At 44.1% G+C, this 576,716-nt stretch overlaps 3 protein-coding genes across 4 annotated transcripts in view; 2 read left to right on the top strand and 1 right to left on the bottom strand.

The window, feature by feature from the left end:
- Positions 1-39,275, top strand: part of immp1l (inner mitochondrial membrane peptidase subunit 1) — a 152,309-nt gene extending 113,034 nt beyond the window's left edge. The window contains exons 7-8 of the mRNA XM_078549414.1: positions 36,783-36,893; positions 37,083-39,275. Coding sequence (XP_078405540.1) covers positions 36,783-36,893; positions 37,083-37,145 — 174 coding nt within the window. The 3' untranslated portion in view covers positions 37,146-39,275. The remainder of the gene's footprint in view (positions 1-36,782; positions 36,894-37,082) is intronic.
- Positions 39,276-39,671: 396 nt separating this feature from the next.
- On the bottom strand, positions 39,672-141,743 carry dnajc24 (DnaJ (Hsp40) homolog, subfamily C, member 24). Of its 2 annotated transcripts, none has more exons than XM_078549416.1 (6): positions 141,585-141,743; positions 138,860-138,940; positions 128,525-128,672; positions 90,365-90,503; positions 43,698-43,766; positions 39,672-40,339 (listed from the first exon to the last, which is right to left on the bottom strand). In XM_078549416.1, exons 3-6 carry the CDS (start codon positions 128,630-128,632, stop codon positions 40,206-40,208), a joined length of 450 nt encoding a protein of 149 aa, XP_078405542.1. In that variant the 5' UTR covers positions 128,633-128,672; positions 138,860-138,940; positions 141,585-141,743; the 3' UTR covers positions 39,672-40,205. The 2 variants fall into 2 exon arrangements, with proteins under 2 accessions (XP_078405542.1, XP_078405543.1); XM_078549417.1 differs by lacking the exon at positions 141,585-141,743 and adding an exon at positions 141,437-141,558.
- An 80,657-nt stretch (positions 141,744-222,400) lies between these two features.
- Positions 222,401-559,805, top strand: LOC144684249 (doublecortin domain-containing protein 1-like). The gene is made up of 20 exons (XM_078547886.1): positions 222,401-222,582; positions 233,076-233,318; positions 240,856-241,015; positions 250,698-250,860; positions 265,529-265,734; positions 269,840-269,933; positions 275,342-275,508; positions 363,594-363,686; positions 382,716-382,886; positions 391,567-391,665; positions 395,012-395,178; positions 398,479-398,608; positions 407,566-407,676; positions 409,778-409,924; positions 413,146-413,267; positions 415,146-415,206; positions 423,223-423,357; positions 429,563-429,720; positions 553,589-553,712; positions 559,377-559,805. Exons 2-20 carry the CDS (start codon positions 233,098-233,100, stop codon positions 559,560-559,562), a joined length of 2,715 nt encoding a protein of 904 aa, XP_078404012.1. The 5' UTR covers positions 222,401-222,582; positions 233,076-233,097; the 3' UTR covers positions 559,563-559,805.
- The last annotated feature ends 16,911 nt before the right edge of the window (positions 559,806-576,716 follow it).

The following is a 576,716-nucleotide window of genomic DNA, read 5'->3' as shown; positions in this document are numbered from 1 at the left end:
TCATCCTCCACCATTTCACCCTCTGGCAAGGGATCACCTCTTTGAATTGCCAGATTGTGAAGGGCGCAACACATAGCGATATGCATGTAATCCTATCCGTGAGTGTACTGTAGTGCCCCATCTGAGCAGTCCAAACATGTGAAGCACATTTTCAGAATCCCTTTGGTCTGCTCTATTAGGGAGTGTGTGGAGCTGTGAGCAGCGTTGTACTTCTACTCTGAATAACTCTGAGGACGACGTGCCAGTGTCATCAGGAAGCATTTCAGTGGGTACCCCTTATCCCCAAGCAGCCATTGCTGCAGATGTTCAAGCCCTTCAAAAATCTCAGGCACCTAGGAATGACTCAGGGTGTAAGAGTCATGGCAGCTCCCAGGATACCTGGCACAAACGTGCATTATGCGCTTCCAATGATCACACACCAGTCGAACATTGATGGAATGGTAGCCTTTGTGATTTGTAAACATGAGGGGCTGCTGCCATGGAGTCCTTAAAGCCACATGGGTACAGTCGATTGCACCCCGCATTTTTGGGAAGTTGGTGAATCTTGCAGCCTGCAATTTTGGTTCATAGCAAACTTAACATACTAATGTGCTTTCCTGTCTGGGCATCTGTGACCTCCTTTATGCATCTATGTATTGTGGACTGTGAGATGCTGCAGAGGTCCCCTGTGAATCCCTGGAAAGACCCACAAGCAAAGAAATTCAGTGTGGCGTCACCTTTAAAGCCACTGGTGGGGGATGGCCTCCAACTCCACAGACCATCTGGTCTTCACGAAGAATGTGGCAGATGTGATCTACCATAGCTCAAGACAAACGCAGTCGTGCCCGGCATTGTCTGTGTCTCAGTTGTAAATAGGAGAGTCTTCTTCGGAATACCCTTGGTCTGGTGATTCGCCTACATTGTCTGGGTGTCTCATTCTGCTCCTCTTGTTCTTGCTCTGGTTCCCCTTGACCTGGACATCAGGTGTGGCCTCCTGGTGGAGCTGTGCTCTGCATCGTCTCTTCCTCCTTCGTCTGGTCCATTACATTAGAAAGGCAGCATTGAGCCCTTGACCCATTTCTGCTCTGACCTTCTCTCTGAAATGCAACATTGAAAGCATTAATAAGGAATGGTACTAGATAGTGAAGCTCACAATCTGCTACCTATAGGAACTGTAATGGTCTACATTGGTTTCAGCACTACTTGCATAGTCACTAATGCTGCCTTATCTTTGAGGCACTACCACGCAAATTGAGGTGACCAAGATGCCATCCCAGAAACATGACATCTGAATCCCTGATCGGTATGAGAAGGTTTGAATTACAAGCGCTACCTAACCTGGCTCAGTGCTCCAATCTATGATCTGGCATTCCAATTAACAATAAATTGCTATTGATTAACTACTGGATGCCCTTTGGCCTGTTTAGGGTGCCCCTAGAAAGGGCCCCTTAGTGCAGCAGTGTGGTCCTCCCACACAGCCTCACACCCATCGCTTCTACTTTTGAATCAAAACTACGCAATAACTCCAGTAGGGCAAGATGGTAGTTCTGCACTACTCTTTTGAAACAAGCTTCGACGCTCCCTCTCTGGCTATCCGTGTACCCAATATTTACCTGAACCTCTCAATGTGAAGGTGGAGCTCCCTCCTGTTATTCTCTAGCCGACCACAATAATACTGGATCCCACAGTTGTGGTGGACATTCCTACCCTCCCACCTGAGCCCATTATTACTGAAGAGCCCATGACTCATGTGGACCTCTATCCTCCTCATCTGGAGGCTGTGTGCTTGGTCATCTACTGAGGTGAACCCCTCATACCCCCCAGGGCCAGGAAAGCTTCACATACCACCCCCCCCCCCCTTTATTATGTATTTCCCAAATATAGGCTGCAGATGCCTGCCATTACAATCACCGCACCATCTGCAGCCTAGTACAGAGCCAGACAAACCCATTGACAGCGACAGTGAGACTGCCCTGCACATCAAGCTGTGTATTATTCCTACTGAGCACACAGCCCATGCCCCTCCCTGGAGCTCTCAATGATTACTCCTGCAGCATGCCTGCTGCACCCCATGACTGTCTCCACTGTTTGACTGCTGACTGTGAGGTTCACAAGGCCCCAGGCTCTATATTCTTTGACTGCTTTCCACAGAGCCCCAGGAGTGTCTCTACTCTCTGACATGTGACTGCAAGCCCCAGACCAAGGACTTTGACTTTCACATCATTGCCCATTGCCTTGATTACTGAAGACTATGCTGCCTGTCTTCCCAAACCCCACCCCCCTACTGAGTCTGCGTGCGACCCATCCCTCATGTGGCACACTAACAGCCACCGTCCCCCTTTCCTATTCCAGAGTATGCATGCATCCCGTCCCATTCATACATTTGGTATCCCTTTCACCCCCTTGTTTGTTAGCATTTCAGTTATCCTTCTCGGGTTGCAGATTCCCACCCCTGCCACCCATCGTTCCCCCTCCTCCTCCATTACCTTGTAAAGCCTTCCTGCCCCTCTGCCTTCCATTGTGACCCCTTCTCCCCCAACCCCTTGCATAGCCTTCCTTCCCCCAAACCACACCGGCCACCACCGCCACCCCACCTCCCTCCACTGCAACCCCTTCCCCAGTCAATATGCTGGTTTCTGGGAATGCTTAGCCCTGTCTGTCTATCACTGTACAGTGGTATCCTTGTGACTATGGAGTCAAGCACCAGGAGGAGACCAACCTTACAATCCCAGCAGTGTGGTATTCGATTGGCATTGCAACAAGATGGGTACAGCACCATGGAAGGTAGGCTATTTGTGTTGCACTCACTTCAAAATCTTGAACGAAATGAGGTCTGGTATGTGCACGCCACCCTTGTCCAAATGCGATTCAGACTGACGCGATTTCCCGCTGGCACAACGTGAGATTGGAAGGCGGCACGTGATCTCGGCGAGAAGTTAATGAGCACTCATAAGGTGGTAATGAATGCAAATGGCGTTCATACCACTATTCAGTGGGATCCCGACCCACCATCAGAGGAATCGCAAACTATTTTTACGCCAGCGGGTTTCTGACTTTTTGCCTACTGCTGGATTTTCCGTTCCTGCCTTCCATAAAACCTGCTGCAGGCGGCATGAGAGAGGTCCACCCGTACTCTTTTGTCCTATCACAGGATACAGTGCATAATAATATTTCAATCATTCAGAATTAGAAATTAGTAGTCATAGGAGAGGGAGAAAATGTGGTCATCATAATTATTTCCCCTAAACTGTAAAATAGAAAGCAATTAAGCCATATTTAGTATATATTGGTAGTTTATGATTCATAAATTAAAATTCCAGTTGTCAAATTAGCATACTAAAAATGTTCTGGGTCCTTTCACAACAATGAGCCAAAAATAGCGAAAGGCTATGCACCTGTATGATCAAACTCACTCATTTCTTTAAACTAAAATGAAACATTTTACAAGGTCATTCAGCTTCCTGAATGTAAAACAATAAAAGAGCTAGCAGAGTCCAAAAGCAGAAAATGTCTTGGATGAACACAAATAAAACGAGTGTTCCAATTTGCTGTTTAATTTTGTAACCAGTAACCTCGTGCAAAAACCCTTGTACAAAAACCCTTGTACAAAATACACGCATTTCTACAGTGTGTTGGTGGATACTATGCAGCAGACTATAATCTTACTAACACCAGGGTGGTTGACAGCAAATCCATCACCTCATCCTCACCAACCCTCGGCTTGGCTCCCTGTCCTCCTTCTGCCCATGTATCAGCTTCAAAATTGAGGGCATCTTCAAATCCCTTCATGGCCCCACTGCACCACACCTCAGTATATTCCTCAGCCCTGTTTCCCAGCAGGAAACCTTGGTTTATCCTGCCTGACACTTACTCACTTTGTATCTCATTACTTAAATGTATTATTTTTTTGGCTTCTGCCAAAGATGCAAGCAAGCTTTTACTGAACAAACAGACAAACAAAGAGTAGTCATGGATACAGGAGAAGGAAGCAAAAGAAAGGATGAGCAATTTATTTGGATTTTGCATGTAGATCTAAGAATAAATTCACTTGCTCTTGCACTCAAAAGTACATAGGGCTACAAGATTAGAGCGTTAGTTATCCAACTTGTGCTCCCTCCATGCACAGCTCCCCAGTTGGAGCACGCAGTTGGTGATTTTAGCTGGCAGATATTCAAGAAATAACATAAACTCCAACAACAGATGACATTAAATAACAAAACCTGCAGTGATGTTTTGCTTGCCTAAGGTGAGGGAAACTGGTTTTAGATCCCCTCCTTCACTGAGTTTCTAGTCTCAGCCATGCACTTTTTTGAGGAGATCAGAAAATTGGTTAGAGGCAACTGTCAAGACATTATTGCAACGGAAGGGCGACTTCAACACAGACGAGCTCTTAGCTTGTGTCTTCAGCAACAGAAGATGTGCAACCTGATGAGACCTCCAAGAGAAAAGTAGAGAGATTTTACACTCATGAATAAAAAAAGCCTAAAAATATTCCTGAAAATAAAGGGATGATGAAAGATTAACAATATTTATGCTCATGATCCAGGATGTCAGTGTGCCTTACTTAACATAAAACCGTGGAAAACTGCCTTGTATGTGAACAAAGGGAGCTAACAGTACCTCCAAGTGCAGCAGGCTTCAGGTCAGCAATTACCCCATTCTGAGTTTCAATTCACAGGAAAATGGAATGCCACTCAGCAGCCATTGAACAAACATTTCTCAAGCACTTGTCAGGATTATGTTTGGACACTACTTCCCTGTTTACCTATGGTTTCAATTTGTGCATTGAGCTTTCAGTTGCTTTGCTTGTCCCAGCGGATGAGAACTTGCAACATTTCCTTTTCAGGATTTTCAAAAATATATGACAGTAGCTGCTGAGTGTTTATTTTAAGTTCCATTTATTTGTGTAGCCAAATGTTAATTCTTTTATGTAGGGACTACTTGATAACTGTATTGCCAATACTGAAAGCTGTTTAGGAACATAATTTAGATTTCTTTTTTGTAGGTTCCTTTCCAATCAATCAAAGTGTATTGGACAATGGTTGTAACTGCTCGACCTTTCCTCTTTATTTGGGTGGCGTGAGTTGGGTCGGGGGAGAACAGGAGACATACTTGTTTTTCATCCCGATTTTACAATAGGTCTAAAGTCATTCACAAGAATATCTTGCTTTGAAATTTGGGTTTCGTAAGGATCCAGCGAGTTAATGATAAAGTTGCACCCAGTCACAATGCATCTTCATTAATGATCCTTTAGAGTTTCTTAAAGCAGCAACAAGCAACTTAAAATAATGTAGATAAAGAAGAAAAAGGAAGACTTGCATTTATATAGCACTGTTCACAACCACTGGGTGTTTCAAGCACTTTACAGCCAATGAAGTACTTTTTGAAGTGTAGTTGCTGTTGTAACGTAGAGAACATGGCAGCCAATTTGCACCCAGCAAGCTCCCAGAAACAGCAATGTGATAATCTGTTTTGGTGGTGTTGTTTGAGACAGGACACTAGTGATAACTCCCCTGCTGTTCTTCAAAGTGGGATCTTTAATGTCTACCCAAGCAAACAGATGGGGTCTAGGTATAATGTCTCATCTGAAAGACAGCACCTTCGACAGTGCAGTACTCCCACCGTAATGCACTGGATTTTTGTGCATGGGCACTGCAGTGGGACTTAAAAAGCTGTCATTTCAAGGCACAAGCGCTAGAAATGTGTAGTGTACCTTTTGTATGAAAGAACATGAATAGGTATTATTTTTCTGTTGTACTCTGAACATGATTGAGATGTACTTGAACCTGGTTTGTATATGGTGACACAATAAAATCTGATTGTTCTCATTTTACAAGTCCTCATAACGTTGATTCTAGAAAAATGTATGCGGCTTTTATTCGGGAATGATGTTCCCACTACCCACCCCTCCTTCCCCCCCTTCCATCTATTGTGGAAATGAATATTTTTTTATTCGTTCATAGAATGTGGGCGACACTGGCTAGGCCAGCATTTATTGCCCATCCCTACTTGCCCTTGAGAAGATGGTAGTGAGCTGCCATTTGAACCGCTGCAGTCCATGTGGTGTTGGTACACCCACAATGCTGTTAGGGAGGGAGTTCCAGGATTTTGATCCAGCGACAGTAAAGGAACAGCAATATATTTCCAATTCAGGATGGTGAGTGGCTTGGAGGGGAGGAGGTGGTGAAGTTTCCATGCGTCTGCTGCCCTTGTTCTTCTAGATGGTAGTGGTCGTGGGTTTGGAAGGCGCTGTCTAAGGAGGCTTTGTGGGTTCCTGCATATATACTGTAGATGGTGTACACTACCACTGTGCATCAGTGGTAGGGGGAGTGAATTTTTGTGGATGGGATGCCAATCAAGCAGATTGCTTTGTCCTGGATGGTGTTAAGCTTCTTGAGTGTTGTTGGAGCTGCACTCATCTTGGTAAGTGGAGAGTATTCCATCAAACCCCTGACTTAAGCCATTGCTTGATGGTGGGAGATTCAGCGATGGTAATGCTATTGAAAGTCAAGGGGCAATGGTTAGATTCTCTCTTGCTGGAGACAGTCATTGCTTTGGCATTTCTGTGGCGCGAATGTTACTTGCTACTTGTCAGCCCAAGCCTTGATATTGTCCAGGTCTTGCTGCATTTGGACATGGACTGCTTTACTTTCGGAGGAGTCGCGAATGGTTCTGAGCGTTGTCAATCATCAGCAAATATCTCCAGTTATGACCTTATGATGAAAGGAAAGTCATCGATGAAGCAGCTGAAGATGGTTGGGCCGAGGACACTACCGTGAGGAACTCCTGCTGTGATGTCCTGGAACTGAGATGATTGACCTCTAGTGACCACAACCATCTTCCTTTGTTCTAGGTATGATTCCAACCAGCAAAGAGTTTTTCCCCTGATTCCCATTGACTACAGTTTTGCTAGGGCTCCTTGATGCCACACACGGTCAAATGTTGCTTCGATATCAAGGGCAGTCACTCTCACCTCACCTCTAGGAGTTCAGCTCTTTTGTCCATGTTTGAACCCAGGCTGTAATGAGGTCAGGAACTGAGTGACACTGGCAAAACCCAAATTGAGCACCAGTGAGCAGGTTATTGCTAAGCAAGTGCCGCTTGTTAACACTGCTGATGACCCCTTTCATCAGTTTACTGATGATGGAGAGTAGACTGATGGACTAGTAATTGACTGGTTTGGATTTGTCCTGCTTTTTGTGTACAGGACATACCTGGGCAATTTTCCACATTGCTGGGTAGATGCGAGTATTGTAGCTGTATTGGAACAGCTTGACTAGGGGTGCTGCAAGTTCTGGAGCACAAATATTTTGTTAAATCTGTATTTTGTTCAGTGCTTAGCAAATGCAAATGACTTCCAATGTAAATAGCAAAGTAAATCTGCTGGATCTACTAAGGCCGCTGGTTGGGAGGATCTGCTTTTCCGGTGTCTTCTTGGCCACAGTGAATCCCGTAAATTTACTCTCACATTTCCATTTACACATCACCAGCACCAGAAAGCACTAATCTCAAAATGCAAACCCATTGTCACCTACTTGGAGGAGCTGGCTGGAGGCTCAATAAAAATGACCTTGAAAGTCAAGTACATGTAGAGCAAAAGTATTACTACAGGACAGTAGCACAGGACCTATATATACATAAGAAGTGAAACATTACCTAAAGGTATTTGCAAACAAAGCTGTACTGACATTGAGGTGTTAATATGGATGCAGCAACAGTAACAACAATTTGCAGCTATATTGCACCTGCATCTTGTGAATAAAGCTGATGTTAGCAAACCTTGTTAACAGTTCTCGCCTCAGGTACTGTCGCCCTTTTTTTCAAATCTGTCATCGTCACCCCTCTTCTGAAAAAAGCAGCCCTATCTTTGCAAACTAACCCCCCATCTTTAACCTCTCATTCTTCTCCAAAGTCCTTGAATGAGTTGTTGCCCCCACCCCCAGATCTGTGCCTGTTCTCCAAAATCCATGTTTGAATCCCTCCAATCACATTTCCAGCTCTGCCACAGTACTGAAATGGTTCCTATTCAAGTTACATCCTTTGTGTCTGTGACAGAGGCAAAATATTCCTCCTTATTCTCAACCCTTTTTAAGTCTTTGAGACAGTTAACCACATCATCCTGCTCCAACTCCTCTCCAACGGCAGTTTGGTAGGACTGTAATCACTTGGTTCCATTCTTACCTATCCAGTCATAGCCAAAGAATCATCTGCAAAGGCTACTTACTCTTTCTGCTCTGCACCGTTACCACTGGTGTCCCCTCCTATTTTTCATCCACGTGCTATCCCTCGGCAACATCCTCCGATGCCACCCTGATCCACCTCATAACCACCTCTCTCGACCTCTCCTCTGTCTCTAAATTATCAGACTACTTGTCTGGCATTCAGTACAGGGAGCACAAAAACTTCCACCAATAAATATTGGGAAGATCAAAGCCATTTTCTTCGGTCCCTACACACTCTGAACTCTAGCCACTGACACCATCCCTCTCCCTGGCAACTGCCTGAGGCCGATTCATATTGTTTGCAATTTTAGTATCATATTCGACCTCAAGATGTTTCCAACCATGTATCTGAGCCATCATTAGGAGCACCTATTTCCACCTCTCTAATATCTCCTGACTGTGCTCTACCTCACTTCATCTGCTGCTGAAACACTCATTCATGCTTTTTTTACCACTAGACTTAACTATTCCAAAGCACAAAGCCAGCCTTGCACTTTCTATCCTCCATAAACTTCTGGTCATCCAAAACTCAGCTTCCGTTGACCTATCTTGCACTCAGCCTTGTTCACCCATCACTCCTGAATGACTTTGGCTCCCACTTAAGCAACACCTCTTTTAAAATTCTCATCATTGTTTTTTGAGATCCCTTGACAGGGACAGGGTATTGCAACGTCATAGTCTCCCTCAGCCCCTCAACTCTTTGAGCTATCTGCACTCCTACAATTTTGGCCTCTTGTGCAGCCCCAATTTTAATCGCTCCACCATTGGCCGCTATGCCTTCAGTTACCATGGTCCTAAACTCTGGAACTCCATCCCTAAACTTCTCTGCCTCCCTATCTCTTTTTCACCCTTTAAGATGCGCCTTAAAACCTACCCCTTAGACCAAGCTTTTGGCCATCTGTCCGAATATCTCCTTATGTGGCTCGGTGTCTTAATTTTTGTTTCATAACGCTCCTGTGAAGTGCTTTCAGAGATTTTACCAAGTTAAAGGTGCAATGTAAGTTACAGGTTGTCTTGTCATTTGAAATGTTCAAAGAGGATGCGAGGGGTTGGTGAGGAAACAGAGGAAGGACCGCGAACATAATTTGAGGGAAGATTGAGGGAAGGTGACTGAAAGGGCGATTAAAGAGGTTGGAAAGATGCAGCAAAGGAGAGAGGTATAGCAAAGCAGATGGTTTTTGGAATATAATTCCAGACTCTGAGGGCATGTCTGATGAAGAATCTGGCTGTCAAAGTGATGGATCAGAGCGTGGATGTACAGTAGACGAGAGTCAAGTGGTGAGAATTCTAGTAATACAAGTAGCTGGTTATGCAAATTACAATATATATAACATGATGACACAGAGAAGGAATCTCTCAATCTCAGTCCCCACACCAGAGCCAGAAGTTGTGAATCTTGAAGGATCTTTATGCTGCCAGCTCAGCCTATTCCCCTGCTCCACTGCAAATTGCTTTCCAATGCCAATTACCCACAGCAAGACAGAAAACTTAAGATAGCTCTTTCAAAGAGTCAATAAAGGTGCAATGGTGTCCTTCTATGCTATAGGATTCTATGATTTCTTTCACACATGCTTTTATAGTTGAAAAATCTTCCCCAAACTCCAAGTCTGACTAGAAATAAAACACTAATTTTTTTTATTTGAATGCACAGCTGTCAATTGCTGGACAAGTTCCTTAAGAAGACTTTAGCAGCTAAAAATTGGATTTTACTTGTCATATTTGCACTAATGTTCGTCAAATTGTTTCTGCAAGGGTATTAATCCTCCCCTGTGCTAACCATGGACCAATAATTAACACTATCTTCTGACATTGCACCTTTTCTTAAAACTGATAGCAATTGGATAATCCATCTCTGCTGGCTGAAATAAAATTGAGAAGTGTCTATCCAGTTCCTAGTGGGTGTGAGACAATGTCACAAAACTGCCAATAATTTTTTTCTTCATTTGCTCTAAATCAGCAGTATCATTCACTAACGTTGTAAAGGTGCCTGGCATGAGAAATGGAAATGTCAAACTGGTACATAAGGAGTGTTTTTGTGAGATTAAGAAAACATGTCAAGTCACACTCATTAGAAGTGACAATCAATTGTATTGGTTTAAAATGTAACTATATCTGATATATTCCACTCTTAAAAAATAAACACAGCTCTATTTGTTTAAATGGGTTTGCAGTGTGTCTCAAACATTTCCTCTGTTTCGACAGACTTGGTTGCAGCCAAGGTACATTGTTAGGGGAGAGTAGACAGAGATTGACTGCACATTGAACTGTGCAAGAAAAAACTGTTTGCCCAGTGCTTAATGCCTTCTTGTTATGTCCCCTCCATTCCCCCAATAATCACGCATTTGTACTTAGAATCACAAAAGCTTTACAGCACAAAAACAGGCCATTCTCTCCAACTGGTCTGTGGCAGTGTTTACGCTCCACACGAGAGTCCTTCTACCCTTCTTCATACGACATCTTTTATTAAAGAGATGAGGATAGAAAATAATGTATTCTGGAATAGTTCTGATCAAATATTGCAGTGCAGGTTGACTGTCGGAACTACAGTGTAGTTGGAGCTCACAATGTACATATCCCAATGAGTTCACAACAAGAAGGTGAAATTGTTCACCACTTTTAAAATGTAATATGAATTGTGATTAAGATGGCAGGTTTTGTCACATAAAGAGGAATGATATAGGTACTGGAGAGCAAGACGTAGAGTCAGTCTGAGTAGGAATAAGAAATAGCAAGGGAAAGAAGTCCCTAGTGGGAGTAATCTATAGGTCCCCAAACAGTAGTTTAGCAGCAGGGCACAGTATAAGCCAGGAAATACTGGGAGCATGTAAGAAAGGCACTGCAATAATCATGGATGATTTTAATATGCATATAGACTGGACTAATCAAATTGGCAAGGGTAGCCTTGAGGGAGAGTTCATAGAGTGTATTAGAGATTGTTTCTTGGAGCAGTATGTTGTGGAACCAACCAGTGAACAGGCTATTCTGGATTTGGTTTTGTGTAATGAGATAGGATTAATTAATGATCTCATAGTAAAGGATCCTCTAGGGAAGAGTGATCATAGCATGATAGAATTTCAAGTTCGGTTTGGGAGCGAGAAACTTGAGTCCCATACTAGTGTTCTGGAATTAAACAAAGGTAACTACATAGGTATGAGGGCAGACTTGGCTCTAGTGGACTGTACAGGAAGACTACAAGGTCGGACGTTGATGAACAGTGGCAGATATTTAAGGAGATATTCAATTCCTCCCAAGTAAAATATATCCCAATGAGGAAGAAAGATGGTAAGAAGGGGAAAAAGCATCCATGGCTAAGCAAGGAAGTTAACGATAACTTAAAGGCAAAAACTAAGGCATACCAAATTGCAAAGGTCAGTGGCAGGCTGGAATATTGGGAAACTTTTAAAGATCAACAAAGGATTACTAAAAAAATAAAAAGAGCAAAGATAAATTATGAAAGAAAACTAGCGCAAAATGTAAAAATTGATAGCAAAAGCTTCTACAAGTATATAAAAGGAAAGAGAGTAGCTAAAGTGAATGTTGGTCCCTTGGAGGACGAGACTGGGGAGTTAATAGTGGGGAAGGCAGAAACGGCAGTGACACTTAATCAATATTTTGCCTCAGTTTTCACGGTGGAGGACTCTAGTACCACCCCAATAGTAACAGGTAGTGCAGAGGGTATAGAGAAGGAGGAACTTAGAACAATCACCATCACTAGAGAAAAAGTACTGAGCATGCTATTGGGATTAAAGGGTGACAAGTCCCCAGGACCTGATGGCCTACATCCCAGGGTCTTAAAGGAAGTGGCAGCAGAGATAGTGGATGCATTGGCTTTAATATTCCAAAATTCCCTGGATTGAAAGGTTCCAGTGGATTGGAAAAATGCTAATATAACACCCTTATTCAAAAAGGCAGAAAGTGGGAAACTGTAGACCAGTTAGTTTAACATCTGTCGTTGGGAAATTGTTGGAATCCGTTATTAAGGAAGTAGTAGTGGGGCATTTGGAAAGTCAAAATGCAATCTATCAGAGTCAGCATGGTTTTGTGAAGAGTAACTCATGTTTGACTAATTTGCTAGAGTTCTTTGAAGATGTGGCAAGCAAAGTGGATAATGGGGATCCTGTAGATGTAGTATATCTGGACTTCCAGAAGGCCTTTGATAAGGTGCCGCACAAAAGATTAATACACAAGATAAGATTACATGGAGTTAGGGGTAATATATTAGCTTGGATAGAGGATTGGCTAACCAACAGAAAGCAGATAGTTGGGATAAATGGGTCTTTTTCTGGATGGCAAGCTGTAGCTAGTGGGGTGTCACAGGGTTCGGTCCCTGGGCCCCAACTATTTACAATCTATATTAATGACTTGGATTCAGGGATAGAAGGTACTATAGCTAAACTTGCAGATGACACCAAAATAGGTGGGAAAGTAAGTTGCAATGAAGAAATAAGAAATTTACAAATGGATATGGACAGGTTAGGTGAATGGGCCAAAATTTGGCAGATGGAGTTTAACGTGGATAAGTGTGAGGTTATCCATTTTGGTTGGGAGAACAAAAAGGCGACTTATTATTTAAATGGAGAGAAACTTCAGAATGCTTCAGTGCAGAGGAATTTGGGTGTACTTGTGCATGAATTGCTGAAAGCTCGTATGCAGGTACAGCAGGTAATAAGGAAGGCAAATGGAATTTTGGCATTTATTGTTAAAGGAACAGAGTATAAAAATAGGGAAGTGTTGTTAAACTGTACAAGGCATTGGTGAGACTGCACCTGGAGTACAGTGCAGTTTTGGTCCCCTTACTTGAGGAAGGGTGTAGTTGCACTGGAGGTGTTTCAGAAGAGGTTCACTAGATTGATTCCAGAGATGCGGGGCTTGTCTTATGAGGAGAGATTGAGCAGTTTAGGCCTATTCTCGCTAGAGTTTAGAAGGATGAGTGGAGATCTAATTGAGGTATATAAGATGCTAAAGGGGATAGACAAAGTAGACGTGGAGCGGATGTTTCCCCTTCTGCGGCATTCTAGAATGAGAGGCCATAGTTTTAGGCTAAGGGGTGGTAGATTTAAATCAGAGATGAGGAGGAATTACTTTTCTGAAAGGGTTGTGAATATGTGGAATTCACTACCTCAGAATGCAGTGGATGCCGGGGCGCTGAATAAATTTAAGGAGGAGATGGACAGATTTTTAATTAGTAGTGGGTTGAAAGGTTATGGGGAGAGGGCGTGAAATTGGAGTTGAGGCCGAAATGAGATCAGCCATGATCGTAATGAATGGCGGGACAGGCTCGAGGGGCTGAATTGCCTACTCCTGCTCCTAGTTCTTATGTTCTTATGTTCTATTGTTACTACTAGTTATTTCTAATGCTTATATCACAAGCAAAAATAAAATAAAGGTCTTTTCTTTAAGTATATGGTAAATCATCAGGGTTTTTGCGTTCTACGCAGAATAATCCTGTGGAGTGTCAGAAACAAACCCTACCAATATCAGTTTGGTCATTTTACACCTTCAGGCAGAAGTGCCAAGTGGATGATACATCCCGGCCTCCTCCTTAGGTCCCCAGTATCAAAGATGCCAGTCTTCAGCTTTTATGCCAATTACGCTCGAATCCCTGAATAAACAAAAAAAAAGGGAATGGCCTGAAGTTTCTTGGAATTAAAGCGTAATCTCTAAGATACTGCAGTGAGCAAAGAGAAATTAATCGGGGCATGGAGCAGTTTTTAATTAACCTTGTTTTCATTTCCTTTGAGCACTTTTAAAGTAGTTGTAAATGTATCAGAAATGGGAACATTGGTTGTTTGTAAAGATTTGTTAAAAAAAGATTTGTTAATTTTGGACTTCTGAAAAGGTAGGGTGTCACCAGGATAGATGTGTTAGGCAACTAATGTGATACTGGGATGGGTGGAGGCAAGAGATCATGCGATTAAAAACTACAGGGATATATCCAACCAGACTTGGCACCGAGTTGATTGGAAAGCAGAAAGTTAGCATGCAGGTACAGCAAACAATCAGGAAAGTAGATGGCATGTTGGCCTTTTATTGCAAGGAGTTTGCAGTACTGAAATAAAGAAGTCCCCTCACAATTGTACAGACTTTTGGTGAGACCACACCTGGAATACTGTGCAGTTTTGGTCTCCATATTTAAAGAAATATATACTTGCATTGTTGGTGGTACAGCGAAGGTTCACTCCATTGGTCCCTAGGATGAAGGGGTTTTCCATGATGAATGGCTGAGTAAATTGGGCCTGCGTTATCTGGAGTTTCAAAGAATGAGAAACAATCTCATTGAAACATACAACATTCTGAAGGGGCTCCATAGCGTCAGCTGAAAGATCGTTTCACTGGTCAGGGAATCTAAAATACGGGGGCACAGTCTCAGGAGAAGGATCATTTAGGACTGAGATGAGGAGAAATCACTTCACTCAAAGGGCTGTGAATGTTTGGAATTCTCTATCCCACAGAGTTGTGGGTGCTCCACCATTGCAATGCATTTAAGGCTGGGATATAGTGATTTTTGGTTTCTCAGGGAATTAAGGGATACTGAGAGTAGGCAGGAAAGTGGACTTTAAGCCCAGGATCAGCCATGATCATAATGAATGGTGGAGCAGTCTTGACATGCCATGTGGTCTACTCCTGTTCCTATTTCTTGAGTTCTTGATTCTTGAGGGGTACATAATCAAAATATCACAGCCTGTCATTCCTCTTTTCAGATGCTGTACATTTTCATCACTACTTATTTTAATTTTGGAATTCCAACATTTGCAGTTTTTCTTATCTTAAACTGATAATGTTACGCTAGACTTACTCAGTTATGGATTTATTTATGCCCTTCTGTTGAAATAGAAATCATTATCCTTAATAGGCATTCGTCATCCCGATAAAATAATTACCGCTTTATCACATTTACAAACAGAAGTTACAGGTGGTGATCCGAACTTCACAATGTGAAAAGCTATTAATACTTTTATACGTCAATTATTGAAGCCCATGAGTAGAAATGGGGAGGATGTTAAGAAACGTAGCTGGGAGTGAACAGGAAAATCTGTTACTGTTGTGAATAAACATTACATTTGGGGATGAAAGCAATAACTATTTTTTGAATGAAAATACAATACTTGGGTTATTGGTCGTCAAAAATAGCACTGTTAGCTCTGCATATAAAAAGAGAACTGATTACTTTTAATTACTATTAAATTCACAAACCATATCAAGCTTTTTCAGTTAACAAAGTGGCTTTTTAGTGGGCATGGCTGTTACTTTAATCAGACAGTTCCTAGCTGGCCTTCCATCAATCCTGCTACAGTGTTGATGTTATCTGCAGAGCATCGCGAACTGCTTTTAACAAAGAGAGCCATCAAACACCTGTGTGTTGCTCTCTGTGTTGTCCCATTGGGAATAGCTGCAAAGTGAAGTGCACTTTCAATGTCCCTCAGAGCAGAAATCCTCTGGCAGGTTGGAAAACATTCCATTATGAGTAGCTGTGAAATTGCTATTTAAGTTTGGATTTTTTGATGCTGTGTTATATCTTTGTTATCTTCTAAATGTTATTGCCAATTGAATTCACTGACGTGAGTAAAGAAGGAAAATGGTGGCTGAAATTATTTGAACAATTTCGTTGATTCATTTTTTCATTGTATGATCATTCTTAAGTGATCCTTCTTTAGTGGTTTTTATTCCCACTTGCTCCTTGCTATTTGTAGTATTTCTATCTGTCTTGAAATATGTAATCAGCATTGTTCAATTAGCAGTATTTTTTAATGCATGTGACATTCGAACCAATCACCCAAATGTGATGTGCATATTGGTTGTGCCACAAGACATGTGTAAAATGTACAATTTCCAATTATTTAGCTGTACCCAGTAACATAGCAAGGGGGACGATTTCCACCATGGATCAAGGCTAGAAAAATCATGAACAATTTTCTTTACATAAACACATTTTTGATTTTTACCACAGAAGAAATTATCTAACAACCGTTATTGTATAATAAATTTCCTGTGGAGTTGCTCATAATTAACTACCAAAATAAATGAAACTGAGCCACTTATCCACCTCAGTTATATGTAAATAAATCTATATCAGTCAACCATGCCAATCACATATCTTATAATAATTGGGATTATAACAGATGATCTCCGAAAGCATTGGTCTTGAGTAATCTGAGGCCTGGAGTGCAGTTTTGCTGTTTACCACAGTCTCATACAGAGCCATTTAACAAGGGTCATCTGGATTGAAGCATAGTTGGGGGAGAGGAGGAAGGGACAAAGGAGCCAGAGGGTGGAGTGCAGCCGGAAAGGGCTTCAGAGTAAGGCACAAAGTGGGGTGAGGGAGTAAGGAGAAGTGCACATTGAGGATGGGTGCTGGTAGTGATGATAGGAGCTGGAAATTACAGTATACCAGGTGTGAAAGGCCACGGTACAGAACACAGCTGGAAGTACTGGCAAAGGAATCCAGGAAATGGTGCAGAACAAGAGGAAAGACTGCGAATTAGAAAACTATGAGGGGCATAATGGCAACAGAGGACAGCAGGGCTGCTGAGAGTCAAGGGTCAAAGTGACCATGAATCTGTTGGATTGTTATAAAACCCCAATTGGTCACTCATCTTTTAGAGGGGGAAACTGGCCATCCTTAGCCAGTCTGGCCTATGTATGATTCCGATACTACATCAATGCGGTTGACCCGTGACCTATCCTAATAAGCCACAAAGTTGTACAAGGCAACTAGGGATAGGCAATAAATGCCAGCCTTGCCAGCAAAGTCCACATACTGTGAATTAATTTAAAAAATAGTTGCAGAATTCGGGTTTCATCTTTGAGCCAGTCAAAAAGTGTGTTGCCAACATGTGACATGATAATACCATAGGTTTTGTTATTAGGAGTTATTATTCAGGTATGCATTTCTTGTCCATTCAAATGAAGAAACTACTGCAACATGTATGAGTAGGTCTGAAGCCTTTCTGCTCCCACTTATGTATAATACAGAATTGATCTATCAATCTATACGAAATGTGTGTTCTCCAGTAACGATTTCATATACACACACTTATAGTTAACCTAAGTGCAACCTTCATGATCAGTTCTGATTAGATTTGCCATGAGGAAAGGAATCATAGTTAGTATGATTGAACAGAATGTTCTTACTCTTTCATTACCAGTAGATCCCTGTCCTAAGGAGCTCAATAGGCCAATGTGCATCCATTTATCACCTAATGAAAACTTAATGCCAAAGGTGGGCCAATGACTTGATTTCTCAAGTATTTAGTGTACATTACTGCCAATCAATACAGGCACTATTAATGTTGTTTGCTTAATAGGAATGATTGGATAAAGGAAACATTTTACCCACTACATGCCCATTAAGAAACCGTGTACTGTGCTTATTCCTGAGCCTGAGGCCACTGACGGTGTGCTACCCTTTGGACCTAATTCATCGCTCAATTTTTTTCCAGTATTTAACTTCTGATTTGTAGCAATGATAATGCACATCACATATAGATAATTAGAGGTCCTTGTCATTTGTAGGTCTAGATCATTAAGTTGCAGAACATGAAAAGAGACTTTAGCTGGTTCTTGATGTCCATTATTAGAATATAATGTGTAGTTCCAGCATTCATATATAGAGAACTGTGGACTTAATTAGAGCTGTGACAAGCCCACTCTGATAAAGTGATGAGATTATTCATAATTGATGTCACAATCAATTACCATTTGGTTCTTCACAGGCCTACTGGCAAGTCTAGCCTTGGTGCAGGCCCCAGGACACTGATCATTGTGTGGCCGCCCTGTTCATGCTGAGCCTGTGACAGCAGGCCAGATCTTTCATGAAAATTCTAATGACCCCTTTTGAAGTCTAATAAATTAATGACCTTGTCATCTTACTCTAACCCTTGCAGCTTCATCTTAGAAACATTTTTTTATCATTAACTAGCTTTTTGCAAAATAGAGGACAGAACAAGCAGACGTGACATATTCTCATTGTCGTAGCCTATGCTGTACTGCTGTTGACTGCTAATTGTTAATAAACAGGGACAGGAATTTGATATGGGAGGTTTAAGTAACTGAGAAAGCACTCAAAGGCCCTTTTAATATTGGCCTTGTTCTAATTGGACCCTGGGAGACCAGCATCCATGAGCTGACTCCTAACATTGACTAAATCCAGCTCCCTTATCATGGTAGCAGGCTGGTACACCCATACGTACTGCCTGGAGAATTTAGCTGTGCAAATACTGGGGTCAACTCGTGAATACTTATGAACTTAAATTGCATCAAGCATTTTGGGTACATGTAAAGGAAACATTCCCACTTGTGGGACAGTCTTCAACTAGGGATCACAAATATAACAGCCACTAAGGAATTCAGGAGAAACTTCTTTACCCAGAGTGTGGCTAGAATGTGGAATTCACTACCACATGAAACAGTTGAGTCAAACGGCATGGCGCATTTTTAAGGGGAAGCTGGATAAACATCTGAAGGAGAAAGGAATAGAAGAATATGCTGACAGGATTGTTTGAAGTAGGGTGGGTGGAGGCTCAGAAGGATCATAAACACCAGCACAATTTTATGTAATTAATTTAACAGCACTGTAATGTTGATTCAAACATGCAGTGTTCCAGTATTCTAAAAGAATGTAAACTGCTTAAAGTTTCAAATGGGACAATTGCCCATGTCTTTTACCATCGAGAGTCCAACAGTGCTACTGTAGAACGCTATGCGGCACGCAATTCAGAATTGCATCCCCGCGGTTCTTGTTTAGTCACAGTTTGCAACATTAAATAACATCACAATGGTGTGCTGCAACATTGAACAATAATGCAAACATTGATTCTCAATCCCTCGTACGCTCCTGAAATTTTTGTAAATGACTACTACCAACTGAAAGCGTCCAAACTCGCTTTCTTCCTTTAAGACACTTCTTAGAACCTACCTCTTTGACTTAGCTTTTGGTCATCTGCCTTAATATTTCCTTTGTGGCTGAGTGTCATACTTTGTTTTATAATGATCCTGTGAAATTCCTTGGGATGTTTCTTTACATTAACGGCGCTATACAAATATAAGTTGTTGTTGTTGTTGGAAACTGCAACAAATGCCATTGCATTCCAAAATGAACTGCAATGTTTCTCTATTGTGGTCACTATTGATAGTGGTTACATAGAAACTTGCCAAGATATCTGCAGGCCAGATTTTATTGATAATTTATGCCTGTGATCAAACTCGTTGATCCTTCCTCAAGTAAATGAATTTGTCTCTGATTTATTAATGGACTGATTATTTTGTTTCTGTTCAGACTGTAAAAGCTGTAACATGTGTAATTCGCTTTGCACCTAACGCATCAGAAGACTGCCAGTGTACATTAACTGTAAAATGAGACTCAGCCTTCCCACTTTCACAGGCATAAATTATCAATAAAATCTGGCCTGACAACAATAGAGAAACATTGCAGTTCATTTTGGAATGCAATGGCATTTGTTACAGTTTTCAACAATAACAACAACTTATACTTGTATAGCACCTTTAATGTAAAGAAACATCCCAAGGCATTTTGCAGGATCATAAATTGTGACAGTGAGCCACGAAGGAGATATTAGGGCAGATGACCAAAAGCTTGGTCAAGGAGGTATTTTCTAAGAAGTGTTTTAAAGGAAGAAAGCGAGGTGGAGATGTGTAAGGAGAGAATTCCAGAGCTTCAGTCCTAGGTAACTGAAGGCACAACCATCAATGGTGGAGCAATTATGATTAGGAATGCATAAGAGGCTAGAACTAGAGGAGTGCAGATATTGTGAAGAATTCTGTAGCTGGAGGAGAGTATAGAGATAGGAGGGGGCAAGGTGATGGAGATGCTTCAAAACAGGGATGAGAATTTTAAAATCAAGATGTTGTTTGACTGGGAGCCAATGTATCTCAGAGAACACAGGGTGATAGGGCAACAGGGCTTATTTCGAGTTAAGACAAGGGCATCAAAGTTTTGGATAAACTTAAGTTTACAGAGGGTAGAATGTGGAAGACCAGTCAGGAGTACATTGGAATAGTCAAGTCTAGGTAATGAAGGCATAGATGAGGGTTTCAGCAGCAGATGAGCTGAGACAGGAGCTAAGTTGATTGATGTTATGGAGGTGGAATAAGATCGTCTTCGAGATGGCATGAATATGAGGTTGGAAGCTCATCTCGAGAAAGAAGAAGAAGTGTGCTTATGACAGGTGTCAGGTAGAAAATACAATTGAGAACCAAGCGGAATACAGAAGTTTAGAGGGGAGGTGAAAAAGCAAATAAAAGAAGTAAAGAGAGATTATGAGAAAAGACAGGAAGCCAACATAAAGGGGAATCCCAAAGTCTTCTATTGGCACACAAATAGTAAGAGGGTGGTAAAAGGAGGAGTAGGGCCAATTAGTGACCAAACAGGGGATTTACACATGGAGGCAGGAGGCATGGCTGAGGTGTTAAATGAACGCTTTGCATCTGTCTTTACCAAGGAAGAAGCTGCCACTGAGGCCACAGTGAGAGAAGAGGCAACTCTGTCACTAGAAGGGTTCAAAATTGATAAGGACAAGTGTTGGATAAACTGTTGGTACTTAAAGTTGACAGGGCACTGGGACTGATGAGATACATCCAAGGATATTGAAGGACGTAAGAGTGGAAGTTGCAGAGGGCACTGGCCATAATCTTTCAGTCTTTCCTAGACCCAGGGGAGGTGCCAGAGGACTGGAGAATTGCAAATATTATGCCCTTGTTCAAAAAAGGTTGTAAGGATAAGCTCGGAACTTCAGTGGTGGGGAAGCTTCTTGAAACAATTATTCAGGATAGAATTAACAGCCACATGGAAAAATGTGGGTTGATTAGGAAGAGCCAGCATGGATTTCTAAAGGGGATATCGTGTTTAACTAACTTGCAGGGGAAGAATTTTTCCATCGGCCCGCGGGGGCGGGGCCTGTTCGCCGATCGTAAAATGACACGTGTTGACGTCGGGCGGGTGTCCCGACGTTACCGCGCGTCACTTAGATTGTCAGTTTGGCAGACACAGCCCTGTCGGCTGCGCGCCTGCCGAACTGTCAAAGGCCTATTAAGGCCATTAAGAAAGTAATTAAAGTTGTTAAGAATTCTGCCCGTCCAACCTTAAGGTAGGATGAGGTTTCATGAAGGGTTTATTAATTAAATATTTTTGAAAAAATGATTGGACATGTCCAGCTCATGTGACAGTTTCATGTGCTTAAAAATTTTTTTCACCTTTACTAAATTTCCCAGAACTTAAACTAATCTCCCTGAGGCACCTTTGTGCCTTGGAGATTTCTGTGCTCTTTCGCAAGCATACGTGAAACAGCACAGGCCCCGACTCAGGGAATACCCCCCCGCCCCCGTCTGCTCAGGGAGCGCACAGCACTTCCGGGTGTGCATCACGCTGGACGGACCTTAATTGGCGCGCCCACGTAAATTGGCAGCACACACCCAATCGGAGGTGCCGAGAGGGTTGTTGAGGTAATGCTGTTGATGTGGTGTACATGGACTTTCAAAAGGCATTTGATATAGTGCCACACAACAGACTTATGGGCAGAATTTTCAGTTTGACGTGCGGGGGGTGGACCCCGCACGGCCACGCGTAAAATGATGCGCGGTGACATTGGGCGAGCGTCCCAACATCACCGCGCGCCATCGCGATATTTCGCTGGGCGGGCACGCAATGAAATCTGACGCGTGCCCGCCATTAATTAACAAGCCAGTTAAGACCTTTTAGTCATCAATCGATGACGATTTTTAGGCGCCCATGTGATCTTCAGGTCGGCGCACAAGCGCAACAGGCAGGCAGGTAAGAGACTTTTTTATGAACCTCATCCGCAGGATGGATAAGAGGGCTCAGTGGGGTCGTCAATCTGCTTTGTGGAGTATTTATTGGAGAAGGTATTTTAAACTTGCCTGTGTGAGCTGCAGTAGTTCAGAACGAATTCCAGCAGCTTTCTGTGTACTTTGAACCTTCAGCTCAGCTCTCTGCAGTCAGGAATCTTTAGCGGGCCTGCAGCTTTCCGGAGGCCTCCCCTTAGCCTGGGTATGGGATCTGACATGTCCACTGGAGGCAGCTCCTCTGAGGAGGAAGGGAGGGCCAGAAGGAGGAGGAGGCCAGGAGTGCACAATCAGCCTCCAGGGGAGCCACCTTTGGGAGTACAGGCGCAGGCACAAAAGGCGCAGGGCCAAGAGGCAGTCCAAGGTGGAAGGGGCCACAGAACACGCCACTATCCTGCTGCCAGGGTATACAGGCGGCAAAGCAGCTACCTCAACGTGTCTGAGGTGCAGTGCCGAAGGAGGCTCTGACTGTCAAGGGAGACAGTCAACTACATCTGTCAGATTGGCCCTGAGATCTCCCCTAACTGTATGGGTGGACACCCCATGCCAGCGGCTCTGAAGGTCACAGCTGCCCTCAACTTCTATGCCTCTGGCTCCTTCCAGGGCTCGGTGGGTGATCTTTGCGGTGTCTCCCAATCAGCTGTCCACACAGCTGTCAAGCAGGTTACAGATGCTCTGTTCAGGCGTGCATTGACCTTCATCCACTTCTGCTGTGACCAGGCTAGCCAGGCACAGCGAGCCAGAGGTTTCGCAGCCATTGCTGGCTTCCCCCATGTCCAGGGTGCTATAGACTGTACACATGTGGCCATCAAGGCGCCAGCAGGTGAGCCCGGTGCCTTCGTCAACAGGAAGGGCTTCCACTCCATGAACGTGCAGATAGTGTGTGATCACAGGATGCTGATTCTACAAGTCTGTGCAAGGTACCCAGGCAGCTCCCACGATGCCTACATCCTCAGACACTCCCAGGTCCCGGCGATCTTCAGTGCTCCAGCCCGGCTGGATGGTTGGCTGGTGAGTGACAAAGCCTATCCCCTCAGAATGTGGCTCATGACGCCTCTCCACCATCCAATATCAGAAACTGAGCAGCGGTACAATAGGAGTCACGGCTCCACAAGGGCTGTGGTGGAGAAAGCCATCTGTCTTCTCAAGATTTGCTTCCGATGCCTGGACCGCACAGGGGGTGCGCTCCAGTATCCCCCAGATCGTGTGTTGCTAATAGTGGTTGCTTGCTGCGCTCTACACAATCTTGCGCTGGAAAGGGGGAAGCAGTGGATGATTAAGACGTCGACGCAGTGTCTGCAGCTGCACACAGTGAGTCCAGCACTGATTCTGAGGATGAGCATGCACAGGGGAATGTTGAGGGGGTAGACGCTGACCTGGGACTACACCAAGGAGGCAAGGAAACCCGGGAGGCTTTAATCCAACAAACCTTCAGCTAGCACAACACAAATGGATCAGCTGGACCGGCCTTGCCTGGCGTATCCATACTCGGCACCTAAGTGCAAAATCTGCCAGGTCATCAGCAGAAACTAAGGGCCTTTGACATAAATTTGAATGTCCAAACAAACACTCATGACATTTTTCTTAAACATACACATGCAGAACAAACGAGCCACCCTCAGACATGGTCACGCATCTGAATTTTAATTTTAACATTAGATGTTCTCCCAATTGCAAAATAAAACTGTACGCAAGCAAAAATACATTATAAGGACCTAATCTCGGGCCAACACAAAAGCACCAGTGAGAAACCCATGGTGTGCCTAATGTGCCTTACTTTTCCATTTGCGGGTGCTACGTCTTGGTGCCGCCCCATCGCTCGGAGTGGCATCTGAGACAGCCTGCTGACTCTGCTGTCCTATTGGCCTCGATGACCTTGGCGGTCGTCCTCTGGCCCATGAAGCCTGTGCTGGGCCCGCCTGGGAGGGATCTGCCAGTCGCACAGCTGGCATCTCCCCAGTCATCACAGCCTCACCCGATGAAGCGGTCACTGAGAGAGGGGCAGAGGAGCTGGTACCCTCATCTGGAGCGCCGTGAAAGGAGCCCGCAGGTACGACAGGCAGCTGCTGCGCCGACGTGAGGTCGCCTCGGACCTCCCTGCTCACCGTGGATGGATGGGCAATGAGCTGGGAAGCTTGAAGCCCACACTAACCCCCACATTGGCACTGACCAGCTGTGGCCAATGCCGCCGTGAGGGCTTGCAGGTCCGAGCGTAACCCCAGGAGGACCTGATTGTTCTCCTGAAGGCGCCTTTCCAAGAGAGTCGCCACTCTCTCCATGGAGGAAGCATGACGCTCTGCCATGAGGCTCATTGCATCAGTGATGCTCTGCATGGACTCCTCCACCACGGACATCAAGAAAAGCACAGCCTCATGTAACACTCCCAGCTGCTCCCGCACACCCGGCCGCATTTCCTGCAGCTGCTGCATCGCGAACGACTCCAGAGGCACATCATCACTCACTGACTCAGCATGTGCCCGGTCCCCTGCAGTTCTCCGACTGCTGGCGCCATCGGCACTCTCTGTCTCTGCCAGCTCCTCTGGTGATTGTAAAGTGCCCTCTCCACTGTGCCCCGGGACACTAGTCGATGTTCCAATTCCCACCAAGGTGCTAGTATCTGCGCTGGTGCCTGCCTCGCAAAAATGGTGTGATGCAGATGACACTTAAGGCCCTCAGGTGTGAGAGGGGGCATCTGCAGCTCCTCCTGGCGGCCATGCTCTGACGATGCTGAAATGACCAACAAGGACAGTGGATCAGTTAGTGTGCATACAGTGACACACTTCATCCCTTTCCCCCTGGCTCATTATGCGTTCAACCTCCCAGAACCAATGGACACAAACATTGGTGGGGTGGTAAATGGTGAGGGGGATAGCCTTACATTACAGGCAGATATAGACGGGCTAGTCAGATGGGCTGATGAATGCCAAATGGAATGTAATGTGGATAGGTGTGAGGTGATGCACCTGGGCAGGACAAACAAGGCACAGGATTACCTGATGAATGGTAGGACTGTGGGAAATAATAAGGATCAGAGGAACCTTGGTGTGCATGTCGACTACCCTTAAGGTAGCGGGACAGGTACATAAGGTGTTTGAGAAGGCATATGCCATACTTGCCTTTATTAGCTGAGGCATAGAATATAGGAGCAGAGAGGTAATGTTCCAACTGCAGAAAACACTGCTTAGGCCACAGCTATAATTCTGTGTGCAATTCTGAAATGCATTTTATGGGAGAGATGTGATTGCAGTGGAGAGAGAGTGCAGAGGAAGTTTACCAGGATGTTGGCTGGTTTGGAGAGTTAGGTATGTGTTTGACCCGCGCAGCCTCAAAGGCTAAGGCTACCTGCTGGGTTAAATGCCCAATGTCAACATGGTACTCGCCCTTCCAGAGCGCAACAAATCATTGAAGCGCTTATGGCACTGGATCCAGGTGCGCCGCACCACGTCGCGGGAGCTCACCACCTCCGCCACCTCCTCCCAGGCCGTTTGGTCATGTGGGGGGGCCTCCTGCTCCCATCCTGGGGGACCACCTCCCGCCGTGCTGCCACCTCCTCGAAGAGGGCAGCAAGGCATTCATCTGAAAAGCGAGGGGCGCATTGGCCCCACACTGACTTACTCTGCAGCCTGCCCTGCTCCTGTGGCAGACCCTGCAGCCTGGCCTACTCCTCTGCCCTTCCCTCCAGCCTGGGCTGCTCAGCCGACTCCCTGTGGTGTGCCCTCAAATTGGCCATTTTCACCAGCCTCCAGGAGGCTGCCAGGACTTCTTTTAAATAGACTACTGGGTCGCCATTGGACCCGGCAGTCTGTGCACGCCCGCCGCAGCCCGCACACTCCCGCCATCCACGGGAGTCGGCAAATACACTGGGTGAGCCTTAATTGGCCCGCCCACGTAAAATGGCAGCACAGATCCGATCGCGGGCGCTGATTGGGTCCGCGCCCGCCGGCGCCTGCGCCTGCACCCACTCTTCCCCCCACCAACAGCGGAAAATTCTGCCCTATGAGAAAAGTTATAGTTCATGGAATAAAAGGGACAGTAGCAACATGGATACAAAATTGACTGAAAAATAGGAAGCAGAGAGTAATGGTCAATGGATATTTTTTGGGCTGAAGGAAGGTTTGTAGTGGAGATGCCTTGGGACCCTTGCTTTTCCTGATATATATTAATGATCTAGGTCTTGGGGTGCAGGGGACAATTTCAAAATTAGTGAATGATACGAAACTTGGAAGCATTGTAAGCTGTGAGGAACTTCGAAAGGACATAGACAAGCTGGTGTAGTGGGCAGATAGGTGGCAGATGAAGTTCAACACGGAGAAGTTTGAGGTGATGCATCTTGGTAGGAAGAACATGGAGTGACAATATAAAACAAGGGGTACAATTCTTAAGGGGGTGCAGGAGCAGAGGGACTTGGGTGTATATGTGCATAGATCATTGAAGGTGGCAGGACAGGTGGAGAGAGCGGTTAATAAAGCACACAGCATCCTGGGCTTTTTTAAGAGGCATAGAGTTCAAGAGGAGGGAGATTATGCTGAGCTTATATAAAACACTAGTTAGCTGGAGTATTGTGTACAGTTCTGGGCACCACACCATAGGAAGGATGTGAACGCATTGGAGAGAGTGCAGAAGAGGTTTACAAGAATGGTTTCAGGGATGAGAAACTTCAATTATGAAGATAGATTGGAGAGGTTGGGACTGTTGTCCTTGGAGAGGAGAAGGCTAAGAGGAGATCATGAGGGGGCTGGATAGAATAGATAGGGAGAAACTTCCCGCTTGTCAAGGGATTGAGAACGAGGGGGCACAGATTTTAAGTAATTTGCAAAAGAAGCAAATATTATGTGAGAAAAAACTTTTTCACGCAGCGAGTGGTTCGAGTCTGGAATGCACATCTGGAAGTGTGGTGGAGGTGGGTTCAATTGAGGCATTCAAGAGGCCATTAGATGATTATTTGAATAGAAACAATGTGCAAGGGTATGGGGAAAAGGCAGGAGAAAGGCACTAAGTCATAATGCTCATTCAGAGATTAGGTGCAGACTCGATGGGCTGAATGGCCTCCTTCTGCGCCGTAACATTCTGTAATCAAATGTCACACAAGATTGCAAACAGACTGGCTTAGCCTGTTGGCAGGGCGAGGGATGTATTGTGGATAGGTAATGGAGTTTGAAGTGGGGACCAAAAACAATAGTTTCAGTCTTCCCAATATTTATTTGCAGGAAACTTCTGCTTATCCAGTACTGGATGTCGTGTAAGCGGTCTGATAATTTAGCAATGGTGGAGGAGTTGAGAGAGGTTGTGGTGAAAGAGAGCTGGGTGGTGTCATCGTACATGTGAAAATTAGCACCCTTGCCTTCGGATGATGTTACCAAGGGGCAGCATGCAGATAAGAAATAGGAGGGAACCAAAGATTGATCCTTGAGGGAGCAGGAAGGCAAGGCATTGCAAGTGATTCTCTGACAAGGATTAGATAGATAAGAATGGAGCCACGCGAGAGCATTCCCATCCAGCTGAATGATAGGAGGTGTTTCCCGAGAGATGTAATTTAAAAAAAATAAAGAGCGCTTATGTTCTTAGTTTGGGAGTACGTTTATTCTTTGTTAATTTCTAATATTTTTAAAGTGCAAGCAGTTTGCAGTTGTGCTTGCGTCAAATAATCTTTACCCTTCTAACTGTTTTGTTGCTATACAATTAGCATGACAGGGAGAAAACATGTTGCACAAGACTGTACCTTCCCTGCACAAATTGGAGGGATGTGCAAATAGCTGACGAGGTAATAAAGATCGACAAAAAGGGAATCGGTAGAGGCATTTCTAAACCAAAAGAAGTACATCAATTAGGTATCCACATTCATCAGAACATGAGTTTTTTTGGCTGCCTCTACATTGTTTGAAAAAAGTATGGAACACATTTGCTTTTCCAGAGCAAACCTTGGTGGGTGGAAGCTTTCATTGCAAAATCAGGCCCAAACTGTTCTTGATTTCTTGACCTGTCAAGATGAATAAAGAGAAATTTGTGATCAGCTTGTGCCTTATTTTCCATTTATAGACTTCCTGCCAAAAACTTTAGTGCTGATATGAGAAGGAAAATCTACCCTAAAACCTTCTGCAGACAATAGTTCGGATTGTCAAGTTTGGTTGGACCTATTTCTGGAATTCAGTCACATGCCATTCAGTCAAATGACTTTCAGTCACGTGACAGTTGCTGCAGTCTGCAAATATTCTTGTAGTTATATCTCTGTAGCTTGATATCTCTGCTTTTCTGGGTGTGTCAATAACACCTATTGAAAGCTGTAATTTTATACAACTGACTTGAATACGAGAGCACTGAAATTGAAGCTCAAGATGGCAGCACATATTCTGATATATTGATCACCCAAGAATCCATCGCTTTTTAAAATTCTTCCTCACGGAACTCATCTTCAGAGCTGAAAACAGCATCCTTCTCGTAACTCAGCTCCTCCACTAGGTACAGGGTGCCCTGCATCTGCCAATAAAAAAGACAGATACAGTGAGTTTCCTTGTGGCTGATCCCACTCCATGGCCATAGCTTCACAGGAAATACGTGATCAACAGCCAGTAATGAGGGATATTCCAAGGGAGTAATGGCTCAGTATGATGATGGGACAGCCCTTCCAACCCCATGGATGTAGATAGGATGGTGAGGGGAGGGAAGTGACAGATCGAGGTGCAGATCATTTCCTGTACCCTTCGTTTTTGGACACATCCAAATCCCTAATTCTGGTATTCTCAAGCCAAGCACCAAGAGAAGCACCACGACCTATAATGACTGCAGCCCTCCTACTTCTTATATCTAGTTCCACTAAGGTAGGTGTGGAAGCCAGAGGATTAAGTCACTGTACTGGTGTCTCATTACTCTGAGACAAGTATATCAAATGCTCAATCCATTGTTTTTCCTTTTCATGATTGGAGAGGTGAGTTTGCATGTGTGTTTAATAATGCCACTGCCAGTTTTATTGTGCAGTGCATTCTGCAGTCAGTTTGATCTGAGTTTGGCAGTGTAGGGAATAAAGTTGCTTTGCATCCTGCTGCATACATGGCAACCTAAGAAATCCAATAAAAACTGATCACAGCTTCAAAGAGAGCAATGTAGCCCCCACAAACTGATAGGTTACAGATGGCCTTAAAGTCCTGTTCACCCATGATTCCCTGTGCTCACTACATTGGCACCTAGCCCAGCAGTGCCTCAATTTTCAAATTCTCATTTTTTTCAAATCACTCCATGGCCTCGCTCCTCCCCATCTCTGTAACCTCTTTCAGTCCAACAACCCTTTGAGATCTCTGCGCTTCTCTAATCCTGGCCTATTGCGCATCCCCAATTTTAATTGTTCCATAATTGATGGCTGTGCCTTCAGCTGCCTAGGTCCTAAGCTCTGCATTTCTCTCCCTACACCTCTCTTCATTTAAGGCACTCCTTAAAACTCTTTACCAAGCTTTTGGTCACCTGTCCTGAGGGGGAGGAACCATTTCCAAAAACAAAGTACCAAAAAGTTGATAAAATGGGAAAAAAATAGAAGATGAGAGTAAATTAGCCAGGAATATTAAAATAGACAGTAAGAGTTTCTACAAATATAAAGAAAGGAAGAGAGTAGTTAATGTTTCAGAGATGAAAGACGGCAACTACTGCAATTCCTTTTCCCTTTCCTTATTGCCTGTAACGTGTGTGTTATTTAACCCCTGAGTGTGTGGTCAATTTGAATAACCAGTAGCAAATTTTTTGTGGGTTTAAATAAAAAAGGATTATGTATTCACGTTTACCCTGAAAATCTAACACTATGTTAATCACTCACCACTCAGACATACACTCACACGAGGAAAATACAGTTAAAAAGAATAGTGCAATTTCGCAAGTTATAGGCAAAAAGAATAGTTCGTAATTTACACGATTTGCTCGACTTCAAAAAAAGCATGAGTTGCAGACCCAGTGAAGAAGGAATTTTCGCTCCCGAAGGGTAGTCTAGGGGGATTCAATAGCTGAAATCGTGTGTCAGGATTATTGCAGGATTCCTTTGAAGAGATGAATTTTGAGAAGGTCACAAAGTTAGTCACTTATAGTTTCGTTACCAGGAGGTTGGTTTTCTGTACTGATGAAATTGAAAAGGAACAGGCTTGCAGACCCTATGATGTTGCAGTCCCAAAGTTTAAACAGAGAAACATAGAAACTAGGAGCAGGAGTAGGCCATTCAGCCCTTTGAGATCATAAGACCATAAGACATAGGAGCAGAAGTTAGGCCATTCGGCCCATTGAGTCTGCTCCGCCATTCAATTATGGCTGATAAGTTTCTCAACCCATTCTCCCGCCTTCTCCCCGTAACCTTTGATCCCCTTACCAGTAAAGAATCTATCTATCTCGGTCTTAAATACACTCAGTGACCTGGCCTCCACAGCCTTCTGTGGCAATGAATTCCATAAATTCACCACTCTCTGGCTAAAGAAGTTTCTCCTCATCTCTGTTCTAAAAGGTCTTCCCTTTACTCTGAGGCTGTGCCCTCGGGTCCTAGTCTCTCCTACTAATGGAAACATCTTCTCCATGTCCACTCAATCCAGGCCTTTCAGTATTCTGTAAGTTTCAATCAGATCCCCCCTCATCCTTCTAAACTCCATCGAGTATAGACCCAGAGTCCTCAAACGTTCCTCATATGTTAAGCCTTTCATTCCTGGGATCGTTCTCGTGAATCTCCTCTGGACCCTCTCCAGGGCCAGCACATCTTTTGAGCCTGCTCCGCCATTCATTATGATTATCCAACTCAATAGCCTGCTCCCGCTTTCTCCCCATACCCTTTGATCCCTTTCGCCCCAAGAGCAAAACTAACTCCTTCTTGAAAACATACAATGTTTTGGTCTCAACTACTTTCTGTGGTAACAAATTCCACAGGCTCACCACTCTCTGGGTGAAGAAATTTCTCCTCATCTCAGTCCTAAATGGTCTACCCCATATCCTCAGACTGTGACCCCTGGTTCTGGACTCCCCCATCATTGGGAACATCCTTCCTGCATCTACCCTGACTAGTCCTGTTAGAATTTTATAGGTTTCTATGAGATCCCTCCTCATTCTTCTGAACTCCAGTGAATATAGTCCTAATCGACTCAATCTCTCCTCATATGTCAGTCCCGCCATCCCAGGAATCAGTCGGGTAAACCTTCGCTGCACTCCCTCTATAGCAAGTACATCCTTCCTCAGATAAGGAGACCAAAACTGCACACAATATTCCAGGTGTGGCCTCACCAAGGCCCTGTACAATTGCAGCAAGACATCCCTGTTCCTGCACTCAAATCCTCTGGCTATGAAGGCCAACATACCATTTGCCTTCTTTACCGCCTGCTGCACCTGCATGCTTAAGATGCAGATGTTGCTGCCGTTTCTGCTGCTGCTTTCTCTCGCTGTCCTGTGTCTTGCAAACACAACTTAAAACCCTTTTTTTAAAAGGAGGCCAAGATGGCTGCCTTATCATGTGGTCCTTAAAAAGCCCCCGTCCAAATGGAAATTAGCCACAACCTTGGTCTTTGTGTGTAGACATTTACCATGTGGGTCTGAGATAATCACTGTCTTTCTTCTGAAAAGACCCATTCAAGTCAGGAAACACCTTTTGGATGAGTTCAGGAGATGAGTATTGAGACTTCTTAGTTTGGAATGTGTCCTTTTGTCCTTTCAAGACAGTGTGGCAGTTTGAATCCAAAGATTAAGTCAGGCAACTCTCGATGGCTATCTTTTGCAGCATTTAATGACCATTTTTAGAAGAAAAGTTAGTCCCTGAAGATTCAAAACTGATTATAGTTCATGTTTTGAAAGTTATGGATAGGATATAACTGGACATGACACTAAAATAAATGTCAGTCCCTTAGAAACAAAGACGGGAAATTATCATGGGGAATGAGGAAATGGTAGATAGATTGAACAAATATTTTGTGTCCGTCTTCACAGTAGAAGATCCAAGTTACATACCAGGAATAGAGGGTAACCTAGGGGTTAATAAGAGTGAGGAAGTTAAGGTAATTAATAACAGCAGAGACAAAATACTCTGGAAAAATTTAAGGGACTAAAATCCGTTTAATCCCCAGGACATGATGGCCTACATCCAAGGATTCTAATAGAGATAGCTGCAGGGATAGTGATTGCGCTGGCTATTATTTTCCAAAATTCCCTATATTCTGGAATGATCCCAGCAAATTGGAAATTAGCAGTTATGGTCTCCATATTTAAGGAAGGGTGTACTTGCATTGGGGGCAGATTCATTAGATTGGTCCCTGGGATGCAAAGGTTGTCCCATGACAAGAGGCTGAGTAAACTGGGTTTATATTTTCTGGAGATAAGAATCAGAAGTCACCTTATTGAAATATACAAGATTCTGAAGGACCTTGACAGGGTAGATGCTGAGGGGTTGTTTCCCCTGGCTGGGAAATCTAGAACATGGTGGCATAGTCTCAGGATGAGGGAATAATCATTTAGGACTGAGATGAGGAGAAATTTCCCCATTCAAAGGATTGTGAATCTTTGGAATTCTTTACCCCAGAGGGTTGTGGATGCTCCATTACGGAATATATTTAAGGCTGAGATAGGCAGATTTTTGGTGCCTCGGGAATTGAGGAATACGAGGAAGAGGGTAGGAAAGTGGAATTGAAGCCAAAGAACAGCCGTGATCATATTGCATGGTGCAGCAGGTTCGATAGGTCATACGGTCTACCTATTTCTCATGTTCTTATGGCTGCTGTAATCTGAAACAAATAACAAAGTGCGGGAAATACTCAGCAGGTCAGAAGGCAACTGTGGAGAGAGAAACAGTTAAAGTTTCAGCTGAGTTTTCATCAAAACCGTTTACAATGTCAGCTATCTTGGTGGCCTAGAGTCATCAGCAGTTTAGTGGGAATAGAATTGAGAGATACAGGGTGGATCTCAAGAACAAGATGTGATGGGGGAAGCACAAGGGGAGATAGGAGAGAAACTAGAATAAGATGTGGGTTCAGGGGGATGTGGGTTCCCTTGTGGGAAGCCTGGCTTGGTGGGCGAGAGGAAGTGAGTGATATGGAAGAGGCAGCAGAAGGGATGGTACCAGTTTTAATGATAAAGGAGTCCTTGAGCTCCTTGGAGCTGAAAATGGAGGAGGCAGAGGTGAGGGTTTAAGGAGATGGTTGGTAATGGGGGTTGTCTTTGCATTCCATGCTGATCCTGGATCGGTGAGTTTCAAATTCAAAATATTTCTACTTAATTTGCAGATATCATAAATATCAAAAAGTTGAAAAATTTCAGTACAACTTAAAAGTATTATTTGAGTAGGAATCCATCTCCCAATCCATCTTGTTAGTTAGTGAACTATCACTGTTGTCAGGCCAGTAGCAACTCAGAGACAAGGCAGGAAATTATTTGAGTTGAATTTTACTAGCCTTTTGGGAAGCAGGAAGGTTGGCAAATGGTGCGGGAAGATGGTGGGTGCCCTACCCAACGCCTTCCTGCTGCCCTGCCACTTTGCCAGCAGCAGAAAACGTATCAGAAAGTTTACCTGCCCATAGCCAATTGAGTGACTTAAGTAGCCAACTAAGGGCCTCTTCCCGCATACATTACCATTTCACCAGTAGGTGGGATGTCCACTGCCAAGTGTGGAGACCGCCAGGTAAACCCTGATAGCTTCCCAGCAGGCTCCAGGCAGGTACTTTTTAGGCACTCTTTGACCCAAGGAGGGGCCCCCTGAAGGCAGTGGCCAACCCCGCAGCACCTGCTCTCAACGGCCTACCCCCCACACCTTGTTGGGCCTGGCCTGATTGACCCCCAGACCCCACGAAGGGCATAAAGCTATTGATATCCCCTCATCCGCTAGCTGCAGCCCTAGCATTGGCCACTGTTAGTGGTGGTGCTGCTGAGCCGCCAGCTCTCTGATTCAGCTGGCAGCTCTTGGAGCTGGGCCGCTGTCCTCAAATAAGGACTGCAGCCCTGGTGGCAGTTACTTAATTGACTGCTGCAGGCAAAATATGGCCCTGAATGCTCACTAAAGCGGGGTCACCCCCCCAGCTCTCTCATCTCTGGCAGTGGGAAACCTGTCGCCTCCACAAAATCCAGCCACTGGATGAGGACATGCTGATTTGAGGGACAGGAAGGGATATGGCTACAATCCCGGTTCTTATAACAAAAGATCTGCAGAACTGAGCTCTTGAAGGAAGTTCATGCTGAAACATAACCTTTAACTAGCATTTCAAATATTTTGTTCTTGAAACCATAAAAAAATGAAGATAGAGATTATTGTTGCTGGCAATAGCAGCTGGACTCTTAATGTATTTGTATATATTGCTTTGTTTGCTATTTTACTGGAGCCATTAACCCATTAAAAATAATGCCTATGTAAAATGAACAGCCATGGACACTATCTTAGAAAACTTGTTTAAATATTACTCAATCAAGCTCATTCTGTCTTTATACCACACGTTCTTGTTACCAACTGATGGGTTAGCAACTCTACTTGTATGATGATCTTTTTTCTAATTGTTTTCTCCCTCCTTCCCGAGTTCTTCCTTTTAAACGAACAACTCCTTGACTGACGAGACAATCAGGTGACCCATTACCATACTTTGGACCACCTGTTAAGCAAAAATATTGTGGGTTGACTTATTGACTTCTGCGTGGTATCTTTCCCAGGCATCCCAGGTGAAAATGGGACTGTCTGTTACTGAGAGCTCGGATCAAACAGCCCAAGCAGCAGCTTGTTAATGCACCAACACACTGCAACACCCAAGGCACATTTATTTTAGGTTTACTACTGTTAACAATCCCCTCATGGTCCTTCACTGTTCAATTTGGCTGCATTGAACATTTTATACCCACTAGTAAATTTTAACCTTTGTACGAAAACATGTTTGATTTACTTTTTTAAAAACCCTTCTGAGCCAGATAATGATTTTATTCATCAGCATTCCAGTGTAAGTTTAAGATGTAAACTTTTAACTGCCCTCCAAAAAAATTGATGTCTATCATCTTTAATATTAAGTAATCTTGATTTTTAAATCAGTTTGCAATTTGACCTATCATAGCTTCCACAAGGGGTATTTATAATCAGACTATTGCACTATATGGTATTTCCAGACTGGGCACAAAACATAAGATTGTATTCCACTTTAAAAAGCTCTGGACAGAGCAGTAATATAGTTTTTAATGCAGGAGTATCAAACCTTTTGTCTTTGTGAGCTGAATAGGGCCTGTATCATGGAGCCTCAGGAGCCAGGTACAAAGGTTTAAGTCAATATTCCCATTAATTTGGAGACATCTCAAATTGCCAGTACTAACAGATGTTTATGTCCTGATTTATCCTTCCCTGAGGCAACATCCCAATCCAAGCCTTGATGCACATGAAATTCAAACAGGGAATCCTGTGACCAAAAAAAAATTAAAGTGCAAATAGAACTGAGATATCTGGGCTCACAGAACAAACTTGTTTAATGCATATTTTTCCCTAATATATTTGTACAAAGTGACACCCTTCATGTGAAAATTTAGCAGATCAGCGCTGTCTGTCACAGCTGCAATTGAGTTAACTAATTCATCAGTAACTTACTCCACTGCAAAGAAGGTGCAAAGCTACTAACATAAGTCAGTATGCAAACGACAGGAATTCCTTTTCCAACTTTTCCAACTGTCGGACTGAAATACAAGGCTGTATTCTGAACATGGGGGTTCAGATGATCTGAACTTAAGATGGTGAATGAGCTGTAGCCAAAATATTAAAAGCGACAATTTTCTGGTGTCAACTGTCTATACTATACTTGGCCACTGAAACCAGAATTTACTGTATTATTTAAAAACAAGGGGAATGCATGATTACAGCAAACACATGTAAATCAAATCAAATTTAACATGCAGGCATGCTCTTGTCCTTGTGCAACTATCCCTTGGTCATTTTAAGAAACTTGAGCAATTTTTAAACAAGACACTTCAATGCTAAATCCTTCCTGGGTGTGGAAGAATAACACCTGATAACAACAGTTAGTTTGTCAATACCTCATAGCCAAGTGGCCTGTAAATGAAACACCTTCCCCAGTAGTAACCCAAAAGATTTTATTCTCATTTAAAAAAGGGCAGAAGCTTCATGAAAATTAAATGGCCTTCAAGGTCACATCCCTGACATGTTCAGCAGCAGATTCATCAGGTACAGTCCTTCTGTTTTATCAGCCTCCGAGATTGTTATTTTGCAATCTAACAATTGCGAGTTGAGGACCGAGCCTGGTGCTGATGCTGCAGGCACCACCAATCTGTGCAACTAATTTGAAAATGCCACAGCCAACTAACTCTATGAATATACAAGTTGCTTGTGAAGCAATAGTTTAATGCTAATACAGTGATATAACAGACTTAGAAGACTTCTTGCGTCTAGAAATGCATGAGGCGGACAAAGCATATGCTTACATCTGTTTTCCATAGCTTGTTTTTCCTGGAATGTTCTTCCAGCATGAAGCCAGTGGCTATAGCTTGAGAGGCACCACTCTGCATCAAGCATGGCTGACCAGGAGTCTACCTCTCTTACTGCCTGCCATAGGCATGTTGGAAGGATTTGCAGGTTGGCAATCCACCTGTTTGGCCACCTTATGAACACACCTTCCGTGGCCATCAAGTCCCAGAGCTTCCAGCTCAGAGGCAGGGACTCACTGCATCACAAGACCTCCAGTGTTATAACATACTGATTAAAAATTAAGCAAAGTTTTATTTACGTGTTTTTTTTTCAGTTGTATTTGTCCATCTTAAAACACTCAAATCATTTTTTCAAATTTTTTTCTTTAGGTACCAAAAGGTCATGTTTGGTTAGAAGGTGACAATCTACATAACTCCACGGATTCCAGGAATTACGGGCCCGTTCCTTATGCATTGATTCGGAGTCGAGCATGCTTTAAGGTAAACAATAGCAGCAGTTCAAGACCATTACTTATGAAAGGATAACTTGAATTATCCTTTACATTACGTCACTGAAAAAAATTGCATAAGACTTGTCAAAGATATACTGATTATAGTGAAGGAGTGACATTAAGCAGGTGAATAACAAGGATGTAGGTGATTATACTAATGTTGATTTGTATTTTATAGATCTGGCCGCCACATGAATTTGGTTTCCTGAAAGAAAGCCCCAATAGCACTTTCCCACGATGAATTAAAGATATGGCAACGGTTTCATTCTCAGTCAGAGTATTTTTTATTTAAATACAACTCAAAGACCAAAGACTTCACAAGCAATCAATAAATCACTGGTGGTGATTTTTGAAAGCAATGTCCTGTAATCAGAACTGTGTACAATAATAAGGATAAATACATGCTACAGAAGGGAATGTGAGGCACACAGGAGGTGTCGGAAAGTCGTGGACAGTGAAGTTCTCAGGAAGGATTGGGATGAAAGAATAAAGGTTGGTCGTTTTCTGAAAACGATTGAGGGTATCTCAGACAGGCTGTGGCTGATTGCAGACGATCACAAAGAAAGGAGTCATGTTCCAGCAGCTGGGACCGCAATGATGCCTAGAGCATCTGATGACTAGTGGTGGGAGAAGGTGCAGGTTTGCTGTTCGCACAATTGAAGGCCCATGCCTAGTTTCATATGTCCACACTGCCTGAAATAACATGCAGATATGATCTACTATTAAATTAAAATTTCAAATGCAGTTGATGTTTGAAAACCAATTATGGACTATAAAAGATCTTCTAGATGACCCAATACCTGGAGTATGTACTTTTGTGCTCCCTCTGTCTGACTATCTGACTGAGTAGAAAGCCAAAATTATTTTTGTCAACTATTTTCTAGTCAGGAGACAACTTAGGGACAGAAGCTGAGGATCCACAGTTGACAATGAAACAGCTTTTGTATACCTCTTCTCCCCACATTTACAGGGCGAAAGTGAAGTCAAGAACAGGCAGTAGGTCATCTGCCCTGTAAAAAGTACTGTTAAGAGTCAACCACATTGCTCTGGGACTAGAGTCCCATACAGGATAAGGGTATTAGCAAACCAGTTGGGTTTTTATGACAATTTGACAGCTTTATGTTCATTTTTACATATAAACTTTTTGTTTATAGAATTATCTTTTTAAACTGAATTCAAATTCTCTAACTGTTGTGGTGGGATTTGAATTCCTATTCTCTGAATTATTAGCTCAGGCCTATGGACTGCTCATCCTGTAACATAACCGCTAGGCTACTGTCACCGCCCCCCCCAACCCCCACATTCCGCATGTGCTGCTGTTGTCCGAGATCACAGGAAATCATCAGGGATGAAAGTTATTCAGGTTTAGGTTTAAATTAATCATTGCTCAGGATTAGTGCTGGGCAGATCCTGAAGATTAGTCCCTAACCAGAAAATATATGACAATGTTTTTGGCTCAGTATTTGGCTCTGGTACTCAAATTCTGCATGTTATGGGAGGACTGAGACCTCGGGATGCCTTATCTCATGTTTCTGTGCTTCTACACTGAGTAATCCCCATAATTTCAAATTCCTTCAGGGTTTTGAGTTTTGATTTCTTCCGTTGTGGGCCTCTTGTTTTTTGTTACAGAACCCTATCCATTGGAATATAATCTGCCATGTTTATAATGCCAAAATGGAGTTGAAATCAGCAATAATAGATAACGTATTGCTCCAAGCTGGACTTCATCTGTCTGGCTGGAACCTGTCCAGGTACCGACAAAATCCTATATAGACAGCATATTACTGGACTGAATGGGCTGGCTCATTCCCACCCCCAAACCAGTGAACCCACCAAAATGCCAGTGACAGCAACTGTTTATATCTGCTAGCACTGGGCCTGCCATCACTACCTTTGCTCTGTCACTAACCTCTGATTGTTCTTGCTAGAATAGGTAACCTCGTAGAACAAATGTTGTCTCTAATGATATTTTCTTCCATATGAAGTGGTTTGCAGCATTCAAGTGATTAAAGGATTGCAGGCACTCTTGCAAACCACATCTCATACTGCCTACATACCTCAAAGTGCCAAATCTGCTTAGTTGAATGTTAACTTCAGATACCAAAAAGGTGCTATAACATAGTCAATGTCAACCAGTTTTTCTCATTTACGAATGACTATACTTGTGATTGTGGGATTAAGCTGGTAAAGAACCAACATAGACACAATGTACTAAATGACCTCCTTCTGTCCTGTAAACTCCTGTTAGCTTGTGGTTTTTCTTTGGTGTCAGAAAACATTTTAAATTTCTGCATTGACTTTTGTAGATTTAGAAACCGAATTGTAGAAAATTGTGTTGCTCTTCTACAATAAAATATTTGTTATATTCAAATGAATGTGTTATCTCACTAGCTACAATTGATCGAGTAAGAAAGATGATCATATTCTGTCTAACAGTGACAGACTTTATATTAAATTTAGTCAGCAAAACTTCCACGTTGTATTTAAATAGTGTTATGATCCTGTTACAGATCATAAACATTTAAAAAGAAATCTGACAAGTGGACAAGAGACAGCCTTGAACCTACAATAAATCAGCTAGAAAGCTCCAGTGAGAGATTTTAAACAGGAAAAGCACAAAAAAATTTACAGATTATGTTGGATTTAGCATGTCGGGTCAAAAATCAATAACATGACCGTTTTTAAATTAATGGATAAATGCCATTAATGTCCAGTGAATATCCATAAAATCAACATTTATAAGACCATAAAGCATAAATTACAACAATTTAGATAAACAAGATTATCCAACCTTTATTAATTGCAACAACTTCCATATTCACAGTAGGACACAAGGTATCAGAGCTCAAACGTTAACTCTGGGGCAGAGAGACACCATCTTCTCTGCCTTCAAGAGCTCATGCGCTTGTTCTGAACTGCTGCTCCAAAGCCACGTCATGGGTGCATGCTTGCTGTCTGTACTGTATACTACAATTGAAAGCATTGCATGTAAACTTTTCCCATCATTAATTCTCTGTGCTGCTTGATAGGATAGATCTTGTTGCTGAGCATCTGTACAAAATGAGTGCTGGGAGGCATGTTCACTGTAGAACCCCTCTACTGAAAAGTTAGGCCCCCAACTTACTGAAACTTACACTCTGATTGTTGGTTTTAATCCGAGTGATGCAGCCATTTAAAATACATCTCAGCTAGGCAGCTGCAAGTGTCAGTAATTCATCGCAGTCGGCATTTCTAGTTTTCATTCTGTACTGTGGCCGATACCTTCTAAATGAAAAATTAAAGGAAACACAACTGAAATACTTCAACTTCTCTTCAAGATCTCTATGCTGAGAGAGCAAGTGTTGCAGCAGAGGAGAAACACATTTTCTTCTGCCTCCTCTCTGGAAAGAACATATTCACCACCGCATCGACAACCATATGTGTAGCACTGGTCAGCTTGTAAAAAAAAATTAACCAATTAGCATTTCTGTTTTCACAAATCAATCAATAAACCTCTTGTAATGTTTTGACATTATTATATCATAATATATGTATCAATGTATCTGAGTTATGCTGTTAAAAAGATGTACATTTTTAATGATTTTAATTGAAATGGTGGAGTGTTATTAACGATGCACAAGCTTCATTATGACATTAACTGCTAAGATTAAACCAGCCTGTTTATAGCCTTAGTGTGTTGTTTATTATGGAGCTGAGCTTCAGACCCCATAACCTCTCCATCACCAAGATCACTTAGTTCCATCTCTGCAAAGTGCCAACCTCTGCTCTGACCCCGGTCCCTCTGCCAGTGTAACCTTCAGACTTGACTACTCCAAAGCTCTTGTTGCTGGTGTCCAACATCCATAAACTCCAAATTCACAGGGCAAGTATATGTCCACATCCGAGAATGAAATAAAAACCTTGTCTAAAACGCTGCTGCCCTAAGTCCCACAGATCTATCACAATCTTTAGTCTTGCATCTCCACAGCCTCCTCCAGTCTTGTACCCACTGTTTCCCCAACATTTTGTTCATCTGACTCCACTCTTTTGTGCACCTCCTCCTCCCTCATCATTAGTGATCAGCATTCAGCCACCCAGACGCTACTCTCCAGAGTTCTCTCCCAAACCTTTCTAGCTTTCTCATTTAAAAAACCTCCTCAAATTCTCTTTGACCAAACTTTCATTTATCCCTCCCCTAATCTCTGCTTTCCTGGCTTGACTTGGCGTCCTGCCTTCCATAAACCACTTTCTGAAGTGCCACAGGACATTTATTACGTAGGTACTGAATAAATGGTCTGCAAAACGTTGTTGTGGTATCACTAGTGTTGAAGTTATCTTTACAGTTTGGGGCCATGCCATAATTAAAGTTGCAGATGGGATCGTTGCTAATGTTATATCCTCTCTTCTAACGAACCATTAAACAATTCTAATTTAAAAGTACCTAATGGTGTTTACAGGGAAGTCTTGTGGCGCAGTGGATAGTATCCCTACCTCTGAGCTAGAAGCTCTGGGTTTGAGTCCCACCCCAGGACTTGATTGCCATGGAAGGTGTGTGCATGGCATGACCAAGCATGTTGATAGTCAACCTGCACATTCTTCTGATACGCCTATGGTAGGCAGTAAGAATAGGAGAGTTTCCTGGTCAGCCAGAACTATGGCAGTTGCTGTGCAACAGCATGCCCACATTAAATGACTCCCCACACAAGACCTTGAAACGGGCTCCGTGGCAAGCATCCTCCTCACTTCAAGGGACTGCTAAAGAGGGAGTAGTGTTTTCACTAACTCAAGTAAAAAGATCAAAAATTACTTCTCAGATCTCTGCATTTCCAACATCAATAACCCAAGAAACCAATGCAAGCAAACTTTGCATTGTTGGAAGAGAATATTGATAATGCAAAACCTTTGTGCCTTTCAAACTAACATTACTATTAGGAATAATGAATGCAGTTCAGTTCTTTTGTTTACTTTCCAAAGCACAGTCAAATAAGCGATAACCTACACACCAAATGAAATAAATGGCCTCGCTGTACCCTATATCCGTAATCTCCTTCCCCCATCCTTCAATTCTCTGATCGATCTTCTGTGCAATCCACCTCTCCATCTCATCATCAGCATCTTGGATTTACTTTCTAAAACTTCCTCCTCAAGCCTCTCCACCCTACAAAACATGCCCCAAGCCTCTCCACCTTACAAAACATGCCCAAAACATATCCTTTTGCCCACGCTTTTGGTCATGTGTACACTGGGTTATTGTTTCTCTGGCTCTTATTAAAGGGTCTTGGGATATTTTGAATATTAAAAGGTGCTTTATTAATGTAAGCTTTTGGAGTAACACACTCCAATACAAATAAACCTCTCTGCTAAAAGTTGGCACCTTCTCCACCCCTGAATTATTACATAACGAGTTCCAGGTTGAATTATGGTGAGCACAGTTAATGTGACAGAGAGTGACAAGTGGAAGACTAGTGAACTTGTAATGCTCTTATGAACTTATTCAGTGCAGCATCGGCAAATTTTAGGACCACACCATACACAGGGGTTGAATTAGTGGCACAAGAAACCAAAAAAGGCAGTCTCATTCCACAATACATATTCGCTGTCCATTAAATTTATCCCTGCATTTTTTCTGCTCATCGCAATGAGAGATGTCCGTGCTAGGCATTGGAATAGCCAACATCAGCCCAAACACTCGGTCAGGTAGAGCACAGACTAGACGGAAGGTTGGTCCAACCCTAATTTCAGTACAGCTCTCTCCATGGCACTGTGGCATTTCTGCATTTCCTATACCAATCACATGTAGCCTAATCTGAGGAGCATTAGTGCTGAACTACAAGCAGTTTTGTGCTGTCTATCTCTTCCACACACCTCTTTGACCAAACCTTTGGTCACCCATCCTACTATTTCATGTGGCTTGGTGTCACATTTTGTTTAATAATGTTCCTGTAAAACACCTTGGGATGTTTTCCTGCATTACAATAATGACTACACTTCAAAAGTACTTCATTAGCTGTAAAGCATTTTGAGATGTCTTGAGATTGTGAAAAGTGCTGTATAAGTGCAACTCTTTTCCTATTTTTCATTTTTTAGAGCACTAACTATATAAATACAAGTTGTTGCTGCAGACAAGTAAACAGATACTGGCCAAACCCATTTCACATTGAACCCTTACAGTCAGCAGAGGGAACTTTCACAGAGGTAGATACAAAGCCAGTATCCAACCCACTTTGCCATCAAAACCACCTCCCCTTCCCATGCCCTCCTCTTGGATTGTGTTTAAGCAATCAAGTCCAGTTGCTTTTAAAATATTGCATCACACAAACATCCACAGAGTAACTTGTTTTTAGAGTGTCCTTTTTAAACATCCCTAAAACTTCCGAAAGCCCGCACCCCATTGAACTGCTGATTTTGTATAGTTATTGCTGTTTGTGTAGCAGCCATTTTTCAGCTATCAAGAAGCCACAACAGTCATGAAATAAGCAATCAGTTAATCTGCTCTTTTTGTTGTTGTTTGAGTCCAAGAACATTAACCAGGACACAGACAACTTACTCCTCTAGCAATGAATCTTAAAAAGCCCACCTGAACCATCAGCATGTCCCATCTTAAGGAAAGGCACCTCAGACAACGCAGCACTTCCTCAGTACTGCACTGAACTGTCAGCCTAGATTGTGCACTCAATCTGCAACTCACAAACCTGACCCAGGAGCAACAGTGCTACTGACTGATAAAACTGAAATCCATTGCCACCTATGCAAATAGTTTCAGAACCTTTCTACCTTCAGTTATTATTCTAGATACACTGGCATTAATCCTTACCTTCAATCCAATTCATGTCTTCCAAAGGGACTTGAGCATCAACTGGCCAATTCTGTGTCATGGCCACTTCTGAAACATAACAACAAAGAGCAGTTCATTTTATCAAGGGCCAGTAATGGTTAATTTTGCAGAAATGGTGCCAATCCACATTTTCAAATAATTAATTTTCCCTAAGTTCCTAAGATATTTTTCCTCATTGCATAGAATGCACAGCCCAAAAACAGGCCACTCAGCTCACTGGTCCATGTCAAAATTTATGCTCCACATGAGCCCCTTCAATCCTCTCAACATGTCCTACTTCTTCTTTGTCCCTCATGTATTCATGTAGCTTCCACTTAAATGTATCTATGCCATTCATCTCAACTACCTCTAGTGGTACGGTGTTCCACACGCTAACCACTCTCTGGGCAAAGAAGTTTCTTCTGAATTCCCTATTGGATTTATTTGTGGATATTTTATATGTATGACTTCTAGTTTTGGTTCCCCTACAAGTGGAAACATCTTTTCTACATCTACCCTAGCAAACCCTTTCCTCTATCAGGTCACCCCCTCAGCCTTCCATTTTCTAGAGAAAAAACCTAAGCCTGTTCAATCTAATTAAAAGTAGACTAGCACTATGTGCCATTACACAGATTGGCATGTTCAATATGGATCAGCTGAATGAAGGATAGACTAGAGCTCACTATTGCCTGTTATTGTACTTGATCTTCAAGAAGAAGGAGCTTTTCCGTGTGCTAATTAACTTATATTTATCACAAATGGAATTAAACAATAGGCTATCTATCCTGCCTGCACTACCTAGAAATGAAACATCCACATGGATTTTAAATAAGGTTTCTCTAAAATCAGACATCTTATAACATATTTCCTACTTAAAGTCCTTCAAATCAATTAGCTGATCTTCACAAATTACACATTAGGTATGCTAACATTTGCTAAGATTTTATTGTATATTTTATCAGTCTTTAAATGTGCATATTAATCATACAGTGAGCACTTAGGCAAGCACTCAAATTCTTCTTAGTAAATGTGGAACAGGGTCTAGATTGGAAACTGTTAATTAATGCAAAGGTGTGAATTTGTACATTCCTAATGTTGTAACCTCCCTAGAGTTTAATTCGATAAGATCACTTCCTGCTGCAAGTGTTAATATTAGGCTAGCTTAAAGGTTAATGATTTCAGAACAGGAGAGAGAGAGAGAGAAATGAATATTTTAGAATACATCGTACAGCGGAGGAACAGTCTGGCCAAGGGTGTTGTTTTAACTGCATTACGCTTTGTAATTTTATTGGTTTTAAAAACACCAATGATATCAAAATAGTTCTATCTTAAGAGATCAACAGGAGAATTTCGGCATCACCAGGACAGACATTAATTGTACTGCAAACTGCCATTGGTACAATGTCGGGCCTCAAAACTGACTCAAATCCCCCTGAAAGTGAAAGAGTCACAAATTGGTTATGCCGCAGTAGGCCAAATTCCTTGAGGTGAGCTGAGAGTGATGGCCCTTGACATCAAGGCAGCATTCGACTGAGTCTGGTGTGAAGGAACTCGAGCAAAACTGGTTAATAGGAATCAGGGGGAAACTCTCACTGTTTGGAGTCATACGTAACACAAAGGTTTGGTTGCTGGAGGCCAATCATCTCAACATCAGGACATCTCTGCAGGAGTTCCTCAAGGTAGTATCCTAGGCTCAACCATCTTCAGCTACTTCATCAATGACCTTTCCTCCATGATAAAGTCAGAGGTGGCGACGTTCACTGATGATTGCACAATGTTCAGTACCATTCACAACTCCTCAGATACTGAAGCACTCCATTCCACATGCAGCAAGACAGCATTCAGACTTGACTGCTAAGTGGCAAGTGACATTCATGCCAAGCAAGTGTAAGGCCATGACCATCTCCAACAAGAGAGAATCTAATCATTTTCTCTTGATATTCAACGGCATTATTTTATTTATTTTTTATTCATTAATGGGGTGTGGGCTTCGCTGGCTGGGCCAGCATTTATTGCCTATCCCTAGTTGCCCTTGAGAAGGTGGTGGTGAGCTGCTTAAACCCCTACCATCAATATCCTGGGGGTCACCACTGACCAGAAACTGAACTGAACTAGCCACATAAACACTGTGACTACAAAGTTAGGTCAGAGGCTGGGAATTCTGCAGCAAGTAACTCCTCCTGACTTCCTAAAGCCTTTTCATCACCCAAAAAGTACAAGTCAGGAGTGTGATAAAATACTCTCCACTTGCCTGGATAAGTGCAACTCAAGAAGCTCAACACCATTCAAGGGCCTTAAAGGAAGTGACTGCAGATGCATTGGCTCCAATCTTCCAAATTCCCTAGATTCTGGAAATGTCCCAGTAGATTGGAAAACCAAAATGTAACACCATTATTCAAGAAAGGGGGGAGACAGAGAGCAGGAAACTATAGGCCGGTTAACCCAATATTTGCCATTGGGAAAATGCTGGAATCCATTATTAAGGAGGGAGTAGCAGGATTTAAGAGAATCATAATACGATCAGGCATGGTAGACATGGTTTTGTGATGTGAGCCGTCTTGTATTCCACCTTTCTGATCTGTCTGACACCTGTTATTCTCAGCATCGTGAAAACGGCATTACTTGTCCAATGGTGTATTTCACATCAAACCATTGCGCTATCAATACTTTGTTACATTACTAGTGTAAAATTACAATCCTTTTCTGGTCATTTCTTTCAACAACTGGGAAAAAACGTTCTTCAAGCTTTATTCTGGTGAATCAAAAGGAAGTTTCTACATTTGTTGCAGAGGCTAGAAACAATGATTTAATGTTTAAAAACACGAGGCGGCGGCTGGGCTGCTGAGCGGTTCAGATTGTGAAGAGCAATAAATAGCAGCAACAACTTTATCTAAAGGATGATGTACTCTTTGATACATATCAAGCAAGCATCACCTGTTCATTCTACACGGGCCTTATTTGCATCAAGCCCTCCACCACATTCCTTTGGCTACAAAGGCTTCAGTGATTGTGGCTCCATACTGAAGCATAAGGGACAAATTGGAGCTCAAATAAAAACAGAAAATGCTGGAAATACTCAGCAGGTCTTGGCAGCATCTGTGGAGAGAGAAAAATGGAGTTAATTTTTCAGAGCGATGACCTTTCCTAAGATCTGGAGGAGTAATGAAGTGAAATTTTTAAGTCCGTCAAATGGGGAGGGTAGAAAAAGAACAATAGGTAAGGTTTGCGATAGGGCAGAAGGCAGGAGACATTAAATGACAAAAGAATTGGTGGGGCAGAGTCAAAGGGAATGACATGGAAAGAAACAAAAGATGGAACAGAGGAGATGTGAATGGCAGACTAGTGAACAGCTGTCGTCTAAAAGCAAAAACAAGTGAAAAGAAAGAGGACTGAAAAATGCAAAGAAAAGGAAACAAAATGGAGGCAGATTACAGTCTAAAATTGTTGACTCTATGTGGAGTCCAGAAGGCTGTAAAGTGCCTAACTGAAAGATGAGGTGCTGTTCCTGGAATGTGTATTGACAAGTTTGAACTACTGCTTTCCTCGGGGTGGAGGGGAGCAGGGGAAAGCATTTTTTTTTTTAGAAGTGTCCAAACCAAGTTACTGACACAGGTTGAGTTTCAAATTCTCCAATTATGAATTGTGCACTCTGCTTGTAGGGATGTCAACATGTACTGTTGAAAGGTCAGAAACAGGCACAGCTTGGAACGGTAGACCTAACCTAAACCACTCCACACACATTGCTATTTCTCTCCCATTGTCAAAAATCTCCTCAAAGTCTGCTTCTTCTTGGACATGCATTGAGCTACCCTTCCCTGACTCTTCCCTTTGCTGCTCAATCGCTGTGCTTGGCATTGTGGAATTATTTTTAAAAGGCACATCATAATTGTAACTGGTAGCCACACAAATGAAAAGAAGGAAGATTTGCATTTATATTATGCTTTTCACAACCACAGGGCGTCTCAAAGTGTTTTACAGCCAATGAAGTACTGTATGAAGTGTATTCATTGTTGTAATGTAAGAAATAGCGCATGATCATTTGATGGCTGACAACACCTGGAATGTGTCTGAGGGAACGTGTATTCACAGTGAATTTTTTTTAAGAACTGACACAAAACAAAGTTGCTGTCACTTCTCAGCACTTTCATATTATACCTGCACTTTGTTGTCATTGCTTAGCTCATTAGGGTCACTGGTTGTGAAAAAAAAGAAATCCCAACATTCTATTTCCAATCTAAGGCAATGCTTCACATTTATCCTAACTGTTACAACACTTCCAATTTTGCTTTCACCAGTGAAGATAGTCAGTTAGCACCAGCTGACCTACTGAACTGGTCTCAAATGGAGATTCAAAAGTTGGGTTAGTTGTTGCCTGTAAGCTGTAGAAATTTAGAAACAGTGAATCAGCTGTTACAAACATGGAAGGTACAAAGAAAATTGTGAATCAAATAAAACAAAACAGAAAACATTGACAAAGGTTGTACCCAAATCACGCTTAACAACCTCTACCCATTTCCAGTTATTTTCTATTTCATTATTCAGTGTTGGTTAAAATATTTTATAGTTTCAATAAGGGATATTTCTAAGTTGCTGCTGTGTATAATATAATTCGCAAATCATTTAACGTCTGCATCCTACCCACACTCCTGAAAGGAATCCACAGTTTGAGTATAACAGGCCAAGTCTTCCGTTCATTTGCAACACACAGATGCCATTTCAATAGCAAAGCTTCAATTTTTTCCCATATATATAAAAAGTTGAGGTTAGCAGTAGAAGACAAATTCTGAAAATGTTACTGTTCATAAATAATTTAAGGAACTCTCTGCTCCTTTGAGTTTGGAGTCTCAGGAGTATCTCACCAACGGCAGAACAGTAAGGCATTAGGGCACGTAAGAGACTAGACTCTCAAAGAGCAGGCAGCTCCATCAAGATATGCAGAAAATTTATAATCTCTAAAGCTCTAAAATCCAAGGCACAACTCCAGCATAAAGTAATGTCCATGAATTAGGTAACAGAATGGTCCTGGCATCACTGCTTCCTTTGACAGCATCTTCCAAACCGACAAACCTTACCACCAAGAACAAGGGAAGCAGCCACATGGGAACATCACCACTTGCAAGTTCCACTCCAATTAACTCACCATCCTGACTTGGAAATACATCACTGTTCCTTCACTGTCACTGGATCATAATCCTGGAACTCCCTCCCAAACAGCACTGTGGATGTAACTGCACCACATGGATTACAGCAGCTCAGGGTGGCTCACCACTAGTTTCTCAAGAACAATTTGGGATGGGCAATAAATGCTGGCTTTGCCAGTGAAGCCCACATCTCATGAACAAATTTTTAAAAACTCCAGACAACAGCAATGCCAAATAAGCTGGAATTGGAACAAATAATTTGCAATTTTGGCATTTAAATGTATGGCTGGGGTTTTCCATACCCGATCGTGATGGGCATGATTGGTGCGAGATTGTAGAATTTCGCGAGAAGGCCCTCGGCGACGTGAGTCTAGGAAGCGATTGTCCCCTTCCCCATCAATGGCCAGCCACGTTTCCTGCCTTCAAACGTCAGGAACTTAATTTGAATGTATTTGCATCTCATTATTGTGCCACACACTGGAATCATCCTCCCACGTCAAATTTAAAACCCACGTCGGCGTGATTTTACGACTGTATGAGTTATAACCGCCTTTAAATCCCGGCAACCTGAATTTCGAGGGAAACTTGGAGGTGAGCGCACACAACTTTGCACAGCGCTTGCAATGATCCCAATGCAAGGAAGTGGCTCTGCAAATTCGGGGGCCGGGGGCGGGATGAGGGAGGCACCCAGGAAGTCTCCACAGCGGCTTCTTGTGGCTCAATTGTGGTGCCGGGGCAAAGGCGACAGCACAAGATGGGGAAGGGGGAGAAGGGAACCTCAGGGCAAGGGTAACAGTGCAAGGGGGAGGCAGCAGAGACTGAAGTTTGAACATAAACACATGCCGGGGGGCAGAAAATGGCCGGGTAAATGCCAAAACATGTCAAAACACAGCTGAGAGTGTTTAGCTTGAGCTCAATTGACATGCTTGGAGTCAGGCTAGTCAAGCAATTGTACCCACTCAAAGTAGCACTAACCTGACAGTGCCAATGATTGCTCCTCTAATATTAACCCCTCGCACGCACACTTCAAACTTGAATGAGTGCTATGCGCTGCAGAACCATTCGGCAACTGGGCAAGCTTGAGGATCCTCTTGGGAAAGGTGGCTATTGAACACTGACAGAGTGTTGCGCTCCTAGTCCCTTGCATTATGTTTAAGTAGACATTGAAAAGTCAGCCTCATGCTCCAAGCAAACTGCAAAGCCTTGGAGTGCAGGTGAGGACAATGCCTGAGCCTGGGATGAGAGTTCAGGATGCAGTAGAGTGGCCAAAGCTATCGACACTTGGTCATGTGGTGTGGGGCGATGCTGGTTGGGGGCATGGTGATCCATCATGCGCACTAAACACTGGGCATCCACGTGGTGGCCCGGACTCTCTAGCATGCAATAAGGGGCCTTAAGAGACAGCAGCAGGTAATGACTTGACCAAGAGTGGTCCTTAGGAGACAATTGGTGACCCTCAAGTCTCTCTCTTTGACACTGCAGTGAGGAGATCATCAGGAACATGGGGTTTGGTGATCTTGCTGTCTGCCTCATTGCTCATAGAGAGGAGAGAAGGAGAAGAATGTGACGGAGGCATCTGGCTCACCAAAGGGAGGAGCAGAACCCTGAAGACCAAGGGATGGCTTGGCCCCCGCCATGCGCAGAGGATGAACCCCACAGAGCCATCGCTCGTAGGTGCATCTCCAGACCCAGGGTCTATGGATGGTGCATGTGCTACCTGCAAATGACCAAGAAACAACGTTGCTGATGCATGCACATGTCAAGGGAACTGGTCAAACACATTTGCCACCTTCTGCAGGATTTGGCACCACAGGGACTCAGAGGGCATCCACTGCCAGTGGCCATTAAAGTTACCACCACGATCGATTTCTACAGCAGTGGGTCCTTCCAGGAGTCCACTGAGGACATTTGCAGGATCTCACAAGCCTCCACCCACAAATGTATCCAGGAGGTCACGGACGCCCTCTTTGCCAAGGAACATAACTTTGTCAACTTCGACAGTGATCAGGCAAGCCAGGAAGCAAAAGCGCTGGGATTTGCTGAGATTTCCGGATTCCCACCGGTGCAGGGTGTCACTGACTGCACTCACATGACTCTTAAATATCCCTGGCAATGAGCAATCTAGTATGTGAACCGCAAAAGCTTCCACTTTCTTAATGTTCAGCTGGTCTGCAACCATAACAAACAGATCATGCAGATGTGTGCAAGATACCCCAAAAGCATCCACGACTTGTACATTCTCAGCAGGTGTCAGATATCTGACATTGTCCAGGGACCACACCCCAGGATTCAGGGTTGGCTCCTCGGGGACAAGGGTCACCCACAAAGGACGTGGCTGATGACGCCTGTGCGGTGGCCTCAGACTCCTGGTGAGAGGAGGTATAACGAGGTTCATGTCACAACCTGGAGTTTGGTTGAGCACATCAAAGGCATCCTGAAAATGAGGTTCCTGTGCTTGGACAGATTTGGTGGAGCACTGCAGTACACTCCCCAGAGAATGTCATGCTTCATAGTGGTTTGATGCGTGCTACACAACCTGGTGATGCAGAGAGGGCAGGACCTGGATGATGAGGAGATGCAAGAGCTGCACGTCTTCCACCGATGAGGAGGAAGCCAAAGGAAATGAGGTCCTGGAAAGCAATGGTGCAGGCGCTGAGGCCATTGCACTGTCCAGACGAGGCAGGTGTATTCGTGAGGACCTCATTGCCACAAGGTTCCAGGAGGATGTTGACGAGATGCTGTGAGGACATCCTGAGATCTTCACATTGCATCTGGGAACGTCTGGCACCTGTCTGGCTGAGGGCAGCGCATATACGCTCTGTGAAGAAGCTCTTATCCTGGAGATGCTGCTGAGATACAGCAGGCACATGGACTTTCAGACAACTTGATTGTTGGGCAGACTTCATCACCTGTTCCGTTCAGCACCACACCTTCACCTGTCAGGAATGGTGATGAGATGGTGGGGGGGGGGGGGGGGGGGGGGGGGCGCGTCCCGCCTCTAAGGTGCTGAGAGCACACAGAGAACATCATGAAACCCAGTGATTCTTGGGTATGAGATTCTTGCAGCAAACAAAAAGCCACATGGAGGTGCATGCATCACTAATCTGGAGAGTGACTTTGAAGCTGGACAATCTCTGTGCTCTAAAGGTTACACACTGCACAGAGGAGAGGTCCTGGATTGCAACATTGGCCTTAATTTCGTGCAGAAAGCAAGATTTCCCATCTGATTGACATGAACACTGCTCATCATAACAAGGAGCCATAGACAAGAAGACATTCTTGGGAGCGTATTTACAATGGTCAATATTAAGTATGTGTGATTATCACCTGTGTCCATGGTATGCAACTACATCTTTTTTGAGAGGTGTCAGCTGTGGCTCAGTTCATAGCACCCTCACCTTTGAGTCAGAAGATTGTGGGTTCATGTCCCACTCCCGGAAACCAAGAACTGTGAATGTACTCAAAAGAGTTACATGCGATCTGTTGATAACTCGAAAGAGTTACATCTTTTTTGAGTACCCATTCGGATGGAATTTCACATTGGCCCCCAAGCCCCGAACCTTCCCTTGGGAGCCGGTGCCCTGCAACCTGAGTCGCCTCGCGGCAATGCCCTCCATGGCCTTTAGTATGGCGCAGAGGGGTTTCCTGTATGGGCTGCTGCTGCACACCCTTCACTTCCTTGCCCACCGCCCAGGCACGTGCCATGTTGCCGTCCAGTGGTGGAGGTCCCCAGTGGGGGGCCCTCTACGGGGATGTCCTCCCACTTTCCATCGGGGACCTGGGGTGGAGTGTTACATGCAGCAGTCCCATACAACCATAGGTTGTGTCAGTTCATGGACTCCCAAGATTCCTGCATCTTTTGCGTCCTTGTGGAGTCCGTGGACCACATGTATGTTGATTGTTGCAGGCTGCACCCCGTTTTTAGTTTCTTGAAAAATCTTGTACTGTTGTTTTGTTTGCACTTCAGCCCCACACTCCTGACCTACAGGCACCCGGTGCGGAGGGGGGCTGGGAGGGAGGAGGACCTCCTCGTGAACCTGCTCCTGGGCCTGGCCAAGTTGGCCATTAGCAGGTCTAGACAGCGGGCGATCGAGGGGGTTGTCTGACCCGACTGTCTGCCCCTCTTCCGTGGCTATGTTTGCAGCCGGGTGTCCCTGGAGAGGGTGCACGAGAGGTCTGCTGGCACCGTCGAGGCCTTCCATGCTCAATGGGCACTGCGGGGACTGGGGTGTTTTACTGACCCCTTTAATCACAGTTTGATTTAATGTCGGTAAGTTTCCTTTGCAACTTATCTTTTGTTTTTGCAGTTTCCTTTTAAGGGGCTGCCTTTTACTTTGTCCCTGATTTTGTTAATTTAGTTTATTTTGTTGAATCAAAAGGTCTTTTTGACCTTATTAACCCTATGTCTTGGTGCTTCCCCTACATCCACAGTGGAGGTGGAGGTGGCCTGCTGACTGCTACGCCGTGTTGTCTGTGATGACCTTGCTGGGCATCCTCTGGAGGCCAAGCCCTGAAGGGCCCCGGTCTGCTTTCGGCGACCTGCTCTGTGGCTGTGGCGCCATTCTCAGCCCGTGGAGCTGGAGGTGCTGGGGTCACAGAAAAAGGGGATACGGATGGGGCGGCTGGAGTGAGCTCCAGATGCCCCGCTCCCCCCTCTGCAATTGATACTGATGGATGCCTGCAAGTGCCTCAGTGTTGCAGTGCAGCTCATGCAGCAGTGCAGGACCAATATCCTGGACCAATGTCTCCATGGCAGCCACCATCCTACCAGCGTTGACCTCGGTGCATTGGCATGCTGGCACTATCATCTCCGACTGAAGGAGAATGGACTCCTCCATCATGACTTGCAATCCAAGGGGTGCAGCAGACATCCCTTCCCAATGTTCCCGAGCTTGCCTTTGCAGCTCCAACAATTGAGGTATGACCAAATCCAGAGGGTCCTCATCTGACTCAGACTGAGCAGATTTCAGGCCTCCAGTAGTCCTCCGAGTGCCAGCAACCTGGGAAGTACCTGTCTCCACCTGCTGTGGATCAGACAGTGCAATTTGCTCACCAGATTGTGACCCTAAGGCTACTCTAGAACTAGGTCCCACCATGGTGTGTGACTCTGCACTGGTGAAGGGTGTGGATGAGCACTGTGATGGGTCTTCAGTTTCGGTGTCTGTCGATTCCTCTCTCTTGGGCTGTAGTCAAGGGCCTGGCTTGTGGACCCCCTCGGCTGCTTCCCAGATGTGCCTGCAAAAGCAAGGAGAGATAATTAGTGCATGGCGGGGACTGTGGAACAGGGGAACACTCACAACATGCTTTCCAGATGGATGTTGCACTGCTGGATCCTCACATGGTTGAGTGCCACCGACTTCACAGTCACCACAGAACAGTCCACATCGTCGTCAGCCTGCTGGATGGCTTTATTTTCAAAGTCTGTGAGGACCTTGATGTCAGGCATTCCTCCACCAGTCTGCGACCTCTCCCTTTTGTTGTGTGCCAGTTTGCCCTGCATGAATACAGATGGAAAGAGTGTAAGCAGGATGCCTGTCAGCCAGCTGAGAAGGATGCCTGGCATGTGTGGGTGCTGAGTGGTGCCAAGGACGGGATGAGAACATGATCTGCAGGGCAAATGCAGGGCGTGAGAGAGTGACTGGTGATGTCCCTTGAACTGGCAGTGAGTGAGATCCCTGTGAATGTGATGGGTTTGTGAGTGAGAGAGTTGAGAGTGATGAGAAGAATGACTTAACCTGGCGGAATGGAGATCATTCATCCTCTTTCAGCACTCGGTGGCTGCCCTCTTTTGGAGGACATTGGTGCTGACCACCACTGCCACTGCTTCCTACGCTGGATTTGTCACCTTGGATGAGGTTCTTCTCCCAGAGCAAGGATAGAGGACTTCGCTGCGGGTCTCCACTGCATCCAGTGGGAGCTCGAGGGAACCGTTGATAAATCTGGGGGCACATGTTTCCTCCCTTTGGCAGGCATCAGTTCCCAGCAGCTTCTTATCCCTTGAAGAGTGCTAGCTCTGTGCAGGGGCAGCCTTTAAATACGGCGCCCAGCTAACTGAAGACCGGAGGTCACAGCGGGGCAAGGGAAGCAGAGGCAGCCCCACCAGCGATCTGAGGTAAAACCCATGCCCCTCAATTTTTTAAACAAGGTGGTGCACGATACGGTGGAAAAAGCCGCCACTGCCGTCGGCGGATCACATGTCGATTTCCCCACCCGGTATCCGACTTTGCTGATTTCTGGAACAATTCCGCCCTAACATTCTTTGACAGCTGAGACTTTGCTCAGAAATATTTACAAAACTAAAATTCTATATAATCTAGTTCCCTTTGCAACTATTCCTGTTGAATGCAGACTGTATTTTGGAGATCATTATGCAACAGAATTGACAGTTCAACTAACTGTACACAATTGGTGCTGGCACTAAGTGCTACAGTTTTTGTTCATATATTATGCATTTATAGGCCTAAATAAATGGTGATAAACAGCACCTTTTCCCCAGATTTAGATTTTGAACCTCGTACTTGCAAATTGTCAGCAAAGTTAACCCTCTACTGCACACTGGACGCCAAGATAACTGGTTCTATGCCATGAAAGGTCACACTAACAAATATGAAGGGAAAATTGGAAATGTGAAATAAGACCAGAAAATGATGGTTAGTCAGCATCTGTAAAGAGAATAGGGAAGGCTCTGGTGTTTTGGGTGCATACCTTTCAGACTTGAAATAGCATAACTTGCTTTTTCTTTTTATGCTGACTGACGTGCAGCATTTTTCCAGAATGTTCTCTTTTTGTGCAGAGTTGGTTGCCCTCCATTCAACATTTTAAACAGATGCTATACCTCAGAGACATGGGGGAAGTAAGCAATTGCTCAGAATAATTTCCCCTTTATTAGTAATTTTTATCAGACAGTATTAAATTATAGCAAAACACAATTTCAACAGACAGAGAGCTGAAAGTTAACAAAAACAGAAAATGCTGGATAAACTCAGCAGGTCTAACAGCATCTGTGGAGAGAAAAACAGAGTTAACGTTTCGAGTCCGTATGACTCTTCTTAAGAGCAGAAAGTCAATGTTGCTTTAATACATGGCTTCTGTATTAATCTTTCACAGGTCATACATTGAACATAACTAGCCTAGAAATTTTTATATGAAGTTGGAGGCAGTTATGCAGTGGGAATTTTCCAAACTACATTTGAAGTTTCAAATGCCAAAAAACGGAAGCATAAAATTGCAGGGTAAGGTGTTTAGCCTTACTCAGTTATGCCTAGGATCCAAAAAGAACAGGTTCAGATCTAGCACATATATCCGTCATTAATGCTTGGACACAGACGTTACATCATTCGTGCGATGTCACTCTTAAGGTTTGCAAATGTCCCCCGAGCAGGACTTCGAATAGTAGCAACCATTTTGAAATACAGTCAACTTGCAGTAACTGTGGCCCAGGCTTTTGCCACAACAGAGAGCCTCTCATGGTAAAAATGGCAGAAGTGGCCAAAAATCTTAAGTCCCAACCCTAAACACGACAATTCCCATTTTTGCAGGGGCGGGCTGCTTGTCACGCATGCAGGTTTTACGGAGGCAGCTGGCCATTTAAATCCTCAGGGGCTTCCACTCAAGTGGGATTTTGGTAGCCTTGGAGTGTGAAACCCAAAGTGTGCAGATTAGACCTGGTAAGAGCAGATCTGAAATTTATGGATTTGTTTTGATAGCCAGGGTACCCCTTTGGAGAGGTAAGGTACCCCTTTGGATCTGGTCCCAGGGCATCTTTGGGGGAAATAAGGTGCCCTTTGGAATTGTTAAAGGTAGGCATAAATGTGCATAAAAAGAGCATTACTGCCAAGCTCATTGAAACGGTCAACAGACCAGTCAATATCAACTGTCAAAGCTGTCAGAAGCACCTGTCAAAAGTGTCAAGGCATTTAAAAGTCCTGCCCTTTAAATCTTTGGGGGGAAAAAATACCTGGAATGTTAAAAAATATATACTTGCTATTTCACTGTCTGTGGACAAAAGCCGAGGACATCCATTACTGGATCATTGCTCCATGACTAATTTCATAACCATGCATTATCATGGTAGGGTGCCTGGCATTTCAGTTTGATTGACAGCTACAGGTGGTTATATACTCTGTGATGTTGGACTATGAATTCCAATGCATATTGTTATAAAGGACTATGCATTTGAATAAAATGTTTGTTGTCATAATGCTTTATTTAGCTGAAGGAATCTAAATGTAGTAAATGGGTTTTTATGAATGAAAGTATTTTCAATATAGTGAAGTCTACAATAGACACTTGGAACTTTATTTTATCTCATCTCTGCATGGGTCCTGAGCTCTGCCCATGGTGGATACTGGGTGAGTTGGCACAGTAAGAGCAAAAGGTGGTTGGTGGGAGGCACGGGTTGGTGGTTGGCATGAGTTGACATAGGGGCTATAAATGGCCATGGGGCTTGGGCGGGGGTGCACAGGTTAGCATGGAGGGCATGAGGGGGCATGGGGGGTGGTGCAGGGGCATAAGTTGGCATGAGGAATATGAAGGGTTATAGGGGGGTAGAAGACATGAGGTGGCATGGATTGGCATGGATATGGCAATAGGGAGCATGAAGGAGGGTGATGGATGAAGGCTGAAGGGGTGTTTCATGTTTTATTTTTAAATTTCGGATACAGTGTTGGATCTCCGAGGTAGGCCTTCCGCCTATCCCACCTCCGCACCTGCCAGCCTCCTCAGTTCTTCCGTGGTCGCCCAGAATCCAGCCCGCCTTCCCTGGACTAAAAATCCGATGTCTGGGCAGCCATTTCTAAAGGTGGGGTTCACGGAGCTGGGAGTTCTCCCAACTCTGCACACCCAACCAGCGGACGGAAATCTGGGCCTATGCTTCTTTATCAAGGGGGAAATATGGGAGACGGTAGGGTGCAGCCCCGTTTGTGGCTTTGAACAAATTTTCCACGTTGAATAGTTGAAAAACTACACCTGACAAGGGGACTGTGGGATAATAGAATGAGACTATGGTAGCAACATGCTGAGGAAGCACCTGGAAATAAGTTTGAAAAAAAACAGGGCACCTGACAGTCACCTTAGACCAAAAATTTTAAAAAGTACTGGAAAACACAGGCCCACAGCATCATTGTCCCAAGGAGCTATACCCCATGGAGTAACAAAGTTGCACATCAGTTGTTTGCCTGAGTTCAGCCATGCTGTGACCCGGCACCAGGAACAGGACGGCCAGTGGCTTCCTCTCCCCCACCCCCTAACCCCTGCTTCCTGCGTGGAGAAATAGGATGGAGGGGAAGGGCTCAAATTGCTTTCCTGGATCTCAAAGCAGCCAATTGCCGAAGGACCCAACCGAGACATATAGGCATTTCCTCACAGGGGGCAGTGGTAATCTGGAACTCTTTTCCCCCAAAAAGCTGGGGATTCAATTGAAAATTTCACGCTGAAGCATCTGCAGGAAGTTTCCCTCAAAAAAAGAAATCACAAGTGCATGGCCCAAGAATTCCTGTCCGCTGAAATTAATGGAACAGAAATTCACTAGCTGCACACCTGCAATTTCCCTCCCACTCACTAAAATGTGCAAAAATGTGCTTCCCAAGAAAAATGCTTCCTGGCTGGGAGTGCCTGATCATGGATTCATCCCACATAAGAGACTGGGTATATAGCTTTACGAACATATTTTAAAACCACTAGAGAACACTTTTATCCGCTTGTACACATCTAATTTGAGTAACTGGAGTCTTTGAAGAAAAATAGCAAGGTATTGATGTACCTCTGGTCAAAAGTCCTGAAGGAAAATCCAGGGCCACAAGTACGACAATGACTTGTTATCATTAATCTCTAGTGACACACAAATGATATAGCCCGAGGTTCAGTATGCAGTGCAGCCAAAAACCTAGCATTAGAATGTGAAAGTCAAGCTTCCTTCCCCAGTTTAAAAGGCGACCAGCAAATTAAACGAACAAAGCAATGATCTGTTTTGCATTTTTTTAAAAAAAAGTCACATTTAAGGTCATGTTCAAAACCTATTAAACATTACAATTAATATAGATGCTCAGAGAATCATACAACACAGAAGCAGGTCATTCAGCCCATCATGCCTGCTTTTTGTAAAAGCTACCCAATTAGTTCCACTTCCCTGCAACTCCCCACAGCCATGAATATTTTTCTCCTTCAAGTATTTATCCAACTCCCCTTTGAAAGTCACTCTTGAATCTGCTTTTACCACCCATCCAGGTAGCATCATTTCTGATCATCATAACTCCATGTGTAAAAAAAACCTGTCTCCTCATTTCCCCTTTGGTTCTTTTTGCTAATTGTATTCTACAATATCCACAATATGCAAACAACAAAGCTTTTTGTTAACAAAACTATACAAGTGTTTTGACTAAATTCATAGGAGCCTCATGAAGGATAAACAGGGATTAAATGGAACTTGCAAGATTTTAAAATTACTCAGGCAATTCAGTGAAGAAACTTGCAAACATAAGGAATGGCAGCAGAAGTGGGCCATTCAGCCCCTTGAGCCTGCTCTGCCATTCAACAAAATCATGGCTGATCGGTTTGTGTTTCAAATTTCACATTCCCATCAACCTCCAATAACCTTTGATCCCCTTGCCTAACAAGAATCTATCTCCCTCTGCTGTAAAAATGTTAAAATATTCAATGACCCCGCCTCCACCACCTTCAGAGGCACAAAGTCCAAAGTCGCACAACCCTCAGAAAAAAATTCTCCGCATCTCTGTCCCAAAAGGACAACCCCTAATTTTAAAACAGTGCCCCCACAGATCTGGACTCACCCACAAGGGGAAGCATCCTTTCCACGTCCACCTTGTCAATACCATTCAGGGTCTTATATACTTCAATCAAGTCACCCCCGCACTTCTAAACTCCAGTGGAAACATCCCAGTCTGTCTAACCTTTCCTCATAAGACAACCCACTCATTTCAGGTATCAATCTAGTAAGCATCCTTTGAACCACCTCCAATGCATTGACATCCTTCCTTAAATAAGGAGACCAAAACTGCACACAGTATTCGAGAAGTGGTCTCACCAATGCCCTGTATAACTGAAGCATAACATCCTTACTTTTCTGTTCAATTCCTCTCGTAATAAAGGATAACACTCCATTAGCCTTAATTACTTGCTGCACCTGCCTACTAACTTTTTGTGACTCATGCACTAGAACACCTGGATCGCTCTGCACCTCGGAATTCTGCAGCTATTCTCTGTTTATTAATACTCTGCTTTTTTATTCTCCCTGCTTGTGAAATTCTTCAACAAATGATTAATCTTAGAGAGACTTAAATTGGAAGGGATGGTGGTTAAATAGGAATGTTCCTGGGTGTAATCTTCCAAATAAACAATGGAGTAGGCAGTTTGTCAGCCGCATCATTTTATTTCCAATTTGCTGTCTTTTCTCAATATCACTTCCCTGGGTACCATTTCCCTCATCAATACTTCAGTTGATTCTGCATCCATGGTCTTTTGCACATGGCAATCTAGATCCTCAATTTGTTTGATAGTGTTTTGTAAAAGGATTAACCAGTTCAGACTCAAATCCAAGATTAGCTTTCCAGGTTCTGCATTCCCTGCAAAAGGTGCAAATTCCAAGCCACAGATCTGACATGCTGGCAAAGTGTGGGCTGCCTTTACACTATTTATTTGACCAGAGTAGCTAAATAACTCTCCCTACAGTGCTCCGTGATGAGGAGGGTATTTTTGTGGGCAAACCTGTAAGCACCAGAAGCATGTAAAGTCGTGCTACCATGACGCCACTCAGCCCCACCAGCTGCTGTGACACCCAACTTCCAAATTTGGAGCAAATACACTTGTCACTCACAAATGAAGAAGCACTCAACTGCAAGAGGGGACCAGCACTTGCATTATTTAAAGGATCAGGCACCCAACTTGCAGATAAGGTAATTTTGAACAACTGCCACTATTGTAACATCTCTGAGTGTTTTTGGACATGTTGTGTGGAGTTCTTGGATCTGGCAGGGAGCATGGTTGCATCCTCACAGGGAGGGCAGAGAATTTGGTGATCTGATCGCACAAAGGATGCAACAGGTATGGGGGCTGCAGTTGCGTTGTCCTCGATGCCTCTGCCTAATTGGAACCAAACTCCTCCTTGCTCCTTGAGGGTGACAGCAAGCTGTCTGACAGGTTTTCTGATGCATTCACCCAGTGTCTCGCACATGCCCATCAGCACTCTTCTGTATGCCACCCCATCCAAGTTGCCTGCTGCAGGACTCATCTGTGACCTTGCTGTCTGCTGAATTGGCGCAAGAACCATCCTTTCTCACTGACATGGCTCAGTCACTTGTACTCAGTGACTCACCACTTGCAGATCCTGACTCTTTTACCAGCTTTTAAGGTACATGCAGTGCCACTAACCGAGCTGGTGGTTCAGTATCAGAGTGTCAAATTAAGTGGTGTGGCCGCTTCATCGCTGATGTTATGTTGCTCCCTCTCTCTTTCCTTCTTGGGCTGTTGTGGTCGAGGAAGGAACAGTTCTTGGGTGTCTGAAAGTAGGAACTAAGAAGGGGAGTAGGGTGGAAAGCAAGAGGTCCATGTTGACACCATCTGCAGCTTTCTCATCATGCCTGACAGCAAGATGAGGTTGAGAAGGGTCATAAGTCAGTAACACACCATCATCCTTGGTGTTCTCAGCAATTCTGGATGCCATTGGCTCTTCGTCCTCCCCACAGTTCCAATTTTGTGTCATCCGCAAATTTTGAAGTTGTGCCTTGTACATCCAAGTCTAGGTCATTAATATAGATCAAGAAAAGTAGTGGTCCTAATGCTGACCCCTGTGAAACCCCACTATATACCTTCCTCCATTCCAGAAAACAAACGTTCACCATTATGCCCTTGAGAAGGTGGTGGTGAGCCGCCTCCTTGAACTGCTGCAGTCCATGTGGTGTAGGTACACCCACAGTGCCGCTAGGAAGGGAGTTCCAGGATTTTGGCCCAGCAACAGTGAAGGAACAGAATATATTATCATAAAAGCAAAAAACTGCGGATACTGGAAATCTAAAACAAAAACAAAAATAAAAATACCTGGAAAAACTCAGCAGGTCTGACAGCATCTGCGGAGAGGAACACAGTTAACGTTTCGAGTCCGTATGACTCTTCAACAGAACTAGAATATATTATCAACCTGGCATCTATCTCACACACTCTTATTCATCATCCATGGAGCTCAGGCTTTGGTTGACCGACCTTTCCCCCAGGAGTGCAAATTAACTCTCTCCTCTTTAAGTCAGCCCATTGTTTATTTACAGGTTATTTACAGGTTGCCTGCCAATCTTTGATTCCAATTTACCTGAGTCAGATACATTCTCACCCCACTGAAATTAGCCCTCCCCCAATTAATTATTTTTACTCTGGATTGCTTCTTGTCTTTTTTATAGTACCGTAAGGTTCAGGTTAGCCATGATCACTGTCCCCTAAATGTTCCCCTACTAACACTTGATGCACTTATCCCATGTCATTCACCAGAATGAGATCCAATAATGCCTCTCTGCTTGTTGGACTGGAAACACAGTGATGTAGAAAATTTTCTTGAACACACTCTAGACACTCCTCTGCAAGAGCAAAGCTCGAGAGTCTTTTCATCAGGTTATTATATTAAAGAAAGAAATAGTTGCATTTATATGGTGTCTTTCACAACCTCAGGGCATCCAGAAGTGCTTTACAGCAAATTAAGTGCTTTTGAATGCTGTCACTGCTGTGATGTAGGAATTTGACAACCAATTTGTACACAGCAAACTCCCATAAACTGCAATGTGAGAATAACAAGATAATCTGTTTTAGTGGTGTTGGTTGAAGGATGATAAATAAATATTGGCAGGGAAAACTCCCCTGGTCTTCTTCAAAGTAGTGCCTTGGGATCTTTCACGCCCAACTCAGGGAACGGATGGAACCTTGGTTTAAAATATCACACAAAAGATGGCACCTCCAACAGTGCACCACTCCCTCAGTACTGCAAGTCTTTGGAGTGGGGCCTGAGCTCACAATCTTCTGATTAACACATCACATTGTTTCTGGTCAGTCAAGAATTAATCCAGAAGGTAGGTTCAATAATTGAAGGCTTCCTGGAATGTGCACGATCAGTTAAGATCATTCCAATGTGTCTCAATATTTTAAGAGGCGCAATTATTAATTTGACAAATGTTAGAGTGACTCTCCAGAGCACTTTAATAACTGAACTGATTTTTGACATGTCTCAAACTCTTCTAGTGCACCTGAATTGACTTACTAATGCACCACAATTCAACAGTGAGATACTGCACTCCTTATCACCACTCTGAAAGCAGTCATAAAATAATTAGTTGTATTGTTAATCTGAAGTACACTCCTACCTATTCTCTCTACATGACAGTCTATTACATGAAAAAAATTCTTGCATAATGAAACCTGAACATGGTGCATTAATAAAAGGCAACACACACTGCAAATGGTGGAAATTGGAGACAAAAATCAGAAAATGTTAAAATTACACAGAAGTCAAACAAGAAAAACAAGTTTTGATACTTCAAACTGATTAGGAATTTGTTGGAGTGCGAAGGAACAACATAACAAAAACAGTCTCCACATATCCATCATCTTACGCAGCACAACTCGAGCTAAAGTGATATGTAGTTATGTTACCAAGTACCATGGTGGCAAATAGTTATTATGAACAAGTTATTGGAGATTTTCTAGAACGAGTTAATTGGAGACTTCCTGGAATAAAATATCTTTGAATAAAACGTTGAATAAAGCTATATTTACATTGTTCACTGCTTGACCATCACACTATAGAACAGCCCACAAAACCCAATCAATAAAATCTCTTTAGTGCTCAAATTTACTGGTCTCTCCCATCTAAATTTCATTGCTGGAATTTTACACAGGGACTACCTGGCCCCCAGTTGAAAAGTTGGAGGTGAGCCTGCCTCTGCTTGGCTGGGTTGCTCCAAAGGGAGCTAATTGATTCAGGTCCTCCATCGGGGAAGAAGTCCCAATTCTGAGAGCTGTCCGCCAATCAGATGGCTGGCAGCTCTCCAGTTCAGCTGTGCCACCGGGAGAGGTGGCCACTGTTGGACCTACCACAGGTAATCCCCAGTGACATTTGGATTTTCTCAGACTTCAAATATTTCAAATTAGAACATGAATATAAATTATAGTTAATAACATAAATAGGGTAGAGTTTTTGCTTCAGGAGCAATTGGGAATTCTAGCTATTCACAATGTATATTAATGATTTAGATGAGGGAACTAACTGTAATATCTCCAAATTTGCATATGACAAAAAGCTGGGTGAGCTGTGAGGAGGATGCAGAGATTCTTCAGTGTGATATGGATAAGCTGAGTGAGTGGGCAAGTGCATGGCAGATGCAGTATAATGTGGATAAATGTGAGGTTATCCACTTTGGTAGCAAAAACAGGAAGGCAGATTATTATCTGTATGGCTATAAATTGAGAGAGGGGAATGTGCAACGAGACCTGGGTGTCCTTGTACACCAGTCGCTGAAGGTAAGCATGCAGGTGCAGCAGGTGGTAAAGAAGGCTAATAGTATGTTGGCCTTCATAGCAAGAGGATTCGAGTGCAGGAGCAGGGGTGTCTTGCTGCAGTTATACAGGGCCTTGGTGAGACCACACCTGGAAGAAACACCATGGACACAGGCTTAAAGGTATGTCTGGGGTTTCACTGGGACCAGAAGGGTATGTTGTGGGGTCGCGCAAGCTGGGGGGGGGGGGGGGGGGGGCAGGTTTGTCAGAGCGTGGGAGGGAATAGTGCCCTTGGGCATAGGGTGCCCAATCAGAAGGAACCTCCGGGATATTCCTGCCTACCACAATGAGGCCTGGCACCTGCCACCATGGGTAAAATGCTAGCAGGGTGGCAGGAGGCCCTCAAGTAGCTATTAATTGATTGGGCCACCTGATGCTTGCCCCTCTGCAGGTAAAATTCCAGCTGCAGCAGGTAGCTGACATGCATAGCACTGTTTTCATGGTGCTCAATTTTATTTCCCTACCTCCACCACCTGCCAACACAATCAATGGTAGCGGGGGGTGGCGGGGATGGGTGGGGGTAGAGGACATGTAAAATTCCAGCCCATAAGCTTGGAGATTTGGAAAGAGCTATCGTTTCACTGATGGATAAATTTCTTCATTTGAATACCTTAACCAGGAATTCCCTCAGAGCCACTCCTGCTCTGTCACCATAACTTCACTGGCACTGCAGTGAAAACCCTGTTCAATGTACACAAAAGGACCCTCCTCCCATTCTATTTCTTTCATCTCACTATCAGTATATTCCTTTATCTGTACTTATCTAACTTCCCCTTAAATGCAACTATGCTATTCGCCTCAAATCATTCTATTTGGAGAGTAATTCATTGAGCAAATGTTGGTGTCAGAACCCATCGATTCTTTAGATCAGCTATGCTCCCAGCTTTCTGATCCGCAATTAAATGCAGACTGGAGCTAACACCCCAGTCCTGAATGTGAATTGTTTACATTCAGCTCCTCTGCAACATTACACTCTGGTATATGCATTTTATGTACAATAAGGGCCATGCAGAATGAAGTGTTTTCATGCCACCTCTACTGAAATATGCTCTGCACATTCTATTGGGCAGTGGAGATCAAATTTGTTTCCATCACCACTGCCTAAAAAGATAATAGTAACACAATCCCAAATTACGGGCAAACTTCCTTTCACTTGTGGTCTGTGAGGCAATACGAGAAATGGGGTTGCTTTGAGTCTATTAGTGGAAGTGCGGCAAAGCAGAACTCTTGTCTACCCATGGCGCTTACCAAAATTCAGCACATCAGCCCATTGGAGTGGCCAGTTCAAGCCTACAAACACATATCAGAGGCACTTATTTTTGTTTGCATGCCCTCTATGTGCTCATAGGCACTCCACAGAGATTGCCTGGGCTAAAGATGTAAAAAGGCATTTGTTTCTCAAATTCAACTCCAAAAATGAGCAGAGGGTTTGATTTAAAATTTGATTCCCTTCTGAATTATTTTTTCCTTCGTCAAACTTTGGAGTGTTTCTTAGATCCTGAACGCAAGTCTTGCTAAGCTGTCAGCTCCAGCTAGTGGGGCTACAAGTGGAGGGACTCCCAACAATTTCCCAGACATGCCTCCACCCCTCTGGCTAGAATTTAGGGTGTCCTTAGGAGGTTGTAATCTGGTAAAACCACATTCCAACACAAACTCCTGTCCCTCTTCCTCCCCACTACCCCTGCAAAAACTCCTTTTCCACCTTACTCCTCATCCAGAACCAGATACACATCTTTAAAATTATGAAAGGGTTTGATCGGGAAGATCTGCAAAAGATGCTTCCATTTCTAGGGGAGCAAGATAGTCACTAATAAATCAAATAGGGATTCAGGAGAAAAATCCATGAATTGAGTGGGGAATGTGGAACTTGCTACCACATGGAGAAGTGAATATCAAAGATTTAATAGCAGTTTGAATATTGCTGAAAAAAAGAGACACGTCGAAGCTTTTCGTTTTGCACTTCTCAAGACAATTTGCAAGAATACCAATATAAGGGGAAAACTATACTGTATGTGAAGACAGTGCTGATTGGTTGGCAAGTGGACTCTGATTGGTAGTGGTGTTGCCATGGAGAATGCATCAGTGGTGATGGCTGACAGTTAACTGCCAAGCATTGACTGAAACTTAAACCAGGCAGCTTGACCCTGATTGGTCAAGGCATTGCCCTGAGGAATGAGTCAGCAAATGGCTGTCATTTATTTTATTTAGATGAAACAGGCGCAATGTGTGTACAAATTCCTTCTGTCTGCAAAAATCAGGGCCCTGCGTATTAATATATGTAACTTTCAGTACAAGCAAATGTGCCACTTTGCAAGCCCAACTGACAATCTTAAATTGGTTGTCAGCGTAATTCTTAGCGCACTGAGGATTATTTAGCAAATGTTGAGCAATCGCGGAATCACATCTAATGTTGGACACTGTGTTTTGAGTTTTGCAAGCATAGGTTGGTTGGGTGCAGTGTGTACCCTGCCCTTTGTGAACAGCGGTTACAACACACTGTTTGATACGATCCACCAGTTGTTGGGAGGTACGGCCTAGCATCACACTGGCACTGACATTCATATACCACATTACTCATTTGTGCGATAGGCAGAACAATGACTTTTTGGCTTGACGGCAGCGTGTTGCTTCTGCATACTAGCCTGAAGCAGCTAGCTTCACCTGTTGCTTAAATCTTTGAGATACCTTGCCCTTCCAGGGTAATCTGAGGTAGACTGGACACTTTTCAGGGCCGAAAGTGATAGCCTTAGGCCCGTTCATGAGTTTGTGTGATATACAGCGTAAAATGATCTGATCAGGGTAGCTATTATCCTGCTTGGCAGTTAACTGTCAGTCACCATCACTGGTGCATTCTCCATGGCAATGCCTCTACCAATCAGAGTCCACTTTCCCACCAATCAGCATTCTCTTCACCTACAGTATAAATTGTTGTTTTCCCATTATATTGGTATTCTTGCAAAGTGTCCTGATGAGTGCAAGATGGGAAGCTTTGACATGTCTCTTTTTCAGCAATAATCATATATTTACTTAAGGGGAGACTAGGTAAGTATATGAGGTAGAAAGGAATAGAAGGTTTCTAAAAGTAGGAGGGGAGGAAGCTTGTGTGGAGCATAAACAATGGCAGAGATCTGCTGGTCTGATAATCTACTGCAACTTATATGTAACATCGATCACTAGGATATCATTAAGTATCACAACCCATTCATGCATGTTAAATAGTAACAAAAACAATAATTTTCACAATGGTGCTGTAGTACAAGGATTTGGCATATATAGGGTTAATGTGGGGCTGAGTACAGTAGCGCCCACAGAGTGATATATGAGAGCACATGATCCACACCCAGGGTCAGTCTTGTGTTGGACAGAGCAGTGTGTACCAGCAAGTATGGAGACAGCTCCTAGCTTGTACCCTTTACTGCAGATTTGTAAATAGTTCTAAGAGTCAATAAAGACTTACAGTTAAACTGCATATGACTATGAAGACTTCTTTAGACCTACCGAACTGTAACCAACGCCCTAAAACTAGGTGGCAGCTTGTGGAATAATGCAAGATCTTGCAGAAAATGCTAAGACAAACTAAAACGCTGAACGGTTGAAAAAAATATTCAGCACAATGGCCTGACCTGAAAAGAAGTTCCAGAGGCAGAGGCGCAGAGGGAAAAAAATTACCAGCAAAAAGCTTTTTAAAAAAAGGCTGGGAAGCTGGAGGCAGAAATTTACAATTCCTTACTGCAGCAGAAAACCCCACTGAATCTCCTTTGGAAGTCCAGCTTCTAATCCCAGGGCACTGACCCAGCAGACCTAGCAAGGGTGAGCTAAATCCTTTAAAATTCCAGGCAAATACAGCATAAATACAGCAAGTCCTGACAAATCTTTAAAAATTTTAGAGTCAGAAGTGAAGTTTGAAAAAAATCCATAGCTAAAAACCCAATCCCGAGCCAGCGCCTTGTCATTTGGCATCCCGGCTCACTCCAAAAAGGTTTATAAATAATTAATTGTATACTCCAGGGGAATCGCAACTCTGTAAACCCAGCTAAAGGCAAGCAAAAACCAGGATTTGATGAATTTGTGACTTTAAACTTAAACGCTGACTGAGCAAGAGGACTTTGCAGACAGCAGTTCCAGGCAGTCATTGCTGAAAAATTCTTTTCAAGCTGAGCGCGATCGCCATTGTAGCGCAGCCCGCCAAAACCGGCAAGCGTGGGAAATCCCTTTGTCTTCAAGTGAATGGCGATGTTATCTTTAAATTCAGAAAGCTCTTAAAGCAGAACCTACACTTTTAAAAATTGAACTTTGGATCAGAATTCCACACTTCAAGTCAATTCGGACCAATCCAAGACCCAGATCAATCACATAATGGGGTACTTTGAAGGAACATATTCTTCAAGTACAGCATTTCTTCAGGTTTAGGCAAAAAAATCAAAAGCAGAGGTTAACACACTGCTTTATTCAGTAAGCCCGACTGTTGACGACATTATTGCCAGACAGGGAATGAATCAAATAAATTATCTGCCAAATTTGAAGAAATACTAAAATCATTCAATGTTTATTTCAATCTAAGAAGCAATAAAAAAACTCGAAAGCCCTAAGTTTATCAAGTGAGCCAGCAGCCAGGAGAACCTGTCGATTCATTCATCGATAATCTGTACAGGATAGCAGAAAGTTGTGAACAAGGAGACTTAAAATCTGAACTCAGAGACAGAACAGTGTTAGGGATAGCAGGTGACACGCTCTTTGACCTCAAACAAGCAAAGGAAGATCTAAGCCTGGAAAAGACAATCCAGATAGTGAGCAGTCAGAACTTTGTGAGTAGCACAGAACCATTTTAAGGGGAGAAAATAAACCATGGCACAGAGGCCAAGCCACAGTTCAGCTAGTTTCACAACAAAGACACAGGGACACTCCAGGGCAGAGAAAACAATACCCCAACCAGCCAGCAGAGCAGCCCATGCCAACGCTGTGGAGCAAAATGCTCCAAAACAATAGGCAAGATCAATGAGATAAAAACAAAAAGCTAAAAGCTACTGCGGATGCTGGAAATCCAAAACAAAAACAGAATTACCTGGAAAAACTCAGCAGGTCTGGCAGCATCGGTGGAGAAGAAATCAGTTAACGTTTCGAGTCTTCACGACCCTTCGGCAGAACAGTTCGTGAAGACTCGAAACGTTAACTGATTTCTTCTCCACCGATGCTGCCAGACCTGCTGAGTTTTTCCAGGTAATTCTGTTTTGGCAAGATCAATGTACTGCTTTCAGTGCAACAGGATTGGACACTACGACAAACTGCAGGACAAAAACTCTGAAATGCACAGAAGGCCCAAAGATCATCTACAATATCAAGACTGCAAGCCTGGAAAACACTCAGCCATACTTCCTGGGTTAGGTCAAAGATCTTGGTTTCTCATTTTAAATTGTGGACCTTTCAGTCAATAGCCATTTAACAAATTTTAAATTAGACACAGAGGCCAGCAGTCCTGTTAGACAAAGAACAGTGGCTCTAAGACCTCTAGCTTCAAACAACAAACATACCACCCAGAGGAATCCGATTTCCAGTCATAGGCATGATCCTGCAACCAGTAAGGTATGGCGGCAAACTAATCTTCGAGCTAATGTACGTCATCCGTAACCAGCCTCTCTCTCTTGAGCAAAGGTGCCTGTGTAGCCCTGGATCTCCTCAACACGGCAGAAAATGTCAAGACAACCACTGCCATTAATCATACAGAACTGCAAGTTCCTGAGTACTCAAACAAAAATAAACTAGTATCCTGACTTGGACTTCAGCTCCAAGTTGTCTTCTCTCTTTGTGGAGCAAGTTTGTCCATTTTCATTACAGGTGGCAGAAAATATTAAATGGTCAGACCAGCCAACCACCCAGGAGGTAACCACAATGCCTCCAGTGAAAGATATAGAAGAAAGCGACCAGCCTCAACCTCTGGCTAAGGCAACGGTACAGCAGGTCAACTCTGCAACCACCGAACATACACTGCAAGTCCCAGTCAGCACGCTAATGCCACAGAAGATGCTGGAGCCTGGTAGTAGCCACTCATTGCCAACAGCGAAATGTAGAGGTGAGTGTACCACTAAACCTCATTCTAATCACAGGAGTGCTCACCTCCGCCACAGAGGACATCGCAATGACCCACATGATGACGGAAGAAGCGAGAGAAATGATAAGGAAATAAATACAATGTTCATCTACCCCGCAAGAAACTAGTTAAGTGTAGTAAACACCGACCGGTGCAACAGCCAAATCGACGAAGTGCGGTTTAACATAAAAGAATGGAAGAAAAGGATGAAAACATATGGAGATGCCAGAGCAACCTCCAAACCTACAGGAAGAACCAGCAGTGACAGAGCCTACCACTCCTCCAACAGTATAGGAGGTCTCCCGGTTACCTGAACCTTTGAATTCAAGGACTTGAAGGGGGGAAGATGAGGGTAGTGATAATGTAGTAATGACAATGCAAATGTATGATAGTAATAACAATGTATGGCATAGGGTAAACTATAATCACTTAAAATACATTGGATAAAGATTTGGGGGGAGATGTAGTATAAGGATCTGACAGGCATAGGGTTAATGCAGGATTGAGTACAGTACCGCCCACACAGTGATGTAAGAGAACACATGACCCACACCCAGGGTCAGTCATGTTGGACAGAGCAGTGTGTACCAGCAAGCATGGAGACCAATCCTAGCTTGTACCCTTTGCCATAGGTTTGCAATCAGTTCTAAGAGTTAAAGACTTACAGTTAACCTATGTATGGCTACAAAGACTTCTTCAGGCCTACTGAACTGTAACCAAGACCCTACAACAGGTGCCACTGAATTAGTTTTAGTCTCTGATGATTTTGACTTACGGCAGCAATCACACGACATGAATGGATAGTTGGGGCCGAGTTACAGGACTAATTTAAGCAGGGAGTTCAGATGACATTATAAACAATAGAAGCAAAAGGCAAGCAGTTTATAAATGTCAAATTATTCCCTTGATTGGATCACTGGCTCATAACTCACTACTTGACAATCTGTTACGCCATAACGTTATCTTGGACTGTGGGAATATTTCCCCTCTCTCAGCAGTATAAGTGATGGCTGATCCTGCACATCATGTCCTTAATGTGCAATGACATTCAGACAAGAGTATTAATCCCTCGTCATATCATCAGTGCATTATTCATTTGGCAGCTGGTTACCAGAATCCAATGTCTTTAATATAAATTTATGGTACATAATTTGATAAAATAGACAAGAGAAAGTTTAATGTTACATTTATTTCCACTGCTCTTAGTTCACAGGAGTGATTAACAAAAGATCCTAAATTTCAGTCTTTTGAATTGTTTGTATCTTATTTAATATAATGAAACATTAAGGAGACAGCAGCAGTCTTAAACTCTGCAAATGATTTTCTTCCTCTAATTGAAATGTGTTCTTATTGTGGGTACATCTGAAGGTGTGGGTGGTTGTATTTCCAAGCCGCACCTCCTCTTTCACATAAAGCTTACAAACAGCACACACTCCATTAATTAACTCCTTTGACTAGCATTCATCTATTGCTACCTGACAAATTGCACCCAGATGTTAGTGGAGTAGGAACAAGCACAGATCAAAGTTGCTGAGGGAGATGTGTTTGATCTGTCACAAGTACCATGGCTGTTGATGGAAACAAATTATTTCCCTTTAGATTAATCCAAAGCAAAGGGCCACAAGGGGAGAGACTGACAGTGAAAGCTTCCAGCCAATCAACAGGCTTTACAAGCAAAGTCCCATAGGACCTTGGGAAACAGCAATATAGCCATGACAATCTGCTGCTGTTCATCATTTATTAACCCAGTCCTTGCTGTCTGTCACTTTAAAGTTGAATTGGGTGGCAAGGATCAATTGGGCTGGACTATTGGTTTGTTGAATAGAAGAGATTGACTTATGTATTTAACTCAACAGAGACAATATTTTACATGATGATACACATGCTCTTGATTTTTTTGAACATCCAACTGAATGAGGTAGGCATTAACCTGCATTAATACATGAGAAAGATTGTTTGGATAATTAAGGTATAGATGATGTAAACTAAGCACAAAGTTCCTTCAATTTAAACAAAATTTATAGGGTGGAATCATCCCAGATTTGCACTAAGTGTAGTAGCGGGCCCATTATTCATGCATTCCTGGGAAACATGCTGTTGCGATGATGGGCGGGCTTTCATTCTCCCACCCGCCATCACCTTGCCGCTTCATCACGTCAGGTGCCATATTTAAAGTCCAGCCACACACATCACATCTCATTGCTTCTAGCCCACGACTGCTGCAGGGAAGATGTCCACGAAAGGCAAGGCAACTGCAGACCTCAGGTTTAGCGACACGCCATTGGAACGCCTTTTGGATGCCGTGGTGCCCTGCCAGGATGTCCTCTACCCTCACCTGGCCACAGGATGGGCAGAGGCATGATCAACCAGGCTTGGGAGGAGGCGGCAGTGGTGGTTCAGCACCAGCGCCCTTCAAAGGGGAACAGCCACCCAGTGCCGCAAAAGCATGAATGATCTCCGTTCTGCCAGGTAGGTCATTCATCTCATCACTCTCAACTCTCACACTCACAAACCCATCGCACATTCACAGGGATCTCACTCACCATCAGTTCAAGGGACATCGCCATTCATTCTCTCTCATACACACCTTCATTGTCCTCATCCCATCCATGGGACCACTCACCACCCACACATACTTATCATCTGGCCTGGCAGGCGTGTTGCTTATACTCTCTCCATCTCTATTCATGCAGGACAAGCTGGCACACAAAAGGGAGAGGTCGCAGACAAGTGGAGGGATGCCTGAAATCACAGACTTTGAAAACAGAGCCATCCAGCTGGCCGGCGAGGACCTGGACCGTTCCTGTGCTGACGGTGATGTCAGTGGTGCTCTACCAAGTGAGGGTCCAGTACTGCAACATCAATCAGACAACCATGCTGTGAGTGATGTGTCCTGTTTCACAGGACATTGCCATGCACTAATTTTCTCCCTTGCTTCTGCAGGCACATCTGGGAAACAGCCGACAGAGTCCATGACCCAATTAAGGCCCCGAAGAAACCTCTGAAGAGGAATCTGGAGACAACCTCCTTGAAACTCCATCACAGCACCCACCCACATCCTCCACCAGCACAGAGACACACACCTCAGTAGCACAAAGCTTTAGAATTGCCTCAGGATCACAATCTGGTGAGCACATTGCACTGTCTGATCCACAGCAGGCGACGGCAGGAACTTCCCAGGTTTATGGCACTCAGAGGACTGCAGGAGGCCAGAAATCTGTTGAGTCCGAGTCAGATGATAAGCCTCTGGAACGGTCATGTCACAGTTGCTGGAGCTGCAAAGGCAAGCTCGAGAACATCAGGAAGGGATGTCCGCTGCACTCCTCAGATTGTAAGGCACGATAGAGGACTCCATCCGCCTTCATTGGGGTGATAATGCCAGCATGCCAACGCACCAAGGTCAACATTGGTAGGATGGCAGCTGCCATGGAGGCCTTGGTCCAGGACGTCGCTCCTGCACTGCTGTGCGGGCTCAACTCCATCGCTGATGCCACAGTTGGTCTCCAGGAGAGGGGTACCTGGCAGCTCAATCTCACTCCAGAGACCACTTCTCAAGGAGTCAGCCTGGCGCCCTTGAGCACCCATAGGGCGGAGGAGGAGCAGGCACAGGCCCGGGGCCCATCCATCCAGGTGACTCCGGGAGTGTCCAGCCCATCTGAATCCCCTCTTCTTATGACCTCAGCAGCTCCAGCTCCACAGGCCGAGGAGGGTGCCACTACCACACAGCAGGACCCTGAAAGGGGGCCGGGACCCTCCAGGCCTCAGCCCTCCAGAAGATGCCCGCCAGGGTCATCACCTTGCATCCACCTCTGCTGTGGATGTCCAGGGAGCACCAAGATGTAGTGACAGGGTTAGAAAAGTCAAGACAAATTATTTGCACAGCCTGGGCACGGGTGTTAATCACTTGTACATTCTGTTCACTATTGTCAATAAACTCCCATGAATGTCTTCCTGCCTGTGACTCCTTGTTCTGATGAACAGTGTTCCTGTCACTCAAATGTGAAACCTTTCTGCACAAGATAAAGGCAGGTGTCTCAGTCCAGGACCTCTTCCCTGTGCTTTGTGCAGCCTTCAGACCAAAGTGATGGTCTGGCTTCACACTCCCTGGAAACATTACTGATGCCTGCACCCGGACGGTGCTTGGCATTGCTGCTAGAATGTGGTGGGCAGGTGTCACAGAGTTCCATCATTCTCTTTTGCTCTTAGCACCTTTAAAGAGGGGTTGGCCCCCATCTCTGCAGCATCTGTGACCATTGCTCCTGAAAGGCTCAGGTGCTGAAGGCGGACAAAGGGTCAGATGCATCTAAAGTTTCATGGCTGCTTCTATATGATATGACCCTGATCTCAGAGCGCAAGCAAGCTGCCCTCGGCAAGACAGGAGTCAGACGTTCTCAGAGGCTATGTGAAGATCTATGGAGTGTCCTCACTGCATGTCGTCACCATCCTCCTGCAATCGAGCGGCTATTAGGATCTCCACTGCATCTCCATGACAGAAGCATTAACACAGAAGGTACGCACGCTGCCATAAGCCAAACTGGAGTCAAACGTTCACAGTTGCAATGTGAGGATCTATAGGGTCTTCTCACAGCATGTTGTCATCATCCTCCACAAATCTAGCAGTCATGAGGGCCTCCCGAGCGCGCCTGCCTCATCTGGCCAGTGCAACGGCCTCATCCTAGTCATCGTCGCCTTAAGAGGACCTCCTCACCTTCATCCTCATCGGCGGACTCGTCATTGGAGGAGACCTCCAACTCCTCCATCTCCTCCTCTCTCCGTTGCAGCGCCAGGTTGTAAAGGGCACAGCAGACGATGACTATGCGTGACACCCTCTGCAGGGTGCCACCAGACCGGTCCAGGCAGCGGAACCTCATTTTCAGCATCCCGATGGTCTGCTCCACCAAGTTGCGAATTGCAACATGAACCTCATTATACCTCCGCTCTGCTGCAGTCTGAGGCCACCACACGGGTGTCATCAGCCACGGCCTCTGCGGGTAGCCCTTGTCCTCATGGAGCCATCCCCGCATCTTCTGTGGACTTCAGGGATCTGTGATCGACTGAGGATGTAGCAGTCGTGCACAGTCCCTGGAAACAGTGCGCATACCTATAGGATGCATTTCTGGTGGTCACACGCCAACTGCACATCCAGCGAATGTAATCCCTTGCGGTTGATGCAGTCCACCATGTGTTGCGACGGAGACCTGAGTGCCACGTGAGTGCAGTTGATCGCACCCTGCACCTGAGGGAAACCCGAGATCTGGGTGAATCCAATCACTCTTGCATCCTGGCTGTCCTAGTCCTGTGTGAAATGCGCAAAGATGTGTGCCCTCGCAAACGTGGCATCTGTGACTTCATGGATGCATTTGTGGATGGAGGCTTATGGGATCCCACAGAGATCACCTGTGGAGCCCTGAAAGAAGCCACTGATGCAGATATTGAGTGCCGCTGTCACTTTCACAGCCACTGGCAGTGGATGCCCTCCATGGCACCAAATCCTACAGCAGGTGGCAGATGTGATCGACCAGCTCCCTGGGCATGCGCAATCTTCGGCTACACCGGTTCTCAGTCATCTTCAGGAATGAAAGGCATCATTTATAGACCCTGGGTGTTGCTAGGCGCCAACCAACGACGGCTCACTGTGGCTCTTCAGCGACGTGTGCTGGAGCCCCAGCCGCCCCTTCTTGCAGACAGTACTGCTCCTCCCTCTGCGCAGCGAGGCGTCTCAGTCGCTTTCTCCTCCGTCGCCTTCTCTCTCTGTAGGCCATCAGGCATACAACTAATTCACCAGGCTCCATGTTCCTGATGTACTGCTCCTGCAGGATGAAAGAGAGAGACATGTTGGTGTACTAAGAACCTGTCCTCGTTAAGTCTGAAGGCCCCTTAACGCTTCCCGGAGTGTGCTGGCCACCACTTGGATGGCCAGAGATTAGTGCGCTGCATGGCTGCCTGAGACCCCACCCACCTTCTCCCCACTCCACCTGACTGATTAGCTGCAGCTTTGCCCACTGGACTGCATGCTGTGCTCTCAACACAGGCTCAGGCATTCTCCTAACCCGCACTGCAGTGCAGCACTGTTAGCTTGAACCATCAGGGAGACTGGTCCAAACCGGGATGCTGACATTGCAAGGGACTGTGATCGCCTCCACCAGTGACTGCTCCACGGCCAGCTTTAGCAAGGAGACTGTACAATGTGTGCAGTTGTACAACTGTTCTGTAGTCCACTAAAACACTCATACTTTGCAGTCTGTGCCGGGGGTGGGGGAAGCCAGAAGCGCAACTCCAATCATATCACTGGCTGCGCTTGATCTGTCTCAGTTGCAGAGGAATAGAGGAATGGTCACTTTATATAAGGTGTCTCTAATAAGTGACCACTTCCTTCGCCCACAGTAGCCCCCACCCCGAATGCTTGTGCGCTATATTCAGCCGCAAGGCAGCCCTTCCGCCCGCCCCAATGCGCTCAAGCTTGAAGTCCAACAGGCAACCCCGGTGAGTGCTGCACATCATTGCCCTGTACTCACCTCCAAGTTCCCCTCAGAGTGCAGCCCGCCAACTGCACACGTTTTATATGCCGTTGTGAAACATGTCAGCGTGCTTTCTCGCCGACATTGCCAGACGATCCAGCAGTTGGGCCAGCGGGTGGAGAAACAATTCCAGCAGGCTGGCCTAATATTGATATGTGGATGTATTACAATGAGGTTCATGATGTCCGATGGCGGGAAACACAGCCCACCATTGACGGGCTGAGCGAATGATCGCAAACTGGTTTCACGCCATCGTGAAACCAATCGTGCCATATTGCCTGCTCAGGCCACCAAACATGCCCGACGCCAGCGGGCAGGGAAAATCCCGGCCATTATCTTCAAAACAGAATGCTTTCAAATTCGAACTTCAGTTTGTAGTGGTGACTAATCCCACTAACAAACTTCAGCCACCAGGGGACTTGGCATATAACTTGGAAATTAGCCGGACGTCTTGATATAGTGTCTTCAACACTGAAGAAGTGCATGACCCTTACTTTGCTTGAAAAGGAGTTAATTGTTGCTTTGGATAGAAAATTTGCTTCAATTATGCAATTTCTCCACATCAAAACTCTTGATTAACTCCTTCACTTCCTTGCTTTTCTACTCAGCTGGGCTAGGCAGTTGCTCTACCCTAAGGATCTGTGATGAACAACTTTGGCTGTACTCCCTTGAACTGACTTGCAGGGGGTGGAGGAGAGGTCAGGGCCATGGTTGAGCCCTGCTGGACAGTCCACACCCTGCAATAATGGGCGGAGTTTTCCAGCCCCATTGTGGTGGGGGCGGGGCCAGAAAATGTGGAGAGCCATTCAAAGTCCATTGACTTTGGCGGAACATGAAAATCCCATCGGCGGGAGGAGCCGTAAAATTCTGCCCTGCAGGATGGAGTGGAGAATACGCTGTTCAGGATCAAATGGTGGTCGAGGCTGGGACTTGAACTCTGGTCTCCCAAGCTTCAGTGACCTAGTCACCTTCACAACTCACTTCTTTTCTTCCTAATTGCCAGAATCAATAATTCAAGGTGTGATGGATTCTGCAGTTTGTGGAGTCCGAGTGGAGCAATGGTAACCAAACAGGAAGTAGATTGAGTGCAGAGCTGACAAGAAAGCAGAGCTGCCCCACACACACAGCTATCTAATAGATTACAGCTGCGAATGTGTCCTCATTTTCACACAGACCTCAAGAGAATGAATGCAAAGGCAAGGAGGAGAGCAGAAAGAGTTACCTGATGAAATGAAAGGGCACGAAAACAGGCCCACACGACATTGTTTGGAGGGGGCGGGGGGAGTGCAGTGGGAAAACAGGCCCACATGCAAGGGGAAGGTGGCAGTGGTGCAGTTGAAAGAAGGAGAACATGAAGGCTAGATGCAGGAGCAGGGAAAAGGAAAATAAGGTTGCTACCCATTTTTTTCAGCTACTTTAAAGGAGCTGATTGACCAGAACCAGCCACACAGTGCTCAGGGTTGTCACTGACAGTTTGGATAAAGGTAATAATGGTGGATCTACACCAAAACATATTGACATGAGTAGAGTTGAGAAGGGTCTGGAGAAGTGCACCATTTTGTTGAAGATTGTGGCCATGGAACTCAGTTGAGCCACTGTTGGATGAGAATTGGTGGCAAAATCTGTGAAGGAAAGGAACTAGAATTTCACCCGAGGAAGATCAGGGTTTTGTGGCAGAAATTGGAGCCATGTACGTTGAGTAGGCTGCCTAATAAATCTATGAGATTTATCTATTTAATGCTTAATTTATAATTTATATTGACTGTCATTTGCCCGTTAATTCATGTTTAATTTTGTTGATTTTGGATGTCATGGGTAACATATTAGCATGGATAAAAGATTGGCAGGCTGGCAGAGAGTATGCATAAATGGGTCTTTTTCTGATTGACAGGGTGTGACGAGTGTGGCCTCAACTTTTTACAATTTACATCAATGACTTAGATGAGGGGAATGAAGACATGGTAGCTAAATTTGCAGGGGACACAAAGATAGGTAGGAAAGTATGTTGTGAAGAGGACATGAGGAGGTTGCAGATGGATATAGATAGGCTGAGTGAGTGGGCAAAGATCTGGCAAATGGAGTTTAATGTGGGAAATGTGAAGTTGTTCACTTTGGCAAGGAGAACAAAAAAGCAGAGTGTTACTTAAGTGGAGAACGGCTACATAATTCGGAGGTGCAGAGAGATCTAGGTGTTCTAGTACATGAGTCACAAAAAGTTAGTATGCAAGGACAGCAAGTAATTAAGAAGTCTAATGAAATGCTAACCTTTATTATGAGAGGGATTGAACATAAAGTAAGGATGTTATGCTTCAGCTATACAGGGCATTGGTGAGACTGTACCTCGAATACTGTGTGCAGTTTTGGTCTCTTTATTTAAGGAAGGATGTAAATGCATTGGAGGCGGTTCAAGCGAGGTTTACTGGATTGATACCTCGAATGAGTGGGTTGTCTTATGAGGAAAGATTGGACACACTGGGCTTGTTTCCACTGGAGTTTAGAAGGCTGAGGGGTGATTTGATTGAAGTATACAAGATCCTGAATGGCCTTGACAAGGTGGACATCGAAAGGATGTTTTCTCTTGTGGGCGAGTCCAGAACTAGGGGGCACTGTTTTAAAATGAGGGGTCGCCCTTTTAGGACAGAGATGAGGAGAATTTTTTTCTCTGAGGGTTGTGCGACTTTGGAATTCTCTGCTCAGAAGCTGGTGGAGGCAGGGTCATTGAATATTTTTAAGGGAGAGGTAGATAAATTCTTGTTAGGCAAGGGAATCAAAGGTTATCGGGGTTAGATGGGATCTGAAAATCGAAACACAAGATGATCAGCCATGATCTTATTGAATGGAGGAGCAGGCTCAAGGGGCCGAATGGTCCACTCTTGTCCCTATTTCTTATTTTGATTTGATTGTTAAAGTGAAAGTTCTAAAAAGGTGAAAGGTTCATTGGTTGTTTTCATCAGGGTTGTTCAGTAAATTTGTTTCTTTTTGGTTTGTTGATCTCCACAGGGATCACAAAATCTCAAAAAAAAGAGCATTTACTTACAAAATACACAAATGAATAGATTTCAAAAAGCTGGTACAAACACAATGGGCCAAATGACCACCTCTTGTGCTGTAAAATTCTATGATTCTCTATATTTTTTAATAAGCTGTAAACACGATTTGTCTAGATAATTAAAATTAGCTTTTTGACCCCAACACGTCAGCACCTCTTTAATGCAAAGCTTTTTTGCTGGAGGTGCTAGCACAGAGTAATGCATTTTTACCCATCTCACCCCAGGTCAGGCAGCAGGAGGCACAAACAACCTGCCAGACGTACAAAATACCATGGTATCCTAGCTTGCTACATAGGGAGAGTTGTCAGGTTGATAGTAACAGATTCTACCTTCACAAGCAATCAATCCAAGATTACCACTCTTTGCGCATTAACAGACAGGTGTCTACTGGGACTTCAACCTGTTCCTAAATGATGCTGTACATATGCTTTACTCCATTTATCCTATCATAACCTTTCATAATGTTAAAACTCTCTAACAAGTCACCGCTCAGACTACATGTTCAGATTTTAGAAATCCTTAGATATTTAAAAATTTTACTGGATCATTCCTGAAATGGTTATTTTTAAAATATTTAACTACTGAACTCGTCCTGATGTGAAATGAGGCTGCCAGCATAACTGGAACACCCTAATACAGTAGAGAGAGAAAAATAGGTGCAATTGTCAAGTAAATGTGAAGGCTGATGCTATTTTTATAAAGAAACCATTAATTAGCTGTAATCTTTGCAAGATTGACCTCCTTGTGACTGCCCCCTGTTATGATGTGATGGTTCAAAAAGTAATTTTCCAAGAAGATCCTTGTCACATATACCCAGGAGACAGGGAAGTACTGAAACTGCTTCTTAACCGCAGGGAGCGCCATTTTCACAAGATAATAGCATATTTCTGAAAAAATATTCTGGGCAACAAACAGATGCCCAACTGACTGTATTACTCACAACACCAAAGATAGGAGCCACATTGAAACAATTATAAAACTAGAAAATATTTTCATTCTTCAACTTTTGATTTGAATGCACATGTTACATGTCTGGGCCAGATGTACAAAAATTGCAAAGTGATTTCAGTTCACACTTATGCAAAAGGAGTCCCACCTAGGTTCACTCTGTAATCAGATCTGATCGTGCCCTGGATATATGCTACACCTCAGCATCAGTGTGATGCCCAACGTTGTGAGCACGCCATTAGTCGCCATTGTTGATGTAGGCTTAAGGATTTTGGTAGTTCAATAGCATTCTTTGTTTAAAAAAATAACAAAATCTCTCCAAAATATAGATTTTTAAATGATGCACAAGGATAAGAAACAGATAGTTAGACATTACAATTCTGACTTTAAGGATCTGAACATTCCAATCTTTGATTTTAATTTTACTGAGTCACAGGTTACACTAATCTGACTACATATGATCAATTATAAGGTTGTGGGGTCAAATGCCTCACCAGACATTTGAACGTGTAATCTAGATTGACAGTTCTGCAGTGCTGGGCTGTCGGAGGTGCCAGCCCTTACACAAAATATTAAACGGAGGAGGCCCTGTCTGTCTTCTCAGGTGGACTTAAAAAGATTCCTAGGTATTATTTGCAAAGAAGAGTTCCCCTGAATTCCTGAAGCGACAGTGAAGGAGTGCTGGTAAAATTTCCAAGTCAGGCTGGTGAGTGGCTTGGAGAGGAACTTGTAGGTGGTAGTGTTCCCATGCACCTATTGCCCTTGTCCTTCTAGGTGGTAGAGGTCATTGATTTGGAAGGTGCTGTTGAAGAAGCCTTCGTGAGTTCCTTGTGGTTAGTACACACTGCTATCACTGTGTATCAGTGGCGGAGGGAGTGAATGTTTAAAGGTGGTGGACGGGGTGCCAATCAAACGGGCTGCATTTTCCTGGGTGGTGTTGAGCTTCTTGAGTGTTGTTGGAGCTGCAAGTGGAGAGTATTCCATCACTTCCTGACTTGTGCCTTGTGGATGACAGACAGGCTTTGGGGAGTCAGGGGGTGAGTTCCTCGCTGTAGAATTCCCAGCCTCTAACTTGCTCTTGTGGCCACAGTATTTATATGGCAGGTCCACCACTTTACAATGGTGATTATTCTTCAAAAAGTATTTAATTAGCTGTGAAGAACTTTGAGATATTCTAAGTGGGCTTGTGAGGTACTATATAAATGCATATTCTTTATATTCCAAAATGAAGTCTTATAAAATTACAGCAGGATATTCTTGGCCTTTGCTACAACTACGATGAATGTTATGGAGGGATTTTGAACTCATCACCGTCAACTGTGATGTTGCATGGTTTTAGCAGATACTATTCCAAACTTAGTGAATCGAGAGGCAAGTTGCATTTATGAATCTGGTGGAGAAACATTTCTTGATGAAGGACTGTCCGTGTACAATGTGTTTACATTGGACATAAGTGCACATTCTAGAAAACTAATTCTCCTGATCACTGAGCCAGTAATTAGCAGGCTGAATTAATGTCAGCACTATCTGTGTGAACCAGCACTCAATCTCTTCTGGAAATCTTTCAAGATCAGATCATTACAGATTTTTAAATTTTGTTTCAATTTTCTTTTTGCAAATGGTGGGATGGAGGAGTGGACGACAGAACATCCTATTGCTTCTTGGTATTTTACTCAACCATAGCAAAAGACACATTTTAGCCTTGTTGTAAAATATTGATGACAACAATTTAATGCATTTGCATGAAATTCTTTTGATCATCAGTTGAACAAAATTAACCAATTTATTTTAAAAATGGTCAACAACTCATTTAAAACAATCAGAATACGGCATGAACATATTCAGCTCTAAAGAAGGGTCATACAGACTTGAAATGTTAACTCTGTTTCCCTCTCCACAGATGCCGTCAGACCTGCTGAGTTTTTCCAGCATTTTGTGTTTTTACATTCAGCATATAACTTGATTTTATCTCATTAGTTTCAGTCGGGCAGTTTATATTTAAAAAGGTGCAGTGCATATTTACCTCATCAACAAAAGAGAAGGATTGACATGTTTTAAATTGTATGTGCAATGATAGCAATGCCATTAATTGAAAATTATCCTTGCCATGCCTTAATGGAATAATTTCATATCAAATAACCCTCAGTATATTTTGTAATGCGCTTCGACAAAATTATAGTTAATAATTTAAAAATTCTAATTTTTAAAGAGCACTGCATTTAAGAGCTAGAGTAAAGTGAACTACAACATGTCTGGTGATAGCAAGTAATTCAATTAAAAAGTCTACTGTGGCTGAAATAAAAGAAAGTGTGTAAGGGAGAACTAATACTGAAAGTGAACTACAGCCAGTACAGCTGAGCTGAAACACTGAATTCCTCTATCAATTCCCAAGGTTCATGCAAGTTTTAAAAGTAATGTTAACAACTTTATGAAGACATCTTCAATATAGAAACAAAATGTTGCAAGGTAAATTGATACTAAACCAAAGAATTCGGTATCAGTAGGGGTGACCAAGGATAGATCTTTGGAAAATTCCAGAGATAATGGTGCATTGTTTTGTTTAATTTATTCATTCTTGGGATGTGAGCATCACTGGAAAGGCCTGCATTTATTGCCCATCTCTAACTGCCCTGGTGGCTGCCTTCTTGAACTGTTCCAGTCCATGTAGCGTAGCTGTTAGGAAGAGAGTTCCAGGATTTGATCCAACAACAGTGAAGGAATTGCGATATAGTTCCAAGTCAGGATGGTGTGTGACTCAGGCAGGAACTTGCAGGTGGTAGCGTTCAAATGTGCCTGCTGCGCTTGTTTTCTAGGTGGTAGAGGTCAGGGGTTTGGAAGGTGCTGTCAAAGGAGCCTTGGCAAGTGGATGATGTTAAGCTTCTTGAATGTTGTTGGAGCTGTATTTATCTAGGAAAGAGAAGAGTGGTGCCTTGTAGATGGTTAACAGGCTTTGGAGAATCAGGATCTGAGTTACTTGCTGCAGAATTCCCAGCCTCTAACCTGCTCCTGTAGCCACAGTATTTATATGGCTGGCCCAGTTCAGTTTCTGTTCAATGGTGACCATCAGGATGTTGATGTTGGGGGATTCAGCAATGGTAATGCCATTGAATGTCATGGGGAGATGGTTAGATTCTCTCTTGTTGGAGATGGTCATTACCTCGCATTTGTGTGGTACAAATATCACTTGTCACTCATCAGCCCAAGTCTGAATGTTGTTTGGGTCTTGATGCAGTGAGCACGGACTGCTTCAGTATCTGAATAGATTCATGTGATACTTAATTGTGCAATTATCAGCGAGCATCCCCGCTTCCTACTTTAGGATGGATGCACGGTTGTTGATGAAGCAGCTGAATAAGATTGGGCACAGGACACTGCCCTGAGGAACTCTTGCAGTGATTACTGGAGGTGCTTTGGCTAAGGCTAGCTAGGTGAAACTGTAACTAAAAGTACAGATTCTGAGCTGGATAATGGAGTAGTAATGTTGGAGGAGAGTGGTCAGGTCAATTGCTGAAAAGTTGATGAGTAAGACGCAACGGAATAGTGCACCATGGTCACGGTCAGTCATATAGGATGTCATTTGAGAATTTGATTAGCATTCTTTCAAATGGCAGCACGTGGTGTTGCATGAAAGATATGCATAAATTTAGGGTGCAACAACACATTCCAGGGCTTGCAAGGGAAAAGGTTGCCTGGAGAATGAACAATAATGTGCAACGGCAGAATTGGGAAAAGGGGTAATGATGATGATTTTGAAAAGGGAAGAAACAAAGCCTGGAGATGAGGGAATCATTTACAAAATCAGTTGGTATGGCAATCAGTTAGGGAAGTCAGGTAGTCAGTAGTTTAGTTTGGAATGGGGTCAAGGAAGCCGAAGCTGGGTCTTATGCAGATGGAGAGGGCACAAAGGGAGAGGAGCTGAATGTCATACTTACGGTAAACATTAAAGAGGTTAGATGTGACATTAGAAGAGTTTATTCAGAGATCCTCTTTATCCATTATTGAACTTTCAGTAGGAGTTATATGTCAAAACAATAATACCTGACCAGCAGTGTCTCATGACAACAGAAATTATTTTTCATTTTGAAAACTTAAAATATAAAAAGTAACAAAAACTGACACTACTTGACAAAGACTAAAGCAGAGACAGACATCTACCGAGTGAACATTCTAAAATAAAGTAGGAGCCTCCAAACTTTTCACGTTGTGAACCACTTAGCTGCATACAATGGAGCCTCATAGACCAGGTATAAATTTAAATGAATGTCCCCATTAATTGCACACAGCTCGAGATGGTGATCTAACAGACGGAAATGCTCCAATATAGGATTTATCCATCAGTGAGGCAGCACCGCTATCCATACTTCTAGATCCACAAAATTCAAGCTAGAGAAGCCGCCAAATAAGAAATAAAGGCAAAACAAAAACAGAATTACCTGGAAAGACTCAGCAGGTCTGGCAGCATCGGCGGAGAAGAAAAGAGTTGATGTTTCGAGTCCTCATGACCCTTCAACAGAACTTCAACAGTTCTGTTGAAGGGTCATGAGGACTCGAAACATCAACTCTTTTCTTCTCCGCCGATGCTGCCAGACCTGCTGAGTTTTTCCAGGTAATTCTGTTTTTGTTTTGGATTTCCAGCATCCGCAGTAGTTTTTTGTTTTTAAGAAATAAAGGCAAATTGGACTAAGCTGATAGCACTTCAGGGCCAACTGCCAGGGCTCGAGAGTTGTAGGTTAGTCACCTCTCCTCTAAAGAAAGCACAAACACTGAGCCCTAAATAAGCTGGAGCCCTCCCACTACAACCAAATATCCTTAAGCTTAACCCATTCCAGAATTCCCACTGGTTGGATGGGCAATGGGATCTAAGAATGATTTTCCTAAACTGAATTCAAATAAAATCAAAAAAGTGCCCCGTTACCGACAGTGAATTACTCCTTTTCATAAATCACAATTAAACCAATGACAGTGACCATATCGATTTCATTCAACGTGATCCTTTTTCTGAGCCTAGGTGATTAGTTTTGCAGCAAGTGGCTAAGAGGAATGGCTGGACTCCACTTTTCTTTTGAAATTCTCCAAAAGCTACAAGTTCCTGATCTCAAGTGTACCGTCAGGGAAATGTGGGGGTGATGGAGAGATTGGCAAAAGAAAAGTTTGCTCAAGCAACTCTCAAATGACTCCGAGCAGCAAGCCCAAGAAAAACAGTGAAAAATTGCCAGAGTTGGCCTCTGCCCACCCTTGCATCTACAGAGATGTTACTTGACATTGGGGTCCAAATGAAAGTTCAGAATAGGGTTTGTCATATTAAAATGAGGGAGGAAAAATGTGTATGCCGTCTCAATAAAGAAAATGCCAAACTGAACAAGTGGTTATGCAGCTTTAGTAACACAGAATTTAAAAATCTAATTCCAATCTACATTTAAATAATCAGTTATACTGCAATTAATTGTTTCAACTCTCTGCATTTATATAACTCATCACCTGTTGAAATGCCCTTGAATCTGTACAAGGATAAGTTGGCTCTTTGAATCACATTATCGAATGCTGGTGTAAATCTTAAAATAAAAAATTGCTTTCCTTACTGATGCATTCTTAAAACTGTCCAAATAAAAAGGTCCAAATAAAGATAGCTTTAAACCACTGCGTTCTCATGCGACAGCCGATGAAAGCTGTTGAGAGAGTCCAGAAATAGTCAAAAAGGACAAGCCTCTGTGACCTCCTGTCCTGCTGGGTTTGATCTGACAAAGAGAGGTGGAGCGATTGTGCAGCTCCATTGTCTCAACTGTCAGATCAGAGAAAACACTGTTAAGGCTCATCATTAAGGTTTATGGGGCTGCAATTGAAGGGGATTAAAAGCAAAATCTATTGAGATCCTTTTAGACTGGAGAATAACATTAAATAACTATTAGAGGCTTGGCTCAATAATGCTTTACTGTGGCTCTTGCTGGGGCATTCACAATTCCAGGAGTGCACATGTTCTCTTCCAGCTGCGCTACTTCATTTATTGAGGGTTACCCATAAACTACATCTTAAAATAATTCTCAAGCTTTAATGTTCTGTCCAACTTTTAAAGAACACATACAATAATGAAATACCAATACTTTGAGAACAGCTTTGTAAGCATGTCTGAGTTTTAAAACATACTTTCCCTACAGCATAAGTATCTGTTTGAAACGCCCTCCCTGGAAAGTGCATATCCATATGTTGTGTCCGATTGTAAAAATACACTGAAGAAATTCTTCTTCATCAACAAGCCAGAGGTTAAATAATGTGGCTGATGATTGGTATGAGGAATGAAAATTCCTGAAAATAAATGATTTATCTTGAAAGGCATGCTTGACAGAGAAACTTGGTCACACATCAGCTTCTGACACTTATAAATAGATGTTTCTTATATGATCGGAGGAGAATCTTGCGATAAAGACCTGCACTTATCTATTGCCGTCAATATGTTGGTTCCAATAGACATCAGATGTGCCATAACCACTAGTTTGGGGAGGGGAGTTGGGTGGGGGGGGTGGTCAAGATGATTTGAAAAGTAATAGGATCAGAATACATTCTCTCAAATTGGAACAGTTTTTTTTTTAGCTAAAATGGTCATAAAATGAGATATGGATATCTCTCCTTCATTGTTAGCAATCCCATCAGACACACAGTCCACAGCCTAGTTTTGTTTTAAGCGATTTTATGTTGCAGCATTCACAGGCAAGTACATAGCATGTCCCATCAGAGATAATCTTGTAAAGGTATTTACCATCTGTTTGTACTTAGTCTGTAAAGCTGCCTGCAAATCACAGATATTTTGCAATAGCATTGCCATTTTACCCATGCGCACATCTTCCAATTTCATAGTAACTCAAGTCAGGCACGTCTATGGAAAAGATCTTTCCACATTATTGTTACTACAGTTCTCCCACCCCAGCTTATCTGAAAACCGGAATGAACCAACAATAGTGAATTGTTTCATGGGAGCTCATAAGCAAGACATCACTGGCACATGCAGAGAGTTTGGATGGCATTCTTAATTCTCAACCAATGACAGATGGTGAGCGAGGATCAAATGACAGTCACTGGTTTAAATGCCAAAATGAACAGGAGAGTGGACAGCATTCCTGACTAGCCCTTCCCAGTCTGAAAGCAGAGTAGACAATAGAACTTCATCAGGACATTGTTGTTCAAGCTTCACATTCTCCCCCCATTACTCCAAGGAAAAGCAAGGTAGTTCCAAATTCTTTCTCTGCTACTGATAAGTAGCCATTGCGGAAACAACAGAAATACTGGCCACTTTTTTTTTTAAAGACTGCAAACTGCTTGATTTGCATCAATGAAGTCAGCAATATTTCCATCCATTTTTTGTGTCATTTTAGTTACAATCTTAATGGTAAATGGACCTGTTCCAGTTTTAGGACCAGATAATAGTGTGCAACACTGTTCCTGTGAAGGTATAACCAGTCCACAGTATTATCACATGCACCCCTAACTTTACAACAACATTCCAGTTACTCTGGCAATCGTTAGTTAATAATCAAATAGATAAACAGTTCCAACAGTCCAAGCATTCAGTATTCTGGTCAGTATACATGCACATGTTCCCGCACATCTTTACTCTAAAGCACTTATATTTTATGATTTAAAGTAGCAGGTCTGATAACTGTATGGTCTTACAGAAGACTAGTGCGTAGAAAAGAGACAAGGGTATGACTTGCTCTCAAAATCCATGGAAACACTTGAGTTATAGCTTGTTTACATTCAGGCAATTAATGTACATTCCCCTGAAACTATGGAAACTGGATTAAGGTATACACTCAAACTGAATGTTTAATTTTTTTTTAAAGTTAGAAAAATCACAAGGTGCCAACAAGCAGTCAGTGGGGGATTAACATTATGCTGGTTATTTTTGATAAAAGACAACTGTTTATACCATCAATCACTATACAGAACTACAAGTACTACAAGTATCAGGTTTTTTAAATTCTAAACAGGCATATCAAAAGGAAGGTCATTAATGGTACAGGTCGATTTGGTAGCATTGATTGAATCGTAATTTGGAGAAGGGAGGTATCTGCACATAAACTTATTGAGTTTTATATTAAGGTGTTTCATTTGAAGTAGAAATAAGATACTTAATTAGGGTGATCCAGCAATAGGATTCAATGAAGGTCTCAGAATCTGATCATCCTTTAATTTGGGAAGTTCTTAGCTGAGCTAATGTCAAAAAGATGCTGCTTTAATCAATTTAATCCAATCAAATGATATTTCCAAACTTTGGGATTGGAAAAGGAGCTAAAATAATCTTACAAGATTGATCCAAATACATTAATAACTTCTACCCCAAAGTTTCCTAAGGAAAAAAACAATTCCAGTGCTTGCTGATTTGTTTTAAAACAGGTTTATTAATAAATTACTCTTTAAAATAGATCGAAGCTGATGCATAACTCTTAGAAAACATGTACTGCATCTAATAGCACCAAAGAGAACAAAACCAGAAAACGGTAACTATAACAGCAGGGACCTAAAAATCATTGCAATAGGGAAAGATTTGCTACAATGCCATCCCAGAATAACAGGAGTCACTAACTGGATGCAGATGCAGCGTGTCTTCATCAGGCACATTAAAAAATGATGGTGTCTACACATCAATTTTGGACGAGAGTGTGTTGCAGAGAATGGCTGAGTGTTTTCCCCACAGGCAGTACACAACTATTGACTTTTTTTCTCCCCCCTCCCCCATTAGCTGTGTAGGGTAGATATACATTTATTGAAGGCTATAATGGAAATCTGAGGGTCTCCTGTCCTGGGGCCAGAAGAGAAGACAAGCTATCACATCATGTAATGGCAGCCCATCTGTGACAGACCTGACCTACATTTTCCTTCCTCTTGCTCGCAACTGTCTGCCTATGCTTTAAAAAGACATTTTATTATAAGCAGAAAGGAAGTGCATGCTGGGCATGCCTAGTTAATGTCTTTAGTGAATCCAGATTTAACCTCCCTCATAGCCACTGATCACCAAGGTTCCAGCAAATAACCTGAATAATAAAGAAAATATTTTGTTCTTTCATTTAGGATTCTCAGTACAACAATATTATTCAAAACCATTATCCAAAGATAATGTTGAATTCCATTTCATTTGAAGAATACACAAAAACGTAGCATGGATTTAGGCGTTTGCAAATTAGGTTATATACTGAATTCGGGGTTAGCGGAGAGAGAACACATGCATAAAAATAAACACATATAGCGGTTCAGTAAAAGAATGCAGAAAGAAGGTTTTCATATCATAGTTACACATAAATAATTTATTGATTTTATCTATTCGAGAAGCTTCTTTTAATTCAAGTGATAGAAAGCCGCTGCCTTCACAAAGCTCCTCGGCAGAACCTACCACGACGCTGCAGGTCATACTCTCTCTTTGTCTCTTCATTCCCTAGTATTTTCCACGCCTGATCAACTTCGATGAACCTCTGTACGCACTCCTCAAGTTCTCCCACTGGCACATCTGCACTCTGTTTGTCCGGGTGATACTGCCAATCAGAAAGGAGTTGGGGGGTGGTGGTGAGGGAAGAGAATGGAGAGAAAAAAAAAGTTGAGTGTGAAAAAAAATCAATACTATAGCTCAGATTTTGTTTTGGGGGGGGGGGGGGCAGCAGAGAGAGAGGTGATCAGGAATACGAGTCAAGACTGTTGGGCCCGAGAGACTGCAGCCAGGTTAATTAAACCACAGGAGTCACAGACATCGATGTCACAACCTGCTCCGACAGCATTTTCTGGATAATTTGCTGTTGGCGCTGTTGGCATTATGGACAATTTACCATGAGATGTTGTGAACAGGAAGAATGTGAAACAGAAAAGGGGGCAGGGGATGTGTGAATGAGAGAAAAAAAATCATAATACACAAGTCAAACGTGCAGCTATTCAAAAATTTACAAGGAAAACACAATATATTTTAAAAATTGAGTTAATATGGTTGAATACAACTTCAACTAGTAACTGTCAGCAACTAAGTTCATTCGGACAGCAATTATACCCAATGCAAGAATGGATCTTGTTTAATTAATGCAGAAAATTAATTGTAAATACAAAGGTGGTCATAAAGAAATCCTAGCCTGTTATATTGGGCTGAAAATCCTACACAGGGAGATGTTTTAACTGTCAGTTTACAATTAATTTCATAGCAATAAATAAGTCGTCCAGCCTATTTTGTCTTTGGCCCTATTAATGTCACATCTTATAGCTCCTGATGGGGTCTGACATTAGCGGGGTGAAACCATATGAAGAATCTGTCTTGCCACTGCAATGATAAAACCCTCCACGTACTGTATTACATTTGAGAGAACACCACTAATTAAAACAGAGTGTGGTCCCCTTATCTACATCCCACTAAATTAATTACCAGCTGTACTTTAGGCACTTTAAAATGTAGTATTAGACAACGTAAATGGTGCTTGACTTTCTCTTCTCCAAAGAGCATTTCAGTCCTTTCAAATGTAATAATAAAAAAGGTTTAATACAAACAGGTTGCTGTCTGGAAGCACCTCTCATTTGACATTTAACTCATGGTTCTTTGTCCTCTTTTATTGTGGAAGTACCTATGTAGCATTTAATTAAAACAAGAGCACATCTGCTAGTAAACGTTTAAGCTTCTGTAATCCACTAAACACTTCTTTTGTGATCAAGGTAAGGATTCAATTTACTGAAAGGTATTGAGCACTGTATGTGAGACTAAATACACAGATTTCATGTAAGCAGGATTATATTGATTCATAAAAAGTGCAGACTGAGTTTCATAACACAAAGCACAAGTGTCAGGATTTTTAAAAACAGTATTACCTTTGAACTCAACAAACCCATTTGAGTTCTTACTATATGATTACATTCCTTTTTCTATGCAATTTTACTATCTCAGCTGTCAGGGACAGTAACTGTCTTCTCACAGCACCCACACATTACAATAATGAAATGCTTTAATCACATTTTGCCCAATTTTAAGAAACCTCAGATGAGCAATGGGAGTTTCATCTGCCAGTCCTAATTAGCACTTGATTTGGTTTTCACATGTTACATTAAAAAGAAAACCCAAAACTCTATAATGGTATCAGTTAACCCCATAGTGACAGGATTTGTCTTGTAAGCCACGGAGCTCTCATTAACAGTGCAGTGCATACATGTAAGGGGCTTTATGGTCAATGACACGATACCTTTTTGTGCAGAAAAACCATGTTACATTTCCGAGCACTATTCTACTTTATGCTTATGTAGATCCTGACTCTCTCAATTGCAAACAATAACGACTTGTTTCAATACAGGGAAAAAGCCAGTTAACCCAAATTAACAATAGAATTTTAGAATGCATGCTTCCCTTAATATTCATAGAGTGGTCATATTCTTAATGCACTTAGTCATTTTGTTGGCCCATACTAGTGGAACGACACAATTTCCAAGTATTGAAAGCTGACCAACCACAAGAGCACAAGGAAAGTCGAGAAAACACCATTCCCAAATTGTGTTCCCCAAATCTGTCTTTTTGTGCATCATTGGGAGGAAGCAGTTCCAGATTATGGCAGCCAGTAGGATGGGGAAAGGGGGTAGAGAGGTTTAGAAAAGAATGCTAGGCAAAGTGCCATTCAAACTTCAAAATAAATTCATTATTTTCTCAGCTTACCAAAAGATTGGTTTTTCAACTCAAGTGAAACAAACCTAAAAGGGCCAATTTTAACCTCTTAAAGACTGGAATTGATAAATTATTAAATAAAGGCATCATATGCAGCAAAAAGGTGGACAAATGAAGTTAAAAGGGACATACCTTTCATGCCCTGATGGTCAAACAGAGATTTACACTATCTTGTGTGTGGAAAAGTTCTTCCATTTGCTCCTAAATGGTCTAGCTCTAATTTTAAAATTATGCCCCCCTGTTCTGCATTCTCCCACCAGGTGGAATAGTTTCTATCTATCTGCCTTGTTAAATTCTTTAATCATCTTAAGCACCTCATTTTCTAGACCCAATGGAATGCAAACTAAGTTTATGCAATCAGTCCTCATAACTTTACTCTTAAACTTACATCACAATAACCTTAAATGCAAATAGCAGCCATCCATTTCCTTGAACTTGATTCAAATCATGAAACCACACCATAACCCTGAACCAAGGCCACATTCACCCAGTCTCTGGACCAATAGGACTTGCATCTGCTGCCCTTGAACACATCCATCACAACTACCTGGTCCTTCAATCTGCTTATATCGTGGGATGCCACAATGTAAATGGTGATCTTAATCCGAATTTCATCACAACATCTCTCCACGAGTCCCACAGATATGTCAAGTCTTCACAATAATCACCACTGCATTCACTAGTTCAGCATCAGTGTACTAATACTCCCTGCTGACTGTGAATCGTATGATGCACTTTACTATCTTCGCAATTCATGGGCTCAGCAGTGCCCCAAATTACTGCAATTAATTTTTCATAAAACTATCAGTCCAGTCGGATATCCTATGTATAGGAGAGTCCCTTTAAGGCTACAACATTCAAGCCATTGAACTAAATGCCTATGATTATGGTGCATGATTTATATTACACCAGTAATGTTATGACGTAATTAGTGCATCACACCTGGCTGAAACTAATGAATGAACTGGAAAATTTCTGAGGAAAACTTGTTTGATCAAGATAGAATCATAAGCCTAGAATGTTACAGGACAGAAAATGGGCATTTTGGCCCAACAAATCTTGGCTTTTGTCACATGAGCTACCTATATCTTCTCTTCCTTGCATCAATACCTTTTTAATATTCCCCTTTTTCAAACACTATTTAATTCACATTTAAAGCACCTTTGAATTCTATTTCAGCCATGGTTCATGGCAGAGAATTCCACATTCTTAGCATGCAGGACTTTTTGCCCCCAAAGTTTGTTTTAATTCTCTGTGATCATTTTAAATTTATAGTCCGTTATCATCTTGGCAAATCGAGAAAACAATTCAACAGAGTTTTCCTTATTGCACCTTTCATAATCTTGAGACTTCTGTCAAGCCATGTCTTAACCCAAGATCAAGTGAAAAAGTCCTCTTAACTGTAACCTTGCATTCTTGGCTTTATCCTAGGTGAATATATACCACAACTTTTCTATTGCTTTTTATTTCTTTTGGCTAATGGGAAGTCTAAAACAATACACAAGACCCAAGGATTAGTACAAGTTCAACATAATTTGCTTGTTTTTGTACTTTATGCCTTTAGATGCAAAACTAAAGAAACCGTTCACTTTTTAATAAAATGTAGCTACCACTTTTGCTGCTACCTTTAATGAGCTGTTACCCTTAATGAGCTCAGTATCTACACAGTGAGGACCCTCTGCCACTCTACCCAATTTAAAATGCTAAAATTCATTCCTTTTCCTTATTTCCAAAGTGCATTATTGCACTTTTTTCTACATTGAATAGCATCTGCCAGCTATCTGTTCATGATACTGACCCAAGTGCTCTTGCAGTCTTGAGCTCTCTGTTGCAATTTGCTGTACCCTCCACTCCCACCAATTTTTATTTATTCGTTCATGGGATATGGGAGTCACTGGCTAGGTCAGCATTTATTGCCCATCCTTAACTTCCCTTGAGAAGCTGGTGCTGAGCTGCCTTATTGAATCGCTCCAGCCCATGTGATGTAGGCACACCTACAATGCCATTAGGGAGGGAGTTCCAGGGTTTTAACCCAGCAACAGTGAAGGAACCCTGATAAAGTTCCAAGTCAAGATGGTGTGTAGCTTGGAGGGGAACTTGCAGGTGGTGGTGTTCCCATGCATCTGTTGCCTTTGTTCTTCTAGTTGATAGAGGTCACAGGCTTGGAAGCTGCTGTCAAAGGAGCTTTGGTGCATCTTGTAGATGGTACACACTGCTGCCTCTATGTGTCGGTGGTGGAGGAAGTGAATGGTTAAGGTGGTGGATTGGGTGCCAATCAACCAGGCTGCCTTGTCCTGGATGGTGTCAAGCTTCTTGAGTGTTGTTGGAGCTGCACTCATCCAGGCAAGTAGAGAGCATTCCATCATACTCCTGACTTGTGCCTTGTAATAAGGCTTTAAGGAGTCAGGAGGGAAATTACTCACTGCAGACACCCCAGCCTCTGACCTGCTGTTGTAGCCACAATATTTATATGGCTGGTCCAGTTCAGTTTCTGGTCAATAGGAACCTCCAGAATGTTGTTAGTGGGGGATTCAATGATAGTAATGCCACTGAATGTCAAGAGGAGATGGTTAGATTCTCTCTTATGGTCATTGCCTGGCACTTGTGTGGCACGAATGTTACCACTTATCACCCCAAGCCTGAATAGTGTCCAGGTATTACTGCATATGGACAGGGACTGCTAGTATCCGAGTCACAAATGGTGCTGAACATTGTGCAATCATCAGCTAACATCCCAATTTCTGACCTTATGATGGAGGGAAGGTCTATGATGAACCAGCCGAAGATGTTTGGGCCTAAGACTCTACCCTGAGGAACTTATGCAGTGATGATTGACCTCCAACAACCACAACCATCTTCCTGGGTATGACTTCAGTTAGTAGAGACCTTTCCCCCTGATTCCCCATGGACTTCAATTTTGCTAGGGCCCCTTGATGTCACACTGTCGAATGCTGCCTTGATGGCAAGGGCAGTCATTCTCACCTTGCCTCTTGAGTCCTTATGTCCTTATGAGTCCTTATGTCCATGTCTGGACCAAGGGTGTAATGAGGTTAGGAACTGAGTGGCCCTAGTGGAACCCAAACCAAGCATTAGTGTGCAGGTTATTGCTGAGTAAGTGCCGCCTGATAGCACTGTTGACGACTTCTTCCATCACTTTGCTGATGATCATGGGTGTGCTGATGGGGTGGTAATTGACTGGGTGGATTTATCCTGCCTTTTGTGGACTACACATTCCTGGGCAATTTTCCAATTGCCAGGTAGATGCCAGTGTTGTATCTGTGCTGGAGCAGTTTGGCGCAGCAAGTTCTGGAGCACAAGTCTTCAGTGCCATAGCCGGAATATTGTCAGGGGCCACAGCCTTTGCAGTATCCAGTGCCTTCAGTCATTTCTTCATATCACGTGGAGTGAATCGAATTGGCTGAAGGCTGGCATCTGTGACGCTGGGGACCTCAGGAGGAGGCAGAGATGGATCGCCCACTTGGCACTTCTGACTAAAGATGGTTGCAAATGTTTCAGCCTTGTCTTTTGCACAGATATGCCAGGCTCCCCCATTATTGATGGAAATATTTGTGGAGCCTCTTCTTCCAGTTATTTGTTTAATTGTCCACCACCATTCTTGACTGGATGTGGCAGGACTGCAGAGCTTAGATCTGACCTGCTGGTTGTGGGATTGCCTAGCTCTGACTATCGCATGCTGCTTCCGCTGTGTGGCATGCAAATAGTTCTCTGTTGTTGCCTCACCAGGTTGACTACTCATTTTTAGGTATGCCTGCTTCTGGTCCTGGCATTCCCTCCTGCACTCTTCATTGAACCTGGGTTGATCCTCTGGCTTGGTGGTAATGGTAGAGTGGGGGCTATGCTGGGCAAGGAGGTTACAGATTGTGGTTGAATACAATTCTGCTGCTGCTGATGGCTCACAGTGTTTCATAGATGCCCAGGTTTAAGTTGCTAGATCTGTCTGAAATCTATCTCAGTTAGCACTTTGGTTGTGCCCCACAACACAATGGAGGGCACCACAATGTGAAGGCGGGACTTTGTCTCCACAAGGACTGTGTGGTGGTCACTCCTACCAATACCGTCACCTGCAGCAGATCCAGTCTCACAGCCAACCCCTTTAGGACTCGGCCAGCTCAGTCAGGAGTGGTGCTACCAATCCACCTTTGTTGATGGACAATGAAGTTCCCACCCAGAGTACATTCTGTGCCCTTACCACCCTCTGTGCTACTTCCAATTGATGTTCAACATGGACAAGTACTGATTCATCAGTTGAGGGGGGATAGAGGATAATCAGCAGGAGGTTTCCTTGCCCCTGGTTGACTTAATACCATGAGATATAATGGGATCCGGAGTCAATGTTGAGGACTCCCAGCGCAACTCCCTTCCGACCGTATACCACTGTGCCAGCACCTCTGGTAAGTTGGAAAATTTTGATATTGGTTCCTCAATTTCAAGATCATTTAGCCATATTTTGGCAAGTTTAAACTCTTCAGGAGGTATCCCATTACACTACCTATTCTACACTGTCATCTATTTATTTATGCCATTTCTGCCTCGATTTGCTAATAGCCTCATCCTTTGTTCAATTGATATCCACGATGATGACTTAGTAACCAGTGGGAGAAATTGAAAAACATCAATGCAATAAAAAAGCTTCCAAAAGATAAGTTTGAAGATTAAAAAAAAACATATCCCAACAAATAATCCCTTTCCAAACCAAAACATCTGCAAGCACTAGAAGTTGTTTGTATTATCTGTAGACACCATGGGTTTGACTTTTAAGCCCCACTGGGGAGGCAGGCAGGGCTAAAAATAGTTGGCCTACCTGCCAGTTCCCTGGCTCCATAAAGCCCCTGGAGGCAAGGGGGCAGAATAACTGCCCGCCTACACGCACCTGGCAGCCGACAACTTAATGGCCACTTAAGGCCATTAAACGGAGGTCAACTGAGATTTTCCAATTGGCCTTCAGGTTCTGATAGGCGGTGGGGGCCAGTTTAATTGTCTGGAGGCAGCCTCCTGGCAGCAGACCTGGGAGCCAATGCTCCAGGCACGCCTAAAAACTCTCCCTGCCTGGATGCTAAAACAACCACAGGCCGTCCTGTAGAGGGGCTCCACACCAGCCCCCAACAGTGGCCTGGTTGCAAAATGCCATTTTTAAAGTTTAAACTTAAAGAAGTTGTAGAGGGCGCCTCCATTTTGAAGCACTCTCCCCCTTACTTAGCTTCCATTGTGGCCTGCTACTCCTTTCAAGCTGGAAGGCTTCTGGCTGGCCCCTCCAGCTTCAAGAGCCCACCTGCCATCCTAATTGGACCATGAACCTGCCCTCTAGCCATTAATTAGCCACCCCGGGGAAAATTATACCGAGTGGCTGTTTCCAACACAGTGAGAGCTCCTGACCCATATTTCAGCCCAACGGTGGGGTACGGAAACCCACAAGGAATATCCTGCCCAATATCTGTACATTTTTCCAAATTAAACATTAGTCATCATCACCTGGGGTGCATTACATCTCTATCTCCAGAACCGGGATGTTTACATTTAGTTACATTATTCATTGCTAAAAATTTGTATCTTAATTGTGAATTTTTACACGTTTAGACAGCTGAAGAATCACATGCACTAATGCACCCTTGCAACAAACTGGCTACATGGATACATATGATGCATAAAAACATAGGATCAGGAGTAGGCCCTTCAGTCCCTAGAGCCTCTTCCACCATTCAATAAAACTATGCTTGATCTGTGACCTAAATCCATATACTTGCCTTTGCCCCATATCCCTCAACACCTTTGGTTAACAAAAATCTATCAATTTCAGATTTAAAATTAACAATTGACCAAACATTCATTTTCGGAATAGAGTTCTAAATTTCCAAAGTTCAAAAATGCCTCCTAACTTGACTCCTTAAAGCTTGGCTCTAATTTTAAGGCCACATTCCGTAGTCCTGGACTCCCCAGCCAGTCATAATAGGGTAAATATAGAAAAGTTATTGGTTCCTAAGTTTTAAGAAAAAAATCTCAGGTCATCACTGTTGGTGAGTTTTTAAACCAATTTTGCTTGCAGCCTGCAACCCTTTGTCGAAACTTCGAGCTGCACTGGCACAGGTCTCATATAATCTGAAGACACCTTTATCTTGTTACAATATGTGATGAGTCATTAGCGAGTGCACCAAGCAAAACTCATCATACTGTACAACCACAGAAATGGTGAGACTCAAAAGAACATTAAAGAAATTATATTTATTAGCTATGCAATTCTGAAATAGTGAGTTAAATACATAGTGTAAAAATAGGAATGTGGAGGTAAGTCAGTTGCACCAAGCATCTCTCTGCATCTTGCTCTGTGGGCACTGGTTCACCTAGCCCCAATTAGAAACAATGTCCTGTCAACACTTTCATGCTTTTCTTTCATTAATTTATTATTCCATCAAATTAATAACACCGCAGCGCTGCTCCAGTATTCCCAAAGCAATGTTGTATGTTATCTGCTGAAAGAATAAACTATCATAAGGTCCCAAGGTGACAATACCTGTCCAAGATTAGAAGAAGCATTACAAAAAACCTTAATTACTTGTACTACTTCCTTCTACAGCCAAACGGATGTGTGCAACTCCTTGATCTATTTATAAATGAGATATTGTATTTATATCTTGGAGCACTGTACCACCAAATTACTTTTGAGATGCAACCATTGACATATATGTAGCCATTCTGGCAAGGCCCCACAGAGCAAAAGAGATGACTGACCAGTTGACCAAATTTTAGCAGTGTGGTTGAGGGAGGAATGTTAGCCAAGACATCAAAAGTACTGTTCTCTTCTTCCAATAGTTCTATGGTTCCACAGCACCTCCCAAACTCGTGACCTCTACCACCTGGAAGGGCAAGGACATGGAAACACTACCACTTGCAAGTTCCCCTCCAAGTTACACACCATCCTGACTTGGAAATATATTGCCATTTTATCATCGTCGCTAGGCTTGAACTATTGCCTGGAACTCCCTACCCAGTAGCACTGGTGGAATTAACTTAACCACAATGACGGCTAAAGTTCAAGACAGCAGCTCACCACCACCTTCTCAAAGGCAATAAATGCTGGTCTTGCCAACAACATCCATGTCCCATGAATAAAAAAGACAGTTACACTTTTGCATTCATTGTTAGATATTGTATTCCATGCTCTGAACTATAAAATTAATTACTTAATTGTCTACCCATTAAATGGGGTTCACGTTTAGGAGAGTCAGCTGCACCAGCCAGAAGCTTTACATCGAGAACCATGAAGTACATACATGGAAGTGCATACGTAATTAAAACACTGAACAACATTAACAGGGAGTTTTAGAATGCTGTTATATTAATCAGAGCAAGCTGGATTCTGGTGACCCATTCACTACTTTCTTACCATGCTCCTAGAAATTATCTCTTACACAAGGGATGTCAATATACTCTTTGTGGAGGCGCCATGACCACGTGGTTGACTCAACTGTCCCCTGAAAAGACCTAGAAAACCAATCAGTTATATGAAACTGCAACAGTAGAAACCTTAAATGTATGCATTGCAGCAAGCAGCCTTCTACAGGCAACTAAAAATGGGAAATAGATGCCGACTTTGTGAGCACCTTCCACATTCTAAGAATGAATATTTTAAAAATACAGTTTATGGGAATATCTTGTTTCAGAAATTATTCTGCCCAACAAATCCCCACTCTGATAATAAAGGCTAAAAAATCAGAACCTTTATAATAGTTGAAATGTGCTGTCATTGCAAAACTATACAAATTATCTACTAGCATGCCAAAGCTGAAAGTCTATATTTATTAGTCTATGGGTTAACTGCAGAAAAAGATAAGCATGGTGTCAAATGCAGAGACTCCTCAGATTTAAATTGATTATTTGTATTATTGTGCTGGGAATGTCAATCATAAATTTTCCAGTTATACAATCTTGGGTTTGCTAATTTTACAGGTTTGAACAAAAGTGGAAACATAGACTGTTCAAACTACCAGTGAAATGGACATGAAAATACTGTAAAAACTGGTCTAATAATTCTCTCAATAGAAAAAGCCACATGTCACAGAACTTGAAGACAGTGACTGGAATCTATCAGTAGTACCTGCCCCAAATGTTGATTCCTAAATGGTACCAAGGAGTTATCGTGAATGCCAATTTTATGATGAACACATGCTAAGAAGAGCCGAGAGGAAGATCTGGTTCTCCTTAATTCTTTCTCTTAAAAGCTAGTGTCAATGTATGGTTTACAAAATATGTTCAAATAATTATTTTTCATATGTCATACAAACAATATGAAAAAGGATAGGTATTGCCAATGTGGTCCATGGAAAATGTCATATACTGCCAAGGTGTAATTCTGTACACTCAGTGCCAGCCACCCCCTAGACATGGAGAGGTAAACAAACAGGAAAAAAAACTGCACTCCAACTTAACAAAACAAAACAAAAAAAAATATATACTGTGGATGCTGGAAATCTGAAAAAGAAAACAGAAAATGATAGAAATATGCAACAGGTCTGTCAGCATCTGTGGAGACAGAAACAAAGTTAACATTTCTACCACAACTTACTTTCACAGCCACATCTCTCTCCTCAGCAACTGTGTCCAGCTCCAAATTATTCCATGTGGGTTCCAACTGAAATTCCACCCTTCATATTTCACATCCACCCACAATCACATACTTAGACATTCAGCGCTCCTTGAGCCAATGTTCTTGCTGCATCCTGAGATCCACGCTCATGCATCCATGTCATGCGTCGCCACATTAATTGTCTTGCGATCTCCCTTCAGCAGCACCAACTCACTATCTCAAAGCTGTCCTGGTCTGCAGTTGCATTTCATGCTTCGCCTCGTCTGCTGTCTTAAAAACGTTTTTTCTTCCTTTCAGGTATCAAAAGTTGCAAGTTTCCAACAGCACTCTAGAATACCAATGTCCCTCCTGATGCTTCTTCTCCTTCACTTCCCTATGACCCCATCTGTTCTTTCAATTTCACCTCTTGCTGTGTTTTTACCATCCATTGGACATTCCATCTCTGACCCTGACCAATCAGCCCTCAGCAAAGATCTTGGCTTCATTCCTATACACCCCACTTCAATGAATTTCAAGCTCAGCACGATGTTGAGCTTTTTTCCCCATGGCATTCGGCTCTGTGCCCACTTCTTTTGTCAGGAGCCTTGCCATCACACAGCAGGCCCTTTCGTCCATCTTCAGAATTCTCGTTTGACCTGGACCTCTGCCTCTTATCTTCTCTATATCTTTTCATTGACATTAGCCATCCCAATTTCTCTGCTTTCCTCACTCACTCTAGCTATCCCTCTCTGAACCTGCAGCACTCTGTTCTCTCTGGTTCAACCCCAACATCATCAACAGGTTTGATGACAAGGTGGTGATGCTGTTTTCCTGAACTAATGCACTCTGCAACAAACTAGACAGAAGATTGGCTAGCTGACAGGAAACAGCGTAGACATAAATGGGTCATTTTCTGATTGGCAGGATGTGACAAGTGATGTGCCACAGGGATCAGCGCTGGGGCTTCAACTCTACAATTTATATAAATAATTTGGATGAAGGGACTGATGGTATGGTTGCTAAATTTGCTGATGACACAAAGATAGGTAGGAAAGTAAGTTGTGAAGAGGACATAAGGAGGCTACAAAAGGATATAGATAGGTTAGATGAGTGGACAAAGATCTGGCAAATGGAGTATAACGTGAGAAAATGTGAGGTTGTCCATTTTGGCAGGACGAATAAAAAAGCATATTATCTGAGATGCAGAAGGATCTGGGTGTCCTAGTGCATGAATCACAAAAGGTTAGTGTGCAGGTGCAGCAAGTAATTAGCAAAGCTAATAGAATGTTATTGTTTATTGCAAGGGGAATTGAATATAAGAGTAGGGAGATTAAGTTATACAGGGCATTGGTGAGACCACATCTGGAGTACTATGTACAGTATTGGTCTCCTTATTTAAGGAAAGATGTAAATGCACTGGAAGCAGTTCAGAGAAGGTTTACTAGATTAAACTTGGACTGGGCACGCGGTCTTATGAAGGAAGGCTAGGCAGGCTAGGCTTGTATCTGCTGGAGTTTAGAAGAGTAAGAGGAGACTTGATTGAAACATATAAGATCCTGAGGGAGTTGACAGGTGGATGTGGAAAGGATGTTTCCTCTTGTGGGAGAATCTAGAACTCAGGGTCACTGTTTAAAAATAAGGGGTCACCCGTTTAAGATAGAGATGAGGAAAAAACATTTCTCTCAGAGGGTTGTGAAACTTTGGAATTCTCTTCCTCAAAAGGTGGTTGAGGCAGAGTCTTTGACTATCTTTAAAACGGAAGTAGATAGATTCTTGATAAGCAAGGGGTGAAAGGTTATCAGGGATAGGCAGGAATGTGAAGTTGAGGTTAAAATTAAATCAGCCATGATCTTATTGAATGGCGGAGCAGGCTAGAGGGATCAAGTGGCCTACTCCCGTTCCTAATTCGTATGTTTGTATAACCGATTTGTACCTAGAAGAGGCTGAATGCTAACTCTCTGGCACCTCCCTGTAGCTCCCCCAGACCATGGCCCCACCAAACATCAATCCATCGTTTCCAAGAAAATGATTGACCTTATTTCCTCTGAAGATCTTCTCTTCAATCTCCAACTTGTAGTGCCCCAACTTCGAAGAGCCTATTTCTACCTTCCTCAGATCAATAAAGGGCAGGGAAAAGAGAAAGAAAAAGAGACAATGACAGCTTATATTTATATAGCACCTTTAACATAATGAAACATCCCAAGGTGCTTCACAGGAGCATTATAAAACAAAGTATGACACTGAGTCATATAAGATGATAACCAAATAGCCAGATAACCAAAAGCTTGGTCAGAGGCAGGTTTTAAGGGGCATCTTAAAGGAGGAAAGCGAGGTAGAAAGGCAAAGAAATGTAGGGGTGGGGGGGGGGGGGTAATTCCAGAGCTTGAGGACTAGGCAACTGAAGACACGGGCAATAATGGTGGCACAATTAAAGCTGAGGATGTATAAGAGGCCAGAATTGCAGGAGTGCAAATATCATGGAGAGTTGTGGGCCTGGAAGAGATTACAGAGATAGAGAGGGGCAAGACCATGGAGGGATTTGAAAACAAGCACAAGAATTTTGAAGTCAAGACACTGACTTTATGGGAGCCAATGTAGGTCAGCAAGGACAGTGGTGATAGGGTAATAGGACTTACTGTGAGTTAAGACATGGCAATAGAGTTTTGCTATGGGCTCTCCTGGTGGCTTCATCATTTCAGCCTGTACTTACCCCACAAGATTTCTTCTTATCTTGGCTCTATTTTTCCCTCTCCTTGTTCAGTCTCTTTCCACTTACAGCCACGTCCTCCACTTTAACAGTTCCCAGTCTTCACCATGGATGTCCAATCTCTCTACACCTCCTTCCTTTACTAAATGATCTGAGGACTCTCCATTTCTTCCTTGAACAGAGGCCCATCCAGTCCTCACTCATCACCACCCTTCTATGTATGGTTGAACTTGTTTTCGCACTGATCAACTGCTCCTTTAACTCTATACATTTCTTCCAAATAAAACATTGGGACAGAAGTAGAATAAGCCTATTCCACCATTCATTTAGATCATGGCTGATCAGCAATCTATGCCCACCTTGCCCCTTATTCCTTAATACTTCTAGCTAACAAAAATCTAACAATCTCAGTTTTAAAATTAGCAATTGATCTAGCATCAATTTCTGTTTGTGGAAAAGAGTTTCAAAACTTCTACCACCCTTTTGCATGAAGAATGCTTCCTAATTTCACTCATGAAAGACTGAGCCCCCTAGTTCTAGACTTCCTAATTTGCAACAATGCTAGCGGTTGGATTTTTGCTACGAAGGTGGGTAGCTAAAGTCAGGAAATTTCTAATGCAGCAAATTTTCCCTATGGGGAGGCAGGGGCAGGATAGAGGCGGGGGCGGGATAGAGTCGAGCCCCCCGACCCCAGAAGCAGATCAGAGGCAGCCTCAGGGCCTGGCGAGTGACATGGTCGTCATTTAGAAGGCCCACCTCGGTTTTCTGGGACATTGGCCCAGTTGTTTTAGAAGCTGTTCAGCCTGCTGTCCTGCACTTCTACCCACATTCCATGCCCCCTCATATCCCCATGTCCCCTCATGCAACCTCCATAGCCACTCATCCAATATTTATCATGGGCAGACCTGAGGAACCATATGGAGATGAAAAAAGAACTAACTATCTAATAGAGCTCTCATTCACACACTTGACACTGAAAAAAACTCTCATTCATGAAACCTATTCAAAGATTTTAAATCTCAAGTGTTCAATCCATTATAAAAACAAACAAACTTCTATTCAGTAACCACATAAAAGACAGCTAACCTTGCCCCCTGCTAAGATAAGTGTTTTTGTAGCTTTTGAAACTCAGCCATGAATTCAATGTCCTCAGCTGTAATAACAGTCCCTGGGAAATGTCTAAGAAATCTTTTGAAACTGCAGGAACAGATGGTAATAGGTCTTGTGCCTACACCAGATGGCCTGTCAATCAAAGCAGTCCAGTAGAGTATTTTGTTAAAACATTGATGGCTTCAGCCTGTTTTGTCATGCTTTAAGAACTATATATTTAAATAACTTCAGATCATGACACTTAAATAGATCTTTCTCGGCCTTTAAGAGCATTTTGGGCTACTCCATAAATTTGTGACTCGCACACTCGGGATAAGGGTCTTGAACAGCAAAATGGGGTTTGTATGAACTCAGCACTAATTTCAAATGGCCCTGCTAAGTTCGAGTTTTCCACCTGTGTGATTCATGTCCCGCCCCCTTCCCCCTGCCAGTAAAAATGGAATCTGTCAGAAACGAAGGCTGAACTACTGCAATTGGATCCCACTCACCATTTTTAAAGGCCTTCGGAGTCGGCCTAACTCCACGGAAGTCCAGGCCTTGCTCTCTATCTACCCTGTCTGTTCCCCTTATAATATTTTGAAAACTTCAATCAAATCACCCCTTAACCATCTAAATTACAGGGAACACAACCCTAAATTACATAATGTCTCCTTGTAATTTAACCCTTGGAGTCCAGGTATCATTCTAGTAAATCTACACCACACTCCTAATGTGTGGACCAGAATTGCTTGCAACACTCCAGATGTCGTCTAACCAGGCTGTGTATGACTGAAGCATGACTTCTACCCCCTTGTATTTTATTCCTTTAGATATATAGGCCAACATTCCATTAGTCTTTTTCATTATTTTCTGTGTTTATGCGTGACATTTTAATGGTCCACGTACCTGGCTCCCAAATCTCTTTGGACTTCCACTATTTTTAGCTTCACCACTTAAAAAGCATCATGTTTAGGTCCAAAGTGGATGATCTCACATTTGCCTACAATAGAATCCATTTGTCAGTTTTAACCATTTACTAAAACTACTGACATATCTTCATAATTTTATGCTTACTGCTTACAATATTGCCTAACCTGTCAATGGCAAATTTGGATATGAATTTCTATCTCATCATCTAAGTCATTAATGAATACAGTGAATAGTTGAGACACCAACACAGATCCTTGTGGGACACCACTAGTCATATCCTGCCAATTAGAATACCTGCTCAGCCAAGGTCAATAATTTGCCTTCAATTCCATGAGCTTCAAAAGGTGTTGCCATGGGAATCATATAGATCCTAGTTATTTTTGCCTTTATTTGGGATGTGTGGACCATTCGTTTTTCCAGTCCTATTCCCCAATCAGATCTCTCACTCACCTCTTTTTCCAATGCACTGATGACTGTATCGGTGCTGTTTCTTGCTTTCGTCCCAAACTCAAAAATTTCACCAACTTTGCTTCCAATTCCCTCACCTTCACATGGTCCACCTCTGACTCTTCCTTTCTTCAATTTTCATGTCTCCATTTGTGGGGATAGACTCTGAGTCAATGTCCACAATAAGCCCACCTTCTTCCACAGTTACTTTGATTGCACATCCTTAAACCCCACTTCCTATAACGGCTCAATTTCATTCTCTAGTTTGTCTGTAATTATGCATTTGTTCTCACAATGCAACCTCCCACACCAGTGTTTTCAATAGGTTTTCCTTCTTCCTCAACAGAGGGTTTCCCTCCAGCGTGGTTAAAAGGGCCCTCAGCCATGTCAATTACATTTCCCATCACTCCCCTCATCTCAGCCCAGAATAATGTGCCCCTTCACATCCCCTTCCACACACCTGCCTCCACATTCAATGCATAATCATCTGCTATCTCCCGCGTGATGCCAAACACATCTTCTCCTCCCCTTTCAGTATTTCAGAGAGACTGCTTCTTCTACAACATCCTGGTCTGCTGCTTAATCACTCCCAACAGTCCCTCATTTCCCCAAAGTGTTTTTCCTTCCAAGTACAGGAGAGGTAACATGTGCTCTTTTATTTCCTCCCTTCACACAATCCAAGGCCCCAAAACACTCCTTCCAGGTGAAATAGTGATTTACTTGTACCTCTTACAATTTAATATTGGGGCGTAACCTCTGACTGGTGTCAGAAAATGCTGGCTCGCAGAAATTAGAAGAAATACCTACTTAACTGGTCTTGAAAATTACATTGCCACTTCTATTTGCCGGAATTGCTTGGGGCCTGCATTGAAAGGCTCCTCGATGGCCCAAGCGAAGTCTTGCTCCAGCATATTCAAGGATTCAATGAGGCCACTCCTTTTTTTTACAGCACTAGCTTCCACAAAGCAGGTAAGTTTAAAGGGCCAGGGAAATTGACAGGCCAAAGGAAGGCAAGTGTCTAAGGCGAGTGCATAGGATTTGGGGGTTGGAGGCGTCCGGGGGAGTGGGTCAGAGGTGGATCAGAGATCAGGGGTGGAGATTGGTCGGAGGTCCGGGAGGGGTGGGTGGGAGTCGGAGTCCTAGGGGTGTTGGAGGTCAGGGGGGTGTCAGGGGTCTGGGAGTCCTGTGGGATCAGTCTGGGTCTTGACAATAGTTAGCTAGAAGTTAGAAGAGGCTTTAATTCTTCTAATCTGCTCTGGGTAACTTGGTATAACCCTGGCGGAGCCATCCAAAGTTTGCAATTTAAATCACATTTATGGACAGTTCCCAGCGCAGATGAAGTATGCACTTTTGGGCAATTGCCATGCAGACCCTTACCTGGGAACTTCCCAGAGGGACTCCCCAGTGCATCTTTGAGGTACCCCCAAATCCAACACTGGGGAGCGCAAGTTACAGGCCATAGTGTATTGCTGCTCACAATGTGGTCTGTTCTACGCTGGGGAGAACAAATACAGATTGGGTGACCGCTTTGCGGAACACCTCCATTCAGTTTCCAAGCATAGCCCTGAGCTTCCCGGTCACTTCTCATTTTAATTTTGTGTTGCACTCCTACCCTGACCTCTGTCCTTGGGCCCCTACAATGTTCCAATGAAGCTCAATGTGAACTAATGCAACAGCAACTCATCATTTGATACATATCTTTACTTCTTTTTGGACTCACTGAGTTCAACTATACCAGATCATAAGCTCTGCACCCTTTTTTTCTTTGTGTTTCTTTTTTGTTTTTGAACAGAAAATGCTGGTAATGATCCTATTTTTCACATTTCCACCTCCTACAGGCCCATCTTTTGTTTCTTTACTTGTCCCATACTACCCACTTTTGTAGCTCTAATGAAAGGTCATCCGCCTGAAACGTTAACTGTGTTTCTCTCTCCACAGGTGTTGCCTGATCTGCTGAGTATTTCCAGCATTTTCTGTTTATAAGACAACAAAACATTGGAAAATTCCTCTCTGACCCCAAAGGCAGTCAAATTCAGCTCTGTGCTTGTAAGCTATCTGGTTCTAGCCAGCTAAACTCCAACAGTATCCCACACAAGCTTTGGAGATCCTATGCTTCACCTCTGACCAATCTCAACACAAGTTCTCTGTAGTGCAAGGCATGTTTTTCATATTGGGAAGGGGGAAAAGGGAAGTGTGCACTCCATAATCAGGCAAACGGTATGCTGCTTTTAAGTTTATTTTGGAGACACTTAAATGAATGGAAACACATCACCATGATTAAGGCAACCAGCTAACTAAAAGGCAAATTAAACAATAGCTGTTTAAGCGAATTTTAAGCTTTAGCCTTAAAAGTAGTCACTTGCCCTCAAAATACAAGTCGTGCTAAACATTTGAAAATTGACATGACAATGCCAATACAATAGTTAAAAACCACTCAACATTGCTCACACGGTGAATCCCTAAACTAAACATGCTGTGCTTTTTCTGAGAGGGTGAAAAAGAGAAAACAAGCTGTGCAGTTCTCCTTGGGAAGGAAGAGGAAAGAAAGCAAATTGAAGGACACCTTCAGACCATCTCTCATTTCCCTGCAGATAATCTAACAGCAATAATAGTAAAAGTAGATTACAGTGTGAAACATAATGGAACTTAAAACAGAGAAAAATTGGAAGAGTAAAAAGCTTCATGAAGCGGTTACTAAATTAGTTTAATGTCTATTTAGGCCTTTATAAAGCTCATTTCAATAACTACCTGCCTTATACTATACCGCCTTTAGAGTAGATCCTAATTTGCAACAGGAGGCTGTAGTCTTACATTAAAATCAACAGCAAGGTTAATGCACAACTTAACGTACTGTCATTGGGCTGATGTAGACTCTGAAGCCCAAGGATATCCTCTCAGAGTTTAGATCTGGTGATAAAATGTCTTTATACATTGATAACCTCTCTACACCAGAATTAAACTGCTGTCATGCACAGTTCATTTCAAAACACAAAGAAATGCCAAGATAATCACGAAACAAACCACCAACTGATCAGAGCCTGTAACCTGCATCAGAAGGGGGCATATCTAATATTTGGCATGTACACCAACCATAGTAGGCGGCTTCTTTCATTCCTAATCCAAGATAGTTAATAAATTATAATCTTGATTCACCCGGATGATGACATTTTACCAAGAGTAGAAAAGCAGAAACCGGAGATGATACAGAATCCAACAATATCACACTACTGCCACCTAATGCCTGTGAAAAGCAAGAAAGCACTTCTGAAACCTTATACCCTAAGATAAAATAGGCCTGCATCATTGTACTGTGAAGGAAACAGTTGTTTTTAAAGACGGTGAAGCTTCTTTATTATCCATCTAGATTAATCCATACATGTTTGAGCCTTCCCCTCTGGCTACTATGCTAATTACAGTACCAATCATTAAAAGACACGAAGGCCGTTGCACTGGCCACCTTGCTCCCAAAACTCCCCAGGATTACAGCAAGTTTTTTCAACAAATGGTTGCTTTCTTCAAGATAGTGATTATTCCTAGTTTATTGAAATACTGCAATTAACACTAAAGTATTTACTCTTCTAGTTGCAAAACATAGCATTAGATTTTTAATTATTTTGCAATGCAGGGCATTAAAGTTCCTCGTTATTGACTAAAAAAAGTTCCAAATATTGTAAAAATTGTAAAATAAACATATACTCTGAAACCACATACACTCACAAATTATGAACTATAGACAGCCTTCAATGCATCAAACCCCATTTACAACTTAGAACATGGAACACAGCCATACGTCACATTGTAAGACGTCAATGTACTCATCTTAATCTGAAGATTGCGAATGACCAATGGGTTGTTACTTGATTCTTTTTTGTCCATGCAGATATCAGAGTTAGAAATCAGATCTGCAGCCATGGTCCCTGCTTCTAAAAGCAATTTGCTTGAAAATGCACATTAGAAGATGTGTACACAGCTGACACCATGCAGACCCAGAAGGCACGCACGCACCAGACACCATGAGGGCCCAGAAGAGAGACACACACCCAACGCCATGGGGACCCAGAAGATGTATACACATCCAACACCAACCACAGTTGTCTGCCACCTGAGACTGTCTTTAGAAACAGCTTCCACTGTACAAATGGCACATCAGTTTTGCTGTTAGAAATCGCTTCCAAATTCTTAGCATTGTTGCAGTTGTTGGTGCTGATCGTAACCGTGGCCGGTTCTTCAAGATTGCTGGGAATTTTTAAAAAACAATACAGACAATGGTCAGTAGGAGGTCTTGTGGTGCAGTGGGTAGTGCCCTAACTCTGAGCCAGAAAGTCCGGGTTCAAGTCCCACTCCGGGACGTCCGCAGAAGGAGCATTCATCACGTGACCAAACAGGTTGATTGTCAACCTGCAAATCCTTCGAACACGTCTATGACAGGAGGTAAGAGCAGAAGAAACTCTTGGTCAACCATGCTTGATGCGGAGTGGCATCCCCCAAGCTATAGCCTTTAGCTTCAGGCTAGTGACCTGTTCCATGAAAATCAAGCTACAGAAAACAGGCGTAAACATGTGCTTCATCTGCCTCATGCGTCTCTAGAAATCCCATCTTTAGGGAAGGAAACCTGCCATCCTTACCCGGCCTGGCCTACGTGCAAGTACAAATGCACAACTATGTGGTTGACTCTTAACTACCCTCTGCAATGGCCTAGCAAGCCACTCAGTTCAAGAGCAAATAGGAATGGGCAACAAATGCTGGCCTTGCTAGTGACACCCACATCCTTTGAAAGAATAGGCAAAAAAAAATGCGGAGTCTTCCAAGTCCAGTTCTAATACAATGGCCACTTTGAAAAGAAGATGACCTTCTAAAATAAAGGACATTTGATGCCAGGCCCTTAGATTAGAGGTTTCACTCTACTACTACAATGTCCACTATTGTGCTATTTGTATCAGAATGCTGCTTTGAATTATCTTGTAACCCAGGTCTCAAGCACAAAAATCAAGGCTGACTCTCCAATGCAGCAATGAGGGTGTGCTGCACTGTGGAAGGTGCCATTTTTCAGATGAGACTTTAAACTGCAGTCTTGCCTACCCTCTCAGGTGGATGTAAAAATTGCATGACACCATTCCCAAGAAAAGCAGGGGTGTTATCCCCAGTGTTCTGGTCCTCTTTTATCCCTCAATCAACACCATGAAAAAAAAACAGATTATTCGGTCATTATTACATTGTTGTTTGTGGAAGTTTGCTGTGCGCAAACTGGCTACCACATTTCCTGCATTATAACAGTGACTATATTTCAAAAAGTACTTTATTGGCCATAAAGCACCTCGAGATGTCTGGTGATAGTAAAAAGTGCTATGGAAATACAAATCTTAATTGTTTTTAATACAGAATTCTTAAAGAATGTTGCCACGTTTTCCTAGATTAAAACAGCAACAAAACTTTAAAAAGTATTTCATTGGCTGACAAGGCTGTGAAAGGAGCCATATAAATGCAAGTTCTTTTTTCCTTTCACATGATCAATTAAATTCAGGTCCTACCGGCTTGTTTAGGTGGACATTAAAATGATCCCGTGTAGCATTCAAAGAGGAGCGGGGAGCTTTCCTGGTGCCCTGCACAACATTCCTGCCTCAACACCCACCACCAAAAAGAAAGATTAACTAGTTTGACAACTCATCGTTGTCCATGGTTCCTTGCTAGTTACAAAATGGTTGTGTTTGCTGACAGGACCCACAGTAAATCATAGGATGTCAAGCAGAAAGTCTGGAGAAGGTATATCAAAAATGCAAGCTCTTTAAATGGTTAGAAAAAGAGGTGTAGATTTTTAATGCTCAGTTACATGAGGTAGAAGAAGTAGAGGAATAAGTTGTGATAGATAACATTACACGAGTGAAAATTATCCAGATTGCATTCTAAGATGTAAACATTTAAAAATCTTATTTGGAATCAGAAATACTGCTTCAGCCTTCAAAGGTTTAAAACAGCCTATTCTTAACTAGGTAAGAATAAAGGTTGAGGTACAGCTGCTAAACCATCGCTAAATCAATCGAATTCTGCCCTCTAGCAGCAATTTCTATAGTATGCAGTAATGTTATGTGCTATGCACAGGGAAATTGGTCTAAAATTATTAAAAAGGCAGAAAGACATTCATCAAACCTGTGATCATTAACCACTGTTTACATTTGGACCATTTGCTTGAACAAAACACCATAATTCAGACACTACTATAGTGCTTAGGCCAATTAACACATGGACACATATAGTGTAGGCTTGCTAATCTGTCAACAGACAATACTGCCTGCAGTCAAGATCACAGATATTTAAATAATATATCATGCTCTCACTAGGTGTGAACTTATTCCATGCCTGGCGTGTTTGGTTAAGCATTCTGGAGCAGTTATTTTTTTTTAAATGTACAAACTGATTACATATTTGCTTACTTATATAAATTCAATATGGAATAACAACAACTTAAATTTTCTCTTAAGTATTTTACAAGACAAGTAATTGTAGAACACCACCAACTTTTTAGTGCCTTTAATACAGAAAACGTCCCAAGGCGCTTCATGGGAATGTTATCAAACAAAATTTGTAGCATCCCTGCTTGAGCCTCAGGTTGTGGGTTCAAGTCCCATCCAAAGACTTGAGCTTGAAATCTAGGCTGACACTCCAGTGCAGTACTGCCTTATGGATGAAATGTTAAACATCTGCCCTCCCAGGTGGATATAAAAGGTCCTATGACAATATTTTGAAGAGCAGGGGAAGTCTCCTGAACAATATTTAGTCATAAACTAACATCGCTAAAAAAGCAGATGCTCTGGTTGTTACCTCAACACTGTTGGGTGGGAGCTTGCTGTGCACAAATTAGCTGACAAATTTCCTACATTACAACAGTGACTACACTTCAAAAGCACAATGGGGCATTATGAGCTTATAAAAAGCACCAAATAAATGAAAGTTCTTTCTTTTCCTTCCCGCTGCTGATGAATGGAGTATGCAGCTGATTAAAATAATTTTAAAAGATGTTTGTGGAGATGTGTTTCACTCAGCCTACAATAACTGCATGAATAATAAGTCACAACATATAACTTGGAGAAAGAGGGCAGCTCTAGAATGTGGGGGATTGAGGGGCAATGAAAGGAGACTATGGGTGCCTCTGGACCATGTGGGTTTATAATTCATTTGAACAATAGCCACCAGATATATAGCATCTTTAACAAAGTTAAATTCCCCAATGTGCTCGAGTAGCAGAGTGACGTAGGGATGGACGCAAAGTGGCAATTGCTGATCAGTTTTACAGAGCAATGAATAAGACAACATCTAACTCCAGGGCCAGGATTTTCTGGTCGGCGAGTGGGGGACGGGGCCTGCTCGTCGACACGTAAAATGACGCGGGATGATATCAGGCAGAACTCCCAACATCACCCTGCCCCTTTTAAATTTTCAGGTAGGCGGGGGGCTCAGCAGAATCAGCTGTGCACCCACCAACCTGTCAACGGCCAATTGAGGCCATTGAGAGAGTCATTGAACTAATTAATGGACCTGCCCATGCAACCTTAAGGTTGGCGGGCAGGCCAGGAGCCCTGGCGGGCTTCAGGGAAAGCATGAAACCTCATCCACGGGCGGGATGAGGTTTCATGTAGGTTTTTAAAAATGCAATTAAAGTGTATTTAAAAGTTATGGACATGTCCCAACTCATGTGACAGTGTCACATGAGGGGACATGTCAGGGAATTTCTTTTTCTATTTTTCAGATATTTTATTGCACAGCCGATCTCCCTGAGGCAGCACTTAGCCCCAGGGAGATGAGTGCACTCTTTCGTGCTCAGGGAACAACACCCCCCAACCCCGTCCATACAGGGAGCGCATAGCGCTTCCATGCAGACATCACCCTGGATGGACCTTAATTGGCCCGCCCACGTAAAATGGCGGTGCGCCTCCGACTGGGGGCACCAATCAGAGGCACACCTCCGCACGCCCGCTCTTAAACTTCCTCCCAATGGTGGGAAAATTCTGCCCCAGGGCTTTGGTAGCAAAAATCAAACGAGTTCATATTTAAGAAAGCAGTTGAGGAGAATGGGAGAGATGTATCTCAGGAACAATAAAGGAATACATGGTTAAACCAACATAAATTGTTTCAATAAAAACCCTTGTGTGTGTATACATTTGAAGTGCCAGTGATTCTCCTATGGCCTTGCTCAGGTGAGAGGGAATGGTACATCTAGTGTGCATTTGTTGTAACTGGCTGAGATAGGCTACAGTGCCATCTATGGAACAAGAACAAACAATAGGTGGTTATTTTTTCAATAGGTGGTTGCAGACTGAGATTATAGCACCACCTTGCAAGTAAGAGTAACTAGTGGTATTGTTAACTGTTAGCAAATCCCAATGACATACTGGAGGTTTCAAGTATTTTTATACTTTTTACACAGCTTTGTCCATCAGAAATGGCACCACAAAATGCTCAAAGGTTTATGATTCATATTCTTGATACTTCAAGAATAGTTCCCTGGTCCTGAGCTATCCATAATCTTGCACACTGTCAAAGGAATACATTCCATCCAAGTTGCTAGGGTATTTGCTAAGATAAAAGCAAAATACTGTGGATGCTGGAAATCTAGAACAAAAGCAAAAATACCTGGAAAAACTCAGCAGGTCTGACAGCATCTGCGGAGAGGGATTCAGTTGACGTTGTGTCCGTATGACCCTTCATCAGAACTTCGGATGAAGGGTCATACGGACTCGAAACAAAAACTGAATCCCTCTCCGTAGATGCTGTCAGACTTGCTGAGTTTTTCCAGGTATTTTTGTTTTTGTGCTAGGTTATTTGAGCTGGGTAGGCATGGAAGAACTACTGGGCATAAATATAAAATATTAAAGCTAATAGCTGGCTAGATACCAGAAAGTATTTATATTCCAGAGGCTGATGACTCTGAAAAGACTTACGCAGCAAATGTTAAGTATAGGTTCATTGCAGTTTCACGAATGGAAGCTGGACAGATTCTTGTGTGGAGGACATCTCAAGTAATAGAAAGTAGGCGAGGGTTCACTGGGTTATTGATAATGACATGGTGTTTGAGTTTGCTTGATTGTCCGGATGGAATGCACTTGTGGATAAGGAAAGCCCTCCTCAACCATATTTGTAACGAGAAATCAAAATAACTGAGTTAGAGACACAAGTACTGGCTAGAAAATGAGGTCTGCTACCTCGTTCAAACTCTTTTTTTTAAGCAGACAAACAAATTTGGAAAGCCACATGATCTCAAATCCCAGCACTTGAGTGGCAGGTGTCAACAACAACTTATATTTATATAGTGCCTTTAATGTAATAAACATTCCAAGGTACTTCACAGGATTTTTATGAAACAAAATATGACACTGAGCCACATAAGGAGATATTAGGACCAATGACCAAAAATTTGGTCAAGAGTTAAGGAGCTTTTTAAAGGAGGAAGGTGAGGTAAAGAGGTGGAGAGGTGTAGGGAGGGTATTCCAGACCTAAGGGCCCACCTAACTGACTGCACAGCCTCCAATGGTGGAGCAATTTAAACCAGGGGTGCTCAAGTATCCGGATTAGATGAGTGCAGATATTTCAGAGCGTTGTGGGACTGACGGTAATTAAAGAGATGGGGAGGGGCAAAAACCATGGAGGGATTTGAAGACAATAATGAGAATTCTGAAAGCTGTTGCTTAACTGGGAACCAATGTAAGTCAGCGAGCACAAGGGTAATAGGGGAATGAGAGTTGTTGCGATTCGTGAAAGGCAGCAGAGTTTTGTATGATCTCAAACTTAATAAGGATAGAATGCAGGAGACCAGGCAGGAACGCATTGGAATAGTCAAGGGTAATAAACGCATGAATGAGAATTTCATCAACATATGAGTCGATACAGGGGAGAAGTTGGAAAATATTTCATTGGTGGAGATAGGTGGTCTTAGTGATGGTGCCTATATGTGGTCAGAAGCTCATCTCAATTTCAAATATGACACCAATATTCCAAACAGACTGGTTTAGTCTCAGACTATTACCAAGGAGAGGGATGCAGTCAGTAGCTAGGAAATAGAGTTTGGAGCAGGGATCAAAAACAATGGCCTCACTCCTCCCAATATTTAATTGGGGGAAATTTCTGCTCATCCAGTATCTGATGTCACATGAGTAATCTGATAATTTAGCAACAATGCAGGAAAAGAGTTGGTGGTGAGATAGATCTGCGTGTCATCACCATACACATGAAAACCAACGCTGTGCTTTCAGCTAATGTTGTCGAGGGTGGCACATAGATGAGAAATAGGAGAGGGCTAAGGATAGGTTCTTGGGGGACACCAGAAGTAACTGTGTGGGATTGGGAAGGTAAGCCAATCCAATTGATACCCTGTCTAGGATTAGACAGATAGAATTGAACCAGGTGAGAGCAGTCCCACCCAACTAGACTATAGTAGAACACATTTGGAGGAGGATCTGCAGACAGATCCAGATCAAGGAGAGCAAGGATGGTAGTTTATCTGTCATATCAGATAGGGTATAGTTTGTGACTTTGATAAGAGTTGTTTTGGTATTGTGGTAGGGGCAGACACCTGTTTGGAGTGATTCAAACATGGAGCTCCTGGAAAGATGGGCACAGGTTTGGGAAGCAACAACACCTTCAAGGACTTTGGAGAGGAAAGGACGGTAGTTTGCAAGGACAGCAGGGTCAAGGGTTGGTCCTTTTGAGCAGACGGATGATGACGGTAGATTAAAAAGTGAGAGGGACAATTCCTCAAGAGAGAACTATTAACAATATTGACTAACAAGGTGACCAGGAGCAGAAGTTGGATGGTCAGAAGCTAGTAGGAATAGGGTTGAGGAAACAGGAGTTGGGTCTCATAACAAGATGAGCTTGGAAAGGGGAGATCGGAGAGAAATTAGAGAAAGATGTGAGTTCAGGGCTAGGGCAGGGGGAATTTGAGAAATTTTGACCCAGTGGGCTAGTGGAAGGGAGGGACACAGCAGAAACAGCTGATTGGCTAGTTACAAAGAACTTCAATAGTTTTTCACACTTATTGTTAGAGGTGAGGGTAGAGGAGACAGGAGACAGGACCTTGTAGACAGATATTTCAAACACAAAATGCTACTGTAAAGATCATTTAAGTTGTTTTGTCTGAAAATTTTGTAATTTATGTAACCATCCAGCTTTCTTCTCATTCTACTGTAGCAATATGTTCACACTTCTTCATTGGCCCAGCATCAACCATTTTGTTCTCTTCTTCACCAGCCCAATCCTCCTCTCTTGCATCTGGGGACAACTAACAATCCTGGTCTACTCCAAACACGAACAGAAGAAGCAGAGATGTGGTCTAAAAAGATTGTACCGTAAATACTTTGCAACACCTTGCCTTTCTATTCAATTTCACTCCCTCTATTTTTTTTGTCACTTTATAACAAGCTTAGGGAGTCCAGGAATGTTTTTCATGTTGAGTTGAATGAAACAAGGGGGAGCATTACAACATGTAATGTACAATGTCATATTCGATGTTAGGTTGGAGCTGTGTACATTTAAGGCCACAAAGTCAAGGTACAAGGTTTAAAAAGTAGTTCTCAGCCCTTTATAATTACTGCACTCTTTCCTAAGTGTATAGCAAGTACTTTGCTGCAAGCTATGCAAGAGGTGACTACCAGAAGGAAGAATTTTGTTCAGCAGTTATACCTCAAAGTTCTTTCTCATCCAAAATAAAAACAGAAAGCATTGGAAATAGTCAGCCGGTCTGGCAGCATTTGTGGAGAGAGAAATGGGGTGGTATTTAATGGGACCTATAAGAGCAGGAAAACATGACAGACAAGGGGACTTAATTAGGTAGGAGCTGAAAGCTCGGTTTCCCAACGTTGAGTTGAGTTTGAGAGAGGAAGTGGGCGGTGTGTCAGCCGTGGAGCAGCCAACAAGCTGCCAGGTGGCGGGAACCTATATACCATTCATTTGCATACCATGAATACTCATTAATTGGGAAGCACACCAAATCCAGTCTTACCTTCAAGGCTAAGTCAGTGGTTCATGGCAAGCTTGTGCCTGCTGTTTCCCGGTAGCTTAAAGATGGCGTACAACAGGTGATGTTTCTGAGGTGAAGTTTTTTTCTCTGTCTAATTCAGCAGCACAAGAGACTTTACCAGTGGAAGATAGCAGAAAAGACAAGGTGGGGTTGGAGACTGTGGTGTTCAGATCCTCAAGCGGCAGCACAGCAAGGCATTGGTACATTTTGGGGTGGGGGGGGAGGAAGAGGAGGTGTCTGAACGAACACAGGTTCCGGCCTATAGGGTGGGGTCCTCCGTTGCAGTGGTCTTGTCCCGTGTGTCCAAGGGATGCAGCTGCAACACACATGCTGAACAGTCAGGGAAGGGACCTTGATTTTGAATAGGGCAACTGCAGGGTCGCAATGTTACTGTCCTTTGACATGACTGCTAAGAGACCACTACCTTCTGGAGATCAGGTACTGCTAAGAAACCTTTATCTCATAGATCAAGTTGTTGTGGGGAGGCTGCAACTGTGGGATGGGAGGAGTGCTGGGTGTGGCCCATGGGAGGGTTAAGCATTCCCATTGGTCAACTGCAGTTGCTCTAGGAATGAAAGCCATGTCAACAGAGGTGCTCATATCACTGTCTGCCTTCTTTACACAGTCCATTTTGTAGATTTGCAATGGGTCTCATACACCCAATCTTTTGGTAAACTTAGACAGTAGGGGAGACGATTCGGCAGAGGGTGATCTTGGTTGCACTGCAACATAGGCTGCAAGGTCATCAGCAGGCACCAGCCGAGAGGGAGGGAGATCAGGGAGAACCCAGCCAGGGCCATCTTCTTCCCTGAACAGCAGTGGAGCATCAACTACTTCCAGGTGCCTTAGCCGTCTCCGACATTGCCTCTTTCTCGGGAGGGGTTTACTGATCTGTACATACTCCGACAACAAGACCTGCAGCCCTGTGACTTTGGAAGGGATCCCATGCCAGTTACCCTCAACACAGGAGGTGACAAATGCCCTGTTCAGGAGGGCCAACAAATTCATCAGATGCTCTGAGTCAGGCCACTGGAGCAGTTGGCTTCGACGCCATTGGGTGGTTCCCACAGGTACAGGGTGTAATCGACTGCACACACGTGGCATTAGAGCTCACTGGAAACATCCAGCTACATTTGTAAATAAGGAGGGGTCTCACTCCATTAATATTCAAACTGCTGGTGAACACCAGAAAAAAAATGCAGGTGTCATGGACAATTTTAAGGTGTTACAAATATATTGATCATGGGAAATAAAAGGTATGCGGATGTGTGTATTTTCTTACCCTGATTGACTGAGTCAACTTACAACATAAAAGCTTGCTGCTGGATTATTTTAACAATGAAGAAGGTTAGTTCATTTCTCACACAACCCTAGAGGTTAATGAAAATATGACGTCTCACTCACACACCTTACCCACACTATCACACACACAAAAACTAGGTACAGTTGATGGTGAAACAGTAATTATAAAAATGGAATTTAACTCGGTCTCTATTTCAGTGCATGTTTCATAGTCAAGATGTTACTTTAGCCGAAGTGCACGTCTTGAAAATGTAGAGATTTCTCAATAGCTGGGATGGTTCCTAGAGTTGATCTGCCTAGAGGTTGTTTTCATTGGTAGGCTTGAAAATGGAACAGGTTAGAGGAAAGAGGCTTAGTTTCTCTTTCAAGGTATTGTAGAGTTTTACTTTGCTGCTTAACTGGCTGCAACGGTCGATGGCTTTTCCCATCAGACCCCTTTCTCTCTCCCATGGAATTCTGTCTGCATCTCTGAAGAGATCTCTGAAAAGAAGTTTGAATTTTATGCTATGTCTTTATCACATTGTATCATGTGACCTCACATCAGTATCAGATATTGTAATTAAGTCTGAAGTCTTCTCCCACCTGGTGTCGATGGAGTTTTGTTTATCTCCGGCTGTAACCACTGAGTCAATATCAGAAAAGGTATCTTTTTCCTCTTGAGATACAAGATGGTTTAATCTACAAAACTGCTTAGTGACTCTGAGGAGCCATCTGAAGTTCCAGTTTTATTTATTTTTAAAAATGTACTTTTTTAAAATATGTCTTTAAAGATTTATAATAAACTTGCCAAGCAGATTGGCCAAGATCACTGACTAACGCGAGAAGTGATGCTCATGCAATCGTGGCCAGGTACTATAACAGGACACAGGTGTGTGTTGTTTCCCAGGGAGCTCTCATGACACATACATCTTAAGGAATTCCCAGCTGCCACAGCTATTTGAGGCCCCTGCCCAAGTGCAGGACTGGATCCTGGGTGACAAGGGCTATGCCCTCAGAACGTGGCTTATGACACCAGTGCATCATCCCTACAGAACATCGTTACAACACTGCACAAAAAGGGCAATCTTACAATGGCAATCGTCCAAAATGAGTTTGATGCCTTGAGTAGTCCAGCAGAGCTTTACAATATTCGCCACAGAGGTTCTCCAGGATTGTCGTCGCTTGCTTGCCTTGCATAACATGGCACTGCAAAGGACAGAATTGCCAATTGAAGACATGGAGGAACTACTAACCTCCTCAGATGAGGATGATGGAGAAGAATATGAGGAGAACGACAGAGATCTTGAGGCAGCTCTCCCAACTGCCAGGACCATGCAGAAACATGTCAGGGCTATCAGAGACAACCTCATCCTCAATAATTTTGAGCCAGAGTGATGCACCTACCGTTTCCTTGCTGCAAACCTTTCCCTGCTCCATTTCTGCGTCCACCTCTGCCAGACTCCATCCGGAGCTACCTCACTACACACATCCTCTACCCCCTAGTAGACCAAGGGAGGTGGAACATTCTCAAGCTGTATGAAAAGAGATGAGCCCATCCCCCCCGCCCCCTCCGAGGGTACCGGCTTTGCACTGACATTCAAGTCAATTAAGCCATCATGAGCCATCTCCCTGTTCCTTGCCCACACTGTCAAGGCTACGACTGCATGAGCAGCACATCACTTCTTGCGCTAGTCAGTGACCTTGGCCAATCTGCTTGGCAGGTTTATGGGGAAGCCAGCAGATGCTGCATCTGCAGCCAAGTCACATTGCCTCGAGAGTACAAATCACGCCACACATCATTGATATCCAACACACTGCCTCATTGATGCCTACATAGGTGAGATGTCCTTCAGTCCCCTTCATTCAACAACAACTGTCAAACATGAAGCATGACAGCGCAATATGCCCTCCAAAGGAGGATGTCCCAACAAAGGCACATTTTGCACAGAAGTCAAGTGAACAAAATACATTGTGATATCTATATGAAATGTACAGTGCCACCATTGTAGCCTCAATACTTAATTTTTCTTTTACAGCCACTAAGCCTTGTTGCAACCCTGACATCAGCAGCTGATAAGGAGGCAGGCAGTTAAGAGAGCGATCCCTTGCTACATTGTTGTACATGGGATGTGTCTGCTGCCCGCACTTAAAATTTGCATTGTAATTGCGTGCGTTGCGCCTCCCAACATGTAAGCGGAAGTGCCACCCACTTCTGGTTCCGCTGTTGGGAACAATGTGTCACAGCTAAAATACCACCCAGAGTTAACGTTTCAGATTTGCGACTTGCTGTGTATTTCCAGCTTTTTATTTCAGGTTTTCAATATCTGCATTAAGGCGCTTTTGTTCTTCCATATGAGTACAGACAAGGCTGCTTTCAACAGTTTGGGACGTGCAGCAGTTTCTCCAATTGCTAATAAGTAACAGCCTAGATGGGAGGTGGAAATTAATTGTTTGGTGGACGAACTGCTGAGGAGAAGTCAATAGATAGAGTAGAGTAAATAGAGTAGAGTGGACCTATATTCTCTGAAGTTGAGATGAATGAAAGATGATCTCATTAAAAATGTATAAAATACTGAGTGGGCTTAAGCAGGATACATGCTGAGAGGTGGTTTTCGCTAGTCAGAGAATTTTTTTAAATTCATTCACAGGATGTGGGCTACGCTGGCTGGGCCAGCATTTATTGCCCATCCCTAGTTGCTCTTGAGAAGGTGGTAGTGAGCTGCCTTCTTGAACTGCTGCAGTCCTTGTGATGTAGGTACACCCACAGTGCTGTTAGGGAGTCCCAGGATTTTGACCCAGCAACAGTGAAGGAACGGAGATATATTTCCAAGCCAGGATGGTGAATTACTTGGAGGGGAACCTCCAGGTGGTGGTGTTCCCATCTGCTGCCCTTGTCCTTCTAGGCGGTAGTGGTCGTGGGTTTGGAAGGTGCTGTCTAAGAAGCCTTGGTGAATTCCTGCAGGGCATCTTATAGATGGTACACACTGCTGCTACTGTGCGTCAGTGGTGGAGAGAGTGAATGTTTGTGGATGTGGTGCCAATCAAGCATGCTGCTTTGTCCTGGATGGTGTCAAGCTTCTTGAGTGTTGTTGGAGCTGCACTCATCCAGGCAAGTGGAGAGTATTCCATCACACTCCTGACTTGTGCCTTGTAGGTGGTGGACAGGCTTTGGGGAATCAGCAGGTGAGTTATTCATCACACGATTCCCAGCCTCTGGCCTTCTCTTGTAGCCACAGTATATATATGGTTAGCCCAGTTCAGTTTCTGGTCAATGGTAATGCCCAGGATGTTGATAGTGGGGGATTCCGTGATGGTAATGCCATTGAACATCAAGGGGTGATGGTTGGATTCTCTCTTGCTGGAGATGGTCATTGTCTGGCACTTGGGTGGCACGAATGTTACTTGCCACTTGTCTGCTCAAGCCTGGATATTGTCCAGGTCTTGCTGCATTTGGACATGAACTGCTTCAGTATCTGAGGAGTCATGAATGGTGCTGAACACTGTGCAATCATCAGCGAACATTCCCCCTTCTGACCTTAAGATGGAAGGAAAGTCACTGATGAAACAGCTGAAGGTGGTTGGGCCTAGGGCCCTGAGGAACTTTTGCAGCGATGTCCTGGAGTTGAGATGGCTGACCTCCAACAATCACAACCATCTTCCTTTGTGCTAGGTATGACTCCAACCAGTGGAGAGTTTTCCCCGATTCCCGAGTCATAGGTTTAGTATGAGTTGGACATTTAGGATTGAGGCAAGGAGAAATTTCTTCACTGCACTACAGGAACTCATCAAGCCTCCTTAGCCAGCTCCTCCAAACCCACAACCACTACCATCTAGAAGGACAAGAGCAGTTGATGCATGGGAACACTCCCACCTGGAAGTTCCCCTCCAAGCCACTCACCATCCTGACTTGGAACTATATCGTCGTTCCTTCACTGTCGCTGGGTCAAAATCCTGGAACTCCCTCCCTAACAGCACATGGTCTACAGCAATTCAAGAAGGCAGCTCACCTCCACCTTCTCAAGGGCAATAAATGCTGGTCTAGCCAGCGACACCCACATCCCATGAATGAATAAAAAAAAAACCTAAGAAGATTAGAAATCTTTGGGATTTTCTACCCTCAGAGGACTGTGGATATTCAGTCACTGAGTACACTCAAGTGTTAGATCGATAAATTTTCGAGAACTAAGGGAATCAAAGGATATGGGGATGTGGCAAAATTGATGTCGAACTCCAGCCATGACCTTAGTGAAGCAGGGGCTGTATTGCCTAACCCTGCTCTTGTTCCTTACGTTTTTATGTTTATTTTCTCTTCAGGCTGCAGGTCAGAACTGCAGAGAAATGCCTGGATTGCTTTTTATTTTACTTAATAAAAGTGTAACTAAGATTACTTTTGAAGTTATAGGATACTGGTTTTGCTGAGGTGTTTCACATTTGCAATGCAAGAGAAAAAGACCTGTCAATCAATGACCAGCTTTCTTTTCAAAAGATTGTTGGAAATCAGCTTCAAGGGATTTGTCTAGAACAAACATCCCTTTAACTGTGACAGATGAAGTGCACATAGGTGCACTGGTTTGGAAAGAGATATAGAATCAGCACTGAAGGCCATTCAGCTACTCTGCCTGTGCTGGCTCCATTCATCCCAGTCCTCTACTTTTTCCCCAAAACCCTGCAATTCTTTTCTTTTCAAGTACATATTTTCTTCTAGAGGTTGCTTTTGAATCTGCTTCTACCACTTTGTCAGACAATGCATTCCAGGTTGTTAAAACTGTTAAAAAAAAATTCCTCCCCACCTCCCCTCTGGTTCCTTTGTCCTTGGCTTTAAATCTGTGTCCATTGGTTATCAGCCCATTTGGCAGTGAAAACGGATTCTCCTTGTTTGGTCTAACAAAACCCTTCATTGTTTGAATAATCTCTACGAAATCTCACTTTAACCTATTCTGCTCTAAGGAGAACAATCCCAGCTTCTCTAGTCTCTCTGCATAATTGAACACCAGTTGATAGCGATGTAGGGCAGTATGTTACCTGTGGTGCGCCATTCCTGATGGCAGGATTGGAAGTAGGTGACACCTCTGCTCTAGTGTCAGGAGCCGGCTCCCACAGCCTGTGATATGCCATGTATGTCACCTGTGGTGCCCTGGAAAGCACTGGTGGTGAAAAAAACTAAGCATCGCAGTAACCTTGAGGGCCACTGACATGAGCTTCCGACCAAATCCAAATGGCTGCAGGTCTTGCAGCACAATCCCACATATATCAGTGATCACTTCTTGGGACAACCTCAGTCGTCTCTGGTATTGCCTCTCCGACACCTGCCGGTAGTTAGTTCTTGTCCTGAGGATGCAACGACACGCCAGTGCTCATCTTTTACAATGCCCTCCCTGAATGGCTGCTCCTGACCAGTCTCCCACTCTGGTGCTGCCTGCTACTGGCATTGCGGGCCTCCATTGTTGACTGTCAAGAGCCCTCCTTTGTTGCATCCTCTCCATGCCCCTGACCCTACCCTGTGCTCCTCTGGATCCCTCTTCCACTTCTCATGCCCCCTCCCCTGCCCCGTCTCGTCTCACCTTTGCTGGTCTGAAGCTTCCATGGCAGTTGCCATTCTCCTGCTCCTCTCCCTTCTCCTGCAGAGTTCAAAGGAAATGGTTGACCTCAGACACAACAGTACAAAGCCAGCTGTTGTATGCCACCTTTAAACAAAGTTGAACTGGGTGCTACGAGATTCTCGTGCACCGCTGACTTAACTTTGAAGGTAGCACATAATTACAGAAAGTTTTAATATAATGAGTATTCATGGCATGTAAATGTATTAGAAGTAGGAATCCGCTATGGGACATTGTGAGGCCTGACCCGCCACTGCCATGCATCAGACTAAATCTCTGCATCCCAACCCACCATGGGGAAACCACAATTTTGGCTGCCATCTAATTAAGTCCATCACATTTCCTGCTCCTACAGGCCCCATAACTGACCAGGTGATAACATGTTCAAGTCACTGCAAGCTATATTACCTAAAGGCGACCATGTATGTTTGACAAGCACGCACATACACACTTCTTTACAGAATAACACAATATTCTCCAAAAATATTTTTTAAAAAAACATCCATTCTCACAGGAGGATAGACAGTGAAAATAGACCTTACAGGGACCAACTGCACAATGACAGCTATGAAACAAACAAAAAGGTTTCTTACAATAGTGACTAATAATATCTATGAATGCTTTTAAACAATAATCTTACACAGGGCTACCTAGAGTACCTAGGTTCCGGCCATGGAGGCAGGCAGTAATACCTTAATTATAGAGGCCAGTCCAGTTTATTGTAACTAAACAAACAGCTTCCTACAATGTAGATTCATAATCAAACATATTCTATTTCACGTTCTTCACACATGACTATGCAACTGCAAGTAGCATCAAAACACAGAGGCTTAAATCAATGAGAAGTGTTTTATCATCTCAATCACTGGCACTAATTTTATTATTAATTTGGTTTAAGTGTTACAACTGTGAGGTTTATAAGAGTGACGAATTTTGGGACTGTAGTTTTAAATTTAGGCAAGGGGGTCATGTGACCTCTTCTGCAATCTGCCGTCAGTAGCTTTGATTGTTAGAGATCAAAGAACGGCTTAGATTGTTTTACTGAGAAGAAGGTGTATGGTTTTTATGCTTGGAGACAATGGCACCAGTTTCTGAGTTTATTATGAGTGGACCCTGAGTCTCCTAAAGTCCCAGAAAGGTGTTGCAGGCATTGGGTTGTCAACAGTTTATGCTGTAAATTATCCATTTACATCTAAGATGAAAGGAAGTTGAGGTTAAGGATAGGATAGCCAATTAGCATTTTTACCTTGATTCAAGGTTAATCTGTTTCACTCTGCTATGGGAAGGCGGCAGAGGAAGCCATTTTGAGATCAGATTACAGACCTCTCTACAAATAAATAAATATGACAGACATTCAGCAGTTCTGTGTAGTCAGTTAAGAGAAGAGACTGCTTGGCTTGGTGAGCTACCATAGCTGGATGTAGGAGGGAGATAATCTTTAGTCAAAGAGATGTATCCTGCAGCCATCTAAGGATTCCAGGAGATTTGTCTTGGCATGGCCAGGAGATAGAAGAATCATCAGAACAGGCATTACTGCTAGTGGAGGATTTAAGGAACTCTCCGAAAATTGAGGAAAGCTAGAGACAGTCCCTTGAAGTTATCATTTGGCGAAACGGGGATATCGGAACCAACTGGAATCTGGGAGTAATTGTGAACTGTTTGCTTAAAAGGACTGTAATTCTGAAGAGAGTGCAATGGGTGATAAGTATAAAAGGGGAATGTTCCTCTCTGTAGTTTAAAGTATAAGTTGCCTACAAAAGGAAAAAAGTATTTAGTCAATATTGCTTTTAATCATTTGTTACTGTAAAAGTTTTAAAACGTGAAACCTTAATGTATCATTCTTTCAGCTATTAACTGGAAGTTCAAATTTCTCTTTAAATGTTATCCGTCTCTTATTTTCATTCATTTAAGACAGAAATGAGGAGAAATTCTCTCAGAGGGTCATGAGACTTTGGAACTCTCTTCCTCAAAAGGCAGTGTAAGCAGAGTCTTTTAATACTTTTAAGGCAGAGCTAGATAGATTCTCGATTAACAAGGGGGTGAAAGGTTATCATGGTCAGGCAGAAATGTGGGATTGGGGTTACAATCAGATCAGTTATGATCTGATTGAATGGCAGAGCAGGCTCGAAAGGCTAAGCGGCCTACTCCTAATTCGTATGTTTATGTAAAATATCCTTAATAACATAAGAAGTGTCATTAGGAATTATTTTATTTGAATTAAATAAGACGATATCTTGGTGTGGGTTAGCTTGGTACGTTCATTATTTTGTATTATCTTGCAAAGACAAGATGTGCTGAAGGTTAAAATTGCTCGTTGTACGCTCACTTGCTGCGAAATAAAGCATCTGGCCAATTCATATCCAGGCCTCGCCCCATCAGGCATTTTCTCACGCCACCTTTGAAGAACTACATATGTGAGAGGCTTAAATATGCACCTTTGGTTTATGCTGTCATGCAGGTAGCTAATGGGAAGTACAAACACATCCCTAAATCTAACTCTGACCTCTTCGAGGAAAATGATTAGCACTATTATAATATCCAAAAGAATTAATGCCCAAGTCCCCAAACTTGTGATGACAAGTAACATTAATTTTTTTGAACTTTCAAAAGGAGCAAGTGAACTTGGTTTCTCATGACGCATCTAGTCTGCTGTGGAAGAATGGAATTTCTTCTAATTCTAGAATTAAACCAAATTAAGTGTGGAAGACTTAGCACCTTCCTCAGAATTTACACAACGGGCCATAATAAACGTCCAATTGCTCCAATTCTCTCTCCAGCTCTTTAGTCCCATATTGTTCCAAACCAGGATGATCTTCATACAGTCCGTTTAAATCTGACATCATTTCTTCTGTACAGCATTTACCAGGACATTTGTTTAGCTTGCTGTCATTTCTCGCCTGCACAGCCTTTCACTATCCTCTTCAGCTGCTGCCACTGAGTCTTTTTTGGTATTAGTTTGTCTAACAGAGTATACAGAAGTAGCTCAATTATTTAATTTGTAAGTGATTAACTCTGTTTCTCATTTATAAATAGTCTCACGTGCGCTACTTTCCTTCTCTTTGATATAAATTTTTCAGATCTGTTCATTGCAATTAATTTTTAAGTTTCAATTTCTTCTCAATCTTTTGTTGTTTTATTGCGCATTTACCACATTACTGCTGTTCATCTGCTTACGTTCAAAAATAAAGAGTAGCGCTGCTTTTCAACATTCGTTCCCTCTCCACCAAAAAGGACTCACCAATAGGGCCAGTCTCTGATAACTCTGTCTGAGCTCCTGCAGACTGTCTGATGGGCTTGCACCCAGAATTTCGTACCAGTCCTTCTCAAGGATATTTTCAGAAGTCATTCGACAGCTGTTTTTCACATGCGTCTTGTTGGAATCTATGCTTTAAAGGAAAACAAACATGCCGGTAATTGATTTTGACTCTGCATTTAATTCTGCAGCTGACAATACAGGCAATGAACATACTTAAAAATGGATGATACAAAGCAGAATGACAATAAGCAAAATAAAAAGGAAAAAATAAAGGACTTTTATCATTTCAGAATGCTGCAATAATTGAAGGGAGGAAAGTTTTTCCAGGTGTTAACAATGCTTTTCCTGCAGAATTGGAATCCCTAATGGGTACCAGGATTTAGCATATGAACTGTATCAATTTCACCACTTGCTCATTCTTCTTCAATTTCTCATTAAACTATCTATATTACCAAATCATGCATAGAAAATCATACAAATTTTGTTGCTGGAGGCTAAGGCCACTGAAGTGAACAGTATTGATGCATTTAAGAGGGAGCTATAAAGCAAAAAAAGGAAGAAGGAAATAAATGAGAAAAAATGGAAGGAGGCTTGTGCAGACCTTAAACACCAACATGTACTGGTTGGGTGAAATGGCTTATTTCTACGTCGATGTGCTATGTACTCCATTCGGTCCTTCTTGGGGGCTGATTTTACCAAGTCCCATTCTCTCCTGCTTTTGTCTGGTGTCCTTTTACATCATTCTTCATTGTAACCATTACCACTTTGAACGCCGTGATCAATTAAGTATCAATCACAATGTGATAATTTACTCCATATTCAGTTGTGAAAACATTTCTTCTAATCTCCATTATGTATTCTGAAATGTCTCTCAAGATTATAGCACCTGGTCTTTGATTTATCTATCAGTACAAATCTTGTACTTTAACATGTTTAATTATTTTATTGTTCTGAACACCTCATCAAATTGCACACTCAATTTTAACAGTTTGTGGGAACGCAAACGTAATTGTTCCAGTCTTTCCTCAAAACTCAGACCAATCATTCATCTAACCTAGACAGTACAGTTAAGATCCTGAGGGGCCTCGACAGAGTGGATGTTTCCTCTTGTGGAAGAAACTAGAACGAGCGGTCACGGTTTAAAAATAATGGGTTGCTCATTTAGGCCAGATGAGAAATGTTTTCCCCTCAGAGGGTCATGGGTTTTTGAAACTCTTTCTCAAAAGGCCGTGGAAGCAGGATCTTTGAATAAATTTGAGGCAGAGCTAGATAGGTTCTTGATTAATAAGGGGGTGAAAGGTTATTGGCGGTAAGCAGGAGGTTACAATCAGATCAGCCATGATCTTATCGAATGGCGAAGCAGGTTTGAAGGGCCATGTGAGCTACTCCTGCGCCTAGTTGGTATGTATGTTTGTCAGACAGCAGTCTTTATTGTATGAATTTTTATATTTCCTATAAATTGTTACAACACAGAGGTTACACAGTTCCAACCAATATCAACCGATGTTTCCGCACTCAGTCATACGGACTCGAAATGTTAACTCTGTTTCTTTCCCTACAGATACAGTCAGACGTGCTGAGTTTTTCCAGCATTTCCTGTTTTTATTTCCTCACTCCGATTGACATTGTGAACATATTAGTCACTGGTCACAAACATGCGAGGTATATACCAGGACTAATTTCAGTGTACACAATGTCAGGTTTAGAATTGCTGAATCTCATCACAGAATTGTTATAGTGCATGAGGAGGCCATTTGGCCCACCGTGTTTGCATTGGCTCTCTGAATGAGCATTATGACTCAGTGCCATTCTCCTGCCTTTTCCCCGCAGATTGTTTCTATTCAAATAATTATCTAATGCCCTTTTGAATGCCTCAATTAAACCTGCCTCCACCAAACTTCCAGGCAGTGCATTCCAGGCCCAAACCACTCGCCGTGTGAAGAAGTTTTTTCTCACTTTGCATCTTTTGCAAATCACTTTAAATCTGTGCCCTCTTGTTCAGGAACAGTTTCTCCCCACCTATTCTGCCCAGCTCCCTCATGGTTTTTAACACCTATATCAAATCTCCCGTTAACCTTCTCCTCTCCAAGGAGAACAGTCCCAACTTCTCCAATCTAACTTAATACTGAAGTTTCTCATCCCTGGAGGCATTTTTATAAACTACTTCTGTACTCTCTCCAATGCATTCACATCCTTCCTAAAGTGTGGCACCCAGAACTGTACACAATATTCCAGCTAAGGCCTAACTAGAATCCTATGCTGAATTTGTATAAACACCTTGTTCTTACTCAGTGCCTCTATTAATAAAGCCGAGGATACTGTATGCTTTATTAACTGCTCTCTCCACCTGGCCTGTCACCTTTAATGACTCATGCAGATATACACATATACATGCAGGTCCCTCTGCTCCTGTACACCATTTAGAGTTGTACCCCTTATTTTATATTGTCTCTCCATGTTCTTTCTACCAAAACAAATAACCTCACTTCTCTGCACTGAACTTCATCTGCCACCTATCTGCCCACTCCACTAACTTGCCTATGTCCTTTTGAAGTTCTACAACGTCCTCCTCACGGTTTACAATGCTTCCAAGTTTTGTATCGTCCACAAACTTTGAAAGTGTCCCCTGCACACCAAGATCTAGACCATTAACATATATCAGGGAAAGCAAGCGTCCCAATACTGACTCGTGGGGAACTCCACTACACACCCTCCTTCAGCCCAAAAAATATCTATTAACCATTACTGATGGTTTCCTACTACTCAGCCAATTTTGTATCCACATTGCTACTGTAGCCTTCTATTCCAAACGCTATAAGTTTTCTCACAAGTCTGTTGTGTGGCACTGTATCAAATGCCTTTTGGAAGTCCATGTACACCACATCAAAGCATTACCATCATCAATGCTCGCTGTTTTTTTCTTATTCATAAAATATACTTTATTCATAAAATATCTGAAAGAACATTATAAAACATTTCTAAATTGCCATCACAAAAAGTGCAATCATATTCAACTTTTACACGTGAATCACAAGGTGCTTCAATACAATCAACGAATATTACAATCATTTCAATATGGTCATTACAGACAGTGCAATGGTATTGGAGTTATCAGCATACATCATGTTACACTCTGAGGTGCTTCAATACAATCATAATACAGTTAGTATTCAATGCATACATTCATTGCGAGCCTTACAGCCCGAGGGGTCTATATCTTTCCCAGCCCCTCGGTGCACTACGGCAGAAAGGTCTTAGACAGCGACCTTTCCCCATAGCATTACCCTCATCAACGCTCATTGTTACCTCTTCCAAAAACTTCAGCAAGTTAATGAAAACACAATTTCCCCTTTAGAAATCCAGGCTGGCTCTTCCTAATCAACCCACATTTTCCACGTGGCTATTAATTCTGTCCTGAATAATTGTTTCTAGAAGCTCCCCCACCACTGAAGTTAAACTGACTGGTCTGTAATTGCTGGGCTTATCTTTACAACCATTTTTGAACAAGGGCATAATGTTTGCAAGTCTCCAGTCCTCTGGCACCTCCCCCGAATCTAAGGACAACTGAAAGATTATGGCCAGTGCCCCTGGCAACTTCCACTCTCATTTCCTTCAATATCTTTGGATGCATTTCATCTGTCCTGGTGCCTTGTCAGCTTTAAGTACTGACAGTTCATCCAATACCTCCTCCTTATCAATTTTTATCCCTTCGAGTGACAGAGTTTCCTCACCTGTCACCATGGTCTGGGTAGCATCTGTTTCCTTGGTAAAGACAGATGCAAAGTATTCATTTAACACCTCAGCCATGCCCCCTACCTCCAGGTATAAAACTCCTTTTTGGTCCCCAATCAGCCCTACTCCTCCTTTTACCACCCTTTTACTATTTATTTGTCTACAAAATACTTTGGGATACCCCTTTATGTTGACTGCCAATCTTTTCTCATAATCCCTCTTCACTTCTCTTATTTGCTTTATCACCTCTCCTCCATGCATTCACATACATGCAGTATAATCTTGATTTCGATTTCATTACTTTCTCCCTTACTCAGACTCCGCCTATTAACTTACTATTCTCTATTTTAGTGCTATTGGTCTCTCCCAGTATTTTGTGCACCTTCATGTTACTTGCTAATATTATCTCCTGGTTACCGAATTAGTTTAAAGCCCCCCCCCACCCCGCCCCCCCCCCCACAACAGCACCAGCAAAATTGCCGGCAAGGGACTCAGTCCCAGCTCTGTTGTGCAACCCATTCGGCTTGTTTTTCTTTCTATTCATTCATGGGATGTGGGTGTTACTGACAATATCACAATGCCACTGCCTCCCCATGTGCCTTGTAGACTTTGGGGAGTCAGGAAGTGAATTACCCACTGTAGGATTCCTAGCCTCTGACCTGCTCTTGTAGCCATAGTATTTATATGGCTAGTGCAGTTCAGTTTCAGGTCAACGGTAACCCCCAGGATGTTGCTTGTGGGGGATTCTGTGATGGTAATGCCACTGAATGTCATGGGGTGATGGTTAGGTTCGCTCTAGTTGGCGATGGTCATTGCCTGGCACTTGTGTGGTACAAATGCTACTTACCACTTGTCAGCCCAAGCCTGGATATTGTCCAGGTCTTGCTGCATTTGGACATGGACAGCTTCAGTAACTAAGTCGTCGCGAATGGTGCTGAATGTTGTGAATCATCAGCGAACATCCCCACTTCGGATCTTATGATGGAAGGAAGGCCATTGATGAAGCAGCTGAAGATGGTTGGGCCGAGGCCACTACCCTGAGGAACTCCTGCAGTGATGTCCTAGAACTGAGATGATTGACCAACAACCACAGCCATTTTCCTTTGTGCTAGGTACGACTTCAGTCAGCAGAGATTTCACACCTCCCCCCGCCCAACCCCCACCCCACGATTCCCATTGACTCCAGTTTTGCTAGGGATGGTGATGGTGGTGCCTGGGACATTCTCTGTAAGGTATGATCCTGAGAGTGTGTCTATGTCAGGCTGTTGCTTGACTAGTCTGAGACAGTTCTCCCAGTTTCAGCAAAAGCCCTCAGAAGTCAGTAAGTAGGACTTTGCAGGGTTAACAGGGCTGAGTTTGCCATTGTCGTTTCTGACGCCCAAGTCGATGCCAAGTGGTCCATCTGGTTTCATTCCTTTTAGGCTTTGTAGTGGCTTGTTACAACTGAATAGCTTGCTAGGCCATTTCAGAGTGCATTTAAGAATCAACCAGATTCTGTGCTGTGGGTTTGGAGTCACGTGTAGGCCAGACCTAGTGACGACAGCTTTCCTTCCCTAAAGGACATTAGTGAACCAGGTGGGGTTTTACAACAATTGACAATGGTTTCATGGTCATCATGAAACTTTTTAATTCCAGATTTTTACTGAATTCAAACCATCTGCCTTGGTTCGAACCCGGGTCCTCAGGGCATTAGCCTGGGTCTCTGGATGACTAGTTCAGTGACAATACCACTACACCACCACCCTAGTGAAGGTGCCATTTCCCCCAGAGCCAGTCCCAGGAATCTGAAGCTCTTCCTCCTGCACGATCTTTCCAATCATGCATTCATCTGCTTTATCCTCCCATTTCTATACTTACTTCCACATGGCACTGAGAGTAATCTGGAAATTACTACTTTTGAGGTCCTGCTTCCTAATTTTCCACCTGGTTCCCTGAATTGTCTGCAGGACCATATCCCTCTTCCTACCCAAGTCATTGGTGCCAACGTGGACCACGATCTCTGCTATTCACACCCCCCCACAAGAATGTCCTGCAGTTGCAGGATATTCCCTGGCACCAGGGATGCAACATACCATCCTGGAGTCACATCTACGGCCACAGGAACACCTGCCTGTTCCCCTAATTAATGAATCCCCTATCACTATTGCTCTTCCTTTCTTCTTCCTCCCCTCCTGTACAGCCAAGCCGCTCATGGTGCCACTAACTTGGCCCTGACTGCACTCTTCTGAGGAACCAACACCCTCACCAGTATCCAAAGCATATAACCAATTATAGAGAGCAGGGCCCCAGGGGACCTGCCTGGTTCTCTTGGACTGCCTGGCGGTCACACATTCCTTTTCTGCTTCCATGCTCCTAACCTGTGGTGTTAGGACCACCTCTCTGAATATGCTATCCATGTAGCTCTCAGTCTCACAGATGTGCCATGGTATATCCAGCCGCCACTCAAGCTCAGAAACCTGGAACTCAAGTTTTCGCAGCTGGCAGCACTTCCTGCACATGCGATCATCTAGGTCACCAGTAGTGTCCACAACTCTCTACATATTACAGGACACGTATTTCACATAACCAAGCTGGGCTGCCAGATCTTAACTTTACTTCCTTTACATTAACTTTATTTTCAGGTGCTAAGGAACACAAGCTCCAACAACTCATTGATACCAACGCCCATCCAGGACCCTCCACCCCTTCCCATCCCTCTGACTCCAACCCACCTTCTAATCCCAGCCATGGCCGTGTATTCACCATACTCCCTGATCTTCCCCTCTCTGATGCTGAACGTTCAGTGCTCAGCAAAAGACTCCATTTCATACCCTTACGTCTTCACCTCAATGAATTTCGGGCTTGGCACGATGCTGGACTCTTCTTTCACCGGCTTCGTCTCCCTGCTCACTTCTTTGGGCAGGAGTCCTCCCCCCATTCAACGGATCCTTTCACCCGCCTCCAGTATTCTCCCTCCACCTGGACCCCTCCCTCTGACCTCTTAACTGCTCTTGATCTTTTCAGTGAGACCAGTCGGCGTGACATTGGCCGTCTCAATTTCTCTGCTCCTCTCACCCACCCTAACCTGTCTCCTTCTGAACTTGCCGCACTCCGTTCTCTCAGGTCTTGAATTTGTTACCAAACTTGCCGACAAGGGTGGTGCTGTTGTTGTCTGGTGTACTGACCTCTACCTCAGAGGCTGAGCACCAACTCGCAGACACTTCCTCCTACCTCCCCTGGACCATGACCACACCACCGAACATCAAACCATTGTTTCCAGGACAGTCACTGACCTCATCTCCTCTGGAGATCTTCCCTCCACAGCTTCCAACCTCAGCTTGTTATCTCCTCCCCAAAATCCACAAACAGGGCTGTCCTGGTAAACTGATTGTGTCAACCTGTTCCTGCCCCACGGAACTCATTTCTTCCTATCTTGACTCCGTTCTCTGTCCCCTTGTCCGGTCTCTTCCCACCTACATCCACGATTCCTCTGATGCCCTACAGCACATCAACAATTTCCAGTTCCCTGGCCCCGACCGCCTCCTCTTCACCAAGGACGTCCAATCCCTCAACACCTCCATGCCCCACCAGGATGGGCTGAAGGCTCTCTGCTTCTTTCTTCTACAGAGGCCCGAACAATCCCCATCCACCACCACTCTCCTCCAATTGGCTGAATTTGTTCTCTCATTGAACAATTTCTCCTTAAACTCGTCTCACTTCCTCCAAATAAATTGTGTGGCTAAGGGTACCCACATAGGCCCCAGTTATGCCAGTCTCTTTATGGGGTATGTGGAACATTCCTTGTTCCAGTCCTACTCAGGCCCCCTCCCACAACTCTCTCTGGTACATCGATGACGGTTTCGGTGCTGCTTCATGCTCTCCTCTGAACCTGGAAAAATTTATTAATTTTGCTTCCAATTTCCACCCCTCCCTCACTTTCACATGGTCCATCACTGACACTTCCCTTCCCTTCCTTGACCTCTCTGTCTCAATTTCTGGTGTTATACTGTCCACCAATATTCATTACAAGCCCACCAACTCCCACAGCTACCTCGAATACAACTCCTCACACCCTGCTTCCTGTAAGAACTCCATCCCTTTCTCTCAGTTCCTTCAACCCCATCACATCTGTTTCAATGACAGTGCTTCTGACGTCTTCCTTCTTCCTTAACCGAGGTTTTCCAAACACGGTGGTTGACAGGACCCTGAACCGTGTCCGACCCATCTCCCGCGCCTCTGTCCTCACACATTCTTCTCCCTCCCAGAACTATGATAGAGTCCCCCTTGTCCTCACTTATCACCTCACCAGCCCCTGCATTCAAGGGATCATCCTCCGCCATTTCTGCCAACTCCAGCATGATGCCACCACCAAACACATCTTCCCTTCACCCAGCGCTGTCGGCATTCCGTAGGGACTGTTCTCTCCAGGACACCCTGGTCCGCTCCTCCATAATTCCCTACACCTCAACCCCCTCTCACGGCACCTTCCCATGCAATCGCAGAAGGTGCAACACCTGCCCCTTTACTTCCCACCTCCTCACCATCCAAGGGCCCAAACACTCCTTTCAAGTGAAGCAGCATTTCACTCGCACTTCCCTCAATTTAGTCTACTGCATTCGCTGCTCCCAATGTGGTTTCCTCTACATTGAAGACACCAAACGCAGGCTGGGTGACCGCTTTGCAGAACACCTTCGGTCTGCAAGCATGACCCAGACCTCCCTGTCGCTTGCCATTTCAACACGCCACCCTGCTCTCATGCCCACATGTCCATCCTTGGCTTGCTGCAATGTTCCAGTGAAGCTCAACGCAAACTGGAGGAACAGCACCTCATTTTCCGATTAGGCACTTTAGAGCCTTCCTGACTTAACATTGAGTTAAACAACTTCAGATCATGAACTCTCTCCTCCATCCTCACCCCTTTCTGATCTCCTTTTTTCAAATATTATTTTTTTAATATATTTTTTCCCCACCTATTTCTATTATTATTATTTTAAAAATGTATTCATTGTTTTATCCCCACCTTTTAGCCTATTTCAATCTTTTCTCCCACACCATCCCCTCCCCCCCACCCCACCCCCATTAGGGCCATCTGTCACTTGCTCATCCTGCTTTTTACTCTTAATGTCACCACTAGCACCTCCATTAGCCAGTATCACCACCATCAACATCCCTTTGACCTTTTGTTTATGACATCTTATGCAATCTCTCCTTTGCCTCCATCTATCACTGACCTTCTAGTCAGCTTCACCTGTCCCACCCCCCCTTAAACAGTATATATTTCACCACATTTTTACTTCTCTTTAGTTCTGAACAAGAGTCATATGGACTCGAAACGTTAACTCTGTCTTTCTCTCCATAGATGCTGCCAGGCCTGCTGAGTCTTCCAAGCAATTTTTGTTTTTGTTTCAGATTTCCAGCATCTGCAGTATTTTGCTTTTAACTTTATTTTACTTTGGTTTACTTGTATTACTTTACATTACTGGCCCTGATTCCTCTTAATCTTAGCGCTTCTTACTCAAATCCAAGTCGCTACTTCTTTAAAAATAATACTCTTTTCTAATTTACAGCTATTTCTTACCAACCAATAAACTTACAGTTTTCCTGTGATGTCATTGTTCATTTTCTTTTCAAACTCAGCTCAAAGTGAGGTTTACGCCCAGGACCGTTTCTGTTCAGCTGCTCGTGTTCCTGACTCAGAATAATTCCTATGTATACCACACCTCTTTCCCCTGAGCACCAAATTCCAATGCGAGCCTAATTCGTTACTCATTCAGTCGCCATCTCAGTCCAGTGTAGTTGCCCATCTCCTCGTGCACCCCTTACTGACCATGCAGTTTGAGAAGCCTGTCTATTTTATAGACCCTCTGATGAGTTACTAGCTAGTCTAGCTTCCTGCTACAGTAATTATCACTTGAACCTACTGCTTTCAGGTGATTGACAGATAACTGCCACTCCAGGCAGTTGTCTACTTATCAAGGTAACTTAACTTACTTATGTCAGTTCTTGATTCTTCACCTATGGGTTAAACCTGAAAAGGGCTTACCAGAATTTACCACGTGAGCCTAATTCACTACTCTCTGTCTCGGTCTGATTCCAGCTTGTCACCTGTCTCATTGCGCACCCTTCACTGACTGTCACACTTAATTTCACATTTAAATGCAATTGTAAATTTGAATCTAACTACACCATAGAAAAATACAAATCATTTTAACTTCAGATTTTTTAAATGTTGTGGTTTTAAAGGAAATTCTAATTGAAATGCAATTTTAGGATAAGGGGGAAGTCAGGAGAGTAACATAAAGTAATATAAGTAAACCAAAGTAAAAGATCATGATCAACTCTGACATGAAGACTTGTTTTATGAATGGATTGCTGCTAAAAATCAGCACAAAAATTGTCATAAAAAACAGAAAATGCTGGAAATACATAGGTCAGACAGCATCTGTGGAGAGAATTGTAGTTTTGCGACATAGTATATTTTGATACCAGGTGCAACACATTAAAGGTTCTGCAAGCCTTTTAACTGCAACACTAAGTCCAACACTTAGCATTCTGAACACTGCACACCTGAGGGCTTTAATCATATACTAAAGGATCAGACCATACCTTACTTTGTTGCCTGAGACTTATAGCATTATCCTACTGATCCAATTCCATTCAGGAATGTTTCATCAATCTTCAGTGGAGCTACAAAGAGAAAAGAGTCAGCAAAAATAGAGAACAGAAAGAACTTCTTTTAAAAAAAGTTCATGCAACAGCACAAATTTATCTCAATGGCCAATGTGAATGAGTTCCAGTAGAATTCTCCAAGTGGCTCATTCCTGGTTATTTCAGGAATGTAATCTCCCCAAAAACTATCCAAAATGGTGACAATAAAGATTTATATTTAGGTAGCCCCTTTCAGAATCTCAGGATGTCCCTAAGCATGGTACAACTACTGAAGTACTTTTGAAGTATAGTCACTGTTGTGGTGCTCCAATGCCATCATAATCTAATGTAACAATGCCCTTATTGCATTAAGCATGTTCATTTACTCTAAAAGGATGGGTGGACAGATGCAGGCTGTAATTCAATCCTTCGTTCAGTCTTGGAAACTCTAACCCACATTCAGTATTTGAGCTGGTAACCAGGCTATTAATCTGAAGCAAAAATCAAATCACTGCCATCCATCTTGGAAAACAAAAGGGAGTTAAACAGGTTCAATTTCATAGATGTTCTTCCTTCATCTATCTTAAGGTAAACATTTACATTTTCTAAAATTCTAACAATTACATACATCTGCAGCCAGAGCAACCTGAAATTTAGTACACACTCGTCCACCTACTCTATATTAACAGTGTTATGCACAGTGCTGAAAGACCAGAATCACAGAGCAGGTGATGTTTACTTGAACCAAGGAATTAGCCATTTCTGCCTGTCCCAATGGAAAAAGAACCAGAGTCTTCCATTCTCCTTTATATTATGATTTATAAGCTTGCTGCTCCACTCTCACTTTTCAGCCATTTGAGTGTTAGCTTCAAACAGATTCTCTTGTTATGTAGTGTCATCGATCAAAGGTTGCTAATCATGGCTTATGCCATAATATCACTATAGGACAAGGCCCCAAGAACTACCTCAGCCAGTATGGTCTGTTGACATTTTTTTGCATCACACTCTAGTCTTCTAACCAACTCAATCAGATTAGTGCCCCTATTTCTATATTATTAAGTGATAGCTCAATTGGCGGTTATAGGAAAAATTAGGAATTTAGTGTTACTCTGCATTGTTTTGCAATGCCTCTATTAGGCGTAGGAGTCAGCCAAATAAAATTATCTTTTACTCATCAACAAAGTTAGTTCATCAACTAAGCTGTGCTATAGAATCAAAATATGCAGACTGATCCATCAGGTTAGATTGTGCATTTTCAAACCCAAAGCTCAGGAAAATAGAGAACTGTCAAGCAGCTAGCTTGTCAGCAACAAGACAGAGTGATGCTTCTATTTAAACACTATGTCTATTGGGCTACTGCACATCTCCTCTCCTTATTTATATCATTTCCCTCAACAACTTTTCTCAGCATGAAGGCAGGCCTGATCTGCAGTGTCATGATCTCCACAAGGAGGGAGGTCCCAAATTCACCCCAGATGGAATGGGGATTGAACCCTGTACTGTTGGCCCCAATCTGACCCACACTGATACACCCACCCCCTCCAGGAATCTGAGTTGCTGTGGCAATATACACTTTTACATGCTATGGATAGTGATAGCAGAGGCTCCAATTTCCTTTACATCACATGGCTGAGCAGGAGCCTCTCCCACTCTTACTGCCTGCCTTTGGCATAAGTGGGAAGGATTTACAGGTTGATATTCAACCTGTTTGGCTGCGTTATGAACACACCTTCCTTGACCATCAAATCCTGGGGTGGCACTTGAGTTGGAGCTTCTGGCTCAGAGACAGAGACACTACCCACTGCATTAGAAGACCTCCTCCTCAACACCTACATTTATACAGCACCCTTTATGTAGTAAAACATCACAAGGCGGGAGTGTTATCAAACAAAGTTTGACACCAAGCCACATAACTAAACTGTAATAATTTGCAACTCTATATTAGAATAGGTGGTCTTCAAGTTAACCCTTTATCCCTGTTGTCGTGATTCATTTAGTATTTTTTTCTTCTCATACACACAGACACATATGAGTTCCAGGGATTCCGTTATGGCAATCATTGACATTACAAAATATAACCACAACGAAGAATTTCAAATGCAAGGTTTTATTTGGTACAACAGCACACTTGCTGCTGAAGAAATTGTGGGATTAAATCTCACGTCAGGATTTGAGCCTAAAATCCAGGCGGACGCTTCAGGTGCAGTACCAAAGGGAGTGCTGCACTCTCGGCGGTGCCGTCTTTCAAGTGAGGCGTTAAATCAACACCTGGCTGGTCCTCTCAGGTGAATGCACAAAATCCAATGGTGCCATACAAACGATGGAGAAAGAGGTAGTTCTCCCCGTCTCCTACTTAAATGATTAAGAGCTCACTCGTCGCATTTTTTTTTTGATCCTGCTGTGTAAATTCCTCCTCGCACCGTGTGAGGACGATAAGGCTGAGGCATCAAACTACATTCTTAATATGGATATGCTGCCCATTTTGTAACTATATAAATCTTTACAGTTGTACGGTTACGTGGCTTGGGTGTTTACCCAGTTAGAAAAGAGTGGCGGCGCTTCAAACTGGGGGAAACACAAGGGCGGCCACATTTCGGGGTTGCGAAGATGTTTATCTGATCGGCACATGTGTTATTCGTGCTCGTTCTCCGCCTGTTTATATCCTAATCGCCCCGCTACTCACACCGATGCTAATACTTCGTCAACATCCTCCGGCAGCTCGGCTCTTTCTAAAGCTTCTTCTGCTTTCGGTGTCCAGCCTCGGGCGGCTCGGACACGGCCTCCGGGGGGGGGGGGGAGGGGAACAGCAATAGTCGTTTAAAAACCCAACACCGTTGTGCTCGGAACCAAATGAAGGGGCTTCAGACGCTCCTCCGGAACCAACTCGCTAGGACGAGGCAGCCACAGGAAGGGAAACCTCTGAGCGCGGGACTCTGTTTTTAAAATAGGAAGAAAAAAACGTTGACGGCGGCTCGCGCTGTGGAACAACTGGGATTGGACGGATGGGATTGAGTGGATGCGATTAAACGGATAGGATTGGGTGGATGGGATTAGATTACCAAGATTGGGCAGATGGGATTTGGAGGCGGGATTGGATGGATTAGATTAAGAAATTGGGATTGGGTGGTCAGAATTGGATGATTGGGATTGGGTAGATGAGATTTGGAGATTGGGATTGGACAAATGGAATTGATCAGATTAGATTAAACAACTGGGATTGGGTGGATGGGATTGGACATTGGGAATTGGGTGGATTGGATTGGATGGTTGTAATTGCACGGTTGGTATTGGGCGGATTGGATTGGGTGCATGCGATTGGACAGTTGGGATTGGGTGAATGGGATTGGTCGGTTTGCTGGAGAGACTCATAATTTTGTAAACTTCTATCAAGTCGCCCCTCAATCTCCGTCGTTCTAGTGAGAACAATCCAAGTTTCTCCAACCTCTCCTCATAGTTAATAACCTCCAGACCAGGCAGCATCCTGGTAAACCTCCTCTGCACCCTCTCCAACGCCTCCATATCCTTCTGGTAATGTGGCGACCAGAATTGCGCACAATATTCCAACTGTGGCCTAACCAAGGTTCTATACAGCTGCAGCATGACTTCCCAGCTTTTATACTCAATACCCCTGCCGATGAAGGCAAGCATGCCATATGCCTTCCTGACTACCTTATCCACCTGCGTTGCCACTTTCAGTGACCTGAGGACTTGTACACCCAGATCCCTCTGCCCGTCAATGCACTTAAGGATTCTGCCATTTACTGTATAATTCCTGCCTGTATTAGACCTTCCAAACTGCATTACCTCGCATTTGTCCGGATTCAACTCGATCTGCCATTTCTCCGCCCAAGTCTCCAACCGATCTATATCCCATTGTATCCTTTGACAATCCTCTTCACTATCTGCAACTCCTCCAACCTTAGTTTCATCTGCAAACTTACTAATCAGCCCAGTTACATTTTCCTCCAAATCATTTATGTATACTCCAAACAGCAAAGGTCCCAGCACTGATCCCTGCGGAACTCCACTAGTCACAGCTCTCCATTCAGAAAAGCACCCTTCCACTGCTACCCTCTGTCTTCTATGACCAAGCCAATTCTGTATCCATCTTGCCAGCTCACCTCTGATCCCGTGCAACTTTACCTTCCGTACCATTCTGCCATGAGGGACCTTGTCAAAGGCCTTACTGAAATCCATGTATATAACATCCACTGCTCTTCCATCGTCGATCATCTTTGTCACTTCCTCGAAAAACTCGATCAAGTTAGTGAGACACGACCTCTCCTTCACAAAACCATGCTGCCTCTCACTAATACGCCCATTTGCTTCCAAATGGTAGTAAATCCTGTCACGAAGAATCTTCTCCAATAATTTCCCTACCACTGACGTAAGGCTCACCGGCCTGTAATTTCCTGGATTATCCCTGCTACCCTTCTTAAACAATGGAACAACCTTGGCCATTCTCCAGTCCTCTGGGACCTCACCCGTAGCCAGTGAGGATACAAAGATTTCTGTCAAGGCCCCAGCAATCTCCTCCCTTGCCTCCCTCAGTACTCTGGGATAGATCCCATCTGGCCCTGGGGACTTATCCACCTTAATATTCTTCAAGACGCCTAACACCTCTTTTTTGATCTCAACATGACCCAGGCTATCTACACTCTCTTCCCTAGACAAATCGACCGCTAAGTCCTTCTCTTTGGTGAATACTGATGCGAAGTATTCATTTAGTATCTCTCCCATTTCTTCTGGCTCCACACACAGATTCCCACCTCTGTCCCTGAGTGGGCCCACCCTTTCCCTGGCTACCCTCTTGCTTTTTACATATGTATAAAAGGCCTTGGGATTTTCCTTAATCCTGGTTGACAGTAACTTTTCATGACCCCTTTCAGCCCTCCTGACTCCTTGCTTAAGTTTCTTCCTACTTTCTTTATATTCTCCACGGGCTTCATCTGTTCCCAGCCTTATAGCCCTTACGAATGCTTCCCTTTTCTTTTTGACTAATCTCACAATATCCTTCGTTATCCAAGGTTCCTGAAACTTGCCATACTTATCCTTCATCCTAGCAGGAACATGCCGGTCCTGAATTCTTATCAACTGACGTTTGAAAGCCCCCCACATGTTAGTTGTTGATTTGCCCTCAAACATCCGCCTCCAGTCTAGATTCCTCAGTTCCTGCCTAATATTGTTATAATTAGCCTTCCCCCAATTAAGCACCTTAACCCGAGGACTCCTGTTATCCTTATCCACCAGTACCTTGAAACTTACCGAATTATGGTCACTTTCCCCGAAATGCTCCCCTACTGAAACTTCGACCACCTGGCCGGGTTCCTTCCCTAATACCAGGTCCAATATTGCCCCTTCCCTAGTTGGACTATCTACATATTGTCTCAGGAAGCCCTCCTGGATTTACCTTACAAATTCTGCACCATCCAAACCCCTAGCTCTAAGTGATTCTCAGTCAATATAGGGAAAGTTAAAATCACCCACCACAATAACCCTATTGCTTTTACATTTTTCCAAAATCTGCCTACATAACTGTTCCTCAATCTCCCGCTGGCAATTGGGAGGCCTATAGTAAACCCCCAACATTGTGACTGCACCCTTCCTATTCCGGAGCTCTACCCATATTGCCTCGCTGCATGAGCCCACTGAGATGTCCTCCTGTCGTACAGCTGTGATATTCCCCTTAACCAGCGGTGCACCTCTTCTACATCCCTCTCTATCCTGCCTGAAACATCTAAATCCTGGAACGTTTATCTGCCAATCCTGTCCATCCTTCAACCAAGTCTCTGTAATAGCAATAACATCATAGTCCCAAGTACTAATCCAAGCTCTAAGCTCATCTGCCTTGCCTGTTATACTTCTTGCATTGAAACAAATGCATTTCAGACCCCCAGTCCCACTGTGTTCAGTAATTTCTCCCTGCCTGCCCTTCCTCTTAGTCCTACTGGCCATATTCACTGGTTCCCAGTCATTTATTTCACCTGCTGACCTATTGCTCTGGTTCCCACCCCCCTGCCATACTAGTTTAAACCCTCGCGAGTGATGCTAGCAAACCTCGCAGCCAGGATATTGGTGCCCCTTCAGTTTAGATGCAACCCTTCCTTCTTGTACAGGTCCCATCTGCCCCGGAAGAGATCCCACTGATCCAGATATCGGAAACCCTCCCTCCTACACCATCTGTTCAGCCACGTGTTCAGCTGCACTATCTTCCTATTTCTAGCCTCACTGGCACGTGGCACAGGTAGTAATCCTGAAATTACAACCCCAGAGGTCCTGTTTTTTAACTTTCTGCCTAACTCCCTGAACTCCCGCTGCAGGACCTCGTCACTCTTCCTGCCTATGTCGCTAGTACCAATGTGTACCACGACCTCTGGCTGTTCTCCCTCCCCCTTCAGAATGTCCCATACCCGATCAGAGACATCCTGGACCCTGGCACCAGTGAGGCCAACATACCATCCTGGTGTCTCTTTCACGACCACAGAAGCGCCTATCTGAGCCCCTGACTATAGAGTCCCCTATGACAATTGCTCTTCTGTGCTTTGACCCCCCCTGCTGAACAACAGAGACAGCCGTGGTGCCACTGCTCTGGCTACTGCTGTTGTTTTCCCCAGATAGGCCACCCACCACCCCCCCCCCCCCCCCCCCCCCCCCAACCCCTCCCCGCCCCAACAGTATAGAATGCAGACATAGTATGTCAGTGGTAAATAGTTTGCAAGATACGCAATGACACAGAAGGAAGTCTGTTATAATTATATAGGTTTTGCTCATGCCACTTTAAAATAAATTCAGGCAGTACTTGTTTTAAATTGTTCTTGTCATATTTTATATTTATTTGAATTGTTGATTGTGACTTTTGTGTTTTTGAAGCCTAACTAAAACCACTATTTGTTTTTTTCAGAAATAGAAACATTTGAGATTGCCCAGGTTGCAGACCCATGATATCAGTCCCTGAGGCACTGCAATTTTATATCATGCTCCGTAGTTTTTACCAAATTGGTTTGTACTTCATGGCCTGGGTTTTCACCGAGTCACGATGGCTCAGGAGCCCGTTAAGAAAGGCAGCTGGGGCACGATTCCAAGATTCTAGAACCCATTCCCAGAGTTTCTGATTTTCAGAAGTGCCTTCTAAGGTTGCGATTGGTTCAGGTCAAAAACCTGCACCCTATGCTCCCGACCTGGCCGGCTCAATTGCAGGGATAGGCTTGTTCTAGTCCTCTGTATTTCAACAGGCTAATGGATTTCTGGGCTCTCAGCCAAGCCACATTATATATCCTTGGCTGAGACCCCAGACATCCACTAGGGCACTAAAACACCTGAGCCCCAGAGAAAACATTGCTCGATTGACAGCGCTGGCTGGCTGATCTATGCTGTCAAGTTCACAATGTTTATACAAGATAGAGGCTTCAAGTGCTTGCAGTTTCAGCTATTGAAACTTGAAAGGGCCTGGATGATTAACACTTCTATTGGGTTGTAGTAAAAATAAGTTTTTTTAAAGAAATTGGAAAGTTATCAATGAATGGCTTTTTTAAAATCTTTTTTTAACACATAACACTGTCACTATAGGGCTCATTGGTTTTATACAACTTTAGTGGGTGAATGGGCACGGAAGCGCCATAACTTGGCATATGGAGCCATCGGGCTGTTTGGGGGGTACACCTTGGTGTGGGGAGGCATGAGGGGCCATAAGGGTGGGTGGGGGGGGGCATGAGTTGGCATGGGAATATGTAGGGGGTGAGGGCTGGATGCCCTTTTGTTTTTGTCTTAACTGTGAAGTTGCACAGCAGTGACGTGGGCCTTTCAAACAGCTCTCCTCCACACCTGGCAGCCCCTGTGGCTGCCTCTGAACATTTTCCTGGGTCAGCTGGCCAGAGTCCCCGCACCCACCCCCCAACCCCCCCTCACCCCCGCCCCAAAAATGAAAACTCCGTCCTTTCAGGCACCTTCTCCTGGGGTAGGCGGGCTGAGCTGGGAATTTTTCTGAATCCTGCTACCCACCTTGAGGATGAAAGTCCAGGCCCATATTTTCATTTAATTAATATTATTGTTAGCTGCTTTAGCATGAAAAGATCTTCAGTCATGTGCAATATCTGCTTATTTGCAGGGACTATGTAGCATAGCACAAAACTACGTTTAATTCAGTAAACTGATTACTACAAGTTAATCTTCAGAGTCATGCAAGTTGGCAAAGATTGATTATCATAAGCTTCTAGTTCATAGAGCGTAAAGTTCCCTTACATCAATTGCTGTGAAATTCTTGAGAAAATTGACCTATAAAAACTCAAATTGGAATGTGTATATCGTGTAAGGTGTATATCGAAAAAACATTTCTAGCATTAAGCTCTTCAGAGTATGAATCTACGTCTCATCTTGTATAATGTATAAAAAATACCACCATTCACAAACTGAAATGATGATCAAACAATATGGCATTCCTCTGTCCACCAGTTTAAAGGATACAGTAATCTACTTATTTCAAATGTGTTTGTACTTTTCTGTCCCCTCATCTTCACCCACAACCCAATCTAACTAATCTAGCTATTGGATTACAATGTGTCGCAGTCAAGGGAAACTTAGTTTTTTACAGCAGTTTATAAATGAGCTACATACAGGTGGCACACATACTACTTTTGAAATGCAGTTGCTGCTCTCTTAATGTGAAGCCAATTTGCACAGTGCAAGATCCTGCAAGCAACAATAAGATGGATGACCAGATAATTAACTTATTATATGATGTCATTTTCTCTAAGGAACCTGTATGCCTGTTACAATATTCAATATCACATCATGGGGTCAGGTAGTAACTTTTTTTCTATGCAAGTGAACATTTGAAAATCCATATGACAGCCACTTAAGTAGCAAGTTTTGTAAAATAAGACTGTCAGTGGCTCCTGGTAAGCTACTTAATACTAACAAGGAGCATGGCAATTTGGAATGTCTGCAACGAGTACATGTAATGAAATCAGCACTCTTCATTCCAACTATGCTGTCAAACACATGTTTGGGTCAAGAGGTATGAAGAGAAGGAAGTTGATTACATAGCTTTGAAAGAACAATTCAAAAATACTGCATAGAGGAATGTTTTGATTCACTGAAAACTATTTTGACAAATAACTAGAGGACTTGATACATACGGATATGCCCCTTGTCTGAAGTTGTAGTATTTGCGCATAAATAATGCCGTCCACCATTAGCCTCATCATTATTTTGACATTAAAATCTAGGCTGTTATGATTATTATTATTTGTATTTCATAAGCAGTGAAATGTTTTGAAAGATCCTGAAGACATGAAAAGTGTGTCTATAAATGCAAATATTATTTGTAGTTAAACTATAAAACTTAAGGCAATTTGGGAATCAAATAAGCAGTTATTTGGAGCAAAGATGTTTCTCCACAGCACGGAGTGAGGAGCAGGAAAGTGTAAAATTGAGATGCTATAGCACAGACACTGGCAGGAAGGTACATTATGAAAATTCTCCATTGCCAATTTCCATGTGGACATGGGAATCTGTAACAGAAATAGTTGGCACAGAAGTGTGGCAAAAATATAGGAAAAGAAAGTATGTATAGTTTTGTAGACCATAAGTAAATGGATGTGGTGTTGCTCATGGTAATTTAGAAGATATATTTTGCCTTTTTCATATTGTTGTTCTTCTCTTTGTCTTTGACTCACCTTTTTACTCACCCCTTTGTTTCTGTTTTGCTGCATTTTATCCTTTTGTGGTTCTCTTCTGTTTTTCCTTCCTGGACTTGTTTTCTTAGGATGGATTTAGGTGATGCTGCAGGTATCATTTAACTTATAAGATTTGGTCCATGATCCAACCAGGGCAAGAAAAAAAATAATTGGAACAATGAGGTAAATTTTAACCTTCACCAGAAACTCAGTAATCTGGCAGAGCAGATCTTCTGTTCATCATAAACGTGTTCGATTTTCAGTCCATGCATTTCTTTGGAAGGAAAATCAGGTAGGTTTAATAATAAACAGTTGAGTCGCTCTGCTAGAATAAAATGTGGTGAATGTGAAGATTTATCCCAGTGCCTCACCAGAAGTCTTACTCTTCAAAGTCACAGGCTGGAATTTTCTGGCCCCGTTGGCAACAGGCGGCATGGTAGGTAGGGGGGAAATATGGCAAGAAGGCCAAAAATCGGTTTAACAACATAGTTAAAGCAGTTTGCAATCATCCACTCCGCCCATCAATGGTGGGCCATGTTTCCTGTTGCTGCATGTCGGGAGCTTAATTTCAATACTTTAGCATCTCATTATGAGCCCTGCTAGCCGGAATCACCCCCCCACGCTAGATCATCCGGGAATCATGCCAACGTGTTTCACAATTGTACGTAAGCAACATTCACCTGGCGACAAGCACTTCACTCAGGACTTCGAGGTTTGTTTGCCTACCTTGCTTTGAGCAGCACTCGCAGTCATCAGCGCCAGGCTTTGCAGGCAGCACCACAGCACTTTTAAGGGGGCTCACGGGCAAGTCTCTACCTACCAGACCAGCTGTAAGGCAGGGGTTGCTTTTCAGTGGCTGCAGTGGGGATTGCTAGGGCTTGCTTGGGGATTGGGTAGAAGTGGCCTCAGGCAGGGGATGAGGCTGCAGGGTGAGGGCTGTACTTGGGAAGGGGGTATTCCAGGATGTGTGTGGGGGGCATATGTTTTGTGCAAGTGGCCTCAAGGTAGTGAGGGCTGAGGAGGCAGTCTCCAGAGGAAATGGGGCCAGGTGGAGATGTGAGGGAGTGAGTGGTGATGTCCCTTGAGCTGGCAGTGAGTGAGATGCTGGTGAATGTGTGATGGCCTTGTTAAGTGTGTGAGTTTAGAGTAATAAGATGCTGGCCTTACCCTGGCAGCATGGGTGAGATCATTAATCTGTTTTCTGCACTGGATGGCCGATCTCTTGTGTGCAGCATTGACACTGACCACCTCTGCCACCGCCTCCTAAACCAGTGGTGAGACTGGTGGGCCTCCTGTGGCCAGAGCATGGGTAGAGGACATCACAGCGGGCCTCCACAGCATCCAGAAGGCATCCCAGGATCCGTCACTGAATCGGGGGGGGACTGGCTGCACTCTTGGCGCTTGGGGTCATGTCTTCGCTGGAGCAGTCCTGGGCTGCAAGCATTGAGAAGTGTGTGTGTGTGGCTACAGTTTACATATGGCACCCTGCATTAGCAAGCACCAAGGTAACGGAGTGGCAGGCAAATTGGAGGCTGCCCTCCAGCGAGACGGCGTGTTTCCTTTGGCTGCATAATTAATGAGGCCGGAATGGGATTATACGGCGTGAAAATCCGCCATTGCAGCCGGCAGGTAAAACAACTTTTTTCCCACCTGCTACTGCACTATGTGCAAATCTGGGATGATTCCACCTGTAGGATTTTTCCCCACTTCTCTCATCTTCAACGCTTCCTTTATCCTGTCATTCGCAACAATGTCTTGGTGTTGTTTTCCTTGTAGAAAATGTTTCTGATGGAGCAGCGACCTATTTGATCGAAACTAATCAGGCATTCTGGTCCTGAGCCACTAACCATGGCAGCCCAAAAATATACCCTCGCTCATTTTGCTCTTTAGTACTTAACTTTCCATTTTGTGGTCCAGAATCGGTACATTTAATTCTCGTGTTTATCTTTTGCAACTTGGCCAAAATGTCTTCACTCCTGTATCCACAGCTGTGATTTTTTTTGTTTGAACTGATACTGCATTATATAAATTAAAAGTGCAGCAGTGCATTCCAGCATCTTTCTGTTTTACATGGGACTGTTGATCATCCATCCAACATATCTTCATTGCCACCCATTAAAGTACAACTTTTTAAGGGTGTGAAAGAAGAACTCATGCCAGATCTAGCATCCCAATATTGGGCACCCATGAAGCTTGTGGGTCATCAACAGCTGCAGAATTGTATACCAGTACAAATTGTAACCCTGTGGCCCAGCAAATCTATTACTCCATCACAATCAAACCAGGAGATGAATCCCATTTCAATATGCAGTGTAGAAGGGTAATGTCAGGAATTTAATTTTTCTCTTGAGAAATCTATAGTGTTTAGCTCCAATTGCAACTTCTTCCATAATAGGACTTCTCATGTCAACCTACAGTGGCACCTGGATAACATCCAGGCTTGAGCTAATCAGTTGCAGATAATAATTGTGACACAAAACCAGCAGCCTGCTCCTGATCTCCAATGGCATCGTCAACATTCTAGCAATCACCATTTACCACAAAGGGAACTGGACTAGACTTAACAACAAGAAGAGCAGGGCAGAGATGGGCTTTCTGCAATGAGTGGCTGACACACCTCCCTTGTAATGCTTCTCTACCATCAACAAGATTCAAATCAGGGGTGAGGTTGAACACTTTGCACTCACTTGAATAGGAGCAGCTGGCAATGCTCAAGAAGTTCAACACCACCCAGTACAGAGTAATTTGCTTCATCTTTGCTCTTGCCACTGAATTCAATTTCCGCCATTAGCATATGTTTGAGTTTGTAGCATCTCTAGGATGCTTTGCATCAACTCACTAAACTTATTTCAACTGCAAATCCTTGTCCTGTAATTTCTACTGTTCAGAAAGATGAGAGCAGCAAGGTCATAGGATTGACATCACTCAAAGTTCCACTCCAATGTACATACCACCTTGATTTGGACAAATATCATTGTTTCTTTAGCAATGCTAGGTCGATATCCTGAGATTCCTTATCTAACATCATTGTGGATGCTCCATCAGCACATGAAATGCAGCGGTTCAGGAGAAAAATCTACCATCACCTAATGGCAACTAGAGTTGAACAACAAAAATGGCAAGACATTTTTGACACAACATCCCCAAAATAGCAATCAGATAAAAGACTTGTTTTAAGTTATTTCTGGAGGAGGGAGAAAGGTTAGAAATATTTCAGGTCCAACTGATTCACAAGAATAGGCAGCTGGAGACTCATTTTATAGTCTTAACTAATGGTTGCCACTTCCAACAATGCAGCATTCCCTCTGTACGGTGCTGAAGTATCAGCTTAGATTTTGTGCTCAAGTTTTGAAGTAAGAAAGACAATACTTTTACTTACATAGCATATTTCACGATCTTAGGACATCTTAAAGTGTCTTGCAGCCAATTAAATACCTTAGAAGTGTAGTCACTGTGGTATAGGGAATCCTAGCATTCAATTTGTACAAAGCAAGGTCCCACAAGCAGCAAAGAAAGAAATGACAAAATATACTGTTTCAGTGGTGTTAACTGAGAAATAGATGTTGACCAGGGCATTGGGAGAATCCCCCTGCTTCCGTTCAAATGATGCCAAGAGATCATTTAGATCTATCTGAGAGGACAGACAGTTTACTGTCTCATCTGAAAAACATTTCCGATAGTATGGGATTGCTTGAATACCTTCTGATGTCATGTGCTCAAGTCTCTGGAATGCAGCTTGAACTCACAATCTTTTGACTCAGAGCTAACAGTACCACCAACTGAGCCAGGATTTATATACTTAATGCTGTTTCTCAGCCTCCCTTATTATCTTATTTATTTTTTACCAGCACAGTAACCTTATGATGGGGGTTGTGGCCATTGCTTCTCACCCATGATGTCACTAGCACTGAACTTTATGATGTCACAGCAGATGGAGACTACATGAAATACCTGTACCCAGGTTGCCTCTAGTCAGCAGTTGAACAAAATAAACAGACCAAGAAAGAGTGACTGCAAAACATTGGTGAGTGTCAAGATACAAAATGTTCTAACATTTAGGGAGTGTTGTAAGCAATATGAGTAGAGCCAGCATAGGAGTGATTTCAAAGGCTTAGCCAATGTTGAATCCTGAAAATGTTCCTGTGGGAATCAAAGATCCCAATAATAACTCTGAGGTGCATTTGGAAGAGGGGGGATGGTGGGGGCATTGCGGGTGGGAGATGAAATCAGTGCAGGATTATTTACGAAACCCAGAAGAAATTTCAGTGCATCAGTTTGTGGTAGTTTAACAGAGACACCTTATTGTAATAAAACTTACGGGTTTGATATTGAATGTTTGGCAATGGTCTGGTGCAGACTTGTATGATGTGATCTCTCAACTGTAGTATTTAAAGGACCAATCCAATTTGGTTAAGATACAGTTTGGAGGAGTTAGGAGTTTTCACAAAGAGAAATTTCATTATGGATTCAGGACAGTCAAGGACTGCCCCTTGACTTAATGATACATTGTTTGACGCACTGTTGGATGCAGTAAGGAGTGGGAGAGGGATTCTCTTATCCAGAAATGGAAGGAAGAACGTAGCTGTTACAACAAAGTAGGCATGGCCGGAGATGACAGAGGATGTCAGCAGCAGAAGCATTGTACCACACTTTTGGATTCAGTACAAGAACCACTTTAATGGCCTAATCAGATGAGGAAAGGTGAGTATAGTTGTGCATTCATCCACATCCTGTTGTACACATCACCCTCGAACCCCCGCAACTTGTCAAGCTTAATCATAGTTCCTCACAACCATTTACCTTGTAAGCAAATCCATGGTTCTCTTTCTGAACACATCCTCTCATCCCCATCTATCCATGAACCATTACCACTCACTGTCATCCTTATGAAAATTGATGCTTCTTCACTATAGTCATCCTCATCAAATGCACTGCATACAACCACGACAGCTTGTATTTATATAGCACTTTTGATGTAATCGTTTGTCCAAAAACAATATATGACATAAGCCACATAAAGAGGTTTTTTTATTCATTCATGGGATGTGGTTAGGCCAGCATTTATTGCCAATCCCTAACTGCCCTTGAGAAGGTGGTGGTGAGCTGCCACAGTGCTGTTAGGGAGGCAGTTCCAGGATTTTGACCCAGCGACAGTGAAGGAACAGTGATAAATTTCCAAGTCAGGATGGTGAGTGACTTGGGGGGAATTTCCAGGTGGTGGCGTACCCATGTGTCTGCTGCACTTGTCCTTCTAGATGGTAGTGGTCGTGGGTTTGGAAAGTGCTGTCTAAGGAGGCTTGGTGAGTTCCTGCAGTGCACCTTGTGGATGGAACACACTACTGCCATTGTCGTCAGTGGTGGAGGGAGTAATGATTGTGGATGGGGTGCCAATCAAGTGGGCTGCTTTGTCCTGGATGGTGTCAAGCTCTTGGGTGTTGTTGGAGCTGCACTCATCCATACAAGTGGAGAGTATTCCATAGAAACCAAGAAGGGAATTTGGGTGGTCAGGAATTTAGTGTGAATAAGGTTGAGGTGGGGCCCATGAACACGCTGAGCTCAGAGAGGCAAGAGGGGAGATAGGAGTGAAACTGGAGAAAGAAACATAAGAGCCAGGATTTTCTGGCCTTGCCACAGCATGTTCCCTACACCCCCCCCCCCCCCCCCCCCCCCCCCACCCCCACCTCTACCCCCTGGCAGATATGGTGAGCCATTTAAATCTCCATTCAGTTCAGTGGGACCATAATATCATGCTGGGTGGGAGGAGCCATAAAATCCTGGCCAAGGAATCCATCAGATGTGTGGGAGAAGACAGCTTGAAACAAAAGGGAGAGGGAGAAGACCAGAGGTGTTCCTCCACAGATTTCACAGTTGACAGTTGCAGAGAAGGAAGCTTTGAAGATGCGTGACATTTTGACATCCTGACCATCTCAGCCACCCGGATGTAATGCAACACTCACTCATGCTGACTTGGGGCTGGATTTTACCTGCCACTGCAGAAGGAGGAGGGGACATGCAAAATATGTCAGGTGGCTAGCCCACCAGCTTCCTGCCCACCCCTTACCTGGTACCCGAAATTGGCAGCCCACCTGCCATATTTAAATAAATAATTAAAGGTCAATTAAGCTTGTTTCCAAGCCCATTGACCTGAACAATATGTTGTCCATGCCAAAATCCGGTTGACGCGGACAGTGGAGTGGGAGTTTGCAGGCCGTTTTTTAAGGCCTGCATGAGAAAATGCAGGAAGGAAGAGGGGCACCTTATTTAGGGGGGGTACCCTGCATGCATCAGATGCACCCCCCTTCCGCATTGCCTGCCGTACAAAACACAGCCCCCCACCTCTCGATCCCCCCTCCCTGGGCTTGAGGATCACTCCCTGCCCAAAAACTCCAGGATTTACCTATCCGGAGCAGCCATGATTCTCTTTGGGCTTCTTCTTGCAGTCCCAGCAATGGTCACTACTGAGCTCTGGCAGTGCCGGGACTGATGGAGTTGCCACAAAGGTGCAAGGCACAGGGCAGTGTGGTATGGCTGCAGGGCAGCCTTCCTTGGCGCGTGTCAGATTCCGGCTGACTTTCCTTCCAGGAGGGGCAAACAGTCCCTTGGAAAATGCAGCCCTTGATTTCAGCAGAGAGTGAAATATGATTATCTCCCTAATGCTACATTAAAATATTCTTACCTCGTCACTACGATTTCATATGTTTCCTCTCTGCCAGGGTTTTCATAAAGCAACATTCAGTGTATTTCCTGGCGAACCCTCAGAGGAGCTGATTCCACCACCACTGGCCCTTCAGTGGGTCCAGTTTGCCAGATATTTGGAATTTCACCTGATGGCTCATAGTTTACAAGTGACTAAGAGCAGACAGTGGTGGCAAGAGCTGCTGTGGAGAGTCTCTATCAGAGGGGCACAGATGCTGTACTCCAGAGGCTGTCAATGAAACGGATAATCATTGAGTGGCAGCAGAAAACCTTCCACACACATTGTCCACAATTACTAAGAGAAGGGAGGGGTCCAGCTCAAGCTTAAATTGGTTCATGTCACAGGCCATTGCAGTGATTTCTTTTTCCATGGATACCTTGGTCAACTCCATAGAACATCATTAGCAACAACCAAATGAATCACTCCAGGTCTTGACCCACAGTGGTACAGACTCTAGATGCCAACGTGTCTGATGCGTTAAATAGGATGCCTTAAATAGGTTAAGCTTAATGTAAGCCTTAGCCTTAACCTTCGCCTTACAGCGTGTCGCTGATCTGCACCAAGCTGCTTTCCAGCAGAGCAGTGGGAGTGAAGAGCTAGTCCATGAGCGATTATGCCTAAAGAGGACATGGAAGTAAGAGCTCCACCCACAGCGCTCTCACTCCTTATCCATTCTTATGTTAAGGAACCCTTACTCATCCACTTCTTATCCCCTGCTCCACAACCAACCCCTCACCCTCCACCCCCCTGCTTCAGCCAGTACCCAAAACGCTGTTCCTCTCCCAATGGCTGAGTCTGCCCTTGCACAGGTAATGGTGCTCTGATTCCTCAAGGTCATCGGCCAAAAGCATCACAACAGTCAGAGCCAGGATCTGTGCAGCGTACCTCTACCTCTGCTGTAGGGTTTCATCACATAGGAGCAATATAAAACAGAAGAGCAAAGCTTTATTGCTGCATTAGAATATGCACATGGGTGTTGGACAAAATGTTATATTGTTAAGTTTCCGTGTTTAAGGAGAATCACATAATGCTTGTAACTTTGCAACACCCTTTCCTGTTTCTTTGTTGCTTGGTAGCAAATAATTCTAGGGAATTATTAAATGCCTAAATTTGACTTACATAAACAGTCTCACATTAACCGATCTAAATTACATTAATCTTTATACATCTAAATATTGTATCTTGAGTGAATAAGTTAATCTCCTTTTGCCCAATTGTCAAAGAAAAAGTTAGACAATGAAATAACAAGTTAACATTTCTTCATTAACACTTCTGATAACACAGTTAACAGCATTGTCATACTAAACACCAGAAGGATGCAGAATACTTAAGCAGGTATAATGAATGTAATGAATACATTTAAGATTATAAAATTTAGTTCAGGTGTATCACGGTAACTCACCATCTGCTGGGATTTACTCAGTATTAAGTGATGCCAAGTTCAATGTCCAAGATTGTCATAAAATTGAAGAAGTTAGTTGATGAGTAGAATCCTTGTAAAGTTGACAAGTTAACAGCTTTGAATGAAGTGTCTATGGGGTATATTAGAAATCTAGTTAGTTCATCTTATGTTGATAAGCTTGCAGATTTAATTGGACTTTTGAATCACATAGAGTCATTTCCTTCCAGTTGGCCTGAAGCTGGAGGGTACGGGGGTGGGCAGGGGCTGTTGTGGGTGGGGGTCAATGGATAAGAAGTTAGTTGTTGCACCTCTTTCTGGTATGCTTCTGTTGGCCTCCTAGGACATCAGCATGAGGAATCCCTCATATCCCTGATATCTGTTCCCTCTTATGCCAAAGATTTTGCCACTGTCAATTCATGCCTGCATAAGCATCAATAAGAATCTGAAAGGGCTTGTTGCCATCAAGCAACAAAGAAACATGGAAGAGTGTTGCAAAGTAATAAAGATTATATGATTCTCCTTAAACATGGAAACTTAACAATGTAACATTTTGTCCAACACCCATGTGCATATTCTTATGCAGCAATAAAGCTTTGCAGTTCTGTTTTTTTTTGCTTCCACGTGATGCAAACCCTACAGCAGAGGTAGAGGTACGCTGCACATATCCCGGCTTTGACAGGTGAGATACTTTTGGCCGATGCCCTTGAGGAATCAGAGCACCATCACCTGTGCCAAGGGCAGACGCAGCCATTGGGAGAGGAGGCAGCGTTTTGGGTACTGGCTGAAGTGGGGCAGTGAGGGGACGGTGATGTGGGGCTGGGGTCAATGGATAATAAGTTAATTGTTGCACCTCTTTCTAGTATGCTTATGGACATCAACATGAGGAATCTCCTTCTGTCAAGGTGATACCTGTCCCCTCTTATATCTAAGATTTTCAGCTTACTGTTCAATATAATACTGACATTTAAAATGGGAATGAAAATTATGTATTTTCCATAATGGGCAGCTGGTATGCAACACCTGCTTTGCACTTGTGCAATAAGTTGAAAATCAACCCCATTGTATCTGCGATTGCACCGTCTGTAAGGTACCGGCACTGTGTGTTCACTCTGTGTACAAGGAACAGGTACTATTTGTCTTGGTGAGACTCTCTCCTTGTGTCGATTATACCATTTCTTTCCCCTCTTACTCTTTCCTCTTCTGCTTGGTGTCCACCTTCTGCAAAGAATGATCAACAGATAGAGAAATAGAGGCAAAAGTTCTGGATGTGACAATTGGGTGAGTGTAGTGACTTTCTAAGTGAGCTAAGATGAGGCAATAATTAACTAGTGAACACTGTTTGAATGTAAGTTCTTGTCTACTTGTCTGTTTTAAGTTGGGTTAACAACTCATAAAACGGAGCAGTGTCATATGAGTGAGGCAGACATCTGCCTGCTAATATTGCCATTGATATTTTCTACTGTATAGCCTCAATTTTAACCCTGCCCACCCATTGAGAATGGGGAAGATAGATGGTTATGATTACAAACTGCTGCATTCCTGATACTCCTGCTCGCCAAGGTGCCCACTGTAGGCAGGGGATTGCGCTTCGTGAATATATTACAATCAGAGTCCTCTGACACAATGGGACCTCAACACAACTTTAACCAGAAATCGTGCAGTGCCTAACGTGTCAGTAAAACCCAAGCAGAAGAGGCTTAAGCAAATTATGGCATTTTTATTTTTTTGTTTCCTTGTGGGGTCTGCTTTCCTCTCCTTACCCCAACACAATGCCCTCTCAAGTTCCCCCTTCTGCTTTCTTAAGAACATCTCACAGCTGGAGAACCATATCCTTGGCGACAGCCTCTTAAGGCACGAAATTCTGCTCCCGCTCACCTGCCTGCTAGTACTTCCCACTGGTGGAACATTATTGGGCTCATGCAGATGAGGCCAAGGAGATAAAAATCTTCACAGGCCAGACACTTCCCTGTCGACCTACTGGCGCACAAGATGGAGTTAAAATCTAAACTTATAGATTTGGAAGCTTAAAAGTCTTTCAATAACGGAGAGTTAAAGGTTAAAGTTATGAGAGAGATGAGGTACATAAACATTTCAAGTTATGATTTTTTTTCTGAAAGCATGTAAACAGAATCTAATGAATACTTACTAGTAATTAGGTAGATTTATTTTGGTAGGCGGGAGGATTGTTTTTTCTTTGCTGACTTCCACAATTAATGATTGACCTCTGAGTTATGCCTGGTTACAAGTGCTTTGATCACATGGTTTTTGTGTCTAGCAACTGTTGCTAGAGATCCCAGGCTTTAGTTCTTGCCAATGCTTCACTGTGGAAGAGTTTATCAGTGGACAACCCTGATGATAGTTGAAAACTTTGAAAGAAAACATCAAAGAGACGAAAACATAACTTCATAGAATTTTAATGTAGGTAAGTCAGAATCTTTTGATAGTTTTGTTCTTAATGAACACACTTCTTGTCTTCCCTTTTAAATATTACAGGTACTAAGATATCTGAAAGGATTGAGTAAGGAACAAGAATCAACTAAAAAAGTAAAACCTCATGTTCTGTAGTTTACAATTTACTGAAAAGTACTGGGAGATGTGGAACTTCATTTTAATGTGAGGACGTGGATTGTATTATAGTAGGCCTGAAATTATTTTTTGCTCTTAGTTCCATAAACATATTATAACAAATTATTGCGGCTGGTTCTATTAATTCTAACTGGCATGGCAAAATTGAATTAGAAGCATACAAGGAATCAGGACAACAAAATGAAGAGTGAATGGTGAGTACAACACTGAAGCATTGAGATTGGGAGCGTCCCCAGCTCAGTAACTTCAGCCATTAAAAATGAAGTACAGCAAAACATCTTTTTAATAAGTCTTTAATCCAGACAAGGTCACAGTTATACTGACATGGTATATAATCTGATCCAAATATATCAAGTACATGCTGATGGATTGAAGGCCACTGCCCCAGTGTATTTTATGTTCCTCATCTGGCAACTGTACAGTATAAATATGTGCTTACTGCTTGGACACAATTGTAGAAGGTATATTTTTATGTCTAAGTTTAAAATGAGCATTGGCAACAGAAAATGCTAAGGGTGCAATCAGATAGTGATAATGCTATTGGATTAGTAATCCAGAAGCCTGGACAAATGATCTGGAGATATTGGCTGGATGTTCTGTGCCCGCTGGCGTGGGCATGTTCAGTGGTGTGAGCGGACAATATGGCGAGAAAGCCAAAAATTGGTTCCACAACGTTGTGAAACCAGTTTGTGATCCGCTCCACCTCCGGGCCGTCTTCCCAGACATCTGATGTTGGTAACCTCATTGTAATATATCAGCTTATCATTTAAAAGGCTAGCCCGCCGGACCCATCTCTCTCCCCCCCACGCCCCCCCCCCCCCCCCCCCCCCCCCAACCGCACCCCCAGCCCCCACCCCACTGGATCGTCCACTCACATTGGTGGGAAAAAACTCCCACGTGTTTTACAACAATATATATAAGGCATGCACTCGGTGGGCTGCACTACACTCAGGATTTCGAGGTTTGTTTGCCTACCTTGCTTCGGTCAGCACTCGCAGCCATCAGCGCCAGGCTTCACAGACAGCACCACATCACTTTTAGTGGGGCGGCTTATGGGTAGGTTTCTACCTACCAGATCAGCCATATGTGGGTGGCTTTGCAATGGCTGCAAGACAAGGTCTTTCTTGGGGGAGGATGAGAAGTAGCCTTAGGCAAGGGAAGATGCTGCAGGACGAGAGCTGTACTGGGGAGGGAGGGTATCCCAGGGTGTGTGGGGGTGGTGGGGGGTACACGTTGATCTGTGCAAGTGGCCTCAAGATGGTGAGAGCTGAGGAGGTGTTTTCCAGAGGAGATGAGGCCAGATGGACATGTGAGGGTATGTGTGTGAGAATGGGTGGGGATGCCCCTTGAGCTGGCAGAGATTGAGACACCAGTGAATGTGTGATGGGCTTGAATGTATGAGTTTAGCATGATGAGATGGTTGCCATACACCTGGCTGCACGGATGAGATCATTCATCCTCTATCTGCACTGGATGGCCAACCTCTTCTGGGTAACGTTGGTGCTGATCACCACTGCCATCTCCTACCAAGCTGGAGTGGTAATGTAGCTGCCCCTTCTGCGGCCAAAGCGGGGTAGGGGACATCACAGCGGGCCACCACAGGGTCCAAAAGTCGCTTGAGGGCTGCAGTGTCCTTGCCTTTTGCGGCCCTGTCTTCTTTGTTACCGTCCTGGGCTGGAAGCACTGAGTGTGACTATATTTTAAATGTGGTGCCTAGTGTGATGAAGCAGCAACCTGACGGCGTGGTAGGTGAATCGGAGCCCACTCGCCATCGAAACGGCGTGTATCCTGGGAATGCAAAATTAATGTGGTGGGTTTGGGATGATACAGCATGAAAAGCCACCATTGCAGCCGGCAGGTAAAACATCATTTTACCCGCCCGCTACTGCACTTAGTGCAAATCTGGGCAATTCCGCCCACTAATTCAAATGGCAATTGGGGAATTTGAATTCAATTAATTAAATAAAACTGGAAAAAAAGCTAGCATAAGTAATGGTGACCATTAAACTACTGGATTGTTGTAAAAAACCATCTGGTTCGTTAATGCCTCATAGACTCATAGACGTTTACAGCACAGAAGGAGGCCATTCGGCCCATCGTGTCCACGCTGGTCAACAAAGATCTGACTACACTAATCCCATTTTCCAGCGCTTGGCCCATAGCCCTGGAGGCTATGGCAACACAAACGAATATCTAAATACTTCTTAAATGTTATGAGAGTCACTGACTCAACCACCCTTTCAGGCAGTGAGTTCCAGACTCCCACCACCCTCTGGTTTGGAATAATACAGTGTGAAAAGCCACCATTACGGCTGGCGGGTAAAATGTCTGCAAAAGTAACCTGGAAGAGGACTAACTTCAATGGAAATAAAAATTGAGGGAGGTACAACACAAGCTACAAATCTGCTATCACCCATTTCACTATTTCATTGTTTTACAAAGTCAAAATCTATCCCATTGATTATTGGGATTGAGATATCTGGGGAAAGAGATGGCACGAAGTTTTGCAGCACTCCTACAGATTCAAGCTGTCTATCCAGGCTATGGAAATGTCCTTTTCCCTGTGATTTTGAACAAGGAAACTTCCAGAGTCACTGGCCAAAAGTCCACTTGCAATGGCAGAGCACAGATCCTGAAATTTCCGGACCCATGCTTTTACTATTTTCGATAAGCATGTCATTGTTACCTCTCTTTGCTCTACAAACACTGAGCTCCATTTGTTTCATTTTAGTCAAACTTTCTAGTGCTATAATTCTATTCTGAATTCTTACAATTCTATTTTGCCCATTTGACACACTTGGCCTACCAATGCATCAATTTTGGAATTCTCATCCCCCTTGATACATTGTGACCACCATCCTAATGACCGATCTCAAGAAATTTCTTCTTCTACCTATGCCCTCCAGTACATTCCCTCTCTCCCTCCATTCCAGTTTCAACGTCACAGCTGTTAGCAGCCTTGATCTCTACTGTCTGAAAGCCTCTCTCTAAACCCCTCCGACTCTCTTCCTTTTTTCCTATTTTTAAACATCATCTCAAAATACAGCTACTTGACCATGTATTTGACTAGTTCTCTTAGCTCCTCTACTCACTTTCAGTGCCCATTTTTATTCCTCTGCTGTGGGACATGTTCAGCATTAAATGCAAGGTCTAAGTCCATCCTCTCCTGGCCTGAAGCCTTGCTAGAACCAAGTGCCAAGCAGATCATTGGAGTCTACAGTGTTGTAGTTGTACCTCAGTTGCTTCACTCGCTGTTAATAAGGCACCATGTCACCAAGTTACTCGCATAGCTTATGCCCTGTCTGCAAGGACAAGCTGGTTGTGATCCTTGTGCTATTCACATCAACAATAGTTCTGCCAATTTTGCTGTAGGTTTACAAGAAACCCTGCACATCCAGTTGCCTACACTTTAGGATGTTTTTTGTCTTCCTCTACCAAAATAGATTTTATTTTGAGAACTTGACCTCTTACCATGCCACTGCCAGCACCAAATGGGCACTCTGTGGCAACTTGCCGGATCCTGGTCAACACCTTATTGGGTGACCGGCCATCCTCACAGGTCCAGGTGGGATGAAGTGAGGTAATCCTGGCAGGTGGTGTTGAGCTCAGAGTGTCAGTGGCTCCCATTACTCTTGTTGAACCAGATGAAGCTCCTCCCGGGCGGACATAAACCATTTTGAACTTACTGATTTTGGCCCTGTTCAGCTATACTGCTTGGTAAAGCTGGGCAGAGCGTGCACAGTGCATGGTCCAACCAATTGTGTTCAGAAATGGCAATGTATGACATTGGACCCCAATTTGCATATAAAAAAGGACATACCACCAGGAGCAGTGAGGTGTTCCAGCCACCCAGTGCTAGGCCCCTTTCCATGTGCTGTCGCTAGATTGGCAGTGGGAATGGGCTGTAGGTTTTTCCCCTACGATTTTTGAGCACTTTTGTCCAACCTCCATCTGGCAGAGTCAATGACTCTGTCAATGACAGAGTCAATTTCCAGCTCTGCAAACCCAATCCAGGAAAAAAGTGTCCTGAAAGTTCCAATTTTCGACCTGGGGTGAAGTTGGGGGGGTTGGAGGTGGAGGAAAAGGGGGAGAAAATGAGAGTCGTAGCAGGTGACCCAGGAAAGAGTTTGGAGGCTGCAGGGTGCAGAGGCAGGCTGGGTGAAAGGCCTACCTCTGTGCTCCGGCACTTTGTCAAAGATATCAAAAAATGAATAAAACCAAAAACAGCCCTCCAGCCCTCACCTCTTACACCCCTTCACACCCCCACCCACTCCCATGGCCGTTCATGCCCTCCATGCCACCTATGTCCCTCAACCCATCCCCATGGCCCCTCATACACTCCATGCCAACCTATAGCACTCCACACCCCCTGCGGCCCCTCATACCCTACATGCCAACCTATGCCCTTCCACACACATCCTTTAATCCCTTATGAAAACAAGCATTTGTATTCATAGTCCCACTAGGAGCTGTCAATTAACCTGTGAATTGACAGGCACCCCACTGTGATAATGATAGGTTGTGAAATCAATCATGAAGCACTGACCCTGTAATAAAACCTCCAGGCTTATGTCAATAGACAGAGGGAAATAGCAAGCAATGATTTTTTTTAACACTGCTGATAATTTTTTCACAGCTTGACAGTTCTTTTGATAGTTCTTTTGACAGTTCTTTCACAGTTCCAGTGAGCTTGACAGTTCCAATTAGTTTATACATTTTTTACGGACATTCATATCTATGTTTAGCAATCACAAAGGGCACCTTACCTCTCCAAAGAACTCCAGCATCTTTAGACCTTCTCCTACCAGGTCTAAAGTACAGAAGTTGTGCTTTGGACATCCCACTAGCCAAAATCAGATCTGACTGAGGCAGCTGCACTTTAACATGTGCAATTGCCTCAGCAAACCACAGATTTGTACATTATTCCCTATTCTCCCCCAGCCCGTGAAAATGGCAGGGACTGGGTTTGGGGATGGGACTTCTAGATACAGGCTTCTGCCGCCATTTTCGCAAAGATGGAGAGCCTCTCCAACTGTGTAAAAAATCTAGCCTAAATGTTAAAGGTTGCAAAATGAGTTAGGCAATGATCACACTCAGAGGGAGTTTGGGCCAGCAAATCAGTATTACAGTGTTGTGGACTTATCTGTGACTAACATTCCCATTAAGTGATGCTCCCTGAGAGGGATTGGTGAATTCACCCTACATGTTGGCAACCACTTTTCACCATTGCCTACTAATTTACTTTTGGAAGCAATAATTTTGTCAGTAAAATCCACATAAAAAAGAACACAAAAGTATAGCCCCCAGACATAACACAACAGAGGCCATTGTCAGCTCACATCACACAGCAGAGACAATATTAGATGAAGCATTTACCAAAATGAATGAAAACTTCCCTCTGTTTTTATTTAATTTAGCCCAAAGGTATAATATGTATTGACTCCAATCTTAGGCTGTCATTGCTAAACTGTTGTCCCTCAAGTTACAGAAGTGACCTTGATTATGCAACGGTGGCTGAAGCTGAAACTGCTTGGTCACTTCTGTATTCCTCAAGGCTGTACTTTTCAACTTGATGTATTTTATTTACACACAGTATCCTAGATGTAATGTTGAAGATTTGTATGAGCATGGTGATTTGTTTATAAGGGACATGTTTACAGCTGAGCTCAGGAAAAGATTAAGTACAAACACTCAGGATAAACAATAGTGAGCTAACACTAAAAACAAAAAGCTAAAAGCTACTGCGGATGCTGGAAATCCAAAACAAAAACAGAATTACCTGGAAAAACTCAGCAGGTCTGGCAGCATTGGTGGAGAAGAAATCAGTTAACGTTTCGAGCCTTCACGGCCCTTCGGCAGAACTGAAGCATAGTTAGGAGAGGGGTGAAATATAAGCTGGTTTAAGGTGGGGTGGGGGGGGGGGGGGGGGGGCGGGGCGGGGGGGGAGAGAGAAGTTGAGGGTGTGGTGATTGTGGAGATAAGCAGTGATAGGAGCAGATAATCAAAAGATGTCACAGACAAAAGGATCAAAGAGGTGTTGAAGGTGGTGATATTTGTCTAAGAAAAGTGCTAATTAAGAATGGAAGACAGGACACTCAAAGTACAACTCTAGTGGGGGTGGGGTGGAAAAGACTAACAAGGTTTTAGTTTTAGATTTAAAAATAATGGAAATAGGTGGGGAAAGAAGAATCTATATAAATTATTGAAAAAAAGGGGGTGGGGGGGGAGAGAAACAGGGTGGGGATGGGGGGAGGGGGAGTTTAAGATCTAAAGTTGTTGAATTCAATATTCAGCTCGGAAGGCTGTAAAGTGCCTAGTTGGAAGATGAGGTGCTGTTCCTCCAGTTTGCGTTGGGCTTCACTGGAACAATGCAGCAAGCCAAGGACAGACATGTGGGCAAGAGAACAGGGTGGAGTGTTAAAATGGCAAGCGACAGGGAGGTTTGGGTCTTTCTTGCGGACAGACCGCAGGTGTTCTGCAAAGCGGTCGCCCAGTTTGCGTTTGGTCTCTCCAATGTAGAGGAGACCGCATTGGGAGCAACGAATGCAGTAGACTAAGTTAGGGGAAATGCAAGTGAAATGCTGCTTCACTTGAAAGGAGTGTTTGGGCCCTTGGACGGTGAGGAGAGAGGAAGTGAAAGGGCAGGTCTTGCATCTTCTGCGTGGGCATGGGGAGGTGCCATAGGTGGGGGTTGAGGAGTAGGGGGTGATGGAGGAGTGGACCAGGGTGTCCCGGAGGGAACGATCCCTACGAAATGCCGTCAGGGGGGGTGAAGGGAAGATGTGTTTGGTGGTGGCATCATGCTGGAGTTGGCGGAAATGGCGGAGGATGATCCTTTGAATGCGGAGGCTGGTGGGGTGATAAGTGAGGACAAGGGGGACCCTATCATGTTTCTGGGAAGGAGGAGAAGGCGTGAGGGAGGATGCGCGGGATATGGGCTGGACACGGTTGAGGGCCCTGTCAACGACCGTGGATGGAAAACCTCGGTTAAGGAAGAAGGAGGACATGTCAGAGGAGCTGTTTTTGAAGGTAGCGTCATCAGAACAGATGCGACGGAGGCGAAGGAACTGAGAGAATGGGATGGAGTCTTTACAGGAAGCGGGGTGTGAGGAGCTGTAGTCGAGGTAGCTGTGGGAGTCGGTAGGCTTGTAATGGATATTGGTGGACAGTCTATCATCAGAAATTGAGACAAAGAGGTCAAGGAAGGGAAGAGAAGTGTCAGAGATGGACCATGTGAAAATGATGGAGGGGTGGAGATTGGAAGCAAAATTAATAAATTTTTCCAGGTCCCGACGAGAGCATGAAGCAGCACCGAAGTAATCATCGATGTACCGGAGAAAGAGTTGTGGGAGGGGGCACTAATACTATTATTGTTTTGTGATGTATTGTGAGCTGTGAGGAGGACAGTGTTAAACTTCAAAATGACATAGACAAGTTGGTAAAGTAGTAGGCAGGGGGAAGGTGAAATTTAATGCAGAGAAGTGTGAAGTAATTCATTTTGGCAGGAAGAATGTGGAGAGGCAGTATAAAATAAAGGGTACAATTCTAAATGGGCAGAGGGATCTTGGGATATATGTGCAGAAATCATTGAACGTGGCAGGGCAGGTTGAGAGAGCAGTTAAAAAAGCATATGGGATTCTGGGCTTTATAAATAAGGGGATAGAGTACAAAAGCAAGGAAGTTATGATAATCTTGTATAAAATGCTGGTTTTCCCTCAACTGGAGTATTGTATCCATTTCTGGGCACCACACTTTAGCAAGAATGTGAAAGCATTAGAGAGGATGTAGAAAAGATTCATGACAATGGTTCCAGGTTGAGGGCCTTCAGTTACATGGGTAGATTGGAGAAGCTGGAGCTGTTCTCCTTGGAGAAAAGAAGGCTTAGAGGAAATTTGATTGAAGCATTGAGGGATCTGGACGAAACAGAGAAAAAAATTTCCTATTGGTTGAAGAATCAAGAACCAGAGGACACCAATGGCAAAAGAAGCAATGGTGACATGAGGAAAAATTTTATTTTTCAGTAAGTGGTTAGAATCTAAAATGCACTGCCTGAAAATGTGGTGGAGGCAGATTTAATCGTGGCCTTCAAAAGGTGATTGGACCTGAAGAGGAAGAATTTGCAGAAGAAAAGGCCGGGGAGTAACACAAAGTTAATTGCACTTGCAGAGAGTCAGTATGGACACAATGGGCCGAATGGTCTCCTAGGCTATGTTTAGGAGAGTACTTCGCTATTGTGTAACCTAAACTGTGTGGTTAGGTATAAATTAGCAAGTAGATAATATTATTGCCTGCCAAGAGTTTGAGTTTTACCATATAGTTCAAATGTTGGGTTAGTGTAGATGGCTGGATGGCTTACTTGTTGGCCATCGCAGACACAATGGGTTGAATGGCCCCCTCCCATGCTGTATGACTCAATGATTCTATGATTCCTCCTTTAAGTCACTCCTTAAAACCTATCACTTTGAACAAGACTTTGATCACTTGTTCTAGTGTTTCTTTATGTGGCACACTGTCAAATTTTGTCTGATAATGCTCCTGTGAGGTATCTTGTGACTTTTTGACTAATTTAAAGGTGTTATATAAATACAAGTTGTTGTTTGTAGAGAGGGCTGTCTTGACGTCCAGAAGGGATGATCATAAAATGTGGCGTTGAATATAAGAACAATAACAAATTGCATTTAAATAGCAACTTTCATATACTCCCAAAGTGCTTCACAGGAGTATTATCTAATAAAATGTGACTGTGCCACATAAGGAGATATTAGGGAGATGATTAAAAGCTTGGTCAGACACGTAGGTTTTAAGGAGCATTTAAAAAGTGGACAGAAAGGTGAAGAGATTTAGGGATGCAATTCCAGAACTTAGTCCAAGGCAAATGAAGGCATGGCTTCCAATGGTGGATCAATTAAAATTGGGGCTGTGCAAGACATCAGAATTGGAGGAGTGCAGAAATCTTGGAGGATTGTAGGACTGATGGAGCTTATAGAGATAGAAAGTGGCACAGCCATGGAAAGAGTTGAAAACAAGGATGAAAATTTTGAAAATGAGACTTTGTTGGACTGGAGATAGTGTAGATCAGTCAACACAGGGGTGATGGATGGGTGAGATATGGCGTGAGTTAAGATATGGGCAGCAGAGTTTTGGATGAGCACAAGTTTATGTAGGTTGGAAGATAGGAGCCTGGCCAGGAGAACATTGAATAGAGAGAAGTCATGTCCAGAGCATAAGTAGACTAATCTCAAAGCTGAAGAACAATTTAATGTAGGACAGATGTTCTCTGTGATGGATTTGAAGACTAATCTGAGAGTTCACTCTTAAATGCTATTGTTTAAAATAGAGGTATTGTACAACTTGAGTTCTTGGTTCAGGGAGGAAATATTTTGTTCCTCAGATTTGTCTTGTTAATTTATTTGACTCTAAGATAACACTGCAATAGCTCTGCAATCTGATTTAGGCATTATAAGTGTGATTGAGATGGAGCTAGGAGTCTTGCCATCAGTTTGGCTTTTTGCAGTAAGAATTCAGCTTTCACATTGAATTTAGAAATTTGCATGGTAAACTCTTATCCAGGATGGTACAGTGCAACACCACGCTGTTAGGAATTTGAATGAATGTTTTGCAAATTTGTGTCAACTTAATCATTAGAGGTTGCTTGTTGTTATCTATGTTTTCTGTTCATCTTTGAGTTTTTAGAAAGGTTTTCATCACTCTGCAAAGCCTTCCCTTCTTTGCTTGGTCTGTTTCCTTACCCCTACTTGTGCAATCCTTTAGGAAGTTTATTTACCATAAAGGTGGTATATAAGTACAATCGTTGTTGTTAAGGAAACATTTTGTTGGCCAAATTAAAGATGCTTTCTGCCTGTAACTGGGCCTGATATCAAAGTAGTGAACAACCAGAATAATTCAAGATTGTTGTATCTGGCAACTACTAAAGATATTGAACAGCAGGGTTCTGAGAATATAGTCTTATAAGATATTATGCTATGTGGGTCAGGTATCTGTTAAGAAGCTTTAAACATTCACTTCTGAGCACAGACAAATCATGACAGTTTTATAAGTAGCAGTTGATGGTGGATCTGCTCAAAGACTGTACCAATACTGTTAGAGATAATACAGGGATAAGGTTGTTCTCTGAGTCTTTTTGATAAACATAAAACCAACCGATTCCAAGTTTCCTGCTCTTAGTCTGTGGATAACAGAATCTCAAGTGCATATCCAAGTATTTTTCAAATGCGATGAGGTTTATAGCGTTATACAGGACACAATCAAACATCTCTGATAGGAGGAATGTGTTTACAAAAGTGTGGATTTGGTATTGTAGTGTTCAATTGTGGGATGTGTATCATTATTGCAAACACCTTCAATATAGTACAAGAGCAAAATATTGTGGATGTTGGAAATACAGAAAATGCTGGAATTTCTCTGCAGGTCTGGCAGCATCTGTGGAAAGAGAAACAGAGTTAATATTTCAGGTCTGTGACCTTTCATCAGAACTGACTGATGTCGTGCTTAGTATTATGAAGATAATAGTTTACTGCTATTGTGTTGAAATGCGGTTCATTTTGAGTGCTATAAAACATCATAAAAGCAATACTTTACACATAGCATATTACAAACATACACAAAAGATACAAGAAGACCATAAGGACCATCAAGTTCCCCGCCACCACTGCCCAATCCAATAACATCATTCTTCATTCATGCAGTGACTTTAATATCAGAACACGTCCGAGTCTTTTCACAGTGGCATTGTGATAAAAATGAACACTGAGACAAAGAAGGTGCTAGGAGCTTGGTCAGAGGTGGATTTTAAGCAGGGCCTTAATTTAGGAGTTGAACCAATCCCACTGAACTGCACAACAGAGGAAATGAATTGAAGAGGATGTCTGATGTATCAAAGGTGGCAGAGAGGTTAAAGAAGATGAGGACGGATAGTTGCACCATGGTTAATAGAGAGAAAACTTGGTCAGTTTGGTTCAAATTATCCCCATGCTGTATTTTTCTGACCAGAAGTTTGAAATCTATATGCACCTGTCAATCTTCAAATTTCTCTCACCAACCAGAAGTTAATTAACCATCAGTGAGTGGGCTATAAAGGAAAAGGCTCGGTTAGCAAAAAACATCAGTTTACTTGTTCCAAACTACAGATGAGCAATGGTATGTGAGCTAACTTAGTATTTTAAATTTCTTAGAATATCAGGAAGTTGTTCATGAAAACTGAGGTGCATTTATTTGCAGAAGTCATAGGGGAAATAATCAGACAGAAACTGCGTGGGCTAAAAGCTTACAAATAAAATGATAGGGATCAAATAAGTTACTTGAACACTGCAGATAATCAGTTCTGTAAAGACCAGCTAACCTTTGAATCATTTCCTCAAATAACTTTTTTTCCAGTGTGATTGATATTTGTATTGGAAGACTTATATGCCTTTTACTGAACAGGCATTAAACAATGAACTGGCAAAGTGAATCATTAAGATGTGTAATTGTTCCATGCATTTTTGTGACTCAACCTTTGCTGTTAATTGAGATGGGAATTATCTCAAAATATTCTCCCTGCCTTCAGTGCTATGTTCCAGTGGAGAAGCACTTCGACTACTGTCTTTTGTAGCTCATTAGCAATTTCTTTAATGAGCTTTTTTATCTCTCTGTGATAGATAGATAATGCAACAGACAAGTGACAGATTGTTTGCCATTAATTATTTCCATGTTTCAAACCCATTACAAAGCAATTAGAAATCTGACAGCAGATTCACTCTGCATTACTGATAATCTAAAGCGATGAGAAGTGAGAGGTGATGAATATTAATTATCTCTTTTCATATAATTATCATAAATTATTACCTTGTCTTTCATGCCGCTAAAAGTAAGAGTACATATGAAAAACATTGCTATGCACAAACGGTGTTTTGTAGTATTGTTATAGCCATAATAACAGTGTCCAGAGGAGCCTGAGTTGTTTTGACATGTAAAAGTATTATTGGATTATGGTTGTCACAATTAAAGTATCTGCAGAACAGTCTTTTCAGGAAATGATTCATTTCAACTTTCTTAAACTTTTGAATTTCTGTATTCTCTTTGAAGTGGCCCTGCAACATAAGTATTTTACTCATGCTGTTAACAGAATATGGAAAAGTATTGAAAACAAAAACAGAATTACCTGGAAAAACTCAGCAGGTCTGGCAGCATCGGCGGAGAAGAAAAGAGTTGACGTTTCAAGTCCTCATGACCCTTTTGGATTTCCAGCATCCGCAGTAGTTTTTTGTTTTTATCTCTATGGAAAAGTATTGAGCCTGGTTAGTGAGCTTGAACAGGCTATTCAGTGCTAAGGACATCTCAGGAACCTGATGATCATGCTCAAGCAGGGGTCGCTGATTGCAGTAAGGAGCAGAAACCCCTGGCTGGTTTTTCCCCTTAGCCCAGAGGCACAGGCCCAATTGTAGCTTCCCTATCGCCAGTCTAACTTCGCAATGATAGTCATGAAACCCGGGATCTTTTGGGTTTGTGGGGCTGAGAACTGCATTGGACAGTGCTTTTACCAACGGAGCCTTTGGAGTGTCTGCAGCAAAAATAATTATTGCTGTGCTGATTAACTTATGAAAGATGAACACAGAATTGAAGGCTGTAATAATAATCGGAGAATGCACATAGATAAGTAATCCTGATATCAGAGACATTGGGCAAAATTCTTTGCTGAGCGGGCGGGTGCGCGCCCGACCCGCTCGAGCATAAAATAGTGCGTGATGACATCGGGTGAGCATCCCGACAGCATCGCACACTTGTGCGATATTTCGGTCGGCAGGTGCGCTCGGGAGTCAGAGCCGCGCCTGCCATCAATTACAAGGCCAGTTAAGGCCAATAAAAAGACAATTAAGCTGGATTTTACATTGCCCGTGTGACTGCGTGCACGCCACATGGGCAAAATGGGCAGGCGGGCAGCCAACAATTTGCTAAACCCCATCCAAGGGTGGGATAAAAAGAGTCGGCAGCATTGCCAGTGTGAGTAGTGAGGAATTTTGGAGATAATTTGCTGCTGGTTGCTTATCGGTACTTGGCAGCTTCATCTCTGTTTGGGGCCTCATTGTTAGCATTTCCAGGCTTCATTTCAGGACTTAGTGGTGTCTCCAAGGCCCCCGGGGGATTCAAACCGTGTGGATCCTTCCAGGTATCAGACAGCCTTCTGTGACCCTGGTAATGGGGATTGTGGTCTCCACTGGTGGCACCTCCTCTGAGGAGGAAGAGAGGGGCAGAAGGGAGAGGAGGCCAGGTGTCCCTACACAGCTTCCAGGGGAGAGACCTGTGGAAGGAGAGGCGCAGGCACAAGGGGCGCAGGGCCAGCAGGTTGTCCAAGGTGGAAGAGACCGCAGAAGATGCCATTATCCTGCTGGCAGTGTTTACAGGCGGTGATGCAGCTACCTCAATATGTCCGAGGTGCAATGCCGAAGGAGGCTCTGCCTCTCAAGGGAGATCGTGACCTCCATTTGTCAGATGATTGGGCCTAAGATCAGCTCCGACTATATGGATGGACACCCCATGCCAGCGGCTCTGAAGGTCACAGCGGCCCTCAACTTCTATGCCTCCAGCTGTTTCCAGGGGTCCTTGGGGGACCTTTGTTGAACCTCCCAATCAGCTGTCCACAGTTGTATAAAGCTGGTGACAGAAGCTCTGTTCAGGCGGGTACTGACCTTTACTTTTTACCATATGGATGAGGCCAGCCAGGCTAAGTGAGCCAGAGGCTTTGCAGCGACTGCTGGGTTCCCCCGCATCCAGGCTGCCATTGACTGCACACATGTGGCCATCAAGGCACCAACGGGTCAGCAGGGTGCCTTCGTCAACAGGAAGGGATTCCACTCCATGAACGTGCAGATAGTGTGTGACCACAGGATGCAGATTCTGCAAGTCTGTGCAAGGTACCCTGGCAGCTCCCATGACGCTTACATCCTGAGGCACTCCCAGGTGCCGAGGCTCTTCAGTGCTCCAGCCCGACTGGATGGATGGCTGCTGGGTGCCAAGGGCTATCCAATGAAAAGGTGACATATGACGCCTCTCCGCCACCCAAGAACAGAGGCAGAGCAGTGTTATGATAGGAGTCACGCCTCCACAAGGGCAGTGGTAGAGAGGACCATAAGTCTTCTCAAGACATACTTCCGATGCCTGACCATTCAGGGAGTGCACTGCAAAATCCCCCAGAGTGGGTGTCACTGATAGTGGTTGCATACTGTGTTCTCCATAATCTGTCACTGGCAAGAGGGGACCCACTGGAGGAAAAGGATCTTGACACAGCTGCACAGGCCACAGATGACAACTCCAGTAGTGAGTCAGAAGAGGCCCATGGTGAGGAGAAAGCTGAGGGCGTGGAGGCAGACCTCTGTAACCTCCAGGGAGGCATGGACACCAGGGGTGCCTTGATTCAACGCTCATTCAGCTAGGCTGCCATAGACCTGCTTCCACCTCAAGCCAGGGCTACTGCCTCCATCCCGTATGTCTGAAATGACCCTCTCATTTGCACCCGAAGCCCACTCAATGCCTGTGCGATAAAATGTCCGGCCACTCACGTCCAGCATTACATAATGGCGCACCCTGTACCAGAAAGAAAAATGGCAAAGCATACTCAGGCCATCAGAACCAAAGCAAATTTAATGTTACTGTCACGTTGAATGCATAATGACAATACCATTAATGGTGTTGATGTCCACATATAGACCAAACATAAATGAACAGAATATCACCCATGAACTGTCCCTCTTGTGCTCCTGATGCCTTTGACTTACGTTTCCAAGTGCTACGTTTTGGTGCCCCCCTCCTCCCTCCCCCCTCACTGGCCCCGGCATTGGAGACAGCCTGCTGACTGTGCTGTCTTGTTGGCCTTGATGACCATGGCAGTTGTCCTCTGGCCAGTGGAGCCTGTGCTGGCCTCGCCTGGGAGGGATAGGCCAGGTTCACGGCTGGCCTCTCCTTAGTCATCGCAGCCTCATCAGATACCACGGTCACTGGCAGAGGGGTGGAGAAGCTGCTGTCGTCATCCAGAGTGCCCTGAGAGGAGCTCGTAGAGACGACAAGCAGCTCGTGCGCCAACGTGAGGTCATTCTGGACCACCCTGCTCACTGTTGATGGACAGGTACCTAGCTGGGATACTGGTTGCCTCATCCATCTCCTACACTGGCACTGATCACCTGAGGTCATTGCCTGTGTGAGGGCTTGCAGGTCCGAGTGCAACCCCAGGAACTCCTGATTCTGTTCCTGGAGCTGCCTCTCCATGAGAGTCGCCACTCTCTCCGTGGAGGAGGCAGTGCGCTTGGCCATGAGGGTCAACGCAGTGCTCATGCTCCACATGGAGACCATGACATGCAGACCCCTCATGGATCTCTGCCAGATCCTCCTGCACACCCGCTGGACATCCAGCACCTACCACCTAACGGACGACTCCAGAGACTCATCGCCGGTGTCCTGCGCACTCTGCCTCCACCTGCACCTCAAGCATGTGCACTGGCATTCTAGCTGCTGATCTAATACCCACCGAGGTGCTGGTATCTGCACTGGTGCCTGGTTCAGAGAGCGGGTGTGACACAGGCACAAATGAAGCCCGGTGGTCCTCCGGCATCAGGGCTGGCCCTTTGGGCTCCAGATAGCGAGTGCATGCTGGTGAAGCTAAAAGGGAGAACAAGGACATTTCATTAGTTAAAGTCATCACACTGTCACTGTGCATGCTGGGTACCCTGGTGAGACAATGGAAACCTGCATCGTGGTGCCCTCATCTTTCAATGATCAATGGGGACTCCAGGTTTGAGGCTGCCATCAATGAAGAGACTACACTAGAATGGTTGCACAATCCGAAACTCTCACTCTTACCTTCGTCTTGCCACCCCCGTCTTTCTACGCCTGGATGCACGTGGAGCATGCCGGCTCTCCAGCTGAAGTGCATCCTGCTTGAACCTGGTGAGCGGAAGGAGGTTGGGTGGGCCTCTGCCTGTACGTGACCTCTCTGATTGGTTATGGCTTGTCTTCTCCTGAAAGGACAGAGGAGCATTGATTAGTCCAGTCTCTACCTGCAGCGCCATTGCAGCCTGGCCAACGCCAGCTGAGGAACACTTCGCAGGGTACATCTGAGTTATGGCCCTTGAGCCACAAGGCACTCAGTCCAAGCAGCTAGGGCTCACCCCCTTGGGCAGCTCCAGCATTGTTGACAGTTGGCATTCAGACTCTAGCATCGCTGAGGTCAAAGGGGGGATGACCACACCTTAACACTTCTGACCCATGCCAACATAGTACTCACCCTTCCTGAGCACTGCAGGTCAATGAACTTCTTCCAGCACTGCATCCATGTGCGCCATACCACGTCATGGCTGGTAAACAGTGCTGCCACCTCCTCCCATGCCCTCTTGGTGAGGTGCGGTGGTCTCCTCCTCCCATCTCTGGGGACAAGGATGTCCCTCCTCCAAGAGGATTGCGAGGCACTCATCCAAAAAGCGGGGGCCTGAGTGCACACCCGACCTTCCCTCCTGCCTGGCATCTCCAGCCGCACTCGACTCCACCACTTGAGTTTCCTAACGCAGAACAGACGTTCTTCCATGGCAGCCTTCCAGGGGCTGCCTGTGGCATTTTTTAAACCAGTTGCACGATCGCCATTAGACCTGGTGGCAGACAGGCCCCGCCCCCTCTCAGCCCTTCCTGACCTATAGGGAGCCACGTTTCACACTGGGCACACCTTAATTGGCCCGCCAGCGTGAAATCGCCTCTCCACTGTTATCCAGCTGGGTGGGACTGGTTCATCTCACCTGGTTTCTATTCTTATCTATTTAACAATAGCCAGGGAATCACTTGCACTGACTACTCTTCCCACTTCATACCGTTACCTCTGGTGTCCCCAAGGGTTTAACCTTGGCCCCTTCTATTTATCAACTACATGCTGCCTCTTGGTCACATTGTCTGAATGCACAGCACTGGTTTTGACATGTATGTTGATGACACTCAGCTCTACCTCACCACCACCTCACTCGACTCCTCCACTGTTGCTAAATTATCAGAATGTTTATCTGACATTGAATATTAGCAGTAATTTTTAGACTTGACTATTACAATGCACTCCTGGCACATTTTACACTCTGTAAACTTGAGGTCATCCATAACTCTGCTACTCGAATACTTACTTGCACCAAATTCCATTCACATATCATCCCTGTGCTCGCTGATCTACATTGCCTCCTGGTCAAGCAAAGTTGTGACTTTAAATTTCTCATCCTTGTTTTCAAATTGCTCTGTGGCATCCGTCCTCTTTATCTCTCTAATCTCTTCCACTCCCATAATCTTCCAAAATAACTGCGCTCATCTAATTTTGGCCTCTTGAGTATCCCTGGTTTTAATCAAGCAGCCCGCTTGTTTGGCACCCCATCCACCACCTTAAACATTCACTTCCTCCACCACCAATGCACAGTGTCAGCAGTGTGTAACAACTACAAGATGGACTGCAACAACTCACCAACTCACTTTGACAGCACCTTCCAAACCCACAGCCTCTACCACCCAGAAGGACAAGGGCAGCGGATGCATGGGAACACCACCACCTGCAAGTTCCCCTCCAAGCCACACATCATCCTGACTTGGAAATATATCGCCGTTCCTTCATTGTCACTGGGTAAAAACCCTGGAACTCCCTCTCTAATAGCACTGTGGATGTACTTACACCCAATGGATTGAAGTGGTTCAAGAAGGCAGCTCACCACCACCTTCTCAAGGGCAATTAGGGATGGGCAACAAATGTTGGCCCAACCAGCGATGCCCACATCCCATGAAAGGAAAAAAAGAATTGTTCCACCGTTGGTGGCCATGCCTTCAACTGTCTGGGCTGTAAGCTCTGGAGTTCCCTCCCTACACTCTTCACCTCTCTAGCTCACTTACTTCCTTTAAGACATTCCTTAAAACCTACCGCTTTGATCAAACTTTTGGTCACCTTACCTAATGCCTCCTTATCTGTCTCAGTGTCATATTTTGTCTTATAATGCTCCTGTGAAGCACCTTGGGGCATTTAATTAAAAATGCTACATAAATATAAATAGCAGTTGTCCTTGCAAGCAAGTTTCCTATGGAGTAGTTCATGGTGAATTGGCTAATAAGCTGTATACAATGACAGAAGTGTTGCATCTCATAACACTCAATTCTGTCGCTCATGTCTTGTTGCAATTTAAATTGGCCATATCCTTTAAAGGCCACAAATTCTAATTTCTGTAAATAAACATAGTTTGAGGGGAATATAGAGCTGAGGGACAGAGTTTCAAAATGAAGCGGCTTTAAGTTGGACTGAGTGCATGCAGTTGTTTGGTAAGAAAGTCTAAATTTTTATCTTGTACAAACCTAATTTAATTTGTAGTTTGTAGTTGGCATTAAACTGAAATCTACAGTTTAAATTCTGTAGTTGTCAGCCTTAAGCAGGGTTTTTTCAAGGGTTCCAGTGAAAGAGCAGCTTAATTAAGAAGCAACTGAAACTGGATCCTCATTAAGTGACTCAGGTAGGCCTTTTGTGTTAGGGGCATATTATATGTGTAGCCACCCATTTAGTGTGATTTACAATAGAGTGCTAGAGTTGTGCACTTCAGGGAGTTAAGTGGAAGAAGGGAAAGAGGTGTTTGGTTGCTCTTGCCTAAACTTTTTCAGCCTCCAGGAATTGATTCTTGCTCTGCTACAGGAGAATAAGATGGTTAATTGGTGAAAGCAAAATACTGCGGATGCTGGAAATCTGAAACAAAAACGAAAATAGCTGGAAAAACTCAGCAGGTCTGACAGCATCTGCGGAGAGGAACACAGTTAACGTTTCGAGTCTGTATGACTCTTCATCAGAACTAAGGAAAAATAGAAACAGAAACCTCATTTCTATTTTTCCTTAGTTCTGATGAAGAGTCATACGGACTCGAAATGTTAAATGGTTAATTGGCGAGTATCTGGTAAGTGATTAAGATTTATTCTATTCCTGAGGCTCAAAATAGTATATTTTGAGCGAGAGGTGAGTGGGAGAGGATATAAGACGCAGATCGAGAGGCCTACCTGCAGTGAGACCAGCGGCGGAGTGACATCACGAACCACAACATGACGTGAGTGCAGGGAAAACAGCTGATTGGTGAGTAGGATTGGTGAGTTTTTCTAATCTTTAAAGTAAAAGTAAATAAGGTCTTTAGTTTGCATTTAGATCTCTAGCGTTTTTTTTTCTCTTTTTCTTAAAAATAGCTTGTTAAGTATAAGATTGATACTGGTGTAAAAAAAATTAATTACAATAAAGTGTAAAGAGCGGGGGATTCTTCAAGTGTAAAGAGCAGGGATACTAGAGTCATTAATTAATGAATTAAATAAAATGAGATAGTGATGTCGGGACGGGTGATGTGTTGTTGCTCCAGCATGTGGCATCTGCTGGACACCAGGGTGATCCAGAGCGAAGACATCTGTAGTAAGTGTTTGCAGTTCATCCAAGTTGAGGAGCTGGAGTGCGAGCTGCAGACATTGCGCCACATCAGGGAGGGGGAAAGTTACCTGGACACTTTGCTCCAGGAGGTGGTCACACCCCTCAGATTTAGGTAATTCAAATTTGGTTTGTGATCAGGGATAGGATGGTGTGACTGCAGGTGAGGCAGGTATGGGGACCCAGGGGCTAGCATTCGAGGAGCCTCGGCCTCTGAAATAGTCCAACAGTTACAAAGCTCTTGCAAGCTGTATGGGTGAGAGCGGGGACTGCAGTGAGGATGAGCGAACTGACATTCCGTGATACAGGGAGCCATTCAAGTGGGGGAGGACATAGGAACGTAGTAGTGGTAGGGGACAGTATAATTAGGGGGATAGATACTGTTCTCTGCAGCCGTGGGCGTGAGTCCTGAATGCTCTGTTGCCTGCTCGGTGCCAGGGTTAAGGACGTCTCCTCAGGGCTGGAGATAACCTAGAGTCGGGGGGAGGGATCCAGTTGTCATCAGTTGGTACCACTGACATTGATAGGATTAGAAAGGAGGGAAGAATTTGAACAGTTAGGAGCAAAATTAAAAAGCAGAACCTCCAAGGTTATAATCCCAGGATTACTACCTGAGCTGTGGGAAAACTCAAGGAGTTAAATGCGTGGCTCAAAGACTAGTGTGGGAGGAATGGGTTTCGGTTCATGGGGCACTGGGACCAGTGCCAGGGTAGAAGGGAACTGTTCTGGTGGGATGGACTTCACTTGAACCATGCTGGGACCAGTGTCCTCAGAATAAAAGAACCTCTAGGAAACAGTGACCATAACATGGTAGAATTTAGCATTTAGTTTGAGAGTGAGAAACTTGGGTTGGAAACAATTGTGTTAAACTTAAATAAAGGTAATTACAAAGGAATGAGGGCAGAGTTGGCTGGAGTGGACTGGGAAAGGAGTTTAGCAGAAAAGACAGTTGATGAACAATGGCAAACATTTAAGAAAATAATTCATTACTCACAACAAAGATATATCTCAGTGAGGAAGTAGGATTCTAGGGAGGGGATAAACCAACCATGGCTAACCAAGGAAATTAAGGATAGTATCAAATTGAAAGAAAAAACATACAATGTGGCAAAGATTAGTGGTAAACCAGAGGATTAGGAAAGTTTTAAAAACCAACAAAAGATGACCAAAAAATAATAAAGTGGGAGAAAATAAACTTTGAGGGTAAACTAGCAAGTAATATAAAAATGGACAGTAAGAGCACCTTTAACTATATAAAAAGGAAGAGAGGGGCAAAAGTGAACATGCGCCCCTTACAGAATGAAGCTGGAGAAATAATAATGGGGAACCAGGAAATGGCAGAGGAGTTGAATAAGTACTTTGCATCAGCCTTCACAGTAGAAGACACTAATAGCATTCCAAAAGTACTAAATAATCAAGGGGCAAAAGTGGGGGGTGGGGGGGTGGGGGGTGCGGGGTGCAGGGCAGGTAGGAAATCAATACAATAAGTATCAGTAGAGAAAAAGCACTAGGGGAAACTATTGGAGCTAAATGCCGATAAGTCCCCTGGACCTGATGGGTTGCACCTTAGAATATTAAAGGAAGCAGCTTCAGAGATAGTGGATGCACTGGTAGTAATCTTCCAAGAATCCTTAGATTCTGGAAAAGTCCCAGAGGATTGGAAAACTGCCAATGTAACATGCTTATTCAAAAAGGGAGGGAGATAAAAAACAGGTAACTATAGGCCAGTTAGCTTAACATCTGTCATTGGGAAAATATTAGAATCTATTATAAAGGATGTAATATCAGTGCATTTAGATAGACATAATATAATCAAGCAGAGTCAGCATAGCTTTATGAAGGGGAAATCATGCCTGACAAATTTATTAGAATTCTTTGAGGTGGTAATAAGCAGGATAAAGGGGAACCAGTAGATGTAATATATATATATATATTATATATTTGGATTTCCAAAAGACGTTCAATAAGGGACCGCACATAAGGCTACTTAATAAGAGCCCATGATGTTGGGGTAGTATATTAATGTGGATAGAGGATTGGCTAACTATAGAAGACAGAGAGTTGGGATAAGGGGGGCATTTTCAGGATGGCAACCTGTAACTAGTGGAGTGCCACAGGGATTAGTGCTGGGGCCACAATTATTTACAATATATATTAATGACTTGGATGAGGGAAGTGAAGTATGATCGCCAAGTTTGCGGATGACGCAAAAATAGGTGGGAAGGCAAGTGGTGAGGATGACACAGAGTCTACAGAGGGATATAGACAGGTTAAGCGAGTGGACAAAAACTTGGCAGATGGAATATAATGTGGGAAAATGTGAGGTTATGCACTTTGGCAGGAAGAATAGAGGAACTGAATATTATTTAAATGGGGAAAGACTACAGAAAGCTGCAGCACAGAGGGATTTGGGGGTCCTCGTGCATGAATCCCAAAAAGCTAACATACAAGTTCAGCAGGTAATAGGGAGGGCAAATGGAATGTTGGTCTTTATTTCAAAGGGAATGGAATATAAAAATAGGGAAGTCTTGCTAAAAGTCTACAAGGCACTAGTTAGACCGCACCTAGGATACTGTGAACAGTTTTGGTCCTCTTATCTAAGGAAAGATATACTGGCATTGGAGGCAGTCCTGAGAAGGTTCACTAGGTTGATTCCGGGTATGGAGGGATTTTCTTATGAGGAGAGGTTGAATAGGTACTCATTGGAGTTTAGAAGAATGAGAGGGGACCTTATTGAAACATAATAAGATTGTTAGGGTGCTTGACAGGGTAGATGCTGAGAGGTTGTTTCCCCTTGTGGGAGAGTCTAGGATTACAGGGCATCATCCCAGAGTAAGGGGCCACCAATTTCAGACAGAGATGAGGAGGAATTTCTCCTCTCAGAAGGTAGTGAATCGGTGGAATTCTTTAGCGCAGAGTGCTGTTGAGGCTTGGTCGTTAAGTATATTCAAGGCTGAAATAGACAGATTTTTAATCAGTAAGGGAATCAAAGGTTATAGGGAAAAAGCAGGAGAGTGGAATTGAAGATTATTAGATCAGCCATGATCTCGTTGAATGGCAGAGCAGACTCAATGGGCCGAATGGCCTACTCCTGCTCCTACACTTTATGGTCTTTTGGTCTGATGGGCTCGCATTTAAGACAGAGAGGAGGAGAAATTTCTTCTCTCCTAGGGCCATTAATCTTTGGAATTCTCTTCCCCAGGCAGTAGTGGAGGCTGGGTCACTGAATATATTCAAGGCTGATCAGACAGCTTTTGGGTCGACAAGGGAGTTAAGGGTTATGGGAGGTAAGGCAGGAAAATGGAATTAAGGCTACAATCAGATCAGGCATGATCTTATTGGATAGCGGAGCAGGCTTGAAGTGTCAAATGGCCTACTCTTGTTCCTATTTTTTATAATCTTATGACCTTTAGGCCGACCGGTTTTTTTTATTGCTGCTTGGTGAGAGGAGATTACAAATTGGAAACCACTTGTACATTTCAAACTGGGGTCAGAAAAAGCCCAGTCTGAAATACTGACTTTCTTCCTGGCCTTTCAATACTTCTGAAACTTTGATATGTAGCATCTGAGATATAAGGCGTACTCTTAAAGCATTTGCATGTATAATACTATTGATAGACTAAAGGAGAAGGAAAGAATAACACAAATAATTTGTGTGAAATGTTCTCCCACATCTCTATTACTTTCAAAAGAAATTAACCACAAAATGTCCCACTAATTTTGGAAGAAACCTGACTTTTATGAGAGCACTTAGCTTGCTGTGAAGAGCTGGCAGCTTTGGTCTCCAATGGAAAATAAAATGATCTCCAGTGTCCACAAAAGGCAGACAAATCGAATCTGACCAATTACCACCTTATCAGTCTACTCTCAATCATCAAACAAGTGGTGGAAGGCGTCATCGGCAGCTCTATCAAGTAGAACATAATCACTAATAACCTGCTCACCAATGATCAGTTTGGGTTCCAGTAAAGCCACTCAGCTCCAGACCTCGTTACAACCTTCATGCAGACAAGATTGCTGAACTCCAGAGGTGAGGTGAGAGTGACTGCTATTGACATCAAGGCAGCATTTGACTGAATGTGGCATCAAGGAGCAAAAGTATAAGTGAAGCCCATGGAAATCAGGAGGAATATCTCTCTACTAGTTGAAGTCACATATAGCACAAAGGAAAGTGGTTGTGGTTATTGGAGTTCAATCATCTCAGCCCCAGGACGTGGCATCAAGAGTTCTTCAGGGAATGTCCGAGGACCAACCATCTTCAGCTGCTTCATCAATTACCTTCCCTTTATCTTAAGGTCAGAAGAGAGGATGTTCTCGATGATTGCACCATGTACAGTTCGGTTCCCAACTCCTTGGATCATGAGGCAGTCCACATGCAGCAAGACCTGGACAACATTCAGGCTCGGGCTTATACCATTCGTGCCATACAAACTCCAGGGAAGGCATCCTCAAACAAGAAAGAATCTCACCAATTCCCCTTAACGTTCAATGGCATTCCATCGCTGAACCTCCCACAATTGACATCCTGAGGGCTACCATTGACCAAAAGCTTAACTGGACCGGCCATATAAATACTGTGGCTGGAATAGCAAGTCAGAGGCTGCATATCCTCCTGGCCCTGCCAGCGGCACCAAAATCCCCTGAACTTATAAAAAGAAAGCTTTGTCAATTTTAGTGATAATTTTTTTATGGAGTTGCCCCTGGATTTCCCAGAATAGCAAATCCTGAGCCAGTATTAAAATATTCATAACATAATATTATATAATAAAAGAATAATATCATGATATATTAATAACATAACATTCATCATCAAAAATGTTTAAGATGCAAATGAAATTTTGCAAATGGCATGGCAAATACAGTGCATGGACATAGACATGTATCTTACAAAATGTATAAGATACCTTGTTGAATTTAATGAAAAACATGGGCAAAATGGGCAGTACTTCGGCTGTTCTGTGCTTTTAAATTGTCATTCATTTTTGTTCAGAAACATACAATAACTGAATAAAAGATACATGACTTTCAAATTGGAAAATTTACTTTGTACCTTGGGACGTTTCACTAACTTAAAGGCACTTTATAAATACATGTTATTGTTGTTGTTGTGAATCGCAAGTGCAAGATCTCATGGATCCACAAAAAAAACTGAATCTACAAGTTTGACACAAGGAACGTATGGTAAAGAAAATATCCCTTTAGGGCAATAAACAGCATTTGAGATATCTAAAGAAAACAACAATTTGCATTTATACTTACATAGCATGTACAGCACAGAAACAGGCCCATTTGGCCAATCCAGTCCATGCCAGTGTTTATGCTTCACTTAAGCCTTTTCCCTTTTTTCCTCATCTAAATCTATCATCATAATCTTCTATTCCTTTCTCCCTCATATGCTTGCATAGCGTCCCCTTAAATGTATCCATAATATTCGCTTCAACCACACCATGGGGCAGAATTTTACGGCCTCGTTTCGGCGGGGACGGGGCCGTAAAATGCGGCGAGACATTCTAAACCTCATTGGCTTCGGCGGGAACGTAAAATCCCGCTGCCGTAAAATTTCGCCCCATGTGTGTCAAGTCCCACGTTCTCACCATTCGAATTCCTTATTGTATTTCTTGCTAACTACCTCATATTAGTGCCTTTAATGTAAGAAAACATCCCACGGCCATGAGCGTAATCAGAAAAAATTTGGCAATGACCAAAGAAGAAATGTTAGGATGAGTGACTTGGTTTTAAGGAGGGTGTTAAAAAGGGATAGAGAGACAGTGAGGCAGAGAGGTTTAGGGAGGGAATTTCAGAGCTTAGGGCCTATGCAGCTGAAGGAACGGCTACCAGTGGTGAAGTTAAAGGAGTATGGCATGCATGAGGGGCCTAAGTTAGAGGAACAGAGAGGGTTGTAGGTTTGGAGGTCCTTACAGATATAAGGTGAGTGAGGCCATTGAGGAATTTGAACACTGGGATGAGAAGTTTAAAATTGAGGAACTGGTAAAGCAGAAACCAATGTTAAGTCAGCAAGCAGAGGTGTAATGCATGAATGAAATTGGGTGCACCATAAGCATCTGTACAGGAATATCACCAATAGTATTTTCTAAGCTTCTATTTTTACAGGTGTGTAACATTAACAAAAATATTTCTGTTAATGAATATTGCAAAACAGCGATATTAGAAAACTACTGAGTATTTATTAACTCTCAGAACATTTTGAGTAGCCTCGGGAGTGCAAACCATTATGAAGCGCTGCTGCAATCTTTCAGGGACATCCCTGTAATTTCTATTACTGTAATGCGCCAATGAACTCGTGAGTGCTTAGGCAATGGTATGCAGAAATTAATTTTACCAGGATCAATGTAGGTCAGTTAGCACAAAATTGATGAGCAAATGGGACCTGGTGTGGGCTATGACATGAGCAGTAGCTTTTTGGATGAGCTCAGGTTTATGGAGAGTGAAGATGGGAAGTTGGCCAGCAGAGCATTGGAATAGTCGAGGCAGGGGTGGAAACCGGTGATTATACAGAGCTGGAAGTAGATGATGGAGTTTATGATGGAGAGGATACGAGGCGAGAAGCTCACCTCAGGATTAAATAGGATGCCAAGGTTGTAAATAGTTTGGTTCAGCCTGAGACAGTGGCCAGGGAGAGGGACAGAAGCTGAAGAAGAGTCATACGGATTTGAAATGTTAACTCTGTTTCTCTCTCCGTCGATGCTGCAAGACCTGCTGAGTTTTTCCAGCATTTTCTGTTTTTATTATAATGGGACAGAATTGGTGGATAAGGAACAGAATTGGTGGTGGGGGCCAAAGACAATGGCTTTGGTCTTCCCAATGCATAATTGTAGGAAATTGCAGCTCATCCAGGACTGAACGGAATGGCTTGACCCATTCCATAAGTTCTAAACAACTATGAATGGTCTATGATGTAGGTCCCCACTGAAGTTCAATAGCAGCCATCAACCTGAACATATCAAGTCAATGTCTTGCTAGTTATGCTTTTGCTTCTGCTTTAATGGTGTCACCGTCACAGACTAATATCCATATTCCACTAACATTTTTATGGGGAACTAGCTAAACCAGGCATGACCTGCTGAGATGGTAGTCCTGATAATGACAACTTTTAAATGGAAATAATCTAAAGATGGGTCTTGAAGACACCAAGTGATGGGGCTGTTTGTTCCATTGTCGGGTTATCCTTGGAAGAAAGGCTGTTGATACACTGGCCGGAATTTTCCATCCCCATTGGCGTCAGGTGTCATAGCGAGCATGAGTGGACAATATTGCGGGAAGGCCAAAAATTGGTTTCATGCCGTTGGTGAAACCAGTTTGTGATGATCTGCTCCACCCATCAGTGGTGGGCTGCGATTCCCACTGCCGGACGTCAGGAATGTCATTCTAATGCATCTGCATATCATTATAAGCCCTGCTTGCTGGAATCATCCCCCCCATGCTAGATCATCTGGGCATGCCGACGTATTTCACAACAGCATTTAAAAGATGTACATTTGATGAGCTGAACTTTGAGGGGAACTCAGAGGTGAGTGCACACCAATGCTGCACAGCACTTGCAAGAGTTGCCCGTTGGATTTCAAGGTTGAGGCGCCGTGCATTCAGGTGAGAGCACAGGCAAGTCGCTTTCTCCCGGCTGGCTGACAGCGTGGTGCCAGGGAGAGGGCTGTACTGTGGTTTGGGTGAGTTGGGGGCAAGGCAGCATGCTGTGAGGCAAATTGGGAGGTGCAAGGGCTGCACAGCATCTGAAGTGAGTTGGAGGGGCAAGGCAGCCTGGTCTGATGGCAGTGCACAAGCACATCCGGAGGAGGGGGCAGTGTGGAGGGAAGCGGCCATGCATTAGGGATCCCTGGTATAAAGTGACCATTCCTCCGCAGCTGAGACAGTTCAGATGCAGCCACATTGATATGCTTGGAGTTGGGCTTCTAGCTTATCTGCCCACAAAAGTGACACAGAGGCATGAATGTGCCATCAAATGCTGCAGAGCTTTTCACCCCTTGGGTACAGACTACAAGCTAATGAGCGTTTTAGTGGACTGCAGAACAATTGGATGACTGGGCAAGGTATACAGCCTCCTTGCAAAAGCTGGCCATGGAGCAGTCACTGGTGGAAGTGCTCACAGCCCCTTGCAATGTCATCATTCAGATTTGAACCACTCTCCCCCATGGTTCAAGCTAACAATGCAGCCTTGCAGTGCAGGCTAGGAGAATGGCTGGACCTGAGTTCAGAGCACAGCACACAGTCCAGTGGGTGAAGCTTTCGCCAATCAGTCAGATTGAGTGGGGTGGATGTGGTTGGTGTTTCGGGTAGCCATGCAGCGTATTGAAGTCTGACCATCCAAGTAATGGCCAGCACTCTCTGGGACGCATGAAGGGGCCTGCCTTCACAATTAACCAAGAGAGGTTCTTAGTACACCCATGCTAAACCACTCAGGAACATGGAGCCTGGTGCACTAGCTGTATGCCTCATGGCTTACAGGGAGCAGAGACGAAGGAGAAGAGAGTAACGGAGGCGCCTGGCTGGACAAAGGGAGGAGCAGCACCCTCAAGAGGAAGGGGCAGCTGGGGCTCCTGCGCACGGTGCTGAAGATCCACAGTGAGCTGTTCGGTGTCTAGCTAGACCCAGGGTCTATCGATGGTGCTTGCCATTCCTGCAGATGGCTGAGAACCAGTGTCATCGAAGACTACACATGCCCCGGGAACTGGTCAGTCATATCTGCCACCTGCTGCAGGATGTGCTGCCACAGGGACATGGAGGGCATCCACTGCCAGTGGCCATGAAAGTGACCACAGCACTCAATTTTTACACCAGTGGCTTCTTCCAGGGCTCCACAGGTCACCTCTGTGGGATATCACAGCCCCCCACACATAGATGCATCCAGGAAGTCACGGACGCCACCTTCGTGCGGATGCACAACTTTGTGCTTTTTGCCTAGGATCAGGAAAGCCAGGAAGCGAGAGCACTGGGATTTGCACAGTTCTCAGGTTTCCCACAGATGCAGGGTGCCATCGACTGCACTCATGTGGCGCTCAGATCTCCGTGGCAACAAGCAGTCAACTACATCAACAGCAAGGTCTTCCACTTGCTGAATGTTCAACTGGTGTTCGACCACCACAAATGCGTCCTGCAGGTCTGCGCACAGTTCCCAGCGAGTGCCCATGGCTCCTACATTCTCACTGGTCTCAGATTCCTGATGCCTTCCAGGGTCCAGAAAGGCTGCAGGGTTGGCTCCTCAGGAACAAGGGCTACCCGCAGAGGACGTGGCTAATGATTGCCTGTGCGGCAGCCTCAGAGTGTAGCAGAGAGAAGGTACAACAAGGCTCATGCTGCAACTTGTATTTTGGTGGATTAAATCATCGGAATGTTGAAAATGAGGTTCTGGTACCTGGGCCGGTCTGTTGGAGCCCTACAATACAGTACGTAAGAAGGTGATGGCAGATTGCTTGTGCTCTGTCAACATCCCGTGAATGAACGAAAAAAAATCTTCCCTCTCCAGAGTGACTTTCATCAAAAGCAAAAAGTATTACCTGCACATATCATAAAATTGGGGCATCTTAAGATAGGTTTATGTCACAATGTTTCTATTGTTGCCACTTTAAGGTAGTATTAGTAGAGTGTAGCATTACTGGAGGGACCATGCTTTGAATGGGACATTAATCCAAATCTCCATTTAGCTGTTCCAGTAGTTCAAATTGCTATTAAAGATCCAAGGCACAATTTAAAAGAAAGCAAATGGTTCTCGCTGATGCTGGCCAATATCTCCCATGAACGCCACCCAAAAAAAATTAACGGAATTTTTTGTGTGATTCTGCTGGTGCAGAATTTGCCAGTTGCTGCATTTGCAAACATAACAATTCCTATTGCTGAAAAAAGAGACATGGTGTTGAAGAAAGCTAAATTTCAAAGGGAGCAACAATTTACACTGCATGAGAAAAGGGTGCTGATTGGTTGCCAAGTCAGATCTGAGGGGTCAAGGCATTGGCATAGAGAATGCACCAGGGAACTTTTGTCCCCCATGCTTTTGTTCAATTCAAAAATGGTGCAATGCCTGGACAAATTCCTTTTGCCTGCAGAGGACAGCTCCTTGCCTATGAATGTAAGTAGCTTCCAGCAAGAGTAAGTGAGCTACACTGTGATATTATGCAATAGATTTTTCACCTTCTTGATCTCAGATAGGTTGACAGAGACCTCAAGCATAATTTTAGCTATTCGTGTGTTGGCAACTTTTAACAGTTTTTGACTAGGCAGTAGTTTTATCCGGATATGTGACTAGCACTGACTGGAGTAGGAAGATGCCAAACCTCTTAATGGGGTGAAGTGGGGAGGTAGATTCAGGAAAATGATGGATAAAATCTGCTTTTCTAGTTAAATAACAGTCTTGTTTTATGTCAATTCAATTATTTGTCAGGGCAAACTGCTCAAAAATATTTCAAGGCAATACCTTGACTTGTGTTTTCTGTGCTCCATGAATAAATACAGGAGATTGTCAGTATTTCACAGTTTACATAGGTAACAGCTGCACGAGAAACACAGTCATTGTATGAACTATCTGGGTAAATTGGTCTGGAATCAAAAATGTATTTCAGCAAAAGTTGTACTGGATAGAGGCTGACTATAGGCTCTGGTGAAAGATTAACAGCCTTAAGCGTTAACTCTACTACTCACTCCACAGGTGCTGCCTGACATAGTGGGTATTTCCAGCATTTTCTGCTTTTATTTCAGATTTCAAGAGTTTTGGCTCAAGTCGTAACACTCACAACTCTGAGACAGAATGAACTGGGTCAAGACCACTCTAGGACTTGAACAACTATCATTGTGATACTGAAGGTGTGCAGCATCATCAAATATGGTGTCCTTAGGATCAGGTGTTAAACCAGGGCAGAATTTTCCCTTTGGCGTGCGGGGCCTGTCCACGTGTAAAATGACGCACGGTGACGTCGGGCGAGCGTCCCGACGTCACCGCGCGTCATCGTAATATTTCATTGGGCGGGCGCGTGATGATGTCTGAAGTGCGCCTGCTATTAATTAATGGGCCACTTAAGGCCTTTGACTCTCCAATCGACGCCAATTTTACGGCGCCCATGCAATCTTCGGGTCAGCGCATAGGCACAATGGGCAGACGGATAGGAGACATTTGTATAAACCTCATCCGGCGGGGGGCGGGGTGGGGTGGTAAGAGGGCTCACTGGGGTCGCGAGTGTGCACTGTCAAGCATTTATTTTTCAAAGTTATTGAAACTTGCCTGTGTGATCTGCAGTACTTCAAATTGCATTCCAGCTGCTTTGTCTGAATTCTTAACCTTCAGGTCAGCACTCTGCAGTGAGTAGTCTTTTCTGGGCCTGCAGGTCTCAGGAAGCCTTCCCTTAGCCTGGGAAAGGGAGCTGAACTGTCCACTGGAGGCAGCTCCTCTGAGGGGGAAGGGAGGGCTAGAAGGGGGAGGAGGCCAGGAATGGACAATCAGCCTCCAGGGGAGCCACCTTTTGGAGGACAGGTGCAGGCACAAGGAGTGCAGGGCCAAGAGATGGACCAAGGCTGAAGGGGCCGCAGAAGACGCCACTATCCAGCTGCCCTGATTAACAGGCAGCGAAGCAACTACCTCAATATGGCTGAGGTGCAGTGCCAAAGGAAGCTCCATTTCTCAAGGGAGACAGTCAACTATATCTGTCAGATGATTGGGCCTGAGATCTCCGCTAACTGTTGGGTGGACATCCCATGCCAGTGGCTCTGAAGGTCACAGCTGCTCTCAGCTTCTATGCCTCTGGCTCCTTCCAGGGCTTGGTGGGTGATCTTTGCAGTGTCTCCCAATCAGCTGTCCACACTTGTGTCAAGCACGTTACTGACGCTCCGTTCAGCTGTGCATTGACCCTCATCCACTTCCATTCGGACCAGGTAAGTCAGACACACTGAGCCAGAGGCTTCGCAGCCATTGCTGGCTTCCCCCGCGTCCAGGGCGCAATAGACTGTACACATGTGGCCATCAAGGCACCAGCAGGTGAGCCCAGTGCCTTCATCAACAGGAAGGGCTTCCACTCCATGAACGTGCAGATAGTGTGTGATCACAGGATGCTGATTCTACAAGTCTGTGCAAGGTACCCAGGCAGCTCGCACAAAGCCTACACCCTCAGACACTCCCAGGTGCAGGGGCTCTCCAGTGCTCCGGCTCGGCTGGATGGTTGGCTGCTGGGTGACAGAAGGTGTCTCATGACACCTCTCCGCCATCCAAGAACAGAGACTGAGCAGCAATACAATAGGAGCCACGCCTCCACAAGGGCTGTGGTGGAGAGAACCATCGGTCCTCTCAAGATGTGCTTCTGATGCCTGGACCGCTCAGGAGGCGCACTCCAGTACCCCCCAGATCGTGTCTCGGTGATAGTGGTTGCATGCTGCACTCTCTACAATCTTGCGCTGGAAAGGGGGGACGCAGTGGGCGATGAAGACGTCGATGCAGTGGCTGCGGCTGCACACGATGAGTCCAGCAGTGTGTCCACGGTTGAACATTGAGGGAAATGCTGAGGGGGTAGACACTGACATCCTGCAGGGAGGCAGGGACACCCAGGAGGCTTTAATCCAATGAGCCTTCAGCCAGCACACCACATATGACCTCCAGGACAAGCCTGGGCTGTAGGCTCCATATTCGATACCTAAGTGCCAAATCTGCCTGGCTATGAACAGTAACTAAGGGCCTTGTTAATAAAGCTGAATGTCCCACAAAGCACGCCTAACATTTTTGGAAACCATACACATGCAGAAGAAAAGAGGCACCCTCAGCCATGGTCACATGTCTGAATTTAATATCGCAAGCAAAGAAACTTAATCCAAAAAACTGACAATGGTGTTCCAATTCAAAGCAAATCATAAAGACCTCAACTTGGGCCAACACAAAAGCACCAGCGATAAACCCGTGGTGTGCCTAAGGTGCCTTATGTTTATGTTTCCAGGTGCTACGTCTTGGTGCTGCCCCATCGCTGGGAGTGGCATCTGAGACAGCCTGGTGACTCTGCTGTCCTGTTGGCCTCAATGACCTTGGCGGTCACCCTCTGGCCTGTGGAGCCTGTGCTGGCCCCGCCTAGGAGGAGCTGCCAGTTCCACAGCTGGCATCACCCCAATCGTCGCAGCCTCACTGGATGGAGGAGCTGCCGCCCTCATCCGGAGCACCGTGAGAGGTGCCCACAGAGACGACAAGCAGATGCTGCGTCGACGTGAGGTCACTTTGGACTTCCTGCTCACCGGTGGATGGATGAGCACCGAGTTGGGAAACTTGGTGCCCAGACCATCTCCCACACTGGCACTGACCAGCTGAGGTCAATGCCGATGTGAGGGCTTGCTGGTCAGAGCGCATCCCCAGGAAGCCCTGATGGGTCTCCTGGAGGAGAGTTGCCACTCTCTCCATGGAGGACGCATGGCGCTCGGACATGTGGCTTGTTGCTTCGGCGATCATCCACGTAGACTCCTCCATCACAGAGACCAAGCCAAGCGTAGTCTCATGTATCTACCACAAATGCTTCTGCTCATCCGGCCGCATTTCCTGCACCTGCTGCATCGTGTTCGACTCCAGAGGCACATCATCAGGCACCAACAGAGCATGTGCCTGGTCCCCTGAAGTCCTCCGACTGCTGGTGCCACGTGTACTCTCTGACCTTGCCAGCTCCTCCAGTGACTGTGAAGTGCCCTCACCACTATGCCCCGGGACACTAGCCGATGTTCGAATTCCCACCGAGGTGCTTGTATCTGCGCTGGTGCCTGCCTTGCAGAGATGGTGTGACACTGGTGAGACTTCAGCCCCCTCAGGTGTGAGAGGGGGCCTCTGCTGCTCCTCCTCCCGGCCCTGCTCCGATGATGCTGAAAGGAAGAACAAGGACAGTGGATCAGTTAACGTGGCGACAATGTCAAAGTGCATCCCTGTCCCCCGGATCATTATGTGCTCATCCTTCCATAACCAATGGTCAAGCCATGTTGCAAAATTAAATCAATTAACATTCAGCACTGCTATGGCTGTTGGGAGAACAATGTTGACCTCACTGTTGGGTATAAATACCTGGCCATGGCACCCCAGCCTCACTGACACCAGTGGACCTGGGCGCATGGTGCCTCTCCAGATCCAGGGCCTCCTGCTCGAAGCGGCTAAGAATGGTGATCTGCGCCTGCCCCCACCGCCAGTCCTCACACGCTCTGCCACGCTATGAGCATTCTTCTCCTGAGAATGAGAGACGAGCATTGATTAGTGAAAATTGCACATGGACTCTCTTCGCGCACGGCCCACCCCAACCAGAGTGGGACATATCAGGGCTCCACAGTCTCCTCACCCCGCTGCTGCTGAACACACACGAAGATACGAGGCCAGTTCTCCACCCTCCCACAGCCCCCCTTGGACACATACTGCCTACATCACATTAGGCACCACATGGTATATCCTTCCATAGCAAGGAGGCGCAAGCACATGGAGCACAGAGCGCAGCAAATGGTTCGTTGCCACGCCACCTTGAAGCTCCCCTCCCATCATGTCATCACCCTGACTTGGACATGTCCTGCAGTTCAAGTAAAGCGCTTAGGTGCAGCTCCTCCAGGTTGCCCCCAAAACAGTCATGTGGGACTCAGTGTAACACATGCTGCGGGGGAAAAACACATCTCTTCATCATCTCTCAGTCTGATCTCAGTATGGGCAATATCTGCTGGCCCACCCAGCAAAGGACACACGCCGTCAATGATTCAATAAAGTCCCTACACTCAGACTTGTGGTGGGGAGGGGTGCAGCAGTGGGGTAAGCCAACCTGTTGGGTTAAATGACCAATGCCAACATGGTACTCACCCTGCCAGAGCGCAACAAGCGCTTGCGACACTGGATCCAGGTGCGCTATACCACGTTGCAAGAGCTCACCACTTCCGCTACCTCCTCCCAGGCACGTTTTGTCATATGGGGGGGCCTCCTCCTCCGATCCTGGGGAACCAGCACCTCCCACCATGCTGCCATCTCCTCGAGGAGGGCAGCAAGGTAGTCATCCGAGAAATGAGGGGCACACTGGCCCCTCGCCCTACCTTCTGGTCTGGCCTGCCCCGATGTCCTACCCTCCGGAGTTGCATGAACTTCATTGCCCCTCTGCACAGCCTTCGTCCAGCCATTGAGTGCAGCCTTTCCGAGGCTGCCTGGGCTTTCCTTTATGGCGGCCACTGGGTCGCCATTGGACCCGGCGGCCTGAGCATGCCCGCCGCCACCCGCCCACTCCCGCTGTGCACTGGAGTTGTGAAGTACGCTGGGCGGGCCTTAATTGGCCTGACCCGCGTAAAATGGTGAATGGTCCGCGCCCGCCTGCACCCGCTCTGCCCCCCCACCAACCAGAAAATTCAGCCCCAGGTTTCCATTTGCTTCTTCTGGTGAATTTCAAATGTACCATAAAGAAGAGCATTGAGCTCCCCATTCTGCCCAAACATTTCTCCCTCAATCTGATCACTGTCCAATGATTCCAGTTGAAAATGCACTGGTGTGGATCTTGGGTGAGGACAGGAATAGGCTCAGGCTCAGGTGTGAGGCTACCTCCCTGACACCATCCCTGACGCAATCATATAGCTTTCAACACTCACTGTCCAGGACCATGAATGAATAATGCCCACAGTGTCTGTGAAACCACATCCCAGGCTGAGCCTTCAGGAGAGGAAAATTGAACAAGAGGGCAAGGGGGAAATTAGACATGGAAAAGAAGTGATGTTTGAAATGCCAGTATCTTCATTTTAGAATAATTATTTTCAGTATAGATATTCATCCCAGTAGCCAATCTGTTGTGATCTTATTTCAATATGAAGTAACGTGAAAACCTCAAAAGCAATACAATTTGATATCCAAGTCAATGTGATGGAAAATATTGATATGCAAGTAATTATTACAGACAGGTTGAAAATATATGTGCAAACTGGTTTTGTTTAAGACTTTCAATCACTTGAAAGTTGACTGAAACCACCTCGATGGAGGTACACAAATCTCAGTACTTTGGGGTAGAGTTTTGTCTTTGTCACCCAATATGGTGTTGGCAACAAGGGATGGTAATCTGATAGCAAGGATCACCCACCCTTTATAGCAATTGCCTGATTCTCATTTTGTTAAGTTCAATGGACTGAATGACTGGATGATTTCTACAAAGGACGAGGGATCTGCCAGACTACCTGCAAGTGAGCTGAATTTTAACCTGCTGGGATGGGTGGGCTTCTGTGTAGATGACAGGTTACAACACAAGAAACTGTCATTGTATCGAGAAGGCAGCAAGAACCCACTGACTTCCGTTTAACTCGAGCATGTTTGTTAGAGCTTTGGAAACTGACATTTGCAAATGTTGCATGCTAATTAGCTGCAGTTTTAAATTTGGATTCTGTCTTTAACCCTAAGCATCTAGGTTTCCAGGCCTTCCTGGAATTCATCAGGTTGAATAAGATGGGAAGACAATGGAAGTTGCCGAGGCTGTACAATTGACAGAAAGCCTTTAAATGCTGGGATATGACAGCTGCATCCTTGCCTAAGTTGAAGGCCTTTTCTTCTGAGAGTGTGCTTTCACTGTTTTGGAGCTGATTTCCTAGATTTTGAAGGTTATTTCTGCTGCCTTGGAGTTTTTTTGGCTTGGATCTGTGCTTCTCTGCCATCAGCCTTGCAATAATCTGCAGGAGATGTTTGTAGAATCTCATAATCTGAGGTCCACAAGTGAAATTCCAGGTGAACAGTGACATGTTTGTCAGGGCAAACAGATGAGGCCAGTCAGAATGAGTGATTCCTCAGATTTGCTGCACTGGCTGGACTCCCATAGGCACAGGAAATCATAGATTTCACACACGTGCCAATCATGTGCCCCCCTGGATCACCCAGAAGTATTTAATAACTGAAAGGAATTCCACTTTATTAATGTCCAGCTAGTGTGTAACAGAGAGAATGATCACTGTATACGTCGGTGCAAGATGCCCAGGGAACTGTCAGAATGCCTTCATTTTGTAACTGCAAACAGAGTTGGTGGATTGATCCTTGGAGAGAAGGGTTACCCTCTATGAATGTTGCTGATGCCACCTGTGAGGAGCCCTACGACTGATTCCTAGGAAAGATACAACCAAAGCCATCTGAGCAAAAGTAGTGTCATTGAGCAGGCTATCAGAATGCTGAAGACGTGGTTCAGATGCCGGCATAATCCAGGAGTGCCTTTCAGTGTGCACCAGCAAGGGTTTCTAGAATGATAGTGGTGTGCCAAACTTTGTGCAGAAGCGAGGACTGCAACTGCAGGAGGAGGAAGGCGATGACCGCTCTGCATCTTTGGATGGAGAGTTAAGGGAAGAGCAGGAGGTGGAGGAGGAACCTGAAATGGTGAGGACACTTGTAGCCGCTTCCAGCTGCCAGGGATGCCTGGGACGGACTGACTGCGGCAAGACTGACTCAGTTAATTGGAGACAGTGCCGACATTTGGCACACCAATTCTGAACCCAATGTGGCCCCCGCCCAGCATGAAGCAACAATTCATTCCTCTTACAGCCACTCACTGCTCATTTTTTACTTTTGTCATATCATTCTTCACAAGGCAGAAAGCCATTTAGCAGCTGCAGTCAAAAATGGGAAGGTGGGGCAATGAAAGGAGCTTCGAAATAAAGTTTATAATTCATAGGAAGAGAAATGTGATGACTTAACGCAGTCTTAAGAACCCAAGTGAATATCCCTGTACAAGTATAATTCATTTTCTTCCTCTCCTATACTCTTAGTACAACCCACGTGGCTTCAACAGAGGTAGAGGTAGGCCACTCAGATCCCTGCTCTGACTGCTCAGATGTTTTTGTCTGAAATCCTTTGGAGCCATAAGGACCCTGCCAAAGATTGGCCCACCTACACCCGTGAGGAGCAGACTCAATCATTGGAAAAGGAAGCAGCATTTAGAACTTTGACTGAGAGGGAGGGGGGGTGGGTGGCGGGGGATGGGTGTGGGGGGGTTGGGGGGGGTGGGGGGGCGGGCAAAGGTGTGGAGTGGAAATGCTTTGAGCAGATTCCCCACTTTCCTTTATTCTTTCATGGGATCTGAGTGCTGCCAACAAAGCCAAAATTTGTTGCCCATTCCTAACTGCCCTTGAGAAGGTGATGGGGAACCGCTTTCCTGAACCACTGAGTCCATCTGTAGGCACATCAACAGTGCTGTGAGGGAAATCCAGGTTTTTTGGCCCTGTGACAGTGAAGGAATGGCAATATAGGTCAAAGTCAGGATGGTGTGTGGCTTGGAGGGGAAGTTGCAGGTGGTGGTGTTTCCATGTGTCTGTTTCCCTTGTCCTTCTAGGTGGTAGAAGCCGTGGGCTTAGAAGGTGCTGTTGAAGGAGACTTGGCGAGTTCGATGCAATGCATCTTGTGCTCCCAGTGTGTGCTAGTGATAGAGGAAGTGAACGTTTAAGGTGGTAGATGGGGTGTCTATCAAGCATCTACCCTCTCATGGCCCACACACACTTCCCTACTAATCAGGAGTTGGAGAGCATTTTGTTACACTTCAGAGAAGGTCAAGGTGAGACTTTCCTCCATCACGCTTAGATGGCAGTCTGAGTGCAGCCATTGATGATGGCTAGCACGCACTTGGTGGACTGTCAACCCTGTTACTCCTCTTAGGAGGCACATTTTCCATGGATGCAGATATCAGTGCAAAGGCCTGCGAAATCATGGCACTCATGTTAGAGACTGATTCCTCCAATCTCTCTCCATTCATATGCAGTGTGCCTGGAAATTCCGACAGAACCCCACATATTTTCTGCTCCAGATTAGTTCTCTTCATCAGGAGAGGAAAGGTGAGTGGCATTTCACATTCAAATGCAAACCCCCTCACTTTGCCTTTCACAGCCTTCTCCTGTACATCATTCCGCAGACTCAACAAACATTGCAGGTGCACCCATCCACCCATCCATCTCTTTCAATTAAGCTATATTCTCATATTCCCATCTAACCAGTCACCTCTGACACTCACCCTCATCTTATTACAAAGTCACACCCATCCCTCACAGTGACCATCCACAAATGTTGTCCTTCCATCTTCTCAAAACATTTTCACAGTTTTTACTCATAGGTCTCTTCTTTCTCTTCTTGCAGAAGAAGAGAGCACAGGACACCAGGGAGCCCTGAGGTTCAGCATCTGCATCCAGCTGAGCTGAGCTTGGGGAACCCTGTGCTCTCCAATGGGAACTCTCCAATGCTGTTCCTGTCTCCACCACCTGCTTGTGCTCACTTGTGATGGATGCTTCACCATTAGACCACCCAAATACCTGTTGGGCGGCCCATGGAGGTGTGCATATCTGAGCAGGTGGAGGATGCGCATGAGTCTTGCTACGGTGCATCCTCACAGTGAGTGACTCACAGGAATCTTCAACCTCTGGTAGCAATGGCTCAGGGATGCTTATGGGACCTGTGGGTGATGAAAAACATGAATTAGAACTGAAGGTGAGAGGATTCTAAGCCATCATTGTGCAAGATTATCTTATTTCAATGGCTGTTGACATCACATTTACATGAGTGCATGTTACAATGCTATGTGGCTGTGTTATCTTTAATTCTGTCACCATGTATCTGGGGTATGCTGAAACCTGGCTTACCTCCATTGTCTCCCTGCACAGCTGTCAAGATGGAAATGACTGGAGGGCCACCTCCTGTTCTCTGCCTCTCCCTGGTGTTCTGTGCTCTCTTCTTCTGCGAGAAGAGAAAGAAGAGACCTATGAGTAAAAACTGTGAAAATGTTTTGAGAGGATGGAAGGGCAGCATTTGTAGATGGTCACTGTGAGGGATTGGTGTGACTTTGCAATAAGATGAGGGTGAGTGTCAGAGGCGACTGGTCAGATGGGAATATCAGAAGATGGCTTAATTGAGAGAGATGGATGGATGCACCTGCAATGTTTGTTGAGTCTGAGGAATGATGTACAGAAGAAGGCTGTGAAAGGCAAAGTGAGGGGGTTTGCATCTGAATGTGGAATGCCACTCACGTTTCCTGTCCTGATCAGATCATTAAACCTCCTTCGGCACCATATTCAGGAGTGAGGTACCAACTTCTGGTGCTGACCCCCTCTGCCACTTCCAGCCACATCTGCTTGCTCTCTGAGGCTCCCTTCTTTCTACTGCCTGCATTACACAGAGCCTTCCTGCAGGTCCTTACAGCCTGCAGCAAGATGTCCAGGGTCACATTTGAGAACCGTGGTGCAGCCTTTGCATATGGGCTTTCCATTTGTCCAGTTGGTGGCTCGGTTCTGGCATTTCTAGAATGCTTTCATTCAGAGCCTTGCAGGCTCCCTTTAAATGGTGGAGCTCATCACACCCACCTGCTCCAATTGGTTGGGCAACCTGAAAGTTAGGTGCAAATATCATGGTTCAATTAACAAGCCACTGACAAGTGTGCGAAAGGAACAGGGAGTTGAACAGGAGCAAAGAGTCCGAGAAGAAAAAGTCCAAAGAGTATTTCCGATGTGACCGAGTTTAATTCTGAGTCCAGTGAGAGCTTACTGCGCGCAAATTGAATGCCTCGTTTCTGACATGACAACTATGAAAACACTGTAAGGAGTTGCTTCATTGGCTGCAAAATCAGGTTGGGGATCATCTGAATTAGTGAAAGTTGCTAGAGAAATGCAGCACATCTGTCCTGTTACATGTCACTGGATCCCTGCCTGGATTTATAATGAGGTTTTCCAATGTCAACCGTCACACTGTCATTCCCGCCTCCCACCACTGGTGGCGCTGCAGGAGGCTCCACCTGGGAGAAAAGGGGAATAGATGAACTTTCACCTTTCGGACGTGGCCTTGGGCAGTCGTGGATTGTGGGGAAGCGAGGAGGGGCTGGGGATCTTTGGACATTCTTGTTCTGTGTCCCAGTCTCTCTTCAGGAACAATATTTCTCAATATCAGCTGCCTCGACGCAGGGCAGTGCCCTTTTCTCACAGATGAAACGGAAGTGATCGGAACAACAGACATCATTCCAGCTGGCTGTTCTGACAATGGTGCCGTTTTCCTCATCATTCGCATTATTCGGCTCACCCTGACCCCATTGAGTAAAACTGGGAATTGGGGAAATAAAAAATACAGATTAAAAAAAAAACCTCTGGATTCCCAGCTCACTGCCGGCCTCCCCTACTGCATGCAGGTCCAAACATTAAAATTCAGGCCCATAGGTGGGAAGAGGCTTGTGTCGAGCATAAAGTCGAGCATAGAACTGTTTTTCCGAATTACCTCCTTCTATGTGATAAATGCTATGCAATTCTATGTAACCATCAAAGCCACAGTTTTTCTTTGTAGAAAAGCTACTGAAATTGCTGAGTGCGACCCCTTAAAGCCTGTTAATTGTCAGAATATGACTCTTGCTGTCTACATAAACAGACAGTTTGATAATCAGAAATAGGAGTCCCTTGGATGCTTATAGGCTACGTTGTTGGATTTCTATTTGCACATGAACCATGCAAAATCATTGAATGCAATCTCCAGAAGATCAGTGAGGCTCCCAGAATTCCGCGTAGCAGAAAGACAATTTGACTTATTCAGTTAACACCAATAACAACTTGCATTTCTATAGCACCTTTAACATAGCAAAACATCCCAAGGTGCTTCACAGAGCATTATCGGAAAAAATTGACACCTGGTCACAAAAGGAGATTTTAGAAAAGTGACCAAAACCTGAGTCAAAGAAGAAGGTAAATTTTAAGGAGCTTCTTAAAGGGGGAAAGTAGGGTAGAGAAGTGGAGAGGTTTAGGGAGGGAATCCCAGAATTTAGGAGTAGAAGTATTGCTGCCAATCATGTGCGAGGGAAATCAACAATGCACAGGAGCCCAAAATTGAAGGGGTGCAGAGATCTTGGAGCTGGAGGAAGTTACAGAGATAGGGATGAACCAATGGAAACAAAAAGCAAAATATAGCAGGTGCTAGAAATCTGAAAAAGGAAACATACACAGCAGGTCAGCAGCACCTGTGGGAGAGAAATCAGTCAGCAAAATTCCAAGCCTAAGATTCTACTCCTGTCCTGAGGAAGAGTAGTCAACCCTAAATATTGACTTCTGTTCTTCCACAGATGCCCCCTGACCTGCTGAGTATTTTAAACTTTTTCCATTTATGTTACCACCAGCTAATGGCCCTGGTTTTAGAGACTAACAACTCCTTTTTATATTATAGGTTATGCCACTGGTTTTATGTTCTCATGAAAAAAGAATTGGAGAATAGAATCACAAAGCAGAATTCTGAAATTAAAAACAGAGCAAGCTGGAAATACTCAGCCGGTTATGACAGTATCAGTGGAGAGAAACAGAGTTAGCATTTCAGGTCTGTGACCTTTCAAATCACAGACTCTCTTGCAATAAAATCAAACTTAATATTTTTGGTTATGACAGGCCACTGCATTTGCCAATCATCTGTTTTATTTCTGTATTTCTGTTTTATGTATGTGTGCCTACATGACACAAGTACTTCAAGTGCACATTGATGCATCAGTGAGAACATAGCTTGCAGAGCATGGTCAAGATTTTTTTAAAATATGGGTTATGCAGGCCAATGCGCACTAGAACTTTATTTGAGAAAAATATATGCAAATTACTAATTAAATGACTGCTAATTGCTAATTAGCAGCTTAAAGGAATAAAATTGTGTTAATTCTAATTAGGAAGGCATGGAGAGTTAAAAATACCCACAGTGTGTTTTAGCACCTGTGTTTAAGGGACAGTAATATCACTTGTTTGACTTCACAGTGCAACCAGCAGTGTAATTATTCTGTTTCCTTTAAGGATTGGAAATTGATTGAGTGATTTTTTAGTCGTAGAAAAAAAATTCCAAGTGTATGAATTCTTCCAGGTGGACTAGACACAGGCAGTACTCTAAAGCAGACCACAGTATCATGTCTGCAACTGGAGAGGGCTATAATACGTATACAATTTGAACTTGCTGTAAACTGAATTTAGGTACCAGGAAGATCCCTAATCATAAAAGAGTCACTGCAGCTAATGTTCATTAACTGCTGTACCTGTAACAGATATTGAGCCAGTAACTATCAGTGACAGCCAGATATTGCTGCTACGATTCAGCTTTATTTGATTTATCTGCAAATGGGTGCATGCACACAGCACATTGGTAACAGCTTACAAATGACTAATAGCTGCCATATTCTAGGCAAAGCACTTAAAATGCTTATTAATCTGTTAGAAAATGTCCCAGTAATAGAGAGGAGTCAAGTTCATCTTTCATTAGCTCTGATTTGGGGTTATACAACCGTAATTGGTTTGGCGCTTAATAGCCACATCTCTCTATCTTGGTAATAGGACAAGAATGCTAAAGCGAAGAGACGAGACTGAAAGTGTTCGATGTGCTATTTTAAAGGTTTAAAATTGATCAATTTTTGCGATGCTGCTTAAGTTTAAAAGTAATATCTTTTTTTTGGTGTCTGGTGAGCACCTCAACTGTGTGCCAATATATCACCAACAGGTCACCTAATTGGTAATATTAAACAAGTGTCTAATTTCTGCTCAGTTAATTCACACCAAATGAATGAAAGGTTTACCTTCCTACATGACTGCCAATTTTAATTTGAGGCATTTTTTGTTTAATCGATGAGTGCAAATTTTAAAAGGTATTTTACACATTCCAAATGTTTTCTTTTCATTGTATCAATTTTTAATCACTTTCAAGCATAGATATTTTGGCAAAGTTTTCTTACAATATTCCAAATTAGCAAATTATATTTAAATATCATTACGCAGTAAATTTAAAATGGTTTGTGTAGCTGTTTGGGAATCACTGATTAACCCAAACAAAATTGTAAAAATAAATTCAAAAGATGGATAAAATGGTGAATATTTTTTGAGAACAGCTTCTGTTGAGGATAATGAAAGTGTAATGCATGATGTCCAGAAGAGGGGCTGAATGGCCTACTCTTGCTCTTAATTTGTATGTTTGTATTACAAGCCATGTAATGCATTTACACTTGTTAGCCAAGTGCTTATAGTGGTCAGGGAGATGATGGAAGGTCCACCCAACATAGAGGAAACACCCTTTCTATAAGTAAGAACAAGATTTCTTAATTAATACTGAAAGACACTAAGATTTAATGCAGAATGCACTGGTTTGAGTTGTCTGACGGAACTTGACATTATTGTGAGAGTATGATTGACATATTTCAGCTTATTAAGAATGTATTCCGACTTTATAGAGACCATTTTCTTGATTAGTTAGAGTTGAGATTTGTAATCGGGGGCTGTATTTTACGCTGGACATGTTTTTGGCAGGGGGGCACATAAAATAGAGTGGGTGCCCTACCCCACTCCCGCCCACCCCTGAGCTCAATCCCATAATGGTAGGTGGGCGGACATCAAAATCAGCAGCCCGTTTGCTGTATTTGAATCAATAATCAAGGGTTAATTGAGCTTGTTAACAAGCCAATTGACCTCGATAATACTCTGCCCACACCATAATATGGTTGGCATGGGCAGTTGGGCGGGAGTTCATAGGCCACTCCTGTTAAATATTTTTAAAAGGGCAGGAAAGGGGTGTGCCCTTTGCGTATCGGGGGACATCCCCCTTAAGATAGTACCCCCCTTTCTTCCTACTCACCTGCTCTCTAAAACCCACCCCCTGTCCCTCCCTCAACTGGCCAAACCCTTCCTGTTCAATACCCTGGAGTTACAATACTCCAGGAACCATTGGGTCTTCTTCTTGGGACTGGCTGCAGTCCCGGCAGTGCTCACTAATGAGACCTTGGCACTACCAGGACTGCTGGAACTCCCGGAAATCCGACTGCCCGGCAGCTCCCGAGTGAGCCATTCACTACATCACCCCCCCCGCGATAAGCCCCCCTGCCCCCACCAGTAATATCCCGGGGTCTCTGAAGGTCACAAACATGAGGACAGCCATTCAACACATTTGACCTATCCTTCCACAGAAACCTATGGTCAATCCATAAACACATCTGTCCAGATCTGAACCAGACCATTTGTAGTCTTGGCCATTTGACCCAGAGATGAGCTTATGAGCATATATCCATGCCTACTCAAAGACCACCAATTTCCACTTCAATAACATCGCCTGACTCCATCACAGCCTCAACTCATCTGCTGCTGAAACCCTCACCCATGCCTTAGTTACCTCTAAACTTGACTATTCCAATGAATTCCTGGCCGGCCTCCCACATCCTATCCTTTGTAAACTTGAAGCCATCCAAAGCTTTGCTGGTCATGTCCTTTTTCACTCTGTGCATGCTGACCTACATTGGCTGGTTAAACAATGCCCTGATTTTAAAATTCTCATCCTTGTTTTCAAATCCCTCCATGTCCTTGCTCTTCCCTACCTCCATTATCGCCTCCAGCCCCGCAATCCTCCATGATATCTATGCTTCTCCAATTCTGGTCACTTAAGAATCGCTCCAACATTGGTGACCATGTTGTCAGCTGCTAAGGACCTAAGCTCTGCAATTCCCTCCCTAAACCTTTACTTCACTACCTCTCTTTCCTCCTTTAAGACAGTCCCTAAAATCTACTTCTTTGGTGATCATCTGCACCAATATGTGGCTCAGTGTCAAAACTTTGCTTGATAATGCCCCTGCAAAGTGCTTTGGGATACTTTACTACATTAAATCACTACATAAATAAATGTTGTTGTTATTGTTGTTGTCTCCAAAACTTTTGCCTTACCTCCCTAGCCTGAACTTCAGTAGTTAATCGGTAAATGAATAAAAATATCTTGAAAGAAAATGTGTAAGCAATCATTTCTCGCGTCAGATCAGTGGATTTTGGCTCAATTTAAACAAGCATATTCAATGTAGCACTGAGTTATATTGAGTTAACTGATCTCAGCGGGACAGCAGTTGAGGCATTGCAATTGGGCTTGAGAGGCAAAGCATCAACCAGGATGAGGAGAAGATCTGAGTTTGCTATCATGCCTTTCTATAGGCAAATAACTTGCTGACATTTAAGTGAAAATTTTGCCAGGATGCTCTGCTTAATGGAAGTAGAGATAAAAAATTTGAGAATGGAGATCGCTGTACCCAGAAGTAGTCGAGTGCCTGATGCTTCTGACTTGGAGCTTGGAACTCATAAACATTTTCCAATCTGCAAAATTCCTTTCGCAAGTAATAATTAAATTCTCATTGACTTGAGACTTAAAGCAGCGCTTACTTACTATAGTTTGACCTAAAAAGGACACGGATTTATCTTGGCAGCGGAATTATGCACTCTGTATAATGTAAAAAGCAGGACGAATTCAGACCAGTCAATGATCAGCCTACCCTCAATCATCAGCAAAGTTATAGAAGCAGTCATCACCATCACTATTAAGTGACACTTTCTCACCAATAACTTGTTCACTGATGCTCAGTTTGGGTTCCGCCAGCACCACTCAGTTCCAGACCTCATTGCAGCCTTGGTATCAACCTGGACACAAGGCAATTTCCTGAGGTGAAATGAGAATGACGGCCATTGGTACCAAGGCAAGATTCAACTGAGTATAGTACCAGGAAACCCTAGTAAAACTGAATTCAATGGGGATCTGGAGGAAACTGGAGTCACAGTGGGCACAAAGGTGGATGGTTATAGTTAGTGTCAGGAACTAGAGATAAGTTAAAGTGATTTATATTTGTATTTATGGGTGTAAGGGACAAGATTGAGCTTTAAGTTTAATTTATATTTCTAATTTGTGTATTGAGAAAGGTGAATCCTGGGTTTGGTTTAATTTTAGAGGTTCTGTGAAATGGAGCGAAGAAGTCTATAAGCCTTGTTTGTATACCTGCATTTTTAATGAAGTTTTACAACTCTTGAAGTGAATGAAGAACTGGGTTACCAAGGGGGTTAGTAGTTTAGGGAGTTAAAACAAACACAAGTAGAAAAAACAGTGCTCTTGCCTAGCAACAGAGCTCCAGAGAGAGAGAGAGAGAGAGACCCACAGAGAGACAGGTAGAAACAGAAAGCAGCTTTAGTTCAGTTGGTCTTTAGATGCCACAGGGGTGAAGACAGAGAGTTCTAAGAACAAAGAAGAAAGGTCCCAGAACCAGCGAGTGGGCCAAGAAGACCTTCTAGTCGAAGGAAAAGAACATGAATCTGAAAAAGATCCTGTTAAGTGAAGTTAAGAGTGAGGAGCAGAGGAAAAGGCTTCATTTAAAAAACAGAGCTGCAGGGAGCAGACTTGGAACAAAGTGGGATTGCGAGAAGCCAGAAGACCCGAGGACAGACAAAGGTTGCTGACCCCTTACTACGGGCCTGTGAAGCAGCGGTGTTCTGTTGGCATGGCTGAATATCTGAGAGATTGCGTGGAAAGTGAAGCTTGAATACCGTGGCAATCCAGGGGAGAGGAACATCGGGAGGAGATATCAAAACTCGGCTGGATCCTTGTTGAAGATGTCCGAGAGAAAATGATGTTTGGGGGAAGATTCCTAGGTCAGTTCTTTGAGAGTAGAGGTTGGAAACCCCCGTGTGAAAGACAGAGTTTCCGTGAGACCATTTGGCTCACAGTGTGACGAGTGTCTGAGGGTGGGGCGGGGGTGGGGGGGTGCAGAGTTAGTGAGAGGTCCATACCATCTGCTTTGGGTGGCATCTGTCACTTGATCTTGGAGTGTGGTGTGTCCGACCACAGATCACCTATTGGTTTACGTGAGCTGTATACTTACTGTGAACATTAGGGTATACGATAGATTTTGTACCTTGTGTTATCCTTACGAATCTGTATATATCTATAAAGGTATGGTTGTGGGTGAAGAAGCAGTGTAACATAGTTAATCTTTTTCTTGTTTAATAAATGTTTTATTCTTTTGTGACTCTGTTCAGTAGCCATCCTCCATGTTTCTAAACAAAAAATAAAAGTTAGGATCTATCATGCCAGGTTCCACCCAAGGATCTTACTTTTGCAGTAGTAATATCAGCTGCAATCAAAACACTGTTGGAGTTCATTCATTTCAGTCTTGACACATCACTGCTGGAATTCCTCAAGGTAGTGTCCTAGACTCAATCATCTTAATCCGTCATAACCATCCCTCCAACATAAAGACAGATGTGGGTCTGCTCACTGACAATTGCAGTGTTCAGCTCCATTGGCAATTCCTCAGATAATGAAGCAGTCTATGCCCACATGCAGCGAGCCCATGCTTAAGCTGATGCGTCACACGAATGGAACTTGTCAGTTAAATGTCAGGCAATCAGCATCTCCATCTAGAAGGCTGTTGTGCTAATAATGGTGGAGTTGATCTGCAGACACCTCTGGGCGGAAAACTTAAATTTATTTACAATATACTCAGCAGCAGCTTCACATGTGCTTTTAACTTCAACTCTATCTCTACACTGACTGCTGAGGTACACTGCACTACTCTTCTACTGGCTACTACAGATCATGTGACCATGCCTAGCACGTATTATTCTTAAAGGTACATTACACACTAAATAAAACCATAATTACTACAAAGGCCTAATCACCTCCTCTTGATATTCAATAGTTTTAACATCACTGGGTCCCTCACCATCAATATCCTGGGAGCCACCATGAACTGGAAACGCAACTGGGTCATATAAATGATACAGCTGCTTGAGCAGGTCAGAGGCTAGATATTCTACAGTGGTTAGGCTCACAACCCAATTCCCCAAAGCCTCTCCACTGCCTACAAGGATCAAGTCAGAAGTGTGATGGAATAAATTTCAATTGACTGGATGGGTGTAGCTGCAACAACACTCAAGAAGCTTGACACCACTCAAAACAAAGTAGATCACTCAATCAGGATTTCATCCACCGGCCTGAATCTCCAGAAAAACATAATGGCAGTATAGCTGCAATGTGTACTATTTACAGTATACACTGCAGTAAGTAACCAGGGTTTCTTCAACAGCACCTCCTGAACCTGTACCCTTCACCACCTTAATGGACAGAGGCAACAGGTGAATGGGAACATCATCTCCAAGTCACACACCATCCTGTCTTCACAGTTTTCTCATCATCACTGGGTTAAAGGTGCTCCCTACCTAGCAACACCATGGGAGTATCTTAACCATATGGCCTGCAGCGGTCAAGAAGAAGGCTCATCACCATCTTCTCAAAAGAACCTGAGGATGAGGAAAACTTGTCAGTATTGGCTATATTCCAAGAATGAATTAAAATAAAAATTACATGGTATAATACTTATGTCATTATAAAATAATGTACCCTATGATGATTGAAAAAAAGAAAGAACTTGGAGGAGAGTGCGAGAGGAGGACCCTGGGACAGGCAGTCAGTAGCACCTAGAGGAGAGTGCGAGAGGAGGACCCTGGGACAGGCAGTCAGCAGCACCTAGAGGAGAGTGCGAGAGGAGGACCCTGGGACAGGCAGTCAGCAGCGGCAAGAAGCGTCTCCCATCCGACACGATGCAGTGGTTGCTGTCGAGGTTCATCCCGAGCAGTTCTGTGACACAGGACTCTGTGCTCTACGGGCTGTTCCCAGGGACACACACCGAGACAAACATCAACTGCAGCTGGAGGATCATCAACTCGGTGAAAGACGCGCTTTGGTCTGCCCGAAACTTGTTGGTCTTCCAGCACAAAGAGTTGTCCCCGACCGATTGTTGCGGACTGGCACAATCCAAAGTCCAGGACTACGTGCTGAGGGACGCACTAAAGCTTGGGGCAGCTGCCGCAAAGGCGCAATGGGGAAGGGTCGCTGTCTAAGACCTTTCTACCACAGCGCACCGAGAGACTGGGAACTGTTTAGAGCCCCTCGGGCTGTACAGATCAAAATGAAAGGCTGTAAATGATTGTAATATTGTTTGTACTGATGCACCTGGTGATACATTTTGTAAAAGTTTAACCTGGATTGTACCCTTGTAATGTTGTTTTTGAAATGGTTTTGAATGTGATTGAAGATAATTTATGAATAAAGTATATTTTTACAAAAAAAAAAGCAGCTCTTCGGCCTTTTGGCTAAGATCAAGTGTTGCAGGGGCGACACCATGGTCCTGCCAAGGCAAGGTCGGGATGGAAGGGCGATAACCAATCGCAATCCAAATCCATACCGTGGGCTACCTATCACCGTCCGAGTCACGGTGAACCACAGCGAAGGAGGATCACCTATGGATCGGGGCTTCTTCACCAGGAGGATCCTGTTGAAGGCGTGCGGCTTCCAAGCTCCGGAGATCTTCACCCTGCATGACTCCCGCAAAGGTGGTTATTTTGACGTGACGTTCAAGCGGGTGGCAGACTGCGTCCGGCTCCTGAGGTGTTCGAGGAGAAGAGAGACCTGCCGGAGATGAAGATCCTGACGGCGGAGCCGCACTTTTCTCTGCCGTTGCAACGGGAACGTGTGGTGATGGTGCATGTGTACAACCCCTTCGTCCCTGTTGCCGACGTGGTCACCTTCCTCACCAGGTACTTCGATAAGGTGGGGAGCGGCACCGAGATTCGAGACGACTTGGGGATCTGGACAGGCAAACGCCTGTTTAAGGTCACGCTAAAGACCGATGGTAAGGGAGCCATTTTCCACCCTCCCTCCAGTTTCGCTATCGGGGGAAACCGTGGCTACCTGGTCTACGCTGGGCAACCCAAGCATTGTCGCTCATGCGGCAAGGCTGGTCATATGGCGGCCAACTGCAGCGCCTCCCTCTGCAAGATCTGCAAACAGGAAGGGCACCAGACAAAAGTCTGCAAACAGGCCAAGTGCTGCAACCTGTGTGGCGAGGCAAGTCACCTCTACAGGACCTGCCCCAAACGCTGCCGTACTTACGCACAGGCAGCCAAAGCCGACCAGGGGGAAGCAGAAGAAATGTTTCGTGTCACTCCAACCACCAAGGCCCCCAGGGAGCTCAACGGGACAAAGGAGGACACAGAGAGAGACAAGGTGGAGAAAGAGATTGAGGCAACAGAGAGCCAATCAACAGCACTACCCCCTGAACCTCCCAGTCCTCAGGACAGCGAATCAATGGAGGAGGAGGCAGCAGTGGAAAAGCAGCAGGGGGAGTGGCGGACGGTGAAGAACAAGAAAAGTAAGAGGGAGCGAAGAAGAAGCAAAGGCGTTTCCCAGAGAAGCGGCAAGAGGCGTCTCCCATCCGACACGGATGACAAGGGCAGCAGCTCTTCGGATGATGAAGTGCCAGAGCGGCACCGACAGAAGAGGCGGCAAAGCTCCAGGGCGTTGGAGGACGAGACACCCTAGCTCCAGAAAATTGGAGACAACAAGGAGACCAGCGCACCCCAACTTTGCCTGCAACCTGAGGAGGCCAGTGCACCACAGCCCCTGGAATCTGGGAGCAGTGAGGCAATCATCGCACCCCAGCTCCAGGAAGCCGGGAACAGCAACACCCCAGAGGGGGTGAGTTTTGGAGAAGCTTCTCCAGCAAAGGTCATCTCAAAACCCGCTCTCTACGTGAACCTCCAGATGCCACCGGAGCAGAACACGGCCAAGGAGATCTACCTCAGCCCATCCAAAGTGAAGGAATTTGAGCTCACTACGGGTATGAAGGAGCAGACTAAAGGTCTGGGACTCTCAGAGACAGTGGGTTTGGTAGGAGAATAAATGCTTTAAAATGGGTTTAAAGATTGTATCCATAAATGTGCGTAGCATTAAATCTACTACGCGATGTGTTGCGACCTTGGACTACCTAGCCAAGGTCAAAGCTGACCTGTTGTTTCTGCAGGAGTGTGCGATACCGCACCTCAGCTCCTACAGGCAATGGTCACGATGGTGGTCCCACGGGCCATCGATCTGGTCGGGCGGAAACGACTCTCGTTCCTCCGGCCTGGGTATTCTGCTGCGGGGAGGCAACTTCACCGTCTCCGAGGTTAAGGAGGTGGTGGGCGGGCGACTCCTCGTAGCAGACGTAATGTACAAGAACGCTCCACTCCGGTTAATTAACGTGTATGGCCCGGCACAAGGGGCTGAGCGGCTGGAGGTTTTTCAGCAGCTCCCACTGCTGCTGGCGACCTCCAGGCCGGTCATTCTGGGCGGTGACTTCAACTGCATCATCGATGCGGCTGGACGATCCGGCAGGGCCGGCAGCAGATTGGACGCTACGTCCAGATCCCTGATGGAAACAGTTAAGGATGCCAAGCTGCACGACGTCTTCAGCAACCCTGCAGACGGAGCGCAGCGTAGATACACCTGGTCGCGGCCAGACGGGTCCATTCGTTCCAGGATAGACTTCCTGTTTGTGTCCCGTGCATTCACAGTCAGATCCACCGAGGTCAAGCCGGTGTTCTTCTCTGACCACTGCCTCCTACTGGCGGACTGCCACTTGGAGAAGGACCTGAGGGTGGGCAGGGGGGCATGGAAGCTAAATGTGCAACTGCTGACCCCAGAGAACATTGAGGAGCTCAAGAGGGATTACAAAGGTTGGAGAACCGTGAAACCCCTCTTTGAGTCCCTGACACACTGGTGGGAAGCGATCAAGGGAAGCGTCAAGAGGTTTTTCATCCTCAAAGGCACCCAGAAAGCTAGAAAGGAACAGAGGGAAATGTCCCGACTCCAGAAAAAGATGCAGAATCTGCTCCGGCTGCAGTCGATGGGGGTCGATGTCAAGGAGGAGCTCCAAGAGGTGAAGGGCCAGCAAGCCTCGCACTTTGCCTCGGAGGCCTCCAAGATCATCTTCCGTTCCAGAGTCCGCTCCGTGGAGCAGGATGAGACGTGCTCACGTTTCTTCTTCCAAAAGGTACACAGAGAGCGCTCTGTGATCAGCAGCCTGAAGGAAGAAGACGGCTCAGTAAAGTCATCACGGTCCGACATTCTGAGGATCAGCAAATCCTTTTATGCCGGATTGTATGACGTGAAGCCCACGGACAGCACGGCCTCCCAGTCCTTCCTGTCCTCTATCACGGAGGTCTTAGACCACAGTACGCGGGAGAGCCTGGACAAACCGCTAACTCCTGATGAACTGACTAAGGCCCTCGAGTCCTTCGAGAAGAGTAAAACCCCCGGAAGCGACGGCTTGCCGGCGGAGTTGTATTCGGCTCTGTGGGACTTGATCGGCCCAGACCTGCTAGGAGTGTACGAGAGTATGCTCCTGGCCGGTAGTATGTCAGAATCCATGAGGAAAGGCATCATCACCCTCATCTACAAGCACAAGGGGGAAAGGAAGGAAATTAGAAATTGGCGACCCATTTCACTGTTGAATGTGGACTATAAGATTCTGTCCAAGGTCATCGCCAACCGGGTCAAATCCGCTCTGGAATTGGTGATTCACCCTGACCAGACCTGCTCTGTGCCAGGCAGGAAGATCTCTGACAGCCTGGCGCTGCTCAGGGATACGATTGCCTATGTACAGGACAGGGGTGTGGATACCTGCCTCATCAGCTTGGATCAGGAGAAGGCCTTTGACAGAATATCGCACACCTACATGGGGGATGTGCTCTCCAAAATGGGGTTTGGGGAGGGAATTCGAAATTGGATCCAACTGCTCTACACTAACATCAGTAGCGCAGTCTCAATCAATGGGTGGGAAACAGATAGCTTTCCGATTAAATCTGGAGTCAGGCAGGGCTGTCCTCTCTCGCCTGTCCTTTTCGTGTGTTGCATAGAACCCTTTGCCGAGTCCATCAGGAAGGATCCGGGCATAGGAGGAGTGACGATCCCAGGCAGTGGAGGCACTCAGGTAAAAGCCTCCCTGTACATGGACGACGTCGCCGTCTTCTGCTCGGATCCGCTGTCGGTGCGCAGACTGATGCACATCTGCGACCAGTTCGAACTGGCCTCGGGAGCCAAGGTAAATCGTGGGAAGAGCGAGGCCATGTTCTTTGGGAACTGGGCCGACCGATCCTTTGTCCCCTTCACTGTCAGGGCTGACGGCCTGAAGGTGCTGGGGATATGGTTCGGAGGGACCGGGGCATGCGTTAGAAACTGGAAGGAGCGAGTGGCTATGGTGAAAAGGAAACTGGGCATGTGGGAGCGACGCTCCCTCTCCATTGCGGGAAAGAACCTGGTCATCAGGTGTGAGGTACTCTCGCTGTTGCTGTACGTGGCGCAGGTCTGGCCCATTCCAGACTCCTGCGCGACGGCGATCACTCGAGCCATCTTCCGCTTTATCTGGAGGTCGAAAATGGATCGTGTCCGCAGGGACGCGATGTACAAGCCTCTAGATAAAGGGGGAAAAAACGTGCCCAACATCGCCCTCATACTGATGGCCACCTTTGTGTGCGGCTGCATCAAGCGGTGCGTAGACCCTCAGTACGCAAACACCAAGTGTCACTACGTGCTGAGGTTCTACCTGTCCCCGGTGTTGCGAAGGATGGGTCTGGCCACGCTGCCGCGGAACGCTCCAAGTAGTTGGACCGTGCCGTACCACCTGTCCCTGGTGGAAAAATTTATGCAGAAAAACACCTTTGACCACAAGTCCATCAGGCAGTGGTCAGCACGTAACGTCCTAGAGGCCCTGAGGGAAAAGGAGAGGGTGGACCCTGTGGGATGGTTCCCCGAGCAGACTGTCAAAGTCATTTGGCAGAATGCCTCATCGCCAGAACTTTCCAACAAGCACCAAGACGTAGCTTGGCTGGTGGTGAGAAAGGTCCTCCCCGTCAGATCCTTCCTACACGCCAGGAGGCTCACCCCCTCTGCACGTTGCCCTCGAGGTGGCTGTGGTGGGGAAGAGACCGTTGTTCACCTCCTTGTGGATTGTGCCTTTGCAAAGAAAGTCTGGAGAGAGATGCAGTGGTTGCTGTCGAGGTTCATCCCGAGCAGTTCTGTGACACAGGACTCTGTGCTCTACGGGCTGTTCCCAGGGACACACACCGAGACAAACATCGACTGCAGCTGGAGGATCATCAACTCGGTGAAAGAGGCGCTTTGGTCTGCCCGAAACTTGTTGGTCTTCCAGCGCAAAGAGTTGTCCCCGACCGATTGTTGCGGACTGGCACAATCCAAAGTCCAGGACTACGTGCTGAGGGACGCACTAAAGCTTGGGGCAGCTGCCGCAAAGGCGCAATGGGGAAGGGTCGCTGTCTAAGACCTTTCTACCACAGCGCACCGAGAGACTGGGAACTGTTTAGAGCCCCTCGGGCTGTACAGATCAAAATGAAAGGCTGTAAATGATTGTAATATTGTTTGTACTGATGCACCTGGTGATACATTTTGTAAAAGTTTAACCTGGATTGTACCCTTGTAATGTTGTTTTTGAAATGGTTTTGAATGTGATTGAAGATATTTTATGAATAAAGTATATTTTTACAAAAAAAAAGTCAGCAGCACCTAGAGGAGAGTGCGAGAGGAGGACCCTGGGACAGGCAGTCAGTAGCACATAGAGGAGAGTGCGAGAGGAGGACCCTGGGACAGACAGTCAGCAGCACCTAGAGGAGAGTGCGAGAGGAGGACCCTGGGACAGGCAGTCAGCAGCACCTAGAGGAGGATGTGAGAGGAGGACCCTGGGGCAGGCAGTCAGTAGTACCAAGAGGAGGATGTGCGAGGAGGACCCTGGGACAGACAGTCAGCAGCACCCAGAGGAGGGTGCGAGAGGAGGATCCTGGGACAAACAGTCAGCAGTATCTAGAGGAGAGTATGAGAGGAGGATCTTGGGTCAAGCAGTCAGCAGCACCTAGAGGAGAGTGCGAGAGGAGGACCCTGGGACAGGCAGTCAGCAGCACTTAGAGGAGAGTGCGAGAGGAGGACCCTGGGACAGGCAGTCAGTAGCACGTAGATGGCATAGTGGTATTATCACTGGACTAATATTCCAGAGACCCAGGGTAATTCTCTGGGGACCAGGGTTCGAATCCCATCATGGAAGATGGTGAAATTTGAATCCAATAAAAAGCTGAAATTAAAAGTCTGATGATGCCAATTGTCATAAAAAAAAAAAAAGCACGTAGAGGAGAGTGCGAGAGGAGGACCCTGGGACAGACAGTCAGCAGCACCCAGAGGAGGGTGCGAGAGGAGGATCCTGGGACAAACAGTCAGCAGCACCTAGAGGAGAGTACGAGAGGAGGATCTTGGGTCAAACAGTCAGCAGCACCTAGAGGAGAGTGCGAGAGGAGGACCCTGGGACAGGCAGTCAGTAGTACCTAGAGGAAAGTGCTTAGGAGGACCCTGGGACAGGCAGTCAGCAGCACCTAGAGAAGAATATGAGAGGAGGACCCTGGGACAGGCAGTCAGTAGCACCTAAGATCACAGAAGAAACATAAGTTCAGTGGTTGGTGAGAAACTGCTGTTAGGGAGTGTCATCAAGTAGCTGAAAATTAGAGAAACACATTATTTTTAAAAGGGGCTACTTACATTTAAGTAAGAAACACAAACAAGAGGGAAATAAATTTAAGTTAAGGCCAGGTAAAATAAAGTTGCATAAATAAACCAAAGTAAAAGTTAACGCAAAGGAAGTAAGTTGAAGCCCTGGCAGGATAGCTCGGTCATGTGGAATGCGTGTCTTGTAATATGTGGGAAGGTGTGGATGTTAAAGAGTCCTAGAGGACAACATGTGCAGGAAGTGTCACCAGCTGCAGAACTTTGAGCTCTGGGTTTCGGAGCTCAAGCGATGGCTGGAATCACTGTGGTGCATCCGTGAGGCTGAGAGCTACATGTATAGCACGTTCAGAGAGATGGTCACACCGCAGCTTAGGAACCTGGATGCAAAAAGGAAATGGGTGACCACGGGGCGACCCAAGAAAATTAGGCAGGTAGTGTCTGGGGTCCTGCTCACCCGTCAGTTTTCTGTTTTGGATACCAGTGAGGGCATTGGTTCCTCGGAGGAGTGCAGTCAGAGCCAAGTTTGTGGCACCACAGGCAGCTTTGCTATACAGGAGAGGAGAAAGAAGTGGGGAAGAACAGTAGTAATAGGGGATTTGTTAGCTAGGGGAACAGACAGGTGTGATTCCAGGATGGTATGCTGCCTGGTGCCAGGGTCAAGGATGTCACGGAGCAGCTGCAGGACATTCTTCTGGGGGAGGGTGATCAGCCAGAGGTTGTGGTCCACGTTGGTACCAATGACTTAGCTAGGAAAGGGGATGAGGTCCTGAATACAAACCTTAGGAAGCTGGGGAGGAGATTGAAAAGCAGGACCTCTAAAACAGTAATCTCAGGATTGCTCCCAGTCCCACGTGCAAGCGAGTATCAAAGTAGGAGAATTGAGCCAATAAACATGTGGCTGGAAAGCTTGTTTAGGAGGGAGGACATCAGATTTCTGGGGCATTGGGACTGGTTCTGGGGAAGGTGGGACCTGTACAAGCTGGACAGTCTACACCTGAACAGGACTGGGATGAATATCCTCGCAGGGAGATTTGCTAGTGCTGTTGGGAGTGGGGTTTAAACTAGACTGGCAGGGGATAGGAACCCAAGGGCAAATTCAGAGCAGGGAATAGGAGATGGAGAATTAATGAGTGACTCTGAAAGGCAGAAACAGCACAGGTTAAAAAGTGTACAGCACAGGAATTTGGCAGAGTTAACAGGTATATATGGAAATACAAGAAGCATAGTAAGTAAAGCTGATGAGCTGATGGTACAGATAGACACATGGCAGCATGCTATCATCACTATAATGGAAACTTGGCTTAAGGAGGGGAAAAAATGGCTGCTCAATGTCCCTGGATATAGAGTTTTCAGGCAGGATAGGGAGGGAGAATAAGAAAGGTGGGGGTATAAACTGGTTAAAGAATCATTTACAGCTGTGAGGTACTAAATGAAGCATCAAATGAAACCACATGGGTTGAACTCAGAAATAAAAAAGGGGCAGCCACTCTGTTAGGAGTGTACTATAGACCCCCAAGTAGTGGAAGGGAGTTGGAAGAGCAAATATGTAGACAGATTTCTGAGTGCAAAAACAATAGGGTAGTAATCGCTGGGGACATCAACTACCCTAACATCAATTGGGATAGGAACAGTGTGAAGGGCACAGTGGACACAAAATTCTTGAACTGCATTCAAGAGAACTTTTTTAGCCAGCACGTAACCAGTCCAACAAGAGGGGGTGCAATTCTATATTTAGTCTTAGGAAGTGGTTGAAGTAACAGTGGGGGACCATTTTGGAGATAGTGACTATAATACAGTTAGATTTAGCATCATTATGGAAAAGGACAAAGATGGAACAGGAGTAAAATTTCTAAATTGGGGGAAGACAAATTTTACTGAGCTGAGAGGTGAGCTGGCGAGAGTGGACTGGATACAGGAAAAACTGTATCAAAGCAGTGGGAGGCATTCAAAGGTGAGATTCTACAGGCACAGTGTAGACATGTCCCCACAAAAAGGGTAGTACTGCCAAATCTAGAGCCTCCTGGTTATCCAGAAGTATACAAGCCAAGAAAAAGCAGAAAAAGAAAGCTTTTGGCAGTCTCAAAAGACAATACTGTAGAAAGCCTAGAGGAGTATAGAAAGTACAGGGGTGAAGTATAAGTGGAAATTAGGAAAGCAAAGAGAGGATACGAAAAAATATTGGCAGGTAAAATCGAAGAAAATCCAATGATGTCTTACCAATACATTTAGAGCAAGAGAATAACTAAGAAAAATGTACGGTCTATCAGAGATGCACATGGTAACTTGTGTGTTGATGCAGAAGATGTGGGCAGGGTTCTCAATGAGTACTTTGCCTTTTTCTTCACTAAGGAAAGGGATGATGCAGACATTCTAGTTAAAGAGAAGTGTGAAATATTAGATACAATAAATGTAGTGAGGGAGGAAGTACTGGAGAGACTGGCATCCTTGAAGGTGGGTAAATAACCAGGGCCAGGTGGACTGTATCCCAGGCTGTTGAAAGAAACCTGGGAGGAAATAACGGATGCTCTGAGGATCATTTTCCAATCCTTACTAGATACAAGCGAGGTCCCAGAGGAGTAGAGGTCTGCGAATGTTGTACCATTATTTTAAAAAGTGCGAGGGATGGGCCAGAAAATTATAGGCCGGTCGGTCTGACTTCGGTGGTGGGTGAATTATTGGAAACAATCCTGAGAGACAGGGTAAACTGTCACTTAGAAAAGCAGGGATTGATCAGGGATAGTCAGCATGGTTTTGTTAGGGGAAGATTGTGTCTTACTAACTTAATATAATTTTTGAGGAAGTAGCAAGGAGGATTGATGAGGATAGTACAATGGATGCTTTCTATTTGGATTTCAGTAAGGCATTTGGCAAGGTCCCACGTGGCAGACAGGTCAGGAAAGCGAGATCTCATGGGATATAGGGGAAAGTGGCAATTTGGATCCAAAATTGGCTCAGTGACAGGAAACAAAGGGTCGATGGATGTTTTTGCAAATGGAAAACGGTTTCCAGTGGTGTCCCACAGGACTCAGTGTTGGGGCCCTTGCAGTTTGTGGAAGGCATGATTGGGAAATTTGCAGATGACACAAAAATTGGCAGGGTGGTTGATAGTGAAGAGGATAGCTGTCAACTCCAGAATGATATCAATGGTTTGGTTGAATGGGTGGAGAAGTGGCAAATGAAATTCAACCTGGTAAAGTGTGAGGTAATGCATTTGGGGAGGGCAAACAAAGCAAGCGAATACTCAAATAACAGGAAGTTATTAAGAGGTGTTGAGGAAGTGAGAGACCTTGAAGTGCATGTCTACAGGACCTTGAAGGTGGCAGGACAAGTGAGCAATGTGTTCAAGAAAGCATATGGAATCCTTTCCTTTATTAGGCAAGGTATTGAATACAAGAACAGGGGTGTAATGATGGAACTGTATAAAACACTGTTTAGGCCATAGCTAGAATTTTGTATACCGTTCTGGTCACCACATTACAGGAAGAACATAATTGCTCTGGACAGAATGCAGAGGAGATTTTCAAGAATGTTGCCAGGGCTTGAAAATTGCAGTTATGAGGAGCGATTGGATAGGCTAAGGTTGTTTTCCTTAGAACAGAGGAGGCTAAAGGGTGATCTAATTGAGGTGTATACAATTATGAGGGGCCTAGATAGGGTAGACAGGAGAGATTTGTTTTCCCTACTTGAGGGGTCAATTACCAGGGGGCATAAATTTAAGGTGATTGGTAGAAGGATTAGAGGGGACATGAAGAAAATCTTTTTCAACCAGAGGGTGTTAGGCGTCAGGAATTCACTGTTTAAGTTGGTGGTTGAGGCTGAAATGCTCAACTCATTTAATAGCTACCTGGATCTGCATCTGAAGGTGCTGCAACCCACAAAGCTATGGACCAGGCGTTGGAAAATGGCATTAAAATGAGCGGCTAGTTTCTTTTATCTATTTTTGGCCAGCACAGTCATGGTGGGCTGAATGGCCTCTTTCTGCAGTGTAACTTTTCTATGGTTTATATAGCACCTTTCATGACCTCAGATTGCCTCAAAATGCTTTACAATCAATCACTGTTGCCAATATAGGAAACACAGAGGTCAATTTGCACACAGCAAGATCCCACATACAGTAATGTAATAATGACCAGATAATCAGTTTTCTTTAGATATGTTGATTAAGGAATAACTATTGCCCAGGACACTTTTACGTCCAGCTGAGAAAGCACATGGGGACTCATTTTAATGTCACATTTGAGAAATGGCACCTCCTGCAGTGCAGTGCTCCCTCTGTACTGAACTGGAGTGTTACTCTAGATTATGAGAAAGACCCACAACCTCTGATGTAAAGGCCAGAGTGTTACCTACTGAGCAATAGCTGGCACTGTACTGTCATAAGAAATCCAATGGTATGATAGGGCTATATTATATGATTTAAAATTCTCATTTGTTATCGACCTATCTTAAAATTCAAATTCAAGTAAAATTACATGAATTATAGGAGCCATTAATATTGTTATACAATTAGTACTCCCTTCGCATACTTGGAATTGGTGTGGCAATTTCTGCATATATTGCACACTTTTCACTCCATGGCTAAGCCCTCTTCATCCATGATGGAGATTTGTGCCCCTGCTGTGAGAAACTCTGGTTCAGCAACACTAGTGTGTAAAATCTCTCCCTGAATTTTGAAACTGGACTCATGGTTAGAAAGAAGATCTGAATTTTTCTTGTCAAAAGGAAATCAATTTTTATATTACTTGATATTTTGGATACTTGTTAGATGGTTTAACTTACACGTTTGCTAACAGTTTGGGTTCTGCTAGGACCGCTCAGTTCCAGATCTCATTACAGTCTTGGTGTAAACATGGTGGTGAGGTGAGAGTGACAGTCCTTGACATCAAGGCAGCACTCGACTGAGTGTGGCAACAAGAAGCCCTAATAAAATTGAAGTCAATGGGAATCGGGAAAATCTTTGCACTGGTTGGAGTCATACCTAGCACCAAGGAAGGTAGCTGTGGTTGTTGAAGGCCAATCATCTCAGCCCCATCACTGCAGGAGTTCCTCAGAACTAGTGTCCCAGGCCTAACTGCATTCAGCTGCTGTAACAATGATCTTCCCTCCATCATAAGGTCAGAAATAAGGATGTTCACTGATGATTACACAGTGTTCAGTACCATTTGCAACTCCTCAGATAATCACACTGTCCATGATTGCATGTAGCAAGACCTGGACGACTTCTGAATTCGGCTGATAAGTGACATGCACCAACTGTGCCACACAAGTGTCAGGCAATTATTCTCTGTAACAAGCCTAACCACCTCTCCTTGACAATAGCATCATCAAATGCCCTATCATCAACACTGCGAGGGTGACCATTGACCAGAAATTTAACTGGACCAGACACATAAATACTGTGCCCTACAAGGACAGGTATTCTGTGGCGAGTGACCCAGCTTCTAGCTTCCCAAAACCTTTCTACCATCTCAAGACACAAGTCACAAGAATGATGGAATGAGATATGCTACACTTCTTATAGCCACTTGGTGAAAGAGGAGACCAGAAGTCAATCTTTACTGAGTTTTAGATTTATTCTCAAAGCGAGACGTTATAAATGTATAGTTCCTAACTCTACAACCCACAACACCAGTGTCAGTAAGTGTCACTTTATACTCTTTTAATAGTTGAACCCCACATAGATCAGCCAGGGAGCCAGCGGGCCTGTAAAGCAACATGGTGGACAGATCAGCAAGTGCAAAGTAGCCCACCTTTCCGGCACGACCCCACTGACCGTCCTTAAGCAGACACTTTAATTAAACACACGGTCATTTTTTCGTACACAAAGTGCTGCAACTTTCTTTTTATTTGGCTTTAAGTAAGCGACCAAGATTTTTTTTGTCACCAGTTGGGCTGTGTCTGACAGGGGCACATGATCAGTACAAAAACAGAATTACCTGGAAAAACTCAGCAGGTCTGGCAGCATCGGTGGAGAAGAAATCAGTTAACGTTTCGAGTCCTCACGACCCTTCGGCAGAACTGAGTATAGTTAGGAGAGAGGTGAAATATAAGCTGGTCTAAGGTGGGGGGGCGGGGGGAGAGAGAAGTTGAGGGTGGGGTGGTTATGGGGACAAGCAAGCAGTGATAGGAGCAGATAATCAAAAGATGTCACAGACAAAAGGATCAAAGAGGTGTTGAAGGTGGTGATATTATCTAAGAAAAGTGCTAATTAAGAATGGAAGGCAGGATACTCAAGGTACAGCTCTAGTGGGGGTGGGGTGGAAAGACTAACAAAGTTTTAGTTTTAGATTTAAAAATAATGGAAATAGGTGGGAAAAGAAGAATCTATATAAATTATTGAAAAAAAGGGAGGGGGGAGAAACGGGGTGGGGATGGGGGGAGGGGGAGTTTAAGATCTAAAGTTGTTGAATTCAATATTCAGCCCGGAAGGCTGTAAAGTGCCTAGTCAGAAGATGAGGTGCTGTTCCTCCAGTTTGCGTTGGGCTTCACTGGAACAATGCAGCAAGCCAAGGACAGACATGTGGGCAAGCGAGCAGGGTGGAGTGTTAAAATGGCAAGCGACAGGGAGGTTTGGGTCTTTCTTGCGGACAGACCGCAGGTGTTCTGCAAAGCGGTCGCCCAGTTTGCGTTTGGTCTCTCCAATGTAGAGGAGACCACATGATCAGTGTCTCTTTATATGTGCAAAAGTAACCCATGACTGCCCCCCACCTCCAGACACCTAACCTTAATATATACAATTAAGATGCTATTCACTTGCCTGGATGAGTGAAGCTCCAACATCACTCAAAAAACTCGACACCGATTAAAACAACGCAGCCCGCTTTATTGGCAGCCCATTTATCACCTTAAACATTCTGTCCCTCCACCACCAACGCACATGGCTACATTGTATACCTTCAATAAGATGCACTGCAGCAACTGTCCAAGGCTTCTTCAACAGTACCTCCCAAACCCGCAACCTTTACCACCCAGAAGGACAAGGGCAGTGGGTACATGGGAACACCACCACCTGCAACTTCCCTTCCAAGTCACACACCATCCTGACTTGGAAATATGTTGCTGTTCCTTCATCGTCACTGGGTCAAAATCCTGGAACCAGCAACATTGTGGGAGTATCTACACCACATGGATTGCAGAGGTTCAAGAAGATGGCTCACTATCACCTTCTCAAGGACAATTAGTGATGGGTAATAAATGCTGGCCTTACCATCGATGCCCACATCTCATGAATGAATAATGAAAAAAAGCTAGTTCAGATTTTTAAAAATTGAAAATGTGGAAATCTGTAATGTTGGCATGAAATTCTAAACATAAAAACAGATCTTACAGGGTTCGAAATGATGAGTTTGCAACATGCTTCCAAAATTTTCTTTTTAAACAGAATGGCTGGCAGTTTTTCTTCAAATTATTTTGACTCAGGGTCTGAGCTAAATATTGAAACCAGCGCTTGTTAAACCATCCCATAATGAACATGAATGAAGGTGCCAAATCATCAGGTTCATATTTGGTCTCACTGTTCCGTGTGTCTGTTTTATCACTTCTAGCAATGTCTTTGGAGTATGTCAACTCTCTTTCTTCCCTTCTAGACACGAGATGGGTAAAAATCAGAGGCCAAAGAGTGCAAGCACATCTAGCAGCAAAACATCTGCGACCACAGCCAGAGGCAGTGTGCCATATACTGATTCTCTGAGATCGCAATGCAGCAGTCTAGAAGATGCTTTAGTGCAAGAATATATTAAAGAGATCAGTAAATTTCCCTCATCTTCACAGCGTTTGCCAAGGTAATAATTTAGTGCATTGAACTATTATTCAATTGGTTTTGGTAGAGGGTGGGTTTCTTGATCAGATAAAAAAAAAAGCTTGAAAAAATACTTGGGGAAATAATGCAGTTGTAGTCAAGCATAAATAACTTATTAGTAAATTCAATAAATAAATAATAAGTTGTGATCTAACATCCGTAATTTTATTTTCAGTAGTGGCCATTAGAATGATAAGTGCTGGGATAGCCAATTGGAATGCTAGATGGATTTTTGTTCCCTGACCTGAAAGGAGGGTTGCAAATAAAAAAAACAGGGAAGCAATAAGCCACAATAAAATAGTTATATTTCCTTACGTTCTGAATTAATTGCAATGCATCCTAGTAAATGCTGACCCGAATGTGCCACTGCATTCAGTGGGAGCCCGCCGTGCATGCATGGCTCTGACACAACACAGCAAAGAAAGAAGGACTTGCATTTATGTAGTGCTTTTTATGACCACTCAAAGTGGTTTACAGCCAATTGAAGTACTTCCTGGCAGTGCACTTACTGTTGTAATGTAGGAAACACAACAGAGAATTTGCGGACAGCAAACTCCCACAAACAGCAATGTGATCATGACCTGTTTTTGTGATGTCGATTGAGGGATAACTATTGACCAGGGGCAGAATTTTGCCTTTGGCGGGGGTGCACGGCGGGGGCAGATGGGGGGCGGTCAGGAAGCTGACTGCCGCCTGCGATCGTCACTGGACCGCGATTTCATGATGGCGGGTCAATTAAGGCCTGCCCAGCGTGAAATGTGAGTGGCAGTGCTGAGCGCTGCCTGTGCAGGAGGTGGGTGGGGAGTGCGAGCTGGGCCGAGCGCGAGCTTTGCGAATGCTCGTAAGTTAGGCATGGAGCTGCCTCAGGGAGATGAAGAGATTTGAAAAAAAAATTGTAATGAAACATGTCCCCTCACGTGGCTCTGTCACGTGAGCAGGGATATGTTATTAATGAAAAATTAAAAGTTTTTATTTTTATTTTTATTTGCTTTTGGAAACCTTATCCCACCTGCGGATGTCAGGGCAGCACTGTCATGAAGCTATTAATGTATATCATATTTTGGAAAATACTTTTCTTTTAAAATAGAGGTTTAGTCTGGTGGGTGTGTCTTAACTGGATTAAAGCCAGCTAGCCTGGGTGCTTTGATATGTACTAGTTTTGATATGTAACAGAGATAGCATGCATTTGCATTTTTTGAATAGAGCATTCAAGGAGTAGGGTGAATACTGACACCTATCTAGCAGCTACCAAGCCAATATTACTAATAAAATTGGTACTATGAAAGGGGTTTCATTGTTAAAAGGTGAAGTTCAAAGAGGCTGGTGAGACAATGAGAATTTGAATTCAATCAATGGTGGTAGGTATAACTTCAGTAGTTTTCGGGTGTGCAGAGCAGAGGCAATGTGAGATCAAAAGGCAGCTGCAAGCCTCCAACTTGCTCCACAAGTTTTGAATTCGTAAGGTGAAAATGCTTTGCCAGGTGTTTGGTTAAGTCTATGGGTTGCTGTTGCCTTAATGGAGATTAGTTTGGGAATTTGTTAAAAGTTATGATAGTAGTAATTTGTAGCCATGTGTATATATTTTAACCTGTGTAAATTAATAAAATGTTTCATTTAGTTTAATGTAAAACCTCAAGAACTGGTGGTCTGATTCCTGAATTTAGAGTCGCATCTCAAACATAACACTTAAAATTATAGGTTATGACAGTTGTTTAAAGTTTCCCTCTGGGATTTTTAAATAGCCCCACTTTACCAACTGCATTGGTCATAACAAGCACCCACATGAAGTGGTAGGCCAAGGAAAGTTACGAAATCCTGATCACAATTGGCTGCACGGTTGAATACATTTTGTCATTTTATAATCTGAAAATATATTCACTTTCACTGGATAATGTGTAATGGTGTCTCTCAGCTTCATTGACAGGCTTCGTGAGTCCTCCTACTGCATTCCCCCCCCTAACATATCAGCTGCACGCAGCCAGATCACAAGTGATTCTGGAGGGAGAAGTGTGTGTGTGTGTGTGTGTGTGTGTGTGGCCGGGCCTTTCGGAGCCTCATGCAAGCACTCTCCCGCACACACGGAGCCTTCATCCATCACACTCATCTCACTGTCCCGAGCATTTTCAATGTTGCCTGCTGGGGTTCTCTTTCAGTTGTCCATCTGAGCTGACCTGCATCTCCGCCCACCCACTTATTGCACTCCCATGCACCATCTGTGCCTGTCCAACATGAGGCTTTTGATTATGACAACCATGGTTGTGGTCAAGGTTATTGTCAGCTCCTCTGTCCTTTCCCCTCCCCCAGCCACCCATGTCCTTTCCCTTATCACTGTTGACACCTCCTGGCATCACTTTCCACATCCCCACCATCACCTACCAACCCGAAAACTTGTCACTCTAGGATGTCTAGGTTCCCTACCTTCCTGAAAATCTCACCTTCAAACACACTATCCTCCCCAACTGGCTCCTTCCCACCCCCAGGCCAACCACCTTTGTTGTACCTTGTACTCCTACCGACACACCCTCACCCTCCCACACTTCTGCTACCTCTGCCTTCTCTCACACTCACCATTCCCCCCTACCATTCCCACCCTCAGTTCACTCCCCAGGAGGCAGTCACTGACTCCACAGACCCTCCCTTGCACGTTCGCCTGGACATCAGCCCCCCTTACTCCCTCACCCACCGTTACTCCCTCCTTTCCCTGGACACCTTCCTCTCTCCGACCTCCTTCCTCACCCCCAGACACCTTCCACCCTCTGAACTCCCTCCCTTACACCTTCCTCCCCCCTTACACCTACTTCCCTACTTGCTGCATTTCCCCCCGTTTTACTCTCCTCCCCCCCCATGCTCCCTCTCCCCTCCCAACCTCAATCCCCCTGACACCTTCATCCGCCCCTCCCAACCTCACTCCACCCCTGACACTTTGTCCCCCTCCAACAACCTCCCCCCTCATACCTTTGTCTCCCCTCCCCCCTACAACCTCACCGTCCCCACCCCAGTACACCTTCCTCTCCCAGTCACATCTAGACTTCCCTCTCCTGCCCCACCCCAGTAAACCTTCCTGCTCCACTTACAGCTAGACCTTTCTGTCTCTCCCACTTTGCTGATCAGCCGTAGCAGCCCATGGCCAAGACTGTGATGTTCCAAAGCAGACCCAAAGCATCAACAGAGACCTCCCACCTTCCTTGAACTGCTTCGCGGTGGAGCCATGTCCATGAAAATCCACCCAGCATCCAGGGTAACTGTAGGGCTCCAGCATCTTCTTCTCCTCGGATGTCCGTGATCTGAGCAAGGCCCTAAATCAGGTGATTCCTGACTTCTGCATGTCTCACTTGTCCAGACGTGTTCTGGGCCGGCGTGTTTTCCTGCCGGCTTAATGGTAAATCGGGTATGGGGGGGGGGATGATCCCAGTTGGGCCTTACTTTGCTTCCCATCCCAGGATGCAAACTGGGTTCACGCCGGCCTCCAGTGGGATTCACATTCTGCCATGGCAGACACCATCAGCTGGCCCTGCTGTGCTTTCGCACCGGTGTGAAACCGATTTCTGCCCTGCACCCTAAATTGACCCCCCCCAACCGTGCCCGCCATGGGGGCCATCAGGACCGGACGATTCCACTCAAAGTTGAACTCAAAGTTCAACAGAGTTCTGTTGAAGGGTCATGAGGACTCGAAACGTCAACTGTGCTCTTCTCCGCCGATGCTGCCAGACCTGCTGAGTTTTTGCAGGTATTTCTGATTCTGTTTTTGTTTTGGATTTCCAGCATCCGCAGTTTTTTGTTTTTATCCAAGTAGCTTTGAAGTGTTGTCATTGCTTTAATGGAGGAAACATGGTAGCCAAGTTTCACAAGGCAAGATCCTACAAACATCAATGAGATAATGATCGGATTATCTGTTTTAGTGGTGTTGGTTGAAGGATAAATTTTGACTGGAACATCAGGGAGAACTCCCCTGCTCCAATTCGAAATAGGGGCATGGGATCCTTTTCACCCACCTGAGAAAGCAAATGAGGCCCCAGTTTAAAGTCTCATCCAAAAGATCGTACCTCCAACAGATTTGCACTGGAACCGTCAGCCTAGATTCTTTGCTCAAGTCTCTGGAGTGGCTCTTGAGCATACAATCTTCTGACGTAAAGATGAGAGTGCCACCACTGAGCCACAACTGACACTTTGAAGCAGAGTATTACCCACGTACTTTAGAAAAGCAACTTAGGGCATTTTACATTTGGTGCTTGATTAGTTTCAATTGCAGGAAAACAGCATACATACATTGCACATTGATATATCCAGTTCTCATGTCCTAGTGGTAGATCTATAGACCACTGCAGTAAGTAAGTTGAATCTAGTGATGTAAACTTGCAGAGCTGACACCCGTACACAGTTCTCTTTTGATCCAACCTAAGCTAGCATCAAATATAAAGCACCTTCTGTTTTCCTACCTGTGTGGAGGAATTTCTAAATCTTTGCCATTGTTGGCAGACTGTTGATGCCAAATCAGTGGGGCTTAGAGCCAGAAGATAGGGGTTTCAGTTCAAAGGTTCACCAGCAAGTGTCTCTCATTTTGGGACCATAGATCATTATTCACAGTTCTGGATGCCAGACCTGGAGTTGCCTGCAATTTAAAATTTTGGTGTTACTTGGGATTAAGAAAAACAATTAGCTATGATTTTAGAGCATTACCAAGTCAAATATTAGTCATTCATGGACACCTCTCTTGGAATTACATTTTTAATGATAGAACCAGGGAGACATTGTCAATGCATCTATAATAAATTTATGGATATACTGGATTTCCAGCAATTGAATACAATTCTTTTTGCTGATGTAAATTATTTTATTTGAAGGATGTGTGTAAAGTTCTTTGGACATGAAATCAAAGACTCCAAAATAAGTAGCCAGACATAAATCTTTTAAAGTTCTTGTTGTATTGTCTCTGACTTCATTGGAAGGCAGACACAGTAACCTGTTACCTGGACCAATTCTACTGTGACCTGACTGATTCAACTGGACATTGATGACTGGCATATGCCTGAAAAGCAGCCCGCAGGGATCCCAACAAGGTCACAAGCACTGGGGGTGGGTGCTGCAGTCAGACTCAATGCTGTTGGCAATGCTGTGCACTCTTCAAGGCTACATGAAATGCATGAAAATGTTTAATCAAAGTTCGACCTTTCTAGCATTTGGCAATGACAATTCAAGCTGGTTATAAGGGGCAAGAATAGAAAATTATGACTGTATGTATATAAAAAACATTATTGTGTTTTATGTTTTTAATTTTGTACCTTCCCACTCCTGCACAACCTCCCTCCCACCACGTCACTTTTGGGCACCAATGTTGATGACAAATGTTTCCAGGTCAGGTGAAATGTTAAAAGCAATATACTGTGGGATGGTGGAAATCTGAAATAAAGGATGTAATATTGTTAACAGTAAGGTAGTAGTCTAAACACAGAAGAGTGTTCCATCTACAACTGCATGAACTTCTTATTTCCAATAAACCAACCTTATTGTTTCTGTAAGTGACCTGACAGATATGTGCCCTTGTTGCCAAATTACAGACACTTCTGTGTTGTGAATGAAGGGCCACTGATACCTGGGTTTGAAATAGTTCAGACTCATATCCCATAGTGGCCTTAGAGTCAGTACCAAGATAAGACTTGAGCCCATTCAGATCGAACTTAGGATCCAAGGGTGAAAGAATATTACTCTAACTTGCTCCTTTAGAACAGAAAAGGAACCAATCTCTTTTCTTAGATTTTCTTTTTAATATGATAATACTAAAGAAAACAGTAAGCTAATTCAAAATAGAACTGTACAAAGAAGGATATGCAGAAATATTTACAAGTTTTAATCATATATTGCCCTGAATTTTCCTAATGATAAACTTGACAAAGTGATTTATATGTATTTATTGCAGTGTTGAAAGACCACACATTTAAAATTGGATATGTGTTAGGAATAAACAGATAAATGGACTAATTCATATATATTTCTAAAACATGATGGTACTTCAGTTTACAATATTTCATATTTCCAAAGATGTGAATAGTTCCATCCAATAGTGGAACTAACTTGGATCCATTGTTTACTTTTAACAAGTGCAGGCTTAACAGTGAACATATCCTTGGTCATCTGTGCGTTTTATGCTCATACAAGTAAGAAATGCAGTTAGGAGAAAATGAAAGTGCTGCAGGCAACTAGTTTGGATTTCAAGAGCTTTTAGTTGACTTGACCTTACACTCTAGAATTCACTTCCTGAATTTCTCTGCTATGACGCTCCTCTCCCTCCTTTTTAAGAGCTTAATATTGTCTCTTGCATTATGCTTTTGTTTATCGCTCCTAACTTTCCGACTCCTTCTTGGCTTTGGTCCCTCATTTATGAAGCATACTGGGATATTTATCATGTATAAGATGTCAAGTTTAAAAAGAATGTTCCTAGGCACTTTACAGAAGAAACCTATGCTGCACCTAGGGAGCATTTTGGAGGAATTGTCAAAAGCTTCATCAGTGATGGGCCTCAGGAGAGATTTGAAGGAAGTGTGGGAGTTAGGAGAATGTAGGAATTCAGGGAGGAAAGGTTTAGGGAGAGAATTCCACAATGTGAACATGTGGCATAGTGGGGGAGCAGATGTCAGAGGAAGACCCGCCAATGTCAAAGCTAAAGGAGGAACAGGTGTACAAGAAGCTAGAGTCAGAGGAATAGAGATGTTTAGGGGGCAGGGGGAAGAGGGGGTTATAAAACTACTTCTTCATTTGTCCTTTTGTCTTCTGGATAGTAGAGATGGCCTTATCTCTCAAAACTAACCTCCTGAGCTGGGTGCCTCCCTGTGGATCATTATCACCCAGGAACACAAGTACTGGAAAATCTGCCCTGTTAAGTGCTGTGCTAATATGAAAACTCCTTTTCTGATCATGAGCTTCAATCCCTTATGATGCTGTTATGGTGGCAGTGAAGCGCTGATCTGGCATGACTCTGGAGGAGGTCTTTCCCATCCCTCACATGTCTCCAAGCAACAAAGGAAGGCAGTATGATGGTTCAAGTCATTCTGCTACTGTCCCTTCTCCCAGCTGGGTAATTGGATTTAGAGTAAAATGTTGTGAAGTCTATGTCACTGCAAGGGCTGCCAGCCTTGGACCGCTACCCATTCAGGACTCACTCCAGTTACCACTTCAAATGGTGCGTTTGATGTTGGACCCTTTCAACTTGATTATATTTTTAAAACGCTGACACCTGTCCACAGAGAATGTTTTAGATACAATTTCCTGCAGAATCTATGAATTCTACACTTTAAAAATTGCTTTAATTGAAACATTTATTTAACATTTTCGGTTCCACTTTTTTAACACAATGCAACTTGCTGTTAGTTGTGTGAGTCGACAACATACTTAATGTATCTGTGTGATTATCTGACTATAAACATACGGAAACATACACATTGCACAATGCTGGTAAGTTAAGGGCATTGTGCAATGTGACATTTCTACATTGTAGATTAAATAGAGAAGGCAAGGTAAACCTAGAAGTTAAATGGGATTTAACTGAACTGCACAACAGCATTGTGTCAGTTAGAAAGTCAAGAATGCTAACACATGGTAATGGATTAGAAGGTTTTTTGTCTGCAGTTGGTGGATTGTATATTTAAGTAATGCCTGCCCATGCGAATTCTCACAAATAGTTGTAGTGTTGGAAGAAAAAAAGAGTATTTGACATGCATGTAATACTTTGGCATCAAGCCGCAGCAAGTCTAAAACCCTGCCAACTGTCATTATCCTTCTGGTAAATTCAGTTCTTATAAACTGTGTGATAGCACAGGACTGCATAGTTCCCATTGAACCAGAGCCTGTCTGAGTAGCAGCATTTTCCACTCTTGAATGGGACTGTTGGCCTCATGGGGATTCGTGTCTTAGAAAGTGGTAAGTGATTAGATTGGCCCAGATTTTAAAATGCTCCACTGTTCTACTGCTGCTGAAAGACATTTCCTATTCTTCCCAGCCAGCTTTGTCAAAGCAGTGGATTATCTCTGTGGTCTTCTTTGTGATGTGTAGTCTAACCTAATGCCAGTTTACTAAAGGCTTGCGTTATGTAAGAAAATGCTCTCTTTCTCTACATTTCTATGACTTGATAATCACATTGTTAAGTTCGGATAAAAATAATAATCTTTATTACTTTTGTCCTTGCTGAATGAATATAGTTGGGATAAAATGATATTTATAATATAAACTGAGTTTATTAGGTTTTTAATATATACTGATATAAAATAACAGACATTACACTCTCATGGGGATCAGCCAGCATCACAAATAACATCAAAAAAGTCCAGTATAATTCATCCATGTTCATCCTTGGAGTTAGAGGATATAATAGAACTCTAAACTTTATGCTAACCATTGCCTCAAAATGACTGTTGGCAATATTAGCAAAAGTATACTTACTGTGTTCATAAGCTGTTCCCTACCTTCTATTGCAATGGAGCTGTTAACCTGATAATTTTAAATGGTATGAGGCCTCTGTTAAAATCACAATTAAATGAATGTTATAAGAATACAATAAGGTTTTGTCTGCGGATCCTAAAATCTGGAATGTCACAGCACAGTTTGTCCTAACAAGTTGGCCTCCACATGCCATCTAGTTAAATTGCACTCTCTTGCGCTGTCTCAGTATTGTTTAATATCTTACCCTAGTTAAATTCCACTGTCCTGTTCTGTACCCCTCCTCTTCAATATTCCTTTTTTTCAAGTAACTATCTAATTGTTTTTTAATATAATTATGAACTCTGTCTGAACAATACTGTGACATAGAATTCCACTTTTAACCACCCTCTGTGTAATGATTTTTTTCTAACTTCCCTGTTATTTTTGTGAGTATCTTAAATATGTGCATAATCTGTCACTATTAACTGTCTCATAACCCTTCATTAACTTGAAGATCTTTATCAGAAGATCCCTTAATGTTTGTCAATAGTAATTTTTAGGATCATGTTAGTTCATTGACCCGAGGAAGAATATTTCAGGGCATTCCAAAGTGCAGAATGAAGTTTTCTAAACTAAAAGCCATTATTTTCTATATTTCTTTTGTAACCCTGTTCTCCATTTAGAAGGATGATCTGATGTGGTTCTAGTTTTTCTTATGGTTGGAGCAGAGTAAGTCAGCAGATAGTATTATTTTTCTCATAGCTTCTTATATTTAATTGGAAGACTTTGAGATCCACTTTCAAAAGATTGTTTACTTCTGTTTTTGTCAAGTCTTGAACAAAGATTTCTATTAAATACAAACTTTAATTAGTTTGTGCTATTTGTGCCTCAGATCAGAACAGTTGGACTATTTCAGGGCCACTTTAATTCCATTAGCATTGCATCATGAATTAAATGTTTATATATATATATATATCTGTGTTTTGGGCAAATGTTGCTGGCAAGGAAGGTTAACACTGGGCAATGGAAGACTTTCTTATTTTAGACACAAAGGGTTTAGTATCTAACACTTTCAAATCAATTATGGCACAGTCAACTGCCAAGACCCCTCAACTCTAGCTGAACAATATGGGCTGGACTTTTGCTACCGAGGTCGGTAGCTCAGGTTGAGAAATTTCCCGACTTGGCAGACGCGCCTTATTTTAAAGGGTCCTGAATTGCACAATTGTCGCTCCACCGAGGCAGATGTGGGATGGAGTTGAGCCCACTGACCCCGGAAGCAGACCATAGGCAGCCATGGGGGTGGATGAGTGCCGAGGTTGCCTAGTTAGAAAGCCTGTTTTGTTTCTCTGGGACTTTGACTCATTTATAATAAAAACATTCAGCCCCTCTAGCCCTCACAACTCATATCACTTCACCAATCTCCCAGCCACTCCCCATGGCCCTTATACTCTCCATGCCAACTCAATACCAACTTATGCCCCTTCCATGTTATTCACCCAGTATGTACATTACCAATGAGCCATATAATAACAGTGGCAAGCATAGGACTGCTGAGATAAAAAAAAACCCATTCAGAAATGTTCTTTTAAAAAAACTGCTGTTCATACCCTATAAAGGTGTCAATCAGACTGACAATTAAAGTATCAATAACAGAGGTTCCAAACATTTTATACCTCTCAATCTTGACCAAGTAAACATTGAGACATTGACCAAAAAAGTGTGCAAAAGAACAACTTATTATAGTCACTTAAAAATGTCAATCAAGTAGTCAACAATTTACTTCACTTGTCAAAACAGATTCCCTGCTGAACTTAAGTTTTTATTAGTTTGGGCTCTTAGCCAAGCATATATAGTGAGGACAGATTGCCCAACTTGCACTCTTTTCAAGCATATCTTCCACTCTGGGGACTGTGGAATGAATCTCACGCTTATTAGAATGCCCACAATCATTAAACAGATGTTTCATTGAATCTAGCTAAATAAAGTAAAAATGTGAATTTTCTATTTAATTTGTAATTATGGAACTTAGAGTTAAAAAGCTTTATTGTCTCTCTTTGTATTTAGAAAGTGCAGATCACCATATAAAATGACAATCCACATTCGTACACAAAGGGCAAAACCTCCTTTGCAGTCTCCAGTTGGATCTCTTCCGTGTTCACAGACCAGAAGATCAAGATTCCAAAATTCAATTGAAAGCTGTGGTATAGTTTCAGATTGTGAGAGCAACAATTCAGCTCGTAAAAAGAAAAGCAGCCTTCGGTTTCCAAGGATCAAAAGATGTTTGAGTGCTCCCCCTGGATCAGTTAGGTAATTACATCCAGGCATGCAAGGTTTCTGAAAATTAAGGATGGAATTTTATGGCCCCTCCCACCGGTGGGATTTTCTGGTCCCCCTGCAATCAATGGACTATTGAATGGCTTGCTGCATTTTCTGGCCCCATCCCCGTTGTGACAAGGTTACAAAATCCCACCCTATATGTTTCAAAGTTGCCTTCTATACAATGAAGAATAAGAAGGACTTGTGTTTATGTAGCACTTTTACCATATTGCTCAGAAATGACCCAAACAGTTTCATATGCAATGAGTTACTTTTGAAGCACAATCGCCATGACAATGGAGGTCAAGGAAGGGTAGCCATTTTGCGCATAGCAAAGTCCCATAAATAGCAACAAGGTGAATGACCAAGGAAACTATGTTGGTGGCACCGATTGAGGGAAGAATGTTGGCCGATGAAATTAAATGGTTATTGCTCAAGTATATCTTGAGCAGATCCACACTTCCATGTACATTTTCTCCACCTTCCTCCTCATCATTCATCTGCACTTCCGTGCTAGTCAAGAGATGGTGAATATTTTGCTGCACATCAGTGAGACGCTGAATGGTGAAGGCAAAGCTTTTTCCACCCTTTCTCCACACAGATTGAGTGTGAAGGCCATTGGTGAGGGCGAGCATTTACTCGATTGCCTGCCATGTCTGATGGGTGCTCTTTCCATGGAGGCGGACAACAGTGTCAAGGCCTGAGGCATCATTGGCACTCATGCTGGAGATGGATTCCTCCAATCTCTCTCCAATTTTGTGCAGTATCCCTGGAAATGCTGCTAAACATCTGTGTTCAGCCGAGTAAAGATTGGAGTTCCCCGAGCTCTCTGATGGGGCCACTCCATTGCTGCCCCTGTCTCCAACATACCCACATGCGATATATGGCTTACTATGCAACAATCTTGTTGGCTCCACCAAGGCATGTGCATCTGAGCTGGTGGAGGGTACGCATGAGTCAGGGGTTGTTGCTTCTTCAGAGTGTGCTGCAGCCTCCTTCCACTCCATCTCCTGCATCACGTTTGATGGACCTGTGGAGATTGAAGATATGAATTAAAACTGGCAAGATGAAAGGATTTAAAGTCATCATTGTGCAGACACTTATATTTCAGTCACTGGTGATATCAAATCAACATGAGTGATTGTTATGTGACATGTGCCTATGTGACACCTAATCCTGTCACCAGGTATTTGAAAGACCCCCAACTCTCCATCAACAATGGCCAGGCACTCTGCTCCATTGCCAATCAGAAGGAAAAACCAATAAAACTTGGAAATGACTGGTATTGGTCTGAACTGGAGTTCCATTTTAAGGTATGCAAGACCAGTTCAGACCAGCACCAGTCATTTCCCAAGTTTTACTGGCTTTTCCTTCTGGCCTCCTCTGCAACAATCAGGGTGGGGATGACTGGAGGGCCAACCCCGGATTTCTGCCTTTCCCTGGGGTTCTACACTGTCTTCTCCTGCATGGAAATAAAGCAAAAAGTTGTGAATGTGAGAAATAGATGGATAACGTTTGTGGCGAGTGACTGTGAGGGATGAGTGGGGGATGGGTAATATGACGAAGGTGAGTGTCAGTATTGGCTGTTTAGATGGGGATGTGAGGAGGTTCCTCAAGAGAGAGAAATGAGTGGAGCTATGTGGTGTGTTCATCAGATGAGTGCTGTTTTGGAGAATACTAGCAAAGTCAGAGTTTGGGGGGGTTTGAATTTGAATGTAGGATACCACTTACCGTTCCTGCCTTTAGGGGGTCATTGAAGCTCTTTCTGCACTTCAGTATCCCACTGTAAGGATACTGGCCTCCTCATCTACTTTCAGCCATATTTGTTACATTTGAGAAGCTGGCTTCTTCCTTCCCTCTGCTCTGAATAGTGTTTCTCTGCAGGCCTTTACAACCCGCAGCATGACCTGCAGGGGTGCCTCAGAGAACCAGGGTCAGCCTTCCCACATTGAGCTTCCATTATTATTATGCTTGCTCTATCTTTACTCACAGTGATGCAATGGAGTTATTTTTTGCGCCTGACCACCTACGCTCCTGGTCCCAGTGGGGGTTGAAAATCAAAACCCCATGTTAGAAAAACTCAAAAGCAATTGGCGGTTTATTTTTTCTTTTTTAAGGTTGTTTTGCGTCTGAAATTGTCACCTTTTTGAGTCATTTCTGACTTTCTTACTCTAGGTTTTTTGGCTCCTCAATGTCATAGAAAGTTGAGACTCACTTTATGTGTATTTGTGCAGATTTCATTATACGTCTTATGGCCTCATTTATGATGGAAACTGCCAATTAAATTTGTCACTCTGTTATTACACTCTCGCACCAGTGGTGACATTTCAATGCCTTAGTTGAGTATCACCCAACTCCTCAGCCTGTACAGCAAATAATCTATAATGCTTCATCCAATTCTACTTTTGTACTCTCCAAATTGTCCCGTTTTGCTTTTAGAATCATATATAGTCAAAGTAACTGAGATAAAAGTAATAACAAATTGTATCACTTTGAAATGAGGAATGAATTATGTCAGTGCATTATCCACTGCCCTCTAATCCTTCTTCACATGAAGTGTACATAACCTTGAACTTGCAAAGGCTATGATAGCAGCTTGTTTTACATCTCTTCTGATATTTATTTATTTCCATTGAAGTAATGAAACATCTTGGGAGGGTGCCTCACACGTACACATGTGGAGCACATTTCCTATCGGAAGTCATACTCCTATTTCTATCCTGTCTGTTGTCTACTTGAAGTGCCACGCTTAAATTTTTGTTTCGCATACCAAAAAGATACAAAGAAATAAAAATTGACACTAATTGCCTGTAGCCTCTAAATGACTTAACAGCTCACATTTAAAGACACAGAAAGAAGATAGTGTTGTGACCAGCAGTCTGCAATGCTAATAAGCTTTGGCTCCACCCGCAGATGCTTTACACAATTAAGACTTTTCTGGCCATAAAGGGAGAAAAAAATTCGGATTAGCAACAGAACTACACAGAAACAGGCCATTCAACCCAACAAGTCCATGCTGGCATTTATGCTCCACTCGAGGGTGATTAACACCTGTTACATTGCGTTCTATGACATAGTCCTTATAAAACAATATAAGCATTGATTTACTATGAGCAGTACCATGGAGAACTTCAAGAATATATTAAAAATGCTGAGGGTGAATTTGGTCTAACCAGTAATGGAAAATGGGCATGTCATGAATTGACAGCTGGTATTACACCGCACTCAATCATCTTACAACTGAAGTTCACAGAACGATAGTTCAAACTTTGTTAGGAGGCTCATTTCTCAGCCTCACTGTCGCTTTTACTTGGTATGAAATTGAAAATGTTGGCAGCATTTTCCAAGTCAATGGAAAATTAAAACCAGCACAACGTATAACAGTCTGTCAGTTCTTTAAAAGCGCGTATCACGCTGCTCATATAGACCGGTTTCATCCCTGCCATGTCTCATACGTGCAGACTTCATATTCCAAGTAGTTTTTGTTACAGGTACAAAATGCTCTTACAGTTCCAGATCTCCTGAGCTGCAGCCTGAAATGGCGAAAAGCAGCTTCCCTGATCAAACAATAATGGAACTGATTGCCCTGTGTGATGGTTATTCAGTAATAATTAGACTTTTGTTCTTAAGCGATGCAACACCAAAGCAACATAAGGCATTTTGCAAAAACAGTCATGTCCTTACAAAAAAAAATGTATCCCCCGACTTGTCATTAGCAATGCCATGGGGGATCTGCTTGTATATATAAAAAAAGGTCTTTCATTTAGCACTGCAGACTCATTCACCAAATATCACTCCTTCTGATAGTTACAAAACTATCTTTTTGCCAGTCAATGACTGCAGTCTGTACAAACAGTAATGATAACTCCTTTCGAAGCCACACATCATCCTGACTTGGAACTACATTGCCATTCCCTTACTGTCATTGGGTCAAAATTCTTGCACTCCCTCCCTACTGTGGGTGTATCTACACCAGATGACCTAATGGACTGCAGCGGTTCAAGATAACCACTTTGTCAAGGGCATTTGGGGATGGGCAACAAATGCTGGCCTTGCCAGTGATGCCAACATCCCAGAAACAAATTTTTAAAAATTGCCCTTGGATTGACCTTATTGGTTTATAAATACCTGGGATTATCTGGGATTGCCACTTAAATATGGCTGTGTGAAAGTGACAGGCCATATTAACAGCTAAATATCACATCCATGCTTGAGGGCCCTGACTCTCAGGAGCATAACTAGCAGAAATCCACTGGTCATGATCTCTTTGAATGATTAAAAAAGACTGAGGGGCTGAATGACCTATTCCTTTTCCAAAGATTGGAATCATAGAACCATGGAATGGTTGCAGCATAGAAGAAAGCCATTTGGCCCATTGTCTCTGTGCTGGCTCTCTGAAGGAACAATTCACCTAGTGCCCTGCCTTCTCCCCATGGCCCTGCACACTCTTCCTTTCCAGATAATAATCCAATTCCCTTTTGAATAATTCATTTGAACCTGCCTCCACCACACTCTCAGGCAGTGCATTCCAGATCTTAACCACTTGCTGCATGAAAAAGTTTTTTCTAATATCACCATTGCTTCTTTTGCCAATTATCTTAAATCTGTGTCCTCTGATTCTTGATCCTTCCATACGGGGATAGTTTCTCCTTATTTACTCTGTTCCGATCCCTCATCATTTTGAATACCTCTATCGAATCTCCTCTCAAACTTCTCTTCTCCAAGGAGAACAATCCCAACTTCCCCAGTCTATCTACGCATTTGATATTCCTGGAATCATTCTCGTTAATCTTTTCTGCACTCTCTAATACCTTCACATCCTTCCTAAAGTGTGGTGCCCAGAACTGGACACAATGCTCCAATTGAGACTGAACCAGTGTTTTATACAAGTCTTTAATATACCTTCCTTGCACTTGTAGTCCATGCCCCTATTGATAAAGTCCAGATGGCCGTATGCTTTACTAACTGCTCTCTCAGCCTGTCCAGCCACCTTTAATGTTATTAGGTTCCTAATTTCTTTTGTTTAATTCATTCATGGTATGTGGGCATCGTCGACTAGGCCAGCATTTATTGCCCATTCCTACTGAGCCACTGAGAAGCTGGTGGTGAGCTGTCTTCTTGAACTGCTGCAGTCCATGTGGTGTAGGTACACCCACAGTGCTGTTAGGGAGGAAGTTCCAGGATTTTGATCCAGCGGCAGTGAAGGAATGGCGATATATTTCCAAGTCAGGATGGGGAGTGGCTTGGAGGGGAACATCCCGGTGGTGGTGTTCTCATGTGTCGGCTGCCCTAGTCCTTCTAGATGGTAGCGGTCGTGGGTTTGGAAGGTGCTGTCTAAGGAGTCTTGGTGAGATCCTGTAGTGCAACTTGTAGATGGTACACACTGCTGCTACTGTGCATCAGTGGTGGAGGGAGTGAATGTTTATGGATGTGGTGCCAATCAAGCGGACTGCTTTGTCCTGGATTGTGTCAAGCTTCTTGAGTGTTGTGGGAGCTGCACTCATCCAGGCAAGTGGGGAGTATTCCATCACACTCCTGACTTGTGCCTTAGAGGTGGTGGACAGGCTTTGGGGAGTTAGGACATGAGTTACTTGCCGCAGGATTCCTAGCCTCTGATCTGTACTTGTAGCCACAGCATTTATATGGCTAGTCCAGTTCAGTTTCTGGTCAATGGTAACCCCCAGGATGTTGATAGTGGTGGATTCAGCGATGGTAATGCCATTGAATATCAAGGGGCAATGGTTAGATTCTGTCTTGTTGGAGATGATCATTGCCTGGCACTTGTGTGACGTGAATGTTACTTGTCACTTGTCAGCCCAAGCCTGGATATTGTCCTGGTCTTGCTGCATTTGGACATGGACTGCTTCAGTATCTGAGGAGTCGCAAATGGCGCTGAACATTGTGCAATCATCAGCAAACATCCCCACTTCTGATCTTATAATGGAAGGAAGGTCATTGATGCAGCAGCTGAAGATGGTTGGGCCGAGGACACTATCCTGAGGAACTCCTGCAGTGATGTGCTGGAACTGAGATGATTGACCTCCAACAACCACTTTGTGCTAGGTATGACTCCAACCATGGAGAGTTGTCCCCTGATTCCCATTGACTCCAATTTATCTTAGGCTCCTTGATACCACACTCGGCCAAATGCTGCCTTGATGTCAAGCACAGTCATTCTCACCTTATCTCTGGAGTTCAGCTCTTTTGTCCATGTTTGAACCAAGGCTGTAATGAGGTCAGGAGCTGAGAGGCTCTGGTGGAACCCAAACTGAGCATCAGTGAGCAGGTTATAAGCACTGTTGATGACCCTTTCCATCACTTTACTGATGATGAAGAGTAGACTGTTGGGGCGGTAATTGACCTGGTTGGATTTGTCCTGCTTTTTTGTGTATAGGACATACCTGGACAATTTTCCACCTTGCCAGGTAGATGCCAGTTTTGTAACTGTACTGGAACTTGGCTTGGGGTATGGCAAGTTCTGGAGCACAAGTCTTCAGTACTATTGCGGCAGGCAAGTTAGTGAGGATGTGGCCAATTATGTTTTTCCCTCTTGTTGGTTTCCTCAAAAGTTGCCACAGACCCAGTCTAGCAGTTATGTCCTTTAGGACTCGGCCACCTCGGTCAGCATTGGTGCTGTGAAGCCACTCTTGGTGATGGACATTGAAGCCCTCCACCCAGAGAATATTCTGTGCCCTTGCCGCCCTCAATGCTTCCTCCAAATCGTGTTCAACATGGAGGAGTACTGATTCATTAGCTGAGGGAGGGCGGTACCTGGTAATCAGCAGGAAGTTTCCTTGTCCATGTTTGACCTGATGCCATAAGACTTCATGGGGCCTGCAGTCGATGTTGAGGACTCCCACGGCAACTCCCTCCCAACTGTATACCACTGTGCCGCCACCACTGCTGGGTCTGTCCTGTCGGTGGGACAGGGCATACCCAGGGATGGTGATGGCGATGTCTAGGATGTTATCTGTAAGGTATGATTCTGTGAGTATGACAATGTCAGGCTGTTGCTTGACTAGTCTGTGAGGCAGCTCTCCCAATTTTGGCACTAACCCTCAGATGTTAGGAAGGAGGTCTTTGCAGGGTCGAAAGGGCTGAGTTTTCTGTTGTTGTTTCAGGTGCTTAGGTCGATGCTGGGTAATCCATCCAGTTTCATTCCTTTTAAACTTTATAGAGGTTTGATACAACTCAGTGGCTTGCTGGGCCATTTCAGAGGGCATTTAAGAACCAACCAAATTGGTTGACCTGTGGACCTGGAGTTGTATGTAGGCCAGACGAGATAAGGATGGCAGATTTCCTTCCCTAAAGTACATTAGTGAACCAGATGGGTTTTTAGGACAATCAACAACGCTTTCATGGTCATCAATTAGACTTAACTAATAACTTACTGGAGCCTTACCGCTCATAACAGTAAGTATACATAACTGTTCACTTTGTTTAAAGCATTTAAAAAAATGCATCACTACTGTTGCATCATGCTCATTATTGCTTATTTCACACCCTGGTATCATTTCATTTTACACAGGAAGGCACATTCTTCATTATCTTCAAGGCTCCTGTCAGGTCACAGAGATAGCAAAGAAAAACCACTCTTTAAACGTCAGCCGTGGATCATAAAAGTGACAGCCTACAAGAATGGGACGAGTGATGTCTCTGCAAAAGTAACAGCACCTAGCATCAAACTGGTAATGGCTGTTGTATGAGTTCCTTTATGGCACTAGGTACAATGAATCATTTCTAGTTCCACTTTGTTCTAATATGTGATTGAATAAATTTCATCTTCAGGTGTTAAATCCCTCAACTGTTTCACATTTTTAGGCCATTAAAATGATGGTAATCATCCTGAAGGCCAAACAGGCCTCCATTATTATTCATTGAGGCTCCTATGAGTAGTGTCCCATTGCACCCATCTTAGGGAATGTGCGTGAATAAATCCAATTTTGTGGACTGACATCCTGTGCTCTAAAAATGCCTGAAAAATACCTGATGCAAAATTGGCCTAAAGCAGATGTCCAATCTTTTTTATTTGTAACAGTCTAATGTCTATTTTAAGACATCTCATCGAAGTTGGGCAGTAATGAGTGGGACAGGAGTAAAGCCTTCACCAAACAGGAGTCTTCAGGCATTGCTATGGCTGTTAACTAAAAACGCATTCTTTTCAAAGACATTTTCAGAATACCTTCTTGTGGAGTCAGGGGGAGCAAGAGTGCTCTCTCAACTCCACAGTTATCACAATTGCCTTCCATTGCTTACTACAACCCCCTCCAGAGGCTCACCTTCGGGCGCTGACAGCGAGGCAAATAGATTGGCATTTGTGTTGTTCAACTGCATCAGCCTCACGTCAAGGCACAACAGATGCCAGCATCGTGCATATAAAATGTTAATGAGGTGCCAGACACAATTTTGGATTGGCCTCTGGTCTCTTTTTTTCGACACTGTCTCCCTGCGAGTGTGATTGAAAGTGGACCCAGGCAAATTTCTACTTCTGTGAGTCTGGCTTTCGAGTCGCATCATTAGAGCTGTAGACACATTTCTGTCTTATATTTGAGCTATTCACAGCGCATCTTTTAAGCAATCAGCCTGGCAAATATTTTCCCATTGAAAAACATAAAGGTATCTGTGGCTTGGTGTCTTTACTTGATAGTTTGATTGTGCATGGCTTAGTGATTCCTCCATTGTACCTAAGAACAGCTTACTATTTTGTATGTGTTTATGCAATAAACTTGGTCAAAATGTTTAAAATTTTATGGAGATAATTGAAGATAATTGACTCTTAAATGAATTTTGTTTTAAAAATTGAATCCTTGCCAAAGTATTCAAAGAATGTGGAAGGCACTGCTTCAGAAGGTCAAGGATTTGAAATCAATTGAGCTGTTTAAAAGGTGTTACCGTCTCCGGAGAAACCGATAACTTGCAATAAGAAATTCTAACTTCCAGTTAATGGCTGAAAGAATGACATGACACGATTGGGCGCTTGGACTGAGATTGGGCAATTGGAATTAAGCAACTGGGATTGGGCAGTTGGGATTGGGTGGATGGGATTGGGGTCGGGGAGCTGGGATTTAGTGGTTTCCTCGAGTGCAGAATCGGGTGCTCAACCACCCTTTTTGTAAAGGAGATGAGAGCAGCAAGATGGTTAATAGTGAGGGCTGTGGGAGACGGGGTATGATAGGGCTAGGCATTTAGGGGTATGGTATGAAAAAATCTTATTGGGGTAAGACAATAGGGAGTATTGGATTGGAGGTTATGAGATGGGGGATATGGGATTGTGGGTGTGAGATTAGAGATAAGGGGTGGCGGAGTGTGAGAATGGCGAACGGGATTGCGGTGGTGTGAGATTTTGGTATTGGATAGGTGATAGTGGTTTGGGAGCAGAGGTATGGGGAAAGAGCAGGGGAGTGGGAATAATTGGATAGTTCTTTCAAAGAGTCGACATGGACACAATGGACCTGTTGGCCTCCTGAGCTGTAAAAGCCTAAGGGCGGAATCATCCCAGATTTGCACAAAATGCGGTAGCAGGCGGGAAAATGGACGTTTTACCTGCTGGCCGCAATGGAGGCTTTTCGCGTCGTATCATCCCATTCCTGGTGCATCCCACCTCATGGATTGTTGGCGGGACAGGCAAATCAGAGGCCTTCTGTAAGCCGGGCGCCATATTTAAAGGCTGCCCCTACACAGAGCTAGCTCTCTCTAAGGCATTGGAAGCTGCTGCAAAGCCATGGCTGCCAGAGGAAGGAAACATGCTGCCTCTAAATTTAGCGACACCTCCCTCAGGTTCCTACTGGACGCAGTGGAGGTCCGCGTGAAGTCCTCTATTCCTGCTCTGGGAGAAGACCACCAAGAAAGGTGACCGATCCAGCATGGGAGACAGTTGCAGTGGTGGTCAGGGCCAACGCCAACCCAGTGCCAAAAGGGGATGAATGACCTCCTCCGTTCCTCTAGGGTAAGTCACTCTTCTCATCACTCTCAACTCACCCACTCACAAACCCATCACACATCCACAGGGATCTCACTCACTGCTAGTTCAAGGGACATCACCATTCACCCACTTACACACACCTTCATCTGCCCTGCGGATCATGTCCTCTTCCCATCCATGGCACCACTCACCACCCACACATGCCAGGCATCATTCTCATCTGGCCTGGCAGGTGTCCTGCTTACACTCTCTCCACCTGTATTCATGCAGGACAAGCTGGCAGAGGTCACAGACTGATGGAGGAATGCCTGAAATTAAGATCCTCACAGACTTTGAAAATAGAGTCATGCAGCTAGCTGGCGATGATCTGGACCGTTCCTGTACTGATGGTGAGGTCGACGGTGCTCAACCAAGTGAGGATCCAGCTGTGCAACATCCATCCGGAAACCATGCTGTGAGTCAGTTTCCCTGTTCTGCAGTCCCCACCATGCACTAATTATCTCTCTTTGCTTTTGCAGGCACATCTGGGAAGCAGCCAAGTGGGTCCACAAGCCAGGCCCTTGACTCAAGCCCTGAAGACACCTTGGATGACATCCTAATTGAAGACCCATCATAGCACTCAGCCACACCCTCCACCAGCACAGAGACACACACCTCAGTGGGACCTAGCTTTAGAGCAGCCTTGGGGTCACAATCTGGTGAGCACAGCACACTGTCTGATCTACAGCAGGCGGCGGCAGGGACTTCCCGGGTTTCCAGCTCTTAGAGGACTGCTGGAGATCAGAAACCTGCTGAGTCCGAGTCAGATGAGGAGCCTCCGGACTCGGTCAAACCTCATTTCCTGGAGCTGCAAAGGCAAGATTGGAAACATCAAGGAGGGCTGTCCACTGCAGTCCTCAGATTGCAAGGAACGATGGAGGAGCCCATCCACCTTCAGTCTGAGGTGATGCGCCAGCATGTCAATGCACCGAGGTCAACCTTGGTAGGATGGCGGCTGCCATGGAGAACTTGGTCCAGGACATCGGTCCTGCACTGCCACATGGGCTGAACTCCATCGCTGACACCATAGTTGACTCCAACAGTGTCAACACGAGAGGGGTGTAGGCCAGCTCGCTCTCACTCCAGCTTCCTCTTCTCAAGGAGTCAGCCAGGGGCCCTTGGGCACTCATAGGGAGGAGGATTAGCAGGCGCACACCCCGGGGCCATTCACCCAGGTGACTCCGGGAGTGCCTAGCCCATCTGAATTCCCTCTTCCTGTGACCCCTGCAGCTCCAGTTTCACAGGCCGAGGTGTCACTGCCACACAGCAGGACCCCGAAAGCAGGCTGAGGCCTTCAGATCTCAGCCCTCCAGAGGACGTCCGTCAAAGTCATCATAGGGTGTAGTAGTCAGCGCCTGTCTCCACCTCTGCTGTGGGTCAGGGGGCACCAAGACGTGGTGGCAGGGTTACAAAGGTTAAGAAGAAGTAGTTGCACAGCCTGGGCATGGGCGTTAGTCACTTGTACATAATGTTCACTATGGTAATTAAACTCTGATGCGTTTCTGGTGGTTGCACTCCAGCTGAACATTCAGCGAGTGGAAGCCCTTGCGGTTGACGTAGTTGACTGCTTGTTGCCACAGAGATTTAAGCGCCAAGTGAGTGCAGCCAATGGCATCCTGCACCTGTAGAAAACTTGAGATCTGCACAAATCCCAGCGCTCTTGCTCCCTGGATTTCCTGATCCCAGACAAAATGCCCAATTTTCTGTGCCTTTGCGAAGATGATGTCCATGAGTACACTTGTGAACGGAGGCTTGTAAGATTATGCACAGGTCACCTGTGGAGCCTTGGAAGGAGCCACTGGCGTAAAAATTGAGCACCCTGGTCACTTTCATGGCCACTGGCAGTGAATGCCCTCTATGTCCCCGTGACGCCAAATCCTGCAGCAGGTGGTATATGTGACCAACCATTTCCCTAGACATGCACAGTCTTCAGCGACATTGGTTCTCAGTCATCTGCAGGAATGACAGGAACCGTTTATAGAGCCTGGGTCCAGCAAGGTGCCTATGAGTGATGGCTCACTGTGGATCTTCAGCTGCATGCGTAGCAGGCCCTGCCGCTCCCCATCTTGAGGGAGGTGCCGCTCTCCCTGCCGGGCCAGGTGCCCCCGGCATGTGCTTGAGTATTTCCTTCAGGCTGGCTGTGCTGCCTTGCACCCCCCACCCCCCTCCCACCCTCACCACTCCGGTCTTACCCGCACTGGAACCCTTGCCCCGGCACTGCACTGAAAGCCAACCTGGAAAAATCAACTTGCCTGTGCCTCCTGCGAATGTGTAGCGCCTCTTCCTTGATGTCCTATGGGTGATGCTCCTGAGCATTGCGCACCCACCTCCGAGTTTCCCTCAAAGTTTAGGTCACCAGGTGCACACCTTATAAAAGCCGTTGTGAAGCTCTGGAAGTTCTGAAGTCACGTCGACATGGGCGGTAAATTTGACGTTGGGAGATGATTCCGGTGAGCAGGGCTTATAATTAGATGCAAATGTGTTAAAATTTCTGGGACGTACGGTGGTGGGAAATGTAGCCCGCCATTGACGGGTGGAGGTAATGATTGCAAACTGATTTCATGACGGCATAAAACTGATTTTTGACCTTCTTGTCATATTGTCCCGCCCCCACCCGCCATGATGCCCGACGCCAACCGGGGCGGAAAATTACAGCAAGATTTCACATTCTAAGAAATTTACTGGAACAAAAGATTTTAGCACAAGCGAAAAACACACTTCACAGATAAACGTGCTTTAACTGAATGACCTTTAAGGAGACATTCAGTTCTCCCTAAATCAGTCCAAAGTGACTCTTAGCTCCTAAGAATTTACTTCCAATCTTTTCCTTTGCTAGCCTGGAAGCTTTTAACTCCAGAACTGTCTTTCATGCTGCAAGTTTTGCTGGAGACTCCTCCCTCTAGGTGAATCTTCCAGCCTTGTTTTAACTCCCCACAAATTTAGCCTTTCCAATCCAAGCACGAGCTCCCACCTGCATTCTGTGTGGTGAACCATAGAGACTTTCAGCCCTTAGCTGCTCTCTCTCTTCCGGACCTTGGCAGACTGAGTTTTCAGGGATAGCTTAGAAATCCTTCTCCTCTCAAAGCCCATTTCCATGGCAATGTGAATCATATGGGCATTGTATCCAGATAAAAATGCTATCCTTGAGAGCTCAACTCTCTTTCATCTTGAAACTAACTGGACAGGTTAAAGCGCAACTGTTTACAGCCCAAAATCTCAACACTTTTCTAGGACTGTGGAGACTCAATCTATCCACTGCCATTGTCTAAACACCTTGCACCTTCTTCCCAGTAAAATAATCTGGGCCCCCTTTAATCTCTAATAATCAAACTACCCAGGCTTCCCCTGTGAGGCAGACTTCAGAACAGTTCACATGATTTACCTTAAATTAAAGACACAGCCCCAAAACATCTTATATACATTATAATTATAACAAAGGGAGATGGATGCCAACTTGGGAAGGGTATGAAGTGATGGGGGAAAGGGAAAGGAAATGGGATAAAAAAGATAAAAGTTACCATGTTACCTAACAGAATGACAGAGCAGACGTGAATGATCAAAAGTCCTCCCCTAGTTATTAAAAATAAATTGCTGTAACAATCAGATAGACAATCACAGTGCTGCCTATTAAAACAACTAAGATTAATATACATTACAAATCAAGCCATTGCACCATTTTTATGCTTCATTGCAAAAGTAATTTTAAAAGTCTAATCAATCAAATTTATTTATAATCATTTATCACTTATAAAAATATGAGTAAAGTAACAGATCTGCTTATTCTAACTTTACAGGGAAATTATAGTATACCTCAGTGGCCATGTTATCTCTATAAGTACCAATATCTCTTTGATATTTACTTGAGAGCATGCTTTCCTTGACTAAAGGGAACTATTACTCAGATTTCTATTGAATTTTTCTGCCCCATGCCAATACCAATAGGACCTGCAGACCACCAAAGTTAAACTTACTGGATCATTTGGTGCTAGTAACTGCAAAGACCCGGGATCTTGTCTGCCTCCAGCCATAATGAACCTGACAAGCTCACCTTTGGTATTGCCACTTGCTGGGTAAAACCTATGTTTCGGGAGAACCGACAACACCAATGCAGTCAAAGGACGCATTTGCACTGCAAACTGATTCTCAGTGTGTAGTGATTTCAGCTTTGCATGGACACTAACCAAGTGGTCTAAGTCAGGAGTTGGGATCTGATCTGACTCTTGAGGCAGAGAAGAGAACCATGAAAATGCAATCAGCTTTACACATATAAGAATAATTTTTAAAACTCTAGTTCAAATACAAGTGAACAATCTCTGAGGCCTAAATTGGATAGCCCCTGAAAATGGGCACAGATATTGTGATGTGCGATTAAACGTTGATTGCATAGCCAACTTAGCGCTGTCTGCTCATTCAAATGATCTTTACATCCAGCCAGCACTATCCGCACTGTTCATTGGCTGGACGCATCTGCAGGGAGCCAATATTGTGAGTGGCTAGTACCACTTAAAGCTAGCCTGCACTGCTTAAAGATAACATGTACCCCAGCATTAGCACTAGGACTCTTTGAAGAGGATCTGACATGACAAAGCATGTGGAATGGCACAACAAGTGAGAGAGCGGGCCCCAGGGTTTTCACATGCTGCACTGGAGGTCTAGGTGGAGAAGGTGAAAGGATGCCCTGTATCTGCAGGGGAGAATGAGGCCCTCCAACCATGAGGTCAAAAGGCAGTAGGAGCAGACAACTGTGGCAATCAATGCTGGGAGTCAATGCCAGGAGCCAGATACTGAGAGAGCAGAAGGGTGATTGGTTAACTTTTGTATGCAATACAGCAGGATTTCATTGATCATTTTGCTTTGGGATGTTTATTTTATGGTGACTTTTAATTTTGCATTGTGGTTAAATTGGAGGTGTGGACTGATTAATATTATGATCTGCCAGTGCTTCATATTTCTGGGAGATGTTCACTGCGTGCACATCAACACTTGCAGCAATAGAAGGCTGAATTTTCAATCACCCATGGGAGTGAGTTCAAGTGTGTGCAGACCCGGAAAATTGTGCACTTGGAAGGCATCATTCATTCCCTTGTCTCAGTGATGTGTTTAGATTTTAAAGGGAGGGCAGGAGGGGGGAATCTGGCACCCCACATGCCTCCAATTAATTGTTTGTTGAGCTCATTGTAGAACTCGTTAGGAGTATGGGGACCAATAGTTAGCAATTGACAAATGGCCAGAATGGGCAACATGGTGGGTCTGGGTCACATTTGAGTATAGCTGTCGGGAACACAGCAAGGAACCATTAGTGCACATGAGTGCAGTGTGACAATGTTATATAAAAGGGAGACCTTGAACTCAATTGCTCTTGCAGTGGCACAGAGTTGCCATCATTAGAGCTGAGAGCCTTGATTTTGTGAGAAGAGAGCTTAGATTCTTGAGAGGAACATGAGGCTGCTGGCAGCCGTGGCCACTTCTTGCCATGCCTAGTCTGGCTTGGTCTGTATCACTGGAACTCTTCTCTGAGATGGAGGGAAGAGTACAACTCTCTTGTTCATCACAGCCTCGACCAGGTCTTCAAGGGGGGCATCAGAAAAATGTGGAATCACCTGAGGACAGTTGGCCCTCTGTTGTCCCTGCTCACCCATTTCCAACGGCAACGGCAAGCCGTACTTAGCTTCAGCCTCCTGGCTGCACTTGATGACTCTAATTGAACACTGAGCTCTCTGCCTTGCCAATTAGCGGCTGCCGCTTTGAAAATTACATGGCGTCACTGTCACTGACATGATGTAGGGTCAGGACTGGGATATGTTCCAGGTTTCAAGCTCCTGACCCTGGAATGAAAATTCGACCTATTGCTGTCCAGCGTGATTCATTACACAAATGTGCATGCACACCACAGGTATGTTTTCGAGCTCCAAAAAATATTGCAAATAAGCCCAATTTCTCACCCTATGAACTGTAAACACCATTGACCCAAATCCCTAACCACCCTGTAGTTCTCTCTGTTGAAATAGCATATCACAGCTATGCAGCATTTTTGCAGCTAACTGTAAGGTAATTCAATAGCAAACTGGGGGAAAAAAAATAGTTCCTAAGGAACAAAGTTATATTCAAGAGATAACTTCACAACTTCCCTATATGGTGAATGCATTCTCAGAAGAACTGAAGGGGTGGATGGTGTAAAGATAGGAAGGAGAGATATCGTCAATGTCTGCTATGCTAGTGACACTGTACTTATAGCAACAGCAGAAGAAGACTTGCAAAAACTAATCCCAGCGGACATAAGGGAAAGTGGTAGACATACACACACTCAACTACAAGAAAATATGCATTATGGTAATGACAAAATAAAAGGACATTCCAGTATGCAACATCACAGTAAGTGGAAGTAAGTTAGTACACGTCAATAAATTCAACTATCTAGGAAGCACAATAACATCTGATGTTAAAAGCAATACTGCAATCTGAAGGATTGGACAAGCCAAATGTGTTTTTCCAAAATTAAGCAACGTTCTAAGAAACATCAGCTTGAGTCTTGAAATGAAAATCCATGTACCAAAATGTTGTGTTTGGTTAGTAATGAATTATGGATGTGAAGCTTGGAGCATTGGGAAAGAGGAAGAAAAGAAAATCAACAGCTTCAAAATGTGGTGCTTAAGAAGGATCCCAAGGGTAAGCTGGGTGAAGAAAAGAACTAACGAAGAAGTATTGAATGAGCCTGGAAGAACAAGAGAACTCAAATAATACCAAAAGAAAACAATTGGACGTCTTCGAACATGTTATCCATGCAGAAGGGTTGGAGTGCCTAATTACCACTGGAAGGATTAACAGAAGAAGAGCGAGAGGCCAACAACAAAGGAAGCAACTAGACAACATTAAAGACTGGCTTAACCAGAACTCCGACAACGAAGACATCCACTTTTGCTATGGTTGGAAACTTTGGAAGACCATGTCGGTCCACGCCACTAGGCATGGCACTCAGAAGACAACGAACTTCACAAGAGCCACAATGTAGGTTACTACCAGCTTTTTTTCATGAAAGGGATAAATGATAGATTTAAATACAGCAATTGTCTTATTTTAAAAAGTAATAGCGGATGATTTCCTCTATACACCATTTACAGCAAAATCAGAAACTCTTTACCGTCTTTTGATGAATTGATTTTGAGATCAAGTCCGATATTTCAATTTATTATCCCTATGTGCAGTATTACCTATGCTGCTTATTGCTTTGAATTATGAGGAACAAAATATGTTTGCGTGTTCCTGATTGTGCTACAAATGTAAAATGGAAGTTAACCCATGATAAAATGTCTTAATAATCATGCCCAATTGTCTCCTGATTTTAAAAAAAACATTATTTGAAGCTTTTTTTTAGTGTTTTATTGACGATAGGATATTATTTCCATTCTCAGTTACTGGATGCCTGCACTGTAAGGCTCGACCTGAACTCAGCTGCACGGAGGGTATTTCTGGCAAGTGGTCGAGAAGCATTTGAGCCAAAAGACATTCCCCATAATGCTGATGTTTATATTTCAACTGGAGAGCCATTTATGGATCCGTCCAAAAAGATAAAAGGTACAAAACTAAAGAAACCAAAATGCTGGGAATGCAGAGCAGGTTAGTCGGCATCTGTAAAGCCAAAGATCAAGTTAGCATTTCAGCTGAAAACCTTTTGTGTCTTTTATCCTAACACTGGGGAGCCTCCTGTGTTTGCTCGGTGTTTTTTCCTGTCATTGTTTCCGATCTTCAACATCGACAAGTTTCTTTCTTATTTTTATTTAAAATATACAGATGACTGCATTTATACTATGGTGGCAAGTTTTAATCTGCACACTGTTGGGGAAATCTTGCCCATCACCAGCTTACATTTATGAAATGACCACTTACAAGTGAGCCTCATTATTTTGACCCCGAAACCTTTTTGCGGTCGAGAAAACAAACCCTATACTCATTTCCAGGGCAGGTATCCTTCGTTGACATCTATGGACAATAGGTCAAAAAGGTACGCCGAATGCCAGTTGATAAAAATATAGCAGGGGGGACACCAAATTTTGAACTAAATATTGGTTGGAATTTTATGGCCCTGTCGCAGTGGGGATGGGACTGGGGGCCATAAAATGCGGCAACCTACTCAAAAGCCCATTGACTTCAGCGGGACTGGAAGATCCCGCTGGCGGGAATTCCGCCCATTGAGTTAATAATAATTAATAAGTTGGGCTAAACTTCTCATTACTCAAAGCAGTTGTGGGAATCATACATATATACCTTCCAGCGGTGAATAAGTAGAAAGCTGTATGAATACTACATGTACTAACTGTGGCGGTGACCACGTACTAGTACGCTCTGCAATTCTAATCCCAGACTCATCCTTTAAAAAATATTATTGCCAAGGATTGGCAGGCAGAATATGCTTGTGTTCCTTCACATCCCAGTTTGTTATAAACTATGATCAAGATTTTTAAGTGCACTCATTTTAAACATTGAAACGCTGCTGAATTAATTAATTTGCTGTCTGACAGACACAGCCTAAAGTCTCTTGGGGAGCCAATAGTGTGCATTTTAATGGGATATGCTTATATGCTTAACAGAAACACAAGCACTCAGTTTTGTTTTTGAAAATCATTAATATCCATTCACCTTGAGATACTAAACGGGGAAATATGTTTTAAAATGCACTGACAAAACCTTCGTTTCACACATACAGGCCAGGACAGCCGTGATGGGCTGACTGGCTTCCTGCTGCATTGCAAACCTCTATAGTTTTGCAGTTCCACGTACTTTATGATTTACCATCATAATGCATTTTCTCCTCTCCTCAAGCACTAATTTAACTTCGCAAATGACACTCTGTAGACTCCTTTTATGTGATAATGTAAATGTATGTTAAATTAGATCCACTCATCTAATTGTGATATTTTGGCTGAAATACAATTAGTTACCATAGAGTTTCGAAGATGAATGCTGAAAGGAAAGTCTAGGCTTAATAATCCTTGTATTGCGACAGCTACTGCAAGTGTTCCAGCTGCACTTTCTCTTTTAATAGGCTAAACTGGGAGGACAGACTTTATGCTTTGTTTGCGTTTCTTTTGGCTGTATTTCATGGCGACATGCACTGCTGTTCTTTCAGCACCAAAATGTTGGCACGCAATGCTGAAATTTCATACCAACTCTTGCTGGATCAGCAAGCTTAACCCACAGAAATCTGGTGCTCTGTTATTGCTTTTGACTGATAATCAATCTTGGTGCTGCTCGACAGTTGTCGCTGGGACACAGAGTAGAGCAGGTGGCAGATGGGCTTGTCACCAGAGAACAGAGATAGTAGGTATACTAAGGCAGAACATAATGTGCAGTGTTCCCATAACTTTAGTAGGGCATGTTAAGAAGAGAGTTGCAAACGTGATATAAAGGAGCTCTGTAAAAAAAATGTGACTTGTATGAATTTAATCAACATTCTACAATACCAAATGGACAATATGTGAATACCTGTTAAATGACAGGCTGACCTGTGCTAAAAAGATAGGGAAATATTTCAAATCAATAAGCAAAGCTCCAGAAAATTATATTCCTCACACACCTATTATTTACAACAAGGGAATAATCCCTTTACATGGCTGGTAGACCTATTAAAATGTAAGTGATACAGCAAAGGTGATGCAAGGAATGGATTATATTCTTGTCTTGCTTCATTTTGCAGGAAGGTGCTGTGGTAACTATATCTTGGACCTACATTACTTTAGCAGGTGTTTCTGAGTATCGTAACATATTGTAATCCCACTTTTTAGGTATACTTAATAAGAAAGGGCAGTGTGATGGTTTTCCAAAATGAGATGCTACAGGAGTATAGTTCATTGACTAACACCCATGGTGCTGGCATTGCAAGTAGCTAACATTAGCAAGGACAGCTGTTAAAGTGCTTCTTGTACTTAACTACTTTACTTGATTCAGTTCTATGTGAGCATTAGTACTATTCGGCTCCCCATCCTGTGACCCTGACGTGCTTTTCCTGAAAGCGATAATTTGTATAATTAAGCATAACCTGTTAGAAATATCCTAACAAATTCTCTGGCCTATAAACAGATGTCTTTCTTTTGATGGAATCCTCAGTGTTGACCCATAGGAGCTGATTTTATGTAACTGCACCCCTGTTGGAGAGCCTCATCCACTGAGAAATCAAGAGATGGCGAGTATGTTTCCCATAATTTTCCACCCACTAAAATGAATTTCTTGATCTGTGTGTGTCCTTGGCAGGTGAGGCTCTCCACTGGAATGCACACATTTATAACATTGGCCCAACAGTGCATAGTCATAATTTCTGCATCTTTAGCCATTATTATTGATACAGTGATTTTAGTTCTGCTGTGAATTATGGGGAAATTATGCCACTATTAGTGTTGCATTCGCCAGCAACCTCATTTCAGCATGAAACAAATAACAGTTATTCACAGTTTAGGCCATTATCCAGCCAAACTGAAGTGCAAAGGAGTGATGGTCACTGACTCTGTCATGTGCACTGTGTGTTTCATTCACTGTGAAATGTACAAGGAGAGTTTCAGAAGTCCGAATGTTAGAATAATTAGATTTACAACGAGTATATGATAAACTGTGTGCTGCTATATAACTGAAACTGCTCCCTGTTCAAAAACCCTGTCCCACGTCTAATGTCCCACCCAGTTTCCAAACTGGATTGGGTGAAAGATAGCAACTCTCAGGCAACCTGGTTTTTAAAAATTCTGTGTTAATCACTGAGAAAGGAGGAATGGGAAGAATTCACCCACATTGCTCATGCACACCTCCTAGTGGGTCATTTTAGAATCACATTGGCAGAACTCCAGGTCAGTCTTTTGACCAAGAAGTGGTTTATGCTTGGAACAGCTTGGGACAAAAAGGAGAAAAAGAGTCCCATTATAGGTTTGATGTAGTTTGAGAACTGGTGAAAAGGAAAGTTTGGACAAATACCAGAAAGCGTTTCTTCATGCAAAAAGTGATCAACATTTGGATGACCTTCTGGGAGGAGTCGAAATAAAAACATTACGAGAGACTGATGATGTGATTAGGGGAGGGGTAGGGGAGAATGGAAAATTTTCTTTATTCTGAATAGATGAACTAAGATAGGCTGAATGAGCTCCCTCATTTATCCCTCTTGTGATCTTGTAATATAATGGCAAAGAACCACATTCTAATTTATAAGAGTGTCTAGAAATTTTTGGTTGGGCACAGAAATGAGCCTGTTCAGAAAGAAAACTATTGAGCATTCCCCCGATTGTTACAAGCACTCTTTCTAGAGTGGTTAATTCCATTATTCTGGCACTCAATATGGGAAGAAGCATCATGGGGAGAACATCTTGGAAAATGAAGGGTATACAGATTCTGTCCAATAACTTTAATGAACAAACAATCACAGGCCCTGTTATTATTATTCAAGACAGTCAAAACTTGGATAAGGTGTATGCCTAATGAAAAGTATTTTTGCCCACATGTTTGCAACAAAGAGATTTGACTGTATAAGGAACGTTACTTGTTTACAAAGACCACTTTACTCAAGTGCAACTAGAGTTCAGAAAGAATATGATATGCTGAAATGTGGTTACATGTGCAACTTAATAGGTGGTTACCTGACTATTTCAAAAGAAATGCATTGTTCAGGGGAAATGAATAGGAAGAAATGTTTCTCTTGCATTCAAAAGGTACAGCTAAAGGCTGCATGAAATAGAAACTGATTTAGCAGGCAACTTGAGAACCCAGTTGGTGCAAACTTCAAGCTGTAAGTGCCATCTACAGGAAGTTCTACAGGAAGTTCCAACAGCAATCACTCTGGACAAATTTTACTGATGAAAAAGCAGGAAAGATCTTTCACTGAACATTGAATTTCCCAGCCCATCCAAATTACCCACTTGGAAACAAAATGTTAACTTGGTTGAGTTCATAGCACTCTTGTGTTTAAATCAGAAGTTTGAGAGTTCAAGCATCCCGCACCCCTGCCCCTCCAGGGATCAAGCACTTAATCTAGGCTGGTCTGTCAGTGCAACATTAGGGAGTCTGGCATAATTGTTTGGCTGAAATATAAATCAAGCCTCCCATCTGGGCATTCAAGTGGATGCCAAAGGCCCTGTGCTCCTTCGAAGATCTCTCTGTTGCAATGACCAACATTCCTCCCGCAAACACCAGCAGCAGAGCAAATGACTTAGTCAATCATCTTGATGGCTGTATGTGGGACTTCGTTGGGCATAAATTGGTTGCCCATGAAACAACCATGACTGCACAACAAAATAAAATTAATTAGCCGTGACACCCTGAAGGTGCTATATAAATGCAAGTTTGTTATTTTTTAGGTGAGATACTTAATTGCTTAACAGCATCATTGTAAAATATTATTTTTGGCAGTTATCAAACATGCACGTTTCAAAAGATATCCAGTACTCAGAAGGATTAATCTGTCCTGTTTCATTTTGGTGACTTAATCTATAGCTGAAAATATTTTTTGATTTATATTTATGAAACCAAACTACATTCTAAATGTATTTTTTTAATTAGCTGTCTTAATTTTATACATGGAGCTTTTCTTTTTAATTAAGCGAATTTTGTAAGAATTTATTCATTTCACTAATACCGTGTCTAATGTTCTTTTCGTACGCAAGTGCAATGCTCCAGCAGTGACTGTTGACACTAATGAGATAAACATTTAAGGTGCTCGTATAGCATACTTCTTTTGGTTGTTTGAATAGACAAACCATTGCCTATTGTTAACCTGTTCGTTTAAATGTATTAGGGTCTGTGCTAAGGTAACGGACAGAGCAATTTCACCATTAAGTGTTTGCTCGCTAATATCCCCAGTTGTAATTGCTCAGCTGATTCTTCTGCTCAAACACTTGATACCTCCCAAAGTGATTATTCTCCCAAACCACACTGATTTTCACTTTTTCAGTAAGTTGAATATGTCACATGCAGGCCATCAAACTGATTGATCTTCCACTCATCGTAGTGTTTGGTGTTTGAAAAGGGATTTAGTGCCCCCATGAAATTTCTAATTCAAATATTCATTCAGGGAGTTTTTTTCATATACATCTCTACAAGTACATTCAGATCACAGATTTTAAATGATGAGGGAGTGCAGCTGCTGAGGAGAAAATAAATTCAGATTACATATTGTTTATTAATTATAAATACATTTCATCTGTACTTTGTCCTCTTACAACTGCCATTAACGCTGCAATGCCTTGTCATTTGTAATATCCTTTAAGATGGAAGATGGTTAAAGGATATATTCGCACTAGTGAGAATGAACTTCTCAAACATTCAATTCATGCTGAGTTGATCTGACATGACATGTTCTGATTGACAGAATATGTGTGAGCTGTGTATAATAGAATGCGTGATTGCTGTAGGTGTATGTGTCAGAAAAATGATGGATTCAAATCAGCTTAATTGCTGTCTAATTTGGTAATAGTAGACACCAGATACGATTTCAGGTAACAAGTTAACACATCTACCTTTAGGCATCCAGGAACCTGTATGTCCTGTCAATTTCAGTATTTCAGAACGTGCAGAAATCCATCAGTTTAATGAACCTGAACTTCTCAGTATTATCACAAATGTTCTCCAGAATGTTTGCTAATTTCCATAAAGAATGACTGCCAAAACAGGAGATTTAACTATACAGTGAAATTATGTTCCTAGTAATGGGTTGGGCTGGGCAGAAAAACGTTGGGTCAAATTGAACTGTCATCAAAAAGGAATGGTCATGTTGAGACTAACTTTAAGGATAAGTTTGGGCAATGGTCATTGCAAATATGAGGCCATCCTCAGACATGTATTCTGTTAGGTCTTAATGTATTTTGAAACTGCGGTTCTAACTTAATACTTAACACTTTACTATTGTATTTTACATGTCCAGATGTTAGATAAGGCCCCAGTATTAATGTGGAGCAAGTGTGGTGGTGGAGGCAGCAGTTTAGCGGTCAGGAAAGCCAGAAAAATGGGTGTCTCACAGGTTCTGACAAATTACCATTTTAAGAATGCATTTTCCAACCTTAGTGATGGAGCTTATAGGAGGGAGGTTGAGATTGAGAGCCAGGTGGGGTTCATTATTTGGGGGTCAGGGGTTCTACTCTGGGTAGGTTGGTGAAGTATGATACTAGAGCCAGTCTTTACACAATCTTACATTTATTTATATATCAAAACATTACAACCATATACCTCTTAACTCAACCTTACCACAGTTTCAGTATGTCTCTCTTTATATGTGCTCAAGTGAAACCCCAATTATCCCCACTAGCTGTCTATAATTAAACACAATTGATATACAATTAATAGGGACATGAATGAGGGAGCTAGGGTGGGGGTGTGTGAGATGTTTGCAGGGGGGTTCTGGAGGAACTAAGGGCATGGGGAGGAGATTATAGGCAGTGAAGGACATCAGGAGGGCATCAGTTTGCAGAGAGGGTGTCTGATTGCTGGGTAGATTAACAAGGTAGCTTGTTGAGCTGATGGGTGAAGTACCCCAATTCTTGCTGGTCCACATGCAGTGCTGGAAAGGCAATTACTTGTTCTGTCAAGCAGTCCTCACCCCAATTCATCTTCCCAGTTTCCTGAGCCTGGGAAAAATCCAGCTGGCCAGCATTAAAACTAGAAAAGAGGCATGCAGCCTCATTAAATATTTAAATGATGCATCTGCCTTTAAAGAACCAGTTGGTCACCCATCCCAGTTATGGGCATGTTTGAGGCAGGTTGGGTCAGAGTTTGAAACTTTTTAAGTTTGAACTCATCTGACCTAAACAAACCCCCTTCTGGGGTGTTAAGGGTACCTCAAAAGCATCAGTTTGATTCAGTGGGTCGTACTCTCACTTCTAAGTTTGAAGGAGGTGGGTTCAAGTCCCACTCCAGCCTTCAGTATAATACTAGGAGAGTACTCCATTGCCATTGAACGAGTGGTAAACTGAAGTGCCTTTGCAAAACAGATCTGGAAAGAGATGCAGTGGTTGTTTTTTTTGTCAAGGTTCATCCCGAGCAATTCCGTTATGCAGGACTCAATGTTCTACAGTTGTACCAGGGACACACTCTGAGACAAACATCAACTGCTGCTGAAGGACCATCAACTTGGTGAAAGATGCACTTTGGCCCGCCCAAGACTTGCTGGTCTTCCAGTGCAAAGAGCTGTTGATGACTGAGTGTTACAGGCTGGCACATTCCACAGTCCAGGACTACTTGCTGGGGGACACACTAAAGCTTGGGGCAGCTGCTGCAAAGGCTCAAAGGCAAAAAGCCACTGTCTAAGACCCTCCAGTCATCGTACACATAAAGAGACTGATCTGTATTATGCTTTATGTATTGTCAAATTTCAACTGTTGTACAATGCGATGTTACAAGTTTTATGAATAAATTATATTTTTGGGGGAAAAAAGGGAAAAGCTGTTAAACCAAGGCCATGGCTGCTTGCCCGGGTGGATGTAAAAAGCTACCTCTGCACTATTGCAGGAACTCAGAGGCTTGGTACTTCACAAAGCTGCATGCACCTAATGCGGCCAGGAGCAGAATCTTGGCATATTGGTCTGTCAACCTTATAGTACCAGCTAGCTGCAGTCACCAATTGTGGATCAGTGGCAACTCATAGGAGAGATTGAAATCGAGCAGATGTGGTGCCAGCTCAGGATCTAAGGCTATCTGGATTAGGGAGGAAGGCGTGTTCTATTCCAGTAAGTCAGTTGGTGAAGGATGATATTGGAGTCAATATCCACTTCACTCAACCTTACACTTATTTATAAAGTGAAACATTACAAACATATACCCCTTGACTCAACCACAACAATCTCAGTATGTCTCTCTTTATATGTGCTCAAGTGAAAGCCCAATTAATGCCTTCCACATTAATTAAACACAATTGTTATACAATTAGCAAGGGGGAGGGGGTGAAAATGAATGAGAGACAGCAGCGTGTGAAGGGTAAACCAGTTTCTGTTTTTGGTCCCAAAAAGAGAGACTTTTGGCAGCTGTCATGGACCACAGTACTTGAACAAATAGCAGGATGGTATTCGATATTGCTAGGGCACAAGAGAGTGGCCTCCTAAAATGGACTCCCATGCTCCTGTTTTCTGCCTGGAAAATGGGCACAAGTCTATCCCCAAAAAGTTCTCCTGGTCAATGGTCTGACATTTCTCCCTCAACTATCATCACCAAAAGAGACATCTAAACATTTATGCCATATTTCCCTACATGACAACAGAGACTACATGATAATGTAGGGCAGGATTTTCCCTTCGTTGGGTGGGCGCGGCGGGCGGGCCTGAGAATGGCTGTGAAACGGACCATCGCCTGCGATCAGGCCCCGACTGTGATTTCACGCTGGCTGGCCAATTAACGGCCAGCCAATGTGAAAGGCGTGCTTAAACGCTCAGAGATGCTGAGGCGGGGGCGGGAGCAGGGCGAGTGCGGAAGTCTGCGCATGCGCGGGGTAGCGTGCGCTAACAACTCCCTGAGGGCTCAGAGCTGCCTCAGGGAGCTGAAGAATTGGACACTGACCAATAAAGATTTTACAAATGATTTAAACATGTCCCCCACGTGTGACTCAGTCTCATGAAGAGGGACATGTTAAAATTTTTTAATTTTTAAAAAATGACTGCTGGAAACCTCATCCCGCCTGTGGATGAGGTTTCATAAAAAATCCAAAGGCCATCTGGCCTATTCGCCTGCCTGCCAACCGAACGGTTGAGTGGGCAGTGAAAAAGTCAACCTAATGAACATTTTAAGGGCCTTAATAGGCCTCTTAACCGTTGGCGGGCGCGCTGCCGAATCTTGCGTGCGCCGACCGACTGAAAGATCGCGAGAGTGCGCGACGACTTCGGGACGCTTGGCCGATGTCATCGCACGAGATCTTACGCCCGATCAGATCGGGTGCGCGCCCACCCGACGGAAGTAAAATCCTGCCCCTAATGTTTGTAAAGCTTCGTGGGACTTACTGAGGATGTGCTATATAAATGTGGGGGCTTTTTGTCACTGTTTTAATTTACGTTCCATACTATCAAACAAAGTTTGTGTTATGTCATGCTGTTAAGAAGTAATTTTATTAAGTGGATTACAGTGGAGACTTGTGATAATGAATGGCCAATGGGAAGCTTGTTACCATGTGCAACCCCTGCACTTCCATGTTGTTGATATCAGAATAATACCAATGATCTTGGATATAGTGAGAGATTTTACAGGTCATGACCGCCATTTGGTCTGACTGTGAATCCTGACTAAAGGCCTAAAGCATGTTTGGAATCCCTGCCCCATCTATGAAAGGCGTTTGATCATTTGTTAAGTCAATAGAGATATAAAAATAGCACCATGGACCATGTTGCCACTTAGCAGCGACGCAGCTGAAAAAAAATGCCATCTCCATTTTAAAATGTGTAATTTTACTGAGAGAATATTGCACATATGCTGAATGATGAATGCATAGAATGCAAGGAAAATATATTGCAATGCCCAATGAAAAATATAACTTTTTGGAAATTTTAACTACCTGATGTAATTTTTAATTTTACTGTGCAGTCATGATAATTTCCGATTTTCGTGTTAATACCCTATTACTTAGAAATGACTCAGATGTCACACCAACAAGTGTCCATCCCATATTTCATGCCTTACATATTTGAGGGTTATTTTTGTTTAATTTCTAGGGTGTGGCAGAACCTTGTGGCACGCCCAGATTTAATATGAATCAGGTAACCCCATACAAAGCATCTAGCTTCACTTAGTTTGACAGCTATTATACTGTACCGCAGTAAAAAGCTTAACCCACAAATGTAGATGGAAATAATGTGGCAAGAACCCAACTACCCAGCGGGCATAGGGCTCCATCAGATATTGATGACAAGAGCTGAAGCACTGTCAACACAGGAGTGAAACTCACCTTTGGCAATGGCAGAAAATGGCCGATAGTGAATTGGTAACCCATTTGCACTCCACTCGATTTGTCACCATTTTGGTATAGAGAAACATGGTGCCAATTTGTGCACAGCAAGGTCCACAAAAGAGCAATGAGATCAAGTGCCCATATAATCTGTTTCAGTGATGTTGGTTGAGGTATAAATATTGACCAAGGCACCTGGCAGAACTCCCTTGCTCTTCTTCCACATAATGCTGTGGAAACATTTACATTCACCTCAGAGGGTAGAAGGAGTTTCACTTTACTGTTTTATCTGAAAGCTGGCTCCTCTGACAGTACAGCACTCTCTCAGTACTGCACTGGGAGTGTCAGCCTAGATTATGTGCTTAAGTCTAGGAGGTGAGAGTGCCACCATTGAGCCAAGGGCGATATCTAAACATGGATATCAATGCTCTTATTTTATTGCCTTTCCAAGATGCATTTATTCTTTCAAGTTAAGGTGGGTTGAATCTGCAGGTAGCTGAGTCTACCCGGTGCTTGGATTCACAAGCCATGCGTATGAAGGATTTTTCACTTTGCCACTCTTCATTCATAATGCCTGCAGTAAGTAGACCTCATCTCACTTGAGTGAAGAAGTACTGAAGAAGAGACTGAAGTCTGTTTTCCTGCACAGCTCAAAGGGTATGTGCAGAGAGATGAGTAGGGAAAAGGATACCAAATGGATTCATAAGGGTCTGGCCAATCTCTCTGTTTGACTACCTGACAAATGATCACAAGATCATCCCAGTTCTGCCTATCACTCAGCCTTACCTGCCTCAGTTGGGGGAAAAAACATTCAGTCTTGGTCACTTTGTTGAAAGAACCACGAAGAAGCAAAACAATGGTGTTCATCATGCTCATGTAGTACTGCAGTCAGCCAATCATAGGCTGGAATTTTCCAGCCCCGTTGGCATCAGGCGTCATGGCGGGCGAGGGGGGCACAACATGGCGAGAAGGCCAAAAATCAGTTTTACGCCGTTGTGAAACCAGTTTGTGATTGCTCCACCCGCCAATGGTGGTCCGCGTTTCCTGCCGCTGCATGTCGGGAATCTAATTTCAATACTTTAGCATCTCATTATATGCCCTGCCAGCCAGAATGATCCCCCCATGCTGGATCAGTTGGTGTGTTTGGATGCTGACGTGTTTCACAATTGTACATAAGCAATGTGCAACCGGCGAGCTGCACTTCGCTTGGGACTTCGAGGTTTCTTTGCCTACATTGCTTCAGACTGCACTCGTGGTCATCAGTGCCAGGCTTTGCAGGCAGCACCACATCATTTTTAGGGGCCTCACGGGCAGGTCTGTACCTACCAGGCCAGCTAGAAGGCGGGGGTGGCTTTTCAACAGCTGCAGGGCTAGAGCATGCTTGGGGAAGGGGGAGAAGTGGCCTCAGGCAAGGGAAGAGGCTGCAGGACGAAAGCTGTACTGGGGAAGGGGGTATCTCAGGGTGTGTGTGAGGGCACATGTGGATCTGTGCAAGCAGCCTCAAGATGGTGAGGGCGGAGAAGGCAGTCTCCGGAGGCGATGAGGCCAGGTGGAGATGTGAGGGGGTGTGTGTGAGAGTGAGTGGTGATGTCCCATGGACTGGCAGTGAGTGAGATGCCAGTGAATGTTTGATGGCCTTGTGAGTGGGTGAGTTTAGAGTGATGAGATGGTTGCCTTACCCTAGCAGAATGGATGAGATCATTCATCCTCTTTCTGTACTGGATGGCCAACCTCTTGTGTGCAGCATTGGCACTGACCACCTCTGCTACCACCTCCCAAGCTGGAGTGGTGAGACTGATGGGCTTCCTGCGGTCAGAGCGGGTAGAGGACATCGTGGCAGGCCTCCATGGTGTCCAGAAGGTGTCCCACAGGGATGTGTCACTGAATCAGCGGGGCTGGGCTCTTCTTGGCTTTTGGGGCTATGTTTTCACTGGAGCTTTCCTGGGCTGCAAGCATTGAGAAGAGTGCACATGGCTGGAGTTTAACTATGGTGCCCTGCGTGATGAAGCAGCGTGGTAATGGCATGGTGGGCAAATCAGAGGCCACCCGCCAGCAAGATGGCGCGTTTCCTGTGGCTGCATAAGTAATGAGGTGGGAATGGGATGGTACAGCGTGAAAACCTGCCATTACTGCCGATGGCTAAAACGTCTTTTATTCTGCCCACTACGGCACTGAATGCAAATCTGGGATGATTCTGCCCATAATGTTGCATTTACAATAATCCTGGAGACTGAATGGGGAAACACGGAACGTCAAAATTCGGCAAAGGAGGAGAATCCAAGTGAGAGTTGGGAGAAAAAGCTGCATGTGACCACTCCGTCTTCAGTATTGAATTGATCAGTAGTGCTTGCTACTGATAAATGCAATTGATTATGCTATACATTGTTTGCTCTTTTTCATCACCAATTTTCTTTCCTTTCCTCCTCCATGAGGGAATTGAACCTTGCTGAGATTTGTTTCTGAGCCTTGCACACCTTATAGTACCAAGCCTCAAGGCGTATGTGTGAATAATAACCATCGTGTCTGGGCAGGCTGTTTCACCTGAGCAGTGATTGGCAAGGCCTCACCTTACAGTCATACATGCACCTCCAACAGGAGACACTAGAGAGAAAACTGGAGCAGGAACCCTGGTGATGCAACCCTCTGTAACTCAGGGCTATTGTGGTCAAAGCAGCACCTGAGGTCAGAGTCCAGAGGTCCAGAGAGTTCTGGAAGATAGTGGTGGTTGTAGGTGGGTGGGAAGCATAGAGATTGTACACTGTGCAGTAAAAAGTACCTTTTGACATTGTTTGTCTTCATTCATTAAACGTTCAAAATTAATTGAGTTGACACATAAAGAGCGAGTTTTAAATGGTTAAAGAACTAGTCAGTATTTGGAGGTTTAAAGATAAATTCAGTTTTCTCATGGTACTTTGCAGGTTATTATCCTGACACATGCAATGAATCTTTTACTGAGTAAAGTTACCAGACTAGCATCTTAGCCTTGACTCATCTTTTAGTCCCGTGATATTTAGTGACATGAGGAGCAGCAGATAATTATAACAATCGTCCCTCATGTCACAGTTGGTGATATAATCTCAGCACTACAGCACATGGATGAAAATCAACTTTATTAACTTGTGAAGAGTATTGGGCAAGTTTTATGTAGCTCTACTCCCAGTAAGAAGTATATCTTATTTGACAATGTTGTCCAGTGCTGCTCCACTCCCAGTGGGGAGTATAGTGTTTGCGTGACCTATCTACAACCTTGCCCATGTCCGATGAGGCTCCTCAGTGGGGAGTTTGTGTTATGTGATCTATCTACAACCTTGCTGCTGTCCAACCAGGTTCCTCTTCCATTGGGAAGGTTATTGTTATGTGACCTATGTATGACCTGTACTGTTGTCCAGTGCTGCGCTACTCCTGGTGGGGAGCATATTGTAAGTGACCTGTCTATGACCTGTGTTCCCATCCAGTGCTACTCGGGTCCTGGTGGGGAATATAATGTGAAGTGACCTATTTACGATCTGTGTTTCTGTCCAGTGAGGCATCATGCTGAAACCTTACTTCGCAAAAGTAACTCTTATGCTTTATTACATTATACTGAACGAAGACGAGAAATTAGGCCCCAGAGTAGGGATCGCACACCTTCATTGCTGTTTTTACAGGATAGTGGTTTCTCGCAGTTCATGGACACCTATCTTAATAAGTGAGGAAGCTGATTGTTGGTTGAATGGTTCTGACACCATGGGGTAGAAATTCATGTCGGGTAGTGCACAAAATTGATCGGAATGGAACTGAATATCAGGTGCTGCGTACAACAGGCAACTGATCTGACCCTGCCTATTTGATCATTGTCCTAGACAAATTTCCAGCCCCTTTACATTTCCTGAATTGGACGATCTTTATCCACAATGAGCTCAATTTAACTTATTATATGAATGAATGCAGGTGTAGAGATATCAAATAAGATTAGAGAACATTAATTCAGATTTTATATACCTCATTAATGTAGGGAGGCAAAATATCTCTGTTCTCTGGCAAAATATAGATGCAGTAAAAGTAATATTGTAGATCCATTACTGAATGATCGACTGATTAGTCAGGGAGGCATGCTAAGGTGAATTTTAATTATGACTAAATTGTGATATTACTCTTCCATACCCTGAACATCTGTTCCCTTCAGGAACAATGATTTATGCCCACTATCAGCATGGCCAGCTTGCTACAGCTTATGTCATGCTTAGTGGGAAGTGATAGAGATTTTAAAGGTATGTGCAGCAAAGTGGAGTAAGGCCAATATGTGTTAAAGTGATAAGGCAGACGGGGGCACTGGATTAGATGGAGCCAAATGTTAACTTTAGCTTTTCTTAACAGACCACATGTTATTGACCAAGAGGGTGAGTTGGACAATGAAAGGAGTAGTGCTTCCTATTGACAAGAAACGTGGCAAAACAAAGCCCATTCTCTCGAAGCGTCTGAAGAAGCTCACTGAAAACGCCTCTGCCAGAATCCTGGTTTTTAAGAATGGTGCCGGACAGGATGGGTATGAGATCACCACATCACTGGAGGAAAAACAACAGGTAAAGGATAACTCATCTGTGTTTTTCTTGGTAACCATCTTCTTGCTGGTTTCCTGCAGAGTGCCATTTTCCATCCAGAAGTGTGGCTGGAAGTTCTGGTGACTGAAAAAATTAACAGCAAATATTTTTCAACAATGTAATTTATTCGTTTGAAAATAAAACAATTTTTCTAAATTAGAAGTAAAAGAAGTGAAAGCAGCTACGATGTGCCACATTGGACATGACTGATAATTATGCTAACATGTTATTCTTTAAACTAAGAAGGCTATTTATAGTACTAGGTAGCCAGGATAATTTTGATGCATATAATTGTTGAGAAAAAAAAAACTTTTTGGGCATGCCTGGTGGATGATAACCTGAAACTATGCTGATCATTCTTTGACAGGATGTTCCATGCAAATGACAGCTTTGAAAATATCACCGTGTAACTGCAATTTGTTTGAACATTCTAGTAGTTTGCACAGACACTATCATTAATTCTCTTGCATCTTTATTCTAACTTCATGAAAAATACATGTCTGCATCTTATTAGGCTACAGGTATTAAGTAGAAACATTATTGCTAGATTTTATACTTCCTTCGGCACTAACAAGGTGATGAATTAATATCAGTATTTCTGATTAAGATTTTTTAATAAATGATAATGATACAGGGAAACGAACTGGAAACTAACAGAATATACACAAACTCCCAGCTGGAGAAGTATTGATACCTCACATTAATCATGTAAGTTGTTTGGATTTCAAGACAAAATAATGACTGGAGTATTACAATCACCAAAATTATTAGAAGAAGGACACAGTGGTGAGAAAAAGTACGCAAGGGATAGGTTGAGCAATTCGGTAAAGCTTTTGCAACCCAATGCAGAAAAAGAAAAATCTGCAATAAATTCAGTAGAATGTGTAAATACACAGGCCAGTTTGAGGAAAAAAGCATATGGACCAATTTACGTAATACAAGGGACAGGGATAAGATTTGTAGAAGACTTTCAGAAACACTCACTGAAGCAAGCAAGATGACAAGGGAAGATCTAGCCATTTAAATGTAGACTCTGTGAGAGCCTTCAAATAGGCTAACATAATACATTTGTGCGAAATGTATTCCCTTAAAGTAAAAATATTGTATTCAAACTGTGAACTCTGCACTCCATTGTCTCTCCCTCACCAACTTTGGTGAACGTGAGAAATAGTTTGCAGATGATATTTTGCATTATTCTGGTCAATTTAGCTGGTTAATTTCAACAAGGAAGTTAAAGTGAAGCAATGGCAGGAAGCGCTTTGAGAAGTGTCATCTTTCTCACTATTCATCCTACGTTTCTCAGTCAATTTTCAGATTTGACACTGCGTGTACCTTAGGGGCAGTATTCAGTCTCAACATTGAGGACACTAGAATAAAGGCAGAAATCAGAAAACATAAAAAGTTGTGCAGCATTCTAGGTACAAAGATGTGGAGGTGTCAAGCTCAACTCTGTATATCTTGGTCATGGGTATACTTCAGGGCCCATCAAACTTCTGACTGTGCTAATCTTAGACAGACAGTTAGATATTGTTTTGCTCCCGGAATCTTTTGCATGTAGGTATCTTTTAACATAGCAACTGACTTTATAAGAGCATGAGGCTATTAGAAGGCTTTTAATGGAGGAGCTTTTACCCCCCATTATTTAGAATAGCTGCCCTGATTTGAATAGTTTTTAAAAAACATTTTTTTATGCATAATACCAAGAAAGACCTTCAATGGACCTTGGCCGTGGTGATACTGTGGTAGCATGTGAATGTTTCAATGTGTTTGTATAAAATCCTGTTGCTGTTTTAACTGAGGTGTTTATGATAAGTGAGTTAAAGCCTCTTTTAACATAGTAGACAAAAGAATTTCAGTTAAACTCGCGAAGGAGCTGAACACCAATGTTTATACTGCCTATAATTTGAAGGACACCTTTAATATTGTTCCTGCATTACAATTTGTGAACGGTTTGTCAACATTTGTTTATTTTCTAATCTGGACAGATACTTTCTTATATGACAATTTGATTTATTATTTGTACCTAAATAGCAAAACTTTTGCCAATTTGTGAAGCAGAAAAGTAGGATAGGTTGGAGCACATGAGTTTCCCTGCAAGGACAGGCTAAGGAACTGGGACTGGGGTGGTGTGCAGGCAGAGGTGCTGCAATGTTAACACTGTGGGAGGTTGCGATTACAGCATGTGACCAGTTTACATAGACAATTACCATAATGAATATAGGCATAGGAATTTCACAACATAATTATAGATGAGGAAAGGCATCCAGCCCATTTAATTCATCTGTCTAGAGGTTAGACAGGTTGTAGACCAGGGGGAGAATTTTTTCCCCGTCGGTGGTGGGGTAGGGGGTGGTTGAGTGGGAGCGAGCGTGGGCGTGCGCGCAGCCAATTGCTGCCCGCGATCGGCTGGGTGCCGCCATTTTACATGGGCATGCCAATTAAGGCCCGCCCAACGTGATGTGCACCCGGAAGTGCTGAGCGCTCCCCGTGCAGGCTGAGGGGGGGAGAGGGGGGGGTGGGGGTTGCCTGACTCAGATGCGCGCCTGCCGAACTGAAAATCTGAATGATGCGCGGTGACATCGGGACGCACACCCGACGTCACCACGCGTCATTTTACACCTCGGCGAGTGGGCCCCGCCTCTGCTTGCTGAGCCGAAGATTCTGCTCCAGGCAATGCTGAGCACAGCAGGAGCAATATCTTTTCTCCTCTCGGCAAACACATTTTTGGATTAGGTCCTGTAACAGACATTAGGCACATTATTAACATATTCAAGGGAGACAATGACTGTTTTAGGTGGCCCCTTAAGGTAGCCTATACACTATCTGACCCAATATGGTGCTTCACTGTTTCAGCACAGGTGATTACCCCCTAACTTGGATGTCTGATAGAGTGAAAATATAATGCATGCATTTATATAGTGCCTGAGCTATCACATTGGATCAAAGCGCTTTACACAGTGTATTATTTTTTGAAGTTCAATGACTATTGCTGTGAAGCTGTAGCGACTATTTGTGCCACAAACATCCCAGTGAGCTGAATGACCTGTTAATTTGCTTTTGGGGTGTCTGGTTGAGATTAGAATGTTGGTCAGAATATGGGGAGAACTACCTGCTCCTCTGTCAATGTTTCTGGGACCTCTAAACTGCATCTAAGCCATCTGAATGGGCAGATGGGACTGTGATTATACACCTCAGTTGAAAGACTGGTATTTTCTGATACATGATAATTATAACACAAGAAGGTGCAAAAATACAAATTGGGAAGCGACTAAGGCCTGGATGCCTGCCGCCTCCCACACCCTCTGTTGGGCCCAAATACCTGTTAAGGAGACATCCCTGTACCTTGCCCACCACCCAACCCCCATAGTGAAAGCTGCTGGTCTGGATACTTGGCATGGGTATCTCCTGCTGCTGGTTGTGAGATGAGGTCCTTAAGTGATCATTTAACAGACATTTAAGGGCCTCAATTGCTCCAAGGGCAGATGGGCCACCCAATGGCTTTCCTGCCAATGATTAAATTAAAAGAGTGGGCTGGTAGGTGGTGGGCACAGCGCCCATGGCATTTTACAGGATCCCAGTCTGCCAACCCACTCCTGGTGGTGGGGGGTGGTGGGGTGGCATAAAATAGATCCCTATTTGCCTGTTTTTCTCCAGATCCATTCAGAGTCCCATGGGGTGAAATTGGTCTTGGGTGGTACTGCAAAATGAGCATTGGCAAATTGTCTGCCCATTTTCGCCCCAGCTGATTTTCAGGCTGGATGTAAAACAGGTTGCAGATTCACTATTACCCGCTTTGTTCTCTCAAAGCTGACAAAGATTAATTTCACTTCCTCACTGCCTCAATTAATAAATGTGCGATTGTAGATTTCCCTCCCACTCTACCTGATGACCCATAGTTTAGGGAGCACTGTTTATTTTTCTCGCTGCCCTCCCAAAAAATGTCAAGGAGTGTTGTTAAATATCTCTGTAACCCTCAACCCTGCTTCTTAACACATCCTTCAAAAAGATATTTTTCCTTCTTGTTCTATTCTTGTATGAGCAATATTTAATTCATTTTCTTTGCATTTCTTTTTATTTCCATCTACAGTTTCTAGATCAATGCAGTCAAAAAATCAGATTAGCATCCCCAGCAAGGCGCCTGTATGACTGGCAGGGTGATCGAATTCGGGACCTAAGAACAGGTATGCCCTTACACTAAAAAGAAAGAACCAGCTTTGTTGTATCAGAAAAGTTGCCAAATCTCGATGTATCCCTAACGGGGGGGGGGGTCACTGTTTAAAAATAAAACGTCGCCCACTTAAAACAGAGATGAGGCGAAATGTTTTCACTCAGAGAGTCGTGAGTCTTTGGAACTCTCTTCCTGAAAAGGTGGTGGAAGCAGAGTCTTTGAATATCTTTAAGGCGGAGGTGGATAGATTCTTGGTAAGCAAGGGGGCGGTAGGTTATCGAAGGTAGGTGGGATGCAGATTTCAGGTTACTATCAGGTCAGCCATGATCTTATAAAATGACGGAGCAGGCTCGAGGGGCTGAATGGCCTACTCCTGCTCCTTGTTCAAATGTATATTCGTACATTCCTGAAGGCCCCTGTTTCAGAAACCTATGGTTTGAATATGGATAGCATTGGGGTAATTGTGTGAGGTCCCAGAGTTCAGCATGCAACATTGCTTGCATTGAATTTGGGTTGGAGAATGAGTGTCATAACCTTATAGTCAAGCTGCCTGTACACTGAACATAGTTCCACACTCACAGCAGAGCCTAACGATATTGGCCCTTATTAGTTTAGAATGGAATGGATTTAGAATGGTTTTATTGATGTCTTAGTCGATCTTTGAAGGTAAAACTAATATATAAGAATTACACATTGTAAGTATTCTTAACATTGAGAACCAAAATTAAGAAAAGAATTTCTGACTAAATTGCCGCTTTTTAAGCATAAAATAATCTAGCAGTTGCACTGTTTGCAATAGCATATGATCGTATAATCTCTAAATAGCCTGTTTAGTTTCCCAACTCCCTTCTATCAAAAAATATCAAACGCTTTTCCCCATCTTCCTCAAGGATATTAGTTACATTTATTGAAACCCGGGCGCCTACAAGTCAGCTGTGTAATTTTTTCTCTCATATATAAATGAAGCAACAAAGGTTTACTTTAATTGATTGAAAAAATGATGAGAAAATAACGGTGAGAAAATAATAAAATCTTCAATAGTTAAGTTGTAGCGAATCGCAGTCTTGTGCAGTTGTTGACATAGTTTAAAAAACAAACTGGAGGCAGGTTTGTCTACAAGACTGGAACAAAGAAATTACTGCAGGCAACATCTGTAAATAAATATGACAATCCTTTGGCTTCTATTTTAACAGAAGCATTAAATTATTTGCAATAATTGGGTTGTGCCTGTATTGCAATAGCAGAGGAATGTCATGGAAATGTGTTCAATGTTCATTCCCAAATATCGCTAACGGTAATGCCTCTGTTCATTGTGGTTATAATAAAATCTGACACAAAGATCTATTTACATGAAACAAAGTTGTCTTTATTAATACATTGTGGGGGGGAAAAAAATCGAGGAATAGGAATATATACCCAATGGAAAGGCTGTTGAGGGTATTATTGGGCTGAAATTCCTGAAAGTGCGAGAGCAAGTAGATAAACCGTAAAACAGGCTAATCGAGTTTTAGGTCTTATAAATTGGGGCATTGCACCTAAGAAGTAATGATGAATTTATCCAAACCATTAGTTAAGCCACATTAAAGTCTTAGAGAGCATATAGTGCAGGCTCACCAAGATGATTAATGGGATGGGAAATTCTTGTCAAGAAGAAAGACTTGACATATACAGGAACTACTTTCACTTTAATGGAAAAGGCTAAGAGGATATTTAATAAGGATGTTTTAAAATCTGAAAAATTTTGATAGAATTAATAAGAACAGAGTATTTTCTCTAGTTGAGTTAGTAGTGTGAAATGATCAGTTTGAAATGATTAGTTTGAAGTTATCACTAAGAGTGTGAGGAAAGGGATTGGGAGATATTTCTTTATATGGATGGTTGTTGGACCACGGAATGCTTTGCAAAGGAAATAGCTCTGACATCTTTTAAGAGATTAAGGGAAAAATGGATAAATATTTGGAATGGAAGAAGATACAAGGCTACAAGCAGAGAATGGGGCAGTGGAATTGGCTTTGGATTGCTCCAGCATAGACACAATTGACAAGAGGTCCTCCGCTGTAAACATACTTGGTTCTATTTTATTTACACTAATGAAGATTAAACTTTACGTCAAAGGTACATGGAAATTTTGATTTAATTAGCTTATTTTGTTTATGGCAATGGAACTACTGAATCTCAGAGACCAAGCTGATGGCACTCAGAGGTAGATGCTGCCAATTGGTATGCATGTGCTTGTTATCAGGGTGGAAATTGGGCACAGAGCATACTACTTTAGCCGTAGGATGGCCTGCATCCAATCTGTGCAGGCATCAGCCTCACTATTAAATTTGTGAGGCCTTGAATATGTAAAATGGGGCTAACACCTTTTTGATAAATTGGTAACTGATGAATAGGGCAGGCATTGGGTGTATTCTGATCAGCTTCTTCAGTGATCTTTGCAGTTGCCAACCAGATTTAAGGTTTCATTTAAGAGACAGAAATTGTAATTGCCCACCCACCTCCCATTGCTCCCATTTTAATCCTCCTCCTGAGACTTTTGGGGGCCTGTAAGTTGCAAGCAGTGCTGGCAGCTTGTCCCAGTCATTCAGATGAGGCCCAAGAATCATGTTCAATTGATCCTTGGGCTTCTTCCTTCAGGAATGTGTCATGCATCCCCCAGTCTGGCTCTAAAGAAGGATCCAGGCTAATTTTTACCCCAAGTTCTTAGTACTCACGGTTTAAACATTTGTTAAGTTGTTGCTGAAAGAATTTTGTTCCAGTGATAATGAAACCAAACGTAACAAAAATGCTTATACCTCCGAATATATTCTTCCATAACATATCAGAGCCCTGGAGAAAGTCTATATAAAAACTGTCGCTCGTTTCTTAACCAGTATCCCATCTACTTACTCTGCTCAAAGTGGAAGTACAATTGCCTTCCTTGCGTTACTCATGTTCAGAACAAGCAGTAAACTTTTATTTCAATTACATAAGCGACTATTAATATATCACCAGAGAAATTAATTTTCTTTGTTTTTGAACAAAAAAAAATCTGCTTTCAAATTTTTCAGACAAGTAGGCATTGGAGTAAGAAAGCCCCACATTCAGAGAGCTATTGAAACATATAACACCAACGTATTATTACCTCCATCGACGCAGTAGTCAGGTTCAGGAACAGATTAACCTGCATTTTCTTATTACGTTTCGATACACTTCTCTGTGTACGATGACCTTGTAATTTAGGTCAGTTAATACTCTAAATTGTTATGCTACACCCCAACAGTAGTTGAGAGATGAGGAAGCTGGGTGGTAGAATAAGTAAGAGAGATAAAGAATATTGTAAAAGCCCAAGCACTCCCTATGACTAGGCCCCATTCAGAAGCAGCAAGCGTATGATGAGTGCAGTGGTTTTGAATATCACCCTTAGATCCCATGCTGTTTTGAGGCAGGCCTGGAACATGGCAACTCTCTTTTACAGACACACAGCCTCTTCACTCTCAATTTAACCCTGCATCTGATGAACCCATTACTCCAAACTTGATTTCATGGAACAAGGAGTGGATATAGTTACAAATGATCAATGACAATCCTTGAACTGAAGCAGCAAGCCATGAACGATTTACACATTTTGCTCCACTTGCTCAAGCAGAAGATCTGCCAGCATATTTAATGCATAACCGCTTCAACAATTTAAGAAGGGAAAAAATGCACAAATCACGCTACGTTCTTTAAAGTAGCGAAGAATTACTTGATTGCGTGCCTACTGCCCATTTATTGGCAGACTGCAAACCCCCATCAGAGGCACAAAGCTAAAGAACCCAGGTGCTGAACAGAGGCTGCAGCGAGAGGCATTTGAATTTTCTTTATGGTTGTACAAATATATTACCCTAAGTAATTTTTTTTAATTTTCTCGGGGATAAAGCCATGTTCCATTAGGTGCACTGAGCAACAAAAAGAAAAATCAACATCATGTTCCACAACTGTAATGCTGTGTACCCTGCAGGCTGGGCCTGTCAATTTAATGGGATCACTGAAAAAGCAAAGCAGCTGTGAAAGATTGCTTTAAGTACAGCAATCGTGCACTTGTCATTCCATTCAGTGGTTAATACAAAAAAAGTCCAAATTCGGATAGGCATCAATATTTAAGAAAAATGACTGCTTAACCATTTCTCGTCAGCACCCGAGGGACAATAAATGTGACGGCGAACGTATAAACATAAAGTCACAGCAGCTGTTGGCTTAATTTTGCCTGAGAAAGAGTGATCAGGATGACATATACTGGTGTTTAGACAGCTATCTGAAATCTCCATGTTGGTAAATGAGGGCTGTTGCAAGTTACTCCCAAAACACCTGAAAAGGGGTTTGAAAGCACGGACACAGAAAATGCTGGAAATATTCCTCAGGTCATGCAGCGTCTGTGGAGAGAGAAGAATTAATGTTTCAGGTCGATGATCTTCCAAGGTCATCAGCCTAAAACTTTAACTGTGTTTCCCTCTCCACAGATGCTGCCTGACCTGCTGAATATTTCCAGTATTTTCTGTTTTGATTTCAGATTTCCAGCATCTGGAATATTTTGTTTTTGAAAGCGCAGAGTTTTGTAAAAAAAATTATTTAATACCACTGATAAGTTCACAAATTATTGTATTTTTATAGAAAAGCACTGAGAATTATGTGCACTTACGTACTTTGTGAATTTTCAGTTGTAAACTCAATAGTTTTTAATTAAATAACTTAACACTAATGTGTGCCATGAATATAAATGATAAAATATTGGTAATTCGCAAGTTAATTATCCTCATTTTTTAATGTTTAAATGCAACTTAATCAAAAGCGCTTAAATAATCACAAAAACAAGCTGAGGCTAATTTCTGGATGGAAATGATAGTACAATTCAGTACACTTGCAGTTCAGTTGCATAAAGCTCCATAAAGGTCAGTGGGATATGTCTGGCATTTTGCTCGATATCATCTATGACAATTGTAATTATTATACACATCTGCTCCCCTGGGCTGGAAATCACTTCTGAAAAAAAAAAATCAGGGCTAATGCAAGTTTCAGAACAATGCAAGTTATGTTTCAGCAAGGCTTGCTTCAACTCATCTGTGATAAATGAGAAGATAAGGCAATCAGTGCACACCATGACACTGTGTGCAGTTAGTTAGGCACACTTCAAATCTATTCAGGTGTACTTGGGAAGCTTCACAATTCCTACAGTTGGGGGCTCAGTACATATGTATATATACCTTTTACACTTGGCGGTGACCACTAGTCATCTAGGAGTTGCTCTTGTCAGAGCTTCTTCAGGTCACATATCAATAATAGATACTGAGAGCTAGGCCTGGTTTTGAAAGCAGTGTAGCTTATAATTCAGGCTAGTGTCTGCAGCTGTGGGTCAGAATGGATGTAAGGTCCTTGTTTCTTTTTAATGCTGTTTCTCTGCAGTTCCAATGCTCGACAAGTGCCTGCAGAATTCCACCACACCTCTCCGTGGACCTGTCTGGGTCTCTAAGGGGGAAGGGTTCATCCCGTCAGGAGCTAAGACATACATCCAGGGAGTCCTATGGGCCATAAACCAAAAGCTGACGCCTGCAAGGAATTACAGTAAGCAGGTGAGATATAACACTTTTAAAGAGGCTACTTTTCAGTTGTATTTGTTATAGTTATAGACAGTGATTGGCACTTATGTCATTAAATAAATGTGACATGTATTACATGTGTTCCAGTACCCAGTGGAGGCCAGAATACTTTCACTGTGATCTCTGAGCCAACAATAATGATGCTAATTGTATCTGTCTTTCAGTGTAAGATGTCATGTGCCTAATCTTTCTGCGACACACTGTGAAATGTTACAGCAATTCACACACTCGGGAATGCTGTGAATGCAAATATTTCATTCTCGAAAAATGACAGACCACCCTTCCCCTTTCCGTCATGGGCTCAGTTTCTTCTAAGCTACAGCAAAAATACATGTCTTTAAAATGGCACATTTTAAAAGCATAATTCTGTGATTTAATCAGTGAATTAACTAACTTTCAACAATATAGTAAGCAAAACCATTTTAAAAAGAAAACAGTAAGTAAAGCAGAATAAGTTGCTGCTTGGATTACAGTAAAATAGTATGAAGAGTGAAAGTCAAATAATCAAATTAGACCATTTAAAAATGTTTTATTGCTAGCTTAGCCCACAGATATATAAAGAATCTATTCTGAAGTTGGTGGTGTGGGGATTATAGATGCAAATTAATAGTAAAAACCAGTTGTTATGATTTCACCCTGAGGAGGCTGAGTTAAATTGTTGAATAGTCAAATGCACTTTCTGTCTGTTTAATATCTTTTAAGTCAGGAATTGAGACTTAAACATGCGCAATCCATTCCCTACCACGACTAACCACCACCACCACCAACCACCACCACCCCCCCCCCCCCCCCCCCGACCCTCCCATACACACACACTTCTTTATTACTTATAAAATGAAGTTTAGGAAACTTAACACTTTCAGCCACTCTGGGCAGTAGCATCTAATTAGCATTCCCATTACATGGTTGTTTTGGTGGCGGGGATGCTGCAGCTGGAATGCTATTGTGCTCCATTCCTCTGTTTGGGGACAAACACTGCTGGGGAAGGAACGTGTGAAAAAGCCACATCATAGCGACTGAAAGAGGGAGGCAGTGTTTTCTGTAGGCTTCAAGCTGGGTAGCTGTCATTCACTGCCTCTGCACAGCTAAACAGCTCAAAAAAAAAAGAAAAGACAGAACCACCTTTCAATTTAAAGTCTATTCCTTTTTTTTTCTCCTTAATTTAGCATTTTATTTTTGCCTACGTTCCCTAAGAATCAATCAAATAAAACTTCCGCCGAGATGAAATGTACATTTTTGCTCTTTGAATCCAGTTTGAAATTATGCGATTCCAATTTATAAAAATACTCTGTGAAATGTACAACTGTTACTGATTATTAAGTAGACACGGCACTCAATAGTGGTAGTGGGAAAGAGCCCCTCGTACACTGTAATATGCCAGTTTCTCTGCAGGAGTATAATTCAACAGGTTCTGTACATTCATAGTCCATTCAACAGCTTGAAGAGCTTAATATGTCATCAAGGACTATGCTGGAAAGTGTACATTGTTTATAAAATGTCAATTAAAAGTGTATGTTTATTAATTTCTTAAGTATTTCAGACAAGGTTTTAGAAAGCAGAATATAATTTACTAAATCTGGATGATAACGCATGGCATCTTTTATTTATAATGTTTATCTCCCTCACAATTATCTGTAATTTTCTTGATCTCGTTCACTCAACACTTTGAATACCTCTAGCAACAAAAGCACGGCAATGATGCTCAATGATTGGTGATGTTACATTTGAGGCTTACTCCTCTTGGTTTGCAATATCAACCAGTACAGGCTCCCTTGTTCAGTTTTGACTGCTCAAGCATGGCGATTCCAGGAATGTAGGACTGGTACATTATGCACAACATTTTCCTTAAATTGATTTTTATCTCAAGGTAGTGAGATAAAATATTTATTAAACAGCATCTGCTTCACGCTTTCTCTGTCCTGTGAGTGGTACCGAGCTAATGGCACAAAAAGAGAAATAGCAGCAAAACCTTGCATTGAAGGCAACCCATTATAAATAGGCTTTTGAGGTACAACAGGGTCTTGCATTGGAAATTGCCATTGATGTACAGGAGCAGTGGTGGATAAATTAAATGTAAAATATTATATAGTGTCCGAGGTAGTCAGAGCTTTTCTTATTACCAAAATTTGGAAGGCTCTGATTATTTTCTGAATATCAGTATGGCTACGAAAGAGTGTGGTGAATAGCACTGAATTAATGTTTTCATGTTTTTTCTAAAACGATTTTCATTTTAGAACTGCTAGCACTAGATATAAAATGTGACAGAATTGACACATACTGTAATAGGACATTAATGTGACATAGAGCAGTTTAGATTATCTGCAACAACATAGTACATTTGAAACACTGGGCCCATATCCATATATAAAGGTTTAAAAATTTGGTAGATGAAAATTGCATATGAATATCAAACTGGAGCGTGTTTATGATTATGGTTCTTTCTAGTTATCTCAGTAAATTGTATCCATAATAAAGAACCATTCCAAATAATTCAATGTTATTTTTTATGACTCAATCTCATTTAACATATATTCTTATAAATATGTATTTTATAAGTAAAACATATCTATAGTTTGTTTATACATATTTATGTAAGTAACTGTCATATATTGGGTGATGTTCATTGTGGTTGAGATATGTTAAATATCTTATCGCATCCTAAGTTTTTCACCTACTTCCGCTGTAAAAAAATTTGATTGTGCGATTTCGTCATTAGTTGAGTCAGAGTTTTAGAAGTTTTACCTGGGAGGTATTCACAGTTTTACTATGTATTTGCATGTTTTTTTTCTTCAATGATTGGAAACTGTGTAACACAGACATGAAGCCATCAAATGAAGTTCAGTTGCGGAATAAGGGAATTGGGATTGACTTGTGCAGAAAGATAAAAATCCATGCGAGGACTTTTTTTAAAATCCTTCTCTTTTTCTTATATTACATTGATAGAATAGTTTAAAGCATTAGAATTTAGCTGGCATTCAGAAACTGAGAAGCCTTGTTAGCCCTGCCCATAGAACTGCTGGCTGCTCTATGAATCCCTGAGGAATATTCCAGGTTGGGCTTGTAAAAATGGTACTTGTGAGTTTTATTTGATTACATGTGAGTGGTTTCTAAGAAACTTGTCTGTGTAACAAATTGAAATCTTGGGGCAGCTGTCTTGCACATTGGGATAGTCACAACCGTTTGGCTATGCTTTGCTCATTTACTGTTCCTAAGTGATTCAGCACACAGTGACTTTAATGTCAAGTTCAATGTTGTGCTGCCCTCTCAGCAGACAAGCTGATTACACATTTTAACCTCATGAAAATATTTGATTGTGAGCATTACCCTGGACTATTTCTGAAATAATACTGCCGCAGAATTTTTTTTTATATGAAAACCATACGCAATAGATGGGTTGCTAAATGCGTGTGGAGACCTGGGTGCATGACAACCACCCTCAGTGCCCCTGAGCGAGGAAGAGGAAAAATTAGCCAGTATTCACTCTTCAATTCACTATCCAATAATTTCTGATGGAAGGTAAGTGTAAGTGGACATTGGCTGCTGACTAAAAGTGGCTTGGGAATGGCTACATGTGGTGGAATAACCTGCCAACACTCAGCTCACACAAGAAAAATGGCTACTGGGGTGATAAACCGCAGGAATTCTGGAACTATTGGCCAGCCTGTGTCTGTGGATCTGGGCAGGAAAGGGATTTGGGAAAAAGCATTTGACTGTATTATAGTATTCCAAGTTTATTGGAAGAATAATACCAATGAAGAAAGGTTCTATGCTTTTTATGCCTGCTATTATTTATGACAATACTGTTCATAAGAAGAGTGATTGTACTTTAAAGATATTCGTTGTATGACGTGCTCTGGGACCCTTTTAGAGACATGATTATGTGCTTCCCAAATTCAAGTCTTTGATTCCAGATATGTGAAAAAAGCAGGATCTTATCTTGTAAACTGAAAAGATGTTTGAGTATGCAAAGGAATCAATCTTTTCAACAGGTACATCTCAGCATGCTCATTGTATACCAGCCGCAGGTAACAAACTTTTAAAAAAATCAAGCTGAATAGTTTGCACGTCATTAAACAATCTTTGTATTTTGTCCAGGGCATCTTCTTTGTTTTAAACTGCTGTGAATACAGCATCGAATTATTGTATCAGCCTCTTGACTGTTTAGGGTAAATGACACATTGAAGTGCATTTGAAGATTCGTACAAGAATCAACTCTGAAGCAATCTAATCAACCAGACATTATTTGCTCATGGGTTTTATTTGTGGAGTTGAATTTCCACAGGGATTCCCCCGATTACCTTCAAACTTCAGTGGGAGATTGGCGGAAGCCCCAGAAAAAGGTGAAACAGACAAACCTTTGTGGAAATTCAACCTCTTATTATTTTGAGTTTGCAGTTACCCCTTTGGAATTTATAAATTAACTCCACAGAGACATGACAGTTGAGATTATATGCTCAGGTCCTAGAACGGAGTTGAGACACCACAACCTTTGGACTCAGAGATGACAGCACTGCCAACTGTGCCAAGCTGAGAATTGTCATGAGCGTGATTTATCTCACAGCATAATTTTCAAGTAAAAAAATTTTGCCTGCCAATGAAAAAAAATGCACACCAATTAAATCCATTCTTTGAATGTCAGCTGAAACATCAAGTTTTTTTAATTTGTTTTCGGAATGTATGTGATACCGGCAAGGTTCTGTGTATTGTCCATTCCTAATTGCCCTGGGAAGTTGGTGCTGGGGTTTTTCTTTGAACTGCTATTGTTCTTGTGGTGCTTGGTGCTCCCAAAGATAGGCCAAGATTTTCCGTGCCTGCTGGCTTTGGGCCTGTTCAGTGGCGTCAGTGGACAATATGGCGAGAAGGCCCAAATTGGTTTCACAACATTGTGAAACTAGTTTGCGATCGTCCGCTCCGCCCACGAATTTCATTGTAATACATCAGCATATCATTATGAGGCCAGCCCGCTGAAGGTGTTGGGGGTGAGCAGGGGGGTGAAATTGGGAGGAGGAGGAATGAAGGTGTTGTGGGGTGAGGTTGGGAGGTGGGGTTGAAGGTGTCAGGAAGGTGAGGTTGGGAGGGGGGAGGGAGTACAGGGAGGAGGGGGTAACAAGGGGGAGAAGATGGAAACTGGGGAGGTAGATGTACAGGGGCTGGATGGTGTAAGGGAAGGAGTTTGGAGGGAGGAAGGAGTTCAGATTGGGGAAGGAGTGCAGAGAGGGGAAGGAGTCCAGGGGGAGGAAGGAGTCAGGAAGGGGGAAGGAGTAAGGCTGGAGGAAGGAGTTGGGAGCGGGGAGGGGCTAAGTGTGGTGGAAGACGTAAGGATCTCTGACGGAGTTAGGAAGGGAGAGGGAGTAAGCTGCAGGAGACCGGGTTGTGGTGGGTGGGGTTGGGGGCGGAGGGGAAGAGGGAGGGTGGCGGGGGGCGGGGCGGGGGGGGGGGGAGGGGGAGTGGGGGGGGGTGGACTATGGCAGGGGGGCGTGAGCAAAGGGGTTTCAGCAGGGGGAAGGTGTTCCAGGAGGGAAGGGGCTCCAGGGAGAAGGGGTTCCATGGGGGGGGAACAGAGTCTGGAGGGAGGGATGTCCAGGTGAAAGTGTGCGAGGGACAGGTCTGATGGGTCCATGACTGCCTCCTGGGAAGTGAACAGGAGGTGGGTGTGGTATGAGGGAATGGTGAGAATGACCGAGAGCAGAGTGAGTTGGTAGGTTGGGAGGGTGAGGGTTCGATGGTAGCAGTAGAAGGGACGGTGAAGGTGGTTTGTGGGGTCTCGGAGGCAGACACAGACCTTGGGGATGGGAAGGAGTAGGATGGAGAGGTGAATGTGGATGGGGGTGGGATTTTCAGGAAGGAAGGGAACATGCATGTTCACCCGGGCATCCCCGAAGGGGATGGGACCTTGATGTCTCTCCAGTTGCTCTTTCCCCTCAAAGAGTCAAGCTGGGGCCCCCGTGCACCTGAAGGGAGGAGGACTGGCAGCTGGAACCCCCTGGGTTATCCACTCAGGAATCTCAGAGGCTGTCCTCTCCCTCCGAGTCCCCTTTGCCTGTGAGCCCCTCAACCTCGTCCTCTGTCACTGCAGAGGGAGCAGCTGGCCAACGAGTGATTCTGGAGGGAGAAGTGTGTGTGGGACAGGGCCTTTGGGAACCTCGTGCAAGCACTCTCCCACACACGTGGATCCTTCACGTATCACGTCCCCCGAAGGGGGAGGGGAAAAGATGGGGCAGCGCATGAAAAACCAAATCCAGACCGTGCTGTCCAAATCGAAAGTGGAACAACAGTCATGGTGGGCTGCATGGGAGTGTGGTCATTGGGTGGGCGGAGATGCAGGTCACCTCAGATGGACAACTGAAAGCAAACCCCAGCAGGCAGCATTCAAAATGCTCAGCACATTGAAGTGAGTGTGATATGTGAAGAATCCATGTGTGTGGGCGAGTGCTTGCACGAGGCTCCCAAAGGCCCTGCCACACACACACTTCTCCCTCCAGAATCACTCGTTGGCCAGCTGCTTCCTTCGTGGTGACAGAGGATGAGATTGAGGGGCTCACGGGCAAAGGGGGCTCAAGGGAGAGGACAGCCTCTGAGATTCCTGAGTGGATAACCCGGGGGTGTCCAGCTGCCACTCCTCCTCCCTTCAGGTGCCCGGGGACCCTGGCCTGACTCCTTGAGAGGAAAGAGCAACTGGAGGGATGTCGAGGTGCATGGTTTACATCTCACCTTGCCACTGCAGGAACTCACCCATGGCTCCCGCGTTCTGCTGGACCAGGGTCTCTATGGTGTCCGCCATCCTCCCCATGGAGACCTCTATACATGCACATGTAGGCATCACTTCGTCAGAGAGCAGGGGAACACAACCCTCTGACTGGCGTGCCACTCTGCTGAGATCTTCCAACAGCTCTGCGTGATGTTCCCCTGGCTTTTTATGACTCTCCACAGCGAGTTGGAAGGCCAAATCTAGAGGCTCGTCATCTGACTCGGACCTCACAGATACCTGATCCCCAGGAGTCCTCTAAGTGCCAGGGAGCTCACATGAACCTTCCTCCTGCTGGTGCAGAAACATGCCTGTGCAGTGACCACCAGATTGTGAACCCGAACCTGCTCTAGATCTAGGTCCCACCAAGGTGTGTGTCTCTGTGCTGGTGGAGGGTGTGGGTGAGCGCTGTGATGGGTCTTCCAGGCTGCTTATTTCCACCTCTTCAATGGAGGAGTTGTCCTCTTGGCTGGAGGTGAGGACATGGATGGAGCTGAGGGACTGGCTGGCTGAGGGTGTCAGTCGCTTGGCAGAGCTCCCTGTGAATCAAAGTGTGGGTAAGTAGTACATGGTAGCAGAGTCAAAAGCAGGAGAGAGAGCATTCACAGTTGTGTTGAGTGAGGGATGACATGGCGCAAGACCCTTACAAGGGTGTTCACCTCCGACCTCAAGGTCATCACAGGCATGGTCCATGTCCTTACCAGTCAGTGCGATGGCACACTCCTCAAAGTGAGTGAGGGGCCTAATGTGGGTCACTTCACCCTGGGTCTGGGCCCTCTTCCTGCTGATGTGAGCCAGCTTTTCCTGCATGAAAACAGATGGAGAGAGTGCGAGCAGGACTTATAGCACTGTGTTTGTGTGGTGAGTGGAACCATTGACAGGATGAGGACGTGAGCTCGAGAGGGTATGAGCCTGATGGAGATGTGAGGGTGTGTGTGAGATTTAGTGGTGTTATCCCTTAAGGTGTGAGATCCCTGTGGATGTGTGATGGGTTTGTGAGTGTGTGAGTTGGGAGTGATGAGAAGAGTGAATTACTTTGGTGGAACAGATGAGGCCATTCATCCTCTTGCGGCATTGGGTGACTGTCCTCTTTTGCAGGGCATTGACGCTGACCACTATAGCTTCTGCCTCCCAGGCCGGATTAGTGAGGTTGCTGCTCATCCTGCGGCCAGAGCTGGGGTAGGGGACATCACGGCGACCCTCCACAGTGTCCAAAAGGCACTCAAGGGACACGTCATTGAACCTGGGAGCTGCAGTCTTTTTGCCTTTCAGGGTCATCTGTCTTCTTTGCAGCAGCCGTGGGCTGGAGCACTGAGAGCTGTGCGCACGGCTGGACTTTAAATATGGCGCCTGGCGTGATGAAGCAGTGAGGTGATGGTGTGACGGGCAAATGAGAGCCCGTCTGCCATGAAAACTGTGTGCTTCCCGGGAATGCTTAATTAATGCAGCGGGCTTGGGATGATGCGGCGTGAAAAGCCGCCGTTGTGGCCAGTGGGTAAAACACGATTCCATCCAGAGTGTCAAGCAAAGGATTCCAGGATTTTGACCCAGTAATGATGAAGGAACAGAAATATATGTCTAAGGCAGGATGCTGTGTGACTCAAAGCAAAATTTGCAGATGAAGGTGTTAGTAAGATACTTGTTACTCTTGTCCTTCTTGGCACTTGAGGTCATGCAATCGGAAGGTGCTGGTTAATAAATATACTGAAACATTAAGCAGTTATTCCTCTGGGAATAATTCTGAAAAGCTTCAAGGTTCAGCCCAACAGAACTTATTTTCAGGATTTGTGCATTGCTGGCAGGGCTGGCATTTATTGCCCATTCTTAATTGCCACAAATTGCCTTCTTGAATTTCTGCATTTTTTGTAGTATTTTGATACAACTGAGTGGCATTTTTGGCCACTTCAGAGATCAGTAAGAGTTAGCAATGTTGGTGTGGGACTAGAGTCACACATGGACTAGACCAGGAAAGGACAAGGAGTGTCCTTCCCTAAAGGGCTTGGTGAAAGTTTTAGACAATGGTCACTTTTTATTGATACCATCTTTTTTTTAACATTTCCAACTTTTATTGAAACTGAATTCAGATCCTCAAACAATCATGGCTTGATTTGAATTCACACCCTCTGGATTATTAGTGTAGTAACATAACCACTACACTAAAGTATTGATAAGTCATTATATTTTTTGTAATCATACCATTGACAGGAACCATTGACTTATGCAGCTCACCAGAAAAGTTTGATAAGAAAAGAGATCATGTCAATGTAAGGTGGCAACAAAAATACTAAACAATATGTCTACCATTCCCCTACCCCAACTCCCAACCCAATCCTTTTTTATTCATTCATGGGATGTGGGCATCGCTGGCTAGGCCAGCATTTATTGCCCATCCTTACTTGCCCTTGAGAAGGTGGCGGTGAGCTGCCTTCTTGAACCGTTGCAGCCTATGTGGTGTAGGTACACCTACAGTGCTATAAGGGAGTGAGTCCCAGGATTTTGACCCAGTGACAGTGAAAGAACCACAATATATTTCCAAGTCAGGATGGTGAGTGGCATGGAGGGGAACATCCAGGTGGTGGTGTTCCCATGTGTCTGTTGCTCTTGTCCTTCTAGATGGTAGTGGTCATGGGTTTGGAAGGTGCTGTCTAGGGAGGCTTGGTGAGTTCCTGCAGTGCATCTTGTAGATGGTACACAGTGCGGTGCGTCGGTGGTGGAGGGAGTGAATGTTTGTGGATGTGGTGCCAATCAAGCAAACTGCTTAGTCCTGGACGGTGTTAAGCTTCTTGAGTGTTGTTGGAGATGCACTCATCCAGGCAAGTGGAGAGTATTCCATCATACGCCTGACTTGTGCCTTCTAGATACCGGACAGGCTTTGGGAAGTCAGGAGGTGAGTTACTCGCTGCAAGCCTCTGACTTGCTCTTGTAGCCACAGTATTTATATGAATAGTCCAGTTCAGTTTTTAGTCATTGGTAACCGCCCCCCCGGATGTTAATAGTGGGGTATTCAGTGATGGTAATGCCATTGAATGTCAAGGGGCAATGGTTAGATTTTCTCTTGTTGGAGATGGTCATTGCCTGGCACTTGTGTGGCACAAATGTTACTTGCCACTTGGCAGCCCAAGCCTGGATATTTTCCAGGTCTTGCTGCATTTGGACATGGACTCTTCAGTATCTGAGGAGTTGGGAATGCTGCTGAACATTGTGCAATCATCAGCGAACATCCCCACTTCTGACCTTATGATGGAAAGAAGGTCATTGATGAAGCAGCTGAAGATGGTTGGGCTGAGGAACTCCTACTGTGATGCCCTGGAACTGAGAATGACTGACCTCCAACAACCACAACCAACTTCCTATGCGCTAGGTATGACTCCAAACAGTGGAGATTTTCCTCAAGTTTAATACCTTGTGTGGGAGGGTGTGGAGGAAGAGCTAAAATACAAGCCTCATAGGTACTAATTCTAGTGCCAATCAGTTTCCAGTTGCCTTTAGTTCAGGTTCTGGGAGACCAGCATCTGTCAGCTGCCAATAATAAAAACAAAAAGCTAAAAGCTACTGCGGATGCTGGAAATCCAAAACAAAAACAGAATTACCTGGAAAAACTCAGCAGGTCTGGCAGCATCGGTGGAGAAAAAAACAGTTGACGTTTTGAGTCCTCATGACCCTTCGGCAGAACTGAAGTATAGTTAGGAGAGACGTGAAATATAAGCTGGTCTAAGCCCCCCACCTTAGACCAGCTTATATTTCACCTCTCTCCTAACTATACTTCAGTTCTGCCGAAGGGTCATGAGGACTCGAAACGTCAACTGTTTTTTTCTCCACCGATGCTGCCAGACCTGCTGAGTTTTTCCAGGTAATTCTGTTTTTGTTCTGTCAGCTGCCTCCCAACATCCACACCACTAATTTTGCTTCAGGTTTCCTAGATGCAAAATTGTAGATATTGTGGATCAACAGGCCTGCCGCTCACACAAGGAGCTGGATATACTAGCGTAAATACTGTCAGCTCGTGAACTCAGACTCCCAGCATTTGAATGAAAACAGCATCAGCATTGTAAAAGCAGCTTTAATCATTTTAATAAGGTCTTTTGCTCCTTCACTTCAGACGAGAGTTACACCCCTGCAGCACATTCTCACTATTCATGATTGAAACATACATGTAGTACACCGGGAACATAACAAGGTATTTCACAAAGACTGTAAGAACTTGCCCAAAATTGAGGAAAGCTATGCGGATGTTACAATTGTAGACAGATTCACAAAATGCTTTAGATTCTAATGGAAATTCCATTTAATTCGCTTGTAAAATTGAAAAAAGGTCAAATGACCATTCTAAGGTGTCATGGTAACAAGTCCACAACAGGGAGACTTTGTCAGCAAAGGATCGTAAGCCAACCTACACAGTCTCATTCTTAAAAGTTTAATAGCCAGCTAGCACCTGAAAAGCAGTGAAAGAGCCATTGTCAGCTGCCTGATAGACAGAGCTGAGAAACAGCCCTTTGATGAAAAAAGAGAGAATGTTGTCACAAGGACAAGGGGATTCAATCAGGAGATAGTTTAGCAATTGTAATGATAAGTGAAAGAATTACATTTTCACACCTATGTTCTACCAATTAATTATATTGAAGGCATTCCTAGTATGTAGTGATTTCCTGGTACACAGTTTTAGTATATGTGGTCTAAATTTGTTGTCCACATTTGTGTATTTCACACTGCATTTATGCTATAGGTAAGGTTGGGGCTGTTGGTGGTGCCACAGGGGCTGTGACACCTTGCCCTTCCGCCACCACCCTCCCCCAACCCCCGCCATCACTTTTACTTTAGCTTCCTTTTGCATCTGGGTTTGATCAAAACAGATTGCAATAAATGTATTTCCTTAAATTATGCTTCCCAATGGCAATCAGGCTGCCATTTTGCAGTAACGTGAGCAGCAATGCAACATTGAAGAATGTCATCATAGTCGTTCTATGCCAATTTGACCAAATCTGGACGTTGACCCATTTCCCCCTTCAATCCTTTGAACTTAGTTCTGTGTCTGTTTGTTCCGCTTTGTGGACCAAGCCTCAGGAAAGATATATGGGCCTTGGGTGGGGTACAATGCAGATTCCTCAGAATGATACCAGGGTTTATACAGGTAAATTATAAAGACAGGTTGCAAAATCTTAACTTGTATTTCATTCAGTTTGGACGGCTGAGAGGTGATCTAATTGAAGTATTTAAAATGATCAAGGGGTTCATTTGGGTAGATACAGAAAAGCTATTTCCTCAGGCCGAGAAATCCAGAATGAGAAGGCATAGTCTTGAAAATAGAACTAGGTCATTTAGGTGTGGGATGAGGAAGCACTTTTTCACATGAGTAATGGAGATCTGGAACTCGCTTCCCTAAAAGGCTGTGGATGATGAAAATATTCAATTTTTCAAGTCTGAGATTGATGGATTTGTGTTAGGTAAGGTTTTAGGGATATGGAGCAAAGACAAGTAAATACAGTTGAGATACAGATTAACCATAATCCAATTGAATGATGGAACAGATTCGAAGGGCTGAATGGCCTACTTTTCCTATGTACCATGGTTACTTATCTCAGTGTAGTGAGCTGTGAGTTCTAGCCAGGCTATTCCCCTCTTTAAATTAACTGACTCCTATTTAGTTGGAGTGAACTCTGCATGCTCGTAATCACACAAACACCCTTCCAACAGTTAAACGTGTAATAAATCCACTGGAGGAGAGATTCTCTCCTATCCAAACACTTAAGTTAAGGTCAGGTAGGCCCTTTTTCTGCTGTTAACATATTCTGCTATTTTACTTTCAGACAGTCCTGACCTTTATTCTGCTATTAACACCTACTCTGGACCAAAGCTTTAGTCTTTAATACTAGTATTACGACTCCCTTTGTCTTGTGTTCCATGACATCTTTGTCATTTAATCTCTCCTGACCTCTAACCTATCCCTGACCTTCTATTTGCTCCACCTGTCGTTCCCTCTTTTTCAGCAGCATAAAACCCATCACGTTTCTACCTCCCTCCAGTTCTAAAGAAGAGTCATATTGGACTCGAAACATTAACTCTGTTTCTCTCTCCACAGACGCTGTCAGACCTGCTGAGTTTTTCCAGCATTTTCTGTTTTTATTTCAGATTTCCAGGATTGCTTTAGGATTTACATGTTGTTAACCAGGTTTGTCATGGCACTGAAATTTACACCTCTTGCCATGTTAAAGCAAAGCAGGCTGGAGCTAACATTTACATCACTTCTCCCTTAAGTCAGGCTGGCCTGTGTGAAGAAGTGATACTGTAAATGCAGCACCTCAAGGAATCTCCTAACTTGCAGTATGAACACATCCTGGTGTAGATCACACAAAGTAGATCTTAGAATAACATATTATTCCCCACTTTAGTCCTCAAGTTAGAACCTTAGACCTGCCATTCTACCCTTCAACTGAATAGCAGGTAGATCTTCGTTACAGAATTAAATGTTCTTCATTGAACTCAGTTGTCTGACATCTAATATGGTTGAATGTTTGACATTAAGTCAGAAGTCTATGATTTCAGATCCCAGGACTACCTATCACTTAACTTTGCTTACCTCAGTTACATGAGTTTTTTTAGTTCAGAGCTGAATTTGGATAGATTTATAGAATCACCTTACAGCACCAAAGGAGGTCATTCAGCCTATTGTGCCCGTGTCAATTCTTCGAAAAAGCTATGCAATTAGTTCCACTTCCCCAGTCTTTCCCCATAGATCTGCATTTTTTTCTTTTTCAAGTACATATCCAATTCCCTTCTGAAAGTTAGCATTGAATCTACTTCCACCAACAGGTAGTGCATTCCAGATCATGACAATTTGCTAGGTATAAAAAAAATTCTGATCTTCCCTCTGGTGCTTTTGCCTTAAATCTGCAACCTCTGGCTACAGACCCACCCACCACTGGCAACAGTTTCCATTTTAGACACTTTGCAGTTAATACAGAATGGGCAAAGTGTTCATGCTAACGCTCTGCCTGGTCTTACTTGCAATTGCACCATAGTCCTATTGTTGTCATAGGATCCCAATTTGCATGGGTCACCCATGTAATGGTCCCCTTTGCAGTGTTACTGCCACATGACCTCTCCCCAAGTGGAGATGAGAATTGCGCCACTTTCTGCAACACTTTCTCAGTCACATTTTTTCTGTCTGCATTGCCATAAAACAGACTGAGTAACGCCAGGAGATTTGCTAATATAGCAATATAACACTATATTCTACAACGGACAGATGATTGTTACTGAGATGAGAATCTACCCCTAATAAAAGCATCATAACATTTTTTGGAGGCGCTTAACTTGATTTGGTGTTGAATATTTCTTCTTTCTTCAACACACACCTCGGAGCTCCTATCTCTGGGAATCCCAGGAATGAAATATACATCTCTAATTGGTATTATATAATTCAATCAGTTCTTGTAACAATCCCATACATCACTGAAACCAAAATTATTCCTCAGGGAAAGGGGTACCCTTTACTTTTTTTGGCAAATCAGTCTATAGATTGTTATCAGACAGAAGTAGGACAAGCTCCAAAGTTTGCTCGATTAACATTATCATTTAAACTTCTGATGTGCTTCCGCAGTTCTATAGTTACTTCTCTGCAGTACAGGTCATTCACCTGCCTAAAGGGCTGACTGGCAACCTGCTACAATGCCTCTGCTAATGGTAGCTAATAATTAGCTAATCAAAGCTGCGTGCAGTGGTCCAGGTTGTTGGCCACCCTCTGCCTTCCTTCTTATTGGTAGCCGCCCCTAATGACAGTAATTGGTAATGACAGAAATCATTGGTGGGTTCCTGGACCCTAGGGGTGTGGTGAGAAACTCCTGGGGGTCTACAAGATCATCATATTTCTGTCAGTCTACCATTAAATTTCTGTATTTCTTCACGCACTTGCATATTATTTTCATTGCTGTGATTTAATAAAACAATGCTTTCTGCAAATTTTAAAATTTGTTCTTGCGATGTGAACATCGTTAGCAAGGCCAGTATTTATTGCCCCTCCCTAATTGTCTTTGAGAAGGTGGTGGTGAACCGCCTTCTTGAACCACTGGAGTCCATGTGGTATAAGTACACAACGGTGCTGTTAGGGAGGGAGTTCCAGGGTTTTGACCCAGCAACAGTGAAGGAACGGCGAGATATTTCCAGTCAGGCTGGTGAGTGACTTGGAGGGGACTTGCAGGTGGTGGTGCTCCCATGTATCTGCTGCTCTTTTCTACATGGGAGAGGTCACGGGTTTGGAAGGTGCTGCTGAAGGAGCCTTAGTGAACTGCTGCAGCGCACAGTGTAGACAGTACATGCTTCTGCAATGACAGAATACTTCACTTTGGATAGGAGGCCCTGGCTTTGGGTAATTAGGATAGGTATCTTAGGACTGTGACAATGGGACCCCGCCGGCATATTTGAAGGTGAGGGGGCTCGTAAAATAAAATGGGTTGTCCTTCTTGCCCACCTACCTTCCTTCCATATTATGGTGGGTGGGTAAGGTGTTAGGCAGCCTGCCTGCCCTTGGGCCAATTGGCCACTTAAGGGCCTCATTTCAGTTACAACACTGGCATCTACCCAACTATGTGGAAAATTGCCCGGGTATGTCCTGTACGCAAAAAGCAGGACAAATCCAACCCAGCCAATCACCGCCCCATCAGTCTACTCTCGATCATCAGTAAAGTAATGGAAGGGGTCATCAACAGTGCTATCAAGCACCACTTGCTTAGCAATAACCTGCTCACTGACGCCCAGTTTGGGTTCTGCCAAGGCCACTCAGCTCCTGGCCGCATTACAACCTTGGTTCAAGCATGGGCAAAACAGCTGAACTCCAGGGGTGAGGTGAGAGTGATCACCCTTGACATCAAGGCTGCATTTGACCAAGTGTGGCTTCAAGGAGCTCTAGCAAAACTGGACTCAATGGGAACCAGGGGGAAAACTCTCCATTGGTTGGAGTCATACTTAGCAGAAAGGAAGATGGTTGTTGTTGTTGGAGGTCAGTCACCTCAGCTCCAGGACAACACTGCAGGAATTCCTCAAGGTAGTGTCCTTGGCCCAACCATCATCAGCTGCTTCATCAATGACCTTCCTTCCATCATAAGGTCAGAATTGGGGATGTTCGTTGATGATTACACAATGTTCAGTACCATTCGCAACTCCTCAGATATTGAAGCCGTCCATGTCCAAATGCAGCAGACCTGGACAATATCCAGGCTTGGGCTGCCAAGTTGCAAGTAACTTCATGCTGCAAAAGTGCCAGGCAATGACCATCTACAGCAAGAGAGAATCCAACTATCGCCTTTTGATGTCCAATGGCATTACCATCACTGAATCCCCTACCATCAGCATCCTGGGAGTTACCATTGACCAGAAACAGAACTGGAATATCCATATAAATACTATGGCTACAAAAGCAGGTCAGAGACTAGGAATCGTGTGACGAGTAACTCAATTCCTGACTCCCCAAAAGCATGTCCACCATAAAACAAGGCACAAGTCAGGAGTGTGATGGAATACTCCCCACTTGCCTGGATGAGTGCAGCTCCCACAACTCTCAAGAAGCTTGACACTGTCTAGGACAAAGTAGCCTGCATGATTGGCACTACATCCACAAACATTCACTCCTTCCACCACCGATGCACAGTAGCAGCAGTGTGTACCATCTACAAGATGCACGACAGGAATTCACCAAAGCTCCTTCGACAGCACCTTCCAAACCCATGACCGCTACCATCTAGAAGGACAAGGGCAGCAGATAGATGGGAACACCACCACCTGGAAGTTCCCCTCCAAGTCACTCACCATCCTGACTTGGAAACATATTGCCGTTCCTTTACTGTCGCTGGGTCAAAATGCTGAAAACTCTCTTCCTAACAGCACTGTGAGTGCACCTACACCACATGGACTGCAGCAGTTCAAGAAGGCAGCTCATCACCACCTTCTCAAGGGCAACTAGGGATGGACAATAAATGCTGGCCTAGCCAGTGACACCCACATTCCGTGAACGAATAAAAAAAAATTGCCTCCACCGCTATAATAAGTGCAGCAAGGAAAGGTGGAAGCAAGGCAGGCAAACTGGCAGCTTTGAGCTTTGAGGTGGGCTGCTGTTGAGCAGGAAAAGGGGTGTTACCTCCTTTGGTGATGGTGGGGGGTGGGGGGTGGGGGGTGGTGGAGTCTCCTATGTGCATTGGAGGCAAATGCCCAAGATCATGCACCTGCTTTAAGCCCCTCCCCCTGGCCTCTAAATAGCAGCCGTCCCCTTCCCCCTCGCTGGGGTCTGCCAAACAGGCACATCCAAAATCCCCAGACTTATCCAAAGTCCAGAATGCATCCGTCTTTTTCTTCAGGAACTGCTTGCAGTCCGAGCAGTGGCTGCTACTTGATCCTGATGCTGCTGGGACTACAGAGCTGCTGGCCAATCAGATTAGCTGGCAGTTCTCCAGGGCAGGATTTCCCCCCCCGCCCTACCACATGGGAGTGGAAACAGAATCTGGCATATTGTTAGATCAGACATAACTCTTATCTTAACTCATTGAAGGCTTATTAATACATTTATGTTGAGGTTGCTTAGAAATATAGGGCAGGATTTTTCAGTAGGTGTGCAGGGGTGGGCCTGACACGCCATTGCGTAAAATGACACACGATGATGTCAAGCATGCGTCCCAACATCATTGTGCAGTCCCGCAATATTTCTTTTGGCGGGAGTGCCTACCGATATGTGAACAACCTTTTAAGGCCATTAAGAAAGCAATTCATGTAATTAGTAACGCTGCCCGTCCAACCTTAAGGTTGGCGGGCAGGCGAAAAGCCTAAGCAGCCTTCGCGTTTTTTAGGAAAACTCATCCACAAGCGGGATGAGGTTTCCTAAAGCTTTTATTAAATAAATAAAAAAGTTTTGAGAAACTAAAAACATGTCCCATCTCACATGACACAGTCACCTGAGGGGACATGTTTAAATAAATTTTCAAATCATTTATTTAATTATTTTAATATCCATTCAATCTCCCTGAGGCACGGAGCTGCCTCAGGGAGATTGTTGTGCTCTTTCGTGCATGCGTGAAAGAGCACTGGCCCCAACTGTCCCTCCTCCCCCCGCCCGCACAGGTAGTGCTGAGCACTACCGGTCGCGTTATTACACTGGGCGGGCCTTAATTGGCCCACCCACATAAAATGGCGGCGTGGAGCCAATCGCGGGTAGCAGCCCGCCCGCCATATGAAAAGTCTGCCCATAATTTCATTCTCTCAAAGATGTATATTTCCATCCATTGTTTTATCTCTAGCTTTTAGCCTATTTCGATCCCTTCCCTCCACCCCACCCCCACTAGGGCTATCTGTACCTTGCTTGTCCTGCTTTCTACCCTTAATGTCACTTATTAGCACATTCCTTAGATAATATCACCACCTTCAACACCTCTTTGACCTTTTGTCTGTGACATCTTTTGGTTATCTCGACCTATCACTGGCCCTCTATCCAACTCTACCTGTCCCGCCCCGCCTTAAACCAGCTTATATTTCACCTCTTTTCTATTTTTACTTAGTTCTGTTGAAGAGTCATATCTCTCGACTTCTAAAGAGCTGCAAGCTACATAAGGCGCAAGTCCCTTAGCTGCTTTTCCATACATCAACCTGCTGGCTATGCTGAGAGAGATAGGGCAGAATTTTGCCTTTGGTGGGCGGGTTGGTGGGGGTGGGCGTGGCCGGTCGGGAAGCCAACCACTGGCTGTGATCAGGGCTGGACTGCGATTTCATGCTGACAGGCCAATTAAGACCTGCCCAGCATGAAACGAGAATGGCAGCACTGCCTGTGCGGGAAGGGTTGGGGGCCGGGGGGGTGGTGGGGAGGGGAGGGGGGGGGTGCTAGGGAGGGGGATAGAGCTGCCTCAGGGAGATGATGTGTTTAAAAACAAAGATTTTAAAAATGTCATAAAAAATGTCCCCTCATGTGACTCTGTCACATGAGAAGGGACATGTTATAAAATGAAATTTAAAACATTTTATTTCATTTTTATTTGACGTTGGAAACCCCATCCCGCCTGTGGGTGAGACTTCCAAATAAGTGCAAAGGCCGCTTGGCCTTTTCGCCTGCCCACCAACCGTAAGGTTGGACGGGCAGTGTAAAATTTGTTTCAATTACTTTGTTAATGGCCTTTAACAGGCCTTTTCATTGTCAGCGGGCGCGCTGCCGATTCCCGTGTGCGCCCGCTGACCTAAATACCACGCAGCTGTGCATTGACGTCGGGATTCTCGCCCAATGCCAACGCGCGTCATTTTAGACTCGAACGGGTAGCCCGCCCGCCGTGTTAAAAGTTCTGCCCACAAACTCAAAAACAAAGACTGTCAGTCACTAAGCTCCACCCATCTCCATGGCGTGTGACTCACGCGGCCTATTCCCTGGTAGAAACGCAAATTAACTACTTTTTAATTCCAAAGCTTTCCTCAATTCTGGGAAACCACATGAGAAACTTATCTTTTTTTACTGGAATAACTGCAGCCTCCAGTTCTTTATCTAAGTAAAACCACTTTCCTCTTTATGACGCTCACCCTTTTACTCTGACTTTATCCAGTAAACGCAAGTTACCTTTAAAACTGTAATTGCCTTAAGTCTGTGTGCTTTCCAGCATGTTTACCAAGGTTTTCTTTTCCTCACTGAACATGCATTTAAACTTCAATTTCTAAAATAACATGTTAGGCCTCCAAAACATATTAACTAGAACATTAGGCATTTGTAACAATAGAAACATTTTGCTCTGGTTTTGCCTTCCTCAGGATATTAGGATGTGGTGTGTGTGTGGGGAGTGGGGAGAGGTCTGTGGAATGATGCTGAATTTATTATCCACAGCAGTGGCTCTGTCCACTGGCTAGAAAGTCAGTGGCAACCCTGCTGCAGTCATTTTTGGAAGCCATAATAGGATTAAATGTCAATCAGACAGTTCACTGCCTGCTGTCGGGGCTTCCGTGCTTTTAAAGGCCAAGGTCTTGCCTCCAATCAGAGTGCCAGCAGTTCTCCATTCCCAGCAGCGCCACTGGAAGTGGTGGCCACTGATGGAACTGCAGCAGGTCCTGGAGTAGCAGCCATTAAGGAAGCCCTGGATCATTAGTAAGTGAGTTGGGCTCGCTGGGGCCAGTCAGGCAGGCCCCGGTGAGGGAGGGTCGGGAGCACGGCGGTGAGGTTTGGTTGTTGTGAAGGGCAGTGGGGACTCTTTCAGCGGGGGTGGCCCTTGCCATGGAGGGGGCCCCCTGTGGGTCACAGGTTGCCTGCATGGAGGTTGCCAACCTTTACTGGATGGCCTCCCCACAGGGTGTAACACATCCACCCCGATCCGCCGCAGCTGGTAGAACCCCAAGGCCCCAATTGCCCTGTCGGTGGGAAGGCCAATCTCAACTTTCCTCACCCCTGACTGCATCAGGAGAGTTGGGAATGCAACCTAGGTCTTTCCTCCTGATTCTATGGCACCCCTGACACCCAGCTCACTCTTGGGGGTAGGAGTAAGGGAATTAAATTCTGCCCTCAGCCTCCTGCAGCCACTTTACAGACTGGGGGAATAATTCCTCAGAGCTTTCCCTGAAACTGTCCACATATACTTTTCTCTGGGCTTTTGTGCATCCTTAAATTGCATTACAGTGAATTTGGAGGGTGGTGCACGAGGTTTTGCTGTCTAACGGACAGGATACTTTTCCGTATTTACACCTATTAATACCAGAAACTTCACATTTTAAGTTGACATGCTGAATAACTGAATCAAGAGAGGAGGTTTCCTGTCAGGCTGGATTGGTAAAAATTATTCCTTGTTAAAGATTTGTGGTGCCATAAATATTATATTTTAAAATCTATTTTAACTAGGTTCCAATAATTTATTAAATCTACTAGTAATGTTCTTAAGGGAGTGGTCCTTCTGTTTTGATAGTACATCATGATGTCACCTGCCCTTGTACTCCTAGAATATTGGAACAGTTAACGGAAAATGCCATTAAGATGGATCTTGAAAACGCCATTGAATCTTATTAAAATGCCAAATATGGAACTTAATGTTGATGATGAGGTTGTCAAGCTTTCGCTCCCCCCCCCGCCCCACCCCCTCCCCCACTCTGGCCCCCTGCTTGGCCAAGGGGCGAACTTACACTACAGCTGGATTCAGGCTGCTTTTACATTATGCATTTTACATTGTATACTCTGAAGGATAAGTACAGCCTGAATCTGGAGTAATAACCTTCGTCATTCCTGTACACTAAAGAGAATGGAAGGAAAATCATGGGCTGATGAGGGCAGGAGCAGAAGCCATGGTCCACAAGTTGAGGCCAGGTGCAAAGCAGCAATAACTTTACAGAGTATCTCTTAAATGATGAGAGATTGGGGAAGCGTTGATGGCCAAAGGGACCTGGGTGTCCTTGTTCATAATTTACTAAAAGCTAACATGCAGGGGCAGCAAGGAATTCAGAAAGCAAATGGTATGTTGGCCTTTATCGCAAGAGGATTTGAATACAGGAGTAAAGATGTCTTGCTTCAATTGCACAGAACCTTGCTTAGACTGCACCTGGAGTATTGTGTACAGTTTTGCTCCCATTGCCTGAGGAAGGATATACTCACCATAGAGGGAGTGCAGTGGAGGTTCACCAGACTAACTCCCAGGATAACGGGACTGTCCTATGAGGAGAGACTGAGGAGACTGGGCCTGTATTCTCTAGCGTTTAGAAGAATGAGAGGTGATGTCATTGAAACATACAAAATTCTTAATGGACTAGACAGGGTGGATGCAGAAAGGATGTTTCTTCTGGCTGCAATTCAAGAACCAGGGAGCACAGTCTCAGATTAAGGGACAAGCCATTTAGGACTGAGATGAGGAGGAATTTCTTCACTTAGAGGGTAGTGAATCTTTGGAATTCTCCACCCCCCCATAGGGCTGTGGAAGCTCAGTCATTGAGTATGTTCAAGAGCGATAGATTTCTAGATATTAATGACATCAAGGAATATGAGGATAGCACGGGAAAATGGCATTGAGTTGGATGATCAGCCATGATCTAGTTGAATGCTGGAGCAGGCTTGAGGGGATGAATGGCCTACTCCTGCTCCTATGTTCCAATGTTCCAATGTTAACTTCTGGCATAAATGCACCTTAAATGCTCGGAAACGCAAACTGTACAGGGTTGAGAAAAAAATGAGTATAAAATAAATAGAGGAAAATTAAAAACCTCATCCTGGAGCCTGCAATGGTGCCATGCGTGAATCCAACCTAACATCAGTTAAATGAAGTGAAAATTGTATTCTTGTCTTGATAGAGATGAAAATGGATTTCTGCTCATGAAATAGATATACTTGTCACTTTTTAAAAAGCTGTTAGCAATTTGCTTCACCAACAAAAGAGCAGATTCCATATGATTCTAGACTCACAATCTGAACAATCAATAAAAGCTTCAATAACGTCTGCTTCATTACACGAATAATAAAAGGCTATAGATTCGCACAACATAAATGTAAGCACATGTTGGGATGTTGCAAGGGCAGGTTTCTGTCGATTCTGTCATCTAGTACAACATTGCCACCTTGAGGCACAGTGCAGACAGTGCTGTTTGTAGCTACATTAATGCAGTCCCAGATGGAAACAGCAGGGAGAATTGCTTCATCCTGCACTTCTCATGAGCATGACTTTCTCACTGAGAGTGTGGGATCACAAAATTAGCTCTGCTGTGCTTATTGCGACCAGAAAAGACTATTAACAAAAGTAGAGAATGTATAATTAATATTCACTATTACAGAGAACAAGATAACCCATTTAAGACAGGCTGATTAACAACCCCTGCTAAAATAACGCTTTAAGACTGGAGAACATAGGAGAAGTAATCAGCCATTCTGCCCCTTAAGCCTTCTGTGCCAATCAATTAGATTATGTTTGATCTGCAACTCAACACTATATCCCTTCTCTCTATATGGCATCCTTGTTATCTAAAGGTTGCTAATCATGGCTCAGACTGTGTTATTACTATGGGGCAAGATGAGGAGGCAGGCCCCAAGAACTACCTCAGCCATTACCGGGACCTAACCTGTGCTGTTGGCATTATTCCGCACTACGCCCTAGCCATCTAGCCAACTGAGCTAACCGACCCTCTTTTAATTTTCCTCTATGTATTTTATACACATTTTTTCTCAACCCTGTACAGTTTGTATTTCCAAGTGTGTCAGGTGCATTTATACTAGAATTTAACATTGGTGTGGAGTTGTTGCTGCTTCACACTTGTAAACCAGCCTTCAACTTGTGGAACAGGTTTGTTTGTTTCTTCCCTCATCAGCCCATGATTTTCCTCCCGCCCTCTTTGGGGATGAGAGTTCCAGATTTCAAACAACCCTTTATGTGAAAAAATGCTTCCTGATTTCACTCCTAAATACCTTTTGGCTTTCATTTTATGATTATGACCCCTCCTGCTCATTCGAAGATACTGCTTAATTTCTAAACTATTGTTTCTTGATTTCCTCATGTGCCGGATTAGAACCATGAACAAAAACAAAAATACCTGGAAAAACTCAGCAGGTCTGACAGCATCTGCGGAGAGGGATACAGTTGACGTACCATGAGTTGTTCCTCAAAGGTCATGATGCTAGATGACATTTTCTCATTTGTTTCAAAGTTAGATTATTACGATTAATTAATTTTTGTTTTGCTCTTATTTCCTGCTACTTTATAATAAAAGTCTTCACAACCATGTGGGCCAAAGGAACTAAAAATAAATGTACTTTTATTTAGTGGTTGCTAACGACTGAGCACAGCCTGCTCAGTCAGAAGGGTTGGATATTCTGGCCCACAGGTTTAATCATGACTGTTATTAATGAGCCCTTCGTCACTGTTTGATTGGATGTGTCATCGGGAAGAGTGAGGTGGTCAGCCTCCCACACAAGATGCAACATCAGGTTAATTCCACAATCGTGCATTCACAGCACAGAGCTGCACCTGCAGGGAGCCAGGGCTGCTGAATGGAGGGGTAATGTTGTAGTCCTAACTCCAACCTGCACTGATCCAAGTGTGGCTTTCCTGTTGATGTGGAGAATTGTCCGTTACACATTTTTGAATGATGTAACCATCCTGTGACTCAACCGAATGTTGACAGAACTCACCCAAAAAGGGCAGTTGAGTTTTAGTGCATGGGGCACACAGGGGTCAAACTTAGAATTGTGCTGTGCCAGCTTTGTAATGCAGCAGTCTAAACCTAATCCCACAGCCTTGCTTTCTCTCAGTGGCATCTTCCTCTATTTCAATTATTTATCCACTTTTGCATGAAAAGATATAACGGTCTTTGCCTGAATTACTTCCTCTGGCAAAACATTCCATTTTTTAACAATCCTCTGTGTAAAGAAATTTCTGCTAACATCTCTCCTCACTCTCTCTTAGTAACAGTTTTAATTTTATTACTCCCTCATTGCTCATTCTCCATCTAGAGGAAATCATTTTGCTCAATTCATCCTATCCAAACTTTTCATAATCAAAGAAAATTCTATTAAATCTCCTCTGAGCCTTTTCTGCCCCACTGGAATTAGTCCCATTATTTCAAGTCTCATTTCAAAACTCTAACTTCCTATACTTGATGTTATGGTGGTGAATCTATGCTGAACATTAATGTCATTAATGCCTTTCTATAATGGAGTGTCCAAAACAGTGCACGATATTCTAACGATGGCCCAAGCACTGCCTTGCGCAAAATTAATGATGCCTCTCTGCCCCTGTACTCTAATCATAGTTTCCTTGGTCATTTTTTCTGGGTTCCATACCTCTGCGTTAGTCTGAAGCAGCAGGCAGGAAGGTTTATGTAGATGCCTTCCAGTTTTTTCAATATGGAGTTCAAAGAAGTTGTGAGTCATCCAGGTCATAATGTTGGATAGTTGGAGAGAGAGGCTCTGTTCCTGGGATTGATGGAGGAGGTGGACAGGCAGGGTTGGATGTCAGCGACACACATGTGGAAGCTGACTTCATGAATGATGAAGAGGCGGGGGCCAAAGATGAATTCCTGGGGCACATGAATGCTGGTTGAATAGGCATTAGAGGGAAACTTCCATAACAAGCCCTACCTTTGGATTGTGTTTAAGGAACTATTTATGAAATGCCACTGTGACCCTGTAACACGGAAAATTTGTGGAGCTCAGTTAGACTCCCTCAGAGCTCAGCAAATCCTCAATTATGCAACTTGGTATTCGCAATGTTCCTGTCAGGTGTTTGAAATTTACCCATCTGCATTTATGTTATTCTGGAATTTGTTTTTGAAATTTCTTTAGCCTATCAGCACCTCTACATTTTCCAAGGTCCTTTGGTCTCTTTGGCCGCATGACATCTGAAGCCAAGAGATTTGATGGATTTGAGGCCTGAAGTAATAGGGGTGAATTTCTGCAGGGGGTTCTCCAACTCCCTTGGCATAACTTCTGCTATTTCTCTAGGGTCTCTGCCACTCTATAGCTGAAGCTACGTAGCCGAGCGGGATAAATTCCCTTGGAATGCCCTCCCCCGCCATTATTTGTAAAGGTATACCCATAAACATGGGGAAGAATCACTATAAGCTGTCTAACACTCCACCATGCCATAACAAGCTTTATTATAACTCCAATAGCAACCAGCGGTTGTAACATACCCAATGTTTGCTAGGTCAAGGCAAAGTTTGTGGACTTACTGTTTGTCCCCTCAGTTGCTAAATCATTGAACCTAGAAAGAGAGACATAGACCAGGGCTGATGCTTTAAAACAGTTTTTTTTATGCTGGATAAACAATGAACTGTTTTTGAGATGAACACAGCTGGCACATTTAGTTCTTACCTATGTCATAGGAGAAAGATTTAGGGCCATCTTGCCTTGGTGGTACAATCCAGTAAATATACGTTAACATTGAAGTCATACAGGGAGCTCTTTACATGCGAGTGTCAGGTGTGCTCAACTGGCAGCACTATTACATCCAAGTCAGAAAGTTGTGGTTTCAAGCAGCATTTGTGCACATAGTGTAGCACTGAGGATGTGCTGATTTGTCAGAGGACTTTTGGGTGCGATGTTAAACCAAGATCCTGTCTATACAGATGGATGTTAAAAATTCTATGGCATTATTTGAAGAAGAAAACGGAACTGTTCTGCTGCTTTAGCAAATATTCTTCACCTAGAGAAGAGCACCAAAAGAAAAAAAATTGGATCAATATAGTCTTTCATCTCATTGAAGTTTATGGGACTTTGCTGTGTGCAAAATGGTTGCTACATTTGCTTTTATGAGAACAGTAATTTTTGTGGATATAAACCTTTGGAATATCCTGAAAGACATGATAAAGTGTTATATCAATGGAAATTCTTTCTTTACTTGGCGATAAAATTGAATTAAAGAAATTCTCTACAGCATTATTGCATCAAGCAACTTTTTTGCGATTAACATAGCCTCTAATTTGGCACAGCTGCTAATGCGGTACAGAAATAAATTAGCAGCTGTAGTGTAAATGGAGATTTAGTGAACCCTATTGACCTCAAGAAAATAAATGTAAGTGCGTATTCTGCCAGTAATGTTGAGGATTTGCAATGTGCTGTCTTATATGATGTTGACTTTCAGTGCAATAGTCAGTGCTTTAAAGTACATTAACTGTATATGTACGTATTAAATAAGAGACTACTATTTTTCAATAATACATTATATGTCTAGTATGAATGCTATGTAAAATATATATCTTGTCAGTCCATGAATCCAATTTATGGCTTTGATTAGATGAGAAGTGCATTAAAAAGAAACAATAGATTAATTATTTTATTTCAATTTACTTCATGGTTGTAAAAAATAAAAATTAACTGGAAAATTTAGCAAAATCGTTTTTGGTGGTGCACAAAATTCTAAAGTGTGTCATTAACCTATTTGAATTTACACAGGTATACATGCTGTCAAGTTAGTGCAGAGACTTTGAGAGTGGGAGAGGAGTGGGGGAGGGGTGGGCGGGGTTGTCACTATAATGGAAGTGTGGGTTTGACAGTTCTGCCTGAACAGCTTCAACACCCACAGGTATTATTCATGTGACAACAATCACAAAGCGTCCTCTTGTCAAATCGAGGGGCACACTGGCCATAGCGTTCCATCTTCACCTGACATGCTGCCTATTTTGTCGTAGCCTTGCAGTGCTTTACTCTTGCATCTGAAACTCCCACACTTCATTTTGAGGGTGGGGTGATGAGTGGACAGAGATATGGTTGATTTTGCAGATTTTCAACTGCTTTTGTCTTCACAGTAGGATAAGAGAAAGACCTTTTGTAGGACATGTTTTGTTTTTTTTGCTCCTTCAATGGTGTTTTCTTTGACTGTCAGTATGAAATATGGATGATAAAATGAATCCTTTTAATCACTCTTAGTCTCTCTGTGCTTTATTGGTTTGTGCACTCTCTCCTCTCACCCTGTCTGTAGAATGTTAAATATACTATAGTAAAATAGCTCCCCCATATCACAGATCTTTAATAGATTACATTCTTTAGATCCCTTGTTTTCTTATCTCTATCAATGTGTACTCGTCCCTTTCTTTATCTTGTTGAGTATGTATGTTTGTAGTGCCTAATCCTGTAGTTTGCAAAATGTCTTTACGATTAGTTGAAATGTCACTGAACAAAGAAGTCACAAAATATTTAATCCAACATTACTGATAGCAGTGGAACTTGATGTCAAAAGTAATAAAAGTCAACAAAAAACATTCACCCTTGGTTTTTGAGAATAACAATACCAACTTTAGACAGAGTTAATAGCATATTATCAGTCTCATGTCCTGATGTCTATGGGGAGCTTTATTAGTATTTCATATTGCATTTAACCCTTTGAATCTGGTGGAGGATATCAATAACTTTCACTAAGGGTACTTATGAAGGTTAATAAAAATGAAGCCCTTGATATTTTAAAGAATAAATAAAATAATGCAACAAATTAAACAACAATTGTAACTACCTTCAATTGTATTAGATTTTACATTTTTGTTGATAAATTCCACCCCAAATAGTTAATCAGCAGATCCTCTTTTATATATCTTTCACCCTTACATATTCCCAACTGTTCGAACAACTTGTTTAAATTGTGAGTTTCTTTTTGGAAAATAAAGTTGCACGCTGCATGTACTTTAAACTGAAGCGGTTTAAAGAAGGAATGACATGGAATTAAACCCAGACCTTCTGCAGATACTTCTGCTTCATGTCACTTCATATTATTTTGAACTTGTTCATGAATCCTAGAGGGAATCAAAGCTTGATCCGCTCCCTTCTGAATCTACATAATTCTGTGTGACGGCCCAGTCAAGAGGTGTCTCCCCGTGATATTTAAATCCTCACATAACCAAAAAATTTATTAACCCTTAGAAGGCATTCAGCGAACTTGATGCACATTGTTAGTGGGGTTTGTTTACCTCACGCAGCTACCAATGGAGAACAAGTTGGGAATGAACACAATGAGCGGAGTTTTACGGCCCTGTCGCAGCGAGGGCGGGGCCGTCAAATATGGCAAATTGTTCAAAACTCCGTTGACATCAGTGGGACCGGAAAATCCCGTTGGCGTTAAATTCTGCCCAATATTGTAATATAGTTCAAATGGAGCCCTTTCTCAAAAATCAAGTTCTGTTGAAACTTTGTGGATAAAAAATTAAGATTTCTCCAAGTACTTTGGGGGTAAAGGCGACTACTTCTTCCCCCCTCGGCCCAAAATAAAAATGCTGGCCTGGCCAGCGGCGCCCATGTCCCATGAAAGAATAATAATTTAAAAATCACCTCAGGTGATTTATCTCATGTACAGACAAATGAGTGGTCCAATAATTACTTTTACCTCTGAGTTTATATATTCATGTGTGCGTAAAATGTATTTGTGTACAAATATACACACAATATATTACCATTTCCATTTAAAAAGCAACAACAATATACAGTGGCAAACTCTGGGCCCTGAACGTTTTCGATCTACTTTGTTTAAAGATTATTATATTTTGTTAAACATCATTGAAACACTCTGAGCCCTGTCAGTGAGAACATTTTTGGAGACTCCAGACTCCAGCAACAAATGACTCCCTCTGAGCTTATTACACCCTCTATTCTCTGAGGGGCAAAATGTCTTGTGGCATACCGAAATATATGCTGCAACTTATTATTGCTATACATTTCCTTCCGCCCTTTTAAAAGAAATGGTTCCATGCTGTAAAATCAGTGAAAATATCAATTGAACTGTATGAATTTTTTGGACTCCCATGTTACTGTTATATTCAACCAAGGAATTCCTGCATAAATTTAATAATCTAAATGAAATATTATGTCATGCATTTATGTATATATACTCAATAATATGACTCAAATAATTAAAAACTGTAACTAAATTACACTCACTGTTTATTATGCATATTTGTGTGATTAATAGTGATCCTTAAATTATGATACCCTATATTATATAATGTGCAAAGATATACTTAGATAAAAACAACATTTAGTTTTCTAACTTATTATGGGGTTAAGATTACTGTTGGTAATGCTTGCATATAAACACTTAGTTTGCTTGTATCAAATTGCTCTCCCTGCTATTTTAATAGAGGGCTAACATGTTTATTTAAAACTAGCTAAAGTCTCCTTTAAAAGAGTAAAGGGAATGCATTGCTATAGGAAGCACATTAAGTGTTTGTGTGCCAATGTTTCCCAAATGACTTCTAAATGTTATGACTGTTAGTTTGCTTTGCCTGCTGAGGATTGTAAACTGACACTTCAAAATATTGGTATTGACCATGTGGGCTGAATGGCCTATTTCTGTGCTGTTACTGCTATTTAAATCCTATGTTAAATTAGTGATGACCTGGAGTTTTAAAGGAGCGCTCAAGAATCAGTGTATTGATTAAAAAAAACTAGATTTTTGTAACAGGTGAGTAAAGCATTTTTAAATAGCAAGGCAATCACAATGTTTGTTCACTTTCACAATGCAAACTTTTAGGTAGAATGGCTAACTTTGGATTATAAGGGATATAGATTCCTGTCAGGAGCTAGGCCATTTTTTGGTAAAGAATATTTTTCTGTGCAAATCTGCCCTCAATCACTGGGCTGGAAACGACTGCTGTTGAGATTAGGCAAACATTTAACACATTTGCGCAGCATTCCATGGTCCAGTATTTCAACAGGAGTGCTAACTTGTCTAAATAAATGATAAACTGACTTACAGAAGAATGCCATATGAAATGTGTCAAACATCTGCTGCTAATATCAGCAATCAGCAATTTTCCTGACAATTACCTAATAGCCACAGTGGGTATATTTTATCAGATAATCAATTGTTAAAATTGACATACATTCTGATGCCATTGACTGAAAGTGTGTGAGGGCAAATTTTTGTGTTCACCTGCTTGGGTGGTAATCTGGCGGAGTGCATTGCCCACTCTATATGGAACCCGCCCTAGATTCACTCCATTCATTTCACTGGAATAACAATCGAGCAGGTTCTATAAAGGGCAGTCAATCTGTTCGACCAGATTACCACCCAGGCGGTGAAGGTGAAAATCTAACCCAGAATTGCTAGCAGCAAAATGCTAATCTTGCAGAAAGCAGTGCAGATCATTGAATGTATGTGATGCCTGTAAAGTACTCAAGATATCTAAAAGTTGTCATTTTTATCGATTGGTGTTCAATAAAATGTGACCGAAATCAGCAGATACATAAACTCCAGTTGTTATTCAGGATGTTTAAAGTGTGATAGTCTGAACTTAATATTATATAGTGTGCAGAAAAATATATTAGAAGAGAAATGTAGTTTTACGAGAACATTACGGGATCAGTGATGCTGTAATATGAATGCTTAACTTGGTTATACCCAAGTCTGCTCTGCGCAACCTTAATAGAATGGTCTAAGCTGTACACCTCCTTTACAATACTAAAGGGAAAACTTTGCTAAGTAACATCAACAGCAGGAATTTTACTCTGCATTGTTTTAGCAAACAGGCAAAACAGAAGAATTTGAGAAGAAATACAAAGTGAACTGCCTTACCAGTCCTGCTTTTGAATTCAAAGTCAATGCTTAGTGGTTAGGTTTTGATTTTTAGAATTCCTGAAAATCTGTACTCCTTAGCTTATTGGTATTAATAATCTCTAGCAGCACTTTTTATATGATTTAAGCTTATTGTATATAAGATGTAGCATGAATAATAAGTCACACGCAAAGGTTAAGCTTCCTATGGTTGATGTACTATGAATTTTACATTTCCTTATAATCTTCAGCACTGCCAAACTTAAAAGATATTATCAGCTTATTAAGTAATGATGAAAACTACAGCCATCATAGTTTAAACTTGCAGCAAGTCCAACATCCTGTCAAAAATTCTGTTTTTTCCTCGAGCTGCACATTGAAAATAATACAAAATTTTCAAAGATTTTATTTACTATCTTATACTATTTATCAGAAAAGATCTTTCTTGAAATTGTCAAGTAGACAGCAGGATTTTGCAATTGAATTAGTGGATATATATTTTATTGGACTGTTTCATTTAACATATAATAGCAGTTTCCTACTGTACATCAGATTTCTAATTTAAAATGCTGCATTACAAATTTGTCAGATCAAATCCTTTGTCAGTACAACTTCAGGATAGTTGATTTAGCCTCAAAAAAGATGACAGAAGATATAATTTACGTTTGTATCACATATAAAGGCGCATTATGTGCAACAGATTTTACAACAAAATGTTACCATTGAGTTATTCTCAGGCTCAGTTATTTTGCTATAAAGAGAAGGAAGTTGTAGTTTTTGATCTCCAACTAAAACCTCCTTTTCTTTAGTGAGTTTCTTGTCCTCCCCCGCACCCCCTCACCTCCCATGTAACAGTGTCTCTCTACCCACCCATCCAGCAATTAGTGCACATACACAGCATCCAATCCTCTGAAGAGTGGCATTAGCAATGTTGTCACAGTTAAGTTTAATGAAGGGTGAACAGTGGCTGGGTACAAGGCCATGGCAATGCTTTGAGGGAATGACAGGGCATCCAGGATCCCGAACCATTAGCCTTTGTCAAAAATAAAGGAGAAAGAGATCCCATCCTCATAGTAGGACAAGCTCGGCTTATTTTTTCTTTGAAAGGGGTCAAGATTTCTTCTGTTGTTTGGTATGCTTTTAAAAAGACAATTCAGCCATTGGAAATTTCTCTTTTGATCAAATTTTGGAATCTTTAACTATTTACTAAATATTTGCTTTAAAATTAATCTCTCAGAGCAATTTTTTTACCTACCTTTTTTAACACATTGGTATTAGTACTTTTTAAAAAGCATTCCCTGCAGAGACACTGTCCCATAAATCTTCATCACCGTGCCCTGCTGTCCTGCATTAATGTACATGTGCATTCAGAGCGCCGCATCATATATTCATAGTCGCCTCCTTCCTTCTTCACATTACCTTTCCTGTTTTTTTTTCCCTCTTCTCTCTCTGCTCTCCTTGTTTTCACATCGATCTCCAGGAACATCTTCTTCATCCCAACTACTGAATGCTCAGAATCTACTTCCTTCTGTTATTATCTCTTCCATCACATTGTTTAAAGCCACTGCCCACCACAATCTGTGTGAAAAATCTCTATCTACTGGCATCCAGTAATTATGTGATAGCATTAAATACAAGGTAGATATTCTGTGATGTGGAAAAAGGCAATATGTTCATGTAGAATTAAAGCATAATTGAGGATTTGCTTTGCAGTTATTTGGTGCCATACTAAACCAAAACGTTTAATTCTTTTTTGAAAATATTCATTTTACAACTGTGTATATATCCAATTCATATATTTTATGTAAAAAGGATTTTTGGACAGCTGAATTCTGGTAAATATATTTAGTTAATTAAAAAGTTTAATGCTAGGTTTGGGGATTTATAGACTGAAGATAAATAGGACTTGTATTAGGTAGATATGGTGCACTAGAACTGCTAACAATAAACTTAGATCATCGAGGGACAAATCAAGAATTTGTATGAATCAGAAATTCCTTATAATAGGAGTGAACTCATAAATTATCCTAGTTATTTTTGTAACCTAGAAGTCATTTTATCTGTATTTTACTTGACTTCCCAGTTCAACATTTTTATATATATTGTTTTAAGGATTGTACTGAGAGACTGTTTGGGAATATATATCTAAAACTATATATCTCTTGCAGGGAAAAAAAATCTTTAAAATTGGTTTAAAAAAGTCTAAAGTGGTTATTAGAACATATGGCTCCTTGTATAGTTCTGTTTGATTCCCAATTCAGATAATTGAAGTTCAGTGCACTATTTCAGAATGCTACGCTGTGTTAAATCCTAATGAATCTTTAACTACTTTACAAAGGTAGCGTTTTTTTTCCTGGATCAGGGTTTCCATTCATTTCAGGTAAAAAGTTACCAGTTGACTGATCTGTGCAGTTGATTTAGAAATTTGTAACTTATCCTAGAAGTAAATCAGCCTGAGCCAAAATAAGGAAAACAAATAGGAGCATTAAAATTGAGCAAAAACAAATAGATGTTTAGAATGTGTTACCGTCAGTAAATAGTTAGGTATGTAAAAAAAATGAACACATCCCTCAGATATTCCAAAATACTTCATATATAGTGCAGTTACTTTGAAGTGCAGACTCTGTTGTTATGTAGGCCAACAGACTTAATGACCTGAGCATTATATGACCATGGTTCAGTTTTGAATCAGCAATTCTATACCAGGCTCTGAATTGTATATAACAAAAGTATAAAAGAAACGGTTAGGATAATATTGTCAGATGAGGTCTGTCAAACTGTGCAGCCATAGTAGGATATTCTAGTCATTCGAATACATACCAGTTTTTGATTAGAAATTTAGTTTATGTGCCTAATAGGATTTAAGGAAAAAATAGCAATTGTAATTCAGTCTCAATAGATGGTTCCAAAGCAAATTGGTCTCATTGTTATACATCAGGATTTGCTTTACCCTCCTTCTAGGCATTTATAGTGGGCAGAAATTCTCATTAGCATCAAAACAAAACGCGTGTGAATTCTGTTACCTATTTATGTGCTTTTACAGTAAGAATTCTATTTTTTCAAATGATCTCCTGCTAAGTTTTCACAATCCATTAATTCTTGGATCAACATCAGAAGGAATGTCAGACCAAACTGAAATTCCTGTAAGACACAGATGTCAGGATCAAAAGTCAGAGACATTCTGGAAACAGCAGGGAAGCATGCTTGCTAGACCTTAATCGTAACAATTAGTATCTGCCATGTGACAATCCCCTTTCCATTTATATTTCTGTAAGCCCAAGCATGCTGAAAAGCCACAGTGTGTGTTTTCTTCAGTTGAACTAAAATTGTATTTACTGGTGGACTGATGACTGCCCTTTGAGTTATACCAGTGACTTCCACTTCTATGTCAACACTGTATCGGTGCTGTGATAAAGTTATTTCTTCACTCATTATTCACTGGTCATGATATTTATTGTGCGAACACTATTGAGTTCCTGTTTATCACAGTCATGTGGGATGTGTTGCAATATTTGCTACATTAAAATGACTTGGCAAGATCTCTCAGGCCATCACTATGGTTTTCTCTGCCTTTCTGCTTTAAAAGCAAATACAAACCCTCGCACAACTTGACTCTAAGCTCGAAAATTTAGCAACTTGAGGAACTATTTCTTTCTTTACATTGCTAAAGTTGACAGTGGTCATAAAATTCTTGCAGAGGTATCTTCCACATAGCTAGGAGCACAAAGATTGAGAGAATAAATTGCTTTGGGCCTTCTCCTTCATTCATTACAATACAGAAATTGGTAATAATGCTATCACATACTGATGCTCATGAAAAAGATTACATCAATGATCATGTGCTAAAGGAACTGAGTCAAGTGAGGGGACAATGTGAAGCTTGGACATGAGTGGTGTAAGAAGGCTTTTCTCAAAGTACTGTATCTCTATAACATATTAACAATGTGGGTGCTTTAAAAGGGATTTTAGACTGGCCGGCATATTGGCTTAATAGGCAAGATTTTCCCAGCCACGGTGGCAGGCTGGGAGGCCAGGGGTGGCTGGGAAAATTGTGGGGAGGCGTGTCCGGATAGTACTCCTGCATGCAGAACTGTCGTTGGGGATGTTTCCCAGCAGTGGAACCAGATGTGGAGTGGCTGCCTGCTGAACAGGCCTCTGATGTGCGGGGAGGCCGCCAACTTCATGGAACTGGCAGCACTTGGGGGCCATTGGAGCTGGAGGGTCTATCCGTGAAAGAGGGGGTTGAGGGTTGCCCCTGTGGCTTCTATAGGCTATCTGGAAGCACCTACTTTCTTGGCCCCTCTGCACTTTAATTAAATTTTTTTCTGTCTGAAGGTGCCTCCATGTTGAGAGATCCTCGACCTCTGACCTGTCTCAGCAGCTCCCGCCACTCTCGGTGGGGCTTTCAGGGTTCCAGAGCTGCTGGCCCTCTGATTCAGCCAGCAACAGCTGGAGCCTGCCTGCCTGCCTTAATTGGACAGTAAGCCCAGAGGCAACCAATTTGGAAGCTGCCCCCGAGAAAATTACTGAGCTGGTCCCACTGCCAGCAAATACAGGCTCTGGACCCTCATTTCATCTTGACATTGGGGTCCAGAAACCCGTGGGAAAATCCTGTCTAATGAATTCATCTATGGATCAGGCATTCTGATCCAGCTCAAACTGATGCGATGAAGATGTCCCAACACTGCTGGTGATAAGGGAGCTTTATGGAACAGATTTGGACAATCCCAATCTATTTCCTAAAAGACATAGGTTCACAGATGTGAACCATCCATAGTTAGACAGTAAACTGCTAATTATGTTTCAGAGAGGCCATGAGGATTGCTAGTTTAGGAACCAGAAAAAGAGCAATGCTATTCTGAGGGTAGGGTTAAAGATAATTTAGCAGTGTAGAGGTGTCTGAGGTATCTTGATACTGACAAAACAATGATCTTTATCAAATTGATGGACACAATGAGTCCCTTTACCCAACAATAAATATTAAAACCAACAAATTAACTTCTTAAGCTGCAAAGATGCCATCAACACCCATTTAATAAATTGCTATGTTGAGCCAGCAATAAGATCTGACTAATATGACTGAGTCATGATCAGCCATGTGAGCGCAAGAGATATTTATCACATCAAACTTCTGGCTGTGATGTATATTCCATTTAAAACTATTGTAGTATCTTTTTCAGCTGGAAAAAAGAGATGTATTTGGGTAACTGTGTGATGCACCAGTGGAGAATTGAGTTTTTACTTCCCCCGCCATACCTGTGCCTTTGTGCTATCCGATATTGGCAGCAGGAGCTGTAAAGACTATTCATTCTTCCTTTGTGAGTGTGGGGTTTGGACGATCATTCTTGGACGTTATATGTGATTTTCATTTTTTTTTTCCACAAGTGACTCTTCTATAAATGGCTGAGCAAAAAAAAAAATCATGAACTTGTTGTTCGCCTCTCCCAGGAGATTACATGGCTGCGGAAGGCTGGGAAGTATCTAGTCATGATGGTCCAGGTATCATAAATGTGGGGGAGGGCTTGATGGACCAACTAGTCTTTTCCTGTTCATCAATTTTGTAAGTTCATATGTTTTTATGACCAGCCATGATAAGTGGAGATGAAAATTATGTCACACAATTATGTGAAATACGTACTCAATTTTTTTTCCTAATGTTTTACTGAAAAAGAATTTTAAAACTTTTAATAACTTCTAATAGTCCCTGGTGAATTAATGACATGAAGACAAAAATTACTGCAGGCATTGTTAATCTGCATATTTTCTCCACTATTTTAATGGAGGTACTGATTTGATCTGTGGATATCTCTGTTTTAAAAGGTTATCAGTCAATGAAGTGGCTGGTTGAAACACTTCTCTCCTCTCAATGGGGAGTTGACACAACAGTGAGTTTGGCACGAAGAGGTTAACCATTCGTACTATATTGTCGCCAACCCTAAGCTGTATTCTGTGGTGATGCAAATGCTTCTCCGGTTTCTGAAATAAGTCTTAATAGTTTTAATTTACATTGTTTTGTAAAGATGTGTGTGATAGAAGAAAAGAACTTGCATTTTTATAATGCCTTTCGCATCTTCATGATGTTCCAAAGCACTTCACAGATAATGAACTACAAATTATAGTCACTTGTATAGGTAAATACAACAGTCACTTTGCACACTGCAAGATCCCATGACTAGTAATTAAATAAATAACCAGTTAATCTGTTTTGTTGACATTAATTGAAGGATGAATGTTGGCCTGGACACAAAAAGTAAAATACTGCAGATGCTGGAAATCAGAAATAAAAACAGAAAATGCTTGAAAAGCTCAGCAGGTCTGGCAACATCTGTGGAGAGAGAAACAGAGTTAATATTTTGAGTCTGTATGACTCTGCTTCAGAGCCACAAAAAGAATTGTCTCTTCTCAAATAGCGTGTCCACCTAAACAGGTAGACAGGGACTTGGTTTAATGTTTCCAAAAGACAGCATCACTGACAATGTAGCACTCCTTCCTCAGCATTGCAGTGAAGTGTCAGCCTAGTTTATATGTTATTGCGAGTTGCATGTGAGGGAGGGTAATACGTTGCTTAGAACAGAAATGCTGTAAGAGGAAATTTAAAAAAATGTTTATATGATCACAAACCAATGGTATTTAGAGAAGGTTCACACCCAATCATTTACTTTTGAAATCACTTTTGTTACCTAGGCAAATACAGAAGCCAATTGTGAACAGTATAATCCCAAAAATAGCAATGGAGATGAATGATTAATTAACCTGTACTTTGGTTTTTGGTGCTTTTGGATTGGGGAGCAATGGTTACCAGGACACTAGGACTATTTCCCCCTCTCTTCTTAGAGTGATGCTTTGGGATCTTTTACATCCATCTGCAAAGGTAGAGTGGAGATCAATTTTACAATAGCTCCAAACATATAGCACACTCTCAGAAACCTTATTGAACCTTAGAGTAAGTGCTGAAACTCTAGAGTAGGACTTAATCCCAAAATTTATAGGCAAGAGGCAAGTGATGCTGTCTGCATAATAGCAACAAATGGCAGAATTTAACTACCCCCCTCCTAGCCACCACGGGATTGGTGTAGAAGGCAATGGGGGTGGGGCAGGAGAGGCAGAGGTTGGGGACAGCCACATAATTGGGTGGGAAGGCACCGGGCAGAGAGATCATCATCTTCCCAACTCTACCCTGATCAAGTCAAGGGTGGGGAATGATTAATTAATAGCCACTTAATTGCCACACCCCATCACCGCTGGAGTTGTACACCATGTGGGGAGGCTGCCATGTATGCCCTGGCGATCTCCCTGTGAGCTTAGAGAGTGCCTGCAGATTGGGCATCATGTGGCCCATTGAGAGCCCCCTCAGGACAGGACTGCCCCTGCTGTGCACCACCTCCAACCTCCCAAACATCCTTGCTGTGACCTGCCAGAGTGCTCTGGTGAGCTCACCCCAATCACTTATCTTCTGGAGTGTCCTTTGCTCTGGTCAGGGTGCAGTCCCAGAAGTGGCCACTGCTCCCAGTGCTGCTGCTAAAACTGAAGAGCTGCTGGCCCTCTGATTGGGTGGCAGCATTTGGAGGCAGGATCTTCACCTTTAAAAGCCCAGGACTCTAATGGCAGGCAGATGACTGCCTGATTGACCTCTGCTTCCAAAAATGGTCATGGCAGGCTTGCCACTGGCTTCCTAGCCAATAGAAGAGGTCACCGATGTGGCCATTAAATTCAGCCCATAGTTGATGATAAGTTATGAAAACGCAAATATAATAAAGGCTCTTTGCTCCCTGTTGCAAATGGATATGCTATTTATTTAACGAGTCAAAAGCAAGAGACTGGACTCAAAGGTGAATTTGGTTGAATTGTTGTGCCAAATCTACTGGACTGATTTGTTGAAGCACAACCCATCTGTGATGTGTGAGCTGCACATTAGTCAGCGTGTGTCTGTGGGTTTTTTTAATGCATAATTATTGGGGAGGAGGGTATATTTTGTGTTGGTGCCTGGCACAAGGATGTGACATGAGAGGGGCGATAGCTGGCAACAGAGCAGTGCTGTTGGGCATCGATGCAAGGTGTCTCATGCTGTTGTCTAGGAGATTAATTTACCAGCTGTTCTGAGGAAGCATCCCGATCTGTGCCATGCAATAAATTTCATATGACAGCAAAGAGTCAAACCATCTTCTTTATCCAATGTAAAATTAATCAAAAGCCCAGTTTCAGGAAACAAATGCAAACATCGCTTTTGTCACTGATGCAAGCACTTTTCTGTGGTCAGTGATGGGCTTTTCAAAGTTTTCTGAATGCACAGGTTTCTAAATTTTCACCCAGCTTACCCAAATTTGTATAAAGGCTCAGAACGTGCCTGCCCGTCACTGTCCAGGCATCACATCTCGCAGGAATCACAACTAGAAAATTGTCTCAAAAAAAAAAGTAGTGAGAAACTGAGAAAGAAAACCCCAGTCATTTCCTGCTGTTTTTCTTTCTGACCTTGAGATAACCTGGAGAGGTTGTTGAGATAATAAGAAGAGGAGCCAATTCGCTGCCAATCTCGGGAAGCAACAATAATTAGCCTCTTATTGACCTCCAAGCACTTTCCCACAGGAAGTACCTGAACAGTGGTCTTATAGAGGTTAACAGCTAAACATTGAAACCATGCAGCAGACCCCAAACTACCTATGAGCAACACCACAGGAGATCAGCTAGTTTGTAACATATCCAAATTCACAAGCAGCATTCATAATTTATATGGTATTAATACATTTCTCTTCCTTCATTTTGTAATCCTATTTCCCGCTGAAATCTTCCTTTCACATGCCAAATGTCTGTTCATGACTTAATTCAAACTGGGAAAGTAATAATTTTACCAATTCACAAATTTGCAAATCTCTGCACCATGTTTTTTAGTGGCAGGGCAGTGTTTTCAGATATTTGCAACCTCCTCGTTACAAATGCCAAAAAATGTCATTTTATTTAGTACTTACGAATATCTGATAAGCCATCTATGCCGTAGATTTTGTCCTTTAGACTACATTAATATTGATTAGTAGTGTATTTCAGCCATGTGAGACATACATATAATCTTTGTGCTGTACTTTAAATAATAGCAATTGAAATCTTAAAAAAGAACAAATATAAATGTCTGAAGGTTTTGTAAATTCAATGGTAACATCTTCCCTTAGCAATTAAGTGGTCATAAACTACATTTCTATAGGGAAATAAACTTCAAAGCCATGATGACAAGCATTGAATTACATATTCAGGAAAAATACTATGGCCATTCTTTTTTTTAAGTACCACATGCTGAATTTACCTTTTACAGATATTTTATTGTGGAATTCAGTAATAAAATAAAGCAGTTTGAATCAGTGGGAAACGAGTTCCATTGATTGCCACTTTAGTGACATGAGTTGAATTGCCTTAATGGTTCTTAAGATTCCTCAGTGAAAGAACTTGTGGCATAACAGTTACAGAGACCCTTCAGTTAGGACTAAAGACCACTTAGCATTTAATAGGTTGATTGATATACTTGTGGTACAATGCATTTGCCAGTAAAAAGCAAGGCAAGATAAACAGCACTTTGTCCTCTAATCCTTTATGTGATCCAGTGTTTAATTTCTTACACTTTAGCCATCAAACTACAGTGTGATTTTTGGCTTTAAAGGTATAATTGCATGTTTGCAAGAAAGAAATAATTTCCTGGACTAGTTATATTTGTTTATCTTGTTTAAAGTTATACTCCATATATATTTTGCAAATGCTCCATGATCAACTAAATCATTCAAAAGTGAGACCAGGATTTGGTTTACATTCAGGTTTTCCAATATGAGTTCCAGTTAACCCTGTCCTTATGTGCGCAGTTGAAAAATTTCAGCTGAGCAATGAGGTTGGCACAAGGATCTGTTTAAACACAAGACAAAGCACGTCTTGAATTATCGCAGGGCAGAATCTTCCATTCTGGAGTCTAAGTCCAGTGGTGGGAGGGAAACTCGGCATGATTCCTCTGGGCAGCAGGACAGTTGAACACACGTGATCTTCCGCTTTTCAGCTCATTAGTTATGCATCAGAGAGGAGCTCGGCGAATCTTGAGGCGGGGTGTGCAGGAAACCGTCCACCCCGCTGTTAGCTCATGGGGGTATATTTAAATGGCACCATATTTAAATAGCACCTGGCCAGCCATTCACTCAATGCAGGTCTGGAGTTCCGCATTACTGCTCCAGAGTCTTTTTGGTCACAGCTTGTGCTGGAGGAGCTGACAGATGTGAGCAACCGCATTCTGGGACATACAAAGGCATGTCCAGCACTGCATTTCGCTCATCTCTATATAAGAGCACCGCTGGCGGCACTCCCATGGTCGGGCCAATGCTTGCCGCTGTAGTATACCTTGTTTAGCAGCGTCTTGGCCTTCTTAAGGCCCCACTGCCTCTTGCTGTTCAGGGCCTTGTTCCTCCTGGCCCTGTGCCAACCAGTGATGGGCCCTCCTTCTCCTCATCTGGATGAGAGCCATTGCCAAGGCAGGCTTGCCTGCTGCCTGCATCATCAACGCCTCAATGGACGTGGGAACGAATTGAAGTGACACATTAAGTGAGCATATCCTTTACGGGTTTCCCTCATCCCAAGGTCAGAAGGCAAGTGCTAAGCCCTTCACCTGGTTTCCATCTAGATATGGCATTCCTCACCCCACCCCTTTGAAGCAAAGGACACCCTGGAAGACCAGAAATGGGTGTTCCTCCTGTTCATGCATGAATGTGTATAGAGACATTGCTCTTTAACCAGGGTGATACCGAAACTCGTGTCTTGGCAATATAGAAAGACTAACTGCACGATCGCTTGTCAACCATGAACATTCACCCGGGAGGATGGAGGCTTGGAGTCACGAGTTTGCTGCTGTCCACCAGCCTTACCCCATGGAGGCATCCAACACCTTCTCTCCCTTCATCCCTGCCTCTGACTGCAGCCGATGGCAAATGGCACAGAATGAACGGCAGCTCCACACCTTGCCGGGATTTCGATGTTGTGAGATCCATGAGTCGGGAACTAACCTGCTGCAATGTGGGTTTAACCATAGAGAGGAGAATACAAGTGAGCATCTTTGACATCCAGTTGCCTCATAATTATTAGGGTGTCCTTTTAGTTGGCCACTTGTGCTGACCTTGAACTCCACCCACCCGAAAAGACCCTCCTCCCACTTCGAGGGATCTCACTGACTGACGAACTGTGTGGTCAAGGTCAGATTGGAAAAACAGTGCATGTCACTCACCTTTCAAACTCACTCCACCACCTTCTACTCTCCCCCTGTCACCTGCCAACTTCGCCCCCATCACCACAAACTCACCCAACATCAACATTCCTCTCCCCTCTGTCACCCTTGAACCTCCTCCTGTTGTCTTGGGCCCTATCACGATCCACCTCCACATGCCTTCCCTCCCCTCAGAGCCGACACCCATTACCGTCCTCATGCCCACCCTGTCCCTGCCCGCTCCCATCATCCGAACCACCTGTCTTGTCCCCCTCCATGACCCCCTCCCCCCCGATGAGACCTTCACCTATTGGACTCTCACCCTGGACTTGCCACCCTATCACATCCCACTCCCTCCTCTGATTGTGACTGTTACCTCCTATCACCAGTACCCTAAGTGCTCCCCCAAGTACCCCAACGTCGACACCACTGACCCCACCCTCTAATACCCGCCTTGAAATTCTGGAGAACAGAATTCCAGCAGTTTATCCCGCCATAGGGGAATAGATGTTTTGCTTCACGCCAAATTAAGTGCCCCCTCTGGCCATGATTCCCACTGCTGGTGGGAGCGGAAGATTCTGGCCGCAGTTTTGGTATAGATCTCTCACTGTAACTTTACATTTTTTCAATAATGGACTTAACCATAAGTTGCTGTCGTATTAACTTTAGTCAGTTCTTTGGCATTTTGTTTCTTAAGGGTCAGAGAGCATAACTGTTCTTGTATCTTGACAATGGTACCTGAACTGAGTAACATGATTTCTTAAAGGCACATAGTTTTTGTTGTAGGGTGGCCGAGTTGTACTGTTAGTGATAGAGTTGATCTGCAGATTCTTCTTGAGAGGAAACATTAAGTTTATTTACAATATACCCAGCAGCAACTACACGTGTGCTTTCAACTCCAACTCTAACTCTGCACTGACTGCTGAGGTAGCCCACGCTACTCTCCTATTGGTTCCTACAGATCATGTGATCTTCCTTAACAAGTATCATTCTTAAAGGTACATTACACACTAAATAAAACCATAATTACTACATTCCTCCCCCTTTAACTCCACCATACATATTATATTTACAAGTACATATTTTTCAAGACAACATAATATTTACACTGGGTAAGGAATTTACAAGTTCAGTCTTTCAGGTGGTCTGCTGGTACGTGTGGAACGTCGCAACTCCACAACTTCAGATTCTTTGTCAGGAACCTCCTTTTCCAGAGTTGCCTGAACATCAGGCGCTTTGGTGGGCGCTTGCAGTTCTGTATCCTCAACTCTTACAGGAACATCAGGCATGTCAGTCCTGGGTTGAGTATCCTCAACAGGAAACACAGACCTAGTCGTGGTCACTGGTGGAACCATATCTTGGAGATTTGTCTCTCTCTTCCTTAAATGGTCCACATGTTTATGGATGATCCAGCCTTCCACCTCCACGTGGTAAAATAGAGGTCCAGCCACAGCACTTATTTCACCCGGTAGCCAATTTGGTCCTTCACTGAAGTTTTTCACATATACTGGCTCTCCCACGGTAAATTTCCTCTTGCGACTATGCCATTCGTGTCTAGTTTTCTGGCTTCCCTGACTCCTTTCTATCTTCCCCTCTAAATTCAGCATTATTCAGCTCAACCTCGTCCTGAGACGGCGTTTCAACTATAGCTCCGCAGGTGTGACACCTGTTGTTGTATGAGGGGGAGTCCTGTAATGAAAAAGAAAGCGTGCTGGCTTGGTTACCAAGGAATCACCAGTTAGCTTTCTCATGCCTGCCTTGAACGTTTGAACTGCCCTTTCAGCCAATCCGTTTGAGGAAGGATGGTACGGTGCAGTTTTCACATGAGTGATACTGTTGAGGCTGATAATCCATTGAAACTCAGCATTTGTAAATGCTGTGCCGTTATCAGAAATGACTACTCCTGGTAGTCCGTGAATGGCAAAACTCTGATGTAATTTCTCAATTGTAGTGGCCGACATTGGTGACTTCACCTCATATACGTCCAACCATTTTGAACGTGTATCAACAATGAGCAGAAACACTGCTCCCAGGAAAGGTCCAATGTGGTCAATGTGTAACCGCACCCAGTGTCTACCTGGTTACTCCCATGGGTGTAATGGAGCTGTCACTGGCAACTTTTGCAGTTGCTGACCTTGCACACAGTGCTTTACTAAACTCTCTATTTCACCATCCATCCCAGGTCACCATAGATAGTTGTGAGCTATGGCCTTCATTCGGGAAATTCCAGGATGGGCACTGTGTAGTTCAATTAAAAGTGGCTCCCTTCCCTTTGGAGGAACTATCACTCGTGCTCCCCACAATACAGTGCCACCCTGGCTGGTTATTTCATGTCTTCTGTTGAAGTACAGTTTCATTTCGTCAGATACGGTCTGCTGAGCTCAACCATGTAGCACTTGTTCTCGTACTTGAGATAGGACTGGGTCCCGATTTGTCCAGTTTCTGATTTGTCGAGCACATACCGGTGAGGAATCTAAGAAATCTAACAGTAAAACAAGTTCCTGTGGAACTGGGACGTGCTCATCATTTTCTTGTAAAGGCAAATGACTAAGGGCATCGACGTTTGCGATTTGATTGCCAGGCCTATGTACGAAAATGTATTCATATGCGGTGGGTGATATAGCCTTTTCCTCACTAAACAAACCTAACAGTGGTTTGTGGTCTGAAACAATTGTAAAATGATGGCGGTGCACATACTGGTAAAATTTCTTGACACCAAAGATGATGGACAGGCAAGTATCTGCGAGTATCCCCTTTCCGCTATGGTGAGCGTCCTTGATTCATAACCTATTGGCCGTTCGGTGCCGTCGTCCATCTGATGAGAGAGCACTACTCCCACTCCGTAGGGAGATGCGTCACATGTCAGCACCAATTCTTTCATCTAATAATACATATTATTATACACTATCATAATATCATAATACACTAATAGATTGGACGAGTGCAACAATTGCTTCATCTTTATGAAAGCTTCTTTCTGGGGTGCCTCCCAAGACCAACGTTGGTTCTTTTTGAGTAGAGAATGCAGGGGGGCCAGCACTGTAGACAAATTAGGTAAGAACCGCCCATAATAATTGACCATTCCTAGGAATGATTTGAGGTCTGAGGTGGTCTTTGGCACAGGTGCCTCTCTTGTGGCTATCACTTTCTCCTCAACCAGGTGGAGGCCCTGTGAATCTACCCGGTGACCCAGATAGATTACCTCCCTCGCTTGGCATGCGCTTTTTTTTTAAACGCACTCCAGCTTGCAAGAAACATTTTAAGACTTCTTCTAAGTTTGCCAAATGCTCCTTTTCAGTGAATCCTGTCACCAATACATCGTCTAAATAGACTAAACCTGGGGCAGCCCCTGCAGTAAGCTTTCCATTGTTCTTTGAAAGATGGCACAAGCTGAGGAGACACCAAAAGGTAAGCGTGTATATTGGTACAACCCTTTGTGGTTATTAATTGTGACAAATTCCCGGGAGGCATTAGCCAATTCTTGTTGATTATAAGCATGATTCATGTCAAGCTTTGTAAACGTTGTCCCTCCTGCCAGCTTGGTATACAGGTCTTCAATTTTTGGAATGGGGTACCTGTCCCGTTTGGCTACTCTGTTAACCGTCAGTTTGTAGTACCCAAAAATTCGAAAGCTTTAGTTGAGTTTAAGGATGGGGACTATTGGTGCTGCCCATAGGTGACCAGGTTTTGGACTGAAAACTGAACAGCTTGTATAACACCCAGTATCTCTAGCCTGTTCAGCTCAGTGCCGAGTCTTTCTCGCAGGGCACATGGCACCGGTCTCGCCTTCATGAAGTGAGGGGTTGCTTCTGGATCCACATAAATCTTGGCCTGCCGGCCCTGGATTTTTCCCAGTTCATCCTGGAAGATGGTAGCATACTTTTTAAGTAGTTCTGGTAGCCCACTTGCTCTCAACTGAAAGATTTCGGGCCATTCTAGCTTAATTTCCTTTAACCAATCTCGCCCCAGGAGACTTATCCCTTCACCTGCTACCACCATTACGGGCAGTTGTACCGATTGGGTTCCATAATGGACCGTTACTCTGCTTATTGTCAGGGATCACTGGGGATAGTGCACTACAATATCAAGCCCCACTGCTCCCTGAGCTGTGCCAAATGTGAGAAGTCTGATCAACCCACCTAGTTGTTTATTTAGGTTAACAGAATACAAGCAATAGGTTTGTAAACATAATAAGTAAATAACTGATTACTGAACAAATTGTCTTTAACCAATGGAAAAAGAAAGAACTATGAACTGCTAATTTCTAACTCTATAACTTAAACTCTACCCCTTTTTAAATCCCTACATACACACATATCCAAGATGAGTTGAGCCATTCACATATCTAGGTCTTTACAATCTTAGTCATAACTCTGAAAGATGTGTACAGTCCCCAGATGATACAAACAGTGATTTCCTACTTTGGGACTTTGTGCTGCCATAATTACCTAAGAAAGTATAGAATACGAAGAAAAAGTAATTTGTGACATTAAGTCTGTTCTTTTCAATGAAATAAGAACATTTTGCATTGCTAGAGAATCCAGACTAAAATCTTGAATTTGCAACCAGCTACTCAAGATATTACGAAGAGCTGAACCAGCACTAGCACCATAATAAATTAACATTGATGAAATGTTTTCTCTTGTTGCTAGTAACAGCAGAGCTGATGCTCAGCAGATGAGATGGCCTCAGTGTATTTTTTATTCATTCATGGGATGTGGGCTTCGCTGGCTGGGCCAGCATTTATTGCCCGTCCCTAGTTGCCCTTGAAAAGGTGGTGGTGAGCTGCCTTCTTAAAACTGCTGCAGTCCATGTGTTATAGGTACACCCACAGTGCTGTTAGGAAGGGAGTTCCAGGATTTTGACCCAACAACAGTGAAGGAACGGTGATATATTTCCAAGTCAGGATGGTGAGTGACTTGGAGGGGAATTTCCAGGAATTTTCCATGGTAATGGTCGTGGGTTTGGAAGGTGCTGTTGAAGGAGCCTTGGTGAATTCCTGCAGTGCAACTTGTGGATGGTACACACTGCTGCTACTGTGCGTCGGTGGTGGAGGGAGTGAATGTTTGAGGATGTGGTGCCAGTCAAGCGGACTGTTTTGTCCTGGACGGTGTCCAGCTTCTTGAGTGTTGGGGGAGCTGCACTCACCCAGGCAAGTGGAGAGTATTCCATCACACTCCTGACTTGTGCCTTGTAGATGGTGGACAGGCTTTGAGGAGTCAGGAAGTGGGTTACTCGTTGCACTATTCCTAGCCTCTGACCTGCTCTTGTAGCCACAGTATTTATATGGATAGTCCAGTTCAGTTTCTGCCAATGGTAACCCCCAGGATGTTGATTGTGGGGAATTCAGTGAAGGTAATGCCATTGAACATCAAGAGACAATGGTTGGATTCTCTCTTGTTGGAGATGGTCATTGCCTGACACTTGTATGGTGCAAATGTTACTTGCCACTTCTTAGCCCAAACCTGGACATTGTCCAGATCTTGCTGCGTTTGGACATGGACTGCTTCAGGATCTGAGGAGTCGTGAATGGTGCTGAACATTGTGCAATCATCAGCGAACATCCCCACTTCTGACCTTATGATGGAAGGAAAGTCATTAATGAAGCAGCTGAAGATGGTTGGGCCGAGGACACAGCCCTGAGGAACACCTACAGTGATGTCCTGGAGCTGAGATGACTGACCTCCAACAACCGCAACCATCTTCCTTTGTGCTAGGTATGACTCCAACCAGTGGAGCGTTTTCCCCCTGATTCCGACTGACTCCAGTTTTGTTAAAGCTCCATGATGCCGCCCTCTGTTAAATGCTGCCTTGATGTTAAGGGCAGTCATGCTCACCTCACCTCTGGAGTTCAGCTTTTGTTCATGTTTGAACCAAGGCTGTAATGAGGTCAGGAGCTGAGTGGCCCTGGCGGAACCCAAACTAGGCGTCAGTGAGTAGGTTATTGCTAAGCAAGTGCTGCTTGATAGCACTTGATAGCACCCCTTCCAATACTCTACTGATGATTGAGAGTAGACTGATGGGGCTGTAATTGGCTGGGTTGGATTTGTCCTGCTTTTTGTGTACAGGATATACCTGGGCAATTTTCTACATAGCCGGCTAGATGCCAGTGTTGTAGCTGCACTGGAACAGCTTGGCTAGGGACGTAGCAAGCTCTGGAGCACAAGTCTTCAGTATTATTGCCGGAATATTGTCAGGGCCCATAGTCTTTGATGCATCCAGTGCCTTCAACTGTTTCTTGATATCACGTGGAGTGAATCGACTTGGCTGAAGACTGGCATCTGTGATGCTGGGGACCTCTGGAAGATGCCGAGATGGATCATCCACTCGGCACTTCTGGCTGAAGATTGTAGCAAATACTTCAGCCTTATCTTTTGCACTGATGTGCTGGGATCCTCCATCATTGAGGATGGTGATATTTGTGGAGCCTCCTCCTCCAATGTGTTGTTTAATTGTCCACCGCCATTCATGGCTGGATGTGGTAGGACTGCAGAGCTTTGATCTGATCCGTTGGTTGTTGGATCGCTTAGCCTTGTCTAACACTTGCTGCTTATGTTGTTTGGCATGCAAGTAGTCCTGTGTTATAGCTTCACCAGGTTGACACCTCATTCTTAGGTGTTCCTGGTGTTGCTCCTGGCATGCCCTTCTGCACTCTTCATTGAACCAGGGTTGATCCTCTGGCTTGATGGTAACGGTAGAGTTGGGGATATGCCAGGCCATGAGGATACAAATTGTGTTCGAGTACAATTCTGCTGCTGCTGACCTCACAGCACCTCATGGATGCCTAGTCTTGAGTTGCTAGATCTGTTCGAAATCTATCCCATTTAGCACGGTGGTAGTGCCACACAACACAATGGAGGGTGTCCTCAATATGAAGGCGGGACTTCGTCTCCACGACTGTGTGGTGATCACTCCTACCGATACTGTCAAGAACAGATGCATTTGCGGCAGGAAGGTTGGTGAGGATGAGGTCGAGTAAGTTTTTCCCTCACCACCTGCCGCGGACCCAGTCTAGCAGCTATGTCCTGTGGACTTGCCCAGCAGTGGTGCTACCGAGCCACCCTTGGCGGTGGACATTGAAGTCCACAGTACATTCTGCACCCTTACCACCCTCAGTGCTTCCTCCAAGTGGTGTTCAACATGGAGGAGTACTGATTCATCAGCTGAGGAAGGGTGGTACGTGGTAACCGTCTGGAGGTTTCCTTGCCCATGTTTGACCTGGTGCCATGAGGTCCAGAGTCAATGTTGAGGACTCCCAGGGCAACTCCCTCCCAACTGTATACCACTGTGCCTCCACCTCCACTGGGTCTATCCTGCTGGTGGGACAGGGAAAGGACATAGCCAGGGATGGTGATGGTGGTATCTGGGACATTATCTGTAAGGTCTGATTCCGTGAGGATGACTATGTCAGGCTGTTGCTTGGCTGGTTTGTGAGACAGCCCTCCCAATTTTGGCACTAGCCTCCAGATGTTACTAAGGAGGACTTTACAGGGCTGAGATTGCTGTTGTCGTTTTCAGTGTCTAGGTCTATGCCAGGTGGTCCGTCCCGTTTCATTCCTTTTTTGTCACTTTGTAGCGGTTTGTCACAACCGAGCGAGTGGCTTGCTAGGCCATTTTAGAGTCAACCACATTGCTGTGGGTCTTGAGTCACATGTAGGCCAGGACAGACCAGGTAAGGACAGCAGATTTCCTTCCCCTACAGGATGTTGGTGTGCCAGATGGGTTCTTACAACAATGGACAATGGATTCATGGTTCATCAATTGAGTTTTAATTGGATTTAAATTCCACCATCTGCCATGGATGGGATTCAAACCCGGGCCCCAGAACAGTTCCCTGGGTATCTGAATCATTAGTCCAGCGACAGCACCACTACACCATTGCCTCCCCCTTGTTGGAGCTCTTTGTTTGGAAAAAAAGAAATGTGCTTATTAAGTACTGGGAAACGGAAGTCTTTCCATTTTCCTTTTCAGACATCAATTACCAGTGTAGGTCAGGCATAATAAAGCAGTTGCAGGTTAAAGCGTCCCAGTCCAGAACAGCACCCCCTATTCTGCTGGTGTAACATTTTTCTGTATCCTACATCAGCCACCCGTAAACATTGGGATCTGAGTGTCATTGATAATTCTTGCCAAATTAGGGAAAGTTGTGCAGTATAGGCCCAAACCCATCAGGAACTGGTTTGAGACAACCAAACACATTGCACATAAGACCCTTGCATCCAGAAGACAATGGTGACTTTCTTCTCAACAGTCCTGAGTAGATTTGAGCTGAGATTCTGAGACCTGGGTGTCTAACCATGCTACTTAGAGCCGTTAGTGCTCCTTGTTTGAATTATTCATCCTCCACTAGTGTTTATCATAGCAACAACCCGGGTGTAGTGTGTTGTAACTTTAATGTGCAATGTGCAACCACACAATTATTTGCTGACCTCAGTCGTAGCATTCAGTGGGATGATGAGCAAGATGAAATGCTTTTTCACATAGGCAGATTAGAAGGCAATTGACTCAACCATTGTTATGCACCTGCTGGTGGTTAACTGAAGGAATGCATTGGTAGGAGGAAGTAGAACAGCTTTCTTGCTCACCCACTCAGCCCAGGAACAATGTTTAGCTTAGTAAGGCCAAATGAGAAAGGAAGAATTTTGTGTAGAAGGAAATGGGGAAAATGGTCACTCTGATTTTAATTTAATCCACTCAATGGGAGCAGGGCTGGTTGAGGCCGGATTCTCATTTTAGACCCCACCTGATTTTACGTTTCATGAATTCATGCTGAATAAAATCAGGTGTATGCAAAACAGATGTCCCAATCCTGTCAGATGGGTAAACTTTAAATTACCCTCAGTATTTCAAATTTATTGCTGGGCTGTGGTGGGATGGGGAGGGGGTGAGGGGTGGTGATGGGGGTGGAGGAGGTCGGGTGCGCATGGTGGGCTTTAGGTGGGTAGCAGGGATTTCACCACCAGTCAATGATGGCTTTTGCCTCACCTCTTCACTTTCTTCTCCTCTTTGAATTCACCATTCCACTTGCTGATGCCTCACTAGCAGTTAAAACCAAATAATCTATTATTTCATGTTTCAATGGCCCAAGACCCGCTTATGAAAGAAGCTAATGGAAGTAGCAAGTCGATGGAATCATGCACATTCTGCATGCATGCAGAAGCAGTTCAGCTCATGAGGTCTCATCCTTTTAAACCACACTGATAAAGAAGACACATATTTTTCAATTTCAGATGATGACTTCACAGAGTATTAAAGCTCCCTGTGAAGTTTTATGTATTTTTTCCAGATAGTTTTTCTCTGTGGTATTAAGCAAGTGCATTTTTCTTCCCTCATCAGTTTCACCATTTATAGCTGTCCGGTACAAGTGGAGGTGTCAGTCGCCACCAAGAAAATAAGCAGCAGAAGAAAATTTAATTTGAATGTATTTCTTAATTTTTGTGGTAGGGGCTTAGTATTTTTCAACATTCAATTCCATTCAGTTTGCACATGGAAATAACCTCAACTTTAGGCATTGGATAAAGATAAGTTGTAATCTTAGTTGTTGGATGATTTGGCTCATTCACAAATACAACTGAATTACAAGCAACCCTTTTATCTTCAACCAGGACCTCAGTACCAGATTCCTGGAGCCATTGGTAAGGCACAACTGTACCTGTGATATCTATCAGTGTGCATATTTAATCAATTGTTCATCTATCGTATTAGTGCTCCTGATTTTGTTATCCTGAAGGTGAATTGACCCTGGGCCTAACTCGGACCTGGACTGGGCTGCTAGGCTTTGAAGTTTCCAGTTATCCTCGTCTTTTCTCGCTGTTGAAAAACAAAGTACATCATATAAAAGAAGTAAAATCCTTGAGAAAAAGCCCTAATCTTTCTTTGATGGAAATATTGTAAGGGAATATTTGGTGGGAATTTTGTAAGACAATTTGAATCTGGCAAACCAAATATGGTTGCTATGTAAACCTTTTATTGTGTTCTACCGAGGCCAGACTTATGCAATGCCTTGAAGCAGTTAACATATAGAGAAATAACTGAAATTACCCCACTTCCCTGGGTAGAACCATAACCTCAGTCAATCCTTTCAATTGTGACTCTACAAATTGTTAATGAAAGCTCAAGATCTTTATAGATCAGTAATCATGCACAATATCCTTGCTAATTCATTATGGTATAATAAATGTTACTGTCAACAAGACATCTAGCATCACAGACAACATTGAGGATGACAGTATCTTATTGCCTTATGCCCTCTCTCAAACCTTAGCTCACCCTTATCCTGCTATCCGGCATGCTTAGTAAGCTGCAGCTGATGTGACCATAGACCTCTTGTTTCACATTCACTCCCTCATCCCAATCTTCCCCTTTCTGATTTCCTGTCTCAAACATCCAAGAACTGCTAACTGTCCAGCCACAGTGCACCCAGGAGAAAGAGAGAAAACAACAGCACAGTACTGATGAAGAGGCCCCATCACTTGAATCTGACACTTGCAACCATCAGGTCAGATAATGGTACTGCAGATACTCTGGAGGCTAGTAGACAGTCAGGATCTGCATGTGGTGAGTTACTGGGCACAAGTGAGCTACAGCCAGGCCATGGAGAAAGGATCGTTTGTGTGCCAGCTCGCTGGAGGGTAAGCTCACCGAGGAGTTCTGCACGTAGGACTAAGATGAGGTCTTTGATGGGACAGAATACAGGGGAATGCTGAAGAAGATGCACACTGAGCTGCTGGATGCACTGGCAGGCCTGTCAGACAACCTCCTATCAGTATCAAGGAACATGTAGGAGTCAGTTCCAACTTAAGGCACCACACAGAGGTTCCCTTTTCTGCAGCCTCTACTCCATCTCCCTGTCCAGAACCACTGCAACTGCAGCTGGCATACTTGTTGGAGCCTTGGTGTAGAAGTCACCAAATCCTTTCTGAAGGTGCAGTAACACTCACCATGAAACATCCAAAAACAGTTGTTTGGTAGTTCAGAACTTGAGCAATGCTGAAAAAAGAGACATGTCTAAGCTTATAATTTTGCACTCAGGGCACTTCACAAGAATACCAATATAAGGGGGAAAACAACAACTTATACTGTATGTGAAGAGAGTTCTGATTGGTTGGCAAGTGGCGATGGTGACTGACAGTTAACTGCCAAGCATTGTTTGAAATTTAAACCAGGCAGCTTGACCCTGTTTGGTCAAGGCATTGCCCTGAGTAATGAGTCAGCGAATGGCTGTCACTTATTTTGTTTAGCTGAAACAGGTGCAGTGTATGTACGTGTTCAATCTGTCTGCAAAGAACAGGGCCCTGTGTATTAATATATCTAGCTTCCAATTAGCACTACGGTATAAATTGTTGTTTTCCCCCTTATACTGGTATTCTTGTGAGTGTCCTTATGAGTGTAAGATGAAAAGCTTAGACATGACTCTTTTTTCAGCAATACCTCCAAAAACACTGCAGAGTACTTCTAGAAACTATGCAATAGCAGAAGTTATTCCAAATTACTTTAACTGCAAGTTGGGTGCCTAGCTCTTTAGATAATGCAACTGCTGGGTTATTCTTGCAGCTGAACACATATTCTTTGGTGAGTGACAAACAAATATGGTGAATGCACCTATGGGGCCTAAATTTAGAAGTAGAGTGTCAAATCAGCTGATAGGGCTGTTTGATGTCAATAAAGCAGCGAATATGGGAGGCTTCTGGAGAATGCAGGAGACTCCTGCACGAGTGCCCTTCCCAGCACGGGGCACCATGCAGGCTGCACTGGATGTGACTGGAGGCTTCCATAGTGCCATCTCCAGCAGTGCTACAATCCAAATCTTGCACCCAGCAAGTATCGTTTTAGCTGGGTTCAGCTGTGTCCCCTGGAAATCTCCCCTCAGGTCCATTTAGAATATTTTTAAAAACACTTTTGTTTTACTTAATTTTCTCTGCCGTATGTCTCCAGCTTTCTGCTGTCCTTTTTTGTATTCATTCATGGGGAGTGGGCATTGCTGGCTAGGCCAGCATTTGTTTCCCATCCCTAATTGCCCTTGAGAAGGTGGTGGTGAGCCGCCTCCTTGAACCACTGCAGTCCATGTGTAGGTACACCCACAGTGCTGTTAGGGAACAAGTTCCAGGTTTTTGACCCAGCAGCAGTGATAGAGTTTCCAAGTCAGGATGGTGTGTGACTTGGAGGGGATCCAGCAGGTGCTGGTGTTTGACTTTCTTGCCCTTCTAATTAAGTGGTGGATATCACAGGTTTGGAAGGTGCTGTCAAAGGAAGCTTGGCGAGTTGCTGCAGTGCATCTTGTAAATGGTACAAACTGCTGCCACAAAGCGCTGCTGGTTGAGAGAGTCAATGCTTATTAATCCCACAAAAAATACTCCTCACTTTACACCAGTCATGTATTTTCTTCAGGACCCACATCCTGCCCATATGTATTCTCATAGGATTTACATTTGATCTTGAAGTTAACATTTTACCCTTCTATGTCAGCACTTTCTTTAGCCAAGGCTCCATCTTTGAAACAGGCAGAGAGGACAAGTATGCTAAAGGTGACCAATTCAGACTGATATTCAAAGGCTGGTGGTCTATATGGTGTTGTCTTCAGCCTGACAGTATCTACATTAGGCATTTGTAGTTTTCAGAAAATACCTCCCTTTATCAGTAACAGTCTAAAGAAATGATGTTCTGTGCAAAGTATGTTTTCTGATAAATATTATCTTGTTATGTATTTTATATGCTTATACCCAGATTGCATGCTTTATTGATATCAATAAGTGGAGTTGTTGTATAATTATATGAAGTGTGTGCTATTGTTCAGTAAGGTCCTCCTTTGACAGCACCTTCTAAACCTGCGACCTCTACCATCTAGAAGGACAAGGGCAGCAGATGCATAGGAACATCACCACTTGCAAGTTCCCCTCCAAGCCACTCACCATCCTGACTTTGAACTATACCACTGTTCCTTCACTGTCACTGGGTCAAAAACCTGCAACTCCCTTCCTAACAGCACTGTGGGTGTACCTGTACCAGATGGACCGCAGCGGTTCAAGAAGGTGACTTACCAGCACCTTTTCAAGGGCAATTAGGTTTGGGTGACAAATGCTGGCCTAGCCAGAGACACCCACATCCTGTGAAAGAAAAAAAAATCAAAAACAGATCAGTTAGCAGGATAACGCAAGATGTTGACCCAAATGCACATGCTTGTGGAGGTGGAATTTCAACTCGGACTGGCTTTCCAGTGGTAGCCTTTCTGGTGAGTTTATTTCCCGCCTGCCAGTGGCAGCAGGAGATGAAAATCTGCTGGATTTCCAATCTAGCATTCTGGCCTCATTTAAGTACTGTCAGTCCATTTCCTGCCCGAAACAGGAAGGTAGAGGCTACAAAGCAACTGTTGATAGCAAAAGATCATGTAATCCTTTAATGTCCACCAAATTGTAGTTACATTTTAGGAAGGTTCTTGTGGATCGAAAAACAGGGGCATCTGAGACATGGGAGCCGATGACTTTCCTTGTGGGGCCCATAAACTAAAGTTTCTGACTTACTTTCCTTGTCTTTCTATCCATCCTGACAGCAGTCGGCCTGTTTCACCAGACAGGAAAGCTATGGAGGAGGTGTCAGCCATGGCTTAGTGAGTAGCACTCATGCCGCTGACTCAGAAGATTGTAGGTTCAAGTCCCAGCAAAGACTTGAGCACAAAATCTAGGCTGGTACTCCAATGCGCCACTAAGTGGGTGTTGCACTATTGGAGCTGCTGTCTTTTGGGTAATCTGAGACATTAAACCAAGTCCCATCTGCTCTCATGTGGACCTAAAAGATCCCTTAGTGCTATATTGAAGAAAAACAGGGGAGTTCTCTCTGGTGTCCTGGCATATATTTATAGGACTTCAATCAACATCACTAAAACGGATTATATGGTCATTATCATATTGCTGTGTGTACAATATTGCCATGCACAAATTGGCAGCTGCATTCCTACCTTTTAACAATGACTATACTTCAAAAGTACTACGTTGCATGTAAAGCACTTTGAGACATCCTGAGGTCGTGAAAGGTGCTATTCAAATGCAAATCTGTCCTTTGTCACTTCTCAGTCTAGGGATGAAATGCAATTAGATCCCATTGCTGTCTGTAGAATGCTGCAGGCAACAGGAAAGGGTGAGTTCAGAGTGGGTAACTAACCTGCTTAATTTGAACTGCCCAGTGGTCTGATTGCCAGATGTGAATTGTCTTAAAATTGACCCTTCCTTACACACTTAAATGTGCTAGTAAGTGAAAACAGACAGCAGTGGGAATTCATTCATTCACTTAACTACAATGGTAAACTCAATTTACACTGCTAAATCTGATTGTCTAATCTTGGGGGTAGAATCACAAATGCATGAGTTGGGAGAGAACAATCTGGATTAAGCAGCGTGTGGAGCCAGTGAATTGGTTTACTTATTGCTAGTCTGCCCTGGTTAACCTGAACAAGCACCACTGTAAAATGCCTTTAAATTACATGTCATCCAGCTAAGAGCAATGATTCGTTAAAATGCCATCAGTTAGTTGGAGCAAAAGGTCATTAGTTAAAGTTAGCATTTCAAACAACTATTTATATGAATTGTATATCATGTTAATTGCACCAGTTTTGGATCCTTTTTAGCCCTGTGTGAAAAATATTTGATTGAGTAATATGATAAGCGCACTTCTGCAAATTACACTCCCTCGATATTTTAATTTAATTTATGCTTCAGTTACAGTTTTCTCTGCTTCTGAATTAGCACAAATGTCACTTTGTAGTTAGTTGTGGAATTGATTTGAAATTGACAAGTTGGTGACAGTGATGTGGTAGTTAAAACAGATTGCAGGCAAGCATTTTTACCCGTATGTATTGCCTGGAACATCAGCATAATCACTGCTCAGTTTAATTTCAGTTGGCTTGCACTGTAACAAACAGATGTCATTTAGTGATCATGGCCAGAATTTTCACGTCGACGTGTGGGGGTGGGCCCGACATGCCGATCTGTAAAATGACACGTGGTGACGTCGGGCATGAGTCCCGACATCACCATGCGTCATTCAGATCTTTCGCTCGGTGGGCGTGCACCGGAGTTGGCTGTGTGCCCGCTGAACTGTCAAAGGCCTGTTAAGGCCATTAATAAATCAATTGAAGTAATTCTCAATGCTGCCCGTCCAGCCTTAAGGCTGGTGGGCAGGCGAAGAGCCCAAGCGACCTTCGGGCTTTTCAGGAAACCTCATCCACAGGCGGGATGAGGTTTCCTGAAGGTTTTATTAAATAAATAAATATTTTTTCACAATTCATAAACATGTCCCAGCTCATGCGACACTGTCACATGAGGGGACATGTCTGAATAATTTTTATCTTTCTTTATTTCAAACTTTCAATATGAACTTAATCTCCCTGAGGCAGCTCCATGCCTCAGGGAGATTCCTGCGCAATGCCTCCCCTGGGTGGGCCCTTGGCGCGCGTCACGCTGGGTGGGCCTTAATTGGCCCGCCCACGTAAAATGGCAGCACGCAGCCAATCGTGGGCGGCGATCGGCTCCACACCCGCCCGTGCCCACTGGCCTGCCCGATAGGCAGAAAATTCTGCCCCATATTTTACTTCAATTAATTCTTATGAAGAATTTCTCAGAAATGTAACTAAAATCGCGAGATTGCTAAGAAGTCTGGAGGTAACTAACACTGTTCACAGAATATATTCATCGAATGGTTACAGCACAGAAAGAGGCCAGTCAGCCTATCATGTCCATGCTTGTTCACTGCAAAAGCAATTTAGCTAGTCCCACTCCGCTGCCCTTTCCCCTGCAAATATTTTTCTCTTCAGGTAATTATCTAATTCTCCTTTAGAAGCCACAATTGAATTTGCTTCCACCTGACTCTCAAGTCAGTATATTCCACGTTCTTACCACTCACTGCTCAAAAAACAATTTTCCTTGCATCACTTTTGGTTTTTTTACCATTCACTTTATAACCGTGTTCTCTGGTTCTTGAACTTTCTGCCAATGGGAACAGTTTCTCTTTACCCACTGTCTAGTTCCCTCATGATTTGAACACCTCTATCAAATCTTAACCTCCTTTCTCTAAGACCATAAACACTGGCATGGACTGGTTTGACTGAATAGCCTGTTTCTATGTCATATATCCTGTGTAATTCAATGTAATGCCCCCAGCTCCTCCAATCTATTTGCACAGCACACTGTGTGGAAGCACTCAGTGTTGAGAAATCTGCATTTTAAAATATATATTTTGTTTACACATTAGTGGACTTCTCACATAATCACAGACCTTAATGTGGAGTAAATAAAAGCTTTGTTGTGAATTATAAATCAAATATGTAACACTGAGTTAGGTTTTGGACCTTATTTTCTCTGGGTGGTTTCTGTATATTAATGCCCCAATAACAAACAAGGCATACCGTCCCCATTTGCAATTCACTCCATTCTATTTGGAATATAGAAGGTGCCACAATGCATTTCTTTCCTTTTGCTTGTTCACAAAAAAAAACCCACATGAGATATTCTCACAAGTGGTAAAGTTGAGTTGCTTCTTCAGAGGGAGGTGGAATCAAATGAATCTGCAACACCCCATAATGACCAAACTTCAATATACAACAGTCATTGTTCCTTTGATATTTCCTCCCTTGTTTCTTCTAAGCTCCAGTTGTGTATCTTATTCATTCTTCCTCATCCTTGCGACTGTGATAGAAATTGAAGAACAGGGCTGTAGGGAGGAGGAGCCAGCTGACCACGGCACCGTGGCACAGGAGGCCATTCAAGAGGGGGGAGCAAAAAGACAAGTGGTAGTTGTAGGGGATTCTATAATTAGGGGAATTGATAGCTTCCTATGTAAGCAGGATCGAGAGTCCCGCATGGTATGTTGCCTGCCCGGTGCCAGGGTGAGGGACATCTCTGGCCGGCTTGAAAGGATATTGGAGAGGGAGGGGGAGGATCCAGTTGTTGTGGTCCACATCGGGACAAATAACATAGGTAAGACTAGGAAAAAGGACCTGTTTGGGGATTATCAGGAACTAGGAACTAAATTAAAGAACAGGTCCTCAAGGGTTATAATCTCCGGATTACTACCCGAGCCACATGCAAATTGGCATAGGGACGCGAGAATAAGGGAAGTAAACACGTGGCTAAAGGAGTGGTGCGGGAAAGAGGGGTTCCATTTCGTGGGGCACTAGCATCAGTATTGGAACAGGAGGGATCTGTACCGTTGGGACGGTCTCCACCTGAACCGATCTGGGACCAATGTTCTAGCGAAAAGGGTAAATAGGGTGGTCAGCAGGACTTTAAACTAGAAAGTGGGGGGGGGAGGGAAGGGTAAAACTCCAAGAAGTATGACTAATGGGAAACAAAGCAGAAGTGTGAGGGGGGGAGAACCCAGGAGAGGCTACTAAAGTCTCCAGAACACAAAATAGGACGGAGTGTTTGGAAAGGGCTAGGAATCTAACTTCAAGCACATCAGATAAAGGGACCACAATGAGAAAGGGGACGGGAAATACAGGACTGAAGGTGTTGTATCTGAATGCACGCAGTATACGAAATAAGGTAAATGAGCTTGTGGCGCAGATTGAAATTGGCAGGTATGATGTGGTGGGCATCACGGAGACATGGCTGTAAGGGGATCAGGACTGGGAGCTAAATATCCAAGGATATACATCCTATTGAAAAGATAGGCAGGTTGGCAGAAGGGGTGGGGTTGCTTTGTTAGTAAGAAATGAAATTAAATCGATAGCAAGAAACAACGTGGGGTCAGATGATGTAGAATCTGTGTGGGTAGAGTTGAGGAACCGCAATAACCATAATGAGAGTTATGTACAGGCCTCCGAACAGTAGTCAGAATGTGGGGCACAAGATACACCAGGAGATAGAAAAGGCGTGTAAGAAAGGCAAGGTTACAGTGATCATGGGGGATTTCAATATGCAGGTAGACTGGAAAAATCAGGTTGGTAGTGGATCCCAAGAAAAGGAATTTGTGGAATGTCTACGAGATGGCTTTTTGGAGCAGCTTGTGGTAGAGCCCACTAGGGAACAGGCAATTCTAGACTTAGTGATGTGTAATGAGGCAGATTTGATAAGGGAGCTTAAGTTGAAGGAATCCTTAGGAGGAAGTGACCATAATATGATAGAATTTACCCTGCAATTTGAGAGGAAAAAGCTGGAATCAGATGTAACGGTATTACAGTTGAATAAAGGCAACTACAGAGGCATGAGGGAGGAGCTGGCCAGAATTGACTGGGAGATGAGCCTAGCAGGAAAGACAGTGGAACAGCAATGGCAGGAGTTTCTGGGAGTAATTTGGGAGACACAGCAAAAATTCATCCCTAGGAAGAAGAAGCATACTAAAGGGAGGATGAGGCAACCATGGCTGACAAGGGAAGTCAGGGACAGCATAAAAGCTAAAGAGAAAGCATACAATGCGGCGAAGAGCAGTGGGAAACCAGGGGATTGGGAGGCCTACAAAGACCAACAGAGGACAACTAAAAAAGAAATAAGGAGGGAGAAGATTAAATATGAGGGTAAACTAGCCAGTAATATAAAAGAAGATTGCAAGAGTTTTTTTAGATATATAAAGGGTAAGAGAGAGGCAAAAGTGGACATTGGGCCGCTGGAAAATGACTCTGGAGAAGTAGTAGTGGGGAACAAAGAAATGGTGGAGGAACTGAATAGGTACTTTGCGTCAGTCTTCATGGTGGAACATCCCCAAAGTTCAAGAGAGTTGGGGGCCAGAGTTGAGTATGGTGGCCATTACCAAGGAGAAGATGCTAGGAAAACTGAAAGGTCTGAAAGTGGATAAATCACGTGGACCAGATGGATTACACCCCAGAGTTCTGAAGGAGATAGCTGAAGAGATAGTGGAGGCGTTAGTGGTGATCTTTTAGGAATCACTGGAGTCAGGGAGGGTCCCAGAGGACTGGAAAATCGCTAATGTAACCCCCCTGTTTAAGAAGGGAGTGAGGCAAAAGACGGGAAATTACAGGCCGATTAGCCTGACCTCGGTCGTTGGTAAGATTTTAGAGTCCATTATTAAGGATGAGATTTCAGAATACTTGGAAGTGCATGATAAAATAGGACAAAGTCAGCATGGTTTCATCAAGGGGAGGTCATGCCTGACAAATCTGTTAGAATTCTTTGAGGAGGTAACGAGTAGGTTAGACAAAGGAGAGTAAATAGATATTATTTACTTGGACTTCCAGAAGGCCTTTGACAAGGTGAGGCTGCTCAGTAAGATAAGAGCCCATGGTGTTAGAGGCAAGGTACTAGCATGGATAGAAGATTGGCTGTATGGCAGAAGGCAGAGAGTGGGGATAAGGGGTCCTTCTCAGGATGGCGGCCGGTGACTAGTGGAGTTCTGCAGGGGTCAGTGTTGGGACCACAACTTTTCACTTTATACATTAATGATCTAGATGAAGGAACTGAGGGCGTCCTGGCTAAGTTTGCAGATGATACAAAGATAGGTGGAGGGACAGGTAGTATTGAGGAGGCGGGGAGGCTGCAGAAGGATTTGGACAGGTTAGGAGAATGGGCAAAGAAGTGGCAGATGGAATACAACGTGGGGAAGTGTGAGGTCATGCACTTTGGTAGGAAGAATAGAGGCATGGACTATTTTCTAAATGGGGAGAGAATTCAGAAATCTGGAGTGCAAAGGGACTTGGGAGTCCTAGTCCAGGATTCTCTTAAGGCTAACTTGTAGGTTGACGTGGTAGTTAGGAAGGCAAATGCAATGTTGGCATTTATTTCGAGAGGACTAGAATATAAAAGCAGGGATGTGCTGCTGAAGCTTTATAAGGCTCTGGTCAGACCACATTTAGAATATTGTGAGCAATTTTGGGCCCTGTATCTCAGGAAGGATGTTCTGGCCCTGGAGAGGGTCCAGAGGAGGTTCATGAGAACGATCCCAGGAATGAAAGGCTTAACATATGAGGAACATTTGAGGACTCTGGGTCTATACTCGATGGAGTTTAGAAGGATGAGGGGGGATCTGATTGAAACTTACAGAATACTGAAAGGCCTGGATAGAGTGGACGTGGGGAAGATGTTTCCATTAGTAGGAGGGACTAGGACCCGAGGGCACAGCCTCAGAGTAAAGGGAAGACCTTTTAGAACAGAGATGAGGAGAAACTTCTTTAGCCAGAGAGTGGTGAATCTATGGAATTCATTGCCACAGAAGGCTGTGGAGGCCAGGTCATTGAGTGTATTTAAGACCGAGATAGATAGGTTCTTGATTGGTAAGGGGATCAAAGGTTACGAGGAGAAGGTGGGAGAATGGGGTTGAGAAACTTATCGGCCATGATTGAATGGTGGAGCAGACTCGATGGGCCGAATGGCCTAATTTCTGCTCCTATGTGTTATGGTCTTAAGTTGGACTCATCACATTATCTTCTACTGTGACTTATTCTTTGTAAGTGATCTTAAAACTCTTCACCTCCCAATCTCCTCATGCAATCAACAAGCTTTTGAGACAGAAGCTTGGGATCACCTATCTCAACTGGCCTCTCACCATTTCCACTTTGGTGATGTTTTGTACTATCAGCTGGGATCCTCAGCTACACTACTCAATGGCTAGAATTAAAAATGACGAAAAGATAGTAGGATTAGGTTAAAGCATGTTTAGAAACAAAATCATTTGGTTGGGTGTGGGTGTTGCTTATTGAGAAAATGTTGTAAAAGTATTTTGCATGCTTCATTGTCTATCTGTCTTCAATGTTTATCTGCCATATACTTTTGATATATTGAGTTATTTGTAAAACTGGTAAGCCAAGTCAAAGTGACATTAGTGAGCTTGAATTGCGCACTTTGGTGCAATCATCATGCAGCCCATTGAGGGACATTAATACTGAATTATAGGTTGTGGTAACCTTGGGGATATGGTACTGATCTACCAAAGGTTATGAGTTCAAGTCTATCATGATCAATTTTGAAAGTGAATTTAATAGATCTGTGGACTAATACCAGGTAAAATGACCACAAAAGTTGCCAGATTGTAAAAACCCAACAGGTTTATTGGTAACCTTCAGGAAAGGAAATCTGCCACCCCTAACTGGACTAACCAACATGTACCTTGTGTGCCTCACGATGTGATTGACTCATTGCCCTCTGAAATGACCCAAATCACCATCTTGTCGGGACAACTGGGCCCTCTTGACAATGTTTCACACATTCCACAAACAAAATAATAAATGCACAATAGCAGAATATCAGGACTACAAAATTGTTCTAAAGATACATGTTTGATGGCTCAGGTTTCTGTAGAATTTAAACAATATACTGCACACTTATTGGTTACCTTTAAAGTACACATTTCTGCTACTGCTTTACAAAATGATTGGTGAATAGAAGAACATTGTAGTGATTGTAGCTGATTTATTTTAATTGCAGGATAAATCCCAGTTAAACATGATCTTAACAGAGAACGTTTAAGCACTTATAACGTTCCTGTCAGTGGAAACATTAAGACTTAAAGTAAACAGGTGAACACTGGTGTTAAAAGAATGCATGACAGCTTTACCTGCGCATTCATCCCACTGTCAGTGTTTTATCAATCTGTTTAGAGTCTGAGCTAAGAGTTCAAATTGGAGCCTGGATACTGACTTCATGGGGACTTCAAACGCCACTGAAATGTAAAACTGGATGCTCAAGCCTCACTCTTTCAGTGCTTCAGTTTGGTTATACAGACTTTATTTCAACTTCAGTCTTTTATTTCATAAGCACATAAACTACAAACAAGACCACAAGGGATTTGGAAAAATTAACACCCTCATCCATTTGTTCTCTGTTGTGCTTAAAGCAACCTACTCATCTGCATTCAAATTATCTGAAAAATCCATATTTTAGCACTATGTTTCTACTTTCCTGTGACATTTATATTTGTTCAAATTACTGGATAATTCTAATTTATATTCCAAAACATGACTTTGAATAATCAGGAGCAGGCTGTTCTTAGCCATTGCTGTACTTTGTACACACGCTTTTGAATTCTGAAACTCTCTAATGGGCAGGCTTTCCCGGTCGGCGCGCAGGGGGCAGGACCCGCACGTCGACGCGTAAAATGACGCGGGATGATGTCGGGCGGAACTCCCGACGTTACCCCGCCTCATTTCAATTTTCAGGTCGGCGGGGGCACAGCCGAATCAGCTGTGCGCCCGCCGACCTGTCAATGGCCAATTGAGGCCATTTAAAAAGTAATTGCACTAGTTAAAGGACCTGCCCGTCCAACCTTAAGCTTGGCGGGCAGGCCGGGAGCCCTGGCGGGCTTCAGAGAAAGCATGAAACCTCATCCATGGGTGGGATGAGGTTTCATGTAGGTTTTTAAAAATTTAATAAAAGTTTAACTAAAAGTGATGGACATGTCCCAACTCATGTGGCAGTGTCACATGAGGGGACATGTCAGAGAAATTTTATTTTTCTACTTTTAACATTTTTGAATTTGGCACCGATCTCCCTGAGGCAGCATTAGCCTCAGGGAGATGCGCGTGAAAGAGCGCACTCTCGGCTTAGGTAATCCTCCCCGCCCACACAGGAAGCGCATAGTGCTTCCTGGCAGACGTCATGCTGGGCAGGCCTTAATTGGCCCGCCCATGTAAAATGGCGGTGCGCCCCCGATTGGGGGCACCAATCAGAGGTGCACCTGCACGCGCCTGCTCCTGAACTTCCCCCCGACAACGGGGGGGGGGAAAATTCTGCCCAATATATTTCTAAGGTCATTAAACCTTTTTCAGACTTATATGACTGGAAAAATGGCATCTGATTATTTCTAGCTGTGATAATGATGAAGTAGAATTAGTGAACTGGAAAGTTGCACAGAATACTGCTTAAGTGAGAATACTATGTGAAGATACATTACTAAATGCTGTGACATAAGGGTCGTAAATGTGTAATATTAAAAATCATAATAGGGGATGAACAACATCTTATTGTGAAGCTCATTATATTTCTGAAGTGGTGCAGAAGGCTTGCTGTAAAATTCAACTGATGTTTATCATCACTTTCAAACTTTGTACACAAAGGAGGGTTGGTACATAAAGCTGAGTGTGTATCCTAGAGTCATAACTGATTTTGACCCTGTTTATTTGATGTAACTTTTTTAAAGTTGTAATGAAATCTCACAATAATTGCGTTCTGCATATAATTTGTACATTTCATCCCTCTGGTATTATTATTCTGATCATTATCACAACATATCTCTGTAATGTCCCAGTGACAATGATGTCAGTGCCAATGAATACTGCCTCACTGAACCATGTGTGTATTTTACTTCAGGATACTTTAGATAACTCTCTAACCTTTTCATTTCACCCGTACATCAGTAGGCATATACAATCTTTATGATGATGGGGCAGAAGTCACGTGTAGTGGCCCAAATAATAGGCTTTTGCAGCCTCTGAATCACTAGCCCTTGAAACTATTTAAACATCAATTCATTGGAGCAGATCTTATCAGATAGAAATGTGCACACTTAGTAAAGCGAAGTGCTTTAAACAGCAACAAACAAAATTTGGCCAGAAGTTGCTGTTAGCGATAACAGCAAGCATCATTAACACACGTTTGTCATTCCTTTGTCTGTCTTTTGAGAGGAGGGGTTTACCCATTTAAAGGTAGAGGACAGAGGAATGTCGTATGGTTTGTCTGCTAATGTTGCCAGCAGTAAGCTCTAAACTGTAGTTATGACAGTGGAATAGCATTCAGAACAGTATTGAAACACCATCCTGACTTGGACATATATTCCTTTATTGTTACGGGGTTAATGTCCTGGGATTTCCTGATAACACGATTGTGGGAGTACCAACACTGTAAGAACTTTAGGGTTCAGGGAGGAGATTCATTACCAGCTTCTCCAGACAGCTAGGAATGGGCTATCAATGTGACATTGAGAGTGCTATTTACACCTTGAGAACAAATGAAAATTCATGGGGAAATGTATTACTTTACCTTTCTCCTGGCTGGCCTGCCATCCTCCATACTAAATAAACTTCAGCTCGTCCAAAACGTTGCTGACCCCTGTTCTTGCTGACCTACCTTAGCTCCCGGTTCCCCAGTGCCTCCAAATTAAATCCCTCATGGCATCATCCCTCCCTATCTTTGAAACTTCCTCCAGCTGTACAATTCACCCAGAACTCTCCGTTCCTTAAATTCTGGTCATGACTGCCATACCTTCAGCTATATAAGTCCCACATTCTGGAGCTCCCTCCCCAGGCAATCTTGCCTCTCCATCTCCTTTAAGGCCCATCTCTTGAACCAAACGTTTGGTTCCTCCTAATATCATCTTGTTCAGCTTGGCTGATTATTTTATAAAGCGCCTTGGGGCATTTTGCTATGTTGAAAGCGTCATATAAATACAGGATGTTGTGGTTGGAATATGCATATAAGGGAAAAAAATTGTTTGGCAACATTATCAACAAAATAGTCCACATTTGCCAGCAGCAAATGTTTCTGAGTGCGTGGCCAGTAAACTCTTCACTGCCCATCTTTCTTATGAATCACTCCAAATTAGTCAAGTGCCTTTTTAAATTTCTTAATTAATCTTCTGTTTAACGATGGTCGTGCTCATTCTCTGGATGCATCAAAGTTTAGCTTAAATAAACCAGCAATTAGGTTAGCTTAGCATTTCTTACAGTCTTTCTTCTATCATTAATGTTATCACGCAGTTATGAAGATGCATCAGGGTCATCTGAGAAAAACCCCAGCAGGGTCAGACAGTATCTGAAAGAGAAAGACAGGCTAAGGTTCTGGGTTGAATCCTTTATCAGTACCAGGCCTCTGCAGTTAAAGGTGTAGATCTTCTCTAAACTAACTGACAAGCCTTGCTAAGAACTCGCATAGCAAGGAAAATTTAACAGTCGGATCGCAGAGAACCTGCCTGATTTTCCTTCCATTGAAATTTATGTGACTGGTTCTGGAAGGACCATGCAATCAGCTTTTTTGGATATAAATTTATCCTGAAGGATTCTGATGAAGGGCTCCACCTGAAACGTTAGCTATATATTTTTCTTCCAGCTTGTGATGGAGCTTTCCTTTTCACTTTTATTTCTGTTTTCCAGCTTTGGTGGGTTCTCTTTTCAATTTTCTTCATCACAATTTATCAAGCTGTTAATTTGTTGCTACCCTGTGCCTATTCTTTTGGTTCCTTTGTAAAGTCATATTCCTGCTAAATTTGAGGTAACCAATTAGCTGTTCTCACAGTAAACAGGCTGGGGGAGGGGAATACATGGAGGAGGGAATAAGGTGCGAGAAGAGGGGAATAAGGGGGAAAGGGAGTGGGGAATAAGGAAAGTGGAGAGGGATGGAGGGGAGAGAAAGAGGGAGGGGGAGAGAGAGAGAGAGAGGGTGTGGGAGGGGAGGAAGAGAACATCTGCAACCTGGGGGTCGGTGATTTTCCCTTAATTTTTAAAACTCATTTTAGCTCTTTGACCAAGCTTTTGGTCAAATGACTTAATACTGTCTTATGTTGGCTCAATCTACCCGAAAAGTTTGACTTTTGCAAGTTTGATGGGGGGGGAGGAAGAAAATTGCTTGGGGGAGCGAAAATTGCTCAGCAGGGGGCGATGGGAAAGAAAATTGCCCTGGGGCTGCTGACAGGAGAGAACTGCAATCCGGGGGTGTGCAGGGAGGGGGTGTTGGCTGGGCACGGCTGGGGCAGGGGTTGGGTGGGCACCACAGTGGGCAGGGTTGTCCTGCACGGGTTATAGGTTATAAAGAAAAATATAAAAATCCTTCTTCAAAACCGGGTCTGCTTTTTCTAAGATAGCTCAGTCTTGTGATGTTAGAAGGTATCGAAATTCAGAAATATGGAAAATAAATTGTATATCATTTTTGGTGTCTGAATGCTTGTTATGTTGCTAATTGCAAATGTTTGAGCACTGTGGTTTGGGGCAATCGTTGACATTGATGTCAGCTACGGTACATGTAATGTTAAATGATAGTTAAATGATTGGTTTTGAGGGCAATTGATGTTGAATGATAGCTAAATGATTACTCTTGAGCGCAATTGGTATCAAATGAGTGCAAATGAACGCTGTTGAACGCAAATTATGTCAAACTTTTCACATGGGGTACCCTTTACTGTATATATGCAAATAGTTCTAAGAGTCAATATAGAGTTACAGTTAACCAACCCACGACTACAAAGACTTCTTCAGATCTACCAACATGGTGGCAGCTTTTGGAAAAATCCAAAACCTCACAGAAAACGCAATGAGAAACTAAAATGATGGAATACTGAAGAGAAAAGAAATTCAGCAAAACAGTCTGACCTGAAAAGAAGCTCCAGAAGCACAGGCGTAGAGGAGAACTCGCCAGGAAAATCTTCAAAGGAAGGCTTGGAAGCTGAAGGCAGAGATTTAAAATTCCTTACTGCAGCAGAAGACTGTTGGAAGGCTAGCTTTAAACCTCAGAGTGCAAAATTAGCAGGCCTAGCAAGGGTGAGCTAAACATTTTAAAATTCCAGGCTATTGCAAGTCCTAGAAATCTTTAAAGATTTCAGTGTCACAAGTGCTGTTTGAAAAAAGCCCTTGCTAAAACCCGGTCCCCGAGTTAGCACCTTAACATTCCGAGCTCACTCCAAAATAATATACATAATTAGTTGAATACTCTGGGAGAAATTGCGACTTTTTAAACCCAGCTAAAGGCAAGCAAAAGCCAGGACTCAACAAATTCACAACTTTAAACTTAAACGCTGAGCAAGAGAACTCTGCAGGCAGCCTTTCTAGGCAGCCGTTGTTGAAAAATCTTTCAAGCTGAGTGTGATTGTCATTACAGTGGGGAGCACACCAAAACTGGCAAACGTGGGAAATCCCTTTGTCTCCAAGTGAATGGTGACACCATCTTGAAATTCAAAAAGCTCTTAAAGCAGAACCTACACTTTTAAAATTTGACCAGGGATCAGGATTCAGCACTAACACATCAATTCAGACAAATCCAAGGTCCGGATCAATCATATAATTGGGGACATGGGAGGAAAATGCTCCTAAGATACAGTGGGCGGTATTTTCCCAGAATTGCACTAAGTGAGGTAAGTGGTGGGTAAAATGGAATCCTACCCGTTGATGAAAATGGCGGGTTTTCATGCCCTATTTTCCTGAGCCCGCCTCATTATTTATGCATTCCTGGGAAACACGCGTGTTTCCATGGCGGGCGGGCTCTCGTTCGCCTGCTCGCCATCACGCTGCTGTTGCATCACGCCTTCTGCCATCTTTAAATGGCAGCCACCAGCAAAGCACTCATGGCCATCAGCTCACCACCGCTGTCTGGGAAACATGGTCAGCAAAGCAAAAAGACTGCAGCCCCTCCTTCAACAGCAGGTCCCTCGAGCAACTGCTGGACGTTGTGGAGGCCTGACAGGATTTTCTCTACCCCCACTCTGGCCGCAGGATGGGTAGCAATGTCACCAACCCGGCTTGGGAGGCTGTGGTAGCAGTGGTCAGCACAAACACCCTTCAGAGGAGGACAGTCACCCAGTGCTGCAAAAGGATGAATGACCTCCTTTGTTCCACCAGGGTAATTCACTCTTTTCATTACTCCCAACTCACATACTCACAAACCCATCACACATTCACAGGGCCCTCACTCACTGCCAGTGCAAGGGACATCACCGTTCACTCTTTCACACACACCGTCATTGACCTCATCCCATCCATTGGACCACTCACCACCCACACAGGTCAGGCATATTTATCATCTGGCCCGGCAGGAGTCCTGAAACATTCTCCCCATCTCTATCCATTCAGAACAAACTGGCTCACAACAGGAGGTAAAGGTCGCAGACAGGTGGAGGGATGCCAGAAATCAAAGTTCTGACAGAATTCGAAAGCAGAGCCATCCAGCTGGCCGGCGATGACTGGGACCGGTCCTGTGCTGATGGTGAGGTCGGCACTGCTCTACCAAATGAGGATCAAGCAGTGAAACATCCATCAGACAACCATGCCACGAGTGATGTGTCCTCTTTCACAGGCCACTGCCATGCACTAATTATCTCTCCTTGCTTTAGCAGGCACCTCTGCCATACAGCCGATAGAGTCCATGACCCAGGGCCTCCAATCAAGTTACGAAGAAACCTCTGAAGAGGAATCTGAAAGCACCCGCCCTGCACACCACCAGTCCCGTCACAGCGCTCACCCACACCCCCCACCAGCGCAGAGACGCACACCTCGGTGGGACCTACCTTTAGAGTAGCCTCAGGGTCACAATCCGGTGAGCACATCGCACCTTCTGAACCACAGCAGGCAGAGGCAGGGACTTCCCAGGTCCCCGGCACTCGAAGGAGTGCTGGAGGCCAGAACATTGCTGAGTCCGAGTCAGATGATGAGCCTCTGGACTCGGTCATGTCACAGTTGCTGGAGCTGCAAAGGCAAGCTCAGGAACATCAGGAAGGGATGTCCGCTGCACTCCTCAGGTTGCAAGGCACAATGGAGGAGTCCGTCCATCTTCAGGCTGAGGTGATAGCGCACAAAGGTCAACGCTGGCAGGATAGCGGCCACCATAGAGACCTTGGTCCAGGAGGTCACTCCTGCGCTGCTGTGCAGGCTTAACTCCATCGCTGATGTCATAGTTGGCCTTCAACAGTGAGAGGGGTGCTGGGCAGCTCGATCTCTCTCCAGCTACCTCTTCTGCTCATGGAGTCAGCCAGGAGCTCTCGGGTACTCACAGGGAGGAGGATCAGCAGGTGCACGCTCTGGAGCCATCCACCCAGGTGACTCTGGGAGTGACCAGCCCATCCGAATCCCCTCTTCCTGTCACCTCCGCAGGTCCAGCTTCACAGGCTGAGGAGATTGCCGCTGCCACACAGCAGGACCCCTAAAGCAGGCCGGGGCCCTCCAAGTCTCGGCCCTCTAGAGGATGCCCACCAAAGTCATCACAGACAGGGTGTCACAGTCAGCAGGCTGCCTCCGCCTTTGGTGTGGATGTCTGGGGAGCACCAAGACATAGGGGCAGGGTTAGGAAAGTTAGGTAAAAGTAGTTGCATAGCCTGGGAATGGGTGTTGATCATTTGTACGTACTGTTCACAATTGTCAATAAACTCTTAAGAATGTCACCCTGTCTGTGGCTCCTCGTTCTGATGAGCAGTGTTCTTGTCACCCAGATGTGCAACCTTTCTGCACAAGATAAAAGGCAGGTGTTTCAATCCAGGGCCTCTTCCCTGGGCTCTGTGCAGCCTTCAGACCAGAGTGATGGCCCAGCCTCACACTCCCTGGACATATTACTGATGCCTGCACCTCAGTGATGCTGGTTATTGCTGCCAGAATGTAGTGGGCAGGCGCCATAGAGTTCTCTCATTCTCTCTGTGTTCTCAGCACCTTTAAGGTGGGGCTGGCCCCCATCACACCAGCACCTGCGACCCATGATGCTGTGCACCAGCTCCTGAAGGGCTGAGGTTCTGAAGGCAGACACAGCATCTGATGCGTCTAAAGTTTCATGGCTGCGTCTCTGAGATGGCCCTGATCATGGAGTGCAAGTGACCTGCCCTCGGCCAGACAGGAGTCAGACATTCTTAGAGGTCATGTGAAGATCTATGGAGTGTCCTCACTGCATCTTGTCATCATCCTCCTGTGATTGAGCAACCATTAGGGCCTCCACTGCATCTCCATGACTGGAGCATTCTGACAGATGGTATTGGTGCTGCGATAAGCCAGATTGGAGTCAACTGCAATGTGAGGATCTACGGGGACACTGTATGTGGATGCATGTCATCATCCTCCACAAATCTGGCAGCGATGAGGGCCTCCCAAGTGCGCCTGCCTCGTCTGGCCAGTGCGAGAGCCTCATGCCCGTCGTCGTCACCACCGAGGACCCCCTTGCCCTCATTCCTGTCAGCATCCTCCTCATCGGAGGAGACGCGCAACCCCTCCATCTCCTCCTCAGCATGCTCCTCACCCCATTGCAGTGCCAGGTTGTAAAGGGCACAGCAGACGACGACGATGCGTGACACTCTCTGTGGACTGTATTGCAGGGCTTCACCAGACCGGCCCAGGCACCGGAACCGCATCTTCAGCAGCCCAATGGTCTGCTCCACCAAGTTGCGAGTTGCTGCATGAGCCTCATTATAGCGTCGCTCTGCTGCAGTCTGAGGCCGCTGCACGGGTGTCATCAGCCACGGCCTCTGTGGGTAGCCCTTGTCCACAAGGAGCCAACCCTGCATCCTCTGTGGACCCTGGAAGACTGCAGGGATCTGCGAGCGACTCAGGGTGTAGGCGTCATGCACACTCCCTGGAAACAGTGCTTATACCTGCAGAATGCATTCCTGGTGGTCGCATACCAGCTGTAAGTTCAGTGTGTGGAAGCTCTTGCAGTTTATGAAGTCCACTGAGTGTAGCGATGGAGACCTGAGCCCCACATGAGTGCAGTCAATCACCCTGTACCTGTGGGAATCCCAAGATTTGTGCGAATCCTATGGCTCTTTCATCCTGACTGTCCCAGTCCCGGGCAAAATGCACAAAGTTGTGTGCCATGGGGAAGATGGCATCCGTGACCTCATGGATGCATTTTTGGGTGGTGGGTTGTGAAATCTCACCTGTGGAGCCCTGAAAGGAGCCACTGGCATAGAAATTGAGCGCCGCAGTCATTTTCACAGCCACCGGCAGCGGATGCCCTCCATGTTCACTAGGTGCCAAGTCCTGCAGTGAGTGGCAGATGTGAGCCACCAGGTCCCTAGACATACGCAGTCGTTGGCAACATTGGTTCCCAGACATCTGCAGGAATGGCATACGGCATCTATAGAACCTGGATGTCGCTAGGCGCCAACCATCCACGGCTCGCTGTCGCTCGAAAGAACTACATTTAGCAAGTGAGTCCAGCAGCCAGGAGAACCTGTTGATTCATTCATTGATAATTTGTACAGGATGGCAGAAGGTTGCGAATAGGGAGACTTAGGGCAGAATTTTGCCCTCGGATGGTGGGCAGGCCCCACCGGCTCGGCGGCGGGTGGGCAGCCGACCCCCGCCACTGAAACGTGGCCTGCCGCCATTTTGAGTGGGCGGGCCAATTAAGGCCCGCCTAGCGGCATCCCCGATGGGAAGCGCTATGCACTTCCTGTGCGGGGGGGGAGGGAATCCCCAGCTGTCAAAGTGCGCTCTCTAACGCATGCATGCGAAAGAGCGCACTGCTCCCTGAGACAAAGTGCTGTCTCAGGGAGATCAGTGACAGTCCGAAAAACTTTAAAAATACAAAAATTAAAAAATTATTAACATGTCCCCCTCATGTGACAATGTCACACGAGATGGGACATGTTAATAAAGAACACATAAACTTTATTAATTTTTTGAAATACGGACATGAAACTTCATCCCGCCAGTGGATGAAATTTCATGAATAATCTGGAGCCCGCTGGGGCTCCTGGCCTGCCCGCCAGCCTTAAGGTTGGACAGGCAGGCCTTTAATTACTTTAAATAGCCTGTCAATGGCCTCAATTGGCCATTGATAGGTCGGTGGGCGGACAGCTGATTTCACTGTCCGCCCACCTTCCTAAAAATTTAAATGGACCGGGATGACATCGGGGATTCCTCCCGGTGTCATCCCGCATCATTTTCCCCTCGGCAACCAGCCCCGCCCCCAAATCGCCGAGGGGAAAATCCTGGCCTTAAAATCTGAACTCAGAGACAGAATAGTTGAAAGTGTAACGGAAAACACAGTCTCTGACCTCATGCAAGCAAAGGAAGATATAACCCTGGAAAAGGCAATCCAGTTAGTTCGACAGTCAGAATTCTATGAGCAGCATGGCAGAGGCCAAGCCACAGTTCAGCTAGTTAAGCAACAAAGACACATGGACGCTCCAAGCCAGAGAAAACAATACCTGAACTGACCAGCAGAGTGACCACGGGCAATGCTATGGAGCAAAGTGCTCTCACAGGCAAAATCAATGCTTAAAATTTCAGCCAAATGCTTTTAATGCAATAGGATTGGACACTACGGCAAACTATGCAAGGAAAATACTCTGAAATGCACAGAAGGTCCAAAGATTATCCACAAGGTCGAGACTAAAAACCCAGGAGATGAACAGCCACGCTTGTTGGGTGAGGTCAAAGATCTTGATTTCTCATTTTGGAATGTGGGCAGTTCAGTCAATGGCTATTTAACAAATTTTAAATTCAGACACAGGAGCCAGTGTACCCATCCTGTCGGACAAAGAACCGTGGCTAAAAGACCTCTGTCTTCGAATAACAGACACACTGCTCTGTGGGACCGGAGGAATCTGTCTTCCGGTCATAGCCATGATTCTGGAACCACTAAGGCACGACGGAAAACAAATCTTTAAGCTGATGTACGTTATCCATAACCAGCCTTTCTCTCTCTTGAGCAGAGATGCCTGTGTTGCCCTGGATCTCCTTAACACGGCAGAAGACGTCAAGACAACCACAGTTGTTAATCGTACAGAACTGCAAGTTCCTGAATACTCAAAGGAAAAACCTAGTATCCTGGCTGGGACTTCAGCTCCAAACTGTCTTCACTCTTTGTGGAGCAGATTTGTCCATTCTAATTACAAGTGTTGGAAAACCTTAAATACTCAGACCAGCCAACTGCCCAGGAGGTAACCACAACTCCTCCAGTGGAGGATATAAAAGAGAGCGACCGATGAGTCTCAACTTCCAGCTCCAATGATGGTACAGCAGGTCAACACTGCAACCACTGACCATATGCTGCGACTCCCAGCCAGCATGCCAAAGCCATAAAAGATGCCGGAACCTATTAGCAGCCATCCATTGCTGATAGAGAAATACGGAGGTGGGTGTACCATTAAACCTCATTCTAATCACAGGAATGCTCATCCTCTGCCACAAAGGACATCACAATGACCCATGTGACATCAGAAGAAGCAAAAGAAATGACAAGGGGTGAGCACAATGCTTGTCCACCCTGTAAGAAATAAGTCAAGGTAGCAACCATTGATCAGCACAACAGCCGAACCGACCAAGAGCGATTCAACATGAAAGAATGGAAGAAAAGGGTGAAAACATACCCAGGTGGCAGAATAACCTCCAAACCTACAGGAAAAACCAGCAGCGACAGAGCCTACCACTCTTCCGACAGTGGTGTGAATGAGATATGGAAAGGCTGTAAGGCCTCCAGACCCCTGAACCTATGAATTCAACGACTTAAAGGGGGTAGATCTAGTAGTAATAATGTAGTAATGACAATGTAAATAATTGATAGTAACAACAATGTAAGACATAAGGTAAATATAATCACTTAAAATTGCATTGGATAAAGATTTGGAGAGAGCTGCAATATACGGGTCTGGCACATATAGGGTTAATGTGGGACTGAATCAATAAAGACTTACAGTTGACTTACTTATGACTACAGAGACGTCTTCAGATCTACCGAACTGTATCCAACACCCTACAAAACGTACCTGCCTGACAGGGCACCTGCTCTCCACCAAAGGGCACCTTATCTCCAACAAAGGTGTCGCGGGATCAGATCCAAAGGAGTACCTTACCTCTCCAAAATCTGTCCAAATGAATCCACAAAGTTCAGACCTGCTCTTACTAGGTCTTTGGGTTTCACATGTTATGACGTTGCAGATGATGTGTGCCAGACGGACCAAATCCACAGGGGAAACTTGGCCACACTGTCACAACGGTTTTGCAATTACGAGATGTGCGCATTGAATAGAGAAGAAATGAGTCCACTAAGAACTTTAGAGTTTTTAAAAATTAAATTAAAATATTTATTAATGAAAGAAAAGATTTCAAGCACATACACAAGACTACAATTACTTAATACTATAACAAATCCTAAAATTCCTAATTACCCTGACTCCCAATTACACACCCCCTTTAAGGCAATGGTCCAAAATAGATCTTAAATTTTAAAAGCAAGCCAGCATGTTACCACAGTGCCCACCTGACAGTGGAATTCCACAAGCTTGTCTCCAACTTTAGTTACTGGACACAGCAGACTTTTGCACAAATGGCTGGAGGCTTCCCAAAGGCTATTTCACACACTCCTGTTAGATCTTAAATGGACCCCAAAATAGCCTTTCGTTCTCCTTTATAAATGTTTCTCTCTCTTTAATCTATAAATTCCATTGTTCCATATGTCTTTGGAACATTAACTTTCCCATAATATAAAAACTTTCATGTTGCCAATATTGTCAGTAACCTTTGGGAAAAGTAAACACACTGCTTGGACTTGCTTATCTGGCTAGTTGTAAACAGACTAACACCCCTTTGAAATCCAAACAACTCCTTCACTTATCTAAAAATGCAAATTCCTTTCACAGCATCCATGTTTATTCATTAGCATTTCAAGTACACTTTTATACCTAGGGGAGAATTTTCTCCCTGTCGGGTGGGCCGATAGGGAGCAAGCGCGGGCGTGAACGGAGCCCATCGTCGCTCGTGATCGGCTGCGCGCCGCAATTTTACATGGGTGGGCCAATTAAGGTTTGCCCAGCATGACGCACACCCGGAAGCGCTCAGCGCTACCTGTGCAGGCGGGGGGAGGAGGGAGAGTTGGGGCCTGAGCTCTTTTGCGCATGCGCACGATAGAGTGCAGAAATCTCCCTGAGGCATGAAGTTGTCTTAGGGAGATCAAGTTCAGGTTCAAAGTAAAGAAAGTGAAAAATCATTTACACATGTCCCCTCATGTAACAGCGTCACAAGAGTTGGGACATGTTTATCAAATGTTTGTAAAATATTTATTAATTTAATAAACCCTTCATGAAACCTCATTCCACCCGTGGATGAGGTTTCATGAAAAATGTGAAGGCCGCTTGGCCTCTTTGCCTGCCCACCAACCTTAAGGTTGGACGGGCAACGTTCAGAATTAGTTGAATTAGTTAATTAATGGCCTTAACAGGCCTTTGGCTGGCGCGCACCCGCCGAGCTAAAGATTGGAATAACGCGCGGTGACGTCGGGACACACGGCCAACGTCACCGTGTGCCATTTTACGCAGAAGATCCTGCCCCCTAATTTCTTTTGATAATTTCAAGTTTGCAGTCCAGCTGACTCAAATGTAATTAAATCACACAGACAGAACCGTCTACACTCACACCTATAACCTACTTTACAATAAACCAGAATAATATTATGAAAATTATTATACTTTCATAACACACACTCCAAAATCCCACTTGAGTGTAGGCAGCTGATTAAAACACGCCCTGCCTCCATTCCCACTGCCGCGAAAATGGGAATTGCTGTGCCCAAGGGTGGGAATTACAATTTTCGGCCACTTCCACCATTTTTGCTATGACGGAGAGCCTCTCTGTCATGGTGAAAATCTGGGCCCAAGTGTCAGGTTGCCTCCCTGCATTTCTGTCTCCAGGACACCTTCCTGGAGGCCACTCCCTGCGATAGTGGGTGACAGCCCAGTAGCAGTGGGTTTCCAATTAAAGGACTTAAAAGGGAAATTAGCCGCTATTTAGGGACACTGCGGCACCCAGCAGGCGACAGGAGGTTGCCTCACAGCAGGAGGCGGTGGAAGAGCTCACCAGCAGCAAACGGCAAGGCACACTGTAGTCCACCCAGATCACATCCTTGCTGTTGAGTAAAGAAATCGTAGAGATGCATGTCTCCAATGGCCATATGCAGTCAACCTTGTATCCTCTCAAAAGACATTGATAGCAGTTGCAGTGCCTCCCTGCCAATTGATCAGTCTGTATGTACTGTGCACTGTGCATGGTGTATGTTTATCTTTTGGCTTGGGAAGGGAAAGGTTCTTCTAGTTAGTTACCTCTCTTCCATCCCAGAAATTTGTGGCATTTGTGGGCACCAGGATGATTATTGGAGCTGAAGTTTCAACCTCACCCTGGTTATTGTGATTTGCTAATGCAACTGAGCTTGACACTGTAGTGGAAGCAGACCAACCTCATTAGAACTTGTCAGTTTGTTTAGATGAACATGAACAGGCTGTACAATGCATTCAATCTAATATAACTTGGATGCAGTTAATTCACTCCATTTTAATTGCCTCAAAATGTGCTCTAGGCAATAGAGGGTTCATAGAATTTTTACAGCACAAAAGGAGGCCAGTCAGCATGTCATGTCCATGCCAACACTCTGCAAGAGTGACTCAGTTAGTCCTACTCCCCCCTGCCTTTTCTCTTTAGCCCTGCAATGTTTTTCTATTCAGGTAATTGGCCAGGTACTCTTTGAAAGCCATAATATCTCCGCCATGCTCTCAGGCAGTGCATTCCAGGTTACCACCCACTGTTCAAAATGTTTTTTCTCTGGTGCTGTTGGTCCTTTTGCCAGTCACCTTAAATTGGTATCCTTTGGTTGTTGACCCTTCTGCCAATGGGAATAGGTTCTCTCTATCAATTCTGTCTCGATCAAATCTCCTCTCAGCCTTCTCTTTCCTAAAGAGAACCGCCCCAGCTTCTTTACTCAATCCATGTAATTGAAGTTCCTCATCCCTGGAACCATTCTTGTAAATCCTTTCTGCACCCTCTCTAATGCCCTCGTATTCTTCCTAAAATGTGGTGCCCAGAATTGGACGCAATACTCCAGTTGAGGCCACTTCAGTGTTTTATAAAGGTTCACCATAACTTCCTTGCTTTTGTACTCTATTTCCCTATGTATAAAGAGTTATTTGCAAGAATGGCATGATTCATGATGATCCACTGATGTAAACATGGACCTTATGAAAGCTGAGCCTTGTGGCAAACATGTCTCATCCTGAGGTTGTTTAGGCTTCCCACTTTGGCTACCTTTGGGTCCCCTCTTCAGCTGTTTTTCACAGATCTTGGAATACATAGAAAATACCTTTTCCCTCTCAACTTCTGTCCCTAGGACAATAGTTGAGAAATCGATTGCAATTTATCCTGTGCCTTTACTCAGCCTCACTCAGATGTTTTTCCCGCCAGCTTTTGGTAATGGGCAATCTGATTTAAATTCGTACTGTATCCTGCATCGACAAATTAACTTGTGTTTCAGATGCTAACAACCCTGGTGATTCCTTGATTCAGTGAAAGCAATGTCAATTCTGTGGCAGAAAATGAAGATTCAAGCATGCCTGAAGTATTATAAATCCAGGCAAATCTTTCAATCCGGTAATGAGAGAGCCCTGCATTGTCAGAGGTGCCACCTTTTGAATGAGACATTGAACCAAGGTCCTTTCTGCTCCTTCAAGTGCACATAATTGACCCCATGGATCTTCTGGTGCCAATATTTATGTCACAACAAGCAGCATCGAAAAGAGGGCTAACTGGTCATTCAACTCACTGCTCTTGGTAGGACTTTGCTGAGCCTAAAATGGCTGCTGCGGTTTGCCTACAAAACAACCATGACTGTGTTTCTAAAGTTATTCATTCATGCAAAGAGCTTTAAGATGTTTTGAGAACATGAAAGGTGTATTGGATACCATTCAGTGGGTCTTAATGAAGTCACCATGGTCTTAAGTAGGTTAACTATGGGGAGAATTTTCTCCCCATTGGGCAGGCGGTTTGGGAGAGGGAGCAGGCGGGCGCAGAGCCGATTGCCGCCCACAATCAGCTGCATGCCGCCATTTTGCGTGGGCGGACCAATTAAGGCCCGCCCGGTGTGATGCGCACCCGGAAGTACTCAGCGCTACCTGCGTGGGCGGGGGGGGGAGGAGGGAGAGTCGGGGCCTACGCTTTTTCACACATGCGTGCGAAAGAGCGCAGAAATCTCCCTGAGGCATGGAGCTGATGATTTAATATTAAAACATTGCAAAAAAGAAAAAATAAAATTACTCAGGCATGTCCCCTCATGTGACATTGTCACATGAGCTGAGACACGTTTATGAATTTTCAGAAGACATTTTATTTAATTAATAAACACTTCATGAAACCTCATCCCGCCGTGGATGAGGTATCATGAAAAATGTGAAAGCTGCCTGGGCTCTTCGCCTGTCCTCCAACCTTAAGGTTGGACGGGCAGCCCTGACAATCAGTTTAATTAGTTAATTAATGGCCTTAACAGGCCTTTGACAGTTCGGCGGACACGCAGCCGACCCCGGTGTGTGCTCGCCGAACTGAAGATCGAAATGACGCGCAGTGATGTTGGGATGCACACCCGACATCACAGCGTGTCATTTTACGTGTAGGCATGCAGGGCCCGCCCCCGCACGCCAAATGGAAGATCCTGGCCCATATGTATTTATAATTACAAGGACGATATATATATATATACACACACAATAAAGGGTGAAAGCTAGGAATTGTCTCCATGCTTGCTTGTGCACATGGCTTTGTCCAACACTAGACTGACCCCCTAGACACGCATCATGTGTTCTCTTACATCACTGAATGGGCAGCACTCTACTCAGTCCCATGTTATCCCTCTATGTGCCAGGCCCACATATGACAAAAGGTACCGTATAAAATTAAAGCTCTCCTTCTACCCGATCTCATTTCCAGCTTTTACTGTTATTCCTTTCAGGTTCCTAGCATTTGGTTTTCTTTTTATTTTCTGTTAAGCCAAAAAATCAAATGTACAGATTGTACAGCTGAATTTTTACACTGCACTAGTTTACACAAATTGTTTTTACCTGAATCAAGAATCCTGCAAACTGCTTATGGAAGATGCCCAATTTAAAATAGTGATATCTTGACCGTTTAACCATGCGTGCTGCAACAGAATTTAAATTAAAACAATTTATTATGCAAAATCTAATCTTTGCAACAAAGATATGAGTGCGTGAAAGGTGACTGGAATGGCAAACAGCACACTGAGCAATGAAAACATGAACAGCGTATGCTTGAATCGGGATTGTACTTTTAAATGTTATGCTGCTGGTTCAAGAATTGTGGGCACATAAAAATTTTTGGCCTTGAGTGAGAATTACATTCACGTCAGCTGTGTATTCATCTGGTGCTAATGATAATTTTCAGAATGAAGCCTCTACTCCTGTTAGAGGCTCTTAATTTGCTAATAAATGGATTGCAACACATTGCTTACATTGCAAATATTCCATGTTGGTGGCTTACAACAATATTACTGGGTTGGTAATGCATACAACTGTCTAAACATTCAGTACAACAGGCATTTTTCTAAAAGTGAGGTCACCCCTTTTTATTTTGCTTTATTTTCCAAAAAATAATCCTTTCTGTGTGCCTCCTATGCCATGCAGCATTCCTGAACCAAAAGGTTGGACAGTAGCCTGGCCTCTAGCAAACGCCTATAGTATGGCTGGGTATTCAAAAGAACACTGGGGCAGCAGGGGGTGACATGCCTGCTGTTGCTACCTCTGCCCTTGTGTGGCGACACCTCTTTTTTCCATCAGTACCTTCCCTGGTGACAGAAAAAAAAAATTGGGAATTCACCTGTAAGGAAAACGGAGCCAGGAAAGCAACAGCCCACTGTTCTTTTGTACACCGTGTTACCTGAAAAAGACTTTACTTAATGACTTAATTTCCTTCCAGATTTCACACCGGGACCTGCATTCTGACAACCTGTTCTGAACGTCATAATACAGAACTAGGTATACTAAGCTCATGGAAAAAAATGCAAAGCCGCTGCATCTTTTGAATCAATTAAAAAAGTTAACGTTATGGTATCGTATTTTTGATGTCGAACTCCTCCCTCACAAATTCTACAATGGGTCAAAATAACAGTATGAAAGCAAAATAATGCGGATGCGGAAAATCTGAAATAGAAACAGAAAATGGAAATACTCAGCAGGTCAGGTGGAGAGAAAACAGAGTTAACCTGTGACCCTACATCAGAATGACGGTGAAGGGTACAAACCTGAAACGTTAACTCTGTTTCTCTCTCCATAGATGCTGCCTGACCTGCTGAGTATTTCTAGCATTTTCTGTTTTTATTTGCCATCTGTATAACTTTTACGCCAAAAGTGTATCAGGTAGGCAGGAAAAAGAGCTTCCCAACTATTTTCCTATAAATTATGGCCTTTTGTGCTAACAGCAAATGTTGGCTCCCTTGGTGTTTTCATCATTAATAGTGGCTGATGGTAAATTGATTACATTATGAGGACTATACTTAAAGATCAAAAGCCCAGCTGCAGTGCAAGATTTCTTGCTTCAATTTGTACGGCTGCGATATCTCAACCAGTTCTGACTCATTATAGTAAGGAAGTCTTAAGGCTGCATATTTACGACAACCGTATAAAACAACAGAGGCTAGGTTACCTGTCTGTTTGAAATAATCCCAGAAAATGCTGGAAACACTCAGCAGGTCAGGCAGCATCTGTTGAGATGGATAATGTTTCAGGTCAATGACCTTTCATCAGAGCTGGAAAATTTTAGAGATAAATGGCTTTTAAGCAGGTACAGAGCCAGGGAAAAGAGGGGTCTGTGATACGGTGGACATTAGGAGTGATTAAATGACAAAAGCGATGAAGGAGCAAGGCAAAAGGAGATGATATTGAAGAACTGTCTCCTGTCCACTTGCTTCACACTGGATAAAAGTATCGCATAAATCTGGAGTGAAGGGCAGCACTGATTTTGGCGTGAAGGAGAATAAGCCTCCCTGGAGGAGGGAGTCTCACTTCACTTGGTCCTGGAATCAAGTTGTGCCTTACCCTGCAACTGGGTTTAGCGTTGGTGTGAAAGGAAACCCTCTTCATACATTTCATGGGCAGGTGCAGCCTACATTTACCAACTTCTGCTAAGTGGCTCTAATATTGTTTTGAAGTGAAGTATAAAATGAAAAATAGCTGGAAAATAAATGACTAAGAGAGATTGATAGCAAAAAAATTGCCTGGAATTAAAAAATTATGCTAGCATGAAAGCTCCTGAACAAATGGGCCCAAGCACTGTGGGTGTAAGCTGGCTGCAGAGGTATAGATAGAGAGGAGCAATGACCATAGGTACAAAATGTCCTCTGGAACTTATAGGATTTTCTTCAATGTAACTTCATCTTATGTACATTGAAATATACTTTCTAATTAAATATTTACTCTTTGACATTATATTGGTACAAAGTGAAAAGGACCTTTATTGAGGCCTCTGAAACAAATGCTTGCAAATTTTTCTCTCTGAAGCGGGGAAACTCTGTAAAGTACAACCTCAGGCATGTTCTTTCTGAAGCTATCAGCTCTTTGCGTTGCTGAGAATGGTTGATTAATTCCAGTAAGTTTTTTTTGGAAGGTTTCAAATGAAAGCTAGGGAATACAGTAATAGTAATCTGAGAATGTCTGACAAATCCCCAGGACAAAACACGTGCTTGCCCATTCTATTGAGGCTCTCTTTCACCACCGCCCCCCACTTCTCTCCCTGTCTTTCGTGTTGTATAGATTCTTATGAAATAAAACACAAGCAGGCAGCAGGGAGATTACACTTCAGTGCAGTCTGTATTCTAGTAGAGAGAAATAAAGTTGTTTAGTGAACACCTGCCATGGTGTCAATAGAGAGGCTGTGAACTGAAATCACACCAAGCATAAGAGGCTGATGAAGGGGTGCAGGTTTTCACGCTGCTAGCAGTCAGAATTTAAAGGGAGAATTGCTATTATAAAGCAGAGTTCATCAAAATATGCACTGGCAGACTAAAATTACACCTGGTGTTCTGGTGGAGCTTGGCTTTGTCCATGACCATTAGTAATTTTTTTTATTATTCTTCCACATGCACTCTGTGACTTGCTTCTTTCTATATTAGACTTCAATTGGCTTTGATGCTTTTACTTCAGTGATGGGTGTTGATTTTATATTCCCATTGAGCCCCTTTTATGTGCTGAAGTTTTTTTTTGTATCCTCCTTCTTCTGAGCATTTTGCCTCCAGGTACAGGTCACAGGGTTAGGCAGTACAGGTGAATGAAGCATAAAAATTGTAAGCGTGCACTGTTTCAAAAGGATGGCACCCATATACGGCATTCTTTTTAATTCCAATTGTGCCCAACCTTCCCCCCCTTCCACCACCCCCCATGGCTTGCTTATTCGTGTAACTTTGTAGTTCGTACAAATGCAATGAATTTTTTGTCCAACAGCTCCTCTGTGCAAACTTTGTGGCCAAGAAATAACTGATGCCGAGATTAATAGATGAACACTTAACATTTTCATATGACATCCCTTTGTGCGATATTTTAATGCAGGCCTTATCTCCTTATTTTAGGCAAATTAATGCCTCTGTTAGAATAGTGGACAAGGGAATTACCTACGTGGGCAATAAACATTTGTCTGTTTCTAGGCTGCCATCCTAGATTTAGTGAGCACATGTTTAATAGATGAGGAATGAATTTAGTGTTGTATGTAACACATTGAAATATGTGAAATCTTAGTGACATTTCTGAAGCAGGGGATTATTGACAGTCCACATTCAAAAAGGATTTATTCTATAAACAACAATGAGCCCAAGAAAAAAGGTTTTTAAAATGGGCTTATAATAAAGAGACTATCAAGAATAAAAATGATTTTGTGGTATGATTTGAAGCAATGTAAAAAAATGAGTTTTGGTATTACGTATGTAGATACTCAAAATCTAGTGCTACAAATGTTGGGAGCAATGTGACAATGACTCAATTTAAAATTAAAGTGTTGCATTCCTCCTAACAGTATGGTTGTTTGCCAACAGAAAAGAGAGACTCAGGGCACAGCATTAGGATCAAGGCCTTTGATGTCCTAGGCCACTGATTGTCCCCATCATCGAAGAAAGGTTTTAGTCAAAAAAATCTATCCAGTGCTGCCTATCGATTTGAAAACATCACAGCTGCTTCTAATAAGTGGAATAGAAAGGCTGGTTTCTATGGGGCTGGAATTACCTTTCGATTGCCAATGCCTGGGTGTTGGTCCTCTCAATTGCTGTGCTACCTTTTCTGATCAATACTGAATCATCCAGTGGATAGTAATTAGCTTTTAGAGAAGCACTCAACAAAGATCTGTGGTGACTCTGATAGACTTCACCAGAAAAGGTCAGGCAAAATCAGCAGTGAACTAGAAGGTGATGGATAAAGAAAAAGACCCCTTGCCTGAGAAGTACTTAGCTCTTTTTTAATTACTGTAATTTTCAACAAAAGTAGGAGAGTGAGATGATGAAGTACAGCACTTTCCTCCCTGCTGTTCCTGATGAGGCTTGATAGTCCTCAAAATTACGCATTGACTCTCGTTGATTTCTCCCAGTGTTTAGTACTAATAACCTGTAGGGTTTTTTTTCTCTCTACCTCTCAGTCCTAGTGTCACTGCAGTAATTACACTGTGTGAAATCTGCACTGCAATCACAGCTGCCAACTCTGAGCTTCACAAGCTAGGTCAGACTTTGTACTGCACAGAAAAAATGCTAGACCGACATATAAGACAGGAAGGAAAGGAATTGGGTTTAATTCCGAAGTATCACTGCATACTTTAGGAGCAGAAATCTCCAGTCTATGGATTGTGCACAGTTGTATTCGTTCAAGTCTTTAAATTAGAAATCTATTATGTAGCAGCTTAATTTTTTAATGAATTCCTCCTTCAGCTATTTACCAACACAACTTCTATTTAGCTGTACCTCCAGGGCTTCATTAAGCCGAATGAAACTGACAACGGATTTTTCCTCTATTTCCATAAAACGAGTCAAAAATTGTTTTTTTATCCAGTGACTGTGATAAGAAGAATTTTTTTTTATTTGTTCATGGGATGTGAACGTTACTGGCAAGGTCAGCATTTATTGCACATCCCTCATTACTCTTGAGAAGGTGTTGGTGAGCCTCCTTCATGAGCTGCTGCAGTCCATGTGTTGCTATTAGGAATGCACATCTATAGAGATAGCAATGAAGATATTAATATGAAGCAAAATTTAAAAAAAATTAGTTTTAGCATTGGGAGGCTCTGAACTCGGCCTGTGGCCTTGACTTCATCAGCCATCATCGTGATGAGCTTTCACCTGCTCGTGGCTGACGGGCTTGTTGGAGGGCTACACGTAAACAGAATAATCAGCCTCAGGAAGGGTGGATTGATGGGCCATCACCAGTTTTGGTCGCCTCTACCCCTCCCACTTTTCCTTAAAGCTTTTCTCTTATCGGCTGATCATGCCACACTAGCTGAGGCTGGAGTCACGGTACCAAGGTTCAGAACTAGGCTCCCCTAAAACAGGAGGAGAGAAATCATTGTTCCAAGAGAGAAAATCGAATTTGGTTACTATTGTGAACTTAACAAGCAATTTTAACGTAATGGGCTATTCAAGAGGGTTACATACGTCTGTAAACTTAATAATTTCTACTCTCTGTTTTTTTGTTAAGGTACGAAATGTTTAACATTAGAAAAAAACACTAATTCCAGCATTAACCATTCTCACAATAGTCTCCTCAGCATCTTGAGAGAATTACTCTGCAGTCTGTAGGTAGATGGCCAGTGTCTCTAAGATTAGTGTGAAGGCTCACTTAAGCTTCAGGCAAAATTAGCCAGGAAATAAAATCTAATTCTTCTTGCAGTGGGATGCACGCTGTATACTGAGGCTTGCCAACAATCCAGCAGTCATTGTGCATTTACATTTTAGAAGGCAATCGATTCAGCCGGGAACTATCGGGAACAGACTGCCAAACTTCCCCATTAGCCTTTGTACTTTTTTCATCACATTACAAAGTTTGTAACATCAGTGCTTGCTATGTGGCATTTCAATCCAGCATGTTAACAGCACCAGCCAGCCCTGGTGTTTTTTTAAAGAATCTCTTGCAGTTACAAAGACCCGTGGCTGGCTATTTTGATGCAAGAGTGCAGATTTGAAGTTCAGAAAGGCATGATAGTGTTAAAGAGGTAAGTAGGTGTAATGGCACATCTAAATTCACTTGTTCACATTTAGCAGAATAAATTCTATGTAAATAAAGAACGCTTAAGTGCAGTGTACGATGGTGGCAAGGTTTCTTTTTGGGGGGACTCTAATCGGTCACTTCTCTTTCCCATACATAAACGCCAGCCAGTACCCGATAGAAACAAAGGAACCTCTCCCAGTGTCTGAATATAGTGACACTCATTCTAAGAGGAGTGGGGCAGCTTTTTGTAAGCACACTGCTTCAGACAAACAATAGCACACAATGAGTTATTGACTTGTTTATATATGGGGCTCTTTTCACTAACTAAATCTGACTCCCACAGTCTGGACAAATGATTGATTTCGCTGGTAGAATGGGAAGCCCTATGCGTTTAACTCTATAGTGTAAACTGTTTCTTCCCCATTTGTACACCCTGAATAGAAGCTTATTAAAATGCACTTTCCAAAAATACCTGCAGCTGGCCATTATGAGTGAGTTCTGTATATATAAATAAGTAATTTGTCCCAGTCTTTTGTATGGCAACAGGGCATTGGAGTTTCATGTGGGTAGATATGAATGCTAGCATAATCAGTCTTTCAGCAGATTGCGGCAGTTAATGTAAATGTATACATTATATGAAGTTATTTTTTTCAAACAATTGCATTCATATTACAAAACAGAAAGGAAATGAATTCCTCTGCCAAACTGTGTGTCTAGAGGCAAATCTGTTGAATTTCATGCTCACGGCAATGAATGAGTTCAAGCCACATAAACTGTATCAGGGCACCGTCCATTGAGCACAAAATACTATTATGCTTTGGTGTAGCATAAAAGCAGTTTGGCTTCTAAATGAATAAAATTGACTCTGAGTAATTTTCACAGCTGCATGGACCTGCGTACAGTATTAATAAAAAAAAAATGCCTTATAGGAAAATATACTCTAGAGCAGAGACCCGCTGTGTTAAGATTTTATTTTTGCCTTTTTAATGTAGATCACAATAATGCATGAAAAAGGATTGCGATTTGGGAGCTGTTCCGATTTTGAGCCTTATTATATCAACCTTCCTTGAGCCCTCCAATCTACAATGTACAGTTTTGTGCCTGTGAAATGTTGAAGTTGTACCTTGACTATGCAAATAGTTTCTTTGATTTTTTTTTTACAAGCCTGTTATTCCAGAAATTCAAAATGTTATTTTTTTTTTGACGTTGTTGGCATTAAAAATTAAAACAGCAACATGCCCATCATCACAGAAATCCTCAGGAAGCAGCCTGAACAATTAAACTGTTAACAGAGTCAACCTCTGTACATATAATCACTTGTAAGCTTATTCGTGTCAACCTCCATTGATTTTATTTGAACATAATTGCTACAGAAGCAATATTTATTAAGAGGCACTTTGAAGTTTTTAACTAAACTGCTAATGAATTTTCTCCGAGCCATTTCAGCAGAATCAGTTCAGTTTGACGAAAGATGTTCACTTATGGTAGACATTTAAAAAAAAAAATAGATTAGAGAGAAGCCAGATTGTGTGCAAAACCTTTCAGAGAAATACCAAACATAAATTTTAAAATTTGTTTTATTTCCTTTTAGGTATATCACGCCTTGAATGGGTGCACACGGAAGGTCACACACAAAGGCCTTCTCTGTATGACTACAGGAGAACTGTATAAAATAAGTGAAGATGTGAGAACATTTTTTTTACTGCTTTTCTATTAAACAAAGTAGAGAGTTACTCCTATGTGGGGGAGGGGAAAAGGGTGCTTACTGAGAAAATGTAGTCTTGTCACTCGAAAGAGAATCTGATCTTTGCTGTGCATATTGTCCAAATTCCGAAGCGATCTTATGGCATAAGAAACTGTGAAAGTTATTATGCTGGTTTTGTGTCAGGGTAGTTGGAGGAAGGTGGCTTGGCCTGAGCTTAGCATTTTCATGTGGCTGGCTGCCTTTGCACACAAACAGATTGAAATATGAACGGACCTAGTTATGTAGGGTCACGAAAGGCCAAGTTTTGTCTTCTTTTTAGTCTTTTCAGATTGCTTTAGGTTGTGGGTGGAGGGAGCTTTGGCTGGAATGAGAATTCTTAATATCGTAGTTTATGGCTGTGTTGTTAAACGAGTAGCTGCACTTTATAACATAGAAGTGAATGAGGAAATAATTCCTCCATCCCCCCCCACAAAAATCAGGTGCAACTTTCAACCAATTACTTCAATATTTAATAGCAGAGTTTCATATATCTCATGTTCATATTCTCTCTTGTATAGGAATTGAGTTTAATTTTTTTTAAATGTTGAAGTTATCCTTAAAAGGACAGGGGATTTTTTTTTTTTCGTTTGCTTTCAGTTTTATTTGCAATCCACACATCACCCCAAATCAGAGTTTGTTCAAAGCAAATCACATGGGATTTAAAAAAAATATATGTGAAATGTTTGGGCTTCAAACAGTAAAAATGAAGTCATAAAATGAAAAGTAAAAGAAGATTGGAGCAAGCAAATTCAGCATTTTAATGCTCTTGGAGGAATTAATTTTGAATAGCAAATTTCACGATCATTTGAAATATAAAATACAGCCTGTGTGACGGTGCTGGGGGATAACCTGAAATTCTGCTTCCCACTATTTTAGCAGAGATGTTTAGCCAGTTAATGGGGTTACGCCTTTGTCAGAGTGCTAGAGAGAACATTTTGGATTTATACACTGATATCCCACATCGCAAAATCAGGGGCAGAATGCTTTATGTCTTTTGACTTTAAATTTATTGATTTAATACATCAATGAATGAAAGCAGAAGATAGACTGAAACCCAGGAAGGAATGTTTCCCTCCACTCCCAGCTTTTAATCAGAGTGTCGTAAGATATACTTAACAAAAAAAATGATTTCTTGTATTAAGCAGTTCACAAAGTACAGTGAACGTGCCATGAAGGCTCAACTGATATGATTTCCATTTTCACATGCATGAGGACCATTTAACTCGGGAGGAAGAAAACTGCCGAGGAACTGTGATCGGCTTTAGGGTTTAAGCTAAGTTGGAACTTCTGATTTGTGAAGTGCCTGTATACACACTTAGGATGGAATATTCCGTGCCCGCTGGCATCGGGCATGTTCGGTGGCGTGAGCGGACAATATGCCGCGAAGGCCAAAATTGAGTTTCACGACGTTGTGAAAACAGTTTGCGATCAGCCGCTCTGCCCGTCAATGGCGGGCCACGTTTCCCGCCGTCGGACGTCGGGAACCTCATTGTAATACATCTGCATATTATTATAAGGCCAGCCCGCTGGAATCACCCCCCCCCACCCCCACCCCCACCCCCCCCCACGCTGGATTGTTGGACCATGCCGATGTGTTTCACAACAGCATACATAAGGCGTGCACTTGATGGGCTGCACTTCGAGAGGAACTCGAAGGTGAGTGCACAGTAACTTTGCAGAGCGTCGCAAGGGTTGCCTGTTGGACTTCAAGGTTGAGGCGTGTTGGTGGGGGCCAAGGGCTGTCCTGCGGTTGAGACGAGTTGTGGGGGGGTGGTGGTGGGAGGGGCAAGGGCTACACTGTGGTTGATTGCAGTGCACAAGCATATGTGGGGTGTGGGGGAGGGAAGTGGCCACGCATTAGGGACACCTTGTATAAAGTGATCATTCCACTGCAGCTGAGTCAGCTCAGACGCAACGCAAAGGCTTGAAAGTGCCACCAAGTGCTCAAGAGCTTTTTGTCCCTTGGGCACAGAGGGCAAACTAGTAAGCATTTTAGCAGACTGCAAAACAGTTGCACGACTGGGAAAATTGTACAATCTCCTTGCTAAAGCTGGAGCAGTCACTGGTGGATGGACTCACAGTCCCTGGCAATGCCATCATCCCGGTTTGGACCAGTCTCCCCCACAGTTCAAGCTAACAGTGCAGTCTTGCAGCGCAGGTTAGGAGAATGCCTGTGCCTGAGCTGAGAACACAGCATGCAGTCCAGTGGGAAAAGCTGCCATCAATCGGTCAGGTGGAATGGGCTGGAGGAGGGTGGGGTTTCAGGCAGCCATGCAGTGCACTAAACTCTGACCATCCAAGTGGTGGCCAGCACTCCCCGGACTGTGTTAAAGGGCCTTCAGATTTAACCAAGAAAGGTTCTTAAAATACCCCTGCTAACCCACGCACCTCTCTCTTTCACCCTGCAGATGGTGTCTATCAGGGGCATGAAGCCTGGTGAACTAGCTGTATGCCTCATGAAGTACAGAAAGCAGAGACGAAGGAGAAGAGAGTGACGGAGGTGTCTGGCTGCACAGAGGGAAGAGCAGCACCCTCAGGAAGAAGGGGCGACTGGGGCTTCCGCACACACTGCTGAAGAGCCACAGTATGCTGCCACTGGTTGGCAAGCTAGACCCAGGGACCTTAGACGCCATCTGAAGATGACCAAGAACCAGTGTCTCCGAAGACTGCGCATGTCTAGGGAACTGGTCGGTCACATCTGCCACCTGCTGCAGGATTTGGCACTACGAGGTTATGGAGGTCCTCCACTGCCTGTGGCCGTGAAAGTGACCACAGCCCTCAATTTTTGCACCAGTGGCTTCTTTCAGGGCTCCACAGGTGACCCATGTGGGATATTGCAAGCCTCCACCCATAAATGCATCCATGAGGTCACGGACGCCATCTTTGTGAGGGCACACAACTTTGTGCATTCTGCCTGGGACCAGGAAAGCCAGGATGCAAGAGCGAGTGGATTTGTCCAGAACTCGGGTTTCCCACAGGTGCAGGGGGCCATCAACTGCACTCACGTGTTGCTCAGATCTCTGTCGCAGCAAGTGGTCAACTATGTCAACCGCAAGGGCTTCCACCCACTGACTGTTCAGCTGGTCTGCGACCACCTACAGGTCTGAGCCCAGGGCTCAATTCCCAGGGATTGTCCACGACTCCTACATTCTCAGTCAGTCACAGATCCCTGACGTCTTCCAGGGTCCACAAAGGTTGCAGGGATGGCTCCTTGGGGACCAGGGCTACCCGTAGAGGACGGCGCTGATGAAACCCATGCATTGGCCTCTGATTGCAGTAGGGCGAAGGTATAATGAGGCTGCTGCCACAACTTGCCTGGTGGAGCAGACCATCAGGATGCTGAAACTGAGGTTTCAGTGCCTGGGCTGGTCTGCTGGATCCCTGCAATACAGTTCACAGAGGCTGTCACCCATCGCCGTCGCCTGCTGTGCCCTTTACCCCCTGGTGCTGCAACGGGGGGATGAGCTGGCTGAGGAGGAGATGGAGGAGTTGGACATCCACTCCAATGAGGAGGATGTCATCGGGGATGAGAGTGATGAGGTCCTCGAAGGCGATGATGATGATGGCAATGAGGCCATTGCACTGGCCAGACGAGACAGGTGCACTCTGGAGGCCCTCATTGCTGCTAGATTTGTGGAGGAAGATGATGACATGCAGTGAGGAGACACCATAGATCCTCACATTGCATTTCTGAACATTTGACTGCAGTCTGGCTAATGGCAGCGCACATACCCTCTGTGATAAGGCTGCTGTCATGGAGACACAATGGAGGCCCTAATAGTCACTAGATTCCAGGAGGATGATGATGAGATGCAGTGAGGACACTCCATAGATCTTCACATTGCCTCTGTGAATGTCTGACTCCTGTCTGGCTGATGGCAGCTCGCTTGGGCTCTGTGATCAGGGTCATGCCATGGAGATGCAGCTGTGAAACTTTAAATGCACCCGATCCTTTGTCAGCCTTCAGCACCTGACCCCTTCAGGAGCACAGCGTCACTGGTCACAGATGCTGACGAGATGGGAGCCAGCCCCATCTTAAAGGTGCTGAGAGCACACAGAGAATGGCAGAACTCTGTGACACCTGGCCATGACACTCTGGCAGCAATAACAAGCATGGTCGAGGTACAGTAATGTGTTCAGGGTGTGTGAAGCTGGACCATTACTTTGGTCTGAAGGCTGCACAAAGCACAGGGAAGAGGCTCTGGGCTGAGACACCTGCCTTTATACCGTGCAGGAACCAAGGTTTCACATCTGAGTGGCACAGACACTATTCATCATAACAAGGAGCCATAGGCAGGGAGATATTCTTAGGAGCTTATTTACAATAGTGAACATTATGTACAAGTGATTAACACCTGTGTCCAGGCTGTGCAACTACACCTTCTTAAACTTCCTAAACCTGCTGCTATGTCTTAGTGTTCCCTGGACATCCACAGCTGGGGAGAGGCAGCCTGCTGACTGCTTCGCCCTGTCTGTGATGACCTTAGCGGGTGTCCTCTGGAGGACCAAGACCTGGAGGACCCCGGCCTGCTTTCGGGGTCCTGCTGTGTGGCAGTGCCACCCTCCTTGGCCTGTGGAGCTGGAGTTGCTGGGATCACAGGAAGGGGGGATTCGGATGCACCAGACACTCCTGGAGTCACCTGGGTGAATGGCCCCAGGGTGTGATCCTGCTGATCCTCCTCCCTATGGGTGCCCAAGGGCCCCTGGCTAACTCCTTTAGGAGAAGGGGAAGCTGGAGTGAGATCAAGCTGCGCCGCACCCCCTCTTGCGTACACGATGCTGGAGGCCAACTATGTCATCAGCGATGGAGCTCAGCCTGCGCAGCAGTGCAGGACCAATGTCCTGGACCAAGGTCTCCATGGTGGTTGCCATCCTACCAGTGTTGACCTTGGTGCATTGCAATGCCGGCGCTATCACCTTAGACTGAAGGCAGGTGGACTCCTCCATCGTGCCTTGCAATCTGAGGGGTGCAGCAGACATCCCTTCCTGATGTTCCCTAGCTTGCCATTGCAGCTACAGAAACTGTGACATGACCGAGTCTAGGGGCTTGTCATCTGACTCAGACTCAGCAGATTTCTGGCCTCCAGCAGTCCTCCAAATGCTGTAAACCTGGGAAGTCCCTGCCGCCACCTGCTGTGGATTAGACAGTGCGATGTGCTCACCTGATTGTGATCCTGATGGTACTCTAATGCTAAGTCCCACTGAGTTGTGTGTCCCTGCACTGGTGGAGGGTGTAGGTGAGCGCTGTGATGCATCTTCACTGAAGGTGCCTTCAGATTCCTCTTCAGAGGTTTCTTCGGGACATGATTGAAAGTCCTGGGTCATGGACTCTGTTGGCTGTTTCCCAGATGTGCCAACGAAAGCAGGGGGAGATAGTTAGTGCATGGGACTGTGGAACAGGACACATCAGTCACAGCATGGTTGTCTGATGGATATTACACTGCTGGATCCTTACTTTGGTTGAGCACCGCCGACCTCACCGACAGCACAGGACCAGTCCAGATCCTCGCCAGCCAGCTGGATGGCTCCATGTTCAAAGTCCGAGAGGACCTTGATTCCTCCACCAGTCTGCGACCTCTCCCTGTTGTTGTGTGCCAGTTTGTCCTGCATGAATAGAGATGGAGAGAGTGTAAGCAGCACACCTGCCTGGTAAATGATGATAAGTGTGCCTGGCATGTGTGGGTGGTGAGTGGTCCCATGGATGGGATGAGGACAATGAAGGTGTGCGTGAGAGAGTGAACGGTGATGTCCCTTGAACTGACAGTGAGTGAAGGCCCTGTGGATGTGTGATGGGTTGGTGAGTGTGTGAATTGAAAGTGATGAGAAGAGTGACTTACCCTGGTGGAACAGAGGAGATCATTCATCCTCTTTCGACATTGGGTGGCTGCCCTCTGTTGCAGGGCACTGGCGCTGACCACCGCTGCCACTGCTTTCTATGCTGGATTACTGATGTTGTTGCCCCTCCTGTGGCCACAGCGGGGGTAGAAGGCATCACGGCGGGCCTGCACCGCATCCAAAAGGTGCTCGAGGGATGTGTCATTAAACTGAGGGGGGAGGGGGGGATGTGGGGGCTGCAGTCTTCTTTCCTTTTGGGGCCATGTCTTTGCAGCAGTCCTGGGCTGGAAGCACTGAGAGGTGTATGCGCGGCTGCACTTTAAATATGGCGCCCGGCGTGATGAAGCAGTGAGGTGATGGTGTGACGGGCGAATGAGAGCCTGCCTGCCATGGAAACGGCGTGTTTCTCAGGAATGCATAATTAATGAGGTGGGATTGGGACCACACGGTGTGAAAAGCCGCCATTGTAGCCAGCGGGTGAAACGTCGTTTTACCCGCCCGCTATCGCACTTAGTGCAAATCTGGGATGATTCCGCCCTTAAGAGTGCACTCATGTTACATTCCTGTGTACTCCGTATAAAATTAGTGTGGTAGTGCCTGCATAAACATAGAACATGGAGGAATCTGACACATGTATTATAACCTCTGGAAGTGTAAATTAACGATGAGAAGTTCTGGCTGCAATGTTGGACTGTCATGCTCCATGACAGTCACTGAGTGGTGCCACCTCCTCCAACTGGCCCTGGAGCTGCAGAGGGACAGCATCGCCAGTGGCTACCAAGATCATTTTCATCTCCATTTTCTATGCCTCAAAATCCTTGCAGACTGGAACCAACGACGGCACCACATCTCACAGTTCACGTGCGACTTTTCATTTGGGAGGTCACAGAGGAGAGGAGACTTTTGTCTTCTCTCTAACCAGAGGGAAGCAAGAGGAGCAGGCCTGTGGCTTTACCAGGATTATGGGATTACCAGTGGTTCAGGAGCCATCAGCTGCAAACGCATGCCTCTGCGGGCTTCATACCTCAATGGGCAGATCCACTGGAACTGCAAGAGATACAACTCCCTTAACGTACAATTGGTGTGCGATCATATACAGAGCATTATGTTGGTGAATGCCAGCTATCCTGGCAGGAGCTACAATGCTTTTATCCTGCGCCAGTCAGCTGTTCCCGCCATATTCAAGGCACCACGATGAACTGGCTGCTTGGTGACAATAGCTACCCGTTCTAGATGTGTCTCATGACACCCCTCCACAACCCAACCACACATGCAATGGTGCGCATAGAACGAGAGGCATCCTGTCAGCAGGGACTCTGTGGAGCAAATCATTGGCATACTAAAACAACAGCTCTGCTGCCTGGCCTGCTCCAGGGGAGCCTGACCTCACTTGCCGGAGTGTGTCTCCAAATTTGTGGTGGTCTACAGTGTGCTGCACAACCTGGCTCTCATGAGGGTGCAGCTATTTGCACCACGCATTCAACGAGCACCTCAGGAGGAGGAAGAGGAACCTGAAAAGGAGGAAGAGGCATTCAGGACACCATCTGTCCCATTGGGCTGCCTGTGAGCAGCCTTTGATGGCAATTGTCTAGCTGACTGGCTGACAGGCAACAGCAGGAGGACAGGTGGAGTGGCAGAGGTGGGAGCTTGAATGCTATCATCCTGAGAGAAGACAGCAGATTCGTGCTCCATGCAGCCTCTGCCACTCCCCTGGGGCAGTGGCTCAGCAACCCTAATAATCTGCTGGAACACAGATCGCTGGACTGTTGTGAGAGCCTGCACGCTCTCTTTGAGCACTAATATCCACAGCCATGATGGCAATAGTCTGAACCTGCACGCACCAAGATGGCCTTTCATGGCAACAAGCAGCCATCTCATGACCTCAGTCTGAGCGTCCGCTGCAGCGCTGAGACATTGGGTGGTTTCAGCTTGTGCAGCAATAGAAGCTGAGACATCGGCCACCGGAAGTTGCATCATGGCTGGGTCTGTAAGGCAAGGAGTTAGTCACGCTGGAACAGATGGGGAACAAGCTCTGTGTAACGCCCTGTGCCAAGTTGGAGTCAGACTCCTCCATGCTCCATGACAGTCACAACACACTCTGTCGCAGGCCTGCCAGTCTTCTCTTTGCATGGCCAGTCGTCTACATGCCATCCCATCCAAGTCCTCCCCTGAGCCCTCTGGGACCTTGCCCTCCATGGAGCTGGCACTTGAACTATCCATTCCTCCTGGCCTGTTTGCAGCCGACTGGTACTCAGTGACTCAGCAACCCACATAAGAACATACAGCGCCGTATCTGAGCTGCTGGCTCCGAGGGTCAGAACAAGTGACAATGCTTCTTCATCAGACGTGTGATCTTGCTTATGCCCTTATGTCCTTCATGCCTACATTATGAGGCTGCACTGGCTGGGCAGGTGGCAGTTTTGGTGTATCTGAGAGCATCAATGCAGAAGGGGAGGGCTAGAGTGAGGGAAAGCAGGTGGGGTGGAAAGCAAGAGATCACTGCATCTGCAGCTTGCAATTCAAGCTTAATAACAGGGTGAGGGTGAAGCAGGATTTGAGGGAGTGGATAATGAACAGACCATCACCCGAGATGTTCTCGACGATGCCAGCTGCAATGGCCTCAGTCAATACAGGCCCAATAATTCACGGCATGGTCTCCTCTAGGGGCTCAGGAGTCGCATGCATGTCGGTCCCCATGGTGGTTCTGTTATGTGTGTAAGAGTGTCCTGCAAACAAGGGGAAAGAGTGTCAGTGAACGTGTTGCGAGATGTTTCGGTGATGTGCCTGTTATGGCTTAAAAGCTGGAAGTTTGTGGAAGCTGCGGGATGTGGGTTTAAGGCTTGCAGCAGTGGTAAGTGTGTGAGGGTAAAGTGGAGCATAAGAATGTTTGGCATGAGTCCTGATTGCTAGAAATCGCTGATGGGTGAATGACGGGGTGCATTGAGTAGTATGTGAGATTGGTAATGATGTGGGCAGGGGATGGTATTTGAGGATGTATTCACTGATCTTGACCACTCGTATGAGGTCATTGAACTTTTTTGTGGCACTGCAGCCAGGTGCTCAGGGCTACACTCCATGAATTGACCTTCGTAGTTACTTTCTCTCAATCCCTTTGCAGTGCACCCCATCAGGGCCTCCTGCTCCCTCTGAATACATGGGCTTGATTTTCAGTCCAGGGTTGGGAACCCAATGCCCGGATCAAGACTGGGTACTGACACTATCTTTAAAAGCAGATCCCCTAATCCCCAATTAGTGGTGTTGAGTGCTGCCAAGAAGTAGTGACTGACTGCGGAATATAATCCTCACAGGCAGACAGCAGCCATGACTGGGCTTGCTGCTATCTTGCAGAATAGGGGAGGCTGGAGATCAGAAGGCCAACAGCCTCCCGGCACACACAAGTGGCCAGAAGATCAATGAAAGGTAGTAGCCCTAAGAGAATAACCCTTTTTCCAAGAAGTTTTGTTCAGCTGAAATGTGGCTCAATGAATCCCTGCATTGCCTCTGACAGCTGTGCACTATATGTGCACCAGACTGTTTGCTTTTGCCGATCTGCAATTTGAAAATTGCCTTCAGGCCCTCCCTGGCCCATTAACAAGCTCCTCAAGGGACCTAAAGCAGCAGCTAATTGGAGGCAAGTGCGTTTTTGGTGCCCCCCCCCCCCCCCCCCCCCCCCCACCGGCCACCCTTGCTTTGAAAATAACAGTGTGACCCGGAGGCATTGGGGCCCTGACATGCCATGTGGGAGAACTATTTTCAAAACACGCCCCTACAGGCGATTGAAAATCAAGTCTCGTTCAAATTTATTAGCAGTAGAAGACTGTCAGTTAATAAATCAAGTAATGGCAGGGCTGCTCTAACCTCCAGAGTGCACATCCTGTGCTATGTAGGAACTCCAGGACGCTTCCCTTGTCTTGGATAACCATTTGTGCATGTAGTTTGTTAGCTGCAGCAGCTTGAGCTCCAGCTTTCAGGACTTGAGCAGCAGTTGACGTCACTGCAGCACATCTCTGAGATTGAGAGTTATGTAGATAGCATGTTTATAGATGTGGTCACTCCACAGCGTAAGAGTTTGCAGGGAGGGAGGGAATGGGTGACCACCAGACAGTTAAAAAGAAACAGGTTGGTGCTACATGCATCCCTGAGTGCACTGTCCAACCAGAATTCAGTTCTGAATACCGATGAGAGTGATGGCTCATTTGGGATGTGCAGCCAGATCCAAATCCATGATACCACAGGTGGCTCAGCTGTATGGGGACGGCAGAGGGTGTGGGTTATAAGAAAGATTGGAAGAGCAATAGTGATAGGTGATTCAATAGTTAGTGGAATAGATAGATGTTTATGAGCCAAAGATGTGAATCCAGGATGAAGTGTTGCCTTTCTGGCAGTAGGGTCAAGGATGTCACTGAGTGGCTGCAGAGCACCCTGAGGTGGAGGGGTGGGAGGGTGAACAACCAGCAGTCTTGGTCCACATTGGTATGAAAGACATAGGCAGAAAGAGGGATGTGGTCCTGCAGTCAGAATTTAGGGAGCTAGGTAGGAAATTAGCAAGCAGGACCTCAAAAGTAGTCATCTCCAGATTACTCCCCGTACCACATGCAAGTGAGTATAAAAATAGGAGGATAAAGCAGATGAATGTGTGCATGGAAAGATGGTGCAGGAGGGAGGGCTTTAGAATCTTGGGACATTGGGATGAGCTCTGGGGGAAATGGGACCTGTACAGGATGGTTGGGTTGCACCTAAATTGAGCCAGGACTGAGTTCCTTGCAGGGTGTTTTGTTAGTTCTATTTGGGAGGGTTTCAACTAACTTGGCAGGGGTGTGGGAACCAGGAGATAACAGCAGAGAGGAATACCAAAGTGCACAGTATGCTGGCAGATAGCACTAGAATAGGGAATAGTAATTTGATAGGTGCTGTCAGAGTAAGGGAGAAAGTAATAAAGTTTAAATCAGTTTTACAGTGCATGTATGTGAATGCAGAGAGTGTGGTTAATAAGATTGGTGAGTTACAGGCGTGGATTGACATATGGAAATATGATGTTGTGGCTCTTACAGAGCCCTGCCTCAAAGAAAAGCAGGACTGGGTGTTAAATATTCCTGGATACAAGGTATTCAAGAAAGATAGGAAAGGAACAAAAGGGGGAGGGGTGGCAGTATGGATTAAGGAGAACATTGCAGTGCTGGGGAGAGAGAATGTCCCAGAGGGGTCAAGGGCAGAATCTATTTGGCTTGAGCTAAGGAACAAAAAGGTGCAATAACACTGCTGAGTGCAGTCTATAGGCCACCAACTAGTGGGAAGGATGTAGAGGAATAAATTTGCAAGGAAATTGCAGAGAAGTACAAAAATTATAGAGTAGTTATAATGGGGGACATTAATTACCCAAATTTAGACTAGGATGGTAGGAGCAGTAGTGTAAAGGGCAGAGAGGGGAAAGAGTTCCAAGAGTACATTCAGGAGAATTTTCTACAGCAGTATGATCCTAGTCCAATGAGAAAGGAGGCAGGGCAAGATCTAATTCTTGGAAATGAGGTGAGCCAAGTGGGTCAAGTGTCAGTAGGGAAATATTTAGGGGACGGTGATCATTGTATTATAAGGTTTAGGCTGGCTACGGAAAAGGACAAAGAACAATCCAGAGTAAAAGTAATTAACTGAGGGAAGTTAACTTCAATGGGTAAGAACAGACCTGGGCTGAATCAACTGGAGTCAAAGGTTCGCAGGAGAAACGGTAGCTGAACGTTGGGCTACCTTCAAATAAGAGATAGTTCAGGCACAGTCAAAGTACATTCCCACAAAGGGTGAAGGCAGGGCAAACAAATCCAGAGTTCCCTGGATGCCAAAAAAGATAGAAAATAAGATAAGGAAGAAAAAGTATGCTTATGACAGATGTCAGATAGAAAATACAATTGAGATCCAGGCTGAATATAGGAGGTTCAGAGGGGAAATGAAAAAGTAAATAAGAGAAGCAAAGAGGAAGTATGAAAAAAGACAGGCAACTAACATAAAAGGGAACCCCAAAGTCTTCTAAAGGCATATGAATAGTAAAAGGATGATGGCTGATTAGGGACCAAAAAAGGGGATTAACGCATGGAGACAGGGGGATTGGCTGAGGTACTAAATTATTACTTTGCATCTGTCTTTACCAAGGAAGAAGATGCTACCCAGGCCATGGTGAAAGAAGAGGTAATTCAGACACTAGAAGGGTTTAAAACATTAAAACATAAGGTGGAGATCTTGGATAGGCTATCTGTTGATAAAGTACCAGGACAGGATTAGGTGCATTCAAGGATACCGAGGGAAGTGATAGTAGGAATTGCGGAGACACTGGCCATCATTTTCCAGTCTTCCTTAGACTCAGGGGTGGTGATAGAGGACTAGAGAATTGCAGTTCTTGTTCAAGAAAATGGTGTAAAAATAAGCCCAGCATCTACAGGCCAGTCAGTTTTACTTCAGTGGTGGGGAAACTTCTAGAAATAATAATTTGGAACAAAATTAATAGTCACATGGACAAATGTGGACTAATTAAGGAAAGGCAGCATGGATTTCTTAAGGAAAAATCATGTTTAACTAACTTGCTTGAGGTTTTTGAAGAGGTGACAGCGAGGGTTGATGAGGGCAATGCTGTTGATGTGTACATGGGGTTCCACAAGGTGCTGCACAACAGATTTGTGAGCAAAATTATAGCTCATGGAATGAAATTAGCAACATGGATGTGAAGTTGACTGAGTGACAGGAAACAACTGGCGGTTAATGCATGTTTTTCAGACTTGAGGAAATTTTTAGTAGAGTTCCCCAGGGGCCAATTTTGGGACCCTTGTTCTTCCTGATATATATTAGTGACTTAGTGACCTAGACCTTGGTGTACAGAATGCAATTTCAAACTTTACGGATGATATAAAACTTGGAAGCATTGTGAACTGTGAGGAGGATAGTGTAGAACTTCAAAAGGACAGGGACAAATTGATGGAATGGGCAGACAGGTGGCAGGTGAAGTTCAATGCAGAGAAATGTGAAGATATTTATTTTGGTAGAAAGAACATGGAGAGACAATGTAAATTAAAAGGTACAACTCAAAGGAGACGCTGGAGCAATGGTACCTGGGTAAATCATTGAAGGTGGCAGGATAGTTTGAGAGAGTGGTTAAAAAAGCATATAGGGCAGGATTTTTACATCGTCAGACAGGTACAACAGGCGGGCTTAGGAGCGACCAAGAAACCGACCACTGCCCGTAATCGGGCCCTGACTGCAATGTCGCGCTGGCTGGCCAATTAACAGCCAGCCAGCGTGAAAGGCACACTCAGAGCCTCAGCGCAGCCGGGATGGGGTGGGAGGAGCGCGAGTGCTGAAGTGTGTGCATGCGCGAGGGAGCATGTACTGACAGCTCCCTGAAGACACAGAGCTGCCTCAGGGAGCTGAAGTTTTTTAACCATTACAAATAAAGAGTTGAAAAATAAGAAAAACATACCCCCTCATGAGTCACATGAGCAGGGACATGTTAAAAATGAGTTTTCAAAGTTTTTTTTTTAATCACTGATGGAGGAGGTTTTGCGATAAATGCAAAGGCCGCTTGGCCTATTTGCCTGCCCGACAGCTGAACGGTTGAATGGGCAGCAAAATATTTGATTTAATTAATTTGACTAAGGGCCTTAGTGGCCTCTTAATTGTCAGCGGGCGCGCTGCTGCCTCTTGTGCACACCCGCCGAGCAAAATATCACGAGAGTGCGCGATGATGTCAGGACGCTTACCTGATGTCATCGTGCACTATTTTACCCCCGCTTGGGTTGGATGCACGCCCGCCCGACGAGGGAAAAATTTTGCCCATAGTATCCTAGGCTTTATTAATAGGAGCATAGAGTAAAAGAGCAAAGAGGCTATGTTGAATTTTTAGCTGGAGTATTGTGTCCAGTCCTGGGCACTGCATTTTAGGAAGGATGTGAAGGCATTGAAGAGAGTGAAGAAAAGGTTTACAAGAATGGTTCCAGGGATGAGAAGCTTCAGTTATGAAGATAGAGTGGAAAAGTTAGGACTCTTTTGCTTGGAGAAAAGAAGGCTGAGAGGAGATTTGACAGAAGCATTCAAAATCATGAGGGGCCTGGACAGAGTAGACAGGTGAAACTGTTTCCACTCACAAAAGGATCAAGAATGAAAGGGCACAGATTTAAAACGCAAGGAAAACTTTTTCATACAGCAAGTGGTTAGGGTCTGGAATGCGCTGCTTGGGAGTGTGATGAAGCAAGGTTCGATCAAGTTACTCAAGAGGATATTAGATGATTATTTGAAAAGAAACAATCTGCAGGGTTATGGGGAGAATGCAGGAGAATGGCAATAGGTGAAAAGTTCATTTGGAGAGCCGATGCAGACACGATGGGCCAAATGGCACTAGGTGAAATGTTCATTCGGAGAGCCGGTGCTGTAACAATTCTGACTCTGTCTAAGGTGCACAAATTGTGTGCTAGTGCTAAAGTATAGAACTCATTCCATTTCTTGCACATATTCAGGTCAGCCAGCTACAAAATTAAGTTAATTTCATATTGGGCTGGACTTGAACCGAGGTTCCAGAAGTGAAAGGCCATAAAAAACAGTCTAACCTATGAGCCCACCCATTTCTCCCCCACAAACTATTTTTCATTTTTTAATTCTTTCATGGGATGTGGGCATCACTGGAACGGCCAACATTTGTTGCTTATCCCCAATGGCCCTTGAACTGAATGGCTTGCTAGGTCATTTCGGAGGGCAGTTCATAGTCATGGCTATGGGTCTGAGAGTCACATGTAGGCCAGACCAGGTAAGGACAGAGAATTTCCTTTCCTAAAGGACATTAGTAAACCAGACAGGTTTTTACAACAATTGATGATAGGTTCATTGGCACCATCACTGAGATTAAGTTTCAATTCAGAATTATTAATTGAATTTAAATCCCACCAGAGGCCTGGGCCTCTGGATTTCTAGCCCCGTGACATTACCACTATATCTCCGTCTCCCCTTTCAGGTGTTCTTATCTGTAGTTCAAGCTCAAGCTTGTATATGACAAATCAAAGTATGAGATAAAGAATTCTCAGCTAGAGTTACAACAATGTAAGGCGCCAATTTTAACTCCTGTGCCTGGCAAAAACCTCACCTGGGAGTCTTGGGTCTCTCTTGTCCAAAGCTCCCCCCACCCTGGGCATCCAGATCCTTTCCATCCCCTCTCAATTGACTGCCAGGGGCCGATCCTGCAGCTGCCACTTACTGCTCCTCTGTCGAATGCCCTTCCTGCTTGCAGCTAGCTGGTGGATATGATTGGGTTTAGGTGGGACTTAAGGGAAATTTATGGAAATGAGGCCTGTATGGACCTCCTACTAGAGATGAGAGAAAGCTAGCTAGAAATATAAACATAGATAGTCAGAGTTTCTACTAAAAGTGACCATTGGTCCCTAAGAGGGTGAAACGGGGGAGCTAATAATGAGAAACAAGGAAATGGAAGAAGCATTGAACAGGTACCTTATGTCTTCACTGCAGAAGACACAAAAACATCCCAACAATACTTGCCAATCAAGAGATAAAAGGGAGGGAGGAACTTAAAACAATTACAATCACCAAGAAAAAGGTACTGAGAAAGCTATTGGAACTAAAGGCTGACAAGTCCTCTAGATCTGATGGCCTGCATCCCAGGGTCTTCACAGAAGTGAGTACAGAGATGGTAGATGCATTGGTTGTGCTCTTACAATATCCCCTCGATTCTGGAAAGATCTCAGCAGATTGGAAAATCAGAAAGGTGACACCTCCACTCAAGAAAGGAGGGAGACAGAAAGCAGGAAATTCTAGCTTCGTTAGCCTAACATCTATCATATGTTAAATGCTAGAATCCATTATCAAGGAAGTAATAGCAGGACATGTAGAAAATCATAATACAAGCAGGTAGTGTCAACATGGGTTTCTGAAAGGGAAATAATGTTTGACTAATTTATTAGAGTTCTTTGAGGAAGTAACAAGCAAGTTGGATAAAGGGAAACCTGTAGATGTGGTGTACTTGGATTTCCAAAAGGCATTTGTTGAGGTGCCACATCGAAGGTTACTTCACAAAATAAGAGTTAATGGTGTCGGCAGTAGCATATTAACAGGGATAGAGGACTGGTTAACCAACAGGAAGCAGAGAGTCCTGTTAGTGTTGGCCAGCTGTAACTAGTGCAGTAAGATAAAGGCGAAATACTGCGGATGCTGGAAATCTGAAACAAAAACAAAAAATGCTGGAAAAACTCAGCAGGTCTGACAGCATCTGTGGAGAGAAGGACAGAGGGCAGAATTTTCTGCTTGTCGGGCGGGTGGGCCCGACCCAATCTCCGGCGGGCGGGGAGCCGATTTTATGTGGGCGGGCCAATTAAGGCCCGGCCAGCGTGATGTCCGGCAGGAAGCGCTATGCTATGGGGGGGATTCCCCTAAAGTGAGAGTGTGCTCTTTCGCGCATGTGCACGAAAGAGCGCACATCTCCCTGAGGCTAAGTGCAGCCTCAGGTAGATCACTTACACTCTGAAAAATGTTAAAAAAAGAAAAAAAAAACTCCCTAACATGTCCCCCTCATGTGACAATGTCACATGAGATGGGACATGTTCATAAGATACATACTAACTTTATTAAAATGTTTTAAACCCTGCATGAAACCTCATCCCGCCGCTGGATGAAGTTTTGTGTTTTTTCTATTGCCAGCCAAGGCTCCCGGTTTGCCCGCCAGCCTTAAGGTTGGACGGTCAGGTCCTTTAATTTTTTAATGATCCTGTCAATGGCCTCAATTAGCCATTGACAGGTTGGCGGGCGCACAGCTGATTTGGCTGTGCCCCCGCCTTCCTGAAAATTTAAATAGGGCGGGATGACATCGGGGGTTCCGCCCGACATCATCCTGCGTCATTTTACGTGTCGACGAGCGGGCCCCGCCCCCTGCTTGCCAACAGCAAAATTCATCCCAGAGTTAATGTTTCGAGTCCGTATGACTCTTCTTCAACTCTGAAGAAGAGTCATACGGACTCGAAATGTTAACTCTGTCTTTCTCTCCACAGATGCTGTCAGACCTGCTGAGTTTTCCAGCATTTTTTGTTTTTGTAACTAGTGCAGTGCTGGGGCTCAACTATTTACAACCTATATTAATGATTATGACGAAGGGACTAAATGTATGGTAACTAAATTTGCTGATGACACAAAGATAGATAGGAAAGTAAGTTGACAAGAGGACAAAAAGAGTCTAGAAAGGGATTTAGATAGGTTAAGTGGGTGGGCAAAAGTTTGGCAGATGGAGTATAATGTGGGAAAATGTGAACTTGTCCAATTTGGCAGGAAGAATAGAAAAGCAGCATATTATTTAAGTGAAGAGAGATTGCAGAACTTTACAGTGCAGAGAGACCTTGGTGTCTTGGTACATGAATCATAGAAAGGTAGCATGCAGGCACAGATTGTGATTGGGAATGCGAGTGGAATGTTGGCGTTTATTGCAAGGGGAATTGTGTATGAAAGGAACAAAGTATTATTTCAGCTGTACAGGGCCTGCATTTGGAGACTGCATTTGGTGTACTGTGCACAGTTTTGGTCTCCTTACTTAAGAAAGGATATAATTACATTAGAAGCTGTTCAGAGAAGGTTCACTTGACTGATTCCTGGGATGAAGGGGTTAGCTTATGAGGACAGGTTTTGCAGGTTGGGCCTAGCCATTAGAGTCCAGAAGAATGAGGGGTGATCTTATTGAAACATATGAGGTCCTGAGAGGGCCTGACTGGGTGGCTGCTGAATGGATGTTGTGGGGGAGTCCAGAACTAGAGGACTCAGTTTAAAAATTAGGGGTTTTCCATTTAAGACTGAGATGAAGAGAAATTTGTTCTCTCTGAGGATGATTAGTCTGTGGAATTCTCTTCCCCAGAGAGCTGTGGAGGCTGTGTCATTGAATATATTCAAGACTGAGCTAGATAGATTCTTGATGGACAAGGGAATCAAGGGTTATGAGGGGGCAGACAGAAAAGTAGAGTTGAGGCCACAGTCAGATCAGCCATGATCTTATTGAATGGCAGAGCAGGTTTGTGGGACCAAAAGGCCTATTCTTGCTCCTAATTCTTGTGTTCTTGTGTCTCTCTGACCAGCTGTGTCCAACAAGACCAACTGCCCGCTCCTCTTTTGTGTCAAGATGTGAAAACTGGCACTTGAGTTTCTAATGGTTTTGAACTAGGCCTATGATCCCGTGGCAACCAAATCATACAGGCCTGTCTCCAGACAGAGCTTGATACAATTTCACCATTCCCCCATTCTAGGACATTTTGTTTTACCTTAAATTAAATGAGACAGTTTAAAACATAACCCTTGTAAGTCTCGCATTCTACATTACAACAATGACCACACTTGAACAAATAATTGGCTGTAAAGCACTATGGGACATCCTGCAGTTGTGAAAGATGCTATTTAAATGCACGTTTTGCCATTTTGTTTTGGGTGGGGGCTTCTTATTTTAATTAGAAAGGTGATTTTGATACATTACACCTTGTTGTGCCAACAGCTGTTTGCACTTATTCATATGTTTGTATATACAAGTTTATGGCTGATGCAGAATTAACAAATAACCAATTTCACTCTGACATTTTATTTTAATTGGTTTAACATCCTCTCTAAAATGATAGAGTGAAGAATTTCAGACAAACCTCATTAAGCTTTTGTAGTCTTAGATCCCATGGTGTGATTTCAGGAGTTTAGTATTTAATTCACTAAAGTATACGATAATGATCATTCTAAGATGATTAGGTTTTATAAATAACTCCGAACAGCAGCAAAATGTTGGAGCCTCTTATCCTTTCTCCTTCCTGCTGATGACACTTCACAAAAATCCAGATGGACAACTCACATTGCACATAGCAGTCAGGGAAATACGAAGACAGATTATTTTTGTGACTGATGTAGACTTTAATCAGTGAGAGATAAAGTCAAAAGGAGTCAATGGAGGGGCAACAGCTATATAATGCACCCTCTAACACATGTCAAACCTTGGGAGATGTTTTGTTGTCAAAAGATTGTCAGATTCAAGTTTTCAAGTTGTGTAAAACTTTCTCGACAGAAATAGCATCGAAAGGTGTAATAGGTGTGACTTCAATAATTATCCCTTGCTAACAGCGTCTCGTATTTTAACCCCTTTAGTTGGAACGCTTGATCGATGAACTGCGAGCTGTTATCAAGAAGCACAATGGTCAGCTCTCAAAACTTGGCCCACAATTACAGGCAGAAGAGGAGCTTCAAGGTGCCCTTGTGTCCCGGCCTATTAATAAGCTTCCAGCAAGCACCACTCTTCCAAAAGGCCTGCAACTAAAGGTGGGTGTCACCTATCTCAATGTTATATATATATGAGGTCAAAATTTTCCATTTTCCTTTTAAATTATATTTCATGTTGGTGGATATAAATCACATTTTTTTTCAAAGACTCACCAAGTGTTTGTTCTCTCATCTATCTGACCTGACTCATTCACGTCCTACAGTTATTGCTGCCCACTCAGCCCTGTAATCCCAAACAGGAAGAAAAATCTTGCGGTTATAAATCACCTTAGCCCATCCAGAATTAGTTGACATACTTTTGGAAGTTTAAGCATGTAGGCAAAAGTAGTAGCTATTTTGAACATAGATCCCATAAACACCGATGCCCAGGTGACCAGATAATCTGTTATTAATTAGTTGAGGGAGCAATATTCAAAGTTGTTTTCACTGGTAATTATTATTGTGATATGAATTACATTACATCCTCTTTAATATAAATAGTTCTGGGGCTAATTACTTCCCAGAATCTTGGTCAAGTTTGACAATGCCAATGCCTGTCTTTTGTTTGCAATTTATCCAAACAACTACATTTGTTAACAGTTTCAGTTCAAAGGTCCTTATGTTGCATTTATTCTCTGTCCCTTTGTATACTTTGGACAATTCATTAGTTCCCTACAAGCTATGGTTCAGCTTTCAGTTCCACTGCACAGTTTTAAAACATTTTTTCGTCCCTGTTCCCCATATACATTGTTCTGTTTCTCAATCACATTAACAATTTGTATCTTGCTTTATTGCAGAGAAGACATGAAAATATCTTCCTAAATGCTAATTAATTTAGATTATTATTAATGCTTTTTGAAATGTGAGAATCTGCAGCTTCCTCGGTTAATGGCATCCATGCTGTGTATTATCCATTGCCCCGTACTCCAGACCCTATGAGATGTTGTGTGGCATCATTAGTCTTTTCTCCTAATGAGAAAAGACATGTCAAGATTTTAAGTAAATAGTCTTTCCATTACTGTATATTACAAATCAACAAATAGTCTCCTTTCAGCCATGAACTGCCCACGTTTTAAATCTGTGTCTTTTGAAGGTGTAAACACTTGTTTGGAGAAAGTTTGTTGTTTGTGCTTTGAAAGCAGATAAAACACACAAATAGTGATTGGTTGTCATTGCCAGCCTATGGTAATGTTTCCCTCATCTCTGCATGTTACCCTAAGGAAAGTATTGTGTTACTAATCTGACTTAAAGTTCGGGCCTAGAATTTGTTCCATTCCCATTACCCTTCCCCCACAGAGTGCACCTTGGAATGGAATAGTCCCTTTCCTGTCTGTGGCATTTTGAAGCTACCCTAGGAAACGTCAGCAGGAAGACAGTGAAAACCGAGCTGCAATACTATCCCAGGGACAGACACATGGTTCAAATGTAAGCGCTCAACCTAAAACGCACGGACACAGGCACAGGAGTGTGTTTGGCCTATCGCTTTATTTGTTTTTTTACTTCCCAATTAGTGAATTGTCAGGGAGCATTTGATTTACTCATGTTATGGGTTCACCACAGTCACATCTGATAGACAGGTCCAAAAGGTTTGTTCACTTAGGCAGTTTGGTGTGCACATGGTGACTGTAAGCAACATGACAGAAACAATTACAAGACATGGGGCAGAGATTTTCGCTCTGCGGGCGGGCGCGTGCCCAACCTGCTTGAGTGTGAAATGACGTGCGATAGTTTGGTGGGCAGGCGCGCACCGGAGCTGGCAGCTCGCCCGCCGACAATTAAAAGGCCTGATAAGGCCATTAAGTAATCAATTAATGTAAACTTTTCGCTGCCTCCAACCTAACGGTTGGCGGGCAGGCGAACAGGCCAAGCAGCCTTTGCAATTTTTTTGGAAACCTCATCCATGGGTGGGATGAGGTTTCCAAACGCAAATAAGAATAAAATAAAAAACTTCAATGTTTCATTAGTAACATATCCCTGCTTATAAGACCATAAGACATAGGAGCAGAAATTAGGCCATTTGGCCCATCGAGTCTGCTCCGCCATTCTTATGTGACAGAGTCACATGAGGGGACATGTTTTATTGCATTTTTATTTTCTTTATTTTTTTTTTATATATCTCTGCATCTCCCCTGAGGCAGCTCCATGCCTCAGAGAGATTATGCTGTGCGTAATCACTCGCGTGCATTGCATGAAAGTTTGTGCTCAGCCTGCTTGCACTCCCCACCCCCCTCCTGCACAGGCAGCGCTTAGTGCAGCCGCTCGCGTTTCACCCTGGGCAGGCCTTAATTTGCCCACCAGTGTGAAATCGCTGTGCAGTGCCATTCGCGGGAGGGTGGTTGGCTTCCCACCCCCCACTGAGCCCACCCGCCAAGGGCAAAATTCTGCCCATGCAGTCCACAGGTATAAAGGATCTCTCCCTGTGACCCCGCCTTTGTTGAAATCCTGAAACTTAAGCAGTAGCACAACCTTGCTCTAAATGTCTTTTGCCTTGCGTTTTTTGACATGGCATTTCTAGTGTTTTCTGTTGATATTAGGATGTTATCAATATTAGAATATAAGGGTTTCACATTTTTGTGCACTATTCTCTGTGTGCCATTTTAATAGCAGGCATTCGACACACACCCCAGACTTTATGGCCAGAATTTTCCAGCCCCTCACGCCGACAGGATCTTCCAGTCGCACCAATGTGAATGGGGATTTCAATGGCTCACCGGCCCCGCGTGGTGTGCTGGAAAATTCTGGCCTACATTCTTTTACTGATGGAAAATAATCTTTAAAAAAAAGAGAATAGTTGATTCTGCGACTGGCACCCGCCCCTCAGACAGCCCCTGTTAAATGTCACCAAGGGTGGAATCTCCTGCCCTCGCTGGTGGTGAGCTTGGAGGAGGGAAGGGCACGTAATTAGGTGGAATGTTGTCATACCGGAACCCCACTGCCTTCCCGCCTCTGCCACAATTAAGTTCTGGGCAGGAAGGTGCATGGTTGATCTTCCCCACCCCGCTGCCAGTTGAGGCCCTTAAGTGGCCAGTTAATAACCACTTAAGGGCCTCATCCTGCCGCTGCTGGTATTAACCCAACAGCGGGCGGGCATGACAGCTCTGCTGGGGTGGGGTATCCCTTGATCAAAAGCACTCATTGGCTTATCAAGGATCTGGACGGTGGAAAGCAGGAGCTGATGAGAGCCACCACCCCTGCCCTTGCTGCCTAACCCCCCCTTCACCCTCCACCCACGTCCTCCCCCGCCATCATGCGAAACCCCATCTCTCCACATTACTCACCTGTGGCCTGGGTTGCCGCACAATTCTGGGACCCCGGTGCCTGTCCTTCCAGCAGAAGCCACAGCCTCCCCAGTGGTGCTGCTGAGCACAAGATCTGCTGTCCTCTGATTGGCCAGCAGCACTCGGTAGGTGAGACTTCCGCTCCAGGGGTCTTGATTCCAGGGGACAGCCCACCGCTGGCCTTGCCACTGCCTGATTGGCTTGTTGTTCAGCGGGCCTTCCCATAAGGAGGCAGCCTTGGTCTCTCCCCAGCTCTCCAACCAGCAGATGAGACCCTCAAAGCCCCAACAAGATTCTGCCCCTAGATTTTTGTTAGCAATGTAGAACATAGGCCAGAATTTTACCATTGGTGTGTGGCCATGCGCCCAACATGCCAGAACGTAATATGACGCAAGATGACGTCGGGCGTGCGTTCCGATGTCATTGCGCACTTGTGCGATATTTCATTCGGCGGGCGCGCGGTTGGCTGGCAGGCGAAAAGGCCAAGCGGCCTTTACATTTTTTAGGAACCCTCATCCACGAGCAGGATGAGGTTTCCTAAAGCTGTTACTAATTAAATAAAACCTTTATTTTGAAAATAAAAACATGTCCCATCTCATGTGACACAGTCACACGAACGGACCTGTTTCATTCAATTTTTGCTGTTTTTAAAAAAGCGCTTCAATCTCCCCAAGGCAGCTCCGTGCCTCAGGGAGATTGAAGTGCTCTTTCGCGCGCATGTGTAAACTGCGCGCTAGACCTGACTCTCCCTCCGCCTGCACAGGTCCGACTTGCGATCCACGAAGGGCGGGCCTTAATTGGCCCACTCGTGTAAAATGGCAGTGTGGAGCTGATCGCAGGTGGCGGTCGGCTTCCCCACCACCCCTGCCTGCTCCTGACAAGCCCGCCAGATGCGGGAAAAATTCAGGCTTTTCATTTGCTCCTATATAATCCTTAATCCACTAACTTGGGGAAACAAAGATTGCATTAACTTGGGGAACCTAGGACTGGACTAACCCAACAACAACAACTTTTACAGCACCTTTAACATAATAAAACATTCCAAGGTGCTTTACAGGAGCATTCTAAAACAAAATATGGCACCGAGCCACATAAGCTTGGTCAAAGAGGCAGATTTTTAAGCACTCTGAAAGGAAGAAACCAAGGTAGAGAGAGGGAGGGAAGGAATTCCAATGCTTAGGGCTTAGGCAACTGAAGGGATGGCCACCAATGGTGGAGTAATTAAAATTATGGATGTGCAAGGGGTCAGAATTTGATTAGCGCAGGTATCTTGGAGGGTTGTGGAGCTGGGGGAAATTACAGAGATTGGGAGGGGGCCAGGTTATGGATGGAAGGTAGGGAATTAAGATTGGACTAACCCAGGGAGCTAAGATTGGCTAACTTGGGGACTAACATCGGTCTAAGCCAGCGAACAAGATTGCACTAACCTGAGGAACCCTTCATTGGCTTGAGGGCATTGGTTAGGCCATGGAAAAATCAGCTGATTAATGATATTGGATAAGGAGCAGAATGGGGCTTGGCAATAATGTCACCTCCCCTCCCTGCCCCTCAGCCAAAGAGCATACTCACTGCTCAGGCTCACGTACAAAAATTGCCACTTGGGGAGGAATCAAAGGACTGCTAGTGCTTAAGGAAGAATTATTGCCATTAGACAAAGGGCAGAATCATCTGGTCCCATTGGCATTGGGCATCATGGTGGGCATGAACGGACAATATGGCGAGAAGGCCAAAAATTGGTTTTACGCTGTGGTGAAAGCAGTTTGGGATTGTCTGCTCCATCTGTCAATGGCTGGTCATGTTTCCTGCTGCTGCACCTCAGGAACCTCATTTCAATGCTTCAACATCTCATTATAAGCCTTGCTCGCCGGGATCATCCCCCCACGTTGGATCACCCAGGCGCGTTGGCGTGATTGTACACTGACGTGTTTCACAACTGTACATGTGCGATGTGCACCTGGCGAGTGGCACTTCGCTTGGACTTCAAGGTTTGTTTGCCGACCTTGCTTTGGGCAGCACTTGCAGTCATCAGCGCCAGGCTTCACAGACAGAACCACATCACTTTTAGGGGGGCTCACGGGCGGGTCTCTACCTACCAGACCAGCCATAAGATCAGGGTGGCTTTTCAATAGCTGCAGGGCTAGGGCTTGTCTGGGGAAGGGGGAGAAGTGGCCTCAGGTAAGGGAAGAGGCTGCAGGGTGAGGGCTGTACTGTGGAAGTGGGTATTCCAAAGTGTGTATGGGGGGGCATCTGTTGATCTGTGCAAGTAGCCTCAAGATGGTGAGGGCTGAGGAGGCAACCTCCAGAGGAGATGAGGCCAGATGGAGATGTGAGGGTGTGTGTGAGAGAGTGAGTGGTGATGTCCCTTGAGCTGGCAGTGAGTGAGATGCCAGTGAATGTGTGATGGCCTTGTGAGTGTGTGAGTTTAGAGTGATAAGATGGTTGTCTCACCCTGGCGGCACGGATGAGATTATTCATCCATTTTCTGCACTGGATGGCCGGTCTCTTGTGTGCAGCATTGGCACTGACCACCTCTGCCATCGCCTCCCAAGTCGGAGTGGTGAGACCGATGGGCCTCCTGCAGCCAGAGCCTGGTAGAGGACATCGTAGTAGACCTCCATGGTGCCCAGAAGGCATCCCACGGACATGTCACTGAATCGGGGGGCTGCACCCTTCTTGGCTTTAGGGGCCACGTCTTCACTGGAGCAGTCCTGGGCTGCAAGCATTGAGAAGTGCGCACGCAGCTGCAGTTTAAATATGGCAACCCGCTTGATGAAGCAGCGAGGTAATGGCATGGCGGGCAAATTGGGGGCCGCCCGCCAGCGAGACGTCATGTTTCCTGAATAAATAATGAAGCAGGATTGGGACAATACGGCATGAAAATCCGCCATTGCGGCCGGTGGATAAAACGACTTTTTTTGGTGGTGCAAATCTGGGATGATTCCGCCCAAAGCGAGGAATTGCTGCAGATGTAGCATAAATACCACCTCAAACACTTCCTTCAGATTTAAATATGTTTACAAGTTTTGGGTTTGTGTTGATAGGAACATATATTCCCTGAGCGGCCTCTTATTGCTCCTTGAAAGTAGTCTTGGCTCCTATGATTGAGAAGCTGTATTTTTCTTATGCTTTCTCACTGCAGAGGTGTACGTCTGAAGTGTTAACACTGCCCACTTTGCTGTAACATGTTTACTGGATTTAATGTAGCCTGGCCTCATATTCCCATTCTCTTTAAAACAGTTAACATTATCATATAGATCAAAGGCTTACAGAATTGGCAGGAGACTAGTCCAGAGGGAAAGGGAAGGGCCAGTGGCATATTTACTCCTGGCCATTGTTATGGGGAACATTTGATATAGATGGAGGTATCACTGAAGTGAAAATGATTGTAATCATCAACCCCAAACCAAAATGGAAAATATAACAAGATTAGAAATTGCTTGTTTTGTTCACTGAATTGAAATGAATTATTTTGGGGTTCAAGGTGTTTGTCTAGTTTTCTTCATTACCAGCATCAGTAATGTAGAGAACATCTGCTTCGCAGCAGTTGAGTGACAGAAAATATGGACAAATAATCTAAGTAACAAAGAGGCAATGGAATTCACAACATGTCAACTTTTTCATTACCTCAAAGGAAAAAACCTCAATGAGAACTCTAGAAGGCTTGGTGTACTTAATATTGCAGGTTAGTGCTGAAGTGAATTCTGAAGACAAACTGACCTGACCTGGACTGGCTTGGGTTAATTTCAGTAAAACTTGTGGCCAACTGCGGCTTGCAAAATGAGACGGAGATGGATATGTGACCCTGTTTACATGTCAGTAAAATGTACTTATCACTAAGTGGTCTAAAACGTATTAATATATATCTTTGTTCCAATGCTTAGCTAATAATACCATCCTCTGACCTATGTAACCTGTATTTGCCTGAAAGTGTCTGTACTGTATTTACTGAAGCTGGGAATGGAATGAAACTTTCATGACTTTCAGTGCTTAAACAGAGCCAAGCTACCACTGCTATTACCCAACTATGTTTTCCTTCTTCAGATTTTGAATGCCGTATTGGTAATTATTTGCGTTCTATTTACCCATTCGCGGTGATTCTGTTCTCCAACGACACTTGCAACTTTCTAGTAACCCTGGCTTACATCACTGGGTATCTGGCACACTTGCAGTTTAGCTGCTGTTGAACTCCCTCCTCAGCAGTGTGTCAGCCAGTTGATGGCAGAACGCTTGATTGGCTGGTTCGCCAAAGGTTAATCAATCATCAAGCCTTCACATTGTTCAATGACTACTAGGCCTAAATGAACATTGAGCTAAAAAAAACTGATTCATTTGTCTAGCTACAAGTGCTAGCTGATTCAGTTGGTAGTTCTTGTTTTTGTGTCGGAAGGTAAAGGGTTCAAGGGTTTGAATCATGCAATCTAAGCAGGCACTTCAATATGGTAAGAAGTTCCTGCTGCATTATTGTCTTTCGGATACCTGTTTGGGTAGATGTAAATATTCCACTGATGATATTCGAAGAAAAGCAGGGACAGGAACAACCACGCTCCTTCAAACAACACCACCGAAAACGGTTTGTTTGCTGTTGGTGAGATCTTGCTCCGCATAAATTTGCTGTTATCTTTGCCTACCATTGCAACAGCGATTACACTTCACAATCTATTGGTTGTGAGGTGCAACATGAAAGAAAATGCTTTCTGTCTGTTTTAAGATTAACCATGACACTTAGAAATGTTACACATATGTAAAAAGAAAGCCAGTCATTTCAGGCAGATTTTGTTCTAACACATCTTCCAATCTGCAAAATACCGTTGCCTAACAGCAATTACACTCTAATTGATCCCAGGTTGTTTACCTACTGTCTTAAATGGGATGGGCAATTTAAACACAAATCTTAGTCAGAACAATGTGTGTCACAATAATCCTGACCTCAGACTCCACCCACCCATTTTAGCTCCATTTCTGCTGATACACTCAAAGATTTGCTGGTTACTAAACTGAGGTCTCAACTGCTCTCTCAGGTAGACATAAAAGATCTCAAGGCACTACTCAAGGCTTGGAAAGTTCTCCCCGGTGTCCAATTTTTAGCCCTCACCAATAAACAGATTATCTGGTGATTATCTCATTGATGTTTCTGGGAACTTTCTATGTGCAAACTGGTTGCTGCATTCACCTCCATGACAACAGTAACTACGTTCTAAGTAAAGAAAGAAAATACTTTGGGATGCCCAGGGGTGCTAAAAAGTACTATGTAAATTCAAGTTTTATCTAACCTGTTATCACAGGCAGATGGGAGAACTTCGACATTTGAAGCAAATCTCTGTTGGACATAGCATAATGTATGTTGGAATAAATAATGGGAAGCGATATATTGTCTTCATTTTAAAATACCGTAAAGCACTCAAGAAAATGTTGCAATTACAGCCCTCTGGGCAATAACCCCTTTTGTTTGGTTCATTTATTAGGTGTATCGGAATGGCCAAAGCACTGGAGAGGTTCTCATCTATATTAACATGAAGGTCATCGAGAAAGAGTCTAGCAATGATAAATTCATGATGGAAAGAGTAAGGACATCTTTTGCTGGAAATAGAATAGAAAAGAAAAAGTAGAAAAAAGTATAGTTGTGATAATAATGTCTGCATTGATTAAATTAAATAAAACAAATTTAGTGCAATTTTAACCCAGGTCACCACCTGGGATGCTGATGGGATTAGGCTCAATGCTGGTTCACACCCTGTCTGACTTTACCCTCCATTGAAGTCAACAGAGTGTGGTATTTAACTGGGTGTAAAACCAAGTTCCAACCTATCCTATTGGTTTCCCATCCAACCCCCTTTACAAAGTTTCTGTTTAGCCTCTTCTGTTGGTTAACTGTCGCATACATCTACAGTTGGTTTTCATTACAACAATCAGCAAGAGAAGCTGAGAACTCACAGTGGCCAGGTGCTCACAGTATAATAGTGAACTTAATTTATCTGCCTTCATAACTTCTCCACATTTAGGTTACTGTCCTGTGACATCATCTTGAAAAGCTGCCATGATAAATAATTCCACAGCATTCACTTACTGTTGCTGTCCTCTTGAGATATAATTCAACCATTTAAAGCTTTCATTTATTGAACAATGGGAAAATAAGAAAGCAGTTTTAAGATCTAGATTATTCAGCTATGTTCCATGCAACCACTCTCCTGTGCTTCCTATTTCCACCCTGTATGAATGTTTTTATGAGAAGGTAAGGCTCCTGGATGATTCTACACCTGAGCTGCTCAGTTTCTAGGGCATGTCAATTTACATTTTGTTCTATTTTTCCTTAGTTCTGATGAAGAGTCATACGGACTCGAAACGTTAACTGTGTTCCTCTCCACAGATGCTGTCAGACCTGCTGAGTTTTTCCAGCTATTTTTGCTTTTGTTTCAGATTTCCAGCATCCGCAGTATTTTGCTTTTACATTTTGTTCTAGCCTCTTTCCTCCTTCACAACTCACAATGCACGCTATTCATTTAATGAAACAACCAACAGGTGACCCTGCTGCTGCTTTTGTTAATTGTGCCCTGTAGCTGCCCACTAGGAGGCACCCAAGAGTAGTCCAGAATTTCTCCGTTTTGCTTTCCCCTCCACCTCTGCAGGCAATGGGAGGTGAAATCCTACTCACTGCCTCCACCTGTTTGTACTCTATGTGGACTGTTTTTTGTGGGTAAAATTCAAATTTGCAGGGCTGCAAAACGTGCAGTAGCAGATTGGCTGTCCATTAGACTCCAATAGAAACTGAAATCAGACAGGGTTGGATAATGGGCAACCAATCTACTGCCATTCGTTTTGAGCACCCGCTGAAATTGAATTTTAACACCCCCCCGACCCCCGCCGTCCTCCCCCCAGTGCTTCTTGTACTTGAACCAAAGCTGTTCGATCTCACTGCTGCAGTAGGTTAAACATTATTTTAACATTGGGCATGGATTTTAATCCTCTCCAGACTGACAGGATGGAGGTCTCTTATGCCTGATAGATATAAGAACCCTAAGGACTTTTGGCATCCAATTTAGCAACCCAATTCCTGCTAAGCATGGGCCACAGTACAAAATGATTCAATTGGACACAAAATTTCCCTTGCCTAGAGGGAAATCAGTGTAGGAAATATAAAGTTTCACACTGTTGGAATATGATTCTGAAGTAGGGATTAACACACATTGTGATGGCATGATTTAGGGAGCTTCAATTTACTATATCTGACACCAAAATGGGAGGCACTTAATTGTATTGAATTATCACCAGATAGGCATGGAGAAAGAATCACACAGCAGTGAATTAATTTTCCATTATGTCTCTAATTAAGTGTTGCTTTATTAAACATGGCAGAGTGCAATATTCAACTTCTGCCTGAAGCAGGTGTGAAGTTGGCAGAGTGACTATGTTGCTCAACCGTTGGTGTCAGCTTGTGGTCCTGGCCTCATTCACAGGCCACCGGTACTTTGTGGGAACCCAGTAGTCACCTTGAATGTAGCTCACCAATTGTGGGGGGGGGGCAGGATATCCACCAACACCTACACTGATCCAGTGGGCAGGTCAGAAGCAGTAAGTTGGAGGGTAGAAATCCTCACTGGAATTATTTTACAACACCCACCAAAATGATTACCTGGATCATTATGAAATAGAATCATAGAATGGTTACAGCAGAGAAGGAGGCCGTTTCACCCATTGTGTCCTGACTAGGTCTCTGCAAGAACAACTTAGCTAGTTCCATTCCATCACCATTCTCCCTACCCCTGGAAATTCTTTCTCTTCAGGTAATTATCCAATTTCCTTTTGAAAGCCATGACTGAATCTGTCTCTACCTCTACCACACTCTCAGGAGATGCATTCCAGATCCTAACCACTTGCTGAATAAAAATGTTTTTCCTCATGTCACCTTTGGTTTTTTTTGTCAATCACCTTACATTGGTGTCTTCTGGTTCTCGCCAATGGGAGCTGTTTCTTCCTATCTCCCCCTTGCTCTTGATTTGAGCTGTTTCTTCCTATCTCCCCCTTGCTCAACCCTTTCATCTCCAAGAAGAATAACCCCAGCTCCTCCAATCTATCCACATAACTGAAGTCGCTCATCCCAGGAACCATCTCATGACTATTTTCATTACCCTCTGCAATTCCTTCACACCGTTCCTAAAGTGTGGTGTCCAGAATTTAAAGCAATACTCCAATTGAGGCTGAACTAGTGTTTTATAAAGATTTGCCATAACTTCCTTGCTTTTGTACCTTATGCCCCTATTTATAAAGCCCAGGAATCCAAATGCCCTATTAACCAGTCCTTCCAACTTCAACAATTCGTGTACATATACCCAGCCCCAAGTCCTGCTGCTCCTGAATCCCCTTTAGAAATGGCTATTTGTATTTGTCCCTGACAATTGCAATCAGGGTTTTACCAACTGTGTAGGGACTTAATTTGCATATTTAAGTCGCTGCTTGCCCATTTGTAGAGCTGCCTCATTATTGCTTCGAGTGTTTATGGTGCTTGTCAATTACTGACCACCCGTTATTCGGGCTGGAGACCAGCAACTGGCAGGCATTTGACAATCGCCCCCAATCTCAATATCTTTTTTCTGGTTTTGAAGGAAAAAAATAATACATCGGCTGTACTGGATGAGTAAAGTGAAGAGCAGGCAACTGATGATTACATTGAATAATCTCCTGTCTGTAACCAGCACAGGAGCAGGGGTCAGAGTCAATGGTAATACTGTTGCACCACCTGCTGGTAAAAAGCCTGTGTTCTCTTTTGGTTCCTTACAACAAGATAAACAATTCAATCATCTCACACTCCCTGAGCACTCTTTTGAACTTAATTAATATGTGTTTGGATTCCAATTGCACAAGATCTGAAACAAATTTTCAAATCATTCTTTCTTTTATACAATCCTATCCCAGTTGCTTCAGATGATTTGCCAACGGCTCCAATGCTCGTCGGGATATCATGCTTCAGGTCTCAACCTTAGTCCTACTCGGCTGTTTGATGAAAATGGACAAGAAATAAAAAATCCCCTTTTTCTTGAAAACGATCAGAAGGTTTGGGTGTCTTACGGAGAAGACTACAGGTAAAATGAAAATGCAGCTTTATCTCTGTGATCTCAGGCTGACCTTCCTCTCTTTGGTTTGGCTTCCTGAAAAGAGGGACGCAACCACCCCAGGTAATAACTGTTTTACTGCATCCCTGGGATTTTTCTTTTCTGAGGTTGTGTCTCTAGACATACTGGGGAGGTATGACATCTCTGTCTGTTTAGCTTTATCTATAGAGCTCTGTCATAGTTCCTGATGTCTGCCTGTCAGCAGTGCGAGAAGAAATTTTTCATGTTTGAATAGTCACCTTAATGATGGCAGATGGAAACACTCCAGGGGGCACAGCCCATCATCCTGTCGTTGTCGTGGGCTGCTCTGACCTGTTCCCCAGCATTTGTGTTTTGTCCACTTTTAAGCCAAAATGGACAGTAATTGAAAAGTATCTTAAGTGAATTTTATCAAACCCTCTGACAACGCAGTCCTCGTTGTTTGTGTCACTCCCAATAATGTCTTAACCTTTTATGCACCAGTGGCAATAAATGAAATGACAAATAGATAGGGCCCGCATTCTCTGTGGTTGCTTTCTGAAGCGATGCAATCTACTGTAAGAGAGGGGAGGAAGTTCGACGATGTGTTTCATAAGTCCTTCAATAAGCTACCGAAGCACAAACCAAAGCTGCAAGTTTGACATTTTATTTTTAAAGCGAGGGATGCTTGAACTAAAATAAAACAAGCGGGAGTTTACTAATATATAGTTTTTGTATTTTTTTAAATGGGCTTTGGTTCCTTTGAATTGAATTGAACATTCTGCTAAAAATGCAAGATTCTAATCCTTCATTTCAGGGAGTAATTACAACCGACAAAGAATGAATAAAACAGTTTGTTCTCGTAGACTTAAGGAAAGCAGTCAGTGCAGTTCATTTCCATTTTCAGCAGGAAGTGAGGGGATAGAGTGGACTCAGTGAGTAATTTTCCCCTTCACCACGTGGGCAGTAAACCGGAGGAGCAGATCAGAAATCGGGTGGGCTCTGTAACGGGCAGATAACACATCCCGCAGGTGTACCATCTTAAAAATGGCCTCTTTGATCACTGTGTCACGGAATTATTTTGTTTTTGAATTGTCCCTGAAGAAAGCGATTGAAACTGATGGGGCTCATGAACCGAGGGAAGATGTCACAACTAAACCCTAGTTTGGCGAAAAGCATCTGTAGAATCTTTTATTATTTGCGGAGATAAAAAAAAGTTTTTTTTTAAAATCTGATCTGTTGATGGATTTTGATTTGTCATATTATTGTAAACAAGGGGGAAAATTGCCTGATGTCTTTTCATGAAAGGTGGTGGGCCTTTGAGTGAATGTAAACTTCAAGTATGAAGTTTTAAAGCTGATCTATGTGAAACCTGTACCAGTAGAAGCAAAGGGTGTGACATGGCCAATGTCTCAAAATTGAGCTTCCTTCTGCCAGTTATGTTAAAGAACAATGTCTCTGCGCCACTAAACTTAATTTCTCCTTGAAGTTTCATTAAAGAATTAAACTATATATTTATATATATATTATACATACTTTAATATATATTTATGTGTGTGTGTGTATTTTAATGGTGTTCTTCAGTATTTATTTCTAGAATTAAATGCATTAAGAACTGGAGTTATTTCGCATTTAGCACCTTGAGCCTGTTCTGCAATTCAGTGAGATCATGGCTGATTTGTGACCTAACTCCATATACCTGCTTTTGCCCCAAATTCCTTAATACCTTAGATTAACAAAAATGATCAATCGCAGTTTTAAAATTAACTATGATTCAGCATCAACTGCCATTTGCGTAAGAGAGTTCCAAACTTCTAGCACCCTTTGTGTGTACAAGTGGTTTTTAACTTCACTGCTGAAAGGCCTGGCCCTAATTTTTAGGCCATGCCTCCTAGTCCCTAGATTCCCCAACCAGTGAAAATTGGGTAAATAAGAGAAACTATCCCGTTACCATCTTGCAAACTTCAATCAAGTCACTTCAATCTTCTAAATTCTGGGGAATACAATCCTAGCTTGTCTCTCTTTTGTAGTTTAACCCTTGGAATCCAAATAACGTTTCCGTTGCAGCCCTCCAAGGCTAATATATCCCTCCTAAGATGTTGTGCACAGACCGGAACACAGTACTCCTAGGTACGGTGTAAGTGGGGCTTCGTATAGCTGCAGCATATCTTCCAACCCTTTGAATTCTAGTTCTCCAGATATAGAGGCCAGCCTCCTATTAGCCTTTTTGATTTTTTTTTTGCACCTGTCCATGACATTTTAATGATCTGTTTACTTGGATCCCTAAGTCTCTTTGGACCTCCATTGCTCCTAGCTTTTCACTATTTAGAAAATATTCTGATCTATCCTTTGGATTTCCAACCCAGGCAAGTTATAATAAATACTGAACTATTGCAAATGTACAATTTCTGTAGCATCATAAAAATTATTGATGGAGTAGCAGATCTACTGGAAGCTGGAATTTGTGCTGTTTTATAAAGGTGACACCATTATAGCATGTAGCACACAATGTATTATTCTGCTGCTAAGGTTGATTGGATTTTTACTCAGCCTGTCCCTTTAAGGGCACAAGGACTAAATGCTGTGAATAGATACGTCTTGAGGTCAATTAGAGAGGCTAATTGCTCTTCGGCATATGCTAAAATCAACTAGACACTAATTGCTTTTTTTGTGTGTGACAGAAATTTGTATGTGCGACACCAGAAGGGTTAAAACTTTTTTTTTTTACATATGTAGCATTATTTTGGTACAATGTGTACACTTCCCATGACGGAATGGAGCTGTAATCAAAATTAATTTGTCATAAAAAGCATGGCGTAATGTCTAATTTTGCAAATTAGATCATGCATTAATTTGAAAGCTTGAATAGTTCATTTTTTGGAATTATGTATATATTTTTATTCCAATTAGCCACCCATGACAACTATATTATATGCAGTACAATTATGATGTAAGGAGTGTAAAATAGTGAAGGAAGAGACAGACAGCGACCAAAAGAAAACCCCAGGCAGAGTCCTGTGGTAATGTTAGTGTAGAGGCCACTGGAAATTTTAAAAGTAATTATTTCAATTACTTTAGCATTTCATCAATTTTTTTAATTGTTTTGTTTTTTGAGTCCTTAATTATGTAGTTGGCTTTAACCGTATAAATAATTGGAATCAAGGACTCTTAAAGATAATGGAGTTGAATCCTTTATAAAATAGCATTCACATGTGCATTGGAGTTAATTGTCTTATTTATTTTGTTTCACAGAGAAAGGGGAAAAAAAAACTAAACTTGACAATTACTTGTTGCTGTCTGTTTGTTTTACAGGAGCATCTGCAAACCATTTCTCTGTGTGAGGTTTGACCGGGTAATAGGAGTTATGGAGCAGGACCAGAAGGTGGTTTATAAAACCTCTCTGGAATATGATGGTCCTTTAACTGGCTTGGAAAAGTATGATGTTTTAACCACAGTTTAATAATATCTGAGACTTCCCTTTTTTACATCTAAGACTTGCTTTAATGATTTACAATATTAAACTTGAAAGCCATTTAATGGAGACTTATGGGTGGGATTTTCCGGCCCGCCTGCCTTGGGGATAGTCCAGTCCTGCCGAAGGTCAAGGCCTTTTGGCTGGGCCGCCGCACCTCCTGCGGCGAGCGCCGCCACAATGGGGCCGGAAAATCCCGGCACACGTCACCGCCTGTAAGAGACTCATCGATCATGATTTCTGTTGGTCAGGGCATGCCCCAATGCCTCTTTTCAGGAACATTAAAAGATCTAGACAGGCTTTTGCACTACCACTGCACTCCTGTAAGTGCAAAAGCCACATAACCCACAAGCATGCAGTCCTTTCTCTGGAACAGACTGGTTGTATTTTTCCATTCATTATTCTGTTCCGCTGCCATTTTCTGTGTTGTTGCCCCAGCTACCACCCTCTCTTAAATATACAGGGCTGAACATGCATTCATCAGCAGGAAGGAACCCCTACAAGCTCTACTTATAGGTATCATCAAGCACTTCCAGGTTAGTCGCTGATTGATTTCTACTTGCTCTGTTTGAGTTGGTAGAAAGGCTAGATGGTTTTGGAGTTGGTTAACATTGATAAACGTCAACAGGGAGTGGTACTGCATACTGAGAGCTCTTTAGTTCTAACTTCAAGGGTTTTGGTCAGACTGGTTGCTCTCATGGCTGGTATAGTTACCATTCCTTTGGGTTGCAGGATGAGAGGGAGATGGAGCAGGAACAACAAAGAGGGAAAGCTGCTCACAGAGGGAGGAGCAGGAGAAGGGTTCTCAGTAGGAGGCCTTATCCAACTAGGACTTTCCAGGAGCTTTTCTCTTACCTCAACCTAAGCCAGGAGCAGTGTGTGCACCGTCTGCACTTTACGAAGGAGATACTCACAGAACTCTGCCATCTCTTGCACCCAGACCTGTAACCCCAGAGCAGGGAAATGATATCACTGCCAATGCCTGTGAAGGTGAGTGCAGTCCTGAATTTCTTCATGTCTGTGTCCTTCCAGGCTGGATCAGGTGACACCTGTAACATCTCCCAGTTCATCATCCAGTGCTGCAGAAGGAAGGTGAGAGATGCCAGGAGAGGGGAGCTCATTGTGTTCTCTCTGACCAAAGAGAAACAGGTGGAGCATTTACATGGCTTTCAGGCTAGTGGGCTTGCCCATGGTGTAGGATGCCATTGAATGCATACATGTGGCTTTGTGGGTGCTGCATCTAAATGCTGAAATGTACCACAACCCCAAAGTTTACCACTTCCCGAATGTGGTTGCATGTGCAACCATGCTCAGCACATCATGCTGGTGAATGTTCACTATCCTGGCAGCAGTGAAGCTGCTTTTATTCTGCACCAATCGGCTGCTCCCTCAGTAATTGAGCCATCAGGTCAAACCAGAGGCTGCTGGGTGATGAGGGCTATTTCCTTAACACTTGGCTCATGACTGCAGTGCACAACCCAACCAGACATGACCAGAATGTATACAAAGGCAGGAGGACTGAAACATCATAGAGCAGACCATTTGAGTGCTGAAGAAGCAGTTCTACTGCCTGGACCACTCTGGAGGAGCCCTCACTCTGGAGGAGTACTCAGAGGAGTGTATGTCCTAATCGTTATGGTCTGCTGTATCCTCCACAATATGACCATCATGAGGGTATGACCCTTGCCAGTAGGGAAATAGTGATCAGCTCAGGAGGAGGAGGAAAGATCTCTAATTAAGCAAGTCACTGTATGATCAGACAAAGTCAACAGGTTTTACAAAAGGGAAATCGTGTTTGACAAATTTATTAGAGTTGTTGGAGGATGTGACTGGTAGGGTGGATAAAGGGGAACATGTGTTGTGTATTGCACTGTGTAACACTAATAGATACTCAGCTGAAGGCAGCCATTATAGAACTAATTTTATTTACATCTCCCCAACAGAGAGGGCACTATAACAAAATGTTGAGATCTTGCAATATACAACAACATGTAATCTACTTGGATTTCCAAAAGGCAATTGATAAAGTGCCACACAAGAGGCTTATACGCAAGATAAGGACTCATGGAGTTGGGGGTAATATATTAGCATGGATACAAGATTAGTTTATGGACAGAAAGCAAAGAGTAGGGATAAACAGGGCATTTTCAAGTTGGCAGGCTGTGAATAGTGTAGTGCTGCAAGGATTAATGCTGATGTCTCAGCTATTTACAATCTATATTAATGACTTAGATGAAGAGACCAACAGTTTGCTGATGATACAAAGTTCAGTGGGAATATAAGCTGTAAGGAGGATACAAAGAGGGTGCAAAGAGATATAGGCAGATCAAGTGAGTGGGGAAAAGGTGGCAGCTGGAATATAAGGTGTGGAAGTGTGAGGTTTTTCACTTTAGTAGTGAGAATAGGAAAGCAGAATTTTTTTTTTAACCAGGTGTTGACTTTTAAAGAGACTTAAGTGTGTTCGTACAAGTTATGCAGTAAGTTAGCATGCAGGTACAGCAAGCAGTTAGGAAGGCAAATGGCCTTTATTGCAAGGGAATTGAAGTACAAGAATAAAGAAGCCTTGCTATAATTGTGTCGGGCTTTGGTGAGACCACACTTGCAATACCCTATGCAGATTTGGTCTCCATATCCAAGGAACAATATACTTGCTTGGAGGCAGTACAGGGAAGGTTCACTAGATTGGTCCCTGGGATGTGAGAGTTCTCCTATGATGAGAGGCTGAGTAAATTGGGCCTATACTCTTTGGAGTTTAGAAGAATGAGAGTAATCTCATTGAAACATACAAGACCCTGAAGAGGCTTGACAGGGTAGACACTGAGAGGTTGTTTCCCCCGGCTGGGAGTTTAGGTTCAGGGGATGCAGCCTCAGGGTAAGAAGTTGATCACTTCGGACTGAGATGAGGAGATGTTTCTTCACTCAGAGAATTGTGAATCTTTGAAATTGTCTACCCCGGAGCATTGTGGATACTCCATGGTTGAGCATTTTCAAGACTGAAATCGATAGATTTTTGATCTCTAAGGGAAGTGAGGGATATGGGTGGTGGGGAGGAAAGTGGAATTGAGGTAGAAAATCAGTGATGATTATATTGGATGGTGGAGCAGGCCTGAGAGTGCTGAATGATCTACCCCTGCTCCTATTATGATCTCAGGAGGTGGAGGAGGAAGATGAGCAACAGGAAGAGGACAATGAGCAGGAAGAGGATGGAGGTGGCATCCGGAACATCCTCACTGGTCTCCCCATGCGGAGACCAACTGCAGACTGGGTGACTGCTTTGCGAACACCTTCTCTCAGCCCGCAAGCATGATCCTGACCTTTCAGTCTCTTGCCATTTCCATTCATCACCTTGGTCTCATGCTTACATTTCTGTCCTCAGCCTGCCGTAATGTTCCAGTGAATCCCAAAGCAAGCTGAAGGAACAGCGTTTCATTTCCAATTAGGAACCTTACAGCCTTCTGGACTCAACATTGAGTTCAACAACTTCAGGCCATGAACTCAGTCCTTCATTTTGAATGTTTTTCCCCCTTGTGCCAGTCTGTATCTTGTTCTCATGTTTTTGCTTTCAGACAGCCCTGACCTTTATTCTGCTATTAACCAATTCTGCTATTTTGCTTTCAGACAATACTGACCTTTATTCTGCTATTCACACCTACTCTGGACAAATCCTTTGTTTCTTTAATACCATCATTACCACCCCCTTTTCCTTTGGTTCCATGACACCTTTGTCATTTAATCTCCCCTGCCCTCTAACCTATCCCTAACCTTCTCTTTTGCTCCACCTGCCCCTCCCCCCTTTTACAACAGCATAAAACCCAGCATGTTTCTATTTTCCTTTTATTCATTCATGGGATGTGGGCGTCGCTGACTAAGGCAGCATTTATTTCCCAGAGAAGAGGTTGGCCATCCAGTACAGAAAGAGGGTGAATGATCTCATTTATGCCACCAGGGTAAGGCAACCATCTCATCACTCTAAACTCACACACTTGCAAGGCCATCACACATTCACTGGATCTCACTCACTGACAGCTCAAGGGACATCACCACTCACTCTCTCACACACACACCCTCACGTCTCCATTTGGCTTCATCTCTGGAGGCTGCCTCCTCAGCTCTCAACATCTTGAGGCCACTTGCACAGATCAACATGCGTCCCCACACACACCCTGGGTTACCCTCCTTCCCCAGTACAGTCCTCATCCTGCAGCTTCTTCCTTTCCCTAAGCAAGCCCTAGCCCTGCAGCTGTTGAAAAGCCACACCCACCTTACAGCTGGTCTGGTGGGTAGACACCTGCCTGTGAGCCCCTTAGAAGTGATGTGGTGCTGCCTGCAAAGCCTGGCGCTGATGACTGTGCGTGCTGCCCGAAGCAAGATAGACAAACAAACCTCAAATTCCTGAGCAAAGTGCAGCTCGCCAGGTGCACATTGCTTATGTACAGTTGTGAAACACGTCGGTGTGACGGGATGATTCCGGTGAGTAGGGCTTATAACGAGACACTAATGAAAGTATTGAAACTAGGGGCAGAATTTTGCCCTTGGCGGGTGGTATTGGCGGGGGCAGTCAGGAAGCTGACCATGCCCACGATCGGCACCACACCGTGATTTCACGTTGGCAGGCCAATTAAGGCCCGTCCAACGTGAAACGCGAGCAGCAGCGCTGAGCACTGTGGTTGGGTGGAGGCGAGCGGGCCGAGCGTGAACTTTGCACATGCGCGCGAGTGAGCACCGCATAATCCCCCTGAGGCAAAGAACCGCCTCAGGGAGAGATGAAGAGGTATAACAAAAAATAATCATGAAAATGTTATAAAACATGTCCCCTCATGTGACATGAGCAGGGACCTGTTATCAATTCGATTGCAAAACTTTTATTTTATTTTAATTTGCTTTTGGAAACCTCATCCCGCCCGTGACTGAGGTTTCCAAAAAAACGCAAAGGCCGCTTGCCTTTTCGTTGCCTGCCAACCATTAGGTTGGATGGGCAGCAAAACATTTAGCTTAATTGATTATTTAATGGCCTTAACATGCCTTTTAATTGTCAGCGGATGCGCTACTGACTCCGGTGCGTGCCTGCCGACCGAACTGTCATGCGACTGCACGTTGACGTTGGCACGCTCGGCTGGCATCAATGCACGTCATTTCACGCTTGACTGGGTCGGGTGCGCGACCACCCGCCGAACGAAAATTCCTACCCTAGGTTCCCAACGTGCAGCAGTGGGAAATGTACCCGCCAGTGACGGGTGGAGTGGACGATTGCAAACTGGCTTCACGGTGATATGAAGCTGATTTTTGCGATCTCCTGATGTTTTCCGCTATGACACCCGTCGCAAACGGGAGTGGACGATTCCTCCCTTAGTTAGGCACTGGTGAAGTGCGAAAGGAGCAGGACACTGATGAATGAGCACCCTAACTTGATCTCACACTCACAGACACCAGCTCAGATATCGGCACTGTGCATGCTTCAGGGGGTAGCATAGAGGCAAGATGTGCATATGGTCAGTGGTCTGCAGCAAGGAAAATGAATAGTGCAGGTGTCAGTTCCCCAGAGGGTGAGATTGCACATGAGTTCTGCTGCAGAGGACTCAGATAAGTACATCGATGAGGTGGTGTACAGAAAAAGGCCAATGCACATAGGAACGATTGGTGCATTGGCAGGCCCACCAGAAAGCCTGATGTTACTGTTAAGAAGCATGAAGGAATCTGGATCTAACATTACACAGGGCTTTGCATAGTGCTTGGAGACTACCTGTTTCAGCATGGAAGTGGTGGCCAACTCCTTGAGAACGTTTGCAGACACAACCACAAGGCAGTGTCTGGTGACCAATGTCTCAGTTCCTATTGCAGCACAGGCAAAAGCCACCCAACATTTCAGTGGCAATGTCACTGGACTAGTATTCCAGAAGCCCAGGGTAATGCTCTGGGGACCTGGGTTTGAATTCCATCATGGCAAATTTGAATCCAATAAAAATCTGGAATTAAAAGTCTGATGATGACGACAAAAGCATTGTTGACTGTTGTAAAAACCCACCTAGTTTAAAGAAGGAAATCTGCCGTCCTTACCTGGTCTGGCCTTTGTGTGACTCTGGACCCACAGCAATGTGGTTGACACTTAATGCTCTCTGAACAAGGGCAATTACACATTCCTCCCCCCCCTTACACCTACCTCCCTACTTGCTGCATTCTCCCCCGTTACACCCTCCTCCCCTCTGTACCATCAACCTCACTCCCCCCCGCACACCTTCATCCACTCCCTCCGAATCTCATCCCTCCTGACACTTTCGGTCCCCCGCCCCCCTCCCCCACCCCTGGTACACCTTCCTCTCCCACTCACAGCTGGACTTTCTTCTCCACCTCCCCCCACTCTGCCAATCATCTGTAGCAGCCCATGGCCAATCCCGTGATGTTCTGAAGCAGACCTGAGACATCAATGGAAACCTCCTGCCTTCGGTGAGCTGCTTTGCGGCGAAGCCATGTCCATGAGAATCCACCCAGCATGCAATGCACTTGTCCCTCCAGGGTCCGATAGCTGTAGGGCTCCAGATCTTCTGCTCCTTGGATATCCACGACCTGAACAAGGCCCTAATGTTAAGTCCTGACTTTTGCATGCCACACTTGTCCAGATGTGTTCTGGGCCAGCGTGTTTTCAAGCTGGCTTGATGGTAGATTTGGTGTGGTGGGATGATTCAGGTCCGGCCTTACCTTGCATCCCATTACCAGGCTGCAAAGCGGGTTCACGCCGGCCTCCAGTGGGATTAGCGTTCTGTCATGGGAGACACCATCGGATGATCCCGCTGTGCTTTCATGCTGACATGAAACTGATTTTTGGCCTTCTCGCCATATTGTACCCCCCTGCCCACCCGCCATGATGCCCGCCGCCAACGGTGCTGGAAAATTCTGGCCACAGTTTTCACACAAGTGTGATTGTTTTTTTAAATTTATTTGTTCACAGGATGTGGGCATCACTGGCTAGGTCAGCATCCATTGTCAACACCTAATTGCCCTTGAGATGGTGGTCGTGGTGAGCTGCATTCTTGAGCCGCTGCAGTCCACTGATATAGGTATGCCCAATGTGCTGTTAGGAAGGGATTTTCAGGATTTTGACCTAGTGACAGTAAAGGAATGGTGATATAGTTCCAAGTCAGGATGGTGTGTGGCTTGGAGGGGAACTTACAGGTGGCAGTGTTCCTGAGCATCTGCTGCCTCCTTCTAAGTGGTAAAGGTCACGAGTTTGGAAGGTGCTGTTGAAGGAGCCTTGGTGAGTTGCTGCAGTATATCCTGTAGATGATGCACACTGCTGCCACTGTGTTTCAGTGGTGGAGGGAGTGGATGTTTAAGACGATGGATGGGTTGCCAATCAAGTGGGCTGCTTTGCCCTAGATGGTGATGAGTTTCTTGAGTGTTGGGGGAGCTGCATTCACCCAGGCAAATGGAGAGTATTCCATCACACTCCTAACTTGTGCCTTGTAGATGGTAGACAGGCTTTGTGAAGTCAAAAGGTGAATTACTTGCCACAGAGTTCTCAACCTCTGGCTTGCACTTGTAGCCAGAGTATTTATATGACTCGTCCAGTTTAGTTTCTCATCAATGCTAACCCCCAGGATATTGATAGTGGGGGATTCAGCAATAGTAATGCCATTGGATGTCAAGAGGTGATGGTTAGATTCTCTCTTGTTAGAGATGGTCATTGCATGACACTTGTATGGCGAGAATGTTACTTTGCCACTTATCAGCCCAAGCCTGAATGTTGTTCAGGTCTTGCTCCATATGGACGCGGACTGCTTCAGTATCTGAGGAGTCGCAAATGGTGCTGAAATCGTGCAACCATCAGTGAATATCCCCACTTCTGATCTTATGATGGAAGGAAGGTCACTGATGAAGCAGCTGAAGATGGTTGGGCCTAGGACACTACCCTGAAGAACTCCTGCAGCGATATCCTGGACTGAAATGATTGATTTCCAACAACCACAACCATCTTCTTTTGTGCTGATATGACTCCAGCCAGTGGAGAGTTTTCCCCTTGATTCCCATTGACTTCAGTTTTGCTGGGACTCCTTGATGCCACACTCAGTCAAATACTGCCTTGATGTCAAGAGCAGTCACTCCCATCTCACCTCTTGAGCTTGGCTCTTTTTGCCTATATTGAACCAAGGGGTCAGGAGCTGAATGGTCCTGGTGGAACCTAAACTGACTGGCAGTGAGCAGTTTGTTGCTGAGTAAGTGCTGCTTAATAGCACTGTCGACGACCCCTTCCAACACTTTGCTGATGATCAAGGGTAGATTTATGGAATGGTAATTGACCGGGTTTGATCTGTCCTGCTTTTTGTGGAATATGCTATCTGAAAGGGTGGTGGAAGGAGACTCCATAGTAACCTTCAAAGGGGAACTAGTGATATAGTTGAGAAGTAAAATTTTTCAGGGCTGTGGGCAAAGGGTGGAAGTGGGTCTACTTGGACAGTTTTTTCAGAGTCAATGTGCCACATGGCCTCCCTAAGATTTTATGGACAGTCTGTGGGATTTTTTACATTCAACCTAACAGTTTAATCTGAAAATTTACACCTGTGACTATATAGTATGCCTTCAATCTTGTACTGAAGTACTAATCGACATTATGTGTCTAGTGGAGCTTCCTCCACTGATGACCTTCTGTTTCAGAGGAAAAAGTGCTACCAAATCATGAAGCTGATATCAAATAGAGGCAGTAAGTGGTTGAAAACGGAACTTTTCTCCTTTAAGAGGGATAGATTCCAACACTTCTGCCTAGGAAGATTCCAACTGTTTTGGCTCATGTCCCATTTTATTTAAGTGAAGGAAATGCAGCCAAAAATGTTATTCTACAAATTTTATGGAAAACAAGTCTTTAAAGAATTAGTTAAAGTGAGGTTGATAGAATGCACAAAAGATTTTAAACATGTAATTGACTTTGTAGGTGTGAGACTTGGGAAGTGTGCACAGAATTCCCAGAAAACTATAACTGGACACAAATGAATCAATCCTGTCATGAAAAGATGGACATGACACAGAACTATCACTTCCTTCAATGGAAGGTAGGTACTACATGGGTTCAATTGTTAACCAAATCTGGCATGGTTTTATTTGCAATATTTATTACGTTCGAACTGAAAACCTTCAACCCTACTCCATTGACTTAACTATGGCAGCAGAGGCACTGGTGACCTCTGTTCCTGGCCCTGCTTAGGGTCAAGTCAAAGACAAATGGTTTAAATATTTTCAATACATGCCTGTGACAGTATTGTCACTTTTAGAGTACTTGCTAGAGGGAGTGCAGGAAATGGGATATCGCCCAACTTCCATCTTCAGTGCCAATGCCATTGTTTTGGTCCTGCAGAACTCACCTTCCTCGTAGCTTCTGCATATGGATTGTCATTGTGGACAGACAGTTTATGGTCCCCGTGTTCCTTATTAATATTAGTAAAGGCACTGTCACACCTGTATGGTTAACAGTTTTGCCGCAACTGTTTGTCAGTGTGTGCATAACAATGGAAAGTTAGGTTACATTAAGGCCTTTTTGATCTTCATAAACTGCTCTATGGATTGGTACCAGACCAATTTGGATGATATAGACTATCCATGATGTGCCTGTTCTGGGATATCCCAATGTTTGATAGTATTCTTTTGCTGAGAGATGGGTGAATGATCTGCGTGGAGAATCATATCTGGGTTGCTTTGAACAGTCTAGTGTGTGATGAGAGCATGAGAGCAGTGCAGTATGATTTATTTTTCTGGTTTTGTTTTCATCAAGTATTACAGAGTGAATAGATGAAAGATAAAATTTATTCCCACTGTTGCTAATTACGCCATCCATCTATATATAAAAATCTTGTGCCAAGTGTGTGTGTGTGTGTGTGTGTGTGTGTGTTTACATGCACACGTGCATGTGCCCTCCAACACAGACCCTGGCAGAGCTTGTAGGTTCAGTGGAAGGGCATCTCGGTTACATGGGGCAGAAGGATTCTTGTGACACTTTAGGTGCATGTCTGGGGCCCATCTTCTCTGCCCAACTGGAAAGCCTAGAACTTGCCCAATTTTTGAGCAGGATAAGGGGAAGATTGTCCAGAACCCATGCAGCCTGTCATCAATCCTTTGGTTAGAGAGCTAGACTACTTTCCTCTCCTGGATGCACTCCCCCGCCCCACCAACCCCACCACCCATCTGGATGGTGGTATATTAACAGCCGGCCTTCACCAAGGCCTCTATCAATGCCTCTCTATTATTATTATTGAGGAAATACTCAAGAGCATCTAAGAGTGATTGGCCTATCAATCTTCCCTTCCTATGGGAAAGGGCCCCACCCATGTCCATCGCCTCTCCATGATGGTAGAGCTTGGATCAGGAACTCATCATTAGATGAATGACAGGCACGAGCATTTGGCTCAGTGTTTTGTCTTATAGCACTGTACATCACCTACTTCACCTAATATCTGTTGGGAGTGGGGGGAGGAAGGCATTCAAGTTAAGAGTAGCTACAGAAGCCAGCATAGTTTAAGCCACTCCCTCTCAATTGAGTTACAGCAAAGAGGCAGGAGTTACAACAAACTTTCCATAACAGAAGAGATTATCGGGCATAATTGGTAATCAAATTAATGTTATTTTGGCAAGTACTATATTGGAAATGTAAAACATGCACGAGAAATTGCAGCTTTAAAGGGTTAATGGTTGGCTACATTAGAGGATATGCCCTTTTAAATATCACTGACAATAACAAACTGCCTGCTGATACAATTATGCATTGTGTTACCCCATGTCAACTAGATTTGACTCCCCTTTTTTTCCTATTTAACGAGTGTTTCAATATGTTTCTTTTCTCTCTCGAGAAATAAGCTTATAATTAGTCTTTACTGCCGTGTAGCTCCAAGCTGCTGGCTCCAGCAGTTTGTCTGATTGTAAAGCTGCAACGTTTTGTGCTTTGACCTGCTGTTTGGCGTCTTCTGTGCTATAAACAACACTGCTTTGTGGTGTGTTTATCTTCACTGGGGCTGATAAGTGCCATTTTAAATGTAAGTTAGGAAAGAATGAAAACCAGAGCCAAAGATTCAGATGGAGTGGTGGAGGTGAGAGCCAGTAAAAATAGGATGAAAGCATGAAAGAAAAATGCCAACCCAATGTCTTTTTATGCTTTACAAATAGAATGATCCCCAGCTGGTGGTATACCCTTCGATTACAATCGAAAACAGGAGTGAGAAAGCCGTTTCCTTTAAAAAGGAGCAAAGGAAAAACAGGACTTCAGAAGGAGTGTCAAAGTGGTCTTTTTCTTATATGTGGGTTATTGCAAAGGTACTGAACTGGTCAAATACTATGTCATAATGATTAGATCCAGATTTAAAAAGGCTGAAACTTTTCATAATATTGCAAAATATATCCTAGAAGGGGAAAATGCATCGCACATGAATCAGCTTAAAATTGCTGTAAGGTGAGTAAAGAGAAAGATTAACAAAATAAAACAACCACATCGAGGGGATATGTAGCTATAGGGAGAACAGGACAGTGGGATTTATTTTTCAACTGCTCCAGCAAAAAGCCAGCTTAGACATCATGGACCAAGTACCCTTCTTCTGTGCTGTAAACATCTTTGGTTCTATGAGAAATAATTTGATAAGGAAAGCATTGTGAAAACAAAATTGTAAATAGGTTGAACAATCTTTTTTTTGAAATGCCATGATGTTTATATCTTGCATCTTAGAACATTTTGCTTTAAAAGGTTCCAAAGAATTAAAAGGGTCTTGCAGGAGTGGAGGAGAAAGTCTATCCAGAGACGAATGTCAGAAAATGCACGTGTAAGGACAGGACTGGGCTTCATTGTGATGGGTCCCTTCAAGGCTCAGCAGCCATTTGTTAACACTGTCAAGAATGGCACATGAGCAAATTGCCAGTACCTGTGGAATCATATTGTACCAGGGGGATCAGCATTCTGGAAGGGTGAAGAATTGAAAACATTTTGCTTTGAAAAATATTATCCTGCAAACTATATGAACTGGATGAATTAGGATAGCAGAATCATTTAAAAGCACCACTGGCATCATGGCTGAAGAGGTTTCTGATTGGAGTATCTGAATATAGGGGTATATTTTTCAATTGGATTCGCAGCTGTATTAAAACAGACAAGGAATGTGGTGCAAAGGCACTCAGTGTTTGTACCAGCTATGTCCCATTATATGCAGGGCAAGATAATATAAAGAGAGTAAAACTGTTTTACTTTCAGAATTCAGTCTCAGATTTCCAGGGACAAATAAATGTCACCTGGGCTTTTAATGTGTCTTTTCTCAATAGTTTGCACTCCTGCTTACAGACCCCAAGAACCAACAAAATATTCCTGAGATGAAAACCTTGCTTTTTTTAAAGCCTGTGGTGTCTTGTGCTATGGCTCCTGTGTAAACGTAAAATGCAGTATCAAGTAATTGGAACAGGAATGAGTCATTCAATTCTTGAGTTTACTCTCCATTCAGTTTAATCATGGCAGATCTGTATCTTAACTCCATCTTTGCCTTGGTTTGATAACCCTTTGTACACCCTGCTTAACAAAATCTACCAATCTCAATTTTGAAGTTTTAAGTTGGCTCCCAACCTCAACACTCCCTTTTTGGGGAGTGTGTTCCAGATTTCACTGTTGGCCCACAATCATTTTGTTGCACCAAAGAGGATATGAAAGACCAGAAGACACGGAGTAATAGAGTCTTTATGGCTCAAGAGGAGGCCATTGACCTACTGGGACCATGCCAGCACTCTATAGAGCAAACCAGTCAATCCAATTCCTCCACTCTATCCCCATTGCTCTACAGGTTTATTTCCCTCAAGTGCCCACCCAATTTCCTTTTGAAATTATTCATCATCTCGATTTTTACCACCCTCCTAGGCAGCAAGTTCCATTTCATTACCACTGGCTGTGCAAAAAAGTCGTTCTTCATATTCCTCCTGCACCTCTTGCCCAAAACTTAAATCTGCATCCCCTAGTCCTTGTACCGTCAGCTAATGGGAACAGATGTTCTTTGTTTATCTTATCTAAACCTGTCATAATCTTGTACTTCTCTATCAAATCTCCCCTTAATCTCTTTTGCTCCGAGGAGAATAACCCCAGCTTCTCCAACCTAACCTGGTAGCCAAAATCCATCATCCCTAGAACCACTCTGGTAAATCTCCTCAGCACTCTCTCAAGGACCCTTGCATCCTTCCTAAATTGTGGTGACCAGAACTAGAATATTCCATCTGTGGCCTAACCAGAGCATTATAAAGGTTCAGCTTAACTTTGTTGCTTTTGTACTCAATAGCTTTATTTATGAATTCCAAGATTCCATATGTTTTACTAGCCTCCCTCTCAATGGGCTGGATTTTTGTGGAGTCAGGGAGACTCTGTGAAGGGGTGAAAATGGCGATTGGTGGAATCCGATTCCAGGATTCCCGATCCCATTCCTGAGGTTTCTGATTTTCAGTAGACCTGGCTAGCTCCATTTTTGGGATAGGCATGTCCTAACCCTCCGCAATTTTCATGGAGTTGGCCCAGATTTTCAGAGTCGTTTTTCATGGTACCTCAGAGGTGTCATGAGCCATACTCTGCATGAGGGGATCTTTTGAAAGGTAAGTTCAAAAGGTCCTGCCCATGGCCCCGTGCCAGGTATGGCACTTCCATGTCCATTCACCCACTAAACACTGTGTAGAACCAATTAACTCTATAGTGACAATAGGATGTATAAAAATGCTTTAAATATCAGTCATTCATTAATAACATTCCACTTTCTTAAAAAAAAACTACTTTTTTACTGCAGGCCAATAAAAGTATCAATCATCCAGGCCATTAAAGTATCAATAGCAGAAACTGCAAGCACTTGAAAACTCTTTATCTTGTGTAAATAAACATATTGCAATTGACAGAAGAGATCAGAGAGCTAGAGCTATTAGTCAAGCAATATTTTCCCTGGGGCTTTAACTGTTTTAACAGTCTGATGGATTTCTGGGCTCTCAGCCAAGCCTCATTATGCAGTCTTGACCTCAAAGATGAAAATCCAGCCCAATGTTTCTTGCCATCTTCAAAGTCTATGCACATGAACCCCCAGGCCCCTCTGTTCCTGCCCACTGTTTAGAACTGTGCCATAAAGTATGTATTGCCTCTCCCCATCCCTTCTGTCAAAATGTATCAACTCACACTTCTACGTTAAATTCCATCTGCCACTTGCCTGTCCATTCTGCTAGCTTATCTATGTCCTATTGCAGTTGATTGGTATCATCTTCACTGTCAGCTACACCTACAAGTTTGGTATCATTGGCAAAGTTTGAAATTTTGTTCTGCATTCCAATGTCCAAGTCATAGGGAGATCTGTCGTGAACTCCAAAATACCACCATGGTTTTATGGGAGGTCACTGATTACAAACAGGCCTAAGTTGAGCATGGTGTTTCACTTTCTGAGAGTAGTAATGTCCTAACCAGTTCAAGCATAATGACCTCACCTATTCTTTTGCTTCTTTTCTCTTACTTGCCTCTTTCTTTGTGTGGAATGGATGCAAAGGCTGGAATGATCCTGTGTCGTGCTGTGCCACATCTCTGTCTTGCTGTTAGTGATCAACATGTCCGGTTGAAGAGTGAGGCTAACCTTGATTTGGAAGGATATAAGTTAGTTGTGCAGAAAAGGTACAGTATTCCTTCACTAGTGAAATCATTAAATCTATTTGTGATATGCCATGCATACAGTTTAAATATATATACTGTATATTTCTATCTTTTATTTGAAGAACGGAATTAACCAATATTTTCTGACTTCAGTGCAATAAAATGATTCCTAAAATGTGGAATTCAGGATAATTGTATTTAAATGTCTTTTACTCTCAAAATTATGATAATAAGTTGACGGGAGAGTAAAAATTAATATTGGTGATTACAGTAAACAAATACTTAATATTGTTGTGTGACACTCTTTTATCTGCTGTTTTAATGGAGATGTCACCAGGTTAACACCTTCATTAAAATAGTGAAGAAGAAGAATGTCACCCCCACCCTATGAACGTTCATCGGTTATTATCGCTATCTGTAATGCTAATTGACTTTTGGGTCTGTGACAATATCAGTTTGACACCATTGGGTTAACATCCACTTACACCAAATGCATGGGTCATCTGGGTTAGAGCTGTAGGAATATTTTTTTAACCCCTTTGTGTCTGACGTCTCCTGCTGGTTCCCTCATTTGTGAACATCTGATTTATGGCAACCGTGACTACTCCAAGACACAGTCAATAGGGGTTGATGTCCAGAAGCTCGGGAGAGTCACATAAAGAGAAGTCACCAGAGCAGTTCGTTCACAATTGCACTTTGGGGTGAATATTATTATTTTTAACAAACCTGGAAGAAAGTGAGCAAATATAAAACCACCTTCCAAAACAAAAGTGCCAAACATTTTCCTTTTTTAAAGTTGTAATAATGACGTTATGGTTCTGTTCCTGTGTCTTACTGCGCAGCATCCCCAGACTGGGGAGCAAGGGTTGGTCAATCAGTCTGGTGTTAGTCCACCATCAGTGTTGCTCTTGAGCAAGTTGGGCAGGTAGATATGGTGAGTCAAGCGAAGATTCCCCTTCCCTTTCTCTTCCATGACTGTGTTTATTATGATTACCACACAGCGTGATTTCAATCCAGTAAGCTTAGAGTTATGGAGCAGGAATTACTGTTGACAGTGTTGTACAAATGCTCAATATGTTCACAACAAATCTCTTTGTCCAACATTTTAATGAAGGCATTCCTTGCCCATTTATTTGGGTTAAAATATATGGCCTAGTATACTGTTAACATAGCAGAGAGAAAAAATGATTAGGAGTGGTTTGAGAGTTGGCAGGAAAACATCCACAACAGGTTTTTCTACCCTGTAGTTATATTGAGCAGACGTATTTCCATATTTCTTCTTGGGCTGTGGTGACACTGACAAAAACCACATATATTGCCCATTCTTTATTGCCCTGAGAAGTCAATGCTGGTGGCGGGTATTGAACTTTACAACTTAGTAGCTTGCTGCTCCACTTCTGAAGGCATTGAGAGTCAATCATTTAGTGAATTAGAATGTAGTCCAGACTGATTAGGTGTGGCTGGGTCCAGTCCCTGAAGGGCAATAAGTGAACCAGTTGGCTGTTTTACAATTGTCTGGCAACTTTCATGATTGTTTCCAGCCCACAAATGGCCCGATTTATTGGGATAAAAATTTGCCAGGCGATGACATAATAAGCGGCAGCATCATATGTACTACCTATATTTCCTGCTCAATATTCCGTTCCATTAATGTCAGGAAAACTAAATGTCAGGCAGAGACTTTATGGGCAATCAATGCATTACCACCTATTTGTGCTGCCGCTTAATCTTCATTTCTACCTTTCAGTCAAGGTATATTTGTACTCCTGACCTTTACCTTACCTTTACTTTGCTAATCCAGCTTTATAACCACTGCACTACTGCAACCTTATAAGATGACGTTCATAATCTTTACATAATACAGAGTTTTGACGCTTTCTTTTATTTTTCTCTCCACAGGACGAGACAAAGTCCACATCAGCAGTGGGGGTTTAGCACAGCCGGTCACATTTACTCGACGGTTTGTGTTGCATCTTCTACTTTGAAATATATCATTTATATTAAGAGCTGTAGTGTGACCACTGCAGCAGTTGCTGTTTCTGCTGGGATCAGGGATCCTAATCTCTTTCACAGGTGACAGATTTGCTCAGTTCACTAGTAGCGAAATTGCAAGGGTCTCTTTAATAAATGCACCCATAATTTTGCCATGAACAGTGAACCCAGAGGAAATCCTGCCATGGAACAAAGCTTACATAGTTTATATAACTTGGAACGTATTTTGAGCTCAACAGGTAATAGAAAATCAAAGTGTTCATTTGAACATTTCTCCACACTTTTAGAATGTATTTTTTTTTTTAGGTTCCTCTCTCTATTATACCAATCTATTGCTGAGATTGGTATCCTGAGCAGGTATTCTGCTTCCAGCTCTTTTTGTATCTAAGGAGTACTGGAGATTGAGCTCACTGGCCAATTTTACCACTCTGTGTGATCAAGTTCCTCCTTTCTCCCCATGATTCCAGTTTGATTAGGAATTATGGATGTGCACCTTTGCCTATGGCTGTATATTTTGCCTGGAGTGTGTATTACCTGCAGAGTACCTGATGATCCATGAAATTGGAGGGAAGGAGGAGAGAAACCAGATATATTCAAACCAGTGTTGTTCATATATACTGGAAACTGTGATGAAATACACTGGGTCCTAATTGGGAAGCTTCAGGAACTCTGCCAAAAATAGGCACACTGCGTAAGGAGTAGAGCTTTTCTCTATATCCCACTTCTCGGAAAGAAAGACTTGCATTGATATTGTGCTTTTTGTGACCAGCCAATGATGTACTTTTGAAACGTAGTCACTGTTGTCATGTAGGAAACGGGGAAGCCAATTCGCATGCAACAAGCTCCCACAAACAGCAATGTGATAATGACCAGATAATCTGTTTTTGTGATGTTGACTGAGGGATAAATATTGGGCAGGACACCAGGGATAACTCCCCTGCTCTTCTTCAAAATAGTGCCACGGGATCCTTTACATCCACCCGAGTAGGCAGATAGGACTTTGGTTTAATGCCTCATCAGAAAGACGACACCTCCGACAGTGCAGCACTCCCTCAAAACGGTTCTGGAATATCAGCCTTGATTTTTGTGCTCAAGTCCTGGAGTGGGACTTGAACCTCAAAAGTTATAGCTCAGAGGTTAGAGGGCTAGCCAGGACTGATGCCAATGAAGTTAGAAGCCTAGAAATTATCCTTGGTTAATGTCTGGCATCTAGTGTCATCAGTGGTAATGTCTGTCCTGAAATAACAGATGGTAAATGCTGTAGAAATTAGTTGGGCATGCATTTGCCCACTAATATTGCGATCAGTAGTTTCTAGACTGTGGTATTGCTTATTTAACTCTGAGTACTGAAATCATCTGCTAAGTTTGGATATGCACATGCAATTTTTGGCTTTACTTACAAATCAAATATTCTGTCAACTCTGAATAAGTAATCTAAACTAGGATTAAATGGAAGGAAAGAACATTCCAACATTCACTAAATGAAATACAATTTATCTTGAAAAGGTTACCAGCCTTGTCTCACTGGTAGCATTGCTGCCTCTGAATCACAAGGACTTATTAAACAAGTAGGCCAGCGTTTTCATCTTGAGGCGGGAGCGGGTCTGGAAGGTCAAGTGCTGCAACTTCTCGCTAGTGACTGGCATGCTGGTTTGCTGGCATGTTCCCCCCTCTGGCTCCTTTTCAATGAGCAGCTTTTGGGTGGGGGGGTGACGGCTGCCTGCCCGGTGGTGGTGGATAGGCAATTAAAGTGCCGGTTGACGGCACTCTTCACGTTTGGCTTGGATTTTCTCGACGGTGGATGGACCCCCTGAGGTAGGTGGAGCTCAAAGATGGAATGGTGGAGGCCTCCTGGCGGCAGACCATGGGATTTTGGGCAGGGGCAGGGGGGGTGGGGGTGCGTGGTGCTGCCAGAGGATCATCCTAAAACACCAGACATGCCTCAGTTTGTCGCACCTTCACCTCTGAGCCACAAGATTCTGGTTTCAAGTCCTACTCCAAGACTTGATCATAAAAATGAAGGCTGACGCTTAGTGCAATACTGATGGAATACTGCGTTGTTGGAGGTGCCATCTTTCATGTGAGATGGTATACCAAGGCCTCATGTACCTTTTTGGGTGTATGAAAAGAATCCCATGGCACTATTGCAAGGGATTCCCTCTCCACTACGATAGTTTGGCAGCTGTGGCCACAGTATATTTGGTATAATTTAAGTCTTCAGAGAGTGCCTCCACTTTGAGGTGCCCTTGTGGTTTCCTACCTACAGCAGCAGCACCCACGTCTTCCAAAGGAGCTACTGGTCATCCACAGCCTGGGGTGTCCCATTGGCCCTCCTGGCTGTGGAGCCCACTCTTTGCCCTTAATTTGATGGGACTCCTGAGGCAGTCTCTTAATTGGCCTCCTCCTAGAAATTCTCCTCCAGGCTGCTGCCATGGTCACCTTCAAGCTCCCAATCCGGAATTCAGCCTGGCATCAAGATCAGGAGCCTGGAACTAAAATTCATCCTGTATTCTTGGCTTTTTTTTTTGATTCATTCATGGGATGTGGGCTTCACTGGCTGGGTCAGCATTTATTGCCCATCCCTAGTTGCCATTGAGAAGGTGGTGGTGAGCTGTCTCCTTGAACGATGCAGACCATGTGGTGTATGTACATCCACAGTGTTGTTAGGAAGGGAGTTCCAGGATACTGACCCAGCGACGGTGAAGGAACAGCGATATATTTCCAAGTCAGGATGGTGAGCGACTTGGAGGGGACCTTCCAGGTGGTGGTGTTCCTATCTATCTGTTGCCCTTGTCCTTCTAGATAGTAGTGGTCATGTGTTTGGAAGGTGCTTTTGAAGGAGCCTTGGAGAATTCCTGCAGTGCATAGTGGGAGAGAATTCTCCCCCCCTGTTGGGGGGGGTTGTGCAGAGGCGGGCGTGGGCGGACGCAGACCCAATCGGCATCCCCGGTTGGGTCCACGGTGCCATTTTACGTGGGTGGGCCAATTAAGGCCCACCCAGCGTGACACGCACCTGGAAGTGCTGTGCGCTCCCTGTGCGGGCGGGGGTGGGGTGGTGTTCCCTGAGCCGGGAGTGCGCTCTTTCTTTTTTGCACAGAAATCACCCTGAGACACAGAGATGCCTCAGGGAGGTAAGTTTCAAGTTTTAAATGCTTTAATAAAGAAAAAAAAAATTAAGAGATGTCCCCTCATGTGACAGTGTCACATGAGCTGGGACACGTCAATGAACTTTAATGAGAAAATGTATTTAATTTATAAACGCTTTGTGAAACCTCATCCTGCCCGTGGATGAGGTTCCATGAAAAATGTGAAGGCCGCCTGCCCACCAACCTTAAAGGTTGGACGGGTACCTTTCACAATAGCCTTAATTAGTTAATTAATGGCCTTAACAGGCCTTTGACAGTTTGGCGGGCTTGCAGCCAAGCCAGCTGCGTGCCCGCCGAACTGAAAGTCTAAATGATGCGCGGTGACGTCAGGATGCATGCCTGACGTCACCCTGCGTCATTTTACACCTCGACGAGTGGGCCCTGCCCCCGCTCACCAAGCTGAAAATTCTCCCCTTGTAGATGGTACACACTGCTGCTACTGTGCGTCAGTGGTGGAGGGAGTGAATGTTTGTGGATGTGGTGCCAATCAAATGGGCTGCTTTGTCCTGCATAGTGTTAAGCTTCTTGAGTGTTGTGGGAGCTGCACTCATCCAGGCAAGTGGGGAGTATTCCACCATACTCCTGACTTGTGCATTGCAGATGGTGAGCAGGCTTTGGGGATCAGGAGGTGAGTTACTCATCGCAGGATTTCTAGCCTCTGATCTGCTCATGTAACCACAGTATTTATATGGCTAGTCCAGTTCAGTTTCTGGTCAATGGTAACCCCCAGGATGTTGATAGGGGGGACTTAGTGATGGTAATGCCATTGAACATCAAGGGGCGATGATTATACTCTCTTGTTGGAGATGGTAATTGCCTGACACTTGTGCGGCATGAATGTTACTTGCCACCTGTCAGCCCAAGCCTGGATATTGTCCAGGTCTGCTGCATTTGGACATGGACTGCTTCAGTATCTGAGGAGTCATGAATGGTGCTGGACATTGCGCAATCATCGGTGAACATCCCCACTCCTGACCTTATGATGCAAGGAAGGTCATTGATGAAGCAGTTGAAGATGGTTGGGCCAAGGAAACTACCCTGAGAAACACCGGCAGTGATGTCCCTGAGCTGAGATGACTGACCTCTAACAACCACAACCATCTTCCCTTGTGCTAGGTATGACTCCAGCCAGCAGAGAGTTTTTCCCCTGATTCCCATTGACTCCAGTTTTATTGGGGCTCCTTGATGCCACACTCCGTCAAATGCAGCCTTGATGTCAAGGGCAGTCACTCTCACCTCACCTTGGGAGTTCAGCTCTTTTGTCCATGTTTGAACCAAGGCTGTAATGAGGTCAGGAACTGAGTGGCTCTGGCAGAACCCAAACTGGGCGTCAGTGAGCAGGTTATTGCTAAGCAAGTGCAGCTTGATAGCACTGTTGATGATCCCTTCCATTATTTTACTGATGATTGAGAGTAGACTGATGGGGCAGTAATTGGCTGGGTTGGATTTGTTCTGCTTTTTGTGTACAGGACATACCTGGGCAATTTTCCACATAGCCAGGTAGATGCCAATGTTGTAGCTGTACTGGAACAGCTTGGCCACGGGGGCACGGCAAGTTGTGGAGCACAAGTCTTCAGTACTATTGCCTGGGCCCATAGCCTTTGCAGCGTCCAGTGCCTTCAGCCATTTCTTGATATCATGTGGAGTGAATCGAATTGGCTGAAGACTGGCACCTGTGATGCTGGGGACCTCCGGAGCAGGCTGCTATTGATCATCCACTCGCACTTCTGGCTGAAGATTGTAACAAATGGCCCTGGCAGAAATATTTAAAATGTCCTTAGCCACGGGTGAGGTGCCGGAGGATTGGAAGGTAGCTCATGTTGTTCCGTTGTTTAAAAAAGGCTCCAAAATTAAATCAGGTTATTACAGGCCAGTGAGCCTGACGTCAGTCGTAGGTAAATTATTGGAAGGTGTTCTGAGAGATCGGATATATAATTATTTGGACAGCCAAGGGCTGATTAAGGATAGTCAGCATGGTTTTGTGCGTGGTAGGTCGTGTTAAACGAACCTTGTAGAATTTTTCGACGAGGTTACCAAGAAAGTAGATGAAGGAAAGGCTGTGGATGTTGTCTACATGGACTTTAGTAAGGCCTTTGACAAGGTCCCACATGGGAGATTAGTTCAGAAGGTTCAGACACTTGGTATCCATGGAGAGGTTGTAAACTGGATTCGAAATTGGCTGTGTGGGAGAAGACAGAGTGTGGTAGTGGATGATTGCTTCTCAGACTGGAGGTCTGTGACTAGTGGTGTGCCTCAGGGATCTGTACTGGGACCATTGTTGTTTGTTGTCTAAATCAATGATTTGGATGATAAAGTGGTGAATTGGATCAGCAAGTTTGCTGATGACACTAAGATTGGAGGCATTGTGGACAGCGAGGAAGGCTTTCAAAGCTTGCAGAGAGATCTGGACCAACTGGAAAAATGGGCCAGAAAATGGCAGATGGAATTTAATGTGGAAAAGTGTGAGGTGTTACATTTTGGAAGGTCAAACCAAGGTAGGACATACACAGTAAATGGTAGGGCACTGAGGAGTGCGGAGGAACAAAGGGATCTGGGAGTTCAGATACATAATTCCCTGAAAGTGGCGTCACAGGTAGACAAGGTTGTAAAGAAAGCTTTTGGCATACTGGCCTTCATAAATCAAAGTATTGAGTATAGGAGTTGGGATGTTATGGTGAGGTTGTATAAGACATTGGTGAAGCCAACTTTGGAGTATTGTGTGCAGTTCTGGTCGCCTAACTACAGGAAGGATATCAGTAAGATTGAGAGAGTGCAGAGAAGATTTACTAGGATGTTGTCGGGTCTTAAGGAGTTGAGTTACAGGGAAAGATTAAACAGGTTAGGACTTTATTCCTTGGAGCGTAGAAGAATGAGGGGAGATTTGATAGAAGTTTACAAAATTGTGAGGGGTATAGACAGAGTAGATGCGAGTAGGCTTTTTCCACTTAGATTAGGAGAAATAAACATGAGAGGACATGACTTTAGGGTGAAAGGGGAAAGGTTTAGGGGGAACATTAGGGGGAACTTCTTCACTCAGAGAGTGGTGAGAGTGTGGAACGAGCTACCATCTGACGTGGTAAATGCGGGCTCACTCTTAAGTTTTAAGAATAAATTAGATAGATACATGGATGGGAGAGGTCTGAAGGGTTATGGACTAGGTGCAGGTCAATGGGACTAGCGGAATAATATTTTGGCACAGACTAGAAGGGCCGAATGGCCTGTTTTCTGTGCTGTAGTGTTCTATGGTTCTATCTTTTCCACTGATGTGCTGCGCTCCTCCATCATTGAGGATGGGGATATTTGTGCAGCCTCCTCCTCCAGTGAGTTGTTTGATTGTCCACCACCATTCACGATTGGATGTGGTAGGATTGCAGAGCTTGGATCTGATACGTTGGTTGTGGGATCACTTAGCCCTGTCTATTATTTGCTGCTTATGCTGTTTGGCATACAGCTTCACACCTCATTTTTAGATATTCCTGGTGCTGCTCCTGGCATGCCTTCCTGCACATCATTGAATCAGGGTTGATCTCCTGGCTTGATGGTAATGGTAGAGTGAGGGATATGTGAGGCCATGAGATTACAGATTGTGTTCAAGTACAACTCTGCTGCTGGTCCACAGTGCCTCATGGATGCCCAGTCTTGTGTCGCTAGATCTGTTCAAAATCTATCCCATTTAGCACGGTGGTAGTGCCACACAACATGATGGAGGGTATCCTCAATGTGAAGGTGGGACTTTGTCTCCGCAACGACAGTGTGGTGGTCACTCCTACTGAAATTGTCATGGACAGATGCATCTGCTGCAAGCATGTGGGTGAGGACGAGGTCAAGTGTGTTTTTCCATCTTGCTGGCTCCCTCAGCCCCCACCGCAGACCCAGTCTAGCAGATATGTCATTTTGGGCTTGGCCAGCTCAGTCAGTAGTGGTGCTACCGAGCCACTCTTAGTGATGGACATTGAAGTCCCCCACCCAGAGTACATTCTGCGCCCTTGCCACCTGCTCTCCCAATTTTGGCACTAGCCCCCCAGACTTTAGTAAGGAGGACTTTGCAGGGTCGACAGGCCCTTGTTGTTTCTGGTGCCTAGGTTGATGCTGGGTGGTATGTCCAGTTTCATTCCTTTTCTATGACATTGTAGCGGTTTGATATAATTGAGAGGCTTGCTAGGCCATTTCAGAGTAAACCACATTGCTGTGGATCTGGAGTCACATGTAAGGAAGACAGATTTCCTCCCCTAAAGGGCATTAGTGAACCAGATGGGTTTTTACAGGGATTCGAACCCAAAGCATTACCCTGGGTCTCTGGATTACTAGTCCAGCGACAATACCACTACACCATCACCTCCTCTGACAATCTAATGCAGTACTGAGGAAATGCTGTACTGCTTCAGATGACATCTTTCAGAGGAGAGGCTAAATCGTGGCCTAGTCTGTCCTCTAAGGTGGATGTAAAAGATCCCTTGGCGCTAATCAAGGAAGAGTAGGGGTGTTCTGGTGTCCTGGCCAACAATTATGTTGACTAACATCATAAAAAGAGCATGATTTACTATTCATTTCATTGCTGTTCTTGGGGCCTTGCTATGTTTAAATTGGCCTCTGTGTTTCCCTATGTTACATTAATAACTCTGTTTTACTGGCTTTGGAATGTTTGGGAGGTCCTGATATTGTGAAAGGTGCTATGTAAATGTAATTTTGCTTCAACATTTTGTTACGTTTAGTCTGTTGAAGATGTCCAGAGATGGTATTTTTTCCTTTATTCTGCACTGTGTATATTGTCACAGTTTCACCAATACGGTGACATGCTAGTTGTTCCCTTCAACCTACTTTGTTTTTTTCCCTTGCAGGCTCACCCTGAAATGGTCCTCACTTATCTTGGGGAACTGAAGTTCAGGGGGGTGGTGACCCAGACAGAGCACCAGGTACACTTTGAGCCTTGTTCCATGGATGGCCAAGGGAGGAAAAGCAGTTTGGAAGAAGAGGTCAGCAACCGAGACTGAAATCGTTTGCAATGTCATGAAGAGAGATCAAATGCCTGTTAAAAAGCGCGTGTAGATTCAACTTGCTTTTCTCTGAGAATTGTATATTTGGCATAGGGCAAATAATATCAGAAAGTTGAGTGCGTGGATCAAAAGATTGGTATTGGAGAAATGGGTTTTGATTCATGGGGCACTGGCATCAGTACTGGGAAAAGAGGAAGCTGGGGACAGCCCTGACCTGACCTAAAGCATATAAAAGCAGAATATCATTTAAATGGGGAGAGACTGCAGAATCCTGCTTGTAGAGGGATCTGGGTGTCCTTGGATGGTGGATCAAAAAATATTAGCATGCAGGTACAGCAAGTAATTAGGAAGGTAATGGAATGTTGGCCTTTATTGCAAGAGGGATTGTGTATAAAAGTGGGGAGGTCTTGCTACAGCTGTACAGGGCATTGGTGTGACTGCACCTGGAGTACTGTGTACAGTTTTAATCTCCTTACTAAAGAGGGATATACTTGCATTGGAAGCAGTTCAGAGAAGGTTCACTAGGCTGATTCCTGGGATAAAGAGGTTGTCTTATGAGGGAAGGTTGAGCCTATACACATTGGAGTTTAGAAGAATGAGAGGTGGTCTTATTGAAACATATAGGGCAGAATCTTGCCCTTGGATGGCGGGTGGGCCCCACCGGCTTGGTGGCGTGCGGGCAACCGACTCCCGCCACTGAAACGGGGCCCGCCGCCATTTTAAGTGGGTGGGCCAATTAAGGCCCACCCAGCGGCATCCCCAACAGGAAGCGTTATGCGTTTCCTGTGTGGGGCAGGGGGGAGGGAATCCCCAGCTGTCAGTGTGCTCTTTCGCGCATGTGCATGAAAGAGCGCACTTCTCCCTGAGGCAAAGTCCTGTCTCAGGGAGAATACTGATAGTGTCAAAAACTTTAAAAATAGAACCATTAAAAAATTATTAACATGTCCCCCTCATGTGACCATGTCACACGAGATGGGACATGTTAATAAAGAACGCATACACTTTATTAATTTTTTACAATACGGACATGAAACTTCATCCCGCCAGTGGATGAAGTTTCATCAATAATGTGGAGCCCGCTGGGGCTCCTGGCCTGCCCGCCAGCCTTAAGTTTGGACGGGCAGGGTCTTTAATTACTTTAAATAGCCTGTCAATGGCCTCAATTGGCCGTTGACAGGTCGGCGGGCGGACAGCTGATTTCGCTGTCCGCCCGCCTTCCTAAAAATTTAAATGGACCGGGATGACATCGGGGATTCCTCCCGACGTCCTCCTGACGTCATCCCGTGTCATTTTCCCCTCGGCAAGCGGGCCCCACCCCCAAATCGCTGAGGGGAAAATCCTGGCCATAAGGTTCTGAGGGGTTTTGACAGGGTAGATGCTGAGGGGATGTTTTCTCTCATTCTGTAATCTTGAACTAGGGGACACTGTTTTAAAAAATAAGGGATCTCCCATCTAAGATGGCGACGTAGAGGAATTTCTTCTCTCAGAGGATCGTTAGTCTTTGAAATCCTCCTCCACAGAGAGCAGTGGAGGCTGCGTCGTTGAAATATTCAAAGCTGAGTTACATTTTTGATCGACATGAGAGTCAAAGATTAAGGGGGGAAGGTGGAAAAGTGAAGTTAAGGCTGTAATCAGGTCAGCCATGATGTTATTGAATGGCAGAGCTGGTTAGATGGGCTGAATGGCCTACTGCTCCTATTTCTTATGATTCGTATGGTTCTTATTTGCTTTGGATTGAACCACAAGTTACAAGTAGAAACAATCTGCAAAATGTAAATACTGGCTGAACTGATTTTAAAAGCAGGATGCTGGAAATCTGAAATAAAAACAGAAAATGCTGGAAACACTCAGCAGGTGGCATCCCTGGAGGGAGAGAAAAACAGAGTTAACCTTTCAGATCAATGACCTTATGTTGACCTTTCAGACCATCAGGCTGAAATGTTAACTCTGTTTTTCTCTCTACACGGATGCTGCCTGACCTGCTGAGTGTTTTGAGCATTTTCTGTTCTTATGATAATTATGAATTATTTTTAAAATGGATTTGGCATCTCATTGGAGAGGCTCTCATCAGTACTTATCCTCAATTCTATAGCAAACATAATAGCTAAGAAATGATTCTGTAATGCGGGCATACAAACATTTAAAGCATCACTGTGACATTCCATTTTCTGCTAGTTTAACAGAGATGTGTATCTGTTTATTTTCAATGGGTTAATGAATCCCCTAAGATTGTGAACAAATAAACGTCGTGGTAAAGTGTTAAGTCGTTCTAGTGTTGCTGTCATACATCAGTCATTTCTGGCTTCAGATACTCAAGCACATTTTTCCAAAATATAGCAAAAACCACAAATATATTGCTTGAACCCCTCGTTCTGAGATTGGCAGTTCAGTGTCATTGTGCCACCCACTCGCATAATGGCAACCTCCCTGTTTAATAGATGGATCAATTGTGTTAATGGTCAGTTTACCGCACAGAATGGCCCATTTGAGAGTAGGTGTTCAGACCCGTTCAAATGAACCATGAATTTGGTTAATGAAGTGGCCAGAAGTGCATTGAGTTCCTAAAGAAATTATGTATTAATCTGAGTGGATGTTGTTTTAATAAAATATTTATTTCTTCAAATAATTTAGATAGAAAGGCTTTGACTATCGGTTTTTATAACCTGTCTGGTAAACACACAGCAAGAGATGTCAATTTGTTTAGTCAGACTCCAAATTCATGCCTGATAAATTATGTTGTCAGAGCTTGATGGAGACAGCAGCATGTTTAGAATGGAAGTGAAACCTTCTAAATGGCATAACTTTATAAGCATTTATTTGTGAAAAAGGAGTAACACAAATAATGTACATTGTTCATGGTCCACTGACACTTTGAAAAGTGTGGTAACATTTGTTTGGCAAATCACAACTGTGCCTTTTCCCAACTTGAATCAAAAGATAATACATTTTGCATGGGCAGGAAATAATCTTTACAATGTTAACCCTATTTCTTTTCTTTAATTCATTGACAAATTTAGGTGGCTGGCCAGTGCCTATATAGCCAGGATGACGGGCAGAAAAAGGGTTGGAAATATGGAATAAATCTAAAAATAATGGTTAGGTGACATCAAGTTTGTCTTCCAATACCCTAAGGGAGTTAAGCAGCTTCCTTGTTTTGAGCAGTGGCTTAGGAATGAAGTAGAGTAGGGGGTGGTGTGATGAGTGTCGATCTTAACACAGCCACGATATGAGGAAGAATGTAGGAATGACAGATTTGGAGATTGTTAATCACGCTTTGAAATATCCTTTAGTATTTGGTAAGGAAATGGTTAAATTGTTATCACTATGAAATTGCATGCTATATTACTGTTGGCACATTGGTTGTGATAAGGGGTAGATTGTTACACCAGACTTTTTGGGTGTCATTTGAAGCATTAAAACGAAGTGAATGGGGCTTATTTTATAATTGGCCATCCACTGCATCATTATGACACTTAAAAAAAACACACCAATAATCTCTGACTGAGCTAGTCAATTAGTGCCAAAATTAAGGACTATACCTACCAGGGATTGGATTGAAACTTCACAAAAATCGCCAAAAGTAGGACATTTGCAGCTGGCATATTGAAAAGAATTTCCTCCTGTTAGTCTATGCTGGAATTCAATCTGCATCCCAAAGGTCAAAAACCAGTGTCTGATCTATGGCACCACCTGGTTTGCAAAGATGCACCTCTCTAATGTGGCCTGGCACTGTAACACACAAAGTCTGATTGCTGCACATGCCATTTGCTGCTGTTGAGAGAAATTTGTCTGCAAAGTTGCTGCTGCTTGTGAAGTTGCAGTGACCTCACTTTGATAGAGGCGGGTTATCAAGGCCAGTCTGCACACAGTCGGCTTGATGGAGCTGTGGACTGTGCCTTTAAGCTCAGGTGTGCCCCCATTTGGAATGTAATCCTTTATCTGGCATATCTCCGGGCCTTTCACCCAGATTTTTTCATAAGCAAGGAAAAGTAGGTTAGGCATTGCAAGAGGCTATGTCAGTTTGAGGCTAATTACTGATTAGCAAACCAAGAAAAAAGCAGGACAATTTCAGGAACCTGCATTTCGGCAGATTGTTGTGGGCGGGTTGCAGGGAGAGAACTATTTTGTAGGTAGTGACCAATTCATGCGTACAGAAATCAGTCCCCACATAATAAAATAAAATGAATGGGGATCCATTGAAAGCCTCTCTATGCTCGGCTGTATATTGATGGGATAATAATGCTGCAGGGTGCCACTGAATATGGAAATCATTTAACTTAAGTTAAATTATTTTAACTGTTTTAATTGTTTTAAGTTATAAAATATAACTGACTTACAGGTTACAATGTGTTTACCAATTTTTCCCCCTCATGTTGGCTTACAAATACCTCAGAGAATGGCAGTTCAAATCCCAGCACAGCAGCCTGAGAATTTGAATTCAGCTTTAAAAATAAAACATCTGGAGCTAAAAAGTTGGTATTAAAGTGAACAGGAAGCTGTCAAATTGTCTCAAAAAAGCCAACTTGTTCATTAGTTTCAGGAAGGAAATCTATTGTCCTTCACCAGTCTGGCAGATATGTGACTCCAGTCTATGCCTAAGGCTGATTCTTAACTGCCCTCTGAAATGGTCTAGCAAGACACTCCCATCAAGAAAAAGGCCCATTACCATGCTCTCTGGGAAACTGGTTAATAAAATGCCAGCAAACCCCACATCATAAGAATTGAATTATAAACAATAATTCGCTGCTCACTTTTCCTCCTCCTCTCTATCTCTTGTCTGGCCTCCTTTGACAGCACCAACCAAATCGAGGCTAATGCTTGACCCAGGGTATACCCAATACCCAGCCCAGGGTAAAGCTCTGGGGACCCGGGTTTGAATCCCGCCATGGCAGATGGTGGAATTTGAATTCAATAAAAATCTGCAATTAGAAGTCAATGATGACCATGAAACCATTGTCGATTGTTGTACAAACCCATCTGGTTCACTAATGTCCTTTAGGGAAGGAAATCTGCCATCCTTATCTGGCCTGGCCTACATGTGACTCCAGACCCACAGCAATGTGGTTGACTCTTCACTGCCCCCTGAACAAGGGCAATTAGGGATGGGCAATAAAGGCTGGCCTAGCCAGCGATGCCCACATCCCATAAATGAATAAAAAGAAACAACTTTACCACCAAGAAAGACAAGGGCAACTGACGTATGGGAACACCACCAGCTTCCTATCCCCTCCAAGTCACACAGCATACTGAGTTGAAACTATATCGCTGTTCCTTCACTGTCGCTGGGTCAAAATCCTGGAACTCCCTCTCTAACAGCACTGTGAGTGTACCTGCGCCACATGAACCACAGCAGTTGGAAAGGCAGCTCACCACCACCTTCTCAAGGGCATTAAGAGATGGGAAACAAATGCTGGCCTAGCCATCAATGCTCATGCCTCATAAAAGAGTGAAAAAATGATCTTGCACATTGCTATAAACTGCAAAATAAACATTTGATAAGGTTTTTGTGTTGCAGTTATCAATGAAATTATATTATAGATATTGGGTGGAATTTTACATCGGTGGGATCTTACGGTACTGCCGAAGTCAATGGACTTTTGAATGACATGCTGCGATGGGACTGTAAAATTCCACCCATTGAGTTCTTTTTAACTGCAGCGTCCATTTTAAAAATTATTTTGCAGTACTAACTCTTTTTATGTCAATGGGCAGAGTGACAGCTGGCCTTAAGCATTAAGCACAATTGTCCTAACAATGTCCTTTTTAAGTTCTTAGGAGTGTCTGAGTTTCTCCATTAAATGCACACACTACTGCAAGCATTTTGACTGCTCTTGCCATAATGCCCCAAAATGCCAATTAGTTGGAAATGAAGTCAGTTAGGATTAGTTAGTCTGATTTGCAGTGATAAATGTATTAGTGTCTTTCCATAAAATGGCTCTGATTGAAGATTTTTTAATTACCGCAGAATTGCCCCTACTGCCTTCAGTTACTTTCATTAGCTGAGGGAAATATTGTGAGTAATTGTGCCATTTAGCCATAAGGATTTTAGAAGCATGATAAGTAATTATGCCTGTGCCTTTTGAGTGCTTTATGGAGACTTAAATACTGCAATAGTATGACAGTTTATTAAAGGGAATCATGTATTCATTTAATGAAAAGTTGTAATAATTGTGCTCAAACTCAGGTCTTTGCGAATAGTCCCAGGAAGGGCAGCCGCAAACAAGTTTGCAGGGCCTTGGAAATCCAGTTGGTACCTGGAGGATGCCTTGAGGGTGATAGGCAGCTGACTGTAGCACTCTTAACAAAACTGGAAGAGAAACACCCTTGGTCTGCAGCCCAGAGGTAAGCTGATGACAGTGTTGATATTTATTGTTCAATGACATTCGATGTTTTCCTTTGGTTTCATGTGAGATTGATGTTCTGGATATTTTCGAAATACCTTTGAAGCCCTGGGGCTGGGCATCATGAACAAAGACAGATGTTGGAACAAATCTAGGTGAAAATGACTGATAGAGCTTCAGAGTGGGCACTGTGCATTGCCACAAAGCACTGATTGGTTTGGTATTTGCCCACTGTATGGTGATTGAAGAGAGGCAACTAGCAGTTACAGGGAACTTCCTTTCCAATTTTACACTAAATTTGTCAAAAATTCGGCTTTGCTTCATTTGGAAACACAGTCCATAGGGCTGATAGGCAGGCAGGGGCATGAGAAATTCAGTGGCCTTCCTGCTGCCCACCTGCCTGCCCCGGCCTACTTGAAATTTTACAAGCAGGAGAGGAGGCATTGGGTATTCTGCCCACACTTGGGCCTATTGGGGTCCTTAAATGGCCAATCTCAACCCACCCCTGCCAGTACTTTACCTGTGGCAGGGAACACCAAGGCCATGTGGGAAGCCCAGCAGCTTTAGCAGTGCGGGCTGGTGTTCAGCAAGGTGGGGGCCCTGGGCCCATCAGATGCACCCCTCCCCCTCAAGGCTATCCCTCCTTTAACATTCCCCCAGGTCTCTTGAACCCGGCCCATACCCCACTTCATCGAGATTCCTGACCTAGGACTTAACTGGGCTCCTCGACATGGTGAGACTGCCTGTGGTTCCAGAAATGGCCACTGCTTCCAGCTTCCTCTGATTGGCCGGCAGCTCTTTAAGGTGGCAGATCCTCCCGGGAAGGGGACAGAAGTCTCGCCTTAAAGCAACTAATGCCGCTCCTAGCGTTAAATTGCCACAGGGCAGCCGTCGGGATCAAGGGCTGGGCTATCCCCCTCACCCCCTGACTTTTTAGCCTGGGGTTGGGGATGAGGATTGTGGCACCCCATAAAATCCAGCCCATAGTGCATATCTTGGATCGAAGAGCACTGTTCATTGTAGCTTTTTAATTGATGAATACCTGAAAAATAATTGTTTTCAAAGGATATGTAGGAAGAACAAGGGAGTGAATCTAAGTGAATAGGCGATTTACAGAGCCAGCACAAAGGCCTTACAGAGGGCCAGTATCGATGTAATGGACTGAATGACCTTTCTGTGCTGCAAGGCTCTGTGATTCTCTGATACTTAATCTTCCCAAACCCGAAACCAGTCCTCATACTATAATTCTGGAACAAATCAACCCTTTCTCAACCGTGCACAATCCATCCTGCTACAACAATGAAAAGATTTGGGATTTGGTTTTGTCATCCATGGAACCATGAAGGCATTTGTAGAAAATAACTATTTTTCTGGGATGCTTTATCTTTTGCAGTTACACATTGCATTTTGTTTGGTGATACTTTTATTAATCTCAAAATAGCTATTGGATACATGTTCCTTTGTGAGGGATTCCTGGCAAATTTACGCAATCAAGCAAATGCTTCAGGTCTGTCCTCTCCCCTTGCGTAAATGTTTGCCAGAAGGCTATCGATGCAGAATGAATTGAGACATGGAGCTTCATGAAAGAGGAGTCTGGGTCCTAAAATTGGCCTCTAACCTCATAATTATTTCTCAAACCCATGTTCCTATCGAGTGAGTTTTCTTTGGGATCTTGCCTCACAGTACATCTCCAGTATAAAGAAGAACAAACCTAATTTTGGGGAACAAGCCCAGACTGACATTTTACAGCTTACATCCCTAATTGTTCCAGTTCCCAAGTTTTGGGTGGAATTGCAGGCCTGATGAGATTGTGCAAAGACAAGGTGCAGTAATAGAGGCGCTGATTTCTGCACAATAACCCATTTCAGCATTATTTTTTTAAAAGCCAACACACCTAGAAATCAGTCATTATCAGCTGAAGTTGAAGTGGTACAATTAAATCATGCAATATCTGTGTTTTAAAATCGTCGCAAAACTCAATTAGGGACTGGTCTCATGGGCCACATCCTGTGTGCAGCCAACATGTGAACACAAGACAAAAGGCAGGTAGGAGTGAATGGGACCTGCTCCTTTCTTAAATATCTGGATATTGGGTAAAATTGTCACTGTATGTCTGTGCACAGCCATTTTCATATATGTGCCCAAAGTGTGATTTCCCTGGAGGAATGTGGCAGGTGCTGGTGGGAGTGGGGATGGGGTCAGGCGGGGATGATATTCTCCCTGTGCTGGGTGCAGTGAAGAGTAGATTTATGTGGGTAATTTTAACTAACTAGTTCCAAATTGGTTAGCGTATAAGAGTTACTACAGGGCATTGGTGAGGCCACAGCTGGAGTACTGTGTGCAGTTCTAGTCACTTTACCTAAGGAAGGGCATACTTGCTCTAGAGGGAGTGCAATGGAAGTTCACTAGACTGTTTCCTGGGATGAGGGGATTGTCATATGAGGTGTGATTGAGTGGACTAGGCCTATATTTCTTGGAGTTTAGAAGAATGAGAGGTGATCTAATTGTAACATATAAAATTCTTAAGGGGCTTGACAGGGTTTTTAAAATTCATTCATGGGATCTGGGCGTTGCTGAAAAGGCCGCTATTAATTGCCCACCGCTAATGGCCCTTGAGCAGGCAGGTGGTGGCGAATGCCTCCTTGAACTGCTGCAGTTGCGTGGTGTAGGTACACCCACAGTGCTGTTAGGAAGAGAGTACCCAGTGACAGTGAGAGATTGGTGATGTAGTTCCAGGTCAGGATGCTGTGTTGCTTAATTGGAGGAGAACTTGTAGCTAGTCCCTTACTCTATATCCCTGCAATATTTTCTCCTTGAGGTCTTTGTCCAATTCTCTTTTGAAGGATACCGTTAATTTTTTTACCCTCCACCCTATCAGGCAGTACATTCTAAATTCTAACCATTCGTTGTGTAAAACATTTTTTCCTCACGAGTTTGTCTGCAACACAGCCTGGGAGACACAAAGCTAACGTGCTGCAGTTCCTTCGGTGGTGAGAAGGTGTGATTACAGGATGACAAGTTTACATTGGCAATTTGGACATGAGAATTTAGAATGAAAACGGTGACACAAAAGTATTGACAGAAATTTACCAGCAGAAAGTAGGGTTTTGTAGACAAGAATGTGTCTGGATGTAAGATTTTTTATAGATTACAAATGGCCTCGTGGTCCTAATGCTATTAAACTAGACCAAGACAGGGGATTGACTTCAGCCCTGGTTTTATAATACTGTTTCTCCCAGCATCTACCCTCAGAGAGTTGGACATTCACACCTGTATGAGATCTCGACATGTCACTTAGGGTCATCTAGGCCAGAGGTTTCCAAAGTTTTATTTCTTTTTCTGGGCTACTTCAGTTCATAACACAGCCTTGTGGGCAATATGTAAAATGGAAATCACCATTAGCTTCTGTTAACACTAACAGATTTGGTGTTCTGATTAATGATCTATCTATCATAGAGGCTACAGTGCTGAGAATAGGTTTCTGAGAAGCTCGAGATTCAAGCAGCACTCTATCCTCTATATAGGAAGTGTAGAAGTGAGCTTCCTGGGCTTACCAGGACTCCTGGGACCGTATGTGGTCGAATGGCTGTAATTTGGTTGGCTTTTATCTACACTATGAGGATCAAAGCAAATTCCTGGAGGTGTAATCTTTTTCATGGTATGCATCTCCCACTGTAAAAGGAGCAAAATACATCAACTTTTTTGCAGAAGGGCTTAGAGTTTCTTGGGAACATTACAGCAAAACAGAATCATTCTGAAAGACTGAAAGGCTATTGAATCTCAAAAAAGCACTTGTGCGTAAAGCGTAACCCTGTGGATTTTCAAAACCTTTTGCTGGAACATATTAACCTGCACTAAGGAAATTCATGGGGCAGAATTTTAACGCCACGCGGGTGGGCGCGCGCCGGATCCGTTTGGGCGTAAAATTGCGCGAGAAGACGTCGGGCGTGCATCCCGACATCATCATGCACATTCGCGATCTTCAGGTCGGCGGGCATGCGTGGGTGTTGGAGCTGCACCCGCCATCAGTTAAAAGGCCACTTAAGGCCATTAAAAACCCAATTGATCCAGATTTTACATTGCGCGTGCGATTTCGTGCTCGTCGCACGGGCAGGCGGGCAGCCCAAATTTTGCAAAACCTCATCCAAGGGCAAGATAAAAAGGGTCTGCAATATTGCCATTGTGAGCAGTGAGGAGTTTAGGAGATAGTTTGTTGCTGGTTGCTTATATGAACTTGACAGCTTCATCTCAGTTCTGAGCTTCATTCTTAACATTTCCAGGCTTCATTTCTGGACTCATTGGTGTCTCCGAGGCCCCTCCGGAGGATTTTGACTGTGTGGCCGTGTAAATCGTGTTTGACTAATTTGTTAGAGTTCTTTGAAGATATGACAAGCAAAGTGGATAATGGGGATCCTGTAGATGTAGTATATCTGGACTTCCAGAAGGCCTTTGATAAGGTGCCGCACAAAAAATTAATACACAAGATAAGATCACACGGAGTTAGGGGTAATATACTAGCTTGGATAGAGGATTGGCTAACCAACAGAAAGCAGAGAGACGGGATAAATGGGTCTTTTTCTGGATGGCAAGCTGTAACTAGTGGGGTACCATAGGGTTTGGTCCTTGGGTCCCAACTATTTACAATCTATATTAATGACTTGGATTTAGGGATAGAAGGTACTATAGCTAAATTTTCAGATGACACCAAAATAGATGGGAAAGGATGTTGCAATGAAGAAATAAGAAATTTACAAATGGATATGGACAGGTTAGATGAATGGGCCAAAATTTGGCAGATGGAGTTTAACGTGGATAAGTGTGAGGTTATCCATTTTGGTCGGAAGAATAAAAAAGCGACTTATTATTTAAATGGAGAGAAACTTCAGAATGCTTCAGTGCAGAGGGATCTGGGTGTCCTCATGCATGAATCACTGAAAGCTAGTATGCAGGTAGAGCAGGTAATAAGGAAGGCAAATGGAATTTTGGCATTTATTGCTAAAGGAATAGAGTATAAAAATAGGGAAGTGTTGTTGCAACTGTACAAGGCATTGGTGAGACCACGCCTGGAGTACTGTGCACAGTTTTGGTCCCCTTACTTGAGGAAGGATGTAGTTACATTGGAGGTGTTTCAGAGGAGGTTCACTAGATTGATTCCAGAGATGCGGGGCTTGTCTTATGAGGAGAGATTGAGCAGTTTAGGCCTAAACTCACTAGAGTTTAGAAGGATGAGAGGAGATCTAATTGAGGTATATAAGATGCTAAAGGGGATAGACAAAGTAGATGTGGAGCGTATGTTTCCCCTTGTGGGGCATTCTAGAATGAGAGGCCATAGTTTTAGGCTAAGGGGTGGTAGATTTAAATCAGAGATGAGGAGGAATTACTTTTCTCAAAGGGCTGTGAATCTGTGGAATTACTACCCCAGAGTGCAGTGGATGCCAGGACGCTGAATAAATTTAAGGAGGAGATAGACAGATTTTTAATTAGTAACCGGTTCAAAGGTTATGGAGAGAGGGCGGGAAATTGGCGTTGAGGTTGAAATGAGATCAGCCATGATTGTATTGAATGGCGGGGCAGGCTCGAGGAGCAAAATTGCCTACTCCTGCTCCTAGTTCTTAAGTTCTATGGCCCTTCCATGTATTAGACAGCCTTCTGTAACCCTGGTAATGGGGATTGTGGTCTCCGCTGGAGGCACCTCCTCTGAGGAGGAAGAGAGGGGCAGAAGGGAGAGGAGGCTAGGTATCCCAATGCAGGTTCCTGGGGAGCGACCTGTGAGAGGAGAGGTGCAGGGCCAGAAGGTAGTCCAAGGTGTAAGGGGCCGCAGAAGACAACACTATCCTGCTGCCAGGGTTTGCAGACAGTGATGCAGCTACCTCAATATGCCTGAGTACAATACTGAAGGAGGCTCCGCCTCTCCAGGGAGACTGTGACTCCATTTGTGAGATGATTGGGCCTGAGGTCACCTCCAACTGTGGAAACCCCATGCCAATGGCTCTGAAGGTCACAGTGGCCTTCAACTTCTATGCCTCCGGCTCTTTCCAGGAGTCAGTGGGGTATCTGTGTAGAATGTTCCAATCAGCTGTCCACAGTTGGGTCAAGCTGGTGACAGAAGCTCTGTTCAGGCGGGTACTGATATTTATTCATTTTCGTATGGACGAGGCCAGCCAGGCTGAGCGAGCCAGAGGGTTTGCAGCGATTGCTGGGTTCCCCCGCATCCAGGGTGCCATCGATTGCACACATGTGGCCATCAAGGCACCAGCGGGTCAGCCGGGTGCCTTCATCAACAGGAAGGGATTCCACTTGATGAACGTCCAGGTAGTTTGTGAAAGCAGGACATAGATTTTGCAAGTCTGTACAAGGTACCCTGGCAGCTCCCACGATGCTTATATCCTGAGACACTCCGAGGTGTCAAGGCTATTCAGTGCTCCTGTCCGACTGGATGAATGGCTGCTGGGTGACAAGGGCTATTGTTGAAAATGTGGTTTATGATGCCTCTCCACCACCCAAGAATGTAGGCAGAGCAGTGTTACAATAGGAATCATGCCTCCACAATGGCAGTAATAGAAAGGACTGTAAGAAGATGTGGTTCTGACTATTCTTGGACCGTTCAGGGGGAGCACTACAATACCCCCCAGAGCAGGTGTCACTGATAGTAGTTGCAAGCTGCGCTCCCCACAATCTGGCTCTGGCAAGGTGGGGCCCACTGGAGGAAGAGGATCTTGAGGCAGCTCCACATGCCACAGAGTATGAATCCAGTAGTGAGTCACAGGAAGAGCATGGTGAGGAGAACGCTGAGGGTTTGGAGGCAGAACTCTGCATCCTTCAGGGAGGCAGGGATACCAGGGACACCTTGACCCAACACTCCTTCAGCTAGGCTACCACAGATTTGCTTCCACCTCATCCCAGGGGTGCTGCCTCCATCCAGGATGTCTGAAATGACCCTTTCCTTTGAACCCAGAGTCCACTCAATGCCTGTGCAATAAAGTTTAGAGCCACTCACAACCAGCATCACATATTGGCATACCCTGCACCAAATAAAAAGTGAAGCATACTCAGGCCATTATGACAAAAGCAAAACTTATGTAATTTTCACATTCAAAACAAATTAGCATTACCATCTCTGATGTTCATTTCCACACCAGTAAACATATGAACAAAACATTACAGAACAGAAGATTACCCGTGACCAGTCCCTCTTGTGCTCATGGTGCCTTAAACTTAAGTTTGCGAGTGCTGCGACTTGTTGCCCACCTCACTGGCAACGGCATTGCAGGCAGCCTGCTGACCGTGCTGTCCTGTTGGCCTTGATGACCTTGGCGGTCGTCCTCTGGCCAGTGGAGCCTGTGCTCGCCCTGCCTGGGAGGGAGCGGCCTGTGCCACGGCTGACATCTCCCTAGGCATCGCAGCCTCATCAGATGCCATGGTCACTGGCAGAGGGGAGGAGGAGCTGCTGCCGTCATCCAGAGCGCCCTGAGAGGAGACCACAGAACTGACAAGCAGCTTGTGCATCAATGTGAGGTCGCTCTGGACCTCCTTGCTTGTTATTGATGAATGGACACCTAGCTGGTCTCCAACACTGGTAGTGACCACCTGAGGTCATTGCCTGTGTGAGGGCTTGCAGCTCCGTGCGCAACAACAGGAACCCCTTATTCTGTTCCTAGTCGCCTCTCTCTCAATGGAAGAGGCAGTGTGCTTGGCCATGAGAGTCGCCTCAGTGCTTATGCTCCGCATTGACTCCTGCACAACAGAGAGCGTGGCACGCATACCCTCATGGATCTCTGCCAGATCCTCCAGCACATCTCGCTGGACATCCAACATCTGCTGCCTAATGGATGACTCCTGAGTCTCATCTGCCTTTGGCTCAGCATTGTCCTGGTCTCCAGCAGTCCTCTGACTGCCAGCGCCCTGGGCACTCTCTGCCTCCGCCTGCACCTCAAGCGAGTGTGAAGTGCCCTCACCGATACGCACTGACATTCTAGCCGAAGATCTAACACCCATCGAGGTGCTAGTATCTGTGCTGGTGTCTGGTTCAGAGACCGGGTGTGATGCAGGTATAACTGAAGACCAGTGATCCTCTGGTGCCAGGGGTGGCTCTTCGGGGTCCTGCAAATGAGTGCGAGCTGGCGAATCTTAGGGAGAACAGCGACATGTCATTAGTTTAAGTCATCACGTTGTCATTGTGCATGCCAGGCACCCTGGTGAGACAATGCAGATCTGCATCATGGTGCCACTGTCTTTCAGTGATCAATGGGGATTCCAGTTTAGAGGCTCCTATCAATTAAGAGACTACACAAGAATATTTGCAGCATCCGAAACTCTTACCTTCATCTGACACCCCAGCCTCTCCACGACCGGCTGAATGAGATACGTGGCTCTCCAGCTCCAAGGCGTCCTGCTGAAATCTGGTCAATATTAGGAGTTTTGGGGTGACCTCTCAATGTGGTTATGGCTTGCTTTTCCTGAAAGGACAGAGGAGCATTGATTAGTCCACTCTCTACCTGCAGCGCCATTGCAGCCTGGCCAACCCCACCCGAGGAACACCTTGCAGGGCACATCTGAGTCATGGCCCTTGAGCCGTAAGGCACTCAGACCAAACAGCAAGGGCTCACTTCCTCGGCCAGCTCTGGCGTCATTGACAGTTGGCACTCAGACTCTAACACCCCTGAGCTCCATGGGGGGACGGCCAGCCCTTAACACTTTTCCACACTGATCCAAACCAACATGGTACTCACCCTTCCTGAGCGCAGCAGGTCATTGAATCTTTTGTGACACTGCACCCATGTGTGCCGCACAACGTTGTGGCTACTGACCTCGGCTGCCACGTCCTCCCAAGCTTTTTTTGTCTGGTGCGGTGGCCTCCTCCTTCCATCTCTGGGAATGAGGGTGTCCCTCCTGGCAGCCACCTCCTCCAAGAGCACCGCAAGGCACTTGTCCGAAAAATGGGAGGGCCGAGTGCCCACCCGAATGCACACCAGACCGCCCTGCCACCTGGCATCTCCAGCCGCTGTTGAGGCCATCGCTTCACCCTCCAAATGCAGAATATATCATTCTTCCCTGGCAGCCTTCAAGGAACTGCCTCTGCTATTTTTAAACCACACACCGGGTCACCATTGGACCCAGCACCCGACAGGCCCCTGCCCCCGCCTGGTCCCTCCCGACCATTGGGAAGACGTGTTTCATGCTGGGTTAGTATTAATTGGCCAGTCAGTGTGAAATCGTGGATGTGGGCCGATCGCGGTTGGGGGCCTGTTTCCCAACTGGTCCCGCCAATCGCGCATGCCCGCCAAGGGTAAAATTCAGGCCATAGTTACTTTGATATGAGTGATTTACTGCCACTGAGTCACTTCTTTAATGGCCTTCAAAGACACTTTATATTGATATTTTTATGTTAACGGTCTGTGATTAGGCTTTAATTTTCAAAAGGTTCCTGACTGCTCTTTGTTTTAAGGATGCCAGCTATATTTTGATACAATCATCCTCTTCCCCTTGTGCTTTTTATGACCATCTAACTTGACAGGAACCAGATAAGTAGTAGTTCTGTGGTAGGTTATTTCTCTAGGTAATGCAGGTCTTTCAATATAAAAAAACTCGTTGAAGGCAACCATAGGAACTGGAGGAGGAATTTCTTCTCTCAGAGGGCAGTGAATCTGTGGAATTCTTTACCGAAGAGGGCTGTAGAGCTGGTTGTTAAGTATATTCAAGGCTGAGATAGACAGATTTTTAATCGGTAAGGGAATCAAGGGTTATGGGGAAGAGGCAGGAAAGTGGAGTTAAGGATTACCAGATCAGCCATGATCTCATTGAATGACCGAGCCGACTTGACGGGCCGAATGGTCTACTTCTGCTCCTACATCGTATGGTCTCATTTAATCCCTTTAGCCTGTTCTACCATTTAATGAGATCATGGCTGATCTGCAACCTGGCTTTATATGCCGACCTTTGCTATGTATTCCTTAATGTGTTTGGTGAACAAAAGTCAATCGACCTCTGTTATAAAATTAACAATTAATGTGAGATCAATTGCTAGTGGAAGAGCGTTTCAAACTTCTACTGCCCTTTCCATGTGGCTGCATTTCCTAATTTCATTCCTGAAATGTCTGGATTTTCTCTGACTTTTGGACGATGCCTGCTAGCATGAGACTCTCCAACCAGCAGAAATAGTTGATCTCTATCTGATCTCTTTGATATGTTAAACTTCAATCAAATCATCCCTAAACCTTCTAACATTCTAGAAATACAACCCAAGTTTGTGCAATCTCTCCTTGTAATTTAACCTTTGGAGTCCAGGGGGTGGATTTTCGGGCAGTCGGACCGACTTGGCGGCCTTTAAAAATGGTGGCCAGGAGCCAGTTATGGAAATCATGCCCCTTTTTCTGGTAGATTCCATTTTTGCCGGCAGGGGGAAGGACGCAGGGTGCGAATCATGCAGGCGGGAAACCTGAACTTAAGGCTATTTGAAATGAGTTTAAACAGACCCCATTTTGGCTGTTCCAAGGGCCTTAACCCTCCCACAGTGTGGGAGTCATCATAACTGACAGAGGAAACGTAAATGCTCTTGATGGACGAATAAGATTTAATTAAGTCTCATAATCTGAACTTATTTGAATCCCCAGCCCTTTAAACATGAAAAACAGGCTGCAACTATTAGTTAGACCACTCCACTGATTGGAGAAACTGGTGGGAGCCCTCATTGCTTCTGTCCGTGAGGTCCAGAGCTATTTAAGTGCAATTAAGCACTTACCCAGCTAGCATTGTGCTTCTTACACAATCAAGTTCCTAGTAGGAAATCCCCAAGTGTTGCCAGCCAATCAGAGGCCAGCAGCTCTCCAATATCAGCAGCGTGACTGGGATCGATGGCCGGCGAGGAGTAGGAGGCGGGGTGGGGGTGCGGGGTCAGATACAAGGTCAGGGGTTGGCTTTCAGAATTCTGAAAGAGCTGCAGCAGAGTCTTAAACACCAACACAGTTGATTTCGGAGCTGGCAGTGGCTGATTCAGACTCCACTAATGCAGTAGAGCAGAGTGCTGGGTTCCTGAGGGCAAGCACATGTATTCAGCTCTCCCATTCGGAAGAATGGGGTACAATGACCTCCTCTCCTCTGGTTAGTTTATCAGATAGAAGAGAATCAGCTGGAAAATGAGGGCAAGGGGACTTAGTGTTACAGCATGATGGTTTAACGAGGTGAGAAGATACAACCTGGTGCATTCAGGACACTCATTACCAGGAAATAGACTGTGCTTGTGGCCCTCAGCAAATTTTTTTTGCTTGCCCAGAGGTCACACTCTCTTCTGGTTTTAGAATAAGGAAAGATGAAGGCCAGCAAAAGCAGCCAGGATGCCCAGTCAGAAGGAGTTTGCATTTATTCTGGGGGCCCCACTTTTCTTGGAGCTGCAGAGGTCCCAGTTACAGCAGAGGAAGCTGATGTCCGAGCCTTTACTGAACTTTGCCTGCACTGCGCTGGTGTGACACTGCTGATCAGTCCAACAGCGATGGAACAGCTGGTTGGTTGGTCTTATGGTGACGTTGAGGCAGGCATCATGGCTCGAGGAACAGTCCTTACGGGTACACATCGCATCGTTGTCACTGTTGCATTCAAAACACAAAAAAGCCCACCCCACTGAACAAAGAGACAGTAAGAGGAAAATCTTCAGTAACTGAACAAAGAGACAGTAAGAAGAAACTCTCCAGCACACTCTCAGCCTTCGCACCTTTCAAATCTGCGCCCGCTCACTTCACCTTCAGAATTCCCCCTCATTTTACATACCACTTGCGGCCATGCCTTCTACTACTTACCTTCCACTTCCCTACAATTTCATCACTAAACTGTATTTTTACTGAGCTGGAAAGACTCCTGGACCTTTAAAAATGGCAGGCAGGATCGGGTTCTGGAAGTCCCATCCCTATTTCCGACAAGTCCAATTTTTGCCAGCTGGGGAAAGGGGTGGCTCATGAATCATGCAAGAGAAACCCGAAATCAGCAAGGCCATTTGAAATTAGTGCTGAGGAGAAACAGACACCATTTTGGCTGTTGCAAGGGCCTTAACTTGTAGTGTCAAGTCACGAATCTATGGAGTTAATGTAAACGTTCTTGAAGGGCAGATAAGCTCTGTTTGACTATCAGGGTTTAAAGTTTTTTAAAATCCCCTGCTCTTTAAACTGTAAAAAAACTGATTGCAGCTGTCAGTAATTGTTAAAAAAAAACACTCTGCTGGAGTGGTTGGAATAGCAGACTAGCTTTTATAAGTGTCTGTTTGGGCAGTTTCAATAGAGTTCTTGTTGACATTTCCCAGTGGAATATTCATTATGAATGCTTGGCCGAGTTTCAAAAGCTCAAATTATCTCAGCAGGGGCTTCTGAGTTCACAGTTTGATTGACAGCATTAAGAGGCTATTAACAGATTAGAGGTATGAACAGATTTTTTGTTTTTGTTTATTCATTCAGGGGATGTGGGCTTCTCTGGCTGGGCCAGCATTTATTACCCATCCCTAGTTGCCCTTGAGAAGCTGGTGGTGAGCTGCCTTCATGAACTGCTGCAGTTCATGTTGTGTAGGTACACCAACAGTGCTGTTAGGAAGAGAGTTCCAAGATTTTGATCCAGCGACAGTGAAGGAACGGCAATATGTTTCCAAGTTAGGATGGTGAGTGACCTGGAGGGGAACTTCCAGGTGGTGGTGTTCCCATCTATCTGTCACCCTTGTCCTTCTAGATGGTAGTGGTGGTGGGTTTAGAAGGTGTTGTCAGCTTCTTCAGTGTTGTAGGAGCTGCACTCATCCAGGCAAGTGGGGAGTATTCCATCACACTCCTGACTTGTTCCTTGTAGACGGTGGATAGGGTTTGGGGAATCAGGAGGTGAGTCACTCATCGCACGATTCCTAGTCTTTGACCTACTCTCATAGCCACAATTTTTATATGGCTAGTCGAGTTCAGTTTCTGGTCAATGGTAACCCCAGGCTGTTGATAGTGGGGGATTCAGTGATGGTAATGCCATTGAGCATCAAGGGGTGATGGTTGGATTCTCTCTTGTTGGAGATGGTCATTGCCTGGCACTTGTTAAGCAAATGTTACTTGCTACTTGTGAGCCCAAGCCTTGATATTGTCCAGGTCTTGCTGTATTTGGACATGGACTGCTTCAGTATCTGAGGAGTCGCGAATGGTGCTGAACATTGTGCAATCATCAGCGAACATCCCCACTTCTGACCTTATGATGGAAGGAAGGTCATTGATGAAGCAACTGAAGATGGTTGGGCCGAGGACACTACCCTGAGGAGCTCCTGCAGTGATGTCCTAGAACTGAGATGACTGACCTCCAACAACCACACCCATCTTCCTAAGTGCTAGGTATGACTCCAACCAGCAGAGAGTTTTCCTCCTGATTCCCATTGACTCCAGTTTTGCTAGGGCTCCTTGATGCCACACTCAGTCAAATGCTGCCTTGATGTCGAGGGCAGTCACTCTCACCTCACTTTGGGAGTTCAGCTCTTTTGTTCATGTTTGAACCAAGGCTGTAACAAGGTCAGGAGCTGAGTAGCCCTAGCGGAACCCAAACTGGGCATCAGTGAGCAGGTTTTTGCTCAGCAAGTGCTACTTGATAGCACTATTGATGGCCCCTTCCAATACTTTACTGATGATGGTTAGTAGACTGATGGGGCGGTAACTGGCCAGGTTGAATTTGTCCTGCTTTTTGTGTACAGGACATACCTGCGCAATTTCCACATAGCCGGGTAGATGCCGGTGTTGTAGCTGTACTGGAACAGCTTGGCTAGGGGCGCGGCAAGTTCTGGAGCACAAGTCTTCAGTACTATTGCCGGAATATTGACAAGGCCCATAGCCTCTGCAGTATCCAGTGCACGTGGCGTGAATCAAATTGGCTGAAGACTGGCATCTGTGATGCTGGAGCCCTCCAGAGGAGGCTGACATGGATCATCCACTCGTCACTTCTGGCTGAAGGTTGTTGCGAATGCTTCAGCCTTATCTTTTGCACTGCTGTGCTGGGCTCCTCCATCATTGAGGATGGGGATATTTGTGGAGTCTCCTCCTCCAGTGAGTTGGTTAATTGTCCACCACCATTCACGACTGGATGTGGCAGGACTGCAGAGCTTAGATCTGATCCGTTGGTTGCGGGATCGCTTAGCTCTGTCTATTACTTGCTGCTTATGCTGTTTGGCACACAAGTAGTCCTGTGTTATAGATTCACCAGGTTGACACCTCATTTTTAGTATGCCTGATGCTGCTCCTGGCATGCCCTCCTGCACTCTTCATTGAACCAGGGTTGATCCCCTGGCTTGATGGCGATGGTAAAGTGGGGTATATGCTGGACCATGAGATTGCAGATTGTGTTCGAGTACAATTCTGCTGCTGCTGATGGCCCACAGCGCCTCATGGATGCCCAGTCTTGAGTTGCTAGATCTGTTCGAAATCTATCCAACTTAGCATGGTGGTAGTGCCACACAATACGATGGAGGGCATCCTCAATGTGAAGGTGGGACTTTGTCTCCACAATGACTGTGAGGTGGTCACTCCTACTGATACTGTCATGGCATCTGTGGCAGGCAGGTTGGTGAGGATGAGGCAAAGTATGTTTTCCCCACTTGTTGGGCCCCTCACCACCTGCCACAGACCTAGTCAGCAGCTATGTCATTTAGGACTCGGCCAGCTTGGTTTGTAGTGGTGCTACCGAGCCACTCTTGGTGATGGACGTTGAAGTCCCCCACCCAGAGAACATTCTGTGCCCTTGCCATCCTCAGTGCTTCCTCCAAGTGATGATCAACATGGAGGAGCACTGACTCATCAGCTGAGGGAGGACGGTACATGGTAAGCAGCAGGAGGTTTCCTTGCCCATGTTTGACTTAATGCCATGAGACTTCATGGTGTCCGGAGTCGATGTTGAGGGCTCCCAGGGCAACTCCCTCCCGACTATAAACCATTGTGCCGCCACCTCTGCTGGGTCTGTCCTGCCGGTGGGACAGGACATACCCAGGGATGGTGATGGTGGTGTCTGGGGCATTATCTGTAAGGTATGATTCCGTGAGGATGATTATGTCAAGCTGTTGCTTGACTAGTCTGTGAGACAGCTCTCCCAATTTGGGCACTAGCCCCCAGATGTTAGTAAGGAGGAGTTTGCAGGGTTGACAGGGCTGCAATTGCCGTTGTCATTTCCGGTGCCTCTGGTCGATGCCGAGTGGTCCATCCAGTTTCATTCCTTTTTTGTGTCTTTGTAGTGGCTTGTTACAACTGAATGGCTTGCTCGGCCACTTCAGAGGGCATTTAAAAGTTAACCACACTGCTGTGGGTCTGGAGTCACAGATTTTTTGTTCATAAGAGATTAACCACTTGAGGAAATATAAAACCTTTGATGGTTTCATGATTGAGAGTTTTTTTCACTATCAAGCCTGTATAGTGAGAGCTGCATTTGATTTTTTAGAAATTGATTGTATTTCATCTCCACATGGCTCCTGATGTCTGCCCAGGGTGGATACTGGGTAAATGGCTGTGGAGTTGGCATGGTGGGTATGAAGGGCCATGGTGGGTGGGTGGGGGACATAAGTTGGCATTGAGTTGGTATGGAGTGTATGAGGGGACATGGGGGTTGGTGAGGGCTAGAGGGCCTAAAATCTTCTAGAACAATTGAGACAAAGTCCCAGGGAATTGAGGTGGGCCTTCTAAACAGTCTGCCTCGTCACTTGCCTGCTCCCCATGGCCATCTACACTTCGCTTGCAACGTCAGCTGGCCCGACGCCATCCTGCATCTGCAACCCCCCCGCCCCCCCACTGCCCCCACCCTCCCCCCATCCCCATAGCGATTTGGGTCCTTTTTACTGAGGCAGGTCTGGCGATTCGGGATATTTCCCCACTCAAGCCACCCCTGCCAGTAGCTAAAATTTCAAATCCCCTACTTATCCATCTTGCTCATCCTTTAATCCTGCCGACAAGTCCACTCTGAAAATCTCCTTCCTTAGCTTGATGTCTAATTTCCTATACCTGTATCTGCAGTTGCTTCTACTTTAAAGATGCTATATAAATGCAGGTTGCTGTCATTGTGTTAATGTTCCTTCCTTCCACAGACACAGCTGAAAGAATCATGATACTTGCTGCCAAAGGTGGTAAAGATTCTGATTCAAATGTGCAGATCTGACAGTAGAAATGTATTTTTTTTCCTTTTCTTTTGGTCTTCTGAGATCTTCTTCCATCCCCATTTGCTTTGCAACTAGCCCTCACCAGGGCATATGTATCGCCAGCACAAATTGACACACTCAGGAAAAAGGCTGAGTGGCTGCATCGTGGGCTCAATGTGATAACCATTTCCAGTTGGGGCCAGAATATGTAAAAGCGAGCTGTTCCTTCTTGAGCCACTGCAGTTCATTTGGGCCTGAATTTTGCGCTCATTGGGCGTGCTTGATTGGTGGTCCTGGAAGCAGCCGCGATTTCCGTGTCTGGCCGCGATCAAATCCCGAACCCGATTTCACGCTGACTGGCCAATGAACTGGCAGTCAGTGTGAAACGTACGCTGAGAGAGGCTCAGCACTGCTGGGGGTAGGCAGGGGTGGGAGGGTGGCGGGAAGAGGGCGGGCGCTGTGAGAAGTGAGGGTGCAGGCAGGTGTTTCCGAAAAGCTCTCTGAAGGCTGACAATGGCTGTGGAGCTGCAGTATTGTTCCAATGAAAATTGCACAAAAAAATGCTGCAAACTCTCTCTCTAATGAAAATTCAAGCAACTGATAGCAGAACACCTCAACCCTTAAACAACTTCTTTTATTTTATTTCATCCCGGATATTTTATCCCACCCTGGATTGAGTATGGAGCGAAAACGTGAAGGCTGCTTGGCTCATTGGCCCGTCCGCCAACCGTAAAAGCGCACGGGCCACGTAAAATCTCTAATAATTGCCTCCTTAATGGGCTTAATTGCCCGCTTAATTGTCAGTAGGCACGCTTCTGACTCCTACGTGTCCCTGCCGACCATAATGTTGCACACATACGCGAAGGCATCGGGATGCATGCCTTACGTCTTCTCGCGCTAGTTCACGTGATTTCGGGTCGGGTGTGCGCCTGATTATTCAATGTAAAACTCCGGCCATGGTGTAGATGCACCTTTGGTGCTATTAGTAAGGGAGTTCCAGATTTTTGACACAGTGACGTTGAAGGAATGGTGATATAGTTTCAAGTCAGGATGGCGTGTAGCCAGGAGGGGAACATGCAGCTGATTGTCTTCCCATGCGTTTGGTGCCCTTGTCCTTCCTGCTGGTAGAGATTGTGGGTTTGGAAGGTTTTGTCGAAGGAGCTTTGGTGAGCTGCTGCAGTGAATCTTATAGCTGATACATACTACTGTCTTTTTGAGCCAGTGGTGGAGGGAGTGAATGGTTAAGGCAGTGGATGGGGTGCCAGTCAAGCGGGCTGCTTTGTCTTGGATGGTGTTGAGCTTCTTGACTTTTGTTGGAGCTGCACTCATCCAGGCAATTGGAGAGTATTCCATCACATTCCTGGCTTGTGCCTTGTAGATGATGGACAGGCTTTGGGGAGTCAGGAGGTGAATTACTTGCTAAAGGACTCTCAGCCCTTGACCTGCTCTTGTAATGACAATATTTAATTCGCTTAAGTTTCTGGCCAATGGTAACTCCCAGGATGTTGATGGTGGTTATTCAGTGCTGGTAATGCCATTGAATATCAAGGACAGATGATTAGATTGTCTCTTGTTGGAAATGGTTATTGCCTGGCACTTGTGTGGTGTGAATATTACTTGCCGCCCATCAACCCAAGCCTGAATGTTGGCCAGGCCTTTCTGCATATGGATATGGAATGCTTCAGTATCTAAGGAGTCACAAATGGTACTGAACACTTTGCAATCATCAGCCAACATCCCCACTTCTGTACTGATGGAAGGTCAATCATTGATGAAGATGGTTGGGACTAGGGCAATACATTGAGGAACTCCTGTGGTGAGGTCCTTGAGTTAAGATGATCGGCCTCCAGCAACCACAACCATCTTCCTTTTGTGCTAGGTGTGACTCCAGCCAATGGAGAGTTTTCATCCTGATTCCCCTTGATGTTGCTAGGGGAACCATGATGCCATACTAGGTGAAATGCTACCTTAATGGCAAGGGCAGTCACTCTCACCTCACCTCTTGAATTCAAATCTTTTGTCCATGTTTGGACAAAGGCTGTAATGAGGTTTCAGAGCCAAGTGGCCCTGGCAGAATATTAAGTTGGTTGTATTAAGTGATTTAACTAGTTAAGCTATAAATTTAATTTAGTACATATAATTTCCTGATCTTAGTTTAAACTACTGCCCTAATTTAGATGGGGGGGAACCTTAACTTACCAACCAATCACCTACCTGCTTACCTAATTAACTCCTCTACATATCAGCTCTCAGGTCTTACTGTTACTTGCTCCCTCATTCAGAATGCTCCTTGTTTTTTAAAATACCAGAAAAGCATCCCATCCTTACTGCACCAAATTCCCTCACTCACTAAATTCCCTGCATTAGATACACTGTAGAAGCAGTACTCTGTTGAGCTGGATTTCATGCTACTTAACTTCATGCATTATCAAAAGCCTCATATTTATACTATCAAAAATTCCAAAAATCTGAGTCAGCTCTTGCTGACCAGGTAACCAGTTCTAACTAGCCACCTAATTAACTATGCAGCTGCCACCAGCAGGCAGCTTGTAAACTACTGGCATTGTGAAAGAAATAAGTTAAGTTAAATGCTAAACATTTCCAGATTTTAGAAAGAGATCAACCCCTAAAAATTCCTTCACTCACCAAATTCTCAGAGATAAAGTACTCTGTAGAGTAAGTATTCCATCAAGCTGGACTCCATGCTTTAAACAGAGATTAATTTGTGGTCAGTTAATGGGATATCGCACAATATTGGCTGACTGATTTTACCAATGAGATCAAGGCAGCGGTGATTAGTTTTACTATCCACTACATATTTACCGATGCGCTCACTATAAACGGTGGAGAAAGTAGATTGTAAGAGGAAAGGAAAGAAGGAAAGATGTCTGACACTTTCTCTTTGTGGACTGCTTAGGTGTGTCCCAACTGACCTGGGGAGCGATGTGACTGTAGATCTCTCCAGTCACCGATTCAGCCAGATTTTGATGTTCTAATTGAGATTTATCCAGCTGCACTAAAAGCAGCGCAGTCCTTCCAAAAATAGGCCACCCAGACCCAAACGTACAAAGTGAACAAAATATCAAGTAGCAAGTGGAAGTGCAAATAGGCCCCAGTTTCCAAGAACTCCAGGCATTATGATTACCATGGTTAGCGGTCGCATCTGGCTTGAGAACCAGAAGTTGCATGACTTGAAGTGAACAGTTCCATAATTTGAGGGCTGGGAAAAACAATGATTTTGACCCAGTTCAATAGATATAATGGCCTGAATTTTACCACAGGCTTTGGGACCCTGATGCCATGGTAAAAAGTGAATCCTGAGCCCGCACTTGCCTGCAGCAGGATCGGCTCGGCAACTTTATGACAGGCGACTCCCTAGTTGGCTGTCTGTGGGCTTACTGCCCAATTAAGAATGGTGGGCAGGCTCCTGATGCTGCCAACTCAATCAGAGCCCGGCAGCTCTGAAGCCTTAGCAGCAGTACCAGGAGAGGTGGACGTTGATGAGGGAGGCAGCAAACCTGGAGCCTGCAACGGTAAGTAAGAAAAAGAATTCACAAGTCCAAGTGTCGGAGGGATCCCCTCCAGAAGATTGTTGGGGGCTCGGGGCTGCCTTCCCTCCCCATGGCTCCCTCTTTGGGCCCTTGCCACCACATGACTCCATTAAGCTGGCAATCTTCTCATGCGGAGGAGTGAAGGGCCACCCCGCAGTTGACTAAATGCTGGCAGTCCCATCAAATGGCCCTTAATTGGGCCTTTAATTATGCTAATTGACTGCCCATCTCCTTGGAGCAACCGGTCAATCTTCATTGCAGCCCATTGCTGGGAAAGTGCCCTGGTGGTGGGACTGCTCTGGGGACCAGTAAAACTCTGGTCAATGATCAAGAATTGAATAAATTAAACCAATCTCTGGTCAAGGGTGAGAAGATTTGACTGCTATGTTTTCTATCGTGATGACTTTAATGTTCAGTTCAGTCATGTCAATTGTTTCTTATCACCCATTGGACAATCCAGAGACAAACACTTTTGATTTCAATGGAATTAATATTAAGAATTTGAGGGAGGTCCAGGGGTTTTTTTGGAAGTTATTTTTTGAACTAAACAAGAGGCGAGAAAGGAGCACCCCTTCCTTAAGGTAAACAAAAACTCCAGCGATGTCAAAAAACCCCAGCTTTTTGTGACACAACTTTTTTTAAATTCTTTCACGGGATGTGGGCTTCACTGCCTAGGCCAGCATTTATTGCCCATCCCTCGTTGCCCTTGAGAAGGTGGTGGTGAGCTACCTTCTTGAACCGCTGCAGTCCGCGTGGTGTAGGTACACCCACAGTGCTGTTAGGAAGGGAGTTCCAGGATTTTGACCCAGCGACAGTGAAGGAACAGCGATATATTTCCAAGTCAGAATGGTGAGTGACCTGGAGGGGAACTTCCAGGTGGTGTTGTTGCCATCTATCTGCTGCTGTCGCCCTTCTAGATGGTCGTGGTTGTAAGTTTGGAAGGTGTTGCCTAAGTAGCCTTGGTGAATTCCTGCAGTGCATCTTGTAGATGGTACACACTGCTGCTACTGTGCGTCGGTGGTGGAGGGAGTGAATGTTTGTGGATATGGTGCCAATCAAGTGGACTGTTTTGTCCTAGATGGTGTTAAGCTTCTTGAGTGTTGTGGGAGCTGCACTCATCCAGGCAAGTGGGGAGAATTCCATCACACTCCTGACTTGTGCCTTGTAGATGGTGGACAGGCTTTGGGGAGTCAGGAGGTGAGTCACTCACTACAAGATTCTTAGCCTCTGACGTACTGTTGTAGCCATAGTAGTTTTTTGGCTAGTCCAGTTCAGTTTCTGGTCAATGGTAACCCCCAGGATGTTTTTAAAGAGGGATTCAGTGATGGTAATGCCATTGAATGTCAAGGGACGATGGTTAAAATCTCTCTTGTTGGAGATGGTCATTGCCTGGCACTTGTGTGGCATGAATGTAACTTGCCGCTTGTCAGCCCAAGCCTGGATATTGTCCAGGTCTTGCTGCATTTGGATATGGACTGCTTCAGTATCTGAAGAGTTGCGAATGGTGCTGAACATTGTGCAATCATCAGCGAACATCCGCACTTCAGACCTTATGACAGAAGGAAGGTCATTGATGAAGCAGCTGAAGGTGTTTGGGCTGAGGGCTCTACCCTGAGGAACTCCTGGAGTGATGTCCTGAAGCTGAGATGATTGACCTCCAACAACCGCAACCATCTTCCTTTGAGCTAGGTATGACTCCAACCAGTGGAGAGTTTTCCCCTGATTCCCAGGGGAATATTTTTTAATTTAACAAACACTTGAACTTTATTAGAAGCGGATCTTTGAAGGATGGTTGACCCATTATGTACTTACCCCTTATATGCATGTGTACTTTTATATTACATTTTGTGAATGCCCATTATTCTGCTTCATATTATGATATACTTGTAAAGACTTTTATTTGCACACTTCTGTACATCTGTGCCCATATGCAGCAGGACCCAAACAACTTTCAGGCTTGGGCTGAAAAGCAGATGTGCCACACAAGTACCAGGCAATGACCATCTCCAACAAGAGAGAATCTAACCATCTCCCGTTGACATTCAATGGCATTACCATCGCTGAATCTCCCTCTGTCAACATCCTGGGGGGTTACCATTGACCAGAAACTGATCTGAACCAGACATATAAATAGTGTAGCTGCAAGAACAGGTCAGAGGCTGGGAACTCTGCGGCGAGTAACACATCTCCTGACCCCCCAAAGCCTGCCCACGATCTACAAGTCACAAGTCAGGCGTGAGAAGGAATACTCTCCACCTGCCTGGATAAGTGCGACTCCAACAATACTCAAGAAGCTTGATACCATCCAGGACAAAGCAGCTCGCTTGATCAGCACTCAGTTTTCTGCCACACTGCCTCATATTCCCTTTGTTGGCTCAAGATTCAAATCTTTTTCCCTTATGCTTTGAATTACGTTTTCTACATTACGAACTACAAGATGTAGGTCGTTGTTGATATTTGCAAGCAAGGGGTGAAATTATGTTAAATTCGGCAAACTGATTATTGCAAGTAGGGCAGATGCTAGCTCTGATATGTGCACCTGCAAGAGCAGTGTATGAAAAAAGATGCCATTCTAGGTGCTAAATTGCAAGACCTTCCTAGGGTAACTGCTGTTAGACACTGAGAGAGGCAACAGTTTAGAAAACTCAGAACCATAGCAATAATAATAACCACGATCTAACTGAATGATGGAACAAGCTCAGGAGGCTGAATGGCCAGCTCCTGCTCCTAAGTGCCATGATGTACAGACATTGCATGCAGTTATTGGACTTGAAGGCACGAAGAGTTGATTTATTGGATATTAGTTTTCCAATCCTTTATTGGCACACCTTTATTTAAATCAAACAACAAACCTCACGCAGCCGATGAAGCGTGCCGACCCAGCTTGTCACCAAGTGACCTGTGATAAGGAAATAATGAACTGTGAGTATCTGTCATCATAACCGTTTCTGACAGTTTGGCTACAGGCTCATCTGCGTTACTTGCACAGAAAGGCCTTTGTTGTTCCCACTAGTGACTTTGCAGACCGCTGTGGGGTTTGCTAGCTGCTGCACTCCTCCTACAATATCCTGCTTTAAGGACGAGCAGCTGTCAATGACAAATCTGGCATTTGTCCTGATGATGCACTTGGCATTTATTTGTCTCTCCTTTTATTTAAAAAAAAAATTATCATGCGATAAGAGAGACTGTATTTTTTTAAAATTACACCATCCACTCTCCACTACTTGCTATTTCTCAAACATGGCACTTTCAGATGTAAACAACGGAACAAGGTTTGTTTAAAAGTGCACTCTGGCCAATTAAGTATTTATAAGGTGGTCTGACACTTTACTTAAGAACCTCATTTTCTATATAATGATGCAATCTGAATTATTTAAAAAGACTTGCTAATCTTTATTGCGCTTTCAATAATTTAGTGATGGCTGTTTGAACACTGTTTTCCTTCTCTGAGTCCCTGCATTAAAAAATATATGGGGTGTAAAGGAATAAAACGGCTTGCCATTTTAATTCTGAGACTATAAATATAATACAGGTTCATTAGCATAAACTCATTAAGAAAACCACATTTTGCTGTTTAACAGTCAGTGTTTAGGGCTCTGAAGGATGGATTAGGTTTCTGAGAATTAAATGGTACCCATCATATATATCTTCTGTAATTATGTTATTCAATTATTAAATTTTACATGAAGTTGAGAGAACAACTAATTTGTCTAAGGGAATGTCCCCATTTTACTGATCTCAGAAGTTGGTGAAAAATGTTATCCTCTATCTTTGGAGGTGCTGCCTTTCTATTCAGGTGATTAGAAAATAATAACTAATGTTAGGTGACCTGTCATGGCATTTGCTCCCGGGCAGAATGGGATCACAGCTGCGCCGCTTAACTGCTAACCATCCTGTTACTTTAAAGCCTAAATAGGTAATACTAGGTTCTTTTAAACTGCTGGATTCAATTAGGGAAGTTCCAGGGTCTTACTCGATCCTTGTCATTGTTTCCGTCTTTTTAAAGGTCATTTTAAAAAATTTATAACAAAGGATGCTGTTTGCCATGTGAGCTAGACACATGATAGATACAAGATGCTAATGTGTATAACTAGCATATCTTCTATGTCATTGATCATAATCCATTGGATTTCATACTGTTATAAATGCTCAAGCAATATATTATTCAGCTGCCAAGGTGTACTTCAGCCAAGGCCACAAAGTCCAATTATTGTTAATTGAGCATAGTTTCAGATTAACTATTCTGTAAAGGAACTGTGCAAAGTGAAAGTGTTTGTAAGTCTCAGGCCCCAAACCTGAAAGACCCTGTTTTAGGCAACCAGCTCTCCTCTTTTTAAATCCTGTTTGGAATCTGTAAGAAATGTGTCATTTGGAGTGTGATGGATAAATACACACTAGATACAATTACAATTTGTGCCTGCAATGTCTGCAATTTGAGATCAGGCATATTGCTGGGAATAATTTTCCCAATTTAGTATAACTTTTAGAACTGCATTTTAATGAGATGGTTGGCCATGATTTTAGTAAACCACTATCTATGCAATTTACATAATATTTACAGCATAGAGAAAGGGCACTTTGCTTAATGGTCTCTATGCCAGCGTTTATGCTTCTCATGAGCCTCATTCCACCATACTTCATTTTTGGTCTAACAGCACATATATTCCTCTCTCACACTTGTACATATTGTTCTATTCCTTCACCCATAATGTGCTAACCGAGTGGTGCTTTATTTCTTACCCTGTTATTGTACAGGTGGGTTCTTTATTATTCCCTCACCCTATCCCCTACTCATATTGTACATGAAATCACTATCAATTCCTGTAATAAGTTTCAGACATCCAAAAACTGGATCAAACTAAATTGTCACATTGTATGTAGGTTTGTTTAAAAAGAAGTCAGTACACACATGAACAAGTCGGGTTAGTACTTTTCATTTGGTAGTTTCCATCTACTGCTGAGGTACTGGTGCAGAATTAATGTAATCCAATTCAAGCAATCTTTTCTTTATACAGCCCCTGACCTATTTGTTTCTGCCTCTGTGTCTTTCTTTGCAGTTTCAAACTATGGTTATAAAGCTCAAGGTTTATCTTGCTGGTTTTATTTATCCAGAGCTACTCAGTTCCTCAACTCAAACAGATCCAACTGATTAACTCTTGCCCAAGAACCTGGAGTTTTTTGGATGTGATGTTTCTAAGTTCAGCAACTTCCAATATCCAAGCTGCTTTTTTAAGCTGCTGTGGCTCAGCTTTCTGAAAAGCTGTAAGCCTTTTAAACAATCCCACATGAAGAAAATGTATTGTGCATCAGTCACTCTATGTACAACCCGTACTTGTTCGGATAATTTTTTTTCTATTTTGAAGTTTCCATAAAATAATATTTTACTGCCATTCATAGTATGTTTGTATTCTATTAAATAAAAATTCTTTTGTACTTCATGATCAGTGCTAGTCCTGCCAGATATTCATTAGCCCATATAGTTATGGCCCAGTAACATCTTAAGATAAAATTATATAACTGTAGAAATAAGTAAAATTCAAGGACTCTATATATAACTTTAATGGGTAAGCTTGTTTTCCTTCATCTTTCACATCTGGGTCAGAAGTTTTCAGTCCACCTGCAGGACTTCAGCACTAATGGAGGCTCATTTTATTGTCAGGGAAGCCACCTTTCAAATGTGGCATTAAACCTATTTGCCTGTTCAAAAGTTCCCATGGCAGTTGTCCCAGTTTCCTAGCCTGCATTAGCTTCACCTAACATCACTGAGACAACTGATCATCTGGCCATTTATCACATTTTTGTTTGTGTCGGAAATGTGAGCGGTTTTCCACCAACTTTTGCCACTTTGTAGAATGAGAAAAGTGCCTCATTATTTTCTCTCTCTGGTCGAAGGCCTCTTGTAGCTAGTACTGCTGGACTGGGGTAAATCATGTTGGCTTTTTCTCCCTGAGTCACCTGCATGCTCATCACTTAAGAATAAAAAGACTCCAATTAAAATTCTTGGGATGGAATTGTCCCAGATTTACACTAAGTGCGGTAGTGGGCGGGTAAAATGGTGTTTTACCTGCCAGTCACAAATGAGGTTTTTCACGCCGTATCTTCCCAATCCCGCCGCATTAATTGTGCATTCCCAGGAAACAGGCCGCTTCCATGGTGGACCACCATTGGCCACCACTTCGCCACTTCATCACACCGGACGCCATATTTAAAGTCTGGCCGCACGCACACCCCTCAGTGTTTCCAGCCCACGACTGCTGCAAAGAAGACAGATGGTCCTAAAAGGCAAAAAGACTGCAGCTCCCAGGTTCAATGACGTGTCCTTCGAGCATCTTTTGGATGCAGTGGAGGCTCACCGTGATGTCCTCTACCCCCGCTCTGGCCACAGGATGGGCAGCAACATCGCTAATCTGGCTTGGGAGGTGGTGGCAGCCACCCAGTGCTGCAAGAGGATGAATGATCTCTTCCGTTCTGCCAGGGTAAGTCACTCTTCTCACCACTCTCAGCTCGCACACTCACAAACCCGTCACATCCACAGGGCCCTCACTCACTGCCAGTTCAAGGGACATCACCATTCACTCTCTCGCACACGCCTTCATTGTCCTCATCCTGTCCATGGGACCACTCGCCACCCACACATGCCAGGCATACTTATCATCTGGCCTGGCAGGCTTCATGCTTACACTCTCTCCATCTCTATTCATGTAGAACAAGCTGGCACACAACAAGAGGGAGAGGTCGCTTGCCGATGGAGGAATGCCTGAAATCAAGGTCCTCACGGACTTTGAAAACAGAGCTAACCAGCTGGCCGGCAAGAATCTGGACCATTCCTGTGTTGACAGTGAGGTTGGCGGTGCTCTACCAAGTGAGCATTCAGCAGTGCAGCATCCATCAGACAACCATGCCGTGAGTGATGTGTCCTGTTTCACAGGCCACTGCCATGCACTAATTATCTCTTCTTGCTTTCGCAGGCACATCTGCTAAACAGCCGATGGAGCCCATGACCCAGGGCTTCCAATCAAGCTCCGAAGAAACCTCTGAAGAGGAATCTGAAGGCACCTGCCTTGAAGTCCCGTCACAGCGCTCACCCACACCCTCCATCAACACAGAGACACACACCTCAGTGGGACCTAGCTTTAGAGTAGCCTCGGGATCACAATCTAGTGAGCACATCGTACTTTCTGATCCACAGCAGGCGGAGGCAGGGACTTCCCAGGTTCCCGGTACTCGGAGGATTGCTGGAGGCCAGCAATTTGCTGAGTCTGAGTCAGACGATGAGCCTTTGGACTCGGTCGTATCACAGTTGCTGGAGCTGCAAAGGCAAGCTCGGGAACATCAGGAAGGGATGTCCGCTGCACTCCTCAGATTGCAAGGCACGGTGGAGGAGTCCGTCCACCTTCAGGCTGAGCTGATAGAGTCGGCAATGCACCAAGGTCAACACTGGTACGGTGGTGGCCGGGATGGAGACCTTGGTCCAGGACGTCGCTCCTGCACTGCCGCGTGGGCTGAACTCCATCGCTGATGCCACAAGAGGGGTCTGGGGCAGCCTGATCTCACTCCAGCTCCCTTATCCTCAAGGGGTCAGCCAGGGGACCTTGGGCACCCATAGGGAAGAGGATCAGCAGGTGCACACCCACGTGACTCGGGAGTGTCCAGCCCATCCGAATCCTCTTGTCCTGTGACCCCAGCAGCTCCAGCTCCACAGGCCGAGGAGGGTCCCAGTGCTACGTAGCAGGTCCCCGGAAGAAGGCCGAGGCCCTCCAGGTCTCAGCCCTCCGAAGGATTCCCATCAAGGTCATCAAAGACAGGATTTCACAGTCAGCAGGCTGTCTCCACCTCTGCTATGCATGTCCAGGGAGCACCAACACTTAGCAGCAGGGTTAGGAAGGTTAAGAAGATGTAGTTGCACAGCCTGGATCTGGGTGTTAATCACTTGTACATATTGTTCACTATTGTCAATAAACTCCCAAGAATGACTCCCTGCCTATGGCTCCTTGTTCAGATGAGCAGTGTTTGTGTCACTCAGATGTGAAATCTTTCTGCACAATATCCAGGGCCTCTTCCCTGTGCTTTGTGCAGCCTTCAGACCAAAGTGTTGGTCCAGCCTCACACTCCCTGGACATATTACTGATGCCTGCACCTTGGTGGTTGTCATTGCTTCCAGAATGTGGTGGGCAGGCATCACAGAGCTCCATCATTCTCTCTGTGTGCTCTCTGCAATTTAAGATGGAGCTGGCCCCTATCACTTCAGCACCTGTGACCACTGGCACTGTGCTCCTGAAAGGGTCAGGTGCTGAAGGCGGGCAAAGGATCAGGTGCTTTTAAAGTTTCATGGCTGCATCTCCACGGTATGACCCTGATCACAGAGAGCAAGCGAGCTGCGGCCAGACAGGAGTCAGACATTCTCAGAGGCTATGTAAAAGATCTATGAGTGTCCTCACTGCACGTCGTCATTAACCTCTTACAATTGAGTGCCTATTAGGGCCTCCACTGCGTCTCCATGACTGGAACATTATCACAGAGGGTATGTGTGCTGTCATAAGCCAGATTGGAGCCAAATTCTCATAGATACAATGAAGATCTTATGGTGTCTCCTCACTGCATGTCGTCATCATCCTCCACAAATCTAGCAGTAATGAGGGCCTCCTGAGTGCGCCTGCCTTATCTAGCCAGTGCGAGGACCTCGTCACCCTCATCACCGTCGACATCCTCCTTGTCGGAGGAGACCTCCAGCTGCTCAGTCCATTGCAGCACCAGGTTGTAAAGGGCGCAGCAGACGATGACAATGTGTGACATCCTCTGTGGACTATATTGCAGGCTCCACCAGACCGGTCTAGGTACCAGAACCTCATTTTCAGCATCCCGATGGTCTGCTCCGCCAAGCTGCAGGTTGCAGCTTGAGCCTTGTTATACCTTCGCTCTGCTGCAGTCTGAGGCCACTGCACTGGTGTCATCAGCCACGGCCTCTTCAGGTAGCCCCGAGTCCCCGAGTGCACGGCTCCTCAGTTGGTCATAGCTGCAACCTCTGTGGACCCTGGAAGACGTCAGGGATCTGTGACCGACTGAGAATGTAGGAGTCAGGCACTCCTGGAAACCGCGCGCAGACCTGCAGGATGCAGTTGTGGTGGTCGCACACCAGCTGCACATTCAGCGAATGGAACCCCGTGCAGTTGACATAGTTGACCGTGTGTTGCGACGGAGATATGAGTACAGTCAATGACACCCTACACCAGCAGGAAACCCGAGATCTGGGCAAATCCAATCACTCTTGCATCCTGGCTTTCCTGGTCCCGGGTAAAGTGCACAAAGTTGTGTGCGCTCTAGAAGATGGCATCTGTGACCTCATGGATGCATTTGTGGATGGAGGCTTGTGACATCCCACAGAGGTGCAGCCCTGATAGGAGCCACTGGCATATAAATTGAGCACCACTGTCATTTTCATGGCCACTGGCAACGGATACCCTCCATGTCCACGTGGCGCCAAATCCTACAGTAGCTGGCGATGTGATCGACCGGTTCCCTAGTTAGGAGCAATCTTTGGTGACACTGGTCTTTGGTCATCTGAAGGAATGAAAGGCAGTGTCTATAGACCTTGGGTCTAGCTAGGCGCTGACCAGTGATGGCTCTCTGTGTTTCTTCAGTGGCGTGTGCGGGAGCCCCAACCACCCCTTTTTACAGAGGGTGCTGCTTCCCCCTCTGCACAGCCAGGCGCCTCAGTCGCTCTCTTCTTTATAGTCTTTGCTCTCTGTACACCACGAAGCATACAGCTAGTTCACCAGGCTCCATGATCCTGATATACTCCTGCAGGATGAAAGAGAGAGATGCATGGGTTAGCATGGGTGTTAAAAGCCTCACTTTGTTAAGTCTGAAGTCTACTTAACACATCACAGAGAGTGCTGGCCAGTACTTGGATTGCCAGAGATTAGTGTGCTGCATGGCTGCCTGAAACCCCACCATCCTCCGCCCCACTCCATCTGACCAATTGGCAGCAGCTTTGCCCATTGGACTGCATGCTGTGTTCTCAGCTCAGGCACAGGCATTCTCCTAACCCTCGCTGCAGGCTGCACTGTTAGCTTGAACCATGGGGTAGGCCGATCCAAACCAGGATGAAGGTATTGCAAGGGGCTGTGCGCGCCTTCAACAGTGACTGCCCCACGGCCAGCTTTAGCAAGGAGGTTGTACAACGTGCCCAGTCACCTAACTGTTCTGCAGTCCACTAAATTGCTCATTAGTTTGCTGTCTGTGCCCGAGGGGTGAAAACCTCTCAAGCACTTGGTAGCACTTTGATGCCTCTGTGTTGCTTGAGTGGGCAGATAAGCTAGAAGCCTGACCCCAAGCATGTCAATGTGTCTGCACCTGAACTGTCTCAGCGACAGAGGAATGGCCACTTTATACAAGGTGTCCCTAATGTGTGGCACTTCTCTCGCCCACCCTACCCCCCACCCCACACTTGTGTGTGCACTACTATCAACTGCAGGGGAGCCTTTGCTCAACCCGCCCCCGAATTCACCTCAACCGCAGGGCTGCCTTTGCCCCCTCCCGCAACGTGGCTCAACATTGAAGTCCAATGTTGATTGACGAGGCGTCCCTCGTGAGCAATCCGCAATGTTACTGTGCACTCACCTCCGAGTTTCCATCAAATTGCAGCCCGCCAAGTGCACGCCTTTTATATGCTGTTGGAATGCAATGATGCCAACGTGGGCGGATGATCCTATGCGGGGGGATGAGTCTGGCGGGCTGGCCTTATAATGACATGCAGATGTGTTACAATGAGGTTCCCAACGTCTGATGGCAGAAAATGATCACCATTGATGGACCAAGCAGACGATCACAAACTGGCTTCATGGCGTCATGAAACCGATTTTTGGCCTTCTCGCCATATTGTCTGCTTACGCCACCGATCACACCCGATGCCAACGGGCATGGACAATTCTGCCCTTGGTGTGGGTTTATGTTGGTCCTCAATTTAAAAATAAATAGTAATGGGATCTTGGTTGGTTCTAGGCCTTGTTGGTGTATGTGATCTTCCCGATCACACCTTGAGCTGCACTGTCATTCCCTCAAGCAGCTTTGTTTCTTGACTGTGGTCCATCAGGTTTTTTGTGTGGATATGTTTGTTAGAAAGCTTATGGGTTTAAGGAGTTAAGATAATAATCTAGACGGACACTCCAGCATATTGTTAGAGTTGCTTTCCATTGGGTCAGCTGTTAAACCTGTCCATGTAGACGCTAATTCATCATGGCGTTATTCAAAGAAAAGCAAGTTGTCTTAGTGTCCTGACCAACATTTCTCTGACAACCAACTTCACTCAAAATAGGTGTGTTTGTTATTCATCTTACAGTTGTTTGCGGAATCTACCTTTATGCAAAATTGGTACCATTTTTGCCCACATATTTGTTGCTGCACCTCATAGTAATCCATTGTTCCTGAAGGACTTTGAAATCAAGTCAGAAACACAATAGGGTGCTACATAAATACAGGTTTTTAAAGCTTGGTATCCCTTATGCTTGTAGCCCTTTACTGCTTGCAATTTAAAAAATCAAAGATTAGGAGTGAAAAGAAATTATCTCATCACAGCCATCACCTGCTCCAACACCACTGCCGCCCTCAAGCCACAGCCCAAGCAAAGGTCTTTGGTTTCACATGTTGCCCCTGCTGTCTCCATTTAAAAGGAAGCTGTTTGATTCTCAATTTTAATAATCTCCTACTGCTTGGTAAGAGAGATAGAATTGATGGAGGTTTGGTCAGTGTAATGACACCTGAGCAGGCGCGAGGCCAAGGTGACGAAGAATTAAAGTGGAAGGGACTGAAAGCCCTGAACCTGGCACCAAATTAACTCGCAAACTGATACTGCACTGTGGTATTAAATATCCCCCGTCATTTGCAAAGCAATGTAATTTGAGGCAGCAATATCTTGGAGCTAATTTCCAATCATACTTCATAATGTTTTCTGACTTTGATTTCTACAAGGGTAGCCATGTCTCCAGATCATCAGGAGGTCATTGGAAATTCAATCTCAAAGTATTTTTCACCTTTGCTTGTCAACAGACAATACAAATACGTAGGCTTTAAAGCTCTGCTGGTTAATGATTAGAGACTCAAATATTTAATGAGCTTCTATTAAATTCTTTTCTCAGCTATTTTAACAGGGTCCTCAGTCCATATAGTGAAAATAAATGAGTCTCTGTTCTTCTGCTCCACTGGGGCCACATAAATAATTCAACACTTAACGTTGGCGAGCCTCTTTGGGTCCATTGCCCATTGAACTGATTGGAGCCAGCACAGCACATGCCCCAGTGTCTCTGCATGATCTTGATGTGAAACAGTTTCACCTGTGGGTGATAACAGCTTCTAACCTCTTTACAGTGGGGTTAGCTAAAATTAATCTGCAGTTGATTACGATGGAGCCATGGGGTACCTTGGCTTTGTGCGATCGTGTAAAATGGAGGGTTGCAAATTGGCAAGCCGTCTTACATTCCTCTTGATTTATGTTTCCATTGATCCAACCCCATGACTTCAGGTGACATCAGTGTACAATAATCTTGAAGAAAAATAGCATTGAACAGTTACTTTGGCTCCTAGGTTTTCCTTTAATTTGTTCCAGGGATGTGCAAAAGAGTACCAGTTGCGTTTTTATGACAATCTGGCAACTTTCATATTAATGTAAGAAATAAGAATAATTACTGGTGTCAGACCACAGATGATCAGCTTTATTGAAGTCAGTTTGATAACTTGATGTGATGGGATGTGAACTCATAAGGTCTGGGTTACAAGTTTTGTACCCGGTTATTGTATTCTTTAGCACCTGTATAATCTAATCCAAATACAGGTCCTTCTTAAAATGTATTGTCATGATTAAATAAACCTTACTGAAATGCAGGTACTACTGATACTGCATCAGCAATAGAATGGAAATTACTTTTGAGATCGTACAAACTCGCAATTAACTCATAAGATTCCTTTCTTCACTAAACCGATCAGTTAACACATAGGAACAAGAGAGGCCATTCAGCCCTTTAAGCCACTTCCACCATTCAATTAAATCATGGCTGATCTGTAAAAATAGTGGAGAAGGGGAATTTGATGAGTGTATTTAAATTTCTGAATGATAACTTACTGACAGCAATTTCCAAAATGTGATTTTTTATTGTTAAAAATGAAAAATAAATCAATTTCTCCCCGACTCCCACTTTTGATCACTAGGAAATTATCACTAGGAAAAAGGGTCATATCCTGGAAGGGGAGATTCTTGTAATGCAACAAAAAAGAAAACAAGACCACTTCCAGGGGATTGGGTGTGCAACCAGTCATCTTGGTCTTAGCTCTGCTGTACTGTGCTAAAAATATTGTCGTACTGACAGAGGAAGCATTTGGAGCAGTGTCCCTGTTTGCAAGGGCAGTGGGGAATGGGTTTGTATCCTGCAGATGTGAATTTAATTATTCTGCTGCAAAGTCTGGTGTAGGACTAGAATTAAAGATGGTGAATGCGATGGAATAGACAAAATCCCAGATGTGGTGCTTGCCCAAGATGTCTACTAACACTGTAGACATGGGATTCTCTGAAAGTATCACAGGGGAGCACCAGGAGAGGCAGCCTTATTATATCCGTGGTCTGTTTTAGTAGCAGAACAACACGAAACTCTCGCCCTGCTGCGCAACCACAAACAACAATAACAATTGGAATTTGCAGCTGAGAATAGGAATGGTGAAGTCTGCACACGTTGGAGTCAGGTAGAAAAATTATTTCAAATGAATGCTGAAATTCTTGTTACCAGATGTTGGCTTAATTTAGATCAGCTGATCCTAGTTGGGTTAGATTTCAGTACCTTCTGACAGGGCCAGCGACTGGCAATCGGTATTAATGTTACATTTTCAGATCGCATTATCTGAGTCCCTTGCCTTCTGCTTGATGCTTTTTACCACAGCCTTCTGTGACTAGTGGGACCTTTGAATTTATTTCTGCCACAATTGTAAGAAAAAATGTTTTGTTTTAAGACTCACCTAAACCTAAAAGCTTTCTGGGGGGATTTTTATTCCACCCGTCAGCCAGCCTGTAGCAACCAAAACCAACTTCTCCTTCCTTGAATATTTTATCTTTCTCATTTGCAACTATGTGACTATATGAACTCTTCCATGTGTAAAAGGCAGTTTTTAAAAAAAGCTTTTATAGATGTCTTGTCTATTCATACGCATCTTCCATGGCTCAGCTCGTAGCTCTGTTGGAGTCAGAAAGTTGTGGGTTCAAGTCTCGTTCCAGAAACTTGAACACCAAAACCTACACTGACACTTCAGTGCAGTATCGAGGAATGGATGCACAGTTTTTGGGTAGTTGTAAAAGATACCATGACACTATTTTGAAGCTCTCCCTGGTGTCATGTCAATATTTATAGCTCAATTAACATTAAAAACAGATTATCTGGTCATTTGATTACTGTTTGTGGGACCGTTTGATTAAATTGGTTGCTGGGTTTCTTATGTTACAACAGTGACCACACATCCAATGCACTTCACTGGCTGCAAAGGGCTTTAGGACATCACAAGGTCAGGAAAGGCGCTATATAAATACAAGTCTTCCCTTTTAAAGGTCTGGTTGGCTGAAGGCAGTTTGTCTAAATCTTGTCATCCATTCACAGTTCTTAGTGCAGTTGTATTTTTAATTATAGCAGAATCACATTACAAAATTGTGTTTAACAGTCCTGCATTCCATTTGGTAACTGAGAAAATGATGAGCAGTCGAGGTTACCTTCAGTGGAACCAGGAATTCAATGCAGCGGCACACAGGTGCCTTATATAGTCGAATCAGCGAACATGTTACCTGTAGAGCAAATATTAAATCCCCAGCCTTTAGGTGGGAAATTCTACCCACAGCAAGCTCCTGGCTGAAAATCTGCTGCATTTCAGCGATTGTATCTCAAATCAGGAGTAAATGGGAAGGGCAACAATTCATCTGTCAAAATTATGGATAAAACTTTTTTCACCTTTCACAGAGCCCTTCAACATTAAGGAACTATAAAGAGTTAGGCACAATATTATTGCTATTGTTTTTAGCATCTCTTAGATTGTGACGTGGCAGCACTTCTGCCCGTTTCTACCAATCATTTTGATAAGATTTGACATGAAGCAATTCCTTAAAATAGCTGAGAGCAAAATACTGCAGATACTGGAAATCTGAAAACAAAATTAGAGAAAGGCTGGAAAAATGTAGCAGGTCAGGAGGCTTCTGTGGAGAAACAGAAGTTCCAGTTTCTGGCTTTAAGGGACAGGTCAAGTTTAATAATGTCATCTTGGCTTAGTTGTTAGCACTTGTCTCTGATTCAGAAAGTTGTGTGTTCAAACTCTGCTACGAACCTGTGATTCAAGCTGACACTTTACTGTAGAAAGTGTTGCCTTTCAGATGAGATATTAAATGGAGGCACTGTCTGCTTGGATGTACAAGAAATCTCATTGGCATTGGTAGAGGAGCTGGAAATTCTCCTGGTGCAGTGATCAATTCATGCCTCGACGAGTAGCACCAAAAACAAGTTCATTGGCTATTCATTCATTTGCTGTCTGCAGGACTTTGCTGTGGGAAAATTGGTGGCATTACAGTGGAAGAGCAATGACTGCACTTCAGTGGTAATTCACTAGTTCTGAAGCACTTTGAAACTTTCAGAGGATGTGATGTTAAACTATGTCTATTTTCTCGACCCATCTTGCCTTTGCAGCAACTTAACACGTTGTGTAATTCGTGGTATAATACTTCTGTTTATACAAAACAATAAAACATCCAATTTATTGTAGCATCTTTGGAGATTTGAGACTATAAAACAAGTATGGCACTATAACATTGAAACGTATAGCTCGTCTGCCAAACTGATACTTGAATTAGGGTTTATTCCCACCAGACCAACAAATCTTTGCATGTTAGCCCATTTAATTGTTTACCTAGCAACTACATCCAAAGAAAAATGACAGATCTCACTGAACAAATCCCATATGATTTGGTTGTACTTGGTGTAACTGGGTCATGGATTTGGCTTTATGTAATGAGATGAGTTGACTAAGAAACATCTTGTACTTGAATTGTGAGTTCTATACTATTGAAGTCAACAGAACTCAGTTGGATTTGAAGTGCGCTGTACTAAGACCAGGCCTATCTTAATGTGGAATTGACTGTATAATGAAGAATAACTGACAGAAAAATAGGAAAATTAATCAGTTGATAGTTAAAGTTGCTGCATGGTTGTTGCAAGTTGCACTTAATACCCTATTGTTGGCAATATTAATGGATGAATGCTCCCTATTCACAGGACATTCCTCTATCTAGCATTTTAGTGGAGGAATTAACCCATACAAAATTAGCAGGTGAATGGTTGCATTAAGATTGAGGAGAGAAAATGAAACAGTGATCCATTAATAACTGCAACAACAAATTCAGCCAATATAATCTGCAATCTAAATGAAAAAAACTATCTATATTATTGGACAATATTTGAAATTAGGGCCAAAGAAAAATGCACAGCAGACCACTCTGCAGCATCCTGTGAATTCAATACAAACAGTAACATTATAGTTGCAGAGATTCAACCAGAGTTCTCAGAGTCAGCTCAGCAGGATTATTTAAATGTACAAACAACTGATTTATTTTTCTAATGAGCAGTTCAGTGCATTGCACCTAATTTCTAGCTGTTTGAAAACAGTTTTGCCTGTTACTGATTATTATTGATGAGAACAGCCTTTTTGAAAGCAATAGCTACACTACAAGTTCCATTCGCATATCCATGAAATATTCATATTAATGGCCTATTTGATGATGTAAATCCCTTTGACATTGTGTGCTGTAATTTGTTTAGGGTTAACAAAACTCAGGCATGAAATCAGACACCTAATAGGATACTGTTTATGTGCCTGTTATTGGAGTTATAATGTAACAAGATTAAAACTAAATCTTTTATTTTAGGAAAAATCTGTGGTTAGTACATTAAGAAATGGAGAGGAGTTAATTTCACAGAGACTTAACCCTCTATCCCTGAAATTACAACCTGATATGCTAATTAATGCACAAGCGCTGAGTGCATTCATCTGAAATTCCTCTCACTGCTATCTTAGCAGACATTTTAACACATTTACTTTCAACGGAAAATAGCAAGCAGTCAAGTAAAATACTTGTATTCTAGTGTCCCATGGAGTAAGGTCAAGGCCTTTGAACCTGGTTTTATAGTTTTCAATAATGCATTTTCTTTTAAAACTGGAACACCTTTCCTCTTCAGAAAAAGGATCTGGAAATATATTACGCAGTGGAGGGATGGGTTAACATGACAGACAGTTAATACTCTACCTCTAAAATTACAATGTGGGATGCTGAATTCTTTTGTGCAGAAGTCACATGAGCGATGTCTCTGTCTGTTAATATTGGAAATTGTAAATGCAGTGGCACTTTTAAGCTGTGTTCAATACTTGTTTGTAGATATTCCTGTCTCTCTTTACAACACAGGAGAATATCGTGAAGATATGACTTAATAAGCAATCCTAATCATGCAGGTAATTGCAATAAGTTATCATTAGCTATATTTAAAACTTACGAACTCCAAGACATCTTCAGGCAGACTGTTAAGAATTTACTGATTGAGAACTGTACTACTTTTCAGGCAGCAATTAACTCCTAAATTAACAGTTAGCCATACAAAGTTCCGTCTTTTCATTAAAGAGATTTCATACATTGTCAAAAACTCTAGCTTCGTTTTTAACTATTCTTCGTTCATTATCTCTGGTTAAATTGCTGTATTAGAATTGTTATACTGAACAGTATAATGTGGAATAGAATTAATTATTTTTGCTGCAATATTAACCCATGCTGTTTCAGTTTTAATAAGAAAAATCTAACACTAAAAATGTTGTTAGCTTCTAAGCAGACATCACTGTTCCGGCACAGAAACAAAAGTCTGTTCATTGACTGGAATTGTGTTCAGCCGTTTTTTTTCCCCCCAGTTGTCGCATGCAATACACGGGATTGGTTTTGCACTGTGCACTGCAGCAAGCAAGCTGCCCATGTACCTGTCCTCTCAAAAGCACAAATTTAAATAACATAGTCTTTTGTAAAACACAATTACTACATATTCCAGTTATTCTCTGAACTGATTTCCCTACCAAGATAGAGCAGAAATGGGAGCTGTTAATAGCCTCATTTATGAGACAGGTTTGGAACAGGGAGAATAGAGGCTGAAAGTGGCTGTTCATGATATCAGTATAAATGCCTCCATTAAAATACTGGGATGGGATACATCTTAATAGCCTAAACAATAATTTCTAAACCTAAAAGAAAAAGCCCTTCCTTGATCGAAAGGAATGACTGTCAGCCACTATGTAAGATACATCTTTATTCAAAAAAAAAGGTCTTATTCTCACCACATATTGAGAGAATTTCTCTGCTTTATTTAAAGGGTGGTGTCATTTCACAGTGATTTGCTTATATTTGGTTTGCACAGGCACACTGCCCACCATATCAGACACTTGAGTACCCATTTTATGTCTGTAAAATGGGTATGGCCTCAATGAATTTCAAGGCCAACATGTCAGCTGAAAATGGGTTGAAATTTTACAGGAATAGTAGATTAAGGCAATGTTATACTCAAAGCCTAATGATGTAAGATATCTGATTCTTACACCTGAATTTTTAAAGATCAAACATGTTTATATTCTATTCAGGTTCTATAATTCTCCATAATACAGATGTATTCTTTAGTAACAGACAATTAAACATTATGAGGAGGAATGAAGTTCAGTTCATTTACTACAGATTCCTTAGTGTGCCTTATTTTAAATGATCATTTAGCATAGTTGGAACTCATTTTAAATTGGTGAAAAATACATGATAGATTTATTAATGAGGTGTGGATAGCTATATCAAAAGAGGACACTGCTCTTCAAGTCTCTGTGTTTAGAAGTATGGCAATGTGTGAAATCAGAGTAGGCTATTACTGACAGGGAGGATGATGAATTCTTTTTGTTAACTTGATTGTCATTCTTGAATGTTATGCTCAACCCTGCAAATTGATTAATCAGAATATTGGTAGGAATTTGTGTGTGTTGCTAGTTAAATGTCCTGAAATCTACTGCATTGATCTTTTCCACATGAACAAAGCCCTCACTCAGCTGAATATCCGTTAACCTCGGAGGTAAGGAGATTGGGGAGGGGCTGAGATTTCCGACAGACTCATGCTCAGTATTCCCATTGGTGCCATGCTTCAGTGAAGCGAGTACCCCAAGCTCAGTGGCATTTCAAAATGTAGCTCAGCTGGACGTCTACACTTATTGCATGAGTGGGACATACGGGAGGTCCATTGGATGAGGAAATACGTAATCTTTTCAAAGCAATAGACAGAATTCCAGCACCCCCCACCACCCCCCCCTCTATTTCCAGCACTGTACACTAACAGCTCTTAATAACTATAGGCTTCCTGCACATTTCAGCCCACTGCAGCAAAGCTCCATTTCTAATGCATAAGTGGAAATGTCCTTCATTTATTTCTGCCAATTGCACAATGCCCTTCTCTGCAATAATGCCATTCGCTTAATGATGTTTACATTACCACGAAGGCGGTAAATGATGCTTATTGTAGGAAGGTAATTGATTTTTAGTGAGCTGAAATAAATAGCACCAGGATATTCAGAGAAGGGATAGATGAGGCAGAGGAAGAAAATAAAATCTTTTCCCAATGTTCCATAATCTGCAAATATCACTCCAAATGCCATTTTATGATTGGAAAATTTTGGAAGGAATTACATGTTCTTCACTTGTGGATGGTATGATGTTGTGACCAGGTTAGGATGGGTGCAAGGACTCCCCCTCCACTTTTTTCCCATCCCTCAGTTGATCATAACAGGGTATTTTGAAATTTATAAGGACAAATGTGCCAGTTCAGTGTATGTGCTTAATTGTTTATGTGCTTATTGCAAAGGACTCAGTCAGGCAGGCTGGCAGGCTTCCTTGAATTTAAATGAGTAAGGGGTTAGTTTTCAATGAGCTAAAAACCACACAGGTAAAAATATTTAAAAGATGCACATGCACACACACACATACGCGCACAAAAATACAAGTTATAAAGCAAACGAGGTTAACTTTTGGCCAAATTAAGATTCAGCAACAAAAGGCAAAGATATAAAGAGTTCACTGATTATGTATTCTTCTCTGCTTTTCATGGCTGAGACAGTTGTTACAGTTGTAGTCCTTGTTTTTTACTCCTAGAAATGCTGCTTTGTAATTTGAAGTCTTCTTTAGAATTTCTCTATCTGCTGTCCACCGTATAATAAGAACAGGTAGGATTCACTTTAGTTGAGAGAGAGAGAGGGGCAAACAGGCTATTTTTTCTGCCTTCAGGTGTTTCTTCTCCTCACTGCCCCAAAACCAGCAGGTTTGCAAAGGAAAACAATTGATAACCTATTCATGTTAATGAAAAAAGCAAAAAACTGCGGATGCTGGAAATTCAAAACAAAAACAAAAATACCTGGAAAAACTCAGCAGGTCTGGCAGCATCTGCAGATAGGAGCACAGTTAACGTTTCGAGTCCGAATGACCCTTCAACAGAACCAAGTAAAAATAGAAGAAAGGTGAAATACTGATTTAAGTGGGGGGGGGGGACAAGAAGAGCTGGATAGAGGGCCAGTGATAGGTGGAGATATATGAAAATCCTGACGGAGAGAAGAACAAAACTTCTTCAAGGTAATGAAGGAGTTTCCATCTCCCATGGTCAAAACCATTGACATACAATAGAGGCAGATAGGGGACCTTAGTACTTTGTTGTGCATAATCAGTTTCTTTAGTTCTCCTTTGTTACCTGGTAGTCCCGGAGACAGAAAGTCTGAGGCCATATTGTCCTTGCTGTTTTAGGGTAAATCCTGACAAAGGTAGGTGCGACATTCCACAAGAAAATAGTCTAGGCATGTTCATTGTAATCCACCTTTGAGAAGTTTCCAGAAGCTTGGCCAACTTTCAGTCCCAAACGTCAGGTGATCTGTGGTAGCCATCTTAAGTCAGTGTCTTTGCCATGAAAAGCGGTGAAGAATGCATAATCGGTAAACTCTTTATATCTTTGCCTTTTGTTGCTGAATCTTAATTTGGCCAAAAGTTAACCTCCTTTGCTTTATAACTTGTATTTATGTGCGTGCATGTGCGTGTGTGTGTGTGTGCACCTTTTTAATATTTTTACCTGTGTGGTTTTTAGCTCAATGAAAACTAACCCCCTACTCATTTAAACTCAAGGAAGCCTGCCAGCCTGCCTAACTGAGTCCTTTGCAATAAGCACATAAACAGTTAAGTACATACGCTGAACTGACACATTCACCCTTATAAATTTCAAAATACCCTGTTATGATCAACTGAGGAGTGGGAAAAAAGTGGAGGGGGAGTCCTTGCACCCATTCTAACCTGGTCACAACATCATTTTAAAGGTTGAAATTGCCTTTTTTTAAAAAGTTCCATTTGTGAATCCAGCAGATGAAATTGAAATTTAATATTTGACATCAACACACTTCCACAATAACATGTTCAGAGCTTTGAGACTGTGGAGTTATGTAAATCTGAATGGTAAAAGAGATGAAAGCCAATGCATTTTAATACCTTAGAATAATGTTACCACTAACCACTGAAATTACTAAAATATCTTGTTAAATATTGGCCAGGACACATCTTTAATTAGCACCATGTGACCTTTCATGTACAGCAGAGAGGACAGACTCTGTTTAAGATTGCATCTGAAGGATGACACCACCGACTGTGTAGCACTCCCTCAGTACTTCTTTTAAGTGTTAGGCTAGAGTATGTGCTCAAGGGCAGAATTTTGCCGTTGGCAAGCAGGGAGCGGGGCCCGCTCGCCGATACATAAAATGATGCGGGATGATGTCAAGCGGAACCCCCGACGTCATCCCGCCCCATTTAAATTTTCAGGAAGGCGGGGGCTCAGCAAAATCAGCTGTGCGCCCGCCAACCTGTCAATGGCCAATTGAGGCCATTGACAGGATCATTTAAACAATTAAAGGACCTGCCCGTCCAACCTTAAGGTTGGCGGGCAGACCAGGAGCCCCGGAGGCAAATAGAAAAAACATGAAACCTCACCCACTGGTGGGATGAGGTTTCATGCAGGGTTCTAAAAAGTTTAATAAAGTTTTACTGTAATTTATGAACATGTCCCATCTCATGTAGGGGGACATGTTAGGGAGTTTTTTTTCTATTTTTAATCTTTTTAAAAGTGTAAGCGATCTCCCTGAGGCAGCACTTAGCCTCAGGGAGATGTGCGCTCTTTTGTGCTCCTGCGCGAAAGAGCGCACTCTCGCTTTTGGGGAATCCCCCCCGCCCGCACAGGAAGCGCATAGCGCTTCCCGCCGGACGTCACGCTGGGCGGGCCTTAATTGGTCTGCCCACGTAAAATGGCGGCGGGGCCTGCTTCTCCGGCGGGGATCGTCTCCTCGCCCGCCGGAGATTGAGTCGGGCCCACCTGCCCGGCAGGTAGAAAATTCTGCCCCAAGTCTCTGGAGTGAAACTTAAACGCACAACCTCCTGACTCAGGTGAGATTGCTTTTGCTGAGCCAGGGATGACATTTATTACGGTGTACAAGGTACATGATGCAAAAAGCTGGCTTGCTTGTGGGTGAATTGTCGTGCCTGCTTCTATTCATTAACTTTGAAGGCTGTTTTCAGTTTGTTCAGATGCTTATGTAGTCGCCAGCAAGAGAGCACCACCCCTCTGTGGGGAATTATGCAGAGTTACATTAATAATCAATAACAGATCACAGGGCCCCAAATCTGGGACAGTCATTCGGATCCATCTGAGGGTACAAAGTGACAATATGATCAATGAAGTTGTTGGGGTGAAGGGAAATCAGGCCAAGATCCTACTTCCAATCACTTTCCAGTGACTCCTCCCATAAGTACATACGAGTGGGGGCAGAATCGGATTCAGCTGTGATGCCTGCAGCAGTCAAATAGCTTGCCATCACTCATTGTCAAGCCTGATGAATGTTGATTACTTGATTAGAGAGGTGCCAGAGGCTGTTTGTTGCTAGTAGAACCATATCCCGAGGAGGCAATTAGGTAGATTTTCGTTTTATAGTAATCCTAGTACAGAGCTTCATGCCTATTGGGAATTAAAGTGTTTTCCCCCTCTAACGTTCTGCTCTGTTTTTAATGGACAAAGCTATTCAAGCATTTGAGAGTTGAGAAGAGCCACAAAGCTGACCCTATGGTATGAGGGGATTGAGTTCGGAGTGAAGATTAGATAGTTTTTTCCCTTTCAACCTTGAAGGGAGGCAACTGAGAGAACTTTATAAAGGAATTCGAGTGTAAACAATATAGAAAAGGCAGAACTCGAACACTGCTTCAAATTAGAGAGATGGTGGGGCAAGGTAATTCTGGTTCAAACTAGTCGAAAGGCATATTTAGGACCAGTGCAAAAGGTTTTTGAGATGGGATATTTTTTGAGCAACAAGTTGTTATGGTCTGGAATGCAATATCTGAACAGGCAGTGGAAGCAGAGTCCAATTTCAAATGAGATTTGGTTACATACTTGAAGGGGAATAAATTTGCAGGGCAATGGAGAAAAAGCAGAGGAAATGATGGGGCTTCAGATTATTGGGACATTGGGATGGGTTCTGGTGGAGGTAGGACCCATACAGGCCAATCGCGTTGCACCTGAACAGAGCTGGTGCAATGTCCTTTCAGAGCAATTCGTGAGTGCTAATGTGGTGGGTTTAAACTAACTTCGCAGGGTGTGGGAACCAGGAGGTAATATTAGCGAGGAAATCCAAGGTGCAGAGCGAATTGGGAGAAATGGGTTGCGCTGAAGTAGGAAATAGTAAGGTATTAGGTGGGGTCAGAGAAAGAGGGGTTATGATAATCTCTAAACTGGGTTTACTATGCATGTATGCGAATGCGCAGAGTGTGATAAATAAGGTTGGTGAGCTGCAGGTGCAGATACGGAAATATGGGGCAGAATTTTCCCCCCATTGGCGGGGCAAGTTCAGGAGCGGGTGCATGGAGGTGCGCCTCCGATCGGTACCCCCAATCGGGGGCATGCCGCCATTTTATGTGACGTCTGTCAGGAAGCGCTATGCGCTCCCTGTGCGGGTGGGGGGGGTGGATTCCCTCAGCCGGGAGTGCACTCTTTAGCACATGTGCGCGAAAGAGCGCACTCATCTCCCTGAGGCTAAATGCTGCCTCAGGGAGATTGGCTCCACACTTAAAAATGCTTAAAACAGAAAAATAAAATTTCCCTGACATGTCCCCTCATGTGACACTGTTACGTGAGTTGGGACATGTCCATCACTTTTAGTTAAACTTTCATTAAATTTTTAAAAACTACATTAAACATCATCCCGCCCGAGGATGAGGTTTCATGCTTTCTCTGAAGCCCGCCAGGGCTCCTGGCCTGCCCGCCAACCTTAAGGTTGGACGGGCAGCCCTGTCAATTATCTAATTTGTTTTATTAATGGCCTCAATAGGTCGTTGACAGGTCGGTGGGCACGCAGCTGATTCGGCTGAGCCCCGCCGACCTGAAAATTGAAATGACGCGGGGTGACATTGGGAGTTTCGCCCGACATCATCACGCATCATTTTACGCGTTGGTGAGCGGGCCCCACCCCCACTTGCCGACCGGGAAATCCTGTTGTGGCTATAATGGAGACCTGACTAAAAAAAAGGCAGGGCAGGGTACTAAATATTCCTGGATATAGGGCGTTCAGGAAAGATCAGCAAAGAAACGAAATAGGAGGGGTAGCAGTATTGATTAAGGAAAATATTACAGTGTAAGAGAGAGGGAGGAGCCAAGGACAGAATCTATTTGGTTGGAACAAATAAGCAATAGAAGTACTATTACATTGCTCAGTGTAATCCATAAGCCACCAACTAGTGGGAGAGATATAGAGGAACAAATTTCCAAGGAAATTACAGAGGTACAAGAATTATAGGGTAGTTTTTCATAGGATTGCATAGCTCAGAAACAGGCCATTTCACCCAACCAGTCAATGTCGGTGTTTATTCTGCACTCAAGCCTGCTCCCATCTTTCCTCAACAAAATCTATCATTGTAACTTACTATTCCATTTTCCCTCATACGCTTGTCTAGTTTCCCCTTAAATGCATCTATATTATTCACTTCAACCATCCCCGTAGCATCAAGTTCCACATTCTCACCACTCTTTGTATAATGACGTTTCTTCTGAATTCCCTATTGCATTCCTTGTTTACTATCTTATATTGATGGTCTATAGTTATGCCCTTCCCCACAAGAGAAAACCTTCTCTCTGTATCCACTCGATCAAGCCCATTCATAATTTTAATGATCTCTATTAGGTCACCCTTCAGCCTTTTTTTTCAAGAGAAAAGATATACTGCCTGTTAATCCTTTCCTGATATGTATACTGAGATGGAATCCATAGTTTCAAAGCCTGTAGTTTTTGAGACAGATCTTCACTGAAAAGGGAAACCAAAAAGGGAAACTGAGAAAGGAAACTGATCCTCCCGGTTTCTAAGGAAACTAAGACTGAAACTGTGATTGGAAACCAAAACTTCAGATTGAAACTATATAAAAGGAGACAGAGCTAATCAAAGCTCAGTAGGTGATGCGTCCAGTGGTGCAGTACAGGCAGGCTGAAGAAGACATGGCTAGATTCAGAAGCTGAGAATAAGCAAATATACAGTTGTTGCAGCTGTTTCTGTTACTTGATAGCATTGCTGGATCTGCACCATCCAGAACATCAACAGCAAAGTTGAGGATGTTATGCAAATGTGGGCCATTTTTGGTGAAGACCGTGACTGTGGAACTCAGGTTGGTTGTGCATTGCCTTCAGCTGAGGATCAGGTTAAATCCCAAAAGAAGAGAAACTGAAATTCTTCTGAGCAAGAGAGAATTCTGAAGGACTTCGTGATGAGATTGATGACATATATGTTGGATGGACTGCTCAGCCAATTCATAAGATCTGTCCTAATTGTATCTGTGATTTAAGGCGTAATTTATAGTTTATAATTAACATCTTGTCTTTACCAAGGAATAAGATGCTGTCCAGGTCATGGGAAAAAGCAGGTAATTCAGATACTTGGGTTTAAAGTTGATGAGGAGGAGGTATTAGATAGGCGGTCTTAAAGTTGATAAGGCACCAGGATCAGATGAGATGCATCCAAGGATACTGTGGGAAGTGAGATTTGATAGAGGTATTCAAAAGCAGGTAATTCAAATACTTGGGTTTAAAGTTGATGAGGAGGAGGTATTAGATAGGCGGTCTTAAAGTTGATAAGGCACCAGGATCAGATGAGATGCATCCAAGGATACCGTGGGAAGTGAGAATGGAAATTGTGGAGGCACTGGCCATAATTTTCCAGTCTTCCTTAGATTCAGGTGCCAGAGGACTGGAGAATTGCAAATGTTACACCCTTGTTCAAAAAAAGGGTGTAAGGATAAGCCCAGCAACTGCAGGTCAGTCAGTTTAACTTCTATGGTGGGAAAGCTCATAGAAACAATAATTCAGGACAAAATTAATAGTCACTTGGGCAAATTCGGGTTAATTTAGGGAAGTCATAATGAACTTGTTAGGGACAAAAATTAAAGGATATGTAGTTGGTTGAGTGACAGAAAACAGAGCAGTGGTTAATGGATGTTTTTTTGAACTGGAGGAAGATTTGTAGTGGAGTTCCCCAGGGGTCGAAGTTGGGACCCTTGCTTTTCCTAATTCCTAATTCCTAATATATATGAATGGCCTGTGCTGGTAAGTTTTGAAGTGATTCATTTTGGTGGGAAGAACACAGAGAGACAATATAAAATAAAGGGCACAATTCTAAAGGAGGTGCAGGAGCAGGGGGACCTGGGTGTATATGTGCATAAGGCATTGAAAGTGGCAGGAAAGGTTAAGAGAGCAGTCAATAAAGCATCCTGAGCTTTATCAATGGCATAGCGAACAAGAGCAAGGAGGTTATGTTAAACTTGTATAAAACACTGGTTTGGCCTCAACTAGAGTATTATATCCAGATCTGGGTGCCACACCTTAGGTAAGATGTGAAGACATTAGAGAGGGCGTAGAAAAGATTCACAAGAATCGTTCCAGGATGAGGAACTTCAGTTATGTAGGTGGATTGGAGAAGTTGGGACTGTTTTCCTTTGAGAAGAGAAGATTGAGTGGAGATTTGATAGAGGTATTCAAAATCAGGAGGGGTCTGGACAGAGTAGATGGGGAGAAACTGTTCCCATTGGTGGAAGGATTGAGAACGAGAGAGCACAGATTTGAAGTAATTGGCGAAGGAAGCAATAGAGATATGAGGAGGAACTTTTTCATGCAGCGAGTGGTTCAGATCTGGAATGTGCTGCCTGAGAATGTGATGAAAGCAGGTTCAATTGAGGTAGTCAAGGGGGTTATTACCTGAAAAGGAAGAATGTGCAGGGTCACCGGGAAAAGGCAGGGGGATGACACTGCTCATTCAGGTGCATTGCTCTTTCAGAGAGCTGGTGCAGCCACGATGGGCTGAATCACCTCCTTCTGTGCTGTAATGATTCTGTGATTCTACAATTTGCCTGTTAATTCATGCTTTATCTTATGTTGACTCTGGATTTGAGAGTATCGCGGGGGTAGCTAAGATAGTTTTTAGTAGGGTCTGTGTTCAGTCAGGGCTCTGTGCTCAGTGTAGGGTCTGTGTTCAGTGTGGGCTCTGTGTTCAGTGTGAGCTCTGCGTTCAGTCAGGGCTCTGTGTTCAGTCTGGGCTTTGTTTTGTTTGACTCTTGTATCATAAAAATTCTTTTGTTACAACTGAGGAATCTTGTGGCTTCATTCTTTTAGTAAATAACTGGGATTTCAGATTTCTTTAAAAAAAAAGTTACTGGTCTTGACTGAGATCATAACAATACCCACACGTTCCAGATATCATTCTTGTATCCTTTTGATAATATTTTAGTCACCATGAGGGAGACCATTAACTTTGAAAAAAAAATTTGAAGTCTCAGTTATTAACTGAAAGAAAGGATGCTACAAGTTTTCATGTTTTAAACATGAATTAAACAAAAGAAGTACTACTCACTTAATAGTATATTTATTAAGCTATTATTATTTAAACTCAGAAGTCTCAACAAACCACTTTCCCCCTGTTTTTAATTCTATGCAAGAGTTCCCCTACACATCACAGGGTCTCCATTCCTTTTGGAACCAAACCAAGGTGTGCCACATCTCTCAGGAATTCATTTAACTGACTCTCCTGAGTTTCCCGTTCTGGCACTTAGGCTTCCAGAGCACTCTCTTTCCATGAGGAACCCACTGCTGATCTCTTCCACTAGTTTTACAAAGCATATCTGACCATTTTAATTGCTCACACACTTGGACTTTTCATCATGAGCATGGACCCCACTCGCAACTCCTGCTTAGTGACTCCAGGTTATGAACACCCATGATTCTTAATAGCCTCTGTGCTGCTTGCTCTGGCTACTGGCAGAAACACAACTGTCTTCTCACAGCCTTCCAAGCTTTCACTGGCACCTTTCTCTCTTTACCTGTGTCTCTGAGGAATGTCACGTCATGTGTGCTCTGCCCAAAGGCAGGTCCTTGGCTAATGCTGATGCTTCATCCTGAGCAACTTTCTTGGCAATTTTTAATCAGTGGTGGTTTTCCATTTGTCTTCCGCTCTCAGTGGCAGAGTGAGGAGATAGGTCCCAAGCTGGAACAGCATTTGAACCTGTGCTGTTGGCATTATCCAGAACCACATGCTAACCATCCAGCCAAGTGTGCCAACCAGCACCCTCCTGTGGGGAAACACACAGATGAACCCAAAACAAAAGACTGCTTCCATGGAATCTATTTCGACTGCAACGTGGCATACCTGGAATGTTCCAGATAGAAGGGTAAACTAACTATCACCCATTTTAAACCTGCCCTTTGATCTGAAAAGTATATGGATATTTTAAGAACTTCCCTTGTTTACCAGTTGCTTTTCAACCCTTCTATGATCTGCAAAATGGCATGAATAACTATCCTCCTTATGAAGGCAACCATGGACACCAACACTTAGAAAGGGGTTATCCAGTTTCTCCACGCTTCCAACTCTGATATTAATGAATAAACACAGGCAACTCTTTAAATTTCAATCACTTTAAACCTGTTTACCAACTTAGCAAACCAGATGTTCCCAAAACTAAAAGTTATATTCCTAAAACATATGATCATGAAATTACGTAACCATAACGATATGGTGACAAGAACTGCACACAGTGCAGATAGTGAGTTAGTGATAGTTTAAAGTGCAGAGAGAGGTAAGAGTGTCTAGAATATGTTCAGGAATGTCAAGAGGAAATGGTTATTTTCCCTCTTGCTGGAGATGGTCATTGCCTGGCACTTGTGTGGTGCAAATGTTACTTACCATTTATCAGCCCAAGCCAGAATGTTGTTCAGGTTTTGCTGCATATGGACACAGACTGCTTCAGCATTTGAGGAGTGGTGAATAGTACAGAGAACTCCTGCAGCAATGTCCCGGGACTGGGATGATTGGCCTCCAACAACCACAATGATCTTCCTTTGTGCTAGGTATGACTCCAATCAGTAGAGAGCTTTCCCCCAATGCCCATTGACTTCACTCTTGCTAGGGCTCCTTGGTGCCACACTTGGTCAAATGCTGCCTTGATGTCAAGGGCAATCACTCTCACCTTACCTGTTGAGTTCAGCTCTTTGTCCATGTTTGGGCCAAGGCTTTAATGAGATCAGGAGCTGAGTGGCCTAGGTGGAGCTTATTTCTGAGTAAGTGACACTCGATAGCAATGACAATAACACCTTTTATTACTGATGATTGAGAGTAGTCTGATGGGGCAGCAATTGGCTGGGTTGGATTTGTCCTGCTGTTTGCAGACTGGACATACTTGGGCAATTTTCCACATTGTTGGATAGATGCCAGTGTTGTAGTTGCACTGAACAGCTTGGCTAGGGGTGTAGCTAGTTCTGGAGGCCAAGTCTTCAGCACTGTTGCTGGAATATTGTCAGGCCCCATAGCCTTTACAGGTTCAGTGCCTTCACCTGTTTCTTGATCTCATGTGGAGAGAATCGAATTGGCTGAAGACTGGCATCTTGTAGTAACTGAGGGCATCGCCACTCCTGCTGTCTATCAGGGGTCATGTGATGTTTTGTGGCGGCTCCGACCAATAAACCCTAAGTGCGGGCAATCCGGGGGATGGTGGGGGGGAATTCCTGACGAGAGTGCTGATCAAGGTGTAGCACCTAAAAAGCTCTCTGTATTAAAGTTTAGCTGTTTCTTGTTGAAACCTGCTGGCTCCGTTGAGTCATTACATTTGGTGATGAGGATAAAATTTCTCCAACTCTGCACTTCACCTTGTTACAATGAGTACATCGAATCTTAAGAAAAAACAGACTACTCACCAGTCATGCCACTCTTTGGCAGACTTGGTCCATACGATGCGACTGTGGAAGTGTGGAGCCAGTATGTAGAGCGCCTCGGAGTTTATTTCACAACAAGCGAGATTACCATGGAGGAAAAGCAGAAAGCCATCCTTTTGAGTGTATGTGGTAATAAGAGATACGATCTCATTCACAACCTGATGGCCCCGAGCGTGCCCAATTCTAAGTCATATAATGAATTGGTGGACCTCATGAAAATGCGCTTCCAGCTGAAGCTATCTGTAATAATGCAGCATTCCAAATTTAATTCCAGAGTTAGGGCCCCGGGAGAGTCTATCGCATCCTATGTAGCAAACCTCAAGCAGTTGACAGAACACTGCAACTTCAGGGACACATTAAATGATTTGCTGCGGGACTGATTAGTTTGTGGAGTTCAGGAATATGTCATACAGCACTGTTTACTCGCCGAGGTCAACATCGACTTTAAGCGTGCGAGAGACTCACAGGCTTTACAACACATACAACATGGCGCTATTCTTCATGTGGGGTGGGAACATACCGCCAAGCATGGTGCGAAAACCAGAGACACAGCATCGAAGTGAGATGCATTGTCCGCTGTTAGAAACATGAAAAGGCCTAGTAGAAACACTTCAGCAGCGACTCCAAGATTAAGTTGTTATAGATGTGGGGGTGACCACAGAGCAGACACCTGTAAATTCAAGGAGACAGAATGTCATTACTGCCATAAGAAAGGGCACGTAGTAAGGCAATGCTGGGTAAAGTTGAAGCAGCCTGGAAAACAGACAACCAACATGACTGAATGAAAGAACACAGCAGGACCTGAAGCTGCCGACACTGACATTTATTCCCTATATAACATAACCCCTGTGAAAACTGAACCTATCATTGTCACATTTCAAGTTAATGAGAAGCCACTAATAATGGAGGTGGATACAGGTGCCTCAACTACAGTGTTGGGAGAGCACACCTTCAAATACCTTAATGAAGGTACTCTGCCAATAAACCTGGAGCGGACAACCGCTAAATTAAAGACATACACTGGAGAATCTATTCAGGTAAAGGGCATGGCCACAGTACCAGTGTCTCACAGGCAACAGACAGCCCAGCTGCCTGTGATAATAGTGAAAGGAGAAGGACCCAGTCTTTTAGGGTGAGACTGGTTACAGAAAATCAAGCTGGACTGGTTTGAGATATTTCACCTGAAAACAGGAGCAGTTCCTAAACTGCTAAGGAAATACAACATGGATTTTTGGGATAAATTAGGGAAGTTAAAAGGCTTGTAGGCCAAGATATATGTGGATCCTCAGGCGACACCACATTTCTTTAAGGCCAGACCTGTGCCTTATGCGTTGAAGGGGAAGGTGGATGCAGAACTGTGCCGGTTAGAAAAACTGGGCATTATCCAACCTGTCCAATTCTCGGAATGGGCAGCACCTAAAGTTCCAGTGGTTAAGCCTGACCAAACTATATGCATTTGTGGGGACTATAAATTGACTGTGAATAAGGCAGCAAAACTAGACAAGTACCCCATTCCAAGGATAGATGACTTATATGCAAAGCTGGCTGGTGGCAAGTCCACAAAACTGGATATGAGCCACACCTACCAACATTTAGGACTGGAAGCACATCGAGAGAATACGTGACTATCAACACACACAAGAGTCCCTTTGGAGTCTTGCCTGCATGCGCTATCTTCCAAAGGACAATGGAGAGTCTTTTGCAAGGACTTCCCTGAGTGGTAGTATACCCAGATGATACTCTAATCACAGGGTCAACTGAGACCGAACACTTGGCCAACCCGGAGGAGATGCTAAGAAGGTTCATGGAAGCCGGCATACAGTTAAAGAAGGAAAAGCAGCAGAAGTTACTTGCCTGGGTCACAGGATGATCACCATGGGTTTGCGTCTGGTAGAAGGGAAAGTTCGGGCAATAAAAGATGCGCCCTCAACATCCAAAATAATCGAATTCAAGTCCTTCCTGGGTATGAACAACTACTATAGCCACTTCTTGTCTAACTAATCAACTGTGTTGGCACCATTACACTTGTTGTTAAAAAGGAATCACTGTTGGTCATGGAATTCCCAACAGGAAGAAGCCTTTGTGAAAGTAAAGAAACTGTTGCATTCATCATGTTTATTGCTACACTATGACCCATCGAAAGAATTGGTATGAACATGTGATGACTCTCCTTATGGGGTAGGAGCTGTTTTATCACGCAGACTGGAAAATGGATCAGAAAGACCCATTGGCTGTGTCTCAAGAACCCTCTCCGCAGCCGAGTAGGATTATTCCCAGCTAGAAAAGGAAGGTTTATCAGTGGCATTCGAGGTGAAAATATTCCACCAGTGCCTACATGGATGACATTTCACCATTGTCCAGGACCATAGCGGAGCTATGTCTGGTGGCTAGGCATTGACAGTGACATTGAAAGCATGGTCAAGCATTGTTTCCATTTTCAGCAACAACAAAAGTTGCCTGTTTCAGCTCCCCTACATCTGTGGGAGCGGCCTGGTTGACCCTAGGTTAGACTACATATCAATTATGTAGGACCATTCTTAGGTACCATGTTTTGTTGATTGTAGATGCACATTCTAAATAGATGGATGTATACTAAGTCAAATCGCCAACATCGAGCACAACTATTGAGAAGTTGCATCACTGTTTTAGCATATTTGGCTGATCTGAAATTGTTGTTTCTGATAACGATACAGCATTTACCCAATACAAAGTTTCAGAAATTCACAAATTTGAATGGAATCCACCATATAAAGACAACCCCTTGGCATCCCTCATCGAATGGTTTAGCCGAGACAGCTGTACAAACTTTCAAGTATGGTATGAAAAGGTTATCAGAAGATACTCTAGAATCTCAACTTTTCCGCTTTCTTTTCAGTTATCCCACACCATCTTTGACTAGGTGTTGAGCACCTTCTGAGCTATTGATGAAACGCTGCCTACGTACACAGTTAAGCCTGTTGTTTCCAAATTTAGAGGGGAAGGTAGAGCAGAATCAGAGAAATCAAAAATTTAATTACAACATACACAGCAAAGCTCACACATTGTGTGTAGGTACACACATACATGTTATTCATGTGAAATTTCAGAAGTGGACCTTGTTGGGCTCCTGGAGCCATTGTCTCAGAGACTGGTCCATTATCTTTCCAAGTACAAGTGGAAGGTAGAATCGTCCGTAAGCACATAGATCGTAATCATGCTAGAGAGACATTCCAACAACCAACTATTCCACTTGTGATTAACGTTGAACCATCAATTCCTGAGGTGACTGATTGACCTAGAATAGACATGTCCGATGTCTCTGTAGAGTTGCCAAACCCTGAACAGCCACTCTCTGACGATGTGTCTCATGCTGCAATTCCAGATCCTGTCGATTCCGTTAAGGAACCTTAAGTGGTAGAGGTGCGCCACTCTAGCCGTATAAGGAGAGCACCTCAGAGACTTGGTCTTTAATCACCTGACGTTGTATATATGTATATGTTGCTGGATATTCAAATGTTTTCCTGTAAATGGAAATTGTAAAAAACTAAATGGGGAGGAATTCTAGTAACTGAGGGTATAGCCTCTCCCGCTGTCTATCAGGGATCACGTGATGTTCTGTGGAGGCTCCGATCAATGAGCCCAAAGCACCGGCAATCTGGGAGGCAGGGTTCCTGATGAGAGTCCTGATTGAGCATGTAGCACCTGAAAAGCTCTCTTTAATAAAGTTTAGCTGTTTCTTGTTGAAAGCTGCCTGCTCCGTCGAGTCATTACACATCTGTGCTACCAGGGACCTCAGGAGGAGTCCGAAATGCAACATCCATTCGGCGTTTCTGGCTGAAGATGGTTGAAAATGCTTCAGCTATTGATGTGCTGGTTCCTCTATCACTGAGGATGAGATATTTGTGGAACTACCTCCTCCAGTGAGTTGTTTAATTGTTCACCACCTTTCATGACTGGATGTGGCAGGACTGCAGAGCTTTGATTGGATAAGTTTGACGTGGGATCACTTAGCTTTGTCTATCACATGCTGCTTCTGTTGTTTGGCATGCATGTAGTCCTGTGTTGAAGCTTCACCAGGTTGACACCTGGCATGCTCTCCTGTGCTGTTCATTGAACCAGGGTTGATTGCCTGGCTTGATGATAATGGTTGAGTGATGGATATGCCGGGTCATGAGGTTACAGATTGTGGTTGAATACAATTTTGCTGCTGCTGCTAATGGCCCAGAGAACCTCATAAATGCCTAGTTTTGAATGCTATATCTGGATCTAAATCTATCCCATTTAGCAAGGTGGTAGTGTCACCCAACATCATGGATAATATCCTCAATGTAAAGGTGGGACTTGTCTCCACAAGGACTGTGCGGTGGTCACTCCTACCAATGCTTTCATGAACAAATGCATCTGTGACAGTAGATTGGTGAAGACAAGGTCAAGTGAGTTTTTCTCATTTGTTGGCTCCCTTACTACCTGCCACAAGCCCAATCTAGCAGCTATGCCCTGCAGGATTCAGCCAACTTGGTCAGCAGTGGTGCTACTGAGCCACTCCTGGTGACGGGCTTTGAAGACCCCCACTCTGAGTACATTCAGTGCCCTTGCCAGCCTCAATGCTTCTTCCAAATGGTGTTCAACATGGAAGAGTACTGATTCATCAGCTGAAGGGTGGGGGATTGGTGATAATCAGCAGCAGATTTCCTTGTCCACGTTTAATCTGATGCTATGAAGCTTCACGGGGTCTGGAGTCAAAGTTGAGGACTCCCAGGGCAACTCCCTCCTGACTGTGTACCACTCTGTCACCACCTCTAAGTGGGTCTGTCCTGCCAGTGGGACAGGACATACCCGGGGCTGATGATGGTGATGTCTGGGACATTGGCTGTAAGGTATGATTCGGTGAGTATGGCTATGTCAAGCTGTTGCTTTATTAGCCTGTGGGACAGATATCGCGATTTTGGCACAAGTCCCAGATGTTGGCAAGGAGGACTTTGCAAGGTTGACGGGGTTGGGTGTACCATTGTGATTTCTGGTGCCTAGATCAATTATGGGTGATCTGTTGGTTTCATTTATTTTTGACTTTTCTGTAGTTGTTTGATGCAAATGAGTGGCTTGTGAGGCCCTTTCAGAGAGCATTTATGAACCAGCCACATTGTTGTGGTCTGGAGTCACATCTAGGCCAGATGGGGTAAGGATAGCAGATTTCAGATGGGTTAAGGGCCTCTATTGTCCCACTTGTGCGTTGACCGCCTGATGCCACCCGCTGCACTGGTATAATTGTGGTGGGTGCAGGTGCGGTTGGCTAGGTGGCGGGCAAGCTGCCTGCTGGTTTTAGGGAGACCCCCCTCCCACCATCTTCAAAACCTACAGGAGAGTGAAAATCCAGCCCTTGGACAAATGTGGGTTAATTAAGGAAGTCAGCATGTATTTGCTGATGGCAAATCATATTTAACTAACTTGCTCAACTGTTTTGATGAGCTAACAGAGAGTTGATGAGAATAATGCTGTTGATGTAGTGTACTTGGACTTCCAAAAGGCACTTGATAAAATGCCACATAACAGGCTTGTCAGCAAAGTTAGAGCTCATGGAAAAAAGGGTTAGTAGCAGCATGGATACAAAATTGGCGAGTGACAGAAAACGGAGAATAGTGCTGAATAGCTTTTTCCCAGACTGGAGGAAGGCATTTACTTGTTAGGACCCTTGCTTTTCTTAATGTATATTCATTTCCTAGACCTTGGTGTACAGGACACAATTTCAAAATTTGCGGATGACACAAAATTTTGAAGTATTGTGAACTGTGAGGAAGATAGTGATAAATTTCAAAAGCTGGTGGAATGGGTTGACGAGTAGGAGATGAAATTTAAAGCCAAGAAGTGTGAAGTGATTCATTGTGGTAGGAAGAATGAGGAGAGGCAATACAAAAGAAATGATACAATTCTAAAGGGGATCCAGGAGCAGAGGGACTTGCAGGTTGTATGTGCACAAATCATTGAAGACGGCAGGGCAGGTTGAGAAAGTGGTTAATTAATAGTACAGCATCCTGGGCTTTATAAATAAATAAATAGCATAAAAAAGTAAGGATGTTATGATAAGCCTTTTAAAAACACTGGCTCAGCCTCAACTGGAATTTTGTATCTCGTTCTGGGCGCCTCACTTTAGCAATGATGTGAAGGCATTGGAGCGGGTGCAGAAAAGGTTCAGGAGAATGGTTCCAGGTATGAGCAACTGCAGTTACATTGCTGGGGCTGTGCTCCTTGGGTCTTAGAAGACTAAGAGGAAATTTGATAGAGGTGTTCAAAATGATGGGGGGTTTGGACATTAGAGAGAAACTGCTCCACTTAGTGGAAGGATCGAGAACCAGAGGACACTGCCTTATGGTGATTGGCAAAAGAAGCAACAATGACATGAGGAAAAACTTTTTTTACGCAGCGAGTGGTTAGGATCTGGAATGCACTTGCCTGAGCATACGGTGGAGGCAGATTTAACTGAGGCCTTCAAAAGAGAATTGGGTAATTATCTGACTAGAAAATATTTGCAGGGCTACAGGAAAAAGGCGGAGAAAAGGGACCAGGTGAGTTGCTCTTGCAGAGAGCCAGCATGGACATGATGGGCTGAATGGCTTCTTTCTGTGCTTTAGCCATGCTATAATCCTGTACTTGCATAGCTCTTTCAAAGGGCTGTCACACGCAAATTGAACTGAATAGCCTCCTAGTCTATTCTGTGAGTCCAGGAAACAAAGATATTTTGACACTCTTTGCCTTGCTGAAATGGACGTTTACAGAGCTGAATTTGAGATGATGGACGACAGTGCCCCATTGCTGCCAGATTTCCCAGGCCCTTCCTCTGGCAGCTGAGGCACCTGCCTGAATCAGGTGAGAACCTTATTTATCTGTGCAGCTTAAGTCCTATGACACATATTGGACAGGGAGCACTTTTAACTGCCTATATGGAGCACCAGCCGTGAACAGTCCACTCAGTCAAACCTGGTATTACAGCAGAAGTGGTCCAGAGAAAGAAATGCTGGAACTGCTGTTCTACACTCCACGAAAACATTGTGAGCTGCTCCGGGCTCACCCTATACTTAACAGTAAAAACTGACAAGCTCTCTTGTGCAAACCTTATTTATATTAGTTGTCCTAGGAAGCTTTCTCCCTAGTGGCTACACCTTTGGAGGTGGAAGAGCCCTGAGCTCTCATTGAGAATACTCTTGATGGCCCTGGTGGATGACCTCAAGCAGCTCTGGGCTTTGAGGACTGATCTGCAGCCTGCATCATCTTAAGACCGGGGCTTTCTGGCCTGATTGATTGTGTGACACTAGCAGGGGCAATTGTGCAATGGGTGGCAGGGGGAGTAAGCATGCTATCATCCTGAGAGAAGACAGTGGGTGCCTCTCCCATGGAACCAAGGCCATTCTCCTGGGACTGCACTTATTTACTTCTGTCCCCTCCCCCATCATAAAACATTGGTGGAGCTACTTAACGTCGGATGCTGCCCACCGAGGAAAAGGTAACTCTGAAGCTGGAAAGAAACCTTTAGGATGGCAATGTGAAACCACCTCAGCTTCCCTTTCATACTAATCAATTCAAGAAACTTGTGTTAGGACCTGCCCTGGGGCACAACACAACAGATGGACAGATTACATGTGGTCAAAAACACTGTGACACTCATCACACCGACAGACTAAGAAGATAGGAATCATGGGACAGTGTGAGAGTAGATAATATCAATAAAATAGAAGATAAACCTGAGAAGAAAAAGTAGGAATAGGAATGAAAAGACTTACAATAAAAATAGGAAGGAAGAAAAGGATAGATCAGACAAGCGGAGAAGGAAAAACTGGAGACTGTCCTGACATCAAACCAGAGGCAGAAAGACATTTGTGTCATCTTGACTGGCCATTGTGTTTTAAAGTTAGAATTCAATCTGCTTATTCCTTGCAACTCCTTCCCTTTTTCTCTGTCTATCTCTTCTTTAGCTCTATCTCTCGCTTTCTCTCTCTCTCATTCCATCTCTTTTGCATTGTCTTTCCTCTCTGTTTCTTATGTTCTCTCTCTGGGATAATTTTGACACGGGTGAAATTGGTGATACCAAAGCAGCCACCCATTATACAACCCTGAAAATTCAGATGATGTATGATTTGAAATTGCCTATTCTACATTATTATTCAAAGTCAAAATTACTGCCAATAATGTTTTTTTCTCTCTGTCTCTCTCTCACAATTCCACAAATTTGGTATTTTTTGTTGTCTCTCACTGCATCTTCTGAATAACCGAAGTTGTTAAGAATATTCTTGCTACATCACTGTCCAAGATACATTCTAAAGTGTGCTGTCTTGCTCACTCTTTGACCATCAACTCACATTGTCCATTCCTCAAATCCTAATTACTAGCTCCTGTTTTAAGTCACTTAACTTCTGTTTTCTTGTTCCTAACTCTGGCCCAGGTCGCCTCAATTTTTCACAGTCTCACAGCAAATATCAGCAGGAAACTCAGGCTTGACGTCAAATGCCCTTTCGACGGATTATTTCCCTCGCCATCAAGAGCAAAAATCAACCCCCTGTCTGCATCACGCTCTCAGTCTGAATAGTCCCTGCTGAGCAATGCATGAAATATCATCCTTACATTGTTCTGTTTATTTTCTTATTCTTCATCAACACTCTTAGGGAAACGTGTGCAGGCAGGAGGTTTGCATTCCACTGAGCTGTGTCTAGTTTAATATATCATTTTAAACTCAGCATAACAGTTCAGCTATCAGACTTCAACTGAACTCTAATGTAACTCACAGGGAGAAAAATTACATGTTAATCGTTGTGCATTCTTGAAAGTAACAAGTAAGCTTGTTATGACTGAAATATTACTGTTCAATTATATTCTTTCTTCTAAAAGGCATTGTGTGGCGGGGAGTGCATAAATGATTTGTCAAACTAGCATGTAGAATCTTAAGGAGCAGAACCTTTGCCTGAATCTTAGAATATGCTCATCACTTGTCAAACAATCCGCATAATCGTCAAGATGCAGTCTGACAGAAAATACAAAGTAAAGTATTCAACATGTCAACCGCAACCATATATATCGAGAACTTTAGTTCAAAGATTATGCGATGGAAAATAATGAGAAATGACTTTGTCACTGACCCAGGGGAGAAACAAGTATTTACACACTTTGAAATAAACATGCAAGTCACTGTCATTCTAGATGTTTGTTCTCCAGGATGACTTTCACTTTAAGGATAGGATAGAAAGCAGAGAGTGCATAGTTTCATTCACGCATACCCAGTCACAAAGTGATGTTGTGATATGATTTCTGTCAGAAACAATCTGTTTGAGATTTCTGTCCCTTACTTACGAACAAGAGCCGCTTGTCTTGTTTCCTAACCCTAGGTGATACGATCTGCTGCCTTGTCAGATAGCATTTGATGCCAGTGACTACCTGCTTGTTGACTAAATGTAGAATCACAGTGGTGGCAGAAGCCTGAGGGCAACTTGGGTCCTGTCTCTTCCTGTAATTAGCACAAGCCTCGGGTGTTGGAACACAGCACAAAATTGTTGCTGTGACAAAGTAATTCACAGGGACAGCAGCTTTTTTAGTTGGAAATAAAATCAAGCACTTAGCTCGTCAGATGATTCTAACATGTGGAAAACATTTTCACTTGTATATCTAAGGAAAAGAATGCTTGGTAGAGAAAATGGCATTTTTAAAGGGGCACTGTTATTGGGATTTCCCTTTGGCTCCACCTCCCATTTCAGGGGCAGCGATTATTACATTTAAAGGGAAGTTAGATAAGTGTAAGGGGGAAAGGAATCAAAAGTTATGTGGATATGGTTCGATGAGGTAGGGTGGGAAGACACTCAGATAGACCAGTTGGGCCACATTGTTATGTTAATGCAGTGGTTATACTCCAAGAACAGCGATTGAAATAACCCAGTCACTCATATCCTACCATAGCCATCGATCAAACTGAATTTAATAAATCTGGTAATTTCTGGGCTACCACCAGAAAACAGTTACCTTGAAATCATCCCAATTGTCATTAAACCAACAGATTCAGAAATATCATTCAGTGGGAAGGGAGCCTATTACCCCTACCTGACCTGGTCCAGGTGTAACAAAGAGAGTGCAGGAAAGATTCACGAGAATGGTTCCATGGATGAGGGACTTCACTTACATTGCTGGGGTTGTTCTCCCTGGAAGAGAGAAGATTAAGAGGAGATTTGATAGAGGTGCTCAAATCATGAGCAGTCTGGACAGAGTAACTTGCAGAGATTCTGGTCCCATTGGAAGAAGGGTAAAAAGCCAGAGGACAATATTTGAGGTAATTGGGAAAAGAAGCAAAGATGACACGAGGAAAAATATTTTTTATACAGCAAGTGGTTACAATCTGGAATGCATCGCCTGAAAGTGTGGCAGATTCAATGGTGGCTTTCAGAAGGGAATTGGATAATTATCTGAAGAGATGAAATTTGCAGGGACGTGGGGAAACGACAGAGGACTGGGACTAGGTAAGTTGCTCCTGCAGAGAGCCAGCATGGACATGACTGGCCGAATGGCCTCCTTCTGTGCCCTAACCCTTTCACGATCCTATGTTATGTGGTTATCCCTTAATGCCCTAACAAGCCACTCAATTTTTCAATGCAACTACAAACGGGCAATAAATGTGGCCTAGCCAGTATTGCCCATACCACAGAAATAAATTTTAAAATGTACCCAATAAGATATTACAGCCTAGCTTTTAGTTACCTGAATTGTGGGAGCAGGGTGATGAGTAAGGCACAGGGAACCCAAATGTTGGGATTCCAGAGTGGTTGGGTGGGGGGTGGGGGGAGGGGTGGGATGATTTTGGGAAGAGCTGGGGTCTCAGTGGGGAGTGAGGTCAAAAGCCTCGATGAGGGGACAGTGCAGTGTAGGGGTGTGGTGGAATTTGGAGGTCTGAAAAGGATATCGGAGGCTGGAGGTAGGGTTGGCGTTGGAGGTCGGGGGCTGAGTTGTGGGGTGAGAGGGAAGGGGTGGGGTGTGGGTGTGGTGGGGGGACGTGAGGATGAATAATAGGCAATAATAGGCATGGGGAGAGGATCAGAGATCTTGGGGGTGGAGAGGTATCAGGGGCCTCGGGGTTTGGTGGGGGGCAGTTCGGAGCCTGGGGATGGGGCATTGGAAGGTTTGTGGGCAAAGTTGGGGGCTTGGCGGAGGTCTATGATTGTGGGTGTTGCCCATATGCTGGATTTGGCAGGGGTACTAACTTCCTGGATCCCACCTGGAGGTAGCTGCAGGGTTTCACAAGGCTCGGGAAGCCTGGATGTTCCTAATTAAATTCAAAAAGCTGCATAAGCTTGAAGACTTATCAAGTTTAAAAAGGTGGGCGCTTTACATACCTGGCAGTCGATCCTATTCAAAATGGAACCGGCTGCATTGCCGTCTCCTTGGGCTGCCCACTTTCCTGTCTCAGCTGAAACTGAAAGTGGAGGCAGGTTTAAGACTTTAACCCCCTCCCCGTCCCCCTCATCCCATGACCCAAACCACCTGTTTTCTGCAAGTAAAACTCTCCCATACATTTTTACCTGAAAAATAACACAGTTAAGACCAAACCTGTGAGGTTAAGCTTTACTTTTTCTCTGTTGCATCTTCCCCATACCACAAACGGTTCATAATTAAACAATTTAATAAATAGGGAAGTCCCTTCTTAAATCCTTTGGTACAGGCATGAGCATCAATGGCATATAGTAAACGTTCCTAGAGAGAGGGGCAAGGGGCACAATTTGCAGTGTCTTTGCCTGGCATTACCATCCCTGGGTATGTCCTGTCCCACCGGCAGGACAGACCCAGCAGAGGTGGTGGCACAGTGGTATACAGTCAGGAGGGAGTTGCCCTGGCAGTCCTCAAAATAGACTCCAGACCCCATGAAGCCTCATGGCATCAGGTCAAACATGGGCAAGGAAACCTCCTGCTGAATACCACGTACCGCCCTCCCTCAGCTGATGAATCAGTGCTCCTTCCCGGAAGCACTGAGGGAGACAAGACCATAGAAAGCACTCTGGGTTGGGGACTTCAATTTCTATCACCAAGACTGGTTTGGTAGCGCCACTACTGACTGAGCTGGCCAAGTCCTAAAGGACATAGCTGCTAGATTGCGTCTGCGGCAGATGGTGAGGGAACCAACAAGAGGGATAAACATACTTGACCTCTTCCTCACCAACCTACCTGCCGCAGATGCATCTGTCCATGACAGTATCAGTAGGAGTGACCACCGCACAGTCATTGTGGAGACAAAGTCCCGCCTTCACATTGAGAATACCCTCCATCGTGCTGTGTGGCACTACCATTGTGCTAAATGGGATGGATTTTGAACAGATCTAGCAACTCAAGACTGGGCATCCATGAGGCGCTGTGAGCCATCAGCAGCAACAGAAATGTACTCGAACACAATCTGGCCTGGTATATTCCCCACTCTACAATTATCATCAAGCTGGGGGATCAAACCTGGTTCAATGAAGAGTGCAGGAGAGCATGCCAGGAGCAGCACCAGGCATACGTTAAAATGAGGTGTCAACCTGGTGAAGCTATAACACAGGAATACTTATGTGCCAAACAGCATGAGCAGCAAGTGGTAGACAGAGCTAAGCGATCCCACAACCAACGGATCAGATCTAAGCTCTTCAGTCCTGTCACATCCAGTTGTGAATGGTGGTGGACAATTAAACAACTAACTGGAGGAGGAGGCTCCACAAATATCCCCATCCTCAATGATGGAAGAGCCCAGCACATCAGTGCAAAAATAAGGCTGAAGCATTTGCTACAATCTTCAGCCAGAAGTGCGAGTGGATGATCGATCTCAGCCTGCTCCGGAGGTTCCCAGCATCACAGATGCCAGCCTTCAGCCAATTCAATTCACTCCACATGATATCAAGAAATAGTTGAAGGCACTGGATACTGCAAAGGCTATGGGCCCTGACAATATCCCGGCAATAGTACTGAAAACTTGTGCTCCAGGACTTGTCGCGCCCCTAGCCAAGCTGTTCCAGTACAGCTACAACACTGGCATCTAACCGGCTATGTTTAAAATTGCCCAGGTAGGTCCTGTACATAAAAAGTAGGACAAATCCAACCCAGCCAATTACCGCCCCATCAGTCTACTCTCGAGCGTCAGTAAAGTAATGGAAGGGGTCATCAACAGTGCTATTAAGCTGCACTTGCTTAGCAATAACCCACTCACTGATGCCCAGTTTCGTTTCTGCCAGGGCCACTTGGCTCCTGACCTCATTACAGCCTTGGTTCAAACATGGACAAACGAGCTGAACTCTCGAGGTGAGGTGAGACCTTGACATCAAGGCCACATTTGACCGAGTGTGACATCAAGGGGCCATGGCAAAACTGGAGTCCATGGGAAATGGGGAAAACCCTCTACTTGTTGGAGTCATACCTAGCACAAAGTGGCAAGGTGGTTGTGGCTGTTGGAGGCTAGTCATCTCAGCTCCAGGACATCGCTGCAGGAATTCCTCAGATTAGTGCCCTCGGCCCAAGCATCTTCAGCTGCTTTATCAGTGACCTTCCTTCCATCATAAGGTCAGAAGTGGGGATGTTCACTGATTATTGTGCAATGTTCAGCACCAGTCGCGACTCTTCAGATACTGAAGCAGTCCATGTCCAAATGCAACAAGACCTGGACAAAACCCAGGCTTGGGCTGACACGTGACAAGTAACATTCACACCACACAGGTGCCAGGCAATGACCATCTCCAACAAGAGAGAATACAACCATCACCCCTTGATGTTCAATGGCATTACCAACACTCAATCCCCCACTATCAACATCCTGGGCATTACCATTGACCAGAAACTGAACTGGACTAGCCATATAAATACTATGGCTACATGAGAGGTCTTAGGCTAGGAATCCTGTGGTGAGTAACTCATCTCCTGACTCCCTAGAGCCTGTCTACCATCTACAAAGCACAGGTCAGGAGTGTGATGCAATACTCCCCACTTGCCTAGATGAATGCAGCTCCCACAACACTCAAGAAGCTTGACACCATCCAGGATGAAGCAGCCCGCTTGATTGGCACCACATCCACAAACATTCACTCCCTCCACGACCGACGCACAACAGCAGCAGTATGTACCATCTACGAGATGCAGGAATTCACCAAGGCTCCTTCGACAGCCCCTTCCAACCCCATGGCCACTACCTTCTAGAAGGACAAGGGCAGCAGATTGATGGGAATATCACCACCTGGAAGTTCCCTTCCAAGTCACTCACCATCCTGACTTGGAAATATATCGCCGTTCCTTCACTGTCGCTGGATCAAAATCCTGGAACTCTCTTCCTAATAGCACTGTGTGTGTACCTACGCCGCATGGACTGCAGCAGTTCAAGAAAGCAGCTCACCACCACCTTCTCAAGGGCAACTAGGGATGCTCAATAAATGCTGGCCCAGCCAGTGAAGCACATATCCCGTGAATGAATAAAAAAGGTGCTCCAGCAGGTTACAAATGCTGAATAGGCCTGCCAACGGTCAGTGCAATGTTATTTTTGTGGGCCCAGGACACTCAAACCCTCTGGGGTTTTGTTTCCCTCCCCACCCCTACCCAATGTATTCTGGCAGCTGCCCGATTATGCGTCCTTGATCAAGCAAGCTTCGCCACGATGGCTGTTTAGCTCCCTGCAGCTTGTATGTCAGATTGAAGAAAGGACTTGGGGGAGGGTCCACTGCTAGAGTTGGGCAGCCAATCCATGCACAACACAGTCAATAGTCAAAATAAACCCCACAGAGTGAAAGAGCTACAAACATTACAGAAGAATAAGTAGCAACTCAATGGTGAAAATTAGCATAGACTTTGCATTAAAAGAGCAAGCAATTCTCCTGCTATTGGCAAACATTCCTTCCTCAGCAAACACTGGTATGCTCAGTAATATTTCATGTGTATCAGCTGTGGTTCAGTTGGTAGCACTCTCCTCTGAGTCATAAAGTTCTGGGTTCAAGACCCACTCCAGCTCTTGAGCACAAAAACCAAGGCTGACCCTCCATTGCAGTACAGAGGGAGATAGCACTGCACTATCAGTGGTGCTGTTTTCAGATGACACTTTAAACCAAGGGTCCAGCTGTCTGCTCGGGTGGATGTAAAAGATCCCATGGCACTATTTCGGAGAAGAGCAGGGGAGTTCTCCCTGGTGTCCTGGCCAATATTTATCCCTCAATCAGCATCACAAAAGAACAGCTTATCTGGCCATTATCACATTGCTGTTTGTGGGATCTTGCTGTGTGCAAATTAGTTGCCACGTTTCCAACATTGCAACGGTGACTGCATTTCAAAAAGTATTCATTGGCTAAAGAGAGCTTTGAGATGTCCAGTGATTGTGAAAAGCTCTCTATAAATGCAAATCTTTCTCTTTTTTGAACCTGATCGCCACTTGCTACTGTGTGCAAAATGGCTGCTGCGTTTAATGACATAACAGCAGTCACTGTGTGTGAAATGCTGTGAGGCATCTCTGAGAGGTTTGATAAGATGTTGCATAAATGCAAGTTTTTTTTCCAGAATATTTTTTGTCCCGCAAATCATACACTTGAATAAAAATGGCTTACAGTTATTTTTGCTTCTGATACTTGCACAATGAGTAGATGCAGAATGACAACTGAGCCTTGTCCTCAGATTTTATAATTCAGAATTCACAAATGCATGCCATGTTGGAAATATAAAGTGTAAACAGTAAATACATTTACTCTCTTTCCCATGTCTGTGGTTCTGATAACTTACTCTTGGATGCTTAAATATGTATTAATTCCTCGTGGTTAGATATCTTTTCACCATATTGCATCCTTTCGATTATCCCTGAAAGCATTCTCTTAGACATATTATTAGACATTTTGTGAGTCATAAGTCCACATGGTAAAATAAACATAATTCATGAGAAAGGCACCACTGATAACAGTCTTGGGAGACTTTGAATATCATGTCCTGAGAGGGGAGGTTCAGTGTCATAAGCACTTGTGTTGACATAAATGACCCCAGTAGTGCAGTGACGAAGGCATCTAACAGTGCCTTACAATTAAATCTTTCTACCTGCCATATTTCAGTTGGACGCATGCAAGCAGAGTCCATAAATTATTTCTAAATTAGATAGTTGCTTGAAAAAGAGGAATATTAAAAGTTATAGGAAACAAACAGGGAACGGGATTGGACAAAGTACTTTGTGTGTACAAAGACACCAGCAGGAATTTGATTGGCCACGCTATCTACTTCTGCACTTCAACATTTGTTAAAACTTTGTACAGGTACCCAACAGATTCTGGTGAGCCCTCAGTCAGGCCCCCATTTTCGCCACGCTGGAGAGGCTCTCCATTGTGGGCGAAAGTCCTGGAAATGGCTGAAATTTCTAAGCCCGCCCCAGCCTGAAGCCAGCATTCTCATCTTCACAGCGGTGGGACTGCAGTCCGGCCGGGAGTTGCGCATACGCAATTCGCAGAGGCAGCTGGTCACATAAAGCACCAACTGCCTCTACTGAAGTGGGATTTTGGTAAGTCAGGAGTGTGAAGCCCCAGGTCTGCAGCTTAGAACAGGTGAGAGGAGGTCTGAACTTGGTGAATTTGTTTAGATAGCCAGGGTACGCCTTTGGAGAGGTAAAGTACCCCTTTGGATAGTGTCCCAAGACTCCTTTGGGAGAGGTAAGGCACCCTTTGGGATTGTTAAAAGTGAACGTGATAATGCACTTTATATGCACAAATTCATTGGAACTGACAAGCTGTCAAAGAACTGTCCAACTTTCAAAGAACTGTCCATCTGTCAAAGCTTTCGAGGAAATGTCCAAGGATACTAGGTGAGTTGGAATGGAGGGGGCGTGGGTTGGAATGAATTGGCACGAAGTTGGCATGGGGGTATGAGGGGCCATGGGGGTGGGTAGAAGGGCATCGCTTGACATGTGGGTATGAGGGGCCATTGGGGGGGGTGGGTAGGAGGCATGAATTGGCATAGGTATGTATGGATGCGGCATAGGGAGTGTGTGGGGGTGAGGGGGATGAGGGTGGAGAGATTTTTTGTTTTATTTCAATGCAGTGCCGGATCTCAGAGGCAGGCCTTCCGTCCCACCCACCTCTGCATTCATTCCAGGATCACCCACCCTGACTCCTATTTCAACCAGCCACCGCACCTTCCCCCGCCCCCAACTGAAAATCCGACGTGTAGGCGGACATTTTTAAAGGTGAGGCACGCTGAGCCGGGAAGTCTCTTGACTCTGTGCACCCAACCTGGGGGATGACAATCTGGGCCCTCGGGTGGAATCATCTCAAATTGGCACCAGGTGTACTAGTGGGCATGAAAAAAAAGATGTTTTACCCACCGACTGCAATGGCGAGTTTTCATGCCGTATCGTCCTCTTCCTGCCTCATAAATTATGCAGTCACGGGAAACACGCCGGATCACTGGCGGCCCCCCTCCGATTTGACTGCCACTCCGTTACCTCACTGCTTTCTCACTGCCGGGCACCATATTTAAACTGCAGCCATGTTTACATTTCTCAATGCTTGCAGCCCAGGACTGCACCAGTGAAGACATGGCCCCAAAAGCCAAGAGGAGTGCAGCCCCCAATTCAGTGACACATCCCTGGGACGGCTTCTGGATGCCATGGAGGCCCACCACAATGTCCCCCACCCCTGCTCTGGCCGCAGGAGGCCCATCAGTCTCACCACTCCAGCTTGAGAGGCGGTGGCAGAGGTGATGAGTGCAAACCCTGCACATGAGAGGTTGGCCATCCAGTGCAGAAAATGGATGAATGATCTGATCCCCGCTGCCAGGGTAAGGCAACCATCTCATCACTCTAAACGCTCACACTCACAAGGCCATCACACATTCACTGGCATCTCACTCACTGCCAGCTCAAGGGACATCACCACTCACTTTCTCACACACACCCTCACACCATCATTTGGCCTCATCTCCTCTGGAGATCACCTCCTCATCCCATCCATGGTTCCACTCAGCACTCACGCACGCCTGGCATCCTTCTCATTTGGCCTGGCATGCGCTTTGCTCACACTCTCTCCATCTGTCTCTATGCAGGACAAGATCTCACACAATCACCGGGAAAGGTCCCAGACTCGGGGTGGAGTGCTGGACATCAAGGTCCACTCCGTTTGAGAGTCACGCATTGGAGCTGAGCAGAAAGGACGTGGACCGTTTCTGCGGCAACGGTGAGGTCAGCAGCAAACACCCACATAAGGATGCTGCATCACACTACCCCTCTCTCAATGCCACTCTGATTCCATTGCTCTGTGTTCAACGTGGCTGCCAAGCGCTAATAATCTCCGATTTCTGTCGAAAGCATATCTGACATGTTGCCCTCAGACAACCTTGACCCTGACTCCAGCACTGAGAGCACCTCGGATGAGGACCCTGAGGGCAGTGCCATTGATGACCCATCAGGACGCTCACCCACACCCTCCACCAGCGCAGTGACATACACCTCTGTGGGGCCTAGATGTAGAGCAGCCTCGGGATCACAATCTGGTGAGCACAGCACACAACCTGTTCCACTGCAGGCGGAGGCAGGGACACCCTGGGTCGCTGGCACTCGGAGGACTGCTGGAGGCAAGGAATTTTCTGAGTCCGAGTCAGATGACGAGCCTCTGGACTCAGTCCCCAATCAGCTGGTGGAGCTGCAAAGACAATCACGGGAACATCAGGAAGGGGCGTCTGGTGCACTCCTCGGATTGCAAGGGATGACAGAGAAGTCCGTCCACCTTCAGTCCAAGGTGATAGCGCCGGCATGCTGACTCTCCAAGTTCAACACTGGCAGGATGGCAACCGCCATGGAGACCTTGGTCCAGGACATCGGTCATGCATTGCTGCACAGGCTAAACTCCATCGCTGATGATTTAGTTGGCCTCCAGCAGTGTCAACACGAGAGGGGTGTGTGGCTCTATCTCACTCCAGCTTCCCCTTCTCCTCAAGGAGTCAGCCAGGAGCTGTTGGGCACCCATAGGGAGGAGGACCAGCAACTTGATACCCCGGGGCCATCCACCCAGGTGACCCTGGGAATGTCCGGTCCATCTAAATCCCCTCTTCCTGTGACCCTAGCAGCTCCAGCTCCACAGGCTGAGGAGGGTGCAGCTGGCCCACAGAAGGACAACCAAAGCAGACCGGGGCCCTCCCAGGTCTTGGCCCTCCAGAGGACACACGGCAAAGTCATCACAGACAGGGTGTCACAGTCAGCACTTCCGCTGTGGATGTCGGGGGAGCACCAAGATGTAGCGGCTGGGTTAGGAATGTTAAGAAGACGTAACTCTTTCGAGTTATCAACAGTCACAGATTGTAACTCTTTCGAGTACATTCACAGTTCTTGGTTTCCGGGAGTGGGACATGAACCCACAACCTTCTGATTCAGATGTAGCTGCACAGCCTGGGCACAGGTATTAATCACTTGTATTTAATGTTCGCTATTGTAAATTAACTCCCAAGAATGTCTCCTTGCCTATGGCTTCTTGTTATGCTGAGCGGGATTGATATCACTCAGATGTGAAACCTTGGTTGCTGCACAAGATGAAGGCAGGTGCCTCAGTCCAGGCCCTCTTCCCTGTGCAGTGTGTAACCTTCAGAGTAAAGCGATAGTCCGGCTTTACACTCACTGGACACATTACTGATGCCTGCACCACTGGTGCTTGTCATTGCTGTTAGAATGCCGTGGGCAGGCATCACAGAGTTCTGTCATTCCCTCTGTGTGTTCTCAGCACCTTTGAGGTGGGGCCGGCCCTCCCATCTCTTCAGCATCTGTGTCCGGTGACGCTGTGCTCCTGAAGGGGTCAGGTGCTGAAGGCAAACATTTGAAAGATCAGGTGCATTTAAAGTTTCTTTAAAAAGACTTCTTTATAGAGCCTTTGGAACTCTCTTCTTCAAAAGGTGACGGAAGCAGAGTCTTTGAATATTTTTAAGGTGGAGCTAGATAGATTTTTGATTAACAAGCGGTGAAAAGTTATCAGGAGTAGGTAGGAATGTGGGGTTGAAGTTGCAGTCAGATCAGCCATGATCTTATTGAATGGCAAAGCAGGCCCGAGGGGCTTAGTGGCCGAGTACTGCTCCTAATTCGTATGTTCATATGAATTGAGATACTAGGCTAGGGGATAGATCAATAGAGAAGCAGTGCAGATATTTAGGGGTATATTTCAGAATACTCAGAATAAGTATATTCCTACTATAAAGAAAAATTCTAAAGGGAAGGCCCACCATCCGTGGTTAACTCGAGAAGTTAAGGAAAGCATCAAACTTAAGGAAAAAGCATATAATTGCGCAAAGATGAGTGGCAGGTCAGATGATTGGTCAGAATATAAAGAATGACGGAGAATGACTAAAGGTTAACCAGGAGAAAGAAAGAAATCAGGAGTATGAGAGGAAGCTAGCTAGAAATGTAAAAATGGATAGCAAGAATTTAATTTAATTTGAAAAGGAAAAGAGTAAGTAAAGTGAATGTTGGTCCTCTAGAGAGTGACAGTGGGGAGTTAATAATAGATAATAAGGAATTAGCGGATGAAATGAACAATTATATTGCTTTTGTCTTCAATATAGAGGATACAAAAAACATTTGAGTAATAGCTGTAAATCAGGAGGTGGGAGGGAGAGGGGAACTTCAGTCACCAGCTAGAATCATGCAGATAGATTGGGAAATGTTGGGACTGTTTCCCTTGGAGAAGAGAATGTTGAGAGGAGATTTGATCGAGATATTCAAAATCACGAGGGGTCTGGACAGATAAGAAAACACTGTTCCCATTGGTGGAAAGACCAAGAACAAGAAGGCACAGATTTAAGGTCATTGACAAAAGGAGCAATGTGGACACGAGGAGAAATTTTTTCATGCAGCGTGTGGTTAGGCTCTGTGCACTGCCTGAGATTGTGGTGGAGGCAAGTTCACTTGAGGCATTCAAGAGGGAATCGGATTGTTAGCTGAAAAGGAAGAATGTGCAGGGCTACAGGGAGAACGTGGAGAGTGACACTAGGTAAATTGCTCCTTCAGAGAGTCAGCACGGACATGATGGGCTGAGTGGCCTCCTTCTGTGCTGTAACAATTCTTTGATTCTGTGAGTGTTCTTTTCTGTAGCAGCATTGTGTGGCCCTAAGAAAAAAATTCAAAATACTTCAATCAATTAAATTGTGTAATTTTTATAGATAAACCAAGCAGCCATTTTTGCATACAGCAAGATACCTTAAACAGGTATATAATATGAACAGACAGATAATGTGTTTTAGGTGGTATTGATTGAAGGGGGAAACTAAGATTTTCCTACTCTTCTTTCAAAAACTGCCATGGTATCTTTAACATCACCGGAACCAACAGAGCTGAAAGGCAAGACCTCGGTTTAGCATCTCATTTGAAAGCTGACACTTCTGACAATGCAGCACTCCTTCAGAACTGGACTGGAATGTCAGCTTAGGTTATGTACTTGGTTATGTACTCAGGTGTTTTTAACAAGGAACAGTTACAAAAGAAGACACTTCCTATTAGATAGGCCTCTTCAATTGCTTAGACCACCAATCTATTGTAGGCCAGAACTGCCAATAGGCCGTAAATCCAAATCTACGTACTGTATAGTGTTTTTATATTGTCTTCCTCAATGATTTAAGGCTCAATTGAGTCACTCTAATATGCTGTTGAAAGCCTGTAGCAGAACTTACAACATTGTCCAGAAGACTCCTTAGGTAGCATCTTCCAAACCCACAACCGCTACTATCTAGAAGGACAAGGGCAGCAGATATATGGGAACACCACCACCTAGGAGTTTCCCTCCAAGCCACTCATTGGATTGTTTTACTTAGAAGAGTAAGACGTGACTTGATTGAAACATGTAAGATCCTGAGGGGTCTTGACAGGATGGATATGGAGAGGATGTTTCCTCTTGTAGAAAAATCTAGAACTCGGGGTCACTGTTTAAACATAAGGGGTCGCCCATTTAACATAGAGATGAGGCGAAATTTTTTCACTCAGAGGGTCGTGAGTCTTTAGAACTGTCTTCCTGAAAAGGTGGTGGAAGCAGAGCCTTTGAATATTTTTAAGGCAGAGGTGGATAGACTCTTGGTAAGGAAGGGGGTGATAGGTTATCGGGGGTAGGTGGGATGCAGACTTCAAGTTATGTCAGATCAGCCATGATCTTATTAAATGATGGAACAGGCTTGAGGGGCTAAGTGGCCTACTCCTGCTCCTTGTTCGTATGTTCGTTTGACTTGGAAGTATATCACCGTTCCTTCACTGTCGCTAGGTCAAAATCCTGGAACTCCCTCCCTAGCAGCAATGTGGGTGTACCTACACCACATGGACTGCAACAGTTTAAGAAGGCAGCTCACCACCCGCTTCTCAAGGGCAATTAGGGATGGGCAATAAATGCTGGCCTAGCCAGCGATGCCCACATCCCATAAACAAATTTTTAAAAATGTGAATTATGTAGCTCAAGTTTCTAACCCCAGTTTTTGACAAGTATTATATGCCTGCTTAAACGACTTCCCCATCAGAATCACTATCATATCAAAATGAAGCGATCCAGTGATACTCTGACCCAACTTTATTGCCAATTTCTGCTGTGTGTAATCAAGTAGGGAGCAAAGCCATTTCACTGCTTCTTCTTGAGGCAGTTATAACTCCACCAGATCTGTGTTGAGCTCAGTAATGGAATTATCAAATGAAATGAACAGGTCCTTCTTTGTTTCTTGTGGTGGTTCCTTAGTCTGCTACTCATGGTTGCTCCAGTGAACTGCAAAAAATATCACCAAGAAATAATCTTTATTGAATTTATGTTTTATTGATTTTTGACAAAAGTAACAATTCTAAGGTGAAAACATGTGTGGCTACAGAGAGATAAATAGCAAAGAGGGCGCACATCAGAAAAAGAAAGAACAAAAAGTTATTAGCTTCATTATCTGTTTTTTATTCATGCATGGGATGTGAACATCACTGGCAAGACTGGCATTTGTTGCCCAATCCCCAGTTGATTGAGAAGTTGGTGGTGAGCTGCCTTCTTGAACCACAGCAATCCATGTGGTATAGGTGCATCCACAGTGCTGTTACGGAGGGAGTTTGACATAGCAACAGTAAAGGAACAACGATATAGTTCGAAGTCAGGATAGTGTGTGGCCTGAAGGGAAACTTGCAGGTGATGGTGTTCCCATGCATCTGCTGCCTTTGTCTTTCTAGGTGGTAGAGGTTGCATGTTTGGAAGGTCCCATGAAGGGAGCTTTGTTGAGTTGCCGCAGTGTATCTTGGATATAGTACACACTGCTGCCACTGTGCGTCGGTGGTAGAGGGATTGAATGTTTAGGTTGGTGGGTGGGATGCGATCAAGTGGGTTGCTTTTCCCTGGATGGTATCAAGCTTCTTGGGTGTTGATGGTGCCGCACTCATTTATGCAAGTGGAGAATATTCCATTACACACTGACTCGTGCCTTGTAGATGATGGACAGGCTTTCAGAATTTTCAGCCTCTGACCTGCTGTTGCAGCCACAGTATTTGTATGGCTGGTCCAGGTCAATGGTAACCCACTAGGATGTTGATAGTGGGGGATTCAGCAATGGCAATGCCATTTAATGTCAAGAGGAGATGGTCATTGCCTGGCACTTGTGGCGCTTAATTTATTGTTGTTTTTTTGTTCAGGGTTTAGGTCTAAGTTTCTAAGAAATGCCCCTATACTCATGCAGGTTAAAGTTACTTGTCTCAGTTATGTTATATATACCTCACTGAGATATCTTCTCCACTTTCATCCCTCTGCCTCTGCACTGAGCTCCTTCTCATTTTCGGTCATCTCAATTCTATCTCAACTCTTCTTGTTCTCTCTCCTCTGAGTTTACTGTCTTTCTTTCCTCCCTAAGTTTATCCCTCAAGATAAAATTTCCTACTCACATTCATTGCCACCCCCCTTGGTCTTGTCATTTCACATGGCTCAATAGCCCTATTGTCCGTACCATCGTCATTCCTCCGGTATACCCCTCTTCTCTGCTCCTTTAAATACAAAGGATTCAGACTTGAAAGTCTTTGGCAAGCAGCCGTTTTAACCATTCATCGCCATGGCTAGACAACTGAAAACATTATTGGGCAATGCTGTCCATTACTTAAACTGACCACTCTTCAGTTATCATCCAGGAAGCCAAATAAAGCACCTGGCTTCTCCTCTCCACCACTAACCCGTTTCTCAAACCACCCTTTCCTGCTTCTTCCACCCTCACAATGAGCACATGGAGTTTTTTAGTTACAAAGATTGATATTACCTGTTCAGTGGTCCCTACTGTTTCCCTCCATTCCCCTAGCCACCACACCTCATTTCCTGTAAGGTTTCCTCCTGCCTAACCTTGATTTTGCATTTTTATCTAGTTTCTCTCCTATCTCCCTCATGTGTTTACTGAGGTCAGCTTGTTGATGATACCCACCTCTTACTCTTTAGAATCCATCATACACTCAATTGGCCACTCAATTCGCCTTTCAGGCTGCCATGTTGGTTGATATTATTGGTGGCTCCCTCTCCTCATGTGCTGTCCCTCTTGCCTTCAAATCTGCTGTCATCACCCCTTTCATCAAAAACCAACCCTAGAACCCTCCATCCTCGAAAACTACCTTCCCATCTTGAAACTTCCTTCCCTCTCTAAAAACCTCGAAAGTGTTGTCGTCTCCCAAACCTGTGCCTATCTTTCCCCAACTTCATGTTTGAATCCCTCCAATTGGGTTTCCACTTCTGACATAGAACCAAAACCGCACTTATCAAGTTGACAAACAACATCCCCCTGGTTGACTGGGACAAAAATAAACTGGCCCTCCCTGTCTTCCTCGACCTGTTGTAATCTATGACATGCTCAGCCACAAAATCTTACTTCAATGGGTGGAATTGTCCCAGATTTGCACAAAGTATAAATAGGAAAATAGTTGTTTTACCCGCCGGCTGTAATGGTGGGTTTTCGTGCCATATCGTTCCATTTCTACATCATTAATTATGCAAACGCGCCATCTCACTGGCGGGCGACCTCCGATTTGCCCGCCATGCCATCACCTCACCGCTTCCTCATGCTGGGTGCCATATTTAAACAGCAGGCACATGCACGCTTTTCAATGTTTGCAGCCCAGGACTGCTCCGGTGAAGACATGGCCCCAAAAGTCAGGAAGGGCGCAGCTCCCTGGTTCAGTAACGTATCCCTGGGACAGCTTCTGGATGCCGTGGTGGCCTGCCGCAATGGCCTCTACCCCTATTCTGGTCACAGGGGGTCCATTAGTCTCACCACTCTGGCTTGGGAGGTGGTGGCAGAGGTAGTCAGTGCCAATGCTGCACACAAGAGATCGGCCATCCAGTGCAGAAGAAGGATGAATGATCGCATAGGTGCAGCCAGGGTAAGTCATCCAACTTATCATTCTAAACTCACACACTCACAAGGCCATCACACATTCACTGGCAACTCACTCACTGCCAGCTCAAGGGACACCACCACTTACTCTCTCACACACACCCTCATATCTCCATCTGGCCTCATCTCCTCTGGAGACTGCCTCTTCAGAACTCACTATCTTGAGGCCACTTGCACAGATCAACATGTGCCCACACACACACCCTGGGATACCCTGTTTCCCCAGTACAGCCCTCGCCCTGCAGTCTCTTCTCTTGCGTCAGGCCACCTCTCCCCCTTCCCCAAGCAAGCCCTCACCCTGCAGCTGCTGAAAAGCAACCCCCGCCTTGTGGCTGGTCTGGTAGGTAGAGATCTGCCCGTGAGCCCCCCTAAAAGTGACATGAGGTCGCCTCAGACCTCCCTGCTCACCATCGATGGATGGGCAATGAGCTGGGAAGCTTGAAGCCCACACCACCCCCCACATTGGCACTGACCAGCTGTGGCCACTGGCGCTGTGAGGGCTTGCAGGTCCGAGCGTAACCCCAGGAGAACCTGCTTGTTCTCCTGGAGGCCCCTCTCCACGAGGGTTGCCACTCTGTCCATGGAGAAAGCATGATGCTCTGCCATGAGGTTCATTGCATCAGTGATGCTCTGCATGGACTCCTCCACCACAGACACCAAGCGAAGCATAGTCTCATGCAACACTCCCAGATGCTCCGGCACACCTGGCCACATTTCCCGCAGCTGCTGCGTCGCGGACAACCCCAGAGGCACATCATCACGCCCCGACTCAGCATGTGCCCGGTCCCCTACAGTCCTCCAACGGCTGGCGCCATCGCCAGCGATTGTAAAGTGCCCTCTCCACTGTGCCCCAGGGCACTAGCTGATGTTGCAATGCTCACTGAGGTGCTAGTATCTGCGCTGGTGCCTGCTTCGCAGAAATGGTGTGACGCAGGTGACACTTGAGGGCCCTCAGGTGTGAGAGGGGGCATCTGCAGTTCCTCCTGGCGGCCATGCTCTGATGATGCTGAAATGAACAACAAGGACAGTGGATCAGTTAGTGTGCACACAGTGACACACTTCATCCCTTTCCCCCAGGCTCATTAGGCGCTCAACCTTCCAGAACCTATGGACACGAATATTGGTGGGGTGGCAAATAGTCAGGAGGATAGCCTTATGTTACAGGCAGATACAGATGGGCTGGTCAGATGGCCTAAGGAATGCCAAATGGAATGTTATGTGGATAAGTGTGAGGTGATGCACTTGGGCAGGTGAAACAAGTCATGGGAATACACGAGGAATGTAGGACCGTGGAAAGTAAGAAGGATCAGAGGGACCTTGCTGTGCATATCAACAGGCCCGTTAAGGTAGCAGGACAGGTACATAAGGTGTTGAAGAAGGTAAATGCCATACTTGCCTTTATTAGGCGAGGAATATAATATAGGAACTGGGAGCTCATATTCCAAGTGTACAAAACGCTGCCTAGGCCACAGCTGTAGTTCTGCGTGCAGATGTGAAATGCACTTCATGGGAGGGATGTGATTGGAATGGAGAGAGTACAGAGGTCGTTGACCAGGATGCTGGCTGGGCTGGAGAATTTGACTTGTGAGGAGACATAGCATAGACTGGGGTTATTTCCCCTGGAGCAGAGGAGATTGAGGGCTGACATTATTGAGCTTTATAACATTATGAGGGGCATAGATAGGGTTGACAGAAAGGAACTTTTCCCCTTGGCGGAGGGATGAGTAACCAGGTGGCATTGGTTTAAGGTAAGGGGCATGAGGTTGACAGATGATGTGATGAGCAACTTCTGCACACAGTGTGTGTTGGGAATGAGGAATGCACTGCCTGAAAGAATGGTGGACGCTGGAACCCTCCTAACATGTAATAAGTATGTGCAGTTGCGGTGCCATGGGGATAGTGGTTGGAAATGGGAGAGGACGACTTTGGAAGGTGTTTGACATGCTCATCTTCGAAGGGCCGGGGGACCTTTGTCTATGATCCACACCCCTGACTCTATCACTCTGTGACCGAGCAATGTTGCAACAATAACAAATCAAACTATCATCAGTACTATGGATGTTGGGAGGACATTGCGGATCTCACTGTTGGCCTCAAATACCTGGCCGTTCCACCCCAGCCTCACCAACACCAGTTGACCTGGGCGCATGGCGCCTCTCAAGTTCCAGGGCCTCCTGCTCGAAACGGCTTAACATCATGAGCTGGGCCTGGCCACCTCCAGTCCTCGAACGCTCACACGCATTGTGAGCATTCTTCTCCTGAAAAACATTCATTGTGGCAATTCGCACATGGACTCTGCACGCGCACGCCGCACCCCAACCACAGTGGCCCATATCAGGCCTTCAGTGCCTCCTCTCCCCGCTACTGCTGATCATTCACACAAAGATAGTACGCCTGCTCCCAACCGCCCCCAAACGGCCACCTTGGACACATTCTGCGTCCATCACTTTAGGAAACACACGGTCTTTGCTCCCAAAGCAAGGAGGCGCAACCACGTGCAGCGTTGAGGGCAGCAAATGGCTCTTTGCCACGAGACCTTGAGGCTCCCCTTCCACAATCTCATCACCGTGAATAGGACATGTGTTGGAGTCCTGAGTGTGTGCCTAGCTGCATCTCCTGCAGGTTGCCCCCAGACTAGTCATGTGCGACTATGAGCTACATGGTGTAGGGGAGAACTCATCTCCTCATGAACCACTCAGGCTGGTGTAAGCATGGGCACTATCTGCTTGCCCACCCAGCGTACGAGAAATGCCCAATATGATTCAATGCAGTCATGACAGAAAGAATTGTTGGGGGGGTGCCCTCTAAGGCTAAGGCTACCTGCTGGGTTAAATGCCCAGTGCCAACATGGTACTCACCCTTCCAGAGCGTAACAAATCTTTGAAGCTCTTACGGCACTGGATCCAGGTGCGCCGCACCCCATCACAGGAGCTCACCACCTCCGCCACCTCCTCCCAGGCACATTTAGTCATGTAGGGGGCCTCCTCCTCCCATCCTGGGGGACCAACACCTCCCGCCGTGCTGCCACCTCCTAGAGGAGGGCAGTCATCAGAAAAGCGAGGGGCACATTGGCCCCCCCCTGCTGCAGTCTGCCCTGCTCCTGTGGCAGACCCTGCAGCCTGCCCTGCTCCTGTGGCAGACCCTGCAGCCTGCCCTGCTCCTGTGGCAGACCCTGCAGCCTGCCCTGCTCCTGTGGCAGACCCTGCAGTCTGCCCTGCTCCTGTGACAGACCCTGCAGCCTGCCCTGCTCCTGGAGCAGACCCTGCAGCCTGCCCTGCTCCTGTGGCAGACCCTGCAGCCTGCCCTGCTCCTGTGACAGACCCTGCAGCCTGCCCTGCTCCTGTGACAGACCCTGCAGCCTGCCCTGCTCCTGTGACAGACCCTGCAGTCTGCCCTGCTCCTCTGCCCTTCCCTCCAGTGTGCCCTGCTCAGCCGACCCCCTGTGGTGTGACCTGGAAGTGGCCATTGTGAGCAGCCTACAGGAGGCTGCCAGGCCTTCCTTTAAACAGACCGCCGGGTCACCATTGGACCTGGCGGTCTGTGCACGTCCGCCGCCGCCCGCACACTCCCGCTATTCATGGGAGTCAGAAATGCGCTGGGTGGGCCTTAATTGGCCCGCCCGTGTAAAATGGCGGCGCGGCCCCGATTACGGGCGCCGATTGGGTCCGTACCCGCCCGCGGCTGCTCCTGCTCCGCCCGCCCGCCAGGCAGAAAATTGTGTCCTAAGTTCCCAACATGCAGCGGTGGGAAATGTGACCTGCATTGACGGGTGGAGCGGACAATCGCAAACTGGTTTCACGATAGCGTGAAACCGATTTTTGGCCTTCTCGTCATATTGTACCCCCTGCCCGCCATGACGCCCGACGCCAACGGGGCTGGAAAATTCCGGCCAATGTCAACCCATCATCATCTGGCTGGGTGGGGCTGCCTTTGCTGGGTTCCATTCTTACCTATCCTGTTGTAGCCAGAGAATCACCTGCAATAGCTTCTCTTCTTGCTCCTGAACTGTTACCTTCAGTGTCCCCCAAGAAGCTCGCTTTGGCCCCCTCCTTTTTCTCATCTACATGCTGCCCCTTGGTAGCACCATCCAAAATCACATGCACACTGCTGCTGGAATGCCCAGCACTACCTCTCCTGCACTTCCCTATCTTTGTAATCTGCACCAGCCCTAAAACCCGCTAAGATATTTGCACTCTTCCATTTCTGGCCACTTGGGCAACCTCAATTTTAAGCACTTCACCACTTGGTGACCATGCTTCCAGCTGCCAAGGCCCTAGACTTTGGAATTCCCTCCCTACATCTCTCTGCCTCCCCTCCTCTCTCTTTTCTCTTTCATGATGCTCCTGCAAATCTAATTCTTTGGCCAAATCTTTAGTCATCTGCCAAATTATCACCTTATGTGTGTCAGATTTTGTCTGGTAAAGGCTCCTGTGAAGCCCTTTGGTTCATTTTATTATGTTAAATGCACTGTACAAGTTGTTGTTGATGTTGAATGCAAATACCTAGTTCCTTCTTGGGCACATGGTCCATTGTACAATTAGCTGTAGCAGTCGTGAGCATGTGACCATTTCCTCCTTGTGTATAAGCGGAATTCGGACTAAAATCGCAAGTTCTCATATCAACAACAACGTCTAAGACTTTTAACATAATAAAATGTCCCAAGGCACTTCACAGAAGCACAATAAAAAGAAGAATGACACCACGCCACATAGAGAGATATTCGGCCAGATTTACGTGGAGTCGGAAGGAGTTCAGAGCTATTTAAAAATGGTGGGCAGGACCATATTCGGGGATTCCTGCTCCCATTCCAGGCACTCCCAATTTTAGCTGGCACGAGATAAGGGTGCAACTAGCAAGCCTGCACCCTGCACTTTCAACCTGGCTGGATCCATTGCAGGGGTAGGCATCTCCTAGCCCCCTGCAATTTTCCTGCAATTGGGCCAGCTTCTCCATAACTTGTTGTTCATGGCTCCTCTTATAACTTCAAAAGTTCTTACCCATGCCCCCATGCCCCCTCCATGCCAACTCTATACCAACTCATGCCCTCCATCCACCCATGGACCTTTATAGCCTCCATGCCAACTCATGGCTCTTCCATGTCCACTCACCCAATATATGTTATGTAGAGGACAAATGAAATAAAAACAGAAAATGTTGGAAAAACTCAGCAGGTCTGGCAGCATCTGTGGGGAGAGAAACAGAGTTAATGCTTCGAGTCCGTATAACTCTTTTTCAGAGCTCCAAAGAAGAATCATATGGATATGAAACGTTAACTGTTTCTCTTTCCACAGATGCTGCCAGACCTGCTGAGTTTTTCCAGCATTTTCCGTTTTTATTTCAGGTTTCTAGCATCTACAGTATTTTGTTTTTATTGTAGAGAACCAATGAACCCTATAGTAATGAACCCAGCAGGTCTGACAGCATCTGCGAAGAGGAATACAGTTAACGTTTCGAGTCCGTATGACTCTTCATCAGAACTGAGGATATATAGAATCTATATTTCCTCAGTTCTGATGAAGAGTCATACGGACTCGAAACGTTAACTGTGTTCCTCTCCACAGATGCTGTCAGACCTGCTGAGTTTTTCCAGCTATTTTTATTTTGTTTCAGATTTCCAGCATCCGCAGTATTTTGCTTTTAAGCTTATAGTAATAATGGCGTGTGTCAAAAAACACCCCTTCATAATTTTTTGAAAAATGAAACTATTGTTCTTAAAATCCTATAGAAGTATCATTAACATATTAATAATAGAAGCTTTAAGCACTTGGCACCTCTTAATCTTGTATAAAGAAACTTTAAGACATTGACAAAAGAGATCACAGAAAAAAACCTTATTATAACCACATTGAGATATCAATCAAGAAAGTCAACAGTTCTCTGCATCTTCTTTGCATCTGTGTAAACAAGCTCACTCATCTAATCATTTTATAAGAATCTGGGCTCTCAGCCAAGCTATAGCTTAATGTTTGTTAAAATAGCAAAGGAGCATCACACAAATGGGTCAAGTGGCCATTAATTGATTTAAGTAGTTTTCACCCTTTGAATCATCCCAATTCAGCCTTGATTCTGCTGGCATTATATTCCTGTGACCACATTTAAACATAATTTGAGGGTTTATAAGTAGTGTGTCTTGTTGAATGTCTAAGGCATTGGAGGGATAAATCAGCCAATAGCTGAAGAAACTAATCATGGCATTGTACTGAGGAGAGTCACTAAATCTTTCAGGAATAGATCTTTTTCATGTGATGCATACTTCAAGTATCTATCCATTTCTTAGAATGAATGAAGAACCTAAGGATGTTTTACTAGATTAAAGGTGCCATATAAATATAAGTTGTTGAGTATCAGTAGCACCCATCTGCTGCTGCTGACCTGCTGGATCATGAAGGCCTTAGGAAGAAGTGTGAAGTGATTTATTCACTCCTGCAGGTTCCTGCTGGCTGTTGTGGTCCTCTTTTCTTTCACTAGCCCACACTTTACTGCCAGCCAAATTGTTTCTGAGGAGGAAATAAATTCCTGCCACTGATAGCTTGGGACAATTCCTACCATTACAGGGCCTGAGACTAGGTCACACTGTATGTTGGCCCAATGGAGGGGGACAGACATGTATCCTCCTCTCACTCCACTGATCTGCGCCTTGGTTTTCAGGGAGGACTTGGGGGTGGGGTAGGCATATGTTTCCCTCCAACATTAAGGACTGAGTGGCCCTTATGTCCTGGAGCAGTACAATGGACTTGCTTACATCCTGGGACAGGTAACGGGACACTATTCCTGAAAGAGTAAAACTTTGAAAGCTCTCTGGAGGTTTGTCTGTCTTGACCATACATAGGGACATGCCCCACGCCCTCAGCGGGGCAGGTTTCTGCTGCGAGGCTCTCTGCTTGCTCTGCTGCACTACCCATTAGTGTGTGCTTCTGGGGACTCCATTTATGGAGCCTTATTAGATCCATGGGCTTCCCTTTTAACCTTCAGCATTCAGGTCTAGAGTGTCCTATTTTATTACCATGGGAACACACCAGCCACCAGGCTTGATGAGGATTTCTTGCACCCTCATTTGTACTTGCCTTGTTTGGGGGAGGGTTTTTCCTATCTATTTCACCCTGCTTACCTTCCCAATAGTCATGGGGATGGTTTGGAAAGGGTCTGCCTGAGTTTCCAGGCCTATAGGTGAGGTCATTTCTGTCTGCTATGACGGTGGCATCCCTGGCTGTGAGGGTTCTCTGCTCCTTGAAATGTATCCTTAGGCTGAAGGGTAAGCAGTTTTAAAATTTCTCCAGCAATATCAAGTTGCGCAATCCCTTGTAGGTGCGCTGTATTTTTAAAGAGCGGACCCACCGGTCAAATGCAATTTGCTTCAGCTGTTCGAACCTAATGTAGGTCTGTGTGGGCTTCCTACGAGTGTTCCGGAATTGCTGGTGATATGCCGCTGGGATTAACTCATAGGCACCAATGATAGCAGCCTTGGTCTGTTCATAATTAGCGGACGCATCAGGAGTCAGCATGGAATAGACCTCTTGGGGTCTCCCTCATAACTGCCCTTGAATTAAAAAGATCCAGACATCTAATGGCCATTTTAGCTGCCTTGCTACTTTCTTAAAAGCGCAAAAAAAAAAGAATTCCACATCACTCTCTTCAAATATGGAGTCAGGGTTGAACTCCTCATCTACCTGCTCTGGCTGATAACTGAGGTCCAAATGCTGGTTCAGCAACCGGATCCATTCATTTCTTTTCACCTTACTGCATAGTTTCAACTGTATCTCTCTAGCTACAGCTTTCAGTTGTTCTGTACTTCGGGATGCAAATGTTCTGCCGTTTAAGTTTCCTTGCTTTACCCATATCTGTGCATCAAAAGTTGGCATTTTCTTAGTGTTGGGGAAGGGAATTTGCTGTGGTAATTTTCCTGTGTTTAAAAATCATTCCAGCCACTGAATTTTCCCTCTTAGCTTCCAACTGGTACTTGTTATATCAGATTTGGCTTGTGTCTTAAACTTGGACTCTGGTCAAAATAGTTTTGGTCAGATTCTCTTGTTTGATCAACTTTTGGCTTGAATTAGTCTATCCCGGACCTGAGCCCCCAATTTGTGTTACAGACAGGAGAGAGGCAGGCAAATTATACTTATTTACTCTTACCATCTGCCCGTACGCAGAAGGTGTTTTGAGTCATTTTTACAGTAGGTGGTGTCGTGTTTTCCCAAAACCTCAGTTTGTGTGATCCAATTTACTAATAACCCATGACAGACTCATGTTATAACTCAGAAATTAGCTTATTTCACATTCAAACCCAGGGGAAGAGTGTTAACAACTTCCCACTCCACTGCACATACACAGTAAGGGAGGGGTGGGGGGGGGGGGGGGGGGGGGGGGAGGTGGGGGGTGGGGAGTGGGGTGGGGGGGGTGCGGTGGGGAGAAAGAAAAAGGAGTTTTACAACTATAAATATTATCAGTATGAGGGCCACAACAATTAATATTAGTTCGTATAATTTCCAGGGTCCAGAGTTAGAGTCCAATAAGGAACTCTTTTCCATTGGAGTTTGAGTTCAGCTGGCTGAAGACAGGATTGTAGGGTTTACTGTGCAGTTGGTGTGGATACTGCAGAAGAAGCAGGTGCACAGAGGCTGGGTCAGTTCTGCAGGCATTGGCAGGAAATCTTCCAGCAGTAACAGGCTTGGAAGAGCCGAGAGATGGTAACCGACTGCTTGCTCAGTTAGGCGGATGGAGTCGTTTCCAGTTGATGTTAAAACAGCAGACTGAGGATTTCTCAAATGCATATAGAGATTTCAAAATGGTCACTCAAGTCATGTGACCTTCTTTCTCCACAATGTCTTCCATAGGGGATGTTTATCCAATGTCTGGAACTCGCTTTGATTTCAGGACTGATAATGTCCCAGTCGTTAGTTGTAGAAAGAGCTACAATCCATATTGATGGTCTGGAGTCGGGAAGCCATTGTCTAGGCAGACCCACTGGCTCTGCTAGCTTATCAGACGCTAATGACGTCCCTGTGGTTCCCCTTTGAAATGGGCCTGGACAGTCCCAGGTGTGATATGAGCCTGTTAGCAGCTCTGCAAGCACAACAAGTCCCCTGGTTTTCATGATTATGAGGCATCTGTATAATGAGGTGTGAGATACTACCAGTTAAAAAAAGAATTGCTTTTGCTCTTGTAACTCCTGGGGGTAGCTCCCAGACAAAGGGCCAACCCTGTGGTCATGTGACTTGTAGCAGTCATCTTTTTTGTTCAGTAGGAAATCCATTTTTTTTAAACAGTGATAAGAATAAAGTTCTGGATTTCTTTTCATGCCCCAGGCACCCAGCAAGTGTCACAAGGACCACTGCTGGTGCCTCAGCTATTTACCATCTATACTAATGACTTAGATGATGAGACAGAGAGTAACATATCTAGGTTTGCTGATGATACCAAGCTAGGTGGAAAGGTAAGCTGTGGGGAGGAGGAGGCTACAAAGAGATATAGACAGGTTAAGTGAGTGGCAACAAGATGGCAGATGGGGTATCATTTAGGGAAGTGTGAAGTTATTCACTTTGGTTGTAAGAATGAAAAAGCAGAATATTTTTTAAAAGGTGAAAAGCTTGTGAATGTTGATGTTCACAGTGACTTAGTTGTGCTTGTACAAGGAATGCAGAAAGTTAGCATGTAGGTGCAGCAAGCAAATAGGAAGGCAAATGGCATGTTGACCTTTATTGCAAGGAGATTGGAGTACAAGAGTAAAGAAGTCTTGCTACAGTTGTACAGGGCTTTGATGAGACTGCATATGGAATACTGTGCAGTTTTGGCCCCCACATTTAAGAAAGGATATACTTACGTTGGAGATAGTGTAACAAAGGTTCACTAAATTGGTCCCTGGAATGAGATGCTGAGTAAATTGGACTTATATCTGGAGTTTAAAAGAATTAGAGGTGATCTCACTGAAACCTACAAAATTCTGAAGGGGTTTTATAAGGTGGACAATGAGAGATTGTTTCCGCTGGTCGGGGAGTCTAAAACATGGGGGCACAGTCTCAGGATAAAGAGCCGATCATTTAGGACTGAGAAGATGAGAAATTACTTCACTCAAAGGGCTGTGAATCTTTGGAAGTCTTTACCCCAGAGAGCTGTTGTTGCTTCATTGTTAAATACATTTAAGGCTGGGATAGATAGATATTTGGTCTCTCAGGGAATTAAGGGATATGGGGAGACGGTGGGAAAATGGAATTGAAGCCCAAGATCAGCCACGATCATATTAAATGTTGGAGCAGGCTGGATGGGCCGTATGGTCTACTGCTGCTCCTATTTCTTATGTTCTTGTGTTCTTTAAGTTACCATGTGTGCATAACCACGCAAAAAAAATTAAAGGGACTGTGTACTTAAACATATTATCTCTGCGCTCCAAAAAATAATCAGAGGGTATGTTAGCAGATGAGCTGCCTCACCCATGACTCTTATGCTTCAGAAGGCTGCACCCAACCCCATTTCTTAACAGCCTTACCTTCCTACTTCTCCTACAGTGGCAGAATGTTCTGAGATGCTTGACTGATGATTTGCAACAACGTCCTTGAGGGATTGTTGTGATGCTTCAGTTATCTTTTCTTGTGGGTCATTTCCCCTTTGAGAAGAAAATCAAGAACACAAACCCATTCTGTAGGTCATTATATGGAACACAAACCAGGTTTCAGGAGGCGTCCCTTACTAGGGGGTGAGATGACATTCATTTCCAAGGCACCCTTCTTCTTCAACAGGTCTGGATTATGCCATCCGTGGGCCTCCTTTCATTGAGGCCCAAAAACTGGGGCCTCCTTTGCCAGATTAGAGAGGGTAACACCTTTCCAGAAGAGTTCTTACGTTATTGGGCACAGTGCCCTGAAGAAACACTGCCTTCAAACATTGATTTGAGCCACAAAGGCAGAAAGACGGTGAATTAGTCTACGTGTCCTTTTCTATTACCTTCACCTCCAAACTTTCAGCTACTAGAGCAGCACTGTATGTCCCTCCCCAAACCCAGAAGCTAGGCTGTATACAGAGGGCACAAATAGCTCTGGGAGCCCACCCTGATTATGTAACGCAGACGCACTGAGGATAGTTAGGTGGTTTCTGGGCTGTATAACACCAGTGGATTTAAGAACAGTTGGAGTGAATTTCTGATGAGAAAAGCTCAACCCCAACAACTTTTATGACTGCTCTAGAATAGGAACATCAAAATATGACAATTAATTAGTGGTCTTTGGTGCCCAAAATTTGCAGTTGGCAAAACTGTGCATTAACCCTGTGCCTGCTAAACCTAACTTTCTATTATGCATTCGGATGGCTTTTCATATTTTAAGTCAGCTAAAGGTTAATTATAATTACCAATTAAATAAATATGGTTACCATGGTTGTCATTACCCTACCATGGTGCCTCTTCTTATTTATCATTGCCATGGTTTAGTCTAACTTGGTTGGTCATTTCGAAAGATGAAGCTCAATACAAATAGAAGCTTTGTTGTGTTCTCTGCAGCGCCACTGAAACAAATGAATCATATTGAACAACCACCCCTTGATCTGGCATACCCATTTTCAAGGAATCAAAGGCTTCACCCCTCTTTTATTGTAATATTAACTGCCGGTAAAATAAAATTACAATGCAAAGCTAAGATTTCACCTTAGCCGATTTACAGTTTCAGAGTCAAAACATCGGCTGCTGTGCCTCACACTGGGAGGTCGTCGACTTCCCGTTCTGTCACTTCTGACACACTAGAACAATATATAGCATGCTGGTAGAGATTCCATTTAGCAATGAACTTTCACTAATCGCATGTCGTCACAGTTGCTACAGAATAGACACTGAGTTAAGAATGATCGCCAAACCAATTGCTGTATCACTTGACTTTGAAAATAAATGTACTTTTTGCCTTTGTCCCTTTCTTGGCACATTTTAAAAAAACTTCATGCAGAACAGCTGTAGAGCACTGAAGAGCTGATTTTTTTTTTACATTAAGTGCCGCTCAATTAGTCTTTGTTGATCCGCATGATTCAGGTGAGATAGGAGCAAGATCAGATCAGCTTTTTGCATAAAAATGCATCATGAAAAATGTAAATTGGTAAAATTTTACCTCTTTCCTTTCCCCTTCGGGCTACCATGACAGGCCCGCAGCTGTAATCATCTCAGTATGGTGCCACATTGGATGTAGTACAAATGATCACATTTGTGTTGAATACTCGCTCATTTAAATGTCATCCTTGATGGGACTGTACATCAGCAAAGCAAGAAAATAAACATCTAGCAGCTGAAGACAAGCAAATCAGTACATAGTCTCTGAAGATGCTGTGATCCTAATGCACAGAAATTGCCTTTTAATTACCCACATTTCCTTTCACACTTGTAATTGTTTCAGTATCACGGAGAAAGTCCTGTAATTTGAAAGCTATTTGCAGCTCGTACATGAAGCCATAGCATTTTATACATCATTGCACTGCAAATATTTTATTGATTAGAGGGCTGGCCCTCCTTTATGACCAATGTTTTGGTCAAACTAACTTAATGACATAAAGCAGTGCAATTAGTGGGTGCAATTGAATTTTACTAAGCATTTTTTTGGGGGCGGATTCCTTTAGGAGGTGGATTTTAACATGGGAGCATGTAAACTTTAAACTTCGGTAGGATTGATCAGTGATGCAATCTTCTCTGCCTGCGTTTATTTAATTGAGAATGCTACATTGGTTTTGACAGCAATTTTCATCCTCACGTTGCATGTTCCATAATCACACGTGTGGGGATGATGGCAACTGAGGAACCAGAAGTAATTTTGGCCTCAAAAGAAGGTGGCATGGTTGGTACAGGAGGGTTCAATTCAGCTTTCTTGTTGAGTTAAATCAAATTGTGCTTAACAATTTGGAATGGAAAAGGCAAAGGCCCCTTTCAAGAAAAGAGCTTGTCCACTGACTACAAAGACAAACGTTCAACGATCGGTTATGTAGAATTTTACAGCACAGGAAAAGGCTGTGTGACCCTACTGGTCCATGCAAGTGTTTATGCTCATTACAAGCCTCTTCCCACTCTACACCCATCAGCGTATCCCTCTAGTATTTTCTTCTTCCCGCACTTAGCTAGCTTGCCCTTAAAGGCATCAATGCTATTTGCCTCAACCATTTCATGTGGCAGCGAGTTCCACATTCTAAACATCTTCTGCGTAGAGGAGCGTTTACCTGAGTTCACTGCAACATAATCACTGAAATTAATCGGATACACATCAGACACATTCATTGGTGGAATACAATGAAGTAGTGCTCCAGCGTAGAATTCTGGCGGAGGGCGGAAATCCATAAATGCGTGAGATTCAGGAAGAAAACAATTAGCATGCAGCATTTCAGTGGCAGATTGTCAATTATATTGTTTGGCAATGGATAACCTCAGAATGTATAACCGGTCTGTTCCAGGTTTAATATGATTTTAGCCATAGCAATGTGCATAAGAAAATCTATTGCCACATTGGCATTTATAGGATATTTGGTTTACTAATATTAGGGGGAAAGTACTTGCCTCCACTCTTCTACACACTGACCTTTTCATTAACATTACTGATCTGAGGAAAATGTAGGCTAGCAATGACAATTGCTGAATATCAACAATTAACACATGCTTATGACAATCCTGTCTGCTGTTTTAACAAAGATGTTAGAATAAGCAGGGCATTACCTCAATTAAAATAGCAGACCAAGGAATGTGACATGTTTGCATGTAAGGATTTGTCTGCTAATGTCGGCAGCAGTAATTTTGATGTAATATGTGTTTGCAGGATAGAAATAGCCCAGGATTACAAGAAAACAGTGTTCTGAGTTGATTTTTTTGAAAATACTGTTACACTCCCCTTTTTGTGGTAAGCTCTGTGCAATAGGTAGTCACTTCCAGTACATACCTCAGCTGTACAGAGATAGGGATAGATGTGTTGCACACTTAGTTAGTTTTAAAAGAAGCCCTCTACCTCTGTTGTAGTCTACATTGCTCATTGTTCACCAGTGTTAGATTTAATAATTAACATTATTGCCAACTGAGTATGTCAATTGAGACAAATCTCTGTTGCTCACAACATAAAATCCAATCTGGGTTAAATATGACCAGAAAATATGAGACCTGATGAAAAAATGTTAAAACTTGTAGCTACATACTTGATTTTGTGCAATGAAGAAAATCAAATGTTGTGTGAAATCTTGGCCAGAATCGTCTGCTCTTGTTGGCGGTGGGCATCATGGCGGGAGTGGTGGGGGGGTAGAATTCGGCAGGAGGGGCAGAAATCAGTTTTACGCCAGTGGGATCATCCAATGCACGAATCCAGTTGGAGGCCGGCATGAACCTAACTTGCATCCCGCTAATTGAATGCAAAGTAAGGCCCGACTGGAATCGTCCCCCCCACCATGCCCGATTTACTGTTACACCGGTGGGAAAACGCGTCAGCCCAGAACACATATGGACAAGCGTGACATGCAGAAGTTAGGACTTAGCATTAGGCCTTTGCTTAGATGGCAGACATCCGAGGAGAAGAAGGTGCTTGGAGCCCTACAGCTACTGGACCATGGAGGAACACAGGCATCTCATGCTGGGTGGATCCTCATGCACATGGCTCCACTGTGAAGCAGCTCTCGAAAGGTGGGAGGTCTCCATGCAGCAGCTTCAACTTCGCTGAGGCTTCGGAACTGCACGGACTTCTCCATGGACTCGCACTGTCTTCCATGATCTTCACTGATGCTTCAGGCCTGCTTTGGAATGTCACGGACTTCGCTGTGGGCTGGTACGAATGATCGGTGAAGGGTGGGAGGGAGGGGGAGGAAGGTGTAGGTGTGAGTGGGAGAGGAAGGTGTACTGGCCGGAGGGCGGAGTTGAGGTTGGAAGGCGGTGTTGGGGGGTGGGGGGGAGGTGAGGTTGGAGGTGGGGGTGAGGTTGGGAGGAGAGCGAAGGTGTCAGGGGATTGAGGCTGGGAGAGGGCAAAGTTGTCAGGGGCTGAGGCTGGGGGGAGTGAAGTTGTTGGGGGGATAAGGTTGGAACGGGGAGTCGAAGGTGTCGAGGCTGTGAGGTTGGGAGGGGGAAGGAGGGTGTCCGGCGAGACGAGGGAATTTGGAGGGAGGAGGAACAGAGAGAATGGTACAAGCGGGGAGGAAGATGTAAGGGAGGGAGTTCGGAGGGGGGAAGGTGCCCGAGGAAAGGAGGGAGTTCAGAGAGGGTAAGGTGTCTGGGGGGAGGAGGGAATTTGGATGGGGGAAGGGGTCCGGAGAAAGAGGGAGTACAGGGGGAGGAGTGTGTGATGGGGAAGAATTGTGCAAGTGGGGAGTCAGGTGTAAGGGAAGAGGAAGGTGTAAAGGACTGAGTTTGGAGAGGGGAAAGATGTCAATGTGGATGGGGTGGGCTTTTCAGGAAAGTAGGGAGCGTGCATGTTCAACTGGACATCCTGGTATGACAAGGGCTTGGACTGTAGGATAATGGTGGGGAGGTTGAAGGTGATGCCAGGGGGTTGGACTGTGATGTGAGAAAGGACATGGGTGACTGGGGGAGGGGAAATGACGGGGGAGATAATCAAAAACTTTATTACGACCATTTCGCACAAATCGAAAGTGAGCGGAGTTTCGTGTTGGACAGACACAGGTGCTACATGGGAGTGTGATCAGTGGGTGGACGGAGATGCAGGTCAGCTCAGATGGACAGCTGAAAGAGAACCCCAGCAGACAACATTGAAAAAGCTTGGGACAGTGATATGAGTGTGATGGATGAAGGCTCTGCGTGCCTGGGAGAGGGCTTGCACGAGGCTCCGAAAGGCTCTGCCACACACACACTTCTCCTTCCAGAATCACTTGTGGTCTGGCTGTGTGCAGCTGAACTGCTAGTAGGGTGGGAGGATGGGGGGTGCGGATGGTGGGTATGCAGTGGAAGGACTCATAAAGCCTGTAAACGAAGCTGAAAGATAATATCACACGTTATTCAGTGAAAGTGAATATATTTTCAGATTATAAAGTGACAAAATGTGTTCACCTGTGCAGCCACTTGTGATCAGAATTTCTTGACTTTTTTAAGCCTACTGACATCTGCAGCAGGGGTGGAGACAGCCCGTGCAATGGTTGACCCCGTTGCCTCTGAAGACTTTGGCGTGCGTCCTATGGAGAGCCGAGGCCTTGAGGGCCCGGTTTGCTTTGGCTGTCATCATTTGGGCCACCTGCTTCCTCTGTGGTGACCGAGGACGAGGTTGACGGGGGTCACAGGCAAAAGGGACTCAGAGGGAGCAGACAGCCTCTGAGATTCCTGAGTGGATGACCCAGGGCTGTCCAGCTGCCGCTCTTCCTCCCTTCGGGTACCCGAGGGCCCTAGCCTGGTCCCTTGAGGGGAAGGAGCCCGTGGAAGGACGTCGAGGTGCCCTGTTTCCTTCTTGCATTGCAACTCACCCATAGCAACCGCAATGGAGTGCAGGTCAGCATGCATCTCTGCATTCTGCTGGAGCAGGGTCTCCATGGCATCCGCGCACACGTGGGCACTACTTCATCAGAGAGCAGACACTCCCCCCGAGTTGTGTGCCACTCTGTTGAGGGCTTCCAACATCTCTGTGTGATGTTCCCTCATCTTCTGCTGACTTTCCACGATGAGTTGGAATATTGAATTCAGAGGCTTGTCATCTGACTCAGGCCTTACAGATGTCTCTTCCCCAGCAGGGTCAGGAAGTGCCAGGGATCTCGGCGGAAATTGCCTCCTGCTGCAGACACGTGTCCGTGTGGTTACCACCAGAGTGTGAAGTGGAGCCTGCTGTACATTTAGGTCCCTCCGAGGTTTGAGTCTCTGCGCTGGTGGAGGATGTGGGTAAGCTCTGTGGCAGGTCTTCCAGGCTCTTTATTTCCAGCTCTTCAATGGAGGAGATTTCGTCTTCGCTGGAGGTGAGGACTTGGATGGAGCTGAGGGTCTGGCTAGCTAAGGGGGCCGATCGCTTGGCAGAGCTCCCTGTGAATCAAAGTAGAGATAATTAGTGCATGAGCCAAAAACAAACAAAAGAGAGAGAGAGCACTCACAGTTGCGTTGAGAGAAAAATGACCTGGTGCAGGATCCTCACGTGGGTATTCACCGCTGACCTCACCGTTGCTGCAAGCACAGTCCATGTCCTCACCAGTCAGCCTTGATGGCACGCTCCTCAAAGTGAGTGAGGGGCCTGGTGTCAGCCACTCCACCCCCGAGCTGGGACCTCTCCCTCCTGTTGTGAGCCAACTTCTCCCGCATGAAAACAGATGGAGAGAGTGTGAGCATGACACATGCCATGGCAGAGGATAAGGATGCATGGAATGTTTGTGTGGTGAGTGGAGCCATGGTGGGAATGAGGACATGATCTCCAGAGCATATGAGCCTGATGGGGATGTGGAGCGTGCCTGTGAGAGTTGGTAGCATTGCCCCTTGAGGTATGAGACTCCTATGGATGTGTGATGAGTTTGGGAGTGTGTGTTCAGAGCGATGAGGTGGTTGACTTGCCCTGGTGGAATGGATGAGAGCATTCATCCTTTTTCTGCAGTGGGTGGCTGACCTCCTCTGTGCTCTGTTGGTGTGATCGCCATTGCCACTGCCTCCCAGGCCGGATTGGTGACACTGGTGGACCTCCTGTGGCCAGATTGGGGGAAGAGTAGTTTGCGGCCTTCCATTGCGTCCAGCAGGTGCCCCAGACAGAGGGCTGTCATCACCTTTGCTTTTGGGGCTGCCTGTCGCCTAGAGCTGCCCTGGTCTGTAGACATGAAGTAGGCTGCGCTCTGGTGCACTTTAAATATGGCGCCTGGAGCGAGGAAGCGCTGAGGTCACTGTGTGGCGGGCAAATCCGTGCCCGCCTGCCAGCGACCTGGTGTGTTTCCCGTGAATGCATTATTAATGAGGTGGGACGTGCCGGGAAGGGGATGATATGGTGTGAAAATCCGCCATTGTGGTCAGCAGGTAAAACGTCACTTTTCATGCCCGCTACTGCACTTGGTGCAAATCTGGGACGATTCCTCCCCCTGAGTAGATACAGGCCCTATCAGCACCATGGTAACTCAAGGAGTGAAATTATGTTATTCAGCTGGTTTACACACTAACTTATTAAAATTTAAAGCATGATGAAGAGATTCTGCCTGTAGCCCATTCACAGATGCTTCTACAATGAACATAACCCTGCTGCCGGGTTCAGTAACAGATTAACAATCTTTCTTCGGAAAGACCGAGGACAAAAAGTGTGGCAAGCAGAAGAATTGCAAACGATCATCAGTCCTTCTCTAAACCTGGGGTTGAATACTATATGGATAACTGTGCAGTAAGTTTTTATTCATTTACGGGATGTGGGTGTCGCTGGCTGGGCCAGCATTTATTGCGCATCCCTAATTTTCTTGAGAAGGTGGTGATGAGCTGCCTTCTTGAACCACTGCAGTCCATGTGGTGTAGGTACACCCACAGTGCTGTTAGGGAGGGAGTTCCAGGATTTTGACCCAGCGACAGTGAAGGAACAACAATACATTTCCAAGTCAGGATGCCGAGTGGCTTGGAGGGGAACTTCCAGGTGGTGGTGTTCCCATGTATCTGTTGCCCTTGTCCTTCTAGATGGTAGCAGCCGCAAGTTTTGAAGGTGCTGCCTGAGGAGCCTTGGTGAATTCCTGCAGCGCATCTTGTAGATGGTACACACTGCTGCCACTGTGCATTGATGGTGCAGGGAGTGAATGTTTGCGGATGTGGTGCCAATCAAGTGGGCTGCTTTGTCCTGGATGGTGTTAGGCTTCTTGAGTGCTGTGGGAGCTGCACTCTTCCAGTGGAGAGTATTCCATCACACTGCTGACTTGTGCCTTGTAGATGGTGGACAGGCTTTGGGGAGTCAGCCGGTGAGTTACTCACAGTAGGATTCCTAGCCTCTGACCTGCTCTTGGAGCCACAGTATTTATATAGCTAGTCCAATTCTGTTTCTGGTCAATGTTAAACCCTAGGTTGTTGATAGTGGCAATAGCAATGCCGTTGAATGTCAAGGGGTGGTGGTTAGATTCTCTCTTGTTGGAGATGGTTAATGCCTGGCACTTGTGGGGCACGAATGTTACTTGCCACTTGTTAGACCAAGCCTATTGTCTTGGTCTTGCTGCATTTGGACATGGACTGCTTCAGTATCTGAGGAGTCATGAATGGTGCTGAAGATTCCCCCTATTCTGACCTTATGTTGGAAGAAAGGCAATTGATAAAGCAGTAGAAGATGGTTGGGCCTAGGACACTACCCTGAGGAACTTCTGCAGTGATGTCCTGGAACTGAGATGATTGACCTCCAACAACTACAGCCATCTTCCTTTGTGCTAGGTATGACTCCAACCAGTAGAGAGTTTTCTCCATGATTCCCAATGACTCCAGTATTTCGGTGGCTCCTTGATGCCACACTCAGTCAAATGCGGCCTTGATGTCAAGGGCAGTCGCTCTGAGCTCACCTCCGGAGTTCAGCTCTTTAGTCCATGTTTGAACCAGGGCTGTAATGTGGTCAAGTGCTGATTGATCCTGGCGGAACCCAAACTGAGTGTCAGTGAGCAAACCCCTATTACTAAACTCTATCCTGACTTGGAGCCTAAATTACTTACAGCACAGGAGGAGGCCACCCCACCATTGACATCTTTGCGAGGTTGATTCAAAATTAATCCCACTGCTTTCCTCTCTCCCTTTGGCCCTGCATCTTTCTCTGCTGTGAATGTTTATCTACTTTTCCCTTAAAACATGCAATGAGTTCTGACTCAACCACTCCCTGGGGCAAAGCAGTCCATGCCATAACAGTCATGACTTAAAGTGGCACATTTTCCAATCTCAACCATACTCAGACTAACATTTCTGACAACTTATATAAATTATTCTCTGTCATAACAAACATACATTGTAAAAAAACCCATAAGATGAAATTAAATCCCATGAATAAGCTGACCCTGATTACTTTGAGCGTGAGTAAGGTATGATCAGCATGAGGAATAGAATATAAAATTGCTCTCCATGACTCATAATATATTCTGTTTATGCCATGCATTGGAATTAATTAGATAAAGTTAATTAGGTAAAAAGAACATGAGTTTAATACCTCACTAATTCTAAGACTAGCCATGGCTCAGTGGGTAACACTCTTGCACCCTACTTAGAAGGTTGCAGATTCAAGTCCCACTCAAGGGACTTAGACTCATAGAGCCAGATTTTAACGTTGGAAGCGGGAATCGGGTAAAGGAACTAATCTGATATTCCATTTGCGCCTGCATCTCAAGACTGCAGAAGGGGGATATTTTCTGGGAGTCCAGGCCCCAAGTGCCCTGACAACAGGCCTGCTGCTGAAATGGAAGTTGGCCGAGTCCAGAGAAGGCAGTTTAAAAGGCCTGCCTCCATTCCCAAAAAACCTCGGCCCAGTGCTTCTGATGCAATCAGCGGCTCATCTATGTACAGTTGAACCTTCTGACCACTTTAAGCCCTCCCTCACCCTCAACTCCTCGCCCGCTCATGCTCACACCCCTCAGCTCCCTCACCATCACCCCATTCACCTTGCTAACCCCACTCACCCATTAGCCACTTTACTCACAAGCCTATTATATTTGTTGAAAGCTGTTGAATAGCCCATAAAATTCCCTGTGCAAACACACTCTTCAAACCAGCTGTGTAACCAGAGCCAAGCATTTGTAAAATGATTAGGCAATTGGATTTCAGCCAAGAGACCGTAACTGTTCCCATGTAAATAAACTGACTTCAGAACTGCTATCTCAACAGATGTCTAGACTGAATACATAAAAGCAATGGGAAACAATGAACAATTAGACAATGGTAACATACTTGGCTATGTTTTCAATACAGTAAAATGTACTCTACCATTTTATTAATTTCATGGACTTTTCTTAATATATCTGAAGAATTTTCCACATTTACAATGTTGATCTTTTGGTTGGCAGAGGTAAAAATCTGGCAAAAACATTGTTTAATGGGTAATTACATCTTCCAATCACGACACTGTCATCACTTACCTTACTGAACACAGATACAACTCATGCTACAGCATTTCATGATGTAATGTAAAGGAGGTAAAACAATTTTCCTTACCTTTTAAACTCTTCCCTCCTCCAATCCATGGTTTACTCCTTTATGCAGCTGGTGTAAACCTGACAGCTGCTAAAGTCCAGCCACCTCTGAGAAAATTAGAACACTTACGAGAAACAAGGTCTTAATGAGCTCCCAAAGCTGTTAATTGCCTCCATTATGGGAGCGGGTGTGTCCCAGAGCCTGATCGCTCCGCCACCCTAGTGAAAATGGCTGAGGGTGGAAACCGAGGCAGGACGTGTAGGCGCGCTGTTCAGCTGCCATTTTTTCCGGTCCCACCTAGTTTGGTGCTGATTGAGACCATGAAAATCCAACCCACAAAGTCATTATGACTCAGAAGGAGGCCGTTCGTCTCATCGAGTCCATGGCACCTCTCGGTAGAGCAATACAGTCGGCCCCATTCCCATGTTCCCCATCCGTAACCCTGCAAGTACATTTCCCTCAGGTGCCCATCCAATCTCCTGTCGAAATCATCGATTAACTCCACTATCACCAGCCTCATAGGCAACAAGTTCCAGGTCATTATTTTTTATTATTCTTTCATGGAATGTGGGTGTCACTGGCAAGGGCAGCATTTATTGCCCATGCCTAATCACCCTTGAGAAGGTGGTGGAGAGCCCCCTTCTTGAACTGCTGCAGTCCATGTGGTGTAGGTACACCTACAGTGCTGCTGGGAAGGGCATTCAAGGATTTTGATTCCACAACAGTGAAGGAATGGTGATAGACAGGAAGGTATGTGGCTTGGAGGGGAACTTGCACATGATGGCATTTCTCTGTGTTGGCTGCCCTTGTTCTTCTAGGTGGTAGAGATCGGGGGTTTCGAAGGTACTGTCAAAGAAACCTTGATGAATTGCTGCACTGTTATATTGTTGCTATACAATGCACACTGCTGCCATCGCACATCCATGGTGGAGAGAGTGAATGTTTAAGTTGGTGAGTCTGGTGCCAATCTAGTGGTCTGCTTTACCACTCAAAAGGTCCTTCTCACATCCCCCTACATCTCTTGCCCAAAACCTTAAATCTGTGTCCCCTACTCCTTGTACTGTCATCTAAGGAGAACAACTTTTCTTTGTCTACCCTATCTAAGCTCGTACACCTCTATCAAATCTCCCTTCAATCTACTTTGCTCTTTTGCCCCAGCTCATTGTCGGGTAGGGGCCAGTGTTGCAGGAGTACTGGAACAGCTTGGCTAGGGGCGCTGCTAGTTCTGGAGCACAAGTCTTTAGCACTATCACTGGAATTTTGTCAGTGCCTGTAGTCTTTGTAGCATCCAGTTCCTTCAGCCATTTCTTGATGTCATGTGAAGTGAATTGAATTGGCTGAAGACTGTTATCTGTGATGCTGGGAACTCAGGAGGAGGCTGAGATGGATCATCCACTCAGCAATTCTGGCTGGAGTTGGTTGCAAATGTTTCAACCTTCTCTTTAGCATTGATGTCCTGGGCTCCCCCATCATTGAGGATGGGGATATTTGTGGAGCTTCCCCCTTAATTGTCCACCACCATTCATGACTGAATGTGGCAGGACTGCAGAGCTCAGATCTGATTCGTTGGTTGTGGGATCTCTTAGCTCTGTTTGTTGCATGCTGCTTACGCTGTTTGGCATGCAAGTAGTCCTGTGTTGTAGTTTCACCAGGCTGACATGGCATTTTCAGTATGCCTGGGTGCTACTGGCTAGGCCACATTTATTATGCATCATGAACTGCTCCATGAAGGCACAAGTGGGCCTTCTCTTTGAAAAGCTGTAGCCCTTGTGGCGATTGGTATTCCCAAGATGATGTGACATAAAGAATTCCAGGGTTTTGATCCAGCAGCGAAGAAGAAATGATGGTATATTGCCAAATGGGATGCATTTTTCATTAAACTGCTGTTCCTGTCCTTCTCCTTTATCTGTCCTCATAAAACAGGGCATCTTCTGCCTAAGGATAGGTGATGGCATCATGATAATGTCACTGGACTAGTAATCCAGAGGCCCATGGTGGCTGGTGGAATTTAGATTCAATTAATAATAAATCTGCAATTCTCAGAGGATCATTGCCTTTGGAATTCTCTTTCACAGAGAGCAGTGGAGGCTGGCTCACTGAATATATTGAAGGCTGAGTTAGATTTTTGATTGACAAGGGAGTTGAAGGTTATGGGGGACAGGCAGGAAATTGGGTTAAGACCGCCGTCAGATCATCCATGATTTTATCAAAAGGCAGAGCAGGCTTAATGGTCTGAGTGGCCTACTCCTGCTCCTATTTCTTATGATCTTACTATCAGAACTGCACGCAATACTCTACATGTGGTCTAACCAAGGTCCAATGCAGGTTCAGCATAACTCTCCTCTTACCTTACATTTTCAGTATTGAAGTCCATTTGCCAATTATTTGCTCATTCTGCAAGTTTATTGATTTCCTCCTGTAACGTGTTGAAGTCCTCAGTACTGACTATCCCTCCCAAGTTTGTATTGTCTGTGAATTTAGAAATTGTGTTTTTGTTTCCAAAGTCCAAAACATTAATATAAATTGTAAGCAGCAGTGGTCCTAGCACTGATCTTTGTGAAACACCACTTCTCAACTTCTGCCACTCAGAATAACTACCCTTTACTCCCAGTCTCTGCTTTCTGTTTTGAAGTCAGCTGGCAATCCATTCTGCATCTGTCCCCAGATTCCACATTCTCTGACCTTATTCATTAGTAATTACGGGGCACCTAGCTGAAAGTCTTTTGAAAATCCAAATAAATTACAGCTACTGCATTACAATTGTCTACTCTCTCAGTAACTTCCTCAAAAAAATTCAATGAGATTGCTCAAGATTTTCTCCTTTGAAATCCATGCTGACCATACATTATTATATTTCTCATTTCTAGATATCCTCTCCTTTAGTAGGGATTCCATTACATTTCCTGCCACTGATATTAAGCTGACTGGCCTATAATTCCCTGGGCATGTTTTATCCACCTTACTTGAATACAGGGTTTATGTTAGTTATCTGCCAGTCCCCTAGCACTACACCTTTTTCTGATGAATTATTCAATATGTGTAGTGATGCCTCTTTCCTAGATTCTCATGAAATGTGCGGATGCAATCATCCAGACCAGGGTATTTATCCTCTTTGAGTTTGATTAGTTTATTCCTGTGAGGAGACAAACTGCAGACACAGTGGGGTCCTGTGGGAATCATGCCTAGGAACAATGTGCCTACTCTGTAACCTGTTTAGATGTAGTACCAAAAAACAATTGTTAAGCAGGTACCAGAGTATGTCTGCAGTCTATCTACTAAGTAAGCCCCACGCCTAGATCCCAAGATAGAAGAACATATCTCAGAACACTCTGCTCCTTTGGTAAATAGCCATCGCCCTTGGAAAATGCCAGTTGATTGCTGTGGCCTTAATTGGCTACTCATCGTTGATGGGCATGTTGCTGGCTGGGCATGCAGTCAGCCTGTGGAACAGTGATCAGTGGCAGGAAAACATCGGGGAGCTGCTTAGATGCACCTTTTTAAAAATCTTCCCATCTCCCCTCCCTCCAAATCTATCTCCAAGGGGCTGGGAAAATCCCCCCTCTCCACTGTTTGCGCAACCGTAACAGTATATGTTACCTTGAATACCTGAGCCTGGTCTAGTTTGTCACTTAAGTTACATTGGTCTCCTGATTGACACAGATGGAAACTATTTTGAGATCTGCTCAGTTGGCTCCATGCTTAACCTCACCACTGATTGGATCCCTTGCTAAAGATGCCAGGGCTTGTACAAAGCAGGAGGCAGGTGGTTTCTGGAGACCAGTGTTGCTCTGGCAAGAAGTACCTTTACGTTTTAAAGACCTGATTGCCTTTGCTGCAGACAGTACTTGACACCTGAAATGTGTCACAGAAAGTGTGTGAATACATAACATTTTCATAGTATAGCAGATCAGAGTGAAAGGTTGCTTTGTCTTTTTAAAAAATGCGCACTTTTATTGTCACTGGGCGATTGGGAATGAGGATATTGGCAGCGCTAGGCCTCCAAGGCCTGCTGCTTTACCCACCTCTGTCCCCTGACAAGCCTCCCCCACTCCGACTTCCCTACTACCAACCACTCAGACCCATGTATTTTGGAAGCTAAGACCAGGGCTCCCTAAAGGATGTCATTGTTATTCAGTGGTTCTTTGAGAGTGTGCCCATACTTTCAGATGTTGTTTGGGAGCATAATAATATTTTTAGGGAGTTTCTATAAGTGTGTTAATATTTTCAGGAATTGCCTGGAAATGTGTCACCAATTACAGGGATTTCTCACAGTGTGCCAATATTTACAGCATATCCATGGGAGTTTCTCAATGCTTACAGGGCATTTCTAGGTTGTGCCAATAGTTGCATGGAATTTCTGGGATTGTTTCACTGTTTGCGAGGGATCCCCAGAAGTCATAAAGCCAGTCATAGAGGCATAAGACTGATTTTAATACCCTCCCCTGTGGCGAGTTTAGTGGTGGGGGGGAGGGGAGTTAAATCAGGGAGGAGGGTGGCTAGTGGGACACTGCCACTTTCCCATTACTGATTAAACCCATGGTAGGAAGGCCCATGGGCAACCTTTTTGCCCTGCCGCCAATTGGTCAATTGTTAAGGGTCTCATCCCATCGCTGTTGGTATTCACCCAGTGGCAGGCGGGGGACATGCCATACAGGAAGCTACATCGGGGTTGCTTGCAGGCTCCCAGGGGGTGGGTCGCCTCAATCAAAGACACTCAGCGGCTGATTGAGGGACCCACCATCAGGAAGCGGGTGCCGACTGAGAGCCACCTCCCTATCCTTGCTGCCGGCCCCCACCTCCCATGACCCCCACCCCCTGACCTCCCTCTCGCCATCACTCATGTGCTTGGGTCATCCAGCGATCCTAGGCCTTGGGTGGGTGTAGCAGCAGCAGCGGCCGCCACCTCCTCTGAGGCGCTGCCAAGCAATGAAGAGCTATTGGCCTCTGATTGGCCGGCAGCTCTCAATGGGCGGGACTTTTGCTCATGGGTCCTTGATCCTGGGGAAGTCTTCCATTGCCCAGTTAAGTACCTGATTGGCATTCAATTCGATGGTGCTTCTCGAAAAGAGTTGACACGGGGTTCTTGCCGGCCCTCCAGCTGGCAGGCAAGACCTCTACTACCTCTATGAAATGCCACCCATAGAATCACTTATGGTACAGAAGGAGACCATTCGGCATATTGAGTCCATGCTGGCTGTCTGTAGAGCAACCCATTCAGTCACATTTCCCTGCTGTGTCCCCATAGCCCAGCAAGCTTATTTCCCTCAAGTGTCAATGAAATTTCCTCATGAAATCATTGATGATCCTCTCCTTCCGCCACCCTCATAAGCAGTGAGCTCCAAGTCATTGCCACTTGCTGCATAAAAAAGTTATCCCTCATATTTCCCCTGTAACTCTTGGACAAAACTTTAAATCTTTATCCTCTAGCCCTTTGTACCTTCAACTAATGGCAACAGCTTTTCTTTGTCCACCTTATAAATCTTGTTGTACTCTATCAAACCTCCCCTCACTCTCCTTTGCTCCCAGGAGAACAATTCCAACTTCTCCAACCTAACCTTGTAGTTAAAATTCCTCATCCCTCAAACCGTTCTGAAAAATCTCCTCTATACCTTCTCAAGCACCCTCACATCTTTCCTAAAGTGGTGACCACAACTGGATACAATACTCTAGTAGTGGCCTAACCAGAGCTTTAAAAAGGTTCAGCAAAATGTCCTGGCTTTTGTACACAATCCTTCTATTTATAACGTGCAAGATCTCATCTAACTAATCAATATGTCCTGCCACCTTCAAGGATCTATGTACATGAACACCCAGTTTCCCCTGCCCCAGCATGTTCATTAGAATGGTGCCATTAAATCTATATTGCCTCTCCCTATCCCTCCTACCAAAATGCTTCACCTCACATTTTTCTGTCTTAAACTCCACCTGCCACTTGTCCGCCCATTCTGCTAGCCTATCTATGTCCTGTTGCAGTAAATTGGCACTGCCATCAGTGTTGACACACCTCCCAGTTTGGTATCATGGACAAATTTTGAAATTTAACTCTGTACTCCAATATCCAGGTCATTATATATATCAAAAAAGCAATGGTCCTAGTACAGACCTTGGGGAATGCCACTATCTACTATCCTCCTTGCTAAAACATAACCATTTACCATGACTCACTGTTCTCTGTCCTTAAGCCAGATTTGTTTTATCCAAGCTGACACTCTTAACAGCACTTTCTTAAAATCCATACAGATAACATCCACTGCATTCCCCTCATCAACCCTCTAGGTTATTTCATCAAAAACATTAATTAAATTGGTCAAACACGACCTGTCTTTTACAAAAACAGAAATACCTGGAAAAACTCAGCAGGTCTGGCAGCATCGGCAGAGAAGAGCACAGTTGACGCTTCAAGTCCTCATGACCCTTCAACAGAACTAAGTAAAAATAGGAAAGGGGTGAAATATAAGCTGGTTTAAGTGGGGGGGGGGGGTGGGGGAGGGGTTGTTGGGACAAGAAGCCAGTAATAGGTGGAGATAACCAAAAGATGTCACAGACAAAAGGACAAAGAGGTGTTGAAGGTGTTGATATTATCTAAAGGAATGTGCTAATTAAGAGTAGAAAGCAGGACAAACAAGGTACAGATAGACCTAGTGGGGGGAAGGAATACTGAAAAGGCTAAAAGGTAGAGATAAACAATGGGTGGAAATACATGTAAAAATAATGGAAATAGGTGGTAAAAGAAAAACATATATAAATTACTGGAAAAAACAAAAAGGAGGGGGAAGAAACGAAAAGGGGGTGGGGATGGAGGAGAGAGTTCATGATCTAAAATTGTTGAACTCAATATTCAGCCCGGAAGGCTGTAAAATGCCTAGTCGGAAGATGAGGTGCTGTTCCTCCAATTTGCGTTGAGCTTCACTGGAACAATGCAGCAAGCCAAGGACAGATATGTGGGCATGAGAGCAGGGAGGAGTGTTGAAATGGCAAGCGACAGGGAGGTCTGGGTAATGCTTGTGGACAGACCGAAGGTGTTCTGCAAAGCAGTCACCCAGTCTGCATTTGGTCTCTCCAATGTAGAGGAAACCGCATTGGGAGCAACAAATGCAGTAGACTAAGTTGAGGGAAGTGCAAGTGAAATGCTGCTTCACTTGAAAGGAGTGTTTGGGCCCTTGGACGGTGAGGAGAGAGGAAGTGAAGGGGCAGGTGTAGCATCTTCTGCGGTTGCATGGGAAGGTGCCATGGGAGGGGGTTGAGGAGTAGGGGGTGATGGAGGAGTGGACCAGGGTATCACGGAGGGAACGATCCCTACGGAATGCCACCAGGAGGGGTGAAGGGAACTTGTGTTTGGTGGTGGCATCATGCTGGAGTTGGAGGAAATGGCGGAGGATGATCCTTTGAATGCAGAGGCTGGTGGGGTGATAAGTGAGGACAAGGGGGACCCTATCATGTTCCTGGGAGGGAGGAGAAGACGTGAGGGCAGATGCACGGGAGATGGGCTGGACACCGTTGAGGGCCCTGTCAACCATCGTGGGTGGAAAACCTCAGTTAAGGAAGAAGGAGGAGATGTCGATTTCCAGCATCCGCAGTTCTTCGCTTTTATCTCTGTCTTTTACAAATCTGTGCTGGCTCTTCTTAATTAACTCAATCCTCTCCAAGTGCCTGTTAATATTTTCATTGATTATTGTTTCTAAAACCATGCCCACCACTGATGTTAAACTGACCAGCCTGCCATTACTAGGGAGGTCCCTACACACTTTCTTGAACAAGGGTGTCACTTTTTCTACTCTCCAGTCCTCTGGGACCTCCGCAGTATCTAGAGAAGTTTGAAAGATTATAACAAGCCCTTCCGTTATCTCCACCCCCACTTCCTTTAGCAACCTGGGATACCAGCCATCCACACCAGGGGCAGGATTTTCAACTTGCCGGGCGGGCGCGGTGGGCGGGTGCAGGAATGGCTGTGAAATGGTCTGCCATCCGCGATTGGAATCGGACCGTGATTTCACGCTGGCTGGTAAATTAATGGCCAGCCAACGTGAAACGCACGCTGAGAGCCTCAGTGCTGCCGGGATGGGGGCAGGAGGAGGGTGAGCCCTGAAGTTTTTGCAAGCTTCAGCATTCGCCCTCGTTCCGCCCCCACCCTGGCAGCTCGCCCGAGGTCATCGCACGCTATTTCACGCTCGGCCATGTCGGGCGCAGCCCGCATGCCGAGCTGAAAATCCTAGCCCAGGTGACTGATCTACCCTCATTATAGCTAGCCTTTTCATTACATTCAGCCTATCAATATTCACTCTCCATTTCTACAGGTATTGTGTCAACATCCTCTTTGTAAACACTGATACATAGTACTCAGTATGTATTCTAGCCTTGCCCTGTGCCTGAAGTATATACCACTCTCTTTGTCCCTAATAGGCTCCACCTCAGCTCTTGCTACCCACTCACTACTTACATGATGGTAGAAGGCTTTTAGGTAACCTCTTATGTGATCTGACATTTGTTACACTAACTGTAGAGACTGATAATTTTTAAGAGATATGAATTTCCCAGTGACTGTAATGCAAAAATTGCACAAGATTTCACGTTTTAAGACTTTTACTGTAACAAACTAAAATCAACAAAACCTAAACATTACCTAGTAGACAACTAATATACCAAACTACAGAAAAGGTACTTTCCCCATTAACCAATTAAAACCACATTTATACATTATTCCAAACTCCCAGCAGATATGTAGCCTTTTAGATAAAGCCCCAAACTCCTCCCAGCTTTCCAACAGGATTCCTTCTTCCCTCCACACCAGGGCATGTCTTCCTCTACACTTCTAACTCTGAGACTGAGAGTCTGTGTCCAGCAAAACCAGCTGCCCCTCTTTTGTGTCAAGGTGTAAGCATTGGCACTTGCATTTCTATAGCTCTTGGCCTGGCCTTTTTCCCATGGCAACCAAATCACATGGGCCTGTCTCTGGGCAGAGCTCAGTACAATTTCACACCATCCCTTATTCCAGGTAATTTTTATTCATTCATGGGATGTTGGCATCACTGGCTAGGCCATTATTTATTGCCCATCCCTAATTGCCCTTGAGAAGGTGAGGGTGAGCTGCCTTCTTGAACTGCTGCAGTCCATGTGGTGTAGGTACACCCACAGTGCTGTTAGGGAGGGACTTCTAGGATTTTGATCCAGTGACAGTGAAGCAATGGCAATAGATTTCCAAGTCAGGATGATGAGTGGCTTGGAGGGGACTTTCCAGGTGGCTGCTGCCCTTGTCCTTCTAGAGGGTAGCTGTCATGGGTTTGGAAGGTGCTGTCTTTAAATGTAAATTAAAAGAGACTGATTAAAATATAACCGTGTTATGACGTCTCAGATTCATAACATATTCTATTCTTATATTCTTTCTTTGCCAGTCTTATTTTCACCTTCACCACCACTCTTAACTTGTTGTATTTGACCTGGTTCTCACTTGAAGAATCACCTGACATGCAGCATACACTGAAGATCATTACATCAAAGAAGAAGAGTCATACGGACTTGAAACGTTAACTCTGTTCCTCTTTTCACAGATGCTAGCAGAGCTGCTGAATTTTTCCAACATTTCCTGTTTTTATTTCAGATTTCCAGCATCCATAGTATTTTGCTTTTATCTTAGGCATCATACACTGTCTTCTTTTGTTTCGTCATATCCTATATCTTCCTCTTCATCCAAGGAACTCTGGATTTGGTTCCCTTTCCTTTCTTTCTTGTTGGAATGTGCCTAGCCCCTACCTGAAATATCTCCTCCTTAAAGATCACCCATTGTTCCATTACAGTTTTTCCTGTCAATCTTTGGTTCCATTTACCCTGGCTCGATCCCCTTTCATCCCATTGCAGTTAACCCCATTCCAATTTAGAAGTTCTACTTCAGACTGTCCCTTGCTCTTCTCCATTGCTGCTCCATTGCTTTTGATGTGATGACCACTTCTTCCCAAGTGTACCCCACTGTCACCTGGTCCACTTGGCCCATCTCATTTCTCAGCACCTCATTCATCAATGTCTCATTCCAAGTTGGATCGAGTACGTACCGTTCAAGGATATTCTCCAGAACACATTTCAGAAATTCCTTCCCTTCTTTACCCTTTATTCTAATATTATCTCAATCAATATTTGGGTAATTGAAGTCTCCCAATTTCACCCCTCTAGAAGCCTTGTACGTCTCTGTGATTTCTCTGCAGATGTTCCTCTATTTCTCTCTGTCACTATATGGAGGCCTATAGGATACTCCCAATAGCAAAATCACAAACTTTTTGCTTCTCAGCTCTGATGAAATTGATTGTATTTGCCCCCTCGTGGACATCTCTTTCCAACACTACAATGTCTTCACTAGTCAGTACTGTCACCCCACCTCCCTTTATTCCTTCCCTATCTTTTCTGAACACCGTTGGCCCAGATTTTCAGCATGTCAGGCCAACCTGGGAGCCCTTTAAAGATGGCACGTGGCACCCCATTCTGTGCTTCCTGCCCCCATTCTCATTTCCAGCAAGATTTTGCTGGCGCAGGATAAGGGTGCGGACAGCCAGCCCACAAGCAGCACTCCTGTCCTTGCCGGGTCCGTTAAGAGAGTGGGCAGTTTAAACCCCCGAGCAACTTTTGTGTAGTTGTGGAGTAGCTGTGGTTCATGCAGCACCTCAGACGAGTTGTGAACCATGGGGGACTTCCAGTTCCCCCCAGCCCAAAAAAAACAGCCACTTGCTCCTGGAATTCTTTGATTGGCAAGCCATTTGCTTTGAAATAGAGATAAAAAATCTGTTCTTTCAGTTTCAGTAAGCTCCATTGGAGCTGTGACAGTTTATTTTGACAGCTAGGCCCATTGCTGCATAGATGTTTGTTTGTTTTTACAACTAAATGACCACTTGAGGGGATTTAAGTTTTTTTCATTGGATCTGAAGTTTTATTTCAATATGAACTATGTTTGAGTGACAGCTTTATTAGATTTTTGGAAACGTAAGTCTTTTTTATGTCCATTTCAAAGCCTTCCCATTGCTATTACATGGGCTGTTGAGGTCTTTTCATAGTGGGTACTGGTTGAGTGACTATAGAGGATACATGGGGCATAGCAGTATGAGGGGGCATGAAGGGAGCATGGGGGCTTGGAGGGGGTGTAGGGTATGAGGTGGCATGGGGCTATGAGGGGGCATGGGGGGTATGAGGAGGCATTGGGATTGAGGCGGCATGGAGGAAACCTGGTGGTCTCATGGGGTGGTTGGGGGATGAGGGTTTGAGGGCCTGACATTCACAACTATAACTGGACCAATGTCCCAGTAAACAGAGCCGGGTGTTCTAGACTGCTGGCCTCGCAATCTGCCTTCCTCCGCTGCTACCTCGGGCTTGTCTCCAGAGGCCGCAGGCCCAACTCCATCCCTTGCCTGCCTCCTGGGAACCAAAATATGGCAGGCGGGGGCCTCCTTAACAGACAGGGAATTGTGAGGTTGGAAACTTTCCCAACTCATGCTTCCTATTCCCAAAAATCTGGTCCTTTGAACCTATGGATATTAAGCATCCAGTCCACGCCAATTTTAAACCACATTTCCACTATTGTTACGATATATTCCCACGTGGTATTTGTGTTTGTAACTCGCCAGCCTTATTCACAAATGCATACTAAACTTGCTTATGTATTCCCCGTATTCCTTCTTACTCTGCTGCCATCTAATATGGTGCTACTTTCTTCTCAAGTACTATCCAGCACACTTTATGCATGATATTTCTCTTTCCTACTTTTGTATGCTGGTGCACAACCCCCTGTGTTGATATCTGCAGTGGATCCTGGGACTGTGTGAATATTTCCAGGAAGTGTGTTAGGATTTGGAACCGATCCAAAGGTGAGCACTAACAGTTACAGTGGATCCCTGCGAATGTGCTAATATCAGTAGGAGTTGCCTGGGATTGGGGTCCCTCCAAACAGAATATTTTCACATTGCTATTCTAAAACCTAAAAATGCAGATTCATATAATACTTATTTTGGGTGAATTCCTCAATGGTTATTTCTTTGCTTTCTCTGTTATTTAATTACGTTAGCTGTATAAAACATTATAAACTTATCATTGTTATTCCAGTGAAGCATAAAAGGTCCTTAAACTAATTCATGTTGATGATGATGATGGTGATGATAATGATGATTACTCTGCAGCTAACAGCTGCTTTTAAACTTCACAATAGTATTAAAATCCAATGGTTTAGCAAGTTGAATCCCAATGATACCATAATGTACTTTATTAATTCGAAATGTGTTGCCATCGCAAAATAGGCAATGCAGAGAGGCACTTTGTAGCTGAAAAAGCATTACCTAGTTTATTAGCAGCCACAATAGGCAAGCTGGGTCGGAGTGACAATAACAACAACTTGCATTCACGTAGTGCCTTTGACGTATTAATATTTCCCAAGGCACGTCACAGGCTCTTATCAGACTAAGCTAGACATGGAGCCACAAATGTGACCAAAAGCTTGGTGAAAGAGGTGGGTTTCAAGGAGCGCCTTAAAGAGAGGTGGAGTTTTCGGAATGTGTCCAGAGGTCCAGCCCAGGCAGCTGAAGGCATGGCCATGAATGGTGGAGCAATAATGATCGGGAATACGTAAGAGGCCGGAATTGAAGGACAGCAGCTTTCTCAGAGAGTTGTTGAGCTGTAGGAAGTTGTAGAGGTAGAGATGGGAGAGGTCATAGAGAAATGTGAACATCGAGGTGAGAATTTAAAAATTGAGTCACTGCCAGACTGGTATTCAAAGCATTTTAGCAGGCACGGGGATGATGTGTTTGCATGGTAAGTTTGCAAAATAGATATGGATGAGGAAGACCTATTAGTCCATCCAAAGTTCATCCATCCGCAATGAATCTGCAGTCCTCCCATCACAGCATCCTTCTATTTCTTAAAAATTCCAGGGCTTTTGAATGTATGCTAACCAGAAAACCCTTTGTAGCATGTTGATCTCTTGTGTGAGGAAGAGCTTTATTTGTCTTTCACTAATTTAAACTTGTGCCACTTGTCCCCACCATCACCGTTTAAATCAAAGTAATATTCTGGATTATCTGGAGTAGCCCTAAGTAGATCAGTGTAAATAACTGGGGAAGTACTGAGCAATCAGCCCAAGTTTACCCACTGACAGATCCCAGCGGAACAATCAGTGTGAACTCTCACAGAGCCATTTCCAGTCCATTATCCTTGGCCCCCAACACAAACACATTTCCCTAGCCATTGACTCCATCCCTCTCCCTGACCAGTGTCTGAGGCTGAACCAGGCTGTTCCAACTTTGGGTGTCATATTTGACCTTGAGGTGAGATGAGTTTCCAACAACATATTCATGCCATTACTAAGACTGCTTATTTCCACTTCCACAACGTTACTCAACTCCGCCCTTGCCTCAGCTCATCTGCTATTAAAATCCCCATTCATGCGTGTGTTACTTCCAGACTTGACTATTACAATGCATGCCTGACCAGCCTCCCACATTCTACCCTCCTTAAACATGAGCTTATCCAAAGCTTTGCTGCCCATGTTCTAACTTGCACCCAATCCTGTTTGCCCATCACTGCTGTGCTCACTGACCTACGCTGGTTCCGTTTAAGCAACGTCTCGATTTTATTTTAAAATTCTCATAATTATTTTCATATTCCTCCATCTCCTCACTTGACCCTATCTCTGTAACCTCTCTAGCCCCACTCCCCCTGCCGAGGTATCTGTGCTCCTCTAATTCTGCCTTGGTGAACATCCCCGATATTAATTTGTCCACCATTGGTGGCCATGCCTTCAATTGCCTCGGCTCTAAGCTCTGGAAATCCCTCCCTAAACCTCTTTGCCTTTCTATCTCATTTTCTTTGATTAAGAGGCTCATTAAACCTCTTTTACCAAGCTTTTGTTCATATGCCCAAATATCTTATGTGGCACAGTACCATATTTTGTTTTCTATGCTCCTGTGAAGTGCCTTAGACATTTCGTCATGTTAAATATAAGCTATTGTTATGTATGAAAGGCAGCAGCGAATTTACGCACAGCAAGCTCCCACAATTAGCAAACAAACGATGAAATAACCTGTTTTTGTACCTACACCACATGGACTGCAAGGTTTTTGGTGGTGTTGTTTGGGGGATAAATGTTGTCCAGGGCACTAGGTGAGTTTCATGCTCTCTATTGACTTGTCAGGTCTTTTACATCGACCTGAACTGACAAATGGAAACTCAATTTAACTTTTCATCTGACAATGCAGCACTCCCTCAGTACTGCACTACAGTGTCAGCCTATATGGTGAAGTCATAGAGTAGGGCTTCATTGCATGAGCTTCAGACTCAGAGACAGGAGTGCTACCAACTGAGCCAACGACACACTGATGACCAGAATGTATTTTGAGAAATCAACATAGATTCAGCAGGAAGCCACACTTAAAAGAAATTGGGGATCGCAAAATGGGCGCTGTTGCACTGTCTCCAAACTGTACTCTTTCAAGGATGGCTCCCTGTGGAATTGGTGAATTTGCCCTGTAGGATTAAGCGGGGGGAGAAATTGAATTAAAACAACAGGCCTTTTTGTATCTGGACACCAAATGTTCAACTGTCCAGTCCAAAACCAGATGGCTGGCATCTCTCTGACAGTGATATTGACAGCTGTGCTATGTAGAGATATTGTAAAATTTTCTGCAAAAGTTGGCTCCCAGCAGGCAGTAAGTAAACATTTTTAAAATTCATTCATTGGATGTGGGCTTTGCTGGCTGGGCCGGCACTTATTGCCTATCCCAAGTTGCCCTTGAAAAGGTGGTAGTAAGCTGCCTTTTTGAACCACTGCAGTCCATGTGGTGTAGGTACACCCACAGTGCTGTTAGGAATGGAGTTCCAGGATTTTGGCTCAGCAACAGTGAAGGTGCAGCAATATATTTCCAAGCCAGGATGGTGAGTGACTTGGAGGGGAACTTCAAGCTGGTGGTGTTCCCATCTAACTGCTGCCCTTCTCCTTCTAGATGGTAGTGGTCGTGGGTTTGGAAGGTGCTGTTTCAAGAGCCTTGGTGAATTCCTGCAGTGCACCCCGTAGATGGTACACACTGCTGCTACTTTGCATCGGGGGTGGAGGGAGTGAATGTTAGTGGATGTGGTGCCAATCAAGCAGGCTGCATTGTCCTGGATGGTGTCAAGCTTCTTGAGTGTTGTGGAAGCTGCACTCATCCAGGCAAGTGGGGAGTATTCCATCACACTCCTGACTTGTGCCTTGTGGATGGTGGACACGTTTTGGGGAGTCAGGAGATGAGTTATGCGCTGCAGGATTCCTACTTTACATATTTCATTTATAGGTTGAAATGCCAAATAAGGTTACATTGAGTGGCAGTGGAGCATGAATACCAAAGACAACAGCAGTAACTTGTATTTATATAGTGTCTTTAATATAATAAAATGTCTCAAGGTGCTTCACAAGAGCATCATAAAAAATTGATACTGAGCCACATAAAGAGATATTAGGGCAGAAGAACAAAAACTTGATCAAAGAGGAGGTGTTAAGAAGTGTCTTACAGGAAGCAGCCTGACCCGCTGAGTATTTCCAGCATTTTCTGTTTTTATTTCAGGTTTCCAGCATCAGCAGTATTCTGCTTTTGTGAAGACATGGATTCTGGTTGAGACAGCCAAGCTTTATTGGATTGGCATATTGAAACCAGAGTGTGTAGAGAGAGAGGAACACCATTACAATAATTAATGCCTATCTGAGGGCCTCATCCTGCCGCTTTTCGTATTAACCCAGCAGTGGGCACGGAGCTCGCCATGTGGGGAGCATGACAAGCAAACCCTGTGCCTAATTGAGGGACCCAGCATCAAGGAGGGTGGGGCCCGCTGAGAGCCACTCTCCTGCCCTTCCTGCTGACCCCCTCCCCACGACCTCTACCCCGCGATCCCCTTCCTGCCATCACTCACACTCCTCCTCGGCCTGAGGCCCCGAGTGAGTGCAGTACTGGCAGACACCACTGCTTCACCTGTGGCGCCGCTGAGTACAGAAGGACTGCCAGCCTCTGATTGACCAGCAGCTTTTGGCAGGTGACTCTACCTTGATCCCGGTGGTAGACCCGCCATTGGCCTGTTAAGTGCCTGAGTGGGACAAGATGCGGCAGGCCTTCTCGAAAAGAGGCGATAAGAGGCGAGACCAGGCTGGCTCTCCAATTAGCAGCCGAGAACCCCTCTTGCCTCCACAAAATTCCATCCAATGTTTCAGGTCAATGAGCTTTCAAAGAGCTTTTGATGAAAGGTCACCGAACTGAAACATTAACTTTGTTTCTCTCTCCACAGATGCTGCCTGACATGCTGAGTATTTCCAGCATTTTCTGTTTTTATACCATATCTTCACAGCCTTCATGAATTGTCAAGTAACTTCTTGTCTCCCATCACAGAGTTTTGCACACCAGGGGTGCACAATGGGAACTGTGGCATGTCCACCACCTCCAGCCTTCCCTATCCCCATAGTTTTCCAGGCATTGTAGATAGCCGGAAATGAGAATTTTCCGAGTAAATTTTCAGCCCATTTAGTTTCTTCTCCTCAGTCTGGGATGGTGTTCAACTCTGCAGGACACTGTCCTTGCTACTTAATTCAAGTTAGCAAAGTCTGCCAACTGAGAGTTCAAGTAATACTTGAGGCTGAAATTTTGAACTTGAAAGTTCTGAATGGAACAGTACTGACACGGGTTGCCCCATTTTTTTTCTTTCTGAGCATTTGAAATTGGTGCACAGCTTCCGGCTGATGTTGACTGCAAGGCCTAAAATTGTGAACTTTGAAGTTATTTCAGGGCACTTCAAATGAGGTGCAAACTATGTGCTCGGATCTCAACCCTGTTCCTGGAATCGAAATCTGTTTGGAATCAATTGCCTGCAGATGGCACAAGAGTTGAGGGCATCAGCACTGTGTTTGCCATGCCTGCTGCTCCCTACAGGTTTTGAACTGGTTCACAACAGAGGCCAGTCCCTGCTGCAGCAGAGGGGAGGAGAAAGCATCCACCTGAGGCAGCAATTGTGCAGTTCCTCACACCCTGTCTCATGGCAGCAGTGATTAAAGCCTGGGAGCAGGCTATCTATCCCTCAGACAGCGAGTAGCATTTTCGGACAAAAAGACAGAGAAAGGGGCAATGAAAATGTATTTTCTGCCAGGTATTGCTTTTCACTTTAAGTGGTTTTTAGTTCGAAGGCCCAAGCAGTTTCCACATTGGGTACATTAATGTAGCATGGGAACAGGAGCATTCATTCAAATAAATAAAGCATTCAAGTCTGTGCCACCATTCAATGAGATCCTTCTAATCAGAAGGTCAGGTCTTACCAACGCACTTTTGTACCAATGGTACTAAATTAAAGCAATAAGCCAGCAAAAGTTCTCCCTCAACCATCAAAGGGCAGCAACAGAACTGAAAAGTCCCATCAGCAACAATCTGTGTGTGTGTGTGTGTGTGTGTGTGCGGGGGGGAACCTAAAAATAAAACATTTGGTTTGGAGGTTGTATCAGGGGTCAGGAAGTAAGCTGCACTTATTGATAGCTGTGATTTGAAGCCAGTTCACCAGTGAAAAATATCAGACATACATTATGAGTTATATTAACATTAATTGTTATATCTCCTAGGTCCCTTGGAGTAGCATGAACTCCTATAGCGCTGTTAATGGGGGAGTTGGGATGGAAATGAGGCACTGACTGGCATTTTCTGGGTGGGTTCGGGTTTAGGTCAGTAGCTTGACATAAACCTGAAACGCATTTCCGAGATCCTTTGCTTGGATAGCCAACCTTCCAGGAATAGTCCTCAGGAATTGATGATTCATCTCCTGGACACTGCTGCAGGGAAATAACCAGGGAAAAAAATCTTAGGGCCATTGGAAATAATGGTGTGTTTATTTTAATTTCCTTTGAACATTTCTTTTAATTTCCTTTGAACATTTCTGTTTAGTGGTTATAAAAACATTGGAAATGGAAAAGGCTGTTTGACTGACGTTAAGAATCATCCAGCCAGATAATCAGGACTCTTTCTGCTTTCCAATTTAATATATTAAGCAACCAATGGCGGGGCAATTAGAGGTGTGAGGTCATGGCTTAGCAACATGTTGGCAATCCTATCCATGGGTTGTGTGAAACAGTGAACTTCAGACATTTTCAAGTGCCGAATTCATTTATACAATTTTTTTTGTGCCTGGCATTAAGCAATAAAGTAGCGACTAACCAGGTGGACTATAGCATTGTTATGAAGCAATGTTAAAATGTCAACCATACAATTGGCCAGGGCTTTTCCAATGGTTTGTAAATCTAACAAACATTGGTAATGGAAGCTTGCGTTCAGTGCTCTGAACAAAACTCCCACATACAATTTTCAATGAGAACCTTTGGATACAATTTGTGTTGACATTTAAAATTTTAACACTGATTTAAAATTTGACTCAAGCTTCAAAGTGTGCTGTTTTATTGCAAGCGAGTGTGTTTTTCACATTTTTCTTACTACAATTAAGATTGGGTTTGATTTGACCAGTTAAATGCCAGCAGTCGATCAAGTCCATCAAAAAAAACAGCACATTAGCTTTCACGTTAATGTAGCTTGTATTGTGTGCATAACTGAACAGTTGCATCATGCTTCAAACCTTTTACCCTTCCTGGCTCCTTTTTAGTCAATCGGTGCTTTTAAAATGAAGAAGAATGTTTTTAATTCGATAGAGTAGAGGCAACTTGGCCTTCAGCAAAAGCCCAGCATGGGCATCAGCGTGGTGGCTGCTCCGATTACACCAATTTACTATCACTGCCGATTCATTATTGGTTGTACTGAGCTTTCGCCAAAGACACAGTGCACCCCCATTACGTTGCATGAACACTTAGCACCCCGATTCCAAAAGGAGCACAGGAACAGGAGGCCTTGGGAACCCCTTCGAGCTTATTCCGCCATTCAGTTAGAACATGGCTGACCCTTGGTTCTGTAACCAATTAATACCCTCTCCAACCAAAAAAAATCCATCAATCTTAGTTCTGAAATTTCCAATTCACTCCCAGCCTTAACACCTTTTTGGCAGGAGAAGGTTCCAGAATTTCCATGTCCATTTATTTACCCTATTTTAACGCTAACCTGCTTCCGTAATGTTAAAATAGTGGAAAAAAATTAATTCCCAAGTTCAGCATTTCTACAACGGTACATTCTAACCTAGTATTTCTGTCACCTAAAAACAAACTAGCTTTGAATTCTGGAAACACGTTTGGCAACTGACTATTTTGGTACTATATTTATAACTACTGAAAAATGATAATAATTATAACATCCTAAATTTGAAGAATTCTGGCTCGAAACATTTGACGTGTACTTGTCAAATAAAGAACAAATAACAGAAAGGGGGGTATGTGGGGAAGGGTCTAAGTGATGGAAGAGATGCTTAAAGTAGTGCAACATTGCCACCATGTGGTGAACCTTCCCTGATGACTCCCAGGTAAAGTCCACAATTTAAATGAGCTTAGTGGGCAGGCTTGACGACTGAACTTCAACTATTGCTTAGCTTGTCAATTCCTTTTTACTTATTTTCTACAAGAGTATTCTCAAACATAGGAGATGGACAGTGGCAGAACAGAATCTTGCTTACTGGTGAAACACGGGTCTTTTAGTCAGGCACACAGGTCAGCACTCCAGTTTCTAACTGGCTTCACTTCACGGCAATGGAAATGTTTTTTTTTTATTTGCAGTGCCAACTAGCACAAATCTCATCAAGCCTCTGATTCATCTGTAAACAGGTTTCACTCTGAATTTACTGACTCCTCAGCCATAGCTCAGCACAACCATGCCTGTGCTGCAGAATTTGTTTCCTTTAAGGTCAATAACACTTTTCAGTATCAATTGCAAACCTAGCATTAATCGTGCTTATTGTAATGCTTTATCTGCATTTCCATCGGTGCATCCCTTTTTAGTGTTAGAACTCACAGAATCACAGGATGCTTATGTTGTAAGGTGTTGGGCGTAGTTCAGTGGGCCTTATTAAGGTATTCGTAGCCTTAGTTAGTTCAATAGTAAGTATTTATTAACTGTTAGAATCTATATATATATAGTAAAGGTCCAAGCTAAGAGCTATCTCCATGCTTGCTTCTAGGCATGACTCTGTCCAACACTACACTGACCCCTAGGTGCAGGTCATGTGTTTTCTTACATCACTGCGTGGGTGGTACTGTACCCAGTTTCATGTTAACCCTTTATGTGCCAGACCTTTATACTGTTGGTTATAGTCATTCAGTATGTTGTGTCTGTGCTGGCTCTCTACAAGAGCAATACAGTCAATCCCATTACCTCGCCCATAACCCTGCAATTCTTTTCTCTTCAGATAATTATCTAATTCTCTTTTGAAAGCCACATTTGAATCTTCCTCCACCCTATTCTCGGCCAGATCCTAACCACTTGCTGTACGAAAAAGCTTTTCCTCATGTTGTCCCTGGTTCTTTTGTCAAATCAGTGTCCTCTGGTTCTCGACCCTCCCGCCAATGGAACATTTCCCCTTTATCTGCTCTGTCCAGGCACCTCATAATTTTGAACAACTCTATCAAAACACCTCCTCTCACCCTTCTGACAAAGGCAAAATACTACGGATGCTGGAAACCTGAAACAAAAACAAAAAGTGCTGGAAAAACTCAGCAGGTCTGACATCATCTGTGGAGGGAAAGACAGAGTTAACATTTCGAGTCCGCATGAAGAAGAGTCATAAGGACTCGAAACGTTAACTCTGGCCAGGATTTTCCCCTCGGCAATTTGGGGGTGGGGCTTGCTCGCCGAGGGGAAAATGACACGGGACGACATCGGGAGGAATCCTCGACGTCATCCTGGGCCATTTAAATGTTTAGGAAGGCAGGCGGACAGCGAAATCAGCTGTCCGCCCACCAACCTGCCAATTGAGGCCTTTGACAGGCTAGGTAAGATAATTAAAGACCCTGCCCATCCAAGCTTAAGGCTGGCGGGCAGGCCAGGAGCCCCAGCGGGCTCCAGATTATTGATGAAACCTCATCCACTGGCAGGATGAAGTTTCATGTCCGTTTTTTAAAAATGTAATAAATTTTAAGTGTTTATTATTAACATGTCCCATCTCGTGTGACATTGTCACATGAGGGGGACATGTTAATAATTTTGATATTTTTCTATTTTTAGACTTTACTTACCTTTCACGAATCTCCCTGAGACAGGACTTTGCCTCAGGGAGCAGTGCGCTCTTTCGCGCGCATGCGTGAAAGAGTGCACATTGAACAATGGGGATTCCCTCTCCCCCCCACCCCCGCACAGGAAGCACATTGCGAATAACGAATTCCACAGGCTCACCACTCTCTGGCTGAAGAAATTTCTCCTCATCTTAGTCCTAAATAGTCTACGCCATATCCTCAGACTGTGACCCCTGGTTCTGGACTCCATCGGGAACATCCTTCCTCCATCTACCCTGTCTAGTCCTGTTAGAATTTTATAGGTTTCTATGAAATCCCCCTCATTCTTCTAAACTCCAGCGAATATAATCCTAATCGACTTAATCTCTCCTCATATGTCAGTCCCGCCATCCCAGGAATTAGTTGGGTAAACCTTCGCTGCACTCCCTCTATAGCAAGTACATCCTTCCTCAGATAAGGAGACCAAAACTGCACATAATATTCCAGGTGTGATCTCACCAAGGCCCTGTACAATTGCAGCAAGACATCCCTGTTCCTGCACTCGAATCCTCTGGCTTTGAAGGCCAACATACCACTTGCCTTCTTTAATGCCTGCTGCACCTGCATGCTTACCTTCATCGACTGGTGTACAAAGACACCCAGGTCTCGTTGCACATTCCCATCTCTCAATTTATAGCCATTCAGATAATAATCTGCCTTCCTGTTTTTGCTACCAAAATGGATAACCTCACATTTATCCACATTATACTGCATCTGCCATGCATTTGCCCACTCACTCAGCTTGTCCAAATCACACTGAAGAATCTCTGCATCCTCCTCACAGCTCACCCTCCCACCCAGCTTTGTGTCATCGTCCAAGATACTCCTGGCAGATGTAAAGGTTTCTTTCTAATGACCTTTCAGGTCCTCTCAAAACCCTGAAACCCTCAATCAAATCACCCCTTAACCTTCTAACTTCCATGGAATACAAAACCCTTGGAGCCCTCGTAACATTCTGGTGAATCTGTACTGCATTTTTTTCTGAGGCTAATATATCCTTTCTCAGTGTGATGCCCAGAACTGTAGACAGGATTCCATGTGTGGTCTAATAAAGGCTTTGTACAGCTGTTACAAAACTTCCTCTCCTTTATATTCAGGCACTCCAGTTATATAGGCTAACATTCCATTAGATTTGTCGATTTTTTTTTGTGCTTAATCTACATTTTAGTAACATGTACATGGAACCATAAATCTCTGTGGACTGCCACAGTTCCTATATTTCTACCATTTAACAAATATTTTAATCCATTTTTTAGTCCAAAACAGATGACCTCACACTTATCTATCTGCGGCATTTAATCTGTTAATGTCTCTTTGTAATTTGTGCTCTAGTCTATACTACTTACTATGCTTCCCCAGGATTTAATGTTGGTGAGAGTGTGCTCTTGCCCACTGGTTGGAGAACCTGTGGGAGTACTCTGTCGCTTTTATTCGGCAGGCCTGATGCTTTTCTGAGGTAATCTGGCACTTACCTGGACAGCAATGGCCCTCCCACTGAATTAAGGTCCCAGTAGGGTGGAAATCCCACCTCTGAGAAGTGCTGGCCAATCAGAGGCTGGCAGCTCTCCATAACCAGTGCCACCACCAGGGGTGGTGGCCACTGCTGGTGCTCCAAAGGGGCCCAACTTGAAGACTGCCAATAGATCCTCAGACAGGAGTGAGTGTGGATGGGATGGTATAGCCTGTGAGGGTAGGGGGGCTGGAAGCAAGGGTAGGGGGATGGCTTCCTGTGAGGACACCCCCACCTTTCCCATTTCCAGCTCCCTCAATCATGTATTGAGTGCCCATGAACGAGGGACCCGCCCCCCCTCTCCGCCCCCAGCAAGCCACTGGCAAACCCAGCAGAATTTACTGGGCGGCCTCGCCAGAAGGCAAGTCCCCGCCCACTGCTGGCTGAATACCAGCAGCAACCGATTCAGACCCTTAAGTGGCCATAGCAATTGGTCTTTGGGCAATTGGCCACCTGCAAGCTTTCCCACCCTGGACTTGATCAGAGGGAGGCAGGAGGGCAGCAGGTTCTCCACCCTGTACCCTCCCACCCAATCACAGGCACCACCCCCCCCGTCTCACTTCTGGGGTGGGGGCATTAAATTCCGTACATTGTGTCGTCGGCAAACCTGGATGTATGGCTCTGAAGAGGAGTCATAAGGACTCGAAATGTTAACTCTGCCTCTCTCTCCACAGATGCTGTCAGACCTGCTGAGTTTTTCCAGCATTTTCTGTTTTTGCTTCAGATTTCCAGCATCTGTAGTATTTTGCTTTTATCTGGATGTATGGCTCCCTGGATCTATGGCTCTCTATTGTATTATCTAAGTCACTAATAAATAATGTGAACAGTTCAGGCCTCAGTACAGATCCCTGTGGGATGCCACGAGTCACTTCCTTCCAATTCTTATCATCTCTTATCATCAATGTGTAAATCACTACTACAGTAAATGTGGTTACACTGAATCACTTCAAGCCTTCATCAATGGCATAATTTTAAGAAGCACTGAGAGGACTCAACTATTCACCATATTTATTAATGACTTAAATCATACAATAGAGAGCCACGTATCCAGTATTGCGAATAACACAAGACTTGTGTGCTGCGAGGGTAATGTTATGTAACCCATTAAATAATCGGGACTGGCTTGATGTTGGAGCCCACTGGACTGGCAGAAATGAGATCTTGCAGCAAGATTGAATTATTACAATTGATTCTGCTTAGTGCATCCCCCGCATTGTTTTCTTGCTGCCAACTGTATGCCAATATTTTAGTCCTGGCAGCTATGGTCCCTCCATTATGGTCCAACCGCTGAATATAACAATAAGGCAGGATGGAGGCGATCACCAAACCCGGTTCATGAGAAAGGAATGCACATTTTAAAAACTAACATAAAGTTATCTAAAATCCCCAAAAGAATTGTGGCAGGAAAATAACCATAGCGCACCAATCCTCGAATGTGTGCACAGTGTATCTTGGGAGGTGAGCAGCGTAAAGTGAGCAGCAAGACACATTCGCAAACCTCTCCTATTTCAGTGATAAGAGAAAACAGCTTTCCACTCAATAGCAGGCACCTTGTTGTAGGAACTCTGGCGCCAGTTCCTTGAACCAGTGAGTGAAGTGAGTGCCATGCAGTCTCCGCCCATCGATAGTGTTAGAATCATATCTCCCAAGACTGAATTTTTCTTTTACAAAACGGAAGACATGGCATGATCTGGACATTTGGATGCTATTCTGGGATTTTTAAAAAAGGTCATAAATTCACCTTGGAACTATCAGCAAGCAGGCCTCTTCCAAGAAATCACCTGACCTTTATGGTACTTGAGGAAGATCTGGTCATTTGCTTTGAACCGCGATCATTTTAATTGATGGAGAAAAAAAAAACTGCAAAGGAACGTTGGTAACTTGCTGGAAATCACACGGGTGAGAGGAAACAGAACTTAAATTGTGAACCTGCTTGTTTTGAAGGCCGTCTTGTTGGGGAACAAGCTGAAGAAGGAGGGTTACATTAGCTGGCTCCCTCCCTCTACCCTGTCTAAAATTGTGTGTGGCTATCAGGCTGTAGCCAAAGAACCCTCGTCTGAGTGTAACCAGTCTGCATTTGGACCTGCAAAGCTGAGACCAGTTGGTGAGAACTTACAGGCTTTCCATCGGGGCCTGTGGCCCGTCTGCACATGAGAGAACTCCAGATCGACTGCATTGAGACCCTGTGGATTTTATCCTTTATCTTATAACGCCCATCCTCCAAAACCCATCTCTGCGGAGAGACTCTACCTGCTTGTTCTTTCTTTGTCTGTGTGTATGTGTCTGTGTGTGTGTGTCTGTGTGTATGTGTCTGTGTGTGTGCTGGCGGAATTCTTTAGGAAGAGATAGATAGTTACACTTTCAAATTACACTTGCGTGTCAACCAGTACTTGCAACTTGTTAAAAGAAGTTTTGTTTTAAAATAAATGGTCCATTCTGAGTTTCTTGAAGGAAGCCTGGCCAGAGTCTCATTTCTTCTGGCTACTAGAAAGAAAGGTTTTTCTGTCATTCATTCACGTGATGTGCGCTTCGCAGGCTGGCCAGCATTTATTGCCCATTCCTCGTTGCCCTTGAGATGGTGGTGAGCTGCCTTCTTGAACCGCTGCAATCCGTGTGGTGTAGGTACACCACCAGTGCTGTTAGGAAGGGAGCTTGAGGATTTTAACCCAGTGACAAGCGAAGAAACGGCAAAACATTTCCAAGTCAAAATGGTGAGTGGCTTGGAGGGGAACTTCCAGGTGTGGTGTTTCCATCTATCTGCTGCCCTTGTCCTTCTAGATGGTAGTGGTCGTGGGTTTGGAAGGTGCTTTCAAAGGAGCCTTTGTAAATTCCTGCAATGCACCTTGTAAATGGTCCACTTTGCTGCCACTGTGAATCGTTGGTGGAGGGAGCGAATGTTTGTGGATGTGGTGCCAATCAAGCAGGCTGCTTTGTCCTGGATGGTGTCAAGCTTCTTGAGTGTTGTGGGAGCTGCACTCATCCAGGCAAGTGGGGAGTATTCCATCACACTCCTGACTTTTGCCTTGTAGATTGTGGACAGGCTTTGGGGAGTCAGGAGGTGGGTTTCTCGTTGCACGATTCCGAGTCTCTGACCTGTTTTTGTAGCCACAGTATTTATATGGCTAGTCCAGTTCAGTTTCTGGTCAATGGTAACCCCCAGGAAGTTCATAGTGAGGGATTCAATGATGGTAATGCCATTGATCATCAAGGGCGATGGTTGGATTCTCTCTTGTTGGAGATAGTCATTGCCTGACACTTGTGTGGCACGAATGTAACTTGCCACTTGTCAGCCCAAGCCTTGGTATTTTCCATGTCTTGCAGCATTTGGACATGGAGGTGTCACGAATGGTGTTGAACATTGTGCAATTATCAGCAAACATCCCCACTTCTGACCTTATGATGGAAGGATGGTCATTGATGAAGTAGCTGAAAATGGTTGGACTGAAGACACTACCCTGAGGAACACCTGCAGGGATGTCCTGGAGCTGAGATGACTGACGTCCAACAACCAAACCACCTTCCTTTGTGCTAAGTATGACTTGAACCAGTGGAGGGCTTTCCCCCTGATTCCCATTGACTCCAGTTTTGCTAGGGCCCCTTGCTGTCACACTCTGTCTAATGCGGCTTAGATGTCAAGACCAGTCACTTTCACCTCACCTCGGGAGTTCAGCTCTTTTGTCCATGTTTGAACCAAGGCTGTAATGAGGTCAGGAGTTGAGTGGCCCTGGCGGAACCCAAACTGAGCATCAGTGAGCAGGTTATTGCTGAGCAAGTGCTTACACAATTGGCCATTTCGGTGAGAAAATTAAACACTTAAATTAATGGTATGACCTGCAGGGTAGTGGGACTTGATAATTCGCACACTCCTCCCATCCCGTCATAACAGTAGTTAGTGATGAGTGGACTAACCAGCAAGCTTTAAAGGGACTACTGCATGACACTCAAAACCAAGAAGGTGAAATTCTCTTCAGTGGTTTTTAGTGGGCCCAGGAGGAACAAACCTACTGACTTGCTGCTGTTCGAGCTCTCAGTCCCTGTGCTGTTGCATCTCTCCCACTCGCACCACACCAAACCCTACTCCACCCTCAACGTTAACAGACTATTGAAACATGGGAAGTAACCAAATTTCCCCTCCTATCAGAACTGGTGAGCCTGCCTGTGAGTCTGAGTTCCACAAGTGCAGCTCACCAGGATTATGTAAATGAGATCATGTTAAATTAACACACTGGCCCCCACACCCCCTCTCCCCAAAAGATATTGTTGAAACATGATCTGCACATTTAAAGAAAGAGAAAAACAGAAAGACTTGAATTTATACAGAGGACTGCACAGGCTTGGGCTGGATTATCCTGGGTCTGTAATTTAAATTGCGGTCGACCTAATTGGGGTGAGAAAGAATGGGTAAGTTACCCCTCCCCACTGCTCCATTTTAACCACATCACCCCATCCCATCCCAGTTTCTGCTGATGGAAGGAGTTAAAATTCCTCTCCCCATGTATGAAATAGATAGTGTTCAACTCTTCTCAATCAACACCCCTTTCATCTACAAAAGGCCTAACTAAAAAAACATTGAAACCAGATGAAATAATTTGGTAATTGGTCTAGCAATTTAGCAGCAACAAGCTCCAATTTCTAGCTCCCTCTCAGTTTTTGATGGCAAATGAGTCCTTTTTCCCATTTCAGATCCTGAGATCCACTTAAAAGGCCAGGAGAGTGTTTCAAGTTGCAGTGTTGAAATATTTATGCTGATTAATATTAGTGCTTCTGTATTTGGGAAAAAATATTCTGGCACGATTTTGCTTTCAACAAACAACATTATTGTTTCATTAGATGGGCCATCAAGCATGAAGGAACCGCGAAGCCTGGTCAATGGAAGCATTCGAAATTGGAGAATCCACTGTGGAACAAGCTAACGTACATGTGGCCTGTGCTGCCAGATGGTGATTTGAATGAGGTAATAGCACTTCACTGATGAGTAGACAATGTACAACACTTTTCTATAAATTTTTCATGTTACAGGGAAACCCAGAAATTGAAGTTGCCCAGGCAAAGAATTCATTAGTTCAGAACTCTCAGAAATGTAGGATAGCATGTACTTGTTTGGAGGGCTTCAATCATGGAGGTCATTTGCATAAACTTGAATATTAATAACTTTTTGTTTACAGCTATACCTTCCTATGTAAACAAAAAAATTATTTGCTCTGAAACATACCAAAGCCCTTCACATGCAGGCATTTGTAGCAGCCCATTGTGAATTCAGCAAGGCCGCAGTTACAGCGATGGGAAGAATGATGAGTTAATCTAATTTTCATCATGATTGTTGAGGTAAGAGTAGTGACATGGGACCTTTAAAAGAATTAGGCAGACAGGGTTTTGGTTTAATGTCGCATCAGGAAATGGTAATGAATCACAGTGTGGTGAAGATGCACTATCATTTGTAGTTGCAGGTACTTACTTTTGAATCAGAGAGTGGCTACAGCACAGAAGGAGGCCATTCGGCCCATTGTGTCCATGCCAGCTCTTTGCAAGAACTATGTCACCATTTCTTAACTGTTGCTGGGTCAAAATCATGGAATTCCTTTCCTAACAGCACTGTGGATGTACGTACACCACATGGGCAGTAGCGGTTCAAGAAGCCAGCTCACCACCACCTTCTCAAGGGCAATTAAGGCTTGCCCAGTGACGCCCACATCCTGTGAAAGGATAAATAAAAAAAGTTCAATGAGTCCCACCAACCCCCCTTTCCCTGCCCACACCTACCTTTCCCTGTAGCCCTACATTATTTTTTCTGTTCAAATAATTGTCCAACTCCCTTTTGAAAGCCCTGATTGAACCTGCCTCCATCAGTCTCTCAGGCATTCCAAATCCTAACCACTCGCTGCATAAAAATCTTTTTCCTCACGTTGCCTTTGGTTCTTATGTAAATCACCATAAATCGTGTCCTCTCGTTCTTGACTCTTCAGCCAATGGGATGTCTAGACCTGTCATGTTTTAAACATCCACCAAATTGTCCCTCAACCTTCTCTTCTCTAAGAAGAATAACCCCAGCTTCACCAATCTATCCATATAACTAAAGTCCCTTATAACTTAATTATTCTCGCAAACCTTTTCTGCACCCTCTCGAAAGTTGACACATCCTTCATAACGTACGATGTCCAAAATTGGACATAGTACTTCAGTTGAGGTCGAAACAGTGTTTTATAAAGGTGCATCATAATGTAGAACACAAGACCATAAGAAATAGGGGCAGCAGTATTCCATTCAGCCCCTCGAGCATGCTCTGCCATTCAGTTAGCTCATGGCTGATCTGATCGGGGAGGCGGTGGCATAGTGGTATTGTCACTAGAATAGTATTCCAGAGACCCAGGGCAATGCCATCCCAACAGATGGTGAAATTTGAATTCAATAAAAAAAAAATCTGGAATTGAAAGTTTAATGATGACCGTGAAGCCATTGTTGATTGTTGTTAAAAACCCATCTGGTTCACTAATATCTTTTAGCGAAGGAAATCTGCTGTCCTTACCTGGTCTGGCCTACATGTGACTCCAGACCCATTGCAATGTGGTTGACTCTGAAATGGCCTAGCAAGCCCCTCAGTTCTCAAGGGCAATAAATGCTGGCCCAGCTAGTGAAGTCCCAATCCCATAATCCCATGAACGAATAAAAAGAAAATCGTGGCCTTCACTCCATCTTCCTGCCTGCTGCCTCACAATCCTTGACTCCTTTGTAGATCAAAATTCTGTCTAATTCGGCCTTGAATATAGTCAAAGACACTGCTCTGTCGGATGGAGAATTTTAAAGATCAATGGGCCTCTGAGAAAAAAAATCATCCTCTCAGATTTAAATTGCAGTCTCTTTGTTCTGAAACTGTGCTCTTAGTTTTAGATTCCCCCATGAGCTGAAACACCCTCTCAGCATCGACACTGTTAAGCCCCCCCTAAATTTTGTATGTTTCAGTGAGATCACTTCTCAATCTTCTAAGCTCCAGTGAGCAGCTTAACCTTTCCTCATAAGACAACCCCTTCATCACAGGAATCAACCTAGGGAACTATATCTACACAAATAGATAGCCAAACATTTGGTTCTCCATTTGGACTCATTGTGAATGCTTGGCTGAGCTCCAAGACTCACAAATGCATTAGCTGAACAAGGGTCTCTTTGGGCAAACTGAAGTGGAGTATTTACTTTGTTTGATAAATTATACGGCTGTAATAATTTTTTATTTCTGTGATTTTTTTGGTCAATATCCCTATGTTTATTTGGACAAGATTAAGAGATGTTAAGTGGGAAAAGCTTCTGTTTCTGATGCTGTAATAATCTTGTCTGATTGGCATTTTTATGGAATTGTTGGAGTAGCAATTTTTTCAAAGCAGATTTCTGAATATGTGTTTTTTTCCTAAGCACTTCAATACTTGCCATTGTTATTACATGGCTCGCTGGTTCTGTACATGACACATACTGGGTGAATTGCAGTGGAGGAGTCTGGAGGTGGCATGGGCAGGGAGGTGGCATGGAGGGGACATAGGGAACATGGAAGGGCATGGGCGACATGGGTAGAACTTTTAAAACTTTTTTTTCAAAAAGTTCCCAAGTCCAGATTATGGTTCGTGACTTCTCTGAGGGACTGTGAACGATGAGTCCTGGAGAAGCTGGTCTGACTCCAAGAAAATTGCAGGGCTAAGAGATATCTACCCTCACAATGGAACCGGCCAGGTTGGGTGTGCAGGGTGCGGGCTCGCTACCTGTACTCTTATCCCATGCTGGCGAAATTTGCCAGTGCCAGGAATTGCAATTGGAGTCCCAGGGCTGAATTTTCCCCCCCCCCCGTTGAGGGGAAGATGATGGGCGGGCGCATACGGGCGCACTTCCGATCGGTGCCCCCGACCGGAGACGCTGCGCCATTTTACGTGGGTGGGCCAATTAAGGCCCGCCCAGCGTGACGTCCGCAGGGAAGCGCTATGCGCTCCCGGTACGGGCAGGGGGGGATTCCCAAAATCGAGAGTGCGCTCTTTCGCGCATGCACATGAAAGAGCGCACTCATCTCCCTGAGGCTAAATGCTGCCTAAGGGAGATCGCCTCTACTTTCAAAAATATTAAAAATAGAGAAAAGAAAATTCCCGTACATGTCCCCTTATGTGACAAAGTCACACGAGTTGGAACATGTCCATAATTTTTACAAAATCTTTATTAAAATTTTTTAAAGCCTACATGAAACCTCATCCCACCCGTGGATGAGGTTTCATGTCTTTTCTGCTTCTTGCCAGGTTTCCTGGCCTGCCCGCCAACCTTAAGGTTGGACGGGCAGGTCCTTTAATTACTTAATTGACTCTGTCAATGGCCTCAATTTTGCTGCGCTCCCGCCTTCCTGAAAATTTAAATTGGGCGCGGTGACGTCGGGAGTTCCCCCCGACGTCATCGCACGTCATTTTACGCATTGGCGAGCGGGCCCCACCCCTGCTTGCCGACTCGTAAAATTCAGCCCCCAGAATTGGGTCCTGCCTGCCATTATAAAATGGCTTTGGAATCAGCCCGATTCTGTGACAATCTGGCCCATAGTTTCAGACCCAGGTTTCTCACCCTCAAACTGAACGTGGAATTTTATTATGTTATCATGATTACTGTTCCCTTTAGGATCCTTTGCTATGAGATCATTAATTAATCCTGTATCATTACACCTTACCAAGTCTAAATTAGCCTGTACCTAATTGGTTCCAGAACATATTGTTCTAAGAAACTGTCCTGAATACACTCTATAAACTCATCCTCAAGGCTACATTTGCCAACTTGATCTATATGAAAATTAAAACTGCCCATGATTATTGCAGTACCTTTCTTACAAACCTCATTATTTCTTATTTCTCTGCCCTACAGTGTAGCTACCATTAGGGGTGGCTATAAACTAATACCTCCAATGACCCCTTTCCCTTGCTATTCCTTATTTCAGCCCAAACTGGTTCTACATCTTGATATGCAGAGTCAACCAATTGATTTACAACAAATTTAAGATTGCTATCAGTCACTTATGCTTGCTAGAAGCTACGTATTTTCATTTGCAGGGAACATGCCCAGGCATTGCGCATTTTTTGAATTAAGCATATATGTGGAGAACAATAGTTCCCCTGGTGCATTCTTCAGGGCAGTGCCCTTGACCAATCAGTCAATTTGCTGACCAATCAGCACCCTTTTCTCATGCAATATAAATTGTTACTCCCTTTGAAATTTGGCATTCTTGCATCTGTCCTGATGAGTGCAAGACAAAAAGCTCCAACAGCATGTCAGCTTTTTCAGAAATACTCAAGTTCTGTCCTGCCAAGCGACTGATTGCGAGATTATTACCTTTTTGGTGCTACTTTAAATTTAGCCCTTAGCTGTTCAAACTCCTTCAGCAGATCCCCTTTCTTAGTCTTACCTGTGCTGTAGGTGCCCACTGGACCATGATAACTGGATCCTTCCCTTCCCACTCCAAGGAAAGAAAAAAACTCAAAAACTCCCCAAACAATCACACACCCTGCTTATCTCATCGCTTCCTTCCTCGCACTAAATTTCTTCACTCGCCAAATTTTCAAGTTCAGTACCCTGTTGAAGCTGTCCTCTGTGCTGATTAATTAATGCCCCTCATGTATTTACAAGCAACTATAATTATCTGTATACATATATTTAGATGACTTTCTCAGTGAAATGCGATGGGGGAGATTGTTGGTAACTGGGAAGTGTTGTAGATGGGTAGGACAGAATGTCAGCTCAACATCACAACCATGATGCAGAGCCAGCCGACTGTAGACATTGCTGAAGGAGATTTACTTGTGCGTTCAAAAAACATATTGCAGTAGATTTCTAATCAAATTAATATTAGCCAGATTTTGCAATTGGAATAATGGCTTATCTGTCAGGGCTTACCATTATTCTGTGAAACTGACAGTAACTTTTAACATCTGCAGATGCACAGCTAAACACAGAATTTGCTGTTCGTGATTCTCTGCTCATCCCCAGGGTGTGCTGTTCAAATCCTTGCAATTGAAAGTTTTTGAAATCACTTGTGTTATTGAGAGATTAATACAGTAGTGCAAACAAAACTTGAAGAAGTTACATTGTGTTAAAAGAAGTGCACCTGGGTTTTTAATGATGTGATAGGTCATAATTTCTGAAGAATAACCTCTCTGGCCCTGAAAAACTAATTTTATATTTGTGGAATGTAACAAAACAAGTGTTTAAAATAATTAAAATAACTTTTTAAAAGTTTATGATATTTCAGCTTCTATCTTAACCCCCATGTGTATGACCCAATCTTTATTTCATTCACTGTAAAATAATTAGAAAATTAAGGATAATTAGTGTTTTTTACTTTCTTATTTGCTGTCTTTGAGAATTTTTCAATGTGATTGGCTGATTAGCTTTCTTGCTAGCATCTCTGTTGCTGAATGCTGGAAATCCTCTATAGATGGTTCCAGAATTAAATTAACTTTGGGAAACGGCAAAACCAACGTGAAAGAGATCACGAGATCTTTGTGGGTGGTTTGCACTGAGGTCAATGGCCAACACTGTCACTTCACTGCTGAATGCAAAATTCAGGCCTTTATGTACAAAAAATTAATATTATTTTTTAACCTGTTAAAACTAGGAATATGATTGGCCAATTGAGGGGTCCCTTATCCCCAATGCTCCACCGCTGTTGAAGCCAGCTCAGAAAAGTCACGTTGGATACACGCCTGTGAGAATAAAAGTTCTGAAGAATGGGGAGAGAGATAAGTCCAGGATATTAACAGTTACAGGCCCGGATATCACAAACATGCTCAAGAAAACGTAAGACCACAAAATACCTTTTTCACATCAGCCATGGTTACTGAATAACATTGTGAAGGCAGTTCCTACTAAGAGTTCAGCATAAGCAATGTGCATGTTCTTCTTCTGAAGATTTCACCTTTCCACTTTAATAGATGACTCACATTCTTAGAAACATCAGGTTGTCACAGTGCAAGAACAAAACTACACGCACTGAAAATGTAATTATTAGCATGTTTTGAAAATGGATTAAAATTATTTGAAATGGAACAAAAAAAAAGCTTCAGGATTCCTTAAAGGGTTGGAAACAGAGTCACACCATTTAACTCTTCTTTATTGTACGCCAAATAGATAATTTTGCACTAAACAAGGCCAGCAACCCGGCCACATGGGTGCCTGGTCTCTGTTAATCATTCAAGTTTTGGACTTTTAGCTTTGCATTGCCCTTGAACTCATTATCATTCAAGCCTGTGAGAAGAGATTATTGACTGGTCTTCAGACCAATACCATTCTGCATAAGCTAACTGATTGAATTGTGGGGATGCATTTATATTATAACTTTTGGCTATTCCAAAGAGCTCCCCATTTTGCACCAAGGTTAAAGTTTTCTGTAAGAGAAAGAAGAAAGAAAGCCTTAGGCTGATCTAGTGCTTTTTACGACCACCAGACATCTCAAAGTGCTTTACAGCCAATGAAGGGAGGCAGTGGCATTGTGGTATTGTCACTGGGCTAGTAATCCAGAGGCCCAGAATAATGCTCTGGGGATCCCATTACAGCAGACAGTGGAATTTGAATTTAATCAATAAAAGTATAGAATTAAAAGCCTGATGATGACCATGAAACCACTGTTGATTGTCATAAAAACCCATCTGGTTCACTAATGCCCCTTTAGGGAAGGAAATCTGCTGTCCGTTCCTGGTCTGGCCTACATGTGACTCCAGATCCACAGCAATGTGGTTGACTCTTAAGTGTGATGCCCAGAATTGGATATGATACTGTCATTGTGGCCTAAGCAATGTAACTGCCTTACTTTTTGTGCTGCATTTTATCTACATATAAAACCAAGGATCCCTTGTATTGGATGCCTGGAGGCTTGTTGGACCTCATTTTCAGGTTTTAAACCGACCTGCAATTAATTAATATATATTGACAACATAGACACTGCCACCCACACTGTCCAAGCATGTGAAATCCAACTGCTGGGAGAAATATTCCACGATTGCATATAGCCATAGACAAGCCAAACTCTCGCCCAGTCTGATACCAGTAGCTGCAGTTTAAATATAGCTTGACAGTTGGAGTTCCTCCTAGACTGTCCTACCTCAGGTCTGAAAAAAGAAACACTGCAGCATTTTCAGACTTGTCTCATTTAAGTCAATTAGTGTGTTCATATCTAATTGTGTGTTGTTTCTGATTTTTTTTTTTTAGCTACACATTTGCTGATTGTCAGTTTCCTGCACAGACATCTTATGCTCTGTGTTGTCTCACAGGGAATAAGGAAATGGTGAGACGGCACTTGTAATTTGCAGCTGGTACAATGAACACATTCATTGTAGATACTGTGCGCAATTCTGGCCAGCATTACTGAACTCTCTCCCACTGTGATGACTGACACAAAAAAGGTTCAAATCTCCATTTAGCAAGCTGGCTTTCCAAGCTGGCCCTCTTCCTTGATTATAAGCCTCTTTTATCCAGGAGGTTTTCCTGCCTTTGAATACAGTCTAGACCAACCCATCCCTGGGCTTCTGGTTCACCTTTCTTTCCGTGGAAGGCTATCTCTCAGGTTAGCTGGTAGATATTTCATGCCAGCCAATCAGGAGCCTACTTCTAACATCAAGCAGTCACAATTTTCACAATGTTCCCTTTCGTTCAGTGCCGCTCCTAAAAAGATAGATTAATCCTGCAGTCGTCAGACAGCTTGGGAACTCTCTAATTATCTAAGTGACCATTCTTTATTTGATACTTTGGTGGTTAGTGGTAATGACAAATGCCTAAGAGGTGCATTGAAACTGCTATGACCACAGCTGGTGTTAATTGCTGCGCAAACCAAATCCCAGAGGGAAATTTGACCCTTTTTTTGTATTCTGAAAATGATAAGAAAATCCACTGATCTCAGCAGCAAGAAGACCAGTAACACTTTTGGGATTAAAAAAAATTAGAAGTAAAAGTTGTATTGATAAAAAGAAAGAAAACTTAAGCACACAAGATTACAGTTACACAGTTAAAATTAGCCTTACAAAATATTCTCCCAAAAAGACTCTACTTGATCAGACCCACAAGTAAACGCTTTCCAGGCAACACTCCCTTATAGATGTTTAACTATAAAAATCCAGTAATATTACCCAAGGCAAACTGCTATAGCTTTAATAAAGGCATACCACATGACCTTTTAAGCTCTCTCCCACTCTACTGTGGAAACCCAAGCTTTCAGAATAATACTGCTTGTTGCAGTCCCTAGACTTTTTCTGGCTTCATTGAATGGCTAATTCAAACTGCATCTTCTCCAAGCCTAGAGCTGTTTCCAGATCTTCCTCACACATACAAAAGCCCACAGCTACAGCCAACAGCTACATATAACAGCCAACAGCTAACAGCTTTTCACAGTAAGTCGAAAATACCTGTTCCCCACTTTTATCTCAGGTTCCATTGTTCTCACACCTCTTTGAAACTTAAATCCTTCCAAATATAAAATCTTTCATGTTTCTATTTTGTCTCTGCTTTTGGGTTAATGAAATGTAATATACCCTCTTCTGTTTACCCATAGAACTCCTGCAAGATGCAAGCATGTTTCTTTGTACCTCTGACTTCCCTTTGATATTCAAACAATTTCAACTGATCTAAACATGCAAATGTTAGATCCAACCTATTCACTTGTACCTCAAACCTAACACCTCTATCCTTTCATGTTTTAAACCCCCCAGACAATCTGCCTTCTAGTAATTTTTCCCCGCTTAATTAAATCATTTACACACCCTTCTTCACAGAATAGCACAATATTCCCCATTCTCTCGGAATGAACACCAAATCTGTCTGCCTTGGCATCTATACATGTGCCTTTCCAATGCAAGTCTCTGAATTGCAATCAGGAGCAGGGATCCTGATTGCCTTTGTCCGTCTCTCGCCCAGGAAATATTAGATTATAGGAGGATAATCAAGCCATCGAACCTTTTCCGCCATTCAATTAAATCATGGATGATCTGTATTTTAACTCCATCTACTCACCCTTTAATATTCCCGTGTAACAAAAAATGATCAATCTCCATTTTTAAATTTTCAATTGACCCCTAGCCTCAATTACTATTTGGAGAGATAGTTCCCCATTTTCACTACCCTATGTATGAAGAAATGCTTCCTGATATGGCGTATCTCTAATTTTAAAGTTATGCCCTCTTTTTCTGGACTCCCTATTCTGTTGAAGTCATTTTTCTCTATCTACCCTATCAACTTTAATCATCTTAAACACCTCAGTTTGATCACCCCTTAATCTTTTATACTCAAGGGAATACAATCCTAGTCTATGCAACCTATCCTCCTAATTTAATTCTTATAGTCCCAATATCATTCTGGTTAACCTGTGTTGCATTCCCTCTAAGGTCATTATATCCTTCCTGAGGTGCGTTGCCCTGTATTGAACCCAGTACTTCAGATGGGGATCTGACCAGAGTGTTGTACAATTAGAGCATAACTTCCAGGAACAGTGGGAACAATTGTAGCATCTCCTGCTGTCAACCCAGCGAGGTCAGATAACTCAACATAAACCTAATCTGGCACCTCCTGGGCCTGTATGCCTCTGTATTACACTGGGTGGCGCTCTTACCCAACTAAACCATTAAGGGAGCTAGGCAGCATTAGCAAAACAAACAATCAAGTCTACATACCCCATGTAAAATGAATATGAATAAAGCAGGTATAACTGGAAACTATGCTAAAGGACTGTCAGAGGCATAACTGTTCCCACGATAACTTAATAAGAAACAAACCAGCATAGATTAAGGGGGAGATCCATCCTATTAGCCCTCCTTATTGTTTTTTGAGGGTAAGTAGAATAATGGCATATCAAATGCCTTAGATTATTTCAGCTTTTAAAAGTTGTTGGAAAAGTTCCATATGAGAAACTTCGAATAAAAATATTAGCCACCGGAATCCAGGGTAAAACAAAAGACTGGGTAAAAATCTGGTTACAATATAGAATGCTCGAGAGTCCTTATGTGAAGAATCCCTGTAGGAACCAGAACCATATACAGAATGGTCATATTTACTAATGACACAAAACCAGGTAGAACAGTAGAGGTAGGGGATGCAGCAATGGATTCTCAAAAAGAGCATGGATTGTTTAGCAATATGGGCAAACACATGGCAAATGCATTCATAGCACTCAAACATGTATTACTCAAAGGCCAAAAATTGGGGAGCCCAAGTAAAAAATGCATGCAACTCAATGTTCCAGGAATGTCCTGGGAGCGACAGAAGACACATACTTACAACGATCCATGTGGTAAGAACTAAAAGAACGCTGGGACACATAACCAGAACAGTGTAAGGGGCAGTAAGTTGTGCTGAGGTTTTGCAATGCACTGCTGAGTTCTGGATACCACCTCACAAAAAAGGTATTCAAGTAATGGAAAAGGTACAGAAAAGAGTGGCAAGACAAATCTTCAGCGGAAAGGGGATGAGCTATGATGACAAATTAGAGAGTAGAAGAAGCCACCTAACAAATATGTAGAATATAATTGATACAGATTTCAGTGCAAAGACTAGCCAATTAGAATAAGAGCAAAAAATGCTGGAGACATTCAGCAGTCAGACAGTATCTGTGGAGAGAAACGGAGTTAATGGGCTGAATTTCCATCGAGCTGGAATGTCCCAGACTCCACCATCACCATCCCTGGGAACGTCCTGTCCCACTGGCAGGACAGAGCCAGCAGAGGTGGCAGCACAATGGTATACAGTCGGGAGGGAGTTGCCCTGGGAGTCGTCAACACCGACTCCGGACCCCATGAAGTCTCATGGCATCAGGTCAAACATGGACAAGGAAACCTCCTGCTGATTATCATGTGCTGCCCTCCCTCAGCTGATCAATCAAGTGCTCCTCCATGTTGAACACCACTTGGGGGAAGCACTGAGTGTGGCAAGGGTGCAGAATGTACTCTGGGTGGGGGACTTCAATGTCCATCACCAAGACTGGCTCAGTAGCACCATTACTGACTGGGTAGGGTGACTCCTAAATGACATAGCTGCTAGTCTGGGTCTGCGACAGGTGGTGAGGGAACCAACAAGAGGGAAAAACATACTTGACCTCACCTCACCAACCTGCCTGCTGCAGGAGCATCTGTCCATGACAGTATCGGTAGGAGTGACCACAATGCAGTAATTGAGGAGATGAAGTCCCACCTTCACATTGAGGATACCCTCCATCGTGTTGTGTGGCACTACCACCATGCTAAATGGGATAGATTTCAAACAGATTTAGCAACTCAAGACTGGGCATCCATGAGGTGCTGTGGGCCATCAGCAGCAGCAGAATTGTACTCAAACATAATCTGTATCCCCATGGCCTGGCATATCCCCGACTCTACCATTAGCATCAAGCCAGGGGATCTTGTGTGCCAAAACAGAATAAGCAGCAAGCAATGGACGGAGCTAAGTGATCCCACAACCAACAGGTCAGATCTAAGCTCTGCAGTCCTGCCACATGCAGTTATGAATGGTGGCGGACAATTAAACAGCTCACTGGAGGAGGAGGCTCCACAAATATCCCCATCCTAAGTGATGGGGGAGCCCAGCAAATCAGTGCAAAAGACAAGGTTGAAGTATTTGCTACAATCTTCAGCCAGAAGTGGTGAGTGGATGATGCATCTTGGCCTCCTCCGGAGGTCCCAAGCATCACAGAGGCCAATTCAATTCACTCCACATGATAGCAAGAAACAGTTGAAGGCACTGGATAGTGCAAAGGCTATGGGCCCTGACAATATTCCGGCAATATGGCCGCTCAGCTCCTGACCTCATTGTAGCGTTGGTTCAAACTTGGACAAAAGAGCTGAGCTCCCAAGGTGAGGTGAGAGTAACTGCATTTGACATCAAGGCCACAGTGTGGCACCAAGAAGCCCTAGCAAAACTGGAGTCAATGGGAATCAGCAGGAAAACTCCACTGGGTGGAGTCATACCTAGCACAAAGGAAGATGGCAGTGGTTGTTGGAGGTCAGTCATTTCAGCTCCAGGACATCACTGCAGGTGTTCCTCAGGGTAGTGTCCTCGACCCAACCATCTTTAGCTGCTTCATCAATGACCTTCCTTCCATCATAATGTCAGAAGTGGGAATGTTCGTTGATGATTGCACAATGTTCAGCACCATTTGTGACTCCTCAGATACTAAAGCAATCCATATCCAGGTGCAGCAAGACCTTGGGCGGACAAGTGGCAAGTAATATTCACGCCACACAAGTGCCAGGCAATAATCATCTCCAAGAAGAGAGAATCTAACCATCACCCCTTGACATTCAATGGCATTACCATCACTGAATCCCCCACTATCAACATCCTGGGCTTACCATTTACCCGAAATTGACCTGGACTAGCCATATAAATACTGTGGATACAAGAGCAGGTCAGAGGCTAGGAATCCTGTGACAAGTCACTCACCTCCTGACTCCCCCAAAGCCTGTACACCATCTACAAGGCACAAGTCAGGAGTGTGATGGAATACTCCCCACTTGCCTGGATGAGTGCAGTTCCCACAACACTCAAGAAGCTTGACACCGTCCTGGACAAAGCAGTCCACTTGATTGGCACCACATCCACAAACATTCACTTCCTCCATCACTGATGCACAGTAGCAGCAGTGTGTATCATCTACAAAATGCACTGCAGGAATTCACCAAGGCTCCTTAGACAGCACCTTTTAAACCCACACCACTACTGTCTAGAAGGACAAGGGCAGCTGATGCATGGGAACATCACCACCTGGAAGTTCCCCTCCAGGTCACTTACCATCCTGACTTGGAAATATGTCACTGTTCCTTCACTGTCATTAGGTCAAAATCCTGGACCTCCCTTCCTAACAGCAGTGTGGGTGTACCTACACCACATGCACTGCAGCATTTTAAGAAGGCAGCTCACTACCACCTTCTCAAGGGCAACTAGGGGTGGACAATAAATGCTGGCTCAGCCAGCGACGCCCACATCCCATGAACGAATAACAAAAAAAACTTGGGGCCCCTTTAAAAATGGCTGACAGGTCCTGATTCTAGTGTTCCAAACCCCATTCCAGGCTGTTTGATTTTCAGGAGTGCCTTTAAAGATTGGGGCAGGTTCCTGTCAAAACCTGGCACTCCCGACCTGGTCTGTTCCATTGCAGAGATAGGCACATCCTACTCCTTGGCAATTTTCACAGCGTTGGGCTAGGTTTTTAAAGAGTCGTGGCTCACGGCCCCTCAGGGGAGTCATGAACCCTAGTCCACATGAGGGACTTTTTCAAAGGTGAGTTCTAAAGGTCCTCCTCATGCCCCCTATGTCAAGCTATGGAATTCCACCTGCCCTCCATGGCTCCTCATGTCCCCATGCCAAGCTATGGAACTCCACTCACCCCTCATGGCCCCTCATGCTACCTATGCCAAACTATAGCACTTACAAGCCCATTAACCCACTATACCTATATCCAACAAATGAAACCTATAGTGACCATAGGATGTGTAAAAAAGAAACTTTTAAAAAGGTAATTCATTTGTTTATTGCTTTTCAATATGTTTTTAAAAAAAAGTAATTTCACTGCAAGGCAATAAAAGAGTCAATTACCCAAACCCTTCTAAAGTATCAAATAACAAAAACCACAAACACTTGAAACCACTTAACCTTGTGTAAATAAACATTGTGACATTGACCGCAGAGATCAGAGAGTCAGAGCTGTCAATCAAGCAATGTTTTGTCTGAGGTGCAGTTGTTTCAACAAGAATAATGGACGTCTGGGCTGTCAGCCATGCATCTATAACGTGGCGTATGAGTGTGTAGGGGCTGATGGGGTGGGGTCTGGGTCAAAATCGCACAGCATTGAAGCGCACCTTTTGAACAGCCAGCCTTGGCACTTGGTGGACCCTGGTGGCTGCCTCCGAACTTCTTCCCGGGTCAGCTGGCCTAACTCCAGCTTGCACGCAACCCCCCACCCCACCCCTGGCAATGAAGATCCTGCTTTTGCGGGCACTTTCTCCTGAGACGTGTGGGCTGAGCCGGGAATTTTCCAGACTCCCGCTCCCCACCTCCAGGGTGAAAATTCAGGCCAATGTTTCAGGTCGAGTTGCCCTTTCATCTGAACTGATGAAAGGCCATTTCGACCTGAAACATTGGCTGGATTTTCACTGTCAGGTTGAAGCCCAGTATTCATGAGGGGACCTTTCAAAAGGTATGTTCAAAAGGTCCCCTCCTGCCCCCTATGCCAAGTCAGGAATTGTCCTGACTCCCCCTACCCATCTCGAGGATAAAAATGCAGGCCATTAACTCTATTTCTCTTCACAGATGCTGCCTGACCTGCTGAGTACTTCTAGAATTTTTTGTTTTTATTTCAGATTCCCATCATCCACAGTATTTTGCTTTTGAATAAAACAGAATAACTTGGTTCTAGGCAGCTCTGAAATATAGGTTGATTTCACGTGACCTTTGCATCAATTTTCTGATCTCTCAGTTCTCAATCTATTAACTGGGCCTCATCATCTGACGTCAGAAGCAGTACAGTATTGCTGTCTCCTGGGGGTGTTCAGGCACCACATAAAGAGAGTATTGGTTCCAGGGGCGTGGGATGGGGCTTGAATTTCTTTCTGAACCTTTGTGGTGGCCTGTGAACATTGAGATTGCAGCCACAGAGTCCAGTTCAGCCTGATTTATGCTTAAATACCTTACTTTTTGGTTTGAGCTGTTTGAATTTTGTGGACCTGAAGGTTTGAAAAGGAAGAAAGGCTTGCAATTCTACAGCTCCTTTCATGACCTCAGGACATCCCAAAGCGCTTGACAACCAATTAAGTACTTTTGAAGCAAAAACAGAAAATGCTGGAAAAACTCAGCAGGTCTGACAGCATCTGTGTTTCTCTCTCCACAGACGCTGTCAGACCTGCTGAGTTTTTCCAGCATTTTCTATTTTTGTTTCAGTTTTCCAGCATCCGCAGTATTTTGCTTTTATCTAAGTGCTTTTAAAGTGTGGTCACTGTTGCTATGTTGGAGAAGGGCTGTTCGTAGTACTGTTGCCTCCACAGTGAATTGCGAACAGAAAGGGCTTTTAGTATTAGCAACATGAGAGATATTTACAAATTAATATGCAACCCACAAACTGCATAGTGTGAACCTAATCAACTCAAGAATGGAAGAGAATGGACGTCCCTACTGTAGAGCAGTAATCCATGGTGAAATGCCACCTCAAAGCAAGTGTAAGATTTAATAAAGAGAATTCAAAAGTAGTTTCAAGACAGTACAACCAACACACTGGTGAAAACTAGGAACAGATTTATTATTACCAGCAAACCTCTGAGAAATTCCGTGAAATCATTACAGACAGCTCTGTTCAGTTTGAGCAGAACCACACAATCTCAGGACTCCACAAAGTCCTTTGCAGTCAATGAAGTATATTTGAAGTGTAGTCACTGTTGTAATGTTGGGGCAGCTGCTCATATCCTAACTTGCATCATGTCCCTTTCACCCATCACCGCTGCGCTCATTGACTTATGATTACTTCTGGTCCACCAGTGCTTCAATTTTGAATCTCCCTCCCTGCCCTCGCCCCTCCCTACCTCAGTAACATCCTCCAGCCCAAAAAGCCTCAGAGAATTCTGCATTCCTTCAATTCCAGCCTCACAGTATCCTCCATTCCTTTCACCCCCACCATATGGTTCATGACATCGACCATCTAGCCCTAAGCTCTGCAATCTCCTCCATGAACCTTTCCCTCTTTACCTATCTCTCCTAATAAAACCTCTTTTAAAACCTAACTCTTTGGAAAGCTTTCAGCCACTTGCCCTAATGTCTCCTTCGTTGCTCAGTGTCAATTTTTGTTTGATTATACTCCTGTGAAGTGCCTTGGGAAGTTTTATTGAGTTAATGTTGTTATGTAAACACAAATTATGGTTGAAACATGACAGTCAGTTTGCACACAGCAATGTCCCACAAACAGCAACAAGAAAAATCTGTTCTATGATGTTGGCTCAGGGGTAAATATTGGCCAGAATGTCAGGAGGACTCCTTTGATCTTCCTTGTATACCATAGGATCTTTGGTATCCGACTGAGAGGGCAGACCGGGCCTCAGTTTAATGGCTGATCTGAAACCCTGACAGTGTTGTTCAAATTGGCGGAAGGAACCCTGAATGGGTTCTCTTCCAGGCGTGGGTTCCAACCCTTATGATTGTCCAGTATCTGTTGTACCCAGTTGATCTGTGCATCTCAAGGAAGACCTAGGAAATGCTCCCCTCTATTTTCTGCTGTAAACTCAATTCAAAGCGTGGCACTCTTGAGTGGCTTTAGCCTCTAAATGGACCTGAACATGTTCAAGAAATGCGAGCTTGATTCTCAGCTTATCTCCGAAAGGAATCAGGTCTTCTCAATATTCCAATCAGTTATACTGGCAAGAATATGTTTTAGAAAACCGTTACAATGTTGGGCCAAGAAAGGGAAAGAGAGACCGTTTTCACAGGCAATCAGCGCAAACTCTGACAGAAAAGCCCCAATTTTGAGTTGGCAATGACCTTATAGCTCCAACAAAGGATCTCAAACACCAATCTGTCTGTTTTCAGTTAATATTCGTTGTGCATTTTCTGCATCTGTCTCAGATAATAAACATTTACAGGGTTTTTCTTTATAATCACCCCAAATTCATTTCAATGGATAACATGTATATAATGAATGAGAAGATATAGGCTAGTTTTCTTAAGTCCTTAAAATTAAAAGGAAAATGAAAATCCCATTTTTGTTTATTCCCCTTGTTTGATTTCCTTGAATCACAACCCTACCCCGAGCTGATTATCTCCTCCTTTGGTGTCTCTCCTGCCCAATGACTTGCTTTCCCTCTTTCTGGGATGCAAAGTTCTTTCAACACTATTCTGAATATTATTTCTTGCCTCAATAGGACCCCTCTCACCTCTATGTCCGAAGGTCATGAATTCATCGGGCCATTCAGAGATTTGAGCATCAAATAAAGCCTGCCACTCCAATGTAGCACTGAGAGAGTGCTGCACTGTCGGAAATACTGTTTTTCAAATGAGACAGTAAATATTAAATTGTCCTCCCTCTCAAATGGAGGTAAAAGATCCAGTGACACTGTTTGAAGAAGGTTAAAGGTGTTCTCTTGACATCCTGGCCAACATACTGGCCTAGCCAGCGATGCCCACATCCCATGAATGAATTAAAAACATTCATGCCCCTGCCTAGACCAGTTATGCTAGTATTATCTGGCGATTTATCTCGTTGCTTATTGTGGGACCCATAAGAACATAAGAAATAGGAGCACAAGTAGGCTATTTGGCCCCTCGAGCCTGCTCTGCCATTCAATTAGGCCAAATGGTCTGACTGTGGCTTTAACTCCATTTTCCTGCCTATCCCTGATCACCTTCAACTCCCTAGTAGATCAAAAATCTGTCAACCTCAGCCTTGAATATATTTAATGAGCCAGCCTCCCCTGCTGTCTGTGGAAGAGTATTGCAAAGTTTAAGGCACTCTGAGAAAAGAAATTCATCCTCATCTTGGCCTTAAATAGAAGATCCCTAATTCTGAAACTGTGCCTCCTAATTCTAGATTTCCCCCAAAAGGGGAAACATCCTCTCAGCATCTACCCTGTCAAGCCCCCTCAGAATCTTATATGTTTCAATAAGGTCACCTCATTCTTCTAAACTCCAGTGAGTATAGGTCCAACCTGCTCAACTTTTCCTCATAAGACAAGCTCTTCCTCCCAGGAATCAATCTATTGAATCTTCTCTGCACTGCCTCCAATGCAAGTATATCCCTCCTTTAATGAGAAGGCGCTACTATGCACAAATTGACTATTTGGTTCCCTACTTAGCAGCATGACATTTGGTGTGAAGTGGTTTGGGATATCCTGGGAGCGTGAAAAAGTCCTACACGTAGTACTTCAATCATGGGATGTGGGTGTCGCTGGCTAGGCCAGCATTTATTGCTCATTCCTAATTGCCCTTGAGAAGGTGGTGGTGAGCTGACTTCTGGAACCACTGCAGTTCATATGCTGTAGGTGTACCCACAATGCTGTTAGGCAGTGAGTTCCAGGATTTTGACCCTGTGAGAGTGAAAGAATGGCTATATATTTCCAAGTCAGAATGGTGAGTGGCTTGGAGGGGAACTTCCAAGTGGTGGTGTTTCCATGTGTCTGCTGCCCTTGTCCTTCTAGATGGCAGCAGTCGTGGGTTTATCCATATCCAAAGGTGTCAACTTTCTCACAGCGATAACAGTCTTACCTCTGTGTCAGAAGATCATGGGTTGAAGCCCCACTCCAGAGACTGGAGCATGCACTTTAATCTGGGATTTCTGTGCAGTACTGAGGGAATGCTACTGCTTCTCACTAAGAATTCTTTGCTGTTTGTTCACTTTGCCTTTTTCTAAATGGCCCAGTATCACAGTATCTTTACAATGCAGAAGGAGGCCATTTGGCCCATCAAGTCTGCACTGGCTCTCTGAAAGACCATTCCACCTAGTCCCACTCTCCTACCTTATCCCCATAACCTTGCACATTCTCTCTTTTCGGACAGAAATCCAATTGGAAACTCACCTTGTAAGCTAGAGAGCTGCCCCCACTCCCCTGCTCTAGTGCATTGTATGATGTATTGACAGCCAGTGCACCTGATGTCTTGGTATTCTGTTACTCTGTCCTAAAAAAAACCCCAATTAGTAACAATAACAAGGCTGTGCTTTCAGAAGGCTTCTATTAAAGTGAATTAAAGAATGGAGCTGTGCTTTAATCAGTTAATAGGGGTTTTCTTTTTAATCTCACACTATCAGTAGAGATCTGTGAAAATACTAATGTTATAAATTAATCCACAAAGCAAAGCTGAGCCTGAAATTGATATCTCTGATGCATGGATATTAATATCAAATACATTATTAACCAGTATGTGATACCAAAACCTTTTTGAATATTTTCTGCGCATTTTAAACAAAACAGATTTTTGACACACCCAGTCAGGTCTGTACAACTGCTGCACTTTTATTACTGCCACTGCCTCTGACACAGAAAAACCTCTCCATTGTTCTCATTAATTCACAGTGTGTCATCTCGCTCTTCTAAATAGACATGACTCTCCCTCATCTGCCTCTGTTATATCACCTCATAACCAAAGAAGAAATAATGAGTACATGCTATTTTTGTCTCCATTGAGCAGTTGGAGATACACATAAGGTTGTTATTCACTTGTTCCTTGCCTATTAGATTAAGGGCGTAGATTGCCAGCAGTGCAGTGTGAACATTTGTACAGCAGAGGACGCTTGTCTAAGATGGAGCAATGGTAGCAATGTCCACTCTGATTCAGGAGGCAATAAGCTCAAGTCCTACACCAGACATAATCCTGGTTGACACAGCCGGTGCAGTACTGAGGGATGTGCTGTCTATCAGATCAGACATTAAACAGAGCTCCATCTGCCCCCTCAGGTGTATGTAAAAGATTCTGGGGCATAGTTTTGAAGAAGAGCAGGGAAATAATCCCCAGCATTTTGGGCGACTTTTATCCCTCAGCCAGCATCAGTAAGAACAGATTGTGAGAACAATATTGTCACATTGCTGTTTGTGGGAGCTTGCTGTGTGTAACTTGGCTACTGTGTTTCCTACATGACAGCACTAAATGCACTTCAAAAGTACTTTATTGACTGTAAGCGCTTTGGGACATCCTAAGGTCATGAAAGGTTGTGACATCCTGGTCCTATCTTTTAAATTATTAATTACTTCAAGGCAAATCATTGGAAGTGAGCTACATTTTGCCTTGGTGGATTTATTACTGTGAAAACACAATTTAGTCACTGCTGATACACAGCCTAACAAGCAGTAAGAGCTGTAGGCTGGGTTGGCACATGCAAACTCAACTCAGAGACTGGCAAGTGTTTCAGCATTGTACCTGAGCTTAAGTGTTTTTTTCAATTTTATTGAGATGTGCAAAGCTCACACTTGACTGGGCCACTGTACATTCTAAACATTCCCCGATGCTTGAGTTGAGAATTCTCTAGTTTCATCCATCTGGAGTGTGGTACGCCTTGACAGGGCCAATGTCCTAGCCAGCCGGAGGTGGAAGGCCAAGTAGCAGATGTTTTGATGCAGTGCAGTTATCGGATAGGGGAGGCACAGGCATATCCAATTCAGATGAAAGGTCATTGACCTGAAATGTTAACCCTGTTTCTCTCTCCACAGATACTGCCAGAACTGCTGAGTTAATTCCAGCATTTTCTGTTTTCATATCAGAATGCCAGCATTTGCAGTATGATTTCCAGCCTCCACAACATTATGCTTTTGTTCAGCCCTATATTAAATATAAATATAGACTTCTTTATTTAAGCATTTTCCAGTTTTGTGAAGATCCCCAGACAAAGTAAGCAATTAACTCCTTCAGATACATAAAGTAACCACAGTAAGGTTTTTGATGTTACAAACTAACATGATCCTCAGTTAAATAGATGGACTGCCAGATCTTTTTGGAATAGGAAGTCAAAGTGCAGCCCATTGAAAATCTATCAGCTTCCAATGATGGTGTAATGCATTTTCTTTTCTTATTTTGTTCGTTCACGGGATATGGGTGTCGCTGGCTAGGCCAGCATCTATTGTCCATCCCTAATTGCCCTTGGCAAAGGGGTGGTGAGCTGCCTTCTTGAACTGCTTCAGTCTATGTGTTGTACAAACACCCACAGTGCTGTTAGGGAGGGAGTTCCAGGATATTGAACCACCAACAGTGAAGGAACAGCGATATAGTTCCAAGTCAGGATGGTGAGTGACTTGGAGAGGAACTTCCAGGTAGTGTCGTTCCATTGCATCTGCTGCCCTTGTCCTTCTAGGTGGTCGGAGTCATGGGTTTAGATGGTGCTGTTGAAGTAGCCTTGGTGAGTTCTGCTGTGGAGCTTGAAGATGGCACACACTGCTGCCCCTGTGTATTGGTGGTGGAGGGAGTGAATGTTTAAGGTGGTGGATGGGGTGCCAATCACCGGGCTGCTTTGTCCTGAATGGTGTTGAGCTTTTTGAGTGTTGTTGGAGCTGTACTCATCCAGGCAAATGGAGAGTATTCCATAACACTCCTGACTTGTGACTCGTAGATGGCGGACAGGCTTTTGGGAATCAGGAGATGATCTACTCTCCGCAGAGTTCCCAGCCTCTGACCTGCTCTTGTAGCCACAGTATTTATATGGCTGATCCAGTTCAGCGTGTGGTCAATGGTACCCCCCAAAGGTGTTGATAGTGGGGCATTCATTGATAGTAATGTCATTGAATGTCAAGGGGAGATGGTTAGATTCTCTCCCGTTAGAGATATTCATTGCCTGGTACTTGTGTGGCACAAATATTACTCGCCACTTATCAGCCCAAGCCTGAATATTGTCCAAGTTTTGCTGCATATGAACATGGCCTACTTCAGGAGTCATGAATGGTGCTGAACATTGTGCCAACATCCGCAAACATCCCCACTTCTGGCCTTATGATGAAGGGAAGGTCATTGATGAAACAGCTGAAGATTGTTGGACCTGGGACACTATGCTGAGGAACTCCTGCACTGATGTCCCAGGACTAAGATGATTGACCTCCAACAGCCACAACCATCTTTCTTTGTGTTGGGAATGACTAGTGCCAGGTGGGTAAAGTGGAAGATGAGTCGGATGGCAGGTGGGTAGGCTAGTAGGGTGGCAAGTGAGTAGGATAGTAAGACAGTAGGTGGATAGGGTTGTACGTGGGTAGGATGATGAGGTCAGGTCACGTGGAGTTGGGTGGTCAAGAGGGAATCAAAGGGGCGGTCAGGGGATGGAGTCGGGTTGAGGGGGTCAAAGTGGGAGGTCGGTGGGGAGTCAGTTGTATTGTCACTCGGGAGTTAGACTAGGATTTTCCTTTCTAATATTTTTTGGGTAGCTATCCAGGTAAGTAAATATGAGCTGCCCAAAGTCACCAACTCTAACTCAGAGTTTTTTGGGGAGACCCAGGGAGCAGGGGAATTGCCCATCAGAAGTTCAAACTCCCTGGGTAATTCCCACAGAGTCAGAATGTCAGGACTTCCGAGGGGTCCCAACAGGTATCTTGGAAACCAGAAGATCTGGGCCCTGGCTCTGTTAAGGGGATACAACCTGATTGGGTAAACTGGAGATCCACTGACTTTCCAAAAACAATTGTCTAATCATGCTTCATGCCCAGTTTTATCTGTTTTTTTTTTAAGGCTTACTTAAAAGTTAAGGTATCTCACTAGAGAATACATCGTGCAATAAGGTGGCTAACTATTTTGCCTGGAACCCCCATTCTTTTTAGTGACCCCCCACATGTTGTCATCCCCAAAACTAAAACAAGTAGAACTTTCATATTTCCTGACCTCACAGTGACCCTCAATACCGCGTGAATCTAAAAAACATTTTCGCCAATCTGTTCTACACACTGTCGAGGTGAGCCACTATCTAACGCTACACTGTTAAATGAATCCATAACTAATACGCTCATCACAGGACTAAAGCTTCTTGTGACCATTACAATTCCTTCAGCCTGATCATTATCATCATCTTCAACTTCCGGCTTCTCTGTGTCATGCATCACTTCGAGAACCCTTAACTGTTCCGCTTTGGGCAGTTCACCACATAATGGTCTTTTGAGTCACGCCTGAAGCACCCATTAACTGTTCCCGAGGTATTCCAGGGGCTCATTCACTTACGATTGCTGCTGCAATCCCCTTGTCTGCTGTGGTGTCCAGATCTTCTCAAAGTGCTTCCATCCTCATTCTTCCTGTCTGTAAATCTTCCTTTGTACTGGCACCTGTGTCTAGTATCTGGACGATCTCGAAATGGCTCAAACATTGATTTCTCCATCCTTTGTGACAATGCAGCAATTGTGCCATCAAGGCTGCTGGAAATGACTGCTTCCCCAGGAATATTTTCAAGGCAGCAGCCTTCTGATCCGAAATGGAGTCTCTTTCAAAGAACTGAACCTCGGTTAAGACAAAGAGCATGTCCACTTGCAACACCTTAGCACAATCTAGTAAT

This window comes from Cetorhinus maximus, chromosome 9, assembly GCF_964194155.1.
Source record: "Cetorhinus maximus chromosome 9, sCetMax3.hap1.1, whole genome shotgun sequence".
NCBI classification, from domain to species: domain Eukaryota; kingdom Metazoa; phylum Chordata; class Chondrichthyes; order Lamniformes; family Cetorhinidae; genus Cetorhinus; species Cetorhinus maximus.
This window is presented reverse-complemented; position numbering and strand designations above follow the sequence as displayed.

Excerpts from the sequence above, each read along its gene's own strand:
- dnajc24 (XM_078549416.1), bottom strand. The coding sequence starts at position 128,632 with ATGACTTCTGAAAATATCCTTGAGAAGGACTGGTACGAAATTCTGGGT. Across the intron at positions 43,767-90,364 it reads GTATGACCTGCAGCGTCGTG|AAGTGGCCATGACACAGAAT; the intron begins GTAGGTTCTGCC and ends GTTATGTTTCAG. Across the intron at positions 40,340-43,697 it reads AGACATGAATTGGATTGAAG|CTGACCAGTGCTACACATAT; the intron begins GTAAGGATTAAT and ends TTTTTTTACAAG.
- LOC144684249 (XM_078547886.1), top strand. The coding sequence starts at position 233,098 with ATGACAATCCACATTCGTACACAAAGGGCAAAACCTCCTTTGCAGTCT. Across the intron at positions 363,687-382,715 it reads TGTATAAAATAAGTGAAGAT|TTGGAACGCTTGATCGATGA; the intron begins GTGAGAACATTT and ends TAACCCCTTTAG. Across the intron at positions 409,925-413,145 it reads ATATGTGGGTTATTGCAAAG|GCTGGAATGATCCTGTGTCG; the intron begins GTACTGAACTGG and ends ATGGATGCAAAG.